Source organism: Mustelus asterias, chromosome 15 (assembly GCF_964213995.1).
Source record: "Mustelus asterias chromosome 15, sMusAst1.hap1.1, whole genome shotgun sequence".
Lineage (NCBI taxonomy): Eukaryota > Metazoa > Chordata > Chondrichthyes > Carcharhiniformes > Triakidae > Mustelus > Mustelus asterias.
Genome location: NC_135815.1, coordinates 78,166,143 through 78,608,598, shown reverse-complemented (window position 1 = coordinate 78,608,598; position 442,456 = coordinate 78,166,143). Strand labels below are relative to the sequence as shown.

Here is a 442,456-nt window from a genome sequence, read left to right as displayed (position 1 = left end):
TGCACCATTAGCCAACCCTGTCCAGAGCCCCTTCCACCTGCAAGCTTGAAGCCCATGCTACAGCAACACAGATAAAAGCAAATTACTGCGGATGCTGGAATCTGAAACAAAAACAAAAAATGCTGGAAAATCTCAGCAGGTCTGGCAGCATCTGTGGGGAGAGAATAGGGGCAATGTTTTGAATCTGGATGACCCTTCATCAGAGCTTTTGTCCCATGGGATTCTATGATTAAAATGATTCCACCAACTCCCCCCCATAGTATAAATCTCTGCTGATTCTCTTGGCTGTCAGCTCTGACGAAGGATCATCCAGACTTGAAATGTTGGCTCTATTCTCACCCCACAGATGCTGTCAGACCTGCTGAGACTTTCCAACATTTTCTCTTTTTGCTGCAGCAACACAGCTCAGAGTGTGGCTCCTGCTCAGACACTGCAGCTCACTGCAATTTATAAAGCTGCTTCGAGGGAAACGTGAATAAGAGGCTTAGGCTATGGAAGTCAAATTTCCAGAGGTGGATTGGATAGCATCTGATGTTCCAGACAAATTCAAACTCTTTAGGCAGAGGTTTGAGTTATGCTTCCTGGATCACAGTGTTGTGGATGCAGAGAAACTGGTTATAAAAATTAGGACCATTATAGGTAAAAAAGGTCTGTGCAGAATCAACACCTCTGGTGTAGCTGGTGCTGACCAGAGGATCCATCAAAGCCCAGGGGAAACTTTAGAAAATCATCTTATAATTAAAATCAATTTCCAAACTTTGGATGGTTCCCACTCTGTTACCTCAATAGTTAACCAGAAAAAAGTTAGAAGAATTGAAACCACTTCCAACTTCTGAATAACTATTGTGACTGACCCACACTGACCACCAGAGAACTCGCCTCGCACCCCCAAATGACCAGGGGACTCAGTCTCCCCCCCCTGGCTGTTCCCCCTGCACTCCACAGGATTGCCACCTTTATGGGAGTCCACTGCACTCCCACAGGACTACTGTACACCCCTTCCATGAGACTCTGCCACCAGCCCCTATGGGACTTCTCCCAATCCTTGACTACACCCCCACAGGCTTGTCCATTTCCAGCCCAACCCCACAAGGCCCGGCCCATCCAGACTCGACCCTGAGGTCTGACTCAATCCCCCCCCATCCCTGTCAAGTCCCAACCCGAACATCCTCCATCAAGGCATGGTCAACTCAAGCCCCCCCAAACAAGATGCAGCCCAACATCCACACCAGACCCAGACTCAGCCTGATCCATCTTCCCCATTAAGGCTTGGCCCAACTCCCCTTCCAAGATCCGGCCTAAATTGATCTGACCTAACTCGACCTCACCCCACCCCCTGCAGAGCCTGGCCTGGCCCAACCCGACCCAATCCCTGCCAAATCCTACCCATTTACCTAGTGCATGTACCTTCTCCTTAGCTTGTCAAAGACCTTTAAACTTGACTAGACCTTTAAATTTACCTGGTTTACACCAGCTGGTGGTATAAAAATGGGGCATGGCCAATTACCTTCAACTGAGCTGACCTTGACACTAGGCCCAGGGAATGCGCTGCACTACCCTGATCTCACCCGCCCTGAGTCAGAAGGTTGGGCAAGATAGGATCATCTGGATTTCAAGCTAAGAACTTTTGAGCTGAGCGACAACCTGACTCAATTGGCACTCCATTGGAAGTAATGGCCAAGTCTTTTCACTGGATTGGAGATTGTTTGAATGTCACAAGCTGATCAGTTCGGAAGTGGAACTGGAGAGAGATCAATCAGAGGGTAGGGTCAGATACAAGTTTCTCCCACTGTTCATTGCTGATGTTTCACCCTTGTACTATTCAAAACCTGGTTTGCCACCAGCCAGATATGGTAGGTAACAAGGCAGTAGGATGGTTCTTGATGGTGAAATGTGAGGATATCTTGAGATGAAGAGAAAAGGTACATTTTAACAAATACCGCAAACCTATCGATTCTCTGACAGCAAGGTCTGTTTAACAATTAACCAATTTTATTTCTTAAGTGGGAAACTGCAAATGCATTTTAATTTTTTTTCTTATAGGACCAGTTTTTGGACAATTACATCATTTACCTAAAGGAGCTTCCTGAATGCATTTCAATGCTTAACATCTACAGCATGGATTCTCTCAAACTTACAAGGCAACCTGAGGTCAAAGACTTTTTACAACATTTCTGAAGATCTGATCATATCTAATAAATAGTACATCTAATTTTAACAATAATTACTAACACATAACAGAGCTGGATATTTTATGAAAATATTGACTCAGATTTTCCAGTCTCCAGGTAGTCAGAGTTCAGACATGCCTCGTTAGATACACTACTTCACAATAACTTCACAGTAACTTAATTGCAGTGTTAATGTAAGCATTACTTGTGACTAATAAATAAACTTTAACTTATTAATTTTATAGGAACCCTTGGAAGTCCCAATGCATTGACTCCCTGGGAATCCCTGGATAGTTTGAACTTTGGATAAGCAATTCTCCTGTTCCCTGGGATCCTCCCAAATGTCGCCAAATCTGAAACCAAAAGAGAAAATGCTGGAAAATCTCGTCAGGTCTGGCAGCATCTGTAACGAGAGAAAAGAGCTGACTTTGAGTCCAGATGATCCTCTGTCGGACTCGAAACGTCAGTTCTTTTCTCTCCTTACAGATGCTGCCAGCCCTGCTGAAATTTTTCAGCATTTTCTCTTTTGGTTTCAGATTTCAGCATCCACAGTAATTTGCTTTTAGCTTTTGTCGTTAAATCTGAGTTAGAGTTGGAGACTTTGGACAGTTCCAACTTACTTACCTGGATAGTTACCAGGGAAATGTTAGACAGGTTAAAATCTAGTCGAGATCTGACCCCTGTGACTACCCCCCACATTTCGAATCCTGACTTCTCTAGCCCTCCATATACCCCAACAAACCTCCAAACTTGACTAATCCCACACCCCACTACCCCTGACCCCCATTTCCCTGAGGCCACCCCCGCCCCAAACCTAAATTCTCTCTTAAGACTCGCTGGGGGATTGAGGGAAATGAACAGGATTTCCCGCTCTTGACCAATGACCACTGATTCCTTCTGTGTAGACAGACATCAGGTGAGGGCAAACATTAACCATGGCTGCGATGCTTCTTTGGTTGAATGGCCTGCTGACATGTTATTGTATGCACTCACATGAGGAGTGGCTAGTGGGGAGAGGGACTGGAGGTATGTCAATTCCTTTGAAACCATTCTCCAGCAAACCAAAAAGCCTTAGAGAATGGAAATAAGAGGAAAGAAGGAGGATCTAGCTTTTGTAAAAACAAAATCATAACTGTTCATCTTATGGAGTTTTGGGTTTTAAAACGTAACATTTTAAAATACTATCCTGAGAAAGAAAGTATGTTTCACTGTGATATTCAATTCTCTTTTCTTTTTACTTTTCTTTTACTTTCTACTGAGCCTTAGAGAGGTTGTACATTTTGATTCAGTTTGACAATTAATGTTTCTTCCCACAGGACCACGATTCTGAGGCCATGCCAGATCTGCTGACACTGATCTTTCAACCTACTCATCATATTCCAGGATACATTCAACTTTTGCAGGTAAGATCACTTACCATTCACATAACTAGGGTTGCCAACCCCTCCAGGATTGCCTTGGGGTCTCTGAACAAGCTGGGAGAAAATCACTGGGCAAGAACGAAAGCTTCTCTTTCAAAATTCTCTTTGAACATTAATTATTTATTAGTTCATTAGTTATAAAAATAATGAAGGTGGTAAAATGGCTGTTTGACTGGCAGTTGAGATATCATCCAGTGGGGTAATGAAGAGCTTTATTTCTTTCGAATTGTTGTGGGAAGGGGTGCATTGAAGGTTGGATATATCAGATGACAAATGGCAGAAGGCTCACAGTGGGCAGTTGGTAGCAGGAGATGAGATAATGAAGACTCTTGGTATACAAGTAGAGTTGGCAACACACAACTGCTGCTGACATTTCAAATTATCATTTTTATCAGCTCATTATTTGGGAGTCAGAGTCACTCAGCGGGTTGTAAACAGATGGATAAAGTTGACACTGATGCCATTTTTAAATGTGCAAGTATTTTTAGATCCTCAGAAGGGCTTCTCTTTGCATCATTTTTTTAGTTCAACAAAAAATATCGGGTAAGAAATTGGGATTGTTTGTGCCCATTTTTTCGGCAATAAAGTGCACATAGCACTCCAAAATGCTATCTGCAATGCACAGTCACACTTGAGGAGAATCGCACTGGATGCCATATTGGTACATGAGCAGTGAATGGCTTTGGAAGTATGCAAAGAAAGCAGGCCATGAGGTCAATCAATGTTCAATGCTGGTTTGGTGACAACAGTACCATCCTGAAAGTCAATCCTCCTGCTAATGGCCTCTCTTAACCTGACACTACTGAACACATGGTCATCTATTCCTTTTAAAGGAAACATCAACTACTTAATGGTTAGTTGCTGTTTAATTTCTTTTTGGCTGCACACTGGTTAGTGCTTCTGCCTCACAGTGCCAGGGACCCCGATTTGGTTTCTGGCCTTGGGTGACTGTTTGTGTGGAGTTTGCACATTCTCCCCGTGTTTGCGTGGGTTTCCCCCAGGTGCTCTGGTTTCCTCCCACACTCCAAAGATGTGCGGGTTAGGTTGGTTGGTCATGCTAAATTGCTCCTTATTGTCAGGGGGATTTTCTCATTTTGGCTATGGTAAATGCATGGGGTTACAGGGTTAGGGCAGAGGGGAGGCACCTCCGGGGGGTGCTCTTTCAGAGAGCTGGTACAGTCACAATGGGCTGAATGGCCTCTTTTTGCACTGTAGGGATTCTATGATTCTGCCATGCTTATGTTTAATGTTTAATATATTTTGTTTAAAGTTGTGAAAGTCTTCAGAGAATGCTGTGGCAGGTGCTGAAGGGGACCTTGCTAATTGCAAGGCTTTTGCATCGCCAGTTGTTCCCAGGTATAAGTTGAGGATAATCATATCAGATCAATCATGATCTCATTGAATGGTGGACCAGACTCAATGGGACAAATGGCCTACTTCTGCTGCTATGTCCTGTGGTCTTATATGGGTGCATTAGTAGGCATTGCCCTTTAAATACTATATGGCTTGGAGAATGAGCAGAGATCAAGTAGAGCAGGACAAGCTGCTGGAAGGAGAATTAGGGAAGAAATACTGCCACGTAGTAAGTCATATCTTCCCAGGGTGTCATATCTTCTCCTACCTAAAGCTCAATAAGGAACAATATGTGAGATGGCTGCACCTCAGCAAGGAGCTCCTTAATTAATTCCATCGCCTGCGGCAACCACAACTACAATCTTAGAGCTCAGCAAGGACCTTATTACCAGAATCTTTGAAAGTGACCATGGTGATAGATGGAGTGCCAATCATAAGAACTAGGAGCAAGAATAGGCCATCTGGCCCCTCGAGCCTGCTCCGCCATTCAATAAGATCATGGCTGATCTTTTTGTGGACTCAGCTCCACTTAACCCGTCCGTTCACCACAACCCTTAGTTCCTTTACTGTTCAAAAATTTATCTATCCTTAGCTTAAAAACATTCAATGAGGTAGCCTCAACTGCTTCACTGGGCAGGGAATTCCACAGATTCACAACCCTTTGGGTGAAGAAATTCCTCCTCAACTCAATCCTAAATCTGTTTCCCCTTATTTTGAGGCTATGCTCCCTAGTTCTAGTTTCACCTGCCAGTGGAAACAACCTCCCTGCTTCTATCTTATCTATTCCCTTCATAATCTTATATATTTCTATAAGATCTCCCCTCATTCTTCTGAATTCCAATGAGTATAGTCCCAGTCTCTCCTCATAAGCCAACCCTCTCAACTCTGGAATCAACCAATCAAATGGGCTGTTTTGTCTTGGTTGGTGTTGAGCTTCTTGAGTGTTGCTGGAGCTATCTTCATACAAGCAAATGGAGAGTATCCCACCACACATCAGTTATCTGCCTTGTATATAGTGATCAGGCTTTATAGAAGCAAGAGGTGAGTTACTTGTTGCAGAATTTCCAGTCTCTAACCTGCACAGTGGCATGTTGGCACAGTGGTTAGCATTGCTGCCTCACAGTGCCAGGGACCTGGGTTCGATTCCTGGCTTGGGTCACTGTCTGTGTGGAGTCTGCATGTTCTCCCTATAGCTGCATGTGTTTCCTCCGGGTGCTCCAGTTTCCTCCCACAGTCCGAAAGACGTGCTGGTTAGGTACATTGGCCATGCTAAATTCTCCCTCAGTGTACCCGAACAGGTGTTGGAGTGTGGCGACTACGGCATTTTCACAATAACTTCATTGCAGTGTTAATGTAAGTCTACTTGTGACACTAATAAATAAACTTTAAACTTAAACACTTGGTGGTCATTCATTCAATCACAGTGGCTGATCCATTTAGGTTTTTGTCAATGGTAACCATCTGAATGCTGATGGTGAGAGAATTCAGCAATGAAAATGTTGCTGAATGTCAGGGAGAGATAGTTAGATTCTCGCATTGTCTGGCAATTGTATGATGTAAATGTTGCTTTCTGCTTATCAGCCCAAGCTTGAATGTTGTCCAGGTCTTGCTGCATGCAGGCTTCATTATCTGAGGTGTTGCACTACTGAACAATCATCAGCGATCATCTCATTCTTGACCTTATGTTGAAGGCAGTGTCATTGATGAAATAGCTGAAGATGGTTATACCCAGGCTGTGACCTTGAGGAACTCCTGAAGCAATGATCTGGGGCTGAGATGATTGGCCACAAAAAACTTCCTTTATCATGGGTATAATTCCTATTCACTTCAATTTTGCTGGGACTCCTTGGTGCCACACTTGGTCAAATGCTGCCTTGATGGCAAGGGCAGACTCTCTTACCTCACTTCTGGAATTCAGCTCTTTCATCCATGTCTTGATCAAGGCTATAATGAGGTCATCATAGAATAGAATCCCTACAGTGCAGAAGGAGGCCATTTGGCCCATCGAGTCTGCACCGACCACAATCCCACCCAGGCCCTACCCCCACATGTTTATCCGTTAATCCCTCTAACCTACGCATCTCAGGACTCTAAGGGGCAATTTTTAACCTGGCCAATCAACCTAACCCGCACATCTTTGGACTGTGGGAGGAAACCGGAGCACCCGGAGGAAACCCACGCAGACACGAGGAGAATGTGCAAACTCCACACAGACAGTGACCCGAGCCGGGAATCGAACCCGGGACCCTGGAGCTGTGAAGCAGCAGTGCTAACCACTGTGCACAGGTCTGCAGCTATGTGTCCCTGTGGAACCCGAACTCAGCACTATTGAGCTGCTTATTGTTAAGTGTCACTTAATAGCACTGTCGACTGTGATATGTTTTCATTCATTGTAAATGTACCAATCATACGATGAGGATTGATAAAACAATCATGTGGGTCCTTTATTTGAAGATAAGATGATATAAAGACAAGGTTAATTGGGATTCTGTGTATACATATCTGACTTCTACAAGCTCCTGTTGTAAACTGAATTCAGAGTTCATGGGACTAATCCATCACATTCTATACATGTAGATCATATCACAACATGGTTAAACCTTTCATTACTTTGCTGATGATTAAGAGTAAATTGAAAGGGCAGTAATTGGCCAGATTGGATATGTTCTGCTTTTGTGGGTAGGACATACCTGGGCAATTTGCCACATAGTCGCTGATTGGAACAGCCTATCTAGGGACCTGACTAATTCAGTACAGCTGCTGGGATATTGTATGCAGTGCCTTCAGCTGTTCCTTGTTAGCACATGGGGTAATTTGAATTGGCTGAAGACCTGCATTTGTATTGCCAGGGTCCTCAGGAGGAGGTCAAGATGGTTCATCCACTTGGCACTTCTAGCTGAAGATTGTTGCAAATGCCTCAGCCTTTCCTTTGCACTGGCAAGTTAGGCTCTACCATCATTCAGGATGAGACTATCCATGGAGCTTCTTCCTCTAGCTTGTTTACTTGTCGCCTACCATTCAAAACTGGATGTGACAGAACTGTGAAGCTTAGATCTGATATGTTAGTTGTAGGATTGCTTAGCCCTAACTGTAGCATGCTACTTTTGCTGTCTGGAGTACATTTATCTGTCCTGTGTTGTTACTTCATCAAGTTGAAGGCACGGGGTGGCATGGTGACACAGTGGTTAGTACTACTGGTTCACAGAGCCAGGGACCCGGTTTCGATTCCCGCCTTGGGTCACTGTGTGGAATCTGCCCGCGTGGGTTACCTTCGGGTGCTCCGGTTTCTTCCCACAGTCCGAAAGACGTGCTGGTTAGGTTCATTAGCCATGCTAAATTCTTCCTCAGTGTACCCGAACAGGCTCTGGAGTGTGGCAACTAGGAGATTTTCGCAGTAACTTCATTGCAGTGTAAGTGAATTTGTGACATTAATAAGTAAACTTGAAAATAGTAAAAACATCAGTATTGTACCTCCCAAACCTCTCTGCTAAGAAGTTTGCTTCAGCTTTCACACATGGTTTCTCTGAATTTGATGTGGCTATCAATAAATAAGCTTAAGCTTATTTTTTTATTAGTGTCACAAGTAGGCTTACATTAACACTGCAATGAAGTTACTGTGAAAATCCTCTAGTTGCCACACTCCAGCGCCTGTTCGGGTACATTGAGGGAGAATTTAGCATGGCCAATGCACCTAACCAGCATGCCTTTTGGACTGTGGGAGGTAACCCACGCAGACACGGGGAGCACGTGCAGACAGTGACCCAAGCTGGGAATTGAACCCGGGTCCCTGGCATTGTGAGGCAGCAGTGCTAACCACTGTGCCATCATGCCACCTTTCCTTTATATTGGCAATGTTTAGTTTCAAAGCCAGAACAGCTTCTGCCCAAGTGGACTACCTGGTGTCGCAAATTCATTTGACCGCCAAATGTTTTCCATATGCCTGCTCCAAGCATGATTGCAGCATATTCCATCGATGCGTGGAAACTACAAGAAAGGCACACAAGTTTTGAACAAAATCAATAAAATGTACGGCTGCCTCTCACAATTCAGCTGCTGCATTGCAGATTAAATTCAAGGAATGACTGGAAAAGTTTAAGGTTTATTTATCAGTATCACAAATTGGCTTACATTAACAGTGCAATGAAGTTACTGTGAAAATCCCCTAGTCGCCACACTCCGGCGCCTGTTCGGGTACACTGAGGGAGAATTTAGCATAGCCAATGCACCTAACCAGCACGCCTTTCAGACTGGGAGGAAACCGGAGCACCTGGAGGAAACCCACGCAGACACGGGAGAATGTGCAAACTCCGCACAAACAGTGACCCAAGCCAGGAATCAACATGGGATGAATAATGTACAGGGGCTTGCATTGTTCAGTCTTGCTTATGGACTTGAATATTTTCCTGCCATATTTGAAGTGTTATCGAAGTTCTGCCCATGACAATTTTTGATGTCTATATCTAAATTTGCAATGATTTCCAAAACAGTTATCTCTAGGCACTCAGTAGTGTGGGATTGTTGGAGGGCTGGGGTGGCCAAGACAGCAGGAAGGGGAAACCTGGGTGATTGCGGGGGGTGGGTGTGGAGGCTTCAAATGGGTCCCAGGGAGCCTGTTAAGGAGGCACCTTGCATTGCCACACAGTCAAAGTTGCTGGGCTGGATGCTTGGCAAGGGCCTTCCCTGCCTCTGGTTAAATTCAAGTGATGGTGGGGTGTGAGCCTTAGATGGCCATTGATTAGGCTTCCTGAAGCCTTCCCTACTACTGGGAAAATTGTGGTGCGGGCAGGAGCAGACAGCAGACTCGGTGCTTAAGGCATGGCTGCCAATTTTACCGGCCCCCACCCACTTGCCAACCAATTCCATTCCATTATCTACCATGCAGTAGTGGCATCATAAACATCAGGAAGATTTCTTCAAGTTGCTATTTTGTAACTAAATTGTTACAAATGTTTGAAAAGAACATTGAAAGTTCAGTTCGGGGAGAATCTTCCTTTGTTTATAATGCTACTAATGTTCAGTGATCAGAGACAATGGCTGGAATTTTACCGACACGCCCGCCCCGATTTTGGGGGAGGGCGAGGCTCAGAGAACGGCATTCTCTGTTGGCCTCAGGCGGGATCGTACGAACCTCGGGCGGATGTGCCGGTAAAACTCCACCCAATGGGTGGCATTTTCTGGCTGTGTTCGCCTCAAGACCGGAAAACCCTGCCCAAGGTCAGTGGACCAATGCGTGGTTCTCCCCCGCCTGCTATGATTCAGGACGGGAAAATTCTGCCCAATGTTCTTCTGTGTTTAGAAATAATTATACAAATTATGAAGTCTCACATTGTTGCACTTATCTTGTTTGCATTATAGAATATACTAAAACACACGGAACCAAATCATCCTGATTATTACCTGCTGCCGTTATGCACACATCATTTCCAAACCTTTCTTTCTCGATTCAGCCATCTACTCCAGTATAATGAAGAATTGCTAAAACAGAACCAAAAAGGCTTAACGAGGTGAGTAACTCTGGCACGAGAACCTTTGGAGTTCTGGCAGAACATAAATTTAATATCTCAATCTTGACTGAAATCCAAACTGACCTGAACTCTCGTATAAATATAGAAATAGCTTGATAACAAGAGACCAAAGCTCACCTTCTATCTTCTTGGTAGTCACCTGGTTACAATGATAATGGTGTTGTTGATTAATCATAGCAATTAATCTCTATCAAATAATCTAAAACAGGCCCAGACATTGCACCAGGAAACCCCTAGTGGTGGAGAGCTTTTGTGAATCTTCAGTTCAGAGTCACCTCTTCCTCCCACGCCTGCTCACACACTGTATGTCTCCTCTCAAGTTACTCCTAGACTGTATCCGAAAATGTTATTTTATTAAAGAAATCAATCTCATTTGCATTTTAGAAGATTTATATCAACTGCTTCTGCTGTCTCCCTTAGGGAGTCTGTTTTATAGGTTGTTAGATAAAGTGGGATAGCTGGACAGGGGAAAACAGGAAAATTGTCAAACTTGTTCCACTTTTCCAGAATCCCCTCAATTACCTCATATCGAACAAGTTCTGGCTACAAGCAGGATAACTGAGTTGTAATCCATTCAACTACTCCTCATTTTCATGGGACAACGGTAGTGTTACTCCAATGTTTTTTTTGTAAACAGAATATTGCGGTATTTTCTGTTTTTTGGTTGTGGGGTAAGTGTTAGTGGTGGGTTTCCACACCATATTTTTAGCCACATTGAAAAAAGAATTTTGCATGGGCTTCACGTCACCTCTATGGCAGACAGAGTCTGATTCGACCATCCCGCCATCAGTTCAGAGCTTCAGTCAGCTACTTCAATTAAACGCACCCCAGTGCTCCGTAAACACTTGTTAAAAGTCCACCAATGAGTATGGCTACAAAGAAGTCTGCCCCAAGGTTCAGTGAGACATCCTTTGGCAGAATGCTGGATGCTGTGCACAGTGGCCCCATATTCTGTACCCACAAACAGGGAGGAGACCCTCGAACACAGTCACCAACCCCACCTGGGAGGTTGTGGCTGTGCTGGGAAGCACCAGCACCCTGCACAGGAGGACGGCCATTCAATGCAGGAAGAGGATGAATGATTTCCTCCGTTCTGCAGGGTAAGTCTCTCTTCTCATCTGTCACCACTCACACACCCACCACGCATCCACTGGGAGTTCACTCACTGCCACCTCAAGGGACACCACCACTCGCTCTCCTACACACTTCCTCATCTCCCCTATGGCTCCTCTCCTCTTCACAACCATACATACCAGGCCTCCTTACCATCTGGCCTGACATGTGACCTGCTTACACGCTGCCCGCTTGTGTTCTTGCAGAACAAGCTGACTAACAATGAACAGGGGAGATACCAGATGGGTAGAGGGATGCCCAAGTTCAGCATTTGAGGAGAGAGCCCTCCAGCTGGCCAGGGAGGAAGAGGAACGCTCCTGCACCGAGGGCGAGGTGGGCACCAGAAAACCAAGTGAGTACCCAGCACACTATTATCCAACATGCCAACTAACGTGAATCCAGTTTCTCCTATTCTTCTGCCCCTGCCAAGCTCTGATAACATCTCCCTTCTCTTGCAGGAATAACAGGGGAGGAGCCCAGTGCCTCCACCAGCCAAGATGAATTCTCAGAAATGGAGATCGAAAAGGTGTCACAGCTTTTACCCTCACCCTCCACCAGCGCAGATCACACACCTTGGTGGTAGCAGTAGAGGCCTCAGGGTCACAATCTGGTGAGCACCTCTCTCTGAGGTGGCGGAGGCAGGGACGTCCCAGGGAGCTTGCACTCAGAGGATTGCTGGCATCCAGGACTTTTCTGAGCCCCAGTCAGATGATGGGCCTCGGAACATCAGAAAGGGATGTCAGCTACACTCCCTGGATTGAAAGGCTGAATGGAGGAGTTTTAAAAAATTATTTCATGCATGTGAGCTGGTTGAACCAGCTTTTGTTGCCCATCCCTAATTGTCCTTGAGTGGCTAGGCCATTTCAGGAGGCAATTAAGAGTCAACCACGTTGTTGTGGGTCTGGAGTCACGTGTCGGCCAAACCAGATGAAGACGGCAGATTTCTTTCCCTAAAGGGAAAAACCAGATGGATTTTTACAATAATCGACAATGATTCCATGGCCATTAGGCTTTTAATTCCAGAATTTTATTGAATTCAAATTTCACCATCTGCTGTGGTGGGATTCGAACCTGGGTCACCTAGATTCCTGGATTAATCATCCAGTGACAACGCTACTATGCCACCCCAATGCCTTCTGCCTGAGGAGTTTGTGCTGGTAATTCAAGGCAGCCAAGCCAACACTGTGAGGGTGGCAAATGCAGTGGAGACTTTGGTGCAAGACCTCTGTCCTGCACTGGTGGAGGGCATGAACTTCATGATGCAGGGCTTTAAGTCCATGGTTCAGGCACTTACGGGTATCCACAAGTGCAAATGCCAGAGGATAGCAGAGCTTCTCAACCTCAATCGAGCTGCCCCTCTATCCTAGGGAGGAAACCAGGGGCCCTCGAGCACCCAAAAGAGGCTGGTGCACAGCCCAGGACATTCCACCCAGGAAACTCTGGGAGTACTCAGCCCATCTGACTCCCCTATTCCTGTGACTGACTCAGCTCCAGCAACTCAGGCCAACAAGGGTGGCACCACCATACAGCAGCAGCACCCCAAAAGCATGTGGGCCCTCCAGGTGTCAGCCCTCCAGAGGACACCAGCCAAGGTCATCACAGACAACAGGGCATGGCAGACATCAGACTGTCTCCACTTCTGCTGTGGATCCTGAGGATAGACCAAGATGTAGCAACAGGATTAGAAAGGTTACGAAGGTCTAGTTGCACAGTGTGGGCACGGACATTAGGCATGAGTAGATTATGTCTATCTATATAGGTTAGCAATCACATATGTAAATGAAATAAATCTCATTTGTCGCAATTTCTCTATGGTTCTCTGCTCTCGTAGGATTTTGTCATGTGATGCTGCTGAGACAACTGAGACCACTGAAAGGCTGGGTACTCAATATAGAGCTTCCTCCATCAACTCTCTGACAGGCTGCCAGCTCTTGGTTGGTGTTCCATTAGTGACAGAGCACATCAGTCATACCAGTTTCTTCTTGGTCGTGAGAACGGCTCCATAATGTTCAGAGCCATCACTAAACCCAGTCATTGCAAAAGTCTGATCTCAGCCTATGGATCCCAGTGCCTAGACCTTTATGAAAAGTGTTTGTTTTCCTCCACTGACACTGAATCTCAGGGGCACACCTATCCAAGCAGGAGTCTAGATCAGGAGAGATGAAACTGTCCGTGCTACTTTGGCTTGAAAAGACCCTGGTCACTGAGAGTAAGTGAGCTTCCTTCAGACAGACAGGAGTCTGACATTCACAGTACCTCTTTGAGGAACATTGTATTGTCCCCACTGCAAGTCATCATCACCCTCCTGCAACACTGGGACTATGGGTAATCACTCCCTTCCTTTGACATGAGCCATATCATGAGCATTTTGGTAGATCTAATTCAGGTGGGAACTATAAAATAAATGGCAGAACCATCAGGAGCACAGACACACAGAGAGATCGGGACGTGCAGGTCTACAAATCCTTAAAAGTGGCAGCACAAGTGGAAAAGGTGGTGAAGAAAGCATATGGCATGCTTGCCTTCATCAGATGGGGCATAGAGTATAAGAGTTGGAAAATTATGTTGTAGTTAAATAAAACGTTGGTTAGGCCACATTTGGAATACTGTGTCCAATTCTGGTCACCACACTACCAGAGGGTGTGGAGGTTTTGGATAGAGTATGGAAAAGGTTTACCAGGATGTTGCCTGGATAGAGGGTATTAGCTATGAGGAGAGATTGAATAAACTGGGATTGTTCTCCCTGGAAAGACAGAGGCTGAGGGGCGACCTGATAGAAGTTTATAAAATTATGAGTGGTATAGATAGGGTGAACAGTTGGAAGCTTTTTTCCCAGGGCAGAAATGACAATTACAAGGGGGCACAAGTTTAAGATAAGGGGGGAAAGGTTCAGTGGAGATATGCGGGGGAGGTTTTTTACACAGAGGGTGGTGGGGGCCTGGAATGTACTGCCAAGTGAGGTGATTGAGGCAGATACATTAGTGACATTTAAGACTTATCTGGAGAGACACATGAACAGACGGGGAAATAGAGGGATATAAACAGTTGGTCTAGATAGGACAACGTGATCAGCACAGGCTTGGAGGGCCAAAGGGCCTGTTCCTGTGCTGTACTGTTTTTTGTTCATGTCAGTGAAGGTGTGTGCTGCCAACTGTCACAGGAAAGCAGTACACATGGAAAGGACTTCAGGATGATGTGACATTATAATTGGCTCTACTCATAACCATCCATGAATCAGGAGTTAGTGCTAATGTCCTGACACTCTTGCCCCTTCTGGCCATCGCCATTGCCTGATGACCTTCCTCTGCTTCCTCCAGGGCCTCCTCTTTGTTGTCCACTTCGATATTCTCTTCATCAGAGGAGACATGCCGCTTTTCCATCTACTTCTCAGGCATCTCCTCACCCCATTGAAGTGCAGGTTGTGTGCAGGGCACAGAGGGCAACGACGATATGTAACACTCTCTGCAGACTATATCGCAGGGCTCCACCAGATTGGTCCAGGCACCAGAATTGCATCTTCAGCATTCCGGTGGTCTGCTTCACTAAAGCACAGACAGCGGCATGAATCTCGTTATATCCGGTCTCTGCTGCATTCTGTGGCCTTCATACGGGTGTCATCAGCCACATCCTCAGGTGTATCCCCTGTCACCAAGAAGCCAACCTTGTAGCCTCTGTGCTCACTCAAAAATGTTGGGTATCTGAGAGTGGCTAAGGGTGAAGCATGGCATAGAGGGCAACGATGATATGGACACTCTCCGAGGACCTAGGTGAACATTAAGGGAGTGGAAGCCCTTGCAGTTGTGTGGTGATTTATAGTGATTGTCCCTTTAAGAGCAACACAGCAGAAGAGGGTCACCTCGTTGGAGAACCAACAGGGACTGAGTGTGAGTAATCAGCCCAGGGGTTGGAGTCCTCTCTAAGGCAGTAGACATATAGGGGACTAGGGCAGCCATGTGGACTGCTAGTCTAATAAATACCTTTTGTGTTTCTAATGAAGTCTGTGAAAGTGCATCATTACATTTGGTGAAGAGGATAAAATTATCATGACACTTTCTGGCCTGACATTTGTGAGTATCCTGTTCTTGACCACCTTTTCCACCTGAGTTGCCATCTTCAGGGAGCTGTGGATCTGGATGCCTAGATCCCTCTGTCTACTAATATTTCTAAGGGCTCTACCATTTACTGTATACTTTCCTTCTGCAATAGACCTTCCAAATCACATCACCTCACATTTAACTTGTAGATCTATTGGATTGGATATTGTTTTAGCAAAGGGAAGTCCTAAAAGAGTCTGAAGGAAAAAGGACTCACCTGAATGCCTGACTTTGGCAAATAGACCCATTTGAGATGTTGAGATATTCCCAGACCCGAGCCAGTAGAGTATAAAGTTTAGAAATCATAAAACCCTATATTGCAGAAGGAAGTCATTTGGCCCATCGAGTCTGTACCGACTCTCCAACAGAGCATCTTACCCAGGCCATATCCCTGTAACCCTACATATTTACCTGTACATCTTGGGACACTAAAGGACAATTTAGCAAGGCCAATTGACCTAACCTGCATATCTTTGGACTGTGGGAGGAAACTGGAGCACCCGGAGGAAACCCATGCAGGCACAGGGAGAATGTGCGAACTCCATACAGTCACCCAAGGCTGGAATTGAACCCAGGTCCCTGGCACTGTGCGGCAGCAGTGCTAACCACAGTGCTACTATGCTGCTAAATATATGGAGATGTCACGAATCTGGTTGATGTTAACTGCAAGGGTGTGCCAACTTGGAAACACTGGTCAGCGGTGATGTATAATTTTGTCCATAGGAACAGTGTAAGGGGCCACATGTGATACATAGTGAAAACAGTAACCAGCCCAGTCACAGTATAACACTGATTAAAGACTATTTACTACAACAAAGAAAAGACACATATACATGAGCAGGACTATGATAATCTAAGACAGCTACGTACAAGACTACTAAACACACCCACACAGTTTAAGTAGGAATTATCCCTCTGAACCAAAGTACATTTACAAGATCTGAACTCTTTCAGGACTTCCCTCTGCTAAAACTGCACCCAATCCAATAGATCTACAAGTAAAATGTGAGGTGATGTGATTTGGAAGGTGCACTATAGAAGGAAAGTATACAGTAAATGGTAGAGCCCTTAAAAATATTAGCATATAGAGGGATCTAGGTGTGAAGATACACAGTTCCCTGAAGGTGGCAACTCAGGTGAACAAGGTGGTCAAGAAGGTGTATGGCTTGCTGGCCTTCATCGGGCGGGGTGTTGAATATAGGAATTGAAAAAACATGTTGCAGCTGTATAAGACTCTGGTTAGGCCGTATTTGGAGTATTGTGTATAATTCTGGTCGCCACACTACCGGAAGGATGTTGATGCATTGGAAAGGTTGCAGTAGAAAATTACCAGGATGTTGCCTGGTTTGGAGGATATGGACTATGAAGAAAGGTTGAACAAACTTGGATTGTTTTCATTGGAGCATCGGAGGATGAGGAGGGACCTGATAGAGGTTTACAAGATTATGACAGGTTTGGATAGAGTGGATAGTCAGAGTCCTTTTCCCAGGGTCAAAGGGTCAATTACTCGGGGACATAGATTGAAAGTGAAAGGGGGAAAGTTTAAAAGAGATGTAAGGGGCAAGTTTTTCCATACAGAGGGTGGTGAATGCCTGGAGCACACTGCTGGAGGAAGTGGTGGAAGCAGATTCTATAACAACGTTTAAGAGGCATCTAGATAGATACATGAATAGGCAGGGAATAGAGGTACATGGACCAGGTAGAGACAAGAAAATATTAGATTAGAGAGACAGCTGTGTCGGCGTAGACTTGGTAGGCCAAAGGGCCTGTTCCTGTGCTGTACTGTTCTTTGTTCTAAAGGCTAGCTTATAGTTACCTCGGTGTATATGATTGACTAGTTATTCTGGGGAACTTCTCTGTGTTTTAACAACTCCACCAAGTTACTCTGCATGCTTTCTTCTGGTCTGCTAACCAGCACTGGCTTACAGGCTGCTGGCTGGACTCTGCGCGTCAGGCTGCTAGATAAATACTGCCTCCCTCCATCCACAAGAATATTGCCAATTGTATCATTGTTTCTCACTGTATATTTAGCTGTCTGTCTCCTTGGCTTCTGTTAGTTTTGACATTAGCATATATATGTCTTCCCTAAATTGTCTCCCCAAAGTATTTCCTAGTAGTAAGATTATGTATCTCTTTTTTGGTCTATCTACACCTACTAATCTCGTTACTGGGACTCACATCCTGTGAAATACCTTCTGAGATGCTGGTGGCTTTGAACCTGCTGGCACAGTCATGACAGAGAGATACAAGAGAAAATAACTGTGAGTTTAAGGAAAATAGAACTTGGGCTAAAGAAAAACGAAGAGTTACTGCAAAGTTTTTTTTCTAAAGAGAGAGAACACAGAGAACACATTTTGGTTGAACAGGAAAAAATGCCCTAAGGAGCTGTGTCGAGTTCTCCAGAAGCTTGGGAAAATGAAGAGGCTGAAGCTGCCAGGCTCCCGATCGGAGCAGAGCCTGTGGGAGTTCCATGGCAGCGGTCCCTGCACTGAGGGAATTCATGATGTGGAGATGCCGGCGTTGGACTGGGGTAAACACAGTAAGAGTTTTAACAACACCAGGTTAAAGTCCAACAGGTTTATTTGGTAGCAAATGCCATTAGCTTTCGGAGCGCTGCTCCTCCGTTGACGAAGGAGCAGCGCTCTGAAAGATAATGGCATTTGCTACCAAATAAACCTGTTGGACTTTAACCTGGTGTTGTTAAAACTCTTACTGAGGGAATTCAGGCAGTGAAGTTTCAAAGGTCTACAAAGTAGAGAAGCCCTCAACCTGTTTGAAATAATAGTTTCAAAGTTTTTGGTAAAAAGACAATGGCCCTGAACGGACCACATTGGATCTCCCAGTGAAATTGACAAAAGAAACTGGCACGTCAAAAAGTAGAGGGAAAATGGATTCTCCAAATGACCAGAGAAGAAAAACTGCTGAGATCGCTGAGAGAGCTTTCCATCAGTAAGAATAACTGCTGAGATCGCTGAGAGAGCTTTCCATCAGTAAGAATAACTGCTGAGATCACTGAGAGAGCTTTCCATCAGTAAGAATAAGTTTTAAAAGTTTTTTAAAAATTAAAAAGAGCAGCAAAGTTGGCACCAAAACTCCAAAAATGTGGAAAAAACACTCAGAGAAAGTCAGCAGCTGTTGGCAGTTAGAAACAAAATGACAGTCTTAAAGCCGCAATGCATTTAAAAAGAAGCAAACAGCAATGGACTGGAAAATTGGAGAAGACCCCAGATAGAGAGCAGCTCTCAAAAACTGTCCATAGACAAAGAAGACCTTGTGGAAGAGGCAATGCAAGACGTCAGAGGAGGAAATGAAGATCTCAGAGGAGGGTAATGTAAGACCCCAGAAAGAGGATAATGTAAGACCCCAGAAAGAGGGCACTGAGTGGCCCAAAAGGAGGGCAACGAAAGACCCAATGAAAGGAAGGGCAATGAGAGAATTGCAGAATGGAAACAAGATAACATTTTCGTCAGAGACAGACAGACCTGACCAACAGTGAAGTCAAAAGGGTTTGGTTGAAATTAAGACAAGTAGAAACCGGTTCCATCTGTGAAATATATTATCCAGTCAGAACAAGGTAGGTTTCTCCTGGAAGAAACACAGAAATTAAAGACTTGAAAAGAAATTAGGAACTACTGAACATAAACTGGAATTAGTAAAAAGAATTAAAGCTCTAAAGAAGGCATTAAAACAAGATGAAATTACTCAGCAAACTTGAAAAAAGTGGCAAAAAATTATCAAATGAAGTTAAGAAAAAGGAGAACTTAATGAGACAATGGAGAATAAGCTGAACTCAGGCAGTGGATGTCCAAGCCATACCAGTTTCTGGAAAAAGTTGCACAGATGAACCATTCTGTCCTTGGACAGGCAAAGACATTATCGACAGTGATGCTCACTCATCTCTCAGAAGGTCAGGTGCTGTCTGTAGACCCTGAGCCATAGAAAACCTCCAAAGGCCAGTCTCCAGGGTCTCTCCTATGGCAGTGGAGCAGGCCCTGCCACCTCTTCCTTCTCAGGATTCATCTCGAGAACTAGATGCTTCTGTTGAGAACATCGCTCCTCTCGACAGGCTAGAAGAATGATAGCCAGTTACACAGGCTCCATCTCTCTCTTGTGCTACGCACTGCAAAGGGAAGGAGAGAGCAAACATTGGGAATTTGCCTCCCTGGGTTGACCTTTTGCCCTTCAACCCCTGTTAGCAGTGTCTCAATGGTCACTGACTACTGTGCTAGCCATCACATTGAGGACCTTTCCCATACAGTCTCCCAAAACAGACATTACCCCACATCACCCTTTCACCACTCAGAGCGAGCAGCTAATGCTTTGGAAACCCTCCTATCTCCTGAGCTCTCATGCAAGATGCTTCTTGGGCACTGCGTGCTACCCTGTTACAGGGGGAGGGGGGAAGTGGGGTGGGGGGCGGGGTGGGGGACCTTGTAAGGATATCACAGCACCCACATGTTTTGGAGCAGCATGCTCCACTAAACCTTTTAGCCTTTGTCCTTTGTTAAGGAGGGTGAATGTGCTTGCCTTCTCAGCAAATGGTGCAGGAACATCATGGTATTAACAGAATTGGGAGGTCTGTGCATAAGTAGGCATAATGCGCTCTGCTGTCAAAGTAAAGGAATATTAATAGACTAGCAGTTCAATGATCTGGACGGCAAAGGTATACTTATTGATGTCTTGCCTCTCTGTCAGAGTTAACATAGTAAAAAGTTTAACAACACCAGGTTAAAGTCCAACAGGTTTATTTGGTAGCAAAAGCCACACAAGCTTTCGGAGCTCTAAGCCCCTTCTTCAGGTGAGTGGGAATTCTGTTCACAAACAGAGCTTATAAAGACACAGACTCAATTTACATGAATAATGGTTGGAATGCGAATACTTACAACTAATCAAGTCTTTAAGAAACGAAACAATGTGAGTGGAGAGAGCATCAAGACAGGCTTAAAAGATGTGTATTGTCTCCAGACAAGACAGCCAGTGAAACTCTGCAGGTTCACGCAACTGTGGGAGTTACAAATAGTGTGACATGAACCCAATATCCCGGTTGAGGCCGTCCTCGTGTGTGCGGAACTTGGCTATCAGTTTCTGCTCAGCGACTCTGCGCTGTCGTGCTTCGCGAAGGCCGCCTTGGAGAACGCTTACCCGAATATCAGAGGCCGAATGCCCGTGACCGCTGAAGTGCTCCCCAACAGGAAGAGAACAGTCTTGCCTGGTGATTGTCGAGCGGTGTTCATTCATCCGTTGTCGCAGCGTCTGCATAGTTTCCCCAATGTACCATGCCTCGGGACATCCTTTCTTGCAGCGTATCAGGTAGACAACGTTGGCCGAATTGCAAGAGTATGTACCGTGTACCTGGTGGATGGTGTTCTCACGTGAGATGGTGGCATCTGTGTCGATGATCCGGCACGTCTTGCAGAGGTTGCTGTGGCAGGGTTGTGTGGTGTCATGGTCACTGTTCTCCTGAAGGCTGGGTAGTTTGCTGCGGACAATGGTCTGTTTGAGGTTGTGCGGTTGTTTGAAGGCAAGAAGTGGGGGTGTGGGAATGGCCTTGGCGAGATGTTCGTCTTCATCAATGACATGTTGAAGGCTCCGGAGGAGATGCCGTAGCTTCTCCGCTCCGGGGAAGTACTGGATGACGAAGGGTACTCTGTCCACTGTGTCCCGTGTTTGTCTTCTGAGGAGGTCGGTGCGGTTTTTCGCTGTGGCGCGTTGGAACTGTTGATCAATGAGTCTAGCGCCATATCCTGTTCTTATGAGGGCATCTTTCAGCGTCTGGAGGTGTCTGTTGCGATCCTCCTCATCCGAGCAGATCCTGTGTATACGGAGGGCTTGTCCGTAGGGGATGGCTTCTTTAACGTATTTAGGGTGGAAGCTGGAGAAGTGGAGCATCGTGAGGTTATCCGTGGGCTTGCGGTACAGTGAGGTGCTGAGGTGACCGTCCTTAATGGAGATGCGTGTGTCCAAGAATGCAACCGATTCCGGAGAGTAGTCTATGGTGAGCCTGATGGTGGGATGGAACTTGTTGATGTCATCATAGAGTTGTTTCAGTGATTGTTCACCATGAGTCCAAAGGAAGAAAATGTCATCGATGTATCTAGTGTATAGCATCGGTTGAAGGTCCCGTGCGGTGAAGAAGTCTCGTTCGAACCTGTGCATGAAGATGTTGGCATATTGAGGTGCGAATTTGGTCCCCATGGCTGTTCCGTGTGTCTGGATGAAGAACTGGTTGTTGAAGGTGAAGATATTGTGGTCTCAACCGGGAAAAGGATATTGACGGCCTCAACCGGGATATTGGGTTCATGTCACACTATTTGTAACTCCCACAGTTGCGTGGACCTGCAGAGTTTCACTGGCTGTCTTGTCTGGAGACAATACACATCTTTTAAGCCTGTCTTGATGCTCTCTCCACTCACATTGTTTTGTTTCTTAAAGACTTGATTAGTTGTAAGTATTCGCATTCCAACCATTATTCATGTAAATTGAGTCTGTGTCTTTATAAGCTCTGTTTGTGAACAGAATTCCCACTCACCTGAAGAAGGGGCTTAGAGCTCCGAAAGCTTGTGTGACTTTTGCTACCAAATAAACCTGTTGGACTTTAACCTGGTGTTGTTAAACTTTTTACTGTGTTTACCCCAGTCCAACGCCGGCATCTCCACATCAGAATTAACATACTCAGCCATGAACTCACAGGCAACCCTGCACCCCCATCTTGGTAGATCCTTCATGCCTTGTCTACTGGACAACCAGTCAACCCACCAACCTAGGCTTCCCTTTCCAGTGTCAGGGCCCTTCAAGGAGGCAGAGCTGAAGATGGTAGCCTCAAGATGGATCGCTTTAAAAATAGCTTCCTTCCCCTCTCAGTGATGATTCCTCCCCCCTTTCAGGGGCCAAACCATTCCCCCTTCTCACTAAGAGGTCATTGCCACTGTGACACCTCCCCAATGCCTCTGTGAACTGCCCTCTCCCCACCTCCCCCCCTTGTTAACAGCCCTATCATCTCAACTCTCCAAAGCCCCCTAACCACCCCAGATGCCTGGCTCGTCCGCAAATTCACTCCTCCTCCCCCACCCACCCAACCTCAACCCTTGCATAGAAAGCAGGGTTGCCCCCCGGAACCCTAAGCCCCATCACCTGGTTATTCCTAGGTTCAGCCCTAGAACCCAAAGTCCTATTGTCTGGTGTGTGTTTTCCCTACTCCCACTTCCGCACCCTGCCACTTCAGGCATATGTCTTTGCCTGCCCTGGCCTTCAACCCTCCCCACCCTGATGGCCCGAGACCCTCTGTTTGCTCTGACCTTCAACTGCGCACCCCTCCCGACACAAACACAAACACCGCCCCCCCCGCGCCGATATTCTGAGACTCTTTGCTTCTCCGACCTTCAACTGCGCTCTCCCCGAGGCAAGGAAACAGAAAAAAATCCCAAGGCCAAAAAGGAAAAAGTACTTTCAAAAATTCCTCTCTGCCTATTCAGGGAATCAAATCAAATCCAGGAGATCACCTCTTCAAGAGAAAAGAGCTCTATGTATCAACTCCCTCCCCTTTCATGTGGATTATCACTCCAATTTAAGCTGTTTTTATCAAAGTTTGCAGAATGCACGAATTATTTATATTCCTTGTTGCATTTATCAGCATTTATGATGTACTGGTAGGTAAGTAAGTTATGAAGAGGACATAACGAGGCGATAAAGGGTCATAGATAGATTAAGTGAGTGGGAAAAGATCTTGCAAATGAAATATAGTGTGGGCAAATGTGAAATTATCCATTTTGGCAGGAAGAATAAAAAATAAGCACATTATCTAAACGGTTAGAGATTGCAGAGCTCTGAGATTTAGAGGAATCTGTGTTCCAATGCAGGAATTGCAAAGGGCTAATATGCAGGTACAGCAAGTAATTAGTAAAACTAATAGAGTGTTATAATTTATAGCGAGGGGAATTGCATACAAAAGTAGAAAGGTCATGTTTTAGTTGTACAGGGCACTGGTGAGACATCTGGATTACTGTGTACAGTATTGGTCTACTTTTTTTAAGGAGGATGTAAATACATTAGAAGCAGTTCAGAGAAGGTTTACTGGACTGATACCAGGAATGGGTGGGTTGTCTTATGAGGAAAGGTTGGACAGGCTGGGTTTGTATCCACTGGAGTTTAGAAGAGTAAGAGGTCACATGATTGAAACTTTGAAAATCCTGAGGGTTCTTGACAGGGTGGATGTAGAGGGGTTCCCTCTTATAGGAGGATCTAGAACTAGGGGGTCACTTTATTTTCCATCTAGAAATTGGACTTCAATCTACTGCCACCCCTTTTAATATTGTATTTTAGGATGCATATAATATTGCCCTAAGTCCAGTCCAAAATTGACTTGATTTGCTACTTTCCCCAATAATTGCACTTAAAGTTGCATTGTTGTGACTACCATTAATTTTCTGCACATAACTTGTATTATATAACTATTGTGCACTCACTCCAATTTGCTGGAGAAACAATTCTGCTTCTATGGGGGTTTCTACTGGAGTTTTGGTCACAACTCTGTCTGCTGTAGTTTGTTATGATTAATTAGATTCTGTTTGCTGAGTAAATAGACAATGGGTGGGACTCTCCCAAAAAAATTCTAAGTGGTGTTTAATTCGCGTAAAAACTGGAGCAAATCCTGCTGTTTTTTTCAGTGGGATTTTCAAAATGAATCTCCCATACTCTACATTGCAGAGTGCACTCTGCAATGCAGAGTATGGGAGATTCATTTTGAATCACGCTGATTCCCAATGGGCAGGGCCTACTCTTGCTGAAGAGGTTGGCAACATAGCACCGAGTAGGTCACTGCGCATATGCCGATCTATCAGTGCCAAGGTCGGCACATGCACAGTGGCCCCGCACTGCTGGCCTCCCGATCGCTGGCTAACTCAATTGCTGGCCAACCCCTCCACCCCCGCATCGCTGCCCATCTGACCCCATCACAGCCTGATTGCTTCCCCCTCCCCCCCCCCCCCCCAGACGTGTCTGGGCAAGCCCCCCCTCCCCCCACCTTGGCAACTCTTTCATCCCCCGACCTCCTGGGGATCTCGATGTCCGCCCTTCCATCCAGTGGGGTCAGACCATCAGCTCCCCGTTAGTGGGGAGCTATTGTAAACGCTGCTGGAGTGAAACACTTCTGGGTTTATGCTTGTGAGTCCGGAGACTTCAGTCCCAGGCTCGCTAATGAGATGTAAATCCTATTTTAAGTAAGTTATGCAGCTCCGCGCCGATTTCTGGCATGAAGCTGATGGCGCCGGAAATCTAGCAGCTGGAGACTTGTGGAGGCCATGGCGCCCAGCGGGAAGCCCGCTACCGGGCCTCCGCTTGAGCCTGCTACAGGGTCTCCTGGAAGCAGCGTAGTGGGCTGGGAGAATCACCCCCACGAGTGGGATTTTACACCTCAACCTCCAGCAGCATGTTTTCCATAAGCAGAATGAACCAACACTGGGATCCTCTGGTCCCACCAATGTCAATGGTGTTGTGTGTTTCTCGCTGGCTGAAATACCGGGGAACCCAGGAGGTCACCGTTGGCAAAACTGACGGGAAAAATTCAGTCCTATGTTTGCTGTGACACTCTCTGTTTGTCGTTAGACTCTATTTGCTGAGTAAATAGACACTTTGCTGTAAATCCTAGCCTGTCTCCAACTCATCAACTGACATGGTGGTGCCAATACTCTCTCTGGGATTCTCTGCCACCATTTTGAGCAGGCAGGAAAGCCGGTGAATGTGGAGAATGCAATGGGAGTCTCCAAATGGCTTTTACCAATTAGATCGTTCCCCCCACCCCCCTTCCCCCCCCAGCTATTGCTGTATTATCCCTCATATTAGGAATCACCTCCCGCCAAGGTGATTCACATCGGTGAGATTTACAACAGGTCTGGGCCAACGGAGACCTGGCGAATGGTCCCCACCAGGGGCACACAGGTAGGTACAACTCCCGGAAGGAGGGGATCATGCCCGTGCAATACCCTGGCAGTGCCTGTGACACTACTGGGACTTCCTTTGGGAGATTCAGGGTGGGTGGGATTTACTGGGGAGGGCTGTCATGTCTGTGAAGGGAACCCTGTGTCCGTGAGGAGTTCCTTGGGACTTGGTCTTTTTATTTGTTTTTGTTTTTGATTGGGGCACCCTTTAAAAAAATCTCTCAGCAGCCGAGGTTGCTGGCAGGACGGGCTCATTCAGAGTCTGTCCCACTAGCATGAAGTTGTGAGACCCCTCCCTTAACTTATTTTTTTATGTAAGTGTTTGAAAATACAGCAGGAAATCCCAACAAGGCAGTTGATGGTTTGTCCTCCAATTTTTCTGCCTGAGACGACACTGAGGAAAAAATTGGAAAATTCCACCCTGTGTATTTTATCATTTTTCATATGATATTAGGAAACCATATTAGGTGGGATTCACCTCCCCCACCCACCCCCCCTCCCACTTGCCCCCAAATTGTGGGTTTTTTTGGAGGTGGAGGCAGCTTACCATTGGCCTCTAGTGGGATCTTCCGGTCCCACCGATATACATGGCATTTTGTGTGGCTTGCCCATCCTGCCGCTGAGGGTCACCTTCAATGACACCAGGAAACCCCAGAAGGGGCGCAAAATCCCATCCATTGTTTATTGCTTCCCACTGATAAAAGTCACACAAATAAAATACAAATCAGTAGACAGATGGACCAGAGAAGAGGAGTAAAAATGTATTGCTTGCAGGACACCTAACCCTCTCTGAAATCCTTTACCAAAAAATCAGACTCTTCCCTATTTCTCCTACATTGCAACAATGATTACCTTTCAAAAGTAGTTCAATATCTGTGAACTGCTTCGAAACATCCAGAAGCTATGAAAATCATTTTGTAAGTGCAAGTCTTTGTTTTTCCCCAAACCTTGTGATGCACAAGGAACTTGGCAATGCCTTTTAAAATGGTTAAGTCCTACGTGTAAAAAATGTACAGTAGAGATAATTTAACGTATTAATGGTACAACCTTTACTATTAGGGCATTTCAGAAAGTTGTTAACTGTGATTTACGTATGTTTTGTTTCGTTTTCAAGAGATAATGAGCATACAGTGTAAATGTGGTCACTCCACAATTATCTTCAGTACAGCCTTCACTGCCTTTATAGTCATTTCTCTTCATTTGACTCAATAACCAAAGTTGAATCTGTTACATAAAGAGACTGCTTCATCAGTGACAATAAGTCACCTCATTAGGGAAGACCTCACAACTCACGAGTTCCACAGTCATGAACAAAGACATCAGGTGACTTTTAGTACCCTGTGGGCAAAAGGCCTCTGACTAGGCTTTTTATACATATACAAAGAGCAAGAGGGTAGCCAGGGAGAGGGTTGGCCCACTCAAGGACAGGGGAGGGAATCTATGCGTGGAGCCAGAGGAAATGGGCGAGGTATTAAATGAATAATTTGCGTCAGTATTCACCAAAAAGAAGGACTTGGTGGAGGGTGGGTGGGAAAGGGTGTGTAGATAGTTTGAGTCATGTTGAGATCAAAAAAAGGAGGTATTGGGGTTCTTGAGAAACATTAAGGTAGACAAGTCCATAGGACCTGATGGGATATACCCCAGAATACTGAGAGAGGCAAGGGAGGAAATTGCTGGGGCCTCGAGAGGAATCTTTGTATCCTCACTGGCTACAGGGGAAGTCATGATGTGGAGATGCCGGTGTTGGACTGGGGTAAACACAGTAAGAAGTCTAACAACACCAGGTTAAAGTCCAACAGGTTTATTTGGTAGCAAATGCCAAATTGTTGTTGTTAGACTTCTTACAGGGGAAGTCCCAGATGATTGGAGAATAGCCAATGTTGTTCCTTTGTTTAAGAAGGATAGCAAGAATAATCCAGGTAATTGCAGGCTGGTGAGCCTTACATCAGTGGTAGCGAAATTATTGGAGAGGATTCTTCGAGACAGGGTGTACTCCGACTTGGAAATAAGTGGACGTATTAGCAAGAGGCAACATGGTTTTGTGAAGGGGAGGTCATGTCTCACTAACTTGATCGAGTTTTTCAAGGAAGTGACGAAGATGATTGATGAGGTAGGGCAGTGGTTTGATTAATAAGTTTGCGGACGACACAAAGGTTGGTGGATTTGCGGATAGCAATGAGGACCAGAGGATACAGCAGGATATAGATTGGTTGGAGACTTGGGCGGAGAGATGGCAGATGGAGTTTAATCCAGACAAATGTGAAGTAATGCATTTTGGAAGGTCTAATACACATAGGAAATATACAGTAAATGGCAGAATCCTGAAGAGTATTGATAGGCAGAGGGATCTGGGTGTACAGGTACACAGGTCACTGAAAGTGGCAACACAGATGGAGAAGATAGTCAAGAAGGCATATGGCATGCTTGCCTTCATCGGCTGGGGCATTGACTTTAAAAATTGGCAAATCATGTTGCAGCTTTATAAAACTTTAGTTAGGCCGCACTTGGAATATAGTGTTCAATTCTGGTCGCCACACTACCAGAAGGATGTGGAGGTTTTGGAGAGGGTACAGAAAAGATTTACCAGGATGTTGCCTGGTATGGAGGACATTAGCTATGAAGAGAGGTTGGAGAAACTTGGTTTGTTCTCACTTGAAAGACGGAGGTTGAGGGCCGACCTGATAGAAGTCTACAAAATTATGAGGGGCATGGGCAGAACGGATAGTCAGTAGCCTTTTCCCAGGGTGGAAGAGTCAATTACTAGGGGGCATAGGTTTAAGGTGCGAAGGGCAAGATTTACAGAAGATGTATGAGGCAAGTCTTTTTACACAGAGGGTGGTGGATGCCTGGAACCCGCTGCCGGGGGAGGTAGTGGAAGCAGATACGATAGTGACTTTTAAGGAGTGTCTTGACAAATACATGAATAGGCTGGGAATGGAGGCATATGGTCCCCGGATGGGTCGGGGGTTTTAGTTAAGTCAGGCAGCATGGTCGGTGCAGGCTTGGAGGGCCGAAGGGCCTGTTCCTGTGCTGTAATTTTCTTTGTTCTTTGTTATTATTACAATCTGATGCCATTCCATAGAGATCCAAGAAAACAATTAGTATGATCCTTCAAAATCACTCACACTTTTGAAGGAAGAGGAAGTTGACAGAAGAGGAGACATTATTTAGGGGCAGATGTGACCCTTGACCCCATCAGAAAATTAACACCTGTGAGGGTTTTGAGTCTTTAATGTGATTGAAAACACTAAAACAAGTGAAATTGTCAGATTATTATGATACTTGGTGTTGACACCACAAGGCTTTGCTAAATATCCAGAAAGAACTCAAATCCATTTAATATTTGTCTCTCTTTGTTATTTGGTGTGAATTATCAGTTGACCCTGAAATTAAATTATTTGCAACTGTTAAGGTAAAAGACCTGTAAATATACTGTTATAAAAATTTTTTTATCCTTATTTTCCTTGGTGATGGTTCACTAAATCTTGAAAACCTAAATTTCAAAATGCTGTGAATTTTAGGCACATTAACACTCCTCAGTTTTTCTGCTTAAAAAAGATTTATTTTCACTCCAAAAACTGTGCACAGTAGAATGGTAGTTATGCTACTGACTAGTAATCATGATGTGGAGATGCCGGCGTTGGACTGGGGTGAACACAGGAAGAAGTCTCACAACACCAGGTTAAAGTCCAACAGGTTTATTTGGTAGCAAATACCATAAGCTTTCGGAGCGCTGCTCCTTCGTCGGATGGAGTGGAAATGTGCTCTCAAACAGGGCACAGCGACACAACATCAAGTTACAGAATACTGATTAGAATGCGAATCCCTAATCTAATCAGTATTCTGTAACTTGATGTTGTGTCGCTGTGCACTCTTTGAGAGCACATTTCCACTCCATCCGACGAAGGAGCAGCGCTCCGAAAGCTTATGGTATTTGCTACCAAATAAACCTGTTGGACTTTAACCTGGTGTTGTGAGACTTCTTACTGACTAGTAATCCAGAGGCTTAGACTCATGAGTCAGTGAACATGCTCAAATCACATCATGGTATCTGGGGTATTTAAATTCAGTTAGTTAAATAAATGTGGAATAAAAAGCTAACATCTGGAATGCACTGTCAGGGGTGGTTGTGCAGGCAGATATGATAGGGGTGCTTAAGGGGCTTTTAGATAAGTACATGAATATGCAAGGAATAGAGGGACATGGACCAAGTGCAGGAAGAAGGAATTAGTTTAATTTGGCGTCATGTTTGGCATAACATTGTGGGCCGAAGGGCCTGTTCCTTTGTTGTACTGTTCTATGTTCTATCAGCAATGACAACTATTAAATTACTGGACTGTCTATAAACCCATCTGATTCACTAATATCTAGGGCTGGTTAGCTTCGTCAGCTAGATGGCTAGAGTGTAAAACTGAATAACACAAACAGTGTAGGTTTAAATCCCACACTGGCTGTAGTTCTTGGGGCCTGCGCCCTTACTTTGCTCCATTCTGATATAATTGCATTGGCAAAATTCAAAATCCTCTAATACTGAAGATGTAACATGAAGAGAGAGGGCTTTGGTACAATTATTAAAGTTATTCTAATCCTGAAAATGCTGATCCGACAAGAATATCACATCATAGTATCAACCTTCTGAGAATTATAGTAATGTGACATAATATTTCTACAGAAGGGAAGGAGGATATTTTTTCCCTTCTCATGGTACCAGTTCTGGGACAGGAAGGAGCTATAGTGATGGGATGGGCTCCACCTGGATTGAAGAGTAGAGAAGTAGAGAAGTTAATGCTAAACCTGTACAGAAACTTAGAATATTCTATGCAGTTTCAGTCACCTTATTATAAAAAGGCTATGGAGCATTGGAGAGTGTGCAGAGTAAATTTACAAGGATTATACCAGAAATTTGTGGGTATACAATATCAGGAAAGGATCGACAGACTGGGTCTCGTCTATTGAAAAAGAAAGCTGAGGTGTGACTCAGTAGAGGTCTTTAAAATTATGGAAGGCTTCAATAGATTGGATGTAGAGAGAATATTTCCTCTTGTGGGAAAGAGCATTAACTCCAGACCATCAATACAAGACAGTATCAAAAAATCCAATAGAAAATTCAGAAGAAACTTCTTTACATTAAAAAGTGGTAAGTGGAACTCGCTACTTCAGGGAGTGGTTGAAGCAAATATTATATTTGCTAATATAATATAAGCAAATATAATATGTATTTGGGGGATTTAAGTGAGGCTAGATGAGCATTTGAGGAAGATGGTTAAGATAATAGATTCAGATGAGAAAAGAGGGGAGGAGGGTGGAGTGGAATGTAAACACTGCCAAAAACTATTTGGGCTGAATGGCCTGTTTCTGTGCCATATATCCTATGTAATCCTCTGTAAGTACTTTGTGAGTTGTGAACTAGGATACTTATCCTAAAGGAAATTACTGCAGATGATGGAAATGTGAAATAAAAAAAAACAGGGAGATCTGATAGAAGTGTACAGGATTATGACAAATTTAGATAAGCTACGCAAATAAAAGCTGTTCCCATCACCTGATGATACAAGGACAAGGGGACACAGATTTAAGGTTTTGGTCAAGAGATGCAGGGGCAATTTGTGAGGAAGAACGTTTTTACACAATGAGTGGTAATAGCCTTGAATGCATTGCCTACAAGGGGGTGGAAATGGAGATAATCAATGATTTCAAAATGAAATTGGAAGGGAGCCTCAGGTCATTAAGTTTCCATTTTTATTGCGTACTATCAACTGAGGGCTATGGGGACAGAGCGAAGGAATGTGACTGACTGGATTCCTCTACAGAAAGTTGACATGGACACAATGAGTCAATTTACTTCTATTTTTCAGAATACTAACAAAGAGAACATTAGTAATAATATTACCTATAGATTATTTTAGCTGAATGCTATGAGGTTAAAGTTCTAGCTTTAATGATGGAATTGAAGTAGAAAGATAATTACCATTGATGATTGTTTTTTCTTATTTGAGGTGTGTGATACCACCAGTACAACAAAGCAAGGTGAAAGGGTTGGAGCAGATTCAATGTTTGAAGTCAGATGAATGGGAATACACATCCAGAAGGTACCAGAAACTTGATAATATGGACTTTCGCCCACTTTACACCAGTGACATTGAGCTGGAGTCAAAATTACTGAAAAGTTCATCGGAGCCTGAATGCCAGATTTTGTGTAAGGAAACCAGGGATGATTTCAACATTAACAAAGCAAAGTCCACCATAAGTCACGCAGATCCTATCTGTTTCTCAAAGGATAATGCAAAGGACATTACTCCAGGCTACCAATATTTTCTGTACAGAAGATTTGGAGAAAGGATAGGAGAGCAAGCACAGGAAGCTCCAATTCATCCTGAAGATGAAGAATCCATTCAAAATGCTTCTTTGCTCGATCAGTGTTCAGTCAGATCTTCAGATTCTAGCTTGGATGTACATTTTATGAAAACATTGAACTACATTCCTGAAAGGGAGTCTGAAACAATAGATTACTCTATGCAAATCAGACCCTGTCATTCCATCAGTCAAGAAGATTTCACTAACATGTACCGGCACCATTGTTACGAAACAGGACATGATATATTTAATGAAACACATTCAGAGATTTATTCCAGCACAGAATACACAAGCAACCCCACTGAAAACCTGAAAAATTCTCATTCCTTAAGTAACACCGGCTGCCGATCACTGAAAACCAAAGCAGGCAACCCGCCTCAGATGAAATTATTTATGAAAGAAAGTTCCCAGTGGGCAATCTCTTCAACGCCTAGATCTAAGGATTACAGCAACCAAACTTCAGATGAATGGATGGAATCAGAAAAAGTAATTTACCTATCCTACATATATATATATATATATATAACATATATAGTCACATTGGGCAGGAGTTTCTGGCTGCGCTCACCCCAAAACCGGAAATCCCGTCTGAGGTCAACGGACTTTTGCATGGTCCGCCCCGCGCCCGTTACGATTCCCATGGCGGGTGGGATGGGAAAATTCCCCCCATTGTGTCTGACTTATAAAAATATTTAAAAGTGAGTTATGGAATAATTACAATTTTAGATTGTAATATCTGCCCTCATTTTGTTTCACTTTTCTTTGTTGGTATTATTTATTTTCTCCTATTTCTCTTTTTTCCCTTTTCTTTAACTTCCGAAAGACAGATGTTCGTGATTCTACCATTCACTCCTCCTCCAGACATAGTGTCAGTGTATAAGTTGACCTTAAAACCTCAAACAATTTCTCCAAAAATGGGGATTGATTTGCACGTTGAGTATAAAAGGGAATCACCAGAGTGAGTGTGGGTGAATGCCACTTTGAAAATTCGTTAGCATCTGACATAAAAAGTGGTTGTGTCTTAAACTCCCGTGCATCTTTGCAACACAGCCCATATCACATCCTTGATACTTTGCACCCAGCCATAAGGTACCAGTAAGTAAGACATGCATTTATGCAGTGGAAAATTCAGGCTGACTACTAAAGGGTTGACTTATGCACCAAGTATTCAGAAACATGATTTTTGGAGCTAGAAAGATAGAGTCACTTAAACGCCATGTCAACCTATACATCACAATTTACAACATCTTTAGTTCTTTCTTGTCCTTTTAGTTGTTGCATCATCAATTCTTCTGTCATTTAATCCCTCCTTCCACCTGATCTCACACTTCTTTTTCCCGCCTCTCCCTTTCACTTATTTAAAACTCTAGCTTTACTCTGATCTAATGAAACGTCACTGACCTGAAACATTAACTGTTTCCCTCTCCATAGATGATGCAAAACCAGCTGAGTATTTGCAGCATTTTATGCTTCTATTTCTTATTTTCAGCATTTACAGCTTGTTGCTTTCGTACAGACAGGTCATGTGCCGAATCAGGTTGCGAATAAAGTAATCTAGCTTCTTGGAAACATTGCTAAAAGCTAATTGGATATGATTTTGAAAGGTTGATTGGTAGATTGTGAAATTGATGTATCACATGATTTTACATAAGTTTGCAGTACATACAATATACAGCATAGAAACAGGCCATTTGGCCCAACTAGCACAGGCTGGTGTTTCTGCTCGATTCAAGCTTCCTTTCCTTCTTTTCTCATCCAAATCTACCATCGTAACCATCTATTCCTACTCACTCAAATGATTGTCGAACATTCCCTGTATGAGTGTACTTGTACAGTCCTTTATGAATATCTATAGTGATGTATCTCCTCAAGTGCCAGTTGGAGGTGGGTGTGGCTCATATCCAATTTGGAAAATATATGACTCTCAGCCAGTTTTGCATACAAGTCTTCTATGCATGGCATAGGATACCTGTCAGAAGCTCTGTAGACCGTCAACTTATAGTTCCCACAGAGACAGACCGAATTGTTGGGTTTTAAAACTGGCACTACCGGCTAGGCCCATTCGGGAAATCGTGTTGGGCGTATAATGCCAAATTTCTCTAGTCGTTTCAATTTGGCCTTTACTTTGGCACATAGGGCACTGCGGACTAGTCGTACCTTGAAGTATTTAGGCTAGACCTCTGGGTCTACATTGATACGAACCAGGTAAAACGCATATCACCCCGGCGAAGGGCAAAGCCACCTAAAGACAGGGCTTTGTAAATAAATCAGCCCGAGGATGAGGAACTAATGCAACTAAATTGCATCACTGCACCCAAAGTGGCCCCAATTCAGATTCACCTCCAGGAAATGGTCACCTCCTAGACCTGGAGGCCTTCTTGGAACACTTTCACTATAATAACTTCGCACAGGTTGCCAGCACCCATTTTAAAGATCTGTTACCAATCTAGGTAGATTTTCTGCAGCCAGTCCCTTCCCAAGAGACTGGGCCCTGGTCTTTGTGCTACTTTCGGGGGAGTCCGACTGTCTGTTGCCCATGTGTAACTGGGGTTACAGTGCTCCCAATAATGTCTAAGGCTCCCCAGTGTACATGGCCAATCTAGCCTTGGTGTCTCGCAGGCTTAAAGGCAAGATATCCAATTGGAGTCGCCTAATGGCTTGCTCCCCAGTGATAGATACTGTGGCACAATGTCTATCTCCATGTCTAGGGGGTGGCCACTTACCTGGAGTTGAATCTGGATTGGGGCCACTTTGGGTGTAGCGATGCAATTTAGTTGTGTCAGTTCCTCAACCTCGGGCTGATTTATTTGCAAAGACCTGTCTTGAGGTGGCTTCGCCCTTCGGCTTGGGTGATACATGATTTGCCTGTTTTGGTAGCCTTGTTTGGTGTGGACCCTATGACTGCAGTACAGCATGGATATGCATGTTCCTCACCATATTGTGGAGAAATCTCCCATCCAGTTCCAGAATTTTGCGATCCTCGTCCAATCGCTCTTCCTTGGCAAAAATGGGAGACGTGAGTGTTATCTGCTGGGGACTTGGTTCTGTAGTATGGGGGTCACCCAAGGCTGAGAATGGTACTCTTTCTGGATCCTTGTAGCTCCTGGGCCCCTTTCTCTGAGTTTTCGTGAGAATGAGCTAGTTCTATAGCTTTCTTAAGGTCCTGATTTGGTTCAGTCAATAGCCGCCTTTGGGTCGCTATATTATTTATTCCACATACCAAGCGGTCCTTTAACATTTCTGGAAGTGCTGGCCTGTGCACAGTGTTCTGCAAATTTCTGCAGTCTTGTCAAGAATTCTGTAACCGGTTCTCCAGAAAGTGTAATTGTCGTGTTGTAGCACTGCAACATAACAGATGGTTTGGAGCCATAGTGGTTTGCTACCAAATCTTATCAGTTCATTGAAGATTTTTGAACCTGGAGCTGCCGGGTAGGTTAAACTCTTTATGATGCTGAAAGTTGGGGCCACAAGCGGTCAGGCGGATGACTTTCTGCTGGTTGCCCCTTCTATCCTGTTTGCCCTGAAGAAGTATTTCATTAGTTTGATGCACTGGGTACAATCTTCCACACCTGCATCATACAGTTCCAATTTTCCAAATAGCAGCATTTTCAAATCTCTTTGTTACTGTCTTAACGAGTTTGTCCAAAGGCAAGGTTATCCAAAATGTTCCTTGTTTCTCGTCGCCAATGTAATAATTCAGGAAGCGTGATGGAAAGGAACGGTACCTATTGTTAAACATAAAGTAAAGCCACTACTCAGTGGTGTACATACGCAAATCCAAATCGGGACCCTTCCCAGTGTCTGCGTTATAAAGGGCTCAGGTGATGAGTTCCACCTGGGCAGGCAATTGTCTGTTACTAAGGGAACTTGTATTCAACGAGCCCCACAGGGAGCTAAATTAGAGATTCCCTATGGAGCTCATGTGGGTTATCGCATTTAGCATAACTTCTCTCCTTTTTAATTCTATCCATGTAGAAATAAAGGGGGCGATTCTCCCATCCCATTATGCTAATTTTCTACTGCAGTGGGGCGGGAGATTCCCGTGTCGGCCGATTAGTGGGGTTTGCGTGAGTGTTCACACCCCGTTTGCGTCTCCCAACCCAAGTTTTTTGGCGGCGACGGAGCCGTGCCAAAAATCAGCGTAACCATCATTTGCATGCTTTTGCATCCCTACGCATCTGATTAGCAGGTCTGAGACAATAATCTCCGCCCTCGTTAGCGTCTTACATCTCTCTGGCGTGATGTCACTCTAGCGCGGTTTACACTAGGTATATAAAAGTTGGGAGTTCGGTTGGCAGCGTTGAACAGGAGTAAGGAGGTATGTTTGACGGCGCCTCAGCCCCTGGAGTGCTGGGGAGTCATAGAGTCATAGAGGTTTACAGCATGGAAACAGGCCCTTCGGCCCAACTTGTCCATGCTGCCCTTTTTTTTAAACCCCTAAGCTAGTGCCACTTGCCCGTATTTGGCCCATATCCCTCTATACCCATCGTACCCATGCAACTGTCTAAATGCTTTTTAAAAGACAAAATTGTACCCGCCTCTACTATTACCTCTGGCAGCTTGTTCCAGACACTCACTACCCTCTGTGTGAAAAAATTACCCTCTGGACCCTGTTGTATCTCTCCCCTCTCACCTTAAACCTATGCCCTCTAGTTTTAGACTCCCCTACCTTTGGGAAAAGATATTGACTATCTACCTTGTCTATGCCCCTCATTATTTTATAGACTTCTATAAGGTCACTCCTAAGCCTCCTATGCTCCAAGGGAAAAAGGTCCTAGTCTATTCAGCCTCTCCTTTTTTACTCAAACTATCAAGATCCGGTAGCAAATTAGTAAATTTTTTCTGCACTCTTTCTAGTTTAGTAATATCCTTTCTATAATAGGGTGACCAGAACTGTACACAGTATTCCAAGTGTGGCCCTACCAATGTCCCGCACAACTTCAGCAAGACGTCCCAACTCCTGCACTCAATGTTCTGACCAATGAAACCAAGTATGCCGAATGCCTTCCTCACCACTCTGTCCATCTGTGACTCCACTTTCAAGGAGCTATGAACCCGTACCCCAAGATCCCTTTGTTCCGTAACTCTCCCCAACACCCTACCACTAACTGAGTAAGTCCTGCCCTGGTTCAATCTACCAAAATGCATTACCTCACATTTATCTAAATCAAACTCCATCTGCCATTCATCAGCCCACTGGCCCAATTGATCAAGATCCTGTTGCAATTGGAGATAACTTTCTTCACTGCCCACTATGCCACCAATCTTGTTGTCATCTGCAAACTTACCAACCATGCCTCCTAAATTCTCATCCAAATTATTAATATAAATGACAAATAACAGCGGACCCAGCACCAATCAGGGGAGGTCCCAGAGGATTGGAGGATAGCCAATGTTGTTGTTCAACCATATCTAATGCCTCAAACTGATTGCAGTATATGAAGGAATCTTTGTGTTCAGAGGGTTTACGTTTCATTAAGAAACTCAAATGGCAAGATTACAGCTTCCATTGTGTACAACAGGAGCAATTTGGACTTATGTGGCCCCTTTCATATGGAACAACCTCTCATAGAAACAGAGAAATGTATAGCACATTGGTCCATTGGGTGGCACAGCAGTTAGCACTTCTGCCTCACAGCACCAGGGAACCCGGGTTCAATTTTGCCCTTGGGTGACTGTCTGTGTGGAGTTTGCACGTCCTCCCATATCTGCATGGGTTTCCTCCAGGTGCTCCAGCCTCCTCCCACACTCCAAAGATGTGCAGGAGGTTGGAGGCAGGGCCTGGAGTTTTGCAGCTCTGTCTGAAGTTTCTTGCAGATGTTCAGGTTGTGTGCCCTGGCCCTGTGGGGTGGGGTGGGGCCCTTAACGAATGCTGGTCAGGCTGTTCAGGAAGTGGCAGGCCTTCCGGAAGGAGGGCAGGGGGCTGCCGCTGAAGGCCAGGAGGTGGGACAGCAGTCCCCTGAAAGGGTGGCCAGGAGATGGAGGATCAGAGGCCTAGGCAGTACCGGACCAGACATTCATTTGAGGGGATGTCGGAGGTTATGTGCCGTCACCGGCTCCACATATCCAAGGTCACGGTCCGCCACCTGTGTGAGATGCTCACAGACCTGACACCTCAAGGGAGGGGAAGGGTCACCCCCTCCCAGTAGAAGTTAAGGTGACAGCGGCCCTTAACATCTACGCAACAGGGTCATTTCCGGCACCCAGTGATGACTCTGTGGAATATCTCAAGCTTCTGTCCACAGATATGTTCACCAGGTCACAGATGCCTTGTATGCCGGGCAGGCCAATACATCCATTTTGATGTTGGGCAGGGTCAGCAGGAAGCCTGGGCTGCAGGTTTCGCCGCCATTGCAGGGATGCCGCATGTCCAGGGGGCAGTGGACGAGCCACATATCACCCTGCGATCCCTGCGAGGTGAGCGGCAACCATTCAACAACCGCAAGGGGTTCCACTCCCTCAATGTCCAAATAGTCTGTGACCATCGCATGATCATCATGCAGGTCTGTGTACACCACCCAGGGAGTGTCCACAACAGCTTTGTGCTGAGGCATCCCTGGGTTCTTTGAAGGCCAGCCCAGGCTGCCGGGCTGACTCGTGGGGTTCAAGGGCTACACACTGAGGTCATGGTTGATGACGCCTATGTGGAGGCCCGAGACCGAGATGGAGGCCTGTTATAATGAGGCCCACACTGCCACCCAGTCCCTAGTAGAGCGGTGCATAGGCCTGCTGAAAATGTGTTTCCGCTCTGCCTGGACCGCTCGGGGGGCCCTGTAGTATGACCAGGTGTGTGCCTCACGCATCATAATTGTGCGCTGCATCCTGCACAACATCGCGCAATGGGGACACCAACTGGTGGAGGAGGAGGAAGAGTGGCGACAGGGCAAAGTGGTTGTCCTGCCATATGAGGAGCCGGAGGATGGAGGGCATGTGGCGACGGCAGGTGTCTGGCAGGACAGGGCAGCGAGGGAGGCGCTGATAGCAGCCGGTTCATGTAGCTGGTGCTGTGCAGTGTGGGAGCTGCTCCAAACACACTTCCACCACACCCCAGGTGCCACAGCAGCCGCCACCCCCCCACAACCCCAAACTGGCCCCTCAATCCACAAGACCCTTCCTCTTCCCCAGCCTCTCTCAGCCCACCACCCCGTCCCTGAGAAACATCACAACCAGTTAAAGGGCCTGGGCTGGCACGAGTCATTGATGAAGGCTGGAGGATGATGATGACGACTCACTGTAAGGCACACTGGGATCCTACCCCTGAAGTTTGACTCCTTTTCTCCAATTGCGCAGTGCCACCTTGGCCCACGTAGCAGTAAAGGTTGGCAACACAAAGGTGTGAGGCAATGAGTTGGGGGTGTCATTGTGGGGGGTGGGGCAGGGGGTCCAGTTTGACTAAGGGTCCGGTGGATGGTGGGGAAAGTAGAGCAGGCAGTCTGTGAAATTTGGCCGAGTTTTGCGCAGCACAGCACTCGGTGCCCCGATGCATGGGATTGAGAAACACTCAGCTCTGTGGAGGGGGAATGAGGGACAGATTAGTCACTGCTGTGAGGGGCAAATAACAGCTTATTGTGCTTTTAATATTTAACCCTGACTACTGGTGACCTTCATCCGTGCCCTCTTAATGAAACTGCAACTTTCTAATCTTGTGTGGCCTATTGCTTCATCTAGGTGCTCGTCCAGGATACACATCAAAGATGGGGTCCAGCTGTGATGTACACTCCGTTGCCTGTGATGCCCTTGGCGGCCGTCCGATGGGGGGGCTGAGACCTGGAGGGCCCCGGCTGACTTGCGGATGGCACTGATGTTTCATAGAATCATAGAACCATAGAATCCTACAGTGCGGAAGGAGGCCATTTGGCCCATTGAGTCTGCACCGACCACAATCCCACCCAGGCCCTATCCCCATAACCCCATTCATTTACCCTAGCTAGTCCATCTGACAATAAGGGGCAATTTAGCATGGTCAATGTACCTAACACACACATCTTTGGACTTTCTGTGCCACCCTGTTCATCCAGCTTGACCTGAGATGCCCCAGTGTGAGGAAGGGGGGCATTGGAAGGTCTCGGGACATCTGGAGCCTCCTGGGTGGAAGGCTCCGGCATGGGCTCAAGCCCTTCCTCCTCCCTCAGGGTGCCCAGACGCCCCGGGATACTCCATGGGATGCCAGGACAGCTGGACTGAGCTCCAGAAGCTCTGGTGCCACCTGGCTCTGCCAGCCCTGGAGGCATAGATGCATCTGCCCCATGACCTGTGATCCCTCAGCCCTGGCCCTCTCAGACTGGGCCAAGCTCTGGAGCCCCTCCGCTACAGCATTCTGTGAGTGAGCCAGGCTCTGGAGCCCCTCAGCAGTAGCCCTCTGGGATTGGGCTAAGTTGTCGAGGCTCACAGCCACGACCTGCTGTCTCCAGAATGCCAGCGAGAGTCCCAGCCATGGCCAGCAGTGTCTCCCACATGCCCCCGACACCCATGGCCACGGACTGATGTGCCTTCTGGATGCTGGCGACACCCTAGGCCGTGGCCCGCTGTGTCTCCAAGATGGCCTTGACCTTGTCCCTCATGAGGCCTAATCCCTGACCCAGACTTTCCACTGCGGACGCTATCTTTGCAGTGTTGGCCTAATTTCCACGCTGTGTTGGCACCACCTCCTGCGACAGCAGTCACAGCATGGTTGCTGACAACCCATCCACAACTCCCTTGGTTTTCTGATGCATCTCCACCAGCTTCGGGACAAACGAACCCTGAGTCCCCGGCATCAGGCTTGGGGCCAGCTGATTCCTTGCATCCATGTGCCCGAGCCTTGGATGTGCCCACCTCCACTCGATGTGCATCAGCAGTTGTGATGTGCTCTCCAGTAAGTGATCCAGAAGCCTCAGCACTAAAATGACCCACTGTCGTGATAGTCTCTATGTTGGTGGGTTGTGTGGTTGATAACTGTGCCAAATCACTGGTGTTGTCCTCGGAGGAATCTTCAAGGCCTCCCTCCGAGGTGTTGTCCGAGGTGTCCTGGGGAGTTTCTTCATGAGCAGCAGGGGAACGCCGACACCCGAAGGGCCTGGTGCATCAGGGCCCAGGACTGTAACAAAGAACACACATTAGGGAAAGGGAGGGAAAGCAGCCCACGCAGCATTATTTACTTCAAAAATAACTTAGGAAGAGGGTTAAGCTGATAATCACTTAAATGCCAGACGCCGACCTGGCTGTTAGTTACCATTCTAGGCATTGATTCTCCCCCTGCCAGTTCCAGGGCTCACTGCTTGCAGACCGTCAGGTGCCACAGCCCAGACACACCGCCACCAGTCTGTGCCCCCACGCGCCAGTTGTTTGCACTTTTCTCCTGTGGGGAAATAAGGGAGATTGAAAGCATGGATATATTGAAGTGCATGGAGTGCAATGTGTGCCTGAGTTTTGGAGTTTGTGCTGGCCATTTCAGGAAAAAGGGTCATCAATGGGGGGGGGGATTGGATGCAGTTCTTGGAGGGTGGAGCTGTTGTTGGATGTCCTTCATGGTCTGAGCATGGTTTGACATGGTTAGTCCAGCACGTGTGCAGGTTTCAGAATGGGATGCACACTCACCCTTGCTGCTCGAAGAAGGTCGTTCAGTTTCTTGTGGAACTGCTCTTCGGACCGAGGTGTCAGGCTCCTGACATTAACTGCAGCTGTCACCTCCCCCCACAATGCCTTTGCGGCGTGGCCCCTTGGGCAGGTGGGTCTGCTCAGCCTCAGTGAACCTCAGGGCAGGTTTATTTTGGTGCCATCTTCCTGGCACGACTGGGTGTGTGTCCATTATTGCAGCTTATATACAGCTCTGGCTTGTTAGGGGAGTAAGAAGTTTAACAACACCAGGTTAAAGTCCAACAGGTTTATTTGGTAGCAAAAGCCACACAAGCTTCAAGTGGTATTGCTTTTGCTACCAAATAAACCTGTTGGACTTTAACCTGGTGTTGTTAAACTTCTTACTGTGTTTACCCCAGTCCAACGCCGGCATCTCCACAGCATTGTTAGGGGAGTGCAGGTACGGTCAGTTTGGGCCAGTCATGGGCCCGTTAGTAAAAGATCCTTGTGAGAAATATAAACCTGGTTTCAATAGAGGGTTAAACATCTACCAAGGTGCTGATTGGCTCTCATTCAACAAGGGGGAATGCTCGCAGGCAGGAGGTGTACATGGCAGCACAGTGCTATTTGTGTCCAAGGCAGCAGTGAGGCCAGTATGTGTGAAGGGGGGGGGGAAGGTGCCAGTGATGTCCATGGAGTGGGGGGGAAGGGGAGCCCAGCGATGTCCATGGGGAGGGGGAGGGGGGCCAGCAGTGTGCGAGGGTGGTGAGAGGCCAGCGATGTCTATGGGGAGGGGGGTTGAGGGCAGTGATCTCAATGCTGGGAGGTCTGTTTAGCGATTTCCCAGAGATGTGCCCATGCGCAGGGCCCCGCTCATCGTGCCAATTGCAGCCTCCTCAGCGGGAATAGGCTCCGCTCCCTGGCTTTTAATGATAATCATGCGAGTGACTTCTGCAGTGCACAGAATGTGGGAGAGTCATTTCTGGAAACACGCCGGAAACACCAGTGCGATTTACTCCAATTTTCACACAAATTTGACACTTAGAATTTTTTTTGAGAGAATTCCGCCCATAAAATCTGGTGCTTGGTTTACATTTCTTATGGACTTGTCCAGTCATGCAACCTTTAGCTATTTCTGGTCCCTTTGTTCCCCTATCTCCATCTGGACTTCCAATTAATAAGTAACCTCCCTACCAAAATGTTCGACCTCACGTTTATCTGTGTTGAATGTCATTTGCCAATTATTTGCCCATTTTGCAAGTTTATTAATGTAATTTGTTCCAATCCTCAGTATTTACAAACAGCCCACCCCAACTTGATGTCACTGCAATTTTAAAAATTGTGCTTCTCATTCTAAAGTCCAAATTATTCTTGTAATTGTGAATAGCAGTGTTCCCAGCACTGATCCTTACACACCCCTTCCCACCTTCTGCCGCACTGAATAATGAACTACCCTTTACTCCCACTCTCTGCTTCCTACCTTGATAGTTAGCAATCCACTCTGCCACTTACCCCATGTCTCTACATTCTCTAACCTTATTCATTAGTCCATTCTGGGACACCTTATCAAAGATCCTTTAAAAATCTAGGTAAAACATACCTACTGCATTAATACAGTGTACACTCTCTGAAACCTCCTCAAAAACGAATGAATTTATTTCAAGCAAGGTTTGCGTTTTTGAAATCCATGCTGACAATTTGTGATATTTCTCATTTCTAGGCGTTCTTCTATTCTCTCCTTTAGTAAGGATTCTATTATTTTTTCTCCTGTTGATGTTAAGCTGAATGGTTTATAATTCCTTGGATATACCCTGTCCTCCTCCTTAAATATAGGAATTGCATTAGCTAACCACCAGTCCTCTAGCACTACACATTTTTCTAATGTATTATTAAATTATGAGTGGTATTGCCTCTGCTAACTCTTTCCTAGATTATTTTAAAACATGTGGATGTTTTATCCAGGGGTTTTATCCTCTCTGAGTTTGATTAGTTAATTCAGTTCATTTTTATTTTAAATGACTTAGCTCATTGCTCTTCTCACCATTCAATGTAAAAATTGATACAAAATCATTTTTTTTACAAAAGTATACTTAATTCATAAAATATCTAAAAGAAACATTACAAAACATTTCAAATTGTCATAACAAGAAAGTGCAATGATATTCACATTTTCTACAAGGATCAAAATGCACTCTGAGGTGCTTCAATACAGTAATGAGAACATTACAACATTTTAATATTTTTGTTCCAGAGAGTAGTGATGTTCAAGTTATATACGTAGGTCAGTTTGTGCTCTGAGGTGCTTCAACACATTTGCATTTACTATATACAGTCAAGAAGAAGTTTATAGTCCAAGCGGTTTTACCTGGTTACTAGCCTCTAGGTGTACATTAACTGAAAGGCCTTACACAGTGCCCTATCCTGATTATGTCTTGGCGGCAGCTGCCCACACTTGAGTGTGTCCTTCAGCACGTAGTCCTGAACCTTGGAATGTGCCAGTCTCAACACTCGGTTGAGGGCAATTCTTTGTATTGGAAGGTCAACAAGTTTCGGGCGGACCAAAGAGTGTCTTTCACCGAGTTGATGATCCTCCAGCAGCAATTGATGTTTGTCTTGGAGTGCATCCCTGGAAACATGTGGAGAACAGAGTTCTGCGTCATGGAGCTGCTCGGGATGAACCTCGACAAAACCCACCTCATCTCTCTCTAGAGCCTCTTTGCAAAGGCACATTCCAATAGGAGGTGTGTGACCATCTCCTTCCCTCCTGCAGCTCCTTCAGGATCAGTGTACAGCAGAGCAAAGACTTCAAGTGTGCATGAAGGATCTAACGGGGAGTTGCTGCCACTATTCATCTGAGATGAAGGGATTGAATGTTTGTGGAAGGGGTAGTAATCAAGCAGGCTGCTTTGTCCTAGATGGTGTTGAGTTTTTTGAGTGTTGTTGAAGCTACACTCATCCAGGCAAGTGGAGAATATTCCATCACACAGTGACACAGTGGTTAGCACTACTGCCTCACAGCGCCAGGGACCCAGGTTCAATTCCAACCTTGGGTGACTGTGTGGAATTTGCACATTCTCCCCCTGTCTGCATGGGTTTCCTTCGGGTGCTCCAGTTTCCTCCCACAGTCCAAAGGTGTGCAGGTAAGGTGGATTGGCCATGCTAACTTGTCCCTTAGTGGCCCAGGATATATAAGTTAGGGGGTTAGTGGAGTAAAAACGTGGGGCTATGGTGATAGAGCCTGGGTGGGATGCTGTGTTGGTGAGTTGGTGCAAACTCAATGTGCTGAATAGTCTCCTTCTACACTTGGGAGTCTATGATTCTATGACTCCTGGTGTGCCTTGTAGATGGTGGACAGGCTTTGGGGAGTCAGGTGAGCTCTTGCCACATGATTCCTGACCTCTATCCTGTTGTTGTAGTCACAGTATTTATATGGTTAGTCCAGTTCAGTTTTGGATCAATGGTAACCCCCAGGATGTTGATAATGGGATTCAGTGATGGCATTGCCATTGACTGTCAAGGGGAGATGGTTAGATTCTCTAGTGTTGGAGATGGTCAATGCCTGGCATTTGCATAGCATGAATATTATTTGTCACCTGTCAGTTCAAGCCTGAATATTACTTGGGTCTTGCTGCATTTGGACATGGACTGCTTCAGTATCTAAGGAGTCATGAATGGTGCTGAATATTGCACAATCATCAGTGAACATTCCCACTTCTGACCTTCTGATGGAAGTAAGGTCATTGATAAAGCAGCTGAATATGGTTGGTCCTAGGACACTACCCTGAGAAACTCCTGCAGAGATGTATTGGAGCGGAGATGATTGACTTCCAACACCACAACCATCTTCCTTTGTGCCTCCAATCAATTGAGGGTTTTCTCCCTGATCCCATTGGCTCTAATTTTGCTCGGGCTCCTTGATACCATACTTGATCAAATATTTCCTTGACATCAAGGGCAGTCATTCTTACTCACCTCCTGAGTTCAATTCTTTATCCATGATTGAACCAAGGCTGTAATGAATCATAGAATCACTACAGTGCAGAGGGAGACCATTTGGCCCATTGAGCCTGCACCGACAACAATCCCACCCAGGCCCTATACTTGCAACCCACGTATTTACCCCACTAATCCCCTTAATCTTGGGACACTACGGGGCAATTTAGCATGGCCAATCTGCCGAACCAGCACATCTTTCAGACTGTAAGAGGAAACCAGAGCTCTCACGCAGACACAGGGAGAACGTGCAAACTCCACACAGTCACCCGAGGCCGGAATTAAACCTGGGTCCCTGGAGATGTGAGGTAGCAGTGCTAACCACTGTGCCACCATGCCATCCGGTGAGATTAAGAACTGAGTGACCCTTGCTAGATCCGTCCGAAGTCTTTCCCATTCAGTATGGTGTAGTGCCTTACAACTCAATGTGAAGACGGGGCTTTGTCTTAACAAGGACTGTATAGTCACTCCTAGCAACTCATGAACAGTTGCATCTGTGGCAGGTAGGTTGGTGAGGGTGAGGTCAAGTATGTTTTTCCCACTTGTCAGTTCCTTCACCATCTGCCACAGTCCCAGTCTAGCAGCTATATCCTTTAGGACTCGACCAGCTTGGTTTGCGGAAGTACTACTGAGTCATTCGTGCTAATGGACATTGAATTCCCCCACCCAGAGTACATTCTGCGCCTTTGCCACCCTCATTGCTTCCTCGAAGTGTGTTCAACATGGAGGAGTACTGATTCATCAGTTTACAAAGGAGGGTACATGGTAATCAGCAGATATTCTTGCCCATGTTTGACCTGGTGCCATGAAACTTCATGGGGTCTGGCATCGATATTGAGGGCACCTGGGGCAACTCCCTCTCCACTGTATACCCCTGTGCTGCCACCTCTGCTGGGTCAGTCTTGCTGGTAGGACAGGACATACCCAGGTATGATGATGGCACATTATCTGTAAGTTATGATTCAGTGCGTATGACTACGTCAGGCTGTTGCTTGACTAGTCTGTGAGACAGTTCTCTTAATTTTTGCACAAGTCCCCAGCTGTTCGTAAGGAGGACTTTGCAGAGTCAACTGGGCTGAGTCTGTTGTTGTTGTTTCCAGTGCCTAAGTTGATGTTGGGTGGTCCATCTGGTTTCATTCCTTTTTGCTTTCTTTGTAGCGATTGGATACAACAGGGTGAATATAGACAGCAACAATCACTAGATGAAACATGCTGCCATCTTCTAGTCATAGTTTTTGAGTTGTGGCAGACATGGACATTTCTCAGACATGGAAGATCCCAAAGCAGAAAAATTAAACACTAATCTTACATTTTCAACCATCACACGTGCCAAATTTTAAAAATAAAGCAGGGCTGTTTTGGAGTAGAATGTGGAAGCAGTTTTTCCACAGAAGTGCTTTGGTGGCTCAAGAGCAAGATTGATAGATTTTTGCTGGGTAAAGACAGCAAAGAATTTGGATCAGAGGCAAGTAAATGAAGTTGAAGTACAGACCTTTCAAGGTTTAACTGAATGAGCCGCAGAGTTTTGTGTTCGTTTGATCCTGTAAAACACCTTGGGGCATTCTACTGCATTAAAGGTGCAATATAAATGCAAATTGTTACTGTTGTTGGCATGAGGAAGTGGAGGGTACATTTTTATATAAACTACTTGGACTTTAGCAGTCTCGATAGGTTACATTATTAATTTAATTAGCCAGACAACTTGAAATGCAAATTCACAAATAGAGACCTAAATGTTGCACAATGGAATCTCAGCTCAGTGCAAGTGATTATTATTATTAGCCCATTGTGATGCTGTCTTGTGCACCTGATAGTCCTCATACGTAGGGATGGATGGAAATTGTTCATGATCGTTAAACAACTATGCATGGAATATGCATCCCAACCTAGAGCTTGAGGTCAGTGAGAAATTGAGCTTTGGACCTTATGCCAAAAATTTAAGTGCACGGTTCATGATTCCTCAGGGGGAACTCACCTAGTTAAAACCACAAGAGGCCCTTAGGTAACTCCTGGAGACTGGGAAGAAAACAATGGAAAGGGAACCAATCACGATTGGCAACAATCCTTGGCGTGTAATGGAGCTGGGAGGGGCACTTCTGGGATACTTCCTCATGTACCCGTGGAAAAGATTCTGATTTCTGCACAGTACTCAACCAGACGCAGCATTTAGAAAACTGTGAACACAAATTTACATGTTGCTACCCAGTGGCAGTGCATAGCATAGCTCAACATGCTGTTTGCAGGGGTGAAATGTTTCATGACATGGCTGCAGTAACAAAAGCTTTTACTTTTAATTTCAGAGTAACTCTGCCATGGCTGTAAAATTCGAACAGGCAGGTAAACTCTGTAGGAAGGAAGAAAGCAAGCAGACAGCTTTGGCTGAACAAAACAGAAAACAAGAACAAAAAGGAGGCTTCAGAAACTCCTTTCGCAAGTTATTCAGGAAAAAGTAAGGAAATTATAAACTGATGTTCTGAAACCTAAGGGAAAATATATTCAGAGTATTAAGGTGACAATTAATTGTGCTCAGTATCTCCCCATTTAACAACATTTACAAATATATCACAATTTTATTATTTGGCATGGAGTGAGACAGGCTCAGTGATAGAATTCCCTACCTGGAGTCAGAAGATGAAGTGTTCGAACCCTGTTCCAGTGAATGAAGACTGAAGCTCTGGTTTGAAATTCTGGGTTGACATTCAGCAGAATACTTGCATTTGATGTTTCTGTTTTTGGGTGTGAGTGCTCCCCTTCCCCCATCTTATTGATGGAATAAGATGGAAGCCTTTAAACCCGCCTGCCAATAGGCCACATACCCCCCACACACAAATACACCCGCTTCTACCACTCCGCACAAAGAAAAGACTAACATGAATAAAAATGGAAAAACTCCAGGGGACAAGAAGACAACAAGCTACAGTACAAGAGCAAGGCATCACAAGGGGCAACAAGGGTTGGGCGCGAACCAAACAAAAAGTGGCAGAGCAAGAAGAAAAGGGGTCATGTCCTCTCTCTGTCTGACCCTAAACACCCTATGAACTGATACAAATATGGTTGTGGCTATAGGAGTGATCACATTAACCTGTCAGACTCTTATTGTCCAAAAATCCTTCTCATTGTGACTTATGACATTGCAATTGCATAATCTGAATGAATCTCAACTTTTCTGGTAAATTGTGATCAATTATTGAAATAACAGTTACATAATCACTGTTACCTACTTATTATTTTTACCAAATATATAACAAATTATTCAGATTGCTTGATGCTCTAGCAATCTAGAAGGGGCAGCACGGTAGCATAGTGGTTAGCACTGCTGCTTCACAGCGCCAGGGACCCGGGTTCGATTCCTGGCTTGAGTCACTGTCTGTGTGGAGTTTCCACATTCTCCCTGTGTCTGTGTGCGTTTCCTCCGGGTGCTCCGGTTTCCTCTCACATTCTGAAAGATGTGCTGGTTAGGTGCATTGACCCGAACAGGTGCTGGACTGTGCCGACTAGGGGAATTTCACAGTAACTTCATTGCAGTGTTAATGTAAGCCTTACTTGTGACTAATAAATAAACTTTATGTCCTTTGCCTATTCCTACATCTTTGTTTTTAATCCCAAAAGAGAAAATGCTGGAAAATCTCAGCAGGTCTGGCAGCATCTCTAAGGAGAGAAAAGAGCTGACATTTCAAGTCCAGATGACCCTTTGTCAAAGCTTAATATCTTCCACTTTCTATGCCTTTTAGCTTTGACAAAGGGTCATCTCTGGTCAGCTCTTTTCTTTCCTTACAGGTGTTGCCAGACCTGCTGAGATTTTCCAGCATTTTCTCTTTTGGGTTCAGATTCCAGCATCCGCAGTAATTTGCTTTTATCTTTGTTTTTAATATTTAGAGATGCATAAGAAAATTATGGCTTCCTAACACTGGTGTGTCTCTTCTAGGTCAAATCAAAATTCCTGCAGTTTGGAGAACAAGCAGAAATCTGATGGTAATCTCACACAGGATGCTGCAAGGATAGAAATCCAAGAATTCAAGGAGAGGGTTGCTCATGTTAGCACTATCGATCGTGGTACTGCTGTTTAATCTTTCATTTTTGTAAAACTCTGAACCAAATATCATAAATTTGAACTGACTATTCTTATGCTCATGTTTTGTGGAAAATAATCTTGATCCAATTCATATGGATTGGTGAGAATCACACATTAGATTGACAAGTTTCAAACATTAAATGACAATGTTCCCCATCTGGATACAACTTTGTGTATACGTTTAAAAGAAAAAACAAAACTTGGATTTATATTTCATCTTTCATGTTAAAATTTCCCAATTACAGCTTTACTGCTAATTAAGAGTTCTTGTAGCAGTCCCTGTTGTAATGTAGGCAACACACAGGCAATTTGCGCATAGCAAGCCCCCAAGTACAGCAGTGTTAAAGTGACCAGATAATCTGTTCATGATGTTGGTTGGGGGAGAAATATTGGCCAGGACACCAGGCAGAACACTCTTCCTCTTCTTTGAGTAGTGTCATGGGTATTTTCATCTCAACCTATGCACATATGAAAAATATTTCATTTGTCCATATTTTTTCTCTGCTTTCAAGACACCTGAGGAGCTTAGATTTTCTACCACTTCCGCAGGATGGGATAGTTTGTGGGTTTCTCCACAACCATTGTAAATGGCACCCTGTGATTAGCTGGTAAGACCCAAATCATTCATGGTTTACTTCAGAAAAAGATGGAAGAGTGGTAAGTTCTATGCAGTCCTCCACCTACTAGCCTAGCTAATAGCTATCATAACTTATTTGGCTGATGGATAATTCAAGAAGCAGACAAATCTGGGATTGGAATTCATGACATTATGTACAGCAAAGCTTTACTATTTATGCTATCAGGCAAATTCTGGTTGATATATCAGAACCGTATCTAAAGTTTCAGCTTATTACTCCAAAATTATGATGAAAGGAGTTGTACTGAAGAAAAAAGTTAGGGCATTTAGGATGATACATGAGCTACTAAAACCAAAGAGTTGCTAAATCTTATTGCCAAATATGAACTGCTGCTTTTAGAATATTTCAGTGAAATGTCCATGTAAATATTATGAATAACCATATAAACTTTGGAAGAATACTTTAAAATATTTACATTTTTACAGTATTCAAGTTAGGTGCATTGACCCGAACAGGCGCCGGAGTGTGGCGACTAGGGGAATTTCACAGTAACTTCATTGCAATGTTAACGTAAGCCTTACTTGTGACCAATAAATAAACTTTAAACTTTAAAACATACCACACATTGCTTTAAAGATATTGGGCAGTGAGTATCCACCAAGCAAGAGTAATAAACGATGAAGTGGATAAGAAATAATTGCTAAAAATAAGTCTTAAGATTTGTGAAGGCAGTGAAGGAGATGGCAAACCAGAGATTCTGAGGAAGGCAGTTCCAGAGGGTAAGGGTAAGGAAACTAAAGCAGCAACCACTGATAGTGGAACAGGGGAAGTGGGGAATGAGAGGTAAACTAATAGTGGAAAACTGGAGGCAATGACAAAGAACAAAAAGGTATCAATTCTATTATATTCCACTTTATGTGTTTGATAGTATAGCATGGACTTGGTAGAATTATGGAATACAAGTGTCAGCTTGCATTTAATCAACTGTAATACTGCCTTCCCCTGTAGATTAATGTAATTATCTTGAGTTAATAGTATATTTAACCTCAAAATGGATGTGGAATACATTAATAAAGGAATGCATGAGAGAAAACAGGGATAGAAGATGGATGAAGTGATATAAGCATCACAATGAAAATAGTTTTTGTGAGAGTGACAGAGGAAAAAAGAAAGGTAAAGGTAAATACACCAACCAAGGGTTAAAGCGTAAAGTGGAAAGTCAGACTGGAGGGGAGAGTGTTATTTTCTGTTCAAAATACTCTATTATCTAATCTAATAATAATATTTTGCCATTTTCAATATTTCCTTACATTTTGAGTTTTGATGGAGGCCTGCCATCTCAGTCTTCACTTTCTAGTTAGGAAGCATCAGAAGTTCCAGTCAATTTAATAAGAAACACAGTTTTAAAATGATCAGTGATCAGAGCACCCACCTAATGTGACAATACTGTGCCTTTAAGAAATATATTTTAAAATTGTTTCTTGTGCAGGTCTGTTTTAGCAGTTTTTTTCTGCAAACCTGCAGCCTCTATTGTTACTGCAGCAGCAGAATTGCTCCTAATTGCTAGAATGTTTGTTTTAATCTGGATTAATGCTGTTCTGCTGTTTGTAGTGTTCCTCTGGGGCTTTGCCGAGTAGGACTTGATTGGGTTGACTGACAATAATATCAGTGTTATATGGTGACATAAAATACCTTGGAGTTTCTGATCTGGTCCCTAACATCAGGAAGAAAAAATGTTTTATGAAAGTAGGCCCAAAATACAATTTGTGAGAGATTGAGATGGGCCAATGTAGGAAGTAGTTGGGGAAAGAAGTGAAGAAGACTGTAGATCCTCATTGCAGTTGTGAAGGACTTGTAAAAAGTTGTGTTTGGAGATGCACCTGGAAACTGATGAGTTACTACAATCAAACATGAGTTCAGATGAATGTCAGGAAGTTCCAAAACTCAATTTTACAACCTGATTTGTGAAACAGCTTTTTATACTGCTGTTAGACTATCACATAAACCTTACTTTTCCACAGGGTGATAGGCCACAGCTAGGCTATAGTGTGCCATTCTGGAATTCACATTAAAGAAGGATGGAAGAGCACTGGAAAGGGTGAAGAGATTTAAAGGAGGTTGTCGGGGCTGGAGTGTTTTAGTTAAGAGAGATTGGATAGACAGGTTGTTTTCCTTGCAGCAGAGGAGCCTGAGAGGGGACATACATGATTGAGATGCATAAAATTATGAGGGGCATAGATAAAGCAAACAAGAAGCAATTTTTCCTCTTGGTGGAGTGATCAATGGCTAGGGGCATAAATTTAAGGTAAGGGCAGGATGTTTAGAGAGGATGTGAGGAAAAAGATTTTCACCCAGAGGTTGGTGGGAGTCTGGAACTCACTGCCTGAAAGGGTGGCAGAGGCCGAGACCTTCATAATATTTAAGAAGTATTTAGATGTGCACTTGTGATGCCAAGGCATACAAGGCTATGGGCCTGGGAAATGCAATCAGAATAGTTAGGTGATTTGTCTTTGACCGGCACTAACTTGATGGGCCAAAGGTACTTTTTCTGTGCTATGCTTTTTCTAAGTTATCTCTATGACTCGAAATGTAACAGACCCAAAACTGCAAAATTACATGTAGAGATGGATGCTGCCATTCTAGTGAATCTTTTCCTAAATTAAAGTCAAATTGTCAGAAAAATCTTACCATCTCACTTGTATTTAAATATATTTTACAATGCTTTCATTAAATGAAACTCTGGGCTAAGATATCTAAACTCATTAAAGGAAGCAAATGTATTTTAAAAATCTGAGTTGTGATCCTTTTCCATGTTTTTGTACAATGTAGCCTAGAACCTCATTTGCATTTCTTTGGCTTGTGGCAGGCAGGTTATGTCCTGCACCAGAATGGTGAGATGTGATTTGCCCTCAATATTGAGCTCCAGGTAAAGAAATTGTAGCCTTAGGTGGTTAGAGATTGTAGGTTTCAAACAGGGCAAGGAAAGAGATTGGAGCTTTGGGGGTAGAGATTGCTCAGGTACCGGGGAAGGATTAATTTCCAAAATAGGGTGGCATAGTGGCACAGTGATTAGCACTGCTGCCTCACAGCGCCGGGGACCTGGATTTGACTCCCAGCTTTGGTGACTGTGCAGAGTCTGTACATTCTCCCCATGTCTTGCCTTGTAGGCACTTGGCTGTCCTCAAATGTTGAGATTGCTTGACAGGCTCAGAGGTTGGCTTTCAGAATGTCTTTATATCTGAGTTTGAGACATCCTGTAAAGCAGGTTCCCCTGTTCAACTGTCTGCAGAATAACACCTTTGGTACAGTATGTGGAAATCCTCCATGGCCAACCCAGCAAAACTGAGGACTGATGATCATGCTGTCAATACCAGATATGCAGCACCTTGCAAGAAATTCAGTGTTAGGGATTTTGTCCTGCAACTTGATATTACTGATCAATGTTCAGCAAGAAAGAAGAAATGCATCCTCTTGCTTTATGTGATGCCAAAAGGTTGTCCATATGCCCCAGTGCCTTAGAGAAGTGATGTGAGAACCACTGTGTGGTAAACTTGGATCTTTATTTTGAAAAACTCTGTACTCCCTCCAAAGCCTGTGGGTGAGTCTGCTGAGCTTGCTTTTTCCAGGCAATGGGCAGTTGCTTCATTCAACGTGGTGGCATCAGAGAGAATACTCCCAAGCCAGTAAAACATCTCAACTGAGTTGAAGAATGTATTATTGATTTTTCTTTGTGCTTTCACAGGATGTGGCATCGCTGGCTAGGACAGGATTTTTGTTGTTATATATTTAAGGGGTTTCATGATTGCTTTCAGAGCAGGTCACATAATTTGATCATGAAGTCATTGAGTGTTTCACAGGCTTCTGTCTTATTTTCATTTTCTGTTCTGCACCGAGAACAGCCCTTTCAATACACCTGTTGTATGTTACTTTGAATCTATGTGTGCAAACTAGGTCTTTTTCCTTTTTGTTTAAAACCCACAAGTCCTAATGTAGTTAGGGCATTACAAAAAGAAAATGAGCGACAAGTCAGGATTTTGTTGCATCGAGAACATTGAGAAAATATCCTAAGTAAAAATAACATTGTGGGTCCTCGCACTTTGAATATTACAAGGCTTGGTTGGGGGGGGGGGGGGGGGGGGGGGGACCAACAGCAGGATTAAAGACTGAAGTGCCAGTGAAAGACGACAAGTAAGAAAACAGAAAAGAAAAAATAAATATTGCGTATACTCCTCTGAGCTCCAGAGTTCATGCATGTGTTGCAATATGAAAGCTCTCTGTCTGGTTTTAAAAGAGGGTGTTTTGCAATCAGAGAAGGGAGGGATTCCAGGCAGTATGTGACATATTTGAAAAGAGGGATGCATTACAGTAGGGTGATTACTGTACAAGTGAATAAAATTATAACTAAGTTACCCGTATCAGCTTTTCTCAGTACAATAGGAAGTAAAACCTTCCATTTGCTCTGGAGCCTAGTTCTTCCAGCAAAACCAGGAACCAAAACTCACAATTTGACAAAGATCCTTGAACAGTAGTATTCTCTGAAGCAACTGATCATTGTGGAATGGTTTAGGTTCTGCTGTAGGAATCAAGTGGAATGTGAAAGCATTGCTCAATTTGAGGCAACCTTAAAAAGGTTAGCATAAATTGTGAGTTTGATAAGTCATTAGAAGATACTCTGAGATCATCTAGTTTGTGTTCTCCAAAAATGAGGCTATCCAAAAGAAGATTGCTCACCGAACATGCTTTCACTTTAAAGACAGCAGTTGAAATCACAGTGTCAATGGATCGAGCTGCTAAAGAGGCATCACAATTTGGTGCAGGAATGAAGATCCACAAATTGGAAACTGCTCATAAGAAGTCAAAACAGCAACAAGCATGTTACAGATGTGCCAAAAATGGGCCATTCAACAAATTAGTGCTGGAGCAAGGAGAGTCAATGCAAGAATTGTGGCAAAATGAGTCATACTGTAAAAGCTTGTTGGGCTAGACCAGCTTCCCCCGAGACGAATATTCAGAATAGGAATCTGGGCACCTTCAAGAAGGACAAATTGCATTCTACAAAAATAATTCACAACATAGAAGAAAGAATTATGACTGTGAGGTAGTGAATGTCCAGAAATATGATGAAAAACACCAACTGAATGTCTTATCTATACAGGGTAGATCACATAGATTTTGGGTGATTCCAAAGTTAAGTGGACAACCAAGTAGGATGGAGGTTGCTACTGGTGCTGCTGTATCTTTAATTCCGGAGACTACATACCAACAAAAGCTGAAGCTTTTTCATTTAAAACCAGCTGATGTGATTTTCAGGACATTTGTGAAAGAGGTCATGTTGTTAAAAGGTTACAACATGGTCAACGAGGAGTTGAGTGGACAAACAGTGGAATTGCCTCTCCATGTGGTAATTCTCTAGCTCTATTTGGGAGTTCATGGTTGGAGAAGATAAAGCTTAACTGGAGTGAACAAAGAATAAAGAACAAAGAAAATTACAGCACAGGAACAGGCCATTCGGCCCTCCAAGCCTGCACCGACCATGTTGCCCGACTGAACTAAAACCCCCTACCATTCCAGGGACCATTTCCCTCTATTCCCATCCTATTCATGTATTTGTCAAGACGCCCCTTAAAAGTCACTAACATACCCGCTTCCACTACCTCCCCTGGCAACAAGTTCCAGGCACCCACTACTCTGTGTAAAAAATCTGCTGTCAATAGATTGGTCTTCAAAGAGATACTTGGCTCAATGAACGGAGTTCAAGTGAAACTCAAGATAAAACCTAATAGTCAACCAAAAAGTCTCAAAGCAAGAACAGTATCGTATGCAATTCATCCCAAGGTCGAAGAAAAGTTTGTATGAATTGCTAACACTGGTGTGTTAGAGCTGGTTACAATGAGTGACTGGGCTACCCCAATCACATCTGTCATGAAACCAGATGGTTCAGTTTGTATTTGTGGTGATTTTAAATTGACCATAAATCCAGTGTTGTGTGCTGATCAATTACCACTTCCTTTAATTGAAGATTTGTTTGCTGGGTTATCAAGTGTGCAGCAATTCAGCAAGATTGATCTTTCACAGGCATATTTACAGATGAATGTAGCCACTGAATCTCAATTATTGCTTACCATTGTAACTCATAAAAGTCTTTTTCATTATAAAAGATTGTCTTTTGGAACAACATCCACACCAGCCCTATTTCAAAGATTGATGGATTAGATTGTAAGTGGTTTCTCTGGTATACAATGTTACCTGGATGATATTCTAATTACAAGATCCAGTGAACAACAGCACTTGAATAATTCAGAAGCAACATTGGAACCTCTTCAAGAACAATACCCTGGCCGGGAGGATTGCTAGTGTTGCTCAGGAGAGTTTAAACTAGTGTGGCAGGAGGGTGGGAACTGGAGCAGCAGATCAGTAAGTATGGAGACTGGGGAAGAGCTTGAGACTAAGGCAAATGTAGCTAAGAGGAAGAGCAGTCAGGGAGATGTTGCTGAGCTCAATAGGACTGGAAGCTTGGACTGCATTTGCTTCAGTGCAAGAAACTGGTAAGACAGATGAACTTGAGCCTGGATTAACATGTGGAATTATGAAGTTGTTACTATCACAGAGACATGGTTGAAAAAGGAATAGTATTGGCAGCTTGAAGTTCCGGGATATCGATGTTCTAGTCGAGAAAGAGAAGAAAGCAAAAAAAGGTGGGGGAGTTGGAATACTAGTCAGGGAGCATATCACAGCTGTGTTGAGGGAGGACACTTGAGGGATTGCACAGTGAGACATTATGGATAGAGCTCAGGAACAGAATGGATGCAATCACAATGCTGGGATTGTATTGATCTCCCAGCTGGCAATAGAGGAACAGATATGTAGGCAGATTCTGGACAGATGTGAAAATAACAGGGTTGTTGTGGTTGGTGGTTTTAATGTCCCCCATATTGACTGGGACTCCCTTCATATCAGGGGTTTGGATGGGGGAGTAATTTGTTAGGTATCCAGAATGGGTTTTTGAAACAGTATATGGATAGTATGGGGGCCATACTGGACCTGGTATTGGGGAATGAGCCCGGTCAAATGATCAAAGTTTCATTAGAGGAGCATTTTGGAAATAGTGACCATAATTTGGTAAGTTTTCAGATACTTATGGATAAAGACAAGAGTGGTCCTCGGGTGAAGGTGTTAAATTAGGGGAACCATGATGTGGAGATGCCAGAGTTGGACTGGGGTGGGCACAGTAAGGTGGGCACAACACCAGGTTAAAGTCCAACAGGTTTATTTGCAATCATGAGCTTTCGAAGTGCTGCTCCTTCCTCAGGTGGTGTAAATTAGGGGAAGGCCAACTATAACCGAAATAGGGAAGAATTGAAGAATGTGGATTGAGTGTCGCTGTTTGAGAGTAAATCCACATGTGACATGTGGGAGTCTTTTAGAGACTAATTGATTAGCGTGCAAGACAGGCATGTTTCTGTGAAAATGAAGGACAGGAATGGCAAGATTCAGGAACCTTGGATGACAGGGGAAATTGTCAGCTGAGTCAAAAAAAGGAAGCATAAGCAAGGGCTAGATACCAAGGGCAGACAAAGCCCTTAAAGAATATAAAGTAGGAAGGAGCTCAAACAGGGAGTTAGCAGGTGTAAAAGGGGCCATGAAATGTCCTTGGCTAGCAGGATTAAGGAGAATCCCAAGACATTTTATACATATATTAGGAGAAAGAGGGTAGAACAGTACAGCACACAACAGGCCCTTCGGCCCACGATGTCGTGCCGAGCTTTATCTGAAACCAAGATCAAGCTATCCCACTCCCTATCATCCTGGTGTGCTCCATGTGCCTATCCAATAACCGCTTAAATGTTCCTAAAGTGTCTGACTCCACTATCACTGCAGGCAGTCCATTCCACACCCCAACCACTCTCTGCGTAAAGAACCTACCTCGGACATCCTTCCTATATCTCCCACCATAAACCCTATAGTTATGCCCCCTTGTAATAGCTCCATCCACCCGAGGAAATAGTCTTTGAACATTCACTCTATCTATCCCCTTCATCATTTTATAAACCTCTATTAAGTCTCCCCTCAGCCTCCTCCGCTCCAGAGAGAACAGCCCTAGCTCCCTCAACCTTTCCTCATAAGACTTACCCTCCAAACCAGGCAGCATCCTGGTAAATCTCCTCTGCACTCTTTCCAGCGCTTCCACATCCTTCTTATAGTGAGGTGACCAGAACTGCACACAATATTCCAAATGTGGTCTCACCAAGGTCCTGTACAGTTGCAGCATAACCCCACGGCTCTTAAACTCCAACCCCCTGTTAATAAAAGCTAACACACTATAGGCCTTCACAGCTCTATCCACTTGAGTGGCAACCTTTAGAGATCTGTGGATATGGACCCCAAGATCTCTCTGTTCCTCCACAGTCTTCAGAACCCTACCTTTGACCCTGTAATCCACATTTAAATTAGTCCTACCAAAATGAATCATCTCACATTTATCAGGGTTAAACTCCATTTGCCATTTTTCAGCCCAGCTTTGCATCCTATCTATGTTTCTTTGCAGCCTACAACAGCCCTCCACCTCATCCACTACTCCACCAATCTTGGTGTCATCAGCAAATTTACTGATCCACCCTTCAGCCCCCTCCTCTAAGTCATTAATAAAAATCACAAAGAGCAGAGGACCAAGCACTGATCCCTGTGGCATTCCGCTAGCAACCTGCCTCCAGTCCAAAAATTTTCCATCCACCACCACCCTCTGTCTTCGATCAGATAGCCAGTTACCTATCCAATCGGCCAACTTTCCCTCTATCCCACACCTCCTTACTTTCATCATAAGCCGACCATGGGGGACCTTATCAAACGCCTTACTAAAATCCATGTATATGACATCAACTGCCCTACCTTCATCAACACACTTAGTTACCTCCTCAAAAAATTCAATCAGTTAGTTAGGGTAGTTAGGGAATGAGTAAGCCCACTTAAGAATGAAGGAGGGAGGTTATGCATGGAGCCAGAGGAAGTGGGTGAGAACCTTCATGAGAACTTTGCATCAGTATTCACCAGAGGGACATGAGGGATGTTAAGGTTAGGGAAGGGTGTGGGAATATTCTCGGGCATGTGAATATAATGAAGTAGGAAGTGTTGGGAGTCTTAAAATGCATTAAGGTAGCCAAGTCCCTAGGGCTGGATGGGATCTATCCCAGGATACTATGGGAGACATGGGAGGAAATAGCTGGGGTCTTAACAGATGTCTTTGCATCCTCTTTGGCCATATGCAGGGTTCCAGAGGACTGGAGAAAGGCCAATATTGATCCTTTAAGAAGAGAAACATAGATAATCCAGGGGAAGGTTATGTCTCACCAACTTGATTGAGTTTTTTGAGGAGGAGATAGGAATAATTGATGAGGGATAGGCAGTGGTTATTGTCTAAATGGACTTTAGTAAGGTGTTTGACAAGCTCCCTCATAGCAGGCGGGTACAAAGGTAAAGTCTCATGGGTTCAGGGAGGTGCTGGCTAGATGGATACAGAATTGACTTGATCTTCGAAGATTGAGTAGCAGTGGAAGGGTACCTTTCAGAATGGAGATCAGTAACTAGTGGTGTTCCACAGGGATCAGTGCTGGGACCTTTGTTGTTTGTTATATAAATGATCTGGAGGAAAATGTTGGTCTGATTAGTAAGTTTGCAGATGACACAAAAATTGGCGGACTTGCAGATAGTGACAAGGATCATAATGTTTGTAACCATATGGTATTGAAAGGAATAGCTGGAACATCATCCACAACCTGATATGAAACCATCCATGTCAAGAAAGCATGTTTTGACCATTCAAGGTGGGTGTATATTGTGGGGAATTTGAGTGATCATTCCTCCTAGTCTGCATGGAAGAGTTCTTGAACAACTACATGAAGGACAGCCTGGTATAGACTGGATGAATGAATTAGCAGAGTTATTTTTGGTGGCTGGGTGTGGATGCTCAGATTGAAGAAAAAGTAGGATAGCATCAATCCTGTGCATAAATAAGAAATACATCACTGCTGTCTCCTTTACATCCTTGGGAGTGACCTAAAATGCCATGGCAACAATTGCATTTAGGTTTTGCTGGTCCATTTGAGGGTTGCATGTTCTTAGTCATAACTGATGTGCACTAAAGTGGCCTGAAGTTATCATGAGATCTACTATAACTGAACAAACCATTGAAAAGTTTGAATAAACCTTTGCAAGATTTGATAAACTGGAACAGATTGTGGTAAAGGTTCACAGTTCACTTCACAAGAGTTTGAAGATCATCTCAAAATAAATGGTATTCAGCATATAAAATCTGCATCATACCATCCATCAACCAATGGGTAAGCTGAAAGATTTGTACAATCCTCGGAACATTCTGTAGAAGCTTCAAGAGAGCGAGACTCGTTATCACATCATGTGAAAGGCTTTTTGGCATCTTATAGAAACACTATTCATGTGACTACCCAAAGTTCACTTGTAAATGGGTTTATCACAAAATAAAGGATTTTTAATCAAAACTGTCTACGCCACCACATTTTAAGTAATTGAAAAACAACTTTAAAAATATTACACAATCATTTACTAGTTACACTGGTGTACAGCAGTCAGTTTTTTAGTAGAATCATAGAAACCCTACAGTGCAGAAAGAGGCCATCTGGCCCATCGAGTCTGCACCGACCACAATCCCACCCAGGCCCTACCCCCATATCCCTACACATTTACCCGCTAATCCCTCTAACCTACGCATCTCAGGACACCAAGGGGCAATTTTTAGCATGGCCAATCAACCTAACCCGCACATCTTTGGACTGTGGGACGAAACCGGAGCACCTGGAGGAAACCCACGCAGACATGAGGAGAATGTGCAAACTCCACGCAGACAGCGACCCAAGCCGGGAACCAAACCCAGGTCCCTGGAGCTGTGAAGCAGCAGTGCTAACCACTGTGCTACCGTGCCGCCCAACTGATAGTTAGTGACCAACTGAACTGGTTTATTCTGTTTTTGTTTATATACATACACACAAGTGGCCACAGTAGAGTGCTTTTACATAATCGTGCATCCTTAGTTTCATAATAGTTAAGTTGAATGTGTCAGCTGTAGCTGAGTCAGTAGCAGCCTCACCCACTTTGGGATTAAGTAAATTAAGATAAAATGTCTTACGAGCATACAAAATAGAAGTAGGCCATTCAATCCCTTGAGCCTGCTCGCCATTCAATAAGACTATGGCTGATCTGTTTGTGTTGTGAATTCCACATTCTTTGATTCCATTTTCAATGACCCTGCCTCCACTGCACTCTAAGGCAGAGTTCCAAATTCGCAAAACCCACAAGGAAAAAAAGTTTTTCCTCATCTCTGTCTTAAATTTTAAAACAGAGGTCCCCTAGTTCTGGACTCACTTACTACAAGAAACATCCGTGTCACATCCACCTTGTCAAAACCATTCAGGATCTTATATACTTCAATCATGTCACTCTTCTAAACTCCAGTGAAAAAAGTCCAATCTGTCCAATCTTTCCTCATAAGACAACCTGCTCATACCAGTAAACCTCTTCTGAACCACGTCCAATGCATTTACATCCTTCCTTAAATAAGGAGACCAAAACTGCACAGTATTCAAGGTGTGGCTTCACTAATGCCCTGTATAACTGCAACATAACATCCTTACTTTTATGTTTGATTCCTCTCGTAATAAAGGACAGCATTCCATTAGCCTTTGTAATTACTTGATGTACCTGCATACTAATTTTTTGTGACTCATGCAGGAGAACACATAGATCCCGCGGGTTAGGTTGATTGGCCAGGTTAAAAATTGCCCCTTCGAGTCCTGGGATGTGTAGGTTAGAGGGATTAGCGGGTAAATATGTGGGGGTAGGGCCTGGGTGGGATTGTGGTCGGTGCAGACTCGATGGGCCGAATGGCCTCCTTCTGCACTGTAGGGTTTCTATGATTCTATAATCTTGGAATTCTGCAGCCGTTCTCCGTTTAAGTAATACTCTGCTTTTATATTCTTCCTGCTAAAATGAACTTCACATTTTCCCACATTATACTCCATATGCCAGAATTTGTCCCCTCACTCAATCTATCTATATCCAATTGCAACCTCTTTATGTCCTCTTCACAACATAATTCCCTGCTATCTTTGAAGTGTGGTGATCAGAATTTGAATGCAATACTCTGGTTGGGGCCTAACCAGAGCATTATAAAAGGTTCATCATAACTTCGCTGCTTTAGAACCGGTGGATGTACCTGTACCTAGATTTCCAGAAGGCACTTGATAAGCTGTCACATCAAAGGTTATTTGCAGAAATTAAAAGCTTGTTGTGCAGGATGCAATGTATTGGCTTGGACAGGAGTTTGGAGGCTTAACAGGAAAGGGTGGGGGGTGTAGTCAGGCAGTTGGTGAGAGGTTAGGTGATGCCTGGAGTGTAGTTGGTGGTAGTCCTGGGGCTAGTCAAGGGTGGAGGTGGGTAAGTCCCCTGGGAGTTCAGGGTGGTGGTGGGGGGGGGGGGGGGGGGGGGAGGGGAGGAGTTCAGTACTATAGGTACCCAGAAGCTAGAAGTAGTTTTAATTCTTCTTTTTCTGAGTAACTACAGATGTAAGAGACAGTTGAAACCATTCAAAGTTTGCAACTTAAATCACATTTTTGCATGGTTCCAAAGAAGGGTAATTGCCCACGGAAAGTTTGCACTTCACAGAGGCAGTTGTATTTCCCATGGGCAACTGCTGCATAAAGCTTACCAAGAAACATCCAGAGGGTGTAGGTTCTCAGCGTATTTGGAGTACTCCCAGTTGCATTGCCCTGGGGCTTGAAAGTTATGATCCATTACATATACATTTCTCTATATCCGCTCCGATTAAACACTGAAGTAAAGCAAAACCTCATCAATAATAGGGATAGGTATCTAAACTATAAGAAGCTGAATCAGCAAACTATAATATTAAAATGAGCCATCGTGTTTAATACTATCCAGAATGCATTATTATGCTGAAAAAGGACAATTGTGCTCCACACAATTGGATGCATATTTTTTCTCTTGGTAAACAAAAATTCCTTGATAATTCTTGAATTGGTCTAAAGAATGACTCAATTGACTGCAGTATCCTTTGAAGGCGTTCTAAAATTTAGCAGTTAAGAGAGAAACATTGATTCTTACTCATGGATTAAAGATCAGCAGAAACAGATACTTAAAAATGGAAACACTAAGAACAGGTTTCAAACATATTTAATATACAGATTTCATTTTTAAAATATAAATTAAAGAAAACAAAACATCTGACACCTGTAAATTTAACATAACGATTTAAAAATAAAACCCAATTACACACAAAAGTTAGGCAAAAACTCCCATTGCGAAGCATTCTAGGATTTACATACCAGTTGAAAAAAAGACTTACAATTTCCTTAAAAATAATTGTTCCAGGAAAGAAACAAAATATCCTGGTGCAGTACATGAAAAATGTCAGTCTAATACACTCCGGATGAAAATAAGGCAAAAAAAAATTATTTCATTATTGTGTACATTTTTCTGGCTCCTATTTTGTAAGTCAAATGTTACTTTGCCATTACTTAGTTGCTCCCATTCTTTCTGAATATTATTTCTCAGTGTAATCAATACAAGGAAAAGACAGCAATTATTATATTTAATTGCAAAATGAATACTGTTACTCCTAACATAGTATACAAAGTTCTACAGACATGGTTAAAGTATACCGGTCATATTAGATGTGCCAACAAAGGTTACCATTTGTTCTTAAACCTGGTCAACTTCACCTAATGTCTATGTATAATCATTGCTGAAAATAACCATGCCATTAAAACAAATGCATTATATATATATTATATATATAAATATATATATATATATATATATACATACACACACACAAAATTTAACCATCGATATGTACATTTTATGTTTACAACTGAAAGGTTTGTTTTCTGGTGCATCTAACCAGAAATACAATTTTCCTGCCTCCCTGGTTCAAAACGAAAAAGATTAAGAAAAAATCAGTTCAAAAAGTCAGAAAAGAAAATTGAGACATAATAAAAAGGCACATTTGGCAGCTACTGAAACTGGCATGCGTCTGCCACAAACAGTACAGGGCGCTTCACTAAACATTCAACCACCTAGGAAATTCCAAACCAAATTAGGGTGAATGAAAGTTTCTTTTGCATTAAAGATCATCAGTTTCGGTGCTGTGACATGCTGAAATGTCTTCTTCTATGTAGGAAGGCTCATTCAGTTTGCTTTTCCTCAAGAGGGATGTGGAGAAATGATGAGTAAATGAAGGTGAGGTACAAATCATCCATAATCTGGTTGAACGATGGAAAAAGGGTTGAGGGGTTGAATGGTCCAATTCTGTTCCTATTTCTTTACAAATTATATTGTGAAAGTCAATGCACTTTTAAGGAGACACATAGTTAGACTTTTTAAAAAAGAAGAAATTACACTTTGTCTTCTTATTCCTGTATTGTGGTCAATGCCAAGGAATATAACATTTCAAAGAAAATAAAGTCAGCTGTACAGAAAAATACCTATTATTTCTGCACTGGTCTGCTAAAACTACATCAAATCTGAACTTTGAAGTTATGGACATTTACCATGCTGACATGTTCTGAAAATAATTTTCCTTGATTTAATTTGAAGTTTACATTCAACATACAGACAGATACTGTCTCATTTGTCAGCTGCAGAATGATGACAACTATGGATTTCAGCTCATAGACAACCAAGCTTGCATAATTAGGGGATACATTTTTAAGTGCTTTCTCTCATTTGCTGAACCACAACTACTTGACATTAACAGCACAAACAGAAATGCACATTAGTAATGGGGTTTTCCAACTGGTATGTAACCCTGAAAATGAAATTGACTTATCTGCAATCTTTTACTGCCCACATGTTTTTCACTGAGGTCTCCCTTTGAACACTATTAAAATTATGTTCCAAGTTTAACTTTTTGTGCACTCACTGTCTTTCACATCTTCATTCAACTCAAACACCATGCTTATAATTCACATGTGGTTAAGTGTATTGCCGGTCTTAAATAATCCAATAAACACTCAATGGGATCAAGAGAAAAATAGTTGGCAAAGAGACACAACAAGTTTTGACCCAATGACAATATACAACAATTTCTCAATGATACTGGCATTTATGAAGCTAAAAATACCTCTTAAATTATGTCCAAAACTAATGGGTTAATGGGTTTAAGTATGATACTTTTGTGATGCAGCATTTTTTATATCATGCTTGCAAAGGTTAAGCAGTTTTTAGACTTGTTTAACTTACTGATTATAATTGCATAAATATCAAATTTGTCACAAAAGTCATTTTGTATTTTACTTCCAACCCTCTAGGCTCCCTCCTGCATTTTTTCAAATTTACAAGGTCAAAGAAAACACCAGAAGCTGAACTCTTCTTGCTTATAAAAAATGTATTTAATGCCAATTATGCCTTTTTTTCAGGACTAAATATTCTAAAAATACCCACAAGAGTTTATATCTGGCAGCCCTATCAATAGATTAACTGAAACAGTATAGCAAAGATATGTCAAAGTGCTTAAAATGGCCTGCTGAAATGATAGCGTTTTAATATTGTTTGGCTGTCCCATAGATGAAGTACTTTGAGTAAAGCATGATAACATGAAGTTATTTAGGTATAGTAGATTTAACAGTGCTTAGTGAATTTATTTATTCGAGCGACAATAAAGTGATTTATTTTAAAATTAGCATGCATAGGTGTATTTGTTCAAATCACAAATGTAAGCTACTGGAATGAAGACTCGCGGAGAATCCAAATCATAACATCAGTACATTTTGAACCAATAGGCTTTTTGTATTGCTCAGATCTGTAGTTATAAATACCAGAGTTCAGGATTATGCCCTTACCTTCCCTGTATCAAAGGCTTGCTATCAAATTTTGTACTACATCTACCATTTCTCATACAAGATGTAATGGGTTCTACTTTAAAAGCCTTCTACCCCTGTTTCTTGGCTCATGATCTTGGATGGTTTTAATACTTTTGGGAAAACAAAAGCAGGAATTAGTGACACTTTACAAGACCATGTGAATTAAAGGCTTTTAAGTAATTGCAGGTAAATAACATTCAGATGTAACAAAAGAGTCCGAAAAATGAATAATTTTAACTAAATTATGAAACTGTGTTTTGAAAATGCTGATAGAATACAGACAAACCAATGAAAAGAGATGGTTTAAAGGATAAGAAGGGGTCTCTGTACGGAGCAATGCCTGAAAATCTTCCTTACTTGTAAAACTTATATTTGATGCTATTGAAACAATCACTCCATTATTAACAAAAAAATTACTGCTTTGCATGGTGGTTTAACCAGTACATGGTCATCTGTACATTCCAAAGCTTTAGAGCTTAAGATTTTTCTCATTGTCACATGACTTTTGGATCTTTATATACCAAGGATAAATTTTATAATATTTTCTTGTAATACTGTGCTAGTGTTATATACTCTACAGTCCATGTCAATCTGCCTTAGAGTCAATAACCATCCCATTCAAAATCTATTTGTGAATTCAACACTGTCCCCTTTTTCTAAAAGGTGGTCACTAAAAATTATTCAACAGTCCCTTTTACATTAAGCTTCTAGTTAGTTCAATACCACTTGGTCCCTACAAATTTGAGTGTAGTTTGTTCACTTTGCTTCATATGTGACCCAAGTTACCAAATAATATGTATGGGGTATTCAGCTATGCCTCAAATCTTCTTTACGTCAATACCTTTGACAATTTAACTTGGCATAAGGTACGAGAAAATGGGGTTGTCTGAATAAATAGTTTAGCTTTGTCATATACAGTAAAAAAAATGCCATCCAATGGATTATTTTGTAACAAACCCAGATCTTCACTTCCAGATTAAGCCATTCCATTGTACATTGTTCTTAAAAGTGCAGTTTTCGGATACATTCTGCAAGGAACTTCAGACAGTGCAGTGATGTTATGACATGGGTTATCGCTAAAATGCACATTTAAGAGAATGATATTAATATCAAGAACTCATTGAAGATGTAAATGCAGACATCACAAATTTCCACATTTTGCTGTATCTGGTTAAATTCACTTAAAAAAAAACTAATAAAATCAATGAATGTGTTCTCCTTTGTCTAATGAAGATGGGTGCTACATTCTCATTGAAGGATCTCTCTAGTAGGACTGGTTCTTGAATCAGTCTCCACAAAGAATGTGCCTCTTTGGTGTAGCAGGTACCCATATTTCAACAAACAAAAAGTTTTATAGTTACTGCGCAGAGCAAATATTTGCTCAATAGTCTAGGTACCGAAAATGCATTTCCAGAAGTCCCCTTTTTAATACACTTAAAAGTAGTTAAACAAGGCATGATCGCAGGAAACATCAATCCTGTTTTCAGGTTGGAGGTGTAAACCACATTTTCCTCTAACGGACCTCTTCCTGGCTGGTTGATATTGTATCCCCTTTAGCATCAATCTGAATTTACCGTTGGTACAGCGAACTGACAACTATTTTCAGTTACTGGCAAAGTCAATATGGTTAAATTTTTAGTTGCAACTGTTCAATTTGTTTCCCATTGCCCGAATGCAAATCGATGGAAACTCTGTCTGTGTCAGAAGTGATAAAAACTTACCAAGCCAGGCATTAACAGTATTTTTACAGCCTAAGACATTTGCATTCTCCCATGCTGCAACCTCACGTGTTCAGGAGCTTGTAGTGTTTAAGGAAAATACATCAGAGCTATGAAGAGTGGGCATTTTCTAGCAGTGGTAATCCATCTCGATGGAATGATGGATGCGTATGCTCCCTTTTGTAGGTTTTTGGTGGAAGCTTTGGAATTATTTGAGACGTAGAGCTCTGTCTTGGTGGAACAGGTGGTCCAGCAATGGTACCACTATCAACATCTTGTGGCAAAGGAGGTGATGGCAAATGCCTGCGAGATCCAAGTGGAGAAGGTGTTTGAGGAGGCGGTGGAGTAAAAGGTGTAGGGGAGTTGGGGAAAAAAGTGTTAGGGTGCTCCGTTTTTCTACCCAGGGGTGGAGGCTGCAAGGGCAGAGGCGAGCCTGGAAATACATCTGGTGTTCGCAGGGGCTCTCGGGGTGGCAAACTGGGAGGACTGTCAGGAGGCTCTGATATGGATGACCTCTCTGATAACGGGTATCGAGGTGAGTAAACCTTTGCTGTGGGTTGACGGGGTGGAATAGCAGGCGGACTGTCCAAATGTTTTGATTTGATCTGAAACAGACAAAAGCAAGTCTGTTAAAAGAATTCACCAACCAAATAGCCTCAAGAATCATTATTTTCAAAGCATTAATTCTTCAGCAGGTGCTAGAACATGAGAGTTTGAATGAACAGTAACATTCCTTAACATGGAATGTTAAGGGCCAGTTTTATTCCTTAAAAGACAGCAATCAAAGATACTGGATAAACTACTGATCAAGGTAAACTGTTTAGGAGTAAGCTCCTTTCCCCTTTATTTAGCACAACTACTGAAATATATGTTGGCTGACCAGGACTTTCTAATATTCATCAAATTGAGCCTATTTTAGCCTCAGGGAAATGAGTATGTCTCTCCACTGGTTCAAATATTCATACATAATACAACATACCTCAATAAAAGGAACATAAGAATGCAGAAAAGCCAAAAGGTTATTCAGCACGGCCAGCTCTGCCAGGTGGCTTCTACTTTAGGACATAACCTGATCATAAAAGCTGTTGCCCGAGTTAAATTCTAACAGCTTACCCATCAAGAAAGGGGACCTGCGCTGTTTGAAAATGTCACAGACATGCAGAAATTGCTGCACATGTGTGCGACACACACACAAGCGTGCGCACCAAGATGCGCATAAAAATTGGCTGGCATGGACAATAGGAGTTGTAAATTTCTCGAATTGCCAAACATTGTGATTACTTGACAGAAGATGTGCTTTGCAGTTTTGGTCTGGTATGCATGATCATCAGCTAAAAAGGTAATGAAGTTAAACAAGTCTGGACATTGGTTGATAAAATTTAAAGCTTATGACCCCAAATCAGGAACTTTAATGAGTAAATTTAGTGTTAACTCAGTTTAATTGGTTGTGGGTTCAAGCCCAACTCCATGACTTAAGCACATAATCTAGGCCAACATTTGGTCTAGAGAGTGCTCCTGTATCAGAGGTGCTTTCTTTTGGATGAGATGTCATGAGACTCAGTCTGCTCTTTCAGGTAAATATATAAGATGCCTCGCATTATTCCAAGCAGATCAAAGAATTCACCCAGTATCCTCATCAACTCCTTGCTCAACTAATAGCACCAATACAAATGGCTATTCATGCATTTGTTTATTGTGGAACCTTGCTGAGTGAAACGTGGTTGCCACATTTGCCTCCTTATATAAGTGACAAGTTTTCAAAGTTAATCCATTGCACTTTTGAACACCATAAGGACATGAAAACACTACAAATTCAAGTTCTTTACTGTGGCACTCTTGTTTAAAAAATGTAATCTTTCCATGCATTTTCCTTTTCCTTTGCACTTCTGTAAAGCATCTTATATGTTTCTCCATTGTTAAATTTGCTTTAAAAATGTAGATTGCATTTTATTTTTCTCAGGAAGTGGGGAACACTGATAATGCTGCATTTATTGCTCATCCCTAGTTGTTCTGAGGTTGTGGCCTTTCCTCAACTGCTGTAATCCTTATGGCAATAATGCTTCCATAATTCAGGATGTTTAGCCAACAATGAAATAACAACAACATCTGTCCAACTTAGGATGGCGTGTATCTAGGAAGAGAATTTAGAGGTCATAAGGGAGAAGTGCTATCAAACCGTGGCACATTATTGCAAAACATCCTGTGCATTGTACATATTGTGCCACTGTGGAAGTGGTGAATATTCAGCTGAACAATAGTTTGACTTGGATGATGATGCATTTCTTCAATATTGGTACAACTTTACCCATCCAGACAAGTGGCAAGGATTCTATTGCACTCCTTACTCTATGTAAATGGCACAGTGACTATTTATGAAAGGTGAGCTGGTCCCCACCATGCTTTTGTAGTACATTAATGAGAAAGGATCTGGCCTCAGAAGATCATGAAGTAGAATCAGTATGGATAGAAATTTGGAATAGCAAAAGTCAGAAAACACTGGTGGGCGTAGTTTATAGGACCCTAACAGTACTAATACCAGTGGAGAGAGTATTACATGAGAAATTATCAGAACTTGTAACAAAGGAAACGTAATAATGATGGGGAACTTTAATCTTCACTTGACTGGGACAATCAAATTGGCAAGAGTAATCAAGAAGATGAGCTTGTATAATGTTTTTATGACAGTTTCTTGGAACAATGCATTGTGGAGCTGACTAGAGATAAAGCTATCTTAGATCTAGTATTCTGTAATAAAGCAGGGTTGATTAGTAATGTCATAATAAAAGATCCATTGGGAAATAATGATCATAATACCATTGAATCCCACGTTAAATTTGAAAGTGATATCCTCCAATCACATTCAAGAATTTTAAATTTAAACAAAGCCCATTACATAGTTAAGGGGGAGAATTGGCTAAATAAACTTAAATGTATGGAGGAACAGTGGGAAACATTTAAAGAAACAATTCAAAATGTTCCACAAAAATACATTCTGTTGAAAAAGAAAAATTCAGCAAGAAAGACCCAAGGGTAGTACTAAATTAAAACGAGACTTACAATGTTGCAAAAAGCAGTTGCCAGTCTGAGGACTGGGAGTGTTATAGAAACCAGGAAAGGACCACCAAAGAGTTGATATAATGGGAAAAAAACTACCCAGAAATATAAAATCATATTTTAAGAGCAAATGTTACACCATTTATGCCAGTTAGTCTAACATCAGTTGTTAGGAAAACACTGGAATCCATTATTTAGGAAGTCTTAACAATGCACTTAGTAAAGCGTAGTATGATTAGAACAAGTCAACATAGTTTTATTAAAGGAAAATCCAGTTTGACAAATTTATTCATTTATTGAGAATGTAACTAGTAATATACCTGAATTTACGAGAGGTATTCGATAAGGTGCTACACAAAAGGCAAGATAAAGGTTCATGATGCTGGGGGTAATATATTAGTATGGCTAGAGGATTAATTACTGGATAGAAAGCAGAGAGTGAGCATAAACGGAGCTTTGTCAAATTGGCAGGCAGTAAATAGTGGAGTACTGCAAGGATCAGGGCTGGGGCCCCAGCTATTTACAATCAACATTAATGACTTAGATGAAGAGACAGAGAGTAGTGTATACAAGTTTGCTGATGATACCAAGCTAGATGGAAAGATAGGCTGTGGGGAGTATTTAGAGAGGTTGTAAACAGATATAGATAGGTTAAGTGGGCAACAAGATGGCAGGTGGAGTATAATGTAGGGAAGTGTGAAATTATTCATTTTAGTTGCAAGAGTAGAAAAGCAAAATATTTTTTACAAAAGGTATAAAACTTATAACTGCTCATGTTCTATAGAGTCAGGTGTGTTCACACAAACAATGCAGAAAGTTAGCATGCAGGTACAGCAAGCAATTGGGAAGGCAAAATGGCATGTTTTTAAAATTCATGGGCGTCGCTGGCTGGCCAGCATTTATTGCCCATCCCTAGTTGCCCTTGAGAAGGTGGTGGTGAGCCGCCTCCTTGAATCGCTGCAGACCACGTGCTGTGGGTTGACCCACAAATGCCGCTAGGGAGGGAATTCCAGGATTTTGACCCAGCGACTATGAACAAATGGCGATATATTTCCAAGTCAGGATGGTGAATGGCTTGGAGGGGAACTTGCAGGTGGTTGGTGGTGTTCCCATTTATCTGCTGCCCTTGTCCTTCTAGATGGAGTGGTCGTGGGTTTGGAAGGTGCTGTCTAGGGAATCTTTGGTGAATTGCTGCAGTGCATCTTGTAGATAGTACACACTGCTGCTGCTGAGCGTCAGTGGTGGAGGGATTGAATGTTTGTAGATGTGGTGCCAATCAAATGGGCTGCTTTGTCCTGGATGGTGTCAAGCTTCTTGAGTGTTGTTGGCGCTGCACCCATCCAGGCAAGTGGGGAGTATTCCATCACACTCCTGACTTGTGCCTTGTACATGGTGGATCGGCTTTGGGGAGTCAAGAGGCGAGTTCTCACCGCAATATTCCTGGCCTCTGACCTGCTCTTGTAGCCACTGTGTTTATGTGGTGAGTCCAGTTGAGTTTCTGGTCAATGGTAACCCCAAGGATGTTGACAGTGGGGGATTCAGTGATGGTTACACCATTGAATGTCAAAGAGCGGTGGTTAGAGTGACTCTCATTGGTGATGGTCATTGCATGGCTTTTATGTGGTGCGAATGTTAGCCTTTATTGCAAGGGGATTGGAGTACAAGAATAAAGCAGTTTTTCTACAATTGTACAGGGTTTTGGCAAGACCACATCAAGGATAGTGTGCGTGATTTGTTTAAAGTTTATATTTTTAAAAATTTCTTTATTAGTGTCACAAGTAGACTTACATTAACACTGCAATGAATTTACTGTGAAAATCCCCGAGTCGCACAGTCCGGCGCCTGTTCAGGAACATTTCGTGTCCACTTTTAAGAAAGGATATATTTGCATTGGAGGTGTTACAGTGAAAGCTCACTAAGTCAATTCCTGGGACCCCAAACCTGATCTTATGTTGGGGGGAAGAAGCTAAAGATGGTCAGGCTGGAGACACTTCCCTGAGAATCAATGAAAACAATAATTTGGGACCATGGTGATTGGCCTCCAACAAGTACAATGATCTTTGTGTTAGGCATGGCCCCACTCACCAGAAGGTTTACCCTTTGACCATTCCATGTCCCCCACAGTTAATCCAAGTTTTGCTTGGGCTTCTTGGGACCATACTCAAGTTAAATGGTGCCTCAATGTTATGGCATTCCTCTGGCATTCAGTTCATGCCCATATATGGATCAAGGTCAGAATGATGTGGAGATGCCGGCGTTGGACTGGGGTAAACACAGTACGAAGCCTCACAACACCAGGTTAAAGTCCAACAGATTTATTTGGTAGCAAAAGCCACTAGCTTTCAGAGCGTTGCTCCTTCGTCAGGTAAGTGGGAGTTCTGTTCACAAACAGGGCATATAAAGACACAAACTCAACTTACAAAATAATGGTTGGAATGTGAGTCTTTACAGGTAATCAAGTCTTAAAGGTACAGACAATGTGAGTGGAGAGAGGGTTAAGCACAGGTTAAAGAGATGTGTATTGTCTCCAGCCGGGACAGTTAGTGAGATTTTGCAAGCCCAGGCATTCTTGGACACACGCATCTCCTTCAAGGACGGTCACCTCAGCACTTCACTGTACCGCAAGCCCACGGATAACCTCACGATGCTCCACTTCTCCAGCTTCCACCCTAAACACGTTAAAGAAACCATCCCCTATGGACAAGCCCTCCGTATACACAGGATCTGCTCAGATGAGGAGGATCGCAACAGACACCTCCAGACGCTGAAAGATGCCCCATAAGAACAGGATATGGCGCTCGACTCATTGATCGACAGTTCCGACGCGCCACAGCGAAAAATCGCACCGACCTCCTCAGAAGACAAACACGGGACATGGCGGACAGAGTACCCTTCGTCGTCCAGTACTTCCCCGGAGCGGAGAAGCTACGACATCTTCTCCGGAGCCTTGTCATTGATGAAGACGAACATCTCGCCAAGGCCATCCCCATACCCCCACTTTTTGCCTTCAAACAACCGCACAATCTCAAACAGACTATTGTCCGCAGCAAACTACCCAGCCTTCAGGAGAACAGTGACCACGACACCACACAACCCTGCCACAGCAACCTCTGCAAGACGTGCCGGATCATCGACACGGATGGCATCATCTCATGTGAGAACACCATCCACCAGGTACACGGTACATACTCTTGCAACTCGGCCAATGTTGTCTACCTGATACGCTGCAGGAAAGGATGTCCCGAGGCATGGTACATTGGGGAGGCCATGCAGACACTACGACAACGGATGAATGAACACCGCTCGACAATCACCAGGCAAGAGTGTTCTCTTCCTGTTGGGGAGCACTTCAGCGGTCACGGGCATTCGGCCTCTGATCTTCAGGTAAGCGTTCTCCAAGGCAGCCTTCATGACACACGTCAACGCAGAGTCGCTGAGCAGAGACTGATAGCCAAGTTCCGCGCACATGAGGACGGCCTCAACCGGGATCTTGGGTTCATGTCATGCTATCTGTAACCCCCATGACTTGCCTGGGCTTGCAAAATCTCACCAACGGTCCTGGCTGGAGACAATACACATCTCTTTAACCTGTGCTTAACCCTCTCTCTACTCACATTGTCTGTACTTTTAAGACTTGATTACCTGTAAAGACTCGCATTCCAACCATTATTTTGTAAATTGAGTTTGTGTCTTTATTGCCCTGTTTGTGAACAGAACTCCCACTTACCTGACGAAGGAGCAGCGCTCCGAAAGCTAGTGGCTTTTGCTACCAAATAAATCTGTTGGACTTTAACCTGGTGTTGTGAGACCTCTTACTGTGTTCAAGGTCAGAAGCCAGGGAACCAATCTGGCAGAACTCAAATTGAACACCAGGGAGGTTACAGTAGGAGTAGTTATGGTACAACTGATGACTCCTATGATTTTACTGATGATTTGAAGAAAGCAATAAAGAGACCTGATTTTTGTGGATAAGACATACTGGGAAATCTTTCACACTGTGGGATAGATGATATTGTAGTTAATATTTAGATGTCTTACCTTGGATGGGGAAGATTCTGCTGGGGCAGATTCAGGTCGTCTACGTGGTGGAACAGGAGGGGGGATGTGAGCTTCATCAACAGTTTTATTGCAGCTCATTATTGAGGAGATTGATGCTGGCCCTGTGATAAAGAACAATGCAGTTTTGCTAACAATAGTACACAAAGCATTATTCATATCACACAAAGCTTTAAGGTGCAAATTAATTCTATTAGCAAGATTCAAAAGCTGCCTTGAACATTTACTATCAAGTGATTAAGCGCTGCGTTCACATTCTAATACATGCATTGAATTAAGGTAACCTGCATTTCAAATTTCACTACAATACTAGAAGGGAAATGCAATAATAAACATGCAAATTGAAGGTTAACTTACAGTAATGACTGAAATTAAAGTCATATTAAAAGCATTTGAAGCTTTATCCAGGTTCTAGGATAAGGCTATGTAATAAGCTACTCTAAAATGTTCTCATAAAAATATTAAATGTATTACAATATAAAACCCAAATGCTAAATGCAGAAATTGCAATTTACAATAAGGCACTTTTCTGCTTAAAATTAGATGGAAAATGAAAAACCAAACTTTAAAAAAATAGTCCACCAAATCTAAATGGACTTGATTAACTTTTGATTATAATGCTTTTAAGTTTATACCATTTGAATACCAAAACTGTTGAGAAAATCCAGATGCACTTGGAATTATAGGCCAAAGGAAAGCGAACATTTTCAATGTTCCAGCATGCATGCTGTCATCTATGTTAAAACAAAGCTGCTTTTAAGCATAAAAGACAGTGCATGGTCAACTTTAAAAAGCGTGCTGCGTATTAAGTATGCAACATTAAAGCCCAATACTAACTTGCACCATGGGCCAGTGAAACTGGGGCAAATATGGTATCACTGCCTGTGGAAGAAAATAGAGAAAAACTAAGGATGGCACAGCCAAGCAGATTTAGCCATTTTTATCATTTGCAAATGTCAGCTGTAAGCTTCTTGATGTTGTTGGCTGTTTAAATTTAGTGCTAATTTGCTACTGGTTGTATATCAGCAATTCAGAGACATTTGAAGTTTAATCTGAGCACAATTTAGCACTAAAAAATGTAGGTACCCCAAAATATCTTGGGTGATGGGGAGTAATCAAATCAATTATGTAAATAGAATAACACAAATAAAATAACCTAGAATTACTGACAAAATGGGTATTTACAATTGAAAGGCATATTATTTGCCTTTTCTTTTGATTAGGCTACCATATAGGAAGCCCAATTAAAGAAAAATTAATTTACAAAAAAATTCTCCATTTAGTGAGCATGATAAATATTAACATTGTGATAAAAACAGCATAAAGGCTCCACAACTGTGCTACAAACATATTCTTTACATCAATACATAGAAATGCTGTATTACCATAGAGGTTCTCCCAATCACTGCACTAACTTGGGCATATGACCCATGAAAACAGAAGAAATTGCATAAAGTGTTTTACAACTTAAATTCAAAACTACCTTACAGTATTCATTGAAGTTAAGCTTAAATAAAAGGAGATTTTACCTCACTGAGTTGTCATGATCTCTCTCCGCTAAAATGCATCTAGGAACACATTACTTTCTAATAGAACTACTAAAAAATGCATTATCAAATTAAAAGAATTACCTATCTTGACTCTCACAAATTTTCAGAATAAGTGACAAGAGTTCACAGATGAAGTGTGACTATTTCTGAACATTATAATGCAATGGAAATAATTTGAGTATCAACATCCCAAGGGCCTGAACAAAAATCTAAGAAAGCACCTTCTTGTTCTGGGGCACAACATTGAAATTCAAATTTGCAATTCACAGCAGTCATGTCAGACAGGAGAGGGAGGAGAACCAGAGTTAATTTATTTTGAATATATTTCGATGAGTTTTACAAACAAGCACTTACCTGGTTTAGTGTCCAGTTCTGGAAAAAATGGACTTCATACTTTATAAGTCTATCTGACTTGGAATGGAATACCCACTCTGAACAATATTCATCATCATATCACAGCAGTGAAGGATACATAAACTAACTCCATTTTAGATTGATCTCATTTAAGACAAGTTTGCAGTCACATAACTTTGGTGGCACTTAAAATGACGATGTCAGCTTTGCCCAAGTAGACCAAAAATAAATGAAGGACTACTTAGATGAGCCTTGGGCTTTCTTCATACGAGATAAGCCTGGTCTTCAAATAGAATTCTCCCACAATCAGTTCTGATATCCTACAGTGCTAGATGAATCTTGCCCTAATAAAAATGGGCCTTCAATACACCTCTTTTTTTCCTTCTTAGAATTGAAGACCTTGATTTGAACTTTTTCTAGCTCCTGTTTCCATAGTTGATGTAAAGCTGTATTTGCTATTTTTTGTTCCCATTTAATCTAGCCAGGTTATTATTTATCCAGAAAGCCAGACCTAATCTTTAACTCAGTCTTGTATTTATTTAGAGATTGCAGCGTTATAAGCATATACGTCCTAAGCTCAGCCACACTAGTTTCAATAAGTGTGTTTTTACATGTTCTCAAGTGAAATCCCATTGACTGCCCTCTAACTGCATATAATTAAACATAATTGACAGACTATTATCAAGCCCTTTTTTAATAACCATAATTTTTCAGTAAACTGTGTCTGGTTTACCACATATTGATTTATCTTTCTGCCTTCAAACTACTATCAGTTAAATTTAGATTACAGTTTCCCAACTAATCCTCAATGTTAACTTGCACACCTACCAAACTTTATTCCCACATCAAATCATAAAGCACTTCCTTCTTTGCTAAAATAGCAACATATTGACTGAGAAAATGATCTGCAAAACACTTCCTCTCCTCATGACAAACAATGTCAATCTTTTGGATACTTTAAATCTCCTAAAATTATTCTTTGTTGCTTATCCATGAATCTCAAATTTGGCTATAAATTTTATCAATTTCAGTTTTCCATGCAAGTAAAACTGTGAATATGTAAAGAAAATATATACATTTCAATGTCACAGATGTCAATCATGTTCACATTTGCTTCACAAATATAAACTACTTTCAGTAAATTTATTTTGTGACCAAGCAGTTGCCAAAATTAACTGACGTACTTGAATAGAATGGACTAGCTGGATCAGAGTCCCCAAACACACTGCAGACGTCTGTCGAGCTGGATGCTGCAGAAGCAGGTGGCGGTGTCAGCGGTGTACGTGGGGAATTTGGTGCTGATGCTATACTTTCAGTCTCATTTTCCGTGATTCGGCTGTAACTGATTTTCCGTGGCTCCTGCTGTAGTGGTGTGGGATGTCCACGCAAGGTGCCTGACCCTGGATGTCTGGGATTAGATGGCCGAACACCCGGAGATTTCAGTGGATAATTAAATTTTTTTGCCTATAAATATTTTAATTGTAAAGGTCAATTAAAAGGAAGGAATTTAAGTCACATTTCCAAATAGAAACTGTGGTAAAATAAAAGCTCATTCATAAATGGTAGATCCATAATAAGATAAAATTCCAAGTTATTTTGAAATATTCTAAACTCAGGGATTAAATCATCAGAAAATTAACACATTCCATGAGTCCATTATAGTAAAATATTTTATTAGCTGTGGGATGTTTAAACACAGATGGAAACAGATCTGTGAGGTAACAGCATTTAACAGTGACAATGCCAGAACATATCTGCAATCTGTATAACATTAGAAGTTGAAAGTAAAATAATAAAATATGTAAATGCAAAAGATTCACATCATTTGAATTATCTTCCACTTTTAATAATCATGACCAAGGTTCGTGAACTTATGGAATATGAGTTAAATTTCATGGCTCATCAATTATTAAAAAGTTAAGGAATTAAAGTATTAAAATTCAATGTATGCTTAGCTCAATTGGCATTTTCACATTCTTAGACAAAGTAAACTAAGAAATTTTCATACCAACTGATTATAGCCCTCATAGACAAAAACTGAAAAAGTTAACAGTAAGACAAGAATGCTTCAAATGACCAATCTGTGATCATCATATTATTCATTTAGTTCTACTTGAACATTTGAAATGAATTGCGATACTACCTTTTTATACATAGGCCTCAAAGAAACTCTGGAGAATCTGTGGGTCCGCTTGCCCTGATCGCGAAGGCCAAGAGAATCGGGAGTCAGCGGGAAAGTGGGTTTAGCGCCAGGTGCCAAACCTGCTTCAACTCAAAAAACACCCCCCCCCACACACACACACACACACCCCGGCTGTGCTGCCGGCACCAAACAGCTTCCCTGCCAGAGTGGGCAGGAACACAATGCATATTCAAACCCACACCACGCAGGCATGAAGTTTATCCATCCACACTGCCCTTTCCCCCCCTTAGACCCCTTCAGGCCACACACCTTGGCAGTGCAATGCCCCCGAAACTGATACCCTGGTCTGACGCCGGGCCCCATGGGGCTCAAGGAGGTAGGTCCAGTGGCCATTTGCCCCTCTGCTGCTGCCAAGCTTCAGGGGAAGAGCCCCTCAAGGATCCTGGGGGTTGACCTCTTCACCATGATGGGAGTGTCGTGGCAGGACTGCCCACTCTAGCTCTGGCACACCTGAATATCACCCTTGGGATGGTGATTTCAGACAGCCCTGTGATCAATTTCTGCATTCCTGTCTGTCAGCTGTGCCTGAAGTGGTCAGGTAACTTTAACATCCGTGCCCCCCCAGTCACCTGGCAGGATTTTAAATCAGCGCAGCACTCCATTCTGCAGCAGAGATTTTCCTTTCTCCCTGTCAGAAGCTGCAGGGGAGAGCAGACCCTTGTGTTTGGTGTGTGGGTGGGGGGAGAGGACAGAGATTCCAGTCTGCCCAGTTGTGCACTCAGCCCCATTGTACGCACAGCTTTGATTTGAAGCTGCTGAGACTTCCAGTAAGCAGAAATCATTACAACCCGCTACATTGCGCTTGAAGCCTTTGATCTGTAACATGTTCAACATGCAGTGCCTCATAAAAGATTCAGCTGTGAGATCAAGGGATTTCTATTATTCTCCAGCCACCCGTGTTTATTTTGATTTTCCTTCATGGTTGACTGCACCTCAAATATCCCATTGATCCTGACTGCAATGTAGACTGAGTCCAATCATGATTAACAGATCATAGGAGAAAATCACAGGAAACACCTTTGTTAAAAATACTGCAGTCGAATGTTCAGGTTATTTCCCCACCCACTCAGTCATGCCTTCAATTCTTTCTCCAGAGGACTGATATTAATCAAATAAGTGAAATACTATGGATGCTGGAATCTGAAACAAACAGAGAATGCTGCAAAAACTCAGCAGGGCTGGCAGCATCTGTGGGGAGGGAGCGTGGAGTTATTGTTGTGAGTCCACTTGGATGTTCTTCAGAACTGAGGGGGGAAAAATTTGTTAGATGCTATACAGTAGCTGGAAGAGATTGCAACAAAAGTGACACGACGAGACTACCACAGGGCAGTCCTGTTTATGGAATTTCAGAAGGTAGTAGAAGCAGGCTGTATGGGTTTGAGGGATTAGCTTGGGAACTACAGGCCAGTGAGCCTCACATCTGTGGTGGGTAAATTGTTGGAAGGTATTTTGAGAGACAGGATCTACAGGCATTTAGAGACGCAAGGACTGATCAGGGACAGTCAGCATGGCTTTGGTGAGTGGAAAATAATGTCTCACAAATTTGATTGAGTTTTTTGAAGGGGCAACCAAGAAGGTAGATGAGGGCAGTGCAGTTGATGATGTCTACATGGACTTTAGCAAGGCCTTTGACAAGGTACCGCATGGTTGGTTGTTGCATCAGGTTAAATCTCACGGGATCCAGGGTGAGGTATCTAAATGGATACAAAATTGGCTTCTTGACAGAAGCCAGAGGGTGGTTATAGAGAGTTGTTTTTCAAACTGGAAGCCTGTGACCAGCAGTGTGCCTCAGGGATCAGTGTTGGGTCCACTGTTATTTGTCATTTATATTAATAATTTGGATGAGAATATAGGAGGCATGGTTAGTAAGTTTGCAGATGACATCACTTTTGGTGGTATAGTGGACAGTGAAGAAAGTTATCTCCAATTGCAACGGGATCTTGATCAATTGGGCCAGTGGGCTGACGAATGGCAGATGGAGTTTAATTTAGACAAATGCGAGGTGATGCATTTTGGTAGATTGAACCAGGGCAGGACTTACTCAGTTAATGGTAGGGCGTTGGGGAGAGTTACAGAACAAAGAGATCTAGGGGTACATGTTCATAGCTCCTTGAAAGTGGAGTTACCGGTGGACAGAGTGGTGAAGAAGGCATTCGGCATGCTTGGTTTCATTGGTCAGAACATTGAATACAGGAGTTGGGACGTCTTGTTGAAGTTATACAAGACATTGGTAAGGCCACACTTGAAACACTGTGTGCAATTCTGGTCACCCTATTATAGAAAGGATATTATTAAACTAGAAAGAGTGCAGAATAGATTTACTAGGATGCTACCGGGACTTGATGGTTTGAGTTATAAGAAGAGGCTGGTTAGACTGGGACTTTTTTCTCTGCAGCGTAGGAGGCTGAGGGGTGATCTTATAGAGGTCTTTAAAATAATGAGGGAAATAGATCAGCTAGATCGTCAATATCTTTTCCCAAAGGTAGGGGAGTCTAAAACTAGAGGGCATAGGTTTAAGGTGAGAGGGAGAGATACAAAAGTGTCCAGAGGGGCAATTTTTTCACACAGAGGGTGGTGAGTGTCTGGAACAAGCTGCCAGAGGTAGTAGCAGAGCCAGGTATAATTTTGTCTTTTAAAAAGCATTTAGATAGTTACATGGGTATAATGGGTATAGAGGGATCTGGGCTAAATGCGGGCAATTGGGATTAGCTTAGGGGTTTTAAAAATAAAAGGGCGGCATGGACAGGTTGGGCTGAAGGGCCTGTTTCCATGCTGTAAACCTCTATGACTCTATGATGATGTTGGAGGCTGTGCAGGGAAGATTTTCAGAGGCAATGAGGTCAGTGATGGTTCTGGTGGTGGGGTCGTGGTCCATGGGGAGGGGGAGGTAAGAGGAAGTATCTGAGAATTGGTGCTCAGCCTCTGAGGTAGAAGACAGAATGCCAGACAACAATGGCGCCATCCTTGAGCAGTACGGTGGCACAGTGGTTAGCACTGCTGCCTCACAGTGCCAGGGACCAGGGTTCAATTCCTGGCTTGGATCACTGTCTATGGGGAGTCTACACCTTCTCCCCGTGTCAGTGTGGGTTTCCTCCAGGTGCTCTGGTTTCCTCCCACAGTTCGGAAGATGTGCTGGTTAGGTGCGTTGACCATGCTAAATTCTCCCTCAGTGTACCCGAACAAGCGCCGGAGTGTGGCGACTAGGGGATTTTCACAGTAACTTCATTGTAGTGCTAATGTAAACCTACTTGTGACGGTAATAAACAAACTTTATCAGCAGGTTAGATCACAATGTCAGGGTTGGACCTAAGAGAACAGAGTGTAGCAAATTCAGAAGGAGACAGGTTAGAGTGAGTGACAAGGGCAGGGAAATTGAGACAGCAGATGTTGCGCTGATGGTTGTCAGTGAAAAGATCAAGAGCAGGTAGAAAGTCAGAGGGTGGAATCCAGGGAGGAGAATAGTGGAGGCAAGGGAAAATGTCTATTGAACTAGGGAAGACTCCTTGTCTTGTCCAATCAAGTGAGTATGGAGATAGAGGTGATGAAAAGCATTGTGCCAAGCCCAAAATTTATTAATGTGAGGATGTAAGGGGACAGTGCAGAACATTCAGCATCAGAGAGGGGCAGGTCGCTGAATGTGTACATTCAGTGACCTGCCCCTCTCTGATGCTAAATGTCTAATAAATACATGGCAAGGGATGGGATTAGAAGGAATGGTGTCGCTGAGGGACCTTCATGACCTCAACCTTCCAGTTGCTTGCAATTTTAACTCAGCAGCTTGCTCTCATGTCCACTTGCCTGTCCTTGGCCTGTTGCAATGCTCCAGTGAAGCTCAGCACAAGGTGGAGGAGCAACATCTCATTTTCTTAGACACATTCCAGACTTCGGGACACAACATTGATCACAACTACTTCAGGTTGTGAGCTTTCTTCATCTTAACTCTTATTTTTTTATATCTCATACATTTTTGTCTCAATGCAAAAAACACTCCTTCTCCCTCCCCCACACCTGGTCATCTATCTCTTGTTCTTAAGTTTGCTACACTTTTGCTGCAATCTCTCACAGCTACAGTATAGTATTTCTCAGATTTTCCATCTCAGTTCTGATGAAGAGCCAAACGGACCTGAAATGTTAACTCTGTTCTCTCTCCCTGCTGAAATTAATCAATTATTTTGACTTTAAAAATCAGTGACATTTTTTGCTTATAGCACTGTCTGGTTCTTTATTTTAGTAAGAGTTTTAACAACACCAGGTTAAAGTCCAACAAGTTTATTTGGTAGCAAATGCCATTAGCTTTTGGCTACCAAATAAACCTGTTGGACTTAACCTGGTGTTGTTAAAACTCTTACTGTGTTTACCCCAGTCCAACGCTGGCATCTCCACATCTTTATTTTAGTATCAGCTCAACCATTGTGAGGCAATGTCTCACATGGCTGCAAAATTTTCATTAGAGTAAACTTAGCAGGGCAGGCAATTATTGGCAACTTGGCACTTCAGGGGCTGCAGTATTGTTGCTCACTGAAGTTAAAGTCTTCATATTTCAGTGCTTCATGTGCTTGGCATTAGCTGTAGGGGAAACATCTGATGAAGATATTCTTGAAGTTAAAGAAAGTAAGAGGTTGCATAAATGGTGACATCCCCGATGAAGTATTTGCTGCTCCTCTGTCAGGTGGTACTAAGATTGCCCTTTTTTTGCAGTATTATTACAGTTTCAGCTGATGTATATTGTACAAGTATGAGCTGTAATAGGAAAAGCTGTTGCTGTTTTGGGATTGGACAAACTTAAGGTTTGTGAAACCATCTTTTTCTGAAAAATCTCAAAGTGAACTATGCATTCATACGTAAGCCGCTTGATTTACCAGGTGATGAACGTCTACAAATTTGCAGGAAAAGTAGAAGTGCATACTTTGTGTGGATTTACAGATTTTGTAACGGAATGCTGCAATCCGAATAATTCAAGGACAAATCTGAAGTGGATGAATCATTAAGACAATCAATGAAAGTCTTAAAGCAGAAAAAGTTAACACAAAAACACATTGCACTGCCTCCAGTTTTACTATGAATAAATGATGAAAACAAATACTTACAAATCTAGGTAAAGATCTGGCATTACGAGGTTCTATTTCCAAAGACTTATTGAACAAGTAATCTGTAAATTCTTTCTCCAAAGTATTACCCATTGGATTTAAATTTTCAAAAAACTTCTGTAAAATTAAACACAAAACTCTTTATTGTTAAAATAGAAATGTGTGCACTAGAAACCTTTTGAAAATAGCAATGGTGGTAGATTATAACCACACCGTGCATGGCGGTGAGCACTGCTGCCTCACAGCGCCAGTGACCCGGGTTCAATTCCCAGCTTCGGTCACTGTCTGTATGGAGTTTGCACGCTTTTCTCGTGTCTGTGTGGGTTTCCTCCAGGTATTCCGGTTTCCTCTCACAGTCCAAAAGACATGCAGGTTAGGTGCATTGGCCATGCTAAATTCTCCCTCGGTGTACCCGAACAGGCGCCGTAGTGTGGCGACAAGGGGATTTTCACAGTAACTGCATTGCAGTGTTAATGTAAGCCAACTTGTGACACTAATAAATAAACTTTAAACAACTTCCTTTACCTCTCAGGTAAAAAGAGACGATTGACTCAAGTTAAATTCTCAAGACAGAAAATTTGAGTTGGAAGAAAAAAATCAAACAAATCTTCATAAAAAGTTATATAATCTCTTTTTCAAAAATACCCACTTAAGTATTTGACTTTGAATCATCAAATCCTTATAATGCAGGAGGAAGCCATTCAGCCCATTGAGATTGCACTATTCGGCAGCAATTCCATCTAGGCTCTATCCTCATAACATCATGTATTTACCTCGCTAATCCCCGTAACCTACACATCTTGGGGCAATTTAGCACAGCCAATCAACCTAACCCGCGCATCTTTGGACTGTGGGAGGAAACCGGAGCACCGAGTGGAAACCCATGCAGACACGGGGAGAATGTGCAAACTCCACACAGACAGTCACCCAAGGCTGGAATTGAACCTAGGCTCCTGGTGCTGTGAGACAGCAATGCTAACCACTGTATCACTGTGCCGCCCTCCAATTTACAAACAACTGCCCAATCAGAATAACAGACACATAATTTCAGACAATTATGTACTTTTCCAATTTTGTCATTGAAAAAATATCACTGATATATAATTTAACTAGGGCAATATATTGAAACTGTATTTTATTTCAGTTAATTGCAGACATTTTAGGTATTGGAATGCATTGAAAACAAATGTGGACTAGTATAATAGCTACAGTCGTACAGTCTTTAGCTTACAAATTGAAATATCTAAAATAGACAAATAGATTTTCCTTGTCCTGATAAAATTCACCATTTTAGTTCTGGTTGCCATGCCCGGAGTATCCATTAAAGGGGACCCGTCTTTCAGCTAATTTCTATGTTTAGCTGAATTATTAAATAAAGCATTACGTAGCATTGAAATGTTCTTTCGAGAAGGGAAACTAAAGAAAGCACGACTTTAAGAACTCAGTTCTCTGCAATTTGAATGCATCTCCTGCTGAAATTACCAGTTGAACTCAAACAGCAAGTGTAACTTATGTGGTCCAGACTATTCCATCTTCTGTACTGGGGGAAATATATATGGTAGTAAACATGTTGCAATGATACAAAATACAAGAAGTGTATTAAATTAAAAAATCCTCAGTGCATTATTAATTTATTTATTGAACTGTTGATGCATACATCAAGTTTCTATCCCTAAAACTCACCTTAATGTCTTGCTCGACTCGTAAGCAGTATGGCTGGTTTTGGTACTGCTGGATCTCTCCTGTTATTTCTGCCACTTTCCTTCTCTTACTGAAATTTATCAACTCTTTACCATGTCTTTTCAGGAAATCTGGATTACCTTCCTCAGTCTTCAAAATGTTAGTCAGATAGATTCCTAAATAATTAAATAAGTTGTCAGTTGGTTTAAGATATCAATTAATTTTATATATTTAAGGCCTATTTACCAAATTAAGATTCAAAACAATATTTTCAAACTACATAAATTTCTTAGATAACCACATCCACAAAAACAAAATGAGCAATTCCTTTACCCTCAATTCTTGGGATGTGTTTTCTATGCTTTAAAGCCATTCCCAATATTACACATCAGTTTCTAACTGAAACTATCTCCAATTTTACCTCATTAAGAGGTGTGGATGCACCCTACTTCCATGTTTCAGCAGGTCCGGCTTACCTGACAAATAGCAGCAGTCAGTGGTTTGGGCCATCTCCCTCTATCAGATTCCGCTAATAAATTCAAAAGGACACATTTGGAATTTGTGTGTCCAGTTCCTGCCATTTACCATCACTGAGGGAACCCCTCTCCCTTTCACCAGTGCTGGGCATGTACGCAAGAGCATAAGCCGCAGCTGCCAATGCTGGCGAAGGAAGGATTCATTCACCAGGGGAGGAGACAGACACAGAGAGAGGAGAAGGAACAGGATAGGAGCCCCGAGATTCCGGATTGGGCCTCAAACACAGAATGCCCTTTCCAAAGTCAGGGCTCGGAGTCTACCCGACAGCGATGACCTCTGAACCTAACATTCCTGCAGCAGACCTGTTGAGAATCACCGATCTACCTTATATACGCCCTAGAGCATAGGTTTTCAGACTAGAGTCTGCAGTCCAAAGGGTAGTACATTAAATCATTAAACTTTCAGCCAAATCTTACATTCCTAGCCCAAAGAAGTCATCATGACATTTTTCAGACTTGCTTTTGGCAGAAAGAATCCCTGTTTGGTTGTAAAAATACATTTTGGACAGAGTGCTTTAAAAAAAGGTCTACCATCCTTTTCAGTTTTGTACTGTCCAGAATTCATTTGCTCCATTTAACTCCTTGTACATAAGACCAGCTGCTACAGAGGAAGGCAAGAGCGCAAATAGAAAGCAAGGAATAATGACAGAAATTGCTAACATTAAGAATAAAATTCAGCTATAAGAGAATAAATCAGAGAAACAATAATGTAAAAGTGAGAGAAAACAATAGTGATAAAGAAGAAGAGTTGACATGAAAAATGCAAAAGTGTGGAAATCAAAGAGGGGATTCTCATGTATTTTTGTTTTATATGGTGCTAGGCATCCTGTGTGCTTAAGTAGCATCTTTAGGAATTCTATGTTCTTTCTGTAATTGTTAATTTATAATCACATTGTTTCAGTTGGTTTTTGGTTAATTTAAAACATTTTCTGACAGGATGGCACTTCACTTAGGTAGCTGACATTGTCATTTGGAAGTTACAACAGAGGGTCCCGTCCCATGGTCAATATTTTTAGGGATTCCCACCCAGAAATTTAAAATTGTTCTCCTGATTACAGGCACTGTGGCACAGTGATTAGCACTGCTGCCTCACAATGCCAGGCACCTGGTGACTGTCCGTGTGGTTTGCACACTCTCCCCGTGTCTGCGTGGGTTTCCTCCCACACTCCAAAATGTGTGGGTTAGGTTGATTGGCCATACTAAATTGCCCTGAGTGTCAGGGGGATTATTAGCAGGGTAAATATGTGGGGTTATGGGAATAGGGGCTGGGTGAGATTTGATTTGATTTATTGTCACATGTATTAGTATATAGTGAAAAGTATTGTTTCTTGCGTGCTATACAAAGCATACTGTTCATAGAGAGGGAAATGAGAGAGTGCAGAATGCAGTGTTACAGTCATAGCTAGGGAGAAAGATCAACTTAATGTGAGGTGGGTCCATTCAAATATCTGATGGCAGCAGGAAAGAAGCTGTTCTTGAGTCGGTTGGTACGTGATCTCAGACTTTTGTATCTTTTTCCCGACGGAAGGTGGAAAAGAGAATGTCCGGGGTGCGCAGGATCCTTAATTATGCTGGCTGCTTTGCCGAGGCAGCAGGAAGTGTAGACAGAGTCAATGGATGGGAGGCTGGTTTGCGTGATGGATTGGGCTACATTCACGACCTTTTGTAGTTCCTTGCGGTCTTGGGCAGAGCAGGAGCCATACCAAGTTGTGATACAACCAAAAAGAATGTTTTCGATGGTGCATCTGTAAAAGTTGGTGAGAGTCGTAGCTGACATGTCAAATTTTCTTAGTCTTCAGAGAAAGTAGAGGCGTTATTTTCTTCCCACTCCTGCACAATTAACTCTGGTGTCCCATAATAACTTATTCTTGGCTCCCTCCCAATTCTCATCCACATGCTGCACCGCAGCAATATCATCTAAAAATGCAGCATTAGTTTTTGTATGTATGTTGTCAACAGCTAATTCCACCTCACCACCACCTCTCTCAACTCCTTCAACTTTTGTTAAATTATCAGACATCCAGTGCTGAATGAGCAGAACATTTCTCCAAACTATCCACATTAGAACAAAGAAATAGCAATGAATAAAGGAATTAAGTGGATAAAAATGAAACTGACTACCAATGCAACAAGAATCATGTGACATATTTATGTTATATTATGGCTTTTCATAACATCAGTTACCACAGAAAAAGGGTCACAAAGCTTACCAAAGAAAGGCACACATGGAGGGTTGATGGATCTGAGTTTAGCCAAATACTTTTTATAGTGATCTTCACTCAATTCATGAGCCTCTTCTAAAATTTTCTTTTGTCGACTTGGTATTTGCTATGAACGTAAGAAATGAAGAATATACGCTTAGTAGGCAACACTGATAAAAATCCATTTGTCCATCAATCAACTTGTTCACTTTCGTCCCCACCAATCTACAAGCCTGGTCAATACTGAATTTGGACTTGATCCAATTGCTATTTGAATGTTTCAATGAATAATTTACTGTGCTAAATTCATGACATATCCATTAAGTTGATGACCAAGTACGAATATGTTATTCTCTAAGCCATGGGCAAGTTGTGGTATCTTGATTTATCATCATGACCTCTAGTTTTCCAACGGGACAAAACACCCTTCTACTTCCCCAAATTCTTTCCATTGCCCCTTATCTTAAACACAGTGACCATAGCTGTAAACAGTATTCTAGATGTGTGACCATTAAATTTTAAAAGTGGTCAGTAATACTTCCTTTGCTACTCATTCTGTGGAACAACTTGGGCTGAATTTACATATCACCTTTAATGTGCTACAAGGACTTTCCCATTTTGAAGTGATGCTAAAGATGGCACGTAAACTGAATCAATGGTGCACTTGAGTAGAGTAGATCTCAAAAATGACAGTCTACCTCAGCACCTAATGGTTTCAGAGTCCAAATATAGATCTTAGACTGTAGTATAAATGCTGCCTTCTGCTGCTCAGATCCCAAACAGCAAAGTTCAGCAGTGTTAAGGAGGCAAAACTTTAACTAAGATTCATCAACTAGTTATCCCTTCTGTGACAATGTTCAGAATAAATCTCATGTTTTCAAATTACAATCGCACTAAAGCATTGACTGGTTGCATGGGTCACAATATTACATTATCACTACCAAAGGATTTCCCACACTCAGATTGGGTTTTGGAGGTGTCACTGTAAATAACTCTTCAAATTTGAGAAGTGTTCCAGTAATTTGCTCTGTATTTGATTGCTTGTGTTTGATTACACTTTTACTTCAAGTTGAATTGAACTGAATGTTTCTATTGATATTCATGAATCTAACATCCACCACAAATTTTATTCAGCAATCTTGTTATGTCACCAACTCATGTTCTATCCTTCATAAACTTGAACTTATCCAAAACTCGGCTGCGTATGTTCTAAGTTGCACTAACTCCTGTTCACCCATCATGTTGGCCTAAATTGGGTCCCAGATCAGCAACACTAAAAATGTCAAATTCCCTCTATAGCCTTATCCCGTGCTATTGCTGTACCCTCATCCAGCTCTACAAACCTCTGAATTGGAGTTCCTTTCATCCATGATTTCCTTGTGCCTTCAGCTGTCTAGGCCCCAAACTCTGGAATTATCTCCATAAGCCTCTCTGCCTGACTCTACTGCTTTAAGGCACGCCTTAAAACCAATCTCTTTGACTGGGCTTTTTGTCACCTCTCCTAATTATCGCACATGACAATGCCAAGCCATATTTGATAACACTTCTTGCAGCACCTTGGGCAATTTGTTTATTTTATGGGGGCTTTATAATTGCAAGTAGATCTTTAAAATATTCTGAAATATTTACAAACTCTGAACTGTCTTAATTAGAATTATTATTCTTTATTAAAAGCTTGTGAATTGCTTCCTCTATAATTTATATTTTAAAAATATAAGCATCAAGCAAGCAGTCCTCTATTATTAGGATAATTGGAATAATAAAAATAAATTTGAATTTTTGGTCAGCATGTTCCATGGTCCAGACTGGAAACCTGCCATCTGGGCAACATGAGCTTGCATCCATCCATCAAAGGCTGCGTAAAAATTTACTTTTATTGAAGCTCAGCTTAGTTTTACAAAATTCAAACCATGTTTTCTATGATATCCCCTATGACTTAGTAATGTCAAAAAACAGCTAAAACGACATACATAATTAACTACAGACTATTAACTGCATTCTTTGAATAAAGGGTTATTATTCATTAATACAAACTTTTATTTTGTGTATGGCATTTTTCACACTCACTGCACTATAATCTAACAATTAGGCATGTTCGCTTTAGCAACTGCATTCCTTTGAGACTCCCCACATAGTAAGTATTGTGTCAAAACTTGTATTCTCTCTGTGTGGAAATGTGTTTCTTCCATAAAAGAAAATGTGGGAAGGGCAGTTTGAGTGAGTGTCATATACAGGAGCAACTGAAATGACAATATTCAATTATTTTATTTTATCCTTCTTATAGGATTTGATTTATTATTGTCACATGTATTAGTATACAGTGAAAAGTATTGTTTCTTGCGTGTTACACAGACAAAACATATCTTTCATAGGAGAACCTTCTTTTAAATTGACCCGAGGAGCCTTAAAAATGGCTGCCAAAAGTCACCTAAGCTTTTTGCAACCTCAATGTTTGTCAAGCTTTTGGAAGGCTCCAAGTGGATTGCAAACAGACATATCCAGACACATGAAGGCCTTTAAAATTCAATGTGCATTTCCACAAGGGTAAGCAAAAACTCACTGACAATGGCCTGGAGGTGTGAATAGTTCTTTCCTACCTCACCCAACCTGGAAGAATGGGAGCCATTAAAATTAATGTTCGAGATATTTGAAAAATTAATTACATTGGCTAAAAGACAATAGATGGGACTATGCCCAAGACCTGGAGCATCCCAATATCTAATGTGAAAGCATAATTTGACAGTTCGGGAAAACAGCTATTTTGAGTTTTGAATTGTGTGGAGGCTGGCTGAGAACAGCCATTTTATGCAGAGAAAGAACAAGGACAGACATCATCCGAGACAGTTCTTGCCCTGGGAGGGCGAAGAGGGCATTCAGAAATCAACTGCTGTTCTGTTATAAAATGTCATGGCAATCGGCAAATGCCATAACCACAGAACTGCTGAGTCCACCTACAAAGGCAATCTCCAACTATTTGACTACATAGCTGCCGAACACAACTCTTCGCCTTCAACCCTTCACTCCAGGCAACCAACACTTCAACATGAAGTCACAGGCCCGCAACAACATCTTAAAGAGCTGATGTGAATTTCATACTTTTAAGCATCTTTTATCCTCATCTATGTATCTATGTATTCAGTTAGTAACTTTATTTTTTTATTTTAAATAACTTACAGCAGTGTTTTGTAATAAACTAACCGTTATCTTGTTCAAAGAGTAAAGCTTTGCTGCTGGTTATTTTTAAATTGAACCACTTACATGTTATAAGGGGGCTAACATACAAACACACACAAATTCAGCTTGGTGGTTAGCACTGTTGCCTCACAGTGCCAGGGACCTGGGTTTAATTCCCGGCTTGGGTCACTGTGCGGAGTCTGCCCGTTCTCTCCGTGTCTGCGTGGGTTTCCTCCGGGTGCTCCGGTTTCCTCCCACAGTCCGAAAGATGTGCTGGTTAGGTGCATTGGCCATGCTAAATTCTCCTTCAGTGTACCTGAACAGGCGCCGGAGTGCGGCGACTTGGGGATTTTCACAGTAACTTCATTGCGAGTGTTAATGTAAACCTATTTGTGATACTAATAAACCAAACTTTAAAATTCTTAGCTCATGGACCACTTTGAAGAAGCACGTTTTACGTGGTCATGGCACTTAAATAAAGTTTTCTATTTTTCCAAGCAATTCTGCGCATCTGGTTGAACTACATACCTCAAATGTGTGATCCAGTCTATAAACAGGAGATGAATTCATGGCACTGACCACCTCCAAAACTCCGTTAAAATTGTTTAGTTCTTGGAAAACCTGCAGGATCTCAATTATTCGACTGACAACTGCTATTCTTTCCTCCAAGTTTTCAGTTTCTACTATGCATCTGAAAATTAAAAGATCCATAAACTTATCATTTATGTGTATCGCAGTCTGAGTAAACACAAGGGAAAACTTGAAGCAACACTTATTTAAAGCTTGGATGCTATAACTTTGACCATCTGCTTATTGTCACAGAATGTTTAGAAATTGGCTTATTTTAAAGCTGAACAGCATATGACTGAAAAATAATTGTTGGAAAACAATAAATCTCTTCAAGATTTTCAGAAATAGAATATCACCCGAAATGTCCAGCAAAACTTTCAGAATGACCTCACTAAAAATTCATCTCAAACAATATTATATTCTATGCAAGCAGAAGATTCAACGTTCATTGAAAACCATAAATTGATCTTCATTCAAGGTGGCACCATTAAAAATATTTAGGATTTTAATATTGACTATTAACCACTTTGCTTGAATATTGCTGAAGGGAGACATGTTGCCAAAGCTTTTCATCTTGCATTCATCAACGCATTGTTTGAAATTAGGCATTCTTGGGTTTGTCCTGATGAATATAAAACAAAGGGTTTTGGCAACATGACTCTCTTTTCAGCAGTATTCAAGTTCCGTACTACCAACTGACAATTATATTTTTATGAAAATAACATCAGGTTTCGAATCAGGTTTTGGTAGCAAACATAACGTATTACTGTTTTATACGTACACAGCACTAACTAAATTCAGAATTATACTTGCTTCAAAATAATTTGGCAATGTAGCCTTTATACCATGCAGTCTCCTAATCAACAACAAGGAAGGCTGCATTGACTTTTCAGTAAGCAGAATTCTCAGTATAATTTGGTCTTAATATTAATAGTAACATACACAGTGTCACTTTATCCAGCCATAACCTCAAATTTTACTTTTTCTGATGTATCCCCTCCATTCATGACACACTCACAAAATACACATCAACTCCTTACTTTTCAAACCACAAAGTGAGATTAGTAGTGTGCCGTATCATCTTGAGGAGGTTTGAAGAATTTATTTCTTTGTCGTCCTTTGTCCATACACTTCCTACTAGTTCTGAAGGCTGGACAGCTCTAAAATCCAGATACACAAAAACATGAACAATTTCTATGCTCAAGTGAAACTGGTCAAATTCCTTGGCAAGATAATTTGAAAACCACCAACAGGTCATTAAACTTCAAATATTAAATCAACAGTTCAAATTTTATCAGTTAATTTTTGTTTGGTAAATCTTCCAAAAGAATTTTCACCGCTTTAAATCATTACTACAATCAACTATATAATTAATTTCTTAAACAAGCACCTTGTCTAGAAAAATGTTGGTTAAAACTTTAATGCTCTACTAAGTTACCAATGAGTATCTGGGGAAAACATCACTGCTTTCAACTCTTGAATTCATAATAAATATTTGACCAGAAAATTATTACTAAATCAATATTAAACTTTGCAAAGCTAAAAAATCTGGTAGAATTGTTTGTATTATAAATATACTGTTAAAAGTGACAGAAATTATATATTCCAAGTATGGAAATGATCCCTTTTGATAACTTCAAAAATTTAATCATACAGCTGTAAAATATTGAAAATGTAAATATCATGTCTACAAAAGTTTATTTGTTCATAACAAACTCTTTACTACTATTTAACATGGGGACATTCACTTTCAAAAGCATCAGAAAAGTCATTACCTGTAAAGATCAGATTCTAATAAAGTTAGCTGTCGTGCAATTTCTATTGGATGCAAAGTTAGGAGGTCAAATGCTTCAACTTGACCAATTCTACTTATGTGCCATTCTATAGAAGGGGGCAAACTTTCAAATGTGATCGCATGCGATGGTCCATTTGCTTGTGCCTGTTTTTTCCTCAAGATGATTTTACTGATAGATTCAACCCATTTCTTCATGGCTTTACCTGCATCACAAAACAGTATCAAGTCACTGAAATCACACTCCATTAACAAAATACTGCAGCTTTTGTATATTTATATTTGCAGATTTGCTGTAGTTTAGGTCTCCTCACCTCTAACCGTCCCAATGAATTCTTCTAGTTGATATAATAATTCTGCATCTCTTTCAAAGTCATAGAAATGATGTTCCACCCAGTGTCGACATACATTCAGAACTCTGAGAGAATGCAATAAAAGAAATTTAATCCAGTTCTCACATGGAGATGCTCAGTTGGTGGCGTAAACCTATTCCGTGATATTGCATTTAACTGGCTAAGAATTTGCTAAGGTTCACATTTTGGCAGTTTAAAATATTAGCACACTTCTAAGACATTTATGTAACCGAAGATAACACTGAGACAGAAGGCTGTCGAAGTCCCTCCATTAATTATGTAATCTACATCAAAACTACAGTGCAAAACTAATAGAGTGATGCATCGTGAGATGTGTCTTGCTTCAAATCCACCTTTTCTGGTTGTTCATACATGAAATATAGGGTGCTCATGGTATCCAACATATCTGTCTAAACTAATGCAACATTTATCTCATGCCCTTTTGAAAGTCTGAATAATTGCTTTCATTATTTTCAATTGCGACTGTTAACCTGACCACAATCTTAACAATTATTCACATTATATTAACTGAAATATTTATTTTAAGGTTAATTTCCCCATGAAGCTCCTCATTTAGGGATTTTAGTTTCATTTTACCTTGCATTGCTTCCTGATTATGAAGTTGAATCAGACCCAAATGTTAATGTCCCACAATATTTGAAGTTTGAAAAAACAGATGCTGAGGCTCAAAGTTCTAAATCCAAGTACTCTATGCACAGGTCTCCAGCCCACCAATGACTGTAACCATTTGTTATTGAGCCATTAATGAAGAATATATGTGATGATACTGTGCCTTTAAGAAATGCATTTATATCATGGTTCTGATGAAGGGTTTGCTTAAGAGTCCGCTCTGTTTAATTGGTGCCGATCTGTCTGCTCATGCTGAGGATGTAGAAGAAGATCTTAGATATTGGGGTGTTAGTTTTAATCTGAGTGAATGCAGTTTTGTTTATTTTTGGTTTGTCCCCTGGGGTTTCAGAATATGGTTTGATTAGGTTGATTGACAGAGACAGAGTCATGTGCTAATGGGAGGCACTACGCTTACAGAGACAAGCAGGCAATTTTCTGGTTGGGTCTGCAAGGAGCAGGAGGCCTTTTCTTTTTCTTCTCACTGCAATTGGCTTTTTAGGACCTACCAGAAAATAGTATCCCTCTCCAGAGGTGTTCTGGAGGTTTGAGGACCAGCAGCCCATTTACCAGTACATAAGCCTGTTTGCTAACTGAAGATGCGTTTATGCCAATGAGGAATATTGCTTAAATTGGAACTAATAGAGATTGGCAAGCAGTTAAGAATCGTGTCTTGTCATGTTTCAATTGATAATAGTTACACTAACTTTTTTTGTCATAGTTAAACTGTATTGTTAAATGAAGTTAAACTTCCTAGTGAGTCAATAGAATCACACCTGGAGTGAAACACCTTATTCTCACACTAATGCCACAATCAAAAATAGCTGGGGTCTAGCCTAACTTCAGAATATGCCTTGGAGTTTTTGATGTGGTCCCTAACATGTAACATAAATCCTGATGGACTCCACTTTTGAAAGCTAGGGCTAAATTGACCAATCAAGACATTGGTGATTTCACAAGGTAACATAAATAAACTTGAAAGTAGCTTCAATTTTAGTGCAACAAAGTGACTACCATCATCAAACACAATATATACATGTAACGCTCTGCTGATAGTCACAGCCTTTCGAAATTAAAAAAATGGGCCTGAAGTCCAAATCCGCTGGAAGTAAAGGAGAAGCAATTCCCTAATAAGCCTAAAATGGCACCTTAAAATACCCTAATGATTCTAAATGAGACTGTTATGGTAAGAAACTGGAGGCCCTGAAATATGGAGACTATTAATTTCTAATTATCAAGTGAGGTTGCAAATGTTTTAACATAACTGCATTGCAACTATTCGTGGACTTTTATTAACATGCCAGGGCATGTGCAAGTGTTATTTCTTTCCTTGATTGTGAAAGATCAAGCATCATTGACTACCATAGCTAAAAGTCATTATCCAAGCTAAACTAAATAATTTGTGATAGAGTGGGAAGTAGTTTCACCACAGGATGAAAATTCCCAAATTGTTTAGGGAACAGAACACTAGATGAAGCCTGTGGTTTCCTGGCTTGCTGCTACACCTCAGGAATCAGAATGGAGCAGACATGTTGCCAGCCATGGATGCCAAATGTCTTCATTTACAGGGCCTCATCGTCAGAATTTTTTAACTGTAGAAAATGATACAATTTTACATCTGATTTAGCATCTTGTTGAAATATATCACTTTAGAAGTTTCTGAGAATACTAAGGCATCTCATTTTTTAATGCAATATTATAAAATGCTGCTTACCGAAGCTGCACAGGTTGAACATACTCTTTCCTAAAACGTTTCAATTCTGCACTAAGAGGCTGGTCACCATGCTCCATTGCATTCCGATCAGCTTCTGTAGGCTCAGGTTCTGGAATCTCAAATCTGACATTAAATGCAGTACAAAAATATAAAATCAAAATATGTACATTGAAATGAAGTGTTATAAACATTGATAATTGATTTGGTCAAATGAATAAGAGGGCAGAGAACTAACATTTTACATCAGTAATAAACTCCATAAAATTGTAAGCTGATAGCAAACATAACTAAATTTGGCTAGTAATCAGAACATACTTATCCACAGAATAAATTTTGTACTGACTGAACATTGTGCATGCCATGCCTGTAGTCACCTTCATTAACTTTCTTCTCTCTCACTATTATTCTGCACTTGTGAATCCATCAGATGGCACAAAACAATTCTAGAATTGCATAGAATTTTACAGCACAGAAAAAGACTATTCAACACAACAGGTCTATGCCAGTATTTACACTCTATACAGTTCTCCATCCACCTTACTTCAGCTCACCCTATCAACACATACTTCTGTTCCTTTCTCCTCCATGTATTTATCTAGCTCACCCTTAAATACATCCATGCTATGTGCCACAACTTTCCTTGTGGTAGCAATTCCAACCCTAATTTGTGAAATTGTGAAATTGTCAGCTTTCTTCAACAGTATATGTGGTTACTTTAAGCTTTGAAAAGTTGGACATTTGTGTAATTCTATTTGTTACATTTATAAAAATACTCAGCTCTAGACTGTTTTTGGTCTTGCACAAATACAGAGGATATATTTTTTACTTGAAACTTTTATGGACAAATAATAAATTGCTTTAAAAAATCATATATTACAACAACATACCTTTCAATTAAAAGACTTAGCAACTCTCGGGGCTTGCAGAAGGACCGATATGTTGTAAGGAATGTTCTAACAAAGTTTGGGTCTAGAGAAATATAAAGTATTTTGAGCATGATTCTCTTAACATGGTACCTCTAAAAGAAAAACATTTTCTTTTCCTGAAAATAAAAAGATGCATTAATTTGCCATGAAAAGATTGCTTCCAAATATTTCAGTTTAATCAGTTCCATTACATGATGCCTCAAAAAATCCATTGCTTCAAAAAAAATAGAAGAAAAATGACCAGTTGCCACACTTGATGTACACTCAAATATATAATTTATACACTTTTTATTCATTGGATGTCGGTGGCTGGGCCAGCAGTTGTTGTCCATCACTACCTGAAAACTGAGTGGTTCTTAGGTGATTTCAGAGGGCATTTAAGAGTCAACCACACATATGAAGTCAGCTGTAGGCCAGACAAGGTAAGAATAGCAGATTTCCTTCCATAAAGTACAATAGTGAACCAGATGATTTTTTACAACAATGATTTCATGGTCATCATTAGACTTAATTCCGGATTTTTATTGATTTCAAATTTCACCATCTGCTATGGTGGGATTTGAACCTGGGTGCACAGAGCAATACCCTGGGCCATTGCTTCCCTTTTGTCCTTTTCTTTTCAGTGTACCTTTTTCCTCAGATCATTTAAGAGTCTGCAATACACCTTGGATGCAGACAGTAGATGTCAAAACCAAACATAATTTTGATTTCTGTGAGCAGGTGGCCTATAAATTCTGTTTCTAGCGTTCATTCCACAACATTTTGTAGGTGGCAGAGCATGGTGAGAAGGAGAATAGAGGTTTAACCGTGCATCTCAGATTCCTTCTATGGAACATAAACAATGAAATATCTAATATTTAGTTACTATCAAATAATTAAATACAGCCTGCAGGTACAATGAAATTTAATATAGATATATGATGATTCAAGATAAATCTGTCCTCCAATGACCAAAATAAATGATCAAAGAATGCAACAGTAGCAATGAAATAGCATAGCACTCAGTATTGTGAAGCTGTCTTCAGGTTGGTAATATTAGTGCCACATGTCCTCAGTTTTTACTTGCTGTGTTCCATGTCAGACTTTTAACAAGAGCCAGCAAAGCCACTAGTGGAATTTTAAACATTTTTAAAAATACTTTTCCAATTCAATCAAATCAAATCCAATTCAGAGTCTCAACAAGTTGAGACATTTCAGATCCAGGCTGACAAGACAGGGCGAGCGACCAAACCACCCTGTCCTGGGCCTGATCTACATGAGCCAAGCTGATTGGAGAAGGGGGAGGTTCCTCCTCCAAGACTTGAGCTCATTTGCATCTTAGCCAAAAGGCCGAGATGCTGCTTTAAAAAATTGCTTCATATGAAACATATGAAGCTTCAGTGTAACCTAATGACCTCAACCAAGTGCGGCAGACCATGGGCTGCCGACCATACTACACTTGATCTTAGCCAAAAGGCCGAGAAGTGATAATTTAAAACATTTATCCTTTAGACAGCTGAACTAGGTTCCTTTTCTCTGCTTAATGCCCCAAGACATTCTGACTCATGTTAGAGTATCAACAAATCATTTGAGTGAATACTAGTTTTATCTCCCAGCTTTTCACCTCACCAGAATATTTCTACCTGCTTGCTACTTAAAAAATTATTCAAACTAATAAGATATCAATCATTAAACCTGCCTTCTGTGAACAGACTGTGATCCACTTTGCAACGTTATTTAGCTGTCCACCTATAGCGAATACATCAGTGAGCAAATCATTCGAATAATGAATAGCTGCCTCTCAGCTAGGTGAATCCAGTAATCCACCCCCCCCCATCCGCAAAAAAAATCAAGTTTAGTAAACAGGCGCAGTGCTACTGCGAAATTTGCTCATATGTGACTGTCCAAGGGATGCTGAAAAATGCTGTGTTGTTCGCCCCAATATGAGGTCATTAGGTGCTTTTGTCTCTCCTTTCCTAGTTTGTGTGCATTTTCCTCAAGATGTCACTGCTGCTTAACGCCTACCTTTGAGATCACGGGGCTGCCGGCCTGCCTGCAGCAGCAACACAAAGCTGACGTCTGATTTGTAAAGTGACAGCGCAGTGGACATCCTGGTTCAGGTCTTGTGTCTATGGCAGTTTGACCAGAGCGGCACCAAAACTATGGAACCGCCCAACGAGCTCTGCAAATCAAAACAGCAGATATACGTTTTCATAAACACGTTGGTTTAGTTTTCAAACTGCTTTTAACGCTGACCATCGAACTCTGAACATCGTGGTGCCAGAAACTCCCCAACGGTCAACTTTGATTCACGGATGTCAAAATGTGGCACTTTATGGAGTCATCAGTGTTGGCACCAGGTGTCCACATGGCTGGTTCAAAGAGAATTTAGCGCTGGATCCATTCAAACATCCGGATTGGTGGGCTTGGTGGAGCTGTCTCTTGGTTTGTTGAGAATTTGAAGTGTGCACGCTGCCGCAGGATAGGGGGCCTGAGATTGGAGAGGATTCTAATAAATATGCTGTGTACAAAAAAAAGTACATATTTTCTGACTTCTGTTAATCTTTTGTGCCTGGCCCCTCCCCCCAAGGAAGTGCATGGGGTACACTTAAGCCATGTTTTATTTACTCTGTAGCACTCTAAATTTCAGGTCACTGGTCCTACGACAAAGGTGCACAATGCACACATCTATTTAAAATCCAAACAAAACACTTTGCAAACAGTAGATCCAAATCTCTATAAAGATTTCATCGCAAAAACCGTGACACTATTTTTTCGATCCCCTATCTCTGCAACTTAGATCCTATTTACCACCTGATTTAGCCCCATCTATACCCAACTGCACAGGAAAATATTTATTTCAGCACACAACAAACCCTGTAATCTTCAGCATGTTTCCAAATATTTTATTTGATTCACTTTAGCATAATTAATATTAATTGTTTTGACAAAATCTCTTCCACATATTTACTACACAGCAGAAAAATAAATCTATTTAGTCTTGCTTGACAGCAATTTCAAACCTCTCATTCTGCATTCATAGTTGAATGTGTCAAATAGCTGTTCATACCTATACTTCCCAGCAGTTTAGTGCCTGAATCTGGTTTCTATTTCTCCAAAGAAAAGTGCAGCTCTAAGACGCTCCTTGTACCTATAAACTCTAAATTCAGAATAATCCTAGCCGGTGTCATCCAAGCATCAACATCCTTTTGAAGTAATAATGTGCCAAAACTGCACTTAATACATCAAGTGTGGCTTCAATAGGGTTCTTCTTTCAAACTAGCAGTTTTTTTCCCCTTACCAGAACCAATACTTCCTCTGGAGATCGACTCAGATCTCACAAATGGTGGTACGATACTAACTAGCCAACTGAATTTTTGGGATGACTGTGAATGCACATCTTCTATAGAGAGAAGAGTAATCTTCATCTTGTCAGATCTATTTTATAATTGCGTGGGGTATAACTTTCTTTGTACATACTCCAAAGATGTCAGGTGGATTGGCCATGCTAAATTGCCCCTTAGTGTCCCAGGATGTGCAGGTTGGGGGGAATTAGCGGGTAAATATTTGGGGTTACGGGGAACAGATCTGGGTGGGATTGCCCCTTCGTGTCAGGGGGATTATGTAGGGTTACAAGGATAGGGCCAGGATGGGATTGTTGTCGGTGCAGACTCGATGGGCCAAATGGACTCTTTCTGCACTGTAGGGATTCTATGGCTCTATATATGTTACATGGAAAATTAGTCTTGCCTTTCGGGTTTTTTGGGGCATCAAATTATTTAAAGAACATGAAATAGTTTATGTTGAAACGCAACATGCAAATAGGTGTGGGCATCATCCCATTGAAATAAACCTCGTAAGATCTCAGTCCTTTCACATGGTCTTATGTGTACTCAGGGAATTAAGGGATTAGGGACAGTGGAGTATGGTGAAGTTCAAGTATATCAGCTATGATCTTGTTGAATAACAGGACAGTCTTGAAGGGCCAAAGAGCCGACTCCAGCATCAATTTCCCACGTTTTAATGTCCTACATGTCTTGGGCAATCAATCTCACTCAGACCGCCCTTTTGATTCTTTCACTGCAAAAGACCACAGTGAAACCCAATAAACCAGAATGTGTATAAGTATAACAATAGATTTTTAAAAAATAGTAAATCTAAATGATCAAAGAATGAAATAGTAGCAATGAAATAGCACAGCACTCAGTATTTTGGATCAGAAAAAGAACAGGATGGGAATGAATTTTTGTCCAAGCAAATTAATTTCTTTCAATGAAGAAATACATAACTGCAGTAATGAATCCAACATTTGGGACGTTGGGATTCTTTGGGACCAGTGACCATAATTCCATTAGTTTTAAGATAACCATGGAGAATGATAGGTCTGGCCCAAAAGTAAAAATTCTAAATTGGGGCAAGGCCAATTTTGATGGTATCAGGCAGGAACTTTCAACAGTTAATTGGGGGAATCTGTGGGAAGGTAAAGGGACGTCTCGTAAATGGGAGGCTTTCAAAAGTGTGTTAACCAGGGTTCAGCGGAAGCACATTCCTTTTAGAGTGAAGGGCAAGGCTGGTAGAAGTAGGGAACCCTGGATGATTCGGGATATTGAGGCCCTGGTCAAAAAGGAGGAGGAGGCATATGATATGCATAGGCAGCTGAGATCAAATGGATCCCTTGAAGAGTATAGAGGGTGTAGGAGTAGAGTTAAGAAAGAAATCAGGAGGGCAAAAAGGGGACACGCAATTGTTTTGGTGGATAAGGCAAAGGAGAATCCAAAGAGCCTCTACAAATACATAAAAGGCACAAGAGTAACTAGGGAGAGAATAGGACCTCTTAAGGATCAACAAGGTCATCTATGTGCGGATCCACAAGAGATGGGTGCGATCCAAAATGAATATTTCTCATCAGTATTCACTGTTGAGAAAAGCATGGATGTTAGGGAACTTGGGGAAATAAATAGTGATGTCTTGAGGAGCGTACTTACAACAGAGGAGGTAGTGCTGGAAGTCTTAAAGTGCATCAAGGTAAATAAATCCCTGGGACCTGATAAAGTGTTTCCCAGGACACTGTGGGAGGCTAGGGAGGAAATTGCAAGCCCCCTAGCAGAGATATTTGAATCATCGATAGTCACAGGTGAGGTGCCTGAAGATTGGTGGGTGGCAAATGTTGTGCCTTTGTTTAAGAAGGTCTGCAGGAAAAAACTTGGGAACTACAGGCTGGTGAGCCTCACATCTGTAGTGGGTAAGTTGTTGGAAGGTATTTTGAGAGATAGGATCTACAGGCAATTAGAGATACAAGGACTTATCAGGGACAGTCAGCATGGCTTTGAGAGTGGAAAATCATGTCTTACAAATTTGATTGAGTTTTTTGAAGGGGTAACCAAGAAGGTAGATGAGGGCAGTGCAGTTGATGTTGTCTACATGGACTTTAGCAAGGCCTTTGACAAGGTACCACATGGTAGGTTGTTGCATAAGGTTAAATCTCACAGGATCCAGGGTGAGGTAGCCAAATGGATACAAAATTGGCTTGATGACAGAAGCCAGAGGGTGGTTGTAGAGGATTGTTTTTCAAACTGGAGGCCTGTGTCCAGCGGTGTGCCTCAGGGATCAGTGCTGGGTCCACTGTTATTTGTCATTTAATGATTTGAATGAGAATTTAGGAGGCATGGTTAGTAAATTTGCAGATCACTCCAAGATTGGTGGCATAGTGGACAGTGAAGAAGGTTATCTAGGATTGCAATGGGATCTTGATCAATTGGGCCAGTGGGCTGACGAATGGCAGATGGAGTTTAATTTAGATAAATGCAAGGTGATGCATTTTGGTCGCTCGAACCAGGGCAGGACTTACTCAGTTAATGGTAGGGTGTTGGGGAGAGTTACAGAGCAAAGAGATCCAGGGGTACAGGTTCATAGCTCCTTGAAAGTGGAAGGTACAGGTGGACAGAGTGGTGAAGAAGGCATTCAGCATGCTTGGTTTCATTGGTCAGAACATTGAATACAGGAGTTGGGAAGTCTTGTTGGAATTGTACAAGGCCACACTTGGAATAGTGTGTACAGTTCTGGTCACCCTATTATAGAAAGGATATTATTAAACTAGAAAGAGTGCAGAAAAGATTTACTAGGATGCTACCAGGACTTGATGGCCTGAATTATAAGGAGAGGCTGGATAGACTGGGACTTTTTTCTCTGGAGCGTAGGAGGCTTAGGGGTGATCTTATAAAACAATGAGGGGCACAAATCAGCTAGATAGTCAATATCTTTTCCCAAAGGTAGTGGAGTCTAAAACTAGAGGACATAGGTTTAAGGTGAGAGGGGAGAGATATAAAAGTGTCCAGACGGACAATGTTTTCATACAGAGAGTGGTGAGTGTCTGGAACAAGCTGCCAGAGGAAGTAGTAGAGACAGGTACAATTTTGTCTTTTAAAAAGCGTTTAGGCAGTTACATGGGTAAGGTGGGTACAGAGGGATATGGGCCAAACGCAGGCAATTGGGACGAGCTTAGGAGTTAAAAAAAGGGGTGGCATGGACAAGTTGGGCCGAAGGGCCTGTTTCCATGCTGTAAACCTCTATGACTCTATAACATACATTTCCATTCAACATTCATACACAAACAGGGAAATATATCAAAATCAATAATGGTGATGGTCTAATGAAGTACATCAACAACTTGTATTTATATAGCATCTTTAATGTGATAAAACATCCAAGTGCTTCACATTATCAAACAAATTGACACTGAACCATAGAAGGCTTCAGAAGGGAGGTAAACTTAAGCCATGGCAGGACAATTCAGTTACGTGAATTGTGTACCCTGTAATATGTGGCAAGTTATGGACGCTATTGGTGGCCTCAAAATCACGTGTATAGTAAGTATCACCAGCTGCAGAAACTTGAGCTCTGGGTTTTGGAGCTCGAGCAGCAACTTGAGTCAGTGTGGCACATCCACAGGACTGAGAGCTATGTGGATAGCATGTTCAGAGAGGTGGTCATATTGCAGCTTCAGAGGCTGGAGATGGAAAGGGAATGGGTGACTACTAGGCAGTTGAAGAGAACAGGCAAGTAGTGCAGGAGCCCCTTGGGATCCCGCTCGCCAATCGGTTTTCCATTTTGGATACTGATGGTTGGATCCTCGGAGGAATGCAGTCAGTGACAAGTTTGTGGCACCACAGGTAGCTCTGCTGTACAAGAGGGGAGGAAGGAAGGAAGGAAGGACAGTAATAATAAGAGGGTTCATTAGTTACATGGCTGTAGACACGACTCCAGGATGGTATATTGCCTCCCTGGTGCCAGGGTCAAGGATGTCAGAGAGCGTCTGCAGGGCATTCTTTTGGGGGAGGGCAATCAGCCAGAGGTCGTGGTCCATGTTAGTACAAATGAGTTAGATAGGAAATTAAATAGGGTTTAAACTAGATTGGCAGGGAGAATGAGAACCTGAGGGAAAATTCAGAGCAGAGAACAGTGGGTGGAAAAGTAGCAAGTGACTCTTAAGTACAGAAGCAGCACAGGTTAAAAAGTGCACAGCACAGAAATTCAGCAGTGTTATAAGGTATATATGTAAATACATGGAGTATAGCAAATAAAGCCAGTGAACTGGGGACACAAATAAAGTAAGAAGTTTAACAACACCAGGTTAAAGTCCAACAGGTTTATTTGGTAGCAAAAGCCACACAAGACACAAATAAACACATGGCAGCATGATATCATTGCTGCAACGGAAACTTGGCTTTAAGTGGGGCAAAAATGGCAACTCAACATCCTGGATATAGAGTTGCCAGGCAGGATAGAGGGAGATAAAAAGGTGAGGATATAGCATTACTGGTTAAATAATCAATTACAGTTGTGAGGAGGGTGGTGTACTAAATCATGCATTAAGCAAGGCCATTTGGATTGAGCTCAGAAATAAAATAGAGGCAGCCACACTTCTAGGAGTGTACTATAGACCTCCAAATATTGGAAAGGAGTTAGATGAGCAAATATGTTGGCAAATGTCTGAGTGCAAAAACAACAGGGCAATAATAGTTGGAGACTTCCACCACCCTAATATCAACTGGGATATGAACACTGGTGAAGGTGGCATTTGGCATGCTTGGTTTCATTGGTCAGAACATTGAATACAGGAGTTGGGATGTCTTGAAGTTGTACAAGACATTGCTAAAGCCACACTTGGAATACTGTGTACAGTTCTGGTTACTCTATTATAGAAAGGATATTATTAAACTAGAAAGAGTGCAGAAAAGATTTACTAGGATGCTACCAGAACTTGATGGTTTGAGTTATAAGGAGCGACTGGATAGACTGGGACTTTTTTCCCTGGAGCTTGGGAGACTTAGGGCTGGTCTTATAGAGGTCTATAAAATAACGAGGGGCATAGATCAGCTAGATAGTCAACATCTTTTCCCAAAGGTAAGGGAGTCTAAAATTAGAGGGCATAGGTTTAAGGTGAGAGGGAAGAGATACAAAAGGATCCAGAGGGGCAGTTTTTCAAATAGAGGGTGCTGAGTGTTTGGAACGAGCTGCCAGAGGTAGTAGTAGAGGCGGGTACAATTTTGTTTTTTAAAAAGCATTTAGACAGTTACATGGGTAAGATGGGTATAGAGAGATATGGGCCAAACGCGGGCAATTGGACCAGCTTAGTGGTTTAAAAAAAAAGCGTGGCATGAACAAGTTGGGCCAAAGGAAAAAAAACTGAAGCTGGGTAAGTAGATGAAGTAGCAGTGGGAGACCATTTTGGAGGTAGTGACCATAAAACAGCAAGATTTAGCATCCTTATGGAAAAGGACAAAGATAGAACAGGAGTAAAAGTTCTAATTTGGGGGAAACAAATTTTACAAAGTTGAGCGGTGAACTGGTGAAAGTGGACTGGACACGGTGACTAGAGGGAGAACAGTGTCAAATAAGTGGGAGACATTCAAAAGCGAGATTCTTTGGCACAGTGCAGACATGGCCCCACAAAGAAAAAGGGCAGTATTGCCACATCTAGAGCCCCCTGGTTATACAGAAGCATACAGGGTAATATAAAGCAGAAAAAGAAAGCTTTTGACAGTCATAAAAAGCTTAATACTGTAGAAAGCCTAGTGGAGATAGAATGTACTGGGGTGAAGTAAACAAGGAAATTAGAAAAGCAAAGAGAAGATATGAAAAAATATTGGCAGGTAAAATCAACGGAAACCCAAAGATGTTTTACCAAACATTAAGAGCAAGAGAATAACTAAGAAAAGGGTAGGGACTATCAGGGCAAACGTGGCCATTTATGCGTTGATGCAGGGTTCTCAATGAGTACTTTGTCTCTATCTTCATTAAGGAGATGATGCAGCCATTCTAATTAAAGAGGAGGAATGTGAAATATTAGATAAATAAGCATGATGAGAGAAGAAAGTATTGGAGGGACTGACCAATTCTCAAGGTGGATAAATCACTAGGACCAGATGGATTATATTCCAAGCTGTTAAAGGAAGCCAGGGAGGAAATAGCGGATACTCTGAGGATCATTTTCCAATCCTCACTAGATAAAGGCGAGGTACCAGAGGATTGGAGATGTGAACATTGTACCATTATTTAAAAAGGGTGTGGGGGACAGGCCAGAAAATTACAGGCCAATCAGTCTGACTTTGGTAATAGGCAAATTATTGGAATCAATTGGGAGGGACGGTGACACAGTGGTTAGCACGTTCTCCCCGTGTCTGCGTGGGTGTCCTCCAGATGCCTCCCACAGTCCAAAGATGTGCAGGTTAGGTGGATTGGCCATGCTAAACTGTCTCTTTGTGTCCAAAAATGTGTGGATTAGGTGGGCTAGCTATGGTAAATGCGCGGGTGATAGGGATAGGGTGGAGGGGAGGATCTGGATGGGATGCTCTTTCAGGGACTTGGTGCAGACTCAATGGACCAGATGGCCTCTTTCTGCACTGTAGGGATTATTCTATGGTTGTACTTCTGAGACACAGGATAAACTGTCACTGGCAGTGATTGATCAGGGATATCAGCATGGTTTTGTTTGGGAAGATGGCATCTTAACTTAATCACATTTTTTGAGGAACAAGAAGGATTAATGAGAGTAGGACAGTGGATGTTGTCTACATGGATTTTAGTGAGGCCTTTAACAAGGCCCCACATGGCAGACTGGTCAAAAAGGCGAAATTCCATGGGATACAGGGGAAGGTAGCAACTTGGATCCAAAATTGGCTCATCGACAGGAAACAAAGGATGATGGTTGATGGATGGTTTTGCGGATAGAAAGTGAGTTCCAGTGACATTCCACAGGGTTCAGTGTTGGGGCCCTTGTTGTTTGTTATATATGTTAAATGATTTGGACTTAAATATGGGAAGCACAATTGGTAAATTTACAGGTGAAACAAACATTGGCCGTGTAGTTGAGAGTGAAGGGTATAGGTCTCTAGAATAATATCAATGGTTTGGTTGAGTGGGCAAAAAAGTGGCAAATTGAATTAAATCTGTAGAACTGAGAGCCATTGAATTTGAAGAGGGCAAACAGAGCAAGGGAATACTCAATGTACAGGAGGATATTAGCAGAGGAAATGAGAGGCCTTAGAGTGCATGTCCACAGGTCCCTGAATTTGGCATGACGGATAGATAAGGTGGTAAAGAAAGAATATGGAATGTTTTCCTTTATTGGACAAGGTATTGAATGCAAAAATAGGGATGTAATGCTAGAATTGTATAAAATGCTGGTTCAGGCCACAGCTGGAATTTTGTGTACTGTTCTGGTCATGTTACAGGGAGGACATAATTGATCTGGAGAGAGTACAGAGGAGATGTACAAGAATGTTGCCAGAGATTGGAAATTGCAACTATGAGGAAAGATTGGATAGGCTAGAGTTGTTTTCTTTAGAATAAAGGAGACTGAGGGGTGACCTAATTGAGGTGTACAAAATTTTGGGGCTTAGATAAGGTAGATAGGGAAGACTGGTTTCCCCTGGCTGAGGGACATATACTGAGGATATAGATTTAAGGTGATTGGTAGAAGGATTAAAGGGGATATGAGGAAAAACATTTGCACCATGAGTGTGGTGGGCATCTGAAATGCACTGCCCGAATTGATGGGTTGAAGCGGAAGTGCTCGACTCATTTAAAAGATATCTTCACCTGAAGTGCTGTAACCTGCAAGGCTACGGACCAGGTACGAGAAAGTGGGATTAAAATGAGCAGCTAGTTTCTTTTTACTCTTTTTTGGCTGATGCACACTAGATGGGCTGAATGGCCTCTTTCTGTGCCATAACATTTCAATAGATTTATTACACAGCTGATGAAAGGTTTGGTCCCAGGTAGATTTTAAGGAGCATGTTTTACCCAATTCTTGTGATCTTTAAATCGCAAGGTGAGCGTTTATCGCCCATCCCTAATTGCCTGCGAGAAGATGATAGGAAACTGCCTACTTGAACAGTTGTAGTCACGTGGTATAGGTACACACAGTGTTGTTCAGGATGAAATTCCAAAATTCTGAACCACCAACACTGTCGGAAGGACAATGCTGCTCCAAGTCAGAATGGTGTGTGATTAGGTGAGGAACTTGCAGGTGGTGGTTTTCCCATGCGCCTGCTGCCCTTGCTTTTTTTGTTGACAGAGGTTGCGGGTTTGGAAGGTGCTGTTGAAAGAGTCTTGGCTAGTTGCTGGAGTGCATCTTCTATATAGTACCTACTGTTGCCACTGTATACCAGGGGCGGAGGAAGTGAATGTTGAAAGTGGTGGATCGGGTGCAAATCAACTGGTCTGCTTTATCCTGGGAGGTGTGGAGCTTCTTGAGTGTGTTGGAACTGCATTAATCTCGGCTGAGGAGCCAGGAAGTGAGTTACTCATTACAGAATTCCCAATCACCAACCTGCTCTTGTAAACACAGTATTAATATGACTGGCACAGTTAAATTAAAAAATCTTAAAATAAGAGGACAGTTTAATGAAAGAATTCCAAAACTTAGGGCCGAGGCAGCTGAAGGCATGACCATTAATGGAGGAGTAATTAAAACTGGGGATACACAAGAGGTGGAGATGCCGGCGTTGGACTGGGGTAAGCACAGTAAGAAGTCTCACAACACCAGGTTAAAGTCCAACAGGTTTATTTGGTAGCACAAGCCACAAGCTTCATTAGGTGAGTGGGAGTTCTGTTCTGTTGTCTAACTTATATGCTGCAGGAAAGGATGTCCCGAGGCATGGTACATTGGGGAGACCATGCAGACGCTACAACAACGGATGAATGAACACCGCTCAACAATCACCAGGCAGGACTGTTCTCTTCCTGTTGGGGAACACTTCAGCAATCATGGGCATTCAGCCTCTGATCTTCGGGTTAGCGTTCTCCAAGGCAGCCATCACGACGACGCAGAATCGCTGAGCAGAAACTGATAGCCAAGTTCCGCACACGAGGACGGCCTCAACCGGGATCTTGGGTTCATGTCACACTATCTGTAACCCCCACGACTTGCCTGGGCTTGCAAAATCTCACTAACTGTCCTGACTGGAGACAATACACATCTCTTTAACTTGTGCTTAACCCTCTCTCCACTCACATTGTCTGTACCTTTAAGACTTGATTACCTGTAAAGACTCGCATTCCAACCATTATTTTGTAAATTGAGTTTGTGTCTTTATGTGCCCTGTTTGTGAACAGAACTCCCACTCACCTGATGAAGGAGCAGCGCTCCGAAAGCTTGTGACTTGTGCTACCAAATAAACCTGTTGGACTTTAATCTGGTGTTGTGAGACTTCTTACGATACACAAGAGGCCAGGGCTAGAATTGGAAGAGAATAGAGATCTTGGAGGATTGCAGAGCTGGCATAGTTTCAGACATAGGAAGGGATGAAGCCATGGGGATTTAAAAAGAGAGATTTTTAAAATCAAGGTATTGGTGAATGGGGAGGCAATGTATGTCAATGAACATGAGTGATGGATGAAATGAATGATGCGAGTTAGAATACAGTTTTGTTTTGATCTTAAATTCTTGTAGCATGCAAGATGGGAGGTCAGCGAGGAGAGCAATGGAATAGCCAAGTCTAGAGGGTAACATGACATACATGCATGAGGATTTGAGCAGATGGGCGGAAGTGGAAGTAGGCAATCCTGGTAATGAAGCAGTTGGGTGGTCAGAAGTTCATCTAGAGATAAAAGGAGAAGCGGTGACATAATAGCAATGTCACTGGGCCAGCAATCCAGATGCCTCGGCTAATACTCTGGAACACTGGTTATAATCCCACCATGGCAGCTGATGGAATATAAATTCAATTAATAAAGTTGGAATTAAAAGCTAATCTCTGTAATGATGACCATGACGATTGTCATAAAAGTTCATCTGGTTCATTAAAGTCCTTTAGGGAAGGAAGTCTGCCGTCATTACCTGGTTTGACCTAAATGAGACTCCAACCCACAGCAGGGTGGTTGACTCTTAAATACCCTCTGAAATGGCCGAACAAGCCACCCAGTTATATCAAACCACTACGAAGCCTAAAAGGAATGAAACCAAATGGACCATCTGGCATTGATCTCGGCACCAGAAACAACGTCAACAAACCCAGTCCTGTCAAGACCATAAGACATAGGAGCAGAATTAGGCCACTCGGCCCATCGAGTCTGCTCCGCTATTCATTCATGGCTGATTTTTTTCTCATCCCCATTCTCTTGCCTTTTCCCCATAATCCCTGATCCCCTTATTAATCAAGAATCTATCTATCTCTGTCTTAAAGACACTCAATGACGTGGCCTCCACAGCCTTCCTTGGCAAAGAGTTCCACAGATGCACCACTCTCTGGCTGAAGAAATTCCTCCTCATCTCTGTTTTAAAGGATCATCCCTTTAGCTTGAGGTTGTGCCCTCAGGTTCTAGTTTTTCCTACTAGTGGAAACATCTTCTCCACATCCACTCTATCCAGGCCTCGCAGTATCCTGTAACTTTCAATAAGATCCCCCCTCATCCTTCTAAACTCCAATGAGTACAGACCCAGAGTCCTCAACTGTTCCTCATACGACAAGCTCTTCATTCCAGGGGTCATTCTTGTGAACCTCCTCTGGACCCTTTCCAAGGCCAGCACATCCTTCCTTAGATATGGGGCCCAAAACTGCTCACAATACTCCAAATGGGGTCTGACCAGAGCCTGATACAGCCTCAAAAGTACATCCCTGCTCTTGTATTCTAGCCCTCTCGACATGAATGCAACATTGCATTTGCCTTCCTAACTGCCGACTGCACGTCAACCTTAAGAGAATCTTGAACAAGGACACCCAAATCCCTTTGTGCTTCTGATTTCCCAAGCATTTTCCCATTTAGAAAATAGTCAATGTCTCCATTCCTCCTTCCAATGTGCATAATCTCACACTTTTCCACATTGTATTCCATCTGCCACTTCTTTGCCCACTCTCCTAGCCTGTCCAAGTCCTTCTGCAGCCCCCCTGCTTCCTCAATACTATCTGTCCCTCTACGCATCTTTGTATCATCTGCAAACTTAGCAACAGTGCCTTCAGTTCCTTCTTCCAAATTGTTAATGTATATTGTGAAAAGTTATGGTCCCAGCACTGACCCCTGAGGCACACCACTAGTCACCGGCTGCCATTCAGAAAAAGACCCCTTTACCCCCACTCTCTGCCTTCTGCCAATCAGCCAATCCTCTATCCATGCCAGAATCTGACCCTTAATACCATGGGCTCTTAACTTAGTTAACAGTCTCCTATGCGGCACCATGTCAAAGGCCTTCTGGAAATCTAAATAAATCACGTCCACTGGTTCTCCTTTATCTAAATTCCTCGTTACCTCCTCAAAGAACTCTAACAGACATGACCTCCCCTTGACAAAGCCGTGCTGACTCAGTCTTATTTTATCACACACTTCCAAGTACTCCGCGATCTCATGGCTCTAATAATGGACTCTAAAATTTTGCCAATGACTGAAGTCAGGCTAACCGGTCTATAATTTCCCATCTGCTGCCTCCCTTCCTTCTTAAACAGCAATGTTACATTAGCTACTTTCCAGTCCTCTGGGACTCTCCCTGCCTCCAGTGATTCCTGAAAGATCACATCACCAATGCCTCCTTACTAACATCTGGGAGTTTGTGCTAAAATTGGGAGAGCTGTCCCACAGACTAGTCAAGCAACTGCCTTTCATTCTTATATTCACCAATCACACCTTACAATGTGCCGGAAAGCATCATCACCGTCCCACTGGCAGGAAAGACACACTAGATGTGGTGGCGCAGTTTTATATTGTCGGGAGGGAGTTGCCCTGCGAGTCCTCAACATTTATTCTGGACCCATGAAGTCTCATGGCGTCAGGACAAACATGGGCACGGAAACCTCATTCTGATTACCACCTCTCCCCTCAGCTGAGGAATCAATATGCCCCCACCACCTGGAAGAAACATTGAGGATGGCAGGGGTCTCTGGATGGGTGTCCATCACCAAGAGTGGCTCAGTCGCATCATTACTGACTGAACTGGCTGACATAGGACATAGTTGCTAGATTAGGTCTGGAGCAGGTGGTGAGTGAACCAACAAAGGGACAATCCTACTTGATCTTATCCTCACCAATCTACCTGTTGCAGATGCACCCAAGAATGACAGTATTGTTATGAGTTCACTGCACAGTTGTTGTGGAAACAAAGCCACGTCTTCACATTGAGGACACACTGTCCATCATGTTGTCTGGCACTACCACTAAGCTAGAGGGGATAGATTGTGAACAGGTCCAGTAGCTAAAAACGAGGTATCCATGAGGCTCTCTGAAGCAACAGAATTGTATTCGACCACAATCTGTAACCTCATGGCCAGGCATATCCCTCACTCTACCATTAAACTGGGGGGAGCAACCCTGGTTGAATGAAGAATGCAAAAGGGCTCAATAGAAGCAGCAGGAAGCATACCTAAAAATGAAATGTTAACCTGAAGCTACAACACAGGACTACATATATGCCAAACAACGGAAGCATCTTACAATAAACAGAGCTAAGCAATCTTGTAAAATCCAGTCATGAATGATAATGGATAATTAAACAACTAACTGGAGGCACCAGCTCCACAAACATCCCCACCCTCAATGATGGGGGAGGCTAGCACATCAGTGCAAAAGAGAGGGAATCATTCAAATCATAAGGTGACATGGGGGCCAGGAAGAGAAGTTGAATGGTAACTATTTTGTGGGAATAGGTTCAAGGGAGCAGGTGATGGGGTTTTGTGGACAAGATGAGCATGAGGGAGAAATCTTCGAGAAACTAGAAAAAATATAAATTGAGGCTAGGGTAAGAGGGAGGGAAGGGGCAGTAGCAACTGAATGGATGGTCTCAATTTTCATGAAAAGAAATCTATGAGTTCTTTGCACTTCCTGTGGGTGAGGGTGGAGGACCTTAGCTAGAGGTGTTCAAAAAAGTCTACGTGTTCCAGAATTATTGTGGAACAGCAAGCAGAAGACACCAGGTCCCAATACTGCTTTACGTGGTCTGAACAGATCTGGTTATGACCAACTAATCCAGTTATTTTGCCATAAATGTTCAAGCATGCACTTTGAGCATTAGGGAGTAGAGATGAGGGGTGTACAGGAATAATGATCAGGATGAGAGAGAGTCATGATTTTAATTGGCCAATATTGGTGGAGGTTATGGTGTGATTGAGCAGACCTATAGTTACAGAAATGTTGTGGTAAATGGAGGGCAAAAAACTAGACAGCCGGAAATTTGGAAGTACAGTTTTAAGGGACCTCAGAAGTAGACACAGGAGGAAGGGATAGAAGGGGGATTTAGACACAGAGCAATACAAGGAATGAATCAGAAATGATTGTTCTGTGTTGACACAATGGAAATTAAGAGATGAGGCCAAATGAAATAGAAAAGTCAAAGGGGTGGCTGTGTATCTACTTAAGGGAGTTTACAAGGAACAAGAGACTAAGGGAGTATAAAGAATCATAGAATCCCTGCAGTGCAGAAGCAGGCCATTTGGTCCATCGAGTCTGCACCAACTCTCCAATAGATGTATCTTACCCAGGCCCTATCCCTGTAACCCTACATATTTGCCCTGCTAATCCCCCTAACCTACACATCTTGGGACATTATGGGGTAATTTACCATGGCCAATCCACCTAACATGAGAGCAGTGAATTCAGAGAAAAGAGTATGATGAGTTGAGATGAGGGTTTACATTACCGTGAATGGGAAATTGCTCAGTGCAGAGTGAAAAATAATGAAGATCTCTTGGTGAGAAACGAGGTGAGAGAGTGGAAAAAGATGCCGGAGGAGAATGGAGACAGACCAAGCTGTGATTTTGTGATAAGAGCTACACACACTGCTACAGTGGGGCAAAGGACAGGTGGAAGATATAGCCAGAAGGAGAGAACATCGCCCGTTAACCAAGTTTCCGTCAACACCATGATGTCAGTGCAATCAGCCACAATAAGTTGTGGATGGCAATGGCCTTGTTCACAACTGAATGAACATCCTGGAAAGAAATTGGCAAGATTAGCCCTGGGGGTGCATTGAGCAGGAGGGACTGCAACCATCCAGGGTGAGGGAAGTTGGACAACCTACAGAAAAGTGATAGACATCTGCACTGGAGATCACCTCTCTTAGGAAAACACTGAATAACCCATGCAGTGGTGAGCACTGAAATTTGGTTCAGCATGCTTGAGGGCCATTTGTCAAACTTGCAACATCCAACATGCTCAGAAAATGGCCAGAAATTGCACAGCTGCAGAAGTTTATTTAAGTACCAACAACACCAATATTAACATGTCGATTCTGTGGATGTCCATGCTAATCTCGCACTAGATTCTTCAGTCATGAGAGACCACCATAACAGACAGTGAAGTCATTTATTGACTGGACATACGCCAATAGCGAGGACTCTACCCATCAAGCAAAGAGGATTTCAATTTCTGGCTTACTTTGGAAAGCAACTCCATAGCATAAATGAAGGTATTAAGAAATTCTGGTTAAAATTTGGTGATACATCTGTAATTTACTGAGATAATCAATTATTGCTGAAAGATAGATGCAGGCAAATGGGCTTCCGGCCCCTAACAATGTGATGAGACCGATGTAATTCTTTTGAAGAGTGTGGCTGAAACTTAGAAAAACAGGGCTAAATATTCCTGACTCCAGATGTCAGAGACTGAATATTTGACTGAAGATGCGTATCAGGACCCTGTGGAAGTCCTGACCTGCGGACCTATGTGGGAATTCCTGGGAAGTTTAAACTTCCAATGGGCAAATCCCTGCTCCCCAGAAACCTCTGTGACAGTCTCAGACTGTGAGTTGGAACTGTAGACTTCGGACAGTTCTGTAGTACTTAACTAAATAATTATCCAGGGAATGTTAGATGGCTTAAAACTTAGTCCAACACCTGGATAACTCAACAACACTCCCCCCCGCCCCCCCCAATCACCGTCCTGACTGCACGATTACCGCAATGACCTGACTATGCCCTGACCCAACTCATCCACTCAATTTAAACTTACCACAAGGCATCTAATGTCATAAAAATGGGCATGTCCTGTTTTCACCTGACTCTACTCTGTTCCAACAAAGTTCAGTAAGAAGTCTCACAACACCAGGTTAAACTCCAACAGGTTAAACTTCAACAGGTTTATTTGGTAGCACAAGCCACAAGCTTTCGGAGCACTGCCCCTTCATCAGGTGAGTGGGAGTTCTGTTCACAAACAGGGCATACATAGATACAAACTCAATTTACAAGATAATAGTTGGAATGTGAGTAATTTACAGGTAATCAAGTCTTAAAGGTACAGACAATGTGAGTGGAGAGAGGGTTAAGCACAGGTTAAAGAGATGCGTATTGTCTCTAGCCAGGACAGTTAGTGAGATTTTGCATACCCAGGCAAGTCGTGGGGGGGTTACAGATAGTGTGACATGAACCCAAGATCCCGGTTGAGGCCATCCTCATGTGTGCGGAACTTGGCTATCAGTTTTTGCTCAGCGATTCTGCGTTGTCGTGAAGGCCGCCTTGGAGAACGCTTACCTGAAGATCAGAGGCTGAATGCCCGTGATTGCTGCAGTGTTCCCCAACAGGAAGAGAACAATCTTGCCTGGTGATTGTCGAGCGGTGTTCATTCATCCATTGTCGTAGCGTCTGCATGGTCTCCCCAATGTACCATGCCTCGGGACATCCTTTCCTGCAACGTATCAGGTAGACAACATTGGCCGAGTTGCAAGAGTATGTACTGTGTACCTGGTGGATGGTGTTCTCACGTGAGATGATGGCATCCGTGTCGATGATCCTGCACGTCTTGCAGAGGTTGCTGTGGCAGGGTTGTGTGGTATCGTGGTCACTGTTCTCCTGAAGGGTGGTTGGTTTGCTACGGACAATGGTCTGTTTGAGGTTGTGCGATTGTTTGAAGGCAAGTGGGGGTGTGGAGATGACCTTGGCGAGATGTTCGTCTTTATCGATGACATGTTGAAGCCTCCGGAGAAGATGTCGCAGCTTCTCCGCTCCGGGGAAGTACTGGACGACGAAGGGTACTCTGTCCACCGTGTCCCATGTTTGTCTTCTGAGGAGGTCGGTGCGGTGTCGGAACTGTCGATCAATGAGTCGAGCGCCATATCCTGTTCTTATGAGGGCATCTTTCAGCGTCTATAATGATCCTCCTCATCTGAGCAGATCTTGTGCATACGGAGGGCTTGTCCATAGGGGATGGCTTCTTTAACGTGTTTAGGATGGAAGCTGGAGAAGTGGAACATAGTGAGGTTATCCGTGGGCTTGCGGTACAGTGAAGTGCTGAGGTGGTCATTCTTGATGGAGATGTGTGTATCCAAGAATGCAGCCAATTCCGGAGAGTAGTCCATGGTGAGTTTGATGGTGGGATGGAACTTGTTGATGTCATCATATAGTTGTTTCAGTGATTGTTCGCCATGAGTCCAAAGGAAGAAAATGTCATCGATGTATCTAGTGTATAGCATCGGTTGAAGGTCCTGTGCGGTGAAGAGGTCTTGTTCGAACCTGTACACAATGATGTTGGCATATTGAGGTGTGAATTTGGTCCCCATGGTTGTTCCGTGTGTCTGGATGAAGAACTGGTTGTTGAAGGTGAAGACGTTGTGGTCCAGGATGAAGCGATGAGTCGTAAAATTGCATCTGGAGATTGGCAGTTGTCGGCGTTGAGTATTGAGGCAGTTGCAGCAATGCCATTGTTGTGGGGGATGCTAGTGTAGAGTGCTGAGACATCCATTGTGACGAGGAGTGCTTCTGGTTTAACTGCTCCATGTGTGCTGAGTTTTTGTAGAAAGTCTGTAGTGTCGCGACAAAAGCTGGGGTTCTTTGTACAATGGGTTTCAAGATGCCCTCGACGTAGCCGGAGAGGTTCTCGCACAGGGTCCCATTGCCTGATACGATGGGACGGCCGGGTATGTTGGCGTTCTGCATCTTCGGGAGGCAGTAGAGATCTCCAATGCGGGGAGTACATGTGATGAGAGCACGGAGGGTGCTCTGAAGGTCCGGATCAAAGGTCTTGATCAGTCTGTTGAGTTGACGGGTGTGTTCTTTGGTTGGATCTGCGGGTTGTCTGTAGTTGTCGGTACACTTCTTTGCAGTAATCCGTTCTGTTCAGTATGACGGTGGTCCCTCCTTTGCTGGTTTGATGACAACATTGCGGTTGGTCTCGAGAGCGCAGATGGCGTTGCGTTGTGCTTGGTTGACGTTCGGGGCTGTCTTGTGAGTGCGGCTGATGAATCTGGCATTGACGCACCTCCTGATGGCTTGGGCATACATGTCGAGTCGAGGGCAGCAACCTTCCGGAGGAGTCCAATTCGACTCTTTCCTCTTCGGTTGCTGCACCGCGGATCTCTCTGTTGGCTGTTTCGGTTCACTGGCTGTCGCATTGTGTTCGCTGTTGGCCTCTTGGGGTTTGTGGAAGAACTCCCGCAGCCTCATTCGCCTGATGAATTCCTCTGTGTCTGCTGCGAGACTGGTGGGGTCCATTTAGGTGGTGGGGCAGAAATTGAGCCCTTGGCTGAGAACTTCGATTTCATCTGGTTGAAGTGTGTAATCCGACAAGTTGACAATGGACTTCCCTGCAGTGGTACTGTTTTCTACTGTGGTACCGGGGGAGGCTTGGTTGCTGCTGGTGGTGATGCCGAGTTTCTCAAGTTTTCTGTTCTTGGTGTGCATGTAGATGCTTCATCCTGGACCACAATGTCTTCACCTTCAACAACCAGTTCTTCATCCAGACACACAGAATAGCCATGGGGACCAAATTCGCACCTCAATATGCCAACATCTTTATGCACAGGTTCGAACAAGAGCTCTTCACCGCACAGGACCTTCAACCGATGCTATACACTAGATACATCGATGACATTTTCTTCCTTTGGACTCATGGCGAACAATCATTGAAACAACTATATGATGACATCAACAAGTTCCATCCCACCATCAGACTCACCATGGACTACTCTCCAGAATTGGTTGCATTCTTGGACACACGCATCTCCATCAAGGACGGTCACATCAGCACTTCACTATACCGCAAGCCCACGGATAACCTCAGATGCTCCACTTCTCCAACTTCCACCCTAAACATGTTAAAGAAGCCATCCCCTATGGACAAGCCCTCCGTATACACAGGATCTGCTCAGATGAGGAGGATCGTAACAGACACCTCCAGATGCTGAAAGATGCCCTCATAAGAACAGGATATGGCGCTCGACTCATCAATCGACAGTTCCGACACGCCACAGCGAAAAACCGCACCGACCTCCTCAGAAGACAAACACAGGACACGGTGGACAGAGTACCCTTCGTCGTCCAGTACTTCCCCAGAGTGGAGAAACTGCGACATCTTCTCCGGAGCCTTCAACATGTCATCAATGAAGATGAACATCTCGCCAAGGCCATCCCCACATCTTGCCTTCAAACAACCGCACAACCTCAAACAGACCATTGACTGCAGCCAACTACCCAGTCTTTAGGAGAACAGTGACCACGACACCACACAACCCTGCCACAGCAACCTCTGCAAGACGTGCCGGATCATCTCATGTGAGAACACCATCCACCAGATACACGTTACATACTCTTGCAACTAGGCCAACGTTGTCTACCTGATACGTTGCAGGAAAGGATGTCTCGAGGCATGGTACATTGGGGAGACCATGCAGACGCTACGACAATGGATGAATGAACACTGCTTGACAATCACCAGGCAGGAGTGTTCTCTTCCTGTTGGGGAACACTTCAGCAGTCACGGGCATTCAGCCTTGGATCTTTGGGTAAGCGTTCTCCAAGGCGGCCTTCATGACACACGACAATGCAGAATCGCTGAGCAAAAACTGATAGCCAAGTTCCGCACACGAGGACGGCCTCAACCGGGATCTTGGGTTCATGTCACACTATCTGTAACCCCCACAACTTGCCTGGGCATGCAAAATCTCACTAACTGTCCTGGCTGGAGACAATACACAATATCTTTAATCTGTGCTTAACCCTCTCTCCACTCACACTGTCTGTACCTTTAAGACTTGATTACCTGTTAAGACTCACATTCCAACCATTATCTTGTAAATTGAGTTTGTATCTATATATGCCCTGTTTGTGAATAGAACTCCCATTCACCTGATGAAGGGGCAGTGCTCCATAAGCTTGTGGCTTTTGCTACCAAATAAACCTGTTGGAATTTAACCTGGTGTTGTGTGACTTCTTACTGTGCTTCCCCCAGTCCAACGCCGGCATCTCCACATCATGGCCAACAAAGTTCCCCAGAGATCGGAAGATCCTGGAGGATATGTGCTGCACCGACGAGTAGGTGAATCTTCAATCACAATGGCAATCCACTCACCACTGATGCTGCTCAGAAGATTTGGGCTAATTTCTAAAAGCAAAGTTCCACAGATGAGTATTACTTCTGTGAACTCTTAAATAAATTATAATGCAGCCTCCAAGGAATTAATTACTTAGGTTCTTAATATCTCACCCCGACTTTCTTTTGTGAACTCAGAATTTTTCAATCTCAGCGAAAACTGCCAATCCCATAATGAATACCCCTCATACTCAGCAGTAGCAGCTGGAAATCACTAACCTTCAGGCCAAGGTAAAATTCCTAACTCAAGCCTAAGGCTCAAGATAGAAGGGCTTATCAAAGGGAAAGCATTAACGCTAAACAATTAATTTTGAGTAAATTGTGATATTTCTCCGGAATCATATATTTTAATACACATGTATTGGGGAGTTTCCATGTTTTGTCTAAACAGAGAAGCAAAATTGAGCTAAAATGCAGTGGCAATTATTTGACCCACTTGATTGATTTGTTTTGAAGTACTTCCTGGTTTATGAAAGAAAGCTTTGTTTAGAAAAAGTATTTGAAGTTCAGTTTTTTGCTGCTTATCTGCTGCAAATGTTGTGAAGATTGAAGCCATTGTTTTTGTCTCTGTTCCAAACTCTGCTCCCCAACTCTCAACTCTATCCCTCTCCGTGGCAACAGTCTGAGATTAAGCCAGTCTGTTCGCAAACTTGGTGTCACAAATTATTTGAAATGAGCTTCCAACTTCATACTCATACCATCTCCACCTCATCGCTTAATAATCACTCAACTTCACCTGTTGCAGCTCATCCGCTGCTGAAACCCCTTCATTCCCTCTAGACTCGACTATTCCAATGTATACCTAGCTGATCCTCCCACCTTCTACCCTCTTAAACTTGAAATCATCCAAAGTTCTCCTGCCCATGTCTTAATTCACAGCATATCCCATTCCCCTATCACTCGTGTTCTCTGACCTACACTGGCTCCCAGTCAAATGAAATCTTGATTTTAAAATTCTCATCCCTTCAAATTCCTCCGTGGTCTTGCCCCTCCCTATCTCTGCAATCTCCTCCAACCTCACAACCCTCCCAAGATATCTGAGCTTCTCTGACTCTAGCCTCTTGTGCATTCCCAATTTTAATTGCTCCACATTGGTGGCCAGACTTTTCTTTGTACGAAGGTTCCTTTCTGTTAATGAATTCTTAATCCCTGGCAGCATATTATTTCCTATCCCATGTGTTTTAATTTTGCTAACCAACCTCCTGTGGGCGGACTTTATCAAAAGCCTTCTGAAAATCCATGTACACTACTTCCGCTGGCTCCCCTTTATCAATTCTGTTGGTAACATCCTCAAAAAACTCCAACAGGTTCATCAAACATGACTTCTCATTCATAAATCCATGTTTACTATGCCTAATCAGATCATTGTTATCCAACTGTCCATTTATCGCATCCTTCATCATATATTTCAGCATTTTTCCCAATATTGATGTTAGGCAAACAGGTCTGCAGTTCCCTGACTGACTAATCTGCAGGTTCTCTTTACATCTCAAGACTTTTCTTTGTACGAAGGAATTTTCCCCATTTGACTGGACTATATTTTGATAATACATGCTGGCCCCTTATTTTGTCAGTTTTGCATAAACTGGAGCATAGATTGGCATATATTCAAAATAGTTTGCAGCAGAGTCTCTTGAGTTTTGGATTAGGTTGGTAACCAAGGGAAGAAGATACAGGTCTCCTAACTGGGTCAAGGTGGGGATAACGAAATTGCTCATACCTTTAACCCTGGAAGTATGAGCAAAGGTGAAATTTCATTACATTTCCACCGCAATAAATATTTTAAATAAATGGCAAAGCCATCTGAAGTCTCCATGCTTTCCCTTCTTCATAAACACCAATATCAGAAGTCTAAAAAAAAGTATTTTTCTCAGGTTAAGAGGAGTATTATAACAAATAAAACCATAGAATTGGCCATCACCCTGCCATAATTCCAGTGTTGCTAATTGCAAGATGGCCCTAAGAGAAAGTGGAAACTGGCATTCAACAATAACATATGAGATTAAGTCCCCTGTTAAGACTATAGCACATACGATCTCACCATCCAATGTTTTGTTACTTGTTCCTTAAATTGGCCAAAAGTTATTCAATGAATACGTCAAAATCAGAGGAGGTAGACATGGAAATACGTCAAAATCAAAAGGAGGTAGACATGGAAATAGTGGGAGAGTTGGTTCTCATCTTCCAAATTTCTGTAGATTCTGGAACAGACCTGGCAAACTGAAGGGTGACAAATGTAACCTCATTCTGTTTAAAAAAAAGGAGAGGGGGAGAAAAGAAGGAATGACAGACCGGTTAGCCTAACATCAGTATAGGGAAAATACTAGAGTCTATTATAAAGAATGCAATAACAGGACACTTAGAAAAGATAAACGGCATTAAACAAAGTCAACGCAGATTTATGAAAGGGAAATCATGTTTGAGAAACCTATTTGAGTTTTATGAGGATGCAACTAGTAGAATAAATAAGGATGAACCAGTGGTTTTGATAAACTCTCACATTTGAGGTTAGCGTGCAAACTTAAAGTGCGTGGGATTGGGGTGACATATTGGCATGGATTGAGAATTGGTGAGCAGACAGGAAACAGGAGAATAGAAATAAGGGATTTGTGTGAGAGCTGTGTGGGGGCGGGGTGGGTGTGGGGGAATGCAGGCTGTGCATGTGAGAGGGCAGGGCCTGGGCGGGCGGTGGGTTGGGGGGAGAAGAGGGCCTGAGCGCGCAGGGAGGAGAGGGGGGCCGACCGCAAGGGGGGGGGTGGCTGAGCCTGTGGGGGAGGGGGGGGGGGCCGAGCCCGCGGGGGGAGGTGGGTTTGTCTTGTGTTGGGGAAGCCAAAAGTTCAAAATAGTTAGATGTCTAGACTCTAAAAGGTGTTGAAAGGTATGGGGAGAGGACTGGAATTTTAGTGTTGAGATAAAGGAGTAGCCGTGATCCTGTTGAATGGTGGAGCAGTCTCGAAGGACCAAATGGCCTACTCCTATTTTCTATAAGATTATGGTACAGGAGAACTCTGTTCTAATTCAGCATAAACTGCTATCTTTTTATATATATATATTTAAACATCTTTTATCAGTGGCTGCAAAGCTTTTTCCAGGAAGCTTATTAACCCAGAATACCCAAATGCTAATTACTGCACCCACCCACACCAACACTTCTGAATCACGAATGAACAATAAGCTTCTTTGGAAACAATTATCCTTGAATTCCGCAAGAAAGGAAATGGACACACTGTTTATCTACAAGCAGTGAACTAAAGCACCAGAACACTAAAAATAGAACACATTACAGTGACATATGTGCTGGGCAATTGTCAACAGCTTCATGACTTTGAAAAACCTGTGCCTACTTGCTGAGTTTATATATTTCTTTTGAAAGCTGAAATTGAAGGATCAAAATATTTACTTCTTTTTGGACAGGAAGTCAAAAGTCAAAATGAATTTCATGAATGGTAGGAACAGCCCCTGTGAATGACCCAGTTGCGGGAGGTGCAATGAACAGGAAGCACCTTTTTCCCCCCACCAATAAAAATACACATCATGTACATCCCACATGGAACATTTTTCTGACTTATATGCCAAATTCAGCATATTTGACACAAATAGATGGAAGCAGTGCATACATTGAAACTAATATCTCACTAACAGAACACAGGTCTTACTTAACATTTAACCATGTATCACTCATAAATTACTTCAAACTGCATCAGTACAGTGCAATATTTATAACTCTACTGACAAAAACCTGAGGCAAAAACAACCAATTCTATAATATCAAAATAAAATAGAACGCTGGCAGATGAGGAAAACTTTAAAAAAGCATGTTGGTGCAGAGTTCCTCCTCTAGAGGTTAGATTTAAACAATTTGTTGGACAGATTAACAAACTTTACTTTCCAACTCACTGACCCACGAGTGTTTCACATTGACAATGGATGAAAAGCAGAGAAAAATGTTGCTTTTTCTAGCACTCTCATTTTCATAAGCACAAAATTTACCAAAATTAATATCAGTTATCATTAGCTTTATTACAAAGCCAAATACAAATTATTTTGTGTACTCTTTAAAAACTGGAAGCTCAGGGGTAAGAGCAACAAACAAAATCTTAACTGGGCAAACTGCTGATGGTCTATTGCGGACCCTTGCTTCCAATTAAGCCTACAAGGGCATCAATATATACCATGGTTATCATCATTAACATAATTTAAACATGCAAGAAAATCTGAGACATCTACGTGGCTAACAATGAAGTTTCACCGTGGAAAAGGCATTGCCCAAATTTGAAGTTAACTTTCCTGCTTTATGCAAGCACAGATGAAATAAGGAAAAGATGACTCAAGGAGGTTGAATCAGTAATAGTTCCAAGACTAGAACTGACCTTTGTTCCAACAATGTCAACTGATATAAATATGTACAAAAAAAAATTATTGGAATAAAAATAACCACGTGACATTATTGAGACAGAAGAAACAGATGTGTTAAACAACTTAGAAAAGTAATGAACTGGATGGATAAATCGGATTCTATTCATACATGCACTTTGGAATAGCACTTGTCATTGGTGAAGCTTATACAATAATATTGTTCTGATGATCTCTATTATGTATGATGCTTAAGCTCAGCCCATCAACCTTTGAATTTAAACAGGAATGAAATCATATTTTTGAAATAGTTTCCCAACTTTTCTTCCTCGTATTTCTATCATCCTTTCAAATTATTGACAGAAACTTGCTGTTCAAGCTCGCTGTTCTAGTGCTCACTTGTTGAATCGCTTATAATTTTATTAGCTTCACCCAAAGAAAATGTTAAAAGTTCTCGGGTAGAAGAATATTTTTTAAACTGTGTAAATAAATAAAAGAAAGATAGGGCTGCCATAACTGCCATTCCATAGAATAGAAACCATAGAAACCCTACAGTGCAGAAGGAGGCCATTCGGCCCATCGAGTCTGCACCGACCACAATCCCACCCAGGCCCTACCCCCACATATTTACCCGCTAATCCCTCTAACCTACGCATCTCAGGACTCTAAGGGGCAATTTTTAACCTGGCCAATCAACCTAACCTGCACATCTTTGGACGCAGACACGAGGAGAATGTGCAAACTCCACACAGACAGTGACCCGAGCCAGGAATCGAACCCGGGACCCTGGAGCTGTGAAGCAGCAGTGCTAACCACTGTGCTACCGTGCTGCCCTCCTAAATAAATTAGCAATAGTTTAAATTTCTTACAGCATCTGACCCATTTATATAGAAATAATTAAGTATGAAATCCCTCAATACAGAACACAGGTTGCAACAAGGAGGCAATACTTACCTGCATACATGTGGTAAGTAAGCCGTTCGATCAGTTTTATGACAGTTCCAGCTTTGATAATGGGAATTCCAGATTTAGATTGCACATTCTCCTCAAACACAATGTTCTCCTCAGAATCTGGCTCCGCAAACCTGTACACTTCAGGACTTGGGAGTCTAAGTGGCTCCTCTTTTTCCTCCTGTAGCATAGTGGTGTCCAACATTCTCTCCAGTGTACTGCGATATTGTAAAGAAATTAAAGCTGCCATCCAATTATTTTTTTCTTCTGCTGATTTAGCAGCAAAAATTACACTGTTTTCATCCTTCAAGATAACTTCAAAAGCATGTTTGTATTCATTAGTGTCATCTTTGTCATTGATCTGTACCTTGCGCATGAAAAACTTCTCTTTGAGACGATATTCTGCATAACTTCCACCAGGCAACCTAGGCTGACCGTGATTTGATTTGCAGCAAATCATCAAGCCATCAAATAGGAATATATGTCTTTCATGTTTTGCACCCACCCGTGTGAGCGTGCCTTCCATTATAAATTCATTACAGCACTGTCCAATGTCCTTGCCTTCCCAACCATCAATGTTTTTCTGGATCTCATTCATTTTCTTAATTGCCAGGTGTTTGCTTTTCATTTGTTGATTATAAAAACGACAGGCAGACTCACTGGAAGAGAAAATAAATGACCAAATTTCAATCAGTTGAAATTAATGAACTCAAAGATGTATGCATTGGTGTAAGCAACTCTGAAAACTACTTTTTTTTAAGTAATGCAGCTACAAAATAAAAACAAACGGTTTCATAGAAAACATGAAAACTGGATACTCTGTTAAAATTATATACGTCAAGAAGTTTTAGTAGACTTTGTTCCTTTTTGTGCAACCCACTAGCACATCTCATCCTTTAGTCAGAAGAATCCAAGTCACAAACTTTTCTTGTGCTATTGTTAGCAAGCTCACGATTGGTTAATAGAAAGCATACTTCTGCAATGGTGGGCCAGGCCTGCTGCTTTTCCTTTTCTTTGTGGGAAGTCACACCTTTCTGCATACAGAAGTATTCCATCGAGCATTCCGAATGAAAAAGCAAAATCACTCACTGTGGGTCGTTTGGAATTTACGTTTTGGCTCTCTGCTTAAAAGATCACTCTTGAATGACTGAAACTGCCCAGCTCTTTCTATTTAAAGTCGTGATCATTTGTTGAACTTAAAAGTGAACAGACCAACTCTATTGTCTTTCGTCTCCACAAAAACAAAAGCTGAAAAACACGACTAAACAAAAAAAAAATGCCTTACCATGTCTTATCAGTAGGTAATACAACAATATTTGTTGAGCATCTTCATAGAATATCTCTAATTTTTAATGAAGAAAAATTTGTGCTTCTTAAAACAAACCTTTTCAGCAATTCCTTTTAAAGTGCGTCATTGCTTACCATCTGATACTCAGCAAAGTCGTCATGTTCGTAATCGGGATGCTGCTCTGTTTTAAGCTTCAGTTGTACAAGCAATTTAACAGCATAAAATGCTTTGAACAAAAACAAGCTTTTTGCACCTGATGTCACTTCCTGTGTAAAATCAGCCCTACCAGTGAAGCTCTCTACTGTTGTTCTTTGCTAACAGTAAGAGGAAGTGTGAACAACGGGAACTTACAGATGTAGTCAGTCAATCAGGAGAAATGCGGGATGAATGGAAATTGCTTACCTCAGCCTCCTTTTTGCAAGCGATTTTGAACAAATCCTTTCCATACTGCTCTGGAGGTTAAGAAGAGCGGTTATGGCTTGTTTTAGGCATTCTTTGTCTTCTTCATCTTCACTTTTCTCTTCTAATTGCTGTTATTATAAGGTGGGGAACAAAATAATATGTTTTAAATGGTTTATAGCTGTTAGAGGAGCGCATATGAAAACAGATACTCAGGGTTTACCCAGGTATCAACATATTTGACTGCTTTTCCTCCATCAATTAGCAACAGGCTCATTATCTCCAATACACTACATAGTTTTGACCTTCAACCAATTATTTATCGAATTTATGAAGAATGCCCGACAAATGAACAACCTTTATTCCATCATGATGACAACTACTGCTTGCAGCATAAAGATAAGCTACAGCAGAGCAAGCAACCCCTACAAACAGGAATAGAAATACGTGAGCTCTGAAGTGCTTCTTTACTGTAATGATGAGCTTCCTTTTTCAAGTTAAGCAACTATGTCCAATAAGACACCAGAACATGTTCTGCTTGAAGCCAACACATGCCAAGTTTCTATAACAATGAAACTGTGGAGCAAATAAGTAAATAAAAATCAGATGCAAGTATATCACTCGGCTATAGATTGACAACCCGTAAGCACTAGGAATCCAGTAAACTTAAATGTGCATGCTGCTACTGAAAAAGAAGAACCTTGTTTATTTTTTTCTCTTTCAGTTAAATGCTTCATTATCTTTTAAAACTGATCCAAGATACACAGATCATAGATTTTATACATAAATAGATATTTATCTTGCTTTAGGGTAATTTTTCATTTCCCATTCTGATCTTTCCTTTTCTATTTTCTGACATTGGTTTTTTTGTTCATTTGCCTTTTTGTTCTTGAACACTATTTCTTATTTTTATCAGAGTTTCAAATCTATATATTATTAAAACTCTTCTGTTCACACATGACTTACAGTATTTATGCTTAGGTATCAATTCCTTTGTAATAATGGCTAAACTGTCTTTTGCATCTTTTATTGCAGATTTGATTGGATGCTTGAGGCTCACTTTGAACTTTAGGCTTTTGATTAGCACTGTGATTTTGTCAGGTCAATACAATTAAGTCTGAACAGGAGTTTTCCATGATACATCAGTAACTGTTAGCTGTTAACTGATAGGTAGTATATATCATGATATATGATAGAAGAACACAACTTGTGCTTGACTGGGTGGAGGATAAATTCAAAATTAATCTGCATAAACAATATTTCACTGGTCAAGTAGTAAACATATGGAGATGGTGGAAAAAAGTTTTTTAAAGTTAAAGTTTATTTATTAGTCACAAGTAGACTACATTAACACTGCAATGTAGTTACTTTGAAAATACCATGGTCGCCACACTCTGGCGCCAGTTCAGGTACACTGAGGGAGAATTTAACATGGCCAATGCATCTAACCAACATGTCTTTCAGACTGTGGGATGAAACCGGAGCATCTGGACGAAACCCATCCAGACACGGAGAGAAGGTGCAGACTCCACACAGTCAGTGACCCAAGCTGGGAATCAAACCTGGTCCCTGGCGCTGAGGGGCAGCAGTGCTAACCACTGTGCCACCAAGCAGTTAAAATTAGATTTCTTTCATAAAATATCATTTTGGGATATAGTATAGGAGTAATCTGAGACAAACATGTTCAGTTTGGAATGCTTGGGATGAAAATGGTAACTTCGGACCTATGGTTCCCAAAGTGTTCCACCACTGGGATGAGCTTTAGAAAGCAAATAAAATTTCCAAATAGGAAGATTTAAGAAAATGGTGTATGACAGTGTGGTTTGAATTTGGATTTAAATAACGAATACTAGCCTTTTTGGATTGAGATATACACCCACTCTTACACAAACGATTCTTGCACATTCCTGGTAAGCGTATACAACATGGTATAATGATACATCATATGTGATTTGAAGCTATACCAAAGATTAATCTGCTCTATACTGACAGTTTTTGCAACTTGTTGGCAGCATTTCCACTCGCTATCGAAAAACAGATCACTAAGTAAGTTGAATTTTTAATGCAGAAACATTTACTGTAGTAATGTTTTGATATACGTTTAAGTTGCCCAAGGTCAGCTATGATCTATTTTTTATGAATATAATTATAAACAGCCACAATTCCCAAGTTATGCACAAGACTTCCTTTGTACATTCATATGCTAAAAATGAGAGAATCACTAAATCTTGCTATAAATAACAAAACAGATTCAATAGTGACTTCAATGTAGGTGAACACTAAAAAGTAGTGGCCTATGAAGATAGGATTAAAAAAAAATCTTAACATGAATATAAGGACACCCGAACTGAAGAGGGCACAATTCAGCAAGACAAATAGTAAAGTAATGATGTAAAATGGAAAGAAAAATTGGTTAACAATGGGATGTTTTTACAAAGAAAGCTGCAGTGTGTTGAATATATGGAAATAAAAGGTACTTGAAGTATAAATATAGAAGTTAGACCCTAAATGAAAATGGAAGGATGTGTATGGTCTTAAGCATGATGAAAATTATTAAAAAGAGTGAAATGATCAAGTAAAGAAATGTTGAGAGAGATCAGGAAAGCCAAAAAGGAGTGAAAAGAGAATCTCAAAAGTATTTAAAAAATGAAAAATTCAACAAACACTGTAAAAAAAAAGTCAGATAAGCCCACAGGATTGGATAGTTAGCAGAGGATAAACAACTATTTGCATTTATAAATCATCCCCAGTTTCTTCATAGCAGCAATGAGAGAAAATCTGATTCTGAGCCACAAAGAGATATGACAGATGACCAAAAACTTGGTCAAAGAGGTGGGTTTTGAGGAGCAGCTTAGAGGAGAGGTAGAGACACAGATGTTCAGGGATGGAAATCCTGAAAGTAGCTGAAACTCATGAGATACAAGTATTTCATAACATTATTTAGAAAAGAGAAGGACATTGGAAAAAAGGTAAAAGAAATGAGATGTAATAAATCAAAAGAATACTTGAAATTTTATTCAGCAAAATGAGGACAGTGTATTGAGACCATCTGTCCAGGAATCCTGAGGGAAATGGGAGAAGACACAGCAGAGGATCTAGAAATTAGATTGAATGGGGATGTGCGCTGGATTTCTGACAAGATGACAATATAACACACATTTTCAAAAAAAACAAAGCTAACCAAGGCAATTTAACACCTGTATTGGAGCAAATTTTGGAATCATGAATTAGTGATGTAATTACTAGATTATCCAGAAGGAAGAATAATTACAAGTCACCAACACAGATTTTAGAAAGGAAGATCATGCTCAGCAAACCTAATAGAGTTCTTTTGAGATGCAACAGATTATCGTGGATTTGGAAAACCTACATAGAACTTCAGAAAGTCTTTCTCAAGGTATCACACTATCAGAGACTATCAGAGATTAGGTCAGAGTAACAGCAGTTTCTCAGAGTTACCAGGTATGAGTTGCAGTGGTCCATAGGATTCGGGTCAGACTAAAGGTGGCCCACGTTCCATTTGAAGTTTTTGACAAATGTCTGGACACTTTTTTGCAATCCCTCACTGCTAAGGTGTGCAACAAGGACACCAATCATGATGTATGATTCATCATTTTCTTTTTCAAACTCTAGTAATGTGTAATGTTGTTACTCCATCTTTTGTATGTTTTTGAGAGATAAGTAGTTTATCAAACATTTAATAACATTTGTTACTTTATGCTGTATGTATGTTGCAACAGTTTTTTAATGTCGATATATGATTTAGGTTTTAAATAAATAAAATAATTCCTATTCATACCTTTAGAAGTTCAAAATAATGCAGGCAATGGTAAACAGGTGCCAGTAACAGTCTGGGAAGAACATATTGCACAGCTTCTTTGAAACCTTCACCTATTGACTGAAATTAAATGCATCGATTAGTTTTGTAGAATCTAGGTTATATTTGTAATTTCTGCACAAAAGGCAGAATTTCAGTTGTTCACAGTTGTGAAAATGCTCACCTGTAAGTAGAATGCAGCTCCTGGCTTTGATAGAAGGCTGAGAAAATGATCATGAAAGCCAGGCCGTAGTATGTCCTGTGCATAGTTTTCATATGGATCAAATGCTAATTCCTGAAAAATGTCAAATATAGCTGCCTATCAATATATCAGGAGATCAATCAATTTAATACTGATTAAGACAAAACATCTGCAAACAGAAGAAATCAGTTAATTTATAAAGCAGCTTGAAGATGATCAATCTAGCAACTAGTATTTTAGGAAGATATAGGGATAATCTCATGTAACTACCCTTGAAGTTTATTTCAATTGAAGCTTTTGAAATAGCTCAGGAGTTCAAAAACAACCTTGTAGAACCAACCACCTTAAGTACCTAAATTTAAAAAAATATTCTGATTAAAGTAAAACTGCAAAATTTTCCAAACATTCATTTTCAAAGGGTAACACTACAGGTGAGAACATTTCATCAGAAAAACTGGTGGCGTGGTAAATAGCAAGGAGCAAAGCCTTAGATTACAGGACGATATAGATGGGCTGGTCAGGTGGGCAGAACAATGGTAAATGGAATTTGACCCTGCAAAGTGTGAGGTAATACATTTTGGGAGGACTAACTAGGCAAGGGAATATATAATGAATGGTTGAATCCTAGGAAGTAAAGAGGTTCAGAGGGACCTTGGTGTGCATGCCCATAGTTTTCTGAAGACAGCAGGACAAGTATATAAGGTGGTTATGAAGGCACATGGGATACTTGCCTTTATTAACCAAGGTAGTGAATATAAGAGCAGGGAGGTTATGATGGAGCTGTATAAAACGCTGGTTAGGCCACAGCTGGAGTAGTGTGTACAGTTCTGGTCACTGCACTATAGGAAGGAAGCGATTGCACTAGAGAAGATGCAAAGGAGATTCACCAGGATGTTACCTGGGCTGCAGTGTTTCAGCTATCAAGAGAGACTGGATAGGCCAGGGTTGTTTTCCTTGGAGCAGAGAAGGTTGAGGGACACATATAAAATTATGATGGGCATAGATAGGGTGGATAGGAAAGAACTTTCCCCTTAGCACAGGGATCAGTAAACAGGGGGGCACAAATTTAAGTTAAGGGGCAGGAGGTTATAGGAGTTGTGAGGAAAACCTTTTTCACCCAGAGGTTGGTGGGAATGTGGAAATCACTGCCTGAAAGGGTGGTAGAGGCAGAAACCCTCACAACATTTAAGAAGTATTTAGATAAGCACTTGAAATGCCATGGCATACAAGGCTATGGGCCAAATGCTGGAAAATGGGATTAGAATAGATAGGTGCTTGATGGCTGGTGTGGGCACGATGGGCTGAAAGGCCTCTTTCTGTGCTGTAAACTATGACTATAAATGTGATAAAACATCCAAAGATGCCTCTGAAGGAAGAGTGGACACTGGAAGAGTTAGGGGCTGTAATCAATGGAATTAAGATGATTCTGAAAGTGGATAAGGATATAGCAGAGGATAAAGATAGGAAGAAAATTCCAAGGTGAAGTAACACGATGGTTGAAAGTGCTGGCATTAGTGCTAGAATAGAGACAAGGTGGGGATGCACAGTCGATCAACTTCTGAAGAGCAAAGGTATAAACTGAATTAAAAAATGGAGAAGATTGCCAAGTTTGGAAAAGCAAAAAAATTGAGAAATTTGTAAACACGGTTCAAAACTATAACTCAATATAAAGGAGATCAATAAGGATAAGGTTAATAGATGAGTAGACCTTAAGTGTGAAATAGGCATAAGCAAAAGGGTTCTGGACAAATCATGTCAAGATTTCCTCCCACAGTCCAAAGATGTGCGGGTTCGGTTGATTGGCCATGCTAAATTGACCCTAGTGTCGGGGGATTAGTAAATGAGGGTTACGGGGATAGGGCTTGGGTGGGATTATGGTCGGTACAGACTCGCTGGGCCAAATGGCCTCCTTCTGTGCTGTAGGAATTCTATGATTCTATAAGAAAACTTCATCCAGAATAACGTCAGAACAAACACTATAAATTTCAAGTATCATTTGAGATTCAGTTTGAGATTAATTTTTCCCTCGGAATTTGATTAAGGTCTGCTTGATAGCCACTTTAGTGTCTTTGCAACAGCAAAACAGGTTTTCAAGTAGAGATACAACTGTGCAAGAGTTGTAACTGAATTACAAGCTGGTGAGTCAGAGATTTTTACAGATTTTTGAAGTTGACAAATGAAAAGCACCCTGTATTTGCAACCTTTTCCATGAAAGGAAAGCCTCAGCAATTCTATTTGTATCAACTAAAATAGCCATGTGAATTGAAGGGCAGCATCAACTGGTTTCATGACTTCCATTTTAAGGATATTATGAATCCCAAGGTCCTGGAAACATTAGATGTGGGCTGGGAACCCAAGACTGACTCCGTTCTGAAATTCAGCAGGAGACACCTCAAGCCACATTGCATCTTGTTTCAAGTAATGCTGTTTTAACAGTAAATGGAAGTGACAGAGCCAAATCAGTTAGTGTCAAGAGAAAGATGCTGTCAGAACAAAAATGAATAGCATAGCATAAATAACCGAATCTACACTAAATTCAGAAAAAACTGAGCCAACTAGCTGATGTCAGCAACATGCACATGCTGGAACTTGGTTTTAGTAGCATTGGAATACCAAAATATCTGCAGAATTAGAATTGCAATTACAACTGTAATTCCATTGTTGCCAAAATCAAACCGATGTTTTGCAGGTTTGGCATTGTTCATATAATGTGTATTAGTGGGAAGGCAAAAATCTTGAATAAAGGCCATCTTTTCTTGTACTTTCTCTTAACTAATGCATTGTCACACAGAGACCTAGCTGTGCGTGAATATCTGGAAATAAGAAGAAAATGACAGATTATTTTGCTTTAAGTTTAGAAATACTCAGTCATCCAGTATATGATTAGTCAATGCCTCACTGCCAACTTGATTACCACAGACGCAGTGTGTCCACAGCGCCGGGTCTGTCCTCAAGGCTTCCATAATCAGCACCTGCAAAGAAATGTGTGGTCACTCAACCAGGAAACACCAAGACTGGTTTGATGAGAACAACCAGGAGATCCAGAAGTTGATAAACCGCAAGCTCAAGACTTTCCTGAACCTGAAAAAGCAACCCAACTCAAAAGCAAGAAAGCAGAATCTACAAATAACTGAAGGCTGAGGTCTCGCAGTTAGCTGACAACCATGACAAATGATGTTTCTTTTGTGCAGTCAAGACCACCTATGGCCCAAGCACCCAAGGCTCCACCACACTGCTGGCCAAGAATGAAGAGGTGTTCACCAACCCCTTCACCTCTGTTTCCAACAACAGTGGGACTGAGAAAGGACTGAGAAATGAGGGGAGCCATTTTAAAAACTATTTGAAAAATATGAACAATCATACATTTTTAAAAAATGTACGTATCATTGAGTTGAAGACTGACCTCATGCTTTAGCTCGTGATGTCAAACAGAGGTGTGGCTTTCCTGCAATATATTACACTGAAAGTCCTTGCTGCTACCAAGGGTAGGCCATGCAGCAGGAAGAAGTGGAAGCTGCAGCCTATGGACAAGGTAAGTATGATTTTTTTTGGGCAGAGGGGCGAATGCTGGAGCTTCACTGCCCAGAGGAAAATTCCAGTCCAGTAATTAGCATATAACAGGCTTTCATTCTCAAGGTATCCCTTGTCTCACCAGGAACTATTCCACAGGAGATCAACTAGCATACATAAAATCTTGCATCAAGTAGAATGCACTGCTTGAACAAGTGGTGGAAGAAGATTCAGTCGTAATTTTCAAAAGGGAATTTGATGTACACTTTAAGCTGAAAAGTTTAGTGGTCTGGCAAGAATGAGTATATTGGGCAGTGGAATGAGTACAATTGAAAAGCTCTTTGCACAAGCTGACATGGGCAGAATGGTCTTCTTTTGCCATGACCATAGTGTGGAAATGTTGTGTGTAGGTGCTGCATACAATTTACAACAAAGAAACAGGACATCTAGTCAAGCCAGTTTGTGTTAATAACTCCTTCCCCCCCCCCCCCGGATAACCCTCAGAGAAAAAAAACTCTCCTCATCTCTGTCCTAAAAGGGAGATCACTCATTTTAAAACAGTGTCCCTTAGTTCTGGACGCACCCAAAAGGGGAAACATCCCTTCGGTTTCCACCTTGTCAAGACCATTCAGGGTCGTATTTATTTCAGTCAAGCTTAAAAGTGGATAAATCTCCAGGTCTGGATGAGTTGTGTCCCAGGCTGGTGTGAAAAGCAAGGGAGGAGATTGCAAGGGCTCTGACCTGAACTTTTAATTCCTCTCTGGCCACAGAGGAGGTACACACAGTAAGAAGTCTCACAACACCACGTTATGTAGGAACTTGATGTCTGTGTCGATATGCGCGATCTTCTTGGAGATCCTCTCCACTTGGAGCCGGCAGTTTGCGGTGTCGATGGTAGCCATGATGTGGAGATGCCGGCGTTGGACTGGGGTAAACACAGTAAGAAGTCTCACAACACCAGGTAAACACAGTAAGAAGTCTCACAACACCAGGCAAACTGCTGGCTCCAAGTGGAGAGGATCTCCAAGAAGATCGCGCATATCGACACAGACATCGAGTTTCTACATAACCTGGTGCTGTAAGACTTCTTACTGTGTTTACCCCAGTCCAACGCCAGCATCTCCACATCACAGGGGAGGTGCCAGAGGACTGGAGAACTGGTAATGTGACCTGCTATTCAAGAGGGGTTGTAGAGATAAGCCAGGGAACTGCAGGCCAGTTAGTCTTACATCAGTGAAAGGGAAGCTAATGGAGAAAATTGAGAGAATCTGTCTCCACTTGGAGAGGCAAGGTTTGGTATGGGATCGCCAGCATGACTTTGTCAGAGGGAGGTCAAGTCTAACAAATTTGATTGAATTTTTTTGAGGTGACCAGATGTGTAGATGAGGATAGTGCAGTTGATGTAGTTTGTATGGATTTCAGCCAAGCCTCTGACAAGATCTCAAATGAGAGACTTATAAAGAAGGAAAATGCACATGAGATACAGGGTTATTTGATAAGGTGGATTCAAAATTGACTTATTTGTAGGGAGACAGAGGGTGATGACAGAAGGCTGCTTTAGTGACTGGAAGCCAGTGTCCAATGCTGTACCACAGGGATCTGTCCTGGGTCCCCTATCATTCTTCATTTATATAAACGACATAGATGGCTACGTGAGGGGTTGACAAATATTAAGTTTGTGGATGACACAAAGATTGGCTAAGTGGTGAGTTGGGCCATAGGAAGATATAGACAGGATGGTCAAATGGGTAGATAAGTGGTAGATAGAATCTAACCCTGAAAAGTGATACACTTTGGATGCAGAAATTTGACAAGGAAGTATTCAATGAACAGCATGACACGAGGAAGTTGACGTACAAAGAAACCTTGGCATGTTTGTCCATAGATCTTTGAAGGCAGAATTTGATTTGATTATTGTCACATGTATTAGTATACAGTGAAAAGTATTGTTCCTTGCGCGCTCTACAGCCAAAACATACCGTTCATAGAGAAGGAAAGGAGTGCAGAATGTAGAGTTACAATCATAGCTAGGGTATAGAGAAAGATCAACTTAATGCGAGGTAGGTCCATTCAAAAGTCTGATGGCAGCAGGGAGGAAGGTGGAAGAGATTATGTCCGGGGTGCATGGGGCCCTTAATTATGCTGGCTGCTTTTCCGAGGCAGCGGGAAGTGTAGACAGTGTCAATGGATGGGAGACTGGTTTGACTGATGGACAGGGCTTCATTCACGACCCTTTGTAGTTTCTTGCGATCTTGGACGCAGCAAGAGCCATACCAAGCTGTGATACAAACAGAAAGAATGTTTTCTATGGTGCATCTGTTAAAGTTGGTGACAGTCATAGTGAACATGCCAAATTTCCTTATAGTCTTCTGAGAAAGTAGAGGCGTTAGTGGGCTTTCTTAACTATAGTGTCGGCATGGGGGGACCAGGACAGGTTGGTGGTGATCTGGACACTGAAAAACTTGAAGCTCTCGACCATTTCTTCGTCCCCATTAATATAGACAGGGGCACAGTAGTTAGCACTGCTGCCTCACAGCACCAGGGACCCGGCTTGGGTCACTGTCTTTGTGGAGTTTGCATGTTCTCCCCGTGTCTATGTGGGTTTCCTCTGGGTGCTCCGGTTTCCTCCCAGTCTGAAAGACGTGCTGGTTAGGTGCATTGACCCAAACAGCGCTGGAGTGTGGCGACTAGGGGAATTTCACAGCAACATCATGCAATGTTAATGTAAGCCTTGTGACTAATAAATAAACTTTAAAAAAAACTTAAAAAGGCATGTCCTCCACTACGCTTCCTGAAGCCAATGGCTATCTCCTTTGTTTTGTTGACATTGAGGGAGAGATTATTGTCGTCACACCAGTTCACCAAATTCTCTATCTCATTCCTACTGTCTTGTCATTGTTTGAGATCCGACCCACTATGATGATGGTGTCATCAGCAAACTTGAAAATCGAGTTGAAGGGGAATTTGGCCACACAGACATAGTGTATAAGGAGTATAGTAAGGCGCTGAGGACACAGCCTTGTGGGGCATCGGCATTGAGAATGATCGTGGAGTTCTTGTCTATTCGTACTGAGTGCGGTCCGTGGGTTAGGAAGTTCAGGATCCAGACGTAGAGGGAAGAGCCGAGGCCCAGGCCATGAAGTTTGGAAATGAGTTGTAGTCAATAAATAGGAGTCTGACATAGGTGTCTTTGTTATCTAGGTGTTCCAGGGTTGAGCGCAGGGCCAGGGAAATGGCATCTGTTGTGGACCTGTTGCGGTGGTAGGCAAACTGTAGTGGATTCAGGCAGTCCAGGAGGTTGGAATTGATTCGTGCCATGACTAGCATTTTGAAGCACTTCATAATGATGGATGTCAGAGCCATCGGACGATAGTCATTAAGGCACGCTGCTTGGCTTTTCTTAGGTACCGGGATGATGGTCATCTTCTTGAAGCAGATAGGGACCTCATATTGTTATAACGAGAGGTTGAAGATGTCTGCGAATACCCCCGCCAGCTGGTCCGCGCAGGATCTGAGTGCTCATCCGGGTATCCCATCTGGGCTAGTCGCTTTCCAGGAGTTGACCTTTGAGAAGGCAGCTCTGACATCTGCAATGGTGACCCCAGATACAAGTTCATCTGAGGCTTCTGGGGTGGAGGACGTGCACTCACTGACCTCTTGCTCAAAACGGGCATAGAATGCTTTGAGCTCATCAGGGAGGGGGGGTGTGTTGGTGCTGGCAATTTTACATGCCTTCATCTTGTAGCCTGTTATGTCTTGCAGACCTTACCATTGTCGGCAGGGGTCTGTGTAGCTGGCCTGGGACTCTAGCTTGCTCCGGAACTGTCTTTTGGCATTTTTGGTGGATCTCCTTAGATCATATCTGGCTTTCTTGTATAGGTCAGGGTTGCCTGACTGAATGCCTCAGACCTAGACTACAGCAAGCAGTGGATATCCCTGTTCTTCCATGGTTTCTGGGCATGTTAGTGGGGTGGTGAAATAGGCATATGGGACACTTGCCTTTATCAATTAAGATGTGGAGATGCCGGCGTTGGACTGGGGTAAACACAGTAAGAAGTTTAACAACACCAGGTTAAAGTCCAACAGGTTTATTTGGTAGCAAAAGTGACCCCGAGGCATGGTACATTGGGGAAACTATGCAGACGCTGCGACAACGGATGAATGAACACCGCTCGACAATCACCAGGCAAGACTGTTCTCTTCCTGTTGGGGAGCACTTCAGTGGTCACGGGCATTCGGCCTCTGATATTCGGGTAAGCGTTCTCCAAGGCGGCCTTCGCGACACACGACAGCGCAGAGTCGCTGAGCAGAAACTGATAGCCAAGTTCCGCACACACGAGGACGGCCTCAACCGGGATATTGGGTTCATGTCACACTATTTGTAACCCCCACGGTTGCCTAGACCTGCAGAGTTTCACTGGCTGTCTTGTCTGGAGACAATACACATCTTTTTAGCCTGTCTTGATGCTCTCTCCACTCACATTGTTTTGTTTCTGAAAGATTTGATTAGTTGTAAGTATTCGCATTCCAACCATTATTCATGTAAATTGAGTCTGTGTCTTTATAAGCTCTGTTTGTGAACAGAATTCCCACTCACCTGAAGAAGGGGCTTAGAGCGCCGAAAGCTTGTGTGGCTTTTGCTACCAAATAAACCTGTTGGACTTTAACCTGGTGTTGTTAAACTTCTTACTGTGTTTATCAATTAAGGCATAGATTACAAAAGCAGAGAGGTCATGTTGGACTTGTGTAGAACCTTGGTGAGGCCACAGCTGGAATACTGTGTGTAGTTCTAGTTGCCACATTATAGGAAAGATGTGATTGCACTGGAGGGGGTAGATTCAGTAAGAGTTTTAACAACACCAGGTTAAAGTCCAACAGGTTTATTTGGTAGCAAATGCCATTAGCTTTCGGAGCGCTGCTCCTTCGTCAGATGGAGTGGATATCTGACGAATGAGCAGCTCTCCGAAAGCTAATGGCATTTGCTACCAAATAAACCTGCTGGACTTTAACCTGGTGTTGTTAAAACTCTTATTGTGTTTACCCCAGTCCAATGCCAGCATCTCCACATCGGGGGTAGATTCACCAGGATGTTGCCTCAGATAGAACATTTAAGTTATGAAGAGAGGTTCAATCGGCTTGGGCTGTTTTTGATGGAGCAGAAAAGACTGGAGGGTGACCTGTTGAGATGTACAAGGTTATGAAGGGCATGGACAGGGTGGTTAGTGAGCAGCTAGCTGTTCCCTTCAGTTGAAGGGTCAATTACAAGGGACACAAGTTCAAGGTGAGGGGCAGGAGGTTTAGGGAGGCTATGAGGAAAAACCTTTTTATCCAGAGGGTGGCGACAGTCTGGAATACACTGCCTTGGAGGATGGTAGAGGCGGGTTGCTGGATGAGCATTTGGCACGTCACAACATTCAAGGTTATGAGCCAAGTGCTGGTAAATGGGATTCAGTAGGTAGGTCAGATGGTACAGATTCAAAGGGTTGAAGGACCTCTTGTGCACTTACAATCACAGTGATTTTGTGAAGAAGACAGGCAGTCAGCACACGTTGGAAGGAGCACTCCGAAGACCTCCTTAACAGACTCAATCGTCAACACAAGTGTTTTCAAATTCAGCCCACAGCATGCTGCCTGTCACCATCTCAGCATGATCCCAACCAGCATGATGTAGAAAAGGCCATCTGACAGCTAAAGAACAAGGCAGATGGAATCCCTGCCAAAGCACTAAAACAAAGCAGAGATGCATTATTGGCATGAATAGATGACCTAATTTCCCTTATCTTGAAGGAGGAGAACATGCTCGGAGATCTCAGAGAAAGATGATAAATCCGAGGAATATCCTTGTCGACCCCCAAAAATTTGTTACCATCCTCTACCTGTTCCATGATGACATGCAAGCCATGATCCTGACTTATGGATCCACCGCATACCCAATTCATGTTTGGACTGGGACCAAGCAAGGCTGTCTCATCACACTCCTCTATCTGCTTTGCTGCATGCTCTATCTCACCCCCAGCAAGCTCCGCACTGGAGTGCAGCTGAACTACAGAAAAAACGGGCATCTGTTCAACCTTCGCATCTGCAGGCCAGGTCCAAGATCATCCCATCCTCTGTCATGAACTACAGTACAGTAAGAAGTCTCACAACACCAGGTTAAAGTCCAGCAGGTTTATTTGGTAGCACAAGCCACAAGCTTTCGGAGCACTGTCCCACATCATGAACTACGGTATGCAGAGAACGCTTACATCTGCACATACTGGGAGGCCAAGCTCCAAGCAAGCCATTTTCAACACCATTACTGAGGCACATGAGAGCATGCCTTGCACAAAAACATCCATAAGGCAAAGGTCCTGTATCAACCTGCCCCCCGCCACACAGCAGCACTACCCATGGTTATGATTATTCATGATGAAGCCTTGGACAGTGTGGTCTGCTTTCCATACCTTGGGAGCCTACTGTCAACAAGGGCAGACATTGACGACTAGACATTCAACACTGCCTTTAGTGTGCCAGCATACCGTTCAGTTACCTGAGGAATAGAATTTTTGAAAACCAGGACCTCAGAACTGGCATTAAGCTCATGATCTACAGAGCAGTAGCAATATCACTCCCTCCCAAATTGCTCAGAAATTGGACAATGTACAGCAGGCATCTCAAATCCCTGGAGAAGTAAAACCACCAGCGCTCGCTTCACAAGGTCCTTAAAATCCATTGTCAGGGTAGGCACAACAACATCAGTGTTTTCGATCAGGCCAACATCCCCAGCATCAAAGCATTGACCATACTTGATCAGCTCTGCTGGGTGGGCCACATCGTCCACATGCCTGACTCGAGACTGCCAAAACAAGCACTGTACATGGAGCTTCAACATGGCAAGCAAGCCCCAGTAAGCCAGAGGAAACACTTTAAGGACACCCTAAAAGCCTCGTTGAAAAAGTGCAACATCCCCACTGACATCTGGGAATCCTCGGCCTAAGACTGCCTGAAATCAAGGAAAAACATCTGGGAAGGAGCTGAACAGAGTTTAATTGCTGCCAACACGCCAAAGCCAAGTGTTGACAGCGAAAGATGTGCGTGGCAACCCAGGCACGCCAACCACCTGCTTCTCCAACCATTGCCTGCCCCACCTGTGACAGAGACTATAGGTCATGTTTTGGAGTCCTCTGTTAACTAAAAACTAATTTTTAGTGTGGAAGCAAGTCGTCTGAGTGACTGCATAAGAAGAAGAATGTAATTAGGTTTAAATGATCACCGATTCTAGCTGTATCTAGATATAAACTAAACATAGAAATATAGAAAATATAAGTAGGGTAGGCCATTCGGCCCTTTGAGCCTGCATCGCCATTTATTTTGATCATAGCTGATCAGCAAATTCAATATCCTAATCCCACTTTCCCCCAATATCCCTTGATCCCTTTAGTCCCAAGAATATCTAATTTCTTCTTGAAATCACACAACGTTTGGCCTCAACCAGTTTCTTGATAGTGAATTCCTCAGATTTACCACTCTCCGGGTGAAGAAATTTCTTCTCACCTCTGTCCTAAAAGGTCTCCAAACTATGACCCCCAGTTTGGACTCCCCCCACCATTGGGAACATTCTTTCTGAATCCACTCTGTCAAATCCTGTTCGAATTTAATAAGTTTTTATGAGATCCCCTTTCACTCTTCTAAACGCCAATGAATACAATCCTAACCGACTTTGTCTCTCCTCATATGACAGGCCTGCCATCCTAGGAATCAGCCTAGTAAACCTTCTCTGTACTCCCTCTATAGCAAGGACATTCCGCCTCAGATAAGGACAGCAAAACTGCACACAATACTCCAGGTGTGGCCTCACCGATGCCCTATAGAACTGCAGTAAAACATTCTATTCCGACAATCAAATCCTCGCGCTATGAAGGCCATCAAACAATGAATAAAGAAACATTCCAAGACAACAATCCAACAGCGTGATACTCAAGCAATTGAGGACCGAATGTAAATCTGTGAAGTATAATATTCCAAAAATTCAGGAAGAACTAGGAAAAAGATTAAGTTCCTATACGCCTCTAATGAAACATGAAGCAGAAATCCAAATGGTTACAAACGCCCTAAATGAAGACCTCACTAAAATCGCAGCATGGATTTGGGCCCAGGAAGACAAGGTATTTAAGACACCAAAAGATATTTCAGTGCACAATTAAGGAGTACACTAGTGCAATGGAGTACCACTGGACATTTTTTTCCAATACACATATTCATAAAATTTGTAAAAGTACATTACATAATAGTTCAAATTTGACAATACATGAAGTGCAATACAATTTCAATACATGAAGCATACCCCTATACCTACAGTTACTGGTCATATTTACAGTTCAGATTTAAATTTAATGTCAACCATTATATGATGCATACAACCTTAGAGGTTTTATGTGGGTTCCAGCCTCAGTACATACTCCGATCGGAGGGCCTTAGACTGTAGTCTTAGAACCAGGAATATGCTAGTGTGCAAGACTCAGTCATGGACAACTCCTTGCACTGGAAAGCCAACATGTTTTGGGCTGAACAAATGAATCTTTTCTCAAATTGATGGGCCTCCAGCAACAGTTGATTTTCGTCTCAGTGGGGGTTCCTGGGACCGTTTTCTGCATAACAGAGTTACTTGGATGAACTGCAACAAAAACAACTGCATCTCTTTCCAGGCCTTCTTTGCACAGTCACATTTCAAATGGAGGTCTCTTCCCCATCGTAGATTCCTCAAGGCAAGTATACAATGATGCTGAAACTCGGTGTGTATGAAGGACGTGACAAAAGGGGCCCTTCTCACCATCAGCCATGTTGCATCTTGTGCTTGGTTGAAAGTTCTGGAAACAAGGCACTCTGTCAAATGACTTGCTTGGGGAACCATTCAACAAGATCCACATCTCCTTTTCCTGTAGTAACCTTGAAGACGTTATGTGTGGATCACTGCCCGAAGGACTAGTGGTCAAAGGCGTTTTCTGCACAAATGTTTCCACAAGGGACAGTGGTATGGCATGGTCCTACTAAATTGAACCTTTCGGAGGATCGTCATCTTGCTGTAGTCCATTGAACCCAAGAGCGCATGTTCCTGGCAGGCCTCCCATGGTGAGAAGTTTGAGAGGGCGGTCCCAGAGAAAGAACAATTCAAGTAGTCCTCAATGGCAGAGCAAGCGGAGGAGAAGCGGCAGCCCCAATGGCTGCAAAGGCGGAAAGCGGCTGCGATGGGTAAGTGACCCCAGTTGTTGTGGTCTGCCCTGCCACACCAACTGCTAAGACTGTATGGAATCTGGCTGCACACCAGCATTCCCACAGTACACACATCACACGCAGGCCTCCATTAGGCAACAACAAAAACCCTGTGGCTATAGAGGATTGGTGACAGGAATGGGGCTGTGATGCCTGGAGGCTCCAGCCAAGATTCCACACACAAGCAGTGGATATGTGATGGTTGCCTGGCACCTGTATCAGGGCAAGGTGCCCATGAGCAGCTGCATCTGTGATTGAGCAGCCCTCTTCAGGGTATCTTCTGCTCAGTTCAAATGGAGAGACGGCTAGAAAAGATGCCCCAAGGTGTCCAGTTTCTCTTCATTGAGAAACTGCACTCAGTGGGATCTCCATCCCTGGCTGGTGACTTTATGCAAGCCTGGCAGCTTTAGTCATCCACGTCCCCACCAACTTTCTGTCTTCCTGTTAGTCAGCCAGTTAGAGACTGTGGTCAGAGAAGGAAAATGGCTTGCTGTTGGCAGATCTGACTGTAAGAGCTTGAGACAGAAAGAGGAAGTCTCTCTTGGAAAGGATGGGCTTGTCTGGTCTCAACCATGTATATCTATGTAGTGTTCTTCCTGCAGAATTACTGAAGACATTGTGCACCTTAGCATCCATTATCATTTCCAAAAGAAGTCTGGAAACGGCATTTAGTTTGCTGTTGGCACTGCCAGATTGTCCAATGAGAGCTGCTGGAAAACTGCTTGCCACTTTCTGTTTAGAACTTGGGCGTACACACTAATTAACCAGAATGCAACATTTTTGTAGATTGCGTCTGCTATGCGCAGGGAACTACCCACCACCTCCTTAACTTTGATGATGGTTTAGTTGACTTCCTTCAGCATTAAAGCCAGGCTGAAGGAACAGCAATCATTTCCTTCTCACCAGATCAATGGACAATGGGACTCCAATTGCAACCACTGCCTGTAGGTGCTGAGATGCGGCCTTTCACACTCATGCAAAAGCAGTACGGCAATTTTGACCTTAGCGAAGTATCCCAAGTTGGAAACACAACCTGTAGTGTCTTTCACACTAAGTATCTTTATGGAATTGAGATTCATTTAAACTGTGTAGAATTTCACAGTCCAATTCTCAATGTGATCCCAAGTTCCTGCATACCCATAGTATTAGCAAACCATTCACACTGCGGCTGACCTGAGATAGCAGTCCTGGTCACTGACAAGAGTGCTGTTCCACCAGAGTGACATTGGGACAGTCATATAAGCAGGGAAGTTTGGGCTGATCTTCACTGGGGCTACCTTTCCCTCCTATTCTTCATAGAGGACATTTTTGCTCCTGACTTGCTGGAGCTAGAGTACGTTGGGCGCTTCAGTGTGCCATTAGTAGCGCAGGCAGGAAACTGAGCTAAGACCACAACGAGATCAGCCATGATCTTACCGAACGAAGAAGCATGTTCGAGAGGCCAAATGTCCTATTCCTGCTCCCATTTCTTATGAGTGAGAATGCTACGCATTGTCCTTTATTATCATATATTGCTTACACAGTTTGCTCCCAAATTTAATTTGATAGCCAGTCTTAAAACAAAAAAGACAAGGAGACATATTAATTGTACAGATTGATAATCTTTTATACCAAAAATGGATGGAGCATCCGTTTCTGTGGGCAAATTATGATTGAAGTACATCAAAAATGCTTGCCCAACCACTCAATCTGCCTCTCAGCTGCAGCTACAGAAGAGTTTAAAATTTATGAGCACCTCATGGCTTAATTAAAATGGCCAAGGAGAGCACCCTACATTAGTCACTATGACATCGAAACTCAGAGCAGATCAATGTCATCTGAAAGCAAGCATTCTTTAGGTCTACTGCAGGCGTACCATGGTTGATCTGAAGCAGTGCTGCCATTCTGAGCATTTCTTTTTTTTTTGAGGAATTTGCTCAGGAGTCTGAGGCAATGTTCGCTCTCATTTCTGTTTGTGGTGTCTGGCCAGCATATTGCACTGCATTGTCTCTTTAAGAATGACATTCGGCTGTGCACGTGCACATTTTAATGGGAACATGCCCAGTTTGTTCCCTGCCCAGTGCATTTCCAATTGCTGTACAACTGCACACCTACAGAGCTGAGACAGAATATTGGTCTGGAGGTTCAAAAGTGGACCTAAAGTTTTGAACCCTTTACAACTAAGCACCGGGAGTACAGGTTTTTCCCCTCATCTAACGTGTCACAGATTGCTTAATTACTGAAGAGGACAAGAAATTGTTGACCTTATGTACTAGCATTACCACCAGTGTTACAACCATCGGCATTACGGCAACAACAATAAGTTGTTTCGATACAGCATCTTTAACATAATAACATGTCCGCAGATGCCTTGAACTGCGTGCCACTGCCCACCAGCCTACCTTCTCCTCCGACGATGGATGAAGTCGTCATGACTCTGACTTTGAATTTCATGGATACTCTGTCAATATCCACCAAGCAAATTCAGGCATGGACGTTTGTGAAACTGCATCACGCTGTCCTAAATGGTGGACCACAAGGGCGTCCTACGGAGGATTTGAAACCTTAGGTAGTTGTCCTGTATCCAGGCCAGCGACCAATACTTCAAAAATTGCATAATGGCCACTCAGGAATTTCTAAGCTGAAAATGCCTGCAAGGAGCTATGTTTGGTGACCTGGCATAGACACTAATATCAAAAACCTGGTCAAGCGGTGCGAAGCTTGCCAGGAAAACCAGAAGGCCTCATCAGTAGCCCTGATGCACCCTTGGGAATGGCTGGGGAGACCTTGGATGCGAGTGCATGTAAACGTCATTTATGGGCTCCATGTTTTTAATTCTCATCGACACCCATTTAAAATGGATCGACCTGCACCGGATGGCCTCTATTACCTCTTACAATATTATAGAGAAACTCTGTCAATCTTTTAGTGTGCATGGTATACCCGAGGTTCTCGTGAGAGAAAATGGGACCCTGTTTAACAGCAAGGAGTTTCAGACCTCTATGAGTACGAATGGAGTAAGGCACATCCATCCGCATGGCACCCATCCTCAAATGACCTGGTGGTCCAGACATTCAAAAGTGGTATAAAGAAACAAACCACAGGTTCTCTCGGAATAAAAATGGCACGTTTCCTTTTTAATTATAGGACTTGGTCGCATTTAATGATGGGAATAGCCCTGGCGGTGCTATTGTTGGGTCGCACCTTCGGACTAGCCTTAGCCTGACGTTCCCAAATTTTCCTGGCAACGTAGAATTAAAATAAGAAGCCCAGAAAGGGGCCATAATGGTTAGAGACTGGCTGAAAACTTCAACCAGGAAGATATGATCCACGAAAGGAACATGGGCAACAACCTTCCATAGATTCCAGGAGCTTTTCCCAAGGAAACAGGACAGGTGCCGCATAAGGGAAAAATCAGAGAGAAGACCTTAAAGCAGCAGGCAGATCATCTCTGTCACAGGGAACCCTCCGCAGAGGCGACAGTCACTGGGCAGGAAACTCTGTCCTCTAAAAACCCAAGAGCCAGTCTTCAGGATGATGAGTTGTGATACCTGGAAGCACCAGCCAAGATTCTACACACAGGCAATGGATCTGTGGTGGTTGCCAGGCACCTATATCAGGACAGGATGCCTTTCAGCAGCTGCATCTGTGACTGAGCAGTCCTCTTCAGGGTATCCTCTGCTCACCTCAAATGGAAAGGCGGCTAGAAAAGATGCCCCAAAGTGTCCAGTTTCTCTTGGCTGAGAAACTGCACCCAGTGGGATCACCATCCCTGCAATCAAAACAAGCTAAACTTCAGAACCCGCGTATGAGCTCCCCTGGTGACAGGCAGTGGCCTACCCAGCCGGAACTCATTGCCTCATCCTTTTATAAGACAGATCTAGGACAGGGCCTGCTGAACTGTAATCTCGGTATGGAGATGCCAGCGTTGGACTGGGGTAAGCGCAGTAAGAAGTCTCACAACACCAGGTTAAAGTCCAACAGGTTTATTTGGTAGCACAAGCTTTCGGAGTGATTCACTCCGAGAGCTTGTGCTACCAAATAAATCTGTTGGACTTTAACCTGGTATTGTGAGACTTCTTACTGAACTGTAGTCTCAGGCAGGACTAGTGTCTGTACACAATGATAGTGGTTTTACTTTGCATTCTGTAATAAGCTATGTTGCTTTCCAGTTGGGCTATCTGAGTCATTTATTAGCCCACCAGAGACAATCAATTTAAACAAGTATAAATGAACCACCTCTTGAAACATTCACAAAATATCCAAACATAATGTGTATTCATGGGGCTGTGGATCAAGGCGTTAAACTTGATCACTTTGGACAATGCCCAGCCATGTAATCTAATCACTCCAAACTATGGATCTGGAACGAAGGTTCCCCAGATTGCTGTGAGTATATGTGGAAACTGGCCAGTCTGTGAATGGAGGTCATGGAAATAGCAGGTTAATCTATGTTTTAAGACAATAAATGAAAGCAAAATACCGCAGATGCTGGAAATCAATGCTGGATAAACCCAGTAGGACTGGCAGCATCTGTGGAGAGAAACAGCGTTAATGATGGCCTATATTATGTACTTAAGTACACAATATAGGCCAGCATTCCAATGCAATAAATAAAAGGACACAACCATGGAGGTGCTATACTTCAGATGAGCTATGAAACCAAGGTTCGGCTGCCGATTTTCAGATGGATCTGAGGGTTGATAACACTATTTGAAGAATGCCAGGGAATTTTTTCAACGTTGTGGCCAATATTCCCCCTTAATCAAACATTCTGGTAGAAAAGTCATCCAGTCCAGATAGGATGCATTCCTACTTGCTGATGGAAGGGCTCTTCCGCAATCTTCCAATTCTCTTTAGATAAGGGGTTGGGCCAAAGGACTACAGGATTACAAATGTTACATTCCTATACAAAAAGGGGAAAGGAATAAACCAGGAAATTAGTCAGTCAGTCAGCTTACTGTCAATATTAGGGAAACCTTTGGAGACAACAATAAGAAACAAAATTAATGGGCGCCTGTAAAAATATATGGGTTAGTAAAGGAAAGTCAGCACTGATTTGTTCATAGTAAATCATGTTTGACTAACTAGATTGAGTGAAATGATGGAGAAGATTGATTAGGGTGAGGCATTTGATAAAGTATCATATTATAGACTTGTTCGCAACTTTGAGGCCCACTAGATTAAAGGTGCCGTGGCTGCATGGTACAAAAATAGCTAAGGGATTGAAAAAAAAGAGTTGTGGTAAATAGATGTTTTGTAAGCTAAAGGGGACCGTTCACTGGTGTTTCTCAGAGGTCAATACGAAGACCTTTGATATGTATGAATGACCGAGGCTTGGGTATTAATTCAAATGACACAAAACTCAGAAATGTATTTTAAACAATGAGGAATATAGTAACAGTCTCCAGAGGATATAGACTGGTAAAATAGGCAGGCACCAGAGCAGATGAAATTTAAGGCAGGTAAGTGTGAAATAAAACATTTGGTGGAAAGAATGATGAAGGAAATATAAACTTTATGATATAATTTTATAGGAGGTGCAGAAAGAGGGAGACCATGGGGTACATGTTCAGGACAAATTAGGAAGGCTGTTAAGGCCTTTTACATCCTCAGCTTTACAGAAGCAGAGTACAAAGGAAGGTATGCAAAACCTTTATAAAATACACAGCATGAGTCGGGAAATGGCCACTGAGTTTTGGATGAGTTCAAGTTTATGAAGGTTGGCAGGTTGGCAAATCTAGATGTAACAAGGCATAGAAGTGAATTTCAGAGGCAGATAGGCTGAGGCAGAGGTAGAGATGTGTAATGTTATGGATTTAGAAACAGGCAATCTTGGTGATGGAGTATGTGGTTAGAAGCTCATCTCAGAATCCAAGATAATAGCAAGGTTCAGAACCATTTGGTTCAGCCTCAGACAGGGACTAGGGAGTTAATGGTTAGGAACAGTTTGCAGGGCTGTGGTAAAAGACATGGGGAATCGCACCAATTGGATGGTTCTTTTCAATGTCCTGTCACAGGTAAGATGGACCAAACAACCTCTTTCTGTGCTGTACAACTCTTTGTATGCTGCAAAATTAATCAGTTTAGAGATTCACATGACCTGACCTCACATTTTCTCAGTCTACTCTCAAGGAATTGAAGAGTGCAAAAGAAACAAATTTCTAGCTTTTATACATGTGGGTTACACCATCATATTGTTGGATATTTGACAGCTCAGAATCACCCCAAAATGTAAAATGCTCAGACCACTTACATGGGCGACTAGTAGGGAACTCAATTAGAATATCTAAGTCTATCCCAAAATGTATAACCATGTACTTGAAAGTAATTAACATACTTTGCAATGTTTTTGAGAAATTATAAGCTGAATTTTAAATGTTTCAGTGTCTATAACTATTAGGTTACAGAGATGGACAGCTCTATCCTAGCCTTTATACAAGAGATAGCATGAAGACGCTATTTGACTTTCAGGCATTTTTGCATCTGGTAGGTGTCCAGATTCCACCCATCTGAAGTTGCTGCAAAGGTTTATATGCAGCACCTGCTGGAAGCCTAAACTGCAAAGCGAAGCAGATTAATACACCACCACCTACTGGCCAATGGATCAAGTTCCTACAATGGGAAGACCCATCTCTCTTTGTTCCTACAGTGATGCAGCCTTTTAATAGGTCAACCAACAGTGGAAAAGGAAGCTCTTAATTAAGACTTGCATAAACAGATGCCATTTGCAGTCATTGTGGCCTTTGCAAAGTAGACAGAAAACGCAGTCTTCAAATGCTTGATGTTTTTTCCCCCAAAGGCATTTGCACAATGCATTTGTGTCTGAAGGGACTATAATTGCTGTCTATATTTAGTGAATTTCTGCTTTGCCAGGCCATTAACAAGCAGGATTAATGGCAACATTCTAAGCACCCAAATCACATATGAATTTAGTATTACAGACATCTCTCCAAGTTATTTGTCATTAATATTTGTATTTCAAAGATTTTGAGGTATTATTTGTTTTGGAACAGTGATTCTGAGTTTAAATAACATTTTGTATTCTAGTTAAGTCTGCTGTGGTTGCTATTACTGCTACTAATTTTTACATCTTAATAAACCTAATCTGTGATTTATAGCTCGAGAAATGAGGCACAATTTTAAATCCATTAGTGGGTGGGTTTTATGCACAAGAAAAACATCTGGAGAATATCAGAATCACTGATCAACGAAGAAGCATCAGGCATCATAGACACAGGAGAAGCCAACGGTGGGCAGTTTTTGCGAAGTAGATTTACACTCTATGTACTTTTCAATAAACGCCTGAAAACATTAGAAACTGTTGTATAGGCTCTGGGATGAAAAGCCTTGACAAACTTGGCAGCATTACAAAACAAAACGCTAAGAGTGGTCTTGACTATCAGATAGTGCCTACTCACTTAAAACTTAATATTCCAAGCATAATTTATTTTCGATTCCATTTGTCAAATTTGAAAGTGAAAGAATCCCAAAATTGTTCAAAAAGGATTAAAATTGCAAAATGAAATAAACCAACTACCTCGTAAATAATGTGCAGTCAAAACATTTTCCTGCTCGAGTAAAACAAGCTGAAGTCTCTCAACAGCAGCCCACATTTTAGACAATAAGAGGATAGGGAGGTTCAAAGAGTGGCATTTTTGATATTTAACCATCTCCTTCAGGTAACATGCCTTAAGGGGGCACTGGTGACTGGACTTCCATTGCACTGATTTGCCATTGCCTACTGCGGTCAGGCTAATCAGGAAGCTCATCTGCTCTTACTGCTTGCCATCAGGTGTACTGGAAAGATATACAGGCTGAAAATCAACCTGTTTGGCCACATTACGAATGTACCTTCCATAGTTATCAAGTCCTTTGATGGGACTTAAACCTCGAGCTTCTGGCCCAGAGGTAAGGATGTTACCACTATGCCATAATACCTACCCCCTGATAATTAATATCAAACACTTCAATGGAAAATTATCTTTTAATAAGCTTATTAATTTAAAGAGGCACTCATGTTCAATTCTCAATTACTACTACTATCAGAAATTTTATTTAGACAAAAATATCTAATTCAAAAAATAATTGTGTCAGGTAAAAGGTTTTTTTTGTCAAAAAAACTTACCTCAGCTAAGTCTTCGAAACAGCTTCCCACTAATGGATGAGGGCTCCCTTCGTCTGTCATTTCTACAGTATCTTCAATTAGGCCCAATAACTTCACAGTCAACTCATGGATATCCACAATACGACTAAATATGATTTCTACATCCTGTGAGAATACAATGATAAAATCTTAAAAATAAAACTTAACATCCACAAAAGAACATGCGAACCAGGTTTAAGCAGCAAAGATCAACTGCATCCAAGTGTTCAAGGCAATGGACAACTTATGCATCGACAAAACTTTTCATTAGTAAGAGCTATGTTTCTGAAGTAAATGCCAAGCTATGGGTGGTGTCTCCTTTGATATATACAATGCCTAGTCACCAGAATCAAACTACATTTCAATTCAAGTTATTCCTCTTTTATAATAATTTTAAGGAATGGCAATTTCCTGTGCATGAAATTCTAAAATTCTCACAAGAATTTTGGTTGGGATTAAATAGGGCTGTCGACAACATTGTCATGAGTTTGCTGAATCATTTACACAAAACTACAGCTTTCAGGGTAACAGTCTGTAGATGCAATTCGATTAAGTTCATTAAAAAATAGGAGTTCATTTGGGAATCAGCACCCACAATATAATCAGGTTCAATTTAAGAACAGGTAACAAAAAAGCCAAAGAAATGAGTACTCAACTATAAAATAAACAATTTGAGATAAGAGAGGGTATTGACCAGATTAAGTGGAAGGAAAAGCAGCAAACAGCTGCAGATAAGCAATGGAAAATATTAACACAGATGAAAAGGGTACAAATCAATTTTATGCTCATAAAAGAAAAGATGAATTTGAGATTACTTGAGGTGAAAAGGTCCTCCACAAGATCCTGACACAAAGGAAGATTTTTTTTTGTCAGAGGCCATGGGCATCACTGCAAGAGCTCCTCAAGAAAGCATCTTCCACCTAATCAGCTTCAACTGCTGTAATGACCTTCCTTCTGGCATAAAGTGGGGGGCAGAGGGTTTGAGGGAGCGCATGCTATTTGTTGCTTATTACGTCATGTTGAGTTCCATTCAAACTCCACCAATAAATAAGCAGGCCATGCCAATGTAGAGCAGAACCTGGATAACACATGAGCTTAGATAATTGTGACAGGAAACATTCGTGCCCCGTAAATGCCAAGTATTGATCATGCTAACCAACAAAATCCAACTATTTTCTTTGGACCTCTACATTACATAATCAGAGTTAAACTATGACTATTGCCACTCTGTTTCAACTAGAGTGTGGTGTTTGTACTGAGTTAATTTTTGCAATGGTCCAATTCTAATAGATGGCAGACCTTAGAATTAAAATGTTTTGACAAGTTAGCAAGCCACATGAGTTATATGGGGCTCCAGTGCAGTTACCTGCATCTTTGCATTCACAATTTTCTTTCTCAGGGTCCCTCCTGTGAAGAATCTGAGACATTTCACATAATTTATCACAAAAATGAGCTATACAGGCATCAACTATGGCAAGTCTGAAGGCGCTGGAGCCTTCTGTTTTCTTCAAAAAAATGATAGACGAATTAAAAGGAAACAAATGCTGCCAGAAAACCGCAGAACAATAATTAAAATTCTCCATGTGGAAACCAGCAAAGAGCAACAACCTAACTGCCAATAATAAACAATAATGTCAGCCTCGGAGAGGCACCAATATGACGAAAAAGACCAAGTGAACATCTTTCGGATTTTAATTTCTTGTTACTTGTGTTGATAGCATAATCATATACCAACAGAATTTATTTAACCTTATAACTATTTTAAGTTGAATATTTGTATTGCAATTTTATGAAAAATTTAGAAATTCTAATTAAACATTTCATCAATATGGAAAACAAGTTAATATTTTCAGAGTTAAAAATCACATTTGGCAATGTATTGCCATCTCGTGCTAAACACTGTAAATGCAGTTGTTTGCACTCCGAAGTGCAATTTAATATAAATGTAACTTTTCATTTTTTTAAACCTAAAACATCTAAAATTTAAGACTATAAATCTACATCTTAAAATGAAACACTTGGAAGATAGCATGTTAAAAGAGGTATTTTTCTTTCCTAACTATGAAACAAAAACATGTTTAATGGAGACCTGTATGGAAAAAAATCTTGTGGCTTATTAATGAATGCTAGTAATTCAGGCACTCTCTTAAATGGAGAACAAACTGAAGCATCCAGTATGCTTTACAGCAAAGAGCAAAGTCAAATGAAATTGCAATGAATTGAAAAGGGACATGTCCAGTGGCAAAATGAGTTTCAGGTCTAAGCCACAGAATTGCTGGAATTTGGTGGGTAGAGGAGCCTGTACATTTAGACATTTGTTTAAAAAGGGCTGCAGGGAAAAGCCTGGGAACTACAGGCCAGTGAGCCTCACATCTGTGGTGGGTAAATTGTTGGAAGGTATTTTGAGAGACAGGATCGACAGGCATTTAGAGATGCAAGGACTGACCAGGGACAGTCAGCATGGCTTTGCGAGTGGAAAATCATATCTCACAAATTTGATTGAGTTTTTTGAAGGGGTAACCAAGAGGGTAGATGAGGGAAGTGCAGTTGATGTTGTCTACTTGGACTTTAGCAAGGCCTTTGACAAGGTACCGCATGGTAGGTTGTTGCATAAGGTTAAATCTTTTGTAATGGATACAAAATTGGCTTCTTGACAGAATTAGAGTTTTAACAACGCCAGGTTAAAGTCCAACAGGTTTATCTGGTAGCAAATACCATTAGCTTTCAGAGCGCTGCTCCTTTGTCAGATGGAGTGGAGATCTGCTCTCAAACAGGGCACAGAGACACAAAATCAAGTTACAGAATACTGATTAGAATGCAACTCTCTACAGCCAACCAGGTCTTAAAGATACAGACAATGTGAGTGCAGGGAGCATTAAGCACAGGTTAAAGAGATGTGTATTGTCTCCAGACAGGACAGCCAGCAAGTCCAGGAGGCAAGCTGTGGGGGTTACTGATAGTGTGACATAAACCCAACATCACGGTTTAGGCCGTCCTCATGTGTGCGGAACTTGGCTATCAGTTTCTGCTCAGCGACTCTGCGCTGTTGTGCGTCGTGAAGGCCGCCTTGGAGAACGCTTACCCGAAGATCAGAGGCTGAATGCCCGTGACCGCTGAAGTGCTCACCCACAGGAAGAGAACAGTCTTGCCTGGTGATTGTCGAGCGGTGTTCATTCATCCATTGTCATAGCGTCTGCATGGTTTCCCCACTGTACCATGCCTTGGGACATCCTTTCCTGCAGCGTATCAGGTAGACAACGTTGGCCGAGTTGCAAGAGTAGGTACCGTGTACCTGACAGATGGTGTTCTCACGTGAGATGATGGCATCCGTGTCGATGATCCGGCACGTCTTGCAGAGGTTGCTGTGGCAGGGTTGTGTGGTGTCGTGGTCACTGTTCTCCTGAAGGCTGGGTAGTTTGCTGCGGACAATGGTCCGTTTGAGGTTGTGCGGTTGTTTGAAGGCAAGAAGTGGGGGTGTGGGGATGGCCTTGGCGAGATGTTCGTCTTCATCAATGACATGTTGAAGGCTCCGGAGGAGATGCCGTAGCTTCTCCGCTCCGGGGAAGTACTGGACAACGAAGGGTACTCTGTCCACCGTGTCCCGTGTTTGTCTTCTGAGGAGGTCGGTGCGGTTTTTCACTGTGGTGCGTCGGAACTGTCGATCGATGAGTCAAGCGCCATATCCTGTTCTTATGAGGGCATCTTTCAGCATCTGGAGGTGTCTGTTGCGATCCTTCTCATCCGAGCCGATCCTGTGTATACGGAGGGCTTGTCCGTAGGGGATGGCTTCTTTAACGTGTTTAGAGTCGCTGAGCAGAAACTGATAGCCAAGTTCCGCACACGAGGACAGCCTAAACCGGGATGTTGGGTTTATGTCACACTATCAGTAACCCCCACAGCTTGCCTCCTGGACTTGCTGGTTGTCCTGTCTGGAGACAATACACATCTCTTTAACCTGTGCTTAATGCTCCCTCCACTCACATTGTCTGTATCTTTAAGACCTGGTTGGCTGTAGAGATTTGCATTCTAATCAGTATTCTGTAACTTGATTTTGTGTCTCTGTGCCTTGTTTGAGAGCAGATTTCCACTCCATCTGACGAAGGAGCAGCGCTCCGAAAGCTAATGGTATTTGCTACCAAATAAACCTATTGGACTTTCACCTGGTGTTGTTAAAACTCTTACTGTGTTTACCCCAGTCCAACGCCGGCATCTCCCCTTCTTGATAGAAGCCAGAGGGTGGTTGTAGAGGGTTGTTTTTCAAACTGGAGGCCTGTGACCAGCGGTGTGCCTCAGGGATCAGTGCTGGGTCCACTGTTATTTGTCATTTATGACCTTGTCAAAGGTAGGCTTCTGAAGATTGTGGAGGAACAGAGAGATCTTGGGGTCCATATCCACAGATCTCTAAAGGTTGCCACTCAGGTGGATAGAGCTGTGAAGAAGGCCTATAGTGTGTTAGCTTTTATTAACAGGGGGTTGGAGTTTAAGAGCCGTGGGGTTATGCTGCAACTGTACAGGACCTTGGTGAGACCACATTTGGAATAGTGTGTGCAGTTCTGGTCACCTCACTATAAGAAGGATGAGGAAGCGCTGGAAAGAGTGCAGAGGAGATTTACCAGGATGCTGCCTGGTTTGTAGGGTAGGTATTATGAGGAAAGGTTGAGGGAGCTAGGGCTGTTCTCTCTGGAGCGGAGGAGGCTGAGGGGAGACTTAATAGAGGTTTATAAAATGATGAAGGGGATAGATAGAGTGAACGTTCAAAGACTATTTCCTCGGGTGGATGGAGCTATTACAAAGGGGCATAACTATAGGGTTCATGGTGGGAGATATAGGAAGGATATCAGAGGTAGGGTTCTTTACGCAGAGAGTGGTTGGGGTGTGGAATGGACTGCCTGCAGTGATAGTGGAGTCAGACACTTTAGGAACATTTAAGCGGCTATTGGATAGGCACATGGAGCACACCAGGATGATAGGGAGTGGGATAGCTTGATCTTTTCAGATAAAGCTCGGCACAACATCGTGGGCCGAAGGGCCTGTTCTGTGCTGTACTGTTCTATGTTCTATATTAATGATTTGGATGAGAATATTGGAGGCATGTTTAGTAAGTTTGCAGATGACACTAAGATTGGTGGCATAGTGGACAGTGAAGAAAGTTATCTCCAATTGCAACGGGATCTTGATCATTGGGCCAGTGGGCTGACGAGTGGCAGATGGAGTTTAATTTAGACAAATGCGAGGTGATGCATTTTGGTAGATTGAACCAGGGCAGGACTTACTCAGTTAATGGTAGGGCATTGGGGAGAGTTACAAAACAAAGAGATCTAGGGGTACATGCTCATAGCTCCTTGAAAGTGGAATCACAGGTGGACAGAGTGGTGAAGAAGGCATTCGGCATGCTTGGTTTCATCGGTCAGAACATTGAATACAGGAGTGGAAAGTCTTGTTGAAGTTATACAAGACATTGGTAAGGCCACACTTGGAATACTGTGTGCAATTCTGATCACCCTATTATAGAAAGGATATTATTAAACTAGGAAGAGTGCAGAAGAGATTTACTAGGATGCTACCAGGACTTGATGGATTGAGTTATAAGAAGAGGCTGGATAGACTGGGACTTTTTTCTCTGCAGCGTAGGAGGCTGAGGGGGTGATCTTATAGAGGTCTTTAAAATAATGAGGGGAATAGATCAGCTAGATAGTCAATATCTTTTCCCAAAGGTAGGGGAGTCTAAAACTAGAGGGCATGGGTTTAAGGTGAGAGGGGAGAGATACAAAAGTGTCCAGAGGGGCAATTTTTTCACACAGAGGGTGGCGAGTGTCTGGAACAAGCTGCCAGAGGTAGTAGTCAAGGCGGGTACAATTTTATCTTTTAAAAAGCATTTAGATAGTTACATGGGTACGATGGGTATAGAGGGATATGGACCAAATGCGGGCAATTGGGATTAGCTTAAGGGTTTAAAAAAAAGGGCGGCATGGACAAGTTGGGCCGGAGGGCCTGTTTCCATGCTGTAAACTTCTATGACTCTATGACATGTGCATGTACTGGCAGCCATAAAGAACTCAGCAACAGACTGCATAGCATTACAGCTACAGACGTAGTTCAGGAAGCACAATGAAGGGAAAGAAAAGGCAACATTTGTATTATGAAAGAGGCCAACAGACTTATAAGGATGTGTACATTTGAAAAAGGTGTTTATAAAATTTACAACATACGTTTGCAGAAAACAGCTTAGCATCTGATACAAAGGGTTCCCTGAAGACTTTGATGATGAGATTCAATTCTCTTAGATATTGCCGAATCTCAGACATGTACATCTTCACTAAATCATAGTAAGTTTGTTCGCCAGTGGTAATGGGTTCCTCTTCAATTACACCTAAATCTTCCTCATCTTGATGGAACATATCCATTAGTACCTAGAAAACATAATTTTGGCTTTCAGTTTCTACACTGTGCAATTGGAGAAAACTGATAACACATGTTGGAGAGTGGTTGCATTCTTCTACATGCAGCTAAGATAAATACATCGCTAAATTTCCAACCAGACGAACTTGCAGATTGAGCATGACTACATTCCTGTAACATCCATACGTAAAGGTGTTCCACTTTTAAGCATCAGTTCTATACTCAGGAGCAACAAGATAACATAAACGACCCATCACATAAACCTCAGAGAAATTTAGAATTTTCCAAGTGAGAAGCTATCTTCAATTCAAACATTGCACTCTTGGGTTTATGGAAGGCCAGATTCAGGTTCTACACTGGCACCACAGGTTTCCCATTTGGATCAATTTTTGATCTCTTCACCAGTTAGGAGTCAACCTGAATCCTTAGAGCAATCAGAAAGTGAAAAACCACAAGGCCACGAATTGAGCTTGATTTTAACTCCAGAGTTGATTTAAGGTCGATAAATCATACCTAACCTGACACACAACAGCAACTGATACAATCAAGTTCTCAGCGGCTGAGTCTGCAATAGTCATTATGCTTACTTGCGCCTTCACTGGGAGTATCGACAATAAGCACCCAGAAATCCAGCAAGAATTGCATGCGATGAACGGAATCAAATTGCAAAGATGTGAAGGTAGACTGAGCTAAAGATCAATATTCACCTACAACCAGGAACCTCACCCATCTTGAAAAAAAATAAAGCAACAAAGATTTGGAATTGCTAGAAAGCATGCAAGTGTGCTCCAAGATCATTGGATTAACATTTCATTCTCAAGCATATTTACAATTTTTGCTAAAGAACGGGGTGCCAAAGAATAATTTACTACTGATGAATATTAAAGCCTAACAGGGACAGTGAATATTATCTCAAATTTAGCCAGGTTAATTTTATGTATATAAATTTTATGCAGACTGGACTGAAGTGAAAGGATAGTGGTGCTCAACGGATGAGTTGACCCCTTCACGTCAAATGAGAATGAGGTGACGTGGAGTAATATCCTGAAATCACCAATAATAAATCACATTATCTTATCGCACCAGTTACTATGTTATTCTTCATTTTCGGAAAGTTAAAGCCTGTTAAACCCATAATCTTTGGAAGATGCCAAAATAAGCATTTGCTCCAATTGCCTTTTCATGGTATTTCACAGGATTTAAATCTTAAATACAATATATAAGTGAACAAAATGTAAACTTCAACCTATTGGAGGCCTTGTTTGTATCTGAACTATATGGAATACTCAAGTGTCTGCAGTAAAACTAGTTTAAATCTCAATTTTGCTCTAGATCCGGTGTTGGTGTGGTGGGAGGTACAAAATACATGTTAATCTCAAGCATACACTATGAAACAGAATGAATATTATAGCAGCATTGGTCCTTCCAAACAATAAAAGTTAAAAAAATTTCCATCACTTCTACATTTAACTCCCTGCAGAAAAAGATCTGCAGTATCTTGACAAAATAAAATCTCGATGATGGCTAGTAAACTTGAATTAGGTAAGCAGAACTTGTTAATCTAGAATCTACATGTTGGTTGTCCGTCAGTACATCAGTTGTCTCCTATGAGTTGGTTTAACTGAGCAGGGGTTTCTCCTGTAATGAAGACAAGCGGAATAGTCTGACTCTGAGCTATCAAAAGACTGTGCATGGTGTTAGTCCTGGACGAGAACCCCAGATGTTTGATATGATCTGATAAGATTGGACAAAAATTGAGATTCCAGACACTTGCTAAGAGAATAAAGCCACAAGATCCCACAAGTTTGGAACAAAGATAGACTTCACTATATAAGGTCAGAAAATTGAAACAATTTACAAGATCTATCACATACTCTAACATTCAGGGTTAATATGAGAGGCATGTGAATTAAGTAAGCAGTGGCTGAACGCGCCATACTTCACAATAAGTGGCAGATGCAACCAAGACAGATTCCACAGATTTCTCAACAATCCAGCTAGAATCAGTAAACACAGTCAACCAACCTCTATGAAATTCTGTCTCTCACACACAAAGATTCCAGTCTTCATTTTTGAAGATCTTGCCATGGATTTCTTTCCAAAAGTTCCAAAATGGGCTGCAGTATGGAATCACCAACCTTCTGCTGTCTTCCCTGATCTCCAGGGCTTCTCCTGGGCCATCATTACTTAAAGTCTACCAAGCGCAACCCTTTGTCTGCTTGGAGCATCTTTCTCTGCTCTTCTTGGTTTCTTCTTATCTGGGACTACTTCAGGATCACTCCCTGCCCCCTACCTGGCACTCTTCTCTCTATCCCTCTGATGATTTCTCCGATAGTTCCTTTCCACTGTCTCTGGACTCCTGCCTTACATGGCACCATGCTAGGTCCTGTGATTGAATTCTTGTATTGTTTATCTACATGGACACACTGCTGTTAGGGTGCCCTTGAACTGCAGGACAGGAAATCCAGAACAGAGCTTGCGCAACCAGCCATGCTGCTGCACACGGCAGAAGAATCATAGAAACCATAGAAATCCTACAGTGCAGAAGGCAGCCATTCAACCCATCGAGCTTGCACCAACAATCCCATCCAAGCCCTATCCCTGTAACCCCACGTATTTACCCTGTTAATCCCCCTGACACTAAGGGGCAATTTATCATGGCCAATCTACTTAACCCGCACATCTTTGGACTGAGAGAGGAAACCGGAGCATCCGGGGGAAACCCGTGCAGACACGGGGAGAATGTGAAAACTCCACAAAGACAGTGACGCAGAACTGAACCCGGGTCCCTGGCATTGTGAGGCAGCAGTGCTAACCACTGCCACCGTGCCACCCAAATCCACTGAAACTCGCAGCCTGCTGGGGATTGCAGTCCTTGGCCTCGACCCAGGAACACCCCTCCACCATCCTCGAGAGAAAGGTAAGTCAGTTTCATTGGACAGCATTAGCATGTGACTGGAAAAGTTATTTTGTGTATCATGGCTTTGTCTTGAGGATTCCCTTGATCCGTTTCCTGCTCATAGTTTTGACAATAAATGAAATAGCTGGAATTGTAAGTTCTTAAGACCAGAGTTGGGATGGGAAAACTGTGGGTTAGTCCAGCATGGGTTGAGATCATGCATCCAACTGAAAAAAATATTTTGTCCTGGTGCAATTGCCCTGAGGTTTGTTTGTTTGATATGGGAAAAGAGTTTTTGTTTGTTTGAGATGGGAAAGGGTTGCATGCCACATGGCTTTGGAGTTGAGTTAGTAGGGGGCAGAGTTGTTGGAAAGAAACATGCATTCCAGTCTGAACCTGTGGCAAGGTAGTAACCAATGTTGAAATTTAGAAAAGGAAACATGGGCTTCAAATCCAGTTGTAGCTGTCAGTCTAACTCAGATCAGGTAACTCAGCATAGGCGGAGTTGAACCTGCTCTGTATAGCTCAGAACTACAATGGACAATACACTTACGAACTGAATGAATTGAGAGAATGTGTGCAACACATGATGTGGGGGAAGGATGGTGGAAAGAAAGACTTGCCAATCTGTGGGCTATAATTATCTGAAACTGGTGTAATTCATTCCTGAAGGTCTTTAGTCTTGAGTTCATAAAATATCTGACCATATGTTTCTCTAACAGACAGTTAGGCCCATTCTTGGTGTACGTGTCCTTTAAGCAGTGATAAGGTGGGAAGGAGAAGGAGGAGGTTGCCTTTGTCACTAAAATGATTTAGGACACTGATGTCAAGTAGATAAACTTTATTTCCCTCGTGTTATTGCTGTTGCGGTTAATTCGTATCACTGGCTTTCATCATGTTGAGGTTTGGTTTTGAAATATTCATTATATCACAGGGGTCTGGAGAGGGACCATGGAAGGCAAGGGGAAAGAGTATAGCTTTGTGGTGCAATAAGTACAGTTCAAAACAGTCATTTAGAATATATCTGAACATATGTGTTTTATTTTCAAAAAGTATGCTTTTGCAAGTGTGCCTGGCATTCCAGTGGGGCTTAAGGCTCTCCAAATTGTATAATGATCCTTGTGCTTTTGGAAAAGCCTGTATGTTCTTTTTATGCAGTGTCCTTTTAATTTCAAAATGAAACTGGGGAGTATTTTGAAAAGGATATTATCGGAGACCCCAGCAAGCATTTTAGTCCCAAAAGATGTTCATGTGACCTGAGGTTGCTATGGGGATGAAAGTTCAAAGGTAAAGAGTAAGTAGACAACAATTGGGAGATCGAATTGCAGTTGATCTCGGAATCTGCAGTTCAGAACAGATCCTATTAAAACAGAAGTGCTGAAATAATAGGTTTAGCAGCATGTGGAGAGAATCAGGGCTAACATTTCATCAGTACTGGGAAAGTTTGAGATGTTATAGGTTTTAAGCAAGGGGTGGGTGGGACAAGGACAACAGGAAGATCTGTAATAGAGTGAAAGACAGGAGAGATTGAATGACAGAAGAGTTAGTGCTCCAGGGCCAAAGGAAATGATGATGAGATAAGAGAAGAGACGAAAGATATGCCTGAGCAGGTGTGCTGTTGGCTGAAAGGGGAAAAGAAGAAAATAAAATGGACTAGAGATTATGGCCTGAAATTGCTGAACTTAGTGATGAGTCCGGAAAGCTGTAAAGCACCTAAGCAAAGATGAGGTGCTATTAGTTAAGCTTACATTGAGCTACAGTGGAACGATATGATCAACCAAGGACAGAAATATCTGTAAGACAGCCAGGTGAATAATTAAAAAGACAGGTCGCCAGAAACTTGAGGTGATGTGTGTGGACTCAACGAAGGTATTTTACAAAGAGGACAACCTCTGCCTAATGTAAAGACATTCTGAACAGTGAAAACAGTACACTAGATTGAAAGTAGTACATGTAAATCGCTGCTTAGCCTGGAAGGAATGTTTGGGGCCTTGGACAGTAAGGAGGTAGGAGATAAAAAGGGTTGCATCTCCTGTGTTTACATGGGAAGGTGCTGTGGGAGAGGGACAGGCTGTTGGGGGTGACCGATGAATGGGAAGGGTATCACGGAGTGAATGATTCCTTTTGGAATGCTGAGAAGGGAAGGAAAGATTTATTTAGTGGTGGTATCACTCTGGAGATGATGGAAATACCAGAAAATGATCCACTGAGTACACAGTATTGTGCTGGAGGTGGTGGAAATAGTAGAAAATTATTCATGATACTCTAGTCTCAAATTTCTGCCCATTCACTTAACCTATCTATATCCCTTTGCAGCTCCTTATGTCGTCCCAACCAACTGAATCATATTTCATTGCTTGGTCAGGGGAAGGCGTAATTTTGAAAGAGTAAATAAAAACATTGGTGAAACAGCTTTCAAGAAAAAATAGTTTGCTTTCTTACCTTATCAGCACACATGGCAACTTTAATGTCTTGTTGGGTGATTTCGAAGTGCCGTATGTTTCGTACATAATTGCCCGCTAGCTTAAGTATGTCAGCAGATATGTATTCCAACACTGCTACGATGTAAACAGAAACCTGATGGTCAACTTTGTAACCAAGAACCTCCTGAAAGGTGATGAAAAATAACATCCATCAAATACTGGACTGAAGGAACAAATAGATTATCTACGTTCTGTAATAGGGACTGAAAAGCCCGAATTAACAATGCAATAGATTAATTTTGGACAGCATATTATAACTTTTATGTCTGTTATGTTTGAGAATGTACAATGTGATGAAGTCGGATTGGTAATTTGAGCTTGCTAACTTGATAGTTGTGGGAACAGTTAAGTTAATGGAAAATAGTAATGGTCAGTTTATCTTTGCCATCAAGCTCTTAAGAAGAAATGCAATGTCTTGAAGAGGGTATAGACAATAAAATGACGAAGAAGCCTGTAAGTATTAAGGGTCAGGAAGCATACCAATTGTGTCAATACATATACCAGCAAGACACTCACAAGACTCTCCGAGGAAATTTTGAGACTTTTGACTTCACTGGGTCATAATTGTAGTCAGGGAAGTGAGAAGCCTTGAAACAGTGTGCTTATCAAACATATTGATTGTTTGGGGGTCTTGCAGGATCAGTGCTCCAGTTGTGAACAGGTATTAGGGTATTTCTAGCATTCTGTGAACATGTGTAACCCTTAGGCTCCTGATCAGTTAAAGCAGAGAGCTGGAGGGAAGGGCCAGATTTTCTGTGGGTTAAACACAGAAGGCTTGGATGAAAGAGACCAGTAGATTTTTTTCTACTGGTTCAAGTAAATAATGAGGGGCAAGGTTGTGTGGATGAATCAGCTTTGTGGGTAATATCCAAACAACTGGATGTGCAAACTTTTGATCTCATAGTAAGACAGGGAGCTAGATGAAAGAGGCCAGTTGTCGTGTAATTTAAAAGGTAAAACATGAACTAAATTAGGAGGATTCCATTTCGGAGGTATATTTATAAAATGAGGATATAACTGAATTGAAATAAATCAGTTTGAAAATTTTGTTTTTCATTAATAGGTCCTACATGTTATTTACCTTTTCGTCAACTAAGTGTGCTATTCCTATCCTTGTGATTTTGAAACATAATTGAATAAAATGAATTTGAGAATGTTATAATCCTACACCTTTGCCAGTGTCATTATTCTATTCAAATCTGAACTCTTGCAATAATTCAAGTGTTACTTCAAATCAGAGTATCCTTCCTCTGGAGTTGGAATGGATCCAAAGATCAGAAACAAAGTCCTCAAGGTACAATATCTTCTGATACGCTTTCTCTTCTGAATATACTGGTTGATCGCCATAAAACTTCACACAGAATGTCAAAAAAATTTATATCTGGTGCAAAAAAGATGCAATGACAATACAACAAATAAGGAAAGCTGTGCCGACAATAAGATGGAGATGAACAAATAACGGAATAAACTGAACTTAAATTAGAACAAATATTTCACTGGTTGTTTTGATGTCAATCACAACAGGAAAGCTAAACTCTCAGAAACAAATAAATGCCACATCATCTCACTGAGCGCAAAAAAAGACATTGCAGCACAGCTAGGTAGGCACCAATGGATGGAAGAATCACTTAATGAAACAGCAGGTACCATAAAATGAGAAGCAACAAGACACCAGCAAATTCATAAATTCAAACAGCATCAGGTGTACTGATGAATTAAAGGAAAACTGGAGTATCCGGCAGTGAACTAATAAATTAATACAGCAGAAGGAATCATCAAATTAAATGAAGAGACAGATGACACATTAAACTGAAGACTTTCTTCCCTCTCCAGTGAAAGTAAAAGGTCTGATATCCCTATTTCAAAGACCAGGGAGTCCTCCAGTGTCAAAGAACAGTACAGCACAGGAACAGGCCCTTCAGTCCACCAAGCCTGTGCCGATCATGTTGTCCTATCTAGACAAACTGCCTGTATCCCTCTATTCCCCACCTGTTCATGTATTTATCCAACTAAGTCTTAAGTGTCGCTAACGTGTCTGCCTCAACCACCTCACTTGGCAGTGCATTCCAGGCACCCACCACCCCCTGCACATCTCTACTGAACCTCCCCCCCCCCTACTTTGAACTTGTGCCCCCTTGTAATTGTCATTTCTGCCCTGGGAAAAAAGCTTCCAACTCTTCACTTCATCTATGCTCCTCATAATTTTATAAACTTCTATCAAGTCGCCCCTCAGCCTCTGTCTTTCCAGGGAGAACAATCCCAGTTTATTCAATCTCTCCTCATAGCTAATACTTTCCATACCAGGCAACATCCTGGTAAATCTTTTCTGTACTCCCTCCAAAGCCTCCATGTCCTTCTGGTAGTGTGGCGACCAGAACTGAACACAGTATTCCAAATGTGGCCCTAACTAGAACATAATTTGCCAATTTTTATACTTGATGCCCTGGCCGATGGAGGCAAGCATGCCTTATGCTTTCTTCACCATCTTTTCCACCTATCCTGCCACTTTTAAGGATCTGTGGACCTGTACTCCCAGATTGCTCTGTGTGTTTATGCTCCTGATGGTTCGGCCATTTATTTTATAGCTCTCAACTATCAAAATGCATCACCTCGCATTTGTCCAGATTAAATTCCATCTGTCATTTCTCCAATTTTCCAGCCTTTATCCTGCTGTATTCTCAATCTTTATCACTATCCGCAACTCCAGCAATCTAAGTATCATCCGCAAACTTGCTAATCAAACCAGCTACGTTTTCTTCCAAGTCATTTATATACATTACAAACAACAGAGATCCCAACGCTGAGCCCTGTGGAACACCACTAGTTACAGACCTCCAATCAGAAAAACGCCCTTCCACCACTACCCTCTGTCTTGGATGGCCAAGCCAGTTCTGAATTCATCTAGCTCATTCACCCATGATCCTGTGTGATTTAACCTTTTGCACCAGTCTGCCATGAGGGACCTTGTCAAATGCTTTACTAAAGTCCAGGTAGACAACATGCACGGCCCTTCCCTCATTAATCATTTCTGCCACCTCCTCAAAAAACTCAATCAAATTAGTGAGACACGACCTCCTTCGTTCAAAACCATGCTGTCTGTCACTAATAAGACCATTCAGTTCCAAATGTGTATAGATCCTATTCCCAAGAATCTTCTCCAACAATTTCACTTCACTGACGTCAAGTTCACTGGCCTATAATTACCTGGGTTATCGTTGCTACCGTTCTTAAATAATGGGACAATTTTGGCAATCCTCCAATCCTCTGGGGCTTCACCCGAGGCCAAAGAGGAACCAAAGATTTCTGTTAGAAGCCAGCAATTTCCTCTCGTCTCCCTCAGTAATCTGCCATCTGGCCCTGGTGATTTGTCTACCTTAATGCTTTTTAATACACCTAACACTTCCTCCTTCGTAATGACGACTTGCTCTAGAGGGTTTACATACCCCTCTGAGACTCCATCAATCAACGAGTCCCTCTCCTTTGTGAATATCGATGCAAAGTACTAATGAAGGATCTCACCCACTTCCTTTGGTTCAGCGCATAATTTCCCTTCTTTGTCCTTGAATGGACCAACTCTTCCTCTAATAAATGCCTTGGGATTCTCCTTAATCCTGCCTGTCAAAAGAATTTCATGACCCCTTTTGTGCCCTCCTAACTCCGTTTGAGTTCTTTTCTACTTGCCCTGTATTCTTCAAGTGCTTCATCTGTTTTTAGTTGCCTAGACCTTATGTATGCATCCTTTTCCTTTTTGACTAGGCTCGCAATTTCCCTAGTCATCCACAGTTCCCGAATCCTGCCTTTCCTGTCCTTCCTTTTCACAGGTACATGCCTGTCCTGCACTCCAATCAACTGCTCCTTAAAAGACTCCCACATGCCAGATGGATTTACCCTCAAACAGCCTCTCCCAAACAACAGCCTCCAAATCCTGCCTAATTTGGTTGTAGTTAGCTCTCCCCCAATTTAGCACTTCAACCAGAGGACAACATTTGTCCTTTTCCACGAGTATCCAAAAACGTAAGGAATTGTGGTCACTGTTTCGCCACACGTTCTCCCACTGCAACTTTGATGACCTGGCCGAGCTCATTCCCTAATACCAGGTCCAGTATAGCCCCCTCTCTAGTCAGACTACCTACATATTGTTCCAAAAAACCTTCCCGGACGCACTTAACAAATCCCTCACCATCTGGATCCCTAGCCCCAAGGGATTTCCAGTCAATATGAGGAAAATTAAAGTCTCCTACTACAACAACCCTATCATTTCTACATCTGTCCAGAATCTGCTTACATATCCGTTCTTCAACTTCTCCTGGGCTGTTGGGAGGTACACCCCCATCATAGTGACTGCCCCCTTCCTGTTTCTGAGCTCTACCCACAGTGTCTCATTACATGATTCTTCCAAGGTATCCTCCCTCTGTAGTTGTAATAAGTTCCCTAACTAATATTGCAACTCCCAACCTCTTTGCCTTCCCCTCTGTCTTGCCTAAAACATGTATATCCCGGAACATTTAGCTGCCAGGCCTGTCCCTCTTTTAACCAATTCTCCGTTACCGCAATCACATCCAAGTTCCATGCATGAATCAAGGCCAAGTTCATCTGTCTTCCCTGTTATACTCCTTACATTGAAGCAGATGCACTCCAGACCTCCAGGTTCACTGAGTTCGACCTCCCCCAACCTACTCTTCCTCTTAGCTAGCCTCGCCTTGATCCCATGTTCATCCCCAATCTCTACACTTGCTGACCCACTGTTCTGATTCCCATTCCCCCCCCGCCACATTAGTTTAAACCCACCTGAACTACACAAGCAAACCTCCCAGCCAGGAAACAACACTTACATAACATTGATCAACAACTAAAAACAAAATATCTGGTCGTTGTCTCATTGCTGCTTGTGGGAGTTTACTATGCACAAATTAGCGACTGCGCTGCCTACTTTACAACAGTTACCACATTTCAAAAAAGCAGCTGAAAAGCACTTTAGTTTGACCAGTGATCATGAAATGCATTACATAAATTTATTTATTTTGATGTAGCAGTGCACCAACACCACTTCCTAATTTGGGCCACAGCTATTATGTTCTTGCTCCACAGCAAATAGATTCTGCTAGTTTGACAGGCAGTTTATTTTTCAAAGAAATCTGCATAAAGCTTGTGCAATTGTTGACTAATTGTAATTTTTTAAAAAACCCTCTTTCAACTAAAAGGTTTGTAGTTTGCCAATGAACTGAATAGTTGTTCCATTCAGATGTATAGCATAAAATCAGTTTAAGATTTCTACCCTTCAAAGTTCAACAATGCTTTGCATCACAAATAGAGATTGTTTGGGGGAAAGATCCCAGAGATTGGGTGGGGTATGAGACCCGAAGATACTGAAACAGAGTTACTATTTCAGATTGATGACCTTTTGTTAAAGTCAGATTTCAGGAGGCCTCTACCCAATATCAGGAGATCTCCAAAAGGCCAAGGGTTCCAAATGCTCCAATTATTGACTGAGTAGGGAAAAATCACATTTGAAAGGCTCAGTATGCCAAGGGGAGAAAAAAATCCTCTAAAATCTGGGAAAAACATAAAATGACAACCACAGTCGGGGGCCCGATAAACATTCCACAGTACCACCTAGTGGCTGAAATCCTTAGCTGCACTGTAACCCAGAAACCCCACAACCCCAGCTGCAAGAATACTATTAATCTGGAAAGAAGCCCGCTACAATATGAGGTTTGTCCTCAATACCCTCTTATCTAATGCCGTTTTATAATTTCCCAAAACAGCCCTTTGTGTTTCAAGCAAATAATAATCTTTCGGATTTGTACTTCGCTAAAACTCAGCCGAGACTGAGTGAACACTCAATGAGACAAGGCTAGATATGAATCATTAAGCTAATTTATTTCACAGGGCTCGAAAACTGAGCATCAATAATCATAAAAGGCCACTTATTTCATGAGCTTCATTTCTCTTTCCGTACAGAAAACAATGAATGATCCCATTATGCTGCTTCCACAATGTAGATTGCCATACTTGTACTTGCAGAATTATCTTTCTGTACAAATGCTGGATATAAGAAACATAAGCCTTGCATTGTGACCCTCAGCCCAAGGGAGAATCTTCCTCTTCTTGTCTTTTGCTTCCTCCCGTTGACTTTTAGTCAAACTGACCATCGCACCCACTGGAGACACATGACAATGGCCCCTCCCAACTGAGTTTAAATGAATAATTTCACAGAACAGCATGTGTGGACAATTATTAGAATGTTAATATTTCATTGCCTGCAACATATTGTATTAGACTTCAGATGGGGTGTCTGAATCAATGTGGCTCAATATAATGTATTAACATGTCCACCAAGGTCATCGCGCATATTCAGAAATAGCAAAATGTGATGTCCTCTGAAAATGCACAAAGTTTGTCCAATCTGATACAATGGAGAACTAGCATAAGCATTGACTATAGGTAGAATCTGAATCTGGCTGAGAAAAGGCATCATTAAGCTAGGCCAACCCTTTTGAGAATGAGTGGATCATCCCCTTCCACCAGGTTGGTGAATAAATTTCATCTCCACTAACTGCAAAATAAATACTTCATCCCACGTCACAGTTGTGCTGCAAAAATACAATACAAACCAACCCTGATCCAAACCACTCCGTATTTCTATCTTGACTACATCTAGACCCTTTGCTCGAAGACAAAAGAAAATGGCAGCATGGGAATGAGATTTACTTTGCGAGACTGGGCAGGAAGAATGGAGATTGGTACAGAAACAAAATGTTTGCAACTACCAATTGCAGCTGAATGCAACAGTTAGTTTAAGATTAAATAGAGTTCCACATTCCACAGGTGCCCCACAAGTTATAATCTTTTCCTGAAAATGACTGCTTAACGTACGACAAGTGTATAATTCTACACATATTTTGGTTGCCTTACATTCTGGACTGCAGTCAAGAGAAGAAAGAAACTATGATGAGGTTCACAATTTCTTCAGACTGAACCATATACCTTCTGGCCTATCCAACTTAAGCATCCTAATGAACATAGTGGAATCAGTATCTTAATGCCAAAAAATGATGTCCAGTAACTTCCTGGTTCCCCAGTATCACATTTAGGGGTACCACAATGATGTGCTGAGGAATCCCTCTAGGAAGTTTCCACATAACAGTTTACCTGGCAATTGATCAAAAGTGCTAACTTCTGGACAATTGTGCTGAGCTGGGAACCATCTGACAGAAGCGATCTAAATTGCTAACTTTGGATGGTTCTGGCACCACAGCAACAACTCCCTCCTCTGAGCTGCCCTCAGTCCATCTCTCCCTTCTGCCCTGCCTCTGGTAAACGACTTACCTTTGACACCTACCTGCTCCTTAAAGGGGAGTGACTTACTTCGCTACGCCTCAGTTACTCCATGCCGATGCTGCTGGGGGCACACTTCGCTGCTCCTGTCTCACTCAGCCGGAATGAGGAAGCTTGGACAAGACAGGGACAATGCAATTTCAGCAAGCTTATTTGGAGTGGTAATCTGACAGAGATTGCCACTCTGAGAAAGTTACGGGCCAATGTGATGGACAGAGGCACAGTATAACTATTTGCTACTGAGGAACAAGCTTGCATTACGAACTTAATCCAAAGCTTCAGGACAATCCAATTATTGGTGCAAAATAAGATAGGACTATTCAAAGACTACAGCTTGCTGATCACGGAATTTTGTAGCCAAAACAGCAGTATAGATAATGTCTTCCTCATATGTTAATAAAATTTAACTTGCGTGTAAATGGTGCAAAAGTCCTTAATTAATTATGCAAAACTTACCTTCAGAAGGGGGTGAATCTTGTCAACAGGCAACAAAAGGGGATTTCTACGTTTGCGTTTTTCTATGGCAGATTGCGCATCTGCTATGGCCCACTTGTCGATTGGATGTGGAAATGATTTCTGCACACGTTCCTAAAGAAGTTCAAAAACAAACTGCTATATTCTGTGAAATCAGTTACATGTCACTTGCACCACACCGACATTCATTAACATATTCCATTTGTACCAATTATTTACTTGGAATGCTGAACTGACTATGTTAACATCCATCCCAATCAGGCCTTAAACCTTTCAGGAGGAAAACTGATATCCTGGCTTAACGAAGAGCAATTCATTTAACTTTTATTTGTGCTTCAGAGTTCAATATTTGTGAGTAAATAATGACCTACTTAATCAGATATCGTTCCTGGAAAAGTTAAGTATTTGAAATATTTCCTTATAGAGAGGTCATTTCTTTCAATACGCTCCATGCATTTCCAACTGATTTTTAAATAAATACACAGTAAAATAGACAATAGTGCAAATTCATTGCTTAAGGCATATATATTAAGCCCTCTGTTTTTCTCAAATAATAAAATACAATACTCCTACAGCTTTTGGAGAAAAGTGGCTACAAGTCAGTCAGACTTAATGTACAATTAAGGCAAAAGCAATGCTCAGAAAGTCTCATGACTGCTATAACTTGGTAGTATTCTGAAAGCATCAGTGTAATCATGTGGTTGATGAACAAATAAATGCTAAACAAATAGGATGCTTTAAAAAATTGGTGACTGATGTTGAACAGCGTTATATATATCGAACACGACGCTTAACTACATTTTGAATCAAATGCTGATGCAGCAAGTTTTGAAGAATTTTTGGCTCCAGTACAAGGAACTATCTTCTTGAATGAACAGATGTTTCTTTTTAAATGTACAACAAGCCATTTTGTACACTAATATGTATAGCAATTAACCAATTTGTTGGGTTAAACCCGGATTACTTCAAAAACATAGCTGCAGATGTCTTAAAACTTCTCTGAAACCTCAGCACATTCTAAACTTCACTGTACCTTGTAATCCTCATTGTCAGCAGTGTTAATCATTTCAATCATTAACTGCAGTGACCATGACATGTCTCATGAAACTTTCATGGTTTGGCATGAATTTAAATGATTCCAAAACATAATAAAATAATCCTGCAGTTGAGAATGTCAACAAAATATGGCCTAGGAAATACAGGAGGATTATATTGGATTTATTGAATTTGGGGCTGCAGCATATTAAAGAATACTACCTAATGGTCCCAATTTACAGAAATTAAATGAGGCAAACTAGCAGTTAAGTAGGAGAATGACCTGGGTGTAGAAGACTACAATGCCCTAAAACAAAGTCCTAAAAATCAATTAGGCCTTACATATTAATAAGATGAATGTATGATGAGTGGGTCACAATGGGAGTTAATTTGGCACACGGAAGGACGTATTTTAGGAGCAATCATCATTTTAGGTAGGAAAAAGCAGTTCGCATCATCAAAAAAAATGATAGTGTCTCCCTCCACCAAGTCACATTTTAACCTTCCTTGCCTACTTCACTGCATTACTTCCTCCTTGACCACCTCACTCTGTTCCACCTTTCTTAACTCTCCTTTGAAATTCTTATCTATTGCCCACTCTAAACTTGCTCACCCCAACTTTCTCTTAAAGATGTGCTCCTCTTTCTTCCCTCAGCTTTTGCATCATGGAACATTTACAGCATAGAAGAAAATCATTCCACCCATCCAGTCTGTGCCGGTGGTTTGCAAAAGCAATTTAGTTAGTCCAGCTGCCCACCTTTCCCTTGCAGCTCTGCACTTTTTTCTCTTCAGGTGCTTATTCAATTCCCTTTAGAAAGCCGCAGTTGAATTTTCCTCCACCATACACTCAGGTAGTACAGTTTTGATCCTAAACATTTGCTGTGTAAAACAATGTTACCGTTGTGCTTTGGCCAATCTCCATGAATCTGTCCCTTCTCATCTTTGACCTGTCAACAGTTTCTCTCCATCGGCTCTGTCCAAATCTATCATAATTTTGAACAACTCTATCAAATCTTCTCTCAACCTCTTCTTTGTTAATCTTTCCTAGTAACTGAACTCCCTCATCCCTGGAACCATTTTTGTGAAACTTTTCTGCACCCTCATGTCTTCCTAAATTGCCCTGAAGTAAAATGCTCGAGTTGAGAATGAATCAATGTTTTAAAAAAGTTCTTCATAATCGCCTTGCTTTTGGACTCAATGCCTCTATTTGTAAAGCCAAGGACCATGTATGGCTTTTTAAACCACTTTTTCAACCTGCCCTGCCACCAATGATTTGTGTACGTTTATGCCCAAGTATTTCTGTTTCCGGCACTCGGTTTAGAATTGTACTCTTTAGCTTGTACTGCCTCTCCTTGATCTTCCCATCAAAATGTGTCGCCTCACATGTCTCTATATTAAATTTCATCTGTCACATGTCCACCCATTCCAACGTTTAGAAACATAGAAAAACTACAGCACAATATAGGCCCTTCAGCCCACAAAGTTGTGCCGAACATGTTCCTACCTTAGCAATTACTAGGCTTACCTACAACTCTCTATCTTACTAAGTTCCATGGACTTATCTAAAAGTCTCTTAAAAGACCCTATCGAATCCGCCTCCACCACGGTTGCTGGCAGCCCATTCCACGCACCCACCACCCTCTGAGTGAAAAGCTTACCCATGACATCTCCTCTGTACCTACTCCCCAGCACCTTAAACCGGTGTCCTCTTGTGGCAACCATTTCAGCCCTGGGAAAAAGTCTCTGACTATCCACTCGATCAATACCTCTCAACATCTTATACACCTCTATCAGGTCACCCCTCATCCTTCGTCTCTCCAAGGAGAAAAGGCCGAGCTCACTCAACCTATCCTCATAAGACATGCTCCCCAACCCAAGCAACATCCTTGTAAATCTCCTCTGCACCCTTTCTATGGCTTCCACATCCTTCCTGTAATGAGGCGACCAGAACTGAACACAGTACTCCAAGTGTGGTCTGACCTGGGTCTTATATAGCTGCAACATTATCTCACGACTCCTAAACTCAATTCCTCGATTGATGGAAGGCCAGTAACTATACGCCTTCTTAACCACAGCCTCAACCTGCACAGCTGCTTTGAGCGTCCTATGAACTCGGACCCCAAGATCCTTCTGATCTTCCACTCTGCCAAGAGTCCTACCATTAAATATTATATTCCGCCATCCTATTTGACCTGCCAAAATGAACCACCTCACACTCATCTGGGTTGAACTCCATCTGCCACTTCTCCGCCCAGTCTTGCATCCTATCAATGTCTCGTTGCAACTTCTGACATCCCTCCACACTATCCACAACACCTCCAACCTTTGTGTCATCAGCAAACTTACCAACCCATCCCTCCACTTCCTCATCCAGGTCATTTATAAAAATCACAAAGAGTAAGGGTCCCAGAACAGATCCCTGGGGCACTCCACTGGTGACCGACCTCCATGCAGAATATGACCCATCTATAACCACTCTTTGCCTTCTGTGGGCAAGCCAGTTCTGGATCCACAAAGCAATGTCCCCTTGGATCCCATGCCCCCTCACTTTCTCAATAAGCCTTGCATGGGACACCTTATCAAATGCCTTGCTGAAGTCCAGATATAATTCATCTACTGCTCTTCCTTCATCAATGTGTTTAGTCACATCCTCAAAAAATTCGATCAGTCTTGTAAGGCATGATCTGCCTTTGACAAAGCCATGCTGACTATTCTTAATCATATTATATCTCTCCAAATGTTCATAAATCCTGCCTCTCAGGATCTTCTCCATCAACTTACCAACCACTGAGGTCAGACTCACTGGTCTATAATTTCCAGGGCTATCTCTACTCCCTTTCTTGAATAAAGGAACAACATCCGCAATCCTCCGGAACCTCTCCCGTCTCCATTGATGATGCAAAGATCATCGCCAGAGGCTCAGCAATCTCCTCCCTCGCCTCCCACTGTAGCCTGGGGTACATCTCATCCTGTCCCGGTGACTTATCTAACTTGATGCTTTTCAAAAGCTCCAAAACATCCTCTTTCTTAATATCTACGTGCTCAAACTTTTCAGTCCGCTGCAAGTCTGCACTACAACCACCAAGATCCTTTTCCATAGTGAATACTGAAGTAAAGTATTCATTAAGTACTTCTGCTATTTCTTCCGGTTCCATACAAACTTTCCCACCGTCACACTTGATAGGTCCTCTTCTTTCACGTCTTATCCTCTTGCTCGTCACATACTTGTAGAATGCCTTGGGGTTTTCCTTAATCCTTCTTAATTTCCTTAAGATCCTTCCTATTAGCCGTATACTCTTCAAGATCTCTAACATTACCTAGCTCCCTGAACCTTTTGTAAGCTTTTCTTTTCTTCTTGACTAGATTCATTACAACCTTTGTACACCACGGTTCCTGTAACCTACCAAAGTTCCCTATCTCATTGAAACGTTGCTATGCAGAACTCCAGACAAATATTCCCTGAAAATTTGCCACATTTCTTCCGTACATTTCCCTGAGAAAACCTCTTTCCAATTTAAGCCTCCAATTTCCTGCCTGATAGCCTCATAATTCCCCTTACTCCAATTAAACACTTTTCTAACTTGTCTGATCCTATCTCTCTCCAATGCTATTGTAAAGGAGATAGAATTATGATCATTATCTCCAAAATGCTCTCCCACTGAGAGATCTGACACCTGACCAGGTTCATTTCCCAATACCAAATCAAGTACAGCCTCTCCTCTTGTAGGCTTATCTACATACTGTGTCAAGAAACCCTCCTGAACACACCTAACAAACTCCTCCCCATCTACACCCCTTACTCAAGGGAGATTCCGATCAATATTTGGGAAATTAAAATCTCCCATCACGACAACTCTGTTATTATTACACCTTTCCAGGATCTGTTTCCCTATCTGCTGCTCAACATCCCTGTTACTATTGGGTGGCCTATACAAAACACCCAGTAAAGTTATTGACCCCTTCCTGTTCCTAACCTCCACCCACAGAGACTCCGTAGACAATCCCTCTATGGTGTCCATCTTTTCTGTAGCCGTGACACTATCCCTGATCAACAGTGCCATTCCCCCACCTCTTTTGCCTCCCTCCCTGTCCCTTCTGAAAGCCGGCACTTGAAGTAACCAGTCCTGTCCCTGAGTCATCCAAGTCTCTATAATGGCCACCACATCATATTTCCAAGTAGTGATCCACGCTCTAAGCTCATCTACTTTGTTCACAACACTCCTTGCGTTAAAATAGACACATCTCAAACCTTCGGTCTGAGCACTCCTCTTCTCTATCACCTGCCTATCCTCCCTCTCACACTGTCAACAAGCTTTCTCTATTTGTGAGCTAACCTCCTCTCTCCCAGTCACTTCAATTTGATTCCCACCCCCCAACCATTCTAGTTTAAACTCTCCCAGTAGCCTTAGCAAACCTCCCCGCCAGGATATTGGTCCCCCTGGGATTCAAGTGCAACCCGTCCTTATTGTACAGGTCACACCTGCCCCAAAAAAGGTCCCAATGATCCAGAAACCTGAATCCCTGTCCCCTGCTCCAATCCCTCAGCCACGCATTTATCCTCCACCTCATTCCATTTCTACTCTCATTGTCGCGTGGCACAGGCAGCAATCCCGAGATTACTACCTTTGCAGTCCTTCTTCTCAACTCCCTTCCCAACTCCCTATATTCTCCTTTCAGGACCTCTTCCCTTTTCCTACCTATGTCATTGGTACGAATATGTACCACGACCTCTGGCTCTTCTCCCTCCCACTTCGGGATATCTTGGATGCGATCAGAAACATCCCGGATCCTGGCACCAGGGAGGCAAACTACCATCCGCATCCACAGAATCGCCTGTCCGACCCCCTCACTATAGAGTCCCCTATCACTACTGCCTTCATCCTCCTTTCCCTACCCTTCTGAGCTACAGGACCGGACTCTGTGCCGGAGGCACAGCCACTGCTGCTTCCCCCAGGTAGGCTGTCCCCCCCCCCCCCCCCCCCCCCAACAGCTCTCAAACAGGAGTACTTATTGTTAAGGGGCACAGCCACTGGGGTACTCTCTAGTACCTGACTTTTCCCCTTCCCCACCGTGACCCACTTGTCTGCCTCCCGTGGCCCTGGTGTGACCACCTGCCTGTAACTCCTCTCTATCACCTCCTCATTCTCCCTGACCAGACAAAGGTCATCGAGCTGCAGCTCCAGTTCCCTAACGTGGTCCCTTAGGAGTTGCAGCTCGACGCACCTGGCGCAGATATGGACGTCTGGGAGGCTAGGAGACTCCAAAGATGTGTGGGTTAGGTTGATTGGCCAGGTTAAAAAAATTGCCCCTTAGAGTCCTGGGATGCGTAGGTTAGAGGGATTAGCGGGTAAAATATGTGGGAGTAGGGCCTGGGTGGGATTGTGGTCGGTGCAGACTCGATGGGCCGAATGGCCTCCTTCTGCACTGTAGGGTTTCTATGATTTCTATGAGGACCTCCCACATCCGACACCGAGAACAACAAACTGGCCTCACACTCATAATTCCCCCTTTCATCAAATAACACAGGAAAAACTAAGAACTAAACCTACCCTGCCTCGCCCGTTCAGCCTTCACTCTGCTCCCTCTCACTCCGCCGCCCGCTCACAACGCTGCCCGCTGGATAGAGCGGCCTGCTTTTCAAAGGAAAAAAAAACTTCCCAGGTGTCACTGGGGCCGACTTCCAGTTTTACCCTCCCAGCTGCCTTAGAGAAAAAAAAACACTCCGAAAATAGAGTAATTTAAAAACGCCTCTTCCCCACTAGCTCTCCTCTCCTGAAATGCTCCACTGGAACAATGTCCTCTTAAAGTTTATCACCATCTTCCTCACAGTTCACAATACTTCCAAGTTTTGTGTCATCTGCAAACGTTGAAATTGTTCCCTATATACCCAAGTCTAGGTCATTAACATAGATCAAGAAAAGTAGTGGTTCAAGTCCAATCCCTGGGGAACCCACTGAATATTTTCCCTCAGTTCAAAGAAGAACTGTTCACCACTACTCTGTTTCCCATTACTCAGTCAACTTTGTACTGATGCTGCCATTGTCCCTTCTATTAAATGGGTTTCAATTTTGCTGACAATCTTATTATGCAGCACATTTTGGAAATCCGTTTGGACTACAGAAACCACATTACCCTCTGTTACATCATCAAAAAACTCAATCAAGGTAGTAAACACGATTTACCCTCAACAAATTTGTACTGGCTTTCCTTATTTAATCCACATTTGTTCAAGTTACTATTAATTTTGTCCCAAATTATCGTTTAAAAAAGCTTTGCCAGGTTAAACTGGCTGACCTGTAATTGCTGGATTTATCCATACACATTTTTTGAACAAGGGTGTCATATTTGCAATTCCCTCGTCCTCTGGCACCACCCTGTATCTAATGAGGATTGGGAAGTTATGACCAGGTTAATCGTGGTGGGCATGATCTTACTGGCTTGCTGTGGCAAACTCACCCAAAAAAACTGTTTTCTGACTGTTAAGACACTTAGTGTTTTTGGGAAGATTGCCCCCCCGTATGTTAATTAGATTGTTAAGTTGCACAGGTGAATAGGCATTAAAAACTTGAGCACTTAGGGACAGTTGGGACCAAGCTTGTAGATAGCAGGCAGGCACATGTAATGCTACATTCTGTAAATAAACCAATTATCAAGAATAGTATTTCCATTCTTCAAGATCCGACTTGGGATCCAAGTAACAAGTATCTGCATAATCTCCACCTTATTTCCCTCAGCATCCTTGGATGGATCCCTTCCAGTCCTGGTGACAAGGAACACATCAATCTCGGTGCTTCAATCTCTGACTCAGCTCTGACATCCAACCTCTTTCGGCTCTTCCTCATTCCCAAGCTTTTGTCAAACTCACCTGAACACGAAAATCCACTTACATCTCCCGCAAACCCATTCCCACCAGCTGATATTATAGATGGTTCACTCTTCTCGGGTCGTGTTCCCGACCTATCAAAACCATCATCATTATCCCCTTCCTTAAAAAACCTACCCTCAACCCTTTCTGTCGAGTTAATAACTATCTCATCTCCCCTTCCTATGCTAACTCAACCTGTTCTGTTGCTGCATCCCAGATCCATGCCCATTTCTCCCAATATTGCCATCTCGCCTATCCAATTGGAGCCAAAGCACATTTAGGAACAGTTTCTCCTCCCAAACCCTGTACCATCACCTCCAGTTTCTTCAAGGATCTTTTCCTTAGCCCCTCACTACTTCTTTATCTATATGGTCTCTCTCTGCATTATACAAAGTCAAGAGCTCACCTTCAAAATGAAGGCAAAAAAGCCCAACTTCAGCCTTGGCGCCTAGTGTGATAACTATTGCTGGATTTTGCTTAAAGCTTTAAAACCTATGGAATGTTGTTTGGGGAGGGTTAGCTCTGAGGGCAGTAAAATAGAAGGTTTTAGAACTCAGTAAATTTAAAGACATTGTGGATAGCCCTAATGTAATTAATTGTATTTTAACTGACTTTCTTGATCTGCGTTTTACTATTTAATATACCTTTATTTTCTTTAAAATCATCACAAGTGAGTCTGGAACATCCTGCACTGGTTTTCACATCTTTTCTCACAATATGTTTGACCAATCTATTAGAGTTTTTCGAGGAGGTTACCAGGAAAGTGGATGAAGGGAAGGCGGTGGATGTTGTCTACCTAGATTTCAGCAAGGCCTTTGACAAGCTCCCTCATGGAGGGAGGCTAGTTAGGAAGGTTGAGTCGCTAGGTATACATGGGGAGGTAGTAAATTGGATTAGACACTGGCTCAATGGAAGAAGCCAGAGAGTGGTTGTGGAGGATTGCTTCTCGGAGTGGAGGCCTGTGACTAGTGGTGTGCCGCAGGGATCGGTGTTGGGTCCATTGTTGTTTGTCATCTATATCAATGATCTGGATGATAATGTGGTAAATTGGATCAGCAAGTTTGCTGATGATACAAAGATTGGAGGTGTAGTGGACAGTGAGGAAGGTTTTCAAAGCTTGCAGAGGGATTTGGACCAACTAGAAAAATGGGCTGAAAAATGGCAAATTGAATTTAACGCAGACAAGTGTGAGATATTGCACATTGGAAGGACAAACCAAAGTAGAATGTATAGGGTAAATGGTAGGACTCTGAAGAGTGCAGTTGAACAGAGGGATCTGGGAATACAGGTACAGAATTCCCTAAAAGTGACGTCACAGGTGGATAGGGTCGTAAAGAGTGCCTTTGGTACATTGGCCTTTATAAATCGGCGTATCGAGTATAAAAGCTGGAGTGTTATGGTAAGGTTATATAAGGCATTGGTGAGGCTGAATTTGGAGTATTGTGTACTGTTTTGGTCACCTAGTTACAAGAAGGATGTAAATAAGGTTGAAAGAGTGCAGAGAAGGTTCACAAGGATGTTGCTGGGACTTGAGAAGCTGAGTTACAGAGAGAGATTGAATAGGTTGGGACTTTATTCCCTGGAGCGTAGAAGAGCGTTGATAGAGGTGTATAAGATTTTGATGGGTATAGATAGAGTGAATGCAAGCAGGCTTTTTCCGCTGAGGCTAGGGGAGAAAAAAACCAGAGGGCATGGGTTAAGGGTGAAAGGAGAAAAGTTTAAAGGGAATATTAGGGGGGGCTTCTTCACGCAGAGAGTGGTGGGAGTGTGGAATGAGCTGCCGGATAAAGTGGTAAATGCGGGGTCACTTTTAACATTTAAGAAAAACTTGGACGGGTTCATGGATGAGAGGGGTGTGGAGGGATATGGTCCAAGTGCAGGTCAGTGGGACTAGGCAAAAAATGGTTCGGCCCAGACAAGAAGGGCCAAAAGGCCTGTTTCTGAGCTGTAATTTTCTATGGTTCTAATATACAAAATTGCAAAAATACAGTTAAAACCAGCATTCCAAAGTTTCCTCTGGGTTTTGCAATACCCTAGGATTTAACATCAGCTGCACTCTTGACACGTGTAACTCAAATTCATCTCACCTCTACATCTTGAACACTGCGAGGTTGGGCTAGACAGAGCATGCTCAGCAATTGTAGGATCAGCTCTTCAATGTATTGCAAGGCATCCTCAGTAGATGCAAGTTTGGGATGTACCTGTTGCTGAACCTGTCAACAGAAATGAAACAACAATTAACAGTTAGAAAGCATACACTAAATTCAACTATTAATAGATACAAAGTCTGAAATGCTAACAAAAAGGAAAAATATGCATTTATATAGCAAAGATGTGCAGGTTAGGTTGATTGGCCAGGTTAAACATTGCCCCTTAGAGTCCTGAGATGCGTAGGTTAGAGGGATTAGCGGGTAAATATGTGGGGGTAGGACCTGGGTGGGATTGTGGTCGGTGCAGACTCGATGGGCCGAATGGCCTCCTTCTGCACTGTAGGGTTTCTATGTTCCATGTTTCTATATTTCATTTCCTTTAGACACTAAAACATGTCACATCAGAAGTGTAAACTCAAAGCTGTTACACGGGCAAATGTAGAGGCCAGCTTGATTCCAAAACAGCTGACTGGGAAATAAATGCTGGCCAGGACAGCTCCCTATTTCTTCTAAGAGAGCTCAAGATCTTATTATTCAGAGACAATAAATGCTCCTGTAATCAATGAGTCAGTGTTGGAAAAATACCAGTAGATTGTAAACAAAATAACAAGATCCCCACCACCCTCTTGACTCAAGACCACAGTATAATTCTCCAAGTAGCCCCAACAAATGTTCCCCAATACTCAAGGAGTTCTGCAATCTATTCAATCGTCTCAATATCCATTACGTGTCATTGTATCTATGTCCAGCAATTCACTTCCCTCTGTTCCTCTAACCAAGATATTCCTCATAAAAAAAATCATCCCACTCATAGCCCAAAGCCATTCTCCCAACGTTAACAGACCCTGAAAACCCTGCCCACCACTGTGACATTCCAGCACCAAGACTCCAAACTCTGCTCCTGTTAATCTTAGATTCCTGCGTCACAGAAAGTCTCACAAACACAGTTTACATTACCCAACCCACACACCATTGGTCATCCTCCCAATACTAACAAACCACATAACACTTGCCTATCAAGACCTTCTATGCACCTCTACCCACAATCACTGAGCGTTTTTCCCAACATTAGCCAACAGATAGATCCTCCAGACTTCAAATAAAAAGGCAACAGTAAGGAGACAGGAAAAGGTATCAGAATCTAAGCCAATTATTTACAGTTTCCATAAAAATGCTGAAGTTACAATTTAAACTAAAATAGCATTGATATTCCAACAAATTAAATCACCATAAACCAGAGACACTGAACCTATACTTTACCAAACATAATGAAACTCAAGAGTATGAGCAGGATAAGGGGGATCTAGTATTACAAAAATTTAACACACTTCCTTTGCATCACTTTAGCCATAATATTTGTATACACAGAGTCAGCATCAAACTTCCACCTGATTGCTTATTAACACAAAATTCAAGCCACCCACATTTGAACAGATAGGCACTATACCACTGAATGCAAAAACGTGGATTTCTAAGCCTCTAATCAAAAGTTGCTAATGAAAAGAACTAATGAAAACTGATCCTCAATAACCAATCAGAAGAATCTATGAATAAATTACACAAGCATAGAACTGCTTTGGGAGCTCCCCCCCACAGTTGGCTATCGACATTTATACGCATTTGCTGGCTTATGCAGAAAGCACACTAATTATCTGCAAGCATTCAAAAAGGAGTTGGACAAGCTGAGATTGATATCCTGTGTACAAAGGAGAGTAAAATGTTAGATCATTTACCTCATGGTTACCATGGTGTTCTAAAACTCCCGCAGGGGTAGAGGGGCAGATGCACTAAAGCTGATGGTAGCCACCGCAGAGGCACAATGGGGAATGGTCACTGTTTCAGTGTGATGATGTTATTGTTTTTAAAAATGTGAGGAATATAGAGTCATAGAGGTTTACAGCATGGAAACAAGCCCTTCGGCCCAACTTGTCCATGCCGCCCTTTTTTTTAAACCCCTAAGCTAGTCCCAATTGCCTGCATTTGGCCCATATCCCTCTATACCCATCTTACCCATTTAACTGTCTGAAATGTCTGAAAGCTTGTTCCAGACAATCACCACCCTGTGTGTGAAAGAAATTGCCTCTCTGGACCCTTTTGTATCTCTCCCCTCTCACCTTAAACCTATGCCCTCTAGTTTTAGACTCCCCTACCTTTGGGAAAAGATATTGACTATCTAGCTGATCTGTGCCCCTCATTATTTTATAGACCTCTATAAGATCACCCCTCAGCCTTCTATGCTCCAGAGAAAAAAGTCCCAGTCCATCCAGCCTCTTCTTATAACTCAAACCATCAAGTCCCAGGAGCATCCTAGTACACCTTTTCTGCACTCTTTCTAGTTTAATAATATCCTTTCTATAATAGGGTGACCAGAGCTGTACACAGTATTCCAAGTGTGGCCTGACCAATATCTTGTACAGCTTCAACAAGACGTCCCAACTCCTGTATTCAATGTTCTGACCAATGAAACCAAGCATGCTGAATGCCTTCTTCACCACTCTGTAAACCTGTGACTCCACTTTCAAGGAGCTATGAATCTGTACCCCTCGATCTCTTTGTTCTGAACTCTCCCCAATGCCCTACCATTAACTGAGCAAGTCCTGTCCTGGTTCAATCTACCAAAATGCATCACCTCGCATTTATCTAAATTAAACTCCATCTGCCATTCGTCAGCCCACTGGGCCAATTGATCCAGACCCCATTGCAATCCGAGATAACCTTCTTCACTGTCCACTATACCACCAAAAGTGATGTCATCTGCAAATTTACTAACTATGCCTCCTGTATTCTCATCCAAATCATTAATATAAATGACAAATAACAGTGGACCCAGCACTGATCCCTGAGGCACACCGCTGGTCGCAGGCCTCCAGTTTGAAAAACAACCCTCTACAACCACCCTCTGGCTTCTGTCATCAAGCCAATTGTGTATCCATTTAGCTACCTCATCCTAGATCCTGAGAGATTTAATCTTATGCAACAACCTACGATGTGGTACCTTGTCAAAGGCCTTGCTAAAGTTCATGTACTGCCCCCATCTACTTTCTTGGTTACCCCTTCAAAAAATTGAATCAAATTTGTGAGGCATGATTTTTCCACTCACAAAGCCAGGCTGACTGTCCCTAATCACTCCTTACATCTCTAAATGCCTGTAGATTCTGTCTCTGTGAGGCTCACTGGCCTGTAGTTCCCAGGCTTTTCCCTGCAGCCCTTTTTAAACAAAGGCACAACATTTGCCACCCTCCAATCTTCAGACACCTCACCTGTGACTATCGATGATTCAAATATCTCTGCTAGGGGACCCGGAATTTCCTCCCTAGCCTCCCACAATGGGATACACTTCATCAGGTCCCGGGGATTTATCTATCTTGGTGCGCTTTAAGACTTCCAGCACCTCCTTCTCTGTTACAAGTACACTCCTCAAGACATCACTATTTATTTCCCCAAGTTCCCTAACATCCATGCTTTTCTCAACAGTAAATACTGATGAGAAATATTCATATAGGATCTCACACATCTCTTGTGGATCCGCACATAGATGACCTTGTTGATTCCCAAGAGGCCCTACTCTCTCCCTAGTTACTCTTTTGGCCTTTATGTATTTGTCGAAGCTCTTTGGATTCTTCTTTGCCTTATCTGCCAAAACAATCTTGTGTTCCCTTTCTGCCCTCCTGATTTCTCCCTTAACTCTACTGCTACACCCCTATATTCTTCAAGGGATTCACTTGATCCCAGCTGCCTATGAATGTCATGTGCCTCTTTCTTCTTCTTGACCAGGGCCTCAATATCCCGAGTCATCTAGGTTTCCCTACTTCTGATGTGGAGATGCCGGCGTTGGACTGGGGTAAACACAGTAAGAAGTTTAACAACACCAGGTTAAAGTCCAACAGGTTTATTTGGGAGCAAAAGCCACACAAGCTTTCGGAGCTCCAAGCCCCTTCTTCAGGTGAGTGGGAATTCTGTTCACAAACAGGGCATATAAAGACACAGACTCAATTTACATGAATAATGGTTGGAATGCGAATACTTACAGCTAATTACAGCTGTATACTTACAGCTTAATACTTACAGCTAAATATTTACAGCTTGATTAGCTGTAAGTATTCGCATTCCAACCATCATTCATGTAAATTGAGTCTGTGTCTTTATATGCCCTGTTTGTGAACAGAATTCCCACTCACCTGAAGAAGGGGCTTGGAGCTCCAAAAGCTTGTGTGGCTTTTGCTACCAAATAAACCTGTTGGACTTTAACCTGGTGTTGTTAAACTTCTTACTGTCCCTACTTCTACCAGCCTTGCACTTCACTCTAAGAGAATGTGGTGGTATTCTGTAAAGAAGGCAGTGTTTCTGTGTGTCCCCTTGATTAATTAAACTGGGAAAGGTTAATAGAGACAGCTCATCTGTGAGAACTGACGATAAAAGACTAAGGTGCTCGGTGCATGTATTTGTAATTTGAGGCTATGGTGAGATTGCATTTACAAATGAATAGGTTAGGTTTAGAATTTGCATTTGGAGATGCATGGGGCCTGGCTTTTCAGCTACTAAATTTCAAAGGGGGTTTAGAAGTGACAGAGGGACTTCTACATCTTAGAAATGTTTTCTAAGTAAACAGGGGAAGCTAATTAAACTTTATTGACCTGGAAACATTTTATATTTTGAAAAAAGTTGAGTTCAAAGAGGTGCTCGAGGACAATGGAATCAGAGATGAAATGGGGAAAAGGGATATTTAATGAAAGACTTTGAGCTGAGTTGAGGTGGCTGTGTGGGGGAGGTGTTCCGAGACCAGCTCTGTGCTGGGAGAGGGTGTGAAAGTTGTAACAGCCATCCAGTCAAGCCAGAAAACTCTTGGTTTTCAGAAAGCAGCTCGTTTCTGAATCTTCTTGGATTCCCACAGCTTAGATAAAGTGTTTGAGGAGTCATGTGGTACACCTTTATTTTAGTAACAGCAATTTTTGCCTTGGGTAATATTACTGGATTTTATAGCTAAAAATCTACAAGGGGGTTGTTACCAAGAAGTTTACTTGTGTTCCGACCAAGAAGGTTTCTTGGAGGATGTTTTGTAAGATTGTTTTAACTGTGTAACTTTGATCTTATGTACTTAAGTTTTTCTTCTTGTTAATAAATCTTATAAGTGTTAAAAATCCTCATGGTGTTATTAGTTCTGGGATCAGTTTCTGGGATCAGTACACTTAGGGGCTGGTGAATTCCTTAGCTGTATGCCTGACGAGGGATGTGTATTCTAAACATCAAAAATATTGCAATTGTATTGAGGTACCTCAGAGTGGAACATGTTGAATGAAGAAAAGTTGAATTTTACTGCATTCCATTATTCAACTTGAAATGACTTGAATGTACTTTACAAATTTTATGAAGAATATTTCTGGGGAAAATATCCATAATTCCTAATTCCATTGAAATGGCCAATGGATTTTAAAATTATTTTTCTTTGTCACTCTGAGAACATTACATTGGTTCTGGTCAGTGTTCTATTCCACATAGCTAGGCAGTGAAGGATAGAACCTAATTTTTACACATGCAAGCTTGTACCTACAGAGACACATATCACAAACGTGCACTTCCTAACCCAACAGCCACAATTTCAGTCTGCTCCTACCATACCTTTTTTGATCCAAAGATTACCAATAAAGAGGAACTATGTGTCCCTTCTGAAAGAGGCACCACTAATATATTGTAACAAAAAACCCCTTAAAAACCTTTGAAGGAAGCTTAGTGAATCAGATTAAAGTGACATTCTCAAGGGTGATGCACAACACAGCCCCTCCTGGTTATAAAAAACCTGGAACGTACTGGTGGAAATTTTAAAATAAGACTTCACTAGTATGGAAACCCAGGATCTCACATTTACTTGATAGGTGCTTTAACCAACTCAGTCACATCATAACTTTCCTTGTTGATCTCAACTCGCTCCAGTCCTCCACTGCAATAAATTAAAAACTTCCATCTTTCTTTGAAGCCTGATACATCTCCACTCTGAATTCTTTTGGGATATTTCCCAAATAAATGCACCTACAACTGAAAGCTCAAGACTCATAACTAAAGAATGACTACTAGGATAAGATACTGACAACAGCCCAGATGAAGTAGTACCTTGGAAAGATATAGGAAGAAAATGTGAAGAAAGAAATGCCACATTAATCTTCACCCAAAGTGTTGTGAATCTGGAATTCCCTGTCCAGTGAAGCAGTTGAGGCTACCTCTTTGAATGTTTTAAGGCAAGGATAGATAAATCTTTGAACAGTAAAGGAATTAAGGGTTATGGTAAGCCAGCAGGTAAGTGGAACTGAGTCCACAAAAAGATCAGCCATGATCTTACTGAATGGCTCGAGGGGCCAGATGACCTACTCCTGCTCCTAGTTCTTATGTTCTTATGTTACTTGATTAAGTCAGTAAACAAAATAGCCATAAGAAAGTTAACAGGTGGTTGGTTGGCAATGAGATACAAGGCAGGAATTTAATCTTAAATTTGTATGATGTTAGAAGAGCAGGACTCTAAAACAGCAGTTTCGGTATCAAAATCCTGAAATTCAATTATTTCCTTTTAAGTCTGCCAACTGAATCCCATACATTGTTTAAGGCATGGAGCATATAGCATTTGTGTCTTGGCGTGACATCAGCCACGGTTCCATTGAAATAGATCAAGGATTATGGGGCAAACAGGAAAGTGGAGTTAAGTCCACAGTTGGCTGAGCTATGGTCCTAATGAACGGTGGAATAGGTTCGAGAGGCTACTTTTGTTCCTACTTAGGTTCTTACGACAAGCTGGTTTTTCTGCCAGTCAACAGCGAGTTTGTTTACTCCAACTTCCAAAATGCTTGCTCTGCGTTAACCAAAATTATTTGTCTGGATATTGCCAGTGCTAATACAATCACCCCTGTTAGGAGTTTAATGTGTTGAAAACAGTAAATTTAGCAATGACATCGTTGAATTATCCATTTTATAGCTCTTCAAAATAATTCTGTTTTTGGGAAACAAGGGAAAATAGCTTGGTATCTAAGGAAGTGGTATTCGTACAGATGGCTAGGAATAATTTCCTGTTTCTGTTATTCACAACTGAAAACTAAAAATAGGTGACAAAGTCCATATTATGTGGTGCTATACTTCCCTCACATTTAGTTTCTGCTATGTTGGTGAGCTATAGTTCAAAAACCAATCTTACCAAAATTGGCTTACTCCAACAACTCCCCAAACATTCTTGCAGCATTATTTGTCTGGTTATTGCTCATACTTGTGTGCAATCATTACTGCTAGGAAAGCAATGCTAAATTTAATGTTTACAATGTAATGAAGTTATGTGAGGTTACACAAAAGATTACTTTCAAACTGCTTTCCTACATAAGTGACTATACTTCGCAAATTTATTCTATAGAATATTATGGTGCAGACACAGGTCATTCGGCTCAACAATTCTACTGGTGTTTATGTTTCTTAAGACACTCAACCCATTATACCTCATTCTACTCGATTTAACATTATTAATTGGCTTAGAGCTCTTGAGATATTGAGAATATATGAAAGGTGCAAGGTAAATATTAAGAACATAAGAAAATAAGAACTAGAGGCAGGCGTAGGTAACTCAGCCCCTCGGGTCTGCTCCGCTATTCAATATGATCATGGCTGATCTTATCTCAGCCTCAACTCCACTTTCCTGTCCATGCTGCATAACCCTTTAACCCATTACTAATTAAAAATACGTCCATCTCCTCCTTAAATTTACTTAGTGTCCTGGCATCCACCACACTCTGGGGTAATGAATTCCACCAATTCACGACCCTTTGAGAGAAGTAGCTTCTCTCCATCTCTGTTTTAAATCTGCGACCCCTTATCCTAAAACTATGACCTCTTGCTCCAGATTGCCCACAAAAGGAAACATCTGCTCTACATCTACTTTGTATCATTTTATATAGCTCATTAGATCTCTCCTCATTCTCCAAAACTCTAGGGAATATAGGAATGTATACTGGTCAATCTCTTTCCATATGAGAAACCCCTCATCTCTGGAATCAATCCAGTGAACCTCCTCTGAAATGTCTCTAATGCCACTACATCCTTCCTCAAATAAGGGGACCAAAACTATACTCACCACTCCAGCTGAGGCCTCACCAATGTTTTGTTTAGTTGCAGCAACACTTCCTTACTTTTATACTCTAATTCCTTAGCTATAAATGTCAAAATTCAATTTCCTTTTTCTTATTACCTCCTGTACCTGCATACTAGTTTTCTGCGACTCATGCATGAGGACACCCAGATTTCTCTGCACCAAGGCACCCCAAAGTCTCTCTCCATTTTAATAATAAGTTGCCTTTCCATTTTTCTAACCAACATGGATAACCTCACACTTATCTACATTAAATTCCATCTGCCACATTTTGGTCCACTTAACTAACTTACCTATATTCACTTGTAAATTTCTTATTTCCTCATTGCAACTTACGATCTCACCTATTTTAGTGTCATCTGCAAATTTGGCTACAGTACCATCTATCCCTGTGTCCAAGTCATTCATATAGATTGTAAATATTGGGTCCCGAGCACCAAACCCTGTGGCACCCCACTAGTTACACCTTGCCAACCAGAAAAAGACCCATTTATCCCAATTCTCTGCCTTCTATCAGTTAGTCAGTCTTCCATCCAAGCTAATAAATTGCTCCTAATCCCATGTGATCTTAACCTTCTGTACAGCACCTTATGAAATGTCTTCCTGAAGTCCAGATATACTACATGTACAGGATCTCCATTATCCACTTGGCTTGTTACATCTTTGAAGAACTCGGAGCAAATTAGTCAAACATGAGTTACCCTTCATAAAACCATGCCATCTCTGATAGATTGTGTTTTGACTTTCCAAATGTCCTGTTATTAGTTCCTCAATAATGGATTCTAAAGTTTTCCGAACAACTGATGTTAAGGGTCTATAGTTTCCTACTTTTGCCTCCCTCCCTTTTTAAATAAGGGTGTTGCATCAGCATTTTTCCTGATGTAGGACATCAGGACCTGGGGACTTGTCTGCCTTCAATCTCAATAGTTTGTTGAATACTATTTCCCTATTGATGGGAAAATTTCAACTTTATATTCTCAGCATTCCAACACCAGTTCTTGTCAGCAGATTTTATCCTATTTGATTTGAAAGTTGCATCTTTTCTATGCTTTGTTCTTGCAGTTATGTATGCCTGATCTTAATTGCTTATTGGACTTACTGCAGTGTCACAGGATAAGAACCTGTCTTCAAATTGGTACCACAGATCACTAGTTTAAAAAATAAACTTAAATATATTTATTTGTAACTGGCAATACAAACCATAGAAAACTGTAAATGCCAAAAGTACAATGTGTACAAGCATACACAAAAGTCAATAATGTTTTAATTGAAAGAGCAAAATAGTGTAAATGCTAGAAATCTGAGATAAAAACCAAAAATGCTGGACCTGCTGCATGTTGAATGTTTCTGTTTTGCAATGGAGTAATGATCCTCCATGACAAGAGCTTTTGATGGAATCAGAGTCTTTGCTACTGTAATACCAATTTCTGTTTCCTGACAGCAAATTCAGCTTCCTTACTTTTTCTCGTGCTGAAATCTTAATTTAGCCTCAAATCAAGCATGTTTGTCAGCTCTTCCAAATGATTCAAGCAATCGATTTTCCAAAGAACCTCATACAGCCACAAGTGTCAAACCCACCACTTTTTGTTAACTTCTCTAACTGCATAGATTCTTCAAGAAACTTCTATTCTTCATAGGTTTTTAACTGAAGTATAAAAATTAATGAGACAAATAAGATGCTAAATATCACATAAATAATGAAAAGAGGGAGCGGGACAGAATATAGGAAAAGCAACATCCATTACAGTGACAGATACGATCCCATAAGCAGCAATAAAAAGTGACCTGATGATTTACTTTAGATTTTGGTTGAGGAATGAATATTGGCCAGGACACCAAGGATAATTCACTGGTTCCTTGGAATTAATATCAGACCTAATAAGGGCTTGTTTCTAAGCCTTGTTTTAAAATTCTGATATCCAGAAAATGGAACCTCCAATAGGCACCACTCCCTCACTAGAGCACTGAATTGCTAGCCTAGATTATATACTCAAGTTTGGAGGTGTGGTGTGAAATGTGCCATAGAGGGAGTGCAACAAAGGTTCACTAGACTTGTTCCTGGGATAGAGGGACTGTCTTATGAAGTAAACTGGGCCTGTATTCTCTCGAGTTTTGAAAAATGAGAGGTGATCTCATTGAAACCTATAAAATACTTCAAGAAATTGACAAGGTAGATGCAAGTAAGATGTTTCCCTTAGTTGGGGAATCTCGAACTAGGGCCACAATTTCAAAATATGAGGGATTCCATTTAGGACTGAGAAACTAGAGTCACCTCGCTCGTTATAGTTTGCCAATCTAAAAATGCTCTTCTTTTGTTAGTTAGCCAATACTCTATCCACACGAATTCATGACTCCCAACACCATAAACTAGTATTTTGTGCAGTAACCTTTCACGTGGTACCTTATCAAATGTCTTTTGTAAATCCAAATATATTATATCTTCTGGTTCCACTTGTTTGTTATACCTTCAAAGGTCTCTAATAAATTTGTCAAACACTATTTGCCTTTAATGAAAACACATTCCTCTGTTTGTTTGGATTATGGTTTGCTAAATGCCGTTCTATCAATTTCTTAAAAATTGATTCTAGCATTTGCCCAATGACAGATGTTAGGCTAACCAGCCTAAAGTTTCCCATTTTCTGTCTTCTTCATTAAGGACATCGCCTCAGGGCTGAAGTGGAACTTGTAATGGCAGGGGAAGGATCCAGCTGTCGTTGTCTAAGTGGGTACCAATGACAGCTTGAGGGTAAATTATAAAACCGAGCCACATAAGTAATAATCTCTGGATTACTGCCTGAACCACAAATTGACATAGGGTAAATAAGATCAAAGAGTTGCATGTGTAGCTCAAAGATTGGTGTGGGAGAAATAGGTTTTGATTCATGGAGCAGTAGCAGCAGAACTGGGGAAAGAAGCTGTACCGCTGGGACAGCCTTTACCTGAACCCCGCTGGCGAATCGTATAATTAGGGTTGTAGGGAGGGCTATAAACAAAATAGTTGGGAGGGAGGGTTCAAGTGAGGGGGGAACTTTGAAAAGTAAAGAGAAAGGACAAGGCAAGAGTGCAAGGTACTTACACCAATGATGATCAGAGCATGATAGGAGAGGACAGAGTGCACCAGCAAGTAAGGTCAGAGTAGGCAATAAAGGTAAAAATAAATAAATTATGGACTCCGTATCTGAATGCTTGCAGCATTCGTAATAAGCTGGATAAATTTAGAGCACAGAAAGGAATAAATGAGTATGAAATGATGGCCACTATTGAGGTCTGGTTGCAAGGTGACCAAGGCTGGAACCTGAGTATATGGTGTTTGACATTTCAGAAGGGCAGGAGGAAAAGAGATGGAGTAGTTCTGATAATAAAAGAGGAAATCAGTACAATGATGAGAAATGATCTTGGTTCAGAATATCACAATGTAAAATCAGTTTTGGTTGGAGTTAAGAAATAGCAAAAGAAAGTCACTGGTGGGAGTAGCTTATAAATAAGCACCTCACAGTAGTTACACAGTGGGGAAGAGTGTACATCAAGAAATCATTTGAGTTTCCAAGAAAGGTGCTGCAATAATCATTAGTGGCTTTAATCTTCACATCAGTTTGTTCAAAAAAGATTTACAAGGATGATGCCAGACTATAAGTTACACCATCAGGAAAGGATAAGACAGTGGGTCTCTTCTCTTGAAAAGAGAAGGCTGAGAGGTAAGCTAATAGGTCTTCAAAATTTTGAGGCTATTGGAAAGGGCAGAAGGTATTTCCACTTGTTGAGGAGACTAAAACTGGAAATTGTAAATATAAGATTGCCACTTATAGACTCCTGTGAAACAATAATTCTTTACTCTGTGATCTTTGCCCTGTACCTCTTTGTTTCTTGATCCCTTACCTTTACTGTATGAGTAAAAAGGAGGCTCTATTGTGATCTTCTTCTCACATTTGTGTGTGTAAATAAACTAACCCTCCAAGTTTACCCTATCTCAAGTTTTCTATGGGGTTATTAGTAAAATTGCATCAGATGAAAACAGATAGATTGGGGAATATGCCACCGCTTATAAAACAGAAAACCCAAATCAAAACAGAGAGGGCGGGGGTATCAGGATATTGAATTCGATGATCAGCCATGGTCATAAGAACATAACTAGGAGCAGGAGTAGGCCATCTGGCCCCTCGAACCTGCTCTGCCATTCAATAAGATCATGGTTGATCGTTTCAGCTCCACTTACCCACCCATTCACGATAACCATCAATTCCTTTACTGTTCAAAAATGTATCTATCTTTGCCTTAAAAACATTCAAGGAGATAGTCTCAACTGCTTCACTGGGCAGGGAATTCCACAGATTCACAACCCTTTGGGCGAAGAAGCTCCTCGTCAACTCAGTCCTAAATTTGCTCCCCCTTATTTTGAGGCCATGCTCCCGAGTTCTAGTTTCACCTGCCAGTGGAAAGGACCTCCCTTCTTCAATCTTATTTATTCCCTTCATAATTTCATATGTTCCTATAAGATCCCCCCTCATTCTTTTGAATTCCAATGAGCGTAGTCCAGTCTACTCAGTCTCTCCTCATAAGCCAACCCTCTGAACTTCAGAATCAACCTGGTGAATCTTCCCTCCACCCCAACCAGTGCCAGTATATCCTCTCTCAAGTAAGGAGACCAAAACTGTACACACTACTCCAGGTGTGGCCTCATTGCAACATAACTTACCCATTTTTAAACTCCATTCCTCGAGCAATGAAGGACAAAATTCCATTTGCCTTCTTAATTACCTGCTGCAACAGCAAACAAATGCCTTGAGATTCCTGCACAAGGACACCCAGGTCCCTCTGCACAGCAGCATGCTGCAATTTTTTACCATTCAAATAATAGTCCATTTTGCTGTTATTCCTACCAAAACGGATGACCTCGCATTTACCAACATTGTACACCATCTGCCAGACCCTTGCTCACTCACGTAAACTATCTATATCCCTTTGCAGACTTTCAGTGTCCTCTGCACACTTTGCTCTGCCAATCATCTTAGTGTCACCTGCAAACTTGGACACACTACACTCAGTCCCCAAATCCAAATCATTTATGTAAATTGTAAACAACTGTGGTCCCAACACTGATCCCTGAGGCACACCACTAGTCACTGATTGCCAACCAAACAAACACCCATTTACCCCCACTCTTTGCTTTCTGTTAGTTAACCAATCCTCTATCCATGCCAACACATTACCTTAATACCGTGCACCTTCATCTTATGCAGCAGCCTTTGGTGTGGCACCTTGTCGAATGCCTTCTGGAAATCCAGATGCACCACATCCACCAGTTCCCCATTGTCCACCACGTAATGTCCTCAAAGAATTTCACTAAATTAGTTATACATAACCTGCCTTTCATGAACCCATGCTGCGTCTTCCCAATGGGACAATTACTATCCAGGTGTCTCGCTATTTCTTCCTTGATTGTACATTCAAGCATTTTCCCCACTACAGAAGTTAAGCTAACCAGCCTATAGTTACCCGCCTTTTGTCTACCTTTTTTGAACAGTGGCGATACTGCCCCAGAGTCCAGCAAATTTTGGTAAATTACCATGAGCACATTTGCTATTTCCCCCGCCATCTCTTTCAGTACCCTGGATGCATCCCATCAGGGCCAGGCGACTTGTCTACCTTTAGCCCCATGAGCTTGGCCAACACTACTCCTTTAGTGGTAATGAGGATCATTTCTAGGTCTCCAGCTGCCATAGCCTTCTTGTCTTCAATTTTTGGCATGCTATTTGTGTCTTCCACTGTGAAGACTGACCCAAAATACCTGTTCAATGCCTCGAGCATTTCCTCATTTCCCGTTATTAAATCCCCCTTTTCACCCTCTAAAGGTCCAATGTTTACCTCAGTCACTCTTTTTCGTTTTATATATTTGTAAAAACTTTTGCTATCTGTTTTTAGATTCTGAGCTCGTTTACTCTCATAATCTTACTTTTCTTTATAGCTTTTTTTCGCAGCTGTTGACCTTTAAAGATTTCCCAATCCTCTAGCTTCCCACTTATCTTTGCCACTTTGTATATATTTTCTTTTCAATTTGATACCCTCCTTCATTTTCTTAGGTATCCATGGCTGATTATCCCTTTTTCTACAGTCCTTCTTTATTACTGGTATATACTTTTGCTGAGCACTGTGAAAAATTGCTTTGAAAGTCCTCCACTATTCCTCAATTGTCCCACCATAAAGTATTTGCTCCCAGTCTACCTTAGCCAACTCCTCCCTCATCCCATTGTAGTCTCCTTTGCTTAAGCACAAGACACTGGTATTGGATTTTACCTTCTCACGCTCCATCTGTATTTTAAATTGAACAATACCATGATCACTCCTTCCGAGAGGATCCCTAACTGTGAGATCACTAATTATTCCTGTCTCATTACACAGGACCAGATCTAGGATAGCTTGCTCCCTTGTAGGTGCCATTACATGTTGTTTGAGGAAACTATCACGGATACATTCTATGAACTCCTCCTCCAAGGCGGCCTTCGCGACACACGACAGCGCAGAGTCGCTGAGCAGAAACTGATAGCCAAGTTCCGCACACACGAGGACGGCCTCAACCGGGATATTGGGTTCATGTCACACTATTTGTAACCCCCACGGTTGCCTAGACCTGCAGAGTTTCACTGGCTGTCTTGTCTGGAGACAATACACATCTTTTTAGCCTGTCTTGATGCTCTCTCCACTCACATTGTTTTGTTTCTTAAAGACTTGATTAGTTCTAAGTAGTCGCATTCCAACCATTATTCATGTAAATTGAGTTTGTGTCTTTATATGCTCTGTTTGTGAACAGAATTCCCACTCACCTGAAGAAGGGGCTTAGAGCTCCGAAAGCTTGTGTGGCTTTTGCTACCAAATAAACCTGTTGGACTTTAACCTGGTGTTGTTAAACTTCTTACTGTGTTTACCTCAGTCCAACGCCGGCATCTCCACATCTAGTTTCTATTCACAGACGGGTAGTGTGAGGAGAAGTTAAACCTCCTCCTGTCCATAACATACTAAGAACTTGGTCACTTATTGGGCTAGTCCAACTATAGCGTTGTATAGCCTAACCTATGTTATTAGGTGTCACTAATGGCATTAATAACTATTATAGTTTACAATGCAGTTTCAATGTCAATTATAATATGGTACCACATAAAGCAAAAAAACTGTTGAAATCTGGGGCATTATGTATACGTCACAATGAAGACTTCCACAAACACATTTGCATACAAGTGGCAATAAGCCACTTGAGTTAAAACCAAAAACCTGACATACTAAAAAAAAATACAGGCAAGAGGGCAGGGAATTTGAACGTAACTTTTTTTTATTGTCTGTCTATTTTAAGTTTAATACAATCACTCTTTTCCTCTCTCCACGCAAATCTTCCCACCACTTTGACAGCGCCACTATTGCTAATTGAATGGGCTTCAAGATACAAACAGCTCAGTTTTAGGGCTACAACTGGTCAAAATTTGTAATTGTGATTCTGTCCTTTTCACCTTGATGTCAGAGGTTGTGGGCTCAAGTTTCACTCCAGAGCCTTGACACTAAAATCTAAGCTGACAGTTCAGTGCTGTCCGGAGCAAGTGTTACACTGATGAAGGTGCCATCTTTCAGCTGAGGTATCGAACTGTGGCCCTGTCTGGCCATTCAGGCGAGTACAAAAGGTCCCATGACACTATTCTGAAAAAGAACCAATGCCTTGGCCTATATTTATCCTCCAACTAACGTCATTAAAACAGATTATTTGCTTATTATTGTATTCCTAGTAGTGGGACCCTGCTGTGTGCATTTCCTATATTGCAACAGTGGCTACACGTCAAAAATATAGTAAAGCCCTTTAGCAGTCCTGAGGTCATGAAATACACTATATAAATGGAAGTTTTGCTTTTAAAATACATTTATTTAAATACAAACTATGAATCAATTATAAATAAATACCAATTCATTTTCTGAGCTATTGACAAGAAAAAATGTAATCAGTTAATTGTTTTATTTAAATTATTTTAGGCTTATGTACTTTCAATAATTTGCAATTATCTTGTGTCTTTATTATAGAAGACAAAGTGTTTCAGATAGATAATCACATGAAAATTTACATCTAGTCAAAGATGGAGTTATCAGGTGTGGTAACTAAACGTTTGGTGGTAAAGTTAGGGAGGGAATATCACAGCGCAGCACCTAGATAGCTCAAGAGAAGGAGCGACTGCCAATGTTGGGTGGAGGCCAGAGGCAATCAGCACTAACAATGTTCATTAATGGCTTCTTTTGGTTTGCAAGCTTTCAGCTTCCAAAAATCACTTGGCAGGTTCTATTATGCAGATTTGTGCATGAATTACCAGCTTTTCTTCCAAGGCCATTTGCAAAGGGTTAGAATTGTAAAATCTTTGCTTATAATATTTTTAGAACAGAAGATGGTGGAGAATCTATTCAGTTTTCTACTGCTCTGCATGTGCACAACTAGTTTTGACACTGAAGTCCCATGTCAATTAACAATATGGTAATACACTATCAGCACAGCCGTCTTCAACAGCGTGTCCCAAATCTTCAAAAAGACTTCAACACATAAAATGACTTTCAAGGTATAAATAAGACAAAAGAACCTTCTGCTCTTTGGAAAATTACTGGTTACTCTGGAGATGTGTATTCAAATGCTAGGTGAGTAGCTGAGGAATTTAAATTCAATTAATTAAATAAATAGGAATAAAAAGCGAGCATCAGTAATGCTGACCATGTAACTGCCAGCTTATGGTAAAAATCCATTCGGTTTATTAAATGCGCTTTAGGGAAGGAAATCTGCCATCCTTATCCAGTATGTCACTCCAAATCCACATCAATGTGGTTGATTCTTTTTTTGAAGTAACCCAACAAGCCACTCAGTTCTATCTATCTGCTTCGATCAAAGCCCTCTTCACTAAACTCGGGAGACTTGACAAAATTGAGAGCTGTCTCACAGACAAGTCAAGCAACAGCCTGACAGTCACCTTCTTGACAACAACTCCCTCTTACCACCTGGAAGGATAAGGGAAGGAGGTGCTTCGGAATACCACCACCACCAAGTTCCCTCAAGTAATACAACATCCTAAATTGGTTGTATACTGTTGTGCCTTCATCAGCACTGGATCAAAATCAGAAACCCACTCCCTAACAGCATTGCAGGAGTGCCATGATCTCATGGACTGCAGCAGTTAAAGACGGTGGCTCACTACCACTCCTCAAGAGCAATTACGAACAGGAAATAAATGCTGGCTTTGCCAAAGATGCACACATTCTGTAAATAAATAAAACAAAAACTGAGTGATTCGATCAAATTGGACACACTCCACTTTCATTTTTCCTTTATATTCTTAATTTATTTCCACAAGTTTCCATTTTTCAGACATAGTAAACAGACATACTGGTTCACTAAAGAGGTTGAATTTCTTGTGAAGAGGAAGAAGGAGACTTATGTTAAGATGAGATGTGAAGGCTCAGTTAGGGCGCTTGAGAGTTACAAGTTAGCCAGGAAGGACCTAAAGAAAGAGTTAAGAAGAGCCAGGAGGGGACATGAGAAGTCTTTGGCAGGTACGATCAAGGAAAACCCTAAAGCTTTCTATAGGTATGTCAGGAGTAAAAGAATGACTAGGGTAAGATTAGGGCCAGTCAGGGAGAGTAATGGGAAGTTGTGCGTGGAGTCTGAAGAGATAGGAGAGGCACTAAATGAATATTTTTCAATCGGTATTCACACAGGAGAGGGACAGTGTTGTCGAGGGGAGTACTGAGATGCAGGCTGTTGGACTGGACGGGATTGAGGTTCATAAGGAGGAGGTGTCAGCAATTCTGGAAAGGGTAAAAATAGATAAGTCCCCTGGGCCGGATGGGATTTATTCTAGGATTCTCTGGGAGGCTAGAGAGGAGATTGCAGAGCCTTTGATCTTTGTGTCGTCATTGTCTACAGGAACAGTGCCAGAAGACTGGAGGATAGCAAATGTTGTCCCCTTGTTCAAGAAGGGGAGTAGGGACAACCGTGGTAATTATAGACCGGTGAGCCTTACTTCTGTTGTGGGCAAAGTTTTGGAAAGGATTATAAGAGATAGGATTTATAATCATCTAGAAAGGAATAGTTTGATTAGGGACAGTCAACACGGTTTTGTGAAGGGTAGGTCGTGCCTCACAAACCTTATTGTGTTCTTTGAGAAGGTGACCAAAGAGGTGGATGAGGGTAAAGCGGTTGATGTGGTGTATATGGTTTTCAGCAAAGCGTTTGATAAGGTTCCCCATGGTAAGCTTTTGCAGACAATACGAACACATGGGATTGAGGGTGATTTAGTGGTTTGGATTAGGAATTGGCTAGCTGTAAGAAAACAGAGGGTGGTGATTGATGGGAAATATTCATCCTGGAGTTCAGTTACTAGTGGTGTACCGCAAGGATCTGTTTTGGGGCCACTGCTGTTTGTCATTTTTATTAAAGACCTGGATGAGGGCATAGAAGGATGGATTAGTAAATTTGCAGATGACACTAAAGTCGGTGGAGTTGTAGACAGTGCGGAGGGAAGTGGCAGGTTACAGAGGGACATAGATAAGCTGCAGAGCTGTGCTGAGAGGTGGCAAATGGAGTTTAATGCGGAAAAGTGTGAGGTGATTCACTTTGGAAGGAGTAATAGGAATACAGAGTACTGGGCTAATGGTAAGATACTTGGTAGTGTGGATGAACAGAGGGATCTGGGTGTCCATGTGCATAGATCCCTGAAAGTTGGCACCCAGATTGATAGGGTTGTTAAGAAGGCATACGGTGTGTTAGCTTTTATTGGTAGAGGGATTGAGTTTCGGAGCCATGAGGTCATGCTGCAACTGTACAAAACTCTGGTGCGGCTGTACTTGGAGTATTGTGTACAGTTCTGGTCGCCGCATTATAGGAAAGATGTGGAAGCGTTGGAAAGGGTGCAGAGGAGATTTACCAGGATGTTGCCTGGTATGGTGGGAAGATCGTATGAGGAAAGGCTGAGGGACTTGAGGTTGTTTTCGTTAGAGAGAAGGTTAAGAGGTGACTTAATAGAGGCATGCAAGATGATCAGAGGATTAGATAGGGTGGATAGTGAGAGCCTTTTTCCTCGGATGGTGATGGCTAACACGAGGGGACACAGCTTTAAATTGAGGGGTGAGAGATATAGGGCAAATGTTAGAGGTAGGTTCTTTACTCAGAGAGTAGGGAGGGCGTGGAATGCCCTGCCTGCAGCAGTAGTGGACTCGTCAACATTAAGAGCATTCAAATGGTTATTGGATAAACACATGGATGATATTGGAATAGTGTAGATTAGAGGGGCTTTAGATTGGTTTCACTGGTCGGCGCAACATCGAGGGCCGAAGGGCCTGTTCTGCGCTGTAATGTTCTATAATTTCTGAGCTCCCCAACGTTGTATTTGGGGGAGTATTCCAAAGATATGCTGGGGAATCCCTCTCAAGTTTCCAGGTAAGGGTTTGCATGGCAATTGCCCAGAAGTGTTAACCTCTTCTGAACAATAGCCCAGCACTTCAGATAGTTCCACCAGGGTTACACCAATAGTTACTCAGCCAAGATTTGAAGAATTAAAACCTCTTCAAACTTCGGGGTAGTTATTATAAAGACCCAGACCAACACCCACAATAGATCCCCCTCACACACCCCCACAGGACTCCCTAACACTACTCAACCCTCTGATTATCCTTGCTGGCCCTCATTCTCCTCACGGCCCAACTTCCATGTCCTCCCCAACCTCCAGCTGCATCCATCTACCTCACCAACTGCCAACCCCACCCCTCCCACACCAACCAACTTCAGATCCCACCACTGCCAGCCTCTGATCCCACCCCTGCTGGCCACCCAAATCCAATCCATTTAGTTTAGATACACTCCCAATCCTGACTCCTCCCTGACCTCCCATCTATCTTCCCCCTACCCTCACCTCTGAACTCCCACCCATCCCCCCTTCCTCCAACCCCTCCCCCGGCTTGTCAATTTCACTGGACCCTTTAAGCATACCTGCTTTACAGCAGCTCGCGCAATAAAAAAGGTGTGACTTACTCGAGTCCACCATAGTTGAATTGTGCTGGATCTATGAGGAGTCTTTTGATGCAAGCCCTAAACAGCTCATGGTGATCGGAATTGTCAAGGGCAGTTATGTGTTTATCTCTTATAATTCCTGTGGGCCAACTCTTTCCAATGCTAGTCAGAACTTATGACCCAGTATCTTTTGATTCAATGTAAATAGGTAGTTACATTATATTCACTGTGGAGCATAAAATGGCAGGACAAATTTTGCACATTTTCATTTGCAAGTAGGTATGCAAGTTTTGTACAAGTGCATGCATAACTTAATCACTCAATATAACAAGTCCTTCAAAGAATAACATGCTAACACTATCGGGGAAAGCTAAATAAAGTTTTAGGTTTATTTATTAGTGTCACAAGTAGGCTTACATTAACACTGCAATGAAGTTATTGTGAAAATCCCCTAGTCGCCACACTCCGGCGCCTGTTCAGGTGCACTGAGATAAAATTTAGCATGGCCAATGCACCTAACCAGCACGTCTTTCCGACTGCGAGAGGAAATCCGAGTACCCGGAGGAAACCACGCAGACATGGGGAGAATGTGCAGACTCCACACAGACCGAGACCTAAGCCAGGAATCAAACCCTGGCGCTGAGAGGCAGCAGTGCTAACCACTTTGCCACCGTGCCATAAGTAAGTTACAAAAGCAAAACAGTTTTATAATCTGAACAAAGAACAAATAAAATTACAGCACAGGAACAGGTCCTTCGGCCCTCCAAGCCTGCACCGACCATGCTGCCCAACTTAACTAAAACCCCCTACCATTCCGGGGACCATATCCCTCTATTCCCATCCTATTCATGTACTTGTCAAGGCGCCCCTTAAAAGTCACTACCGTATCCGCTTCCACTACCTCCCCCGGCAACGAGTTCCAGGCACCCACTACTCTCTGTGTAAAAAATCTGCCTCGTACATCTCCTTTAAACTTTGCCCCTCGCACCTTAAACCTATGCCCCCTAGTAATTGACTCTTCCACCCTGGGAAAAAGTTTCTGACTATCCACTCTGCCCATGCCTCTCATAATCATGTAGACTTCTATCAGGTCTCCCCTCAACCTCCGTCGCTCCAGTGAGAACAAACCAAGTTTCTCCAACCTCCCCTCATAGCTAATTCCCTCCATACCAAGCAACATACTGGTAAATCTTTTCTGTACCCTCTCCAAAGCCTCCACATCCTTCTGGTAGTGTGGCGACCAGAATTGAACACTATATTCCAAGTGCAGCTTAACTAAGGTTCTATAAAGCTGCAACATGGCTTGCCAATTTTTAAACTCAATACCCCAGCCGGTGAAGGCAAGCATACCGTATGCCTTCTTGACTACCTTCTCCACCTGCATTGCCACTTTCAGTGACCCGTGTACCTGTACACCCAGATCCCTTTGCCTATCAATATACTTAAGGGTTCTGCCATTTACTGTATATTTCCTACCTGTATTAGACCTTCCAAAAAAATGCATTACCTCACACTTGTCCGGATTAAACTCCATCTGCCATCTCTCCACCCAAATCTCCAACTGATCTATATCTTGCTGTATCTTCTGGTGCTCCTCATCGCTATCTGCAAATCTACCAACCTTTGTGTCATCCGCAAACCTACTAATCAATCCAGTTATATTTTCCTCTAAATCATTTATATATATTACAAACAGCAACGGTCCCAGCACTGATCCCTGAGGAACACCACTTGTCACAGCCCTCCATTCAGAAACGGATCCTTCCACTGCTACCCTCTGTCTTTTTTGACCGAGTCTGTTTTGTATCCACCTTGCCAGCTCACCTCTGATCCCATGCGACTTCACTTTCTGCACCAGTCTGCCATGAGGGACCTTGTCAAAGGCCTTACTGAAGTCCATGTAGACAATATCCACTGCCCTACCCTCATCAATCATCTTCGTCACTTCCTCGAAAAACTCGATCTCTCTGTATTGCTCACATTCCTGATGTGGAGATGCCGGCGTTGGACTGGGGTAAACACATTAAGAAGTCTCACAACACCATGTTAAAGTCCAACAGGTTTATTTGGTAGCAAAAGCTACTAGCTTTCGGAGCGCTGCTGTGAGCGTTCACAGAAATCACAGAAACCCTACAGTACAGAAAGAGGCCATTCGGCCCATCGAGTCTGCACCGACCACAATCCCACCCAGGCCCTACCCCCATATCCCTACATATTTTATCCACTAATCCCTCTAATCTACACATCCCAGGACACTAAGGGCAATTTTAGCATGGCCAATCAACCTAACCCGCACATCTTTGGACTGTGGGAGGAAACCGGAGCACCCGGAGGAAACCCACGCAGACACGAGGAGAATGTGCAAACTCCACACAGACAGTGACCCAAGCCGGGAATCGAACCCAGGTCCCTGGAGCTGTGAAGCAGCAGTGCTAACCACTGTGCCACCGTGCCGCCCAACAAGCATTGTTCACATTCCAGCACCAATCCCAAATTCACTATCAAAAATCTAGGTGTAAAATTCCACAAGACCAACACAGGACATAGAAAAAAATACTGAACTGATGTTTTCTGAGCAGCAGATTTTAGCCCCTTGAGCTTGCTCCATCAGTCAGTGAGATTTTGGTTGATCTGTGACTGAGCTCTATATAGGCCTGCTTTGCCATATACCTCTTAATACATTTGGCTAACAAAAATCTATCAACCTCAGTTCTAGCATCAACTGCTATTTGCAGAAGGGCATTTCAAACATTTGCAATCTTTGCTTGTAAAAATGTTTCCTAACTTCATTCCCGAGTCTAATTTTTAGTCTGTCTTCCAGCCCCAGATTCCACAACCAATGGAAGTTTTTCTCTATCTATCTCCCTTAATATCTTGAAAGCTTTAATAAAATCAGCCTAATTGTAGAATCAAAGAATAGAATCATAGAACAGTTACAGAAAGGAAACTATTAAATCCAGATTTTTTAAAAACCACTTTCAACTTGCCCTAACACCTTCAGCTGTTTGTGTGCATGTTTCCAAAAATCACCACTACTGCTTCCACTTTAGAATTATACATTTTGTTTATATTGACCCTGTTCGTTCTTCTGACCAAAATGTATCAATTCACACCTCTTTGCTACATTCGATTTAAATTCCAGAGAACTACCCAAGTTTGTGTAATCACTCGTTATAATTTAACTCTTAATTATCAATCAGTCTGGTAAATCAATGTTGCACTCTCCCAAAGGCCAATGTATAACACACAATTAAACACAATAATCCAGATGTGATCTGACTAAGGTCTTGCGTATCTGCAACATAACTTCTCACAACACCCCATCACCCCCCACTTTTGTATTCTAGTCCTGAAAATATGAAGCCTAGCATTATATTTACTTTTCAATTATTTTCTATTATCTGCTTATGACATATTATCTCCTAAGTCTCTTTGGAACACCATTATATCTAGTTTTTCATCATTTAGAAAATATTATGATCTGAAGTCCTAAGTAGATGACCTTACACTGGCCTACATTGAAATCCATTTGCCATAGTTCCGCCCATTCATTTAATCTGTTTGTATCTAAGTAATTTTATAGAATCATAGAAACCGTACAGTACAGAAAGAGGCCATTTGGCCCATCGAATCTGCACCAACATTCCCACCCAAGCCCGATCCCTATAACCCCATACACTTGCCTGCTAATCCCTCTAACCTACATATCCCAGGACAGTGAGAGACAATTTAGCTTGGCCGATCAATCTGACCCCCACATATTTGGACTGTGGGAGGAAACCGGTGCACCCAGAGGAAACACACGCAGACACAGGGAGAATGTACAAACTCTACACAGACAGTGACCCAAGCCGGGAATCGAACCCAGGTCCCTGGAGCTGTGAAGCAGCAGTGCTAACCACTGTGCCATCATGCCGCCCTCTGTCTACCATACTTAGAATGCCAACTATCTATGTATCATTAAGAAACTTGGATATGCAGCTCTCTATTCCATCATCTAAGTCACTAATAAACAGCCAGCCAGTTACAACCCCAAAACAAATCCCTGTTTGACATGTCCTGACAATTATAGTACCTGATTCCCATGGCTGACCCGGTTGCAATATCAGTTGCACTTTCCTGTCTACACCCGAGCACCCGTGAATCCGAGACTCCCTTGCCTCACAAAAATCTGTCTCACTCAGCCTTGAATAACTTTAAAGTCCCAGCCTCCACTACTTTCTGGGGAAGAGAATTCCACATGCCAATGACCCTTCGAGAGAAAAAAAATTCTCCTCATCTTTGTCTTAAACTATGTCCCCTAGTTTTAGTCTCCACCACAAGAGGAAACACCTTCTGAGTATTCACTCTACGCAATTTGCCTCAAGATTTTATTGAAGCTGCTGTTTGCTGAGATTACTCCAAAATCATGAATGACAAAAATACTTTATACAACGGGAGTCAGTTAGATAGGTTCCAGCTATCCAGCTAAAATTTTACATGTATACAGGATCAAAGGCAATAAAAACTTTAGGGGCGATCTTACTGGCTCGTCATGCCGATCGATTGACGTGGTGAGCCTCTAAGAATGGGCGAGAGGCAAAAAACTGGGTTTGCACCCAATTTTGCACCTACCGCAATATTACTGGCCCCGCTGCGCCGGCAACATCAGCCTTGCACCCTTCAATATTATTTTGCATTTACCCCCCCCCCCCCCCCAAACAGTGGTTGGGGACAACGGCAGGCAGTGCTCCCTGGGGGAAGCGATCGGCTGGGGAGGAGGGGCTAATTTCCTAATTGCCATAAGATAGCTTCTGGGACCACACCCAAAGAATGGTCACAACTCTCTCCAGTTTTCACACGCGTTTGGCACTTCGAATTTTTTTGGTAAAACTGCTCCCTATATTCTTAATAGAAAGAGAAATTTACTGGAGAAATTGCTCACATTTTTAAAATTAAGACTCCCAAAACTACACCTGGTGACCTCACCAAAGCCCTGTACAACTGCTGTAAACCTTCCGTACTTTAATATTCCATTCCTCTTACAATAAATGGCAACATTCCATTTGCCTTCCTCATCACTTATTGTACCCTACATACTGTGGTTTCTGTACCAGGATCCCTCTGTATGACAGTTCTGCAATCTTTCTTCTGAAACTCCTGATGGATAACATACAAAGATAGTCCCCCAATTGTTACAAAAACATAAAATGCTGGAAAATCTCAGCAGGTCTGACGGCATCTTTGGAGAGAATAGAGCCAACGTTTTGAGTCTGGATGACTTCAAAGGATCAGGGGCGGCGAGTGTGCGTGCATGCGTGAGGCGGCGGAGAACAGCGCGCGTGCCTGCAGGGGCAGCGGGAGATGGCATTCATGTATGTGGGCTATGTGGCTTGGGGGGGGGGGGGTTACATGCCTTGGGGGGGGGGGGGGGGGGGGGGTGTACATGCTTGCCAACATGGGTGGTGGAGGCGGGTGCCCACGCATGCCAGCGAGGGTGGGGTTGGTGCTCACACGTGCCAGCGAGGGTGGGGGAGATGGGCACCCGCACGCCTGCAAGGGCGGGGGCGTCATGCAGGGGGCAATATGCACGCCTGCCTGAGAGGATGGGGCAGCTTGTGTGCATGTCTGCATGGATGGGGGTGGCCTGTGTGCAAGGGTGGGGATGGTGTGTGTGCATGCGAAGGTTGGGATGGTGTGCGTGCAAAGCTGGGGACCGCATGTGTGCAAGGGTGGGAGTGGTCTGCATGCGAGGGTGGAGGCAGAGAATATGCATAGGTTTGGCTCGCTGCCAGCCTCATTTGACCTCACCCCCACATACCAACATGCACTCTCATCCAATCTTAGTGCTTTGAGATTGGGAGTGTGCCGAACACACATGCCAATACTCATCTTTATTTTATTACTCATCCCATTTTTTGCTCAGCAAGTTGTTTCTTTTTATACTGCAGTCTTTCCTTTGAAATTCATTTTTAATTTTGTGCCAAACCTTTTGAAATTTGCTCATTAGCTCCTTGAGTGAAAAAAGTTTGGAAATTTAGCCCCCCGCGTCAGAAGATTGGAGATGCCTGTATTGGACAAATAAAACATTGCAGGCATATCAGAAACAGGCCAGCTCAAGAACATGATAAATTAAATACCGTACTAGCCAATAAAGTGTTACGGAAAATTTAGCAAACAGGAAAGATTAAGCCTCCTGTCTATCAAAAGGGGTGGGGGGTGTTAATTAAGTTCATTTGGAAGGTGCAAGAGTGCAGAATCTGCTACTCTGATTAGATGCAAATGTGAAGAAGACCAAGCTAACACTGGGGTCACACTCTCGAATAGGTCAGAACAAGGAGGAAGACAGCTATACCCTATGAAGAGAGCTAAAAGAGAGACTGAACTGTAGTCAGTGACTTGGGACAGATGGACAACTTACCTTGATAGTTACCCAGGAAATGTTAGTTTAAAAGGTGGTCGAACACCCAAATAATTCCATAACTGACCACCCAGCCCATCACCTCCCCCACCCCCAAACTACCTGAAGACCCCCTTGCCTCATCCAAACCACCTACAGCCCGGCCCATCTACCCACCTCACCCATCTCCCCATTCAACTAGGTATTAACATTCATTAAAAGACTGGACCTTTAAATACTAACGAGAATACGGCAGCTGATGCCGTAATAAAGGTAGATGGGGGGGTGTCTGCTCTTCCTTGACTCTGCACTGCAGAGTCTAACAGCTGGGATCTTCCACTCCTGGAAGAAATGCGCAGGAGCATCAGGTTGAGAAAGTCTTCTCAGGCAACAGCAATGCAAGCAGCATTGCTACTGTTTCAGGCCAATACATAGGAAATTGAAATTGAGGCACACTTATGGAAGAGTAATACATTAAAAGTCCCACCTGTTGCGATTTCCTTGTTTGCGTGTTCACCTAACCGTATTTTTATACACTGTACCGTCCATCACATGAGCAATGTTTGCTTATGTGCATTTTCTTTCCATTCTCTCCTCAAGGAGACAGCAGCCATAATGGACCAAAGACCTCAACATGCTTTAATGGGCAGACGGTGTCCTCTAAAGCAGACGCCTTCCATTAGTCCTGGCCGTGGACATTTAATTCTCTTCTTGGAAGCATCTTTCCAACAGTGGTGAGAAGTGGTGCCTGATATGGTTGCAGCTGAATGCAGCCAAAAGGGAGGGATTAACCTGGAAAGGTCCAAATCTCAATTCAGAGCTGTAATATTATGTTCAATTTTTAAATGTTCACCAATTTCCGTCTGACAGTTTTGAGGTGATTAATTTTTTTGAAAAATTAGCAATTTCTTTTTTAAATTTACAATAAATCTTATATTGCTCAGAGGCTCCCCCATCTGCCATATACAGGTATTGCACCACAGTTTTCTGTAGAGTAACTGCACAAACCAGTGTTGTCCTTGCATTGCTGAAACCTGTCCCAATTGACTCCCATTGAAACATGGTTATTGTTCGCAATTTCACCACTTGTGAAGTTTTGTGGGAACATAATACCCACTAATGGTGGGAGTTTGTTACAGATTCATCAAATTAAGCGGTATGGATTTCAAAAATGACAAAGACCAGAGTAAGTATATAGACTCCCGTAAAACACTCAATAAAAAGTGCCACTTAAAGAGCAAATTATATGGACTTCATGGTATAAGAAACTGGAAGTAGAGAACAGTGGATGTTTGTCAGGTGAGCAGAGGGAGAAGTGCTGTGTGTGGAATAACACACCAATATTTACAGTTGACATCAGTAACTTGGATTCAGAAGCACAATGCAAATGCCCAAAACTAGTAGCAAACGAGGATGAATGCTTGATTCAGTCACAGCACCTCTAGAAAGTTGTGTTCAGCAGGTCGATATATGTCTAGTGCGTGGATGAAGAGAGTTAGCATGCTTTCTGTTTTTGTGTACTAGTTTATTTCTCATTTTCAGCACCCCCACCCCTTGGCTAGCAGCAATGCAAAAAAAGAGAGCAAAATATCCAATTCTCTACTCACCTGAACATAGCCTCTCCATCTGCTTTGGCTCCCCATGGCAACATGGAAACTGAGCTAGCCTGAAGTTTTAGCAGAACTCAGGGGAAGTTTGGCCCCCCCAGACATGCAAGTGCAGGCCCACTGGCATGTGGAAATACCTTGGCGTCCATGAATTAAACGCCTAGCTATGGGTGAATAGCTCTACTGCCTTGTGGATACCTCAGGAAAGTAAATGGCTAAGGGGGGTAAACACTGACAAAACATCTGGACCAGAGCCCAGAAGTAAACTGAAGTCAAAATATTATCTTTCCAGTAACTCCTCTGACCAAGCTGGTGCTAAACGTGGTGTTTGCATTCCTTCGACTCAACCAGCAAGAGTGAAATAAGGGCCCTGACATTTGAGCAGTCCAGACACCCAAATTTTGCCCAGTCTTGCACCGGGAGAATGCTCCAGTTTCACTGCAAAGCATAAACACAACTTGGAAAAAGCAGTTGCAAGTGATCAGCCCAGCTCGACTGGCACAGAGAACAGCTACAATAGGATATTTCCAATGGTAGAAGGGACCATCATATTCCACTGGTCAGCCAACACCCACCCACTTCAAGTTAGGCAGCCCCAACCAGTCAGGTGCTGGCTGACCCGTTACGATCCATCTGCTTCAACTGATTCTTGAAGCTTAGAGTCTTTGCAGAATTTGTGGGTTCCAGGCATGTGGAGAGGTTGGAGAAGCTATAGAAGAGAAGATTGAGAGGAGATTTTATAGTGGTCATGAAAGGTCTATCTACAAGAGTTGATAGAGAGAAACAGTACCCATTGGTGGATGGATTGAGGACCAGAGACCACTGATTTAAGGTGATTGGTAACAGAAGCAACGGTGACATGAGGAAAGGCTTTTTTTAAATACAGCAAGTGGTTGTGATCAGGAATACACTGCAAAAAAAGTGGTAGAGGCAGATTCAATTATGACTTCTGATAAGGAATTGGATTGTTATCTGCAGGACCACAGGGAAAATGCTGGGTGCATTGTTTGTGCAGAGAGCCAGCACAGATGTGATAAGCCAAATAGTGGCTTCCTATACCGTAACTATTCTATGATGCTACTTAAATAATTTGTTGCATAGGTGTTGGAAAGGATAGCAAAAACAGGGGGGGGGGTCAGATGAAACATCCAGTCATCACAGTACATATTGGAACCAATGATATAAAATACAATATTTAAAATCTAGCGGCTTGTCCATAAACCAGTATTGTCCAAAAACTGAACATTTTTGAAAATGTTCCAAATGTGTTGCATTTCATATGTAAGTAAATTTATTTCGGACTTTTGGGGAGAACTTTGTTGGGCACTGGCACTCAGTACCAACGGTTTTGATTTTTTGTTTTCTGGTCTAGTTCGCACACTCCAATCAACGAGCCTCAACCCCTGACCTCCCTGACTCACCCAATCCAGCCCAATCAACTGCATCATTTTCTGTACAGGATAATACTCTACAATAAAAATAAGTTGTAATACAGTAGTGATTTTAAAGTTCTGCCAGTGTCAAAATGGTTAGCAGATACTCCACATAGGTAGCACTACAAAGATGAAGCTCGATACCTTCTCATTGGCCAAGAAAGTGAAATTATTACTGAAATTAGATATAGATGTGTTAACAAGAAAGCAAAGGGAGGAACAGGAAGTGGATACCTCCATCAGTTAGGATTTAAAAGAATAGAAAACAGATCTTGAATTTTCCGCTGAAACTGATTTTCAGAAAGAAATTAATAAGTAAAAAACTATGCAAAAACTTAAAAGCGATTTTAGATAGAATGATGAGGGAGTGGATCCTTCAAAAGAGAGTGAGGATGTTATTGACTGGGCCACTGTTGATTAAGCAAGCCAACATTTTCTTTGATTAACTGAATACTTTAACTCCATGTAACTTTTAATTTAAGAGTCATGGAATAGGGAATTAACAGTGTGTGGAGATAAAGACTCAGCAGCTCATGAGGCAGCTGAAAATTACATAGATGTATTCGCCAGGTTAATTGCTGATGAAAACTTTTCTGCTGAACAAACCTATAATGCCGATGAAACATTCCTATTTTGGCATTACATACCAAGAAAAACTTTAGCAACGGCTAATGAGAAGGCACAAACAGGCACAAAAGATAGGCTTACTATGCTTGGTTGTGCTAATGCAGCTGAGATACACAAGCGTAGGCTGATGTGTATTGGGGAAAAAAACAGCTTTTAATATATTTCAAAGTGGGGGAATGGGATGAATATTTTCAGTTTGATAACATGCTAACAAGAGAGCACAGATAACCAGGCAAATTTGTTTGGACTTCTAAGAAGTACTTTATTTCCAAGGTTTGTATTGTCCATCAGTTGGGCTTTATGGAAAACGTAAGATATTGTTGTTGCATGACAATTTGGACCAAGGAAATGTATACCCAGATTTTGGTGAAGATGAGGATTTTGAGGAATTTGGTGTGTCTAAAGAGAAGATAATGATTTCAGAACTTTTGGAACTTGCAAAAGAGTTGTCTTCCCAAGCTGCACAATTATTTGATGACCAAGATATCAAAGAATTTGTGAACATAAACAATGATGGTCCCGTTGTTCACACACTTACAGATGGTGAAATTGTGGAACAGATTTTACATCCAGAGGAGAAAGATAACAACAATGGGAGTGAAAATGATGATGTTGGTGATCAAGTCAAGACAGTGTCCATAGACAAATGTATAAATGTGAGAAGATTTCATTCAAGCCCTAGAGCAATGTATCTTCATAAAAGAACAAGAGACAATGCAAGTTTTCAAAATTCAGGGAAAACTATCAAAGAGGAACCTAAGTTTATGAAACAAATTAAATCAGCAGATTTAATCAGTAGAACAAGGCATCTCAGCAGAGTGCTAGTGACCTGACTTCATATTCAAATATAATCTCAATGCTGGAAAATCGTATTGCTGGCCCATTATCAACCCCAGACAACCCAACTAAGCCCTCTCCCAAGCTCAACCTTCAGCCAAAATATTTAATGGATATAATTTTCCCCCCTCAATTTCATGTATACATGTTTTTTTCTTCATACTTTATTTAAAAAACTATGCTTTATTCCATGTATATCAATTTCAGTGCATTTGGCCGAGGATAGGTTTCCGATTTTATTCTCCAAAATCTGGGAAAGTCTGATACCCGGCACAGTCTTGATCCAAGAGTGTTGCATTTCGGACATTGTATGTATAAGTAGGAAAAGCATTGAGGTCTTGTTGAGTTTCAGGAATGAGGAAGGAAGTTATACAGCAGGATTTCCCACGAGTAATCTCTGGATTACTCTCAGTGCTTTGCGCCAATAGGTATCAGAGTAGTAAAATGTGACAGGTTAAAGTATGTGCACAGAAATGGTGCAGGAGGCAAGATTTCTGGGACACTGGAACCAGTTCTCGTGCAGAAGCAATCTGTACAAAATGATCTTTTGTTATACCTTTGTATTCATCAAAGAAACCATTGTGTCTTGCTGATACAAATAGCTGTACAAAGTGGGGATAGGAGGAGAAACACAGCGAAGCAAATTAAAAGGACAGAGGGGCAAGGAAAAGCAGCTTCATTCCCATGAGAATGCAGACTAGACAAGTGTGAGGAGTAAAGGAAGGAAACTTGAACTAGAATTAGGCCTCCGAAATCATCCTCCAGTTCGGAGTCCACTCTGTGGAGCAGAATGAGGCTGCTCGCATTTCTTGTTCCAAAGAGAACTATCATCGGCGGGAAGAGGACAGTTCGATAACATTATCACAGCCTGACATACTAAGCATCAGCAAATTCTTTATGCTGGGCTGTACAACATGAAGCCCACAGTAAGCACCATCTTCAGGTCCTCTATCTGTACAAAGTGTTTTCTGGGTGAATAGGCATGCAAGTGCTATGAGTTGGCATGGAGCCATGGCGGTGGATGGAGGAACATAAATTGGTATGGAATGACATGAGCAAGACATTGTTAAGTTCTTTTTAAAAAAGGTCTCACATCCAGACTCTGATTCCAGACTCTAAAGGGCTGTGAACCACGAATCCTTGAGAAGCTCACCCAACTCCATGAAAATTGCAAGGACCAAGGAAATGCCTTGCAACACAGCTGGCCAGATCAGGAATGCAGGGTACAAGTTCATTGCTGCAACCGTCTGCACCAGCTAAAATTAGGAGTGTCAGGCATCCTGGATTCAGATCCTGTCTGCCATATGTCAAGGTCTGAATCCAGGAAAATCCTGCCCTGGCTTTCAATTTCAGATTTCATTAATTAATTGAATTTAAATGCTATCTACTGCCATGGTGGGTTTTTAACTAATGTCCCCAAGCCATTAGCCTGGACCTCTCATTACTCGTCCAGTGACATTACCACTACATCACCATCATTGTAGTTCATTTTGCAGTAGACTCTACTCTAGATCATACACATCTGGCAAATCCTGGAAAAAACTGTCATTTTCTGTCTATAATACAGTGCAGCCCCGTTGTAACGCAATGGTTGGGGTACATAAAATGTTATCGTGAATGTTATCGGGGTCATGCTAAATCACGAAACCGGAAACAGCAAAAAAAAAGGGTCCAATGATTCATCGTATCATGTCCGATTTCGCGCTAAATCGGGGCGCGTAAAATCGGGGTTCCACTGTACCTCATCTGCAGAAATAAAGTTCAAACAACAATCACAAATATGAGCAATACCTTCAATCCCCATACCCTTAAGTGAGATATCGAACATTGCAAGTATCCGAATAAAACATACAATAGTCTCCAAGTCAATTTCAATGACCAACTGCTTCGATTACAGGGAGAAGAAAGAAAATGGGTCAACTTCTTACTGTAAATTTCCTACCTGAGGAAAAGACACCGCATAAAACCTGTATGTGTGGCAGATGAGACAGAAAGGGCTGAAACAGATTTGATTTATTATTGTCACATGTATTGGTATACAGTGAAAAGTATTGATTCTTGCGCACTATACGGACAGGCGTACCGTTCATCGAGAAGGAGTGCAGAATGTGTTACAGTCACAACTAGGGTGTAGAGAAAGATCAACTTAATGCAAGGTAGGTCCATTCAAAAGTCTGATGGCAGCAGGAAAGAAGCTGTTCTTGAGTCGACTGGTACATGACCTCAGACTTTTGAATCTTTTTCATGACGGAAGAAGGTGGAAGAGAGTATGTCTGGGATGCGTGGGGTCCTTAATTATGCTGGCTGCTTTTCCGAGGCAGTGGGAAATGTAGACAATGCGTGGGAGGCTGGTTTGCGTGATGGATTGGGCTACATTCATGACCTTTTGTAGTTACTTGCAGTCTTGGGCAGAACAGGAGCCATACCAAACTGTGATACAACCAGAAAGAATGCTTTCTATGGTGCATCTGTAAACGTTGGTGAGAGTCGTATGCCAAATTTCCTTAGACTTCTGAGAAAGTAGAGGCGTTGGTGGGCTTTCTTAACTATAGTGTCGGCATGGGGAGACCCGGACAGGTTGTTGGTGATCTGGATACCTACAAACCTGAAGCTCTCGACCATTTCTACTTCGTCCCCATTGATGTACATGGGGACATGTTCTCCACTACACTTCCTGAAGTCAATGACAATCGCCTTCGTTTTGTTGACATTGAGGGAGAGATTATTGTTGTCGCACCAGTTCACCAGATTCTCTATCTCATTCTTGTACTCTGTCTCGTCGTTGTTTGAGATCTAACCCACTACGATGGTGTCATGAACAAACTTGAAAATCAAGTTGGAAGGGAATTTGGCCACACAGTCTCACAGTGTATAAGGAGTATAGTAGGGGGCTGAGGGGACAGCCTTGTGGGGCACCAGTGTTGAGGATAATCATGGAGGAGATGTTGTTGCCTATCCTTACAGAAATAGAAGAGGGAACAGGAACAAAATACCAGAGACTTCACCATCACCCATGAAACTTCGCCATCACCCATAAAACTGAGACAGTCCAATCACAAATAGAACCACTTCAATGCACACAAGCTATTGAATGCATAACAGTACCAAGTGCATTCAAACTAATCTTCCAGCTCGAAGGACTGATGACTCATGATCATTCACAGCTGTGATAAAGATGACAAGAATCTTGAGTTACAGCCGTGTAATTATTTCTAACGCAAGCATTTAAATGATATCATACACCATAAAAGTAAAGTTGGCGTGATATGCAACTGAACTATGAATCTAAGGCAAGATCAAAGTGTTCAAATCATTCCTTCGTGCAGGATTTCCCAAAGTTTTCCAGTTGCAGAATGCTTTTGACCTCCCAAGAGTACTAAAAGAACCGCTGAGAAACATTTTTTAAAATTTCATCATATTTAAATTCCATCTTTGGTCACTTATTAACAGGAACAGTGCCACAAGCCCAGGCACTGTTTTGAGAATGTTCACACCTCTTGGCAATTCATTTCCAAAAACCATATTCATAGAATCCCCACAATGCAAGAGGAGGCTATTTGGCCCATTGAGCCTGCACCAACAACAATCCCCCGCAGGCCCTATCCCCGTAATCCCATGCATTTACCCAGCTAATCCCCTTGACACTATGGGGCAATTTAGCAAGGCCAATCAACCTACCCACGCATCTCTGGTATTTTGTTCCTGTTTTCTCTTCTGTTTCTATAAGGATAGGCAACAACACCTCCTCCACAATCATCCTCAACACTCGTGCCCCACAAGACTGTCTCCTCAGCCCCCAACTGTACTCTTTACACACCTATGACTGTGTGGCCAAATTCCCCTCCAACTCAATTTTCAAGTTTGCTGATGACACCACCGTAGTGCGTCGAATCTCAAACAATGACGAGACAGAGTACAGGAAAGAGATAGAGAATCTCGTGAACTAGTGCAACGACAATAATCTCTCCCTCAATGTCAATAAAACAAAGCAGATTGTCATCGACTTCAGGAAGCGTAAAGGAGAACATGCCCCTGTCTACATCAATGGGGATGGAAGTAGAAATGGTTGAGAGCTTCAGGTTTTTAGGTGTCCAGATCACCAACAACCTGCCCTGGTCCCCTCATGCCGACACTATAATTAAGAAAGCCCACCAACAGCGCCCGGAGGAAACCCACATAGAGACGGGGAGAATGTACAAGCTCCACACAGAGTCACCCGAAGCTGGAACTGAACCTGGGTCCCTGGTGCTGAGGCAGCAGTGCTAACCACTGTGCCACCATGCCAACATATTGTGCCACCATTATCTGCTATATGAATAAATGAATTTGGGAATCAAGGGATAATATTACAATTCATCAACACCAAACTAAGAGCAATCATAGGATCACAGAATGATACAGTACAGAAGGAGGCTGCTTGGCCCATTCTACCTTTACTAATTCTTTGAAAAAGTTATCCAATTAGTCCCATTCACCTGTTCTTGCCCCATAGCCCTGCAAATTTTTTTACCTTTTGAAAGTTATTACTCAACCTGCTTCCACCAACCTTTTAAGCAAAGCATTGAAAACAATTTCCCTAAGCCACCAACTTAAATCTGAGTTCTTCAGTTCCCAACCCTCTATCCCTGGAAACAATTTCTCCTTATTTATTCTACCAAAACCAATCACTGATTTTGAGCACCTCCATCAAATCTCCTCCTCTAGTGCAAGGAGAGCAACCCCATTCTCGCAAATCTCCTCTATTCCCTAGAGTCTTAACATCCTTCCTAATTGTGGTGCCCAGAAATAGTCACAATATTCAAGATGGGGCCTAACTAGTTCACCATAAATGTTCAGTATACCATCTTTTGCCTTAATACTCTATCTCTCCATTTATCAAGTCAAGGACACTCTATGCCTTTTCAACAGTCTTCTCACTAGTGGCAGACTTAGCTCCGAGTCACAAGGTTCTGAGTTCAAGTCCAACTCCAGGGCTTGAACACAAAAACCAAGGCTGATACTCCAGTGCAGTGCTGAGGGAGTATTGCATTGTTAGAGGTGCCGCCTTTTGGATGAGGACATTAAACTGTGGCCCAACTTGCTTTGCTCAGTAGAATGGAAAAGATCCCATGCATTATTTTGAAGATGAGCAGGGAAGCTATCCTTGATGTCCTGCCAATATTTATCCATCAATCAACATCATAAAAACAGATTCGCTGGCCATTATCACATTACTGTTCATGGGAGTTTGCTGTGCGGTGCTGCATTTCTTGCATTACAAAATAAATAAATGTTAAAAATATTTCATTGGCTAAAAGCACTCTACTCTAAAGGTGTCCAGTGGCCATGAGAAATGTTTCATAAACACAAGTCTTTCTTGCTTTCTCAACTTGACCTGCCACTTTCAAAGTCTTGTGCACATACACTCCAGTTCCCTATCTTCCAGTTTTACTGTATCCTCTTTAAAGTTATCCAATTTAGTTTATATTGCCGCTCCTAATTCTTCCTACCAAAATGAATGATTTCAAACTTCTTTGCGTTAAATTTGATCTGCCAAAATTTCTACCCATTTCAAGAATTTGTCTACATCCTCCTTAAGTCTGTTACTATCCTCCTCATTGTTTGCTATATTTCTGAGTTCTGTATCATCTGCAAATTTTGAAATGATGCCCAACATATCGAAGCCCAAGTCATTTATACCAAAATCTGCTATAGTTCGAATACCAACCTTTGGGGAATACCACTGTATACTTCTGTCCAGCCTGAAAAACAACTTTTCACCACTGCTCCTTGCTTTCTGTTCCTTAGTCAATTTCTTATTCACATAGTCATTGTCCATTTAATCCCACAGATTTCAATTTTACTCACCATTCTGTTATGCAGTGTTTTATCAATTGCCTTTTGAAAGTCTACGCACATAATCCAAAGCCACTTTGAGTTAATCAAATGCAATTTGCCTTCAACAAATCCACGTTGGCTTTAATCTATTGACCCATTTATTCCAATTGCCAATTAATTTTGTCTTGGATTAGTGTTTCCAAAAATATCCCCCACTAGGTCGACTTAACCTGCAATTACCAGTTTATTTATCTTTCTTTGAATAGAAAAGTGCAACATTTACAATCACAGAATCCCTACAATGCAGAAGGAGGCCATTTGGCCCATTGACTCAGCACTGGCTCTTGACATAGCATCAAACTCAGGCCCGGCCACCAAACCTCATCCCCGTAACCCCACACATTTACCATGACTAATCCCCCTAAGCTACACATCTTGGGTCACTAAGAGGCAATTTATCATGGCCAATCTACCTAACCTATACATCCAGAGCACCCAGAGGAAATCCACACAGACACAAGGAGAATGTGCAAACTCTACATGGTCACCCAAGGCTAGAATCGAACCCGGTTCCCTGGCGCTGTGAGGCAGCAGTGCTAACCACTGTGCCACCATGTTGTCCTGGAGGCCTCAGGCCTTACTCTCATACCTAATGAAGGATTACAAGATTGCAGCCAGAGATACTCTTATTTCCAAGTTGCATCCCATCTGGACAGGGTAACTTTTCTGCTTGAAGTGCTATCAACCTTAAGTAACACCTCTATTTTTTATCCTGATTCTCTACTACCTCCTCCTATACTGTGATTGTGGTAGCATCCTATTCATTGGTGAGGTCAGATACTAAACACTTTATTCATTGGATCAGACATGTCCTCGACTCCACAAGCTGATCTTAATTTGAGCTCCATCTTTCCTCCATTTATTGCCCATCTCAAATTGACAAAGTGGTGGAGATCCACCTTCTTGAACTGTTGCAGTGCATGTGGTGTTGCTAAGTCTACAATGCCTTCAGGCAGAATTCCTGGATTTTGACCCAGTGAAATGAAGGAATGGCAATGGGTGTCAAAGTCAGGATGATATGCTTCTATCCAGCCTGAAAAACAGGTGGCACTACAATGCACCTGTTGCCCCTGCTCTTCTCAGTGGTATATATCTCGAGTTTAGAAGATACTGTCAAAGACTTGGTGAGTTGCTACATTGCAACTTATAGAAGGTATACATTGCAGCCATAGAAGGTATACATTGCAGCCACTGTGCGTCAATAAAGTAGGAAGAGAATATTTAAGATGGTACCAATTAAGTTGGTTCCCTACACTTCTCACCGCCTTACAGTGCCTTCTTCCTTCAAACTGCTCTCTTTGATGGAGCTTCTGGTTATCTAATCTGTTATCTCTTTTTATGGCTCAATGTGATACTTTGTTTCATATGCTCCTGTGAAGCGCATTATTATGTCAAGAGTATTATATACCAAATTGCTCTTGTTGGTTTGTCTTGGACGGTACGCATTTCTCCAGTACTGTGGAGTGCTCTCCCCAATAGGTGGAGAGAGTACTTTATCACACTCCTTCCTGTGTAGATGGTAGAAAGGTGAGTTATTAGCTGCAGAATACCCAACCTCTAATCTGCTCTTGTACCCACTACATTTATGCGGCTAGTCCAAATAAGTTTCTAATCAGTGGCAGGGGAGTAATGCCAGTTAACGTCCAGGAGAGGTATTTAGACTCTTGTTAGAGATTGTCATTGCCTTGCATTTGCATGATGGGAATGGCTTTGTCAATTCTCAGACCTAGTCTGAATGTTGTCCAGATCTTGCTGCATACAGGCACAGACTGCTTCACCAATTTATTGTTTAGATAATCAGGTAATGTCATTCATTGCTACTCTCTCAGAAAGGAAAACCTGAAACATTCCTCAGAGGAACATGCCTTAACAAACAAAAAAGGATCTTCTTGAAACAAAGCCATCTGGCCAAATGAATGTAACAGTAGCTTGAAATAAGCTCATTTTATTAGGAAAGTAACACTGCCAACAGCAGAACAATTGCCAAACTATTGAGCAGCATCAACATTTGCTCACCATAGTTTATTTGGACTTATTGCTTGGAGCTTAAACTTGTTTAGTTGGAGAGTGTAGCACAAACTAGATGAAATCAAAGTTATGCTCGGAATTTTCTCCTGCAGTGCAATTTTGCTAGTGCAGGCCTGCAACAGTAAAGTTCAAGCACAAGGAGAAAGAAAATAAATTATCTAGATGCCACTATTTTCCAAAGCAGAAGATACATAAAATTGCAATGGTCTGTAAATTCAAATACTACTATATTTTTAGGCTAAAAATTAGCTTACTCCTTCAATAATTTTAAAACGTTATTTAAACTGCAATTATACCACACATAGGGAGGAAATTAAATAGGTTAACAGGAATTTTGTTGTTTAGATCACCGGGTTCTACATTTCTATCATAAGGGGAAAAGAATTGGTCAGTTTCACGTGGAAAACCCAAACAGCTGAAAAACAGTTGGACAGCGAGTAAAGGATAACAGATTTAAATTAAACAGCATCATTCCATACTAATAGTTTCTTCTTAACTTGCAGTTTTCAAGGCCACTGATTTACATTCTTCATGGAAAATTGGACAGAATCACGAAATGCAATCCCAGAACAAAAGTATGAGAAATGAAATTCAAGTATAAGTCACCTTAAACCAGTAGCTCCAACTATCGTGGACTTGAGCCTTGCGGTTACCACTACACTTTGGATTACTGAATCCTCAGATCTGATGGCAAATATATATGTGCTTTAGATATACTCTAGGGTACAGTGGTGTAAGCAGTCTCAGCATCATAGCTTCAGGGAGATGGCCATATTGTCAAAAATGAAAAATAAACCACATACCCTGTTCCTTTCATGGACTGTTTCTTTTCCCCCAATACTATGTACCTAGATAATTGCGAACTGAAAATAGTTTCAAGTCCAAGACCAAGACTTCCCCTCAGCATCCTGCTTAAAATCTGATTGTCTATCCTTTTCTCTCCTTGTTCAGAGGAAGAGGGAGTGCAGTGCCTTTAATTCATTTGTCATTCAGGCCTTTCAACCAAACCAACCCCTCCCAATCCTACAAATATATTCTCAACAAACATCCCATGTTGGATTTACACAAATAGAATCATCACCACCATAACAGGTGTGGTTTTTTCATTTAGTCATTTGAGAAAAAATGACTCATTCTTTAATGTCCTTGGCCATTATGGAATCCTTCAAGGTTAGCACCTGGAACCCTCTTACCTGGTAGCAGAGAATCAATGATCAGGTAGATTGATCTCCCAGACTAGGGTAGAGTCAACCATCAGGGTAGCTGATGATTTGATTTGATTTATTATTGTCACATGTATTGGTATATAATGAAAAGTATTGTTTCTTGCGCACTATACAGACAAAGCATAGTGTTCATAGAGAAGGAGAGGGTGCAGAATGTAGTGTTAGAGTCATAGCTATGCTGTAGAGCAACATCAACTTAATATAAGGCAGGTTCATTCAAAAGTCTGAAGGCAACAGGGAAGAAGCTGTTCTCGAGTCGGTTGGTATGTGACCTCAGACTTTTGTATCTTTTTACCGATGGAAGAGGGTGGAAGAAAGCATGTCCGGGGTGCGTGAGGTCCTTGATTATGCTGTCTGCTTTTTCGAGGCAGTGTGAAGCGCAGACAGAATCAATGGATGAGAGGCCGGTTTGCATGATGGACTGGGTTTCATTCAAACCCTTCGTAGTTTCTTGCAGACTTGGTCAGAGCAGGAGCCATAACAAGCTGTGATACATCCAGAAAGGATGCTGAGGTTTAACCGAGGTGTTGCTTGGTGCAAATTTTCAAAGCCATCTCGGCCTTTTGGCTAAAATGAAGTGTTAGATCAAACCCAAGATTGGGAGCAATGTTTCACCTTGTCAGCTTGGATCTTGTTCGATCAGGCCCAGATTGGGGTGTCATGCCTCATTTTGTCAGTTTGGATCTTGTTTGTCCCTCTCATGGGGACCATGAATTGGATTCAATTTGAATTTGATTTTTCAGATGGAATTTTTTTTAAAAAACGCCTCGACCTCACTGTCTGAAAGGCTACAAACTTGTGAAAATTCACTTGCTTCTAAAACCTAACACTCCTAACATAGCTCATTCCCAAATTTTTATCAAGAAAAAAAGTCACAATTCCAAAAGTGACAGTGCTTTAGCAATTTCAACAACTGCTAAGACTCTGGGCTTAGCTCTGTTGCTAACTTAAGTCTTGTTCTCACCTTCAAGTATCTCATATTCTCATTGCTACCTTAGCACAAGTTGGCTAGAGTTAACTTTAACAAACTAAGTCTGGATACAAAGAAATGTACACATTCTCAGTACTGAACTTTAAAATAAGAAGTTGTTGAGATTTCAAGAGACGATTCATACATTCATCCTGTTAGTTAAAAAATATTCCTCAGTATCTTTAGCTGTTGGTTTGTCTAATTAGAAGACAGAATATCCATACTTCTCCCCTTAGCAAATATCTCAATTAACTGATTACAACATAGCAACAAGAGTAGCCCATGTAGTCCTTCAAACACATTCCACCAATGAGATAGTGGCTAATCTGTATCCGAACTCCAGTTAGCTGCCTTTGCTTTCTGTCCTTAAATATTTTTGTTCACAAAAAAATCTATCAAATAACCTCAAATTTAACATTATTGAGCACGAAATGCTGTTTGCGGAGGAGAGTTCGAAACTTTTCACCCTTTGTAGATACAAATTTTTCCTAATTTCACTCCTGAAAGGTCGCGCTTTAATTATTAGATTAAGCCCACTAGTTTTGCATTCTCCAACTGGCGGAAAGCATTTTTCTTTACCTATCTGTTCAAATGAATTCAAACTATTCTGGATCTGGGAACTCTGGGGTGCCTGTAGACATTTGCCCCAATGTCAGAAATCCAGGACCGAAATTATTTTCAAGGAGTTTTTTGCATGTTCAATGGTACATCTCAAGTTGACAAGGAATTACAAATTTAGCCATATGGTTGAACTAAAGTCAATAGATCTGCTCATTTGCAGCCTGGTATAAGAAAACTGAATGTGAATCCTGCCAGACAGTTGTCCTCGCCCAAAGAGTTTATTAACGTCTTTCAGGGAAGGGAGCCCACCACCCTATTGAGTTTGGCTTAAACATGCATTTGTGGTTGACTCAATGCTCTGAGGGCAACTGAGGCTAGGCGATAAATATTGTCTTGCTAATGTCACCCAGATTCCCAAAACAACTTTTTTTAAAAAACAAATCATGCCAGCAATGATCATCACTGCATTTTAAAAGTTTTCCAGAAATGTACCCATTGCTTCAGGTAATAATGCATTACTATAACAACCACCTGACTTCGCCAAGATTTTAGATTGTATGAAAGCATGCCAACAATTGCAGCCTCATGACAACATCAAGTACATTCTTGTTTCACTTACATTATATGATCAATAGGCAGCTGTGAAGACAATTTCAAGCAGGTGTTACTGACCTGCATGAATAAAAGAATTAAGTTGACCAAATTTAGTACTTAGGCTAACCTGTTCCTGCGTTTTCATACTTGTCCTCAGGAAGTGGACAACACTAACAAACTAATATTTCTTCTCCAGCCCTAAATGCCCACAGGCAGAGTACAACCACATAGCATGGGATGGGGGTTTAGGTGAAAGACTCATTGCTTTGCATGTTTGGACAAGAAGAGATAAACTGGCGGCACAGACACAAAGAGATTATTTAGATCTAATTGCTAGTGCAGAGATGTGGTTATAAAATGACCAAGATTGGGAAATAAACATTCCACATATATATTTCAAAAAAGCAGACAAAATGGAAAAGGAGAAGGGGTGGCCCTCTTAGTAAAGGATGGCTGTGGTGACTTGAGACCACAAATAAGGTAGTCAAATGCATTATATAACAGCATAGTAATACGGATGCTGGAATTGGAAACAAAAACAGAAAATGCTGGAAAATCTGAGCAGGTCTGACAGCATCGGAGTGATTCGTCACAGCTGAAGATGAAGGGTCACCCTGACTCGAAACTTTGGTTTTATTCTCACTCCACAGATGCTGTCAGAACTGCTGAGATTTTCCAGCATTTTCTGTTTCAGTCAAATACATTGTTTAAAAGAAGGAACTTCTTTAGTTAAAGAAATAACAAGTTTAACAAGAACAAATACTCAGCAGTACAGTAATAACAGCAATAACTATGAAAACAGGAGCAATAGTAAAACAGATCTTGCATCCTCTTACAGACTGAAAAACCCACAAAAGCCCGCACATGCTCAGAACCCTCAACGGACACAGTAGAACAATTACAAAGGAGCAAGGCTCATAAGAGCACTCTGGACTCAAAAATGACTCACTGTAACGATTACATACAGACAATACTGAGAATGGATTGCAGTTCAGAAGATCAGAAAATAAAATCAGTACGGCTAGAGATTAGGAATAAAAAGGATCAGAAAACATTGGTGGAGTTAATTTAAAGCCCCCTTAAAACAATGCATCTAACAGATATACCAATGAACAGAATCATTAAGCAAGAAATAATTGGTGTTTGTAATGAAGGCAATGTAAATAATTATTGGAACTTTAATCTTCATATGGATTGGACCAATCATGAAAGGTAGTCTCGAAGGTGAATTTGTAGAATACGTTTGGTGATTGTTTCTTGGAACAATATATTAAAGAATTCACTAGGGATCAAGCTATTTGAGATCTAACACTGCAATAAAGCAGTTTTAATTGTGCAATGGAGCAGGTTTAATGGTAATTTCATAGTGAAAAATCTACTGGGGGAAAAGTGACACATTATACAACTGAATTCCATAATAAGTTTCGAAACAACATACTTCAGTCCTAAACAAGAATTTTTACCTGAAACAACGTCAAATACATAGGTATGAGGGGAGAGCTTACTAAGGTTGATTGGGTAAATAGACTAATAGGCACTGCAGGAAATAAACAGTGGGAAATTGAAAGAAACAATTCAAAATATTCAACAAAAATATATTTAATTTAGAAAAAAAATCAGCAAGAAAGATCCATGTGTATCTTGGGAGAATAGATTACTCGGAAATTTAAGGATAGTATTACATTATAATGTTGAAAAGACTAGCAAGTAAGCCTGAGAATTGGAAGTTTCAGAAACCAAAGGGTAATCAAAAAGTTAATAAAAAGGGGAAAAAATACAATGAGTAAGTTAGCCAGTACTATAAAAACTGACTGGAAGAGTTTTATAAACATATAAAAAGGAGAGTGGCTAAAATGATTGGTCCCATTGAGGCTGAGACAGAGGAAATCATGGTGAATGAGAAAATGATGTGGAGCTGCCGGCGTTGGACCGGGGTAAACACAGTAAGAGTTTTAACAACACCAGGTTAAAGTCCAACAGGTTTATTTGGTAGCAAATGCCATTTGCTACCAAATAAACCTGTTGGACTTTAACCTGGTGTTGTTAAAACTCTTACTGAATGAGAAAATGGCAGACATTAAACACATTATTTTGTATCTGTCTTATCTGTAGAAGACACAAATTACATACCAGAAAGAGCGAGTAATCAAGGGGTAAGGAGAGTGAGGAGCTTAAGGTAATTAATTAATATCAGCAGAGAAGTAGTGTTGAAGAAATTTAAGTCAACAAATCCCCAGGACCTGATGGCTTGTATCCTACTGTTCTGAAACAGGTAGCTGCAAAGGCAGTGAATGCTGTGGTTATGATTTTGCAAAATTCCCTAGTCTAGAATAGTCACAGCAGATTGGAAATTAGCAAGTGCAACACTGCTATTCAAGAAAGGAGGGAGCGAGAAAACAGAAAACTACATGCCAGATAACCTGATAGTCATTGGGAAAATGTTAGAATCTCTTATTAAGTCTTAACAATGCACTTAGAAATCACAATGTGATCAAAGTCAAAATGATTTTTACAAAAGGGAACTAGTGTTTGACAAACTTATTATAATTTTTTTGAGGTGTAACTGATGGGGTAGATGAAGGGAAACCAATAGCATACTTGGATTTCCAAAAGGCATTTGATAAGGTGCAAGATAGAGTGCATGGAGTTGGGGGGTAATACATTAGAATGTATAGAAGACTGGTTTATGGAAAGGAAGCAGAGTAAACGAGGCATTTTCATGTTGGCTTTGGAGTGGTGCAAGATCACTGATCAGTGCTGTTTCCTCCGCTATTGAGAATATAAATGAATGACTTTAGACAAAAATACCAGGAGTTATAAATATAAATGTGTCAATGATGCAAAGCTAGGTGGGAATGTAAGTTGTGAGGAGGACACAGAGAGGCTGCAAAGAGACACTGATAAGTTAAAATGAGTGTGAGACAATGTGACAGATGGAGTATATTGTGGGAAAGCGTGTAGTAATTCATTTCAATATTAAGAACAGAAAAGCAGAATATTTTTTAAATGTGTGCAACTCCCAAATGTTGATAGAGACCTGGGTGTTCTCATACAAGGAACACAAATTTAGCATGCTGCTACAGCAGGCAATTAGGAAAGCAAATGACATGTTGACCTTTGTTGCAAGGGGCTGTGTGTATACAAATATCAGACTCACCATGGACTACTCTCCGGAATCGGTTGCATTCTTGGACACACGCATCTCCATTAAGGACGGTCACCTCAGCACCTCACTGTACCGCACGCCCATGGATAACCTCATGATGCTCCACTTCTCCAGCTTCCACCCTAAACACGTAAAAGAAGCCATCCCCTACGGACAAGCCCTCCGTATACACAGGATCTGCTCGGATGAGGAGGATCGCAACAGACACCTCCAGACGCTGAAAGATGCCCTCATAAGAACAGGATATGGCGCTAGACTCATCGATCAACAGTTCCGACGCGCCACAGCGAAAAACTGCACCGACCTCCTCAGAAGACAAACACGGGACACGGTGGACAGAGTATCCTTCGTCGTCCAGTACTTCCCCGGAGCGGAAAAGCTACGGCATCTCCTCCGGAGCCTTCAACATGTCATTGATGAAGACGAACATCTCGCCAAGGCCATCCCCACAACCCCACTTCTTGCCTTCAAACAACCACGCAACCTCAAACAGACCATTGTCCGTAGCAAACTACCCAGCCTTCAGGAGAACAGTGACCACGACACCACACAACCCTGCCACAGCAACCTCTGCAAGACGTGCCGGATCATCGACACGGATGCCATCATCTCACGTGAGAACACCATCTACCAGGTACACGGTACATACTCTTGCAACTCGGCCAACGTTGTCTACCTGATACGCTGCAGGAAAGGATGTCCCGAGGCATGGTACATTGGGGAAACCATGCAGACGCTACGACAACGGATGAATGAACACCGCTCGACAATCACCAGGCAGGACTGTTCTCTTCCTGTGGGGGAGCACTTCAGCAGTCACGGGCATTCAGCCTTGGATCTTCAGGTAAGCGTTCTCCAAGGCAGCCTTCACGACACACGACAGCGCAGAGTCGCTGAGCAGAAACTGATAGCCAAGTTCCGCACACATGAGGACGGCCTAAACCGGGATGTTGGATTTATGTTGCATTATCAGTGGCCCCCACGGCTTGCCTCCTGGGCTTGTAGAATCTCACTAGCTGTTCTGTCTGGAGACAATACACATCTCTTTAACCTGTGTTGAATGCTCCCTCCACCCACATTGTCTGTACCTTTAAGACCTGGCTGGCTTTAGAGATTCGCATTCTAATTAGTATTCTGTAACTTGATTTCTGTGTCTGTGCACTGTTTGAGAGCAGATATCCACTCCATCTGACGAAGGAGCAGTGCTCTGAAAGCTTATGGTATTTGCTACCAAATAAACCTGTTGGACTTTAACCTGGTGTTGTGAGACTTCTTACTGTGTATACAAATAAACAGCTCTTGCCACAAGTGCACAGGAGTTTTGGTGAAACCTTACCTGGAGTACAATGAGCAGCATTGGTCCCCATATTTAGGGAAGGATATACTTGTATTGCAGATAGCACTGTCACGGTTCACAAGATTAGTCCCTGGAACGATAGTGTTGTTCTATGAAGAGAGGCCAAGTAAATTTGGCCTTTAGTCTCTGGAGTTGAGAAGAATGAGGATGATCTCATTGCAACACAAAGGATTCTGAAGGGGCTTACCTGCACTGAGAGATTGTTTCCCTTGGTTTAAAACATGTATCCTGGCACAATCTCAGGATAAGGGGCTGATCATTTAGGACTGAGAGGAGGAGAAATTTCTTCATTCAAATGTTAGTGAATCCTTTGAATTCGCTATCCAGAGGATTGTGGATGCTCAATCATTTGAGTATATTTAAGACTGAGATAATTAGATTTTTGGTCTCTTTGGGAATTCAGGAATATGGGAGCCGATGGGAAAGTGGAGTTGAGGCAGAAGATCAGCCATTATTGCATTAAATGGCGGGTTCGAGAGACCTACTCCTATTTCCTATGACTAGACTAGGGGTGGCAGGTCCCTTGTTGGAAGGCATCTGTAGCATTGATATATTTTTATGATATTCCAACTGCTTTCATAATTATTTTTTCTGGCTGCCTGGTAATAGATCATCTTCACCTTTCAGAGGGTTGATGTAATACAATTTGACTGCCTATCCAATGTTAAGCCAGGATGAACTGAAATTCTCCACACCTCAAAGATAACAAAACTTAATTAACCTTATTTCTGGCGGCATACACTTTAAAACTTCTTTCTCTCCCCATCGTACCTGCTTCATCTACACACTGTTACTATCCCAGTTTTTATTAGGATAATTGAAATCCTCTATAGTAACTACTGTACAATTCTTGCCCTTTGTAATTTTCTTGCAAATTTGTTCCTATGGATCTTCCTCACTAGCTTGTAGCCTATAGAATACACACAGTAGTATAACAAAACCTCTATTGGTCCATAGCTCTCACCAAAGGTTACTCTTCGGTTTCTGAAACTTCCAATTCTCAGGCTTACTTGCTAGTCTTTTCAACATTATAATGTAATACTATCCTTAACTTTCCTAGTAATCTATTCTCCCAAGATACACATGGATCTTTCTTGCTGATTTTTTTTCTAAATTAAATGTATTTTTGTTGAATATTTTGAATTGTTTCTTTAAACTTTTCCCACTGTTTATTTCCTGCAATGTCTATTAGTCTATTTATCCTATCAACTTTAGTCAGCTGAGTTGTACATAAGCACAACTCAACTAGCCATGGTGCCGAGGTTGCATTCCCCAGAGGAATTATTACTCTCAATTACTTTGGTGAGAAAACCAATTGTAATGCAAGCAAGCTTGTAGATAATACAAAGTTAGGCAAGAAAGTAAGATGCAAGGAGAACTCAAAGAATGTGCAAAGAAATATAGATGGGTTAAGTGAGTGGGCAAGAAATATTCCAGGTGGAATATAACCTGAGAAAATGAGAAGTTATCTATTTTGATAGAAAAAAAACCTAGCATATTTTAAAAATGAGAATGCAAAATATTTGCATTCAGAGTGGCCTAGGTGTTCTTGTATACAAATCACAGAAAATTAACATACAGGTACAGCAAGCAATTCAAAAAGTAAATGAAATATTAGCCTTTATTCCAAGGGGATTGGAGTATAAGAGTCAATAAGTCTTACTGCTATTGTGACAATCCCAGCTGATGTCACTACCGGACAAATCAGATCCCAGAGTGGAACCTGGCTTGAAAGATCCTGTCTTTTTCTTAAGTCGTCGTGGAGGGCAGTTAACAAATAAGTTTGCTGATGCACTTCTGACACAAAGGACAAAACATTTATTAAACAAGAAAAAATGAACTATATCACACTAAACAAAAGGTTGGAAGGATTTCAATATAGATACCAGAAAATGATTGAAACTCTCTATTTGTTTTATCTCAGAAATACCCTTATAGAAACAAAGGTCCCAGTGAAGATTTACCACTGTCTCAACACCATGGCTTGGGATGGCTCTGTTTCAAAGTTTTCCTCCAGTGAACTTCTAAACATTTACCAGGTGCTCTTCTTCAGTGGGCATCTCTCCCAAGACACCCAGAAACCACTCTCGAGACTCACTATTTAACTTTACAGCAAAAGCAAGAGTCTCAGTTCCCCAGGAGTCTGGCAGGATTTCTTACTAGCGAGTGTTAAACATTCTGAGTGAGGCTTTCTGGTACACAAATACTAGCTGGCAGTCTTTCTTTGTTTTCCCTGCCTCTCTGTACCCCTATTGCTAGGCAACAGCAGTTTTTTCGACTTTATGCTTTTTTAAAAAAAACTTTGCTAAACAACTAACCCCTTGGTAACCCATCTCTTCACTTCAAGAGTTGTAAAACCTCATTAGAAATGCATGTATATAAGCAAGGCCCCAGACTTGCTGGCACCCAGTCCACCAAGAAAAGAAACTCTAAATGAAACTAGACTCAGATTTCAACTTTCTTAACACACAAATACAATATATAAATTAGACTTAAAACTATATATTTCCTAACACTATTATAGAAGGCATTGGCACCTGCAGTATTGTATACTGCTCGAGTCTTAAAGTTAAGTTAAAGTTAATTTATTAGTCACAAGTAAGGCTTAAATTACCACTGCAATGAAGTTACTGTGAAATTCCCCTAGTCGCCACACTCCAGCGCCTGTTCGGGTCAATGCACTTAACCAGCACATCTTTCAGATTGCGGGAGGAAACCAGAGCACCCAGAAGAAACCCACGCAGACACGGGGAGAACATGCAAACACAGACAGTGACCCAAGCTGGGAATCAAATCCGGGTCCCCGGCACTGTGAGGCAGCAGTGCTAACCGCTGTGCCATTGTGCCGCCCCTTACCTAAGGATATACTAGAACAAAGGTTCACTTAACTGATTTCAGAGATGGAGTAGACTAGGCCTATATTCCTAAAAGTTATTAGAATGAGAGGTGATATCACTAAAACATATAATTTTTTGAAGATGCCAGAAGGATGTTTCCCTGGCTGCGGGTATAGACTGGGGGGTTTCAGTCTCAGAATAAAGGGTTGAATATTTAGGAAAACATTCTTCATTCATGGTTGTGGAGCTTTGGGATTCTATACCAGAAGTGCTCCCGGATGCTTAGTTGCTGAGGATATTTGCAAATTTTTGGAAACTGAGACATGATCGTATGATCGTACTCAATGACAGAGCAGGCTTGAAGGGCCAAATGGCCTACTCTTGCACCTATTTCTTATGTTATATTTAAAGTGATAATTTCACCCTGAGGAACAAATTTTTTTATCCTGATGTGTAGGTTGTTCCTACTTCCATAAAAACTGAACACTAATTTCATATTCTCCCAATGCATCATGATCATCAGGAGATTTGTAGATAACTCGGTCTTATCTTCTTTATTCTACTCATTCTATTTTCATTGCTTGTTCAACCGTATTCATGTCTTTTACTTCTACTTCATCACCAGGCTTCAAACTTGCCAAGGCATATTTCAAATTACTCTTTATTAGTGCTGTTAAAATGCAGCGTACTGCTCTTCTAATTTCAATCCCTCCTTTTCCTTTTGACTCTTCGCCGTATCACCATAAACACCCTTTGCACCCAACTTGGGTTTCTTTCTTCCTATGATTGCCAAGGGCTCTCCAAAAATATATTACAAGGACACAGATTCCCACAATTGCTTATATTTTTCCCATTCTTCTGCATCTTTTTTCAGTTTTTCATCAATATATCTGTTTTCCTGATTTTATTTTCAGCATCAAGGCTTCCTAAATTAAATTTTTCCACATCCCCCTCAATTTTTAGTAATCCTAAAAAGATCTGTTCTTCCACTTGTAACCCTTAGGATGACTCGCCACCCAAAACATCAATCTCTTTTTAATGCTGAGGATCTTTTGCGCATTTCTAATATTTTCCTTAAAAATAGTTGAATATACTTGAACTGAAAACTGCTATTTTATATAAATTGAATAAATGTGTCCCACATGCATACCAAGAATTATCTGCGTGCCTCAACCAAACATGTCTAACTTAAGATAAGGGAGAATGCTGAACTTGCACTTCATTTCTATAAAACTATAACCAAGCAAATTTGTCCCTATACCAACATTTAATTAAAGGAAAAAAGTCCATGACCTCAATTAATAAATGAGATTTTTTGTTGCTTAGCAATAAATCTGAACTTCTTTTTCTGTTTTCAATTGCAGTGAAACAGCTATGCCACTTAATGACTGGTTTCTTTCTAAACAGCCTAGTTTTCATCATTTCCCCCAGTTTTACTTTCAATATACAAGTCTCAACAAATAATTCTTAAATCAACTATAATGTTCACAACTTAATAACTAATTAAGCAATACCCATAATTATTTAAGAATGGTGCCATGGCTCGTAAATTATTTATACAGAATTCAGAAACGTAAAACCTAATAACGTAACTCAATTAAAACTATACATATAGTATAACTTTAAATACAACCTTACAACCATCTCTAAATTTTTTGAGCAATAAGTTCATTGTTCCACAGACTAGGCCAACTAATTCAAATAATCAAAACAATCATTATTTCACAAATGCTAATAATGGTTATCAATCACAGATTTTAAGAAAACAAATCATTCGTGATAACTGCAGGAGTTCACAATGTGGAGATGCCGGCATTGGACTGGGGTGAACACAGAAAGAAGTCTCACAACACCAGGTTAAAGTCCAACAGGTTTATTTGGTAGCAAATACCATAAGCTTTCGGAGCACTGCTCCTTCGTCAGATGGAGTGGAAATGCCCATTTCATCTGACGAAGGAGCAGTACTCCGAAAGCTAGTGGCTTTTGCTACCAAATAAACCTGTTGGACTTTAACCTGGTGTTGTGAGACTTCTTACGGAGTTCACAATTGCAGTGCTATGCAAATTATATACAAAATTCAGTTTCCCATGGAAAAATATTGCAGTGTTTTGAATTTCAACTACATTCCCACCGCTGACTTTACATAATTTCTCTCAAATTTCTCTCTACCAAATACTGAATTCAAAGCCTTATCACTGAAAGAAAGAGAAATGAGCATTATCTATTCGAAAGGAAATCAGAATCAAGTTTTGCATCTTTCACAAGTCTGCTGCATGGATTGTAATTGAAAAATGTCCTCCTACAACAGTCATCATGAAAACAAAATACTGCAGATGTTAAAAATTTGGAATTAGAACAGAAAATGCTGCAAATACTCAGCAGGTCAGATTGTTTCTCTTTCGTAGATGCAGAGTTAATGCTTCTGGTTGATGACCTTCCATCATGAGAAGATCTTAGAGAGAAACATCTTTCAAACAACGCAGAATCAATGGGGGTGGGGTGTGGAGATTTGGTCAGAGAAAGCAGTACTGACAAGTAGAATGATGCAAGGCTAAATTTGGTAATAACAAGACATGGATAAAAACAAAATATATGCATCTAAATAGTGGTTACTGCAGAATAGCAGAGGCCAGAAATGCATAGAAAATTCACCATGTTGGAAAGGATTGTCATGGCCAGGAATATAGTAATAGGCAGGCTGTGTATTGACAGGGATTCCACACCGAGCACCAGTCTGCACCTCCTCCAGATCCAGTGAGTCTGGTACAGCCATTTTCCTCTTCACTTGCCTAATGTCCAAGAGAAAATGGGAATGGTGGTTAAGATCTAAAGTTGTGCTAACACTGGAAGGTTGTAAAGTGTCGAGTAGAAAGTTGAGTGCAATTCCTAAAGATCGCATTGAGCTTCACTTGGAACGTTGTAGCAAACCAAGGGCAGAGAGGTCAAAGTAAGAATGGGATGGAAAATTACTGTGGAGAGCATTTGGAAGCCAAGGATCACACATGCAACTGAAAGGGGGTGTACAGCAAAGTGATTACCCAATCTGCATTTGATGATCTCCACATCGAAGAGACTGCATCATGAGCAACAAATACAGTACACCAACTTAGAAGCATAAATCAATAATTTTTCCACACAGGAGTGTTTGAGGCCCTGGATGGTGGGGAGATTACAAAAAGGGCAGGTTTTGCATTTTACCTTCATTTCCCTTGGATGCATCTCAACAGGTCCTGGTGACTTATCAACTTTAAGCACAGCCAGCCTTTCCAATATATCCACCTTATCAATTTCAAGCCTTTTAAGTGTCTCAACCATCACCTCTTGGATGAAGATTGATGAAAAGTACTCATTTCGTACTTCAACCATGCCCCTGCCTCCATGCGCAAATCCCTTTTTAGGCTCTTAATCAGCCCACACCTTTAATTATTCTTTTACTTTTTTATGCCTACAGAAGACTTCTGGATTATCTTATGTTTATGGCCTGTCTCAGCTCATACTCTCTCTTTGCTTCTCTGAGTCGTTTTCTCAATTCCCCTCTGAACGTTTTATATTGAGCCTGATATTTAATTCTATTAGCCACCAGACATCTAACGTATGCAACCCTTTTCTGCTTCATCTTACTCTGTACCTCTTTTGTCGTCCTGGAAGCTCTTGATTTGTTTGCCTTACTTACAAAAGGTTTGAAATTACTGGCGGGAGTACGCGCAGACATCTTCGACCTCTCTTTACAACAATCTGAGATCCCTATCTGCTTCAAGAAGATAACCATCAGCCCGATACCTAAGAAAAACCAAGCAGCGTGCCTTAATGACTATCGGCCGGTGGCTCTGACAGCCATCATTATGAAGTGCTTCGAAAGGCTAGTCAATTCCAGCCTCCCAGACTACCTGGATCCACTACAGTTTGCCTACCGCCGCAACAGGTCCACAATAAATGCCATCTCCCTGGCCTGCGCTCAACCCTGGAACACCTAGATAACAAGGACACCTATGTCAGACTCCTATTTATTGGCTGCAGCTCAGCCTTCAACACCATTATTCCCACGAAACTCCATGGCTTGGGCCTTGGCATCTCCCTCTGCGACTGGATCCTGAACTTCCTAACTCAAAGACTACAATCAGCAAGGATAAGCAACAACACCTCCTCCACGATCATCCTCAACCCCAGCGCCCCACAAGGCTGTGTTCTCAGCCTCCTACTATACTCCTTGTACACCTATGACTGTGTGGTCAAATTCCCCTCCAATTCGATTTTCAATTTTTCTGACGACACCACCATAGTGGGTCAGATCTCAAACAATGGTGAGACAGAATACACAAATGAGATAGAGAATCTGGTGAACTGCTGCGGCAACAATAATCTCTCCCTCAATGTCAACAAAACAAAGGAGATTGTCATCAACTTCAGGATGCGTAAAGGAGAACATGCCCCTATCTACATCAATGAGAATGAAGTAGAAAGGTCGAGAGTTTCAAGTTTTTAGGTGTCCAGATCACCAATAACCTGTTCTGGTTCCCCCCATGCCGACACTATAGTTAAGAAAGCCCGCCAACGCCTCAGATGACTAAGGAAATTTGGCATGTCAGCTATGACTTTCACCAACTTTTACAGATGCACACATAAAGCATTCTTTCTGGTTGTGTCACAGCTTGGTATGGCTCCTGCTCTGCCCAAGACTGCAAGGAACCACAAAAGGTCATGAATGGAGCCCAATCCATCACGCAAACCAGCCTCCCATCCATTGACTCTGTCTACATTTCCAGCTGCCTCGGCCAAGCACCAGCATAATTAAGGACTCCACCCACCCCAGACATTCTTTCTTCTACCTTCTTCCGTCGGGAAAAAGATACAAAAGTCTGAGGTCATGTACCAACCGACTCAAGAACAGCTTCTTCCCTGCTGCTGTCAGACTTTTGAATGAACTTACCTTGCATTAAGTTGATCTTTCTCTACACCCTAGCTATGACAGTAACACTACATTCTGCACTGTCATTTCCTTCTCTATGAACGGTATGCTTTGTCTGTATTGCGCGCAAGAAACAATACTTTTCACTGTATGTTAATACGTGACAATAATAAATCAAATTTTCCCCTTATGTGCATGTACTTTTGACTGCACCCAAACTACTGTCTTTAAAGGAAGCCCATTATGCCTAGTTTTACCTGCCAATCTTTGATTCCAATTTATCCGTGACAGATCTGTTCTTGTGCCATTAATCCATTTTATCCCCAATTAACTCTTACTTTGGTTACTCCATGTCCTTTTCCACATCCAACTAAAAGTTTACAATGACTTGCGTCATTCCAATATTTAATTGGAAAAATTTCTGCGCACCCAGTACTGGGTACAAGCAGTATGATAATTTAGCAACAGTGGGGGAAATCAAAAGAGCTGGTGGTGGATTAGAGCTGTGTATCGCCAGCATATTAAAAACTAAGTGCTCTGTTTTCTGATTATTTCACCAAGGAGCAGCATATAGATGTCAAGTCGGAGGTGGCCAAGGATAGATCCTTGAGGGACATGAGAAGTAATTGTGCAAGAGAGACAAGACAAGCCATTGTAGGCAAATCTACCTATTTATAGCCAGAGAAAAGAATGAAATCAGCTAATTGGGCAGCACGGCAGCACAGCGGTTAGCACTGCTGCCTCACAGCACCTCACTACCGCAAGCCCACGGACAACCTCACAATGCTCCACTTCTCCAGCTTCCACCCTAAACACGTTAAAGAAGCCAGCCCTACGGACAAGCCCTCCGTATACACAGGATCTGCTCGGATGAGGAGGATCGCAACAGACACCTCCAGATGCTGAAAGATGCCCTCATAAGAACAGGATATGGCGCTCGACTCATCGATCGACAGTTCCAACGCGCCACAGCGAAAAACCGCACCGACCTCCTCAGAAGACAAACACGGGACACGGTGGACAGAGTATCCTTCATCGTCCAGTACTTACCCGGAGCGGATAAGCTACGGCATCTCCTCTGGAGCCTTCAACATGTCATTGATGAAGACGAACATCTCGCCAAGGCCATTCCCACAACCCCACTTCTTGCCTTCAAACAACCGTGCAACCTCAAACAGACCATTGTCCGTAGCAAACTACCCAGCCTTCAGGAGAACAGTGACCACGACACCACACAACCCTGCCACAGCAACCTCTGCAAGACGTGCCGGCCACACAACCCTGCCACAGCAACCTCTGCAAGACATGCCGGATCATCGACACGGATGCCATCATCTCACGTGAGAACACCATCTGTCAGGTACACGGTACCTACTCTTGCAACTCGGCCAACGTTGTCTACCTGATACGCTGCGGGAAAGGATGTCCCGAGGCATGGTACATTGGGGAAACCATGCAGACGCTATGACAACGGATGAATGAACACCGCTCGACAATCACCAGGCAACACTGTTCTCTTCCTGTGGGAGAGCACTTTAGCAGTCACGGGCATTCAGCCTCTGATCTTCAGGTAAGCGTTCTCCAAGGCGGCCTTCACGACACACGTCAGCGCAGAGTCACTGAGCAGAAACTGATAGCCAAGTTCTGCACACATGAGGACGGCCTAAACTGGGATGTTGGATTTATGTCACATTATCAGTAACCCCCACAGCTTGCCTCCTGGACTTGCAGGCTGTCATGTCTGGAGACAATACAGATCTCTTTAACCTGTGCGTAATGCCCCCTCCACCCACATTGTCTGTATCTTTAAGATCTGGCTGGCTGTAGGGATTCGCATTCTAATCAGTATTCTGTAACTTGATTTTGTTTCTGTGCCCTGTTTGAGAGCACATTTCCACTCCATCTGACGAAGGAGCAGCGCTCCGAAAGCTAATGGTATTTGCTACCAAATAAACCTGTTGGACTTTAACCTGGTGTTGTTAAAACTCTTATTGTCTGTGGAGTTTGTACATTCTCTGCGTGGGTTTCCTCCTGGTGCTCCGGTTTCCTCCCACAGTCCAAAGATGTGTGGGTTAGGTTGATTGGCCATGCAAAATTGCCCCTTAGTGTCCTGGGATATGTACGTTGGAGGGATTAGTGGGGTAAGTGTGTGAGGCAGTGGGGATAAGGCCTAGGTGGGATTGTTGTCAGTGTAGACTCGATGGACCGAATGGCCTGCTTCTGCACTGTAGGGTTTCTATTGTTTCTATGAAATGCTGTTCCAGCCATCTGGACTCCAAGAGAGCGGCTTATGAGGATGATGGCATGGGTGGCCATGTCAAAAGATGATTATAGGTTGAGACGGATGAGGAAGGATTGTTTACCTCTGTCTCAATCACATGGAGTGTTATTTATGACTTTGATAAGAGTTGATTCAATCTTGTGGCAGGCCATACAGTCTCTTGGAAAGATCCAAACATGGGGCTCCAAAGATTTGCATGAACTTGAGAGGCAGCAACACTTAAGACTTTGGAGGACAGAGGGAGATTGGTGATAGGATGGTAATTTGCAAGAGCAGTGGAGCAAGGGCATTTTTGTGGAGGGGGGTTATGACAGTCGGTTTAAAAGAGAGGGGAGCAGTACCAGAAGTGAGAGAACTGTTGACAGTATCAGCTGACATGGAGACCAGAAAGAGGAGTTGGACAACCAGCAGGTCATGACGAATAGAGTCCAGAGAGGAGGAGGTGGGTCGCGCGGACAAAATAAACTTATGCAGGCATGAGAGAAAAACTATAATCTACAGGATGGATTGCAGTAACTTGCCATTGCTTCTATGACAACACAACCCAAACCCACAACCCCCACCATCTAGGAAGACAAGGTTCAAGAGAACATCACACAGAATCATTTAATGATTACAGCAGAGGAGGAGACCATTTGGTCCATCGAGCCAGTGGCAGTACTCAGCAGGAATAATTTAGCCAGTCCATTCTCTCCCTATTTTTTCCAGAGCTCTGCATTTTTTAAAACTTCAGGTGCTTTACCAATTGAATCAGCTTCCACCACGCTCTCAAGCAATGCAGTTCAGATCCTAACCACTTGCTTCATAAAAAGATTTTCCTCAATTCGTCTTTAGTTCCTTTACCAATCATTTAAATCCATGTCCTCGGGTTCTCAGCCTTTCCACCAACAGCTCTTTCTGCAGTGTTCAGACCCCTCATGATTTTGAACACCTCTATTAAATCTCCTCTCAACCTGTTCTTCTCTAAGGAAAGTAACCTGAGCTTTTCTAACTTATCTACGTAACTGAAGTCCCTCATCCCTTCTTTCAGATCCATCCTAAAATGCAGTGCCCAGAGCTGAACATAATATTTTAGTTGACACCAATCCAGTGATTTTTACAGGTCCACCATAATTTCCTTACTATTGTACTCTATGCTTCTATTTACAATAGAGCATTAATAGCATAAATGAATTTAAATATGCAAACAGAATTTTAAATTAGCCACATTTTAGCAGTCAATTTGAGACCGGGAGTCAAGACAGATCAGCAAGGACAGAGTAATGGATGAACAGGAATTGATGTGGGATAGGATACTGTCAGGAAAGTTTGAATGAGCTGAAATTTACAAGGTATGGAAATGGGAGGATGATCACGATATCATTAGAATAATTGTTACTGGGGATGACAAATACGTGGATGAACGTTTGAGCAGCAGTTGGGCTGAGGCAGGGATAGAGGAATACAATGTAACTGATGAACATAGATGGCTTTATGGTGGGGATGATAAAGCTTAGCTCAGGATCAATGCGGCGGGGGGGGGGGAAAGAAGAAGAGAGAGAGAGTGTGTGTGTGTGTTTGCCCATCCCCAACTGCCCCTGATAAGGTGATAATGAGCTGCCATTGTGAACCGCTGGTATCCTTTATGCTGTAGGCACTCCCACAGTGGAGGAAGTTCCAGGCTTTTTACACAGCGACAGTGAAGGAATGGCGATATATTTCCAAGTCAGGATGGTGAGTGACTTCAGGTAATGGGAGTTCCATGTGTTTGCTGCCTTTATCCTTCTAGATGGTAGCAGTCGTGGGTTTGGAAACTGCTGCCTCAGGCACCTTGGGTAAGTTCCTGCACCTTATGTGCGTGGTGGTGGAGGGAGTGAATATTTGTGGAAGGGGCACCAATCAAGTAGGCAGCTTTGTGGATGGTGTCAAGCTTCTTGTGTTGTTCGAGCTGCACTCATCCAGGCAAGCGGAGAGTATACCATCACCTGACTTGTGCCTTGTAGATGATGGACAGGTTTTCGGGAGTCAGGTGGTCGATTACTCAGAGCAGGATTCCTAGCCTTCGACCTGCTCTTATAACCACAGTATTTATATGGCCAGTCCAAATCAGTTTCTGGTCAATGGTAACTCCCAGGAGATCGTCAATGCCTGGCACTTGTATAGTGTGAATGTCATTTGCCATTTGTCAGCCCAAGTCTGGATATTGTCCACGTAATGCTGCATTTGGACATGGACTGCTTCAATATCTGAGATGTTGCGAATGATGCTGAACACTGTGGAGTCATCAGCCAACATCTCCACTTCTGACCGTCTAATGGAAGGAAGGTCATTGATGAAGCAGTTGAAGATGGTTGGGTCTAGGACACTACTCTGAGGAACTCCTGAAGTAATGTCCTGGAACTGAAATGATTGAGCTCCAACTACCAAAGGCGGGATTGGGTGATCCTGGTGGAACCCAAACTGAGCATCAGTGAGCAGGTTGGTAAGCAAGTGCTACCTGATAGCACTTTTAATCACCCCTTCCACCACTTTGCTGATGATCGAGAGTGAACTGATGCTTTGATAATTGGCCGGGTCAGAATTATCCAGCTTTCTTTTTATAAACAGGACATACCTGGGCAATCTTCCACATTGTTGGCTACATGCCAGTCTTGTAGCTGTACTGGAACAACTTGGCTAGGGGGCGTGGCAACCTCTGGAGCACAAGTCTTCAGTATTATTGTCAGGTCCCATAGCCTTTGCAGATGCGCTCGCCACAACTGCAAAAGTGAAATCAAGCGAGGCAGTCCTGCTGCATTGGATAATGGGGGAGGTATGTTGGAGGGAACAAAGGTTGCTTACACTGTGAGGAGCAAGATGCAAAATGCACCATAGTCACAGTATTGGGGGATGCTATTTATGATCTCAATTTGACCCATTTCAGCTCTATGATAGCAACTAAACTTGACTGATAACATTAAAGCATCAAATTGCAAGATGGACATGGATTTTGGAAAGAGGTATAGAAGAAATATACACTTACCCTGAACAAATCTGGAAGTTTGCATTATTCAGAATTAATGAAGTATTTTTGACTGATTATATTGAAATAAATATCTACCCACAGCAAGTAGCTCAGTCTATAAATTTGTCTCATCACCTACCAGACCGTAATAACTCAGGAAGCTCGACTGGAAAGGGACAGTATTTGTTGATAAACCAAGTAAAGCTACTACTCCATGGCGTACATACATAAGTCCCAACCGGGACAATAGTTCTGCAAAGCCTTCCCAGTGACTGCCTTAAAAGGGCATAAATAATGGGTTCCACTGGAGAGGCCATTGCCTGTTACCAAGGGAAAATGTATTCAACGAGCCCCACAAGAAGTTCAATTAGAGATTCCCCGTGGAACGCAGCTGGTGCTAGTGAGGCCACACCTGGAATAGTGTGTACAGTTTTGGTCTCCTTACTTGAGAAAGTATATATTGGCATTGGAGGGGGTGCCGAGGACATTCATTAGGTTGATTCCGGAGTTGAGAGGGTTGGCTTATGAGGAGAGACTGAATAGACTGGGACTATACTCATTGGAATTCAGAAGAATGAGGGGGGGGGATCTCATAGAAGCATGGAAGATTATGAAGGGATTAGATAAAATAGAAGCAGAGAAGTTGTTTCCACTAGTGGGTTAAACTAGAACTAAGGGCATAGCCTCAAAATAAGGGGGAGCAGATTTAGGACTGAGTTCAGGAGGAACTTCTTCACTGAAAGGGCCATGAATCTGTGGAACTCCCTGTGCTCTTCCCTGCTGCTGTCAGACTTTTGAATAGACTTACCTTGCATTAACTTGATCTTTCTCTACACCCTAGCTACGATTGTAATACTACATTCTGCACTCTCTCGTTTCTTTCTCTGAACGGTATGTTTTGTCTGTATAGCGTGCAAGAAACAATACTTTTCACTGTATGTTAATACATGTGACAATAATAAATCAAAAATCAGTGAAGCAGTTGAGGCTACCTCATTGAACGTTTTTAAGGCAAGGATAGATAGATTTTTGAACAGTAAAGAGAATTAAGGATTGTGGTGAACGGGCAGGTAGGTGGCGCTGAGTCCACGAAAAGATCAGCCATGATCTTATTGAATGGCAGAGCAGGCTTTAGGGGCCGGATGACCTACTCCTGGTTCTTAAGTTATCACACCTCTCCCCCTCTGAGTTCGAAGTTTCCCCCCGCGCCTGTGGCGATGGAGCTGCTTTTGTTGTTTGCCCCATGGCCTCATTTCTGTTGTTTGCACGTTCTGGTCAGGTAGCATATACTAAGTGGGTGAATGTCTCTTCCTTGTGGAACATCGAAGGGCCACTGTTGCGGGCTTGCCCTCGGTGGCGTACCCTGATTGCAACTCCGCTACCTCTGTCTCCATTTCTGATGCTGAGTACTCATAGACCTCTCATGGGCTTTCTGTGCCTGGAGTTGTCCATCTGATCCCATTTTTGAGAGGACAACTCCTGGGATCCACGGGGAGCTGTCTCCAAAATTCGATACGTGGCCATTATGCAATTCATGGAGCATTGGTCACTGGCCTGAACATGGGACAACCACCTGGGCTCCCGCCAAGATGCTCAGCTCTGGATATTTGAAAATATAAGGTTTTAGATCCTCTGTAAGATGCCATTGTGGTCCACTTAAGATGACATGACATAGCTTTTGTCAACATGGGGTCCTTTTGGGTCCAAGCCTGAATGTGCTTGGCGGATACTGGCAGAGTGTCTGTGAAGTTCAACATCATAATTACTTCATCCATCTTTGGAGATGAGGGTAGGTTGGTTGGGAATGGTAGACGGTGCAAGGCATCCATGTTGGTGAATTGCCTCCCTGGACGATGTTCTAGGATCTATTTATAGGCACCTAACAGTAGCACCCAGCTTTGGATTCGAGTTGATGCTATGTGGGGGAATTTTTTCACCGCGAAAACCATGGCTTCTTTCTCAATTTGGGCGTACCTTCCTTCTGCATTCGCCAGGGTTCATGAAGCATACATGATTGGATGCTCTGTCTGATTGTCCCAATGATGTGGCAATACCGCTCATATCCCATAGGGGGAGGTGTCGCAAGTTATGATGAGTGGTCTGTGTGGATCATAATGGGCCAATATATTTGTCAATTGCAATTGCTGTTTGAAACTTGTAAAGGCTTTCTCCTGTGGCATTTGCCATGACCATTTCGGATTTTTTTTTAAAGCAGGACATGGAGGGGTGCCAGCAGGGTCGCCAAGTTTGGTACAAATTTCCCATGGTAGTTGATTAGACCTAGGAAAGACTTCAACTCGATTGTGTTCCTTGGAGTCAGAGCCCCTTTTATGGCCTTCATCTTCCCCTCGACAGCGTGTAGTCTGTCCTTGTCGACTCTGTACCCAAGGTGCTTCACTTCATTTACCTGAAACACACACCTTTCCCTTTTTAGCCTGACACCAGCCTTAGAGAAATGCCATAAAACCTCTTCCAAACTCTCCAAATGTTCCTTTACAGTAGCTCCTGAGATTAAGACATCATCCAGGTAGACTGCAACTCTGGGCACCCCTTGCTCGATGTTCTCCGTCACCCTTGGAAAATGGTGCAAGCCGAAGTCACCCCAAAAGGCATGCGAACATACACATACAGTCTTTGTAAGTATTTGTAGTGAAGCATTTCCTGGATGACAACTCAAGCTCCATTTGAAGGTAGGTGTAGCTCATATCCAATTTGGAAAATATATGACCCCCAAGCCAGTTTTGCGTACAAGTCTTCCATGCGTGGCATAGAATACCTGTCTAAGTGGGAAACTCTGTTGACCGTCAACTAATAGTCCCCATAGAGACAGACTGTGTTGTTGGGTTTTAAAATTGGGACTACTGGAACGGTTCATTCAGCGAATTGTACTCGGCATATAATGCCAAGTTCCTCTAAACATTCAAATTTGGCCTCTACTTTGGCACGTAGGGCATGGGGGACCAGTGTGCCTTGAAGTATTTAGGTTGGCCCTCTGGGTCTACATAGATCTTGGCCCTGGCACTTTTAATCTTGATGTGGAGATGCCGGCGTTGGACTGGGGTAAACACAGTAAGAAGTTTAACAACACTAGGTTAAAGTCCAACAGGTTTATTTGGTAGCAAAAGCCACACAAGCTTTCGGAGCTCCAAGCCCCTTCTTCAGGTGAGTCCGAGTCTGTTTCAGTAGCCTTGTCTGGGGTGGACCCTATGAAATACAGCATGGATGTGCTTGCTCCTCACCATATTGTGGAGAAACCTTCCATCCAGTTCCAGAATTCTGCAACCTCTTTGTCCAATCGCCCTTCCCTGGCAACAAATGGGGAACACGAGTGTTATTTGCTGGGGACTTAGTTCTGCAGTATGGGGGTCACCCAAGGCTGAAGACAGCACTATGGATCTTGAAACTCCTGAGCCCCTTTCTCTGCGTTTTTGCGAGGAAAGGCTAGTTCTATGGCTTTCTTAAGGCCCAGCACTATATTATTTATTCCACATACCAAGTGGTCCTTTAACATTTCTGGAAGTGCTGGCCCGTGCACAGTGTTCTGCAAATTTCAAGAATTCTTGTCAAGAATTCTGTAACTGGTTCTCCAGAAGGTGTGATTGTCGTGTTATAGCACTGCAACATAACAGATGGTTTGGGGCCATACTTGTTTGCTAGCAAATCTTATCAGTTCATTGAAGATTTTTGAATCTGGAGCTGCTGGGTAGGTTAAACTCTTTATGATGCTAAAAGTTGGGGCCACAAGCGGTCAGGCGGATGATTTTCTGCTGGTTGCCCCTTCTATCCCATTTGCCGTGAAGAAGTATTTCATTAGTTCGATGCACTGGGTACAATCTTCATCATTCTATGATGAATCTTCCACACCTGCATCATATGGTTCCAATTTTCCAAATGGTGGCATTTTCAAATCTCCTTGTTACTGTCTTAACGAGTTTGTCTAAAGACAAGGTTATCCAAAACGTTCTCTGTCACCAATGTAATAAATCAGGAAGCCCAACTGGAAGGGAACTGTATTTGTTGTTAAACACAAAGTAAAGCCACTACTCAGTGGTGTACATACGCAAGTCCAAATCGGGAGAATAGTTCTACAGACCCTTCCCAGTGTCTGCCTTATAAAGGGCTCAGGTGATGAGTTCCACCTGGGCAGGCAATTGTCTGTTACTAAGGGAACTTGTATTCAACGAGCCCCACAGGGAGCTAAATTAGAGATTCCCTATGGAACTCATGGGGGTTTCCCACACAGACATTCAAATAATCTCGACCTTTTTCATGGAGAACAAAGAATAAGCAGCTCTTTAATTAGCTATCAAAAAAATACAATGCTTTTAAAGTGTATTTATTAGTGTCACAAGTAGGTTTACATCAATACTGCAATGAAGTTACTGTGAAATTCCCCTCGTCGCCACTCTCCAGTGCCTGTTTGGGCAGACTGAGGGAGAACTTAGCATAGCCAATGCATTTAACCAGCATGTCTTTCGAACTGTGGGAGGAAACCGGAGCACCTGGAAGAAACCCACGCAGACACAAGAAGAACGTGCAGAGTCCGCACAGACAGTGACCCAAGCCGGGAATCGAACCCAGGTCCCTGGTGCTGTAAGGCAGCAGTGCTAACCACTATGCCACCGTGCCGCCCTTATTGCTACCCATTTACATAGGGATTTTTTTTTCCAGAGGACCAAGGAAAGAAAAAATATTAAACTAAATTTATTCTTTAAATATCTATTGCATCACTCAGGCTCATTACGTAAATGTGTTACTGTTTGTTTTTCAGTCTTCATAGCTACAGTGTAACCATTTCACATGTACCTTTGGGAGAGCTAGTATTTGAAATAATTTTCTTAAAAATGTTGTACAGCCATTTTCCATTTAATTTTGTTAGTTCGGCTATTCCCACTTGTACATACTTGAAACACATGGCCCCTAGTCATCCCAAATCTATTAAGCTGGGATAAATATTAATGGACCTGCTATCCAACCTTTTGATTATTTTATAAACCTCTGTCAGGTCACTTAGAACTCTACGCTGCGGAAAGAAAGAAAGATCTTTCACCTCAAGTAAATATGATTGACTCTTGAAGCTAAGAATTATTTTCACACTACTCTGAACACACAGGACCTTGTGATGTGTCAGAAATTATGCTGGGTGTGTCTGAAGTTATGCTATTCTAGGGGGCAAAACTGCAGCATGGAAGTGGTGCACACATGAGTTTTGCTGAGGCAGTGAATCAAATGTTTTTGATAATTGGGATTTTCATCACTTGCTACAGCTAATTAAATCAAAAGATACCATATTTCCCAAGCAATGAATCTGCTTTGGAAAGACTAGTTTTTGAATGTGTAAAGGCAAAAGCTGTAACCACTGTAACCTCTGCTTTTCCCTCCCATACCCAAACTTGCTCATTTGCAACAGTCTGGCCTCTAAATTGGAAGATAATGGGTTCTACTCATATTCCAAATTCACAATCTAAATTAACATTTCAGTGCTTTTCTAAGATTGTTGCATTGCTAGACGGGTCATCTTTCAGATCAGAAGTTAAGCAAAGGCCCCATCTGCTATTCAACAGAGCATTCGTGATCCAATAGCATCTTTTCAATGAATAGAGGGGAGTTCTCATACCTATATTATTCTGGAACAATCATATTAAAACAAATCAAAGTCACCACATCTCTTTTGTTGTTCTTAAGCCTTATGGTGCATTAAATGGTTGTAGAATTGACCGAAAAAAACAGTAATTACCAAATCAATAACAGTCTGTTCACTGTGTATACTTCATAATGCTTTGATGGGAATGGTGCTATTATAAATGCAGGTTTCATTTTATTTTGTGTCAAAAAGAATCCTAAATTTAATTCTTAAATAAATTCAACTAATATTTTAGCCTAGGAGAAAAAATGCTCCAATTTAAACAGAGGAATTAGGAGCAGAAGTAGGTCATTCAGCCCCTTGAGCCTGCTCCGACACTCAAGTAGATCCATAGCTGATCATCTACCTCAATGCCATTTTCCCACACTATCCCCAAATCCCTTAATATCTCTAGTATCTAGGAATCTATCAATGTCTGTCTTGAATATACTAAAATAACTGAGTCTTCACACCCCTCAGAGTGACAAATTCCTCCTCAATTCAGTCTTATATGGCCTCCCTTTGAACATTGTGAAGGTGTGATCCCTGGTTCCCGGGACCCCCTGAGACAGGAAAAACATCCTTCCTGAATCTACCCTGTTAAGCCTGCTAATAATTTTGTATGCTTTGATTTGACCACTTTGATCAAATATGATCAATTTGTGTGAGAGATAAAAGCTCATATCACTCATGGCGACCATCTATGAGTGTCACACAATCCAAACTGTTTCACTGGTGCTCTTTATGGAAGGAAATCTGCCACCCTTACCTGGGTCTGGCCAACATGCAAGTCCAGGTACACAGAAATTTGGTTAAAAGATTTAGCAATCCACTCAATTGTATCAAACTACAATAAAAAACTAAAAAATAAAACTGTTCAGGCCAACCACCATTGACTCAGATACCAGATATGAAAAGGAGATCATTGATCCTGCAAAATCTTCCTCAATAACATCTGGACACTCAGGCCAAAATTGGGATAGATGTCCAACAGACTGGTCAAGCAACAGCCCACCAGACATACTTACTGAATCACACTTTTCAGCCAATGTCCGAGTCATTACAATTCATGTCCTATGTGCTGTCCTACTAACAGAACAGATGCACCAGATGTGGCAGCAAAGTATACACAGTCAACAGGGAGTGGCCTTTGGAGTCCTCAACATTGACCCTGGACTAGCATCAGTCAGTTTGATAATGGCACAGGAGGCGGCAATACAGCCCACCAAGTTCATGCTGCCTCTCAGAGTAATCCATTCAGTTCCATTTTCCTGCTCAATCCATATATCCCTGAAAGTTTATTTCCCTCAAGTAGCCATCCAATTTCCTTCTGAAATTACTCTGTCTGTTTCCGCTACCCTGGTCAGCAGCAAGTTCCCACTGATTATTATTCACTGCATTGAAAAAGTTAAATCTCCCGCAATTCTTGCCCAAAACCTAAATTCTGTATCACCTGGATGTTGTACCATCAGTTAATGGACCAGCTTTTCTTTGTGCACCTTTTCTAAACCTGTTATAATCTAATGAAACGCTATTAAATCTCCCCTCAACCTCCTTTGTTCCCCAGCTTCTCCAACCTAATCATAGAATCCTTACAGTGCAGAAGGAGGCCACTGACCCATCAAGCCTGCACCGACAACTCCTCTCAGGCCCTAACCCATAACTCCACGTATTTATCCCCCCGACACTAAGGATCAATTTACCATGCCCAATCAACCTAACCTACACATTTTTGGCTAAAATCCCTCATCCCTGGAACCATTTTGGTGAATATTCTCTGCACTGTCTCAAGGAAGTGCACATCCTTCCTAAAGTTTGGTGAGCAGAACTGGATGCAATACGCTATTTGTGGCCTACCCAGAGCATTATAAAATTTCAGTATAACATCCCTGTTTTTATACTCGGTAATAATCAGATCAAACAGCAGGAAATCCTTTAGCTGGTTACCACCTATTGCCCTCCCTTCATGCTGAACACTACTTGAAAAAATAACTGAGGGTAACAAGGGCACAAAGGTGGGGGACTTAAATGTTCAGCACCACGACTGGTTGGTAGCATCAATGCTGACCAAGCCCTAAAGGATATATCTACCAGATATGATACATCACAGGTGGTAAGACAACCAACACGATAAACAAATCTACTTGACCTAGTCTTCACCCAAATACTTGCTGCAGATGCATGTGTCCATGACAGTCCATCACACAGTTATTATGGAGAGCTCTAATTAATACAAAGTCTCACTTTCGCAACGTGTTGTGTAGCATCACCATCGTATGAAATGGAAGATTCAGACCAGATTTCGCAGCGCAGAAGAGGGCCAATAGTAACAGTGGAGTTGAATTCCACCAGAATCTGTACCTTATGACCTGACATATAGCTCAATTTACCAGTACCATCAAGCCTGGAGACCAATCCTGGTTCAATGAGAAGTATTGGACAGCATGACAGGAGCAGCACAGGACATTTCCAAATGGAAGACATTACAAAAATGAGATGCCAACCTGAAGCTGCAACTCATGCCTGAACAGCATACTGTGGACAAAACTAAGTGATTCCATACTAATGGATCACATTACAACTCTGCAGTCCTGCCACATACTGTCATGCCACATCCAGTCATGAATGGTGCTCGGCAATTAAACAAGTCGCACTAGGAGGTGCAGTAAATTCCAGAAACATACCCATCTTCAACAATGATGGAGTCCAGCATCATGCAAACAACTATTTTCAGCCAGAAAGGTTGAGTGCATGATCCATCCTACTCCTGAGGTCTCAGCTTCACAGATGCCTGTCCTCAGCCAATTCAATTCACCCCACTAAACATGCTACCAATGAATGGCTGAGGACACTGGATGCAGCAAAGATCGAGAGCCCCGATAATACCCCAACTGTAGTATTAAAGACTTGTTCCATAATAGCTACAACACTGGCACATAACAGACAGTGTGGAAGATTGCCCAGGTATCTCTTGTCCACAAAAATCAGGCCTAATCCAATCGGGTCAATTATTGACCCAGCAGTCCACTCTAAAGCAGCACCAGGACCCCTCAGCTCCAAATCTCATTACAGCCTGTCCAAATATGGAAATAAAAATAAGTGCCTTCACTTAGCATAAGACAAAATTTGACAGAATATAGCATCAAGAAAGCCTAGTGAAATTGAAGTCAATGGGAATTAGGGAAAAAACTCTCCATTGGCTGGAGTTACAGCTAGCACACAGGAAAATAGTTCTTTTTGTTGGAGGCCAATAATGTGAGCACCAGGACATTACCTCAGGGCAGTGTCTTAGTAGCAATATTCAGTTGCTTCATCAATGCTCTTCCCTCCAAAATCAGGACAAAAGTGGGAATGTTCCCTGATGATTGCATAGTGTGTCATAGCATTTGCTATGAAGCAGTCCATTATCATTGTCAAATCTCCCAGTCAACATCCTGCGGGCTACCACTGACCAGAAACTTAACTGAACCAATCACATAAATGCGGTTGAGAGAGCAGATAAGAGGCTGGAAATACTGCAGCGAATAGCTCACCTCCAGACACAAAACCTGCCCACTATTGACAAGGCACAAGTCAAGTCCTTCCCAATGAGTGCAGCTCTTACAACTTTCAATAAATTTGAAAGCATCAAGGATAAACACCACCACCTCCCCGCCACCCCTCCCCACGGGACTCCATCCACTGCTTTAACATGCACTCTTTCCACCACAGATGCACAGTAGCAGCTGTGTGTGCCATCTACAGAATGTACTGCAGCAAAGTTCCTACAAAAACGCCTTCCAAATCTGCAACCACTACCACCCAGAAGAAAAGGAAGAACAATAGGCACATGGGAACACCACCACCTACATTTCTTCCTCTAAGTCATAAACCCTCATGACACATTGTCTCACTCACTGAGTCAAAATCATAGAACCTCCTCCGCAACAGCACTGTGGGTGTAACTACGCTACTTCAGTGGTTCAAGGCGGCAGTTCACCACCAGCCTCTCAAGGGCAATTAAGGGTGGGCAATAAATACTGCCTTTGCCAGTAACACCCACATCCCATGAACAAGTAAAACAAACATTAACCATGATGTGGATATTATTGAAAAATTAAGGGAGTTGTTTTATTTAGAGAATCAGAATGTACAAGGAGCAGTACATTCTTGCAGTACAAGGATGCAAGTGAATGCATCTATATAATCGGGTTAAGGATTGTAACAAAATTAACATTGTTACAGAATTAATAGCTGGATACTTGAAACAGATTATAACACCATAGATTTAAAAAACAAAAGTCCAGAGCTCAACTCAATACAAGACACTTCACTGAGCTTTACTATCAGTACAAATTGTATTACTATCAGTAAAGTTCAAATACAGGCGCTGTATTGCCCTACAATTGCAAGAAATATAAGAAAAGCCAAACACTGAACCTGTAAAATAATTTCCAAAATACTGACTATATTGCAATCTATTGTTTTCTAAGAACTAAACAGAAAAAATTCAACTAGAAACTTATGTGTTACTGTCATTTATCCCCATAAAACCTTTTGTTAAATAAATTGGCTCAATAATTTAAACTGAAAATGTGATCGGATATTGAGTTACTCTCCCCTTTACTGGTGATGGGAGAAGGATCCTCTGGAAATTTAGGATAACTCGTGGCTAGCAGAAAGATTGTTCTGCTTGCTTTCCTGAGCCCATTGCTAAAGGCTTACCTAGATATAGAGGTTAGATGCTCTCAAAAGGGACTTATTTGAGTGATACAAGAGCCAAAAACAAAATTAGCAGCGAAGGTAAAAACCAAAAAACATAATCCTCAAATCAAAGAAGTGTGTTTATATCTCAAGATCCTGGATTCAAAATCATTAGCAAATAATCTGAAGAGGAGAAAAGGAGAAATATTTTCACTGAGATAGGTGTAGGGATCTGCATCGATCTGTGTTAAATAAAATGTTGGAAGCCATTTATACAAATAACTTTTAAAAGAAAATTCAACACCTGAGGATGAGGAACTTACAAGGTTATGGACAAAAAGCGGGATGTGGGACTATGTACAACCATCAGTGATGGGCCAAATTACCTCATTCTGTGTAATAAGTCTTTCAATGGATATATTTCTCAATGGATAGTACAGTACTAAATACACACATATGACAACTTGTGTTTGAATTATATTTAACCAAAGAAAGCCTCAAGTCGGAAGGACAAGAAAAAGTGAAACCAAATAGAAACACAGAAGCAAAATCCTCCTATTTACATTTAATCATTGTTTACACAGCCGCTGTGTGGTAGTGAAATATTATTTACCTTTCAGTAGAAAATGCATTAATCTGATACAGTAACAAAATACATCATTTTGTTGTCAGGTTTTTAAATCCAAAGATTTTTGGGATTTCTATGATGGATAATATTTTCAGATAATTGCTAGACATATGCATTATTGACAGAAAGACTGGCCAATTACAAGGGGTGCAAGTACTATTGTTTCTTGTCCATCTTACAACAGATACTGTTCGAACTTTGCAAATAATATATTGAATACATTTTGTGTTTATTTAGAAATCCAGAGAAAATGAGGGTAAAATATGTATATCCAGTTCTGGTATTTAAGGAAAAACATTTTTTATAAAAACTGAACACAATTAATTTGACATTTGCATCAATTTACTAAAAAGTATTGCCACAGCCACGATCCACACACTGGTATCAGATACTTGTCCTTCAGCTACCCACTGCTGGCCGATTAGAGGAACCAAATAATAAGCCTAATCCTTCATTTCATCTCCAAGCTTCACACTTCAGAACCCATAAGTCAACCCGACATGAAATCAGGCTGCCCTGCTGACAAACTTCAGCAGCCGAACACAATGCTATCAGAGCCTGGCATTATTCCCCCAAACCCAAGCCCAGGAATATATTTTAGTGCTGCTAAACGTCATGCCTACTGAACTCCATGCATAAAAGTCACTTCATTATGATTACGAGACTAATCAAGTTCACTAATTTACACATTCGCAGGAAAAAGGTTGACAATTTGATCCCCAAAATACCAATAAAAATGCCAACACACCATCTAACTAAAACAACATTTTACTTATTTAATCATTGCAAACCCTGATGAATGGAACTGGATGAAAAAACTTGCGTAAAAAACAATGGATCCTCCTATTCACAAGATCTACTGCTACATATTAAAGAAAACATATCTGATTATTTTACGATGTGGTATTTGCTGGTTTCAGTATACTAACCTGTTGTTTTTGTGTGGATTATGTCTGTATTGGTAGCCTCCCTAACAAATATTTGGGAAAAATCAGCAAGGCCAAGCGAACAGATAATGCTTATGGAGGTCAACCGTTAAAGTGTGATAGCTGATTTATTAAAATGGAAGCTGAATTAAATTTGTACGCCATGATCCAATTATCCCTAGCCTTTAACCTTACTTCATCTGAAGACTGTACTTGGTCTTCATGTGCAAAAATTAACAGTGAAACTAAATTTAAATTAGAACACCAGAGGTAGGCTAAGTATTATATCCATGAATCTAAACTGAAGTATTTAAGATTGCTATTCACATGACTGGCAAGCATGACCAATGCCACAATAATGAGCCAGGAGGTGGCCCTCATTGGAATGGAATTTCCCACTGATCTCCAAGAATCAGCTAGTAGCAGAAAATAAGATCCTGTCCAAGCTACCATAAAGCACAGAGAAATCTCCATTCCATTTCCATGTGAAGTTAATTTTCAAATCTGAAGTCCTTATGCCTATTTGAGAAGCCAAACCAGGCTTCACATTGTTGAAAGTCAGATCAATAGAAAGCCAAAGATGATAAATAGATAGTCAGCTGCAGAAAAGGATACATAAAACCTGAAACTCAGTATGACCATAAACTGAAAACAAGCTTTATTGGCTTAAACAGGGAAACAGTTTGGTGCTGATATTATTCGAACAAAGAAAGTCGGATAGATTTAACTGGTGGACAATTACAAAAAATTGTGGCTGCAAACATTTCAAAGTATGATTTGAACATTTGCTGCAAAACACAAGAACTAATCGTTAATCTGACATTTCATATGTAAAGTGCAGATGCAGATAAAGTAAGATATTGATCTAAAATGACGCAATAATTGCAACTTTCTTTGTGGTTGGTTTCATTAAGTATATGAGCTTCAGACTCCAGTAATGAGCTTGAAGTCATTCCATAAGCATATTCTATCACACTCCTTGTGGATGGTGGAAAGGCTTTGAATGTCACTCACCACAGAATATCCAGTGTTCATCCAGTTTATTCAGATTTTCTTTTTAAAACAGCCATGTGATATAAGAGTGGCTTGCTCAAAAGGGCAGTTAAGAGTCACCCACATTTCTGTGGGTCTGCCATCAGATATAGATATGAATGACAGTAAGGACAGCAGGTTTCCTTCCTTGAAGGGCTTTAATGAGCCAGATGGATTTTTAATGACAATCTGATAGCTTCATAGTCACCATTACTAACACTAGCTGTTTTGAATTCAAGATTCATTTAATTAATGGAGTTACAGTTCACAAATAACACAGTGGGATTTTAACATGCATCTCTGGACTAGTTACTTGATAGTTCAGAACTCGAGCACTGCTGAGACAAGACACAAGCCATTGAAGCTTTTGGTCTTGCATTCATCAAGACAGATGCAAGAATACCAAATTTCACAGGGAACAACAACTTAGTGAATTATAAAATGGATGCTGATCAGTTGGCAAGTTGGCTCTGATTGAGTTGTTGCCATGGTGAATGCACCAAGAAGCTATTGTCCCCTATGCTTTTGCTTATTCAAAAAAAGTGCAAAATATTCATTTTGCCAGCAGAGGATGATCAAGATCATCAGTAACAGATTATCAGTTACAAAAGCAGATCAACAAGGTCATCTATGTGCGGATCCACAAAAGATGGGCGAGATCCTAAATGAATATTTCTCATCAGTATTTACTGTTGAGATATGCATGGATGTTAGGGAATTTGAGGAAATAGATGGTGATCATCATAGAAACCCTACAGTGCAGAAAGAGGCCATTTGGCCCATCGAGTCTGCACCAACCACAATCCCACCCAGGCCCTACCTCCACATCCCAACATATTTACCCACTAATCCCTCTCGCCTACGTATCTCAGGACACTAAGGGGCAATTTTAGCATGGCCAATCAACCTAACCCGCACATCTTTGGGCTTGTGTCTTGAGGATGTCTTGAGGAGTGTACATATTACAGAGAAGGAGGTGCTGGAAGTCTTAAAGTGCATCAAGGTAGATAAATCCCCGGGACCTGATGAAGTATATCCCAGGACATTGTGGGAGGCTAGGGAGGAAATTGCGGGTCCCCTAGCCGAGATATTTGAATCATCGACAGTCACAGGTGAGCTGCCTGAAGATTGGAGAGTGGCAAATGTTGTGCCTTTGTTTAAAAAGGGCTGCAGGGAAAAGCCTGGGAACTACAGGCCAGTGAGCCTCACATCTGTGATGGGCAAATTGTTGGAAGGTATTTTGAGATACAGGATCTACAGGCATTTAGAGATGCAAGGAATGATTAGGGACAGTCAGCATGGCTTTGAGTGGAAAATCATGTCTCATAAATTTAATTGAGTTTTTTGAAGGGGTAACCAAGAAGGTAGATGAGGGCAGTGCAGTTGATGTTGTCTACATGGACTTTAGCAAGGCCTTTGACAAGGTACCGCATGGTAGGTTGTTGCATCAGGTTAAATCTCACGGGATCCAGGGTGAGGTATCTAAATGGATACAAAATTGGCTTCTTGACAGAAGCCAGAGGGTGGTTGCAGAGAGTTGTTTGTCAAACTGGAGGCCTGTGATCAGCGGTGTGACTCAGGGATCAGTGCTGGGTCCACTGTTATTTGTCATTTATATTAATGATTTAGATGAGAATATAGGGGGCATGGTTAGTAAGTTTGCAGATGACACCAAGATTGGTGACATAGTGGACAGTGAAGAAAGTTATCTCCAATTGCAACGGGATCTTGATTAATTGGGACAGTGGGCTGACGAATGACAAATGCGAGGTGATGCATTTTGGTAGATTGAATCAGGGCAGGACTTACTCAGTTAATGGTAGGGCATTGGGGAGAGTTACAGAACAAAGAGACCTAGGGATACATGTTCATAGCTCCTTGAAAGTGGAGTCACAGGTGGACAGAGTGGTGAAGAAGGCATTCGGCATGCTTGGTTTCATCGGTCAGAACATTGAATACAGGAGTTGGGACATCTTGTTGAAGTTGTACAAGACATTGGTATGGCCACACTTGGAATACTGTGTGCAATTCTGGTCACCATATTATAGAAAGAATATTATTAAACTAGAAAGAGTGCAGAAAAGATTTACTAGGATGCTACCGGGACTTGATGGATTGAGTTATACAGAGAGGCTGAATAGACTGGGACTTTTTTCTCTGAAGCGTAGGAGGCTGAGGGGTGATCTTATAGAGGTCTATAAAATAATGAGAGGCACAGATCAGCTAGATAGTCAATATCTTTTCCCAAAGGTAGGGGAGTCTAAAACTAGAGGCGTAGGTTTAAGGTGAGAGGGGAGATACAAAAGTGTCCAGAGGGGCAATTTTTTCACACAGAGGGTGGTGAGTGTCTGAAACAAGCTGCCAGAAGTAGTCGTAGAGGCGGGTACAATTTTATCTTTTAAAAAGCGTTTAGATAGTTACATGGGTACGATGGGTATAGAGGGATATGGGCCAAATGCGGGCAATTGGGATTAGCTTCAGGGTTTTAAAAAAAAAAGGGCGGCATGGACAAGTTGGGCCGAAGGGCCTGTTTCCATGCTGTAAACCTCTATGACTCTGACTCTAGTTCTCCAAATGCTGGAAATCTGAAATGACGAAATACAGAAAATGCTGGAAAAACTCAGCAGATCTTTGCAGCATTTACGGAGAGAGAAACAAAGCTAACTTTTCATGTCCACATGACTCTTCTTTCGAGCTTAAGAGGGGTACAAACGTGATAGGTTTTATACTGTTAAAGGAGAGCAGGTGGAGCAAAATAAATTAGGGTTAGGTGCAAGCTCAGGAGAGATTTAACAAAAATGTCACAGACACAAGACAAAGGGAGTGGTAACAACTGTATATGGCATAAAGGTCAGATATCAGAATGTGTTTACAGCAGAACAAAGGTCAGTGCTCTCTGAAAGCAAAACATAAATTACAGGTTGGCCTGTGGAGGCGGGGCTTGGGAAAATATTACATCAAAATGGAGGACAGAGTTCACATTGTAAAGTTGCTGAACTCAAGCCCAGAAGGCTGTAAAGTACCTAATCAGAAGATCAGGTGCTGTTCCTCCAGTTTGGGCTGGCCGACACTGGAACATTATAGTAAGTCAAGGACAGAAATGTGGGCACAAGAGCAAAATGGTGATATGACCAACAGCAAGCAATAGGAAGATTAGTCATGCTTGCGGACCGAGTGAAATGTTTTCACAAAGCAGTCACTCACTCTGCGCTTAGTCTCCCCAATTTAGAGGAGGCTACATTGCACAAAGTGCAACTGAATCGTTGCTTCACCTGAAATAAGCAGCGTTTTCGGTGGTGGACGCTGAGGACGGAGAAGATAAAGGAGCAGGTGTTGCATCTTCTGTGATTGCACGGGAAGGTGCCATGGGAAGGGGATAAGGTGTTGGGCGTGAAATGCTCAACCATTCAGGCAGCATCTGTGAAGATAGAAATTGAGCTAATAGTTCAGATGTTTTTGTTATAACTGGCGGCAGTTATAGATGTAATTGATCTTAAGTAGGTACATAGGTAGGGATGGGGAAAGAACAAATGGGAAGGACTTTGATAGGATGGAAGGCAGCTGAGATTAAATGACAAAAAGGATCGTGGTGCAAGAAAAGGAAGACAGTATTGGAAGCAAAGAATCAAAAGATGGGTAGAAATTATATACATGCAAAAAAATTAGGAGCAAGAGTAGGCCATTTGGTCCCACAAGTCTGCTCCGCCATTCAATACAATTATGGCTAATCTCATTGTGGCTACAACTCCAATTTCCTGCCGAACCCCAAAACCCTTACATTCTTGACCAACCAAGGGAGTCAATCTAACTCAGCTTTAAAATATTCAATGACCCTGCCTCCCTCACTCTCTGGGGAAGAGCTCCACAGACTCAGGACCCTCAGAAAATAATTCTCCTCATCTCTATCTTAAATAGGAGATTTCTTATATTTAAACTGTGTTCCATTGTTTTAGTTTCTCCCACAAGAGAAAACATCCTTTCAGCATCCACCTTCTTAAGTCCTCTCATGATCCTATATGTCTCAATAAGATCGCCTCTCATTCTTGTGAACGCCAATGTTTACAGGCCCAAACTTTCCTCACAAGACAACCCCCCCCATCCTAGAAATCAGTTGGAGTGAACCTTCTCTGAACTGCTTCTAATGTAATTGCGCTTTTTTAAAATAAGGATACCAAAACTGTATTCTAGGTGTGGTCTTACCAATATATTGTACAACAGTCACAAAACATCCCCACTTTTATATTCCATTTCCCTATAACCGCAATAAATGCCAACATTCCATTTGGTGTCCTAATCACTGGAAAATTAACTTCTTGTGATTCATGTACCAGAAAATCCAGATCCCTCAGAGCTCTGCAACCACTCTCTATTTAATTAATATACTGCTTTTCTATTTTCCTGCCAAAGTGGACAAGTTCACACTTTGCCACATTATACTCTATCTGCCAACTGTTTGCCCACTCACTTAATATTTCATTGCAGACTCCTTATGTCCATTTCACAACTTACTTTCCTATCTTTGTGTCATCAGCAAATTCTGTCTCATCATCCAAGTCACTGAGACCCCAGCACTCCACTCATTACATCTTGCCATTACTCTGCTATCTGTTAGCTAACCAATCTTCCTATCCATGCCAATGTTATACCCTAAACCATGAGCTTTTATTCTCTGTAGTAACCTTTGACGAGGTAGCTCATCAAATGCCTGCTTAAATTTAAGTACACCACATCCACAGGTTCCCGTTTGTCTATATTGCTTCTTACTTCCTCAAAGAACTCTAATAAATTAATTAAACATTATTTCCGTTGAACGAAGACTCTGCTTGCTTGCATTGTGATTTTCTAAAGTGCCCTGGTGCAACCTCCTTCATGACAGATTCCAGCACTTTCCCCATGACAGATGATAAGCTAACTGGTCTGCAGTTTTTTGCTTTCTGTCTCCCGCCTTTTTTGGGATAAGTGAGTTGCATTCGCTTTTTTCCAATCTGATGGGAACATTCCAGTATCTAGGGAAAATGAAAACCAATGCATCCACTAACTCAGCAGCCACTTCTTTTAGACTCGAGGATGAAACCCATCTGGACCTGGGGATTTGTCAACTTCGAATTTTAATAATTTTCTCAGTACCCTTTCCCTGGTGATTGTTTTAAGTTGCTCCCTTCCTTCACCTCTTGGCACACAATTATTGTTGGGATATTATTTATAACTTTTAGTGAAAATAGCTGCAAAATATCTGTTCACCACTTCCGCCATTTATTTATTTTCCACTATTAACTCCCCAGACTCACTCACTCTCTCAGGGCTAACACTCATTTTAAGCACTTTCTTCCTTTTTAAATAGATATAGAAACTTATAACACCCGTTTGTATATTTCTAGCTAACTTCCTTTTGTACTCTAATTTTTCCCTTCTTTCAGTCATTATTTTAATATTCAGTCCAATCTTCTGACTGGTCATTCATTTTGTGAAAATGTACACTTTCTTTCCAATTTCATATTCTCTTTAATTTCCTTAGTTAGCCACAGATGGAATGTCCTCCTCCAAATGCATCTTTGTTAAATGTTATGAGGTATCTCTTTTTGATGTCTGCCACTGCATCTCTGCTGATATATTCCTTAATCTAATTTCCCAACTCATTTTAGCTAAGCTCTGTCTTTACTGCCCTTATTTAAGTCTAAAATGTTCATCTTAGACCCACTCTTCTCTCCCTCAAACTGAATGCAAAACTCAATCATGTTATGATTACTACCACCTGGGGCACCTTTACTATGAGGTCATTAATTAATCCTGTCATATTGCACATTACTAGATCTAGAATAGCCTGCTCTTTGGTTGGCTCTAGCACATGCTGCTCTAAGAAACCCCCGAAAACACTATGAACTCATCTTCCAGTCTACCTTTGCCAATCTGATTCATGCAATTGATATATAGATTGAAATCATCCACAATTATAGCCATGCCTTTCTCACAAGTCTTCATTATTTCTACCTGTATATTCTGCCCTACAGTGTGCTTACTTTTAGGGGACCTATTAACTGCTCCCACAAATGACTTCCGAGCTTTACTATCTCTGATTTCTACACAAACTAATTCTACATCTTGATCTTTAGAACTAAGGCCAACTCTCTATTGTACTGTCCTCAATTAAAAGAGCACCTTCCACCTTTGCCTAGTTTCCTGTCCTTCCAAAACACAGTGTAGCTTTGAATATTCAGATCCCAGCCTTTGTCATCTTATAGCTGTGTTTCTGTAATAGTCATCAGGTCTTACATACTCCTTCATTTTTGAGATGTCAATTCATCTGTTTTGTTATGAATGCTACATGCATGCAGATACAGAGCCTTTAACTCTGTTTTTTTATTTTTGCAATCTCTAGTCTTATCTGCTACCACACTCTAAATTTGTCCCAAAATTCCCAGGATGCAGGAAAGGCTTCAGTGGATTTGAAAAATGCTAATATAACACCCTTATTCAAAAAGGGGATGCCACAGGGTTCGGTCCTCAGGCCCCAACTATTTACAATCTATATTAATGACTTGGTTGCAGGGATATCAGGTACCATAGCTAAATTTGCAGATGACACTAAAATAGGTGGGATAGTAAGTTGCAATAATGATAAGAAATTTACAAATGGATATGGATAGATTAAGGTGAATGGGGTAAAATCTGGCGGATGGAGTTTAACATCAATATGTGTGAGGTTATTCATTTTCATAGAAATCATAGAAACCCTACAGTACAGAAAGAGGCCATTCGGCCCATCGAGTCTGCACCGACCACAATCCCACCCAGGCCCTACCCCCATATCCCTACTAATCCCTCTAACCGACGCATCTCAGGACACTAAGGGCAATTTTAGCATGCCAATCAACCCAACCCGCACATCTTTGGACTGGAAAAATACAAAAGCAAATTATCTAAATGGAGAGAAACTTCAGAATGCATCGGTGCAAAGGGATCTGGGTACCCTCGTGCATGAATCACAGAAAACTAATATGCAGGTAATAAGGAAGGCAAATGGAATCTTGGCATTTATTGCGAAAGGAATAGAATGTAAAAGTAGTGAAGTGCTGTTGATACTGTACAAAGCATTAGTGAGACTGCACTTAAAATATTGTGTACAATTTTGGTCCCTTTACTTGATGAGTGACATGGCTGCATTGGAGATGGTACAGAGGAAGTTAACTGGGTTGATTCCAGAGATGAGGGGTTTGTCTTATGGAGAGATTGGGCAGTTTAGGTCTATATTCCCTGGAGTTTAGAAGAATGAGAGATCTAATTGAGGTGTACAAAATAAGGGGGATTAACAAAATAGGCGAAGAGAGGATGTTTCCTCTTGTAGGGCAATCTAGAACAAGAGGTCATAGTTTTAGGATAAGGGATGGTAGATTTAAAACAGAGGTGAGGAGCAATTACTTCTCTCAAAGGGTCGTGAGTCTGTGGATTCACGACCCCAGAGCGTGGTGAATGCCAGGACATTGAGTAAATATAAGGAAGCGTGGGACAGATTTTTAATTAGTAACGGTTTGAAGGGCTCTGGTGAATGGGCAGGAAAGTGGTTACGGCCAAGATGAGATTGGCCATTGTCGTATTAAACAGCAGAGCAGGTTCATGTGGCTAGATTGCCGACTCCTGCTCCGAGTTCTAATGATTCTTATCATTTCTGCCATGCTCTGATTATCATTTCCCTTATCGCTCTTTTGCCTTGTCTTCCATCTTCAATTTATCTCTTCCTACAGTTGTTTCCTTACTCCTGCCATTGAGTTCAAAGCCCTCTCTACCACCTTAGTTATATGACTCACCAGAAAGTAAGAAGTCTCACAACACCAGGTTAAAATCCAACAGGTTTATCTGATAGCACAAGCGACTAGCTTTCGGAGCGCTGCTCCTTCATCAGGTAAGTGGGAGTTCTGCTCACAAACAGGGCATATAAAGACACAAACTCAACTCACCATAAATCTAAACCCATTGCGCCCACACCAATCTTTGAGTCACACATTTAATTCTCTAATCTAATTTACCCAATGCTAACTTACTCATAATAATCAGAACCTTTGGAGGTTCTGCTTTATCATTTAACCCACAGTTGCTCAAATTCCCCAAGTTTCCTAGTCTTACCTATGTAATAGGTATTGACATGGGCCAGGCTACTGAAAGCGCTCCTTCCCACTGAAAATTACTCTCCAGTCCCGAGCAGATTTCCTGATCCCTGGCACCAAGCAGACTTCTGGACTCTCGTTCTCAGCTGCACAGAATTCTGTCGATCCCCCTTACTATACTGTCCCCTGTCTTCTGTACAATAGTGCCACAGTCAGAAATTGGTTCATAATAGGGAATTACAAAAGCATAACTAACAGTTGCTATCCACAAAAAAAGCAGAGACTATCAAAGTTCATGATCAAATCAGGTCAACCCTCACTGAGATTTTGTTTCTTTTACAAGGAAATACTCAATTTTCCTCCAGCGTGGTTAAATCAGTACCAGGGATAGAGACAGAAATTGTTCTTCCATTTTGACATACAAAATTATCTTACGCTGACACTCCAATACATTCCCTGATGTTCTGCAAGTTGTGAAATTTCACCATCATTGAAAATCTCTTCTCTTCTGCAAACATACGAGTTAGAAGCAGGAGTAAGCCACTCAGCCCTATGAGCTTACTTTGCCATTCAGTAGGATCATGGCAGATCTGACTGTAACTTCCTGCCTGCCCCCTTTTTTCCTTTATCGTTCGTCATATCAATCCACACTGCTTCTATGTTCCTGTTTCTGAACTCACGTCAGCCCTGTACCAAGAATAAGAGGTGACCTTATTGAGATATATAGGATTTTCAGGGGGCTTGACAGAGTAGATCTGAGAGGTTATTTCCCCATGTAGGAGAGTCAAATTCAATTGATTGGTTCCTGATTTGCAAGGCTTTTCCTATGATGAGATGATAAATAAATTGGGCCAACACTCACTGGCGTTCAGAAGAATAAGAGGCAAATTCATTGAAATGTACAAAATTCTGAAGGGGCTTGATAAGGTAGACACTGAAAGGTCGTTTCACCCAGCTAAAGTGGGAGGTGGAATACTGTCATTCACTCAGCAGACTCCCAAGAAAACATAATAACATTGATAGTCTGGCCACAGATCAAATGCACATTTATGTAACACACAAATTGTAAAATGTCATAAATGGCGCTGTATATTTTTTGAGAAATAATGACCAATTCACAGCCAATATCCCTGTTATCAGTATACTTCAAGGCAGTACAGCACCTAATCCTACAGATCAAGCCAGAAGTAACCATAAGACCATAAGATGTAGGCCATTTGTCCCATCAAGTCTGCCCCATCATTCAATGAGATTATGACTGATCTAATAATCTTCAATTCCACTTCCCTGCCTTATCCCCACAAGTCTTGATTCCTTTACTGATTAAAAATCTGTCTATCTCAGCCTTGAAAATAAGTAATCAGCCCCTACAATAAAGAATTCTACAGATTCACTACCCTCAGATAAGGAATCCCTTCTCATCTCTGTCCTAAATGGGCAACACCTTACTCTGAAATTATGCTCTTTGGTCCTAAACTCTCCACAAGGAGGAACAACCTCTCAGCATCTAACCTGTCAAGCCCCATGAAAATCCTATACGTCTCAATAAGGTTGCCTCTCATTCTTTTAAACGCCATTCAATATGAGCCCAACCTACTAAGAAAATCCCTCCCTACCCAGGATCAGCCTAGTGAACCTTCTCTGGACTGCCTCCAATGACCAGTATATCTTTCCTTCAATAAGAGGACTAAAACTGTCCACAGTATTCCAGGTGTGGTCTAACTAGTGCCTTGTATAGTTTTAGCAAGATTTCCCCATTTTTAAATAGTCCATTCCCTTCAAAGTAAAAGCCAACATTCAATTTGCTTTCCCTATTACCTGCTGAACTTGCATGCTTTTTGTGATTTATGCACAAGGACCCCTAAATTTCCATGTGCTGCAGCTTTCTGCAAACTTTCTTCATTTAAATAATATTCAACTCCTCTTCCTACTAAAGTGCATAACTTCTCATTTTCCTACATTATATTCCATCTGCAAAGTTTTTGTCCACTCACCTAACCTGTCTATAGATCCCTCTGTAGACTGTCATCTTCACCACCTGCCTTCCCACCTATTTTTGTGTTATCCGCAAATTTGGCAATAGTACATTCACTTCCCTCATCCAAATCATTAATATATATTGTAAAGAATTGTGGCCCCAGCACTGTTCCCCTGGCACTTCCTAGTAAAAGGTTGCCATCCTGAAAACACCCCTCTTATCCCAACTCTGCCTTCTATCAGTTAGCCAATCCTCTATCCACGCTCATGTACTATACCAAACAACCTGGGATCTTATCTTAAGAAGCCTTTTGTGCGGTACCTTATTGAATGCTTTTTGGAAATCCAAGTATATTTACTGTTTCCCCTTTATCTATCCTGCTCGTTATCCCCCAAAGAATTCTAATAAGTTTGTCAGGAATGATTTCCCCTTATGAAGCCATGTTGACTCTGCTTGATTATATTGTGTATTTCTAAATGCTCTGCTATTACATCCTTTACAATGGCTTTAGCATTTACTTAACGACATATTAAGTTAACTGGCCTATGGTTACTTGCTTTTTGTTTCCCTCCCTTTTTGAATAAGGGTGTTATATTGATGGTTTTCCAATGATCAGGGACTTTTCCAGAATATAAGGATTCTTGGAAGATTACTACCAGTGCATCCACTACCTCTGTAGCTACATCCTTTAATATCCTGGGATGCAATCCATCGGGTCCAGGGACTTATTGGCCTTTAGCCCCATTAGTTTTCCTCGTATTTTTTCTCTTATGATATTTATTGTATTTATTTCCTCTTCCCCCGCCCCAATTTTGCTCCTTGATTTTTTAGCATTTTTGGAATTTTATTAGTGTCTCCCACCATGAAGACTGACACAAAGTTTGTTGAAGTCTTCTGCCATTTCCTGGTTCCTCATTATTTTTTCCCCAGTCTCACTATCAGGGGCATTTGTTCTCTTTTACTTTTATATCTTTAAAGGAGCACTTGCTGTCTGTTTTTATATTACTTGCTAGTTTACCCTCATGGTTTATCTTCTCCCTCTTATTTTTTTGGTCCTCTTTTGTTGGCTTTTATAACTTTCCAGATCCTCTGGTTTACTACTAATCTTTGCCAGATTGTATGTTTTTACTTTTAATGCTATCCTTAACTTCCTTGGTGAGCCATGGTTGATTTATCCCTTTCCTAGAATCCTTCTTCTTCACTGGGATACATCTTTGTTGGAAGTCATGAACTATTTTCATAAATGTTTGCCATTGCTGATCGACTGTTTTTCATAAACTCCTTTCCTTTCCCGCTATGCCTTTCCCAGTCCACTCCAACCAACTCTGCCCTCATTCTTTTAAAATTATCCTTATTTAAGTTTCGCAAAGTTGCTTCTGACCCAAGTTTCTCTCTTTCAAATTGAATGCTAAATTCTACCCTGTTATGGTCACTGTTTCCTTAGGAATCTTTTACTCTGAGATGGGTTCATTAAATCTGTCTCATTACCAGATCCAAAATCCCTGGTTCGATTTTGAGATTAATGAGAAAAAATCTCATTACCAGATCCAAAATCCCTAGTTCGAACCACAACATATTGATCTAGGAAACTGTTCCGAATGCACAATGAATCCTTCCTTATGGCTATCTCTGCCAATTTGATTTTCCAAATCCACAAGAAAATTAAGTCACCCATGATTCAAGTACTGTCTTTTTACATGCCCTCAAGTGCTGTAGAATACTTCGACCAGTGGAAAACATCTCAAATGCAAACCAAGCAAACTTTCAACAATTATGCACATATGACCATATCTTCACATTAACCAGCTTCACTAAAAATAGCTTTCAAAGGAATCGCAAAATAGAGGCAATTTTCCTTGACCTCACTGCAGCATACTACGTACAGTCCGGCATACTAGCCTATCAACAAAATATCAAGAGTTCGCCCACCCTGGGTTACTGATGCCATTGAACTGCTATTCCAGGACAGACAGTTCAAGGTGCATATGGGTGACAAGACTAACACCTGGAGAAACAGACAAATGGGCTCCCTCGAACAGTCTGTTTCAGCCCAAACCTTCTCTAACTTGCACACCAATGACCCACCCCAACACAGTCCCAGAAGTTTATCTCTGGATACGACATCTGCTGTGGCATAAAGGCTCAGACTTTCCTGCAGCTGGAAGGTGCATTAAATAATAATATTGCAAAACTGGCCGACTACATTAAGACATGGTGCCTCAACCGAGCACCAATAAAATAGTCTCGAGCACACTTCATCTTCGCAACTGCAGCACTAAGGAGGGAACTGAACACCACTCTAGATGGCCAAAAACTGAAGCACAATCCCCATCCTGATGATTTAGGCCATTCTTGACAGAACCATCACATGCAGGCAGCTCTTCATCAAGGCTACAGAAAAAAATTAAAATCTGCAACAACAGCCTCAGTAAACTGGCAGGTATCTTATGGAGATCACAGGCCAAGAACCTAAGGGTCTCTAGTCTTATTGTCACATACTCAACTGGAGAATTCCGCTTCCCAGCTGGTACCAAACTGCCCACAACAAACTTATGTACAACTGAACTCAATAATGTGTGTAATCACAGGTACTCTTCGATCAACTCACCTCACCCGTCTCCCTGAGCAACGTTGCACACCTCCCCTCCCACCCCCCCTTCCTTAAATCAGGAGAGCAATTGCAACAGGTAATCTATTGAAGAACTTCTACTCCAAACCAAGGCTGACCTTTTTCAACGACCTTCTCAACCCACCTTTCCTCATGTCACCCCATATGGTTAAACCCGTAATGCCAAAGTGGAACAGTTGATGATCTACGGCAGAAGGACTGGGAGGGGAAAACATCCACCAGAAACTACTTTCTTATCATAGACCCTACTGCTTGTCCATCTGGCTTTGATCTTCCACAGCGATGCTGGCCCTTTCAAAAAACTTCCTCCAGATTGACCAAGGCCTGTGTTGTCACCCACCATCAGAAGTGTCACCAAGACCATCCAGACTGGAGCTGTTCTGCAGTACAAACAATGATTCGCTTTATCAAGGTGTGCCCCCTGGCTGAACTTAAAATTGGGCTTAAAGAACAACATCCTACCTATTGACAAGGCTACTGTGGGGCTCTGTTACTATTCGCATGCCAAATAAATAAATACAGCCATTTGTGTGGAGTAAATGGATGGCATGGTGGCACAGTGGCTAACACTGCTGCCTCACAGCGCCAAGGCCACAGATTCGATTCCTGGCTTGGGTCACTGTGCGGAGTCTGCACGTTCTCCTTGTGTCTGCATGGGTTCCCTCCGGGTGCTCTGGTTTCCTCCCATAGTCCAAAGATGTGCAGGTTAGGTTGATTGGCTGTCACCTAAATTGACTGTTAGTGTCAGGGGGATTAGCAGGGCAAATACGTTGGGTTACGGGGATAAGGCCTGGGTGGGATTGTTGTCGGTTCTGGTTCGATGTGCCAAATGGCTTCCTGCTGCACTGTAGAGGCTCCATGATGATGAAATCCAAAAAAATTTAGTAATGGCAAAAGATTTGCACGTGGTATAGAAGGTCAAAATAAATTGAAGTAACGTTTCAACGTAATTAGTTGGATTTCAAATATTGTAACTTCACATTTATTTATTTAATGGAATTGTCGAATCAGATTTGTATTTTTACTTTGATTACTGACATTCTGATACACTGCAGTCTGGAGCACAAGTGAATTTCCAGTTAATGCTAGGAGTGAACCATAATTTTACGAATCAATTATTTTCCAGGAGCAAGATAATCGGTAATTTCCCACTCTCCAACCAAGAGCACTGAGGCCAAAGGTTGCAACCTAATTGGTGTTCTAGCTGAGGTCATTTAACTACACAGATTTTCCACGAGACAGATTTTCCACAAAATCAGACCTATCACAGAATCGTTACGGTACAGAAGGAGGCATTTAGGCCCATTGAATCTCCACCGGCTTTCCAAACAAGCAACATGACTTAGTGCCATTCTTCTCCCTTTTTGCCGTACCAATGTTGCTACTCAAATCATCTAATACCCTCTTGAATGCCTCAAGTGAACCTGTCTCCACCACACTTCCAGACCCAAACCACTCTATCTGTGAATCATTGAATCTCAACAGTGCAGAAGGAGGCCATTCGGCCCATCAAGTCTGCACCGACAACAAGCCCACCCAGGCCCTATTCCCGTAACCCCTTATATTTATCCTGCTAATCCCCCTGACACTAGGGTTAATTTACCATTGCTAATCAACCTAACTTGCACATCTTTGGACTGTGGGAGAAAACCAGAGCACCTGGAGGAAACCCACGCAGACATGGGGAGAATGCGCAAACTCCAATGCCAGAATTGAACCGGGTCTCTGGTGCTGTGAGGGAGCAGTGCTAACCACTATGCCACCATGCCGCCCATTGTGAAAAATATTTTTCTGATAACACATTTACTATTTTTGCAAATCACTTTAAATCTGTGCCCTCTCGTTCTTGATCCTTTTACAAGTAGGAACAGTTTCTCCTGATCTACTCTATCCAGTCCCCACATGATTTTGAGCATCTCTATCAAATCTCCTCTTTGCTGTCCTCTCTCCAAGGAGAACAATCCGATTCTATCCTCATTATGAAGTTTCTCATTCCTGGAACCATTCTTGGTGGGAGGATATTAGCAGAAGCAAAATATTGCAGATGTTGGAAATCTGAAATTAAAACCAAAAAAATGGGAAAACTTAGCAGGTCAGGCAGCATCTGTAGAGAGAAACAGAGTTCACGTTTCAGGTCAACGGCCTGACATTTAAGTCCAAAGATGTGCAGGTTTCGTGAAATGGCCATGCTAAACTGCCCCTTAGTGTCCCAAGATGTGCAGGTTAGGTGGATTAGCCATGGTAAATGCGTGCAGTTACAGGGATAGGGTGGGGGAGAGCGCCTGAGTAAGATATGTCAGAGTCGTGTGGATTAGATGGGCCAAGTGGCCTTTTCTGCACTGTCGGGATTCTATGACTTCTAGCTTTCTTTAGTTCTGATGAATGTCTTTTTAAGATAGTATAATTGGGAGGGGGGGCAGGAAGATCAAAGGAGAAGATCTGTTACTGGGTGGAGACCAGGAGAGATTAAATAATAAAAAAAACTTCATGATGAAACAGCTAAAGTGAGTGGCAATGGATAAAGTAAAGAAACAAAGGTCATGTCCAAATGAGGCATGAATGGCCACATAAAAATCTGAATGCAAAATGAAGGCATAAAAAAAAGACAAAACCAAACCTGCAAAACAAAGAAAGAAAACACACAGAACAAATGTTGGCAGAAGTTATAATTTAAACTTGTTGAACTCAATGTTGAGTCCACATGACTGTACAGTTATATGGGAGAAATTCTGATTCCACCAGTAAATGATCGTTACTCATTTAAATGGTGTTGTTAACCAACAGGAAAAACAAATCTACTAAGACTCAGATATCCATCATAACTAACAGTAACACTGATAGTAATAGGCGTAATACTACAAAATCGTGTAACAATATAGTACTGTAATCCTATAACCTGCTGGCATTCCCCTTGCAACAGAAACCAAAAAGGCAAGATGTGGTCAGTTTCTATCGCATTCCACTTTAACAGACTCTGTTTTTCAATCTCTTTGGCTAGGATGGTGCTTCTTGAGAGTGATATTTTTGAACTGGGAACTTCTCTACTTGGCCCTCATATGTCAAAACTAGCAATGGACTATGATTAAAGTGGTTCTCACATGGCACACTGTCTTAAACTCTGCCAAGCACAAACATACCTAAACCACTCCAAGCTTGGACTCATTAAAGGAAAGTTTTCATAGAATTATAGAAATTACAACACAGGAATCAACCAATTGGCTGTTGATTCCACCAGTAAATGATAGTTACTCATTGAAATGGTGTTGTTAACCAACAGGAAAAATAAATCTAATAAGACTCAGATATCCACCATAACAAACAGTAACACTAATAGTAATAGGCATAATGCTACAAAATCAGACCTGTAACAATATAAATATTGTAATCCTATAACCTGCTGCATTCCCCTTGCAACTCTCTCCTGTAACTAGTTCCCCTGCCCTCCTTTCCCACCAAGATCTTTGTGCATTCCTGTTTCGCAAATATATACCCCATTTGTACTACAAGGGATGGCGGGGGAAACAGCAAATGCACTCGTGGTAATTTACCAAAATTCACTGGACTCTGGGGGTGATTCCTGCAGATTGGAAAACAGCAAATGTGACGCCGTTTAAAAAAAGGAGGTAGACAAAAGGCGGGTAACTATAGGCCGGTTAGCTTAACTTCTGTAGTTTTGAAAATGTTTGAATCTATCAAGGAAGAAATAGCGAGACACTTGGATATAAATTGTCCCATTGGAAAGATGCAGCATGGGCTCATGAACGGCAGGTCACGTTTGACTAATTTGGTGGAATTCTTTGAGAACCTTGCGTACGCAGTGGACAATGGGGAACCTGTGGATATGGTGTATCTGGATTTCCAGAAGGCATTCGACAAGGTGCCGCACCAAAGGCTGCTGCATAAATAAAGGTGCATGGTGTTACGGGTAATGTATTAGCATAGATAGAGGATTGGTTAACTAACAGAAAGCAAAGAGTGGGGGTAAATGAGTGTTTTTCTGGTTGGCGATCAGTGACTAGTGGTAGGCCTCAAGGATCAGTGTTGAGACTGCAATTGTTTATGATTTACATAGATGATTTGGAGCTGTGTCAAAATTCGCAGATGACACCAAGATGAGTGGCAGAGCAAAGTGTGCAGAGGACGCTGAAAGTCTGCAAAGGGATACAGATAGTCTAAGTGAGTGGGCAAGGGTCTGGCAGATGGAGTACAATGCTGGTAAATGTGAGGTCATAGGAATAACAGCAAAATGGACTATTATCTAAATGGTAAAAAATTGCAGCATACAGAGGGACCTGGGTGTCCTTGTGCAAGAATCACAAAATGTTGGTTTGCAGGTGCAGCAGGTAATTAAGGCGGCAAATGGAATTTTGTCCTTCATTGCTAGAGGGCTGGAGTTTAAAAACAGTGAGGTTACGTTGCAGCTGTATAAGGTGCTGGTGACACCTGGAGTACTGTGTACAGTTTTGGTCTCCTTACTTGAGAAAGGATATACTGGCACTGGAGGGGTTGCAGAGGGAATTCACTAGGTTGATTCTGGAGTTGAGAGGGTTGGCTTATGAGGAGAGACTGAGTAGACTGGGGCTATACTCATTGGAATTCAGAAGAATGGGGAGGGGGGAGTGTTTAAAATTAACATAAGATTATGAAGGGAATAGATAAGATAGAAGCAGGGAAGTTGTTTCCACTGGTAGGTGAAACTAGAACTAGGTACTTATCCCCAACATATCAAAACTAGCATCCAGTCTCTTCTGAGTGCACAACTAATTCAACTGACCAACCAAGCTCAAAATAAGGGGGAACAGATTTAGGACTGAGTTGAAGAGGAACTTCTTCACACAAAGGGTTATGAATCTGTGGAATTCCCTGCCCAGCGAAGCAGTTGAGGCTACCTCATTGAATGTTTTTATGGCAAGGATAGATACACTTTTTGAACAGTAAAGGAATTAAGGGTTATGGTGAGTGGGTGGGTAAATGGAGCTGAGTCCACGAAAAGATCAGCCATGATCTTATTGATTGGCGGAGAAGGCTCGAGGGGCTAGATGGCCCTACTCCTGCTTCTAGTTCTTATGTTCTTTTGTTTTTTGCCTCTACCTCAACACCCACTTAGTTCAAATAATTTTCCTCATCCTTTCACTATTTTGTCCACCAAGAATCTTTGTTTTCTATTCCCCATTCTTCCATCAATGGGTCACCCAATGATGAAACTCAACAATGCTTTTTCCAGATTTCTTACACTCTCGACATGAGGCTGTTTCATCAAAGTACTTATCCCCAACATATCAAAACTAGCATCCAGTCTCTTCTGAGTGCACAACTAATTCAACTGACCAACCAAGCTTTGCAAACATGATCTTTCTGCGATTACTTAGTTCAATTAACTGAGATGGGAGTAATACACACTAAATAAGATTGTTCATATAAAGTTATTCCAGACCTATTCTGCTCAATATCTAAAGGAATGAATATAAATAAACTTAACTGCAAATTTTAAATTCAACTCTAATCTTTAGTAATGTTTTTAAAATTCACAGTACTAACCCTTAAGAAATCGATGTCAATCATGAAGGTGCCTGAAAGTTTTTCTTTATGATATCAATAAAGTATGCATAATCTGCTCTTAGCTGAATAGGACAGATTTTCAAATCTCACTGAAAAATACCATTCCTGGAAGCATCAGCTAGGCGTTGGAAGCAATTTCGTTTCCATGGTTTTCATTCTCACCTGCTGCTTGTCTGTGTGGTTTCAGAAACATTTTTTTCTGCAAAGTATCACACTGCAGAAATGCAGCTTTTATGTCAATTGGCCTACACTCATATGAGCATGTGGCCAAAAAAAAGCAAGGAAGATTTTAATCTGCAAGGACTTCTTCAGTGCAAATCCACCTGTGATACAAAGCTACTTGCCCTTATCTGTTGCCTCAGAGTAAACTCCAAACACTTTCCAATATCTAATTGCCTTTGTTTCGCCTCTCAGTTTATCCTTCACAATCATGAGCTTCTAATTCTGTGGTCTTTATTTCATTGTCTGCTCCATGCAAGCTCAACTTCCACTTTTTTATCATTCGGAAATACTCCTGCGAGACCTCCATCTTGCACTATTAGAGGTCCTTTCTCCAGTTCATTGTTTCCTTATACAAGCCTCTTCAGGACTCACTATCAGTACTTGCACTTCACTTACTTTCCAATCTTCTATCACATTCTGCTAGACCATAGACCTCACTTCTTAGCCATCATAATTCAACTTGTATTTAAACCTGTTGGTAGTTCTTTTCTGCACAGCTCGCAAATGTCACCTCCCTCCATTTATTAAACCATCTGGAATACATGTCACCCCAATACCCACACTAGGTATAAAATAAAAACAAAGTGCCGGAAAAACTCAGCCTATCTGGCAGCATCTGTGGAGAGAAAGAGTTAGCACTTTGAGTATGCTAGGTAATTGACCTGTGAATGTGATAACTCTGTCCTGTGTCATGATCACTCACATCACCGCCAAGCAGCTTCTGAGATTGCTTAATTAGTTAAAATTATTCAGGAGTGAACTCAACAGTTTGATTGTGTTAAGGACAAGGCTGATGGTAAATGCAGGATTGTTCAAATTCCAGAAGGAAACTTAAAACAACTGCGTTGAACTTTATTTTAGCAATTTGGTATAGTATGAGGAAAGGTTTGAAACCCAGAGAATAACGTCTCAGACATTGTGATCATTTTAATAAAATAAACAAAGCAAACTAGAATTACACTTAACTAAGACAATGGTGATACAAGGTAATGCTAATTTACATAGTTCCAAACAACCTTAACCTTCAGAGTCAACTCTTCCAAACTGTTCCACAAACCTTATAGATTAAGCCGGACTCTTCTGTACCTATGTCAAAGCCTGAAAAGAACTTCAGTGAAGAAGCCAAGCTAAAAAGGTGGTGTACCAGCGGTGCTGGAACATGACTTCAGATTTTCAATCTGCACTGGATTCTGCAGTACCTATCAGACAGAGAGTTCACATCAGTTTACAGGAGACTTGTATATTAGAGAATATTTTCCCAAAGCACCAAGTTGCATACTTCCCACTGTAAATGTAGAACTCATTTCACCAAGAGGCTTCTAAGGATCAACACTGCATCAGGGAGACTCTTAAAATTGGGATAAACAAATGGACTTTAGCTGGTGGCACTGTGGTTACCATTGGCGACACAAGGAAAAAACCTTTACCCAGTGAGTGGTTAAGATCTGGAATGCACTGCCCATGAGCCTGGTGGAGGCCAAGTCAATCATAGCTTTCAAAAGCAAATTAGACCATTCTCCAAGGAGGATTAATTTGGGCAGCGCGGTGGCACAGTGGCTACCTCACTGCTGCCTCACAGCGCCAGGGATCCGTGCTTGATTCCAGCCTTGGGTAACTTTGTGGAGTTTGCATATTCTCCCATTTCTGCGTGGGTTTCCTCTGGGAGCTCCAGTTTCCTCAACAGTCCAAAGATGTGCAGATTCGGTGGATTAGCGGGATAAATGTGTGGGGTTACGGGAATAGGGCAGGAGGTTGGCTTGGGTAAGATGCTCTGTTGGAGAGTCAGTGCAGATTCGATGCGCTGAATGGTCTCCTTCTGTACTGTAGGGTTTCTATGATTCCAGACACTAACAGCCACCCTGTTATACATGAACGTAATTTTTAACTGGGATTCGTATGTCAAGGCAAAATTGTAAAAAATTTTGTTTTAAATCTTTCAATTTCTGTGCATTACATACACATTAAACATCTTTTTGAAACATGTACTAAAAAAATTAATGCCCCCAAAGAATGTTTGCTGCCTCGACTCGCTGCAGCTAGACCCAATAAAAAGTCTGCAAATATTCACCTATCAGTGCAAGTGACGGAAGTTAGGGAGAGATTGCAGCGCAACACTTCAGTACCGGCAGCTTTACAAACCCGAATTGGAGGTTTAAACTTGGCAAGCTTTCAGCACCCATGTCCATGCATTGGGACTTCTGTATTGTCGCGATGCACAATCAACTTAAATCGGGATTCAAGCTGAAAGTTGTGGGCCAATAGAATACAGGATGAAAATATTTCTGCCTTTGTCCCATTTTTTTTGATCCATGGCAACTGCATTGTTACAGTCACGTGTCAACGGAAGGCTTACTGTAAGACATGACAGTGTCCTTTGATACTTTTTACTGACATCACAATTCGCATTAATCTATTCTATTATTTCATTAACTACACCTATATCTTTCAGCAGGATTTTTAATCTAGTAAAGTGAGCAAATTAACTAATAGAACTTGAGGGCATTTGCTTTATCCTCTGATTCTTATCTAAATACCTAATATCTCAAACTTAGATGAGAATTATTCCAATTGGGGAAATTGTAGATCAATTGATTTTCCAAAAATAATTGCCTTAACATGCTCCATGTGAAGTTTCATTTGTATCAGAGAAGGTTTACTCCAGAGGATAGGTATCAGTACTTATAAAATATCTTGCTCCAGCTATCTTGCACGTGTTTACAATTCTCTTCAGTGATTCAAATATGTCACCAAAGCTAAAGCAAGTAGTACTTTTATATTCCTAACCTTGCCTGGATCCTCATTACTTAGTGAATCAAGATAACATTTTTACTAATCTGTCCCACATACTGCTAGAAATACAAGCCTGTGACAGTGAAGGAACGGTGATACTGTTCTAAGTCAGGATGATAAGACCATAAGACCATAAGACATAGGAGCGGAAGTAAGGCCATTCGGCCCATCGAGTCCACTCCACCATTCAATCATGGTTGATTTCAACTCCATTTACCCGCTCTCTCCCCATAGCCCTTAATTCCTCGAGAAATCAAGAATTTATCAATTTCTGTCTTGAAGACGCTCAACGTCTCGGCCTCCACAGCCCTCTGTGGCAATGAATTCCACAGACCCACCACTCTCTGGCTGAAGAAATTTCTCCTCATCTCTGTTCTAAAGTGACTCCCTTTTATTCTAAGGCTGTGCCCCCGCGTCCTAGTCTCCCCTGTTAATGGAAACAACTTCCCTACGTCCATCCTATCTAAGCCGTTCATTATCTTGTAAGTTTCTATCAGATCTCCCCTCAACCTCCTAAACTCCAATGAATATAATCCCACGATCCTCAGACGTTCATCGTATGTCAGGCCTACCATTCCTGGGATCATCCGTGTGAATCTCCGCTGGACCCGCTCCAGTGCCAGTATGTCCTTCCTGAGGTGTGGGGCCCAAAATTGCTCACAGTACTCCAACTGATGTGCAACTGAAAGGGAATTTATAGGTAGTGGTACCCACATGCTCCTCCTGCCTTTGTTCTTCCAGATGGTGCAGATCGTGGGTTTGGAAGATGCTTCAAAGAAACCTTGGCGGAGCATTGCACCTTGTAGATGGTACACACTGCTGCCACTGTGTGCCAGTGAATGGTGTGAGTGTATAGGTGGTAGATGGGCTGCCAATCAAGCAAGCTGCTATGCCTTGGACAGTATCTATTTTCTGAAGTTTTATTGGAGCTGCACACATCCAGAGAATAGAATGCATTCCATTGCGCTCCAAGCCTGCATCTTGTAGATGGTAAGCAAATGAGTCAGGTGGTGAGTTCCTCACTGCAGGATTCCCAGTCTCTGACGTGCTCTTGTAGTCACATTATTTAAATGGCAGGTCCAGTTAAGTTTCTATTCAAGGGTAACCCACAGAATGTTGATGGTGCAGGTTCAACAATGATCAAGTTGTTTAATGCCATGGGGAGATGGCTAGATTCATGCGTATAGCATGAATGTTACTTCACAGGTCAGCCCAAGCCAGAATGCTTACAAGTCTGCTGCATACTGACACTTGATTACTATTTTAATATAAGGAGTTGCAAATGGTTTTGAAGAGTGTGTAATCATCAGGAAACATTCCCACTTCTGTCCTGATTATGGATGGAAGGTCATTAACGAAGCTGGTGAAGATAGTAGTTGGGCTTAGGACACTACCCGAGAAACTCCTGTGGTGATGTCCTGGAGCTGTCATGGATTGGTCTCCAACAAGCATGACCATCTTCCTTTCTGCTTGGTATAGCTCCAACCAACATAGAGCTTTCCCTCTGACCCTCACTGACTTTAATTTTACAAAGGCTCCTTGATGTCACACATTGTAAAATGTTGCCTTGATGGCAAAGGCAGTCACATTCATCTCACCTCAAGTTCAGCTCTTTTGTCTATGTTTGGCCCAAGACTGTCAGGAAGCCTGAAGCTGAAAGATCCTGGCAGAACCCAGATAGACCATCGATGAACAGGTTTTTGCTGTGCAAGTACCATTTGATAGCAACCATTCTCTGCTCCAATATTCCATTCCAGAAAGCCAGGTGGTGAAAGGATAGAACTAGAGCCTAATCTTTGCACATATTAGAAGCTTTTAGTTACAGAGACACATTACAAACATCCATCTCCAAATCCAAAGATGGCAGTTTCAGTTTCTTCTATATATAGGAACACAAGTTAATGGTCTATCTCCAAGTCTATTTACTGCACCAGGCTACTTGATAAATCCAGGCTGTCGTGCAAACCTGGCTGACTCAGGTGTCTAATTATGACTTGCCCCTGCCGAACACACAAACTTGGAGTCAACTCAGCCCAAATGATCCCCGACTTGAGGATAATTAACAGTTAGTCATTGGGCAAGCAGGAAGACAGTCAGTTCTCCTCCCAAACAGCATTGAGAGCAACAAAATTGTAGAAATGCAGTTTTAGACCGTCCTCCCAATCACATCATAATTTTACACCACTCCTTTAAGCAATGGTTTCACAAGCTGGAGGAGCAAATCATTTATAAATTGGGAGGAAGTAGTTGACAAAATTATTTCAAACAAAATAGTCAGAAAGTATACATTTTGAGACAAAGAAATTTAGAATTTAGACCCGATCGGAAGTGGGATGAGAAGAAGTGTGATCATCCCGTAAGACCACTGCTTCCCATAGATCGCTGGAGTATTCCCTACCCTTTCAACATGACGAAGGGAAAGTTTCCTCTGATGCCTTGGTCCACTTCTCAATCACCCCTCAAAAAGCCCTCCCCATTCAAGCCGAGGAGATGCAACACCTGCCCTGTCACCTCCCTTCCTACCACAAAGAGCCCTTAACATTCTTTCCCGATAAAATGGTAATTTATATGCATTTGTTTCAAATTACCAGACTGTATTCACTGCTCACAATGTGGTTTCCTCTACGCTGGTGAGACCAAATTGGGTGAATACATTGTGGAACACCTCCATTCTGTCCATAAACGTGACCCCTCGTTTTCAGTCACCTGTCATTTTAATTCTCAGGCCCGCTCCATTCTGACTTCAGTTTCCAACACTGTTCTACTGAAGCTCAACATAAACTCGAGGAATGACACCTCATCTTTCAGTGAAGTATTTTACAACCTTTTGTGCTGTACATTGAATTCAGCAATTTCAAATCATAACCTCTGCTTCCATTCTTTTCTGGATGGCAGCTGTCGGTGATTTCTTATTTCCCTCCCTCTGTTTCTTTAATTGTTCAACTACCATCTCCTCGTGACTTGCACCATCACCCTTTTTGATATCTAATCTCTCCTCCCATTTTACCACAAAACTTCCCTTTTGCTCTTGTTCTTGCTTAAAACCTGTTGCATCTGTAACCTTGTCCAATTCTGATGAGAAAGTCATCATCAACCTGAAATTTTAACACTATTTCATTCTCCACAGATGCTACCTGGCCTGTTGAATATTTACTTGTCTGTTTTTATTTCAGTCACTCAAAGTAAAATGCGCAGGTACAACAGGCAGTAAAGAAGGCAAATGGTATGTTGGCCTTCAGAGCGAGAGGATTTGAGTATAGGGATGGGGATGTTTTGCTGCAATCGTGTAGAGTGTTGGTGAGCCATGCCTGGAGTATTGTGTGCAGTTTTGACGTCCTTATCTGAGGAAGGATGTCCTTGCTATAGAGCGTGTACAGCCAAGGTTTACCAGGCTGATTCCTAGGATGGCAGGTCTGTCAAATGAGGAGAGGCTAAATCGGTTAGGATTATATTCACTGGTGTTTAGAAGAGTGAGAGGGGATCTCACAGAAACTTATAAATGTCATTAGGCAGGGTAGATTCAGAAAGAATGTTCCCAATGGTGGGGGAGTCCAGAACTAGGGGTCATAGTTTCCGAGGATAAGGAGTAAACCTTTTAGAACGGAGGTGAAGAGAAATGTCTTCACCAAGAGGGTGGTGAATGTATGGAATTCACTACCACAGAATGTAGTTCAGACCAAAATGTTGCCTGATTTCACAAAGAAATTAGATATAGCTCTTGGGGCTAAAGTGACCAAGCGATTTGGGGGAAGTACAGGGAGGTGGGGCGGCGGGGGAAAGGAGATAAGGATCAAAATGAATGGCAAAGCAGGCTTGAAGGGCTGAATGGCCTACTCCTGCTTCTAATTTCTATGTTTCTTTGTCTGGAAGAAACAGACAAATCTTTGAAGCACAAGAGTTCTAGTTTATCAAAATGTTCCTCTTGCTTCTTTTTCCAAAACCTGGAATCAATCCCACTGCTTTCCTCCATGCATCCTGCCCAACATTTAGGTAACCAGGTCTATACTTAGTACGGCAGGTGCAGTCTGACCAAGGAATTCTCAAAGGGTTTGACAAAAGGTAGTGATTTTAAAATATTATCTCTGCTACTCTCTCCAAAACAAAAAAATTGATGCCAGACTGGCTGAGTGTTTCCAGGTTTAATTTCAGATTTCCAGCATTCACAGTGTTCTGTTTTTGCATAACTTCAGTGTAAACTAGGAACAAAGGCTTCCAGAAACAGCAATAAAATAATAATACACAATGCAAATAATGCTAAGCCAGTTTACAAAAAGGTTCAATGTTATCAAAATAGATTAAGTATCTAGTTGAGGGAACATACATCAGCAGTCTTAATGGAGATATGGTCTGAAATTATTCATGTTTAAATTCACATCTTTACAGCTAATACACACACTGATTTTTACTACAGTAGGCTGAGGAGGCAGTCCCCTCGTCTACTTTAGCCACTGGGAGTAATGTGAACCACAGGATAACTGTCGTGCCAACTGAACTAACGAGCCCCCAAATTGAGTTATACCAACAGGCAAATTTAACTTCAGTTGCTGGGAAACTCTGAGGTAATTTTAAGAAAACTAGGTAATGAATACCTGTTACCTCAGCATAGATTCAAGAAAGGAAAGCTCATGCTAAATTAGCCTGGTATTCTACAAAATATTACTAACATGGCAACCAAGAAATAATGGCACAACCGGCTTAATGCACTAATTTTGATTTGATTTTCAATTTCATGGCACTAGATGTGTCTTCTTCACCATGGAAGTCCAATCGCTATCTCTCCATCCCCGCTTGGACAGTCTAAGGGCGCTCTGCTTCTTCCAAAGGCCCCAACCAGTTTCCATCCACTCTCTTCTACCACCTGGCTTCTCACATTGAACAACTTCTTCTTTAACTCCACGCGCTTCCTCCAAATAATGTGGTGTTGCTACAGCTACCTGCAAGATATGTGGAACATTCTTTCTTCCAATCCCATTCAGGTTCCGCCCCTCACTTTTTTTCCCCAGAACATTGAAGACTGTACCAGTACATTTTCCTGCTCTTGCTCCATGCTGGAAAATTTCACATGAACATGAGCAACAAGTGCAGCCAGCCATTCAGCCCCTTGAACTTGCTCCTCCGTTCATTAAGGTCATGGCTGATCTGACCGTGGTCTTAACTCCACTTTTGTACCTGCCCCTTATAAACCCCACCTCCCTTGTACATCAAAAATCTGGCTAACTCAGTCTTGCAGTCTCCAATTGCCCAATGGAATAAATAATTCCAATTATTAAATGATCCTCAGAGAAGAAATCCCTCATCTGTGTCTTAAATGGGAGACCCTTTATTTTGAAACTGTCCTCCCTTGTTCTAGATTCCCCGACGAAGGGAAACAACCTGTGAAGCTCCCTCAGAATCTTTTTATGTTTCAATAAGATCACCTCTCATTCTTCGAAATTCCAATGAGTATACGCCCAACCTGTTCAACTCTTCCTAGAAAACTCCTTGATTCTAGGAATCAATCAATTGAACTTTCTCTGAATTGCCTTCAACGCAAGTATATCCTTCCTTAAGTCAGGAACTAAAACAATACTCTAGGTTTCACCAATATCCTGTACAGTTGCACCAAGTCTTCCCTACTCTTATAATGCATCCTTTTTTAATTCATTCATGAGATGTGGGTGCTGCTGGCTAGACGAGCAATTATTGCCAATCCCTAATTGCTCTCGAGAAAGTGATGGTGAGCTGATTTCTTTAACCTCTGCAGTCCATGAATGTAGGTAAACCCATAGTGCTGCTAAGTAAGGAGTGCCAAGATTTTGACTTAGTGACGTGAAGGAACAGCAATATATTTCCAAATCAAGATGGTGTGTTGGAGGGGAACCATGAAATGGTGTTCCCATGCACCTGCTGCTTTGTCCTTTGAGATGGTAGCAGTTGTGGTTTGAAAGGTGCTGTCTAAGGAGTTTTGGTGGGTTACTGCAGTGCATCTTGCAGGTGACACACACTGCTGCCAAGTTCATTGGTGGTGGAGGGATTTAATGTTTGTGGATAAGGTGCTAATCAAGCAGGCTTCTTTGTCCTGAATGGTGTGTAACTTCTTGAGGTTGTTGGAGCTGCACTCATCCAGGCAAGGGGAGAGCATTCTATCACACTCCTGACTTGTGCCTCGTAGATGGTTGACAGACTATGGGGAGTCAAAAGGAGAGTTACTCGCTATAGGATTCCTAACCTCTGACCTGCACTTGTAGCCACAATATTTATATGGCTACTCCAGTTCAGTTTCTGGCCAATGGTAATCCCCAAGATGTTGATAGTGGGGACTTCAGCAATGGTACTGCCATTGAATGTCAAGGGGCAATGGTTACATTCTCTTTCGTTGGAGATGGCCATTGACTGGCACGTGCAGCATGAATGTTACTTGCCACCTGTCAGCCCAGATCTGAATATTATCCAGATCTTGCTGCATTTGGACATGGATAGCTAAGTATCTGAGGAGTCACAAATGGTGCTGACCATTGTGCAATCATCACCAAACATCCCCATTTCTGACCATATGATGGAAGAAAGTTCATTGATGAAGCAGTTGAAGATGATTGTGCAGAGAAAGCCACCCTCAGGAACTCCTGCAGTGATGCCCTGGAATGGAGATATAATCCATAGAATGCCTACAGCGCAGAAGAAGGTCATTCGACCCATTGAGCCTGCACCGATAACAATCCCACCCAGGCCCTATCTGCGTAACCGCACATATTTACCCTACTAGTCTCCCTGACACTAAGGGGCTATTTATCATTGCCAATCAACCTAACCTGCACATCTTTGGAGTGTGGGAGGAAACCAGAGCACCCAGAGCAAACCCACGCAGACACAGGAGAACATGCAAACTCGGCACAGACAGTGACCCAAGACCAGAACTGAACCAGGGTCCCTGGCGCTGCGAGGCAGCAGTGCTAACCACTGTGCCGCCCCTCATAAACCCTGACTCTCTTGTACATCAAAAATCTAGCTAACTCAGCTTGGCAGTCTCCACTGCCCAATTGGATAAATAATTCCAATCCATGATCGATCTCCAACAACCAGGACCATCTTCCTTTGTGCTAGGCATGACTCCAATCAGCAATGAGTTTTTCCCCTGATGGCCACTGACTCCAGTTTTCCATGACTCCCTGATGCCACACTCAGTCAACTGCTGCCTTGATGTCAAGGACAGTTATTCTCACCTTACCTCTGGAGTTCAGCTCTTTTGTCCATGTTTGAACTATGGCCATAATGAGGTCAGAAGTTGAGTGGCCCTGGCAGAAACCAAATTGAGTGTCAGTGAGCAGTTTACTGCTCTGTTGATGACCCCTTCTATCACTTTATTGATCCAATATTAACTTCAAATTTCCACCCTTCTCTCACCTACACTTGGTCCACCTCTGTCTCTTCCCTTCCTCCATTTACAGGGTTAGGTGATCAACAAATATTTATGATAAGCCCATTGACTCCCACTGACTGCACTTCCTCAGACCTTGCTTCTTGTAAGGACTGCATTCCATTCTCTCAATTCCTTCATATTCCATTACATCAATGTGATAACACAATCTTTTACAATAGCGCTTCCAATATGCATCCTTTTTCCTTAACCAAGGATTCCACTCCCCAAAGGGGTCGACAGGGCCCATCCCCATTTTCCACACACTGCACTCATCCCTTCCCCTCCTTCCCAGATACATAATAGGATTCCCCTTCTATCTTCCACTCCATATTCTATCCATTATCCTCTACTATTTCCATCACCTTAAGCTTGATGTCACCGCCAAACACATCCCCTTTCAGAATTCCCAATGAACCATTACTTCAACGATACACCAATTACCCTCCCTCTCCCACAGCATCTTTCTATGCAAGCACAGGAGATGCAACATCAGCCATTTTACCTCCTCTCTCCTCGCTATCCAATTCACTCAACATTCCATCCAAGGTGACACAGCAATTAACACATACTTCTTTCAATTTTGTATGGTGTACTCACTGCTCACGAACTGGGGAAACCAAATGCAAATTAGGCAACCATTTTATGGAACAACTCGTTTTGTCTGCAAGCATAAACTGGATCTTCCGGACACCTGTCATTTCAGTTCTCCACCTCGCTCTCACACTGACCTCTCTGGCCTCTGTCTCCTGCAGTTCCAATGAGGCTCAACAAAAAAGCTCAAAGAAGAGTACCTCATCTCTCAATTCAATATGTTACAGCATTCTAGACTAATCCAAACAACATTTTGTTTTTTTGGTTTAGTTTCTCTTTTGTTTTTGCTTTCTAAAGGCAGCTGTTCATCCTTCTGTTCTGCATACCGCATCCGGAGACAACTTTAGTTTCTTTATTTGTCCCATTACTACTCCCTCCAGTCTGACATCAACTCCTTTTGCCATTTCATCTTTCCTATCTTACATCCTATCACAGATCTTCTGTTTTATTATTTCCCACTCTCCCCTTTCACTTGCTTAAAACCTATTGGATTTCTAACTTTTTCCAACTTTATCTAATGTTAACCTGAAATGTTAACTGTTTCATCTCCACTGATGTGCTGAGTATTTCCAGCATTTTTTGTTTTCATTTCAGAATTTTAGCATTGGCACTATTTTGCTTTTGTGATTGCAAACCATGCATGGCAGGGAAGTTTGGAGTTCCACTTCCAGTCTGTGCTCAGTCAGCTAGTCTTGGTTGAGATGCAAGTAGCGGGTCTATATTTAGATCCATTACCCAAGTTGCAAGGGTAATAAAAAAAAACTAATGTCCCAGCCTGTGACTGCTATGCTATGAGCACTGCCAGAAAGTGCACACAACATCTAGACAACAATCAATGTAAGGACTAGGTTTGGTTGTAGGATTGCCCTAATTGAAATTGCCTATTAACACTGACCATCTTTATTTCTACATCAAACAATTGGTAAGCTGTCAAAGGAGACCTAAAACATGAGTCTGTACCTTTGTGCCCCCTTTGCATGGTCTCAACTGACTGCAGTCAAGCTAAATAGAGCATCCACCAGAATCCCTGGCGACCAGTATGAATCAACAATTTGGACATATTATTTTTGTTTTTTAATTCTTTGACAGGGTGTGGACGTTGCTAGCTAGGCCAACATTTAATACCAATCAGCAATTGTTCAACAAGGTGGTTGTGAGTTGCCTTCTTGAACCGCTGCAGTCCTTGTGATGTAGGTACACCCAGTGTTATTAGGAAAGGAGTTCCAATTTTACATCCAGCGAGGGGGAAAAGAGCATCTTTTCTATATCTCTTGCATCACAACATTGAATCATGGTCTAACTATACATTAATTAGACCAGCCGCGTTTAGTTTAAAGCATGGGGAGGCGCTGGCCTAGTGGTATTATCGCTAGACAATTAATCCAGAAACTCAGTTAATGTTCTGGGAACCTGGGTTCGAATCCCGCCACGGCAGATGGTGAAATTTGAATTCAATAAAAAATATCTAGCATTAAGAATCAACTCAAGACCATGAAGCCATTGTCGATTGTCAGAAAAACCCATCTGGTTCACTAATATCCTTTAGGGAAGGAAATCTGCCGTTCTTACCTGGCCTGTTCTACATGTGACTCCAGAGCCAGAGCAATGTGGTTAACTCTCAACTGCCCTCCAAGGGCAACGAGGGATGGGCAATAAATGCTGGCCAGCCAACGACGCCCATGTCCCACAAATGAATAAAAAACCATGCTTGGGATCGATTTCACACTTTATTAGTCCTTTGTACAACCTAGCGAACTTAGTTTGTTCCAAGTAATTTGATGGTCAAAGTATCATTAGGCATTCAGTAATACAAGAATGATCCCTGGGATGAAGAGCCTGTCACATGAAGAATGGTTGAGGACTCTGGGTCTATACTCGGAGTTTAGAAGGATAAGGAGGTATCTTATTGAAACACAGGATACTGCGAGGCCTGGATAGAGTGGACGTGGAGAGGGTGTTTCCACTAGTAGGGAAAAACTAGAACCAGAGGCGAAAGGGACGATCCTTTAAAACAGAGTTGAGGTGGAATTTCTTCAGCCAGAGAGTGGTGAAACTGTGGAACTCTTTGCCGCAGAAGGCTGTGGAGGCCAGGTCATTGAGTGTCTTTAAGGCAGAGATAGATAGGTTCTTGATTAATATGGGGATCGGAGTTATGGGGAAAAGGAAGGAGAATGGGGATCAGAAACAAATCAGCCATGTTTGAATGGCGGAGCAGACTCGAAGGGCCGAGTGACCAAATTCTGCTCCCATGTCTTATTGTCTTAATACCAATCTATAGAGCACTAAGTTCTGGCATCTGTATTGAAGGCATAGATTTTTTTTTGCAAAAATATACTTTATTCATATAAAATCTGAAAGACATTACAAAACATTTCAAATTATCATGATGAAGTGCAATGCTATTTACATTTTTTTCCAGAGATCAAGATGCACTCTGAGATGCTTCAGTTCAGCAATTAGAACATTTCAATACTTTCATTAGAAAGTAAAATTCTTTACAAACTATATACACATCGGTCATGTTGCACTCTGCGGTGTTTCAATAAAGTTACATACAGTTAGAATTAAACACAGAGCCCAAGGGGTTTTATTGAAGGCATTGACAGCAAACTACTTCAACTATTTGGGAATCATCACCAACATCTGAACAGGCACACACAAACCACATAATAAATGGTCCGTAAGGTTGGTGTTACTGATCTGGGTCATAGCTAGTAATGACATTTAATGTTAAATTATCTTAGCACAAGATAAACTTCTCCTTCATAAAGCAATTTTATGCTGCAACTAACCATTTTTAAAGCTTCTTTTTCTGAAGGGAGTGACATTACACAACAGATTTTCCATATTTAGTATGCAAATTGAAAACCACTGGGCAATCTGTGACAAGCTGTATAAATAAGAATTCTCAATCACACTGGATACTGTTGAGCCTGGGTCCAAAGCAAATGTTAAAATTGTACTGGATTGCCCCCCTTCTTTTTGATGGCATATTATATTGGAGGTGGAGCTGCAACCTTGAGAATGCCTCAGCAATGGATATTTCATGTAGTTCTCAAGTGGAATTTCTTGCAAATTTATATTTGCAATTTATATTTGCACTGAGATTGTGCTTCTCCTCAAAATCAGTGTGGTTATTTTCTCATGTAGTTCATTATATAGAAGTTAGACTTATAATTAGATCAGCAACTTGCATTTATATAATATCTTTAACATAACTGTCTCATCAAGGCGCTTCACAGGAGCATTATCAAACAATATGTCAGAGAAATATAGTAAAAAAATATTAGCAGAGGTAACCAAATTTTGGTCCAAGAGGTGGATCCCATGATAATATTTTATTCCATTTCACAACATATTCCTCATCCTTTTTTTATCCTCTGAAAAGACAGGACGCTTGAGCTGCAACTCTGGGTAAAATCCACAAACGTCAGGAGAGTTGACTGATTTTACTCAGTTGCCAATGTAAACTTGGGTTTTGCTGATGCCACCACGGAAGTTGGTGCCAATGTGTTACAAGTCAGTATTTGACTAGAGAAAATACTACCCAGCTACTTGTACAAGGCAGCCATATGATGAAAAACAAGTAATGAAGGAATCTTTCAGAAATTCCTTGACCAGGTCAATTTGAGTTACAGATGGAGCTCACATCTCCTGTTCTGTTATTAAATGGTGGCAAGGATTTTAAAGGCATTCAGTTGCAGATAAATATTTTGGGTGGCAATATGACCGTGCTGAAGTCAAGAATTTCATAAATTCAATGTCTAAGTCCATTTGCCAGTTACAATTCCATCCAATATTGAGAAACACACAGTAAGCTTTGAAAACTTTGTGACAAACACTTGAAGATGAGACACCTTCAGGATATTCCACTACTTGCTCTCAGACTTCATGAATGAGCAAGGAACTTGGGTCTGCTCTCTTCCTAAACTTCATTCTCTCCTGAAAATTCCACTCCATTCTCTCCTGAAAGCAGACTCTTTCTGCATAACTGATCCATAAAAAACCAGCTGACTCCAGGACCTTGCTCTTCATGTGAGAGCTTTGTCAGTGTAACCATGGTAAACATCACAGCCAGCCCAATTGTCAACAGTTTTCCAAATATGTGAACCTTTCAGTAAGGGAAGGCAAGTAGACAGCAATCAGAAGAGTAACCCTGGCCAAATGATTCCTTCCCAAGCCTAGACATGTTAAAATAAATTGCATATAGGAGATTGTACATTTGAGAGTGCACAAAAAACTAACCACTTCCACGTATGCATGGACAAGTGAAAACTGCCACCAAGAAAAAAAAACTTAGATCAAAATTCAGAACTAGATATCAACAAAAAAATTAAATAGTGTGTTTTACTTGTCAAAATACTCCACAATGCCTCATAAAAGCACAACAATAAATGGACACGAAGCCAAAGAAGAAGTTAGCAGGGTGATCAAAAGCTTGGTCAAAAAGATGGATTTTAAGAATAATTTCAAACAAGGAAAGAGCTGCAACAGCAGCAGAGGGGTTTAGGGAGAGGAGGTTGCACAAGTGAAAATCAATGGAACAAAAAGAGTTGTAGGGGAGAAGTTTGCATGGCTGCAGAAGATAACAATGATAGGAAAAGTATGGGATATGTAGTGTTTTAAATACAGGACAAGAATTTTTGAGGCACCAAACATCAGGAATTAATGCTGGTCAGCAAGGTCAGAAGTGTTCTGCATGTGGACTTGGTTCAAGGAAAAATATAAGTGGCACAATTTTGGATTAGTTAATTTGCAAAGAAGGGTGACAGACCAGGCAGGAAAGTACCAGAATACTCAAGACTGAAACTCCGAGGAATGGATGGTGATTTCAGTGGCTGATTGGTTAGGTTAAGGGCAGATGGGCATGATATTATTATGACAATCTTTGTGTTGGAGGGGGTAGGAGGTCAGAAAGTCAATTCAGGATTAAACAGAATGCCAGAATTGCCAAACAGTCTGGCTCAACCCAAAATAATGGCTCAGAAGGGAGAAGTCAGTGGCACAGCTACATGTTACAGCAAGAGGCAAAAATAATGACTTTGCTCTCATCAGTGTTTAGATACAAGATATTGCAGCTCATTTAATTTCTTACCATGCAGAGGTAGTTGAGGGGTCAAGATACACAATGAAGAGATAGGACTGGCTGACAACATACATGTGCAAAGCATCCCAATATCTATTGATGATGTCACCCAAGGGCAGCACATAGTTGAGGAAGAGGTGAACCAAGAATGGATACTTCAAGAATTCCATATGCAAGGGTATAGAGTAGGAAGAGAAACCATTTTTGCTCCAACTACAATGGGATAGAAAGAATGGAACAGCAAGAGCTGTCCAATGAAACTGAACAAATAGGGATACTGTACCACAGTTGCATTCGCAGAAAATGTCACTCCTGACTTTGATTCAGGTTGGTTTGATGCAGTAGTGAAAGGTAGAAACCTGATTGAACATATTCAAAAGAAAAGTTGCACAGGAAAGATCAGCAGGAATTTGGATGGCAACAATGCATTCAAACATGAGGAAAGGGAGGATGGTGATCAAGCAGTCGTTAGTGTGTAGTAAGTATGTAGAAGACTGTGTGCCAAAGAAGCAAATCCGTGTGTTCCCCAACCAGAAACCATGGACGAACAGGGATATCCACTGCTTGCTGAAGTCCAGGTCTGAGGCGTTCAAGTCAGGCGACACTGACCTATACAAGAAAGCCAGATATGATCTAAGGAGATCCATCAAAGATGCCAAAAGACAGTACTGGACCAAGCTAGAGTCCCAGGATAGCCACATCTACCCCCGCCGACTATAGCAAGGTCAGCACGATAAAGGCATGTAAAATTGCCGAATCCAACGCACCCCTCCCTGGTGTACGCGATGCATTTTACATCCGTTTTGAGCAAGAGGTCAGCGAGGGCATGCCCTCCACTCTGGAAGCCCTGGATGAACCTGTATCTGGATGTCAGCTACGACTCTCACCAACTTTTACAGACGCACCATAGAAAGCATTCTTTCTGGTTGTATCACAGCTTGGTATGACTCCTGCTCTGCCCAAGACTGCAAGAAACTACAAAAGGTTATGAATGGAGCCCAATCCATCACGCAAACCAAATCCATCGACTGTCTACACTTCCCGCTGCCTCGGAAAAGAAGCCAGCATAATTAAGGACCCCATTCACCCTGGACATTCTCTCTTCCACCTTCTTATGTCAGGAAAAAGATACAAAAGTCTGAGGTCATGTACCAACCGACTCAAGAACAGCTTTTTCCCTGCTGCTGTCAGACTTTTGAATGGACTTACCTTGCATTAATTTGATCTTTCTCTAAACCCTAGCTATGATTGTAAACACTACATTCTGCACTCTCTCATTTCCTTCTCTATGAACGGTATGCTTTGTCTGTAGAGCACGCAAGAAACAACACTTTTCACTGTATGTTAATACGTATGACAATAATAAATCAAATCAGTAACTTACAAGGAAGGAGGAATTGGGGAACTGGTATTGAGGGGTCAGGTGATAATAGATGATGTTTTTAAAAGCAAGGGACAGTACGTGAGGAGAGGACAGGAAGGGAAGTTGTATGGTTGTTAATTTAGTAGGAATAGAATCATGGTAGCAAGTAATGCGTCCCATAATGGAGTTGAGGAAAAAGCTAGAGGCATGAATTTAAAGTTAGGACAAGGAAGAATCAACAAGAAGGTTTGAGTTGATGGGCATAAAGGAGTGTGGAGGAGGCCTACACCAATTGGAGGTCCCTATCTGCTTCAAGAAGACGACCATCATCCCTGTACCAAAGAAAAGCCAGGCAGTGTGTCTTAATGACTATGGCTCGGAGGTTCTGACATCTACTATTATGAAGTACTTCGAAAGGTTAGTCCTAGCACAAATCAATTCCGGCCTCCCAGGCTGCCTCGATCCACTACAGTTCGCCTATCGCCGCAACTGATCCATCTCCCTGGCCCTGCACTCAACCCTGGAACATCTGGTTAACAAAGACACCTATATCAGACTCCTATTTATTGACTACAGCTCAGCCTTCAACACCATTTTTCCTACAAAACTCATCCCCAAACTCCATGGTCTGAGGCTCGGCTTGTCCCTCTACGACTGGATCCTGAACCTCTTAACCCTCATACCACAATCAGTAAGGATAGGCAACAACACCTCCTCCATGATCATCCTCAACACCGGTGCCCCACAAGGCTGTGTCCTCAGTCCCTTACTATACTCATACACCTAGGACTGTGTGGCCAAATTTCCCTCCAACTTGATTTTTAAGTTTGCTGATGACACCATCATCACAGTGGGTTGGATCTCAAACAATGATGAGACGGAGTACAGAAAAGAGATAGAGAATCTGTTGAATTGGTGCAATGACAATAATCTCTCCCTCAATGTCAGCAAAATGAAGGAGATAATTATCGACTTCAGGAGGTGTTGTGGAGGTCATGCCACTGTCTACATCAAAAGGGACAAAGTGGAAATGGTTGAGAGTTTTAGGTTTCTAGGTGTCCAGATCACCAACAACCTGTCCTGGTCCCGCCACACCGACATTATAGTTAAGAAAGCCCACCAACGCTGCTACTTGCTCAGGAAGCGGAGGAAATTTGGCATGTCCGCTATGACTCTCACCAACTTTTACAAGCGCACCATAGAAAGCATTCTTTCTGGTTGTATCACAGCTCGGTATGGCTCCTGTTCTGACCAAGACCGCAAGAAACTATGAAGGGTCATGAACAAAGCCCAGTCCATCACACAAACTAGCCTCCCATCCATTGACTCTGTCTACACCTCCCACTGCCTTGGAAAAGCAGCCAGCATAATCAAGGACCCCACACACCCAGGACATGCCCTCTTCACCTTCTTCCATCAAGAAAAAGATACAAAAGTCTGAGGTCATGTGCCAACCAACTCAAGAACAGCTTCTTCCCTGCTGCCATCAGACTTTTGAATGGACCTACCTTATATTAAGTTGATCTTTCTCTATACCCTGGCTATGACTGTAATGCTACATTCTGCACTCCTTGCCTTCTCAATGTACAGTGTGCTTTGTCTGTAAGCGTGCAAAAAACAATACTTTTCACTGTATACAAATGCATGTGACAATAATAAATCAAATCACATCAAATCAAATGGACAGCTAGCAGAACCAGCAATTTCAACCTTGGCGACAAAAAAGTTCATGAATGCTTCATACCTGTTTTTCAAGATGAGGAAGGAGAGTGGTTTATAGTGACAGCTGCACTAGAGAAACTAATTTAGAGGGCTTATTTTGTTCTCCAGGATGATACTGGAGTAGTGGGTTGCTTTGGTAGAGGAGAAGGCAGCCTGATATTGCTTGATGTAGTCCAGCAGATCTGTTCATGGAACAACCAATGTATTTAAGTTTCCATCCCTTTTATCTGAGGGAACATATCATGGGTAACAAATAGGTTGCGAGATAGTAATGGTTTCAATAGAGACAAAGATATCAAAGTAGTACAGGCAAGTAATTGATTACTCCCACTCCGATGTTCGGTAAAAAAGGAAGCAGAAATATCATGCAGAAGGCAAAAGGCTACGCAGTTGAAAGTTTGGAATTGCAGTTTTTAGTGATTTGTGGAAAGCTGCTCCTCTAAGAGCAGATGTAGAGAATTTGGTGGTGAAGGACACAATAGAAGCAATCTGTGATAGCCTGTTCAGTGATCATGAAGCTGCAGAATAGGGCATGCTCAAGGGATTATAGCTTTGCAGAGAATATATGGAAAGAGGTTTAGGGAGGAGCGCAGTGAATTCCATGAAACATGAAAGGCACCTGACCCAAGATGGGTATTCCAATCTCTAAGAAAGAGGAGTTCTTCAGTGCAGAGGCCAAGGCAGGAAAGGAGGGAGAAAATCTTGGCGAGAAACAGGGGTTGGGCATTGCACAGGAAGTAGAAAATAATTTCAAAAGGAGTGCATTGACAGGGGGAATGTAGTAAGGTTATTCAAATGAGGAGAAAATGCCAGAGATAGTGGTATGACTTAGTTACCAGAGGCATGCCCTCACCCTAACAGTGTGCATGGAGCTGGTGGTGATCATGGAAGGAGTACGATGAAGGTTCACCAAACTCATCTTTGGGGTGGCAAAATTGTCTAATAAAGGATACTAGGCCTGTATTCTCTACAGTTTAGAAGAATGAGAGGTGACCTCACTAAAGTATACAAAATTCTTGCAGGGTTCGACAAGATGAATACAGGAAGATGTTTCCTCTGATTGGGGGTCACAGTCTCAGAATAACTTAGGAGGAACATGAAGAGGAATGCCTTCACTCAGTAGAGAATCTTTGCAATTCTCTATCCCAGAGGGCTTTAGAGGCTCAGTCATTGAGGATGTTCAAAACAGAGGTTGATAGGTTTCTAGATACCAACATCAAGGGATAGGGCGAGAAGGTGGCTTGAGGTAGATCGGCTATGGTCTGATCATGTGATGGAGCAGACTCAAGGGACTGAATTGCTTACCCCTGCTCCTTACAACCAGCAGAAAACCTTCAGAAAGGACAAGGTTGCACCATCCATAAGCTAAGTTTCAATCAAAGCCAAGATGGTATTGCAATTATCTACAACAATACGATGAATGGTAAGGACTTTGTTGGCACTAAGTGCATTGATTGTTGATCGGTTGGCAGATTAAGGGACAGCGCTGGATCAGGTGACAAGGACAAGGAGGAGGATGATGAAGGTAGCTCATCAATTGGAAAATCAGCAAAAAAGAAGAGTAGCTGAGTTAGCTGTTCTTAAGACAATTTTTACAAGAAGTGCCTTAATGGGCCCTTTTGAAAATAGTAAGAAGTTTAACAACACCAGGTTAAAGTCCAACAGGTTTATTTGGTAGCAAAAGCCACACAAGCTTTCGAAGCTCTAAGCCCCTTCTTCAGGTGAGAAGGCACTCACCTGAAGAAGGGGCTTAGAGCTTTGAAAGCTTGTGTGGCTTTTGCTACCAAATAAACCTGTTGGACTATAACCTGGTGTTGTTAAACTTCTTACTGTGTTTACCCCAGTCCAATGCCGGCATCTCCACATCATGACTACCATCGACACCCTTTTGAAAATGCCAAGGAAGGGACAAAGGGCAACTACAGGCTTATTGAAGAAAAATTCAAACCTGGGATAGTAGCTGGAGAGTAGGAAGGCAAAGTAGTGCTCTGGGTTCAATTCCCAGCTTGGGTCACTGTCTGTGCAGAGTCTGCACATTTTCCCCGTGTCTACATGGGTTTCTTCCGGGTGCTCCGGTTTCCTCCCACAGTCCAAAAGTAGTGCTGGTTAGGTGTGTTGGCCATACTAAGTTCTCCCTCAGTGTACCCAAACAGGCACCGGACTGTGGTGACTAGGGGATTCTCACAGCAATGTTAATGTAAGCCTACTTGTCACAATAATAAATAAGCTTAAAAACCTTAAACTTAGCAATGGTTTGGGAAAGGAAACAAAGTTCCTGTGAGAGAAAAAAAGGTTGCATGTCAGCGCAAGAGGAAGGGGAGGAAAGTAGGACCCAAGAGGAGAAAACAAAAAGAGATGGAAATTATCAGCTTGTATACAATGGAATGTAAGACAGTCATCTAAATAAAATGGCAACATAGCATGCAAATACACGAACAGCACAGCGCTTTTTGGTGATTTCCTCCACTGATCACAGTAATTTGCATGTGGATGTCCAATGAAAGAGAGTGCAAACTCGAGCTTGACGAAATACTGACCTTTTATCTATTTCACACAATTGGATAACAAAGACACTTATGTCAGACTCCTATTTTTTACTGCAGCTCAGCCTTCAACACCATTATCCCTACAAATCTCCAAACACCCGGAAGAACTAACATAACTAGGAGCAGGAGTAGGCCATCCGGCCCTTCGAGCCTGCTCCGCCATTCAATAAGATCATGGCTGATCTTTTTGTGGACTCAGCTCCACTTACCCGCCCGCTCACCATAACCCTTAATTCCTTTACTGTTCAAAAATGTATCTATCCTTGCCTTAAAAACATTCAATGAGGTAGCCTCAACTGCTTCACTCGGCAGGGAATTCTACAGATTCACACCCCTTTGTGTGAAAAAGTTCCTCCTCAACTCAGTCCTAAATCTGCTTCCCCTTATTTTGAGGTTATGTCCACTAGTTCTAGTTTCGCCCGCCAGTGGAAACAACTTCCCTGCTTCTAGGTTATCTATTCCCTTCATAATCTTATGTGTGTCTAGAAGATCTCCCCACATTCTTCTGAATTCCAATGAGTATAGCCCCAGTCTACTTAGTATCTCCTCATAAGCCAACCCTCTCAACTCCTGAATCAACCGAGTGAATCTCCTCTGCACCCCCTCCAGTGTCAGTATATCCTTTCTCAAGTAAGGAGACCAAAACCGCACACAGTACTCCAGTTGTGGTCTCACCAGCACCTTATACAGCTGCAACATAACCTCGCTGTTTTTGAACTCCATCCCTCTAGCAATAAAGGACAAAATTCCATTTGCCTTCTTAATTACCTGCTGCACCTGCAAACCAACTCATTGAGATTCCTGCACAAGGACCCCCAGGTCCCGTTGCACAGCAGCATGCTGCAATTTTTTACCATTTAAATAATAGTCCATTTTGCTGTCATTCCTACCAAAATGGATGACCTCACATTTACTTATGCTCGATTCTTCCCTCTGTGGCTGGATCCTAGACTTCCTAACCCACAGACCGCAATTAGTAAAGATCAGCAACAACGATTATCCTCAACACCAGCAGGCTGTGTCCTCACCCCCTTACTATACTTCCTATACACTTATGACTGTGTGGCCAAATTCCCCTCCAACTCGATTTTCAAGTTTGCGATGATACCAACCGAGTGACTAGGATCTCAAACAACGATGAGACGGAGTAAAGGAATGAAAGAGAAAATCTGGTGAAATGGTGCGACAACAATAATTTCTCCCTCAATGTCAGCAAAACGAAGGAGATAGTCATCGACTTCAGGAAGCGTTGTGGAGGACATGCCCCTATCCATATCAACAGTGATGAAGTGGAAATGGTCAAGACCTTCAAGTTTTTAGGTGTTCAGATCACCAACAACCTGTCCTGGTCCCTTCACGCTGACGCTCTCATTAAGAAAGCCCACCAACACCTCTACTTTCTCAGGAGGCACGTCCTTTATGGCTTTCACCAAATTTTACACATGGACCATAGAAAGCATCCTTTCCAGAAATATCACAGCCTGAGATGGCTCCTGCTTTGACCAAGACCACAAGAAACTACAAACGGTTGTGAACGTAGACCAGCCCATCACGCCTCCCATCCATTAACACTGTCTACACTTCCCACTGCCTTGGAAAAACAGCCAGCATAATCATGTACCCACACACCCCGGACATACTCTCTTCCACCTTCTTCCATCAGGAAAAGACAGAAAATCCTGAGATCCATACCAACCGACCCAAGAACAGCTTCTTCCCTGCTGCCATCAGACTTTTGAACAGACCTACCTTATAGAATCGTAGAATCCCACCGTGCAGAAGGGCGGCACGGTAGCACAGCAGTTAGCACTGCTGCTTCACAGCTCCAGGGACCTGGGTTCGATTCCCGGCTTGGGTCACTGTCTGTGTGGAGTTTGCACATTCTCCTCGTGTCTGCGTGGGTTTCCTCCGGGTGCTCCAGTTTCCTCCCACAGTCCAAAGATGTGCGGGTTAGGTTGATTGGCCATGTTAAAATTGCCCCTTAGTGTCCTGAGATGTGTAGGTTAGAGGGATTAGTGGGTAAAATATGTAGGGATATGAGAGTAGGGTCTGGGTGGGATTGTGGTCGGTGCAGACTTGATGGGCCGAATGGCCTCTTTCTGTACTGTAGGGTTTCTATGAGTCATGATGTGGAGATGCCGACGTTGGACTGGGGTAAACACAGTAAGAAGTTTAACAACACCAGGTTAAAGTCCAACAGGTTTATTTGGTAGCAAAAGCCACACAAGCTTTCGGAGCCCCAAGCCCCTTCTTCAGGTGACTCACCTGAAGAAGGGGCTTGGGGCTCTGAAAGCTTGTGTGGCTTTTGCTACCAAATAAACCTGTTGGACTTTAACCTGGTGTTGTTAAACTTCTTACTGTGCAGAAGGAGGCCATTCGGCCCATCGAGTCTGCACAATCCCACCCAGGCCCTATCCCCATAACACCATGCATTTACCCTAGCTAGTCCCCCTGACACTAAGGGGCAATTTAGCATGGCCAATCCACCTACCCGCACATCTTTGGACTGTGGGAGGAAACCAGAGCACCCGGAGGAAACCCACGCAGACATGGGGAGAAGGTACAAACTCCATACAGACAGTGGCCCAAGCCAGGAATTGAACCCAGGTCCCTGACGCTGTGAGGCAGCAGTGCTAACCACTGTGACACCATGCCACCAACTTATATTAAGTTTATCTTTCTCTGCACCTTAGCTATGACTGTAACACCATATCCTCCACCCTCTCCTTCCCTTCTCCCTTATGTACTCTATGAATGGTATGCTTTGTCCATATAGTACGCAAAAAACAATACTTTTCACTGTATACAAATACATGTGGCAATAATAAATCAAATCAGTTACTCACAAATTCCTACGTTTTCAGCAGACTGACTTCCCAAATACCAATTATTTCAAGACTTGAGGGAACAACCAAAATATGAAACAAGCAAGCACTGGAGGTAGATAAGCTTGACTTTCAATGTTTATGAACTGCTCTACACTGATCATTCGGTAAAATTCACGAAAGCATTACTCATTCAATTTTGTCCCGAAATCTCCAACTGAACCATCAGTCATATCGAGGTGCTGTAACGGATTCAGGCCACCCAAAAAAATAGATTACATAGAACATAGAACATAGAACATTACAGCGCAGAACAGGCCCTTCGGCCCACGATGTTGCACCGACCAGTTAAAAAAAAAAACTGTGACCCTCCAACCTAAACCAATTTCTTTTCGTCCATGAACCTATCTACGGATCTCTTAAACGCCCCCAAACTAGGCGCATTTACTACTGATGCTGGCAGGGCATTCCAATCCCTCACCACCCTCTGGGTAAAGAACCTACCCCTGACATCGGTTCTATAACTACCCCCCCTCAATTTAAAGCCATGCCCCCTCGTGCTGGATTTCTCCATCAGAGGAAAAAGGCTATCACTATCCACCCTATCTAAACCTCTAATCATCTTATATGTTTCAATAAGATCCCCTCTTAGCCGCCGCCTTTCCAGCGAAAACAATCCCAAATCCCTCAGCCTCTCCTCATAGGATCTCCCCTCCATACCAGGCAACATCCTGGTAAACCTCCTCTGCACCCTCTCCAAAGCCTCCACATCCTTCCTGTAATGTGGGGACCAGAACTGCACACAGTACTCCAAGTGCGGCCGCACCAGAGTTGTGTACAGTTGCAACATAACGCTACGACTCCTAAATTCAATCCCCCTACCAATAAACGCCAAGACACCATATGCCTTCTTAACAACCTTATCTACTTGATTCCCAACTTTCAGGGATCTATGCACACATACACCTAGATCCCTCTGCTCCTCCACACTATTCAAAGTCCTCCCGTTAGCCCTATACTCAACACATCTGTTATTCCTACCAAAGTGAATTACCTCACACTTCTCCGCATTAAACTCCATCCGCCACCTCTCGGCCCAACTTTGCAACCTGTCTAAGTCTTCCTGCAAACTACGACACCCTTCCTCACTGTCTACCACACCACCGACTTTGGTGTCATCAGCAAATTTGCTAATCCACCCAACTATACCCTCATCCAGATCATTAATAAATATTACAAACAGCAGTGGCCCCAAAACAGATCCCTGAGGTACACCACTTGTAACCGCACTCCATGATGAATATTTACTATCAACCACCACCCTCTGTTTCCTATCCGCTAGCCAATTCCTGATCCAATTTCCTAGATCACCCCCAATCCCATACATCTGCATTTTCTGCAGAAGCCTACCATGGTGAACCTTATCAAACGCCTTACTAAAATCCATATATACCACGTCCACTGCCTTGCCCCCATCCACCTCCTTGGTCACTTTCTCAAAAAACTCAATAAGGTTAGTAAGGCACGACCTACCTGCCACAAAACCATGCTGACTATCACCTATCAATTCATTACTCTCCAAATAACTATAAATCCTATCCCTTATAATTTTTTCCAACATCTTGCCGACAACAGAAGTGAGACTCACCGGTCTATAATTCCCGGGGAAGTCTCTGTTCCCCTTCTTAAACAATGGGACAACATTCGCTAACCTCCAATCTTCTGGTACTATACCAGAGGCCAACGACGACCTGAAGATCAGAGCCAGAGGCTCTGCAATCACTTCTCTTGCCCCCCAGAGAATCCTTGGATAAATCCCATCCGGACCAGGGGATTTATCTATTTTCAGACCCTCCAGAATATCCTGCACATCCTCCTTATCAACTGTAATACTGTCTATTCTACTCCCTTGCAACCCAGTGTCCTCCTCAGCTATATTCATGTCCCCTTGCGTGAACACCGAAGAGAAATATTGGTTCAATGCTTCACCAATCTCCTCCTTACATTTGAGGCTGTTGTACAACCCAATCATCTATTTTCCCATTTCTGATATCAAAGCTCTTAGCAAAAGGAGCTAAACTAATAGCTAAAACTTTGACATCAAAACTAAAATTGGCATTGCTATATATTTTTTAAATTGCAAAAATAAATTTTTATTTGCAAAACACATCAGTACCAAGTCAAATTACAAAACACCCATGTCCAAAATCTCTCCAAATCACATACCGTCTTAGCTTGGAGGTAGATCACCTTTCCTTCAATGTCAAAATCCTGGAACCCCTTTCAGAACAGAAATGTAACTTTACCAATACCAGACGGACTGCAATGATTCAAGAAGGCCACCACCAGTCACTGGCAATTAGGGATGAGTAACAAGTGTCACTTGCCAGTGATACTCACATCCCATGAAATAATGCATATTTTTAAAAAATTTCAACAAATCCCTTTTTTCTCCCCCAGTAACAATTTCCACATGTGCAGATAACAACATTTCAATGTAGTCAAAAGGTGACATAGCTGTTTAGAACTATTTCCCAAACCACACCCACTACAACAAACAGTTTCTGACACAACATACAAACTTAAGTAGAACACACAAAATAAGAATATTGGAAATGCTACAGGTGCCCTTCTGCATGCATTTCTGGCTCTAAGCTCTTTTGAAATAAGGATACTATATGAAAACTAGAGTCAGCCATTCATGATTCCAAATGATGGACAGCACGATGGCACAGTGGTTAGCACTGCTGCCTCACATTGCCAGGGACCTGGGTTCGATTCCCAGCTTGGGTCACTGTCTGTGCGAAGTCTGCATGTTCTCCCTGTATCTGCGTGGGTTTCCTCCGGGTGCTCCGGTTTCCTCCCACAATCTGAAAGGCGCACTGGTTAGGTGTATTGGCCACGCTAAATTCTCTGTGTACCCGAACACTGGAACACTAGTATGGCAACTAGGGGATTTTCACAGTAGCTTAATTGCTGCGTTAATCTAAGCCTACTTGCGACTAATAAATAAACTTATAAAAATACAGACTTTGTGCAAGGTTATGAAACACACAATATCTGTCAGGTTAAGACATTCTTTAGCAAAATAAGCAATGACAAAACAAGGAAAAAAATCTTTACTTAGTGAATGGTTAAGATCTGGAATGCATTGCCTGTGAGCTTGGTGGAGGCCAAGTCAATCATAGCTTTCAAAAACAGAATTAGGCCATTCTCCAAGAAGGAGGAATTTGGGTGCCATGGTGGCTAGCACTGCTGCCTCACAGAGCCAGGGTCCCAGGTTCGATTCCAGCCTTGGGTGACTGTCTGTGTGAAGTTTGCAAGTTCTCCGTGTCTGCATGGGTTTCCTCCCACGGTCCAAAGATGTGCAGGTTACATGGATTGGCCATGCTAAATTTTCCCTTTGTGTCCAAATATCTGTAGGTTAGGGGGATTAGCAGGGGGTGGACCTGGGTATGATGTTTTCGGAGAGTTGATAGGCTAAAATGCCTCCTTCTGCACACTAGTGATTCTATGATTTACAAAGCTGGGGGGAAAAGAAAAGAGATCTCTTGCATCATACTGATAGTGTCCCGGCCTCTGCGCTCGAAGCTCTGGATTCAAGTCCCACAACACCAGGTTAAAGTCCAACAGGTTTATTTGGCAGCACTAGCTTTCGGAGTCTCAGGCTCCTTCATCAGGTGAATGAGGACTTGTGTTCACAAACAGGTCGTATACAGACACAAACTTAATTTACAAGATAATGGTTGGAATGGTCGCATTCCAACCATTATCTTGTAAATTGAGTTCGTGTCTGTATATGACCTGTTTGTGAACACAAGTCCTCATTCACCTGATGAAGGAGCCTGAGACTCCGAAAGCTAGTGCTGCCAAATAAACCTGTTGGACTTTAACCTGGTGTTGAGAGACTTCTTACTGCGCTTACCCCAGTCCAACGCCAGCATCTCCACTTCAAGCCCCACTTCAGGGCTTGATGATCATGTAAAGTACATTCGTAACATGGCCAAACAGATTGTCAGCCTTTAAATCCTTCCAATAAGCTTGGCGGCAAATTAAATATTGGGAAGACTGAAATTCTGTTCCCTTGCAATCAATTCAAAACCTCTCCCTGGCACCTGCCTGAGGCTGAAGCACCACATTTGCTATCTTGATGTTGTATATTTGACCTCAAGAGGAGCTTCCAAACATAGCGCCATTACTGAGGTCATCAACCTTCACTGTCATTTCATCACTAGTTTCATCCCTGCCTTGGCTCATTCCCTGCCACTAATTCAGACCTTTATTACCACTTGCCTTGCATGGCTTTCAGAGCCAATCTCCCATTTTCCACCCTCCAATAACTTGGAATTCATCCAAAGTTCTGCTGCCCTATCCCAACAGGTACCAAGTCCAGTTCATCAATCATCCTTGTACTCGCTGGCCTATGCTATCTCCCAGTCCAATAACATCTCAATTTTTAAAATCTCAACCATGGTTTCAAATTTCTCCATAATTTTGCCCTTCCTTATTGTTGTAATCTTCACCAGCCCGACAGTCCTTAGAGAAACCTGCATGCCTCTAGCCTTGTGCATTTCCCATTTTAATCTCTCCAGTATTGTCTGCCGAGTCTCTATGCCCCTGAATCCCCTTCAAAATTCTCTACTCTCTTCCTTTAAGCCGTTTCTTAAAACCTGCCTCTTTTATCAAAGTTGTTCTGAGATTGTGCGAGTGCAAGAGAGAGGTGTGCACGGGAGAGAGAGAGAGAGAGAGAAAGAGGTGTGCACGGGAGAGAGAGAGAGAGAGAAAGAGGTGTGCACGGGAGAGAGAGAGAGAGAGAGAAAGAGGTGTGCACGGGAGAGAGAGAGAGAGAGAAAGAGGTGTGCACGGGAGAGAGAGAGAGAGAGAGAGAGAGAGAAAGAGGCGTGCACGGGAGAGAGAGAGAGAGAGAGAGAAAGAGGTGTGCACGGGAGAGAGAGAGAGAGAGAAAGAGGTGTGCACGGGAGGGAGAGAGAGAGAGAGAGAAAGAGGTGTGCACGGGAGAGAGAGAGAGAGAGAGAGAGAGAAAGAGGTGTGCATGGGAGAGAGAGAGAGAGAGAGAGAGAAAGAGGTGTGCACGGGAGAGAGAGAGAGAGAGAGAGAGAGAAAGAGGTGTGCACGGGAGAGAGAGAGAGAGAGAGAGAGAGAGAGAGAGAGAAAGAGGTGTGCACGGGAGAGAGAGAGAGAGAGAGAGAGAGAGAAAGAGGTGTGCACGGGAGAGAGAGAGCGAGAGAGAGAAAGAGGTGTGCACGGGAGAGAGAGAGCGAGAGAGAGAAAGAGGTGTGCACGGGAGAGAGAGAGCGAGAGAGAGAAAGAGGTGTGCACGGGAGAGAGAGAGCAGAGGTGGGCAGGAGAGAGGGAGAGCAGAGGTGGGCAGGGGAGAGGGAGAGCAGAGGTGGGCAGGGGAGAGGGAGAGCAGAGGTGGGCAGGGGAGAGGGAGAGCAGAGGTGGGCAGGGGAGAGGGAGAGCAGAGGTGGGCAGGGGAGGGAGAGCAGAGGTGGGCAGGGGAGGGAGAGCAGAGGTGGGCAGGGGAGGGAGAGCAGAGGTGGGCAGGGGAGGGAGAGCAGAGGTGGGCAGGGGAGGGAGAGCAGAGGTGGGCAGGGGAGGGAGAGCAGAGGTGGGCAGGGGAGGGAGAGCAGAGGTGGGCAGGGGAGGGAGAGCAGAGGTGGGCAGGGGAGGGAGAGCAGAGGTGGGCAGGGGAGGGAGAGCAGAGGTGGGCAGGGGAGGGAGAGCAGAGGTGGGCAGGGGAGGGAGAGCAGAGGTGGGCAGGGGAGGGAGAGCAGAGGTGGGCAGGGGAGGGAGAGCAGAGGTGGGCAGGGGAGGGAGAGCAGAGGTGGGCAGGGGAGGGAGAGCAGAGGTGGGCAGGGGAGGGAGAGCAGAGGTGGGCAGGGGAGGGAGAGCAGAGGTGGGCAGGGGAGGGAGAGCAGAGGTGGGCAGGGGAGGGAGAGCAGAGGTGGGCAGGGGAGGGAGAGCAGAGGTGGGCAGGGGAGGGAGAGCAGAGGTGGGCAGGGGAGGGAGAGCAGAGGTGGGCAGGGGAGGGAGAGCAGAGGTGGGCAGGGGAGGGAGAGCAGAGGTGGGCAGGGGAGGGAGAGCAGAGGTGGGCAGGGGAGGGAGAGCAGAGGTGGGCAGGGGAGGGAGAGCAGAGGTGGGCAGGGGAGGGAGAGCAGAGGTGGGCAGGGGAGGGAGAGCAGAGGTGGGCAGGGGAGGGAGAGCAGAGGTGGGCAGGGGAGGGAGAGCAGAGGTGGGCAGGGGAGGGAGAGCAGAGGTGGGCAGGGGAGGGAGAGCAGAGGTGGGCAGGGGAGGGAGAGCAGAGGTGGGCAGGGGAGGGAGAGCAGAGGTGGGCAGGGGAGGGAGAGCAGAGGTGGGCAGGGGAGGGAGAGCAGAGGTGGGCAGGGGAGGGAGAGCAGAGGTGGGCAGGGGAGGGAGAGCAGAGGTGGGCAGGGGAGGGAGAGCAGAGGTGGGCAGGGGAGGGAGAGCAGAGGTGGGCAGGGGAGGGAGAGCAGAGGTGGGCAGGGGAGGGAGAGCAGAGGTGGGCAGGGGAGGGAGAGCAGAGGTGGGCAGGGGAGGGAGAGCAGAGGTGGGCAGGGGAGGGAGAGCAGAGGTGGGCAGGGGAGGGAGAGCAGAGGTGGGCAGGGGAGGGAGAGCAGAGGTGGGCAGGGGAGGGAGAGCAGAGGTGGGCAGGGGAGGGAGAGCAGAGGTGGGCAGGGGAGGGAGAGCAGAGGTGGGCAGGGGAGGGAGAGCAGAGGTGGGCAGGGGAGGGAGAGCAGAGGTGGGCAGGGGAGGGAGAGCAGAGGTGGGCAGGGGAGGGAGAGCAGAGGTGGGCAGGGGAGGGAGAGCAGAGGTGGGCAGGGGAGGGAGAGCAGAGGTGGGCAGGGGAGGGAGAGCAGAGGTGGGCAGGGGAGGGAGAGCAGAGGTGGGCAGGGGAGGGAGAGCAGAGGTGGGCAGGGGAGGGAGAGCAGAGGTGGGCAGGGGAGGGAGAGCAGAGGTGGGCAGGGGAGGGAGAGCAGAGGTGGGCAGGGGAGGGAGAGCAGAGGTGGGCAGGGGAGGGAGAGCAGAGGTGGGCAGGGGAGGGAGAGCAGAGGTGGGCAGGGGAGGGAGAGCAGAGGTGGGCAGGGGAGGGAGAGCAGAGGTGGGCAGGGGAGGGAGAGCAGAGGTGGGCAGGGGAGGGAGAGCAGAGGTGGGCAGGGGAGGGAGAGCAGAGGTGGGCAGGGGAGGGAGAGCAGAGGTGGGCAGGGGAGGGAGAGCAGAGGTGGGCAGGGGAGGGAGAGCAGAGGTGGGCAGGGGAGGGAGAGCAGAGGTGGGCAGGGGAGGGAGAGCAGAGGTGGGCAGGGGAGGGAGAGCAGAGGTGGGCAGGGGAGGGAGAGCAGAGGTGGGCAGGGGAGGGAGAGCAGAGGTGGGCAGGGGAGGGAGAGCAGAGGTGGGCAGGGGAGGGAGAGCAGAGGTGGGCAGGGGAGGGAGAGCAGAGGTGGGCAGGGGAGGGAGAGCAGAGGTGGGCAGGGGAGGGAGAGCAGAGGTGGGCAGGGGAGGGAGAGCAGAGGTGGGCAGGGGAGGGAGAGCAGAGGTGGGCAGGGGAGGGAGAGCAGAGGTGGGCAGGGGAGGGAGAGCAGAGGTGGGCAGGGGAGGGAGAGCAGAGGTGGGCAGGGGAGGGAGAGCAGAGGTGGGCAGGGGAGGGAGAGCAGAGGTGGGCAGGGGAGGGAGAGCAGAGGTGGGCAGGGGAGGGAGAGCAGAGGTGGGCAGGGGAGGGAGAGCAGAGGTGGGCAGGGGAGGGAGAGCAGAGGTGGGCAGGGGAGGGAGAGCAGAGGTGGGCAGGGGAGGGAGAGCAGAGGTGGGCAGGGGAGGGAGAGCAGAGGTGGGCAGGGGAGGGAGAGCAGAGGTGGGCAGGGGAGAGGGAGAGCAGAGGTGGGCAGGGGAGGGAGAGCAGAGGTGGGCAGGGGAGGGAGAGCAGAGGTGGGCAGGGGAGGGAGAGCAGAGGTGGGCAGGGGAGGGAGAGCAGAGGTGGGCAGGGGAGGGAGAGCAGAGGTGGGCAGGGGAGGGAGAGCAGAGGTGGGCAGGGGAGGGAGAGCAGAGGTGGGCAGGGGAGGGAGAGCAGAGGTGGGCAGGGGAGGGAGAGCAGAGGTGGGCAGGGGAGGGAGAGCAGAGGTGGGCAGGGGAGGGAGAGCAGAGGTGGGCAGGGGAGGGAGAGCAGAGGTGGGCAGGGGAGGGAGAGCAGAGGTGGGCAGGGGAGGGAGAGCAGAGGTGGGCACGGGAGGGAGAGCAGAGGTGGGCAGGGGAGGGAGAGCAGAGGTGGGCAGGGGAGGGAGAGAAGAGGTGGGCACGGGAGGGAGAGAAGAGGTGGGCACGGGAGGGAGAGAAGAGGTGGGCACGGGAGGGAGAGAAGAGGTGGGCACGGGAGGGAGAGAAAAGAGGTGGGCAGGGGAGGGAGAGAAAAGAGGTGGGCACGGGAGGGAGAGAAAAGAGGTGTGCACGGGAGAGAGAAGAGGTGTGCACGGGAGAGAGAAGAGGTGTGCACGGGAGAGAGAGGTGTGCACTAGAGAGCAATCAAGATTCAGACCCTCAGGGACTCTGGGGAAGATAGCCTGTGAGAGAGGGGAAAGCAGATAACTTCGGGAACTAAGATGACTCGGATTCAGATAGGTAGGAATGGAATTCTACAAAGGTAAGCTTTGAAGTTACTTCTTACCGCTTACACCTGTTTTCCAAGTTCTCAGCTTTTCAAATCCAAAATTGCTGTTATTGCGACTGGATTTTTCTAATCTTTTCATAGAATCATAGAATCCCTACAGTACAGAAGAGGCCATTCGGCCCATCGGGTCTGCACCGAGCACAATCCCACCCAGGTCCTATCCCCATATCCCTACATATTTACCCACTAGTCCCTCTAACCTACACATCTCAGGACACTAAGGGCAATTTTAGCACGGCCAATCAACCTAACCCGCACATCTTTGGACTTCTTCACAGTCTTCGTGGTATTAGTTCCTCATTAAAACAGTACAACAGCCGAGAATTTCATTTATCTTCTCCTTCAGCTTGGTGTACATTAAACATTAAAAAAGGCGACTGATTTCAAGGTTCTGCAAGTACTGCACCTTCAACTTATGCTTGGAATGTAATATTGCATAGCTAGATGGCAAGAAAGTTGCCGTTTTGAGGCCTGTGAAACTGCCAACATATGCCATAATTACAACAATGAAATAGACAGAAACTTTTAACATCTGCACATGTGCGGTTAAAAAGGGAAATCAGAAGTTGTTGTCAGTGATTTCCCAGTCCTCCAAAGGATATGTTGCTGAAGTCCTCACAGATTGAAATCTCAGAAATCACTTGATTTGACAAGTACTTCCATTTTTTCTGCTATTGACTTCACCCAGAGAAACCCTTGAAAAAGTTCAATTTTGTTGGTGTAAGCAGATTTTAAATAAATAGTGCACCAAGTTATAATTAATGCTGAACAACCTCTCTGGCCTGAAAAACTATTTTTTTTAAAATTTGTGTCATGTCAAATTTCACCATTATTGTAAAAAAGGACATTTTTTTAAAAAAACAGAAAAAAAGTTTATGATATTTCAGCTTCAACCTTAATCCCATGACTGTGTCCCAATCTTTTTCTCACACTCTTGTAAAATAACCTCAAAACCCAGCAAATTGTAAAAACAGCACTGCAAGATAAGATGCTAAATCTGAAAAAAAACTTAGATTTACCTATATACAGTATTTTTATGACCACTTGAGGTTTCAAAGCATTTTACAGCCAATTAAGTTCTTTCAAAGTGCAGTCATTGTTTTAAAGTTGGAAATACAGCAGCCAATTGTGCACAGTCATGTATTTATTGTAGCCAGGACACGGAGGTAACTCTTGGAAAAAATGTCAGGGAATCTTTTACATCCATGAAAGTCGGCAGAAAGGGTCCCGGTTCAACATTTCTTCCAAGAGACAGCACCCCTGACAGTGCAATACTCCCTCATAACTGCACTGGAATATCCATTTTGTTTTTTGTGTTCAAGCCATGCAGTGGGACTTGAATGTCGTGACTCCAGAGGTCAGACTTCTACCAACTGAGGTGTGGTTGGCACTGAACTCAATAGCTATATCTTCTAAAGAAGGAAACGTGTGAAAGCAAAGATAGATCCGTTGGGTCCACGCACAAATTTTACAAATCTGATTTGAGGTGAGCAGTATTGAAAACCGGTAAAAAGCACCCTGCAAATGAAATTAAGAATCATGTTGAGATGTTTGAGACCTGACCTCTTAAAAATAGCAACAGAATGGACGGACACGGACACGCACACGGACACGGACACGCACACACAGATCCTAACTGGACATCAGTTGCCAAATATTAGGGTAATTTATTCAATGTCTTACAAGACCAAAAGCAGATACGTAGAAACTGTTAATAGTGGTGTTATGCAGTGAAACTACAATTCCACATGCCTCACAATCCTCCTTTGCCCACAGACAGTGAAGAAATATTGGATTTGAAATCCAATTGTTACCCCATTTGGATCTCTCTGCCCTAATCCCCCAGAAGACTGAGAAATTTGTTCAAGCAAATGCATCATGCTTTCTCACCTAAAAGTGCCCTGTTTTCCCGTAAGCACAAATGTTCAAATACCCAATCTGCAATTGGCATTCTCCTCAAATGGAATAGAAATACATGATCCCACTCGTCGACCATTATTTGCATTGATTAAAGCCATCTCGCCAAGCAGCAGCAACTGGCATTTATGGAGAGCCAGTCGTATCGTAAAATATGGGCGGCACAATGGTTCGCACTGCTGCCTCACAGCTCCAGGGACCTGGGGTTTCGGGTATAGGGCCTGGGTGGGATTGTTGTCGGTGCAGACTCGATGGCCACCTTCTGCACTGTAGGCTTTTTATGGTTCTATGGATATCCCCAGACACTTCACAAGAGCATTATTAAAAACTTGACATCTTGCTACATCTGACAGATGGCCAAGATGTTTTAAGGAGTGTCTTAATGGAACAGAAACAGAGATGTTTAAGGGGCGAATGACAGAGCTTCGGCAGCTAAAAGCACTGCCCCCAATGATGCAGCGATTAATGTCACATTATCAGTAACCCCCACAGCTTGCCCCTGGTCTTGCATAATCTCACCAGCTGTTCTGTCTGGAGACAATACACATCTCTTTAACCTGTGTTTAATGTTCCCTCCAACCACATTATCTGTACCTTTTAAGACCTGGCTGGCTGTAGAGATTTGCATTCTAATTAGTATTCTGTAACTTGATTTCTGTGTCTGTGCACTGTTGGAGAACAGAGACCACTCCATCTGATGAAGGAGCAGCAAACTCTGAAAGCTTATGGTATTTGCTACCAAATAAACCTGTTGGACTTTAACCTGGTGTTGTGAGACTTCTTACTGTGCAGCGATTAAAAACCAGGGGTGCACAAAAGGTCAGAATTAGAGGAGTGCAGGAATTTCAGAAGGTTGTATGGCTGGGGGAAGATAGAGAGATAAGGGGAAAAACTATAGAGGGGTTTAAAGTCATCGGTGAGCTTTTTAAAATTGAGATGTTGCTGGACTGGGAAACAAAGCAGGTCAGCAAGTACAGAGGTGATGGGTAAATGAGACTTGACGTGAGCTAGGATACATGCAGCGGAGTTTTGGATGAGCTCAAGTTTATGAAGGGCGCAAAATGGGAGGCTGGCCAGGAGAGCATTAAAATAGACAAATCTTGAGATAATAATGTCACAAATGAGAGTTTCAGCACAGATCAGTGGGAGAGTCAGCCGACGTTACTGACCCAGATATAGGTGGTCTCAGTACTGGATAAGATCCCACATCAAGATTTCAAACAGTTTAGTACAGCTTCAGACAGTTGCCAAGATGGACAGAGTCACTGGTAAGAGAATGGAGTTTGTGGCAGCGGACAAGGACCACAGTTTTAAATCTTCCAAATATTGGTTGGCTGACATTTCTACTCATCCAGTGCTAGGTATCGGACAACAGCGATCAAAGTGATAGGAGCAAAGAGACTCAGCTAAACAACACTGCCGAAGAGCTGTTTTGATTACTTTAACTTAGACACCACCTCCAAGCACATTTGCTCTCACCCTCCTCCCACAAACATTATTTAATTATTGGACAACTGCTCCATCCTGTTCCTCCCCCACTTCCACCTCGAGCCTACACCAACAACAATCCCACCCAGGCTCTATCCCTGTAACCCCACGTATTTACCCTGCTATTCCCCATGACATTAAAGGGCAATTTAGCATGCCAATCAATCCAACCCGCACATCTTATTAAAATATTTAAATGAGTAACCCGCCTCCTGTGAGCAGATGGGTCGCTCATCCCTTGTCCCACCTATAAAACAATTGCTTGTTTAAACCAGCAATGACAGGTTCAAGACAGGTTGAGCTCCGATCAGATGTTTACCTTTTTAACCACCCATTCAAACCAAATCCAACCATCTTTGGAGTTAAATTTCTCCCATTGTGCTCATCTATTATTTGAACATAAAGCTATTTCTAGGTTTCTTATTATTCAATGCAAAATTATTTTAAAGAAGTTTTCCTCAAGAAGAGTTCAAAATCAATAGCGCTTCCTGACTTCCTGACTCCTGACTCCTGATGTGACAATCAATAAAGTGGATGATACACTTCTGTTCTACCCGGTGCAGAGACTAGTCGAATGAAGTTATAAGTTTCTTAAAAATAAAATTCCAAAACATTGTTGAAGAATATTGTAACAAATATTGTTCTGATTAAGGCTCAAGAAAAGCATCCACTGACATCTGATAAAGCTAATGGATGGTCAAAGCCCATGCCTATTTAGCCATAACTAACGTTACTCAAGGAACAGTTCTAAATGCATTGAGCATATCTTCTTGATGGCTAAAAGGTGGAGCATTAGTTAATACAGCAGCAAACTGAGATTTTGAAGGGTCGCATTATATTGAATTGGACTTCCAAATTAACTTTATGAAACAGATCAGATAAAGCTTCACCGAGGAAACCACATTGTCTTTGGCTTTAAAAGGTTAAGAATTACAGCCAAACAAACTTCAGTTAGGTTCGGTTTCAGTGATAATAAATGCTGAATACACTCAAAAGCACAGACTACCTCGGAGGATAAAGATGGTAATTTCAGTTTCTTTTCTGTATTGAAATGTATGCTATGACCACATTCAAAAATGTATCTAGTGCTTAAAAGGAATCTTCATTATTTCCTTAATAACATTTAACTTTCTTTAATAACACTTAACAGTATGTATAATTGATTATTTTCTTTAAAAAAAATACCAAAGTCAGTTTAAAGATTCAAACACAGACTGAAAGGCATCAAGACCAGTTGAGGACACAAGATTAACGTGAGAGAGAGAGTTGCAATCTTGACCAAACTTCCAAATTATGCCAGGGAGAAGGAAGGGAGTCCAACCAAAAGTTACGGTCCACATTGGAACCAATGATAGAAAGTCACTTAATTAACACTTTGACACAGCAAGGACTGGTAAAAACTTGCAAATGGTCCAATACACCATTGTAGAACTCTCGCCTTGTCATCAAAAGGGGCTCAAATCCCAATGCAAAGACTTGAACACAGAAAATCAAACCTGAAACTCCATTGTGGTACTAAGGATGCACTGCACTGTTGGACTATTACTTCAGTTGCAACATTAAACCAAGACTCCCTCTGCTCTCTCAACTAGACTTAAACGAGCCCATGACACAATTTCAAAGGGCAGGTATCCTGGTCTTCTGGCCAATAATCATCCCTCAATCAGCACCACAAACAAAATGATCTGGTCAGTACCATATTGCTGGCTGTGGGAGCTTATTGTGCCCAAATTGACTGCCAATATTGCAACATTGATTACATGCTTCACTTGTGGTAAAGAGCTTTGGATCTTCCCGAGGTCATGGAAGACACTATGCAAATACATCTTGCATTCATTTAATATGACTGGTTGCTGATCTGCCATAGCATAAGGAACGTCAAACAGAGGTCAGACACTTTCCACAAGTTATAAAGTTAGAATTCACCTCAAAACATTCTTATATATGCTAGTGCAGTAGACAGAAAAGTACAAGCGCAAACTACACATTTTAATCAAGTGAATGGAAAGCATCTTCGGGTTAGCCAATTTGGACAATAATCAGATGAATATAATAATGAATGTTCTAAAGATAGCTGGGTCATTAATCCCATAGCTCAGTATTAAGGATTTGCAGTTTTTTAATAATCTTTCCACACACACACACCTTTTTTTTGGAAATGTCAGGACAGTACCGATGAGAGACAGGAAAGAGTGTAATTTTTAAAAGTCAATCCAAAATATGAGGATTTTTCTAACTGTCGTGGATTAATCTGCTGTGACATTAATTCTAATTCAAATTATACCACCCCACCACACCCTCCGCACCCGAAACACACAAAAAGATAAGGCAATAATGTGCTGTTAGAGTGAGAAATGAATCATAACAAAACCCTCCTACCGTACAACATTTTCTTTGGTGATAATGCATTAAAAATATTATAAGTAAAATGTTTTTATGAGCTGTCTAATAACAATAAAAATCACAAATAATATGTTGTGTAAGAGGTCGCAGAAATCATTATAAAAGTGTAGGGGAGGGGTTGCAGTTTTACTATTATTTTATAACAAAAGCATAAACCTCAACAAAAATATTTTTAAAAATCTCTAAATACAGTTAATGAAAACTAAAATTTCAAGTTAGCTGCCGCTGTACATCTTTGGAATGGTTTGATCTTCTTTTAAAAAGCAATCCTCTAAGTATCTTCCACGACCATGAGAGTATAAAATTCGGAAGATGACCTCACTTCTCCAGATCCCTAATGCCAGAGGTGCAATGTTAAAATGGGTCTTCACAGAGCTGAAACTGGTCTTATCTGATCACTGCAAATAGTTATACAGTGGACTCAGCACCAAGGTTGCCAGTGTTGGAAACCCCAACATCAAGTTCAAGACATAAGGCAATGACCAGCAACGCTCAAGTTACTCAGTACTAAACAATCACAGTTAACACTGAGTCAACTATTGCCTTTGCCATTACTTAATTTCCTTTACAATTGTTCATAGGCAGCCAAAGATGGAAACCATAGGTTCTTTCAGACTCCCACAGTAGCACAGATGTCACAATCCTCTGACCTTCGAATACCTTGGAACATTACCCAAGTCATGGTTCCACAGCTATTCTGCTCGATATCCATGTACTTCAACATCAACTTATAATTATATAGCATCATTTAACAATATAAAATTTCCCAAAGCACTTCCAAGGTGCATTATAAAACAAAATGTGAGACAAGGCGCATAAGGAGAAGGCAGATGGCCAAAAGCTTGATCAAAGAAGCAGGTATTAAACAAGCAAAGCATGATAGAGGGGCATTGGAAAGGAATTCTGGAGCTTATGGCCCAGGCAGCTGAAGACACAGCTACCTCCTGCAATCTCAAATAAATTTCCAGCTAAAACTCCAACTCTAAACTACAAAAGCGTCTTCTCTCTGCTACAACAGACCCAACTTTGCACATTAACTACATTATCGCATGACCCTGTCAACCAACTGCCCATGGAATCATTTGTGTAAACAAAAGTCCATAAGCTCTATCAAAGTAACAAATCCTAGCTGAATTGAGTAATTAACTTGCTCAGGCAAGGGACATGTCCACTCTCAAGATATCAGTATTCTGGACCTCAACCCAAAAAACTCAATCCTAACTCTGGGAATTTTATGGAGTTTTTGGCAGCCAGACATTAAAAAAATACCTTCTATACTTTCAAAGTAGTGGAATGTGCCATATGCAACTTATTTGAAATATACAGACCAAGTATTAAATGTTTCTTGATTGAGGTCTCCTGAGACAATTGTATTCATAAGAAAGGGGGTGAATGGTTATCAGGGGTAGGCGGAAATGTGAAGTTGAAGTTAAAATTCGATCAGTCGTGCTCTTATTGAAAGGCAGAGTAGGCTCAGGGAGCCAAATGGCCGAGTCCTGTTCCTGTCCCTGCAAAGTTAAAGAAACTAACCTTCTGACATCAAAATAATCTTTCAAAATTTGATTTGGTTGATTATCACATGTATTGGGATATAGTGAAAAGTATTGTTGCTTGCCCAAACAGACAAAACATACCATTCATAGAACACAGAAAAGGAAAGGAGAGGGTGCCGGATATAGGGTTTACAGTCATACTTAGGGTGTAGAGACAGATAGGGTGTAGAATCAGAGTATCTATATAAGACATGTGTGATGGTAGTAGGCAATTGATATCGATATATGTGTTGTGTTTTTTTATGTTTCTGTAGAATTTTTAAAATTTCAGCTTAATTCAGTGTGTCTGGAATATATTTAGCCCAAGGGTTAAAAAAGCAAGTTAATTACTCAATTCAGTTAGGAATTTGTTACTTTGACAGAGCTAATGGACAAAGGATTCCTTAAGAAGTTAGTTGACAGGGTCGTGCGATAATGTGGTCAATGGGCATAGTTGGGTCTGTAGCAGAGAGAAGATGCTTTTGCAGTTTAGAGTTGGAGCTTTAGCCGGAAATGTATTTGAAGACAGAGGCTTCCTTAAGCTATTCTGAAACTCACCGCTCTCAGAAAAGTCAAAGCTGTCTACACTTATATTTGTGATTGCTAACTATATTTAAAGTGGCCTTTAAGTCTGTAAAAGGAATGTTGCTTATTTGGAACTGCAACAATCATAAGCTGGGAAGTAAAATTGCATCCTTTCATTTTTAAATATTATTCAACTGTTAATGGTTAAGCTGCTTCATTTGTTAAGAGTTATATTTACACTGTGTTATTAAATAAAGTTTGTTTTACTATAAGAACAATAGTTTGTCAGTGAAATCACTCTTGGAAAGAAATATCCTATCCTCACATTTATGTCAAAAGAAAAAAATTATTGGGATCCTATCTGGCTTCCTAATATAACTTGAGGTTCTGGTCCAGTACCCTAACATATGCCAAACAAGTATTCTTAAGTAAGATACTTGACGCTTAACATGCATTGTCATTACTTTAGAAATTCATATAATCTTAAAAGATCTAGCTATAATTCTTTACAGACCAAAAATGCCATTAGAAATTTCACAATCACAATCTAATGCATGCAAAAGGAGCTTCCAACATTAAAAAGGGCTTTCCATGTGGTAAAATAATCAGGTCAATGATACATTGGGAACTTAGAATATTTGGAAATGGAGATCCTGCTAAGATACAAATTCTTTCTGCACATAATACAGATGAAATAATAAATCCCATGGTTGCAATTCATGGAATAACACAAATTCACAGCACAGAAGGAGGTCACTCAGCATATCATGGCTGCGGCCAGCTCTTTGACAAAGCTGCCCTATTAGTTCCACCTGCTGCTCTTTCCAATAGCCCTTTGCTTTTCAGGTCTGTATTCAACTCCCTTTTGCAAGTTACAATTGAACCTGTTTCCAGCACCCCTCCAGATCACAAATAAAGCTCACTGTTTAAAACAAAACATAAATTTCCCCATTTCTTCATCATTCAAAATAATTTATGGAGGACAGAAAAGTGAAAACAAAGCTTTCACAATTTATCAATGTGATCTTAGCATATTAGAAATTATGCTAAAAAATTAACATAATTAGTTACAAAATCAAAGACACTTACTCAAGGTCTTCCCGGGTCTTTCAAGTGAACATGGCCAGAGAATCCCGCTCCTGGTCATACACTGAAGGACCCACTATTTCATTTGTTTAAGTACTACATGATTAGATGAGAGATTTTCCTCCTTACAACAGTTTATAACTGACACTGCAAGACTAATTACCTGTTGCTTCAGTCCCACCCAATGTACAGTCAAATAGTGCTATCGCATTGAAGTTCTAAATGTTCAGTTAGCCAAAAGTTAGTTTTTGAGGTCCAAAAGAGGATCCCAGACATCCAAAAACCAAATTAAAAATTCTGGTCCACCTGGAACCAAGCATACCACAACACAATGATTCGAGAATTTTGCATTCTTTGTACTCCTTTATTTGTGTAGCAATTATATCATATATTCTTGTTTTTTGAAATCAAAGCACTCTTTTGTTAAGTTATGACAGTATTTGTGAAGTGAATAGATTGGAAAGACAGGATAGAAGGGTACACAGAAAAGATTGAAAATCACTGATTTAGATCAGATATATTATTGGAGTGTTTCAGAAATATTACAAAATAATTTGAAAATATAGATACTTCACCCGAGAAATTATTAAGCTATTCATCTAAAAGTGAAATACTGACCAACCATCAGAAGGGTCAGGGTAAGCTATCGTTATTTAAAAATCAAGTTTATTCCATAAAGTAAAGAATCGTGTGTTTCATTTTGTCGTATTCCTGCATGTGTTCTTTTGATCGAGATTTGCCTAACCAAAATTATGTTCCAAAACTGACATAATGGAGAAGTCGGAAAGATTGGAAACGTGTGTCTTACCTTCTCTTTGTTCCCTATATAGATATATCTCGCCTGTACAACAACCCTCAACATCCACATATCAGACTACCGACTATCTTTTCAGTCGTGAGTTCGACAGTCTTAAATCAAATCTTCGACTAATACAGAGATATACCAGGGTCAGAGTTTGAAATCTCAGTCCTGCATTCACTTTCATCCTCTTCACTGTCACTGTCCAATCGCTGGCAAAAACCACATGATGAATATGCACCTTGTAGACTGATTGCAAGATCCCCATCCCACCTTCCCCCAAAGTAATTTGCAACATAGTAACCGCAAAGGAAAAAAATACTTGCACTAAGGAAGAAGACCAAAACAGATCAGGTAAAACTTCGCAAAAGGGTGACGTCCGAAGGCTAATAATTGTGTTAACTGATGGCTAGGATTCAAATATTGCACAAGAAAAAAAGTTGTTCTCCAAGGAGAATGTCATATCAGCAGAATTACACAAACCTACTGTACACTTATTCCAAAAAGGACAAATTCACCAAATTAACATACATCTTATTTGCTGAACCAGCCGACAACAGTAGAGGAAACGACATATTCCTCTCAAAATAGTTCTCCATTCCCACCAACGAAAAATTGAAGTGCTTTACTGCATACGCTCGTAAAATGGCATTTTTACATTTTCTTAAATTGCTATTGAAAAACATCAAAATACCTATGCGATGTTTGGGTATGTCAAGCCTCATATTTTAATGATACTCACAAAAAACATCGCAATAAACCTCGCAAATGCATTATTTAAATGTATCAGCATACACAAGAGAGGGCAGGCTTTACCTTCCGTAGAGCAGCGACGAGCAGACCCCGCCATTTGGGTGCATTGTCCTCGCTGAAGAAATCGTACTGTTGTTGTGGCTGCTGCATGGTGCTGCCTCCGGCCCCCGGACGCACACCCGCAGCCGTTTTCCAGTCAGTCAGCGAGAAGATTGGACGTTTTCTTCTTCGATCGCCACTCCTAGGACCGATCTCGAAATTATTCTCCTTCCTTCCTCCCTCCCTGCCCTACTTCTCAAGCGTTCGCCGACTGCTGCTCATTCCAGACATACACTACCCCTGCCCCCTCCCCGAAAGTTTCGAAGTGATCGTTCCCCTCTCCCCACCACCTTTTTTGCTTTTGCCCTCTCCCCACCACCACCACCACCAGTCCCTCTCGTTGTTGTCGCTGGTGCTCTTCTCGCGCGCCGGGGACACCATTCGGCTGCGGAGCAAGCGGGGAGACGCTGGGACAGAGCGAGCAGCCAACCAACGGCTCAGACTCGAGACGGGGGGGGGGGGGGGCGCGCGGGGGACGGCGCGATCTCGAGACGGCTCGAGACCAAAAGTCAACGGTCGCCCTGTAACAAGGAGGAGGGGAGCAAATGGCCAGCTGACCTCACATACACACACATCCCGATTCTCCCTCTCTTTGCAACTCCCTTTCCACTGGTGTGAACGCCCACGGTTACATATTGAGAGCCTAACACACCCACCCCAACCTACGGCGCCAAATGCTGGCTCTGAAGAGAAAAAAAAAGAGAGGGGAAAGAAATTACTCAGTTTAACGAAACGAAAATAATGAAAATATCCCGTGTGTTGTCTTCAAACTTAAGAGCTTCAGACGTCTGCGCATGCGGCCCGACCCACAGGCGGCCGCATTTTCCTTTATGCCCCCCCACCCCCCCTCAACGCGGAAAAGGAAGAGGAGGAAAGGTCGCTCTGTGTACACTGCCGTGTTCCGGGCACCCTGGGAAAGCGAGTCCTTCATCGCAGTTGCAGCAAAGCTACCCATTCAGAGTATAAAGGCTAAATACTACAGATGCTGGAATCTGAAACACAAACAGAAAAATGCTGGAAAAACTCAGCAGTTCTGACAGCATCTGTGGAGAGAGACTCTTCTCACCACAGATTTTTTATTTGTTAGTGTCACAAGTAGGTATGCATTACTACTGCAATGAAATTACTGTGAAAATCCCCTCCTCACCACACTCCGGCGCTTATTCGGGTACACTGAGGGAGAATTTAGCCAATGCACGTCCTTCAGACGGCGGGGCGGGGGGGTGGGTCCGGAGGAAACCCCCACAGACATGGGGAGAATGTGCAGATCCCGCACAGAGGATGACCTAAGCCAGGAATTGGACCCAGGTTTCTGGTGCTGTGAGACAGTCGTGCTAACCATGATGTCACTGTGCTGTCAGACCTACTGAGTTTTTCCAGCGTTTTCTAGTACAGTGTATGGAATCACCCGATATTGCAGCATAGAAGGAGGCCATTCAGAGATGGCATAGCTTTTATTGAGTGTGGCATCATTGAGTGGATGATCCGATGGAATGGTTGATGTAAAAACAGAAAATGCTGGAAATACTCAGCAGGTCAGGCAGCATCCATGGAGGGAAACAGTTAACATTTCGGGTTGATGGCCCTTTGTCAGAACTGAGAAAGATAGAAATGTAATCATTTTTGAGCAAGTAAATGTGGGAGGAAATGTAATCGTTTTTGAGCAAGTAAATGTGGGAGGAGATGAAAGGAGGGGGTAGGAAAAACAAACCATTTTAGGGTGCAGATGAAAGGGATTAAATGACAAAAGGTTTTGTGGTAAAAAACTAAAAAAAGAGGCAGAAGTTATGGCCTAAAATTGTCCAACTTAGTGTTAAGTTCAGAAGTCTGTAGCATGCTGAGTCAAAAGATGAAGTGCTTTCCCTCAAGCGAACATTGAGCTTCAGAGAAAACTGTAGCAGGCCAAAGATAGAAAGGTCAGAATGGAAGCAAGTTGGAGAATTGAAATTAAATGCTCAGGATAATGCTTACAGACTGAATGGGGACGTTCCCTGCAAAGCAGTCGTCTAGACTGTGGTTGGTCTCCCCAATATCTAGGAAACTACATTGTGAGTAGCATTTACAGTATACTAAATTGTAAAGAATTACAAGTAAATTGCTGTTTCACTTGGAATTGGTGTTTGGGACCTTGGATGGTGAGAAGGGAGGAGGTAAAAGGACAGGTGTTGTATTACCCACACTTGCATGAAATGACACTGGAGGAAAGAGAGGTGTGATTGAGTAATGAACCAGAGTGTGGTGGAGGGAATGCTGAAAAGGGAGGGCTGGGGAAAATGGTGTTTGATGGAGATGGCAGAAATGAATGATGGAGGATTATCCATTTAATATATAAGCTGGTCAAGTGGAAGGTGAGGATAAGGGAAACCCTATTGTTATTCTGAGAGCGAGAGGAAATATGAGAGCAAAAGTGTTAAATAGACCAGACATGGAGGGCCATATCTACCAACTGATGGGAAATCCTAGCTTGAGGAAAAAGGAATACATGTCGGAAGCACTCATATGGAGGGCTGCATCATCAAAAGTTAAAATGTAATAGATTTTGAGTAAGTAAAAGGGGGAAGGGAGAAGAATAAACTGAAAGGTCTTTGATAGGTTGGAGGGAAGGAAGATTAAATGACAAAAGGTTTCATGGTCCAAAAGCCAAAGTTTGTGGTAATGGGTAAAATGAAAATAACAAAAAAAAGTGAATAGAGAAAGTGTGAATGGCTGGAAAGCAATGCTCCGACTGCAAAGGAAAGGGATTAAGAAAGAAACAAGAGTAAACCTGAACCAGTTAAAAAAAACACACAAAACAAAATGGGGGCACAGGTTATGATTTAAAATTGTTGAAATAATTGTTAAGTTCAGGCTGTAGAGCTCTGAGTGAAAAGACAAGGTGTTGTGCCCAAGGATGCATTGAGCTTTGTTGGAATATTGTAACAGGCCAAAGACAGAGAAATTGCAGTTTCTGAAAAACGATGATTTTAAAATTAATTTCAGTCAGTGATGCAGAGGTGTCTACAGTGGATTTATGTTTTGCCTTTTGACCTGACAAGGCAGCAGATTCGCTAGTCTAAACTTTTATATTAAGTGCATGAAAGTATTAAAGATAGCACTTTTTCATCGTAATAGAAGGTTATATGTTCCACTCAAGGACTTGAATAGAAAAGCTAGATTGAAACTTGAACACAGTACTGAGAGTGCAGCTCTGTTGGAGACCTCATTTGGATGACGTGTTAAATTGAGGTCTGTCTTATCTGTTCTGGTGGATGGAATCCAAGTGGGAGAAAGTGGAATGATTGGGGTGCACCACAAAGCTGGCATGTAAATTGAGATGTCCATGATAATTGCTTTATTCTCTGACTTTGCTCAGAGTATCATTACCACTGCAGTTTGAGACAGTCTGGTCTGTTGAAGACAATCCAACCCAACTGTTGTGTTCCTTGCAGTTTCTGAAAGACGATGATTTTAAAATAAATTTCAGTCAGTGATGCAGAGGTGTCTACGGTGGATTTATTTTTTGCCTTTTGACATGACAAGGCAGCAGATTCTCTCGTCTAAACTTTTATATTAAGTGCATGAAAGTATTAAAGATCGCACTCTTTCATCATAATCAGAAGGTTATATGTTCCACTCAAGGACTTGAATAAAAAAGCTAGATTGAAACTTGTACACAGTACTGAAAGTGCAGTTCTGTTGGAGATCTCATTTGGATGACGTGTTAAATTGGGATCTGTCTTATCTGTTCTGGTGGATGGAATATACATGATGTGGAGATGCCGGCGTTGGACTGGGGTAAACACAGTAAGAAGTTTAACAACACCAGGTTAAAGTCCAAATAAACCTGTTGGACTTTAACCTGGTGTTGTTAAACTTCTTACTGGATGGAATATACCCCATGGCTAACCTGAAAACGTTTAGTAAATTCTGGCCAACATTTATCTCTCAACCAATATCACCAATACAAATAATCTGATAATTTATATCATTTATGTTTGTGAGAGTTCACTGTGCACAAATTGGCTTTCATGTTTGCCTCGATTGCAACAGTGACTTCAAATAAATTGCTTATAATGCGTTTTGAGAGATCCTGAGGTTACAAAAGGTACTATAGAAATGGATTTTCTTCCTTTTTTGTTGCCTCCTTCTGCTGTGTCAGTGCTTGATGTGAGCAACAGATCGTTGTCAGCTCGTTATTTCATCCGTTGGAAGAAATTTACGAGTCATTTTATAGGGGAAGTAAAATCTACAGGAGTGTTTTTGGTTCTATATACTTCCTTTTTTCTTTTTTTTTTCAGCGCGGTATTTTATTGCCACCATTTCCCAGGCTCTTCGATTACCACAATTAGAGTATTTACATTACAACCTTCAGTGTTATCCAAAGGAACACAGGAACAGAAATAAGCCATTCAGTCCCAATTGAGCCAATTCAATCACATTTGCTCACCTTGCAAGCTTGATGCTGAAATCGGGGCACATAAAAGGCATCCTGAGGGATAATGGCTACCTGATCTGATCATTTTGTGCTGTATATCACACAAACTCATGAACGGACCTAAAGCCATCACTTTTGGCCCTGATAACTGTCTAGTCTATCTCAAATTACCCTGGAAGGGCAAGGTATCTCAAACGTTTGAGCAGCAGGTAAAGCTAACTGTTTCACACTGCTATATAAGTGGTATTCACCACTAACAGTGTGGTGCTACCAAGCCAAAAATATGTTCTACCTATCACACAACTGAGTAATGTGGTATATAAATTTCAGTGCCAGTTTGATGCTACACATGTAGGTCATATAGCTCAAAGACTGGCAAATCATATTAAATATCATGTTTGCAATGGGCAAGGTACAGACCATACCCAACCAGCCCCTGCTTGTAAAACTGAAAATGCAGTGTCCAATATGAGATGTGATTCCATGATTGGACCACATTGCCAAATAATCCTCAGTGTGCTAAGAATTACACTGACAACCAATTTAAAATTGTCAGTGTGGCGCATTTGTATGTACTGGAAGTGACATACATTGATATACAAGGCCCAGTTCTTTGCAGACAGAGAGAACATGTATGCACATTGCATCTGTTTCAGTTAAACAAAATAAGTGACAGCCATTTGTTAATTCATTTCCCAGTGTCAAGCTTCCTGAATTAAATTTCAAACAATTCTTGGCAGTGATCTCTCAGTCAGCATCAACTGGTGCATTCTCCATGGCAACATCTTTCCAATCAGGGTCCACTTGCCAACCAATCAGCATTCTCTTCTCATAAGGTAGCTCTTTTAAGGTAGCTCTTTTAAGGTACCAACGTAATAAACTAACTCAAATTAACTTAGGGACAAAGTAAAAGGGGCTGCTCCCCAAAAGGAAGGGGGGAACAGCCCGAACCAAAAACAAAGTCGAAAGGAAACTTAAAACGTCAAACCAAAAGGTGATTATCGGGGTCGATAATACACCCCAGCCCCTGCGGCGCCCAGCGGTCGCGGAAGGAGTCAACTGCGCCCGTGGACACCGCATGCTCCCTCTCCAGAGACACCTGGCCGCGAATGTAGCCATGGTAGAGGGGCAGACAGTCGGGATGGACAGCCCCGTCGATCGCCCGCTGCCTGGACCTATTGATGGCGCGTCTCGCCAGGCCCAGGGGCAGGTTCACGAGGAGGTCGGCATCCCGACCCGCCCCTCTCCGCACCAGGTGCCCGTAGATCAGGAGCGTGGGACTGAAGTGCAAACAAAACATCAGTAAGAGGTGTTTGAGGAAACCAAAAAGGGTGTGCAGCCTAAAACACAGAACGTAGACATGGTCCACGGACTCCACGAGGCCACAGAAAGGGCAGTCTCGGGAGCCCGTGTACCAGAAAAACCTACGGTTGCACGGCACTGCTGCATGCAGCACCCTCCACTCCAGGTCCCCGAGATAATTGGGGGAGATCCCTCCGTAGAGGGACCTCCACTGGGGACCTCCGCCGCCTTGGGGACCAAGGCCCGCCAAGGTGTACTCATAAGGTACAAATTGCTGTTTTCCCCATACTCTGGTATTCTTGCAAAGTGTCCTGATTGGTGCAAGATGAAAAGCTTTGACGTGTCTCTGTTTTCAGCAAACTACACTGTCTTAAGATATTGGGAAATCAATTAGCCACCATGCATATTTGCATTGTCAAACAATTTGCATAATATTTTTAAAAAGCTTGTAAAGCTTTACTTAATTCAAATATATTCAATAATTCAGCCATTGATGTTATGGAAATTTCTTATTTATTGGAAGTGTCCTGTATCTAGTACTATTATAGTGCGTGAAAAAATTGTCTGTCAGACCTCAAAGTATCAAAGGCATGCAATATGTATGTTTTTAAATCAGCTTTCTGGTTTCAATAGCAGGTATGGGGAATATATTAAATAAAAGGAAGACAGTGAGGCAGATTGGAGAAAGAGAATAGGTGGGATATGTATGAAGAGAAAGAGAAAAAGTGTGATGAATCAAAGGTAAGTGGAGAAATAAAGAGATAATGGAACATGGGAGAACCATTAAGAGAAAGAAATAAAGGGAGACAGAAATAATGAGAAATGCAGAGAGGGGAATAGAAAAGAAACAAACAAAATTCTTCTATGTGTGACATCTTGCAGCTTTAGGAGTCTAATTCCAAGTTGAATAGACATCATATAACTGTGTGGCTAAGTGGATTATCGTGAATCCTGTGCCAATTTTCTCCGGCCATATTTATTCACAATTTAGTGAACAGTCTGATCTAGGTGGCCACAGTTGCCTGCTGGGTTGTCCTTGAAATTCAATTTGTGGATGAGATGTGATGTCCTTGTATGAAGTTTGCAGATTCTTTGAGTGTAGACCACTGTTTACTAAGAAGGTTATATCTGGCTGCTCTGTTGTTCAATCACTCACTCGACCTTGGTTGGCAATATTGATATCAGCCCAGAGATTGCCCTGTTTGTCCTTTTTATCAAAATCTGCATCGCTCAAAGCATTTGCAGAACTCCAGAAAGGGTTCTGTGATTTGGGGTACATATTTGATAGGATCTAAAGGTCTTCATGGATTAGCCCATTTCCGGGCTGATTTCAATGCAGTCAAACTCTTTTAGCCTTTTTGCTTTCCAGCACAGGTCATGTGGGGATTGATGCACTATCAATTACGACACAAAGACTCCAGTGAGTGAGGGAAACTAATAGGCTTTTATTCACAGAGAACAGGAGCACACCCTTGTAGCTGACCTGGTCGAGACTGAGGCGAGGAGGAGGGACCATCACCTTCATACCCCACTCTGGGTGGAAAGGGAGGAGTCTCAGGTGGAAAGGGAGGAGTCTCGGGCCAGGTGCAGCATGGGTGTGTCCAGGCATATACATGTAGTAACAGTGGTTCACCACAGGGATATAAGTCAGGATTGGGAGCCATTGTACAGGAATTGATTTTAGATTACCAGTGATTATTCACATTGATGGATGCGTTAAGAGTCCAAGCATTAGGACTTGCTGCTATCTGCTCACTCAAGGGAGCATTATTCTACTGAAAAGTTCACAAGAGCAAAACTAGCTTATGAAGTGTGTCTGCACTGGACCCTCAGCTAGTGCCTGCTGTTTCTAGATAATGTTACTCTGGTCTGTCTTTTTATCTGTGACCATCTTCAGTTGTTTGCAGTAAGTAGGCGGCAGTCCAGAATGACTCCAGTGTACATTCTTGACTGGTTACATTAACCAGGTTGAAGCTGAACAACAAGGCCTGGTTGCTGAGAACATTTCTCAGGAGATTTGACTGCAATGTTCAAAATCATGAGGGTCTAGATACAGCAACGGTTCCTTTTGGCAGAAGGGTTAAGAATCAGAAGAGACAAATTTAAAGTGAACAGCAAAAGAACTAAAGCTGGCATGAGGAAAAGCTTTTTCAAACCACACGTGGTTAGGATCTTAAATGTACAATGTGAGAGAGTGCTGGAGGTAGAGTCAATCATAGCTATCAAAATGGAATTTAGTAATTATCAAAAGAGGGAAAAATGCCATAGGGAAAGAAATGGTGTGGGGGCAGCTGAGTAGCTTTTGCAAAGAGCTGGTATGAACATGCTGGCCGAATGGCCTCCTCCTTAACCATTTTAGTCACTGTGTGTAAGTGCAACACTTTCACAAAGGCTTACTTCCAGGTAAATAACTCGCCTAAATTTGAATGTATTACTTTAAGTCTGTATGTGTTGACGTATGCTGGAGTAGAGCAAGAGGTAGAAAGGTAGAGGTCATATTGCAGTCTGGGAAATGACCCGATCTGACGACACCTCCCTCTACGCCTGCGCAGTTGCACAGAGATCCACACCCCAAACGCCGTTGCGCGCTGCCTTCACGGAATTCTGATTGGTTGATTTCCAGCGGCGATTCCTAAACCAGTTGAATTTAAGGATCGGCTGGTGATAGGGATTTAAATCGGGATTGTGGTGCCAGTCTTTAATGATCAGAAGGAGAGCAATGAGCAAGTATATATTGCCGCTGTCAATCGCGGGGACTGTAATTGGCGGGACAGTGCTAGTCAAGTGAGTAGTTCGATCAGAATTGACCTAGAGTGTTCTTCCACTGCAGGCAGGTACTGATAAAGTACGACTCTCGCACTCTTAAAAGCCCCCCCTTCTAGTTTCGGTGCTTCCTGATTAGTGATGTAACGGATGGCCATATGAAACTCAGTTAGTTGTATTTTCATAAAAACTGTAAGTTGGAAGTTAAAAAAGAGAGAAAAATTGGCCATATCATTAGGTCAGCTTCTGAAAGAGAGCAACATTAATTAGAATTTATATAACGCCTATACCAATAAAACGTCCTCAAGTCTTTCACGGAAGTGCATGCGGACACAATTGGTCCCTTCCTTGGCTGGAGATTAAATGAGGCAGTTTACCAAAAGTTTGATCGGAGTTGGGTTTTAAGAATTTGATTTGATTTATTGTCACATGTATTAGTATACAGTGAGAAGTATTGTTTCTTGTGTGCGATACGGGCAAAGCATACTGTCCATAGAGCAATAAAGGAGAGGGTGTAGAATATAATGTTACAGTCATAGCTAAGATATTGAGAAAGATGAACTTAATCCGAGGTAGGTCCAGTCAAAATTCAGATGGCAGCAGGGAAGAAGCTGTTCTTGAGTCAGTTGGTACGTGACCTCAGACTTTTGTATCTTTTTCCATAGAAACCATAGAAACCCTACAGTGCAGAAGGAGGCCATTCGGCCCATCGAGTCTGCACCGACCACAATCCCACCCAGGCCCTACCCCCACATATTTACCCACTAATCCCTCTAACCTACGCATCTCAGGACTCTAAGGGGCAATTTTTAACCTGGCCAATCAACCTAACCCGCACATCTTTGGACTGTGGGGAGGAAACCGGAGCACCCGGAGGAAACCCACGCAGACACGAGGAGAATGTGCAAACTCCACACAGACAGTGACCCGAGCCAGGAATCGAACCTGGGACCCTGGAGCTGTGAAGCAGCAGTGCTAACCACTGTGCTACCGTGCCGCCCAGTTGGTACGTGACCTCTCTTCCACCTTCTTTCCTGAAGGAAGAAGGTGGAAGAGAGTATGTCCGGGGTGCGTGGGGCCTTGATTATGTTGGCTGCTTTTCCAAGGCAGCAGGAAGTGTAGACATAGTCACTGGATGAGAGGCTGGTTTGCATGGTGGACTGGCCTTTGTTCATGACCCTTGTAGTTTCTTGCGGTCTTGGACAGAGCAGGAGTCATACCAAGCTGTGATACAACCAGAAAGAATGCTCTCTATGGTGCATTTATAAAAGTTGGTGAGAGTCGTAGCAAACATGCCAAATTTCCTTAACCTCCTGAGGAAGTAGAGACGTTGGTGGGCTTTCTTAACTATAATGTTGGCGTGGAGGGACCAGGACAGGTTGTTGACGATCTGGACACCCAGAAATGTGAAACACTCAACCATTTCCACTTTGTCCCTGTTGATGTAGACAGGGGCATGTCCTCCACTACGCTTCCTGAAGTAGATGACTATCTCCTTTGTTTTGTTGACATTGAGGGAGAGATTATTGTCGTTGCACCAGTTCACTAGATTCTCTATCTCTTTCCTGTAGTTCCTCATCACTGTTTGAGATCCAACCCACAACAGTGGTGTCATCAGCAAACTTGAAAATCGAGTTGGCAGGGAATTTGGTCTCGCACTCATAGGTGTATAATAGAGGGTACAGCCTTGTGGGGCACCAGTGCTCAGGATGATCGTGGAGGAGGCATTGTTGCTTATCCTTACTGATTGTGGTCTGTGGATTAGGAAGCCTAGGATCCAGTTGCAGAGGGAGGGCGGCACGGTAGCACAGTGGTTAGCACTGCTGTTTCACAGCTCCAGGGACCTGGGTTCGAATCCCGGCTCGGGTCGCTGTCTGTGTGGAGTTTGCACATTCTCCGTGTCTGCGTGGGTTTCCTCCGGGTGCTCCGGTTTCCTCCCTTAGTCCAAAGATGTGCGGGCTAGGTTGATTGGCCATTCTAAATTGCCCCTTATTGTCCCGGGATGCATAGGTTAGAGGGGTTAGTGGGTAAATATGTAGGGATATGTGGATAGAGCCTGGGTGGGATTGTGGTTGGTGCAGACTCGATGGGCCGAATGGCCTCTTTCTGCACTGTAGGATTCTATGATTCTAGGGAGGAGCTGAGCCCCAGACATGGAGTTTGGAGATGTTTTGTTGGAGCATCTCAAAAGGAGGAGAGTGGTTTAGAGAAGTAAAATTTAATGTTAAAGTAAAATGCTGTGGATACTAGAAATTTAAAATGAAACAGAAAATGCTGGAAAAACCCAGCAGGTTTGGCAGCATCTGTGGAGAGGGAAAGTTAAGATTTCGAGTCTGTATTACTCAGCAGTCAGAATTTATGCCTTACCGTCAATTATGTAAGCTGAGTGATGTATATGTGCTTCAGACGGTGGAAGAGAGGCTGCCATGGTGCAGTATTTTCACTCCATCTGACGAAGGAGCAGCGCTCCGAAAGCTAGTGGCGTTTGCTACCAAATAAACCTGTTGGACTTTAACCTGGTGTTGTTAGACTCCTTGCAGTATTTTCCAATAGTTCTTAATCATATATTAAGGATTTAATAAAACAAACTTGTTTTATCTGGCTTCCAATAATGTTATTGGTTTTAAGGTCCAAATGTGTTTATTTACAATAGTGTGTATGTTTTTGGAGGAAGCATGTAAAATAACTATTAGTGCGTAATCCTAATATTGTTATAGAAGCACGTGTAGACCATTTGGTCCATCAAGCATCTTCTTCCACTTTGTATGTTTTGGAAGACAGGATGGTTACTTGTATTGTCATGTCTGAGTGATGTTTGACTTCCACTACCTCAATAGTTTTGATTGTAGGAAAAGGCAAAAACATAGAATGGAGAGGCAAAGAAACAGTCAGAAATGTCTAACTTTCTGAAATTATACATGATAGTGGGCATGGAATTGGTAGAGAAATTTGGATAAGGTCATCTGGAAAAGCCACATGCATCTCCCGCCATTGATGTTTATTGTGTCTCTCTCCTCATCCTTTATTCTCAAATTTAGAATGTACTCAGCATTATCTTTTGACAAGATATAGTCAGTTGATCATCCCATTTTAATAAGTGATTTTGATTTGATTTATTATTGTCGCATGTATTAAAATAGTGAAAAGTATTGTTCCTGTGCGCTGTACAGACCAAGCATACCATTCATAGAGAAGGAAATGAGAGAGTGCAGAATGTAATGTTACAGTCATAGCTAGGGTGTAGAGAAAGATCAACTTAATGCAAGGTAGGTTCATTCAAAGGTCTGACAGCAGTAGGGAAGAAGCTGTTCTTGAGTCGGTTGGTACATGACCTTCAGACTATTGTATCTTTTTCCCGACGGAAGAAGGTGGAAGAGAGAATATCCGGGGTGCGTGGGGTCCTTAATTATGCTGGCTGCTTTGCCGAGGTAGCAGGAAATGTAGACAGAGTCAATGGATGGGAGGCTGGTTTGCGATTATGGATTGGGCTACATTCACAACCTTTTGTCGTTCCTTGTGGTCTTGGGTAGAGCAGGAGTCATACCAAGCTGAAACCATACCAAACAACCAGAAAGAATGCTTTCTCTGGTGCATCTGTAAAAGTTGGTGAGACATGCTGTAGCTGACATGCCAAATTTCCTTAGTCTTCTGAGAAAGTAGAGGCATTGGTGGGCTTTCTTAACTATAGTGTCAGCATGGGGGGGACCAGGACAGGTTGTTGGTGATCTGGACACCTAAAAGCGTGAAGCTCTCTCGACCCTTTCTACTTTGTCCCCATTGATGTAGACAGGGGCATGTTCTCCTTTACGCTTCCTGAAGTCGATGACAATCTCCTTCGTTTTGTTGACATTGAGGGAGAGATTATTGTTGCCGCACCAGTTCACCAGATTCTCTATCTCATTCCTGTATTCTGTTTCATCATTGTTTGAGATCCCACCACTACAGTGGTGTCATCAGCAAACTTGAAAATCGAATTGGAGGGGAATTTGGCCACACAGTCATCGGTGTATAAGGAGTATAGTAGGGGGCTGAGAACACAGCTTTGTGGGGCATTGGTGTTGAGGATGATCATAGAGGTATTGTTGCCTTTCCTTACTGATTGTGGTCTGTGAGTTAGGAAGTTCAGGATCCAGTCGTAGAGTGAGGTGCCAAGGCCCAGGCCACAGAGTTTGGAGATGAGTTTCGTGGGAATCATGGTGTTGAAGGCTGAATCTGACATAGGTCTCCTTGTTATCTAGGTGTTCCAGGATTGAGTGCAGGACCAGGGAGATGGCGTCTGTTGCAGACCTGTTGCAGCAGTAGGCAAACTGTAGTGGATCCAGGTAATCCGAGAGGCTGGAATTGATTCGTGCCATGACTAGCCTTTCGAAGCACTTCATAATGATGGATGTCAGCCGATAGTCATTAAGGCACGCTGCTTGGTTTTTCTTGGGTACTGGGATGATGGTCGTCTTCTTGATGCAGATAGGGACCTCAGATTGTTGTAAAGAGAGGTTGAAGATGTATGTGAATACCCCCGCCAGCTGATTTGCGTAGGCCCTGAGTGCACATCCGGGTACCCCATCCAGGCCAGTCGCTTTCCGTGGGTTGACCTTTGAGAAAGCTGCTCTGACATCTGCAACGGTGACCCCAGATACAGGTTCATCCAGGGTGGAGGGCATATTCTCGCTGACCTCTTGTTCAAAACGGGCGTAGAATGCATTGAGCTCATCGGGGAGGGGTGCGTTGGAGCTGGCGATTTTACATGCCTTCATCTTGTAGCCTGTTATGTCTTGCAGACCTTGCCATAGTCGGCGGGGGTTGGTGTGGCTACTCTGGGACTCTAGCTTGGTCCGGTACTGTCCTTTGGCATCTTTGATGGACCTCTTTAGATCATATCTGGCTTTCTTGTATAGGTCAGTGTCACCTGACTTGAACGCCTCAGACGTGGACTTCAGCAAGCAGTGGATATCCCTGTTCATCCACGGTTTCCAGTGTGCCTATTGTTATTCCACCAGTGTTCCTAAGTTATTGACAGCTTTAGTTACACAAGGTGATAGCGTCTTGCAGGTCATAAAATCACTCAATCCCCTCCAACGGCTACTGACATATTAACATCAGAGGATTTAGATTTGGACTTTGAGGAAGGATCACTAACTTTGCTGAAATTATCCTTTCCAGTGGGCATGGAATTAGTTGAGAAAGTTATTTCAGGTCATTTGGGGAAAGTCAAACATGCTGAGTGAGGAAGCAAGTCAGAGGAGCAGGAACATGCTGCATGAAGGGCCAGCTCACGATCATCTCAGATACAGAGTTCTAGGGACAGAGCCAACCAGGTTCTGAATACAAATGGTTGCTGCTTTCTGAACACCAATTTATGGAGTCTGTTAAGGATGCGATAACCAGCCATAAGGAGGTGTCTGAGCAGCCAGAACAGTCTCGGAAATAGTCCCATCATTGCCATCTCTTGAGCCTGTGGGGAAAATGAAGCCACCACAATTCTAGGAGCTACCCTTTGAGAGTCAGCCACCTCACATTCTCCTCCTATTAGAGTAGTAAGGATACACAAAAACAAACATTAGATGAAACTAGTTGCAAGCCAGTCATAATCATCAACCAAATGCAGTGGGAAGGCGAGAGGCAACTTTAATTTATAACTGGCATGCACTCAGTGAATGTTTTGAACTTTGTGATGGGGCAAATTTTAATAATAGAGCAATAGGTTTGCATATACGGTACATGAGCAGAATGGTGTTTTTATGGATCAGTTTGATGAGACCAGCCTTTTTTACATTTTTGTTGAATTCTCTTTGTTGTCTTTTAACTCTTCAAGAGCTTGGGATGCATGAATACGCTCTTCAACGCTAGTGGGTGAAAAGAAAATCTTCATGAGAAATAGTGTGTGCAATAAAAACAGCCCCAAAAAAGACAGCCAGACCCTGTAGGGCTTGATTTTGCAATCGTGTGTGGGGTAGGTGTGATGCCTACTTTGAGCATTGTCTGCGCCTCACCCCCATATACATGTATATCTGTCACTTCTGATCGTAAAATATCTTGAATTTCAAATGAGACCTGACCACTGCTTTCTTGCGTTTATAATCTGTCTTCCTTGTAATCAACCTTTTGGCTTTCATGATGGGTTTTAATCTGTTAACCCTCAACCTGAAATGCTAACTGTTTCCCTTTCCTGACCTACATAGAAACTAGAAGCTGGAGTAGGCCATTTGACCCTTCGAACCTGGTCCACCATTCATTTTGATCATGGCTGATTACCAAATTCAATATCCTGATTTCTGCCCCCCCCCCCAATATCCCTTTAGCCCCAAGAGTTATATTTAATTTTTTTTTTAAATCAGACAATGTTTTGGCCTTAACTACTTTCTGTGGTAGTGAATTCCACACATTTACCACCCTTTTGGGTCAAGAAATTTCTCACCTCAGTTCTAAAAGGTTTACCCCTTATCCTCAAACCGCTAGTTGTGGACTCCCCCACTGTTAGGGGAATTTTGAGAGCTTCCCTCTAGGGGTCCTGCATGAGCCGACATCAGTTAATACCAAACTTGCGAGAGACAATATACAGTAAAAGACATTGGATTCCAATTTCTCTCTAAAATTATATCACATGAAGACACCTCATATTATTTTCAAAGATTCGTATTCCCTACCCAATCTGTCATACAAACTGGATGGTCCAATTACATTAACATACATTATCTACCTCCTAGCATAATTAGGAATTAATTGGCTAATTGCACCCAAAAGTCTTTCCTCCATTGCTTAGTAACCTGCTTACGCACGTCTGACAGGTTCAATGTTCGCTTCTGCCACCTGCAGACTGTGGGAACTAAGGGAGTCATCCTGTCTAACTGGCTATACCTTATCAGGCCAAATGAGGAGTGGAATGCACCTATTCATTTTAATTAGCAGTTGAATCCTTCTAGTCATTCCATTATCTAGTACCTCACTGCTGCAAGATCTTCCAAAGCCTCTCGCTGATTAGGTTCTATACTTCATTGTTCAATTTGAATGTAGCCTATCTTGTTCTGCTTTTTCCCACTATGCTGTTGAGCTTTTTCCCACTATGCTTTTGACCAAAGCTCTCAAACACCTTTAAAACTAGATTTCAAAGTTATAATACTTGTTAAAAATCCATTATTGTTGGTTGTATATGTGGTTAAGACAATACCTTCATATAGTTTAAAGTTTATTTATTATTGTCACGTGTAGACTTCCATTAACACTGCAATGAAATTACTGTGAAAATCCCCTAGCCGCCACACTTTGGTGCCTGTTCAGGTACATTTGAGCAAGAATTTAACGTTGCCAATACACTTAACCAGCACATCTTTTGGACTGTGGGAGGAAACCCACACAGACACGGCGAGAATGTGGAGACTCCGCACAGACAGTGACCCAAGCCGGTAATCGAATCCGGGTCCCCGGTGCCATGAGGCAGCAGTGCTAACCATTGTGCCGCCCCATCTGTATCGATGAAGGTGGAAGGAAAGGGTTATAATTATCAGGTATGAATAGTTGCATGCAAGGCAACATCTGTTAAAAGGGATAAGGGCTAACGTGGTGGAAAAGTAGCAAGCATTAGAAGGTCTGATAGCTCATAAATTTCTGATGCAGTGTTCAGACCAAAGATTTGATTGGCAGATCAATCAGGATGTTTAAAATTTGAAATTGATAGAAATGCTGAAACATAACAGGATTGGAACATAGATATAGAAAAAGGAGTAACTGCTGCGTCAGTAATGTGCTGGAGGCACATCGTGATACCTTTGGGATATATATATAAGGCACATTATGGTCCCTATTTTAGACCAGTCTACTTTGTTTTCAAAGCACCGCAATAAGCAGGGGTTTCAGTATCCCCTGCTCAACTCATTAATAGGAACGTTCTTTCTGAATTTACCCTGTCCAAAGATGTGCGGGTTAGGTTGATTGGCCATGCTAAAAAATTGCCCTTAGTGTCCTGGGATGCGTAGGTTAGAGGGATTAGTGGTAAAATATCTAGGGATATGGGGGTAGGGCCTGGGTGGGATTGTGGTCAGTGCAGACTCGATGGGCTGAATGGCCTCTTTCTGTGCTGTAGGGTTTCTGAGATTCTGTTAGAATTTTATAATTTTCTATGAGATTCCCCCTCGCTCTTCTAAACTCCAGTGAACACCGGCTGAGCATTTCCAATATTGCTGTTATTAATGGTACAAAATTTAACTCTACTTCAAGGAATTAGGTATTGTCTTCAGATACCAGGATTGGGTTTAAAATATGAATTGTGGAGGTAGGAATATTGATGAAGACAAGAGGTTTACAATTTACAATGTGTAGAACAATGCATTAAGAATTTGCAGACAAAAGCGTTGAATTTGGCATGATTTTTTTACTTTACAATTTTCTTCCTATAAAACAAATTTCAAAACTGTTTTTCTCATTTGTCTAATATCATTAATCACAGAGGTAACAAAAGAGGCATGAAAAAAGTTGGAGGCTTGAGGTAAGAGAAGGACATCCAACCAATAAGCAGCTTTGTATTAGCTACTCATTTGATTAAGTCATAAACTATTAGACATTGCATTTTGCACCTGTTATTTTAATTAACCAAATGCTTTTCAAATGTGAAATAAACCCCACAATATTACTAATTAAATTTTAACAAGTATGTTGGAAGTCAGATTTTGAGTTTATTGTTTAAGGCTCTTTGACAACCTGAATCCAGGCCCAAGTGGGTATTCATCCACAGCACAACTGCCAAGACCACCATCACGATGAAAAATGGAATAGGAATATTGATGAGAGGAAGGGGAAAATGCTATGTAAAAGGATTAGACGCACATTGATAAAGGGAGCCTTATTTGTTGTTTAACAGGTATTACTCTTGCATTCCGATTAAGCCATTCTTGTTTGAGTTCAATTCCAAGACTCTCCATGCTTTTTTTTAAGCGGAGCGGTATGAAAGAAAAATAGTTTTACCGTCCCTTCAATACGATTGGTTTGTTTAATGTGTCAAAGGCATTCAACACAGTACTAGAATGTTGCTTGTTGATATACAACAGTAATTAGAAACTTTGACTCAAATAGTTTTAAATAACAGTTGCACGTCAAGAAATGTTTGTACATAAATTGCTGTTTTTATACCTGGATTGAGAAAATCCAGGGTGTTAACAGATGTACATTGGTTTACCAATACCTTGTGATGTGAAATCGTAAGAAGGGCCAATATAGAGAAACTGTCCCAGAGATTGTAAGAAAGATGCTCCAGTTGGGGAATTGGCTGATTCTCCCCACAGTGATGGCTTATTTGAAGATATTTCTTAGTCTTGCTGTCATCTTGCCAACTGTTGTTTGTGGGGTGATGTAGGCAAAGCCTGGAAGCACACCATCAGATGGGAGAAAGATAATTGTAAAACTTAGAAAATGTTAAATATATATATATCCCATTTAGGGAATATTTATGTTTGAGATGGGAGTTGCTAGCTAGGCCAGTATATATTGCCCATCCCTGATTGTCCTTGAGAAGGTGGTGGTGAACTGCTTTCTTGAACTGCTGCAGTCCATGTGGTGTAGGTACACCCACAGTGCCGTTGTATTACAAAAACATTTATCTAGTATAGCAAATTCGAAGCAATACCTTAACAGCGATAGAATAAGAAAGTGTGCCACTAGATGGTGAACTGATGTAGCACAAGAAACTGATGGTAATCAAGCAGGGTGCCACAAAGGTTTGTTTTGTACTCTTCCTGAAATGCAATAATTTGGACAAGGACATTGTAAGACAAGTGTTAATGTGGATAAGTTGTTAAAGAAAGGCCCCACCTCTCCTTTCAGGTGGATGTAAAAGATCCCACAGCATTATTTCAAAGAAGAGCGAAGGAGTTCTCCCATCTCCAGTGGTCACTGGGGATATAAATTTTGGCCAAGAACCAGGGAGAATTCCTTTGATCTTTTTCGAAATAATGCTTTGTGCAAACAGGCTGCTGTAATTCCTGCAAACAACAACAACTACGCTTTTTAAAAAAAAAAAGTACTTGGCTGCAATGTGCTTTGGGATGCCTTGAGGTCATGAAAAGTGCTAAATAAATGTAAGTCCTTTGTATTTGCTCACATTTCCAATTTGTTAATACAATGTGACCAGGTTACGAAAAAGGCAGTCTTTTTAAATAGATGGCAAGTTCAACCTGACTGTCACGTGACGACTCTGAGAAGGGGGGCAAAATAGCATACATAGAATCATAGAATAACACAGCACGGAATGTGGCCATTTGGCCCACCCAGCCTGTACCAGCTCTTTGAAAAAGCTATCTCTTAGTCCTTCCCCACCCCCCTCAAAGCTCTGCAAAGGATTTGTCTATGTTAAATGGAACAGTGATACAAAATGCTGATCAGAAAAGGCATCTATTTATTTCTAGGTTCAATTCTTTTCGACCTTTGTTACTTTAAAGCACATAATTATACTCTGTTTTTCAAAGCTTAGGAGGAAAAGGAACTGCGCCACAGAGATAGTTGAGGGTAGTGGAATAAGGCAATTTCTTCAGTCACCTTACTTTGACCCACATCACCAATCTCAGCAGCTTAAGTAGCTCCAAGGTGACAGACCATAACCATTTAATTCTGTTTCTTTCTATGCAGAGGCTGCCAGATCTACTAAGTATTTCCTGCATTTTCATAGAAATAGCTTTAATTGAATCCCTCCAGTACAGAGAGAGGCCATTCAGCCCATTGAGTCTGCATCGACGCTCCGAAACAACGGCATCTTATCCAGGCCCACCTGATGCCCTATCCCTGTAACCCTACACATTTTCCACTACTCTTAACATCATCCCAGAAAGTTTCTGCTTCTCTTTCTGGACTTCTTCACCCGCACAACAGAGGAAATAGTTTCTATCCTATCCAATCCAATCCTTCAATCATCCTAAACACCTTTGATTCCTGTTTAATCTTCAATATTCAAAGGAACACATGATAGTCTAAGCAATGTGCGAACATAATTTAGCTGTTAGCCCCCATATTGTTCTTGCAGATTTTCACTCCAAGATCAATATTTCTTGCATGAGGTGCATTGCCATTTGCTTTTTCTCTTTACCGGTTTTCTCCATTCTTCCCCTGAAGATGTTGACTCTGATCTGGGAATGCTGTATATTCTCTAGGGGGCACAACCCAAATGCCATCCATGATGTATTAACCTGGGCATTGATTGGTGTCAAAATAGTTGCATAGAACATTGGTTAGAACACAATTGGAGTATTGTGAACGGTTCGGTTTGAGTATGACAGAAAGGACGTAGAAGCACTGGAACTTGCACAAAAAAAAATTGCTAGCAATATATCCAGAACTATCAGGAAAGATTGAACACCGTGATGTTTTCTCTGGAGAAAGAGGCATGACCTGATAGAGGTCTTCAAGCTAATGAAAGGGTTTCATAAGGTAGACACAAAGCTGTTTTCACTTGTAGCTGAGCCCACAACTGAGCTATAAATACAATAGTCATTAATAAATCCAATAGGGGATTTAAGAGAATTATTTCCCAAAGAAAGAACAGTGAGAAATCATAGCTCACTAACACAATAACTAGTTGAGATGAATAACATAAATGCATTTAAGGAGAAAGCGAGATAAACAAACATATGAGAAAAAGGAATGGAAGAATACATTGATGGAGTAAGATCGGGGTTGGTGGAGGCTCATTTGGAGCAGAAACACTAATGTAGATCTGTTGACCTGAAGTATCTGTTCCTGTGCTGACAATTCAGTGAGACATGGTCATGGATGTCTGGAGCCAGTATCATAGCTCATTTTATCTCCTTCCTAATGTGGGGATGCTTGAGGTTGAAATTGCCAACTTGTGTGGGGCTTGTACAAGGACTTTAACCTTGCTGTGCTGCTTAGAGGGAACATTGATCAAAATAGTCTTGGCTTGACAGACCACTTTCTGTAAAACAGTTAGCAGTGAAATAGTTCTGATAAGTGGGTTTTCACTTAGCTGCATTTTCAGGCCAGCGAACACGTAAAAGGACAGCGACTTCGGAAAGGAAAATCCAACAACGGCTCGAAGTAAAGCTGCCCGTTTCAGTTCAAGAAAAGCCCCCACTGTTCACCAATCATGCTCCTTCTTAATTTTATTTTCTGTGTTTCTTCCAGATTTTCGGCATCACAATATTTTCCTTTTGTAAACATTCAAGGGATTAGCTTTCTTGGCCTTATTCTGCTCTGACATAATTCCAGCTTGAGAACTGATACTTCCCAGATGAGGAGGAATTAATTCACTGAGGGTGGTGAATTTTTGGAATTCTCTACCTCAGAAGGCTATAGAGGCTCAGTTATTGAGTATTTTCAAGACCAAGATCTATAGATTTCTAGATATTAAAGATATCAAGGAATATGAGAATAGTGTCTGAGGTAGAAGATTAGCCATGACCAAGATGAATGACGGCAAGTTTGAGGGACCAACACCTACTCTTGTTTCCTATGAGCAAGGAACAGATACTTCCTAGGGTGCACCTCCCACTGATGAAACTAATATGGTTAGTCAAATAGGTTTTTGAGTTGAATGGTCAAACTATTAGTCAGGACCTTAGCCAAAATTTTGGAATCACAATTGTGAAGAGAAATCAGATGCAAAAAAAGGCACACTGAATTGGATTCTGGAATTGTAGAATTTTACAGCATAGTAGGAGGCCGTTTGGCCTATTGAGCCTTTACCAGCTCTTTGAAAGAGCTGTTAAGTTTAGTCTGATACCAATGACGAGAACAAAATTTATTCTTTCTTGGTGAGGAATGATTTAATCAAGCACAGCCAGTATGGACTTGTCTACTTAACCTGATTGAGGGACATTATTCAGCAGATGTCCTACATAATGATTTTCAAAAGGCATTCTTAAACTTTTATTTGGATAATGAAATCACTTGGTATTATACAACACAAACAAAATATTAAGGATATTATTAAACTTGAAAGAGTGCAGAAAAGATTTACTAGGATGCTACCGGGACTTGATGGTTTGAGTTATAAGGAGAGGCTGGATAGACTGGGACTTTTTTCTCTGGAGCGTAGGAGGCTGAAGGGTGATCTTATAGAGGTCTATAAAATAATGGGGGGCACAGATCAGCTAGATAGTCAGTATCTTTCCCCAAAGGTAGGGGAGTCTAAAACTAGAGGGCATAGGTTTAAGGTGAGAGGGGAGAGATACAAAAGTGTCCAGAGGGGCAATTTCTTCTCTCGGGGTGGTGATTTTCTGGAACAAGCTGCCAGTGGTAATAGTAGAGGCGGGTACAATTTTGTCTTTTAAAAAGCATTTAGGTAGTTACATGGGTAAGATGTGTATAGAGGGATATGGGCCAAATACAGGCAGTTGGGATTGGCTTAGGGGTTTAAAAAAAAAAAGCGGCATGGACAAGTTGGGCCAAAGGGCCTGTTTCCATGCTGTAAACCTCTATGACTCTAAGCAACGATAGGAACTTGAGTACACAACTGGTTATACGGTAGGAGGCAGAGGGATCACGTGAGCTCTGACGCCACTCCTTTTAATCCTTTCGTTTATCCTGATGCCCAGCCCATAAGTGTCTAAGTATGGAGTTCCCCTGGAAGATTTCTAGTTAAGCTTTGGAATAAAGTGTCGAGTAAAGTCATGAAAATGCTCGATAGAAAGAAGCAGCTGGGGTGGAGCCGTGCCCTCTGACGATTTGGTCAGTGAGTAGGTTCTCAACCTGGTAGCATTGAAGGAATTGTGGACAATGACTGCCAGTATGATTAACGTTATTGATGATAAACTCAGCTTTTTGGCACAGAATTTCAGTGCTCACATTGCATACTGCAGAATACTGATGAGAAGCTTGATGAAGCAGGGAAAGTATCCTTATTTTGGAGAATGCTGCTTCCTCAGTTGAGGCCTGCTTTCAATCCTTGGAAAATCAGCTACATGGTATACAAGCTATCCCGATAGAGCTGGGGTTGGAGAAGGCATGTTCCTGTGATCAGCTTTCCAAAAGGAGCTGAGAATGAACTAGCTAAATTTTCTTTTGAGAACTGGCTGCCACATTTTCTTAATCATGATACGAAAGCTGGGTACATTAGTCTTGAGGGAGCATGTTGTATCCTGTTTGAGGCCTGACCCCTCGCCGGTAATCATGTGTTTTCATAGCTTCAGTCGCAGAGGTTTTGATGAAGCTGGAAAGCACCTGAAAGCTCTCTGAATGCACTTTGCCCTGCTTTATCCTGCGACACTGAGGGTGACATCTAACCCATCATTAAAACAGTTCAACAATGCTACTGAGGCTTTGGTTTCTCTAAGTTCTGTAGATAGCAATCATTTAGAGTCATAATCTGCAGTACTGAATAATAATAATTCTGAACTTTATCCCTTGTCATTAAACTTTTTTTTGATTTTGTGATAGTTATCATGTTGATGGGGGTGAACTAGTGTATGAGCACTGACGCAAATTTCACCTGTTATCCTTTGAAAACCAGGGACGTCCATTTGTTCATAATAGAATGCATCTCTCCAAGCTTGATCAGATTTGATCCTACTATATTGTTATGCCAGAGGTTCAAAGTGGCATGAGGGACCACCTACATTGCTTCTAGTCCTGTGTCAAAATTGAATCCTAGTAGTTTAATGCCCTTCAAGTGTTTGAGAGTGTTGAGGAGCACACTGGGTAGGTTGTATGACACTAGGAATGTGCAATATTTATCCATTTTTTTTTTTCTTATCCTTGCATTTATAATGGTGGTGTGTACAATGTGGTATCTTTATACTCTTGTCATGGCTAATATGAGTACTGCCACTGTGGGGAGCTGAGTAGGTGGTTTGATTTAGAGGTTGTGACTATGGCCCAACGAGTACTTGCAGCTGGTGAGGAAAACCCCCTTAGAACTATTGGTGTCGCATATTTTGGGGTCAAAAAAATCTGACTCCTGTGAAGGCACAGCAGAACACACATCCTGGGAAAAGACATTGTTTTGTATCAGTGGTGCCCTGATATAGTTGGAAATGGGGGCAGTGTGCTTTGATGTGCGAATCTTTGGTTGATCAGCTTTTTCAATAAGAACATAAGAACATAAGAAATAGGAGCAGGAGTAGGCCATCTGACCCTTCGAGCCTGCCCCGCCATTCAACAAGATCATGGCTGATCTGAAGCGAATCAGTTCCACTTACCCGCCTGCTCCCCATATCCCCTAATTCCCTTATCGATCAGAAAACTATCTACCCGTGATTTAAACATATTCAACGAGGAAGCCTCCACCACTTCAATGGGCAGAGAATTCCAGAGATTCACTACCCTCTGAGAGAAGAAGTTCCCCCTCAACTCTGTTCTGAACCGGCCCCCCCTTATTTTGAGGCTGTGCCCTCTAGTTCTGGTTTCCCTTCTAAGTGGAAAGAATCTCTCCACCTCTACCCCATCCAGCCCCTTCATTATCTTATATGTCTCTATAAGATCACCCCTCATCCTTCTAAACTCCAACAAGTACAGACCCAATCTGTTTAATCTCTCCTCATAAGCTACACCCCTCATCTCCGGTATCAACCTGGTGAACCTTCTCTGCACTCCCTCCAAGGCCAATATATCCTTTCGCAAATAAGGGGACCAAAACTGCACACAGTACTCCAGTTGCGGCCTCACCAGTGCCTTGTACAGTTGCAGCAAGACCTCCCTGCTTTTATATTCTATCCCCCTCGCGATAAAGGCCAACATTCCATTCACCTTCTTGATCACCTGCAGACTGTGTAAATATCCTAAATTCTCCATAGCTGACTACTCAATGGCAGTGGCTACTTTGAAAATCCCGGAATGTCTGTACGGGACTCTGTCTGTAGTATCCTGTAAGTGAGGGTGTGCACCGTTAAGCTTTATCTTGTTACCCTGTTTACCCCAATCTCTGAAACATCCTTTCATTGTTCGTATCTTGTAAAGATTACAAGATTATCTTTGTAATCTTGTACAAAGATTACAATGTATCTTTGTACATTGTAATGTACAATCATTACAATCATCAATTGTAAGATTCATTACAATCTTGCCATTTGTAATGAATAGTGAATAATCTGAACCTACTGTGGTGTTCTCTTGTCTCTTTCTGCATGTATATGTGGAACAATTATGATGCTGTACTGTACCAATCCTTGAGGGATGATGCATTGTTTGTAAAAATGGGAAAAATCTTCAATAAAAATATTTTTAGGAGGCAAAGAGAAGTGAATGGATGTTTTGCTGATTTGAAGGCAAGTCTGCAATGGAGTTTTCCATGGTTTGGAATTGGGACCATTGCATTTCTTGTATATTTTGATGAGGGAGTAATGGAGTAGAGGAACCTTGGAGTGCATTCTAAAATCAGGAACCCGCCCTTCGGCCCATGATGTTGCGTCGAACATGATGCCAAATTAAACTAATCTGCCCACCTTTGGTCCATATCCCTCAATTCCTTGCATATTCTTGTGCTTATCTAAAAGCCCCTTAAATGCCCCTATCACAAGGTTCTAAATTCAAGTCCAAGACTTGAATACAAAGTCAAGGCTGACACTCCAGTGTAGAACTGCGGAAATGCCGCACTATTGAAGGTGCCAACTTCAGATGAGGTGTTAAACTAATATGCCATCTGTCTCCTCTAAGATTCCATGGCACTATTTTAAAGCAGAGCAAAGGAGTTATCCCTGGATCCTGGCCAATATTTATCCCTCCTGAACATCACAATAAACAGTACCTGGTCATTATTATATTGCTATTTGTGGGAGTTTTCTGTGTGCAAATTGGCTGTTGTATTTCCTACATTACAGCAGTGAGTACACTTCAAAAGTACTTCATTGGCTGCAAAATGCTTTGAGATGTCTGGTGGTCATGGAAAGTGCTATATAAATGCAAGTTTGTTTAAAATTGAACAGGTAGCTGAAGAGCCTTTACAGTTTTTTTTTATCTTCATAATTTCCCACCAGAAGCAAAAAATGGCAGTTTGGATTTAGATGAAATGGTAGAAGTTAAATTTTGGAAGGGCTATCTGGGATAAGAAATACAGCATAAAGAAGTCAACAAGAGCTCTTAACATAAACAATATTATTCAGAATTTGAGAATGTTTAAATCTTTTTAAATCTCTTATCTGTGATTTATCTGAGAATAGACTGTTAGTATTTAGCACCACATGTCTTTCTAAAAATTTTGCTGTGTATCAAGTGTTGAGAAATATTATCTCCTGTGGAGGATTCTGCATCAGTAGGTATTCCAAATAGCTTGTGTTCAACATTTAATTCATGGGATGTGGGCATCATTGGGAAGGCCTGCATTTATTGTTCATCACCAACTGCGCTTGAAAAGGTGGTAGTAAATCTGCTTCAACCACTGCAGTCTATGCTGTGAAATACTCTGTGTTGTTCGATAGGGAGTTCCAAGATTTTGACCCTGTAATGATGAAGGAATGGTGATTTTTATCCAGTTCAGATGGTGTGTGTCTAGGGACTTGTGTTCCCATGCATCTGCTGCCCTTGTCCTTCTAGGTGCTAGAGGTCACAGGTTTGAGAGAAACCATTGCAATTTGTAGCAAGGCATCTTGTATATGGTAAACACTGCAGCCACAGTGTGTAGGTGGTGGGTGTGGGTGAATGTTGAAGTGGTGCCAATCGAGTGGCTGCCTTGTACTGGATGCTATTGAACTGAGTGTTGGTGAAGCTGACTCATCTAGGCAAGTGAAGAATATTCCAACACATTCCTGATGTTCCTTCTAGTTGATGGAAAGGCTGTGGAAAGTGAGGTCATGATCGCTGTAGAACATCCAGCATCTCAACTGCACTTGCAAATGTAGATTGTTCCAATCAAGTTTCTGGTCATTGGAGACCTGCAGGGTTGTTGATTGGGTTTTTGCCAATAGAAATGTTGTTGAACATCAAGGGGAGGTTGTTTAACTTTCTCTTGTTGGACATAGTCATTGCCTGACATGAATGTTACTTGCCACTTTTCAGCCCAAGCCCGAATGTTGTCCGGGTGGGACTGCGTGCAGGTATGAATTGCTAAATTATCTGAGAAGTTATGAATGGAACTCGCCAGTGAACATCTCCACTTCTGTACTTGTGATGGAGGGAACGTCATTGACAAAGCAACTGAACATGGTTTGATTTAGGACTTTGCCCTGAGGAAGTCCTGTTACTGTATTTTGGCGCTGAGAAAGTTGCCCCCCACTCCAACAACCACAGCCCTTTTCCTTTGTCCTTGGTATGATGCAAGCCAGTGGAGAACTTTTCCTGAGTCCCATTGACTTCAATTTTACTCAGGCTGCTGGTCAGTCTTTCTCTCCCCTCACCTATGGAATTGGCTCTTTGTCCATGTTGAACCAAGGTGATATAACAGAATTGCACCGGCGGAACCCAAACTGAGCATGATTGAGCAGATGTCCCTTGAAAGCACCATTGACAGCACCTTTCATCACTTTGCTGCTGATTGACAGTTGAGTGATGAGGCGATGATTGACTTTCTCCTGATTGTGGACCAGACAGACTCTGGCAATTTTTTACTTTGTTGGGTAGATGCTAGTGTTCTAGCTGTACCAGAACAGTTTGGTTAGAAGCACGAGTACAGGTCTTCACAAGAGTCAGTGTTGTTGGACCTTTGCAGGACCATAGCCTTTGCTACATACAATACATTTGGCTGTCTCTTGATATTACATTGAGTGAATCAAATTTGCTGAAGACTGACTGATGGTGGGGATCTTGGGGAGAAGGCGGAGATGGATCACCCACTTGATACTTTTGGCTGAAGATGATTTGTAAACATTTCAGCATTTTTTTTTCGCAAGCTGGAACACGGCATCAAGGGTGGGGACTTTTAAAAAAATTAATTCGTGGGACATGGGCGTCACTGGCTGGCCAGCATTTATTGCCCATCCTTAGTTGCCTTTGAGAAGGTGGTGGTGAGCTGCCTTCTTGAATCGCTGCGGTCCATGTTCTGTGGATTGACCCACAATGCCGTTAGGGAGGGAATTCCAGGATTTTGACCCAGCGACTGCGAAGGAACGGCGATATATTTCCAGTTCAGAATGATGAGTGACTTGGAGGGGAACTTGCAGGTGCTGGTCTTCCCATTTATCTGCTGCCCTTGTCGTTCTAGATGGAAGTGGTTGTGGGTTTGGAAGGTGCTGTCTAAGGATCTTTGGTGAATTGCTGCAGTGCATCTTGTAGATAGTACACACTGCTGCTACTGAGCGTCGGTGGTGGAGGGAGTGGATATTTGTAAATGTGGTGCCAATCAAGCGGGCTGCTTTGTCCTGGATGGTGTGAAGCTTCTTGAGTGTTGTTGGAGCTGCACCCATCCAGGCAAGTGGGGAGTATTCCATCACTCTCCTGACTTGTGCCTTCTAAGTGGTGGATAGGCTTTGGGGAATCAGGAGGTGAGTTATTCACCACAATGTTCATAGCCTCTGATCTGCTCTTGTAGCCACTGTGTTTATGTGGTGAGTCCAGTTGTCCAGGTCAATGGTAACCCCAAGAATGTTGACAGTGGGGGATTCAGTGATGGTTACACCATTGAATGTCAAAGGGCGGTGGTTAGATTGTCTCTTATTGGTGATGGTCATTGCCTGGCATTTGTGTGGTGCGAATGTTACTTGTCAACCCAAGCCTGGATATTGTCCAGATCTTGTTGCATTTGAACATGGACTGCTTCAGTATCTGAGTCGTCGCGAATGGTTCTGAGCATTGTGCAATCATCGGCGAACATGCCCACTTCTGACCTTATGACGGAGGGAAGATCATTGGTGAAGCAGCTGAAGATTGTTGGGCCTAGGACACTACCCTGAGAGACTCCTGCAGAGATGTCCTGGAGCTGAGATGACAGACCCTCTACAACCATAACCATCTTCCTATATGCCAAGTATGACTCCAACCAGCAGAGAGTTTGCCCGCTGATGCCCATTGATTCCAGTTTTGCAATGGCTCCTTGATGCCACAATCGGTCGAATGCGGCCTTGATGTCAAGGGCTGTCACTCTCTCCTCACCTCTGGAATTCGGCTCCTTTTGTCCATATTTGAACCAAGGTTGTAATGAGGTCAGGAGCTGAGTGACCCTGGCGAAACCCAAACTGGCATCACTGAGCAGGTTATTGCTGAGCAGGTGCTGCTTGATAGCACTGTTGATGACCTCCTTCCATTACTTTACTGATGATCAAGAGTAGACTGAGCTGTAATTGGTTGGTTTGGATTTGTCCTGTTTTTTGTGTACAGGGCATACCTGGGCAATTCTCCACATTGTTGGGTAGATGCCAGTGTTGTAACTGTACTGGGAGAGCTTGGCTAGGGGAGTGGCAAGTTCTGGAACACGAGTCTTCAGTATTATTGCCAGAATGTTATCAGGGCCCATTGTTTTTGCAGTACCCAGTGCCTCCAACCGCTTCTTGATGATATATGGAATGAATCGAATTGGCTGGAGACTGGCATCTGAGATGCTGGGGGCCACTGGAGGAGGCCAAGATGGATCATCCACTCGACATTTCTGGCTGAAGATTGCTGCGAATACTTCAGCCTTCTCTTTTGCACTGATGTGCTGGGCTCCTCCATCATTGAGGATGGGATATTTGTGGAGCCGCCTCCTCCAATGAGTTGTTTAATTGTCCACCACCATTCTCGACTGGATGTGGAAGGACTGCAGAGCGTAGATCTGATCTGTTGGTTCTGGGATCACTTAGTTCTGTCTATCACTTGCTGTTTTTGCCACTTGGCATGCAGTCCTGTTTGGTAGCTTCACCAGGTTGACACCTCATTTTTAGGTAAGCCTGGTGCTGCTCCTGGCATGCCCCCCTGCGCACTCCATTGAACCAGGGTTGACCCCCTGGCTTGATGATGATGGTTGAGTGGGGGATACGCCAGGCCATGAGGTTGCAGATTGTGCTGGAGTATAATTCCGCTGCTATTGATGGCCCACAGCGCCTCATGGATGCCCAGTCTGGAGTTGCTAGATCTGTTCAAAGTCTGTCCCATTTAGCATGGTGATAGTGCCACACAACACAATGCAGGTTATTCTCAATGTGAAGGCGGGACTTTGTCTCCACAAGCACTGTGCGGCGGTCACTCTTACCGATACTGTCATGGACAGATGCATCTGCGGCTGGCAAATTGGTAAGGATGAGGTCAAGTATGTTTTTTCCTCTTGTTGGTTCCTTCACCACCTGCTGCAGACCCAGTCTAGCAGTTATATCCTTTTAGGACCCGACCAACTCGATCGGTAGTGCTGCCGAGCCACTCTTGGTGGTGGACGTTGAAATCCCCCATCCAGAGTACATTTTGGCCCCTTGCCACCCTTGGTGCTTCCTCCAAGTGTTGTTCAACATGGAGGAATACTGATTCATCAGCCGAAGGAGGATGGTACGTGGTAACCAGTAAGAGGTTTTCTTGCCCATCTTTAATCTGAAACCATGAGACTTCATGGGGTCCAGAGTCGATGTTGAGGACTCCCAGGGCAACTCCCTCCCGACTATGTACTACTGTGCCGCCACCCCTGCTGCGTCTGCCCTACCGGTCGGACAGGGTATATCCAGGGATGGTAATGGTGGTATCTGGGGTGTTATCTATAAGGTATGATTCCGTGAGAATGACTGTCAGGCTGTTGCTTGACTAGTCTGTGAGACAGCTCTCCCAATTTTGGCACTTGCCCCCAGATGTTAATAAGGAGGACTTTGCAGGGTCGACAGGCCTGTTTGTTTTGCCGTTGTCCTTTCCGGTGCCTAGGTTTATGCCAGGTGGTCCATCCAGTTTCATTTCTTTGTTGAGACTTTGTAACGATTGTTACAACTCAGTGGCTTGCTAGACCATTTCAGAGGGCAGTTGAGAGTCAGCCACATTGCTGTGGCTCTGGAATCACATGTAGATCAGACCAGATAAGGATGGCAGATTTCCTTCCCTGAAGGACATTAGTGAGAAGTTTAACAACACCAGGTTAAAGTCCAACAGGTTTATTTGGTAGCAAAAGCCACACAAGCTTTCGAAGCTCTAAGCCCCTTCTTCAGGTGAGTGGGAATTCCCACCTGAAGAAGGGGCTTAGAGCTTCGAAAGCTTGTGTGGCTTTTGCTACCAAATAAACCTGTTGGACTTTAACCTGGTGTTGTTAAACTACTTACTGTGTTTACCCCAGTCCAACGCCGGCATCTCCACATCATGACTACCATGGACATTAGTGAACCAGATGGGTTTTTACAACAATCGACAATGGTTTCATGGTTATCAGCAGACTCTTAATTCCAGATTTTTTTTATTGAATTCAAATTCCACCATCTGCCGTGGTGGGATGCCATGTCCCCAGAACATTATCTGGGTTTCTGGATTAATAGTCAAGTGATAATTCCACTAGGCCATCGCCTCCCCCTGGATATTCATGGAGAATCTTCCTTCCATTTAAATTTCCAACACCATTCATATCTGGATTGGGGAAGTACTCCAGAGCTTTAATCTGATCTGTTATTGTGCATGCTTCTATTTTACATTTTATTTTCACAAACTATTCACATTTAAACAAACACAGCTTGTCCTTTTCCTTTTTTATGTATGGCTATTTTGAGCATTCAAGGCAGCTGTAATTCTCCTAAAATGAATAGAGCAGATTAGGTGTAAAAAGTGAAGTTGTCTTGAAAAACTCTGAATAATTTCCATTTATTCTATATAATATTCTATATACGTCATTACCAAGAGAAGCTTTTTCATGTAACGTTTGGATGAACAGTTTTTTGTCACTTACCTAATTTCTAATGTAGAAAAGGAACAGGCTGTTCTTGGTTAAATGTGAATGGTTTTGTGTGAAAACCACATGCAAATCAACATCTTGCACAAAAGAATGACTGCTGTTGATTTAATGTTAATAGTTGAGTCATGCACAGCTTCATTACTTGTAACAAAGAAATGAATTCAATATATGAATATTAATCTTTTGTAAACAAACAGGCTGCATAGTTATTGAAAATTCAAATGAGCCCTCCTTGTGAAATTGTGTGGTCAGTTCTTAATGCAAAAGGAGCATTGCACATTGTCAGGTCCCCGTATACTTTGGTTAAATGCATGGTTTGTGTTTTAGAAGTATAGATGTCTGCTTGTGCTACGCATTAATTAAGGCACAATTAGAGTTGCTGGAGTTTGTAGTTTTCTTGTCAGGGTGCCCATCTTTTTTTTAAAGTTTCGTTGTGTTCCACGAAATGCATTTTTTTTTACATCCAGTAGACTTGTGTGAATTTGCTTCTGTTAATGTCCCCACTTTCTGCACTGAGCTGGAAAGCTAGGGGCATTGTGCCAAAGACAGAAATATAATTGATGTGCCCTAAATTTAGGGTTTGTTGTCGACCGCTAATGACCTCTGCTGAGCAAGGTGAAGCCTGGGATCTCCTGTGAATAGGTCAAAGATGTACCATTGAATAAATAGAATGGTTATCTTGAGCAAGCACTCTACAGGAATTAGTATGCCATTTACTGGCAGCCTGCTTCTGGTAATGGTCTGGAGTCAACTTAACTATAGGTTGCTGAATGCCTTCATTCCATGAGAATTAGTTACAATTCTTGTCAAGTATTCCACATTTTTTCTTGACCCAGAATATAAAAATATTTTGTAATAATGACATGGCATGCACTTGTTAGAAATATTGTTAAATTCTGGGCATAGTTATTTTCCTGAGGCATTGAAACTTGTATTTTTGTTTTTATAACAATACATAAAATTTCTCTTTCAACTAAAATTATTAAATTGATCATCAACTCCATTGAAAATTGCTTTGTAAGGATTTCCAATGTTGAAATATCTAGTTAACTAAAAGATTTATTGGAGAAATCCTATTACTGTACTACATATGTCATTGTAAATTAATCATGTTCTCTCTGCTAAGTGTATTGCACTCCTATCTTCCCTTCATCTCTCCCTTTTAGATGAACTACCCAACCCATACTCATGGGCACTTCCTTGAACTTGCTATGTTATGTGGCCTCGCTACTCTCTTGCCAATCACTGATGAGGTCATTTCTGATCACTTGCGTAGCTCTCCACCCACAGTCTCTTCTCTCTCCTCCTCCCTCTCTCTCCCTGCCCCCCCCCCCCCCCCCCCCCCCATTCACACACACACCGACTAATTTCTGTCCAGCCTTTGACCTCCAGTTCACCGTGATATTTCTGCAGCTACCCCCGTTCCCCCTCACTCTTAATTCCAAAGGACACAGATTTGAATAGATATAATGGAAAATGTATTTAACCATTCATCACCAGTTCAGGCTGGATTTTATTAAGGATCATTTATTAAGTATCCTGATCATCTGCAAATGATTTCAAGAACATCCTAGAATCATCTTAAGCGTTTCTCCCTATCTCATCCACTCTCACCTCCAACAGCAAGTGTGAGGAACTCATGGAATTCATTATCATCTAAGATTGAGACCATCCAAACAGCTGTCTCCCTCCCTACAGTGGCCTATCCAGCCAAAATTCCTCAATGGTTTATCCCCTGCCCTAGACCTGAGTCTGCATTTTTCATAATTTCTCTCCTTCTCTGAACTTGTAATTTTGTTCATAAGACTGCTCTAATAGGGGGGGGAGGTCTTGTGGCACAATGATAATTTCCCTGCCACTGGACCAGAAATTCGGGGCTCAAGTCGAATGCCAGGACTTGTTGGCCACGGAAACAGCATTCATAACGCAGTCCAGCTGGCTGATAATCAGCTCAGGATCCTTCCTCCACTTACCCAGTATTCTCCAAAGGGGAAAAAAACTGTGTGTTATGCCCCCCACATTCACACACTTAAAAATAAAATCTGCTCCCTCTACCAAGGTTCAAAATACAGAGGGTTGGCAGTGAATTCATGCTCAAGCCTCTGAAAATCACAGAAGTATTCCGTCATGGAGGCGACCAATGAGAGAAAAGTTGCTTTTGTATGTTCAATAGACAAGAATCTGAGAAAAACTGCTACTTCAATCATGGGCCTTTTTATTCCCAAGGTAGTAACTACTTGGTTAAATCTTACAACTTTGCGAATATGTGGTAAAAACACATTAGCTGTGATCTTGGGTGTGTTTAGGATGATTGGCTTTTTATGTGTAGAAGGTTATGTCAGTTATTTGGGGAAAAACTTTGTTGCTAGCTTGCACCTTTAGTTTCTTACGATGACAATTTAAAAACTGGTGTCTGCAGTCAGCCATTTTTGGCACAGAAGGAGACCACTCGGCTCCCCTGTACTCAAGCACTTTAACTCCAATGTCAGGTCTAGGAAATTAACATTTTTCTTGTGTGCTGTGGTTTTATTGAAGAAGTGATGATTATTGAGGATATTGATTAGTTCTCCTTCTGTGCAAGTCCAAATACCTGATATCCAAATATTTGTAGTAACACACGGGGAGCCTGGGACACTTTTTAAAAAAAAAAATACACTCTCTTCCCCACTCTGCCATGCACATGTTTGCAGAGGCTGGGACAAATTTCTTAGTAAGAAGTTTCACAACACCAGGTTAAAGTCCAACAGGTTTATTTGGTAGCAAATGCCACTTGTGTTTACCCCAGTACAATGCCGGCATCTCCACATCATGACAAATTTCTTACCCATAGCCATGCCTTTGATTTGGAGGTAAAATTCATTGTTGATTTTTTTTTTCTGTTAAACCAAAGCATAGTAACTGGATTAAAACTTCATCTAGTCCATCAGACCAATGAACATGGCCAAGCCAGTGCAGACATCATTGGATTACCAATGAGTATATGCTGATTATATTAGCATGCTCCAGAACCTCTAGTTGGTGACCTTGTCCTAACAAGAGATGCTGATGATGCAATAGCAAATGGTTAGCACTTCTGCTTCAGAGCTCCAGGAACCGGGTTCGATTCCAGTCTTGGGTGACTGTGATGTTCTTCCCATGTCTGCATGGGTTTCTGCCAGATCCTCTGGTTTCCTTCCATAGTTCAAAGATATGGAGGTTAGGTGAATTGGTCGTGCTAAATTGCCCCTTAGTGTCTCAAAATTTGTAGGTTAGATGGATTAGCCATGGGAAATGTGTGGGGTTACGGGGATAAGGTAGGGGAGAGGGCCTGGGTAAGATACTCTGTCAGAGAGTTGGTGCGGACTCGATTAGCCAAATGGTCTCTTGTGCACTGTAGGGATTCTATCTTAGACAGTGGGGTGGAAACTCTAGCCTTTTGTCTTGCGTAGCACATGTTGTCCAGGTGTCTCCTGCATAGAGTAGTCTGCTGAGAGGATGCATGCTCAGTAGACTCACCATTTGGGGTTCTGAGTCAGGTTGCTGTTGTTCCTCACATTTCTTTTGGACATACCATCTGCCGCTTTTACAGTGTGCGAGTTGTTTACAGCATCAAGTGACAGATTACTGGGGACTGTGGAACAAAGACGTGAAGATATCAACAGCCTCCAGCGTTGCATTCAGTGCTGATAGATGGTGGTTTGGCAACATCCTGGACCAAGACACTTATCTTCCTGATAGTCAAACCAAAATCTTATAGATTTGTTGCTGAAGTGTTCCTCTATGGAATGCCCAGAAGGAATCATCAGCATTCAGCGACTCTCTGATGAGGACTTGATGCACCTTTGTTTTGGATCTCAGACAGGCAAGGCTTGAACAGCCTTCCACCATTTCTGGTATATGAGTAGACACCCTCTGAAGGCATATGACAGCAACAAAGAGAAGAATATGCCGTAGCGTGTCAGGTTTGATATTCAGCTTCGAGGGGCAGGCTATCTATGATGTCTGGAGCTTCGGCAGTAGCCGTGTTTTCTAGAGTGCAACTGAAGGCAGTGTTCCACTCATCTCGCCAACTGTTTATTACACTGCCTTTGTCTTCAATAGAACTGTTTTCTTTGCTGATGGACCTGTTGCCTTTCTTGATTCCTGCATATGTGCCACTAGCATTTCCCCAGGGGTGGCACAGTGGTTAGCACTGCTGCCTCACAGTACCAAGGACCCGAGTTCGATTCCTGGCTTGGGCCACTGTCTGTCTGGAGTCTGCATGTTCTCCCCATGTCTGCGTGGGTTTCCTCTGGGTGCTCCGGTTTCCTCCCACAGTCCAAAAGATGTGCTGGTTAGGTGCATTGGCCATGCTAAATTCTCCCTCAGTGTACCCAAACAGGCTCTGGAGTGTGACGACGAGGGGATTTTCACAGTAACTTCATTGCAGTGTTAATGTAAGCCTACTTGTGACACTAATAACTAAACTTTAAAAAACACCAAATCGGACGACATCTGGATATTCTAGCAAAGTTGTAAAGGGTAGCACTGTCCTCTTTCTACAGATGCTGTCAGACCTGCTGAGATTTTTCCAGCATTTTCCGTTTCAGATTCTAGCATCCGAAGTAACTTTTATTTTTGTGTTTAATTCACTGCCACTTCTCTTCCCAGGAATATCTGCCCTGAAGAAGTACTGCTCTTCTCTCCGACTCGATTTCAATTCATCTCTTTCATCCTGTCCATCAACATTGCTTACCAATTCCTTCCTGGTATTTGAGAAGGTCGAATCATAGAATCCGTACAGTGCAGGAGGAGGCAATTCAGCCCATTGAGCTTGCACTGACAACAATCCCACCCAGGCCCTGTCCCCGTAACCCCACGTATTTACCCTACTATTCTCCCTGACACTAAGCAATTTAGCATGGCCAATCAACCTAACCTGCACATCTCTGGCGTGTGGGAGGAAGCTGGAGCACCCAGAGGAAGCCAACGCAAACACGGGGAGAATGTCTGTGTGATGTTTGCACAGTCACCCAAGGCCAGAATTGAACCAAGGTCCCTGGCTCTGTGAGGCAGCAATGCTAACCACCGTGCTATGCCAAAAGGTGTTTACCAAAACTCGCTTTCACAGACATATTTCCTTCCTCAGCGACTGTCCCTGTCTCCGACTTGCCACACATGGATTCCAGCTGAAGTTCCACCCTTCATATTTCACATCCACCCACAATTACAAGTATCTCCAGGACATACAATGTTCCTCCAGCTGCTGTTCTTCCTGCATTCTTATTCTCATCCCTTCATGTGTTAAGGAATGCAAGCTCCAACAACTCATCAATTCCAATGTCAATCCAGGACCCCCGTAGTCCTTGTTGTGTATTCAACATATCCTCTGACCTTCACTGGCTGAACATGTTGAACTAAGCAAAGGACTCAGCTTCATATCTTTACACCCCACCTCAAGAATTTCAGGCTCAACACGATGTTGAACTCTTCTTCCACTGCCTTCGTCTTCATGTTCATTTCTTTGGGCAGGAGCCCTTCCCCTCCACACTCAACAGATGCTTTCACCTGCCTTCACCATTCTCCCTCCACCTGGACCTCTCCCTCCTGCCTCTTGCCTGCTCGTGATCTTTCCATTGAAAATTCCATCTCAGTTTCTCTGCTCCTCACACCCTCTAACCTGTCTCCTTCTGAACTTGTTGCATCCATTCCCCTGACTGTTATCAACCCTGCTGATAGGGATGGGGCTGTTGTTGTCTTGCATACTGACCTCTACCTTGCAAAGTCTGAGCACTAACTCTCAGACACTTCTGTCTCCCCTGGACCATGACTCCACCACTGAACATCAAGTCATTGTTTCCAGTACTGTCACTGACCTCATCTCCTCTCTGGAGATCTTCCAACTTCATAGTCTCCCAACTCAGCCTACTTCTACCCCTTCCCAACATCCACAAACAGGACTGTCCTGCTGGACCCATCATGTCAGCCTGTTCCTGCCCCACTGAACTTATTTCTTCCTATCTTGACTCCATCCTCTCTCCTCTCGTCCAGTCCCTTCTCATCTACATTCACAATTTTTCTGATGCCCTACGTCATATCCTGTTTCCTGGCCCAAACCACCTCTTTACCATGGATGTTCAATCCCTCTATACCCCACCAGGATGCCCTGAGAGCTCTCCACTTCTTCCTCGAACAGAGGCCTGAACAATCCCCATCCACCACCACTCTCCTCCCTCTGGCTGAACCTGTTCACAGTAAGAAGTTTAACAACACCAGGTTAAAGTCCAACAGGTTTATTTGGTAGCAAAAGCCACAAGCTTTTGGAGCCTTAAAAGCCTTGTGGCTTTTGCTGCCAAATAAACCTGTTGGACTTTAACCTAGTGTTGTTAAACTTCTTACTGTGTTTACCCCAGTCCAAAGCCGGAATCTCCACATCATGAACCTGTACACTCACTGAACAATTCTTCCTTTAACATGTCTCACTTCCTCCACATTAAAGGTGTGGCTATGGGTACCTGTATGTGTCGTAGTTTTGCCTGTCTCTTTATGGGGTGTGTGGAACATTGCTTGTTCAAGTCCTAATGTGGTCCCCTCCCAAAACTCTTATCGGTACATCGGCAATAGTTTTGGTGTCGCTTCACGCTTTCATTTGGACCTGGAAAAATTTAACAATCTTGCTTCCAATTTCCACCCCTCCAGCACCTTCTCATGGTTCATCCCTTCTCTTCCTTGACCTCTCCATTACTGGTGATAGGCTGTCCTCTAGTATCCATTACAAGCCCACCAGTTCCCATAGTTACCTCGACTACAACTCTTCACACCCATGTCCTGTAAGGACTCCATCCCATTCTCCCAGTTCCTTCACTCCCGTTCTCTAAATTACTTTGCCTCCATTACATCTGTTCCGATGGTGCTATTTTCCAAAATGGTGCTGTTGATGTGTCTTCCTTAATCATGGTTTCCCACCCACTGTAGTTGGCAGGACTCTCAACTGTGTCTGACCCATTTCCCATACCTCTACTCTCGCCCCTCCCTCACAGAACCAGGATAGAATTCCCCCTTGTCCTCACTTTTCACCCTACCAACCTCTGCATTCAAAGGATCATCCTCTGCCAATTTCGTCAACTCCAACATAATGCTACCACCAAACACACCATCTTCCCCTCACCCTCTTGTCAGCATTCCACAGGGACCATTCCCTCAGGGACACTTTGGTCTACTACTCCACCACACCCAACATTTCACCCCCTTCCCATGCAATTTAAGAAGGTGCAACATCTGCCCCTTTAGTACCTCCCTACTCACCATCCAAGGGACTGAACACACTTTTCAGGTGAAGCAGTGCTTCACGTGTACCTCTTTAATTCTGGTCTATTGCAGTTGTTGTTCCCAATGCCGTATACGCTACGTTGGAGAGCCTAAATGCAGACTAAGTAACTGCTTTGCAGAACACCCTTGATCTGTCTGCAAGCATGACCCAGACTTTCTGTTGCTTGCCATTTCAACACACCATCCTACTCTCAAATCCACATGTCTGTCCTTGGCCTGTTACAATGTTCCAGTGAAGCCCATCGCAAACTGGAGGAACAGCATCTGATCTTCCGATTAGGCACTTTACAGCCTTCCGGACTTGACATTGAGTTCAATAACTTCAGACTATGAACCCTCTCCTCCACCTTCACCCCTTTTTTCCATCATTTCTTTTCTTTTTCTTTTTCATTTCTTCCATTGATTTCCCCCCCCCCCCTCTTAATCCATCTGTTACGTGCCTCAGGTTGTCCATCGTCACACCGTTCAGCTTTGTTCTGCCATTTACACATTCTGATCTTTTCATGTCACTATCAGCACCCTCCTTAGCCATGATCAGCACCATTTACATTCCCTTTGTCTTTTTGTCCCTGACATCTTTGTCAATCTCCCTTGTCTCCACCAACTGGTGACCCTTTATCCAGCCCCACAATCTCACCATAACAGTATAAATCTCATCCTTTTTTCAGTTGTCTTCAGCTCTGACAAACAGTCATCCCGACTTGAAACTTTAGCTCCGTTCGCTCTTTGCTGTCAGACCTGCTGAGCTTTTCTGGCATTTTCTGTTTTTGTTTCAGATTCCAGCATCCAGAATAATGGTTAAAAACTGGTTAAATTACAGTGTCTAACTTGTACGTTACCAACAGACTAGGTTAGTTAACTAAAATGCAGTTGTGGCCAGCTTGATAGCTATAACTCAAGCAATCCAGTGTAATACTAGCTAGGTGATGCAATATTATTCTTTGCGGATATTATTTAACAAATGGCTTCAAAAATGTTTTTTCTATATACCTTGTTAAAATAATTTGGTTTATTCAGGAATGTTCGACAAGTTCTTAGCCAGTTCTTATAAGATGCAGGATGAACAGTTGGATAACGGGTGGAAAGGGAACAGTTGGATGGAGGTTGGAGTGAGGTCTTTGCAGACCATAGCCAAGCCTGGACGACTGTGCTTGTTTCGCCAGGAGAGTTTGTTCAGCTGCCCTATCACTAGTGCAGCTGAAGGTCTGAGTGCCAGAAGAATTGCTCTGGAGATTTCATGTTGTTATGCATTTAATGAGGTGGATAATGAGACGCTAAGCCTTGTTTTAGTCTCTGAACAAAGGGTTAAGACTGAGATGAGTTAGAATTTCTTCTCCAAGGTTTGTGAGTCTTTGAAATTCCTTGCCACAGAGAGATGAGGGGACAGAATACTTGTGTATATTTAAGGTTGAGATGTAGATTTTTGATCAATAAGGGAATTTAGGGTGATGGGGAAAGGGCAAGAAAGTGGACATGAGGAATGTCGGATCAGCCATGGTCTTATTGATTGGCAGAGCACTTGAGGGGCCAAACGCTTACTCCTGTTCCTCTTGTGGTCTTATGGTTTTTATTGATTCAAACAACTTTTCGATCTAGGCCTCTTGGAATTGGGTCAAGTTTACGGTTAGACCTTTCATGTACATATGTTGAAGCCACTGTATGAATAGTACTTTTCTATTTCTCTTTTTCTCCTCTGTCTCCCTCCCAGCGCTCTCCTCTCTGATATTAGGCTATTTGTCAAGCTGGGTACATCCTGAATACACATTATTATGGATGCATTAAAAAAATATTGCCTATAATGTGCAAGGGTTAGATAGCCCTATTAAGAGGAAAAAGATACTCTTGTCAGTTGAAACATCTCAGCTGCAAAATTGCATTTTTATAAAAAACACATTTTGTCAGACATAAAACACAGATCTTGGGCAAACTAGGTGTTCTTTCTCTCATGCATCTGGGAGAAAAAAGGGTACAGCAATCTTATTCCACAGATCAGAATTTCTGTATTCATACACAACAAGGACAATAAAAGCAAGTTCATATTGCTTAATGGGACAGAAGTATCATTGTTAAATGTATATACCCCCAGTGAGGATGATCCACAATTTATTAAAAAGATCTTCAGCCATATCTTAGATAAAAATACATGATTACTCTTATTGGATGTGGATTTTAATTGTGTTATGTCCCAACTGGCAGACAGACTCTCAGCATCATCAAACCCTTGCTCCAAGATTATGGAAGCTGGGCTAGTAGACATATGGCAGCACCTGTACCTATTAAGTTAAAGTTTATTTATTAGTCACAAGTAAGGCTTGCATTAACACCGCAATGAAACTGAAATTTCCCTAGTCGCCACACTCTGGCACCTGTTCAGGTCAATGCACCTAACCAGCAGGTCTTTCAGACTGTGGGAGGAAACCGGAGCACCCGGAGGAAACCCACACAGAGATGGGGAGAATGTGCAAACTCCACATGCAGTGACTCAAGCCGGGAATCAAACCCAGACCCCTGGCACTGTGAGGCAGCAGTGCTAACCACTGTGCCACCCACTGAGTAGCAGAGACTTGCATTTTACTCCAACAGGCACTGCTCTTACTCGCTCGCACATTGACTTTTTCTTTACAGCTAAGATGGAGGCTCATAGAATAATTGACAGCAACATCCTACCAGTAATGGGCCTATAGCTGTGACTTGGGATCTGGGACAAAGTAGTGGTGTTTGAATGCATCTCTCCGAAATGATTAAGAATTTGAGAGAAAAGAATTACAACTCTATTGAGAACGCAACACAGCACCAGGTACCTCACACCTGACTCTGAGACTGTGTCAAAGTGAATTTAAGAGGTTACATCTTCTTGGCACACACATGAGATGAAGAAAAATTAATTTAAAAACGGATTGACTTAGAACAGCAACACAAAAAGCACCCACCAGCTATGACGGCCTTCCTCACAAAGGCTCAGAGCTTCAGGTAGTTTAAATTAAAGGGTGTTTACGATTTGCAAAACCGAGATGTTATGTACATGGTAATAGGGCAAGCCATTTGTTGGCATTTCAATTAAGAAAATGGCAACCACACAATATTGCTCCAAAACCTAAGTTACAGACACTACTTGTTCAAACCAGAGCAAAAATCTTTGCTTTTGCTGATTTCTATAGGAAATTGTACAAGGATTCTGATACCTGTAGGGATGAGGGGAAAATTCATGACTTTCTACGAAGTAGCAACATAACAAAGTTGTCAGGTTTGTCTAATTGTTCTATCACCCATTTGGAAATTGATGCACTTAAAAATAAAACTAATAAAAGTCCCAGTCCTGACCAATACATAAATGAATCTTATACAATTTTTAAAGACATACATCTTTACTTCAAGAGACCAAAGGATTGAGATGTGTTTACTTCAATGCCAGGAGTATAGTGAATAAAGGGGCTGAGCTCAGAGCATGGATCGATGCCTGGAAATGTGATGTGGTGGCCATTACGGAGACTTGGATGTCTCAGGGACAGGACTGGATATGCCAGGTGCCGGGATTCAGATGTTTCAGGAAGGGCAGGGAGGGAGGCAAGAGAGGGCGTGGAGTGGCACTGCTGATCAGGGATAGTGCCCCAGCTGTAGAGAAGGTGTATGCTGTGGAGGGATTGTCTACAGAGTCTCTGTGGGTGGAAGTTCGGAGTGGGAAGGGGTCGATCACTTTGCTGGGAGTTTTCTATAGGCCGCCCAATAGTAACAGGGAGGTGGAGGAGCAGATAGGGAAACAGATCCTGGAGAGATGCAATAATAGCAGAGTTGTTGTGATGGGAGACTTTAATTTCCCAAACATAGATTGGAATATCCCTAGGGTAAGGGGATTGGATGGGGAGGAGTTCGTTGGGTGTGTTCAGGAGGGTTTCCTGACACAGCATGTGGACAAGCCTACAAGAGGAGAGGCTGTACTTGATCTGATACTGACCCCCCCCAATGAACCTGGACAGGTGTCAGATCTCTCAGTGGGAGAGCATCTTGGGGATAGTGATCATAACTCTACCTCCTTTGTGCTTGCATTGGAAAAAGAGAGGATCAGGCAAGCTAGGAAAGCGTTTATATGGAGTAAGGGGAAATATGAAGACATAAGGCAGCAAATTAGAGGAGTAAATTGGAAGGAGGTATTCTCGGGGAAATGTACTGAAGAGAGGTGGCAGTTTTTCAAGGAATGTCTGTCTAGAGTTCTACAGGACAACGTTCCGAGCAGACAGGGAGGAGTTGGTAGGTTAAAGGAACCGTGGTGCACGAAAGCTGTGCGGGACCTAGTCGAGAAGAAAAGGAAAGCGTACAAAAGGTTCAGAGAGCTTGGCGAAGATAGGGATCTAGATGAGTATACGGCTTGTAGGAAGGGACTAAAGAAGGAAATTCGGAGAGCCAGAAGGGGTCACGAGAAGACCTTGGCAGGTAGGATTAAGGAAAACCCTAAGGCGTTCTATAAATATGTGAAGAGTAAAAGGATGAGACGTGAAGGAATAGGGCCTATAAAAGGTGAAGGCGGGAAAGTCTGTATGGAACCAGTAGAAATGGCAGAGGTGCTTAATGAGTATTTTGCCTCGGTTTTCACAGAGGAGAAGGACATGGGTGGATGTACTGTGGGCTTGCGGTGGACTGAAAAGATTGAGTATGTGGACTTTAAGAAAGAGGTTGTGCTGGAATCTTTGGCATCAAGATAGATAAGTCACCGGGTCCGGATGGGATGTACCCCAGGTTACTGTGGGAGGCGAGGGAAGAGATTGCAGAGCCTCTGGCGATGATCTTTGCGTCGTCGATGGAGACGGGAGAGGTGCCGGAGGATTGGAGGATTGCGGATGTGGCTCCTATTTTCAAGAAGGGGAATAGGGATAGCCCAGGAAATTACCGACCGGTGAGTCTAACCTCAGTGGTTGGTAAGCTGATGGAGAAGATCCTGTGGGACAAGATTTATGAGCATTTAGAGAGGTTTAGTATGCTCAAGAATACTCAGCATAGCTTTGTCAAAGGCAGATTGTGCCTTACGAGCCTGGTGGAGTTCTTCGAAAATGTGACTAAACACATTGACGAAGGGAAAGCGGTAGATGTGGTTTATATATGGATTTCAGCAAGGCGTTCGTTTAGGTCCCCCATGCAAGGCTTCTAGAAAAAGTGAGAGGGCATGGGATCCAAGGTGCTGCTGCCCTGTGGATCCAGAACTGGCTTGCCCAAAGGAGGCAGAGAGTGTGTATGGATGGGTCTTTTTCTAAATGGAGGTCGGTCATCAGTGGTGTGCCCCAGGGATCTGTTCTGGGACCCTTGCTGTTTGTCATTTTCATAAATGACCTGGATGAGGAAGTGGAGGGATGGGTTGGTAAGTTTGCCGACGACACGAAGGTTGGTGGTGTTGTGGATAGTCTGGAGGGATGTCAGAAGTTACAGAGGGACATAGATAGGATGCAAGACTGGGTGGAGAAGTGGCAGATGGACTTCAACCCAGATAAATGCGTAGTGGTCCATTTTGGCAGGTCAAATGGGATGAAGGAGTACAATATAAAGGGAAAGACTCTTAGTACGGTAGAGGATCAGAAGGACCTTGGGGTCCGGGTCCATAGGACTCTAAAATCGGCCCCACAGGTGGAGGAGGTGGTTAAGAAGGCGTATGGTGTGCTGGCCTTTATCAATTGAGGGATTGAGTTCAGGAGTCCGGGGATAATGATGCAGCTATTTCAGACCCTCGTCAGACCCCACTTGGAGTACTGTGCTCAGTTCTGGTCGCCTCATGACAGGAAGGATGTGGAAAAGATTGAAAGGGTACAGAGGAGATTTACAAGGATGTTGCCTGGATTGAGTGGCATGCATTATGAGGATAGGCTGAGGGAGCTTGGTCTTTTCTCCTTGGAGAGACGTAGGATGAGAGGAGACCTAATAGAGGTATATAAGATGTTGAGAGGCATAGACTGGGTGGACTCTGAGGCTTTTTCCCAGGGTGGAAATGGCTGCTACGAGAGGACACAGGTTTAAGGTGCTGGGGGATAGGTACAGGGGAAATGTTAGGGGGAAGATTTTCACACAGACGGTGGTGGGCGAGTGGAATCGGCTGCCGTCAGTGGTGGTGGAGGCAAACTCAATAGGGTCTTTTAAGAGACTCCTGGATGAGTACATGAGACTTAATAGGATGGAGGGTTATAGGTAGGCCTAAAAGGTAGGGATATGTTCGGCACAACTTGTGGGGCCGAAGGGCCTGTTTTGTGCTGTAGTTTTTCTATGTTTCGTTCTATGTTTCTATCATCCGTCACTCACTGGAAATGAATCATTGGCTTCTTCGTGGAGCGATGCAGTCATTAATAAGGAGGGTAGGGACCCAACAGACATCACCCTATTTTGTTAGTGAATTGTGACCTGAAAGTTCTAAACCAATACTGGCCCATAGTGAAAATAGAATAATAACTAAGATTTTGCACCCAGACCAAACTGGATTTATAGTGGGGTGTTGCTTTGGAGACAATCTTGTACATTACAAGGAAATGAGAGATTGAACTACAGCAGGAGATACCGGTGAAAAATTGGATTAAAATCTGTTATGAGGCCCATCTTGTCACCTGCTCAAATATCTGGAGAGAATATAAATGGAAGCTTGTTAGTAGCTACTTCACAACACCGCATTACTGTAAAAATTAGCTCCTCCCCCCACAAGAAATTGCTGGAGATTGCGGGGAACCAATTAGTCATTACTTACACACATGCTGATCATGCCCAAAGTTAAAGGAGTACTGGGATAGGATATTCAAAACATTGACCAAGATATTCCACATGGACATCCCATGACCTCCCTAACTGCTCTACTAGGTACAATTCAAGAAAGGAAGCAAATTATATCTTTTACAAATTTTGCATATAGTTGCCATTAAAGGCATCACCCTCAACTGGCTGAAACCAACATATCCAACCTATGAATTTTAGTTATCTGAAGCCAGAGAGCTATTTGAGGTGGAAAGAATCCTGCATGCATTATGCTTGCAAAGTGAAAAATTCTTTCAAAGGTGGATCCCAGTAATGGGAATATTGTTCACATGAACTAAATACCGCAACCCAGCACTACTCATTGGTTATTTCTGGCATTCTATTTACTTTGAATGACTTTGTCTCTTACTAGGCTTGTTTGATCTTATTCGTTGTTATCTCTCTGTACTTATTTAATATCTTTTACCATGCTTTTCTACATATTTTCTACAGTCATTTCTCATTGGTACCCTATGGAAGGAAGCAACTTTCATACAGACCAGCTATCATCAAGTTCTTGTTTTATCTATTATTTCAACACTTGTCCATACATGTAATTTGATTCTTTAGACTATAAGTGCCTTTGTAACATTATTTCTTTTATGCTTCTATCATCAGCACTAATGATTAATGTAATGTACAATTCTAACCCTTTTAACCATTTTAACCTTTTGTATTTGTATGCTGAGAGAAAAGGAAAAGCTTGTGGTAGCAGCAAAGTTTAAGTCGTGAGGGTGGCACAGTGGTTAGCACTGCTGTGTCTCAGCACCAGAGACCGGGGTTCAATTCCCGGCTTGGGTCACTATCTGTGTGGACTCTGCACATTCTCCCTCTGACTGTGGGTTTCCTCCGGGTGCTCCAGTTTCCTCCCACAATCCAAAAGACGTGCCGGTTAGGTGGATTGGCCATGCTACATTCTCCCTCAGTGACCCAGAATAGGTGCCGGAGTATGGCGACTAGGGGATTTTCACAGTAATTTCATTGCAGTGTTAATGTAAGCCTACTTGTGACACTAATACTTAAACTTAGTAGTTTCTGTTCATTCTCATGAATGAAAAGGTGTTTTGATTTGAGGATTCTGTCAGTGTTGAACTCCTTCATTGAACTGGCCTTCCACCTCTGCAATGGAGCACCATGTTAGAAGTGTAGATGCTCATGAAGTTAACTGGTCCTGTTTCAGTGGAGTTGCAGATAAAAAGAACACATTCTGGACCATTTGTGGGGGGTTCCATTGTTGAGAATAGTGAGTTCCTTGCAGCAAAGTTGACACTTTGCTCACACGTTTCCTCTGAACACTTCCCCTGTCAGATGAATGTATAATATTTTTCTTTGAGTGATATGCTCTGGTGTATTTTAGGGAAACGGTCAGTGCTCAGCCTCTCCTGTCAATTACAGCTGTCTTGCGTGCTTTGTTGACCAGCTACAAGTTGTCTGTTGATCCCATGTGCATGGTCCTGATGTTCCAGATTGCTGATCAGAATTTGCATTTTTCTTTTCTTTTTGTTTGTTTCATTTGTTTGCCTGGCGCAATGGATTCCATCCACTTGTTGAGCGGAGAGTCTAAACTCCAAGCACCCATTGAAGAAGATGGACTGTGGTTAGTCAGCATCTTAGTAGTTGGGGACTTCCTGAATTGAGGTGGGCGGGGGCTGACCATTAAGTCACAATGGTCCCCCTCAATAGCTGATAGCAACAGTTCTCTATGGGCTTATTGCATATAACTACGTCTCCCATGTGTGTTAACGTTGTGTGGTGAAACTCTCCAGGGTGAAAGCCTGGGGGAAATAATGGTAAGAAGTTTAACAACACCAGGTTAAAGTCCAACAGGTTTATTTGGTAGCAAAAGCCACACAAGCTTTCGGAGCTCTCAGCCCCTTCTTCAGGTGAGTGGGAATTCTGTTCACAAACAGAGCTTATAAAGACACAGACTCAATTTACATGAATAATGGTAGCTTTTGCTACCAAATAAACCTGTTGGACTTTAACCTGGTGTTGTTAAACTTCTTACTGTGTTTACCCCAGTCCAACGTCGGCATCTCCACATCGGAAATAATGGTGACATTGGGCTGCCCAATGTCAGAAACCCCTTCTCAAGCTCCCTGGTTGAATCCAAAGGAATACTAGCCACTACATTTGGCACTGCCTTGGTTGTCAAAATTCCCAGAAAAATTACATATTGAGACATCAATCTGCCTTTGGGCTCTACTCCAGTGTTCTTACAGGATATACCTCCTTCGCATTCAACTCTTCTGAGGTATCCATAAAGCAGTGGAGCTATTTGTCCATAGCTGAGAGGTTCATAAGTGCCAGGATGGGTCCACATGCTTACAGAGGGTGAAACCTTCTCCACGTTCCTGTGACTTTAGTCTGGAGCCATGAGGGACTCATTGTGTTACCCTGAGACAGCATAGCCAAGGACTTGCTGATGTAGTGACTGGGTGCTGACTGGGAGAGACTTCCTCCGGGATCTCCCTTTGGTATTGCTGCTAGCCAAATATTCCCTTTATTTAATAAGGGGGCAGAACATGTCCAGGGAATTATAAACTAGCCAGCTAAACATGTGATCGCAAATATAATGGACCGTCTATTGAAGAATAGAAGAACATCTAGAAAATAAAAATATCTAATGAACAGTCAGCATAGATTTCAATGGGAAAAAAATCTTGTTTGACCAACATTTATTGATTCTTTTAAGAAGGTAATAGAATAGGCGGTGGCATTATAGTAGATGTAATTAATCTAGATTTTCAGGACAGGATGGGGTCAGAGAATGTGGAGTCCAAAGACAAGTGGCAGAATTGATTGTGAGCTGGCTTCAGGACAAAGAGGGTTGGGTAAAGGGTAGATTTTCAAAACATCTTTGATAAGGTGCTCCATAATAGACTAATGAATAAGGTTAGAGAATGTGGAGTCAAGGGATTGCTAGCCAGCTTCAAGACTGAAAGCAGAGAGTGGGAGTAAAGGCTAGTTCTTTATTCAAAGTGGCAGGGGATCAATGTTGGGCCCACACTGATCCTTGTGGAACACCTCTTCCCACATTTGCATTCATGATATTGACTTTGAAATCAATTTGACTTTGAAATTTTGTGGATGACATCAATTTGAAGGTGATGATCAATACTGAGGAGAGCTGCAATAAAATACAGGAGGGCGTTATAAACTAACAACTAAAATGAGCAAATGAAGTTCAGCAAACACAAATGTGAGGTTGTGTATTTTGGTAGGAAGTTAAGGAAAGTTACTATTACTTGGAAGCAATTGGGGTGGAGTAACAAGGGGATCTCAGACTACAAATGCCAGTTGCTCAGAGTTGTACTACTGGTCAGCCAGGGTTCAAAGAAAAAGCAAACCAAGAAACTGGCTTTGTTTCCAGAGGGATGGAAGTGAATAGTTGGGAAGTCATGTTAAATCTGTATCGAATCTTTCTGAGGCAACATTTGGAATGTTGCATGCGTCATCACCATGTTATAAAAGGGATAGAGGTCGTGGAAAGAGTGCAGTGAAGGTTTAAAAGGAAGACACCAGAAATACATTGGTATCCATATCAGGTAAGAATCAACTGGCTGGGTTTCTTCAGAACCAAAATATAAAATTAAGAAAGGTTTTGGCATTCTGAGACAATGTTTCCAGTTTTGGGAAGGCCATTAATATAAGATTGTCACCAAAAAATGTGACAGGGAATTCGGAAGAAACTGCTTTAACCAAAGACTGGTGAGAACGTGGAATTCGCTGCTATTGGGAGTGTGTGAAGTGAATAATATAGATGCATTTAAAGGGAAGCTAGAGAAGCATATGAGAGAAGGGAATAGAAGGTTACAATGGTAAATAAATGAGGAGGTTAGAGTGGAATATAAACATTCCTCTGGACAGGTGTGAGCAAATTGCCTGTATCTGTGCCATTTGTCATTTATATGGCTTGCCTTGCAGCATCAAACTGGCAATTGGACACATATGAGGCATGAGATTCGGAGAGGTCATCCTGGTGAGACTAGAGTGAGCTAAAGCCCTCAAAAAAGCATTATTCTGTGAGCTTACCTAGTGGATGACAGTCCTACATTACAATATATGGAGGATCAGCTATATTTTTTTTAAAAACCTATTGTACCAAGCAAAAATGGTAATCTAAATTACAGGGTCATAAATTTGTATTCGGACACAAATCTGAGTGCGCTTTATATTTACAAAGTTTTTAAAAAAAATTAAATGAGTTCCACATTAGCTTAAAACAAATTATCTTGTTCGTAAATAAGTAAAGGGAATTCAATCCAGGGAAGTGAAGTTCTGCTGAAAGTAAAGCACCAGATAGGCCCCAATTCTGGTCACCACACTCTAGGAAGGTCCTTTTGAGAGGGTACAAGGGAGATTTATCAGAATATTTCCAGTGATGAGATATTTTAGTTACAAGGTTAGTTTAGAAAGTCTGAAATTGTTCTCCTTGGAGCAAAGGAGTAATTTAGTCGAGGTATACAAGATTATAACAGGTTTAGATAAAGTAGACAAGGAGAAACTGTTCCCATTAGCTGATGAACCAAGGACCAGGAACATGGATTTAAGATTTTGGGCACAAGATGTGAGGAGAACCTCAGTGGTAATGACCTTGAACTTGCTGCCCATGAGAATGTTTCCACTTCCATCAATGATTTTAAAAGAAAATTGGATGGGCACTTGAAGGAAATAAACCTGCAGAGCTATGGGGACTTAAGTATAGAAGTGGGCCTGATTGGATTGTTCCATGGGAAGCCAGCATGGTCTGCACTGTAAATGACTCTATGGTTCTAAGTGTGAGGTATGACAAGACAAGAGAATACATGAGAAATAGGAGGATACCGAGTATTGGGGAGGAACAGAGGAATTTTGCAGCATGTGTCCATAGAACCTTAAAGGCAGTAGGACAGGTCAGTAATATAGTTAAGGCATATGGTAGGTTTTCTTTTATTAGTGGAGGCATGGAATATCAAAGCAAGGAGGTTATGCTCAAACTGTACACAACGCTTGCATACATTTCTGGTCACCACATTATAGGAAAGATGTGATTGCACTGGAGAGGGTGCAGAGGATATATAAGGCCGAGAAAATATTAGCTATGAGGCAATAATGGATAGGTTGTGTTTTTTTTCTTAAAACCGAGGAGGCTGAGGGGTTACTTAATTAAGGGGCTTGGATATAGTAAATAAGGATGACCTATTTACCATAGCAGGTTACAAACCTGCCATAAAATTTATGGCCCCACAAAGGGGCCATAAATTTCAAGTAATTAATAAAAGGATTAGAGGGGAAATTAGGAAATATTCTTATTAACCAGAAGGTGCTAGGAACCTGGAGCTCTTTGCCTAAAAGGGTGGTAAATGTTGAAACACTCACCATATTTAAATAAATATTTAGATGTCCACTTGAAGAGTCATAACCTGCAAGGCTCCGAACCCTGGTGGCGGGAGGTGGGTTGGGTAGCTTTGTTCACCAATTTTTATTCCATTACTCTCACTCTAAACATCGATTTGTGTAAAACCAAAAATGGTTTGATTCTTGGTGTGGATTGAAGTGCTAATCTCGGTAAAGGTAAGAGTAGGAGAAGTACAGTTAGTCTTGGCATACCTGAGCTAGGAGTCAAATATTGTATGAATGTCAGTCATGGTCACTATTTAAGAATCTTTGGTGAAAGTGGGTTGAAACTGATGGAATTATACCTCAACTGTTTACTGCTGACTGTTCAAAGCGTTCTGCTGGCTAATATTTGCTTTCTCGGTGGTTTTAAACAGGCAGCTTTATTTCAACAAAACCAGCTGATTTGCAGGGCTGAATTTTTTCTTGGACATCCAACAGTTATGGGGAGCTAGAAAGCTGGGATTCTCCCAAATGTTGTGGTGTTCTAACTTCAAAGCATGCGCATGGTTTGGATCTGGAATGCACTCCTTCAGAATGAGGTGGAGGCAGATTAAATTATGAATTTTAGAAGTGCAAGCTGTTGTTGGTCAGTGAGCTGTCATTGCCTGGAGCTACAACAACAAGAACAGCAACTTGTATTTATGTAGCACCTTTTATTGTAATGAAGTGTCTCGAGGCACTTGATGGGAGTATTGGAATCATAGAATGGTAGTAGCACGGAAGGAAGCAATTTGACACGTCAGGTATGTTCTGGCTCTTTGGGAGTGCAATTTAGCTAGTTCCACTCTCCCATCCTTTGCCCATAGCCCTGCAGTTTTATTTTCGCGTGCCTATCCAATTCCCTTTTGAAAGCCACAATTGAATCTGCCTCCACCATGCTCTCGGGCACTGCATTCTACATTCTAACGACTTCCTAGATTAAAAAAAAGATTTTCTCTTATTGCCTTTTGGTTTTCTTGCCAATTTGTTTAAATCTGTGTCCTCTGTAAAACAAAATATGACACTAAGTCACATAAAGCAACATTATGGCAAGAGGACCAAACGTTTAGTCAAAGAGGGAAGTATTAAGGAGTGTCTTAAAAGAATATGAGAAATAGAGAGAAGTAGGCAGGGAATTTCAGAGCTTGGGGCTAAGCAACTGAAGGCATAGCCACCAATGTTGGAGGAATGAGGGATTAAAATCAATAATCTAAATAAACCAGAATAATATGAACACATATCTTGGAGGGGTATAGTTTTGGAGGTGGTTACAAAGATGGGGAGGGGCAAGTTTGAGGGGATTTCATAACTGGGATGAGAATTTTCAAATAAGTCTTTGCTAAACTGGGAGCTAATGTAGGTCAGAGAGCGAGGGGTGATGGGTGAACAGGATTTGGTGCAAGCTGGTACAAGGCAGCAACATTTGGGATGACCACAAATTTACAGAAGATAGAATGTAAGAAATTAGCCGGGGTGTGTTGGAATAATCAAGTCCAAAGGTTACAAGGCACAGATGACAATTTCAGCAGCAGATGAACTGAGACAAGGTGACGTCAGGTGATTTTAGTGGAGAAAAGATCTTTACAGTGATGCAGATACCTGGCACAAAGGAAGATAGTTGTGGTGGTGGTTGAAGGTCCTTGACCCAACCATCTCCAGCTGCTTCATCAATGACCTTCCTTCCATCAGGTCAGAAGTGGGGATGTTTGCTGATGACTGTGTGCAATGTTCAGCACCATTCGTGACTCCTCAGATGCAGAAACAATCCATGCCCAAATGCAGCAAGATCTGGACAATATCCAGGCTTGGGCTGACAAGTGGCAAGTAACATTCGTGCCACTCAAGTGCTAGACAATGACTATCTCCAACACGTGAAAAACTAACCATCGTCCCTTGACATTCGATTTCATTATCTTCGCTGAATCCCTCACTATCAACCTTCTGGGGGTTACCTTTGACTAGACACTGAACTGGACTAGCCATATAAATACTGTGGCTGCTAGAGCAGATCAGAGGCTCGGAATCGTGCGGCCAGTAACTCCTCTCTTGATTTCCCAAAGCCTGCCCACAAGGCACAGGTCAGGAATGTGTTGAATACTTTCCCCTTGCCTGGATGAGTACAGCTCCAACAACACCCAAAAAGCTCGACCCCATCCAGAACAACGCAGCCCGCTTGATTGGTATCCCTTCCACAACATTCACTCCTTCCACCACCAATGAACATGGCAGCAGTGTGTACCATCTGTAGGAACTCACCAAGGTTCCTTAGGCAGCATCTTCAAAACCCACGACTGCTACCACCAAAAAGGACAAGGGCAGCAGACATGTGGGAAAACCACCACCTGGAGGTTCCCCTCCAAGTCACTCACCATCCTGACTTGGAGATATATTGCTGTTCCTTCACTGTTTCTGGGTCAAAACCCTGAAACTCCCTCCTTTAACATCTGTGCTTGTACCTACACCTCCAGGATTGCAGTGGTTCAAGAAGGCATCCTATCACCACCTTCTCTAGGGCAAATGGGGATGGACAATAAATGCTGACCTAGCCAACACCGCCCACATCCCGTAAATTAATTTTAAAGAAATGTGGTCAGAAACTCATCTTGGGGTCTAAAATTACATCAACAGTCTTGTTTAGTCTCAGACAGTTGCCAGGGACAGTGATGAATTCAATAACTAGAGAACGAAGTTTGCAGTGCAGACCAAAACAATGGCTTCAGTCTTCCCAATATTTAATTGGAGGAAATTTCTGCCCTCCAATACTGGATGTCAGATAAGCAATCTGATAATTGAGCAACAAAGGAGTCAAGGTAGCTGGTGGTAGCTACCTTGACTCCTTATTTGCTTAAATGTGAAAACTAACACTGCTTTTGGATGATGTTGCTGAGGGACAGCATGTAGCTGAGAAATAGGAACAGGCAAAGGATAAATCTTTGGGTAATACCAGAGATAACAATGTGGGAGCAGGAAGAGAATGGCTTCAGTCTTAGTATTTAATTGAAATAAATTTTTGGCATTGGATAAGTCGTCTGATAATTTAGCACAAGGTAGCCATGAGGTTGAGCTTTAGAATCTGGTCATCCATGTTTCCGCATGCTCTATAACTGGTAAATAATTTTAGAAATTTGTTGCTGAGTACGTTTGCATATCGATTACACATGAACGATATTTAAGTTGCAACATTCCATTCTAAAATGGATTGAAAGCTCCTATCTCGGGTTTCATCTATGGTAAAAATCTATTGCAGAAGTCAGTTTAATCTGCAGGACCAGTTAAGCCTATTGATGGTATTATTGCTGGTTGTTTTCCAGTATAAATTTGTCATGGTGATGTTAACAAGAAATCAGTATTTGCTACACATTAGTAATCTAATTTACTGAATTTCCCATCCTTTACTACACTGATCACTTGTTGACTCTTAATTTCTTTTTCTTCCTGCAGTAGAACCAGCAACCCAGTCTGTCTAAAGTTCAGTCAAACTAAGCCAATATTCTGTCCACCCCATACCCCGTCACAACATTCATAGCCTATTTCCTATTGGCCTATGGGACAATGTTGTGGCACATATATTTTAGATTTAATGACTGGGAGAGAAGAGACGTAATGGGCCTCTTTTTGTACTGTAAAATTCTACGACTCCATCACAAAAATAAAGGCAAAATCTATAATTGAACAACTGGGCTGTTTTCACACCTCCAGTAAATGTAGCCCAACATTCTCATAGGTCCACCCATATCGGTTTCTATATCATTTTTAGAGCATAAGATATGAAACCATCAATATTCTCGCTAAGTTTTCAGCAAAGTTTAATAGCAGGCATGCAAGAGTTTCATGCAACTGCATTTAGTTTCTAGGAAGAACCACATATTTGGAAAATTGCTGAGCGATGCAGTGAAGTACTGCAGAAATGCAAATGTATTTTTTTGAGTAAAAGGGCCGCTAGTTATTTTTGTCATTGAGTGTTGGTCTAGGTCGGAGGTGTTTACTTGGACTGTGAAAACCACCCAATTTGTAAAATTACAGATTTTAGTGTTCCAATTTAGTTGTTGTTAATGTAGTCATCTCTTCTAATTGACCCATTGACATTCACCCATTGCCTTTAGATGGGGAGGAAACCAAGATTGATCTCTCCTAAATGTTTAATACAAGTTATCAAAATAAATACCATCAAAGCTAGCTCCTTGGCATCTTAATACTTTCTATCTTTGGCTTAATTTTTAACTTGCAGTACTATACTATCTTTAAAACACAACCCTTAGAAATAACTTTCTCCAAATCTTTTCTGTGGAACACCACCAACACAATTATCAAAAATTAGAAGACGGAACTACTTAGACCATGGAGTGAGAATGTGAAAGTGGGGTGGGGTGCAATCGGTGGTGGGGCAGTAGGAAAAGTATTTCAGTGGGAATGTCTTAAAATTATTTCAGTTGGGAGCTGGGGAATATAAAATGTCAATTAGAAGAGTAGGGAAAAAACCTCATTGGAAAGAAGGGCACCTCAGTTTTGCAAAAAGAATCTCTGATTTTTCAATGAATGAGAAGTCTCCAAAAATCCAAGTGTCTTAACTGCTTAATTCCTGATTTAATTTTTATAGGAAGTTTTCTAAAATCCATAAATAGGCACTAATTTTTCAAATCATGTGGTGATTTGTAGTGATTGTCCCTGTGATACTCTTCATGAGGTCCATGGGGGAAATCGCTGAGTAATCTCCCTGTGGAGTTCCCCTGGTAACAGGCAGTGGCATGCCCAGCTAGAACTCATTACCTGACCCTTTTATAAGGCAGGCCCAGGACCGGGGTGGCTGAACTGTAGTTCTGTCAAAAAGAATGGCAGGGACTAGTGTGTGTGTGCATCATGGTAGTGGTTTTACTTTACATTCTTTAATAAACTTATGTTCCTTTCCAGCTGGGCTTCCTGAATCATTACAGTCCCTTTTAAAGGGCAACACAGCAGAGCAGGGTCACCTGGCTTGGGGGACCAATTGGGACCATTGAGTATGCAATCACTCCAGGGGGTGAAGTCCTCTGCGGCAGAAAGCAAGGAAGGCCTGGGCAGCCGGGTGGGCTGCTGGCTTCTGTACAGTTTTTATTAAAGGCCTCGTAATAACTACCTTTTGTGTTTCTAAGGAAGTCTGTGAACGTGTATCATCATAGAAGAAACCTTGATTTTCTGTTTGAAAGAGACACCAAACTGAACTGGCAAGTTTTATTTCACAAATTTTGTCTGGACTGTTCCAGAGCTAAGGCCTGCATTGCTACAATATCTAGGAATATCAAGGACAACACTAAAGGTTTTTACAAATATATTGAGAGAAAGAGGGGGGGGCAAAAATAATGACAGATGCAGCAGATACTGTAATTGGAAATCCAGAAATGGAAGACTTTTTAAGTAGGCATTTTGTACTGGTCTTCAGAGTAGAGAATGAGGTCAACACACCAGAGATGCAAGGAAAAAGATAAAGCATGGGCGAGCATTAACGAGACTCTATATAAGTAAAAACAAAATGGTAGAGAAACTAATGAGATTGAAAATAGACAAATCACCAGACCCTGATGTTTTCTACCTCGTATATAGGCAAGGAAAGTCATGATCTTCCTTAGGCTCTCCTGATTAAGGAATTTTTTTCCGCAGATTCAAAAATTGCCAGTTTGTCTCCATTACCCAAGAAGGATAGAAGTAAGCTCGGAACTTTTATACCGAATGGTTTAACACCATTTGTAGTAGCAATTAGTATCATCTGTTATTTAAGTGAGAATAAAAATGTTTGGACAGATATCAGCTGATTTGAAGAGAGTAAGCATGGATTTCTAATGGGCAAACAAGGAGGTAATTATTAAAGGAGACTTTCAGCAGACATTCAACCGGTTCCACACAACACTTAACAATAAAGTGCATGGAATTGAAAGCAACTGATTGGCTTGGATAAGGAATTGTTTAGGAGGCAGGGAACACAGAAGGGATAATAGCTATGTATTCCAATTGTGAGGAGTCGCTAGTAGTGTGTCCAAGAAAAGTATTGAGGCCACAGCGGTACACGATATATTCCTAAATGACTTGAGTAAAATAATAGTCATGTACCTAAGTTTGCTGACAATACTATGGTAAGTGGTACAGTAAATAGTTCAGTAAAGATTCATGAACTTCTTACATCAACTCCCTATCTCCACATTCCTTTTGTGCTCAAAATCCTATCAGTCACAGTCTTGAACACGTTCATTGACTGACTATCCACAGTTCCCTAAAAAAGAATTTCAAAAATTCCCAACCTCCTGAGTGAAGAAATCTTTTTCCCATTTCTGTCTTAAATGGCCAGCCTCTTATCCTAAGACTTCCAGTTCTGGACTCTTCAACCAGAGGAAGCTGACTCTCAGCATTTATCCTCTCAAGCCCTCAAACTTTTATATGCTTAAATTAGGTCACCCCTCGTTCTTCTAAAGTCCAGAGAATATAGGCGCATTGAACTCAACCTGCCCTCATATGACAGCCTTCTCATCCCAGGAATCAATCTGGTGGTGTACAGGAAAACACTCCAATCCTAGTGAACAACTATAAAAATAATTTTAAAAGGCTATTGGAATGTTGCCCTTTTATCTTGAGGACAGGACTACAAGTGATGGAAGTTATGTTACAGCTGCGTATGGAGTTCTAGTTAGACCCCTCCTAGAGTACTGCATTTCCTCCTGGGCACAGCACCCCAGGAAGAACATATTGGCATTGGAGGAAGTTGCAGCACCAATTTAATCAGAATTATAGTATGGCTAAAAGTATTATACTACGAGGGCAGGCTGCCTAGATTAGTCTTGTGTTCCCTTGAATTTAGAAGATGTAGAGGTTCTCTAATTGAGTTGTTGGATATGATTAGAGAGAAACTATATTTCCTCTGGTGTGAAAGTCCACACAACAAAAGGATTTAACTTTAAAATTAAAGCCCCCTGATCATTCGGGGGTGATATCAGAAAATATTTTCCCGAACAACAGGGTACAAATCTGGAATTTCTTCCTTAAGTGCTGTTGAGGCCAAAGACTAGGGCTGGAATGTAACGGCCATTCACGCCGGAGGGATTTTCCCATCCCGTTGCAGTGAACCGAGGTTTGGCTGGGCGCCAAATTCTCCGACTTCGCTGTAGCCGGAACGTGATATGATCACGCCCAAGGTCAATTGGAAATTTCAAAACTGAGATTTAGATTTTTGTTAGGCAAGGGACCAAGGTTGGTGGAGGAGGGAACAGGCTCAAGGGGCTGACTATCTGACTCCTGTTCCAATGTTCCTTACATTAGTAAAGCTTAATGTTGAAAATCCAATCACTGCCTGATATTGTGAATAACTGGGCGGCACGGTAGCACAGTGGTTAGCACTGCTGCTTCACAGCTCCAGGGACCTGGGTTCGATTCCCGGCTTAGGTCACTGTCTGTGTGGAGTTTGCACATTCTCCTCGTGTCTGTGTGGGTTTCCTCCGGGTGCTCCGGTTTCCTCCCACAGTCCAAAGATGTGCGGGCTAGGTTGATTGGCCAGGCTAAAAAAAAAATTGCCCTTAGTGTCCTGAGATGTGTAGGTTAGAGGGATTAGTGGGTGGATATGGGGGTAGGGCCTGGGTGGGATTGTGGTCGGTGCAGACTCGATGGGCCGAATGGCCTCTTTCTGTACTGTAGGGTTTCTATGTTTCTATGAACTGTCAACATTTTTATAATATGATTTTGCATTGGATCAACTGATCTAGAGACTATGACCAACCTACTATGTTTAATATATAATGGGTTTTGAAAATCCAAGCAAATTAAATGCAGTCTATTGTCTTTTATGGTGAGATAATGAAGGATATGAGGTGGTGTGGAACATAAAGGCTGGTATAAACCAATTGGGTTGAATAGCCTATTTCTGTGCTGTACACACAGTGTAATTTAGTGACACCAAGGAATTTCAATACATATTATGACTTTTTCTTATTAGTTTCCCATTGCTTATTTGACTTATTTCTGCAATGCAGTTCTCATGAGCATTATCAGCTCACAATTACATTGTCTAAAAAAAAATCATTATTCACATTGTATTGTCAGTTGTTTGACTTCAGGAGATGTCACAGGTTGATCCTGTGATCTCAACAAGTGTTCATATTTGCACTTCTTACGAGGATTGAGGGATAATGAGCAACAGCGTAAACCCTGATCTTTTAACTTTTTTAGCATGTGCAGTAATCGCCAAGCAATAGCTTCTGCAGTGGCTAAATGGAGTTGTCTGAGCCCTCCACTGAATTTGTCATGGGGACAGTCTTCAATGATGAGTCATTGGTTGGGGTGCACCCAACTGCAGTCCAGGTTCCCTGCAAGGCCCCACTTGTGCCAAATTGCTGTTTAAGACCTTGGCCAGTATGGAAGCGATTTAAAGTACCCAATGTTGGCGTGGCAGGTTGAAGCTGGGTGGGTGGGCTGTGGGATCCGTAATGAGAAAGTGGTTTTTAATGGTGATATGGTGGTTCCATTTCTAATGCCTCAGGGCCTCTTGTTGTCCTTTGGCACGATTGTCTTAGCCGTACAGGCTGGCATGCTGGGAGATGACCAGCAGGTGGATTGGTAAGATCGTTGTGTAGCAGCAGGCTTGGGTTCATGTAAACCTTCCCCTAGAGCTTTCTTGTTGCAATCTCCCTCCTTATGCGAGGGGCAGGATGTTGCTCAGGACTGGGTGCTCAGCAAGTTGAGTTGATCGGAGGGTACCCGAGTTGATGCACATTGTTGTGTTAAATTGGGTATCTATAAGACTTTAACTTAATAAAAAGTCTCACAACACCAGGTTAAAGTCCATCAGGTTTATTTGGTAGCACAAGCCACTAGCTTTCAGAGCGCTGCCCCTTCATCAGGTAATCAGGACTTGCCTGATGAAGGGGCAGTGCTCCGAAAGCTAGTGGCTTGTGCTACCAAATAAACCTGTTGGACTTTAACCTAGTGTTGTGAGACTTCTTACTGTGTTTACCCCAGTCCAACACCGGCATCTCCACATCACTTTAACTTAAGCCAACTTTTTCTGTATAATGCTGTGCTGGTTAAAGCAAGTACAAACAAATGACCAAATCTGGCAACTTCCTGGCATGGCTCAATCATTCACTGTCTTAAATTGCTGAGCTGAGGTACAGCATGTTTTATTGCTTCTAAACTTATCTCTTGCATCATCTATGCTCTTTTGAGCAACATTGATAGCAAAAATGTACTTGAGCATTTTCTCACTGTGGATGTTAGACAAACTAGGCCCCAATTCCTCGCTCTCTAAAACACCATGACATTTACAATTTTCTAATTGTCAAATAGAAATCCTGGAGTTTTGAAATTTCTAAACTATTAACAGAGCTGGAGTCTTTTTAGTAAGGATATTCAATTAATTATTTTCCACATGCTTCTTAGATATTTAATTCCTGAACTTCATAACCAGGTTTTTTTTTTTTCCATTTTCTTCCTCCCTTAAATATGCAATTTTCTTTTGCAAGACAGAAGGATTTGGTCCAGGTTATGAATTCCATTAGTTGCATGAAGAGGAAGTGTGTTTGAGGCATCTTGGACAATTCTATTGAGGTTGTCAAACAGTATCTGCCAGGGGAAGTCAGAACTTGACAACTGGTATAAATTAGAATCTGAGCTTGGCATTTTAGCCAAAAATTTTGATTATGGTCCTTGAACTGTCCTTTGTTAATCTTTTCTTCCTCATCTTAAAATTATTTTTTGATCGGAATTGCCACCTCTATGGAAAAGGAGAAGACCAGAAGGCAGAACATTTGCCAATTTTTAAATTTCTCTTTTTGAACGCATTCAGTATTGCAGGAATGTGGCTGAATGAACATTTGAGGCCTTCAATAACATGCTCGGAACATGAGCTTAGATGTACTAATTTCGAATTTGGAATATAGCCAAGCTTTTGTCACCCTCCTCTTGCCTTCACATGTTTGCACTTTTCCAGCACTGGAAGTCATAAATATAAAGTACGATTTAAAATGCAGGGAGATGGCAGATGAATTTGCTCTTGAAAGGCCCCAAAAAACCCATGAAAGGTTGGTGCCAGGAACGATAAATGAGTGAAAAGTCACCCCATATGTGTGAGAGAGACAAAAATCTTTGAGGAGTTGCTCCTCCACTCCGATTGGGCGGCACGGTAGCACAGTGGTTAGCACTGCTGCTTCACAGCTCCAGGGACCTGGGTTCGATTCCTGGCTTGGGTCACTGTCTGTGTGGAGTTTGCACGTTCTCCCCGTGTCTGCGTGGGTTTCCTCCAGGTGCTCCGGTTTCCTCCCACAGTCCAAAGATGTGCGGGTTAGGTTGATTGGCCATGCTAAAATTGCCCCTTAGTGTCCCGAGATGCGTAGATTAGAGGGATTAGCGGGTAAAATATGTAGGGATATGGGGGTAGGGCCTGGGTGGGATTGTGGTCAGTGCAGACTCGATGGGCCGAATGGCCTCTTTCTCTACTGTAGGGTTTCTATGATGATATAGGCCAGATCAGATAAGGACAGAAAATTTGGAGGGATACAAAAGAATGGTCTAGTTTGGACCAGGGAGCGGTGCGGGCTTGGAGGGCTGAAGGGCCTGTTCCTGTGCTGTATTGTTCTTTGATTCTGTCTCCCCCATGCTCACTGCCCCAGTTCCTCCAGTCCCAGATCCCCACTCTTGACGCTCTTCCAGATCTAATCAATGATTGGAGCTGCGGGGGGAGGGGGGGGAAACCTGTAATTTAAGCAGTTATCCTGGGTGATACTGCTGCCACTAAGACCAAACGAGGACGAGAGGATAGCAACAAGTGGGAGGCCTCATTCAGGGATGCTCATCCAATGTCAGTGGTCATGGGGCCCCAAATTGAGGATGGGATCTGGCTCACCGTGGACAGGCCGAAGCTGGGGTTGTCAGTGGGGGAAGAAGCAGCGACAGCGGGAAGGTCCAAGATGATGGAAAAACAATGGGCTTTCACCTGAATTAGTTCAACTGTCTGGCTCTCAAATTCTTTGAAAGATACCAACACCTTGGTCTGCAGACACTGTCAAGGGGACGATTTAATTTTGATCCTTGAAGCAGTGTGGAGCAGGAGTATAGCCTTTGCATACGGAAAAAGGAGTCCTTAGAAACTTGTTTACATCAAATGGAGGGCAATGGCGAGTTGTTCACGTTATGGGCGATTTCAAGGAATTTGTGGCTGCCTGGTGAATCAATGGTGATGCTGTTGCATGTGAATTTTTGTCTGGATGGTTTTGCTTTTATTTCTTGTATTTTTGTAATTTATTGTAAAACTTGAATTAATTCAGCCTCTGGCTGTCACAGCAGTTAACTTTTTAATAAATCATTAATAATAGTTTGCAGCAAGGTGTGAAGAAATGGATAAATATTCAAAGGGGATAAAATTTTCAAAGCGATAGAATAAGTGGGGAAATAATTTGATAGCTCTCCGAGCCAGTACAGGTATGATGAGATGAATGGCCTCCTTGTGTGCCATAACATTCTATGGTTTCAGGCAGCCAGCACACCTCTTTTTTTTTTGTCCCCCCTATGTTTGTGTACAACGTTCAATGTCCATTGTAAAAACAAAAGGCATGAAGGGAGGTAATCTTAGTGAGTAATCATCTCTAGAAAGTGGCAAGAGCCATACAAGTAGTATGTGTAACCAGGGTGTTTCTGTGCTGAGGGGTTCCAATCTATGTTTCATTGAAGTACGGATGAGGAGTTGCATTTTTTTTGGAAAAATAAATCACTGAACTGTGTATTAATTCATTCATTATCTGATGGTTAGATTGGTGCTGCAGAATTAATTTGTGTTTTCCTGCTGTTGAACCTTTAGAAATCAGTAACCTGATGTGTTTGTCAGTACTCGCTTTAAACATCAGTGTTGATGGGAAAGAAATTTAAAATTGGTAGAACGAAACCAAAGAATGCTGGAGAGTGCTAATTGCTTCGCTCATGACTGATCAGGGCGGTAGTGAGAGATGATATAGGCTCTAAGGAGCATAATGTGGAATCGTTGTGGGTGGAGATAAGGAATAGTAAGGGGAGAAAGTCACTGGTGGGCGTGGTCTATAGGCCCCCAAATAATAACTTTTGAGATGGGTCGGGCTATAAACAAGCAAATAATGGCTGTGTGCAAAAACGGAACAGCAATAACCATGGGGGATTTTAAGCTGCATGTTGATTGGTTGACTCAAGTCGGACACGGTGGACTTGAGGAAGAGTTCTTAGAATGCTGTCGGGATAGTTTCCTCGAACAGTATGTTACAGAACCTACGAGGGAGCGAGTTATCTTGGATCTGGTCCTGTGTAATGAGACCAGATCCAAGGTAAAATTAATGATCATCTTGTGAGGGATCCTCTTGGAATGAGTGATCACAATATGGTTGAATTTCTAATACAATTGGAGGGTGAGAAAGTAGGGTCCCAAACCAGTGTCCTCTGCTTGAACGGAGGGGAGTACAATAGGATGAGGGCAGAATTGGCTAATGTAGACTGGGAGCGCAGACTAGTTGGTAGGACAGCTGAGCAACAGTGGCGGATTTTTAAGGAGATATTTCTCAGTACTCAGCAAAAATATATTCCTGTGATAAAGAAGGAATGTAAGAAAAGAGATAACCAGCCGTGGATAACTAAGGAAATAAAGGAGAGTATTAAATTAAAAACCGATGCGTACAGAGTGGCCAAAACTAGTGAGGAATTAGAAGATCGGGAAAGCTTTTAAAAAAACAACAAAGAACTACTAAGAAAGCGATAAAGAAAGGAAAGATAGATTATGAAACTAAACTAGCACAAAATATAAAAACTGATAGTAAAAGTTTTTACAAATATATAAAAAGGAAAAGAGTAGCTCAAGTAAATGTTGGACCCTTAGAAGACGAGAAGGGGGATTTAATAATGGGAAACGAGGAAATGGCCGAGGCCTTAAACAAGTTTTTTTGTGTCGGTTTTCACGGTAGAGGACACAAATAGCTTACCGAAAATTGACGGTCGTGGGACTGTAGGGGGTGAGGTCCTTAAAACGATTACTATTACTAAAGAGGTAGTGCTTGGTAGGCTAATGGGACTAAAGGTAGACAAGTCCCCGGACCCGGATGGAATGCATCCCAGGGTACTGAAAGAAATGGCAGAAGTAATAGCAGATGCGTTGGTTGTAATTTATCAAAATTCGCTGGACTCTGGGGAAGTGCCGGCTGATTGGAAAGCAGCTAATGTGACGCCACTGTTTAAAAAAGGAGGTAGACAAAAGGCGGGTAACTACAGGCTGGTTAGCTTAACGTCCGTAGTTGGGAAATTGCTGGAATCCATCATTAAAGAAGAAATAGCAGGACACCTGGAAAAAAATGGTTCGATCAAGCAGACGCAGCATGGATTCATGAAAGGAAAGTCGTGTTTGACGAATTTACTGGATTTTTATGAAGATGTAACGAGTGCAGTTGACAGAGGGGAACCGGTGGATGTGGTGTTTTTAGATTTCCAGAAGGCGTTCGATAAGGTGCCTCACAAAAGGTTGCTGCAGAAGATTGGGGCACACAGAGTTGGGGGTAAAGTGTTAGCATAGATTGAGGATTGGCTATCTAACAGGAAGCAGAGAGTTGGAATAAATGGGTGCTTTTCTGGTTGGCAGTTGGTGACTAGTGGCGTGCCACAGGGATCGGTGCTGGGGCCTCAACTGTTTACCATCTACATAGACGACCTGGAGGAGGGGACCGAGTGTTGGGTAACAAAGTTTGCGCATGACACAAAGATGAGTGGGAAAGTGAATTGCATGGACGATGCGGAAAGTCTGCAGAGAGATTTGGATAGGCTAAGTGAGTGGGCGAGGATCTGGCAGATGGAGTATAACGTTGACAAGTGTGAGGTTATCCACTTTGGAAGGAATAATAGTAAAATGGACTATTATTTAAATGGTGAAAAATTACAACACGCTACTGTGCAGAGGAACCTGGGGGTCCTTGTGCATGAATCACAAAAACTCAGTTTGCAGGTGCAGCAGGTGATCAAGAAGGCAAATGGAATGTTGGCCTTTATCGCGAAGGGGATGGAGTATAAAAACAGGGAGGTCTTGCTGCAATTGTACAAGGTACTGGTGAGGCCGCAACTAGAGTACTGTGTGCAATTTTGGTCCCCTTATTTGTGGAAGGATGTATTGGCCTTGGAGGGAGTACAGAGAAGGTTCACCACCAGGTTGATACCGGAGATGAGGGGGTTAGCTTATGAGGAGAGATTGAGTAGATTGGGCCTGTACTCGTTGGAGTTTAGAAGGCTGAGGGGAGATCTTATAGAGACATATAATGAAGGGGCTCGACAGGGTAGAGGCAGAGAGATTCTTTCCACTTAGAAAGGAAACAAGAACGAGAGAACACAGCCTCAAAATAAGGGGGAGTCAGTTTAGAACTGAGTTGAGGAGGAACTTCTTCTCTGAGGGTAGTGAATCTCTGGAATTCTCTGCCCATTGAAGCAGTGGAGGCTACCTCGTTAAATATGTTTAAGTCACAGGTAGATAGATTTCTGATCAATAAGGGAATTCAGGGTTATGGGGAGCGGGCAGGTGAGTGGAACTAAACCACTATCGGGTCAGTCATGATCTTATTGAATGGCGGGGAAGGCTCGAGGGGCTGGATGCCTGCTCCTGCTCCTATTTCTTATGTTATGTTCTTATGATCTGCTCTTGAGGCCAAGATCAGGGCAGCCATGAGCAGACTCAAGGGATTGAATGGCCGACGACTCCAAATTTATATGTTCATATGCTTGTAATTAGTTTTTAAAAGAGGGTGTAGATGTAAGATTCATTCTCAATAAGTTACCTTGTGCCAAGTAGATTCCAAGTTAAAAGATTTAATAATATACAACATGTGTACAATCTTTGGTGTTTGTTCTGAGGAAACCCGAAAAAAAACACCGACAGAGGGTAACGTTACTAATTATATGAGGAGAAAAAGATCGCTGAAGACAAATGTCTTGCAGTCAAAAACAGGGAAATTTATAATGGGGAACAAAGAAATGGCTGACCAACTGAATACGTACTTTGGTTCTGTCTTCACAAAGGAGGACACAAATAAGATACCAGAAATGTTGGGGAACACGGTTTAGTGAGAGAGGAAATCAGTATTAGTAGAGAAATGGTGTTGGGAAAACTGATGAGATTGAAGGCCAATAAATCCCCAGGGCTTGATAATTTACACCCCAGAGTACTTGAGGAAAAGGACCGAGAAATAGTGGATGCATTGGTGGTCATCTTCTAAGGTTGTATAGACACTGGAACACTTCTACAGATTGGAGGGTAGCTGATGTAACCCCACTATTTAAAAAGGGAGGTAGAGAGGAAACAGTGAATTATAGACCAGTAACCCCGACATTGGTGGTGGGAAAAATTCGAGAATCTATTATCAAAGATTTTCTAGCAAAACATTTGGGAAAACAGTGGCAGGATTGGACAGAGTCAGCATGGAATTATGAAACAGAAGTCATGCGTGACACTGGAACTCTTTGAGAATGTAACTTGTAGGTTGATGAGGGGATATGTTTATTTGAACTTTCAGAAGGTTTTCAGCAAAGTCCCACATAAGAGATTAGCATGTAAAATTGAAGCGCATGAGATTGGGGGTCATGGATTGAGATGGATAGAAAACTCATTGGCATACAGGACCTGTTTTGAAATGGCAGGCAGTAACTAATGGGGTACTGCAGGGATCAGTGCTGGGACCCAACTATTCACAATATGTGTGATTTGGACAAGTTGAGTGAGTGGGAAAATGATTGGCAGATGCAGTATAGTTTGGATAAATGTGAGGTTATCCAATTTGGTAGCAAAAATAGGCAGAATATTATCTGAATGGCTATAAATTAAGAGAGCGGAATGTGCAACGAGACCTGGGTATCTTCATACACCATTTGATGAAGGTAAGTTTACAGATGCAGCAGGCAGTAAAAAAGGCAAATGACATGTTGGCCTTAGCAAGGGGATATCTTGATACAATTATACATGGCCTTGGTGAGGCCCCACCTGGAATATTGTGTGCAGTTTTGGTCTCCTTATCTGAGGAAGGATGTTCTTGCTCTAGAGGGAGTGCAGGGAAAGTTTACCAGACTGATTCCTGGGATGGCAGGACTGATGTGTAAGGAAAGATTGAGTCAGCTAGGAATATCTTTGCTGGAGTTCAGAAGAATGAGGGGGAATCTCATAGAAACCTCTCAAATTCTATCAGGACTAGACAGGATAGATGCAAGAAGGATGTTCCCAATGGTGGGAGTGTCCAGAACCAGGGCTTATAGGCTGAAGATACAGGGTAGACAGTTTAGGACAAAAATGAGGAGAATTTTCCTCACCCAGACAGTGGTCAACCTATGGAATTCGCTACCACAAAAAGTAATTGAGGCAAAAACATTGTATGTTTTCAAGAGACAGTAAGCTATGCCACTTGAAGCGAAGGGGATCAAAGGGTATAGGGGGAGCGGGGGTGGGGGGGGGGCGGCAGGGGTAAGACAGGATCAGGCTACTGAGGTGGATAATCAGCCATAATCGTAATGAATGGTGGATCAGGCTAGAAGGTCCAAATGGCCGCCGCCACCTCCTATTTTTTATGTTTCTAAGTGGTTGCATCATTCATAAAGGATTTGATTTATTATTGTCACATGTATTAACATACAGTGAAAAGTATTGTTTCTTGCGTGCTATACAGCCAAAACATACCGTTCACAGAGAAGGAAACGAGAGAGTGCAGAATGTAGTGTTACAGTCGTAGCTAGGTTGTAGAGAAAGATCAACTTAATGCAAGGTAAGTCCATTCAAAGATCTGACAGCAGCAGGGAAGAAGCTGTTCTTGAGTCGGTTGGTACGTGACCTCAGACTTTTGTATCTTTTTCCCAAAGGAAGAAGGTGGAAGAGAGAATGTCCGGGGTGTGTGGGGTCCTTAATTATGCTGGCTGCTTTGCCGAGGCAGCGGGAAGTGTAGACGGAGTCAATGGATAGGAGGCTGGTTTGCGTGATGGATTGGGCTCCATTCACGACCTTTTGTAGTGCCTTGCAGTCTTGGGCAGAGCAGGAGCCATACCAAGCTGTGAGCTTTCTATGGTGCATCTGTAAAAGTTGGTGAGAGTCGTAACTGACATACCAAATTTCCTTAGTCTTCTGAAAAAGTTGGTGGGCTTTCTTAACTATAGTGTCGGCATGGGGGGACCAGGACAGGTTGTTGGTGATTTGGACACCTAAAAACTTGAAGCTCTTGACCCTTTCTACTTTGTCCCCGTTGATGTAGACAGGGACATGTTCTGCTTTAAGCTTCCTGAAGTCGATGACAATCTCCTTCGTTCTGTTGACATTGAGGAAGAGATTATTGTTGCCGCACCAGTTCACCAGATTCTCTATCTCATTCCTGTAGTCCATCTCGTCATTGTTTGAGATCCGACCACTACAGTGGTGTCGTCAGCAAACTTGAAAATTGAATTGGAGGGGTATTTGCCCACACAATCATAGTTAGTGAGAATGAAAATATAGCTTGTGAAAATCAAAAAGTAGCCTTTCAGAAAATCTCAAGAAGAGTGCTTGAGTTTTGATCCCTGGTGGAAACTCTGTTCTCACTTACTACCCTTCTTATGCAGAGGTGTAATGTGGCTCATAACTAAAATTGAAGCTGGGAACTTCTGACCTGTTTTTGCTAGTTACTATGCTGGGCTGTACTTTCACCCACTAAGCCATTGGGGAATCGTATTGAAACCTTTTTAAAGGGCCACTCTTTGTGATGCAGTAGAGATAAGAAGATACCTGGTTGACTTGACAGGGAAAATTGTCTGGAAGTGTGGTTCTTCAGTAATGCCTACTGTTGGGCACTGAGAAGAGTACGGGGTAATTGAAGCTGTGAGGCTATCTGCAGTCACCCACTAATTCTATCAAACCAGAGTCTAAGGATCAGTGCAAAATATAGCAAATTGAGAAAATTAAATTTGAGGCACATTTTAGTTCAAGGTGTTTTAACGGTTTGAAGATTGTTATTTTTTTATGCATCAGTGCGAGGATTATTAGGTCTGGGTAATGGAGTTCTTCCCAGTTCATGCACCAGAGTCCGCTGTGGATAAGGGAACTTGGTATCAGCATAAGACAATTGAACTCAACCCATTTCAGGCACTAGGGTCTGCACTGGGTCATGGAACATTCCCATTTCAGGTGCACAGCTAGATGCAAAATTTACTCTACACTATCCAAACAGCTTGCTTCAGTCCCATTGAATCTATTTCTGGCCTTTCCAATTGCAACTACTAACTGGTGCTACAAGTCTGCAAATTGTTAGAATTTGAATAGATGTATTTTAGAGGCACAGGAAGCTGTGCACACTTGTCTTACGTTGTCAAGCTTGTGCCTGTATGTTATAAAAGTCAATACAAAAACAGAAAATGCTGGAAAATCTCAACAGGTTTGACAGCATCTGTGGAGAGAGAACAAAGCTAATGTTTCAAGTCTGGGTGACTCTTCAAAGAGCAGATGCTGTCATACCTGCTGAGATTTTCCAGCATTTTATGTTTTTGTTTTGGATTCCAGCATCTGCAGTAATTTGATTTTTATGGTATAAAAGTCAGCTGTGGCTCACCGGTAGGACTCTTACCTCTGAATCTCTGGGTTTGAGTCCCATTCCTGACCTTGAGCAAAAGAATCAAGGTTGACACTCCAGTGCAGAACTGAGGGAATGCTGCACTTTTGGAGGTGCCATGGATGAGAGGTAAACCTGTGTGCCATCTACTCTCTCAGATGGGCATAAAAGATTCCATGACACTATATAAAGAAGATCAGAGAAGTTATTCCTGTGTCCGGGTCAATGTTTGTCCTTAAAATACATCACCAAAAGCAGATAATTTGGTGGTTAACACGTTGCTGTTGTGGAAGTTTGCTGTGCACAAATGGCTGCACTGTTTCCTCCAGTACAGCAGTGACTACACTTCAAATGGTGTAAAGCATTTTGAGATATCCTGTGATGGTGAAAAGTGTTTATAAATGCAAGTCTTTTTTTTCTTATTCACTGGTTCTGAATAATTTAATTTACTTTTTAGAGACTATGCGACTGGTGGAACTTGTCCGAGTAAAGCAACTGTGTCGGGAAAGACTATAATCATAACAGGAGCAAACACTGGTATTGGAAAAGAAACTGCTCGAGAACTGGCCAGAAGAGGTAAACATGATGTGGAGATGCCGGCGTTGGACTGGGGTAAACACAGTAAGAAGTCCAACAGGTTTATTTGCTACCAAATAAACCTGTTGGACTTTAACCTGGTGTTGTAAGACTTCTTACAGAAGAGGTAAAGTCAGAGGGCAGGGGAGGAATCCTTGAATCACTGTCGATGCCATTGTCCTGAATGGCTATCTGCAATGTCATTGTTAAGATGATTTATTAATCAATGGCCTGTAGTCAAACTTGTACAACTTGGCATGCAAATTTTTTCAGTCTGAATCCTCAATATTAACAGAGATGCATAGAAGTTACAACACAGACAACATATTTGGCCCAAGTCGACTAAGTATTTAAATAAAAGCAAAATTTTGTGGATGTTGGAAATCTTAAATAAAAACAGAGTGCTATAAATACTCAGGTCTGGCAGTGTCGGTGAGTTAACATATTGCATCAAATGTGACTCCCCTTCAGACCCACTTTGTTCCCATAATCTTTTTTCCCTTTTCTCCATTCACCTATCCAATTGAATGTTGGTGTCTCTGTCTCAACCACTAATCTATGGAGTGAACTCATAACTCGTTATGAAAAGATGTTTCTCTTGCCCTTTGTTCTAAATCCCTTGCATTTACTTTTGCAATTTATTGCCCTCATTCTCGACCCGACAACAACTAGAAACCATCCACTCCTACCTACAAAAGCAAAATGCTGTGGTGCTGGAAATCTGCAATAGAAACAGCAAATGTTGGAAATACTCAGCAGGTCTGGCAGCATCTGTGGAGAGAGAACAAAATTAATGGACTGAATTTAACCGATAACAGGGAAGTCCCACCACTGGGGCTAGAAGTTGGATGCAACTTTGATCAGCTGGTGGGTCCTGAAGAGGTTTATTGATTTTTGACGACTAGTTAGGAGGTCGCTGACCGGGATTGCTATCCAATCAAGGGCAGCGGCCTGCTCTTGAGCTCCCAATCCAAACTGAATAGAAACATAGAAAAACTACAGCACAAAACAGGCCCTTTGGCCCCACAAGTTGAGCCGAACATATCCCTACCTTTTAGGCCTACCTATAACCCTCCATCCTATTAAGTCCCATGTACTCATCCAGGAGTCTCTTAAAAGACCCTATTGAGTTTGCCTCCACCACTGACGGCTGCCGATTCCACTCGCCCACCACCCTGTGTGTGAAAAACTTCCCCCTAACATTTCCCCTGTACCTACCCCCCAGCACCTTAAACCTGTGTCCTCTCGTAGCAGCCATTTCCACCCTGGGGAAAAAGCCTCTGAGAGTCCACCCGATCTATGCCTCTCAACATCTTTTATACCTCTATTAGGTCTCCTCTCATCCTACGTCTCCAAGGAGAAAAGACCGAGCTCCCTCAGCCTATCCTCAAGGCATGCCACTCAATCCAGGCAACATCCTTGTAAATCTCCTCTGCACCCTTTCAATCTTTTCCATATCCTTCCTGTAATGAGGCGACCAGAACTGAGCACAGTACTCCAAGTGGGGTCTGACGAGGGTCTTGTATAGCTGCATCATTATCCCTGGACTCCTAAACGCAATCCCTCGATTGATAACATATGCTAGCAACTTGGCAGCATCACTGCTAATGGTGGCTCCTGCTGTGGCTGTGTCACCAGGGAAGGGATGCCTCTATAATAGAACACCTTCAAAGACAGGTGGGTTGGGTTGAGTTGGGGAACAGAGATAAAGTGACGAGGCCAACCTTGCACTGTTATTGCAAAGGCAGCCATTACTCTAGGAGACCCCTTCATGAGCCATGGGGTGTCAGTAAAGAAGGACCATGCACAATCCCACTGGAAGGCCTCGAGGTTTCACCCAGTGTTATAGTGTCATGGAGATATACAGCACGGAAACAGGCTCTTCGGCCTAAATCATCCATGCCGACCAGGTTTCCTAAATTGATCTAATCCCATTTGCCTGCATTTGGTTCACATCCCTCTAAATCTTTCCCATCCATGTACCTGTCCAAGTGTATTTTAAATGTTGTAATTGTACCCATCTCTACCATCTCGGGCAGCTCATTCCATATACGCACCAACTTACGTGTGAAAATATTGCTCCTGGGGTCCTTTTAAATCTTTTCACTCTCACCTTAAATCTATGCCCTCCAGTTTTGGACTCCCCAACCCTGGTGAAAAGACTTTGGCTATCACCTTATCTATGCCTCTCATAATTTTGTAACCTCTATAAGGTCACCCCTCATCCTCCTGCAGTCCAGGGAACAAAAGTCCCAGCCTCTCCTTATAATTCAAATCTTCCAGCCCCGGTAACATTCTAGTAAGTTTTTTTTGCACTGTTTAATAACATCCTTTCTACAGCAGGGTGACCAAAATTGTACACAGTACTCCAAATGTGGCCTTACTAATGTCTTGTACAGTTGTAACAATGTCCTGTACTCATTGTTCTGACCGATGAAGGGAAGTATGCCAAACACTGCCTTCACCACCCTGTCTACCCTGTGACGCCACTTTTTCAAGAAACTATGTACCTGTACCCCTAGGACTCTGTTCAATGACACTCCCCAGGGCCCTACTATTAACTTTGTAAATCCTGCCCTGGTTTGTCTTACCAAAATGCAACACCTCACGTTTATCTGAATTAAACTCCATCTGTCATACCTCAGCCCACTGGCCCAGTTGATCAAGATCCCGTTGTAGCCTGAGATAATCTTCTGCACCATCGTCTGCAAACTTACTAACCATGCCTCCTATATTCTCATCCAAATCGTGTATATAAATGACAAACGACAGTGGTCCCAGCAGCAATCCTGGTGGCACACCATTGGTCACAGGCCTCCAGTCTGAAAAACAACCCTCTACCACCACCCTCTGTCTCCTACCAGCAAGCCAATTTTGTATCCAATTGGCTAGTTCTCCCTGGGCCCTCCTGGAAGGGCAACAGACTCACCGACGCAGGTAAAATGCTCATTGTGTTTGGAACTAGCCTTAATTGGCTACTCCATTGGCCTTCCAGCAGGCATTCAGGCTACCAACTTTCCCTGCTGCTGGTAAAATGCCATGATGTGAAGATATCAGGCTCCCCTTGCTTTTTGACAGCCCTTGCACTCCGAAAGAGCTCAGAAAATTCAGCTCAACATTTCAGATAAATGACCGTTTGTCAGAACTGCCCTGATTCAGGTTATTGACCTGAAACATTAACTCTTTTTTTCTCTCCTCATAGATGCTGCCAGGCCTGCTGAGTACTTTCAGCATTTCATGCTCCTCTTTTGTGTTTCCCGATTTCTGCATTTGCAACACCCGATATATTCCAGTCATAAGAGGTTGATTTTGAACAAATTGGAAGTAAGGTGTTAAGTCATTAATTATTTTAACACAAGAGGCTCTGATTTTTACAGGAAGACAAGGAAGTAGTAGGTGAGACTGAAACCAGCTGAAGAACACGCAAGACTGAGTATGGGGCAGTCCTGTCAATTTTCATGGCAGAATCTCATTGCATCTTATCGACTTGCTTTCCATCTAGCAGCTAAACAAATCGATAGTCTGGCCAGCAGGCAGGAAACCAGAGCTGGGTACACTTGGGAATAGTCTCCAGCGGAAGAAATTGGCATTTGGAAGGAGAAGGGATGTCAGCAATTGGGAGGGAAGGGAAGTTCAGCCAATTGAGGGGTTGACCTCCAGTGTGCTATCTGGTTGGGTGTAGCAAAGTCACAGTCAGGTGAGCTGTTGGGGTTGAGGGAAGGGGGCTGGAGATCAGGGCTGGGGAGGCTGAAGACTCCCTTGAGGGAATTTAGGTTGTGTTCTCTTGTACCTCCTGGTTCACAAGGAGTACTGAAAAAGTCACTCACTTTAGGGAATCACCAGCGCTCTCCACCATTTAACTGCCAAGTTTCCTAAGCCCAGGATGGCAACGCAGCAAAAGGTGATTTCAAATCAGTTTTCCAATTGCACTATAGAAGTCCAATTTAACAATATTAAAGTCCTGCTTCTCCATGATAGAAACTTGAAGGGCTCCACATCTACCACTCTAAAATTGCCGATGGGAGTTTTCATTGGAGTCGGGCTCCATAACTAATTCCCTATCCTCAACCTTTCCCGCCCCATCACGGGGGTTTAATGTCAAGGCTGGAGTTTGCAACAATCAAAAGCTTTGGATTTTGCCATGCAGAATTGTCTTGTTCACTTGATGTGCAATAAGATTTCAGTCATAGCTTGAAATAAGAGTGCATAGATTGATTATCTTCTACCCCTAGGAATGCTAACTTTATATTTTCAAAAGAATCTGTGAAAGCTAGTATACCTGACAAGATAATCCCTTTTGGGAAGAATGAGATAAATTAATGCTTTACAAGGAATAACAGCAAAGATAATAATTGGACTATGCTTGCAGATGCAAGGAAATTCACAGCTGTAAAATCTCTCAGAACTGGTATTTTGACTGGTCTCTTATTTTCAGTGTTTAATCATGTAACCAGATAGCAGTCGTTATTGCAGTTACTTGCAAAAAATCTTATTCAATAAAAAAGTTGTAGGCTCACTTCCATCTGATCATATATTGTGCTGCAATCCTTTTAATTTAGCAAATGATATGGTGTTAGAAGTAGCCAACATGACATTTTAATTGATATCTATTAACAATGAGATGTCAAAGCCAAAAGTGAATAAATATGACTCTAATGCTGTAGTTGGACCTGTTACTAGTTTATTGTATAATTTGAGTGGTCGAATGTGGATTGCCCATATTATTTCTAAACAAGTAAATTCCTGTTATTATCTGAGGTGGTAACAAACAACAGGCATTAGGGGAGAAGAACTTGTGGTCAATAGTAAGTCAGCACACATGGTTCTTGCATTCTTTAAGTGAGCAGCTCAACATCAATGTGTATAGGCACCCTGCTCAAATGTCCCCCAGTTTATTACAGTTGCACTTTCAAAATCCCAGTTGTCTAGTCTTTGGCCCTCCGTTCACTACTACATTTCTGTCGTTACTGATTTGCTCAACTGTATCTTTACCTCTATCTTTGATATCCTAGTTTCAAAGATGTGCGGGTTAGGTTGACTGGCCATGTTAAATTGACCCTAGTGTCAGGGGGATTAACAGGGAAAATGTACCGGGTTACGGGAATAGGGCCTGGGTGGGATTGTGGTCGGTACAGACTCAATGGACCGAATAGCCTCCTTCTGTACTGCAGGGATCCTATGATTCTAATAAAACTCTCTCTCTGGCCGTTTCTCCGATACAGCCTGCACTTCTGCTCTCCAAGTCCAAGGGACACAGACTTGAAAGGATATGGCAGACAATTTGTTTAGCGATTCACTACCCAGGTCATCCTGGAATGCAAAAATAACCCCAGGCTATTTTACTGCAAATTATCTTCTTAAACCCTTCTCCCCTGTCTTGTCCACACTTGCCTCCAACAATGCGTGTGGGTCTCATGGACTTCTTTGTCACTAACATTGAGATCATTCAATCAGCTGCCTGTGCTGTGTCCCTCCCTTCCACTGGCCTAAACTTCCTCTAAAGTTTACCCCTGTCCTGACCCTGAACTTGCATCTTTCTCTTCCATCTCCCCTTATGCCCTCTCTGAGCTCATCGTGTCCCCAAGATCCACCTCCTGATCCCATAATCCTCTTCCCATTAAACCGCTGATCAATCAGCTTTTCCCCCCAGGTCCCATGTTAGCTGATATTGTTAGTTCTCTCTTCAGGTGTTGTCCCTTTCTCCTTTCAAATATTCCATTATCAGACCTCTCCTCAAAAAAAAAACCCTGGACCCTCCATCCTTACAAGCTGCTACCCCATCTCCAACCTCCCTTCACTCTCCAAACTCTTGAACATTTTTGTTGTCCCCTAATTCATGGCAATCTTTCCTGGAACTCCATCTTTGAATTCTTCCAGGTTAGGTTTATGCCCCTGCTTCAGTAATGCCCAGTGAAGCAGTTGAGGCTACCTCATTAAATAACATAGAACAGTACAGCACAGGACAGGCCCTTCGGCCCACGATGTTGTGCCGAGCTTTATCTGAAAAGAAGATCAAGCTATCCCACTCCCTATCATCCTGGTGTGCTCCATGTGCCTATCCAATAACCGCTTAAATGTTCCTAAAGTGTTTGACTCCACTATCACTGCAGGCAGTCCATTCCACACCCCAACCACTCTCTGCGTAAAGAACCTACCTCTGATATCCTTCCTATATCTCCCACCACGAAATCTATAGTTATGCCCCCTTGTAATAGCTCCATCCACCCGAGGAAATAGTCTTTGAACATTCACTCTATCTATCCCCTTCATCATTTTATAAACCTCTATTAAGTCTCCCCTCGGCCTCCTCTGCTCCAGAGAGAACAGCCCTAGCTCCCTCAACCTTTCCTCCTAAGACCTACCCTCCAAACCAGGCAGCATCCTGGTAAATCTCCTCTGCACTCTTTCCAGCGCTTCCACATCCTTCTTATAGTGAGGTGACCAGAATTGCACACAATATTCCAAATGTGGTCTCACCAAGGTCCTGTACAGTTGCAGCATAACCCCACGGCTCTTAAACTCCAACCCCCTGTTAATAAAAGCTAACACACTATAGGCCTTCTTCACAGCTCTATCCACTTGAGTGGCAACCTTTAGAGATCTGTGGATATGGACCCCAAGATCTCTCTGTTCCTCCAGTCTTCAGAACCCTACCTTTGACCCTGTAATCCACATTTAAATTAGTCCTACCAAATTGAATCATCTCACATTTATCAGGGTTAAACTCCATTTGCCATTTTTCAGCCCAGCTTTGTATCCTATCTATGTCTCTTTGCAGCCTACAACAGCCCTCCACCTCATCCACTACTCCACCAACCTTGGTGTCATCAGCAAATTTACTGATCCACCCTTCAGCCCCCTCCTCTAGGTCATTAATAAAAATCACAAATAGCAGAGGACCAAGCACTGATTCCTGCGGCACTCCGCTAGCAACCTGCCTCCAGTCCGAAAATTTTCCATCCACCACCACCCTCTGTCTTCGATCAGATAGCCAGTTACCTATCCAATCGGCCAACTTTCCCTCTATCCCACACCACCTTACTTTCATCATAAGCCGACCATGGGGGACCTTATCAAATGCCTTACTAAAATCCATGTATATGACATCAACTGCCCTACCTTCATCAACACACTTAGTTACCTCCTCAAAAAATTCTGTCAAATTTGTGAGGCACGACTTGCCCTTCACTAATCCGTGCTGACTATCCTGGATTAATCCGCATCTTTCTAAATGGTCGTAAATCCCATCCCTAAGGACCTTTTCCATCAACTTTCCATCAACTTACCAACCACCGAAGTAAGACTAACCGGCCTATAATTACCAGGGTCATTTCTATTCCCTTTCTTAAACAGAGGAACAACATTCGCCACTCTCCAGTCCTCTGGCACCATCCCCGTGGACAGCGAGGACCCAAAGATCAAAGCCAAAGGCCCTGCAATCTCATCCCTTGCCTCCCAAAGAATCCTAGGATATATTTCATCAGGCCCAGGGGACTTATCGACCTTCAGTTTATTCAAAACTGCTAGTACATCCTCCCTCCGAACATCTACTTCCTCCAGCCTATTAGCCTGTAACCCCTTCTCTTCCTCAAAAACATGGCCCCTCTCCTTGGTGAACACTGAAGAAAAGTATTCATTCATCACCTCTCCTATCTCTACTGACTCCATACACAAGTTCCCACTACTGTCCTTGACCGGCCCTAACTTCACCCTGGTCATTCTTTTATTCCTCACATAAGAGTAAAAAGCCTTAGGGTTTTCCTTGATCTGACCCGCCAAAGTCTTCTCATGCCCCCTCCTAAGCTCATTCCTTGCTAACTTGTAACCCTCAATCGAGCCATCTGAACCTTGTTTCTTCATCCCTACATAAGCTTCCCTCTTCCTTTTCACAAGACATTCCACCTCGTTTGTGAACCATGGTTCCCTCACTCGGCCATTTCCTCCCTGCCTGACAGGGACATACCTATCAAGGACACACAGTATTTGTTCCTAGAAAAAGTTCCACTTTTCATTAGTGCCTTTCCCTGACAGTTTCTGTTCCCATCTTATGCCCCCTAATTCTTGCCTAATCGCATCATAATTACCTCTTCCCCCAATTATAAACCTTGCCCTGCCGTATGGCCCTATCCCTCTCCATTGCAATAACAAAAGACACCGAATTGTGGTCACTATCTCCAAAGTGCTTTCCCACAACCAAATCTAACACTTGGCCCGGCGCATTTCCCAGTACCAAATCCAATATGGCCCCACCTCTTGTCTACATGTTCTACCTGTAAACTTGAACGTATCTATAAATTTGCCCATCTCCTTACTTGCACCATATCCCATTCACCCACCACCCCAATGCTCACTGACTTACATTAGTTCCCAATCAAACAATGTCTAATTCCAAAATTCACATCCTTGTTTTCAAATCAGTCTTTGACCTCACCTCTTCTCATTTCTGTGTTCTTTGTTGGCCATGCTTTCAGCTGCCTAGACCCTAACCTCTGGGGTACCATCCCTACAGCTCTCCTCTCAATTTTGCTTTCCTCTTTTAAGATGTTTCTTAAAACCTGGCTCTTTGACCAACCTTTTGATCATATGGCATAATCTTACCTTCTGTTGCTTTATTTTTGATGATGCTCTTGTGAAATGCCTTGAGATTTTTTGTTACATTAAAGACATAATATAATCATATATTGTTGTGCTGGAGTGAGGCTAAGCTGGTCTTCTGAATGGGGAATGAAAATCGGAGAATGTCTGGCTGATTGCTGCCTTAGTCCACTGAGTGACAGGTGAAATGGTATTAGTCTGGGAACAGAATGTCTGCATTCTTGGCAATGGAATCAGGAGTCTAGGCCACTTTGAAGTAGTATGAAATTTTTGTGGGTATTGATATTGCCCAGTACAGCACTAAACCTTAGAAGTCAGAAGGCTCAAGATCTGTGTTCAGTTATCAGTGGACTCCAGTGTGGCCTCGCTTGAGCGAGACCGAAAATTCCAGTCCGAGGTCGACAGACATTTCCATTGTCCGCCCCTCACCCGCTCTGATTCAGTGGTGGGCGGGATGGTAGAATTCTTTCACTGCTGATGTACTGTGACTCTGTGATGTACTGGTGTGTGCTATACACAGGTTGAGCTGCAGCAACTTGCTACTACTACTTTGATATCTCCAATCCCTCCAATCAAGGATAACAAGGGAAGCAGGTTTATAAGAATGCTATGCGGTTTAAGTTGTCATTTGTCACTGGCTATCTTGATTTGACATGTATAATTTTTCCTTCATGGTCACTGGGTCAGAACCCATACCTAACAGCATTATTGGAATACCTTTACCACAAACTACAATACTTCAAGAAAAAGTTCCACTACTATCATATTGGGGAAACAAGTGGTGGGCAATAAATGCCAGCTTTGCCAGAAGCACCACATCCCCGGAATGAACTTTAAAAATCCTATTTGAAAACACGTAGATGTCAGGTGAGATGAAAATTGAACTTACCAATAATAGTAACAACCCAGTTGCCTGCCAACACTCACTGTTTAGACCTGTGCATGAAGAACTTCAAGTGAAGTAATGTGGTTGTTGGGGTCTGCGAAATCTTAAGCCAGTAGGAGTTGGCACTTCTAGGAGAATGGAAGTGATAATGAGCAAGGGTTGGAAAATTATATTAAAATCCTTTTCACACTGTGTAGGTGGCAGAATTATAATGGCATGTCGGAATATGGAGAAATGTGAAGCAGCAGCTCGAGAAATTAGAGGTGAAACCCTGAGTCGTCATGTATATGCCAGGCACCTTAACCTTGCATCACTTAAATCGATTCAAGAGTTTGCCAACAAAATAACTGAAGGTAAAACATTGGTTCCTTCCATCAACCATTTGTGCCTGGTTCAGACTAAATTACAGTAAGTCACTTATTTTCTAACCAGGTTGATTTAATTTGTTATTTTTGGAGGAAAAATGTTTGCCTTTTATCCACTCAACAAAATTACAAAATAACTGATGTAAAATTAAAATTGAGAAAACAATAGTTTATATAGTTACTGGGTGAAAAAAGTTTAAGAATCATGCAAACTTGCAAGACAGAGTCTATTTGTCATGCACGTGCCAGTCCTTTTGAAAGAGCTATCGATTAGCCCCACGTCCTTGTTCTTTCCCCATAATCTTGCAATTTGCCCTCCATGGAGCATCATTTTTAAAAGTTATTATCAAACCTGTTTCTACCACCCTTTCAGGCAGTGCAGTCCAGATCATAATTCCTGTTCCTTGAATCTGTTTCCTTTGGTTAATGATCCTTCTATAAGTGGAAGCAATTTCTCATTTCTAATTTGAATATCTTTGTTAAATCTCCCCTCCCTGCTTGAGGGATAATGATCCTGGTTTCTCTAGTCTCACCATATCGTTTACGTCCCTCATCTCCAATCCCATTCCAGTAAATCTCCTCTCCATCCTCTTCAAGCCCTTGATGTCCTTCTTAATATGTGGTGCCCAGAACTGAACCAATAATTTATAACAGTTTAACATAACTCCTGTGGTTTTGTACTCTCTCGACCTGATAAATTGGAGCCAGAAGGTCCTGGGCAGGAGGGGCACAATTTGCAGAAGAGAAATTTGGAAGCAAGAATTCCCAGTTTCTGCCATGTTTTGCAGGCTGGCTATTTTTTGGGCTGAAAGACAGCTGTGGACCAAATGATGGGCAAGTCCCACATAGGTGGGGAGGGAGGAATGAAGCAGTGGCCACTGAGGGTCACTACTGTATATTTTCCTCCAGTCTTATAAACAACCATTCACCACTACATTTTACTTTCTGACCCTTGATCAATTTTCTTTTTGCTCCTTGTAGTCACTGCCGCTTTAATCCCTTGTGTTTCAGTATTGCTAATGCAACTGTTCTGTGATGCTTTATAAAATGGCTCTTGAAAATTCATATACACAACCATATACACATCACACTCCTCAACGATTTGTGTTACTTTATAAAGTAAGTCGATCAAGTTAGTCAAATACAGTTCACCTTTAATCAATATTTACTGGCTGTCATAATCAATGTTTTTCAAAGTGACTGTTAAATTTATTCAGAATTATTGTCTATAAATGTTCCCCACCACCGAACCTTTAGTTACCTGCTTTATCCCCCTCCCTTTTTTGAACAGGATGTAACATGTTTAACCTTCAACTCTCTGGCACTATTTCCATATCAAAGGGGGATTGGAAAATTGTCGCCAGGGCCTCCACTATTTCTATTCTTACTTCCTTCAGCAACCTATTACACGTCCAATCTGGACTAAGTGACTTCTCTACTTTGAAACCCGCTAACGTTTTATTCATTTTATCCTGTCCAATTTTTATGTCTTCTCTTCCTATAGTGTGACATTAGCAGCATGCTCTTCTTTTGCCCATCAATCTGCTCTTCATTTCCTTTTTCAGTTCGCGTCTAAACTATTCTCTATTCCATTTGGTTCTGTTTTGAATGATGAACCTGACATTTATTGTAAGCCTCCTTTTTCTGTTTCATTTACTCTCTGTACCTTTAGCCATTCTAGCTTAGAATACCCTACTTTCCTCCCTCGTGGGAATGTTTTTAGTCTGTACACAAGAGATCTCCTCTTCGAAGGCCTCTCATTGCTCACTTATTGTTTTACCTGACAATCATTCATTCTGATCTAGGATTAGATCCCTTTTGAAATCACTGAATTTAGCACTCTTCCAGTTGAGTATTTTTATGCTTGATTGTCCCTTTTAATAACTAATGATATTGTGTTGTCTAAAATATGTTTATTATACAGAAGTAGTCCTCTGATTTTTTTTCTGTAAAGCATACATTGACTTCAATGTCAAACTTAACTACAACTGAACCTTCAAACAGTCCCATTATGGATTTCAATACAATAACTCCTTAGCTAATACACCAGGCTAATGTGAGGACTGATGGAAAAACTTGCAGCATCAGACTTTATATAGAATTGCTGTTGTTATCACATTTGTTCAGATTGCCTCGCATTAGCAATGAAAACTAAGTTTGCCTGAAATTCAAAACTCCTGTTATTTTTCTTCATTTAGAGGAAGAAAATATAAATGTGTTAATTAACAATGCTGGTATTATGCGATGTCCTTACTGGAAAACAGAAGATGGATTTGAAATGCAATTTGGTGTAAATCACCTTGGTAAGCTCTGTGAACATCTTTCAGCTTGCATGTGTTGATGAACTTTTCACTTTATTCCACATAAAATTGTTTGAGAGTGGGGGAAAAATTAATTGGTGATAACTTTAGCCTAACTTGCGTAGTAAGCAACTGATGGAATCAAATTGGCTTTGCTTTTTGTATTTGGTCATTTTTATTATCATTAGGTTAAAATTACTTCCCTTTACAATTGTGTTTTTTTTTCCCCCTCATTTTCTCTTGGAATGTGCCAGTGCTGTTCGCCACCTGAGAAGACAAACAAGCTCTGTCCTCTGCTGTTCTGTAATGAACCAGCAGAAGATGCACAAGATTAAGCGCAAAAATATTTTCTCCTCTCATTCACTCTCCTCAGCTTAGCTAATATCGGAAAGTCACTATAGAGAACTGTTGGCAGTTTCCTGTGGTTGGTTAGAATTCTACTTCTCTATTTGCATTTATGAGGAACTCAAACTCTTAAAATAAACTTGATCCTTAGTAAAAAGATATTTAAAAGGGCTTGATTTAAAAGAATTTAATAAGTTTGATCATGAAATGATGCTGTTGCGCACACATGCTGAAACCAGCGCAAGAAAGTAAATATAAGTTTATTTGTTCTGGAAAGCAATTTGCAATGCTGAGTCTAAGGTAATTCTAGGATAACAAGTTGTCATGTTCAAGTTCGTATTGTCCATCGACAAAATACACGTTTTCAAAATAACATCAGCCTTTTGGCTAAGATCAAGTGTAGTGTGGTCGACAGCCCATGGTCGGCCGCACTTGGTCGAGGTCATTAGGTTACACTGAAGTTTCATATGAAGCAATTTTTTAAAGCAGCATCTCGGCCTTTTGGCTAAGATGCAAATGAGCTCAAGTCTTGGAGGAGGAACCTCCCCCTTCTCCAATCAGCTTGGCTCATGTAGATCAGGCCCAGGACGGGGTGGTTTGGTCGCTCGCCCTGTCTTGTCAGCCTGGATCTGAAATGTCTCAACTTGTTGAGACTCTGAATTGGATTTGATTTGATTGAATTGGAAAAGTATTTAAAAAAATATGAAAAGAAAATGCAATTTGTTGATAGATTATGTTTAAGGCAGTGTCAAGTGCAGATGGAGTGTTCAAAGGAGCTGCATTATTACCAGTCATGGTACTAAACTTGAAAGGGTCTGAAAAATTTAAATGTGATGTACATTCATTTTTCAATTGAGTTGCAGAACACTTGCAAGCACATGCATGTTTAAAGACCATTTTCAATTTTTAAAATGATTGAAGTTTTGTGATGGTGAATTTGTTTAGTGAGAGTCTGAAGTTAAGCATGCATTGAAGGGACTGCAGGTGATACTGACTTGTTTTATCACTCGTGTTTGGGTGGCCTTTGCGTTGATGGGCCCCTTCTGAGTCAAATAATTGGCTAGGAAGGCAGATAAGATTACTATGTTTTTGGCAACTCTTAATGAAACCTCAGCATTGTCTGTAATAATTGGCATATTTCTCCGAGGTAACTCATTTTCACCCCCTCTTCCAGGCATTAATTAAATTTACTGTAGGATTGGAATGTGCCACCAAACCTCTGAAAATTTGTCAAAATGAATGTGGTTCTTGTGTGAGCCTAAGCATGAGGGCCAAAGGAGATATAGCCAAACCTGGTTCTGTCCTAGACAAGTGTTTCATGTCTAATGCAGCCCTGGGTGAGATTAGATCATGGATTGAACTTGGGCTCTCTGTTCTATGGGGCTGAAGGTTAGACTACAGCCTCTTACCCCTAAGCCATCAGGAAGCTCTTCCTGCCCCCACGGAGTGTTATCCATACATTTATTGTTTGGTGCTGTGTTCTCATTAGTAGCTGAGCGATCTCTGTCCAACCTGCTGTATAGGCCTTCTGGCCTTTTGGTATCAAACTGAATAGACATGGCGGTGAATTGGAGAAATTTCAAAAAACGTTTTCTTAGCTGCAGACATTTAATTGGGTGGTGCATTTGCATTTTCAAATTATTGACATGTTCTAATTTGGTGCAATAATCATATCTTTATCTTTAAGTTGCTTCCTTCAACTCAACTGAAATTTTGACTTCTTCCTGGCTAAGAGACACAGAATACACTTTGTTAAATCCTCCCAAAACTGTGCAATAGTATCAGGGCACAGAATGAATCAGCAGATAATAGTACCAAAATCCAAGAAGCAACTGTTTTGCAGTTTTGATCTTTTCAAAATCTGAGCCTATGCCTACAACCTACAGCATGTCTGAAAATCAAGAGGGAAAAAGCTGATAGTAACTGTAAAATGGGCCAGGTGTTAAACTCCAATGGCAGTTGGCAGTTTGGAAGAAGGTCTGACTTCTTCCAGAAAGACCTTTATTCCCAATGATATAAAACTCCAACCACCATTACACTTGTCTCGCCGTTTATATATGCTGTGATGTGTTTTAACCAATTTACCCACTATTACTAACTTACACTCCTTGACTGTTAACTATTTCTTACTCTAACACCAGGTACTGGAGTTGATAGAAAACTATTTGTTTGTGCTATTTTCTTTAAAGAGGTACAAGTAGTAAACTCAGCAGATGGATGCTTTTCATTCATTAAAACACTATTTTTAAAGCTTAGTGATGTTAGATGTATCTTCTTTTAATGTAGGTCATTTTTTGTTGACAAACCTGTTGCTTGAGAAGTTAAAGAACTCTGGAAATGGTCGCATCATAAATGTATCCTCACTAGCTCACAAAGTGGGGCAAATTGATTTCAATGATCTCAACTGGGAAAAGAAAAAATATGACACAAAGGCAGCATACTGTCAAAGTAAACTAGCAAACATATTGTTTACAAAGGAGTTGGCTGAAAGACTTCATGGTAAGTTGAGTTAAGCTAATCATGCTACTAAGATGCATGACATGCCGCGGTGTTTAAACCCCTCCGTTTTAATGGCTCATTGGATACACGCTCTGTCCAATTAAGACATCGGCCTTTGAGTAATAATTGGTTTTATTTAATTAACAGTATAACAGTGACATTTCTCTACACTCCTTGAATACATAAAAATAAAGATTATTTTTTACTCAATAGAAAAAGGAATGTAATCTCAATCTATCCCCCTGGCTCCTGCAACAACTTGTATAGCGTTTTGAACACAATAAAATATCCCAAGGCATTTCACAAAAGCACTATCAAACAACGTGTGATTCTGAGCCGCAGAGATATTAGGGCAAATTAGGTAGATTTTAAGGAATGTCTTAATGGAGAAAAGAGAGGTACAGTGGAGGAGAGGTTCATGGAGGGAATTCTGGAGTTTAGGCCGAAGCAGCTGAAGACACAGCCAACAATATTGGTAATTAAAATCGGGGATGTTCAGGAGGCTAGAAATAAGGGAGTGCAGTGCCTTGGAGCATGGTGGAGCTGCAGAAGATAAGAGATAGGGAAGTCTAAGGCCATGGAGAGATTTATAAACAATGATACATTGAGACGTTGTTTAACCAGCAAACTAAACTGGCACAGTAGCTTCCCCTTATTGCTATTAGCTGTCGGACACTAAATACTAATTGAATCCTGCCAATCTTGATCTGAGAGATGCAGTCTCTGACCAACACATTACATTTCTGTGGTGATTGTCCCTTTAAGGGCAACACTGCAGAAGAGAGTCACCTGGTTTGAAGGACCAATTGAACTGAGTGAATAATCCACCCCATGGGGTAGAGTCCTACCTTGAGCAGAAGACATCTAGGAGACATGCAAAAGACATGTTGGGCTATTGTGCTCATACTTATCAATTGCACTCATTTTTGGTATAGATGAGGTGGGAAAGGGTGAGGGAGAATCTGAGCAGAGTTGGGGGAATCAGAGCATAGCAGGGGGCTGTGGGAGAGGAGCCAGGGTGCCTGTGGTGTGGTGGGGTAGGGTGTCAGGGGAATTGCAAAAAGCATTTTAATCAACCAGCTAATAGTTTTGTGGGGAGATTAGCATTTGTAGGGCTGACTCCTAGATTTACACCTGTGATTATCAACCTTGACGTTTTGTGTGGCAGAACCTGTACAAGTTGAGGGCAACCTGGATCTTGCGTTCATGTCACACTATCTGTGACCCCTGCGACTTGCCTGGGCTTGCAAAATCTCACTAACTGTCCTGTCTGGAAACAATACACATCTCTTTAACCTGTGCTTAACCCTCTCTCCACTCACATTGTCTGTACCTTTAAGACTTGATTACCTGTAAAGACTCGCATTCCAACCATTATTTTGTAAATTGAGTTTGTGTCTTTATATGCTCTGTTTGTGAACAGAACTCCTGACGAAGGAGCAGTGCTCCGAAAGCTAGTGGCTTGTACTACCAAATAAACCTGTTGGACTTTAACCTGGTGTTGTGAGACTTCTTACTGTGCTTACCCCAGTCCAACGCCGGCATCTCCACATCAAGTTGAGAGCAAGCAGATAAAGTTTTCCCTACTGCTATAAAAACAGGAACAGTGGAACCATCAGCTTGGGTTTCTCTGGAGTCCTTTCAGTGAGACCACAACTTCCAGATTTCAGCACTCGCAGGAGGTTGCAATGCTATATAATCCCTCAAAAGTGGCAATCCTCTCAGTATTCACTACTATTGAGGAAGGAAAATCCGGCCCAATACTTTTTGGTCTACACATGATGATGGCACTTTAAACTTTTGGGAAAGCCAGTTTTGACATTTTAATTGTGAAATATAATCCATCACAGATTTTTGTCAATGAGCCAACACACTGCTTATTTGAGAGCACAGAGCAAAACACAGAATAATAGTGAGACTCGGAAGTGCGGTATTCAGAGAGAAAGAGTTGAAGTCATTAGTTTGGATTGCCACTTATGTGCTTCTCGAGCCTTGGACAACCTCTCGTGCAGGGAGTGTTGTCAGCTGTAGGAGCTTGAGCAGCTTTTGCTGGGCTCTAAGTTACTTGGATAGCATATTTCTGTAGGTGTAACCATGCAGCTTCACAGTGTGCAGGCAGAGAGAGAATGGGTGACTATCGGGTAGATAAGGACCAGGTAGATAATGCAAGGGCTCCCAAGCATCTTGCTCTCTAACCATTATTCAGTTTTAAATACTGGTGAGAGAAATGGTTCATCTTGGGATTATAGCCAGAGCCCAGTGGAAGGAGCCCAAGGGTAGGAGGAAGGTCAGAAAAGCAATAATGATAGGAGGTTCAATAGTTCATGGAAATACTTTTTTTTGCAGCTGCAGATGTAACTGCAGGATGGCATGTTGCCTCCCTGGTGCTAACATCAAGGATGTCACTAAGGCTGAAAAGCATTCTGAGGGGTGAAGGGTGAACAGTCAAAGAGCAAATTCAAAAATATTGGCAAGTAAAATCAGAAAGACCCAAAGATGTTTTACAACTACATAAAAGAGAAAAAGAACAATTCAAGAGAGTAGGGAAAGATTAAGGACCAAACGGGTAACTTGAATATGGAAGTGGAAGTTGTGGATATGGTTATTAGTGAATGTTTTGTGTCTGTTGTCACAAAAGAAGTGGAAGATGCACACATTGTAGTTGAGGAATGTGAAACATTGGATGGTATAAAGAGAGAGGAACTATTGCAATGTTTAATATGTTTGAAAGTGGATAAAGCACCGGAATGAAATTTATTCCCAGCTGCTAAGAGAAGCAAGGGAAGAAATAATGGAGGCTCTGACCATCCTTTTCTGACCCTCTCTGGCTACACATTTGATGCCGGAGGTCTGGTGAACTGCTAACATGGTACTGTTACTTAAAAAAGGTTAGGGTATGTTGAGTAATTACAGACCAGTCAGCCGAACCTCACTAGTGGGCAAATTATTGGAATAAATTCTGAGGGGCAGGATCAACCATCATTTAGAAAGGCACAGATTAATTAAGGTTAGTCAGTATGGATTTGTTAAGGGAAAGTCAAGGTTGACTAGTTTGATATTTTTGGAGGAGGTAACAAGGATGAAAGTAGTGCATTTGATGTATCCTGCATAGATTTTAAGAAGGCTTTTGACAAAGTCAACATGGCAGGTCAGCAAAGTAAGAGCCCGTGCTATCCAAGGAAAAGTGGCAAGTTGGATCCAAAATTGACTTAATGGCAGGAAGCAAAGGGATATGGTTAGCGAGTGTGTTTGTGGCTGGAAGGCTGTAATTCAGATTGGCCCTTTAAAAAGCCTCAGAACCTTCAAGAAGTCAGTGTACCCTTGCATACAGTAACGTATTGACCATTCTATCCCACCAGGCACACTATCTCACTTTCCCAGTACTTTTGCCTTTAGCTCACCCAGCTTCTTATGGTGATACTTATCGGTACCAAAATTTGGAAAGACAAACAAGCGATAACAAATAGAATGAGAAAAAGGGAAAGTTAAAGAGAGAACCAGAAATGAAGGGGGAAGGAGACAGATGTGGAGGAGAGATAGGAAATAATAGAAGCAGGGAGGAGAGATTCCATGACACCATTCAAAATCAAAGCTAATATCACAAAAATAAAATTAAACTGCAGAAACATGCTTTGTGAACTCCCACAATGTCTCAATTAATTAGTGGGATGACTGTAAGCTATATAAACCAGAAAGATCCCAGATTTAATCCTAAAACTATTATGCTATCCTCTTGCAACAGAGGCGCTATAAGTTACCTGGCTGTTCTCGGCAAGTAGTGAGTCTTATTCATGTGTGAACCTTGACAGTGAGGGCAATTGAGTTATTTGACTGGATCATTCAGATTGAATATCTCGGCTATCACTGTTAATTCGTTGAGACATCAAGAAGGATGCACATTTCCATTTTTGATGTTTTAAATTTAATTTCACTGCTAAAACAACAAGCCTATCTTTTTTTTTCAATAAAGGAAGTGGGGTTACAGTCAATGCTGTGCACCCAGGAGTGACGAACACAGAACTTGGCAGACACACAGGAATGCGTAAATCAAATTTTTCCAGTACAGTATTAGGTAAGTGATGCAAGTTTTATTTCACCATCTTAACAACAAGAGTCTATTTGGGAAATGGTTTTAAGTTTGTTGTGAACATTGAAAAAACAAATTGAATGGTACAGCCCCAGCATCACCTAAATATGTACATAACCGGAGTTTTCAAAACCATCTGGAATTTTTTTTAAATGGCTATATTTACCAGATACGGTGGAATGCTGCACAAATTGGCTTCCAGCAGCAGTTCTAGTGTTTGAAGTCTGCTGGTGCTCTGAATGTAGCCCATTTACATTATGTGGCGTGATTTTGATAGTTGTATACTTGGACCGAATCAAATGGGCAAACTAAGAATCAGATTGATTACATTACAGTAGCAAAATGGAGACTCTTTCATTGGAAGAATTAGCCAGAAGCAGACTGTGACACTAATCATCATTTGCTAGTGGTGTTACTGAAGGTTAGTGTGCACAAAAGGACAAGACAAGTTATAATGACACTACTGAATTTAGTCAAGCTTAAGAATGACAAGGCAGTGCAGTATGCAGGGAAAATCACTCGACAGATGACAGCTGATCACAGAATGCCAGAAGAGTTTTGGCAGACCACAAAAACTGTTCTCCTGGATGTAGCAAAGGCAATGGTGGGATTTGTGCAACCTGTGAGATGGAAAGGATGGATATCTGGTAAGATTTTTTTCCTGACTGAAGCCAAGAGAGGTGGAGAGGAAAAAGGGTGCAGATTGTTACAATGGTTTAAAGACGCACATTCAAAGAGAACTGCAAGCGAATAAAGATATGTGATGAATTTGAAGTGGAGAATCAGGCAATATGCAAAAACCTTACCAAACAATTCAATTACATGACATTTGAACCGTGCCTGCATTGTATTCAGTCAGCTTTTAGCAAGAATGAAACAGAGGTGAAAATAATTGCTGCATGATGTGCAAATATTATGATTACCTTTTACAAGGATGATGGTGAATCGGAATTTAATTGCCAAGTTTTACATGAGCCTCCTTCTCCCCTTTTGAGCTGAGGTACAGTCAGCCATTCATCAGGTGGTCTGCCGTAAGACCAGGGACCTGGACAATATTCTGGCAAAATTTTACTTAAGGTGGTAGGAGATGCCACAATGCCATTAGGGAGGGAATTCCAGGATTTTGACCCAGTGACTGCGAAGGAATGGCGAAATATTTCCAAATCAAGACGGTGAGTGGCTTGGAGGGGAACTTGCAAGTGGTGGTGTTCCCATGTATCTGCTGCCCTTGTCCTTCTAGATGGAAGTGGTCGTGGGTTTGGAAGGTGCTGTCTAAGGATCTTTGGTGAATTGCTACAGTGCATCTTGTAGATAGTACACACTGCTGCTACTGAGCGTCGGTGGTGGAGGGAGTGGACGTTTGCAGATGTGGTGCCAATCAATTGGGCTGTTTTGTCCTAGATGTGATGTGGAGATGCCGGCGTTGGACTGGGGTAAACACAGTAAGAAGTTTAACAACACCAGGTTAAAGTCCAACAGGTTTATTTGGTAGCAAAAGCCACACAAGCTTTCGGAGCTCTAAGCCCCTTCTTCAGGTGAGTGGGAATTCTGTTCACAAACAGAGCTTATAAAGACACAGACTCAATTTACATGAATAATGGTTGGAATGCGAATACTTACAACTAATTAAGTCTTTAAGAAACAAAACAATGGCATTGCTGCAACGGCCTCAGTGCTCAGCGCCAACAACTGCCAGTTTCCAGATGCAATTTTACATCTCATCCGCTTCATCCTGGACCACAATATCTTCACCTTCAACAACCAGTTCTTCATCCAGACACACGGAACAGCCATGGGGACCAAATTCGCACCTCAATATGCCAACATCTTCATGCACAGGTTCGAACAAGACTTCTTCACCGCACGGGACCTTCAACCGATGCTATACACTAGATACATCGATGACATTTTCTTCCTTTGGACTCATGGTGAACAATCACTGAAACAACTATATGATGACATCAACAAGTTCCATCCCACCATCAGGCTCACCATAGACTACTCTCCGGAATCGGTTGCATTCTTGGACACACGCATCTCCATTAAGGACGGTCACCTCAGCACCTCACTGTACCGCAAGCCCACGGATAACCTCACGATGCTCCACTTCTCCAGCTTCCACCCTAAACACGTTAAAGAAGCCATCCCCTACGGACAAGCCCTCCGTATACACAGGATCTGCTCGGATGAGGAGGATCGCAACAGACACCTCCAGACGCTGAAAGATGCCCTCATAAGAACAGGATATGGCGCTCGACTCATTGATCAACAGTTCCAACGCGCCACAGCGAAAAACCGCACCGACCTCCTCAGAAGACAAACACGGGACACAGTGGACAGAGTACCCTTCGTTGTCCAGTACTTCCCCGGAGCGGAGAAGCTACGGCATCTCCTCCAGAGCCTTCAACATGTCATTGATGAAGACGAACATCTCGCCAAGGCCATCCCCACACCCCCACTTCTTGCCTTCAAACAACCGCACAACCTCAAACAGACCATTGTCCGCAGCAAACTACCCAGCCTTCAGGAGAACAGTGACCATGACACCACACAACCCTGCCACAGCAACCTCTGCAAGACGTGCCGGATCATCGACACAGATGCCATCATCTCACGTGAGAACACCATCCACCAGGTACACGGTACATACTCTTGCAATTCGGCCAACGTTGTCTACCTGATACGCTGCAAGAAAGGATGTCCCGAGGCATGGTACATTGGGGAAACTATGCAGACGCTGCGACAACGGATGAATGAACACCGCTCGACAATCACCAGGCAAGACTGTTCTCTTCCTGTTGGGGAGCACTTCAGCGGTCACGGGCATTCGGCCTCTGATATTCGGGTAAGCGTTCTCCAAGGTGGCCTTCGCGACACACGACAGCGCAGAGTCGCTGAGCAGAAACTGATAGCCAAGTTCCGCACACACGAGGACGGCCTCAACCGGGATATTGGGTTCATGTCACACTATTTGTAACTCCCACAGTTGCGTGGACCTGCAGAGTTTCACTGGCTGTCTTGTCTGGAGACAATACACATCTTTTTAGCCTGTCTTGATGCTCTCTCCATTCACATTGTTTTGTTTCTTAAAGACTTGATTAGTTGTAAGTATTCACATTCCAACCATTATTCAGGTAAATTGAGTCTGTGTCTTTATAAGCTCTGTTTGTGAACAGAATTCCCACTCACCTGAAGAAGGGGCTTAGAGCTCCGAAAGCTTGTGTGGCTTTTGCTACCAAATAAACCTGTTGGACTTTAACCTGGTGTTGTTAAACTTCTTATTGTCCTAGATGGTCAAGCTTCTGGAGTGCTGTTAGAGCTGCACCCATCCAGGTAAATCACACTCCTGACTTGTGCCTTGTAGATGGTGCATAGGCTTTGGGGAGTTGGGAGGTGAGTTACTCGCTGCAGTATTCCTAGCCTCTGACCTGCTCTTGTAGCCACTGTGTTTGTGTGGTGAGTCCAGTTGAGTTTCTGGTCAATGGTGACCCCAAGGTGTAGACAGTTAGGGATTCTGTGATGGTAACACCAATGAATGTCAAGGGATGGTGGTTAGAATGTCTCTTATTGGTGATAGTCATTGCCTGGCATTTGTCTGGCACAAATGTTACTTGCCACTTGTCAGGCCAAGCCCGGATATTGTCCAAATCTTGTTGCAAACTTCAGTATCTGAGGAATTGTGAATGATGCTGAACATTGTGCAATCATTGGTGAACATCCCCACTTTTGATCTTATGGGAGGAAGGTCATTGATGAAGCAGCTGAAGATGATTGGGCCTCGGACACTACCCTGAGAGACTTCTGCGGAGATGTCCTCGAGCTGAGATGACTGACCCTCCACAACCATCTTCCAGGTATGACTCCAACCAGCAGAGAGTTTGCCCCCAGATACCCATTGATTCCATGTGATGTGAACAGGGGAGGAGTGTTTGGAAAAAGTGGTTATGCAAGATAAGGTGCCTGAACAATGTACACAAGGAAGACACAAGATGACAAGGATTGACATTATCAGAATGTGGACTGTCCAGTTGATGGAGAAAGATAGTGCGACCAACCCTGGGAACAAGAACAGATGAGAAATAAGACAATGTTGGACTGTGATGATATTACTGAATCGTCTTTGTCCATCAGACTGCTGATCACGAGTTCTCTCTGCGTACGTATTGGAGAAAGTAACGTGACCAGACCCATCCTGCTCTGTGGTGTGAAATCTGGACTGGAAAATGACCTCTAAGTCCTCCAAGGCAATGAATTATGCTTGTTGGATCCTCACTTCTTGGAGGCCCTCCTTGACAATGACCCCCGTTAGGCCGCAGCAGGAGCAGATTCTGGATGTTTTTCTGGGGTTGGGTAATTACCTGTGTGCTTGTGTCTCTTGTCTGTGTGCATGTGTGTGTGTCTCACTGTGTGTTCACACAGGCCTACTTGCATGCCAAACTAACACACCATAGAGCAAACCAATCCCACAGCTAAAGGATCAGTCCTCCACATTTCATTGTGAATAGTGGTGGACATTTAAACAAGGAGGAGCAGGTCCACAAAAATCTCCCCTCAGTTATGGGGATGCCCAGCAGATCCAGTGCAAAAGTCAAAGCTAAAGCATTAGCAACCATCTTCAGCCAGAAATGCTGGGTGAATGATCCATCTTGACCTCCCAGTATCATAACTGCCAGTCTTCAGCAAATTTGATTCACTCCACATTATATCAAAGCATGGCTATGGACTCTGATAATATTCCAGTAATAATATTGAAGACTTGTGCTCCAGACATAAACACATACTAGACAAACTGTTCCTGTGCAGCTACAAAAAATGGCATCTACCCGACAAATGTGGAAACTTGCCCAAGTATTCCCTGCTCCCAAAGTGCAGGACACATTGAACCGGACCAATTACCACCTCATCAAGTCTACTCTCAATCATTAGCAAAGTGATGGAAAGTGTCGTTGACAGTGCTATCAAGTGAAACATAGTCAGCAGTTTGGGTTCTGCCAGGGCACTCAACTCCTGACCTTGTTACAGGCTTGACCCAACCAATAAAGAGCTGAACTCGCAGAGGTGAGGTGAGAGTGACTACCCTTGACATCAATGGAATACTCTCCACTTGCTTGGATGAGTGTAGCTTCAACAATGCTCCAGAAAATCAACACCATGCATCCAATTCAATTGGCAGCCCATCTACTACCTTAAATACTCACGTCCTCCACCACTGACACAGTGGCAGCAGTGTGCACCATCTGCAAGATGTACTACAGCAACTCACCAAGGGTCCTTCAACAGCACCTTGCAAACAAAAGACCTCCACCGCCTAAAAGGACAAGAGCAACAGATACATGGGGACACCACCACCTGCAAGTTTCCCTCTTAAACCCCACACTATCCTGGTTTGGAACTATATTGTCATTCCTTCAGTGTCGCTGGATTAAAATCCTGGAAGCTCCCTTCATAGCAGTACTGTGGATATGTCCATACCAAATGAACTGTAGCATTCAAGACTGGTTCACCATCACTTTGAGAGTAATAAATGCTTGCCTAACTAGCAATAGCCTCATCCCTATTTTAGTTTCTTTCTGGGGTCAGCAGCTTCATGTTCAGCTTCTATGCCCGCCTGAATTTCCACTGGTCTCCCTGGAAGCGACAGTCAGCCAGTAGGAATCATAGAATCATACAGCATAGAAGAGGCACTTTGACCCATCGAGTCAGCACTGACACATTAGAAACACCTAAACTCCCACCTAATCCCATCTGCTGGCACTTGGCCCATAGCCCTGAATGTTATGATGTGCCAAGTGCTCATCCAGAGACTTTTTTAAGGGTGTGAGGTAACCTGCCTCCTCCACCCTCCCAGGCAGCAAATTCCAGACCGTCACCACCCTCTGGGTTTTTAAAAAAAAAATTTTCCTCACATCCCCCACAAGCCTCTTGCCCCTCACCTTGAATCTATGTCCCCTTGTGACTAACCTTCAGCTAAGGGGAACAATTGCTCCTTATCCACTCTGTCCATGTCTTTCATAATCTTGTACACTTTGATCAGGTCGCCCCTCAGTCTTTGCTCCATTGAAAACAACCCAAGCCTTTGCAACCTCTCTTCACAACTTAATGTTCCATCCCAGGCAGTGTTCTGACGAATCTCCTTTGCATCCCCTCCAGTGCAATCACATCCATCCGATAATGTGGTGACCAGAACTGCACAACATAGGTCCCTGTGGTATGCCACTGGACACTGGCTTCCAGTTACTAAAGCAGCCTTCTGTCATCACTCTGTCTTCTACAACTGAACCAATTTTGAATCCACTTTATCAAATTACCCTGTACCCCATGTGAATTTACCTTCTTTACAAGTCTCCCATGTCGGACCTTGTCAAAGGCTTTGCTGCAATCCATATAAACTAATTCGACTGCACTACTCTCATCTACGCACCTGGTCACCTCCTCAAAAAATTCAATCAAATTTATTGGGCATGACCTCCCTCTGAGAAGCCTTGCTAACTATCCCTGATCAGGCTTTGCTTCTCCAAGTGGAGATAGGTGCTCTCCTTCAGAAGTTTCTCCAATAGTTTCCCTATCACTGATGTGAGACTCACTGGTCTGTAATTCCCTGGTTTATCTCTACAACCCTTCTTAAATAGCGGAACCACATTAGCTGTTCTCAAGTCATCTGGCACCTCCCCCTTTTGCTACCAAATAAACCTGTTGGACTTTAACCTGGTGTTGTTAAACTTCTTACTGTGTTGACCTCCCCCATGGCCAGAGAGGAATTGAAAATTTGGATCAGAGCCCCTGCAATCTCCTCCCTTGCTTCCCACAGCAGCCGAGGGCACAATTCATCTGGACCTGGCGAATTATCCACTTTTAAGGCTGCCAACACCTCCAATACCTTGTCCTACCTATGTCAGTTTGCTCAAGAACCTCTCAATCTCTCTCCCCAAATTCCATGCCATTGTCCTCAATCTCTTGGATGGAGACGGATGTGAAGTATTCATTCAACACTCTATAATGTACTCTAGCTCCACCCACAGATTGCTCGCTTGATCCTTAATGAGCCCTACTCTTTCCCTGGTTATCCTCTTCTCGTTGATATACTTAGAGAATATCTTGGGATTTTACCAACCAGCACTTTCTGCTATTCCCTCTTTGCGTTCCTAATTGCGTTCTTAAGCTCCACCCTGCACTTTCTATACCTCACTAATGCCTCCACTGATTTGCTCCCCTTGTACTTTTTTAGAAGCCTTTCTTTTACTTCTCATTGTATCCTAAATATCTCTGGTCATCCATGGTTCTCTGTTATTCCTACCGATCACCCTAGAGGGGACATGCTGGGCTAGCACCCTCCCATTTCCTTTTTGAATACCCCCACTGCACTCCTGTAGATTTTCTCATTAGTAGCTGTTCCCAGTCTACCTTGGCCAGATCCTGTCTTATTTTACTAAAATCCGCTCTTCCCCCAATCCAAAACATTTATTTGCAGCTTGACTATTTTCTTGTCCATAACAAGCTTAAATTGTACCATGTTGTGATCGCTATCAGTAAAATACTCCCCCACCACCACCTGTCCAGCAGCATTCCCCAGAATCAGATTGAACACAGCTCCCTCCCTTGTTGGACCCTCCACATATTGATTAAAAAAGTTCTCCTGTACGCATTTCAAGAAATCTACTCTATCCAAGTCCTTAACACCATGTATATCCCAGTTAACTTTGGGAAAGTTGAAATCATCTGATATAATAATCCTATTGTTATTGTTTTTATACACCTCAACAATGGAGCACATACTTGCTCTTCAATATCCCTCTGACTACCTGGGGGTCTATAATAAACACCTAACAATGTGGCTGCCCCTTTTGTATTCTTAAGCTCTACCCACAAAGCTTCATTTGATGCCCCGTCCAAGATATCTCGCCTTACTGCAGTAACTGACTCCTTAACTAATAACATAATGCTTCCTCCACTTTTACCTCCTCCCCTGTCTCGCCTGAAGATTCTTTATCTAGAGAGTTATCAATGGTGTCCTTCCTTCAACTATGTCTCTGTGATGACTATTATATCACACTTCCACGTGTCAATCATCGTCCTTAGCTCATCTGTTTTACCTGCAATACTCCTGGCATTTAAGTAGAGGCCATGCAGCCAGGCCTTTCTCCTTTGAAACTTAATACAGCTGCACTCCCTCTGACTTTGTTTTGCTGTATGATTCAGTGGTCATAGAAGAAATCCAGCTTCACATTGGTGGATCTGATCTTGAATGCTCGGGACGCAACAAGAAGTCTATCCTAGAATGGATGAACTTGTCTGTCCATGACCAGGTGTATATATGCTGCATGCTGTTTGTGGGGTTGCTGAAGGCACTGTGCAGTTTGAGGTCACTTCAGAAGGCTGTCCTCTCTCTCCCTCGCTCTCTATCTCTCCTGTGTTGTTTAGGTGTTGTATCAAACTTTTTGATGAGCCTATCAAAAGGGATGTGGGCATAAGAGGAGTGATGATCCACGGCAGTAATGGTAAGCAGGTCAGTCTCCCAATAATTGGATGACGTCTCCATTTGCTGCTCTGATCTGCTGTCAGTGTGCGGACCGATGACCATCTGCGACCAGTTCCAACTGGAGCCATTGTAAATCATGACAAGAGCGAGATCGTGTTCTTTGGAAACTGGACCATCCGATCCTTTGTCCCCTTCACTGTCAGGTCAGATTACCTGAAAGTGCTTGAGAGATGGTTCAGAGGAGCTGGGACATGTGCTAACAATTGGAAGGAGCATATAGTTAAGGTGAAGCAGAAACTGGACATGAGGGTCCCTCCCTCTCCATTGTGGGTAAGAATCTGGTCATCAGGGGCGAAGTGCTCTCCATGTTGTTGGCACATAGCTCGACCTTGCCCTGCAGCAATCACCCAAGCCATCTTCCACTTTATTTAGACGTCACAGATGGATTGTGTAAATGGGGACACCACGTACAAAGCTCTGGATAGAGGGTGAAAAAAACATACCCAACATCACCCTCATGTACCGTTCACAAGTTGTGCCTAGACCTTTGATATGTAAACACCAAGTGTCACTGCTCAGGTTCTCACTGTCCCCGGTGTTGCAGAGGATAGGCATGACCACATTACAGTGGAATGCTCCAAGCAGTTGGACCATGTTGTACACCTGTCCCTTCTGAAAATGTTTGTGCAAAAAAAACCTGAGCGAAAATCCATTATATGATTCGCATGTAGCATCTTTGAGACTCTGCACAAAAAGAGGTGGTGGATTCTGTCACAAGGCACAATGAGCAAACTGTCAAAGTAGTTTGGTAGAATGTACAAGCACCAAGGCGTAGTTTGGTTACTTGGAAGTGCTTTCCCCTGTCATATCCATCATACGCATCCTAAGTCTCAGTGCCACCATAAGCTACCCTCAGTGATTGGGGCGGGGAAGAGACTATTGCCCACCTCCCTCTGGAACATGCCTTTGCAAAGAAGATCTGAAAAGAGATGCAGTGATATTTGTCATGTTTCATCCCAAGCAGCTGTGTTGCAGGACACTCTGTTCTACAGGTTATTCCCAGGGATGCACATTGAGCTAAACGTTGTGGCTGGAGGATCATCAGTTTGGTGAAAGATGTTCTTTGATCGACCCGAAATTTATTGGTCTTCCAGCGCATAAAGTTGTCTGTGGCTGGGTGTTGCAGACTGGCTCATTGCAAGGTCAAGGACTATGTGCTGAGAGATGCACTAAATCTTGGGGCAACTACTGCAAAGCAGAGTAGGGAGAAGCCACAGTCTAAGGCCATAGTGTACCAAGGAGCTGGAAACTCTCTGGAACCCCTCATACTGAATGCTTGACATGGGGTATCTATTGTAATATCATGTGTAATTGCCATTTTATTGTGGCACATCTAAGTGCTTCTTGTTCACTCAAAGTTAAATTACTTTTTGTAATGTCCAATTATAAATATTTTGGAATGTACTTTTACAAATTTGAGCAAGTTATTTTTTGGGTTAAAAAAATCCACCAATCCCAGAAGAGCTTGAAAGTTGTTGGGCATTGGGATGAAACCAGCATTAAGATTCACTCAAAAAAGAAAAATGAAAAGGCGCTTGAATCATATCAAACTGGTGCCACATTTAGCCAAAAAGCTGAGAAGAAGGCCTCTTTAGCTAAAGATAGTAGGATGGAATCATGCAGCACCAAAGTATGCTGTTTGACTCATTGCACCTGTGCCAATACCATTTCCTTGCACTTCTCAACCTTGCCCCTCACCTGGGGGTGGTGATCTTCAGGTTAAATCACCACCAGTCAGTTTCTCCCTCAAAAGGAGAGAGTCATCTGGGACTCTGGCGACTTTACCTTTTTACTTTCTCAGGACTGTATTGTATTTATGGTTTAAAGACATATACCCATTTCCCTTTTAGAAAGCTTCTTTTAATCCCCTTTTGAGCTATTGTGTTTGGCATAGCATTCCACTGTGTAAATGCAAATTCTTAGCTCTTCATTCGTTTGGTGGTGAACTTAAATTTTAGTCCTCTAGCTACCAAATCACTGAATATTGAAAAAAACTTTCTAAATTACCTTATCAAAAGTTTACAAGATCTTGTATCCCATTATCAGGTCTCCTAACCTCCTTGTTCTTATGAAAAAAAGACTAGTTTCTCCTCGTCGCTAAAGCCTTTTATGCCCAGTATCATGTGAGTAACATGGCACGCTGGCACAGTGGTTAGCACTACCTCACAGCGCCAGGGACCCGGGTTTGATTCCTGGCTTGGGTCACAGTCTGTGCAGAGTCTGCATGTTCTACCTGTGTCTGTGTGGGTTTCCTCTGAGTGCTCTAGTTTCCTCCCATAGTCCGAAAGACATGCTGGTTACATGCATTGGCCATGCTCAAATTCTCCCTCTGTTGGCGACTAAGGGATTTTCATAGTAACTTCATTGCAGTGTTGATGTAAGCCTATTTGTGACTAATAAATAAACCTTACTTTTTACTTTGTCTTCTCTCCGTAGAATTATAGAATGATAATACACAAGATCATTGTGCCTGTGCTGGCGTATGAATTAGAGCAGGAGTAGGCCACTCGACCCCTCCAGTCTGCTCCGCCATTCAATAATATCATGGCTAATCTGATAACCCCGACTCCAGAGTCCTGCCCAGCCTTGATATCCTCCCCTTTCTTAATCAAGAATCTATCTAACTCTGCCTTAAAAATATTCAAAGACTCTGCTTCCACTGCTTTTTGAGGAAGAGAGTTCCAGAGACTCATGGCCTTCTGAAAAAAGAATTCTCCTCATCCCTGCCTTAAATGAGTCACCCCTTATTTTTAAACAGTAGCCCTGAGTTCTAAATTCTCCAGCAAAAGAAAACATCCACCCTGTCAATGCCCCTCAGGTAAAGGTTTTGATCAAATCGCCTCTTACTCTTCTAAGCCCTAGTGGATACAAACCTAACCTCTCCAACCTTTCCTCATAAGACAGTCAACCCATTTCTCGTATTAGTCTCGCAAACCTTCTCTGAACTGCTTCTAACGCACTTACATTCTTCCCTAAATCAGTACTCCAGATGAGATCTCACCAAAGCTCTGTACGATTGAAGCATTATCTCCCTACGTTTGTAATCAATTCCCCTCAAAATAAATGAAAACATTAGCTTCAATAAGTACTTGCTGTACCTGTACACTAGCCTTTTGTGATTCATGCATTAGGACAACCAGATCCCTCTGCAACATCTCACACTTTAGATAATAAGCTTTTTTATTCTTCCTGTCAGAATGGACAATTTCACATTTGCCAGATTATACTCTTTGCCAGATTTTTTTGCCCACTCACTTAACCTCCATATGTTTTCTTCACAATGTATTTTCTTATCCATCTTTGTCAGCAAATTCAGCAATCATACTTTCAGTCCTTTTATCAGTCATGTGTTTAAATGGGCGGCATGGTAGCACAGTGGTTAGCACTGCTGCTTCACAGCTCCAGGGACCTGGGTTCGATTCCCGGCTTGGGTCACTATCTGTGTGGAGTTTGCACATTCTCCTCATGTCTGCGTGGGTTTCCTCCGGGTACTCCGCTTTCTTCCCACAGTCCAAAGATGTGCGGGTTAGGTTGATTGGCCATGCTAAAAGAAAATTGCCCCTTAGTGTCCCTAGATGTGTAGGTTAGAGGGATTAGCGGGTAAAATATGTTGGGATATGGGGGTAGGGCCTGGGTGGGATTGTGGTCGGTGCAAACTCGATGGGCCAAATGGCCTCTTTCTGCACTGTAGGGTTTCTATGATGATTCTATGAATTGTAAATAGTTGAAGCCCCAGCTCTGATCCCTGTGACACTCCACTTGTCACATCCTGCCAAACAGAAAAAGACTGATTTACTCTAACTCTGTTTCCTGTTAACTAGCCAATTTTCTATCCATGCCAATATGTTACCCCCATAAGCTTTTATTTTCTGCAATAACCTTTGATCTGGCACCTTATTAAATGCCTTCTGGAAATCTAAGTACAACACACCCATCAGTCCCCCTTTATCCACAGCACATATGACTCCTTCAAAGAACTCCAATAAATTGGTTGAACATGATTTCCCTTTCACAAAACCATGTTGACTCTGTCTGATTGCCTTGAATTTCTCCAAGTGCCCTGCTATAACATCTTTAATATTGGCTTTTAACATTTTTCTTATGCCAGATGTTGGGCTAACTGGTTGATTCCTGCTTTCTGCCTCCCTTTTTGAATACATAAATTACATTTGCTATCTTCCAATCTAATGGAACCTTCCCCAAATCTAGGGAATTTGGGAAAATTAAAACCAGTGCATCAACCATCTCATTAGCCACTTCTTTCAAGGCCTTAGGGTGAAGTCTGTCTGGACCCGTGAATTTGTTAACCTGCAGATTAAACCGACAATTTGCTCAATACCACCTCCCTGGGTGATTGTAATTTTCCTGAGTTCCTTCCACCTTTCCATTTCTGATTTATAGCTATTTCTCGGATGTTGCTCGTGTCCTCTATAGTGAAGACTGGTGCAAAATACCTGTTAGTACATTCGCCATAGCCCTGCTTTCATTTATCAATTCCCCAGGCACACTTTCTATAGGACCAAAAATGCTCACTTTGTTAACTCTTAATTAAATATCTTTATATTACTAGCGAGCTTTCTCTCATACTCACGTATTTCCCTCCTTATCAATCTGTTTGTCATTCTTTGATGTTTTTTATATTCTTTCCAATCTTCTGACCTGCCACCCGTCTTTGGAAGAACTATCCAATTAATCCCATTTCCTTGCAATTTTTTTTAACTTCAATTATTCCCCTTGGAAAGATATTATTGAATTTGGTTCCAACACCCTTTCTGGCAGTGCATTCAAGATCAAAACAACTTGCTGTGTAAAGCTTGTTTCTTAATGTCTCCTCTGGTTCTGTCGTTTATCTTAAATCTGTCTCCCTGGTTGCCAGCTGTCTGCCATTGGAAACAGTTGCTCCTTATTTACTAATTAATCCCTGGCACCATTCTCGTAAATCACATGTTAAACCTCACTAAGGCCTTGGCATTCTTTGAAGTGTGATGCCCCGAATCGGGCAGCTGGAGCCTAACCAGTGTCTTATAAAGAAAAAACATAACTTCATGGCTTTAATAGAGGCATAAATTTCAAAAGCCAATGGTTCCTTTTTTTTTGCAAAAATATACTTTATTAAAATATCTGCAAGAACATTACAAACATTACAAAATGGCCATCTCTCACAGTGAGATAATATTCAGGTTCTTTACATACATCAAGTAACATTCTGAGGTGCTTCAATACAGTCATTGTAATATGGTCCTTACAAATAGTGCAAAGGTATTTAAAGGTTGTCTACATGGAACAAGTTGCACTCCGAGGTATGTTACACTCCGATACAGTTGGGATACATGTAATATTCACTGTATTGAGTAAGTCATTTGGCCCAAGGGGGTTCTGCTCCCCTCGTTCACTATGGCTGAAAGGTCTTGATCTTCCCTATTACATCTCTGCGGCAGCTGCCTCACGTTTTAGTGCATCCCTCAGGCCTTAGTCCTGGGCTCTGCAATGTGCCAATCTGCAACACTCGGTCAGGGACAACTCCTTGTACTGGAAGACCAAGTTTTGGGCAGAACAAAGAACGTCTTTCACTGATTGATCCTCCAGCAGCAGCTGATGTTTGTCCCGGTGTGCATCCATGGGAACATCCCATAGAGCCCTGCATCACAGAGCTGTTTGGACTGAACCTCGACAAAATCCACATCATCTCTCTCCAGACCTTTGCAAAGGCACACCTGACAAGGAAGTGGGCAGTGGTCTCTTCCCCACCACAGTCAACCCAAGCTGCAGCTGGAGTGAGACTCCGGCATATTGGAAGGATCTGACGGGGGGGGACCTTTCTCATCATCAGTCAAGCTACATCTTGGTGCTTGTTTGAAAGTTCCCTAATCCCTAAATTACCTTCTCAGGTTGTCCTGCGACCTTCAAAGAATTGAGTATATACACCCCCTGCTTCTACTTTAAAATTGTACTATTAACTTTATATTGCCTTTCCTCAGTGAAGAAGAGGAGAGGGCTTATGTGGCCACCTGTAATTTTCCATTTAAAATCTATTTTTCTCTTGTTCTGGCTTTAGATGTTTAATATTTTTGTAATATCTCCAGTGTGTCACTCAGTATAATTTTCTGAAACGCTGTGTCATTTGTTCCTTTTAAATTGTATTTGTTCTCTTTCAGGGCCCTTTTTTCTGTTTTTGGTAAAATCGCCACGTTTAGGAGCACAACCCTCCATCTATCTGGCTGTAGCTGAAGAGCTGGAAGGAATATCTGGAAAATACTATGATGTTCATAAACAAATGGATCCTGCTCCACAGGCCCTGGATAATGAGACAGCCAAGCATCTGTGGGAAATGAGTGCCAAATTAGTGGGATTGAAAAATGACAATTCTGATCCACAACTCCAAAGTAATTGCACCGTCAATGTCAGTAAAGTCTAATAACACAACATTAGCACCAAAGAATATGATAAGAAAATGATTGAAAGGTAACATTTACTTACACTGTAAATCACACTCTGGTATTTTTGAATTATTACATTATTGCTTCTCATTACCGTAAGTATTTGTAACACTACATTTGTTTTTACCTTGCCTCCTTGCTCTATCCATTTGTGAATTATCTATATTATATTAGCACATTAAAAATACACAATTATCTTTCATATCAGCATGAGGTAGAATGCACCCCAAGTTTCTTAAGGTTTGAATTGATCCTGCAACGCAATTGGTGAGGCAGCAAATCCAGTGCGGTTTGCCTGCTTGTAGAGGGAGTAATTGAAGGACAAGTCATTCCTGATTATTGCTGGGCAACATTTAGCAAAAGATTAAAACCAGATGCATGCAGAAGGATAATACAAATCACAAGAATGGGAAAACATAGAGGAAAGGAGAAAACATTTCTCTAGATCAAAGCATATAATCTGCCGTGATGATTTTCACAGCCAAATAGCTGAGAAGCAATACTAAGATAAAGTCCAAGATGGGGTGAAATGCCTTTTCTTTGTCAGTTTGGATCTTGTACGTCTCTCTTGTGGGGACCTTGAATTGGTTCCAGTTGAATTTGGATTTTGGAGCAAACGAGGAGAATGGATTCGGGTTTTCCCATTCCTCTCTGCGCACTGGCTTTGTAACTTTAAGAATGAAGTAAGAACTTCTTTAAAAATTCACAATTTTGATGTGAGCTTCTGTTATTTTGTGGAAGGACTGTTGTAATTACTAGTTTTACCAACAGGTGTCTCACGTAATTTCTTTTGAACAGAACTCCCACTCACCTGACGAAGGGGCAGTGCTCCGAAAGCTAGTGGCTTGTGCTACCAAATAAACCTGTTGGACTTTCACCTGGTGTTGTGAGACTTCTTACTGTGTTTACCCCAGCCCAACGCCGGCATCTCCACATCTTAATTCTTTTCCACAGACGTGTTAAAAGAAGATGCATTTTAATGTTAGTTTATAAATCAAATATTACCGGTCTGAAATGTTGACTATTTCTGGAATCATACCAATTGAAAATATTACAATTATTCTTTATGCATAGCATTTGTGATGGAATATTAAATAAAAATTAAAATTTGGGGAGATGGTGGTGTAATGGTTGCATTACTGCACTAGCTAATGCTCTAAAGGTAATGGGTTCAAATACCATATGGTAGCTGGTGGAATTTAAAATTCAATTAATAAAAGCTAATCGCAGTCCAGGTGAGCAAGAAACTCTCATCGATTGTCATAACAACCAATCTGGTTCACTATTGTCCTCCAGAGAAAGAAATGACAATTGTCTGTTTTGGCCTGACTGGGGCTCCAAATCTACAGTAATGTGGTTGACTCTTGACTGCACTCAGAAATGGTCAAACAAGTCACCCAGTTCAAGGGCAATTAGGGATGGCTATGTTTTGAGCCAAATGTTTGAGGTATAATTGTTGCCATGATACTTAATACCAGTTCCCTGGCATTGAAGGCCAGTCCACTAAATATTTCACTTCCCTCCAATCCACAAAGCTATTGATCAGTTTATGTTTTAATGTTGGGATGGTGTCAATCCAATTCATACCTATGAAGTTGCTGGAATTGTCCTGGTCTTGGATCTATCTCTCTCTTAGGACATACCCAATTGACTGTGAGGTGTTTCAGAGATTCGATTGCCACTTTGTTGTTCGTTCTGCCGTACTCAAATGAGCTCTAATAGCAGCATTTGGCGTGCGCTCCTCCAACCCCAGTTTACAGATGTTGGCTGCTGCAGGTTTGACAAGGCCAAGTTCCTGTTACTGCTGTCCAGGATTCCATCCATGGTATGTTGGAAAGTGAAGGATTTCTTAACTGCGTTCTTGATGATATGGTCAAGCTTAAATCAGCATGATTTATGATGCCTCTAAGTATCCTCAAGTGAAAGTGTATTCTTGGTACCATGTGGGTCTCAAGGATTTCTATCTAAGGACACAGTGCTGCTGTCTTAACAGACTGTCTATGCAGGCTTCCAATTTGGGCCCCCACTTCTCCACAGCAACCCCTACCCAGGGGTTGATTCTCGCTCCCAACTATTTCGCAGTTTTGCCAGGTGTGTATGAAGCTGGACCACCTTTCAGTTGCCAGTTTTCCAGGAAGTTATACAAGTAGGTTCTGGCTTAAGTGGAAATCCTTGGTCTTCCTGGCATTCATTTTGAGACCTGTACGTTTGCAGAAAGCCTGGATAATCGATAGACTGTTACTCATGCCTACATGGGAGTTAATGAGGAATGCGATATTATCAGTGAAAGCTAATGGCAAGCAATTGTTCTTCCTTCCATGAAGGGGCAGTTGTACACACAAGTTTGCCTTTTGCAAAGAACAGATCAATGGGTCCATTGCAATGTTGAATGGAACTGAGAAGAATGGATCTCCCTGCTTGACTCTTAATGTGTATTGGATTGGTCTGACCGTTGATGCTCTTGATAACTGTGCTGTGTTTTCCAAGTACAAGCTTTCGATCATCAAAATATGTGGTGCAGATCCAGCCCGTTCTTCACTCCTGTGCTGTGACAATCACCCAAACCATCAGCCTTAGCTGGAGGTCGAAGATGGGCCATGTTAGCAGCTGCGCAATGTACAAACGTTTAGATAAAGAGGGGGGAAACATGCCCAACATTTCCCTCGTCTGTCAGTCCATCCGCAAGCAGAACCCTGACCTTTCTGTCGCTTGCCACTTCAACACACCACCCTGCCCTCCTGTCCACATGTCCGTCCTTGGCCTTTTGCAATGTTCTAGCGAACCCCAATGCAAACTGGAGGAACAGCACCTCATCTTCCGATTGGGCACTTTACAGCCTTCTGGACTGACCATTGAGTTGAACAACTTCAGAGCATGAACTCTCTCCCCCATCTTCACCCCATTTCCATTTATTTTATTTCACTTTGTTTCATCCTATTCATCCATTTTATCATCCTTCTTTCTCTTCTCCATTTTTTCACTTTCCGTTCCAGCTCTCCTCCTTCCCCACCCTTTCAGGGCAACTGCCACATTCCTCAGGCAGTCCTTTAACAATCTGCACCTCTGTCCTGCCATTCACACATTCTGATCATTTAATGGACACTTTTTAGCACCTTTATCAGCCTTCTGTATCCTCATTTACATTCCCTTTGTCCCATTCCACCGCCCCAACCCACCCTCGTAGTATGAATCTCTGCTGATTCTCTTTGCTCTTAGCTCTGATGAAGGGTCATCCAGACTTGAAACGTTGGCTCTATTCTCTCCCCACAGATGCTGTCAGACCTGCTGAGATTTTCCAGCATTTTCTGTTTTTGTTTCAGATTCCAGCATCTGCAGTATTTTGTTTTTATTTCCCTCATCTTGTTGGCAACCTTTGTCTATGGCTGCATCAAGCTGGGCTTAGACCCTTGGTATGCAAACACCAAGTGTCACTATATGCTAAAGTCTATCTGTTCCCAGTGTTGCAAAGGATGGGTCTAGCCATCCAAGTTTTTTGGACCATGTTGTACCACCTGTCCCTCATGGAAGAATATATGCAGAGAAACACCTTTTGACCACAGGTTCATCAGGCAGTTTGTCTGTCCGTCATGTCCCCCTGTGGGAAAAGGGGATGGTGGATCATTCCTTGAGCAGACCGTCAGTCATTTGGCAGAATGTCTCATTGGCAAAACTTTCAAATAAGCACCAAGATCTAGCTTGGCTGATGATGAGAAAGGCTTTCCCCATCAGATCCTTCCTATTGAAATGCATCACTACTGTGGTGCCCATTCCATATATTTACGTGGCATGTCCATGAAACAAAATGACCTCTAACTAGCATACTCGGGTCTTGGATGATTTAAATTGATAATAAAATATCAATTTACAGTTAAAACAAAAGGCCATTGTAGCCACAGCACCAAAGAGGAACATATGGATATCACATCAACCATCTCTAAACAAGGTTGAAACCTTTATTATTAGAAAGTAGTGTTGTTATCCCAAGTAATCCATAAAATAGTAAACTTTATTATTAAAATATAAATATGTAAAAACAACTATAAAGTGATTATTAACAAATAACATGATAAATCAGTGATAAAACATGCGATATCTAATAAAAGTGGTTTTAAATGAAATGCGCATTGCTATTATCCATAAAAATTTATAAAATCTTAATGGTGTGTAATATGGTGAGCCGGGTGGTTTGTTCAGCAAAACCTTTAAAGTTCTTAATGTCAAGAAACTTCATCAACTGTTCATTCTGTTTATGCCATTTGCCTCTGGTACCTATGACAAATCCAAAGAATTTAACCTCAGAACATCTAGTCAAATCTATGATTTCTTTTATTAGATGGTTATACTTTCCTAGTTTTTCTTCCGGAGCTCTCTCTGAGGAATTATTATCCTCAAACCATATGGTCACGTCGACCACCGCCACCTTGTTCTCTTTACAAATTAAGATATCCGCTTGAATACTGCTTAATTGTAGTTCTTATGGGAGGTTCCAGAAAAATTTTAAAGTGATGTTTTATAGCAAAGTCCTTAAGTAACTGTAGAATTTTGTTGTGCCTGTAGATCCTGGCCTTTTTAACATGTGGGCAATATCCAAAGATATGCCCGACCATTTCATTGGCTGTGTTTCATCTCCTGCTTAATATATATTCCAGATAGATCTTCCAATAGATAGAAACTTCCTTGTTGGATAAGCATTGCTACTTAGTAAAAGAGTGTTGATAAAATTAGATTCCTTAAAACAGTTAATTCGCAGCCAGTGATTTGACACTGGGTCGTCAAGGAAGTAGGAGATACCGATCCTCTGTTAATTTAGTTTCATCCAATTGTTCGCTTCCAGTTTACACCAATTCGGGGAAGGTTCTTCCTCAATTCCTTCAGCCCTAATTAGGGCATTATGGGGATCTTGGCCATTTCCTTGACCCAGAGGCCTCTCAACTGACTGCATTTAAAATCCAAATCTACTCCATTATACTGGAAGGAGGCCAGGACAATCGGGTCTTTTTCATCCTAAATTTACTATATTTTTAAAAAACTGATATTGGGATTTCCGCTTCCAATTTTGGAAGACCCAGCTCTCCATCTCTTAGTCTAGCATAGAGAATTCCATCTGCTATATGATTTGGTACGTGAAGTATCTCCTTTACTGCTTTTTTAAATAACTCTATCTAATGCAATTGGTTTGTTCTGGGATATCTCATTTAATGTTAGATGATAAAATCAAGGGATAAATTACGTTTTTAACATACTAAATTTTTGAGTTGGTTTTAGGGGGCTGGCTTTCAAGTTGTCAACCCATGTGGACAGCTCTACTTCTCAGTCCTTATCCTTGGTTCCTACACATGGATCAAATTTAGCACCTAAGTATTTTTTGACCTACCCCGGTTCAATAAAGTTTACTGGGGTCTCCTTCATTCTGCACAACTCTTCGTTATTGTATAAAAATGTTTTATTCTTAGATTGCATGCAAAACCCTGCCATTTTGGTCATATTAATCCTTAGGCCTGACGAACAAAATTGTTCCATAATTTTTAGACTTTTCTCCATTCCCTTGTAAGATGCACTGACGATAGCTATATCTCAGCAAATGCAAGAGCAGTCACTGTAATTACCTCATTGGTAGGTTGGATACCTTACTATCGAGCATACAGAAGAGCATATCCATAATAATGTTGAAAGGCAAAGGAGACAGAGAGTCTCCCTGTTTAACACCCCTGCCGTTGGGGATAGCTGATGTTTTATTTTTGCCTACTTCAATATCTGTGTATAAATTTTCAATCAATTCGATCATTTTTCCAGGGAGTCCTACCCTTTTTAAACTTTTCATAATTAATGCATACTCAACAGAATCAAATGCCTTCGTAAGGTCAATAAAAACTACTCCAAGGTTACCTTTATGACCTTCGGTACCCTTATAAATTTTTAAAATAGATATTATTTAGAATGTCGATGTTTTCATTACAACCAGATTGTCCCATCATAAATCCTCTTTGACTCTTGTTTAACTTAACTACCTTGTCTAATCTCCTACTGATTATTTTTGTGAAAATTCTCAATAGTAGCGAACCTATAGCAAGTGGTTGCCAATTCTCGATATCCTTTAGAGCCTCTGTCTCATCTGATTTAGGTATAAGGATTGTTCTCGCTAATTTTAATGATCCTGGGATATCTCCTGACAACAGCCAAATATTATATATTTTCGCTAACAAACTCAGGAATTTATTCAGCAGCATTTGTACATTTTAACTTTTTTATTCCATCAGGACTAGGGGCCATATTCTTCTTAAAGTGCTCTAAAGATTCATTAACTTCTTGATCCGTGATTGGATCCAATATTCCTTTATAATCAAGCTTTACTTCACTGTTCCCAAATTTCCATTTACTTATATCTATTCGCTGTTTATTTGCTGTTAACCTTTCTGCGAAGTACTTCTCTAGATCTTTAATCTTTTCAGAGCATCATTAATTTTACCATACCTCCTAGGTTTTATAGTAACAATTTTTCTTTTCTGACTACTCTTCTAAAATTAATCTTGCCACTGCTTTTCTCATCTTCATTATTTTTTCTTGCTTTATCCTTTACCTCATTATTATCTTTACTTTGGTTGACTCCAGGGAAGTCATCCTGATCTTCAACATTTAATGTTTGATCTAGTCCCTCCTCTACCACCGTAGAATCCGAATCTGATCCATTCACTGTCTCTGCTACATTTATTTAATTTCTCTCTTTCCTTCTTCAACTTCAAATATCTTACTGTTCTTTTATCGGAAATTTGCTTATTAGTCTTGGATGTTAGCACTTCAGCAATTTTACAATTAATATTTCAACAATGTTTAAACCTTAATTCTAACTATAAGAAGACCTCCATTTCCTCATCTGTCCAAACTGAACACCTATTACTCCTAACCAATTTTCGATCTTTTTTGGCATTCTTCTCTATCCGTGTTTTATTTCTCTCACCCGGGTGACTTTTGGCCTCATGTTATCTCAAACCCCTCTAAGTCTCAAACTCCTTACCACATATTTTACATTTATTGTTCTGCTTATCTAAGCCTGTAACTTCTACTCTATTATCTCTATTATATTACATTTCCCATGATGACAAGCTATAGGGTGAAATTCCCCACTCTTACCACATTTTGAGCATCTCGCTTTTAATTTATGATCTTTATGTATTCCTTTGAAGTGTTCCTTTAACATCTTAAGCGAATTGAAAACAATGAAGCAAATGGGGCATGTATATTCCTCATGGATAGGAAATACATATATCTAATTCTGAATTATATTTCTTGGATTTGACTCTAGTTACTTTAGTAGCTTCAATCAACTCCGATTATATTAGAATTAGATTTTGATGTCCTAGACCTTCCTCCAGTATCTGGGTTAAAATAGTCATTATTAAAATCATTGTTAAAAGGTATCAAACTTGAATCAACACCCTTGTTGTAAAAAATTAAGTCTGTACAATCATTTAGGGGAGACTTGTGATCCTTGTCTTCCCTGATTCCTTCTCTGGCCACCAGACTGAGCTACAAGAAGTCAATGTCATTATCTAAGCAAATATCAACCCACAGATGTTCCCCAGGTTGGATTACTTCCCAGAAGGTGGTTACTCTGATTTACTGTGAGAATTCCATAATTACCTGAAGTTTCCTTAATGGCTTAATTATGTCATCCTCCATGGTCTGAGTGGAGGCAGGTAAAAATGTCTGAGAGCCCACAGGTAAGGTTTCCCTGTTACCGCACTTGCAGAAGTACTGTACTGCATCTACAGTACTTAGCATTCTTGATCCACAATGACCATAGGGCGGCACAGTAGCACAGTGGTTAGCACTGCTGCTTCACAGCTCCAGGGACCTGGGTTCGATTCCCGGCTTGGGTCACTGTCTGTGTGGAGTTTGCACATTCTTCTCGTGTCTGCGTGGGTTTCCTCCGGGTGCTCCGGTTTCCTCCCACAGTCCAAAGATGTGCGGGTTAGGTTGATTGGCCAAGGTTAAAAACTGCCCCTTCGAGTCCTGAGATGCGGAGGTTGGAGGGATTAGCGGGTAAATATGTGGGGGTAGGGCCTGGGTGGGATTGAGGTCGGCGCAACCTTGATGGGCTGAATGGCCTCCTTCTGCACTGTAGGGTTTCTATGATTTCTATGACCAGTCAACCAGAACGGGGATGTTTATACACCAGTTACCATCCCTCCCAGAACGATTATCAGCTTCTGCCGGAACCACCATCATTCTTTTTACTAAAGCTCCGCCTGTAGGAGGAAAATTGGTTTCCGCAAACCACCCAACGTAAATGGCTTTGCACAGTCCGATTTCACTGTCTTGATAAAATTTAGGAAATCTGTCTAAACCCAAACCTGGAAATAAAGGAAACATCCAAATCCTAGGAAGACATTACTGGGAGCACCGCGTGAAGGTACCGACTCGACTTTGATAAAAACCACAAAAATTCCAAAGTCATAGTTACTCCCTAAGAAAGGAAAGGTCCTTGAGAAAGGCCCTCCCGTCAGATCCTTCCTACATGCGGAGCATCTCACTCCATCCGCATATTACGCTCGTGGTGACTGTGGTGGGGAAGAGACCGTTGCCCACCTCCTTGTGATCTGGAGAGAGATGCAGTAGCATTTGTCGAAGTTCATCCCAAACAGCTGTGTGATGCAAAACTCTGTGCTCTACAGGCTGTTCCCAGGGACACACACCGAGACAAACATCAACTGCAGCTGAGGATCATCAACTCAGTGAAAGACATTCTTTGCTCTGCTTGAAACTTGTTGGTCTTCTCTTCCAGTGTAAAGAGTTGTCCTTGACTGTGTGTTGCAAACTGGCACATTCCAAAGCCCAGGACTGTGTTGAAGGACACACTAACGTTTGGGGCAGCAGCTGCATAAGTGCAATGGAGAAAAAGTCACTGTCCAAGACCTTTAGCCATAGTGCCACAAGGAGCTGGGAATTGTATAGACCCCCTCGGGCTGTCTAACTCATTGAACATATGCAGTGAATACTTTATGTATTACATTCATATTGAAGCACATCATATGTATTACAATCGTATTACAACAGGATCTATGTAAACTATTTAAATATCATTGCACTTCTGTAATCACCATTTTAAAATTTCTGTGATGTTTCTTTGATTGTATTGAAGTACCGCAGGCTGCAACAGGACCTGGAAAAGTAGCAAAAACATTGCACTTTCTATGATGGCCATTTTGAAATGTTTTGTAATGTTCTTTTCAGATATTTTATGAATAGTTTTTTTTACAAAAATATACTCTATGTGCCATTGGCTGCAAAGGTGAAGTCCTTTCTCTACTCTCCAGATGATCCTAATCCTTAGTGTGATCCTTTTGCACAGATACTTGCATTCATCGAGCTTGTAGCCAAGTGGCCATCCTTTGTGTAAGTCCAGATGATTTGCTGTTCCATTGTGGAGACATTGGCCGGAGTTTTACCACCCGCTCGCCACGGGAATCGGAGTGGGCAAGGGACAGAACATGGGAAGGTCCGGTGACCTCAGGTGGGATTTTATGGCTTCAGGTCAAGCAAGGCCTTAGAATCCCGTATGTCTGCACGCATTTTGATGCATGCATACTTTTCAGCAAGGATTCCAAGAAGAGGAGCAGAGAATTTTGCATAATGACTCTTTTAAACTCTTCCATAGGCTTGTAGAATTGTTGAAACATTGAGTTATTAATTTTTTTGGCTGCCATCTGTAGGATAATTGTTTGAATGCTTGGTTGGCATTGGGCTGCAGTTCTAATTCTTTCCAACAGATGGAGCAAGATTGCTTACTATTCCATTGAGTCAGGTCATGACATATTTTGCCTATGCTCAATCCTGTGTTCTAATACTGGAGAGAAAGATTTAAATTGTTTTGAATTAATAAATTATAATGTGACATACCATTCACGCTAGCTTATATCCAGTACTGTTAGTCCTGAAATGCACACTAGTGTCATACATTTATCCATAAAATTTATACAGTTCCATTTCATTAGTATTCAAAGTTGACATGTAAAGTGCAAAACATCAGCTTCTTTCAATACAGTATGTAGCACTCACAATTGCACCTTTGAAGGATTTTACATGGTTACCAACCTCTCAGTACTAAGGCAGTGAGAACATTAGGCTGTGGCCTTTCCCATTTGAGCTTTTGTGGCAGCTACCCCAGAGTCCAGTGTGTCCCTCAGCACATAGTGTTGCAGATTGGCAGATTCTAAGGTCCAGGTCTACGTCATCAACAGCTGTTTGTACTGGAAGAATCACAAGGTTTCATACTGTCCAAAAAGGAACTCTCACCAAATTAGTGGTCTTCTTTGTCTACACCCCTAGGGACAGCCCATAAAACTCAGTCATATGTTATGAACTGCTCAGAATGAACCTCAACAAAAACTACTGCATATTGAGGAGAACGGAGGGAAAAGCTTTCCCAACGCCGCCCTCATCCTGATGGCCATCTTTGTGTGCGGCTGCATCAAGTTGTGTGTAGATCCTCGGTACACTAACAGCAAGTGCCACTACTTTTTGAGGTTCTACCTGTCCCAAGGTTTGCAGAGGATGGGTCTGGCCACATTGCCGCGGAACGCTCCAAGTAGTTGGACCGTGCCACAGCACCTGTCCTTCGTGGAGAAATTTTTCCGCAAACATGCCTTTGACCACATGGCGATCAAGCAGTGGTCAGCGTGTAACGTCCTTGAGGCATTGAGAGGAAAGGAGATGGCGGATCCTGTCGGATGGTTCCCTGAGCAGACTGTCAGTGTCATCTGGCAGAATGCCTCATCACCAGAACTCACAAACAAGCACCAAGATCTGGCTTGGCTGGTGGTGAGAAGGGCATTCCCCGTCAGATCCTTTATGCACGCTCGAGGTCTCAACCTCACCGCACGCTGCCCTCGAAGCGGCTGCGGGGGTGATGAGACGGTCGCACACCTCCTTGTGGAATGTGCCTTTGCAAAGAAGGTCTGGAGTGAGATGCAGTGATATTTGTCACGGTTCGTCCCGAGCAGCTCGGTGACACAGGACTCTGTGCTCCACGAGCTGTTTCCGGGGACGCACACTGAGACAAATATCAACTGCTGCTGGAGGGTCATCAACTCGGTGAAGGACGCGCTTTGGTCCGCCCGAAACTTGCTGATCTTCCAGCTGAAAGAATTGTCCTCGACCGAGTATTGCAGACTGGCACATTCCAAGGTCCAGGACTACGTGCTCAGGGACGCGCTCAAGCTTGGGGCAGCCGCCGCAAAGGCACAATGGGGAAAGGCCACCGTGTAAAGCGTCTCAACCGAGGCAGACCGAGGGCCGGGTAACTGCAGAATACCCTCGGCCTGCGGAACTGTGTGCCAACCTGAAAAATAACAGCACACAGTAAACTCTGATATATGTATATAGTTTTTAAGTAATGAAATGTAATGAATGTAATGTTTTGTAAATAAGCACTGTATTGTACTGTAAAAATGATTCTTTTTTTGCACTTTGTAATTTTTGGATCTGTCGTTTTGCAATGGTTTATTTGAGAATTGTTTTTATGAATAAAGTATATTTTTGAAATTTAAAAAAACTACTGCATATTGTCCTTCTGGCTAAGATCAAGTGTAGTATCGATGTGCAGTACTTGGTTGAAGTCATTAGGTTACATTTTAGCTTCATTTGAAGCAATTTTTAAAAGCGGCATCTCGGCCTTTTGGCTAAGAGGCAAATGAGATCAAGCCTTGGAGGAGGTGCAATGCCTGCTCCAATCAGCTTGGATCATGTAGATCAAGCCCAAGACAGGAGGTGAGAGCCCTGTCTTGTCAGCTTGGTGTGGAGATGCCGGCGTTGTCAGCTTGGATCAGGAATGTCTCACTTGTTGAGACTCTGAATTGGACTTGATTTGATTGAATTGGAATAAAAATACAAAAAAAGAAATTTGTTTACTAAAACCTAGTCACAAGTATGTTAAAGGAATGTTGGTAGTGTACTGTATACTGTTTATTGTAAGAAGTTTAACAACACCAGGTTAAAGTCCAACAGGTTTATTTGGTAGCAAAAGCCACACAAGCTTTCGGAGCTTGGAGCTCGAAAGCTTGTGTGGCTTTTGCTACCAAATAAACCTGTTGGACTTTAGCCTGGTGTTGTTAAACTTCTTACTGTGTTTACCCCAGTCCAACGCCGGCATCTCCACATCATGACTACTGTTTATTGCACTGCCTGGTCTATTCTGTTGTCATGCACCTGTGCAGTTTAAAGATAGTTCCTGTTGCCTCCTTGGCCTTTTGGCTAAGATCAAGTGTAGTATGGATCGGCTGCATTTGGTTGAGGTCATTAGGTTACACTGAAGCTTCATATGTTTCATATGAAGCAATTTTTTAAAGCAGCATCTCGGCCTTTTGGCTAAGATGCAAATGAGCTCAAGTCTTGGAGGAGGAACCTCCCCCTTCTCCAATCAGCTTGGCTCATGTAGATCAGGCCCAGGACAGGGTGGTTTGGTCGCTTGCCCTGTCTTGTCAGCCTGGATCTGAAATGTCTCAACTTGTTGAGACTCTGAATTGGATTTGATTTGATTGAATTGGAAAAGTATTTTAAAAAATCCTGTTGCTTTGCTGATCTTCCAGCTGAAAGAATTGTCCTCGACCGAGTGTTGCAGACTGGCACATTCCAAGGTCCAGGACTAGGTGCCCAGGGACGCGCTCAAGCTTGGGGCAGCCGCCGCAAAGGCACAATGGAGAAAGGCCACCGTGTAAAGCGTCTCAACCGAGGCAGACCGAGGGCCGGGTAACTGCAGAATACCCTCGGCCTGCGTAACTGTGTGCCAATCTGAAAAATAACGGCACACAGTAAACTCTGATGATGTACATAGTTTTAAGTAATGAAATGTAATGAATGTAATGTTTTGTAAATAAGCACTATATTGTAGGGTAAAAATGATTCATTTTTTGCACTGTTTGTAACTTTTCGATCTGTTGTTTGCAATGTGAAAAAAAAATCCTGTTGCCTCTGGTTCTTTTGCCAGTGACCTCTGGTCCACCCTTTAGCCATTGGACACAGTTTCTCTTTATTCCATTGAAACCCTTCACGTTTCAGCCATCTCTATCACATCTCCTCAGGGTGGCATAGTGGTTAGCACTGCTGCTTCACAGCTCCAGGGGCCTGGGTTCGATTCCCAGCTTGGGTCACTGTCTGTGTGGAGTTTGTACGTTCTCCCCGTGTCTGTGTGGGTTTCCTCCGGGTGTTCTGGTTTCCTCCCAAAGTCCAAAGATGTGTGGGTTAGGTTGATTGGCCATGCTCAATTGCCCCTTAGTGTCCTGGGATGTGTAGGTTAGAGGGATTAGCGAGGTAAACATGCGGGATTATGGGGATAGGGCCTGGATGGGATTGTTGTCGGTGCAGACTCAATGGGCCGAATGGTGTCCTGCTGCATTGTAGGGATTCTATGAACCTTCTCTGGTCTAAGGAAAACAACCCCAGTTTCTCTGGTCTATCCACGTAACCATAATCCCTCATCACTGGAACCATTTGAACAAATCTCTTCTGTACCTTCTTAAAATTTTTCATGTCCTGCCTAATGTGTGTTGCTTAGGATTGGATACACTACTCCAGCTGGGGCCAAACCTATGGTTTATATAGGTTCAATGTGACTTTGTGGCTTTTGTACTGTCTGCAACAGAACAATTTATATTTACTTACAGGGACCCGCAAAATACTTGTGGTCGATTATTGAAACAGTGCTTCTTTAAACTCAATATTTTTTGTTATTCTTTTACCAAAAACTTTTAACAGAATTAAAACTTCTCCCTGGAAGAAAAACTACATGAAGTTGTCCATGTGTAAAAGCATCTGACTTTGTGACCAGTTTGTAGTCATAAAATATGACTCCTGAGTTGAAGAGACAGGTTTGCTGTTTGTAATATATATAAATGATTTGGAGGAAAATGTAACTGGATTGATTGGTAAGTTTGCGAATGACACAAAGGTTGGTGAATTTGCAGATAGCGATGAGGACCATCAGAGGATACAACAGGATATAGATCAGTTAGAGACTTGGACAGAGAGATGGCAGATGGAGTTTAATCCGGATAGGGCCTGGGTGGGATTGTGGTCGGTGCAGACTCGATGGGCCGAATGGCCTCTTTCTGCACTGTAGGGTTCTATGGTTCTAAATGTAAGGAGTGCATTTTGGAAGGTCTAATACAGATAGGAAATATACAGTAAATGGCAGAACCCTTAAGACTATTGATAGGCAAAGGGATCTGGGTGTACAGGCACACAGGTCACAGAAAGTGACAATGCAGGTGGAGAAGGTAGTCAAGAAGGCATACGGCATGTTTGCCTTCATCGGCCAGGGTATTGAGTTTAAAAATTGGCAAGTCATGTTGCAGCTTTATAGAACCTTAGTTAGGCTGCACTTGGAATATAGTGTTCAATTCTGGTCACCACACTACCAGAAGAATGTGGCGGCTTTGGAGAGGGTACAGAAAATATTTACCAGGATGTTGCCTGGTATGAAGGGCATTAGCTAGGAGGAGAGGTTGGAGAAACTTGGTTTGTTCTCACTGGAGCGATGGAGGTTGAGGGGAGACCTGATAGAAGTCTACAAGATTATGAGGGGCATGGACAGAGTGGATAGTCAGAAGCTTTTTCCCAGGGTGGAAGAGTCAATTACTAGGGGGCATAGGTTTAAGGTGCAAGGGGCAAGGTTTAAAGGAGACGTACGAGGCAGAGTTTTTACACAGAGAGTAGTGGGTGCCTGTAACTCATTGCCGGGGGAGGTAGTGGAAGCGGATGCAGTAGTGAATTTTAAGGGGCATTTTGACAAGTACATGAAAAGGATGGGAATAGAGGGATATGGTCCCCGGAAGGGTAGGGGGTTTTAGTTAAGTCGGGCAGCATGGTCAGTGCAGGTTTGGAGGGCCGAAGGGCCCGTTCCTGTTCTGTAATTTTTTTTGTTCTTTATTCTTTTATTTACATCTGATGGGCTCAATATTATTTGAGGAATAATGTTACAGATAGAGAGGAGATAGTAGAATGGTTTTCCCTCTTTTCCAGCTCTCAACGAACCAAAGGTTTTTAAAAGAAATGTGTTTTAATCCCGGTGCTGTAATTCTCAAGAACAGACGTGACAAGTTTTCTCAAGTTTTTTAAAAATGGAAAAATGTTTACTCAACGCCTGAAACATAATCACAATAGTTCTCTCTCTCTCTCTCTCTCTCTCTCAAATACATACTCTACACACACACACAAAAAGGGGATGACAAAAGTGGTAGCATGCATTTAGGTCTTAAAAGTCCAAAAAATAATTCACTGTTACGCATGATTCTCTCTGATGAAAGCTTAAAAAGTTGGTGGCCTGATGATTCCTTTTGATCACAAGGTCAAATGCTTGACAATTTATATTTCTCAGTTTTTTGTTTACACATGGACAACTTCATGTAGTTTTCTTTCCAGAGTCTGAAGTTTTAATTCTGTTTTTAAAAAAAATAAAGGTTAGAGGTTTATGAAGATGGATTCACAGTGGATTTTAGACGTCGTCCTCTTTTTTTCTCTCTGCTTGCTGTTCCCAACATGTGTCTTATTAAATGTTCTTCATCAGCAACCTGATTTCTATCAGGTGATCATGGTATCATGATGTATTAGTCTCATAAATGGTCTCAGTGATAGCTTGGCCACTGACCCACAATGGTGTTCAAATGCAAACTGTGTGGAGTTTGCACATTCTCCTCGTGTCCGCGTGAGTTTCCTCCGGGTGCTCCGGTTTCCTCCCACAGTCCAAAGATGTGCGGGTTAGGTTGATTGGCCATGCTAAAATTGCCCTTAGTGTCCTGAGATGCGTAGGTTAAAGGGATTAGTGGGTAAAATATATGGGGGTAGGGCCTGGGTGGAATTGTGGTCGGTGCAGACTCGATGGGCCGAATGGCCTCTTTCTGTGCTGTAGGGTTTCTATGATTCTATGAAACACCTATTTACATATCTTTGTGATGGAATGAAATTCTTCTCATACCCACTCATTCAAATGCTACTCCAAAGACAGAAAGTTTGCAAGTCCATTGCGAACGAGTTTCTGTAACAATTTGGATAATGGCAGCTAATCCACTGGAAAGGTCTGTTGCATTTTAACACCTTCTCAATGAAATGCCCCAAAACTTTGTTTGCAATGTTAATATTCTGCCCAGACATGCTAAATATCTTCCAGGGTCTTGTGTCATTCTATGTACATTGATAGAAAAGGAAAAAAGTCATGTACACTTTCAACTCCATTTGTTTCAAAAGCCAAATGTCCATTCTCCATTTTGTTTTAAAAGAGGCGTTCATTTAAAATAAATCTGAGTCCATATTGTGTGAGCGTGACAACATATACTCCATTTCCTTGAAATCTGTATGCTCTAATTTGGCACCTATTGTTCCATGGTACAGTTTTTGTTCAGGATTCAAGTTTAGCAGCAACTACTCTTTCATTAAGTCTAATTTTCTGTGATGGCATGCCCATTACAGCTAGATTGTGTAGAAACTCTGGAAAGTGCAGACTGCTATCATCATCTTCATCTATAAAATCAATGTTGATGCATTTTAATTTCCTGATACCTATTCTAAAACATTTTCATTAAAATCTAGTCAATCTTCATTTTTAGCGCAAAGCATAACTTTTGATTAACAGGTTGTATCAAATAACTGTCCCTGCCATTTTACCAATTAAACAATTCTGTCATCTCATCTTACCCTCCCATGCCATCGTTCCATGACAACCCTCCCTCCATTGCCACGTCCATCCCTGCCTTCCATCCTTCCCATGCCTCCTCAGTCATAGAATGCCCCTTATGCCATCCCTAACATCCCATCAATCTCACCCATCCCTCACAGAAAGTCTCTCCAACCTGTCATTGCGCTCCCTTCCTCTGTTTTTCTCCTCCACCTGCCCCCACCCTGACATTGCCATCACCAATCATTGACAGTGCATGTGGTCATGTGGTTCAGTCCTCCATGCACCCCATGTGTCCCTGCATGGGATGATCATATCCAGGAACTTGTATCTAGGAAACATTCAGCCACCCATGCGCCTGGCCCAGTATTCAGCTGCTTCTCAAGCTTAGAAATCCCTCAATGTCAGTTCAAGCAGCTTGGGACACTTAGAACCATAGAAATGCCACAGTGAGAAAAGGCCATTCAGCCCATCATGTCTATACTGGCCAAAAAGAGTAAAAGGAAATTCGCAGCTCATTTTAATCGCATTTTCCAGCACCTGGTTCTTGGCCTTTCACATTACAGTTACACTTCCTAAACACATGAGCCTCTGGGACACACTAGGGACGGGACTTTCTGTGGCTCGCAGCGTGTTTCATGGCGGTAGAGGCAGCCGCTATTAACCGGTGGTGGGATCTTCTGATTCTGCTTGTAGATGAGGATAATGATGCCCTTCCTCATGGATTCTGACATGCTGCCACCCAGAAGCATACTCTCGTACACTTCCAGCAGATCTGGGATGATCCACTCCTGATGTGGAGATGCCGGCGTTGGACTGGGGTGAACACAGTAAGAAGTTTAACAACACCAGGTTAAAGTCCAACAGGTTTATTTGGTAGCAAAAGCCACACTTTTGGCTTTTGCTACCAAATAAACCTGTTGGACTTTAACCTGGTGTTGTAACACTTCTTAACATGATCCACTCCCACAGAGCCGAATATAACTCAGCTGGTAAGCCAATCTTCTGGGAGTTTCACTTGTCTCAAAGTACTTGACGGCCTTTGTCAGCTCTTTTAGCGGTTTGTCGAGTCTCTCCTGCTCACTGTCATTTAAGACCTCTGTGAGAAATGACAGGAAGGACTAGGAGGCCATGCTGTCTTTTAACTTCAGATCATACAGTACGGCATGGAAAGATTTGCTGATCTTCAGAATGGCAGACTGAAATGATTTAACTGAGCCATTTTCTCCCTTCAGGCTGCTGATCACAGAGCTCTCTCTGTGTATGTTTTGAAAGAAGAAATGTGAGCATATTTTATCCTGCTCCACAGAGCAGACTCTGAACTGGAAGAATAGAAATGGGATAAACAGGATGAACTGGAAGGTGAACTTGGAGGCCTCCAAGGCAAACGGCAAGGTTTGTGGTCTCTTCAGCTCTTGGAGATCCTCCTTGACATCAACCCCTATTGACTGCAGCTGAAGCAGATTCTGCACGCTTTTCTGGAGTCTTAAGCAGTAACCTCCACTGAGAAACCTTTAACCATGATCGCCTATGGTAAAATTTAAATTCCACCATCTGATCTTAAACAATTGCCCAGTTCAAACTGGCCTTTGGGGGGGGGAGGGTTCATGACAAAAGCAAGATAAGATTTTTTTGGGAGCTGGGCTGATTAATTTTTTGTCCCCTTCACCATCAGGTCAGACTACCTGAAGACACTGGGAATATGGTTCAGAGCTGCCAGGATGTGCACCAAAAAATGAGAGATGTGTATACCCAAGGTGAGGCAGAAACTAGGCATGTGAGAGCGACACTCGTTCTCCATTGCGGGTTAGAACCTCATTATCAGGTGTAAGGTGTTCTCGATGTTGCTGCAGGTCTGGCCCATATGATGCTCCTGCACCATGGGACTCACCTGAACCATTTTCCACTCTACCTCAAGGTGGAAAATGGACTGTCCACAGGGAAACCATGTTTAAAGCTCTAGATAAAGGGAGCAAAATATGCCCCACATTGCCCTCATCCTGATGACCGTTTCCATGTGCAGTTGCATCAAGCTGTGCATAGACCCTCTGTATGCAAACATGAAGTCACACTACATGTTAAGGCTCTACCTGTCCACAGTGTTCAAAGGATGGCTCTGGCCACATTTCTGCAGAATGATCTAAGCAATTGGACTGTGCCAACTGCTCTTGTGGATATGTTTGTGCAGCTAAACACCTTTGACCACAAATCCATTAGACAGTGGTCCACAGTAACATCCACAAGGCCCTGCACAAAAGGAGATGCTGGGTTCTATCAAATGGTTCCTTGAGCAGACAGTCAAAGTCATTTGGCAGAATGCTTCATCCTTAGAGATTTCAAACAATCACTAAGACATAGCTTGGTTGGTAATGAGAAGGGCCCTTCCTGTCAGATCCTTCCTGTACGCCCAGAATGCAGACTGCAGATAGCAATGTCTGGGACTATGTGCTGAGGGTACACTAAAGCTTGGGGTAGCTGCCGCAAAGGTGCAGTGGGGCGAGGTCCCCATCTAATGCCTTTCAGTCAGTACACCAATTGGCTGGAAACTGTGTAGAAACTCTCAATCTGCATGCTTGACATGGAATGTATATAGTAAGCATCACTTGTAATGCAATTGTGCCGAGACGTCTCAAGAGTGCAATGTGCTCTATGGAAACAGTTGAATTTTAGTGCACTTTCTAATGTCCAATTTGAAATGTTTTGGAATGTATGTTTACAAGTTTTATGAATAAAATATATTTGGGGGGAAAACACTTCCTTCAAATCCTTCTATCAATTAATTGAAACTTATGCATTGTTTAACGTCCTCTCTGCTCAGGGAAAGTAAGTCCTTCCTATCCCCTCATAATTTTGCACACTTCAACTACATCTTCTCTCAGCCCCTTCTGTTCCAGATAAAACAATCCCATCCTATCCAATCTTTCCTCACAGCTACAATTCTCTAACATCTGAATAAAACTCCCCTGTAACCTTTGCAGTAAGATCCGCTAGTAGAGCAGGCTCGAGGAGCTAAATGCCCTACCCCTGCTCCTAATTATTGTGTCCTTGTATTATTTACAAGGTTCATTACATGTCGAACATACAGCCTGAGGAGTTTTATGCAGTTTCCAGCCATTTGGTTCATTATGGCTGGAGGGCATTGAATCCATTGACTGTCTACACTTCCTGCTGCCTCAGAAAAGCAGCCAGCATATTCAAGCACTCCACGCACCCTAGACCTAGTCTCTTCCACCTTCACACCCTGGACCTACTCTCTTCCGCCTTCTTCGGTCAGGAAAAAGATTCAAAAGTCTGATGGCAGCAGGGAAGCAGCTGTTCTTGAGTCGGTTGGTAGGTGACCTCAGACTTTTGTATCTTTTTCCTGACTGAAGGTGGAAGAGTGTTAGGTGATCCTTCTCTACCCTCTAGCTATGACTGTAATACTGCATTCTGCACCCTCTCTATGTATGGTATGCTTTGTCTGTATAGCATGCATGAAACAATACTTTTCACTGTTTACTAAGACATGTAAGAAGTCTCACAACACCAGGTTAAAGTCCAACAGGTTTATTTGGTAGCAAAAGCCACTAGCTTTGGGAGCGCTGCTCCTTCGTCAGGTAAGTGGGATTACATGTGACAGTAATAAATTAAATCAATAAATCACTGATTGCCAGCTCAGTGCAGCCCGTGCTAGAGTCCTAAGTGACAGAGCCCAGCTACTTTCCGTGACCATCCTGCAACTTGCTTTCAGTTTCAGAGGAGTCGGTAATGACAAGGAACATTGACGTCTATATCGTCACCCCACCCAAAGCTTTATAATCGGACCCGTCCTCCCTGAATTCGGATTCTTAAAACCGTTGGGATTAAACTAGAAATACCAGAGAGCAAGGTAGACAGCTGCTGAGGCCGTGGATTCTGTTCTTCACGTCTGTCAATGAATTACATTTCAGTCACTGAGCAGCAGAGTCCACAGTCTGCTGGCAGCGGCTGCGGCAAGATTGGCTCCTCCTGCTAATTTACATATCTGGAATGTGTGTGCGAAAGATCAATAATTATCCCTGTCTCTGTAGCATATTAAAGGATTTTAACTAATTGTTTTTATTAAGATCTATGTCGGTTAAATGTGTTTGTTGCCAATATCGATGTTGATTGTCAGTATATCTGCTCAGTATGATGTTAAGGAGCTAAGTGCGCGGTGGGATGAGAGTTTTGTTGGGCCGTTTTGTTAGTATTCTCTGGTTTCTCTTCAGATCGTATAAATCTTTCGCCTTTTACTAAAGATTTCCGTGGAGAGGAACATTCGGAGTTTTAGTTAATTTTTTGATGCCCTGCTTTCGTGGGGCTTGTTCGGGAATTAATAACAGAATTTACATTTATGTTGAGAGGCGTTCAAAGGTGGAACGTTTTTGTTACGTCTTATCACAATTTGCAGCGTTTGTCTCATTGTAGTTTAAATTGGACATTCAGCAAAGCACATTTAATTCATAGAATTGTGGCACGCTAAGGTTGCATCGATGCAATTGCAATTGTACACGATATAATGTCATAAGATAAAAGCAAAATATTGCGGATGCTAGAATATAGAACAGAAACAAAATGCTGAAAAATCTCAGCAGCTGTGATAACATCTGTGATGTGGAGATGCCGGCGTTGGACTGGGGTAAACACAGTAAGAAGTTTAACAACACCAGGTTAAAGTCCAACAGGTTTATTTGGTAGCAAAAGCCACACAAGCTTTCGGAGCTCCAAGCCCCTTCTTCAGGTGAGTGGGAATTCTGTTCACAAACAGAGCTTATAAAGACACAAACTCAATTTACATGAATAATGGTTGGAATGCGAATACTTACAACTAATCAAGTCTTTAAGAAACAAAACAATGTGAGCGGAGAGAGCATCAAGACAGGCTAAAAAGATGTGTATTGTCTCCAGACAAGACAGCCAGTGAAACTCTGCAGTTCTAGGCAACTGTGGGGGTTACAAATAGTGTGACATGAACCCAATATCCCGGTTGAGGCCATCCTCGTGTGTGCGGAACTTGGCTATCAGTTTCTGCTCAGTGACTCTGCGCTGTCATGTGTCGCGAAGGCCGCCTTGGAGAACGCTTACCTGAATATCAGAGGCCGAATGCCCGTGACCGCTGAAGTGCTCCCCAACAGGAAGAGAACAGTCTTGCCTGGTGATTGTCGAGTGGTGTTCATTCATCCGTTGTCGCAGCGTCTGCATAGTTTCCCCAATGTACCATGCCTCGGGACATCCTTTCTTGCAGCGTATCAGGTAGACAACGTTGGCCGAGTTGCAAGAGT

At 42.4% G+C, this 442,456-nt stretch overlaps 2 protein-coding genes, 1 long non-coding RNA gene, 1 other non-coding gene and 1 pseudogene across 5 annotated transcripts; 3 read left to right on the top strand and 2 right to left on the bottom strand.

Annotated features, from left to right (window-relative positions):
• The first annotated feature begins 2,041 nt into the window (after positions 1 to 2,041).
• LOC144504842 (uncharacterized) lies at positions 2,042 to 10,387 on the top strand. The gene is made up of 3 exons (XR_013499706.1): positions 2,042 to 2,151; positions 3,488 to 3,574; positions 10,301 to 10,387. It is a non-coding gene; the product is annotated as an uncharacterized LOC144504842 (long non-coding RNA).
• Positions 10,388 to 66,232: 55,845 nt separating this feature from the next.
• On the bottom strand, positions 66,233 to 317,599 carry sos1 (son of sevenless homolog 1 (Drosophila)). 2 transcript variants are annotated; one of them, XM_078230163.1, is made up of 23 exons: positions 316,726 to 317,599; positions 181,903 to 182,028; positions 171,898 to 172,029; positions 164,063 to 164,227; positions 158,532 to 158,732; positions 152,305 to 152,448; positions 131,421 to 131,531; positions 131,219 to 131,317; positions 127,423 to 127,550; positions 125,736 to 126,391; positions 97,626 to 97,707; positions 96,739 to 96,861; positions 94,359 to 94,462; positions 94,028 to 94,250; positions 93,293 to 93,412; positions 92,211 to 92,373; positions 88,518 to 88,635; positions 85,775 to 85,947; positions 84,092 to 84,208; positions 77,986 to 78,265; positions 75,735 to 75,779; positions 74,880 to 75,001; positions 66,233 to 68,392 (listed from the first exon to the last, which is right to left on the bottom strand). In XM_078230163.1, exons 1-23 carry the CDS (start codon positions 316,810 to 316,812, stop codon positions 67,898 to 67,900), a joined length of 4,014 nt encoding a protein of 1,337 aa, XP_078086289.1. In that variant the 5' UTR covers positions 316,813 to 317,599; the 3' UTR covers positions 66,233 to 67,897. The 2 variants fall into 2 exon arrangements, with proteins under 2 accessions (XP_078086289.1, XP_078086290.1); XM_078230164.1 differs by lacking the exon at positions 75,735 to 75,779.
• On the bottom strand, positions 98,913 to 99,132 carry LOC144504914 (U2 spliceosomal RNA; annotated as a pseudogene).
• A 7,520-nt stretch (positions 317,600 to 325,119) lies between the features above and the next one.
• LOC144504594 (retinol dehydrogenase 13-like) lies at positions 325,120 to 421,549 on the top strand. The gene is made up of 7 exons (XM_078230186.1): positions 325,120 to 325,261; positions 386,343 to 386,461; positions 396,140 to 396,295; positions 398,506 to 398,610; positions 401,239 to 401,451; positions 405,422 to 405,523; positions 420,230 to 421,549. Exons 1-7 carry the CDS (start codon positions 325,179 to 325,181, stop codon positions 420,487 to 420,489), a joined length of 1,038 nt encoding a protein of 345 aa, XP_078086312.1. The 5' UTR covers positions 325,120 to 325,178; the 3' UTR covers positions 420,490 to 421,549.
• A 19,835-nt stretch (positions 421,550 to 441,384) lies between these two features.
• On the top strand, positions 441,385 to 441,497 carry LOC144504936 (U5 spliceosomal RNA). The gene has a single exon (XR_013499726.1). It is a non-coding gene; the product is annotated as a U5 spliceosomal RNA (small nuclear RNA).
• Positions 441,498 to 442,456: the final 959 nt, after the last annotated feature.

Bases quoted from the DNA above. Each gene is read 5' to 3' on its own strand.
- sos1 (XM_078230163.1), bottom strand. From the start codon at position 316,812: ATGCAGCAGCCACAACAACAGTACGATTTCTTCAGCGAGGACAATGCA. The intron at 158,733-164,062 runs GTAAGAAAGCAA...TATGTTTTCTAG, and splicing joins TTGCCATGTGTGCTGATAAG to GTACTAATGGATATGTTCCA. The intron at 94,463-96,738 runs GTAAGCAGCATT...GCATTCTCTCAG, and splicing joins GTTCAACCTGTGCAGCTTCG to AGTTCTGAATGTATGTCGAC.
- LOC144504594 (XM_078230186.1), top strand. From the start codon at position 325,179: ATGATCAGAAGGAGAGCAATGAGCAAGTATATATTGCCGCTGTCAATC. The intron at 386,462-396,139 runs GTAAACATGATG...CACACTGTGTAG, and splicing joins TCGAGAACTGGCCAGAAGAG to GTGGCAGAATTATAATGGCA. The intron at 396,296-398,505 runs GTAAAACATTGG...TTCTTCATTTAG, and splicing joins TGCCAACAAAATAACTGAAG to AGGAAGAAAATATAAATGTG.